Raw genomic sequence first — 572677 nt, forward strand, 5'->3', positions numbered from 1 at the left:
TGTGGGTGAATAGGTGAGGTGGGTGAGAGAGGGAATGGGTGAGGTGGGTGATGTGGGTGAGTGGGTGAGGTGGGTGATGTGGGTGAATGGGTGAGGTGGGTGAGCGAGGGAATGGGTGAGGTGGGTGAGCGAGGGAATGGGTGAGGTGGGTGATGTGGGTGAATGGGAGAGGTGAGTGAGCGAGGGAATGGGTGAGGTGTGTCAGTGAGTGAATGGGAGAGGTGGGTGAGCGAGGGAATGGGTGAGGAAGGTGAGGGAGGGAATGGGTGAGGTGGGTGATGTGGAAGGTGAGGTGGGTGAGTGAGTGAATGGGTGAGGTGGGTGAGCGAGGGAATGGGTGAGGTGGGTGAGCGAGGGAATGGGAGAGGTGGGTGATGGGAGTGGGTGATTGGGTGAGTGGGTGAGTGAGTGAGTGGGTGAGGTGGGTGAGGTGGGTGATGTGGGTGAGGTTGATGAGCGAGGGAATGGGTGAGGTGGGTGATGTGGGTGAGTGGGTGAGAGAGGGAATGGGTGAGGTGGGTGAGTGAGGGAATGGGAGAGGTGGGTGATGTAGGTGAGTGGGTGAGTGGGTGAGTGAGTGAGTGGGTGAGGTGGGTTATTTGGGTGAGTGGGTGAGGTGGGTGAGTGAGGGAATGGGTGAGGTGGGTGAGTGAGTGAGTGGGTGAGGTGGGTGAGTGAGTGAGTGGGTGAGGTGGGTGATGTGGAGGGTGAGTGGGTGAGTGGGTGAGGTGGGGTGAGGTGGGTGAGATGGGTGAGGGTGGGTGGAGTGGGCGAGGGAATGGGTGAGGTGGGTGAGCGAGGGAATGGGTGAGGTGGGTGAGCGAGGGAATGGGTGATGTGGGTAAGCGAGGGAATGGGTGAGGTGGGTGAGCGAGGGAGTGGGTGAGGTGGGTGAGCGAGGGAATGGGTGAGGTGGGTGAATGGGTGAGGTGGGTGATGTGGGTGAATAGGTGAGGTGGGTGAGCGAGGGAATGGGTGAGGTGGGTGATGTGGGTGAGTGGGTGAGGTGGGTGAGCGAGGGAAAGGGTGAGGTGGGTGATGTGGGTGAGTGGGTGAGTTGGGTGATGTGGTTGAATGGGTGAGGTGGGTGAGCGAGGGAATGGGTGAGGTGGGTGAGCGAGGGAATGGGTGAGGTTGGTGATGTGGGGGAGTGGGTTAGGTGGGCGATGTGGGTGAGTGAGGGAATGGGTGAGGTGGGTGATGTGGGTGAGTGGGTGAGGTGGGTGATGTGGGTGAATGGTAGAGGTGGGTGAGCGAGGGAATGGGTGAGGTGGGTGAGCGAGGGAATGGGTGAGGTGGGTGATGTGGGTGAGTGGGTGATGTGGGTGAGCGAGGGAATGGGTGAGGTGTGTGAGTGAATGTGAGAGGTGGGTGAGCGAGGGAATGGGTGAGGTGGGTGAGGGAGGGAATGGGTGAGGTGGGTGATGTGGGTGAGTGGGTGAGGTGGGTGAGCGAGGGAATGGGTGAGGTGGGTGATGTGGGTGAATGGGACAGGTGGGTGAGCAGGGAATGGGTGAGGTGGGTGAGCGAGGGAATGGATGAGGTGGGTGAGCGAGGGAATGGGTGAGGTGGGTGAGCGAGGGACTGGGTGAGGTGGGTGAGTGGGTGAGGTGGGTGAGTGAGGGAATGGGTGAGGTGGGTGAGCGAGGGAATGGGTGAGGTGGGTGATGTGGGTGAATGGGTGAGGTGGGTGATGTGGGTGAATAGGTGAGGTGGGTGAGCGAGGGAATGGGTGAGGTGGGTGATGTGGGTGAGTGGGTGAGGTGGGTGAATGGGTGAGGTAGGTGAGCAAGGGAATGGGTGAGATGGGCGAGCGAGGGAATGGGTGAGATGGGCGAGCGAGGGAATGGGTGAGGTTGGTGATGTGGGGAGTGGGTGAGGTGGGTGATGTGGGTGAGCGAGGGAATGGGTGAGGTGGGTGAGGTGGGTGATGTGGGTGATGTGGGTGAGGTGGGTGAGGTGGGTGATGTGGGTGAGTGAGAGGGTGAGGTGGGTGAATGGGTGAGTGAGTGAGTGAGTGAGGTGAGTGAGAAAGTGGGTGAGGTGGGCGATATGGGTGAGATGGGTGAGCGAGGGAATGGGTGAGGTGCGTGATGTGAGTGAGTGGGTGAGGTGGGTGAGGTGGGTGAATAGGTGAGGTGGGTGAGCGAGGGAATGGGTGAGGTGGGAGATGTGGGTGAGTGGGTGAGGTGGGTGAATGGGTGAGGTAGGTGAGCAAGGGAATGGGTGAGATGGGCGAGCGAGGGAATGGGTGAGATGGGCGAGCGAGGGAATGGGTGAGGTTGGTGATGTGGGGAGTGGGTGAGGTGGGTGATGTGGGTGAGCGAGGGAATGGGTGAGGTGGGTGAGGTGGGTGATGTGGGTGATGTGGGTGAGGTGGGTGAGGTGGGTGATGTGGGTGAGTGAGAGGGTGAGGTGGGTGAATGGGTGAGTGAGTGAGTGAGTGAGGTGAGTGAGAAAGTGGGTGAGGTGGGCGATATGGGTGAGGTGGGTGAGCGAGGGAATGGGTGAGATGGGTGAGCGAGGGAATGGGTGAGGTGCGTGATGTGAGTGAGTGGGTGAGGTGGGTGAGGTGGGTGCGGTGGCTGATGTGGGTGAGTGGGTGAGGTGGGTGAGCGAGAGAATGGGAGAGGTGGGTGATGTGGGTGAGTGGGTGAGGTGGGTGAGCGAGGGAATGGGTGAGGTGGGTGAGCGAGGGAATGTGTGTGGTGGGTGAGCAAGGGAATGGGTGAGGTGGGTGAGTGAGTGAGTGGGTGAGGTGGGTGAGTGAGGGAATGGGTGAGGTGGGTGAGTGGGTGAGCAAGGCAATGGGTGAGGTGGGTGATATGGGTGAGTGGGTGAGGTGGGTGAGCGAGGGAATGGGTGAGGTGGGTGATGTGGGTGAGGTAGGTGAGCGAGGGAATGGGTGAGGTGGGTGATGTGGGTGAGTGGGTGAGGTGGGTGAGCGAGGGAATGGGTGAGGTGGGTGAGCGAGGGAATGGGTGTGGTGGGTGAGCGAGGGAATTGGTGAGGTGGGTGATCGAGGGAATGGGTGAGGTGGGTGAGTGAGTGAGTGGGTGAGGTGGGTGAGCGAGGGAATGGGAGAGGTGGGTGAGGGAGGGAATGGGAGAGGTGGGTGATGTGGGTGAGTGGGTGAGGTGGGTGAGCGATGGAAAGGGTGAGGTGTGTAAGCGAGGGAATGGGTGAGGTGTGTGAGCGAGGGAATGGGTGAGGTGGGTGATGTGGGTGAATGGGTGAGGTGGGTGATGTGGGTGAATAGGTGAGGTGGGTGAGCGAGGGAATGGGTGAGGTGGGTGATGTGGGTGAATGGGTGAGGTGGGTGAGCGAGGGAATGGGTGAGGTGGGTGATGTGGGGGAGAGGATGAGGTGGGTGATGTGGGTGAGTGGGAGAGGTGGGTGAGCGAGTGAATGGGTGAGGTGGGTGACGGAGGGAATGGGTGGGTTGGTGATGTGGGTGAGTGGGTGAGGTGGGTGAGTGAGTGAATGGGTGAGGTGGGTGATGTGGGTGAATGGGAGAGGTGGGTGAGTGAGTGAATGGGTGAGGTGGGTGAGCGAGGGAATGGGTGAGGTGGGTGAGCGAGGGAATGGGAGAGGTGGGTGATGTGGGTGATTGGATGAGTGGGTGAGTGAGTGAGTGGGTGAGGTGGGTGAGGTGGGTGAGCGAGGGAATGGGTGAGGTGGGTGATGTGTGTGAGTGGGTGATGTGGGTGATCGAGGCAATGGGTGAGGTGTGTGAGTGAGTGAATGGGAGAGGTGGGTAAGAGAGGGAAAGTGTGAGATGGGTGAGGAGGGAATGGGTGAGGTGGGTGATGTGGGTGAGTGGGTGAGGTGGGTGAGCGAGGGAATGGGTGAGGTGGGTGAACGAGGGAATGGGTGAGGTGGGTGAGCGAGGGAATGGGTGAGGTGGGTGACCGAGGGAATGGATGAGGTGGGTGAAAGAGGGAATGGGTGAGGTGGGTGAGTGAGTGAGTGGGTGAGGTGGGTGATGTGGTTGAGTGGGTGAGGTGGGTGATGTGGGTGAGTGGGTGAGGTGGGTGATGTGGGTGAGTGGGTGAGGTGGGTGAGCGAGGGAATGGGTGAGGTGGGTGAGTGAGTGAGTGGGTGAGGTGGGTGAGTGAGTGAGTGGGTGAGGTGGTTGAGTGAGTGGGTGAGGTGGTTGAGTGAGTGAGAGGGCGAGGTGGGTGATGTGGGTGAGTGGGTGAGGTGGGTGAGCGAGGGAATGGATGAGGTGGGTGATGTGGGTGAGTGGGTGAGTGGGTGAGGTGGGTGATGTGGGTGAGTGGGAGAGGTGGGTGAGCGAGGGAATGGGTGAGGTGGATGAGGTGGGTGAGGTGGGTGAGCGAGGGAATGGGTGAGGTGGGTGAGTGATAGAATGGGAGAGGTGGGTGAGTGAGGGAATGGGTGAGTGAGTGAGGGAAAGGATGAGGTGGGTGATGTGGGTGAGTGGGTGAGCGAGGGAATGGGTGAGGTGTGTGAGCGAGGGAATGGGTGAGGTGGGTGATGTGGGTGAGTGGGTGAGGTGGGTGAATGGGTGTGAGTGAGTGAGTGAGTGAGTGAGTGAGTGAGTGAGTGAGTGAGTGAGTGAGTGAGTGAGTGAGTGAGTGAGTTGGGTGAGGTGAGTGGGGTGGGTGAATGGGTGAGGTGGGTCAGTGAGTGAGTGAGGTGGGTGAATGGGTGAATGAGTGGGTGAGGTGGGTGAATGGGTGAGTGAGTGAGTGAGTGAGTGAGTGAGTGAGTGAGTGAGTGAGTGAGTGAGTGAGTAACATGAGTGAGCAAGGGAATGGGTGAGGTGGGTGAGCGAGGGAATGGGTGAGGTAGGTGAGTGACTGAGTTGGTGAGGTGGGTGAGTGAGTGAGTGAGTGGATGAGGTGGGTGAGGTGGGTGAGTGGGTGAGGTGGGTGATGTGGGTGAGGTGGGTGATGTGGGTGAGTGGGTGAGGTGGGTGATGTGGGTGATGTGGGTGATGTGGGTGAGTGGGTGAGGTGGGTGATGTGGGTGAGTGGGAGAGGTGGGTGAGCGAGGGAATGGGTGAGGTGGATGAGGTGGGTGAGGTGGGTGAGCGAGGGAATGGGTGAGGTGGGTGAGTGATAGAATGGGAGAGGTGGGTGAGCGAGGGAATGGGTGAGTGAGTGAGGGAAAGGATGAGGTGGGTGATGTGGGTGAGTGGGTGAGCGAGGGAATGGGTGAGGTGTGTGAGCGAGGGAATGGGTGAGGTGGGTGATGTGGGTGAGTGGGTGAGGTGGGTGAGCGAGGGAATGGGTGAGGTGGGTGAGCGAGGGAATGGGTGAGGTGGGAGAGCGAGGGAATGGGTGAGATGGGTGACCGAGGGAATGGGTGAGGTGGGTGAGCGAGGGAATGGGTGAGGTGGGTGACCGAGGGAATGGGTGAGGTGGGCGACCGAGGGAATGGGTGAGGTGTGTGAGCGAGGGAATGGGTGAGGTGGGTGAGTGAGTGGGTGAGGTGGGTGAGCGAGGGGAAGGGAGGGGTGGGTGAGCGAGGGAATGGGAGAGGTGGGTGAGCGAGGGAATGGGTGAGTGAGTGAGGGAAAGGATGAGGTGGGTGATGTGGGTGAGTGGGTGAGCGAGGGAATGGGTGAGGTGTGTGAGCGAGGGAATGGGTGAGGTGGGTGATGTGGGTGAGTGGGTGAGGTGGGTGAATGGGTGTGAGTGAGTGAGTGAGTGAGTGAGTGAGTGAGTGAGTGAGTGAGTGAGTGAGTGAGTGAGTGAGATGGGTGAGATGGGTGAGGTGAGTGAATGGGTGAGGTGGGTCAGTGAGTGAGTGAGGTGGGTGAATGGGTGAGTGAGTGGGTGAGGTGGGTGAATGGGTGAGTGAGTGAGTGAGTGAGTGAGTGAGTAACGTGAGTGAGCAAGGGAATGGGTGAGGTGGGTGAGCGAGGGAATGGGTGAGGTAGGTGAGTGAGTGAGTTGGTGAGGTGGGTGAGTGAGTGAGTGAGTGAGTGGATGAGGTGGGTGAGGTGGGTGAGTGGGTGAGGTGGGTGATGTGGGTGAGGTGGGTGATGTGGGTGTGGGTGAGGTGGGTGATGTGGGTGATGTGGGTGAGTGGGTGAGCGAGGGAATGGTTGAGGTGGGTGATGTGGTTGAGTGGGTGAGGTGAGTGATGTGGGTGAGTGGGTGAGGTGGGTGAGTGGGTGAGGTGGGTGATGTGGGTGAATGGGTGAGGTGGGTGAATGAGGGAATGGGTGAGGTGGGTGAGTGAGTGAGTGGGTGAGGTGGGTGAGTGAGTGAGTGGGTGAGGTGGGTGAGGTGGGTGAGTGGGTGAGGTGGGTGAGTGAGGGAATGGGTGAGGTGGGTTAGCGAGGGAATGGGTGATGTGGGTGAGCGAGGGAATGGGTGAGGTGGGTGATGTGGTTGAGTGGGTGAGGTGGGTGATGTGGTTGAGTGGGTGAGGTGGGTGATGTGGGTGAGTGGGTGAGTGGGTGAGGTGGGTGAGCGAGGGAATGGGTGAGGTGGGTGAGTGAGTGGGTGAGGTGGGTGAGTGGGTGAGGTGGGTGAGTGAGGGAATGGGTGAGGTGGGTTAGCGAGGGAATGGGTGATGTGGGTGAGCGAGGGAATGGGTGAGGTGGGTGATGTGGTTGAGTGGGTGAGGTGGGTGATGTGGTTGAGTGGGTGAGGTGGGTGATGTGGGTGAGTGGGTGAGGTGGGTGATGTGGGTGAGTGGGTGAGGTGGGTGAGCGAGGGAATGGGTGAGATGGGTGAGTGAGTGAGTGGGTGAGGTGGGTGAGTGAGTGAGTGGGTGAGGTGGGTGAGTGAGTGAGTGGGTGAGGTGGTTGAGTGAGTGGGTGAGGTGGTTGAGTGAGTGAGAGGGCGAGGTGGATGATGTGGGTGAGTGGGTGAGGTGGGTGAGCGAGGGAATGGATGAGGTGGGTGATGTGGGTGAGTGGGTGAGGTGGGTGATGTGGGTGAGTGGGAGAGGTGGGTGAGCGAGGGAATGGGTGAGGTGGATGAGGTGGGTGAGGTGGGTGAGCGAGGGAATGGGTGACGTGGGTGAGTGATAGAATGGGAGAGGTGGGTGAGCGAGGGAATGGGTGAGTGAGTGAGGGAAAGGATGAGGTGGGTGATGTAGGTGAGTGGGTGAGCGAGGGAATGGGTGAGGTGGGTGAGCGAGGGAATGGGTGAGGTGGGTGAGCGAGGGAATGGGTGAGGTGGGTGAGTGAGTGAGTGTGTGAGGTGGTTGAGTGAGTGAGAGGGTGAGGTGGGTGATGTGGGTGAGTGGGAGAGGTGGGTGAGCAAGGGAATGGGTGAGGTGGGTGATGTGGGTGAGTCGGTGAGGTGGGTGAGCGAGGGAATGGGTGAGGTGGGTGAGCGAGGGAATGGGTGAGGTGGGTGAGCGAGGGAATGGGTGAGGTGGGTGAGCGAGGGAATGGGTGAGGTGGGTGATGTGGGTGAATGGGTGAGGTGGGTGATGTGGGTGAATGGGTGATGTGGGTGAGCGAGGGAATGGGTTAGGTTGGTGAGCGAGGGAATGGGAGAGGTGGGTGAGCGAGGGAATGGGTGAGGTGGATGAGGTGGGTGAGGTGGGTGAGCGAGGGAATGGGTGAGGTGGGTGAGTGATAGAATGGGAGAGGTGGGTGAGCGAGGGAATGGGTGAGTGAGTGAGGGAAAGGATGAGGTGGGTGATGTGGGTGAGTGGGTGAGCGAGGGAATGGGTGAGGTGGGTGAGCGAGGGAATGGGTGAGGTGGGTGAGCGAGTGAGTGGGTGAGGTGGTTGCGTGAGTGAGAGGGTGAGGTGGGTGATGTGGGTGAGTGGGAGAGGTGGGTGAGCAAGGGAATGGGTGAGGTGGGTGATGTGGGTGAGTCGGTGAGGTGGGTGAGCGAGGGAATGGGTGAGGTGGGTGAGCGAGGGAATGGGTGAGGTGGGTGAGCGAGGGAATGGGTGAGGTGGGTGAGCGAGGGAATGGGTGAGGTGGGTGATGTGGGTGAATGGGTGACGTGGGTGATGTGGGTGAATGGGTGATGTGGGTGAGCGAGGGAATGGGTTAGGTTGGTGAGCGAGGGAATGGGAGAGGTGGGTGAGCGAGGGAATGGGTGAGGTGGGTGATGTGGGTGAGTGGGTGAGGTGGGTGATGTGGGTGAGTGGGTGAGGTGGGAGAGCGAGGGAATGGGTGAGGTGGGTGAGCGAGGGAATGGGTGAGGTGGTGAGGTGGGTGAGTGGGTTAGTGTGTGAGTGAGTTAGTGGGTGAGGTGGGTGAATGGGTGAGGTGGGTGAGTGGGTTAGTGAGTGAGTGAGTGGGTGAGGTGAGTGAGGTGGGTGAATGGGAGAGGTGGGTGAGCAAGGGAATGGGTGAGGTGGGTGATGTGGGTGAATGGGTGAGTGGGTGAGGTGGGTGAGCAAGGGAATGGATGAGGTGGGTGATGTGGGTGAATGGGAGAGGTGGATGAGGAAGGGAATGGGTGAGGTGGGTGATGTGGGTGAGATGGGTGAGTGAGTGAGATGGGTGAGTGAGGGAATGGGTGAGGTGGGTGAGAGAGGGAATGGGTGAGGTGGGTGAGCGAGGGAATGGGTGAGGTGGGTGAGCGAGGGAATGGGTGAGGTGGGTGAGCGAGGGAATGGGTGAGGTGGGTGAGCGAGGGAATGGGTGAGTTGGGTGAGCGAGGGAATGGGTGAGTTGGGTGAGCGAGGGAATGGGTGAGGTGGGTGAGGTGAGTGAGTGAGTGAGTGGGTGAGGTGGGTGAGTGGGTGAGGTGGGTGAATGGGTGAGGTGGGTGAGTGGGTTAGTGAGTGAGTGAGTGAGTGGGTGAGGAGACTGAGGTGGGTGAATGGGTGAGGTAGGTGAGCGAGGGAATGGATGAGGTGGGTGAGCAAGGGAATGGGTGAGGTGGGTGAGCGAGGGAATGGGTGAGGTGGGTGAGTGAGTGAGTGAGTGAGTGGGTGAGGTGAGTGAGGTGGGTGAGTGGTTGAGGTGGGTGAGTGAGTGAGTGGGTGAGGTGGGTGATGTGGGTGAGATGGGTGAGATGGGTGAGATGGGTGAGATGGGTGAGATGGGTGAGCGAGGGAATGGGTGAGTGAGTGAGGGAAAGGGTGAGGTGGGTGATGTGGGTGAGTGGGTGAGCGAGGGAATGGGTGAGGTGGGTGAGCGAGGGAATGGGTGAGGTGGGTGAGTGAGTGAGTGGGGGAGGTGGTTGAGTGAGTGAGAGGGTGAGGTGGGTGATGTGGGTGAGTGGGAGAGGTGGGTGAGCGAGGGAATGGGTGAGGTGGGTGATGTGGGTGAGTGGGTTAGGTGGGTGAGCGAGGGAATGGGTGAGGTGGGTGAGCGAGGGAATGGGTGAGGTGGGTGAGCGAGGGAATGGATGAGGTGGGTGATGTGGGTGAGTGGGTGAGGTGGGTGATGTGGGTGAATGGGTGAGGTGGGTGATGTGGGTGAATGGGTGAGGTGGGTGAGTGAGGGAATGGGTGAGGTGGGTGAGAGAGGGAATGGGTGAGGTGGGTGAGCGAGGGAATGGGCGAGGTGGGTGATGTGGGTGAGTGGGTGAGGTGGGTGAGCGAGGGAATGGGAGAGGTGAGTGAGTGAGTGAGTGGGTGAGGTGGGTGAGCGAGGGAATGGCAGAGGTGGGTGAGTGAGTGAGTGTGTGAGGTGGTTGAGTGGGTGAGGTGGGTGAGTGAGGGAATGGGTGAGGTGAGTGAGCGAGGGAATGGGGGAGGTGGGTGAGCGAGGGAATGGGTGATGTGGGTGAGTGAGTGAGTGAGTGAGAGTGAGTGAGTGTGAGTGAGTGCGGTGGGTGAATGGGTGAGTGAATGGGTGAGTGAGTGAGTGAGTGGGTGGGTGAGGTGGGTGATGTGGGTGAGGTGGGTGAGCGAGGGAATGGGTGAGGTGGGTGAGCGAGGGATTGGGTGAGGTGGGTGATGTGGGTGAATGGGAGAGGTGGGTGATGTGGGTGAGGTGGGTGAGTGAGGGAATGGGTGAGGTGGGTGAGCGAGGGATTGGGTGAGGTGGGTGATGTGGGTGAATGGGAGAGGTGGGTGAGCGAGGGAATGGGTGAGGTGGGTGAGCGAGGGAGTGGGTGAGGTGAGTGAGCGAAGGAATGGGTGACTGGGTGAGGTGGGTGAATGGGAGAGGTGGGTGAGCGAGGGAATGGGTGAGGTGGGTGTCTGTAGGAATGGGTGAGGTGGGTGCTGTGGGTGATGTGGGTGAGGTGGGTGGTGTGGGTGAATGGGTGAGGTGGGTGATGTGGGTGAATGGGAGAGGTGGGTGAGCGAGGGAATGGGTGAGGTGGGTGATGTGGGTGAGTGGGTGAGTGGGTGATGTGGGTGAATGGGTGAGGTGGGTGAGGTGGGTGAGGTGGGTGAATGGGTGAGGTAGGTGAGCGAGGGAATGGGAGAGGTGGGTGAGCGAGGGAATGGGAGAGGTGGGTGAGCGAGGGAATGGGAGAGGTGGGTGAGCGAGGGAATGGGAGAGGTGGGTGAGCAAGGGAATGGGAGAGGTGGGTGAGGTGGGTGAGTGGGTGAGGTGGGTGAGGTGGGTGAGTGGGCAGTCGGGGTGTTGGGGGATAGTGAGTGTCGGGTTGGTTCTGGGACAGTTACCCTGGCTATCCACTGAGATTGCCCAGGTATGAAACTGTCCATCCTTCGAGGCCGAGGGTGCAGGGAAGTCCTGCATATCGGGCCCAAGGCTCAGCCCCGAACTCAGTGTCAGAGACATTCGCAGAGGGTCCCGGGCAATGGGAATCAGCCCATCGGAAGTTTAACTTTCCCATGCAAATTCAGTGCAGGGCTGTGCGTCAGGGCTTCTGCAGGGTCCTGACACAAATCTCCCAACGTATGTCCCAGATTGGAAGAGCTGGATACCGGAATGGTTGGACCAATACCTGCCGAATGTGGGGACATTCAGGAGCCTGAGCTCAGGGTTGTTGAGCTGGAGTGTGAGTTGCAGGCATTGTGGGGAACAGGAGAGGGAGAGAGTTACCTTCGTTTCCGAGGACATTCACATCCCTTGCATTGAGTAATGGTCGATGTCTGGTAAGTGCTCAGTGACTCTCCATAGAACACTGACCCTCAGTACAGTACTCACAGTTACAACACTCTCTCTGTTGCTCTGACCCTCAGTATAAGACTCTCAGTTACAACACTCTCTCTGTTACTCTGACCCTCAGTATAAAACTCACAGTTACAACACTCTCTCTGTTACTCTGACCCTCAGTATAAGACTCTCAGTTACAACACTCTCTCTGTTACTCTGACCCTCAGTGTAAGACTCTCAGTTATAACATTCTCTCTGTTATACTGACCCTCAGTATAAGACTCTCAGTTACAACACTCTCTCTGTTACACTGACCCTCAGTATAAGACTCTCAGTTATAACACTCTCTCTGTTACACTGACCCTCAGTATAAGACTCTCAGTTATAACACTCTCTCTGTTACACTGACCATCAGTACAAGGCTCTCAGTTACAACACTCTCACTGTTGCACTGACCCTCAGTATAAGACTCTCAGTTACAACACTCTGATACACTGACCCTCAGTATAAGACTCTCATTTATAACACTCTCTCTGTTACACTGACCCTCAGAATGAGACTCTCAGTTATAACACTCTCTCTGTTACACTGACCCTCAGTATAAGACTCTTAGTTACAACACTCTCTCTGTTACACTGACCCTCAGTGTAAGACTCTCAGTTACAACACTCTCTCTGTTACACTGACCCTCAGTATTAGACTTTCAGTTATAACACTCTCTCTGTTACATTGACCCTCAGTATAAGGCTCTCAGTTATAACACTCTCTCTGTTACACTGACCCACAGTATAAGACTCTCAGTTTAACACTCTGTTACTCTGTCCCTCTGTACAAGACGCTTATTTAAAAAACTCTCTCTATTACACTGACCCTCATTATAAGACTCTCAGTTATAACAATCTCTCTGTTACACTGACCCTCAGTATAAGACTTTCAGTTATAACACTCTCTCTGTTACACTGACCATCAGTAAAACACTCTCAGTTATAACAATCTCTCTGTTACACTAATCATCGGTATAAGACTCAGCTACAACACTCTCTTCGTTAGAGTGACCCTCAGTATAAGACGCTCAGTTTTAACAGTCTCTCTGTCACACTGACCCTCAGAATAAGACTCTCAGTTATAACACTCTCTCTGTCACACTGACCCTCAGTATAAGACTCTCAGTTATATCATTGTCTCTGTTACACCGACGCTCAATTTAATACTCTCAGTTATAACAATGTCAGTGTTAGACTGACCCGCAGTATAATGTTCAGTTGTAACACTCTCTCTGTAACACTGTCCCTCTGTATAAGGCTCTCAGTTATAACACTCTCTCTGTTACGCAAACCCACAGTACAAGACTCTCGGTTTAACACTCCGTTACTCTGTCCCTCTGTATAAGACTCTTATAGAAAAAACTCTCTCTGTTACACTGACCCTCAGTGTAAGACTCTCAGTTACAACACTCTCTCTGTTCCACTCACCCTCAGTATAAGACTCTCAGTTATAACACTCTCTCTGTTACACTGACCCTCAGTATAAGACTCTCAGTTATAACACTCTCTCTGTTACTCTGTCCCTCTGTATAAGAGTCACAGTTATAATGCTCTCTCTGTTACACTGACCCACAGTATAAGGCTCTCAGTTTAACACTCTGTTACTCTATCCCTCTGTATAAGACGCTTATTTAAAAAACTCTCTCTATTACACTGACCCTCAGTATAAGACTCTCAGTTATAACTATCTCTCTGTTACACTAACCCTCATAGTAGATTCTCAGTTATAACACTCTCTCTGTTACACTGACCCTGAGTTTGATACTCTCAGTTATAACACCCTGGCTCTTACACTGACCCTCATTATAAGACTCTCAGTTATAACAATCTCTCTGTTACACTGACCATCAGTAAAACACTCTCAGTTATAAAAATCTCTCTGTTACACTAATCATCGGTATAAGACTCAGCTACAACACTCTCTTCGTTAGAGTGACCTTCAGTATAAGACGCTCAGTTTTAACAGTCTCTCTGTCACACTGACCCTCAGAATAAGACTCTCAGTTATAACACTCTCTCTGTCACACTGACCCTCAGTATAATACTCTCAGTTATATCATTGTCTCTGTTACACCGACGCTCAATTTAATACTCTCAGTTATAACACTGTCAGTGTTAGACTGGAGCACAGTATAATGTTCAGTTATAACACTCTCTCTGTTACTCTGTCCCTCTGTATAAGACACTCAGATATAATACTCTCCCTATTACACTGACCCTCAGTATATTACTCTCAGTTATAACAATGTCAGTGTTAGACTGACCCGCAGTATAATGTTCAGTTGTAACACTCTCTCTGTTACGCAGACCCACAGTATAAGACTCTCGGTTTAACACTCTGTTACTCTGTCCCTCTGTGTTAGACTCTTATAGAAAAAACTCTCTCTGTTACACTGACCCTCAGTATAAGATACTCAGTTATAACTATCTCTCTGTTAGAGTGGCCTTCAGTGCAGTACTCACGGTTATAACACCTTCTCTGTTACACTGATCCTCAATCGTAGACTCCCAGTTATAACACTCTGTCTGTTACACTGACCCTCATTATAAGACTCTCAGTTATAACAATCACTCTGTTACACTGACCCTCAGTATAAGACTCTCAGTTATAACACTCTCTCTGTTACACTGACACTCAGTATAAGACTCTCAGTTATAACGCTCTCTCTGTTACACTGACACTCAGTATAAGACTCTCAGTTATAACACTCTCACTGTTACACTGACCCTCAGTGTAAGACTCTCAGTTTAACACTCTGTTACTCTGTCCCTCCGGATAAGACTCTCACTTATATCACTCTCTCTGTTACGCAGACCCTCATTATAAGAATCTCAGTTATAACACTTTCTCTGTTACACTGACTCTCATAAGACTCTCAGTTATGACAATCTCTCAGTTACACTGACCCTCAGTGCAGTACTCGCAGTTACAACAATCTCTCTGTTACACTGACCCTCAGTATAAGACTCTCAGTTATAACACTCTCTCTGTTACACTGACACTCAGTATAAGACTCTCAGTTATAACACTCTCTCTGTTACACTGACACTCAGTATAAGACTCTCAGTTATAACACTCTCTCTCTCACACTGACCCTCAGTATAAGACTCTCAGTTATAACACTCTCTCTGTTACAATGACCCTCAGTATAAGACGCTCAGTTATAACACTCTCTCTGTTACACTGACCCTCAGTATAAGACTCTCAGTTATATCATTGTCTCTGTCACACTGACCTTCAATTTAATACTCTCAGTTATAACACTGTCAGTGTTAGACTGGACCGCAGTATAATGTTCAGTTGTAACACTCTCTCTGTAACACTGTCCCTCTGTATAAGGCTCACAGTTAAAACACTCTCCATGTTACGCTGACCATCAGTATGAGACTCTCAGTTTAAAACTCTGTTACTCTGTCCCTCTGTATAAGACTCTCAGTTAATAAACTCTATTACACCTCAGTATATGACAGTAAGTTATAACACTCTTTCTATTTCAGTGACCCTCACTGCAGTACTCGCAGTTATAACACTCTATTGCACTGACGCTCTGTACAGTACTCGGAGTTTTAACACTCTCTCAATGACCCTCAGTATAAGACGCTCAGTTATAACACTCTCTCTGTTACACTGACCCTCAGTATAAGACTCTCAGTTATATCATTGTCTCTGTCACACTGACCTTCAATTTAATACTCTCAGTTATAACACTGTCAGTGTTAGACTGGACCGCAGTATAATGTTCAGTTGTAACACTCTCTCTGTAACACTGTCCCTCTGTATAAGGCTCACAGTTAAAACACTCTCCATGTTACGCTGACCATCAGTATGAGACTCTCAGTTTAAAACTCTGTTACTCTGTCCCTCTGTATAAGACTCTCAGTTAATAAACTCTATTACACCTCAGTATATGACAGTAAGTTATAACACTCTTTCTATTTCAGTGACCCTCACTGCAGTACTCGCAGTTATAACACTCTATTGCACTGACGCTCTGTACAGTACTCGGAGTTTTAACACTCTCTCAATGACCCTCAGTATAAGACTCTTAGTTATAACACTCTCTCTGTTACACTGACCCTCAGTTTAAGGCTATCAGTTAGAACAATCTCCCTGTTACACTGACACTCAGTATAAGACTCTCAGTTATAACACTCTCACTTTTAAACTGACCCACAGACTATGATTCTCAGTTATAAAACCCTCTCTGTTACACTGACCCTCAGTATAAGACTCTCAGTTATAGCACTCTCTCTGTTACACTGACCCTCAGTATAAGACTCTCAGTTATAACACTCACTCTGTTACACTGACCCTCAGTATAAGACTCTCAGTTATAACACTCTCTCTGTTACTCTGTCCCTCAGTCTGAGACTCTCAGTTCTAACACTGTCTCTGTTACAATTCCCTCAGTATTAGCCTCTCAGTTGTGGCACTCTCTTTGTTAAACTGACCCTCAATATAAGATTCTCAGTTATAACACACTGTGAGTTATAACACTCTCTCTGTTACACTGTCCCTCAGTATAAGACTCTCAGTTATAACACTCTCTCTGTTACACTGTCCCTCAGTATAAGACTCTCAGTTATAACACTCTCTCTGTTACACTGTCCCTCAATATAAGACTCTCAGTTATAACACTCTTTCTGTTACACTGACCCTCAGTATAAGACTCAGTTATAACACTGTTTCTGTTACACTGACCCTCAGTATAAGACTCTCAGTTATAACACTCTCTCTGTTACACTGTCCCTCAATATAAGACTCTCAGTTATAACACTCTTTCTGTTACACTGACCCTCAGTATAAGACTCTCAGTTATAACACTGTTTCTGTTACACTGACCCTCAGTATAAGACTCTCAGTTATAACACTCTCTCTGTTACACTGTCCCTCAATATAAGACTCTCAGTTATAACACTCTTTCTGTTACACTGACCCTCAGTATAAGACTCTCAGTTATAACACTGTTTCTGTTACACTGACCCTCAGTATAAGACTCTCAGTTATAACACTCTCTCTGTTACACTGGCCCTCAGTGTAAGACTCTCAGTTATAACACTCTCTCTGTTACACTAGCCCTCAGTGTAAGACTCTCAGTTATAACACTCTCTCTGTTACACTGACCCTCAGTGTAAGACTCTCAGTTATAACACTCTCTCTGTTACACTAGCCCTCAGTGTAAGACTCTCAGTTATAACACTCTCTCTGTTACACTGACCCTCAGTGTAAGACTCTCAGTTATAACACTCTCTCTGTTACACTAGCCCTCAGTGTAAGACTCTCAGTTATAACACTCTCTCTGTTACACTAGCCCTCAGTGTAAGACTCTCAGTTATATAACCCTCTCTGTTACACTGACACTCAGTATACGGTCAATACTTGTACATGAACAGGGTTGAGAGCTCATCCTGAGTGAGACACAGCCAGAGTGAGTGTTTTTGTTGGCAAATTGGTGCACAGTGGGAACTCAATTCATAGGGAAAGAGGTGATCTTTGCATTTTTTCTTTGCTATCCAACTTCTTAAAATCTTCAGAGAGTGCTCTTGCCTTGGTGTTGCAGCCGAGGCTACAAGGGAGAGGAATGACTGGTAAGTAGTGGGTAAGGTCGGGTAAGTATTTACTACTTTTATCACTTTTAGTTTAAGGTCTTTTTTGGTTTATAGTTTGTCCTTTCTGTGGTAACGAGGATTAGGAAAGAAGGGCCCTAGAGTAATTGATTTAAAAGGTTTAATTTAAAGGGATAAGTCATGGAAGGAGAGCTCAAAGCCGTGGTGTGCTCCTCGTGCTCCATGTGGGAAGCCGGGGACATTTCCAGTGCCCGGGACCAGCAGGTGTGCAGGAAGAGTGTCCAGCTACAGCTCCTGGAAGCTTGGGTTTCAGAGCTGGAATGACGGCTGGGGACACTGTGGAGCATCCACGAGTCTGAGAGCATCGTGGATAGCACGGTTAGAGAGGTGGTCACAACCCAGCTGAAGGGACTTGAGGAAAGAAGGGAATGGGTGACCACCAGGCAGTCCAAGAGAAACAGGCAGGTAGTTCAGGAGTCCCCTGGGGTCCCGCTCGCAAATCGGTATTCCATTTTGGAGGCTGATGAGGGCGCTGGTTCCTCCAGGGAGTGCGGACAGAGCCAAGCTTCTGGCACCATAAGCAGCCTGTCTGTACAGGAGGGGAGGAAGAGAGGAACAGCAATAGTAATAGGGGATTCTATAGTCAGGGAAACAGATAGGCGTTACTGTGGCCGTCAACGTGACTCCAGGATGGTATGTCGCCTCCCTGGTGCCAAGGTCCGGGATGTCACTGAACAGCTGCAAGGCATCCTGAAGGGGGAGGGTGATAAGGCAGAGGTCATGACACATGTTGGTACCAATGACATAAGTAGAAAGAGGGATGAGGTCTTGCATCAAGAATTCAGGGAGCTAGGCAGTAGACTAAAAAGCAAGACCTCTAGGGTTATAATCTCTGGATTACTCCCAGTGCCACGTGCTAGCGAGCTCAGAAATAGGAGGATAGCACAGATGAATACGTGGCTTAAGAGTTGGTGCAGGAGGGAGGGTTTTAGATTCCTGGATCACTGGGACCATTTCTGGGGAAGGTGGGACCTGTAAAAGCGGGACGGTCTACATCTGAACCAGACCGGGACTAACATCCTTGCGGGCAGGTTTGCTAGTGCTGATGGGAGGAGTTTAAACTAATTTGGCAGGGGGAGGGGACACAGAATGTTAGCAGAATATGGACACATCATAACATAGTAAAGCAATCTAGTCAGAGGGAGTACAGCTGCATTAAGTTTCAAGGGAGTAAGGCAAGGTTGGATGGCCTCTACTTTAATACCAGGAGTATTGTAAGTAAAATGGATGAGTTAAGGGTGAGGATTGACATGTGGAATTGTGATATAGTAGCCATCACTGAGACATGGTTGAGGGAAGGGCAGGATTGGCAGCTCAACATTCCAGGATATATAATCTTCAGGCGAGACAAAGGAGGGAGTAAAAGAGGAGGAGGCTTTGCATTATTAGTTAAGGAGTCAGTTACTGCAGTAAGGAGAGGTGATATCTTGGAGGGGCCATCGAATGAAGCGTTGTGGGTAGAGCTTAGGAATAAAAAAGGGGCAGCCACATTGTTAGGTGTTTATTATAGACCCTCAGATAGTCAGTGGGAAATTGAGGAGCAAATATGTGCACAATTTGCGGAGGTGTGTAAATACAATAACAATAGGGTAATTATATTAGGTGATTTCAACTTTCCCAACATTAATTGGGATAGACATAGTTTTAAGGGCTTGGATGGAGTGGATTTCTTGAAATGTGTACAGGAGAACTTTTTAAGCCAATATGTAGAGGGTCCAACAAGGGACGGCGCAGTGCTGGACCTAATTCTGGGGAATGAAGCCGGACAGGTGGCTGAGGTGGTGGTGGGCAAGCATTTTAGCGATAGCGACCACAACATGGTACAGTTTAAGCTTATTATGGACAAAGAAATAGACAAGTTGCATAAAAATGTTTTGGATTGGGGGAGAGGGGATTTTAGTAAAATAAGGCAGGATCTGGCCAAGGTAGACTGGGAACAGCTACTTGTGGGGAAATCTACAGAGGAGCAGTGGGGGGTGTTCAAAAAGGAAATGGGGAGGGTACAGACTCAACATGTTCCCTCTAGGGTGATAGGAAGGAGTAACAAGCCCAGAGAACCATGGATGACCGGGGATATTCAGGATAAGATGAGAAAGAAAAGAGAGGCTTTTAGCAGGTACAAGGGAAGCAAATCAGCAGAGGCATTAGTGGAGTACAGAAAGTGCAGGGTGAGGCTTAAGAAAGCAATTAGGAGAGCAAAGAGGGGATATGAGAAAGCTCTGGCTGGTAAAAGTAGGGAAAATCCTAAGATATTCTATAAGTATATCAATGGGAAGAGGGTAACCAGGGAAAGAGCAAGGCCCATTAGAGACCAAGGGGGCAATCTATGGGTGGAGCCAGAGGACATCTGTAGAGTGTTGAATGAATACTTCACATCCGTCTTCACCCAAGAGAATGAGGATGAAGGTATCGAACTCGGGGAGAGAGACTGCGAGGTTCTTAAGCAAATTGATACAGGGAGTGACAAGGTATTGGAGGTGTTGGCAGGCTTAAAAGTGGACAAATCTCCAGGTCTGGATGATTTGTGTCCCAGACTGCTGAGGGAGGCAAGGGAGGAGATCGCAGGGACTCTGACCCAAATTTTTAATTCCTCTCTGGCCACGGGGGAGGTGCCAGAGGACTGGAGAACAGCCAATGTGGTTCCACTATTTAAGAAGGGTTGTAGAGATAAGCCAGGGAACTACAGGCCAGTGAGTCTCACGTCAGTGGTAGGGAAACTATTGGAGAAAGTTCTGAAGGAGAGTATCTATCTCCACTTGGACAGGCAAGGTTTGATCAGGGATAGTCAGCATGGCTTTGTCAGAGGGAGGTCATGCCTAACAAATTTGATTGAATTTTTTGAGGAGGTGACCAGGTGTGTAGATGAGGGTAGTGCAGTTGATGTAGTTTATATGGATTTCAGCAAAGCCTTTGACAAGGTCCCACATGGGAGACTTATAAAGAAGGCAAATGCACATGGGACACAGGGTAATTTGATAAGGTGGATTCAAAATTGGCTTAGTTGTAGGAGACAGAGGGTGATGACAGAAGGCTGATTTCATCACTGGAAGCCAATGTCTAGTGGCGTACCACAGAGGTCTGTGCTGGGTCCCCTATTAAACGTCATTTATATAAACGACATAGATGACTATGTGGGGGGTAGGAATAGTAAGTTTGCGGATGACACAAAGATTGGCCGGGTGGTTAACAGTGAGGTTGAGTGTCTTGGGCTACAGGAAGATATAGACGGGATGGGCAAATGGGCAGATAAGTGGCAGGCGGAATTTAACCCTGAAAAGTGTGAGGTGATACACTTTGGAAGGATTAATTTGACAAGGAAGTATTCAATGAACGGCATGACACTAGGAAGTTCTGAGGAACAAAGGGACCTTGGCGTGTGTGTCCATAGATCTCTGAAGGTGGAGGGGCATGTTAGTGGGGTGGTGAAAAAGGCATATGGGACACTTGCCTTTATCAATCGAGGCATAGATTACATAAGTAGGGAGGTCATGTTGGAGTTGTATAGAACCTTGGTGAGGCCACAGCTGGAGTACTGTGTGCAGTTCTGGTCACCACATTATAGGAAGGAAGTGTTTGCACTGGAGAGGGTGCAGAGGAGATTCACCAGGATGTTGCCTGGGATGAAACATTTAAGTTATGAAGAGAAGTTAGATAGACCTGGGTTGTTTTCGTTGGAGCAGAGAAGACTGAGGGGTGACCTGATCGAGGTGTACAAGATTATGAGGGGCATGGACAGGGTGGATAGGGAGCAGCTGTTCCCCTTAGTTGAAGGGTCAGTCACGAAGGGGCACAAGTTCAAGGTGAGGGCAGGAGATTTAGGGGGGATGTGAGGAAAAACTTTTTTACCCAGAGGGTGGTGATGATCTGGAATGCACTGCCTGGGAGGGTGGTGGAGGCGGGTTGCCTCACATCCTTTAAAAAGTACCTGGATGAGCACTTGGCACGTCATAACATTCAAGGCTATGGGCCAAGAGTTGGTAAATGGGATTAGGTAGGTAGGTCAGGTGTTTCTCACGTGTCAGAGCAGAGTCGATGGGCCGAAGGATCTCTTTTGCACTGTGATTCTGTGATAAGATTCTCAGTGAGAACACCCTCTCGGTGAAACTGACCATCAGTATAAGATTCTGAGTTATAAAACCCTCTCTGTTACACTGACCCTCAGTATAAGATTCGGTTATAACACTCTCTCTGTTACACTGACCATCGCTATAAGACTCTCAGTTATAACATTCTCTCTGTTACACTGACCCTCAGTATAAGACTCTCAGTTATAACTCTCTGTTACACTGACCATCACTATAAGACTCTCAGTTATAACACTCTCCCTGTTACACTGACCCTCAGTATAAGACTCTCAGTTATAACAATCTCTCTGTTACACTGTAAGACTCTCAGTTATAACACACTCTCTGTTACACTGACCCTCAGTATAAGACTCTCAGTTATAACACTCTCTCTGTTACGCTGACCCTCAGTATAAGACTCTCAGTTATAACACTCTGTTACACTGACCATCAATATAAGACTCTCAGTTATAAAAGCCTCTCTGTTACACTGACCCTCAGTATAAGACTCTCAGTTATAACACTCTCTCTGTTACACTGACCATCAATATAAGACTCTCAGTTATAAAAGCCTCTCTGTTACACTGACCCTCAGTATAAGACTCTCAGTTATAACACTCTCTCTGTTACACTGACCATCAATATAAGACTCTCAGTTATAACAATCTCTCTGTTACACTGACCCTCAGTATAAGACTCTCAGTTATAACACTCTCTCTGTTACACTGACTCTCATTATAAGACTCTCAGTTATAACACTCTCTCTGTTACACTGACCGTCAATATAAGACTCTCAGTTATAAAACCCTCTCTGTTACACTGACCCTCAGTATAAGACTCTCAGTTATAACAATCTCTCTGTTACAATGACCCTCAGTATAAGACTCTCAGTTATAACAATCTCTCTGTTACACTGACCCTCAGTATAAGACTCTCAGTTATAACACTCTCTCTGTTACACTGACCATCACTATAAGACTTTCAGTTATAAAACCCTCTCTGTTACACTGACCCTCAGTCTGAGACTCTCAGTTTTAACACTCTCTCTGTTACACTGACCCTCAGTATAAGACTCTCAGTTATAACACTTTCTCTGTTACACTGACCCTCAGTATAAGGCTCTCAGTTATAACACTCTCTCTGTTACACTGACCCTCAGTATAAGACTCTCAGTTATAACACTCTCTGTTACACTGACCCTCAGTATAAGACTCTCAGTTATAACACTCTCTCTGTTACACTGACCATCAATATAAGTCTCTCAGTTATAAAACCCTCTCTATTACACTGACCCTCAGTATAAGACTCTCAGTTATAACAATCTCTCTGTTACACTGACCCTCAGTATAAGACTCTCAGTTATAACACTCTCTCTGTTACACTGACCCTCAGTATAAGACTCTCAGTTATAACACTCTCTCTGTTACACTGACCATCACTATAAGACTCTCAGTTATAAAACCCTCTCTGTTACACTGACCCTCAGTCTGAGACTCTCAGTTTTAACACTCTCTCTGTTACACTGACCCTCAGTATAAGACTCTCAGTTATAACACTCTCTCTGTTACACTGACCATCAATATAAGACTCTCAATTATAAAACCTTCTCTGTTACACTGACCCTCAGTATAAGACTCTCAGTTATAACACTCTCTCTGTTACACTGACCATCACTATAAGACTCTCAGTTATGAAACCCTCTCTATTACACTGACCCTCAGTATAAGACTCTCAGTTATAACAATCTCTCTGTTACACTGACCCTCAGTATAAGACTCTCAGTTATAACACTCTCTCTGTTACACTGACCCTCAGTATAAGACTCTCAGTTATAACACTCTGTTACACTGACCATCAATATAAGACTCTCAATTATAAAAGCCTCTCTGTTACACTGACCCTCAGTATAAGACTCTCAGTTATAACAATCTCTCTGTTACACTGACCCTCAGTATAAGACTCTCAGTTATAACACAGTCTCTGTTACACTGACCATCACTATAAGACTCTCAGTTATGAAACCCTCTCTGTTACACTGACCATCAATATAAGTCTCTCAGTTATAAAACCCTCTCTATTACACTGACCCTCAGTATAAGACTCTCAGTTATAACAATCTCTCTGTTACACTGACCCTCAGTATAAGACTCTCAGTTATAAAACCCTCTCTCTTACACTGACCCTCAGTCTGAGACTCTCAGTTTTAACACTCTGTTACACTGACCCTCAGTATAAGACTCTCAGTTATAAAACCCTCTCTGTTACACTGACCCTCAGTCTGAGACTCTCAGTTTTAACACTCTCTCTGTTACACTGACCCTCAGTATAAGACTCTCAGTTATAACACTCTCACTGTTACACTGACCCTTAGTATAAGACTCTCAGTTATAACACTCTCTCTGTTACACTGACCCTTATTATAAGACTCTCAGTTATAACACTCTCTCTGTTACACTGACCCTCAGTATAAGACTCTCAGTTATAACACTCTCTCTGTTACACTGACCATCAATATAAGACTCTCAATTATAAAACCTTCTCTGTTACACTGACCCTCAGTATAAGACTCTCAGTTATAACACTCTCTCTGTTACACTGACCATCACTATAAGACTCTCAGTTATGAAACCCTCTCTATTACACTGACCCTCAGTATAAGACTCTCAGTTATAACAATTTCTCTGTTACACTGACCCTCAGTATAAGACTCTCAGTTATAACACTCTCTCTGTTACACTGACCCTCAGTATAAGACTCTCAGTTATAACACTCTGTTACACTGACCATCAATATAAGACTCTCAATTATAAAAGCCTCTCTGTTACACTGACCCTCAGTATAAGACTCTCAGTTATAACAATCTCTCTGTTACACTGACCCTCAGTATAAGACTCTCAGTTATAACACAGTCTCTGTTACACTGACCATCACTATAAGACTCTCAGTTATGAAACCCTCTCTGTTACACTGACCATCAATATAAGTCTCTCAGTTATAAAACCCTCTCTATTACACTGACCCTCAGTATAAGACTCTCAGTTATAACAATCTCTCTGTTACACTGACCCTCAGTATAAGACTCTCAGTTATAAAACCCTCTCTCTTACACTGACCCTCAGTCTGAGACTCTCAGTTTTAACACTCTGTTACACTCACCCTCAGTATAAGACTCTCAGTTATAACACTCTCTCTGTTACACTGACCCTCAGTATAAGGCTCTCAGTTATAACACTCTCTCTGTTACACTGACCATCACTATAAGACTCTCAGTTATAACACTCTCTCTGTTACACTGACCCTCAGTATAAGACTCTCAGTTATAACACTCTCTCTGTTACACTGACCATCACTATAAGACTCTCAGTTATAAAACCCTCTCTGTTACACTGACCCTCAGTCTGAGACTCTCAGTTTTAACACTCTCTCTGTTACACTGACCCTCAGTATAAGACTCTCAGTTATAACACTCTCACTGTTACACTGACCCTTAGTATAAGACTCTCAGTTATAACACTCTCTCTGTTACACTGACCCTTATTATAAGACTCTCAGTTATAACACTCTCTCTGTTACACTGACCCTCAGTATAAGACTCTCAGTTATAACACTCTCTCTGTTACACTGACCATCAATATAAGACTCTCAATTATAAAACCTTCTCTGTTACACTGACCCTCAGTATAAGACTCTCAGTTATAACACTCTCTCTGTTACACTGACCATCACTATAAGACTCTCAGTTATGAAACCCTCTCTATTACACTGACCCTCAGTATAAGACTCTCAGTTATAACAATCTCTCTGTTACACTGACCCTCAGTATAAGACTCTCAGTTATAACACTCTCTCTGTTACACTGACCCTCAGTATAAGACTCTCAGTTATAACACTCTGTTACACTGACCATCAATATAAGACTCTCAATTATAAAAGCCTCTCTGTTACACTGACCCTCAGTATAAGACTCTCAGTTATAACAATCTCTCTGTTACACTGACCATCACTATAAGACTCTCAGTTATAACACAGTCTCTGTTACACTGACCATCACTATAAGACTCTCAGTTATGAAACCCTCTCTGTTACACTGACCATCAATATAAGTCTCTCAGTTATAAAACCCTCTCTATTACACTGACCCTCAGTATAAGACTCTCAGTTATAACAATCTCTCTGTTACACTGACCCTCAGTATAAGACTCTCAGTTATAAAACCCTCTCTCTTACACTGACCCTCAGTCTGAGACTCTCAGTTTTAACACTCTGTTACACTCACCCTCAGTATAAGACTCTCAGTTATAACACTCTCTCTGTTACACTGACCCTCAGTATAAGGCTCTCAGTTATAACACTCTCTCTGTTACACTGACCCTCAGTATAAGACTCTCAGTTATAAAACCCTCTCTGTTACACTGACCCTCAGTCTGAGACTCTCAGTTTTAACACTCTCTCTGTTACACTGACCCTCAGTATAAGACTCTCAGTTATAACACTCTCACTGTTACACTGACCCTTAGTATAAGACTCTCAGTTATAACACTCTCTCTGTTACACTGACCCTTATTATAAGACTCTCAGTTATAACACTCTCTCTGTTACACTGACCCTCAGTATAAGACTCTCAGTTATAACACTCTCTCTGTTACACTGACCATCAATATAAGACTCTCAATTATAAAACCTTCTCTGTTACACTGACCCTCAGTATAAGACTCTCAGTTATAACACTCTCTCTGTTACACTGACCATCACTATAAGACTCTCAGTTATGAAACCCTCTCTATTACACTGACCCTCAGTATAAGACTCTCAGTTATAACAATTTCTCTGTTACACTGACCCTCAGTATAAGACTCTCAGTTATAACACTCTCTCTGTTACACTGACCCTCAGTATAAGACTCTCAGTTATAACACTCTGTTACACTGACCATCAATATAAGACTCTCAATTATAAAAGCCTCTCTGTTACACTGACCCTCAGTATAAGACTCTCAGTTATAACAATCTCTCTGTTACACTGACCCTCAGTATAAGACTCTCAGTTATAACACAGTCTCTGTTACACTGACCATCACTATAAGACTCTCAGTTATGAAACCCTCTCTGTTACACTGACCATCAATATAAGTCTCTCAGTTATAAAACCCTCTCTATTACACTGACCCTCAGTATAAGACTCTCAGTTATAACAATCTCTCTGTTACACTGACCCTCAGTATAAGACTCTCAGTTATAAAACCCTCTCTCTTACACTGACCCTCAGTCTGAGACTCTCAGTTTTAACACTCTGTTACACTCACCCTCAGTATAAGACTCTCAGTTATAACACTCTCTCTGTTACACTGACCCTCAGTATAAGGCTCTCAGTTATAACACTCTCTCTGTTACACTGACCATCACTATAAGACTCTCAGTTATAACACTCTCTCTGTTACACTGACCCTCAGTATAAGACTCTCAGTTATAACACTCTCTCTGTTACACTGACCATCAATATAAGTCTCTCAGTTATAAAACCCTCTCTATTACACTGACCCTCAGTATAAGACTCTCAGTTATAACAATCTCTCTGTTACACTGACCCTCAGTATAAGACTCTCAGTTATAACACTCTCTCTGTTACACTGACCCTCAGTATAAGACTCTCAGTTATAACACTCTCTCTGTTACACTGACCCTCAGTATAAGACTCTCAGTTATAACACTCTCTCTGTTACACTGACCCTTATTATAAGACTCTCAGTTATAACACTCTCTCTGTTACACTGACCCTCAGTATAAGACTCTCAGTTATAACACTCTCTCTGTTACACTGACCATCAATATAAGACTCTCAATTATAAAACCTTCTCTGTTACACTGACCATCACTATAAGACTCTCAGTTATAACACTCTCTCTGTTACACTGACCATCACTATAAGACTCTCAGTTATGAAACCCTCTCTATTACACTGACCCTCAGTATAAGACTCTCAGTTATAACAATCTCTCTGTTACACTGACCCTCAGTATAAGACTATCAGTTATAACACTCTCTTTGTTACACTGACCCTCAGTATAAGACTCTCAGTTATAACACTCTGTTACACTGACCATCAATATAAGACTCTCAATTATAAAAGCCTCTCTGTTACACTGACCCTCAGTATAAGACTCTCAGTTATAACACTCTCTCTGTTACACTGACCCTCAGTCTGAGACTCTTGCTTTCCCTAGCTTTAACTTGCCCCTAGCCTCCCCCCCAGCTATTCACAATACATATCAATGATTTGGATGAGGGAACCAAATGTAATATTTCCAAGTTTGCTGACAACATGAAACTAGGTGGGAATGTGAGTGGTGAGGAGGATGTTAAGAGGTTTCAAGGTGATTTAGACAAGTTGAGTGAGTGGGCAAATACATGGCAGATGCTGTATAATGTGGATAAGTGTGAAGTTATCTTCTTTGGTAGGAAAAACAGAATGGCAGAGTATTGTTTAAATGGTGAGAGATTGGGAAATGTGGATGTACAAAGGGACCTGGGTGGCCTTGTACACCAATCACTGAAAGCAAGCATACAGGTGCAGCAAACAGTTAATAAGGTAAATGGTAAGTTGGCCTTCATTGTGAGAGGATTTGAGTACAGGAGTAAGGATGTCTTACTGCAGCTGTACAGGGCCTTGGTGAGGCCACACCTGGAGTATTGTGTGCAGTTTTAGTCTCCTTACCTAAGGAAGGATATACTTGCCATAGAGGGGGGTACAGTGAAGGTTCACCAGACTGATTCCTGGGATGGCAGGATTGTCGTATGAGGAGAGATTGTGCCGACTAGGACTGTATTCACTGGGGTTTAGAAGAATGAGAGGGGATCTGATTGAAACATATAAAATTCTGACAGGGCTGGACAGACTGGATGCAGGGATGATGTTTCCTCTAGCTGGGGGAGTCTAGAATAAGGGGTCACAGTCTCAGGATACAGGGTAGGCTGTTTAGGACTGAGATGAGGAGAAACTTCTTCACTCAGAGGGTGGTGAACCTGTGGAATTCTCTGTCACAGAGGCTGTGGAGGTCAAGTCACTGAATATATTTAGGAAAGAAATAGGTAGATTTCTGGACTCTAAAGGGGTCAAGGACAGGCAGGAGTATCATGTTGAGATGGAGGAGCAGCCATGATCAAATTGAATAGCTGAATGGCCTACCCCTCTTTATATGTTCTTTGTTTCCAAACATGGGACACCGCACCAATACCCCTCCAAACACGGGAGACCGCACCAATACCCCTCCAAACACGGGAGACCGCACCAATACCCCTCCAAACACGGGAGACCGCACCAATACCCCTCCAAACACGGGAGACCGCACCAATACCCCTCCAAACACGGGAGACCGCACCAATACCCCTCCAAACACGGGAGACCGCACCAATACCCCTCCAAACACGGGAGACCGCACCAATACCCCTCCAAACACGGGAGACCGCACCAATACCCCTCCAAACACGGGAGACCGCACCAATACCCCTCCAAACACGGGAGACCGCACCAATACCCCTCCAAACACGGGAGACCGCACCAATACCCCTCCAAACACGGGAGACCGCACCAATACCCCTCCAAACACGGGAGACCGCACCAATACCCCTCCAAACACGGGAGACCGCACCAATACCCCTCCAAACACGGGAGACCGCACTAAAATCTTCCAAACACGGGACACCGCACCAATACCCCTCCAAACATGGGACACCACACCAATACCCCTCCAAACATGGGACACCGCACTAATACCCCTTCAAACATGGGACACCGCACCAATAACCCTCCAAACATGGGACACCGCGGAAATACCCCTCCAAACACGGGAAACCGCAACAATACCCCTCCAAACATGGGACACAGCACCAATAGCACTCCAAACACGGGACACCACACCAATACCCCACCAAACACGGGACACCGAACTAATAACCCTCCAAACACGGGACACAGTACCAATACCCCTCCAAACACGGGACACAGAACCAATGCCCCTCCAAACACGGGACACAGAACCAATGCCCCTCCAAACACAGGATACCACACCAATACACCTCCAAACACGGGACACAGAACCAATGCCCCTCCAAACACGGGACACAGCACCAATAACCCGCCAAACACGGGACAGAGAACCAATAACCCTCCAAACACAGGAGATCGCACCAATACAGCTCCAAACAAGGGACACCGCACTAATACCCTCCAAACACGAGACACCACACCAATAAACCTCCAAACAAGGGACACCGCACTAACACTCTTCCAAACATGGGACACCGCATCAATACCCCTCCAAACACGACAACCCGCATCAATGCCCCTCCAAACATGGGACACCGCACCGCTACCCCTCCAAACATGGGACACTGCATTAACACTCTTCCAAACATGGGACACAGCACCAATACGCCTCCAAACACAGGACAGAGCACCAATACCCCGCCAAACACGGGACACCAGACTAATAACCCTCCAAACATGGGACACAGAACCAATGCCCCTCCAAACACAGGATACCACACCAATACACCTCCAAACACGGGACACAGCACCAATACCCCTCCAAACACAGGACACCACACCAATACCTCTCCAAACACGGGACACAGCACCAATACCCCTCCAAACACAGGACACCGCACCAATACCCCTCCAAACACAGGACACCGCACCAATACCCCTCCAAACACGGGACACAGCACCAATACCCCTCCAAACACAGGACACCGCACCAATACCCCTCTAATCATTAGACACGGCAAAAATACCCCTCCATAGAGGGGACAAAGCAGCAATACACCTCCAAACACATGTCACCACACCAAAACACCCCCAAACATGGGACATCGCACCAATACCCCTCAAAACAAGGGACACCGCACCAATACCCCTCCAAACACGGGACACCGCACCAATACCCCTCCAAACACGGGACACCGCACCAATACCCCTCCAAACATGGGACACCGCACCAATACCCCTCCAAACACGGGACACCGCACTACTACCCTTCTAAACACGGGATACCGCTCCAATACCACTCCAAACATGGGACACCACACCAATACCCCCCAAACATCAGATACTGCACCAATACCCCTCCAAACACGGGACAAAGAACGAATATACCTCCAAACACAGGAGAACGCTCCAATACCCCTCCAAACATGAGATACCGCACCAATACCTCTACAAATACATGGCACTGCACCAATACCCCTCCAAACACGGGACACAGCACCAATACCCCTCCAAACATGGGACTCCGCACCAATACCTCTCTAAACACTGCACACAGCACTAACACTCTTCCAAACACACGACACAGCACCAATACCCCTCCAAACATGGGACACCACAACAATTTCCCTCTAAACACGGGACATCGCACCAATACACCACCAAACACGGGACACGGCACCAATACCCCTCCAAACACGGGACACAGCACCAATACCCATCCAAACATGGGACACCACACCAATACCTCTCTAAACACCGCACACAGCGCTAACAATCTTCCAAACACATGACATAGACCCAATACCCCTCCAAACACAGGACACCGCACCAATACCCCTCCAACCATGGGACATCGCACCAATACCCCTCCATACATGGGACACCGCACCAATACCCCTCCAAACACGGGACACCACGCCAATACCCCCCAAATATGGGACATCACATCAATACCCCACCAAACACGAGACACTACAACAATACCCCTCCAGACACGGGACACAGCACCAATACCCCTCCGAACATGGGACACCGCACCAATACCTCTCTAAACACCGCACAAAGCACTAACAATCTTCCAAACACACAACACAGAACCAATACACCTCCAAACACAGGACACCGCACCAATACCCCTCCAAACATGGGACATCGCACCAATGCCCCTCCAAACACGGGACACCGCACCAATACTGCTCCAAACATGGGACACCACAACAATACCCCTCCAAACATGGGACACCGCACCAATACCCCTCCAAACATGGGACACCGCACCAATACCCCTCCAAACATGGGACACCGCAACAATACCCCTCCAAACATGGGACACCGCACCAATACCCCTCCAAACACGGGACACCGCACCAATACCCCTCCAAACATGGGACACCGCACCAATACCCCTCCGAACACGGGACACCACACCAACAAACCTCCAAACACGGGACACAGCAGCAATACCCCTCCAAACACGGGACGCAGAACCAATACCCCTCCAAACATGGGGCACCGCACCAATACCCCTCCAAACACGGGGCAACGCGCCCATGCCCCTACAAACACGGGACACACCACCAATAAGCCTCCAAACACGGGACACCGCACCAATACTCCTCCAAACATGGAGCACCACAGCAATACCCCTCCAAACATGGGACATCGCACCAATACCCCTCCAAACACATGACACTGCACTAACACCCTATCAAACACGGGACATCACATCAATACGCCTCCAAACACGGGACACCGCAACAATACCTCTCGAAACATGGGACACCGCACCAATACCCCTCTAAACACGGGGCAGCGCACCAATACCTCTCTAAACACCGCACACAGCACTAACACTCTTCCAAACACACGACACAGCACCAATACCCCTCCAAACACGGGACACTGCACCAATACCTATCTAAACACCGCACACAGCGCTAACAATCTTCCAAACACACGACACAGAACCAATACCCCTCCAAACACAGGACACCGCACCAATACCCCTCCAAAGAAGGGACATCGCACCAATGCCCCTCCAAACACGGGACACCGCACCAATACTGCTCCAAACACGGGATAGCGCACCAATACCCCTCCAAAGATGGGACATCACACCAATGCCCCTCCAAACACAGGACACCGCACCAATACCCCTACAAACACTGGACGCTGCACCAATACCCCTACAAACACGGGACACCGCACCAAAACACCCCCGAACATGGGACATCTCACCAATACCGCTCAAAAAAAGGGACACCCCACCAATACACCTCCAAACACAGGACACAGCACCAATACTGCTCCAAACACGGGACACAGCACCAATACCCCTCCAAACACGGGACACAGCACCAATACCCCTCCAAACACAGGACACCGCACCAATACCCCTCTAAACATGGGATACGGCAAAAATACCCCTCCATAGAGGGGACACCGCACCAATACCCCTCCAAACACGGTTCACCGCACCAAAACACCCCCAAACATGGGACATCGCACCAATACCCCTCAAAATAAGGGACACCGCACCAATACCCCTCCGAACACGGGACACCGCACCAATACCCCTCCAAACGAAAGACATCGCACCAATACCCCGCCAAACACGGGACACCGCACCAAAACCCCCCAAACATGGGATATCACATCAATACGCCTCCAGACACGGGACACAGCACCAATACCTCTCTAAACACCGCACAAAGCACTAACAATCTTCCAAACACACAACACAGAACCAATACACCTCCAAACACAGGACACCGCACCAATACCCCTCCAAACACGGGACATCGCACCAATGCCCCTCCAAACACGGGACACCGCACCAATACCCCTCCAAACATGGGACACCGCACCAATACCCCTCCAAACACATGACACTGCACTAACACCCTATCAAACACGGGACATCACATCAATACGCCTCCAAACACGGGACACCGCAACAATACCTCTCGAAACATGGGACACCGCACCAATACCCCTCTAAACACGGGGCAGCGCACCAATACCCCTCCAAACATGGGACTCCGCACCAATACCTCTCTAAACACCGCACACAGCACTAACACTCTTCCAAACACACGACACAGCACCAATACCCCTCCAAACACGGGACACTGCACCAATACCTATCTAAACACCGCACACAGCGCTAACAATCTTCCAAACACACGACACAGAACCAATACCCCTCCAAACACAGGACACCGCACCAATACCCCTCCAAAGAAGGGACATCGCACCAATACCCCTCCAAACACTGGACGCTGCACCAATACCCCTCCAAACACGGGACACCGCACCAAAACACCCCCGAACATGGGACATCTCACCAATACCGCTCAAAACAAGGGACACCCCACCAATACCCCTCCAAACACAGGACACCGCACCAATACCCTTCCAAACACTGGACACCGCACCAATACACCCTCCAAACACGGGACAAAGCACAAATACCCCTCCAAACACGGGACACCGCACCAATACCCCTCCAAACAAGGGACACCGCAACAATATCCCTCCAAACATGGGAAACCGCACCAATACCCCGCCAAACACGGGACACCGAACCAATACCCCTCCAAACATGGGACACCGCACCAATACCCATCCAAAGACAGGACATCGCACCAATGCCCCTCCAAACACGGGACACCGCACCAATACCCCTCCAAACATGGGACACCGCACCAATACCCCTCCAAACACGGGACAGCGCACCAATACCCCTCCAAACACGGGACACAACACCAATACCTCTCTAAACACCGCACACAGCACTACCACACTTCTAAACACACGACACAGCACCAATACGCCTCCAAACACGGGACACAGCACCAATACCACTCCAAACATGGGACACCGCACCAATACCCCCCCAAACACGGGACACCGCACCAATACCTCTCTAAACACAGGACACTGCACTAACACACTTCCAAACATGGGACACCGCACCAATACACCTCCAAACACGGGACACCGCACCAATACCCCTCCAAACACTGGACAGCGCACCAATACCCCTCCAAACACGGGACACCGCACCAATACTGCTCCAAACACGGGACACCGCACCAATACCCCCCAAACATGGGACATCACACCAATACTGCTCCAAACACGGGACACCGCACCAATACCCCCCAAACATGGGACATCACACCAATACCCCTCCAAACACGGGACACAGCACCAATACCCCTCCAAACATGGGACACCGCACCAATACCTCTCTAAACACCGCACAAAGCACTAACAATCTTCCAAACACACAACACAGAACCAATACCCCTCCAAACACAGGACACCACACCAATACCCCTCCAAACACGGGACACAGCACCAATACCCCTCCAAACACGGGACGCAGCAGCAATACCCCTCCAAACACGGGACACGGCACCAATACCCCTCCAAACACGGGACACCGCACCAATACTGCTCCAAACATGGGACACCGCACCAATACCCCTCCAAACACGGGACACCACACCAACAAACCTCCAAACACGGGAGACAGCAGCAATACCCCTCCAAACACGGGACGCAGAACCAATACCCCTCCAAACATGGGGCACCGCACCAATACCCCTCCAAACACGGGGCAACGCGCCCATGCCCCTACAAACACGGGACACACCACCAATAAGCCTCCAAACACGGGACACCGCACCAATACTGCTCCAAACACGGGACACCACACCAATACCCCTCCAAACACGGGACACCGAACCAATACCCCTCCAAACACTGGACGCCGCACCAATACACCTCCAAACATGGGACACCGCACTAATACCCCTCCAAAGACAGGACATCGCACCAATACCCCTCCAAACACTGGACACCGCACCAGTACAACTCCAAACATGGGACACCGCACCGATACCCCTCCAAACACGGGACAATGCACCAATACCCCTCCAATCACCGGACACCGCACCAATAACTCTCGAAACACCGCACACAGCACTAACAATCTTCCAAACACACGACACAGCACCAATACCCCTCCAAACACGGGACACAGCACCAATACCACTCCAAACATGGGACACCGCACCAATACCCCCCCAAACACGGGACACCACACCAATACCTCTCTAAACACCGCACACAGCACTAACAATCTTCCAAACATGGGACACCGCACCAATACCCCTCCATACACGGAACACTGCAACAATACACCTCCAAACACAGGACACTGCACTAACACACTTCCAAACACGGGACACCGCACCAATACCCCTCCAAACACTGGACACAGCACCAATCCTCCTCCAAACATGGGAAACCACACCAATACCTCTCCAAACATGGGACACAGCACCAATACCCCTCCAATCACCGGACACCGCACCAATAACTCTCGAAACACCGCACACAGCACTAACAATCTTCCAAACACACGAATCAGCACCAATACCCCTCCAAACACAGGACACCGCACCAATACACCTCCAAACACGGGACACAGCACCAATACCCCTCCGAACATGGGACACCGCACCAATACCTCTCTAAACACCGCACAAAGCACTAACAATCTTCCAAACACACAACACAGAACCAATACACCTCCAAACACAGGACACTGCACCAATACCCCTCCAAACACGGGACATCGCACCAATGCCCCTCCAAACACGGGACACCGCACCAATACTGCTCCAAACATGGGACACCGCACCAATACCCCTCCAAACATGGGACACCGCAACAATACCCCCCAAATATGGGACATCACATCAATACCCCACCAAACACGAGACACTGCAACAATACACCTCCAGACACGGGACACAGCACCAATACCCCTCCGAACATGGGACACCGCACCAATACCCCTCCAAACATGGGACACCGCAACAATACCCCTCCAAACATGGGACACCGCACCAATACCCCTCCAAACACGGGACACCGCACCAATACCCCTCCAAACATGGGACACCGCACCAATACCCCTCCGAACACGGGACACCACACCAACAAACCTCCAAACACGGGACACAGCAGCAATACCCCTCCAAACACGGGACGCAGAACCAATACCCCTCCAAACACGGGGCAACGCGCCCATGCCCCTACAAACATGGGACACACCACCAATAAGCCTCCAAACATGGGACACCGCACCAATACTCCTCCAAACATGGAGCACCACAGCAATACCCCTCCAAACATGGGACATCGCACCAATACCCCTCCAAACACATGACACTGCACTAACACCCTATCAAACACGGGACATCACATCAATACGCCTCCAAACACGGGACACCGCAACAATACCTCTCGAAACATGGGACACCGCACCAATACCCCTCTAAACACGGGGCAGCGCACCAATACCCCTCCAAACATGGGACTCCGCACCAATACCTCTCTAAACACCGCACACAGCACTAACACTCTTCCAAACACACGACACAGCACCAATACCCCTCCAAACACGGGACACTGCACCAATACCTATCTAAACACCGCACACAGCGCTAACAATCTTCCAAACACACGACACAGAACCAATACCCCTCCAAACACAGGACACCGCACCAATACCCCTCCAAAGAAGGGACATCGCACCAATGCCCCTCCAAACACGGGACACCGCACCAATACTGCTCCAAACACGGGATAGCGCACCAATACCGCTCCAAAGATGGGACATCACACCAATGCCCCTCCAAACACAGGACACCGCACCAATACCCCTACAAACACTGGACGCTGCACCAATACCCCTACAAACACGGGACACCGCACCAATACCCCTCTAATCATTAGACACGGCAAAAATACCCCTCCATAGAGGGGACAAAGCAGCAATACACCTCCAAACACATGTCACCACACCAAAACCCCCCAAACATGGGACACCACATCAATACGCCTCCAAACACGGGACACAGCACCAATACCTCTCCAAACACAGGACACCGCACCAATACCCCTCTAAACATGGGATACGGCAAAAATACCCCTCCATAGAGGGGACATGGCACCAATACCCCTCCAAACATGGGACACCGCACCAATACCCCTCCAAACACGGGACACCGCACTACTACCCTTCTAAACACGGGATACCGCTCCAATACCACTCCAAACATGGGACACCACACCAATACCCCCCAAACATCAGATACTGCACCAACACCTCTCAAAACACAAGGCACCGCACCAATACCCCTCCAAACATGGGACACTGCACCAATATCCCTCCAAACTTGGGACACAGCACCAATACTCCTCTAAACACGGGACAGCGCACCACTACCCATCCAAACACGGGATACATCACTAATACCCCTCCAAACATGGGACACAACACCAATACCTCTCTAAACACTGCACACAGCACTAACACTCTTCCAAACACAAAACACAACATGGATACACCTCCAAAGACAAGACATCGCACCAATACCCCTCCAAACACAGAACACCGCACCAAAACCCCTCCAAACACAGAACACAGTACCAATATCCCTCCAAACACAGGAAACCACAACAATTCCCCTCCAAACATGGGACACCGCACCAATACCCCTCCAAAAACGGAACACGCACCAATACCCCTCCAAACACAGGATACAGCACCAATACCCCTCCAAACATGGGACAGAGAACGAATATACCTCCAAACACAGGAGATCGCACCAATACACCTCAAAACAAGGGGAACCGCACTCATAACCCAGTAAACAAGGGACACCACACCAACAAACCTCCCAACACGGGACACCGCACCAAAACTCCTCCAAACATGGGACACCGCACCAATACCCCTCCAAACATGGGACACCACACTAAGACGCTTCCAAACATGGGGCACTGCACCAATACTCCTCCAAACATGGGACACAGCACTAAAACCTATCCAAACACGTGGCACCGCACCAATACCCATCCAAACACGGGGCAACGCGCCAATGCCCCTCCAAACACGGGACACACCACCAATAAGTCTCCAAACACGGGACACCGCACCAATACCCCTCCAAACACAGGACAATGCGCCAATGCCCCTCCAAACACGGGACACACCACCAATACTCCTCCAAACATGGAGCACCACAGCAATACCCCTCCAAACATGGGACATCGCACCAATACCCCTCCAAACACATGACACTGCACTAACACCCTACCAAACACGGGACATCACATCAATACGCCTCCAAACATGGGACACCGCACCAATACCCCTCTAAACATGGGGCAGCACACCAATACCCCTCCAAACATGGGACTCCGCACCAATATCTCTCTAAACACCGCACACAGCACTAACACTCTTCCAAACACACGACACAGCACCAATACCCCTCCAAACACGGGACACTGCACCAATACCTATCTAAACACCGCACACAGCGCTAACAATCTTCCAAACACACGACACAGAACCAATACCCCTCCAAACGCAGGACACCGCACCAATACCCCTCCAAACACGAGACATCGCACCAATGCCCCTCCAAACACGGGACACCGCACCAATACCGCTCCAAACACGGGACACTGCACCAATACCTCTCTAAACACCGCACACAGCACTAACACTCTTCCAAACACACGACACAGCATGGATATACCTCCAAAGACAAGACACCACACCAATACCCCTCCAAACACGGGACACCGCACCAATACCCCTCTAAAAACAGAACACAGTACCAATATCCCTCCAAACACAGGACACCACAACAATTCCCCTCCAAACATGGGACACCGCACCAATAGCTCTCCAAAAACGGAACACGCACCAATACCCCTCCAAACACAGTACACCGCACCAATACACCTCCAAACGTGGGACACGGCACCAATACCCCTCTAAACATGGGACACAGCACCAATACCCCTCCAAACATGGGACACCACACCAATACCTCTCTAAACACCGCACACAGCACTAACAATCTTCCAAACACACGACACAGCACCAATACCCTTCCAAACACGGGACACTGCACCAATACCGCTCCAAAGACGGGACATCGCACCAATTCCCCTCCAAACACGGGACACCGCACCAATACTGCTCCAAACATGGGATACCGCAACAATACCCCTCCAAACACTGGACGCCGCACCAATACACCTCCAAACATGGGACACCGCACCAATACCCCTCCAAACATGGGACACCGCACCAATACTGCTCCAAACACGAAACACCGAACCAATACCCCTCCAAACACTGGATGCCGCACCAGTACACCTCCAAACATGGGACACCGCACCACTACACCTCCAAACACGGGACACCGCACCAATACCCCTCCAAACAAGGGACACAGCACCAATACCCCTCCAAACAAGGGACACAGCACCAATACCCCTCCAAACAAGGGACACAGCACCAATACCCCTCCAAACAAGGGACACAGCACCAATACCCCTCCAAACACTGGACACAGCACCAATACCCCTCCAAACACTGGACACAGCACCAATACTCCTCCAAACATGAGAAACCACACCAATGCCCCTCCAAACAATGGGAACCACACCAATACCCCTCCAAACAATGGGAACCACACCAATACCCCTCCAAACACGGGACACTGCACCAATACCCCTCCAAACTTGGGACACAGCACCAATACCCCTCCAAACACAGGACACAGAACCAATGCCCCTCCAAACACAGGACACCACACCAATACCCCTCCAAACACGGGACACTGCACCAATACGCCTCCAAACACGGGACACTGCACCAATACCCCTCCAAACATGAGACACAGCACCAATACACCTCCAAACACAGAACAATGTGCCAATGCCCCTCCAAACATGGGACACCGCAGCACTACTGCTCTAAACACAGGACACCGCACTAATACCCCTCCAAACACTGGACACCGCACCAATACCACTCCAAACATGAGAAACCGCACCAATGCCCATCCAAGCACGAAACACCACACCAATACACCTCCAAACAATGGGCACCGCACCAATACCCCTCCAAACAATGGGCACCGCAACAATACCCCTCCAAACACGGGACACTGCACCAATACTCCTCCAAACATGGGACACAGCAACAATACCCCTCCAAACACGGGACACCGCACCAATACCCATCCAAACATGGGACACAGCAGTAACACTCTTCCAAACATGGGACACAGCATCAATACCCCTCCAATCACGGGTCATCGCACCAATACCCATCCAAACACGGGACACTGCACCAATACCCCTCCAAACACGGGACACCGCACCAATACCCCTCCAAACACGGGACACCGCACCAATACCCCTCCAAACACGGGACACCGCACCAATACCCCTCCAAACATGGTACATCGCACCAATACCCCGCCAAACACGGGACACCACACCAATACCCCTCCAAACATGAGACACTGCAAAAATTCCCCTCCATAGAGGGGACACGGCACCAATACCCCTTCAAACGAAAGACATCGCACCAATACCCCGCCAAACACGGGACACCGCACCAAAACCCCTCCAAACACAGGACAGGGTACCAATACCCCTCCAAACATGGGACACAGAACCAATAATTCTCCAATCACGGGAAACAGAAGCAATGCCCCTCCATACATGGGAGAGCGCACCAATACCCCTCCAAACAAAGGGCACGGCACCAATACCCCTCCAAACAAGGGCCACCACAACAATTCCCCTCCAAACACGGGACACCACACCAATACCCCTCCAAACACAGGACACCGCACAAAAACCCCTCGAAACACAGGACACCACATCAATACCCCTCCAAACACAGGACACCGCACAAAAACCCCTCCAAACATGGGAAACCGCACCAAAACCCCTCCAAACACAGGACACAGCACTAACACTCTTCCAAACATGGGACACCACATCAGTACCCCTCCAAACACGTGGCACCGCACCAATACCCCACCAAACACAGGAGAACGCACCAATACCCCTCCAAACACAGGAGATCACACCAATACACCTCCAAACATGGGGCAGCGCACTCATAACCTTCCAAATACGGGACACCACTCCAACAAACCTCCAAACACGGGACACCGCACCAAAACCCCTCCAAACATGGGACACCGCACACATACCCCTCCAAACACAGGACACCACACCAATACCCCTCCAAACACAGGACACCGCACCAATACCCCTCCAAACACAGGACACTGCACCAAAACGGCTCCAAACATGGGACACCGCACCAATACCCCTCCAAACACAGGACACCACACCAATAGCCCTCCAAACACGGGACAATGCGTCAATGCCCCTCCAAACACGGGACACCGCAGCACTACTGCTCCAAACACAGGACACTGCACTAATACCCCTCCAAACACTGGACACCGCACCAAGACCACTCCAAACATGAGAAACCGCACCAATGCCCATCCAAGCACGGAAAACCACACCAATACCCCTCCAAACAATGGGCACCGCACCAATACCCCTCCAAACACGGGACACTGCACCAATACCGCTCCAAACACGGGACACTGCACCAATACCACTCCAAACACGGGACAATGAGCCAATGCCCCACCAAACACGGGACACCGCAGCACTACTGATCCAAACGCAGGACACCGCACCAATACCCCTCCAAACATGGGACACTGCACCAATATCCCTCCAAACTTGGGACACAGCACCAATACCCCTCTAAACACGGGACACAGAACCAATACCCCTCCAAACACAGGAGATCACACCAATACACCTCTAAACACGGGGCACCGCACTCATAACCCTCCAAACACGGGACACCACACCAAAACCCGCCCAAACACGGAATACCGCACCAATACCCCTCCAAACACGGGACACAGCACCAATACCCCTCCAAACAAGGGACACAACACGAACACTCTTCCAAACACGGGACACAGCACCAATACCCCTCCAAACACGGGACACAGCACCAATACCCCTCCAAACAAGGGACACAGCACCAATACCCCTCCAAACAAGGGACACAGCACCAATACCCCTCCAAACAAGGGACACAGCACCAATACCCCTCCAAACAAGGGACACAGCACCAATACCCCTCCAAACACTGGACACAGCACCAATACCCCTCCAAACACTGGACACAGCACCAATACTCCTCCAAACATGAGAAACCACACCAATGCCCCTCCAAACAATGGGAACCACACCAATACCCCTCCAAACAATGGGAACCACACCAATACCCCTCCAAACACGGGACACTGCACCAATACCCCTCCAAACTTGGGACACAGCACCAATACCCCTCCAAACACAGGATACAGAACCAATGCCCCTCCAAACACAGGACACCACACCAATACCCCTCCAAACACGGGACACTGCACCAATACGCCTCCAAACACGGGACACTGCACCAATACCCCTCCAAACATGAGACACAGCACCAATACACCTCCAAACACAGAACAATGCGCCAATGCCCCTCCAAACATGGGACACCGCAGCACTACTGCTCTAAACACAGGACACCGCACTAATACCCCTCCAAACACTGGACACCGCACCAATACCACTCCAAACATGAGAAACCGCACCAATGCCCATCCAAGCACGAAACACCACACCAATACTCCTCCAAACATGGGACACAGCAGTAACACTCTTCCAAACATGGGACACAGCAACAATACCCCTCCAAACACGGGACACCGCACCAATACCCATCCAAACACGGGACACCGCACCAATACCCATCCAAACACGGGACACAGCAGTAACACTCTTCCAAACACGTGACACAGCAGTAACACTCTTACAAACATGGGACACAGCAACAATACCCCTCCAAACACGGGACACCGCACCAATACCCCTCCAAACACGGGACACCGCACCAATACCCCTCCAAACACGGGACACCGCACCAATACCCCTCCAAACACGGGACACCGCACCAATACCCCTCCAAACACAGGGCACCGCAACAATACCCCTCCAAACACAGGATACGGCACCAATACCCTTCCAAACACAAGACACCGCACCAATACCCCTCCAAACACGGGACAACGCACCAATACCTCTCCAATCTTGGGAAACCGCAGCAATACCCCTCCAGACATGGGAGACCACACCAATAGCCCCCCAAACATGGGGCAGAGCACCAATACCCCTCCATAGAGGGGACACGGCACCAATAACCCTCCAAACAAAAGACATCGCACAAATACCCCTCCAGACACGAGACACCGCACCAATAGCCGTCCAAACATGGGGCACCGCACCTATAGCACGCCAAACACAGGACACAGAACCAATACTTCTCCAATCACGGGACACCGCATCAATGCCCCTCCAAACACGGGACCCAGAACCAATAGACCTCCAAACACGGGACACAGAACCAATACCCCTCCAAACACGGGACACAGAACCAATACGCCTCCAAACACTGGAGATTGCACCAATAAACCTCCAAACATGGGGCACCGCACTCATAACCCTCCAAACACGGGACACCGCACCAAAACCCCTCCAAACACAGGACACCGCACCAATACCCCTCCAAACACGGGACACCGCACCAATAAACCTCCAAACATGGGGCACCGCACCAATACCCCTCCAAACACAGGACAACGCACCAAAACGGCTCCAAACACGGGACACTGCACCAATAGCCCTCCAAACACGGGACAATGCGCCAATGCCCCTCCAAACACGGGACACCGCAGCACTACTGCTCCAAACACAGGACACCGCACTAATACCCCTCCAAACACTGGACACCGCACCAAGACCACTCCAAACATGAGAAACCGCACCAATGCCCATCCAAGCACGGAAAACCACACCAATACCCCTCCAAACAATGGGCACCGCACCAATACCCCTCCAAACACGGGACACTGCACCAATACCCCTCCAAACACGGGACACCGCACCAATACCCCTCCAAACACGGGACACTGCACCGATATCCCTCCAAACTTGGGACACAGCACCAATATCCCTCTAAACATGGGACAAAGAGCCAATACCCCTCCAAACACGGGACACCACACCAAAATCCGTCCAAACACGGAATACCGCACCAATACCCCTCCAAACACGGGACACAACACGAACACTCTTCCAAACATGGGACACAGCACCAACACCCCTCCAAGCACGGGCCACCACACCAATGCCCCTCCAAACAATGGGAACTGCACCAATACCCCTCCAAACACGGGACACTGCACCAATACACCTCCAAACTTGGGACACAGCACCAATACCCCTCCAAACACAGGACACAGAACCAATGCCCCTCCAAACACAGGATACCAAACCAATACACCTCCAAACACAGGACACAGCACCAATACCCCTCTAAACACGGAACACAGAACCAATACCCCTCCAAACACAGGAGATCGCACCAATACCCCTCCAAACACGGGGCACCGCACTCATAACCCTCCAAACACGGGACACAGCACCAATACCCGTCCAAACACGGAATACCGCACCAATACCCCTCCAAACACGGGACACAACACGAACACTCTTCCAAACATGGGACACCGCATCAGTACCCCTCCAAACATGTGGCATCGCACCAATACCCCTCGAAACACGGGACACCGCACCACTACACCTCCAAACACGGGACACAGAACCAATACCCTTCCAAACAGGGGACACCACACCAATACACCTCCAAACACAGCACACCACACCAATACCCCTCCAAACATTGGGCACCGAACCAATACCCCTCCAAACACGGGACACCGCACCAATACCCCTCCAAAATTGGGGCACCACACCAATACCCCTACTAACATGGGACACCGCACCCAAAACGCTCCAAAAATGGGACACCGCACCAATACCCCTCCAAACACGGGACAATGCGCCAATGCCCCTCCAAACACGGGACACAGCAGCACTACTCCTCCAAACACAGGACACCACACCAATACCCCTCCAAACATGGGACACTGCACCAATACCCCTCCAAAAACGGGACACAGCACCAATACCCCTCCAAACATGGGACACTGCACCAATACCCCTCCAAAAACGGGACACAGCACCAATACACCTCCAAACACAGAACAATGCGCCAATGCCCCTCCAAACACAGGACACCGCACTAATACCACTCCAAACATGAGAAACCGCACCAATGCCCATCCAAGCATGGAACACCACACCAATACCCCTCCAAACAATGGGCACTGCACCAATACCCCTCCAAACATGGGGCACAGCACCAATACCCCTCCAAACATGGGACACCACATCAATACCCCTCCAAACACGGGACACAGCAGTAACACTCTTTCAAACATGGGACACAGCAACAATACCACTCCAAACACGGGACACCGCACCAATACCCCTCTAAACATGAGACACGGCATAAATACCCCTCCAAACACGGGACAACGCACCAATACCCCTCTAAACATGAGACACGGCATAAATACCCCTCCAAACACGGGACACCACACCAATACCCCTCCAAACACGGGGCACTGCACCAATACCCCTCTAAACATGAGACACGGCATAAATACCCCTCCAAACACGGGACACCGCACCAATACCCCTACAAACATGGGACACCGAAACACTACCGCTCCAAACACGGGACACCACACCAATACCCCTCCAAACACGGGGCACCACACCAATACCCCTCCAAACACAGGACACCGCACCAATACCCCTCCAATCACAGGACACCGCACCAATACCCCTCCAAACACGGGACAACGCACCAAAACCTCTCCAAACATGGGAAACCGCAGCAATACCCCTCCAGACATGGGACACTGCACCAATACCCCTCCAAACACGGGACACCGCAGCAATACCCCACCAAAAAAAGGGCATGGCACCAATACCCCTCCAAACAAGGGGCACCACAACAAAGCCCTCCAAACATGGGACACCGCACCAATAGCACTAAAAAAAACAAGGTACAAGGAATAAATACCTCTCCAAACACGGGACACCGCACAAATACCCCTCCAAACACGGGACACCGCACAAATACCCCTCCAAACACGGGACACCGCACAAATACCCCTCCAAACACGGGACACCGCACCAATACCCCTCCAAACTTGGGACACAGCACCAATACCCCTCCAAACACAGGACACAGAACCAATGCCCCTCCAAACACAGGATACCAAACCAATACCCCTCAAAACACGGGACACTGCACCAATACACCTCCAAACTTGGGACACAGCACCAATACCACTCCAAACACAGGACACAGAACCAATGCCCCTCCAAACACAGGATACCAAACCAATACACCTCCAAACACGGGACACAGCACCAATACCCCTCTAAACACGGGACACAGAACCGATACCCCTCCAAACACAGGAGATCGCACCAATACCCCTCCAAACATGGGGCACCGCACCAATACCCCTCTAAACACGGGACACAGAACCAATACCCCTCCAAACACTGGAGATCGCACCAATACCCCTCCAAACACGGGGCACCGCACTCATACCCCTCCAAACAGGGGACACAGCACCAATATCCGTCCAAGCACGGAATACCGTACCAATACGCCTCCAAACACGGGGCACAACACGAACACTCTTCCAAACATGGGACACCGCATCAGTACCCCTCCAAACACGTGGCATCGCACCAATACCCCTCCAAACAATGGGCACTGCACCAATACCCCTCCAAATACGGGACACTGCACCAATACCCCTCCAAACACGGGACACCGCACCAATACCCCTCCAAACACGGGACATAGCAGTAACAATCTTCCAAACATGGGACACTGCATCAATACCCCTCCAAACATGGGAAACCGCACCAATACCCCTTCAAACACGGGGCACCGCACCAATACCCCTCTAAACATGAGACACGGCATAAATACCCCTCCAAACACGGGACACCGCACCAATACCCCTCTAAACATGAGACACGACAAAAATACCCATCCATAGAGGGGACACCGCACCAATACACCTCCAAACACGGGGCACCGCAACAATACCCCTACAAACATGGAACACCGCACAAATACCCCTACAAACATGGAACACCAAAACACTACCACTCCAAACATGGGACACCACACCAATACCCCTCCAAACACGTGGCACCACACCAATACCCCTCCAAACACAGGACACCGCACCAATATCCCGACAAACACGGGAAACTGCAGCAATACCCCTCCAGACATGGGACACGGCACCAATAACCCTCCAAACAAAAGACATCGCACCAATACCCCTCCAGACATGGGACACCGCACCAATAGCCCTCCAAACATGGGGCACCGCACCAATACCCCTCCATAGAGGGGACATGGCACCAATGCCTCTCCAAACAAAAGACATCGCACCAATACCCCGCCAAACACGGGACACCGCACCTGTAGCCCGCCAAACACAGGACACAGAACCAATACTTCTCCAATCATGGGACACAGAAGCAATGCCCCTCCAAACATGGGACACAGCACTAACACTCTTCCAAACATGGGACACCGCATCAATGCCCCTCCAAACATGGGACCCAGAACCAATAGACCTCCAAACACGGGTCACAGAACCAATACGCCTCCAACCACTGGAGATCGCAGCAATAAACCTCCAAACATGGGGCACCACACTCATAACCCTCCAAACACGAGACACCACACCAACAAACCTCCAAACACGGGACATCGCACTAACACACTTCCAAACATGGGACACCGCACCAATACCCCTCCAAACACGGGGCACCGCACCACTACTGCTCCAAACACAGGACACTGCACCAATACCCCTCCAAACACGGGACACAACACCAATACCCCTCCAAGCACGGGACACCGCACCAATACCCCTCCAAGCACGGGACACAGAACCAATACCCATCTAAACATGAGACACGGCAAAAATACCCCTCCATAGATGGGACACGGCACCAATACACTTCCAAACAAAAGACATCGCACCAATACACCTCCAAACACGGGACATCGCACCAATACACCTCCAAACACGGGACATCGCACCAATACACCTCCAAACATGGGACACAGAACCAATACTTCTCCAATCACGGGACACAGAAGCAATACTTCTCCAAACACGGGACACGGCATCAATATCCCTCCAAACACCGGACACAGCACCAATGCCCCTCCAAACGGGGGCACAGCACCAAAACCCCTCCAAACAAGGGACACAGCACCAATACCCCACCAAAAAAAGGGCATGGCACCAATACCCCTCCAAAAAAGGGGCACCACACCAATAACCCTCCAAACACGGGACACTGCACCAATACCCCTCCAAACATGGGACACCGCACAAATACCCCGCCAAAAAAAGGGCATGGCACCAATACCCCTCCAAAAAAGGGGCACCACACCAATAACCCTCCAAACACGGGACACCGTACCAATACAACTCCAAACACGGGATACAGCACCAATACCCCTCCAAACATGAGACATGGGAAAAATACCCCTCCATAGAGCGGACACGGCACCAATAACCCTCCAAACAAAAGACATCGCACCAATACCCCTCCAGACATGGGACACCGCACCAATAGCCCTCCAAACATGGGGCACCGCACCAATACCCCTCCATAGAGGGGACATGGCACCAATGCCTCTCCAAACAAAAGACATCGCACCAATACCCCGCCAAACACGGGACACCGCACCTGTAGCCCGCCAAACACAGGACACAGAACCAATACTTCTCCAATCATGGGACACAGAAGCAATGCCCCTCCAAACATGGGACACAGCACTAACACTCTTCCAAACATGGGACACCGCATCAATGCCCCTCCAAACATGGGACCCAGAACCAATAGACCTCCAAACACGGGTCACAGAACCAATACGCCTCCAACCACTGGAGATCGCAGCAATAAACCTCCAAACATGGGGCACCACACTCATAACCCTCCAAACACGAGACACCACACCAACAAACCTCCAAACACGGGACATCGCACTAACACACTTCCAAACATGGGACACCGCACCAATACCCCTCCAAACACGGGGCACCGCACCACTACTGCTCCAAACACAGGACACTGCACCAATACCCCTCCAAACACGGGACACAACACCAATACCCCTCCAAGCACGGGACACCGCACCAATACCCCTCCAAGCACGGGACACAGAACCAATACCCATCTAAACATGAGACACGGCAAAAATACCCCTCCATAGATGGGACACGGCACCAATACACTTCCAAACAAAAGACATCGCACCAATACACCTCCAAACACGGGACATCGCACCAATACACCTCCAAACACGGGACATCGCACCAATACACCTCCAAACATGGGACACAGAACCAATACTTCTCCAATCACGGGACACAGAAGCAATACTTCTCCAAACACGGGACACGGCATCAATATCCCTCCAAACACCGGACACAGCACCAATGCCCCTCCAAACGGGGGCACAGCACCAAAACCCCTCCAAACAAGGGACACAGCACCAATACCCCACCAAAAAAAGGGCATGGCACCAATACCCCTCCAAAAAAGGGGCACCACACCAATAACCCTCCAAACACGGGACACTGCACCAATACCCCTCCAAACATGGGACACCGCACAAATACCCCGCCAAAAAAAGGGCATGGCACCAATACCCCTCCAAAAAAGGGGCACCACACCAATAACCCTCCAAACACGGGACACCGTACCAATACAACTCCAAACACGGGATACAGCACCAATACCCCTCCAAACATGAGACATGGGAAAAATACCCCTCCATAGAGCGGACACGGCACCAATACACCTCCAAACAAAAGACATCGCACCAATAACCCTCCAAACACGGGACACCACACCAATACCCCTCCAAACATGGGACACCGCAACAATACCCCTCCAAACATGGGACACCGCAACAATACCCCTCCAAACACGGGACACCGCACCAATACCCCTCCAAACACAGGACAACGCGCCAATGCCCCTACAAACACGGGACACCGCACCAATACCCCTCCAAACATGGGACATGGCACCAATACCCCTCCAACCACGGGACACCCCACCAATACCCCTCCAAACACAGGACACCGCACCAACACCCCTCTAAACATGGGACATGGCAGAAATACACCCTCCAAACATGGGACACAGCACCAATACCGCTCCAAACATGGGTCACCGCACCAAAACCACCCCAAACACGGGAGACAGCAACAATACCCCTCCAAACACAGGACACCGCACCAATACCCCTCCAAACACTCGACACATCACCAATACCCCTCCAAACATGGGACACCGCACCAATACCCCTCCAAACAGGGGACACCCAAGCAATACCCCTCCAAACACAGGACACAGCACCAATACCCCTCCAAACATGGGACACGTCACCAATACCCCTCCAAACATGGAGCACCGCACCAATAACCCTCCAAACACGGGACACCGCACCAATAACTCTCCAAACACAGGACACCGCACCAATAACGCTCCAAACATGGAACACAACACCAATTGCCCTCCAAACACAGGACACAGAACCAATGCCCCTCCAAACACAGGATACCACACCAATACACCTCCAAACACGGGACACAGCACCAATACCCCTCCAAACACAGGATACCACACCAATACACCTCCAAACACGGGGCACCGCACTCATAACCCTCTAAACACGGGACACCACACCAATAAACCTCCAAATATGGTACAACGCACCAATACCCCGCCAAACACAGGACACCACACCAATACCCCTCCAAACATGAGACACTGCAAAATTCCCCTCCATAGAGGGGACACGGCACCAATACCCTTCCAAACAAAAGACATCGCACCAATACCCCGCCAAACACGGGACAGCGCACCAAAACCCCTCCAAACATGGGACACCGCACCAATACCCCTCCAAACAAAGGGCACGGCACCAATACCCCTCCAAACAAGGGGCACCACAACAATTCCCCTCCAAACACGGGACACAGCACCAATACCCCTCCAAACACAGGACCCTGCACCAATAACCCTCCAAACATGGAGCACCGCACCAATAACCCTCCAAACACGGGACACCGCACCAATAACTCTCCAAACACAGGACACCGCACCAATAACGCTCCAAACATGGAACACAACACCAATTGCCCTCCAAACACAGGACACAGAACCAATGCCCCTCCAAACACAGGATACCACACCAATACACCTCCAAACACGGGACACAGCACCAATACCCCTCCAAACACAGGATACCACACCAATACACCTCCAAACACGGGGCACCGCACTCATAACCCTCTAAACATGGGACACCACACCAATAAACCTCCAAATATGGTACAACGCACCAATACCCCGCCAAACACGGGACACCACACCAATACCCCTCCAAACATGAGACACTGCAAAATTCCCCTCCATAGAGGGGACACGGCACCAATACCCTTCCAAACAAAAGACATCGCACCAATACCCCACCAAACACGGGACACCGCACCAAAACCCCTCCAAACATGGGACACCGCACCAATACCCCTCCAAACAAAGGGCACGGCACCAATACCCCTCCAAACAAGGGGCACCACAACAATTCCCCTCCAAACACGGGACACCACACCAATACCCCTCCAAACACAGGACACTGCACAAAAACCCCTCGAAACACAGGACACCACACCAATACCTCTCCAAACACAGGACACCGGACAAAAACCCCTCCAAACATGGGAAACTGCACCAAAACCCCTCCAAACACAGGACACCACACCAATACCCCTCCAACACATGACACAGCACTAACACTCTTCCAAACATGGGACATCACATCAGTACCCCTCCAAACATGTGGCACCGCACCAATACCCCTCCAAACACGGGACAACGCACCAATACCCCTCCAAACACAGGAGATCGCACCAACACACCTCCAAACATGGGGCACCGCACTCATAACCCTCCAAACACGGGACACCACTCCAACAAACCTCCAAACACGGGACGCCGCACCAAAACCCCTTCAAACATGGGACACCGCACCAATACCCCTCAAAACACAGGACACCACACCAATACCCCTCCAAACACGGGACACCACACCAATACCCCTCCAAACACAGGACATCGCACCAATACCCCTCCAAACACAGGACACAGCACCAAAACGGCTCCAAACATGGGACACCGCACCAATACCCCTCCAAACACAGGACACCACACCAATAGCCCTCCAAACATGGGACAATGCGCCAATGCCCCTCCAAACACGGAACACAACACGAACACTCTTCCAAAGATGGGACACCGCACCAGAACCCCTCCAAACATGGTACACAGCACCAATACCCCTCCAAAAATGGGACACAGCACCAACACCCCTCCAAACACGGGACACAGCACCAATACCCCTCCACACACGGGACGCAGCACCAATACACCTCCAAACACAGGACACCACACCAATAAACCTCCAAACAAGGGACAACGCAACTATGCCCCTCCAAACAAGGGACAGCACACCAATACCCCTCCAAACAAATGGGACGGCACCAATACTCGTCCAAACAAGGGGCACCAAAACAATACCCCTCCAAACATGGGACACCGCACCAATAGCCCTCCCAAAACGGTACACGGCACCAATACCCCTCCAAACACAGGATACCACACCAATACACCTCCAAACACGGGACACAGCACCAATACCCCTCCAAACAGGGGACACAGAACCAATACCCCTCCAAACACGGAACACAACACGAACACTCTTCCAAAGATGGGACACCGCACCAGAACCCCTCCAAACATGGGACACAGCACCAATACCCCTCCAAAAACGGGACACAGCACCAACACCCCTCCAAACACGGGACACAGCACCAATACCCTTCCAAACACGGGACGCAGCACCAATACACCTCCAAACACAGGACACCGCACCAATAAACCTCCAAACAAGGGACAACGCAACTATGCCCCTCCAAACAAGGGACAGCGCACCAATACCCCTCCAAACAAATGGGACGGCACCAATACTTGTCCAAACAAGGGGCACCAAAACAATACCCCTCCAAACATGGGACACCGCACCAATAGCCCTCCCAAAACGGTACACGGCACCAATACCCCTCCAAACACAGGATACCACACCAATACACCTCCAAACACGGGACACAGCACCAATACCCCTCCAAACAGGGGACACAGAACCAATACCCCTCCAAACACAGGAGATCGCACCAATATCCCTCCAAACAAGGGGCACCACACTAATAACCGACCAAACACGGGACACCGCACTAACACTCTTCCAAACACAGGACAACGCATGAATACCCCACCAAACACAGAACACAGCACCAATACCCCTCCAAACATGGGGCACCGGACCAAAACCCCCCAAACACAGGACACGGCACCAATACCCCTCCAAACAAGGGACACCGCACCAATACCCCTCTAAACACGGGACACCGCACCACTACACCTACAAACACGGGACACGTCACCAATACCCCTCCAAACATGGGACACCACACCAATACCTCTCTAAACACCGCACACAGCGCTAACAATCTTCCAAACACAGGACACCGCACCAATACCCCTCTAAACATGGGACACAGCAAGAATACCCATCCATAGAGGGGACACGGCACCAATACCCCTCCAAACACGGGTCACCGCACCAAAACCCCCCCAAACATGGGACATCGCCCCAATACCCCTCCAAACACGGGACAGCGCACTAACACTTTTCCAAAAATGGGACACTGCACCAACACCCCTCCAAACACAGGACACCGCACCAATACCCCTCCAAACACCGGACACCGCACCAATACCCCTCCAAACACGGGACACCGCCCCAATACTGCTCCAAACACGGGAAAACGCACCAATACCCCGTCCAAACACTGGACACCACATCAATACCCCTCTAACCATGGGACACCGCACCAATAACCCTCCAAACACGGGACACCGCACCAATAACTCTCCAAACATGGGACACCGCACCAATACCTCTCCAAACACAGGACAACGCACCAATACCCCTCCAAACATGGAACACAACACCAATTGCCCTCCAAACACAGGACACAGAACCAATGCTCCTCCAAACACAGGATACCACACCAATACACCTCCAAACACGGGACACAGCACCAATACCCCTCCAAACACAGGAGATCGCACCAATACACCTCCAAACACGGGGCACCGCACTCATAACCCTCTAAACACGGGACACCACACCAAAAAACCTCCAAATATGGTACATCGCACCAATACCCCGCCAAACACGGGACACCACACCAATACCCCTCCAAACATGAGACACTGCAAAAATTCCCCTCCATAGAGGGGACGCGGCACCAATACCCTTCCAAACAAAAGACATCGCACCAATACCCCGCCAAACACGGGACACCGCACCAAAACCCCTCCAAACATGGGACACCGCACCAATATCCCTCCAAACATGGGACACCGCACCAATATCCCTCCAAACACGGGACACGGTACCAATACCCCTCCAAACATGGGACACAGAACCAATAATTCTCCAATCACGGGACACAGAAGCAATGCTCCTCCATACACGGGAGAGCACACCAATACCCCTCCAAACAAAGGGCATGGCACCAATACCCCTCCAAACAAGGGGCACCACAATGATTCCCCTCCAAACATGGGACACCACACCAATACCCCTCCAACACATGACCCAGCACTAACACTCTTCCAAACATGGGACACCACATCAGTACCTCTCCAAACACGTGGCACCGCACCAATACCCCTCCAAACACGGGACAACGCACCAATACCCCTCCAAACACAGGAGATCGCACCAATACACCTCCAAACATGGGGCACCGCACTCATAACCCTCCAAACACGGGACACCACTCCAACAAACCTCCAAACACGGGACGCCACACCAATACCCCTCCAAACATGGGACACGGCAAAAATAAACCCTCCATAGAGGGGGCACAGCACCAATACCCCTCCAGACACGGGTCACTGCACCAAAATGCCCCCAAACACGGGACACCGCACTAACACTCTTCCAAACATGGGACAGCGCACCAATACACATCCAAACACAGGACACCGTACCAATACACCTCCAAACATGGGACACCGCACCAATACCCATCCAAACACAGGACACCGCACCAATACCCCTCAAAACACGGGACACCGCACCACTACCCCTCCAAACACGGGACCCTGCACCAATAACCCTCTAAACATGGGACACGGCAAAAATACCCCTCCAAACACGGGACACAGCACCAATACCCCTCCAAACACGGGACACAGCACCAATACCCCTCCAAACAGGGGACACAGAACCAATACCCCTCCAAACACAGGAGATCGCACCAATATCCCTCCAAACAAGGGGCACCGCACTAATAACCGACCAAACACGGGACACCGCACTAACACTCTTCCAAACACAGGACAACGCATGGATACCCCTCCAAACACAGAACACAGCACCAATACCCCTCCAAACACGGGACACCACACCAATACCCCTCCAAACACAGGACACTGCACAAAAACCCCTCGAAACACAGGACACCACACCAATACACCTCCAAACACAGGACACCGCACAAAAACCCCTCCAAACACGGGAAACCGCACCAAAACCCCTCCAAACACAGGACACCACACCAATACCCCTCCAACACATGACACAGCACTAACACTCTTCCAAACATGGGACATCACATCAGTACCCCTCCAAACATGTGGCACCGCACTAATACCCCCCCAAACACGGGACAACGCACCAATACCCCTCCAAACACAGGAGATCGCACCAACACACCTCCAAACATGGGGCACCGCACTCATAACCCTCCAAACACGGGACACCACTCCAACAAACCTCCAAACACGGGACGCCGCATCAAAACCCCTCCAAACATGGGACACCGCACCAATACCCCTCCAAACACAGGACACCACACCAATACCCCTCCAAACACGGGACACCACACCAATACCCCTCCAAACACAGGACACCGCACCAATACACCTCCAAACACAGGACACCGCACCAAAACGGCTCCAAACATGGGACACCGCACCAATACCCCTCCAAACACAGGACACCACACCAATAGCCCTCCAAACATGGGACAATGCGCCAATGCCCCTCCAAACACGGGACACCGCACCAATACCACTCCAAACATGAGAAACCGCACCAATGCCCATCCAAACACGGAAAACCACACCAATACCCCTCCAAACAATGGGCACCGCACCAATACCCCTCCAAACATGGGACACTGGACGAATACCCCTCCAAACATGGGACACAGCACCAAAATCCGTCCAAACACGGAATACCACACCAATACCCCTCCTAACACGGGACACAGCACCAATACCCCTCCAAAAACCGGACACAACACGAACACTCTTCCAAACATGGTACACAGCATCAGAACCCCTCCAAACACAGGACACTGCACCAATACCCCTCCAAACACGGAACACAACACGAACACTCTTCCAAAGATGGGACACCGCACCAGAACCCCTCCAAACATGGGACACAGCACCAATACCCCTCCAAAAACGGGACACAGCACCAACACCCCTCCAAACACGGGACACAGCACCAATACCCCTCCAAACACGGGACGCAGCACCAATACACCTCCAAACACAGGACACCGCACCAATAAACCTCCAAACAAGGGACAACGCAACTATGCCCCTCCAAACAAGGGACAGCGCACCAATACCCCTCCAAACAAATGGGACGGCACCAATACTTGTCCAAACAAGGGGCACCAAAACAATACCCCTCCAAACATGGGACACCGCACCAATAGCCCTCCCAAAACGGTACACGGCACCAATACCCCTCCAAACACAGGATACCACACCAATACCCCTCCAAACAGGGGACACAGAACCAATACCCCTCCAAACACAGGAGATCGCACCAGTATCCCTCCAAACAAGGGACACCACACTAATAACCGACCAAACACGGGACACCGCACTAACACTCTTCCAAACACAGGACAACGCATGAATACCCCACCAAACACAGAACACAGCACCAATACCCCTCCAAACATGGGGCACCAGACCAAAAGCCCCCCAAACACGGGACACGGCACCAATACCCCTCCAAACAAGGGACACCGCACCAATACCCCTCTAAACACGGGACACCGCGCCACTACACCTACAAACACGGGACACGTCACCAATACCCCTCCAAACACAGGACACCGCACCAATACCCCTCTAAACAAGGGACACAGCAAGAATACCCATCCATAGAGGGGACACGGCACCAATATCCCTCCAAACATGGGTCGCCGCACCAAACCCCCCCAAACACGGGGCACAGCACCAATACCCCTCCAAACACTGGACACCACACCAATACCCCTCCAAACACGGGACACCGCACTAATAACCGACCAAACATGGGACACCGCACTAACACTCTTCCAAACACAGGACAACGCATGGATACCCCTCCAAACACAGAACACAGCACCAATACCCCTCCAAACATGGGACACAGAACCAATACCCCTCCAAACACAGGACACTGCACAAAAACCCCTCGAAACACAGGACACCACACCAATACACCTCCAAACACAGGACACCGCAGAAAAACCCCTCCAAACACGGGAAACCGCACCAAAACCCCTCCAAACACAGGACACCACACCAATACCCCTCCAACACATGACACAGCACTAACACTCTTCCAAACATGGGACATCACATCAGTACCCCTCCAAACATCGGACACCGCACCACTACCCCTCCAAATACGGGACACAGAACCAATACCCCTCCAAACATGGGACACAGAACCAATACCCCTCCAAACAGGGGACACCGCACCAATACCCCTCCAAACAGGGGACACCGCACCAATACCCCTCCAACCATAGGACACCACACCAATACCCCTCCAAAGACGGGACACCGCACCAAGATCCCTCCAAACATGCGACACCGCATCAGTACATTTCCAAACACGTGGCACCGCACCAATACCCCTCCAAACATGGGGCAGCGGACCAATACCCCTCCAAACTCGGGACAACGTGCCAATGCCCCTCCAAACACGGGACAACGTGCCAATGCCCCTCCACACACGGGACAACGTGCCAATGCCCCTCCAAACACGGGACAACGTGCCACTACACCTTCAAACACGGGACACAGCACCAATACCCCTCTAAACACGGGACACAGCACCAATACCCCTCCAAACATGGGTCACCGCACCAAAATGCCCCCAAACACGGGACACCGCACTAACACTCTTCCAAACATGGGTCAGTGCGCCAATACCCATCCAAACACAGGACACCGCACCAATACCCCTCCAAACACGGGACACCGCACCACTACACCTCCAAACACGGGACACGGCACCAATACTCCTCCATAGAGGGGACACGGCACCATTACCTCTCCAAACATGGGTCGCCACACCAAACCCCCCCAAAACAGGGCACAGCACCAATACCCCTCCAAACACGGGACACCGCACTAACACTCTTCCAAACATGGGACACCGCACCAATACCCCTCCAAACACAGGACACCGCACCACTACCCCTCCAAATACAGGACACAGCACCAATACCCCTCCAAACATGGGACACCGTACCAATTCCTCTCTAAACACCGCACACAGCACTAACAACCTTCCAAACACACGACACAGCACCAATACCCCTCCAAACACGGGACACCGCACCAATTCCCCTCCAAACACGGGACACCGCACTAAAATCTTCTAAACACGGGACACCGCACCAATACCCCTCCAAACACAGGACAACGCACCAATACCCCTCCAAACACGGGACAACGCGCCAATACCCCACCAAACATGCGACACCACAACAATACCCCTCCCAACACATGGCACCGCACCAATACCCCTCCAAACAAGGGACACCGCACCAATAACCCTCCAAACAAAGGGCACGGCACCAATACACCTCCAAACAAGGGGCACCACAACAATACCCCTCCAAACACGGGACACCGCATCAATACACCTCCAATCATGGGACACAGAATCAATACCCCTCCAAACACGGGACACCGCATCAATACACCTCCAATCATGGGACACAGAATCAATACCCCTCCAAACACGGGACACCGCACCAATTCCCCTCCAAACACGGGACACCGCACTAAAATCTTCTAAACACGGGACACCGCACCAATACCCCTCCAAACACAGGACAACGCACCAATACCCCTCCAAACACGGGACAACACGCCAATACCCCACCAAACATGCGACACCACAACAATACCCCTCCCAACACATGGCACACCAATACCCCTCCAAACAAGGGACACCGCACCAATAACCCTCCAAACAAAGGGCACAGCACCAATACACCTCCAAACAAGGGGCACCACAACAATACCCCTCCAAACACGGGACACCGCATCAATACACCTCCAATCATGGGACACAGAATCAATACCCCTCCAAACACGGGACACCGCATCAGTACATTTCCAAACATGTGGCACCGCACCTATACCCCTACAATCATGGGGCACCAAACCAATACCCCTCCAAACACGGGTCAACGTGCCAATGCCCCTCCAAACATGGGACACCGCACCACTACTGCTCCAAACACGGGACACGGCACCAATACCCCACCAAACACGGGTCACCGCGCCAAAACCCGCCCAAACACAGGACACCGCGCCAATACCCCTCTAAAAATGGGACACGACAAAAATACCCCTCCACAGAGGGGACGCAGCACCAATACCCCTCCAAACACGGGTCACCGCACCAAAATGCCCCCAAACACGGGACACCGCACTAACACTCTTCCAAACATGGGACACCACACCTATAGCCCTCCAAACACAGGACACAGCACCAATACCCCTCCAAACATGTGACATCGCACCAATACCTCTCTAAACACCGCAAACAGCACTCACAATTTTCCAAACACATGACACAGCACCAATACCCCTCCAAACACAGGACACCGCACCAATACCCCTCTAAACATGGGACTCGGCAAAAATACCCCTCCATAGAGGGGACACGGCACCAATACCCCTCCAAACATGGGTTGCCACACCAAACCCCCCCAAACACGGGGCACCGCACCAATACCCCTCCAAACACGGGACACCACAACAATATCCCTCCAAACACGGGACACCGCACTAACACACTTCCAAACATGGGACACTGCACCACTACCCCTCCAAACACGGGACACAGCACCAATACCACTCCAAACACGGGACAACGTGCTAATGCCCCTCCAAACACGGGACACCGCTCCACTACTGCTCCAAACACGGGACACGGCACCAATACCCCACCAAACACGGGTCACCACACCAAAACCCGCCCAAGCACAGGACACTGCACTAACACTCTTCCAAACATGGGACACCGCACCTATAGCCCGCCAAACACAGGACACCGCACCAATACACCTCCAAACATCGGACACAGCACCAATACACCTTCAAACACAGGACACAGCACCAATACACCTCCAAACACGGGACACAGCACCAATACCCCTCCAAACATGGGACATCGCACCAATAGCTCTCTAAACACCGCACACAGCACTCACAATCTTCCAAACATATGACACAGCACCAATACACCTCTAAACACAGGACACCGCACCAATACCCCTCTAAACATGGGACTCGGCAAAAATACCCCTTCATAGAGGGGACACGCCACCAATACCTCTCCAAACACGGGTCGCCGCACCAAACCCCCCCAAACACGGGGCACCGCACCAATACCCCTCAAAACACGGGACACCGCAACAATACCCCTACAAACATGGGACACCGCACCACTACCCCTCCAAACATGGGACACAGCACCAATACCCCTCCAAACATGGGACACCGCACCAATTCCTCTCTAAACACCGCACACAGCACTGACAATCTTCCAAACACACGACACAGCACCAATACCCCTCCAAACACGGGAGACCGCACCAATACATCTCCAAACATGGGACACAGAACCAATACTTCTCCAAACATGGGACACAGAAGCAATGCCCCTCCAAACACTGGACACAGCACCAATACCTCTCCAAACATGGGACACAGAACCAATGCCCCTCCAAGCACATGATACCGCACCAATACCCCTCCAAACACGGGGCACCGCAAGAATACCCCTCCATACACGGGACACCGGACTAATACCCCTCCCAACATAGGACAGATCACCAATAACCCTCCAAACATAAGACACCGCAACAATACCCCTCCAAACATGGGACACCACACCAAAACACCTCCAAACATGGGACACCGCACCTATAGACCACCAAACACGGGACACGGTAACAATACTCCTCCAAACACGGGACACTGCACCAATACACCTCCAAACAAGGGACACAGCACCAATACCCCTCCAAACTAGGGACACAGCACCAATACCCCTCCAAACTAGGGACACAGCACCAATACCACTCCAAACACGGGACACAGAACCAATACCTCTCCAAACACAGGATACCGCACCAATACCCCTCCAAACAAGAGGCACCACATCAATACCCCTCCAAACAAGGGACAGCGCACCAATATCCCTCCAAACACAGGGCACTGCACCAATACCCCTCCAAACAAAGGGCACGGCACCAATACCCCTCAAAACAAGGGGCACCACATCAATACCCCTCCAAACGGGGGACACTGCACCAATACCCCTCCAAACATGGGACACCGCACCAATACACCTCCAAACACAGGACACCGCACCAATACCCCTCCAAACACGGGACACCGCAACAATACCCCTCCAAACACGGGACACTGCACTAACACTCTTCCAAACATGGGACACCACACCAATACCCCTCCAAACACAGGACACCGCACCAATACCCCTCCAAGCACAGGACACCGCACCACTACTCCTCCAAACACGGGACAACGCACCAATAATCCTCCAAACACGGGACACGGTACCAATACCCCTCCAAACATGGGACACAGAACCAATACACCTCCAAACACGGGACACAGAAGCAATGCCCCTCCAAACACGGGACACCGCACCAATAACCCTCCAAACAAGGGGCACCACACCAACAACCCTCCAAACACAGGACACAGAATGAATACCCATCCAAACACGGGACACAGAACCAATACCCCTCCAAACACAGGATACCGCATCAATACACCTCCAAACATGGGACACCGCACTAATACACCTCCAAACACGGGACACTGCACCAATACCCCTCTAAACACGGGACAACGCACCAATTCCCCTCCAAACACGGGACACCGCACCAATTCCCCACCAAACACGGGACACCGCAACAATACCACTCCAAACACGGGACACCGCAACAATACCCCTCCAAACACACGACACAGCGCAAATACCCCTCCAAACGAGGGACACCGCACTAACACCCTTCCAAACACAGGATAATGCAACAATACCCCTCCAAACACAGGACACCACACCAAAACCCGTCCAAACATGGGACACCACAACAATACCCCTCCAAACATGGGACACTGCACAAATACCCCCCAAACATGGGACACAACACTAATACCCCTCCAAATACGGGACACCGCACCAATACCCGTCCAAACATCGGACACCGCAACAATACCCCTCCAAACATGGGACACCACACCAATACGTCTCCAAACATGGGACACCACACCAATACGTCTCCAAACATGGGACACCACACCAATACCCCTCCAAAGATGGGAGACCGCACCAATATCCCTCCAAATGTGGGACACAGCATCAATACCACTCCAAACATAGGAGACAGAACCAATACACTCCAAACACGGGACACTGCACCAATACCCCTGCAAACACGTGACACTACACTAATACCCCTCCAAACATGGGACACCGCACCAATACCATTCCAAACACAGGACAACGCACCAAAACCCCTCCAAACGCAGGGCACAGCACCCATGCCCCTGCAAACGCAGGACACCGCACCAATACACCTCCATACATGGGACGCCGCAGTGATAACCCTCCAAACACGGGACATCGCACCAATACCCCTCCCAACATGGGACACAGCACCAATACCCCTCCCAACATGGGACACAGAACCAATACCCCTCCCAACATGGGACACTGCACCCAATAAACCTCCAAACATGGGACACTGCACCTATAGCCCGCCAAACACAGGACACGGTACCAATACCCCTCTAAACTCGGGACACAGAAGCAATGCCCCTCCAAACACAGGACACTGCACCAATACACCTACAAACACGGGACACAGCACCAATACCCCTCCAAACAAAGGACACTGCACCAATACCCCTTCAAACACGGGACAGCGCACCAATACCCCTCCAAACATGGGACACCGCACCAATACCCCTCCAAACATTAAACAACGCACCAATACCCCTCCAAACACGGGACACGGCACTAATACCCCTCCAAACATGGGACACCGCACCAATATGCCTCCAAACATGCGACAACACACCAATACCCCTCCAAACATGGGACAACGCACAAATGCCCCTCCAAACACGGGCCACAGCACCAATATCAAGCCAAACACGGGACACCGCACCAATACCCCTCCCAAACACGGGAAAACGCACTGATACACTTCCAAACACGGGACACTGCAGCAATACACGTCCAAACATGGGACACATCACCAATACCCCTCCAAACATGGGACACCACTCTAAAACTCTTCCATAAATGGGACACTGCACCAATACCCCTCGAATGACAGGACTCCATACCAATAACCCTTCAAGCATGGGACACCGCACCAATACCCCTCCAAACACGTGGCACTGCACTAATACCCCTCAAAACACGGGACACAGCACCAATACCCCTCCAAACATGGGACAGAGCACCAATACACCTCCAAACACATGGCACTGCACTAAACCTCTTCCATACATGGGACACCGCACCAATGCCCCTCCAAACACGGAACACCGCACCAATACCCCTCTAAACACTGGATACAGAACCAATATCCCTCCAAACACGGGATAACGCACCAAAACACTTCCAAACACGGGACATAGAACCAATACTCCTCCAAACATTGGATAGAGCACCAATACCCCTCCAAACATGGGACACAGAACCAATACCCCTCCAAGCACGTGCCACCATACCAATACCCCTCCAAACAAAAGACATTGCACCAATATCCCGCCTAACACGGGACACAGCACCAATACACCTCCAAAAATGGGACACAGCACCAATACACCTCCAAACATGGGACACAGCACCAATACCCCTCCAAACACGGGACACCGCACCAAAACACCTCCAAACACGGGACACAGCACCAATACCCCTTCAAACACAGGACACCGCACCAATACCCCTCCAAACATGGGACTCCGCACCAATACACCTCCAAACATGGGACACCGCACCAATACCCCTCCAAGCATGGGACACCGCACTAATACACATCCAAACATGGGACACAGCACCATTACACCTACAAACATGGCACAACGCACCAATACCCCTCCAAACACGGGACACAGTGCCAACACCCGGCCCAACATGGGACACCACACCAATACACCTCCAAACACGTGGCACTGCACTAATACCCCTCCAAACACGGGACATAGCACCAATACCCCTCCAAACACGGGACATAGCACCAATACACCTCCAAACACGTGGCAGTGCACTAATACCCCTCCAAACACGAGACATAGCACTAATACCCCTCCAAACACGGGACACAGCACCAATACCCCTCCAAAAACGGAACAATGCACCAATATCCCTCCGAACATGGGACACAGCACCAATACCCATCCAAACACGGGGACCTGCACCAATACCCCCCCAAACACGTGACACCAGATCAATACCCCTCCACAAAAAGGACATCGCACCAATACCCCACCAAACACGGGACACCGCACCAATACCCCTCCAAAAAAAAGAAAATTGCACTAATACCCCTCCCAACATGGGACACCACACCTATACCCGCCAAACACGGGACACAGCACCAATACCCATCCAAACATAGGACACAGAACCAATGATCCTTCAAACACGGGACACAGCACTAATACTCTTCCAAACATGGGACGACACACCAATACCCCTCAAAACACGGGATACAGAACCAATATCCCTCCAAACATGGGATAACGCACCGAAACACTTCCAAACATGGGACATAGAACCAATACTCCTCCAAACATTGGATAGAGCACCAATACCCCTCCAAACATGGGACACAGAACCAATACCCCTCCAAGCACGTGCCACCATACCAATACCCCTCCAAACAAAAGACATTGCACCAATATCCCGCCAAACACGGGACACAGCACCAATACACCTCCAAACACGGGACACAGCACCAAAACACCTCCAAACACGGGACACAGCACCAATACCCCTTCAAACACAGGACACCGCACCAATACACCTCCAAACATGGGACTCCGCACCAATACACCTCCAAACATGGGACACCGCACCAATACCCCTCCAAACATGGCACAACGCACCAATACCCCTCCAAACACGGGACACAGTGCCAACACCCATCCCAACATGGGACACCACACCAATACACCTCCAAACACGTGGCACTGCACTAATACCCCTCCAAACATGGGACATAGCACCAATACCCCTCCAAACACGGGACATAGCACCAATACACCTCCAAACACGTGGCAGTGCACTAATACCCCTCCAAACACGAGACATAGCACTAATACCCCTCCAAACACAGGACACAGCACCAATACCCCTCCAAAAACGGAACAATGCACCAATATCCCTCCAAACATGGGACACCACACCAATACCCCTCCAAACATGGCACAACGCACCAATACCCCTCCAAACACGGGACACAGTGCCAACACCCATCCCAACATGGGACACCACACCAATACACCTCCAAACACGTGGCACTGCACTAATACCCCTCCAAACATGGGACATAGCACCAATACCCCTCCAAACACGGGACATAGCACCAATACACCTCCAAACACGTGGCAGTGCACTAATACCCCTCCAAACACGAGACATAGTACTAATACCCCTCCAAACACGGGACACAGCACCAATACCCCTCCAAAAACGGAACAATGCACCAATATCCCTCCGAACATGGGACACAGCACCAATACCCATCCAAACACGGGGACCTGCACCAATACCACCCCCAAACACGTGACACCAGACCAATACCCCTCCACAAAAAGGACATCACACCTATACCCGCCAAACACGGGACACAGAACCAATAACCATCCAAACATGGGACACAGAACCAATACCCCTCAAAACACGGGACACAGAACCAATACCCCTCCGAACACAGGACACCACACCGATACCCCTCCAAAGATGGGACACCGTAGTAATAACCCTCCAAACACGGGACATCGCACCAACAAACCTCCAAACATGGGACACAGCACCAATACCTCTCCAGACATGGAACACAGAATCAATGCCCCTCCAAATACAGGATGCCGAACCAATACAGCTCCAAACACGGGACACCGCACCTATAGCCCGCCAAACACGGGGCACGGTACCAATATTCCTCCAAACACGGGACACAGAAGCAATGCCACTCAACCACAAGACACCGCACCAATACACCTCCAAACACAGGACACAGAAACAATACCACTCCGAACACAGGATACCGCACCAATACCCCTCCAAACACGGGACACCACACATATACCCCTCCCAACATGGGACATTGCACCAATACCCCTCTAAACACGGGACACCGCACTAAACCTCTTCCATACATGGGACACCGCACCAATGCCCCTCCAAACATGGGACTCCACACCAATACACCTCCAAACATGGGACACCGCACCAATACACCTCCAAACATGGGACAACGCACCAATAACCCTCCAAGCATGGGACACCACACTAATACACATCCAAACATGGGACACAGCACCATTACCCCTACAAACATGGCACAACGCACCAATACCCCTCCAAACACGGGACACACTGCCAACACCCGGCCCAACATGGGACACCACACCAATACACCTCCAAACACGTGGCACTGCACTAATACCCCTCCAAACACGGGACATAGCACCAATACCCCTCCAAACACGGGACATAGCACCAATACACCTCCAAACACGTGGCAGTGCACTAATACCGCTCCAAACACGGGACACAGCACCAATACCCCTCCAAAAACGGAACAATGCACCAATATCCCTCCGAACATGGGACACAGCACCAATACCCATCCAAACACGGGGACCTGCACCAATACCCCCCCAAACACGTGACACCAGATCAATACCCCTCCACAAAAAGGACATCGCACCAATACCCCACCAAACACGGGACACCGCACCAATACCCCTCCAAAAAAAAGAAAATTGCACTAATACCCCTCCCAACATGGGACACCACACCTATACCCGCCAAACACGGGACACAGCACCAATACCCATCCAAACATAGGACACAGAACCAATGATCCTTCAAACATGGGACACAGCACCAATACCCATCCAAACATAGGACACAGAACCAATGATCCTTCAAACATGGGACACAGCACCAATACCCATCCAAACATAGGACACAGAACCAATGATCCTTCAAACATGGGACACAGCACCAATACCCATCCAAACATAGGACACAGAACCAATGATCCTTCAAACACGGGACACAGCACCAATACCCATCCAAACATAGGACACAGAACCAATGATCCTTCAAACACGGGACACAGCACTAATACTCTTCCAAACATGGGACGACACACCAATACCCCTCAAAACACGGGATACAGAACCAATATCCCTCCAAACATGGGATAACGCACCGAAACACTTCCAAACATGGGACATAGAACCAATACTCCTCCAAACATTGGATAGAGCACCAATACCCCTCCAAACATGGGACACAGAACCAATACCCCTCCAAGCACGTGCCACCATACCAATACCCCTCCAAACAAAAGACATTGCACCAATATCCCGCCAAACACGGGACACAGCACCAATACACCTCCAAACACGGGACACAGCACCAAAACACCTCCAAACACGGGACACAGCACCAATACCCCTTCAAACACAGGACACCGCACCAATACACCTCCAAACATGGGACTCCGCACCAATACACCTCCAAACATGGGACACCGCACCAATACCCCTCCAAACATGGCACAACGCACCAATACCCCTCCAAACACGGGACACAGTGCCAACACCCATCCCAACATGGGACACCACACCAATACACCTCCAAACACGTGGCACTGCACTAATACCCCTCCAAACATGGGACATAGCACCAATACCCCTCCAAACACGGGACATAGCACCAATACACCTCCAAACACGTGGCAGTGCACTAATACCCCTCCAAACACGAGACATAGTACTAATACCCCTCCAAACACGGGACACAGCACCAATACCCCTCCAAAAACGGAACAATGCACCAATATCCCTCCGAACATGGGACACAGCACCAATACCCATCCAAACACGGGGACCTGCACCAATACCACCCCCAAACACGTGACACCAGACCAATACCCCTCCACAAAAAGGACATCACACCTATACCCGCCAAACACGGGACACAGAACCAATAACCATCCAAACATGGGACACAGAACCAATACCCCTCAAAACACGGGACACAGAACCAATACCCCTCCGAACACAGGACATCACACCGATACCCCTCCAAAGATGGGACACCGTAGTAATAACCCTCCAAACACGGGACATCGCACCAACAAACCTCCAAACATGGGACACAGCACCAATACCCCTCCAAACACGGGACACTGCACCAATACCCCTCCAAACACGGGACACCGCACCAATTCCCCTCCAAACACGGGACACCGCACCAATACTCCTCCAAACATGGAACACTGCACTAACACTCTTCCAAACATGGGACACCACACCAATACCCCTCCAAACGCGGGACACAGTACCAATACCCCCCCACACACAGGACACAGAACCAATACCCCTCCAAACACAGGATACCGCACCAATACCCCTCCAAACATGGGACACCACAACAATACCCATCCAAACACGGGACACTGCAAAAATACTCCTCCAAAAATGGGACACCGCACCAATACCCCTCCAAACACGGGACACAGTATTAATACCCCTCCAAAGTTGGGACAGGGAACCAATACCCCTCCAAACACGGGACAACACAGCAATACCCCTCCAAACACAGGATACTGCACTAATACCCCTCCAAACACGGGACACCACACGAATAGCCCTCCATACACGGGACACCACACTAATGCCCCTCCAAACATGGGACACATCACCAATACACCTCCAAACATGGCACACTGCACCAATTCCCCTCCAAACACGGGACACCGCACTAATACACCTCAAAACACGGGCCACAGCACTAACACACATCCAAACACGGGACACAGCACCAATACCCCTCCAAACACGGAACACAGCACCAATACCCCTCCAAACACGGGACACAGCAGCAATACCCCTCCAATCACAGGACACCGCACCAATACCCCTGCAAACACGGAACACAGCACCAATACCCCTCCAAACATGGGACACAGCACCAATACCCCTCCAATCACGGGACACAGAAGCAATGCCACTCAACCACAAGACACCGCACCAATACACCTCCAAACACAGGACACAGAAACAATACCACTCCGAACACAGGATACCGCACCAATACCCCTCCAAACATGGGACACCACACATATACCCCTCCCAACATGGGACATTGCACCAATACCCATCTAAACACGGGACACCGCACTAAACCTCTTCCATACATGGGACACCGCACCAATGCCCCTCCAAACACGGAACACCGCACCAATACCCCTCTAAACACTGGATACAGAATCAATATCCCTCCAAACACGGGATAACGCACCAAAACACTTCCAAACACGGGACATAGAACCAATACTCCTCCAAACATTGGATAGAGCACCAATACCCCTCCAAACATGGGACACAGAACCAATACCCCTCCAAGCACGTGCCACCATACCAATACCCCTCCAAACAAAAGACATTGCACCAATATCCCGCCAAACACGGGACACAGCACCAATACACCTCCAAACACGGGACACAGCACCAATACACCTCCAAACACCGGACACCGCACTAACACACCTCCAAACATGGGACACCGCACTAATACACCTCCAAACACGGGACACTGCACCAATACCCCTCTAAACATGGAACAATGCACTAAAACTCTTCCATACATGGGACACCACACTAATACCACTCAAAACATGGGACACCGCACTAATACCCCTCCACACACAGGATACCGCACCAATACCCCTCCAAAGATGGGAGACCGCACCAATACCCCTCCAAACATGGGGCACCGCACCAATATCCCTCCAAACGCGGGACACAGCATCAATACCACTCCAAACATAGGAGACAGAACCAATACACCTCCAAACACGGGACACCGCACCAATACCCCTGCAAACACGTGACACTACACTAATACCCCTCCAAACATAGGACACCGCACCAATACCCTTCCAAACACAGGACAACACACCAACACCCCTCCAAATGCAGGGCACAGCACCCATGCCCCTGCAAACGCAGGACACCACACCAATACACCTCCATACATTGGACGCCGCAGTAATAACCCTCCAAACACGGGACATCACACCAATACCCCTCCCAACATGGGACACTCCACCAATACCCCTCCAAACACGGGACACCACACCAATACCCCTCCAAACACGGGACACCACACCAATTCCCCTCCAAACACGGGACACCGCACCAATTCCCCTCCAAACACGGGACACCGCACCAATTCCCCTCCAAACACGGGACACCGCACCAATTCCCCTCCAAACACGGGACACCACACCAATACCCCTCCAAACACGGGACACCACACCAATACGCCTCCAAACATGGGACACCGCACCAATTCCCCTCCAAACACGGGACACCACACCAATACCCCTCCAAACGCGGGACACAGTACCAATACACATCCAAACATGGGACAACGCACCAATACCCCTCCAAACACGGGACACAGAACCAATACCCCTCCAAACATGGGACAACGCACCAATACCCCTCCAAACATGCGACACCGCATCAGTACATTTCCAAACACGTGGCACCTCACCAATACCCCTACAAACATGGGGCAGCGGACCAATACACCTCCAAACACAGGACACAGAACCAATGCCGCTCCAAACACGGGAAATGGAAGCAATGCCCCTCCAAACACGGGACACCGCACCAATACCCCTCCAAACATGGGACAACGCACCAATACCCCTCCAAACATGGGACAACGCACCAATACCCCTCCAAACACGGGACACAGCACCAACAAGCCTCCAAACGCGGGACACATCACCAATACCCCTCCAAACATGGGACACCGCACCAATTCCCCTCCAAACATGGGACACGGAACCAATACCCCTCCAACTACGGGACATCGCACCAATGCACCTCCAAACACGGGACACAGCACCAATACCCCCCCACACACAGGATACCGCACCAATACCCCTCCAAACATGGGACACCACAACAATACCCATCCAACACGGGACACCGCACCAATACTCCTCCAAAAATGGGACACCGCACCAATACCCCTCCAAACACGGGACACAGTATTAATACCCCTCCAAAGTTGGGACAGGGAACCAATACCCCTCCAAACACGGGACAACACAGCAATACCCCTCCAAACACAGGATACTGCACTAATACCCCTCCAAACACGGGACACCACACGAATAGCCCTCCATACACGGGACACCACACTAATGCCCCTCCAAACATGGGACACATCACCAATACCCCTCCAAACATGGGACACTGCACCAATTCCCCTCCAAACACGGGACACCGCACTAATACACCTCAAAACACGGGCCACAGCACCAACACACATCCAAACATGGGACACAGCACCAATACCCCTCCAAACACGGAACACAGCAGGAATACCCCTCCAATCACAGGACACCGCACCAATACCCCTCCAAACATGGAACACAGCACCAATACCCCTCCAAACACGGGACACAGCACCAATACCCCTCCAAACACGGGACACAGCACCAATACCCCTCCAAACACGGGACACAGCACCAATACCCCTCCAAACATGGGACATAGCAGCAACACCCCTCCAAACGCGGGACACAGCACCAATGCCCCTCGAAACGCAGGACACCGCACCAATACCCCTCCAAAGATGGGACAGCACAGTAATAACCCTCCAAACACGGGACATCGTACCAACAAACCTCCAAACAAGGGACACAGCACCAATAACTCTCCAAACATGGAACACTGAACCAATACCCCTCCAAACACAGGATGCCGCAACAATACAGCTCCAAACATGGGACACCGCACTAATACCCCTCTAAACATGGGATATTATCCAATACCCCTCCAAACATGGGACACCGAACCAATACACCTCCAAACACGGGACACACACACCGAAACACTTCCAAACACGGGACATAGAACCAATACTCCTCCAAACATTGGATAGAGCACCAATACCCCTCCAAACATGGGACACAGCACCAATACACCTCCAAACACAGGACACAGCACCAAAACACCTCCAAACACGGGACACAGCACCAATAACCCTTCAAACACAGGACACCGCACCAATACCCCTCCAAACATGGGACTCCGCACCAATACACCTCCAAACATGGGACACCGCACCAATACCCCTCCAAACACGGGACACACTGCCAACACCCGGCCCAACATGGGACACCACACCAATACACCTCCAAACACGTGGCACTGCACTAATACCCCTCCAAACACGGGACATAGCACCAATACCCCTCCAAACACGGGACATAGCACCAATACACCTCCAAACATGTGGCAGTGCACTAATACCCCTCCAAACACGAGACATAGCACTAATACCCCTCCAAACACGGGACACAGCACCAATACCCCTCCAAAAATGGAACAATGCACCAATATCCCTCCGAACATGGGACACAGCACCAATACCCATCCAAACACGGGAACCTGCACCAATACCCCCCCAAACACGTGACACCAGATCAATACCCCTGCACAAAAAGGACATCGCACCAATACCCCTCCAAACACGGGACATAGCACCAATACACCTCCAAACACGGGACATAGCACCAGTACACCTCCAAACACGTGGTAGTGCACTAATACCCCTCCAAACACGAGACATAGCACTAATACCCCTCCAAACACGGGACACAGCACCAATACCCCTCCAAAAACGGAACAATGCACCAATATCCCTCAAAACATGGGACACAGCACCAATACCCATCCAAACACGGGGACCTGCACCAATACCACCCCCAAACACGTGACACCAGACCAATACCCCTCCACAAAAAGGACATCGCACCTATACCCGCCAAACACGGGACACCACACATATACCCCTCCCAACATGGGACATTGCACCAATACCCATCTAAACACGGGACACCGCACTAAACCTCTTCCATACATGGGACACCGCACCAATGCCCCTCCAAACACGGAACACCGCACCAATACCCCTCTAAACACGGGATACAGAACCAATATCCCTCCAAACACGGGGACCTGCACCAATACCCCCCCAAACACGTGACACCAGACCAAAACCCCTCCACAAAAAGGACATCGCACCAATACCCCACCAAACACGGGACACCGCACCAATACCCCTCCAAAAAAAAGAAAATGGCACTAATACCCCTCCCAACATGGGAGACCGCACTTATACCCGCCAAACACGGGACACAGCACCAATACCCATCCAAACATGGGACACAGAACCAATGATCCTTCAAACACGGGACACAGCACTAATACTCTTCCAAACATGGGAAACCACAGTAATAACCCTCCAAACATGGGACATCGCACCAATGCCCCTCCAAACACAGGACACCGCACCAATACACCTCCAAACACGGGACACCACACCAATACCCCTCCCAACATGGGACACCGCACCAATAGCCCTCCAAACACGGGACACCGCACTAATACCCCTCCATACACAGGGCACCGCACCTATAGCCCAGCAAACACGGGACACGGTACCAATACCCCTCCAAACATGGGACACAGAACCAATACACCTCCAAACACGGGACACAGAAGCAATGCCCCTCCAAACACGGGACACAGAAGCAATGCCCCTCCAAACACGGGACACTGCACCAATAACCCTCCAAACAAGGGGCACCACACCAACAACCCTCCAAACACGGGACACAGAACCAATACCCCTCCAAACACAGGATACCGCACCAATACACCTCCAAACATGGGACACCGCACTAATACACCTCCAAACACGGGACACTGCACCAATAACCCTCTAAACACGGGACAACGCACTAAAAATCTTCCATACATGGGACACAGCACCAATACCCCTCCAAACACTGGACACCGCACTAACACACCTCCAAACATGGGACACCGCACTAATACACCTCCAAACACGGGACACTGCACCAATACCCCTCTAAACATGGAACAATGCACTAAAACTCTTCCATACATGGGACACCACACTAATACCACTCAAAACATGGGACACCGCACCAATACCCCTCCACACACAGGATACCACACCAATACCCCTCCAAACACGGGACACCGCACCAATGCCCCACAAAACATGGGAATCAGCACCTATACCCCTCCAAACATGGGACACCACACCAATACCCCTCCAAACACGGGACACCGCACCAATGCCCCACAAAACATGGGAATCAGCACCTATACCCCTCCAAACATGGGACACCACACCAATACCCATCCAAACATGGGGCACCGCACCAATTCCCCTCCAAACATGGGATACAGCACCAACACCACTCCAAACGCGGGACACACCACCAATACCCCTCCAAACATGGGTCACTGCACCAATACCCCTCATAACACAGGATAACGCACCAATGCACATCCAAACACGGAATACCGTACTAATAACCCTCTAAACACCGGACATCGCACCAACAAACCTCCAAAAATGGGACACAGCACCAATAACCCTCCAAACAGAGGACACAGAACCAATGACCCACCAAACACAGGATAGCGCACCAATACCCCTCCAAACACGGGACACCACACCAATTCCCCTCCAAACATGGGACACCGCAACAATACCCCTCCAAACACGGGAGACCACACCAATACACCTCCAAACACGGGACACCGCAACAATACCCCTCCAAACACGGGAGACCACACCAATACACCTCCAAACACGGGACACCGCAACAATACCCCTCCAAACACACGACACAGCGCAAATACCCCTCCAAACGAGGGACACCGCACTAACACCCTTCCAAACACAGGATAATGCAACAATACCCCTCCAAACACAGGACACCGCACCAATACCCGTCCAAACATGGGACACCGCAACAATACCCCTCCAAACATGGGACACCGCACCAATACGCCCCCAAACATGTGACACCACACCAATACCCCCCCAAACATAGGACACAACACTAATACCCCTCCAAATACGGGACACCACACCAACACCCCTCCAAACGCGGGACACAGCATCAATGCCCCTCCAAACACAGGACACCGCACCAATACCCGTCCAAACATCGGACACCACAACAATACCCCTCCAAACATGGGACACCGCGACAATACCCCTCCAAACACGGGACACCGCACCAATACGTCTCCAAACATGGGACACCGCACCAATACCCCTCCAAAGATGGGAGACCGCACCAATACCCCTCCAAACACGGGGCACCGCACCAATATCCCTCCAAACGCGGGACACAGCATCAATACCACTCCAAACATAGGAGACAGAACCAATACACCTCCAAACACGGGACACCGCACCAATACCCCTGCAAACACGTGACACTACACTAATACCCCTCCAAACATAGGACACCGCACCAATACCCTTCCAAACACAGGACAACACACCAACACCCCTCCAAATGCAGGGCACAGCACCCATGCCCCTGCAAACGCAGGACACCACACCAATACACCTCCATACATTGGACGCCGCAGTAATAACCCTCCAAACACGGGACATCACACCAATACCCCTCCCAACATGGGACACTGCACCAATACCCCTCCAAACACGGGACACCGCACCAATTCCCCTCCAAACACGGGACACCGCACCAATACTCCTCCAAACACAGGACACCGCACCAATACTCCTCCAAACATGGAACACTGCACTAACACTCTTCCAAACATGGGACACCACACCAATACCCCTCCAAACGCGGGACACAGTACCAATACACATCCAAACATGGGACACAGAACCAATGATCCTTCAAGCATGGGACATAGAAGCAATACCCCTCCAAAGATGGGACACCGCACCAATACCCCTCCAAACACGGGACACAGAACCAATACCCCTCCAAACACGGGACAACGCACCAATACCCCTCCAAACACGGGACAACGCACCAATACCCCTCCAAACATGGGACAATGCACCAATACCCCTCCAAACATGGGACAACGCACCAATACCCCTCCAAACACGGGACACAGCACCAACAAGCCTCCAAACGCGGGACACATCACCAATACCCCTCCAAACATGGGACACCGCACCAATTCCCCTCCAAACATGGGACACGGAACCAATACCCCTCCAACTACGGGACATCGCACCAATACACCTCCAAACACGGGACACAGCACCAATACCCCCCCACACACAGGACACAGAACCAATACCCCTCCGAACACAGGATACCGCACCAATACCCCTCCAAACATGGGACACCACAACAATACCCATCCAACACGGGACACCGCACCAATACTCCTCCAAAAATGGGACACCGCACCAATACCCCTCCAAACACGGGACACAGTATTAATACCCCTCCAAAGTTGGGACAGGGAACCAATACCCCTCCAAACACGGGACACCACACGAATAGCCCTCCATACACGGGACACCACACTAATGCCCCTCCAAACATGGGACACATCACCAATACCCCTCCAAACATGGGACACCGCACTAATACACCTCAAAACACGGGCCACAGCACCAACACACATCCAAACATGGGACACAGCACCAATACCCCTCCAAACATGGAACACAGCACCAATACCCCTCCAAACACGGGACACAGCACCAATACCCCTCCAATCACGGGACACAGCACCAACACCCCTCCAAACAAGGCACACAGGGCCAATACACCTCCAAACACGGGACACAGCAGGAATACCCCTCCAAACATGGGACACCGCACCAATACCCCTCCAAACATGGGACACAGCACCAATACCCCTCCAATCACGGGACACAGCACCAACACCCCTCCAAACAAGGCACACAGGGCCAATACACCTCCAAACGCGGGACACAGCACCAATGCCCCTCGAAACGCAGGACACCGCACCAATACACCTCCCAACATGGGACACCGCACCAATGCCCCTCTAAACACGGGACACCGCACTAAAACTCTTCCATACATGGGACACCGCACCAATACCCCTCCAAACATGGGGCAACGCACCAATACCCCTCCAAACACGGGACACAGCTTCAATACCCCTCCCAACACAAGATACCGCACCAATACCCCTCCAAACACGGGACAACGCACCAAAACCCCTCCAAACACGGGACACAGAAGCAATGCCCCTCCAAACACGGGACACCACACTAATACCCGTCTAAGCATGGGACACATCACCAATACCCCTCCAAACACGGCACACCTCACCAATTCCCCTCCAAACACGGGACACTGCACTAAAACTCTTCCATATATGGGACACTGCACCAATACCCCTTGAAAGACGGGACTCCACACCAATAACCCTTCAAGCATGGGACACCGCACCAATAACCCTACAAACATGGAAAACCGCACTTATGCCCTGCCAAACATGGGACACAGCACCAATACCCCTCCAAACATGGGACACAGCACCAATACCCCTCCAAACATGGCAAACTGCACCAATACCCCTACAAACACGGGACACTGCACCAAAACCCCTCTAAACATGGGACACAGAAGCAATGCCCCTCCAAACACGGGACACAGAAGCAATACCCCTCCAAACACAGGACACAGAACCAATACCCCTACAAACACGGGACACCGCACCAATACCCCTCCAAACACGGGGCACAGCACCAATACCCATCCAAACACGGGTCACAGAACCAATACCCCTCCAAACACAGGAGACCACTCCAATACAACTCCAAATATGGAACACCGCACTAATACACCTCCAAACACGGGACAACGCACTAAAAATTTTCCATACATGGGACACAGCACCAATACCCCTACAAACACGGGACACCACACCAATACGCCTCCATACACAGGACACCGCACTAATACCCCTCTAATCACGGGACAACGCGCTAAAACTCTTCCATACATGGGATACCGCACCAATACCCCTCCAAACACAGGATACCGCACCAATACACCTCCAAACACAGGATACCGCACCAATACACCTCCAAACACGGGACACAGCACCAATACCCCTCTATACACAGGACACCACACCAATAACCCTCCCAACATGGGACACCGCACCAATACCCCTCCAAAAACGGGACACTGCACCAATGCCCCACAAAACATGGAAATCAGCACCAATACCCCTCCAAACATGGCACACCACACCAATACCCCTCCAAACATGGGGCACCGCACCAAGACCCCTCCATACACGGGACACCGCACTAATACACCTCCAAACACAGGATACCGCACCAACACCCCTCCAAACGCGGGACACAGCATCAATGCCCCTCCAAACACGGGACACCGCACCAATATGCCTCCATACACGGGACACCGCACTAATACCCCTCCCAAAATGGGAGACGGCACCAATACCCCTCAAAACATGGGTCACTGCAACCAATTCCCCTCCAAACACGGGACACTGCACTAATACCCCTCCAAACATGGGGCACCACACAAATACCCCTCCAAACACGAGACACAGCACCAATACCCCTCTTAACATGGGACACTGCACCAATACCGCTCATAACACAGGATAATGCACCACTGCACATCCAAACACGGGATACCGTACTAATAACCCTCTAAACACCGGACATCGCACCAACAAACCTCCAAACATGGGACACAGCACCAATAACCCTCCAAACAGAGGACACAGAACCAATGCCCCACCAAACACAGGATAGCGCACCAATGCCCCTCCAAACACAGGATAGCACACCAATACCCCTCCAAACATGGGACACCACACCAATTCCCCACCAAACACGGGACACCGCAACAATACCCCTCCAAACACGGGAGATCGCACTAATACACCTCCAAACGTGGGTCACCGCAACAATACCCCTCCAAAACACAACACAGCACCAATACCCCTCCAAACACAGGACACAGCACCAATACCCCTCCAAACACGGGACGCAGCACTAACACCCCTCCAAACGTGGGACACAGCATCAATGCCCCTCCAAACACAGGAGACCGCACAAATACACCTCCAAAGATGGGAACCACAGTAATAACCCTCCAAACACGGGACATCGCACCAACAAACCTCCAAACATGGGACACAGCACCAATACATCTCCAAACAGGGGGCACAGAACCAATGCCCCTCCAAACACAGGATACCGCACCAATATAGCTCCAAACACGGGACACCGCACCAATACCCCTCCCAACATGGGACACCGCACCAATAGCCCTCCAAACACGGGACACCGCACCAATTCCCCACCAAGCACGGGACACCGCACCAATACCCTCCAAACATGGGACACCGCACCAATACCCCTCCAAACACGAGACACCGAACCATCACCCCTCCAAACACGGGATGCCACACCAATACCCCTCCAGACATGAGACACCTCACCAATACCCCTCCAAACACGAGACACCACACCAATACCCCTCCAAACATGGGACACAGCACCAATACACCTCCAGGCTTGGGATACAACACCAACAACCCTCCAAACACGGGACACAGCACCAATACACCTCCAAGCTTGGGATACAACACCAATACCCCTCCAAACATGGGACACTGCACTAATACCCCTCCAAACATGGGGCACCGCACAAATACCCCTCCAAACATGGGACACGGCACCAATACCCCTCATAACACAGGATAACACACCTATGCACATCCAAACACGGGATACCGTACTAATAGCCCTCTAAACACCGGACATCGCATCAACAAACCTCCAAACATGGGACACAGAACCAATGACCCATCAAACACAGGATAGCGCACCAATTCCCCTCCAAACACGGGACACCACACCAATTCCCCTCCAAACACGGGACACCGCAACAATACCCCTCCAAACACGGGAGACCGCACCAATACACCTCCAAACGTGTGTCACCGCAACAATACCCCTCCAAACGAGGGACACCGCACTAACACCCTTCCAAACACAGGATAATGCAACAATACCCCTCCAAACACAGGACACCGCACCAATACCCATCCAATCATGGGACACCGCAACAATACCCCTCCAAACACAGGACACCACACCAATACCCGTCCAAACATGGGACACTGCAACAATACCCCTCCAAACATGGGACACAGAAGCAATACCCCTCCAAACATGGGACACAGCACCAATACCCCTCCAATCACGGGACACAGAAGCAATGCCACTCAACCACAAGACACCGCACCAATACACCTCCAAACACAGGACACAGAAACAATACCACTCCGAACACAGGATACCGTACCAATACCCCTCCAAACACGGGACACCACACATATACCCCTCCCAACATGGGACATTGCACCAATACCCATCTAAACACGGGACACCGCACTAAACCTCTTCCATACATGGGACACCGCACCAATGCCCCTCCAAACACGGAACACCGCACCAATACCCCTCTAAACACTGGATACAGAACCAATATCCCTCCAAACACGGGATAACGCACCAAAACACTTCCAAACACGGGACATAGAACCAATACTCCTCCAAACATTGGATAGAGCACCAATACCCCTCCAAACATGGGACACAGAACCAATACCCCTCCAAGCACGTGCCACCATACCAATACCCCTCCAAACAAAAGACCTTGCACCAATATCCCGCCAAACACGGGACACAGCACCAATACACCTCCAAACACGGGACACAGCACCAATACACCTCCAAACACCGGACACCGCACTAACACACCTCCAAACATGGGACACCGCACTAATACACCTCCAAACACGGGACACTGCACCAATACCCCTCTAAACATGGAACAATGCACTAAAACTCTTCCATACATGGGACACCACACTAATACCACTCAAAACATGGGACACCGCACTAATACCCCTCCACACACAGGATACCGCACCAATACACCTCCAAACACGGGACACCACACTAATACCCCTCCCAACATGGGACACCGCACCAATAACCCTCCCAACATGGGACACCACACCAATACCCCTCCAAACACGGGACACCGCACCAATGCCCCACAAAACATGGGAATCAGCACCTATACCCCTCCAAACATGGGACACCACACCAATATCCATCCAAACATGGGGCACCGCACCAATTCCCCTCCAAACATGGGATACAGCACCAATACCACTCCAAACACGGGAGACCACACCAATACACCTCCAAACGTGGGTCACCGCAACAATACCCCTCCAAAACACAACACAGCACCAATACCCCTCCAAACGAGGGACACCACACTAACACCCTTCCAAACACAGGATAATGCAACAATACCCCTCCTAACACAGGACACCGCACCAATACCCATCCAATCATGGGACACCGGAACAATTCCCCTCCAAACATGGGACACCGAAACAATACCCCTCCAAACATGGGACACAGAACCAATAGTCATCCATACACGTGACACAGAAACAATGCCCCTCGAAACACAGGACATCGCACCAATACACCTACAAACATGGGACACCGCACCAATACCCATCCAAACACGGGACACAGCAGCAACACCCCTCCAAACAGAGGACACAGCACCAATGCCCCTCCAAGCACAGGACACCGCACAAATACACCTCCAAAGATGGGAAACCACAGTAATAACCCTCCAAACACGGAACATCGCACCAATAGCCCTCCAAACACGGGACACCGCACTAATACCCCTCCATACACTGGGCACCGCACTAATACTCGTCCCAACATGGGACACATCACCAATACCCCTCCAAACATGGGACACCGCACCAATTCCCCACCAAGCACGGGACACCGCACCAATACCCTCCAAACACGGGACACTGCACCAATACCCCTCTAAACACGGGACAACGCACTAAAAATCTTCCATACATGGGACACAGCACCAATACCCCTCCATACATGGGACACCACACTAATACCCCTCCCAACATAGGACACTGCACCAATAACCCTCCCAACATGGGACACCGCACCAATGCCCCACAAAACATGGGAATCAGCACCAATACTCCTCCATACACGGGACACCGCACTAATACACCTCCCAACATGGGATACAGCAACAATACCCCTCAAAACATGAGACTCGGCACCAACACCCCTCCAAACACGGGACACAGCACCAATACCCATCCAAACACGGGACACCGCACCAATACCCCTCCCAACATGGGACACGGCTCCAATACCCCTCCAAACGTGGGTCACTGCAACCAATTCCCCTCCAAACACGGGACACTGCAACCAATTCCCCTCCAAACACGGGACACTGCACTAATACCCCTCCAAACATGGGGCACCGCACAAATACCCCTCTAAATACGGGACACAGCACCAATACCCCTCCTAACATGGGTCACTGCACCAATACCGCTCATAACATATGATAATGCACCAATGCACATCCAAACATGGGATACCGTACTAATAACCCTCTAAACACCGGATATCGCATCAACAAACCTCCAAACATGGGACACAGCACCAATAACCCTCCAAACAGAGGACACAGAAACAATGCCCCACCAAACACAGGATAGCGCACCAATACCCCTCCAAACATGGGACACCACACCAATACCCCTCCAAACACGGGACACCACACCAATACCCCTCCAAACACGGGACACCGCAACAATACCCCTCCAAACGAGGGACACCACACAAACACCCTTCCAAACACAGGATAATGCAACAATACCCCTCCAAACACAGGACACCGCACCAATACCCCTCCAAACATGGGACACCGCACCAATACCCCCCCAAACATGGGACACAACACTAATACCCCTCCAAATATGGGACACCACACCAACACCCCTCCTAACGCGGGACACAGCATTAATGCCCCTCCAAACACGGGACACCGCAACAATACCCCTCCAAACACGGGACACCGCACCAATACCCTTCCAAACATGGGAGACCGCACCAATACCCCTCCAAACACAGGACACCGCACTAATACCCCTCCAAACACGGGACACCACACCAATACCCCTCCAAACACGGGACACAGAACCAATACCGCTCCAAACAAGGGACACCACAGCAATATCCCTCCAAACACAGGATACCACACTAATACCCCTCCAAACATGGGACACCACACCAATACCCGTCCAAACATGGGACACCGCAACAATACCCCTCCAGACATGGGACACCACAACAATACCCCTCCAGACATGGGACACCACAGCAATACCCCTCCAGACATGGGACATTGCACTAATACCCCTCCAAACATGTGACACCGCACCAATACCCCCCCAAACATGGGACACATCACTAATACCCCTCGAAACATGGGACGACGCACCAATACCCCTCCAAATACGGGACACCGCACCAATACCCCTCCAAACACGGGACACCGCACCAATACCCCTCCAAATCTAGGACACAGAACCAGTGCCCCTCCAAACACAGGATACCGCACCAACACCCCTCCAAATGCGAGACGCAGCACCAATACCCCTCCAGACACGGGACACCGCACTAATACCCCTCCCAACATGGGACACCGCACTAACACCCTTCCAAACACAGGATAATGCAACAATACCCCTCCAAACACAGGACACCACACCAATACCCGTCCAAACATGGGACACCACGACAATACCCCTCCAAATATGGGACACTGCACCAATAAACCTCGAAACACGGGACACCGCACCAATACCGCTCCAAACCCACGACAAAGCACCAATACCCCTCCATACATGGGACACCACACTAATACCCCTCCATACACGGGACACCACACCCATGTCCCACAAAACACGGGAATCAGCACCAATACCCCTCCAAACATGGGACACCGCACCAATACCCCTCCATACACGGGACACCGCACTAATACCCCTCCCAACCTGGGTATACAGCAACAATACCCCTCCAAACATGGGACACCACACCAATTCCCCTCCAAACATGGGACACCGCACAAATAAACCTCGAATCACAGGACACAGCACCAATACCGCTCCAAACACACGACAAAGCACCAATACCCCTCCAAACACGGGACACCGCACTAACACCATTCCACACACAGGATATTGTGTCAATATCCCTCCAAACACGGGACACCGCACTAACACCATTCCACACACAGGATATTGTGTCAATACCCCTCCAAACACGGGACACAGCACCAATACCACTGCAAACACGGGACACCACACCAACACCCCTCCAAACAAAGGCCACAGTACCAATACCCCTCCAAACACAGGACACCGCACCAATACCCCTCCAGACATGGGGCACCGCACTAATACCCCTCCAAACATGTGACACCGCACCAATACCCCCCCAAACATTGGACACATCACTAATACCTCTCAAAACATGGGACAACGCAGCAATACCCCTCCAAACACGGGACACAGCACCAATAACCCTCCAAACACGGGACACCGCACCAATGCCCCTCCAAACATGTGACACTGCACCAATACCCCCCCAAACATGGGACACATCACTAATACCCCTCGAAACTTGGGACAACGCACCAATATCACTCCAAATACGGGACACCGCACCGATACCCCTCAAAATGTGGGTCACAGCACGAATACCCCTCCAAAAACGGGATACAGCACGAATACCCCTCCAAATGCGGGACACGGAACCAGAGCCCCTCCAAACACAGGACACCGCACCAACACCCCTCCAAATGTGGCACACCGCGCCAATACCCCTCCATACACGGGACACAGCATCAATGCCCCTCCAAACATGGGACACAGCACTAATACCCCTCCAAAATGGGACACGGCACCAATACCCCTCCAAACATGGGTCACCGCAACCAATTCCCCTCCAAACACGGGACACTGGACTAATACCCCTCCAAAAAGGGGCACCACACAAATACCCCTCCAAACACGGGACACAGCACCAATACCCCTCCTAACATAGGACACTGCACCAATACCCCTCATAACACAGGATAACGTACCAATGCACCTCCAAACACGGGATACCGTACTAATAACCCTCTAAACACCGGACATCGCACCAATAACCTTCCCAACAGAGGACACAGAACAAATGCCCCTCCAAACACAGGATAGCGCACCAATACCCCTCCATACACGGGACACCACACCAATACCCCTCCAAACACGGGACACCACACCAATTCCCCTCCAAACACGGGACACCACACTAACACTCTTCACAAGAGTGTTCCTACAAATAATTGACCACATTCCAAATGGCTAAGCACGTACCAAGTTAAGCTGCCAATGTTAGGTGTGACTATAGAAAAGTTACACCAAAGCTTTCCTATTAATGGATTGCCAGGAGAAATCATCTCAGACAATGGTATTGTGTTCACTAGCACTGAATTTCAAAGATTTGTGAGCCCAAATGGTACCAAACACGTAAAGGCAGCACCATATCACCCATCGTCTAATGGATTAGCTGAGAGAACAGTACAGACTTTTAAAGCTGGGATGAAAAAATTATCAGGAGGATCATTGGAGACTAAACTTTCATGTTTCCTGTTTCACTATAGAACAATCCCCCCACACTACTACAGGTTCAACACCTTCAGAGTTACATATGAAGTGACAGATTAAGCCTGGTACTTCAAAATTTGGAGGGGAAGGTGGAGGAAGTTAAAGAAGTCAAAAATCGACTCATGATTTGCTGTTAGAATTGATCTGATTTTATGAAAGGAGCACATTTGTGCTCCGGGTCACTGACATTCTCACTTTAGCAGCTCTGTTGAAAACATTGATTCTTTTTTGTGTCTTGTCAATGAGCCTCATGGAAGATTTGGTTTCCAATTTGTTGGAGCAGTTGACAGAGATGTTATCTAATCTGCCAATGCTTCATCTAGGAGTTTCAGTGGAATGCTGATACTTCAGGAGCAGAGACTCTGTATGAGGCAGTGCCAGCTTCTATTTAGTATTGCCATGGACATCGTCTTGGTGCTGTAGACATGGCCCATTGTGACCAGAGGATGTGCGTAGACTTCTGGAAATGGACAATGTTCCACAGCCATTGCATTTTGTTGGGATGAAGAACTTACCTGCAGCAAAGTCTAACAAGACAATAAGATGACCTGTGCAGGGTTGAAAGGTCGCAAAACACAATGAAGATCACAGTAAACACTCATCCCAATCATGGATCAAACCTCCCTCACATCATGTGGGCAGCTGTAAAATACACTAAGTTGATCTGGGAACTTAAATAAGTTTAACAATGGCTGTTTGACAGTAATATAGCATCACTTCCAAAGTTTGCATAACACTCGACAGTTGCTGGAAGTTGGGCATAGTGACAGTGAACATGAACTTATTGGTCACTGCACTGGCATTTGGCAGCAGCACATTGGGTACATCAATTTGGCAGAGTCAGGTTTGTAAAAGGGAAATCATGTTTAACCAGTTTATTGAAGTTCTTTGAAGGAGTCACATGTGCTGTGGATAAAGGGGAACCGGTGGATGTACTGTACTTAGATTTCCAGAAGGCATTTGATAAAGTGCCACATCAAAGGTTATTGCAGAAAATAAAAGCTCATGGTGTAAGGGGTAACATATTGGCATGGATAGAAGATTGACCATCTAACAGGAAACAGAGAGTTGGCATAAATGGGTCTTTTTCTGGTTGGCAGGATGTGATGAGTGATGTACCACAGGGATTAGTGCTGGGAATTCAACTGTTTACAATTTATATAAATGAAGGGACCGAAGGAATGGTTGTTAAATTTACTGACGACACAAAGATAGGTAGGAAAGTAAATTGTGAAGAGGATGTAATGAGGCTACAAAGTGACATGGATAGGTTAAGTGAGTGGGCAAAGATCTGGCAAATGGAGTATAATGTGGGCAAATGTGAAATTGTTCATTTTGACAGGAAGAATAAAAGGGAAGTATATTATCTAAATGGTGAGAGATTGCAGAGCTCTGAGATGCAGAGGGATCTGGGTGTCCTAGTGCATGAATCACAAAAGGTTAGTCTGCAGGTACAGCAGGTAATTAGGAAAGCTAATAGGATGTTATCATTTATTGTGAAGGGAATTGGTTACAAAAATAGTGAGGTTATGCTTCAGTTATACAGGGACTAGTGAAACCACATCTGGAGTAGTCAAGAAGAATATGTTTTAAGGGGCTGCGAGTCATATTGGATGTAGAATAATCTGTAGTCATGAATATTGGTAGCACAAACATGAGCTTTGTGTGCAAGAGAGGGTTTCGACTTTCAAATATTGACAAAAGATAAGAATGATTTTGGTGCAATTATCACCATCGACTAAAGGTATCTCAAGCAGTCCCTGCCTCTGGTAATCAAGTCCTTCCTCTCCTCCTTAGTGAAGTCAGTGAGGTCTCTTTGAAATTCAAGTAGTTCCAAGATGATACACCGAGCACTGGATATTCAGAAAGAAGTGAAGTTTCCATGCGAGAATGGAGAGCTTAATCTTCAAACCAGGCAGGCCCACAATACTGACCAGTCTGGCTCATTCATGGAATCTGGAGGAGTGTCCTCTCACAGGTCAACCAGGGTTCATTCAACTCACTCCCAGGTAGCCCAGCAAGCCAATGCTCTAACAGGTAGGGTGGCCCGAGTTCAACAAATAAAAGGCAATGGTGTTCTAGCTGGTAAAACATGTACCGATACTGTCTGGCCTTAGAAATGAATTGTGTCCCTTCACAAGGAGAGTGAGTGCTCCACATTGGCAAAACAGACTCCACAGTTTCCCAGTGGCTTAATGTGGAAATTCATAAACATGGAGAAGGACTTTTATACATGTCAAATAACTCAGCCGTAAATCCTATGATACATCTTGAGGCAACTGACAATGATCTATTGTGTGCTGTGTGAGTCACACTAAAAGGGCATCAAAGCATTAAATAGTGGGAAGGAATATTCAGGCAATTGAAGCATCAGAGAATGTGAAGGGAGGCTGGTGGAGTTTTATTGAAAAGAGGATTTAAGAGGAGACATGATCCCGGAAGTACTGAGGTCAAAATTGCTCCAAGTGGGTTTCAGCGCCAAGCCCAGGCTGCCCATCCAATCACACGGCCACAAACAAGGCCCCAGATTTGTTTTGCTGCCGCCCTTCATTGGCAACTCGCCTAATCTGGGGTGCCAATTTCACACGTCACTGACACCACTTAAAGGCAGTTTGCACCTCTTAAAGGGAAGGTGCACCTTACCAGCTGTCACTAAGGATTGTGGCCAATGGCAGATGTGGCATGGGTGTGAGGGGCACAAAGCTTTCGATGCTGCATTGGAGGCTTGGTGATAGAACAAGGGGCATCTTCTATGCACCAGGTGGCAGGCAGATATCTGGACAAACTGCCTGGCATGAGTGGCAGTGGTGGTGGGCCCACAGCCGCAGTGCCAAAGGAAATCTAATCACCAGGACAGCTAAGATAAACTTTCTAACTCATCTCTCAGTAAAATCTGCTTAGCATTGCATTACCTATTGCTTCAGCACACACAATCCTTCCCTCCTCCGACTGCCAACACTCCCTAAATCACTGGCACACTACAGGCTGCTTCCTTCAGCAGCCCTCAGCGCGCTATTACTGCCCCTCATACCAGTGCCACCTTCCACACACCAGCAACAATATCCCATCCTCCAAAGGGCCCATTACTCTAACACTGAGACGCTCCCTCCCTTCTTGTAGGTTTGGGGTGAGTAACAGGGAGCAGGCAGCCACACGAGGAGGGCTACCCTTCATCCATGTGCTGTGCTCACTGAGGAGTTAGATATGGACATCGCAGTCAGTGGGTGAGTCACGAGGGTCTTTAGCCAGGCTGAAGGATTGCCCTGTAGGGTTTTAAAGCCATCTTTCCCCCCTCCCCTTCCCACTTCAGTGTCATACTTATACATGACGTATATTATATATTTATATATGATGCTTTCAGAAGCCAACCATCGTCTCTGCTTACCCATGCCACTAGAGTGTTAACATTTCACCACGCCCATCGTGCCTATCTGAAGTGTCTGCAGTAGGTGGTCAGCACTCCTCCACATCCCACATAACCGTTGGGGAAAGGCTTCATGGGAGCACAATAGTCAGAGCAGCTCACAATTCAGCCACCAGGGCTTTGCATAAGTGTGATTTGGAGATAGAAATCTGACATGTAATCATCTGTAAAATTCAGAATCGATCCTGTTGGAAGTGACAATGTTTTGTTTTGGTATAAGTCCTGATCTTCATAACCTTTGCGATGTTTTACAGGAAAACACAGGAAGTGGTACAGTTTGAGGTTTTGATACAGACGGGCAATAAGTGCCCAGCCAGCAATGCCCACACCCCCTGAACAAATAAATAAAAAAAGACCTCCACTACTCCATCGGAGAAATTTTGTTTCAACACATTACACTTTGGCAGCACATCAGCACCAGAAACCTGCCAGAGGACAATGTCAAGCATTCCAGAAGAACTGGATGGAGTCATACACCACATGGATGATGTCCTGATCTATGGATCCACTCAGACAGAACATGACACCAGAGTGCAACACCTAGAAGAAGCAGGACTTACACTCAACAACAAATGCAAATTCTCATAGCTGGCTGTCAAGTTCCTTGGGCGTATTGTGGATGCTTCCAATGTCAGAGTTGATCCACAGAAGACAAGAGCAATCGAGGAGTTTCCAGCTCCCCAGAATGGGACTGAGCTCCAGAGATTCATGGGTGTGGTTAACCAAGTCAGAAAGTTCCTGCCCAGCCTAATAGCCCCTACATCAGCTGGTATGACAGGAGAATACACGGTGCTGGGAGGGAGCACAACACAGGTCTTCTGAGAAAATGCTGATATCACCTGATATTTGAGCTCACTATGACCCAGAGCTATCATTGCTGCAGGTACATCTTCTATAGGATTGGGAGCTGTACTCCTTCAGATACAGACAGATGGTAATTGTACACCAGTTCACTATGCATCCCATTCACTGACAGAGACACTGAACAGAGATACAGAAAAAAAACACTAGCTGCTACATAGGCTTGTGAGAAGTGGCAGATTATGATCCTGCTCTCTATCTTGAAGATAGACACAGACCACAAGCCTTTGGCGACACACTGAAATTCTAAGCAGTTGCCAAAAATGACTCCACGAGTACAATGATTCAGACCGAGGATGATGAGGTTTGATGCAAAGACAAAGTATGTTCTGGGAAAACAGCAGAGTACAGCAGACGCTCTGTCCTTTATCCTAGTGCTAAGGCCTGAGCAAAGTGATGTAGGCCTTGTCAAAGATGTAGAAACCTTCGTATCAACAACAACAACAACTCTACCAGGAACAGCTCAGTGACTGAATGAAATCAGAGATGCACAGAAATCTGACGAAGAATGTGCTCAGGTCAGAGAGTACTGCATAAAGGATGGCCAGTGTACAGAATCACAGAATTGTTATGGTGCAGAAGGAGGCCATTCGGCCCATCGTGTCTGCACTGGTACATTGCCACACAATCCCATTCTCAGACAATACAACGAACAGGGAGGATACCTCAGTGTAGTCGATGATTTACTCATCTATGACATGAGTGGTCATTCTGAGAGCTCTGAGTCAATATACAGCAACAATTGCACCAAGGACATTTTGTCTTTGCAAAATGCCCAGCCAGAGCAAGATATTCTGTTTGGTGCCAGGTCTCTCGAAATCTTTGGAAGAGATGATATCAAACTGTCTTACATTGTCAGGAGACAAGAGAAACATTGATGTCATCTTCCTTCCCATCAAGACATGGGAATGTCTTGGGATGGACCTCTTCAAAGATAGAGGTAAGATGTTCTTGATGGTAGGAGACCACTACTCCAGATGGATAGAAGTCAAGTCACTGCAGGGTCACACTTCAGGAGCAGGTGATTACATCACTGAAGGAGGTGTTTGCAACACATGGGGCAGGATTTTCAGGTCGTCGGGCGGGCACGGTGGGTGGGCACAGTTGACGGGCACAGGAGTGCCCGGGAAAGGGTCTGCTGCCTGCGATCAGCCCCCAACCACAATTTCACGCTGGCTGGCCGATTAACAGGCAGCATGTGTGAAACACGCGCTGAAAGGTTCAGCGCTGCCGGGGTGGGAGGAGGAGGGCGGAAGGAAAGCCCCCTGAAGGCAGAGAGCTGCCTCGGGGAGCTGAGGAATTTTCAATACAAAAATGACTATTTTGAGATTCTGAACAAAATGCCCCCACATTAGACTCCCTCACATGAACCTATAGGTTGTAAAATTCAATCAAAACATTTTTTTTATCATTACTATCGGAAACCTCACCCTGCCCGTGGATGAGGTTTCCTCAAAAATGCAAAGGCCGCCCGGCCGCTTCGCCCGCCTGCCCACCGGGCAGCGAAAAATCCCTCTTAATTAATAAATTAATGGCCTTAATAGGGTCTTAATTGTCATTGGGCATGCTGCCAGCTCTCACTTGTGCCCGCCAGCCAAAATATCGTGCAAGTGCGCAATGAGGTCGGGACGCTCGCATGACATCATCGCGCGCTGTTTTACGCCCGATCGGGTCGGGCACGCGCCCGCCCACAGGGCATGAAATTCTGCCCGTGGAATCACAGGCTTTGTAATCTCAGATAATGGACCCAAGTGTTCCGATGAATACTTTACAGAGATCACAGCCTGGTATGGGGGCGGTGGCGTACTGGCAATGTCACTGGACCAGTAACCCAGAGGCCCAGGCTAATCCTCTGGGGACATGGGTTCAAATCCCAGCACGGCAGCTGGTGGAATTTAAAATCAATGAATAACATCTGGAATTGAAAGCTAGTCTCAGTAATGGTGACCATGAAACTGTCATCGATTGTAGTAAAAACCCATCTAGTCCCTTTAGGGAAGGAAATCTACCCCTTTACCTGCTCCCAAACCCACAGCAATGTGGTTGACTCCTAAATAGCCGAGCAAGCCACTCAGTTCAAGGGCAATTAGGAATGGGCAACAAATGCTGGTCTTACCAGTGATGTCCACATCCCATGAAAAAAAAAACACTAAGGTACCCTCAAGCCATGGTGAAACTGAAAGAGGAGTGTGTTCGGGTAGAAGCATTGCTGAAGAAGAACGATGACATCCAACTCATACTTCTGATCGATTGTTCAACTCAACTCCAAAATGGGTCAGCATCATACGAACTCCTCATGGGAAGGAGAGTAAGAAGTCAAGCCCCCTTTGCCCCCCCCACACACCCTCATACTGCACATACAAGCTGATGATTTGGACAAAATCAGAGAGAAACAGGACGAGTGTCACTGCAGCCAGATGTGGGGCTATGATAACCATCACAATGCACACAACCTGCCAGACCTCCATCCGGGAGAGCTAGTTTGAATCTGGGACTAAGCTCGCTCTGGACAAGGGGTTGAATGGACACCACATCCATGGTTCCACCTCGTCCAAACAGAGCACGGTACGGTGAGGCAGAACAGGCGTGCGCCAGTTACCAAACAGAAGCAACCTCCTACCCCATGGAAGCAGTCATCTACCCAATCAAAACGGCCAGAAATGTTGCAGTCATCCACCAATCCAGATGACAACCTGACTGGTGAACTGGAGTCATCTACCAATCCCCCTCCTGCCGAGCGGTGACTGAGAGACCACCCACAGCACTCAAACCCCCACACCCCTCCGAAAGGAGAAGGGGACCCACCACAGCGGTTCTCCTGATAAAAAGAAGGGAGGGAAGAAGAGGACTGAAGAGAAGAAAACAAGATCAAAGGCTGCAAAACACCAGAGTTTAAAACAGTGGCTTGTTTGATCTTCGCAATATTGAAATGCGAATCAGAAACTTGGGGGAGATGTAGTATAACGTGTTATATTGAATATTGGCTTGATAATGGGTTAATTCTAATCATTTCATTGGCTAATCATTTCCTGGGAACACATCATGGGAAGTGATGCAATATCATGTGATTTGGTCTCTCAGGTAGCTTCATGGAAGATGTAAGCCAGAGCAGTGAGATGTGTTCCAAACTCATTGGACAGAATTTTTAGCTGTGTGTGCAGGCGCGCGCCCGACCTGCTCGAGTGTAACATAACGCGTGATGACATCGGGCGAGCATCCCGACGCCATCACGCGATATTTCGGTTGGCGGGCGTGCGCTAAGCTTGGAAGCGTGCCCGCCGACAGTTAAGCCCATTAACGGCACAATTAACAGGGATTTTTCGCTGCCCGTCCAACATTACGGCTGGCGGGTGGGTGAATCGACCAGGCAGCCTTTGTATATTTCAGGAAACTTCATCCAAGGGCGGGATGAGGTTTCTATTATTAAATAAAGAAAAAATAAAAACCTATGGACAGCATTTTTAACATGTATATGTTAGAGTGCCTGTTTGTGATGCTTGGACATTTTTCTTCTGATTTTAAAATCTTTATTTAATACTTTTGAAGTCTGCAGCTCCCTGAGGCAGCTCTGTCTTTAGGGAGATTTTATACCGCGCTTCCCCGTGCCCACACTTACATCAGTGCCCGCCCTCCTCCTGCCCACACCCTGGCAGCACTGAGCATTTCAGTGCGTGCCTCACCCTGGGTGGCCGTTAATTGGCCAGCCAGCATGAAATCGCAGTCAGGGGCTGATCGCACCCACCAAAAATTCCTGCCCATTAAGTGTTTTGTATTAGTCTAACAATATCAAGACTATTGTAGGTAGAATAAATCATATCTTTTGGATTGCTCCATTCTAACCATGTGATATCAATCATGTGCTTAGTACACACCAATCAGTTCCCAATCCAACTCTGCAGCCTGAGCTTCCTCTCAGATTTTGACCTCTCTCTCTGAGGCCAGTCTAACTCTCCTTCCACAACATCAGGGGAGATGTAGCAACTGAACGAAACAACATGGTCAATCTTACCGGAGAGCCGGGCTCTTCTTCATGGTGTGGGGAACCAGAATCATTCAGAGTCTCTCTGTCGGTCATTCTGCAAAGGGAAGACAAATTTATAGGCAAGTAGATTGCAAAGAATTAATGAAAGCTTATAATTAACAAGTTCAATTTTTGAGCTGCTCTTTGTTGAAAAGGCAATACAAGCTTTGACATAATCCCAAGTGGCAGGGAAACTGAAACACAGCAGACAAAACAGAAAACTTTAAACCCAGTTGAGTTTAGTTTGGTAGATACAGTAAAGATCACATAGAATAAATAAGAGATGCTCAGTGATTAACTGCAGGCCTCCACATGAACCTGAATTACTATTAACATGTAAAATTAAAGCGCATGGGATTGGGGGTAGTGTATTGAGATGGATAGAAAACTGGTTGGCAGACAGGAAACAAAGAGTAGGAATAAACGGGCCTTTTTCCAGATGGCAGGCAGTGACTAGTGGGGTACCGCAGGGATCGGTGCTGGGACCCAGCTATTCACAATATATATTAATGAGGGAACTAAATGTAATATCTCCAAATTTGCAGATGACACAAAGCTGGGTGGGAGGGTGAGCTGTGAGGAGGATGCAGAGATGCTTCAGTGTGATTTGGATAAGCTGAGTGAGTGGGTAAATGCATGGCAGATGCAGTGTAATGTGGATAAATGTGAGGTTATCCACTTTAGTAGCAAAAACAGGAAGGCAGATTATTATCTGAATGGCCAAAAAATGAGAGGGGGGAATGTGCAACGAGACCTGGGTGTCCTCGTACACCAGTCGTTGAAGGTAAGTATGCAGGTGCAGCAGGCGGTAAAGAAGGCACATGGTATGTTGGCCTTCATAGCCAGAGGATTCGAGTACAGGAGCAGGGATGTCTTGCTGCAATTGTACAGGGCCTTGGTGAGACCACACCTGGAATAGTGTGTGCAGTTTTGGTCTCCTTATCTGAGGAAGGATGTTCTTGCTATAGAGGGAGTGCAGCGAAGGTTTACCAGACTGATTCCTGGGATGGCGGGACTGACATATGAGGAGAGATTGAGTCGATTAGGATCATAGTTGCTGGAGTTCAGAAGAATGAGGGGGCATCTCATAGAAACCTATAAAATTCTAACAGGACTAGACAGGGTAGATGCAGGAAGGATGTTCCCGATGGTGAGGGAGTCCAGAACCAGGGGTCACAGTCTGAGGATACGGGGTAGACCATTTAGGACTGAGATGAGGAGAAATTTCTTCACCCAGAGAGTGGTGAGCCTGTGGAATTCGTTACCACAGAAAGTAGTTGAGGCCAAAACATTGTATGTTTTCAAGAAGGAGTTAGATACAGCTCTTGGGGCAAAAGGGATCAAAGGATATGGGGAGAAAGCGGGAGCAGGCTATTGAGTTGGATGATCAGCCATGATCATAATGAATGGTGGAGCAGGCTCGAAGGGCCGAATGGCCTCCTCCTGCTCCTAGTTTCTATGTTTCTATGTTTTGTATCATTATGTAAATGCAGGACAGGGTTACTTGTGGAGATAACTTGTGGAGATACTCACAATAGAATACATCAACTTGCCTTTAACAAGTGACTTCTTGTCCTGTTCTCGAATATTAACCCTTAACTCCATCCTACCCAGTCTACAGCTTATATGTACGGCAGTGCACTTTGAACACAGTGCCAGTTGTCAGGGTGCAGTAAATGCATTGAGCATATATAGGAATTCAAAATGACACACAATCCAGAAAATTCAATGGGGACAATTGTTCCTCTGATGATCATTACAGAATCCCAGAATCATCATGAGGCCTGTTAAAGATAACATAAAACTCCATTTGCTTTCTCAATTGTTAGCAAAAATGACTACCAGAGTAAGAGGTTTACAGAGCTGAGGAGGTCATGAATGATTAAGAATAAAGACTAAAGGGAAATTGCAAAAACTGCAAAGCTTGGTAGTTAACTGTTCCCTGGTGCATTATTCATGGCCACACCTCTAACAATCAGAGTCCACTTGCCTACCAATCAGCACTATCTTCTCATGCAGTAAAAATTGTTGTTCCATTTACAATTGGTATTCTTGCAAATCAGTCCTGAGGAGTGTGACAAAGCGCTTCAACAGAATGTCTCTTTCTTTCAGCATTACTCAAATACATTTAACAGGCAAGGAATATCTAGAAGACCCGGGAGGAAATCAATTTGGTGGCGATCCCAAAGATGTGACAGAGCCTGCAAAACAATCCATTTGGCGACTCCTAAAATGACATTCTGGTAATATCAGGCCAATGTCTATTAATGGAATCTTTGCACGTGTAACCAGCACATGATTTTTAAAAATTTGGTAAACGGATGTGGGCATCGCTGGCTAGGCCAGCATTTATTGCCCATCCCTAGTTGCCCTTGAGAAGGTGGTGGTGAGCTGCCTTCTTGAACCGCTGCAGTCCATGTGGTGTAGGTACACCCACAGTGCTGTTGGGGAAGGAGTTCCAGGATTTTGACCCAGTGACAGTGAAGGAATGGCGATATATTTCCAAGTCAGGATGGTGAGTAGCTTGGAGGGGAACTTCCAGGTGGTGGTGTTCCCATGTATCTACTGCCCTTGTCCTTCTAGATGGTAGTGGTCGTGGGTTTGAAAGGTGCTGTCTAAGGAACCTTGGTGAGTTCCTGCAGTGCATCTTGTAGATGGCACACACTGCTGCTACTGTGTGTCGGTGGTGGAGGGAGTGAATGGGATGGGGTGGATGGGGTGCCAATCAAGCGGGGCTGCTTTGCCCTGGACGGTGTTGAGCTTCATGAGTGTTGTGTGAGCTGCACTCATCCAGGCAAGTGGGGAGTATTCCATCACACTCCTGACTTGTGCCTTGTAGATGGTGGACAGGCTTTGGGGAGTCAGGAGGTGAGTTACTCACTGCAGGATTCCCAGCCTCTGACCTGCTCTTGTAGCCACAGTATTTACATGGCTCGTCTAGATCAGGTTCTGAACTGGACTAGCTGTTGTGTGCCCCCTTGTTCTTGATTTGTCTACTGGAGGGAATGGTATTTTTTGCATTTACCTGATCAGATCCCTTAATCATTTTAAGTCATTTGACTAACTCACCCCTCAACCTTCAGAACTCAAGCAAACACAAGTCGTTTATGCACATGTTCTCATCATTTAATCTTTTAAACCCGGGTATGATTCACGTTTCATTCGAGAGGGAGACCAGAACAAGGGCCCATCGATATAAGACAGTCGCTACTAAATCCAATCGGGAATTCAGGAGAAACAATTTCACCCAGAGAGTGGGGAGAATGCGGAACTTGCTGTCACAGGGGGTGGGTGAGGTGAGTAGTATAACTACATTCCAGAGGAAGCTAGGTAAGCACAAGGGCGAGAAAGGGCTGGAAGGTTATGGTGATAGTGACAGATGAAGGAGGGTGTGGATAAGGTTTGTGTGCAGTGTAAAAACCACACTGGATCATTTGGACTGGTTTCTGTGCTGTGTGTAACACAATTTAATTCCAGTGAACCTGCACTGCACCCACTCCAAGGCCAATATGTCCTTCCTGAGGTGCAGTGCCCAATACTAAACGCAGTTACTGCAGATTGGGTCCGTCCAAGACTCTGTACAACCAAAGCATCACTTCCTCCCCTTTGTATTCCAGCCCTCTCGAAATAAAGGCCAACATTCCATTAGCCTTATTATTGAACCTAAACGGAGAGAATAAACAAGGGTAACCCAGCAGATGTAATATATGTAGGTTTCCAAAAGGCCTATGATGAATAAGATCAAAGCATCAAGAAAAAGGGGAACAACTCGACAGGGATAGTTAACACTAGGGAGGACTGCAACAAATCACAATAGGATATCAACAAACGACAGAAAGGGCGTATAATTGGCAAATGAATTTCAGGTCAGAGAATCGGCAAAGAAAATAAGGAGGTTGATCATTATTTAGAAAATAAGACATTAAATGGATAGAGGAAGAAAGGAATCTCAGAGCACAAATACACAAATAATACAGTAACGACATGGGTTAGCAAGGCCATAAAAAGCAAGCCAAACACTAGGCTTTATTTCTAAAGGGATCGAATTGAAAAGGAGGGAAGTTATGCTAAACCAATATCGAACCTTGAGTACTGTGTCAGTTCTGGTCACCCTATTACAAAAAGGATATAGAGGCACTGGAGAGGGTGCAGAGAAGATTTACAAGGATGATCCCAGAAATGTGAGTTTTCATATCAGGAAAGGATTGACAGGCTGGGTCTCTTTTCTCTTGAAAACAGAAGGCTGAGGGGGTGACCTAATAGAGGTCTTTAAAATTCTGAAAGGTTTTGATCGAGTGGATACAGAGAGAATGTTTCCTCTTGTGGGGAAGAGCAGAACTAGAAGCCATCAATATAAGATAGACACCAAGAAACCCAATAGGGAATTCAGAGGAAACCTCTTTACCCAGAGAGTGGTGGGAATGTGGAACTCACTACCACAGGGAGTGGCTGAAGTGAATAGTGTAGATGTATTTAAGGGAAAACTAGACAAGTATATGAGGGAGAAGGGATCAAAGGGTTACAATGATAGATTTCGATGAGGAAAGATGGGAGGAGGCTCAAGTGAAGCATAAACACCAGTATTGCCCATTTGGGTTGAATGGCCTGTTTTTGTGCTGTATATTCAATGTAACTTGCTCACTATCTTTTAGTGAATTGTTTACCTCGAAAACTGAATCCCTTTGCCTGTCCACAGTTCTGAGTTTTACCATGAAGAAAATATTCCAATTTGTCATTCTCGGGTCCAAAGTGGATAATATTATACTTCCTCACATTGAACTCCAACTGTGACAGTTTTCCCCACTCACTCATTCCACCAATGTCTCTTTGGAGCTCCCTGCTCCCATCTCCACAACTTACTACACATCCTAATTTAGTGCAAACGTGCAAACACAACTTCTCTATTTCTTCATCCGTCTCTAAGATGAGATGTTAAACGGAGGTCTTGGGCTGGGTGGATGTAATCCCGTGGCACTATTTGGAAGAAGAGCAGGGGAGTTCCCCCCGCCCGGTGTCCTGGCCAGTATTTATCCCTCAATCAACATCACAAAAAACAGATCATCTGGTCATTTCTGCTTGTGGGAACTTGCTGTGCACTAATTGGCTGCCACATTTCCTATATTACAATAGTGAGTACACCTCAAAAGTACTTCATTGGCTGTAAAGTGCTTTGAGACATCTAGTGGTTGTAAAAATAAACACAAGTCTTTCCTTTTATCATCCAAGGACTTAATATATATTGGGAAAAGCTAAGGTCCTGATAGAGAGTTGGGGATAGAAAAATGCCTGTCAGGAAGAGCTAAGAGGTTGGATTGTGTTGTTTGTACCCATTTATCCCCATCACAGGTTAGCCACATGATTGCATTTAAATTTGATTGGAGGGGTTTTATTCTCAGGGGGACTGATTGGAACTGGTGGGATGATAGGAACCGAAGGTTGCTGGTGTGCAGCTCTGTAACTGGGGTGGGTGGCGGGGGAGAAAGGGCCAAGAACACTGAGGGCCCTCCACAAGCACCGAGAAGCTGAACTGTCATCTCTGTCCCTGACGCTCCAACAACACGTCACCTATTGCCAGTATTTAATATGAGTTTGGACATGCAGCTGGCACAGTGCCCAGGACTCAGAAACGTTTCCAAGAACATTTTCACAGATTCAAGTGGATGGTTTCCTTCTTGTCTTCCTTTGTGGCTGTACTTCTCTCTCAAATAAAGATTTGACCACTTGTTTGTAGAGAAACCAGTTTCGAAAAGAAGCTGCCATTTTGATGATGTGCAGAGCGGTTGCAGTATCTCTGTTAGAGATGTGAAACAACGCAGGGGATTGGAGCGCCTGTCTCATTGTGTTTATTAGAAACTATCAGGTTCCAGAAAGATTTCTCCACAGCTCAATGCGAGCTCATTATAAATGGAAGGAGTAATTTGACAAGGAAGTGTTCAATGAACGGCATGACCCTAGGAAGTTCTGAGGAACAAAGGGACCTTGGCGTGTGTGTCCATAGATCTCTGAAGGTGGAGGGGCATGTTAGTGGGGTGGTGAAAAAGGCATATGGGACACTGGCCTTTATCAATCGAGGCATAGATTACAAAAGTAGGGAGATCATGTTGGAGTTATATAGAACCTTGGTGAGGCCACAGCTGGAGTACTGTGTGCAGTTCTGGTCACCACATTATAGGAAGGATGTGATTGCACTGGAGGGGGTGCAGAGGAGATTCACCAGGATGTTGCCTGGGATGAAACATTTAAGTAATGAAGAGAGGTTGGGTAGACTTGGGTTATTTTCGTTGGAGCAGAGAAGACTGAGGGGTGACCTGATCGAGGTGTACAAGATTATGAGGGGCTTGGACAGGGTGGATAGGGAGCAGCTGTTCCCCTTAGTTGAAGGGTCAGTCACGAGGGGACACAAGTTCAAGGTGAGGGGCAGGAGATTTAGGGGGAATGTGAGGAAAAACTTTTTTACCCAGAGGGTGGTGACGGTCTGGAATGCGCTGCCTGGGAGGGTGGTGGAGGCGGGTTGCCTCACATGCTTTAAAAAGTACCTGGATGAGCACTTGGCACATCATAACATTCAAGGCTATGGGCCAAGTGCTGGTAAATGGGATTAGGTAGGTCAGTCAGGTGTTTCTCACATGTCAGCGCAGACTCGATGGGACGAAGGGGCTCTTCTGCACTGTGCGATTCTGTTAAAAAACACATTGAATCAAAAGTGGGACTTCAATCTTCTCTTATTCCTTTGAAGTTTCTTCAAACACCACCTACTTGTTCATCCTCTTTCCGATATTCTCACAAGGTCATGATCAAGATTATCTCCGACTCGGATTCCATCTTTCCTAGGATCTCAGAACGATAGACCCTCCCTTAGTCTCCCCTCCCTCCTGCAGTGTTCCCCTGCATTATTCAACCCACACAGCAGGCCCTTCACTTAAGCTTCAAGAGAATAAAATCAATGCCTTCAACTTTGAGTCATTAAAAAATTATATTTATATTTCCAGTCAGGCAGAAAGTTCGAAACAAACCCTAGTTCTGTAACAAGCAATTTAAATATTATATGAACTCAGTTTCTAACTTCACTCGTTACCAGGGGGATTTTCAAGATGGCTGGAGGCGCCTGCAGAGAATGTCGGGACCCTGGCCCTCTGCCCAAGGGGGGGAGGGGATGGTCATGGGCTGAAAGATTGGAGGGGGTGAATAAAGATTGGAAGGGGTGAAAGGGGTGAAGAGGGGTTAAGTCAGGGCTGAAGAGGGGCAGGGTGATGAAGAAGGGGTGAAGGAGTGTGAAGGGCTGCCCCCAGTGTCTTTGGAATCAGGCTCTATTTCCAATATTCCAAATCTCTGGAGCAAGGGAAAGCAGAAAGGTGGAGGAGCAGCACTGGGACATGGAATGGTTTGCTCCAGGTTTCATTATTTCAAAAGCCCATTACTTGATTCTACAGATCAGTGGGAATGAGCAATATCTTCAATGACAGGGCTCCCAGTCCGTGTTTCCAGTGTTAGATTGTTTGGCTGAACATCACATCAATTGATCTTAAACATGAATAACGGGTGAACCCATCTTCACCATTTTTAAAATGAAGCTCTTAATGGGGCATTGCCTTCCCAAAAAACCCTTTAATAAAACATCTGAAAGAGCCAGGGAGGCAGACATGGTCTAATGATCCCATAGGCAATCTTAGCTGCCCTCTGAAATGACCTAGCAAGCCACTCAATTGTATCCAACCAGTACAAAGTCTAAAAGGAATGAAACCGGACGGCCCACCCGGCATCGATCGAGGCACCGGAAACGACAACAGCAAACTCAGCCCTGTCAACTCTGCAAAGTCCTCCTTACTAACATCTTGGGGCTAGTGCCAAAATTGGGAGAGCTGTCTCACAGACTAGTCAAGCAACAGCCTGACATAGTCATCCTCACAGAATCACACCTTACAGATAATGTCCCAGACACCACCATCACCATCCCTGGGTATGTCCTGTCCCACCGGCAGGACAGACCCAGCAGAGGTGGCAGCACAGTGGTATACAGTCGGGAGGGAGTTGCCTTGGGAGTCCTCAACATCGACTCTGGGACCCATGAAGTCTCATGGCATCAGGTCAAACATGGGCAAGGAAACCTCCTGCTGATTACCACGTACCCCCCTCCCTAAGCTGATGAATCAGTGCCCCTCCATGTTGAACACCACTTGGAGGAAGCACTGAGGGTGGCAAGGGTGCAGAATGTACTCTGGGTGGGGGACTACTTCAATGTCCATCACCAAGAGTGGCTCAATAGCACCACAACTGACTAAGCTGGCCGAGTCTTAAAGGACATAGCTGCTAGACCGGTTTTTCCAGGTATTTTTGTTTTTGTTTTGGATTTCCAGCATCCGCAGTTTTTTGCTTTTAACATAGCTGCTAGACTGGGTCTGCGGCAGGAGGCGAGGGAACCAACAAGAGGGAAAAACATACGTGGCCTCATCCTCACCAACCTGCCTGCCACAGATGCATCTGTCCATGACAGTATCAGTAGGAGTGACCACCACACAGTCATTGTGGAAACAAAGTCCCGCCTTCACATTGAGGATACCCTCCATCGTGTTGTGTGGCACTACCACTATGCGAAATGGGATAGATTCAGAACAGATCTAGGAACTCAAGACTGGACATCCATGAGGTGCTGTGGGCCATCAGCAGCAGCAGAATTGCACTTAACCACAATCTGTAACCTCATGGCCCAGCATATCCCCCACTCTACCATTACCATCAAGCCAGGGGATCAACCCTGGTTCAATGAAGAGTGCAGGAGGGCATGCCAGGGGCAGCACCAGGCATACCTAAAAATGAGGTGTCAACCTGGTGAAGCTATAACACAGGACTACCTGTGTGCCAAACAGCATAAACAGCAAGCAATAGAGAGAGCTAAGCGATCCCACAACCAACGGGTCAGATCTAAGCTCTGCAGTCCTGCCACATCCAGTCATAAATGGTGGTGGATAATTGAACAACTCACTGGAGGAGGAAGCTCCACAAATATCCCCATCCTCAATGATGGGGGAGCCCAGCACATCAGTGCAAAAGATAAGGCTGAAGCATTTGCAACAATCTTCAGCCAGAATTGCCGAGTGGATGATCCATCTTGGCCTCCTCCGGAGGTCCCCAGCATTACAGATGCCAGTCTTCAGCCAATTCGATTCACTCCACTTGATATCATGAAATGGCTGAAGGCACTGGATAGTGCAAAGGCTATGGGCCCTGACAATATTCCGGCAATAGTACTGAAGACTTGTGCTCCAGAACTTGTCGCGCCCCTAGCCAAGCTGTTCCAGTACAGCTACAACACTGGCATCTACCCAACAGTGTGGATAATTGCCCAGGTATGTCCTGTACACAAAAAGCAGGACAAATCCAACCCGGCCAATTACCGCCCCCCATCAGTCTACTCTCCATCAACAGTAAAGTGATGGAAGGGATCATCGACAGTGCTTTCAAGTGGCACTTGCTTAGCAATAACCTGCTCACTGATGCCCAGTTTGGGTTCCACCAGGGCCACTCAGCTCCAGACCTCATTACAGTCTTGGTTCAAACATGGACAAAAGAGCTGAACTCCTGAGGTGAGGTGAGAGTGACTGCCCATGACATCAAGGCAGCATTTGACTGAGTGTGGCATCAAGGAGCCCGAGCAAAACTGGAGTCAATGGGAATCAGGGGGAAAACTCTCCGCGGGTTGGAGTCATACCTAGCACAAAGGAAGATGGTTGTGGTTCTTGGAGGTCAGTCATCTCAGCTCCAGGCCATCACTGCAGGAGTTTGTCAGGGTAGTGTCCGAGGCCCAACCATCTTCAGCTGCTTCATCAATGACCTTCCCTCCATCATAAGGTCAGAAGTGGGGATGTTCACTGATGATTGCACAATGTTCAGCACCATTCGCGACTCCTCAGATACTGAAGCAGTCCATGTCCAAATGCAGCAAGAGCTGGACAGTATCCAGACTTGGGCTGACAAGTGGCAAGTAACATTCGCACCACACAAGTGCCAGGCAATGACCATCTCCAACAAGAGAGAATCTAATCATCGCCCCTTGATGTTCAATGGCATTACCATCGCTGAATCCCCCATTACAACATCCTAGGGGTTACCATTGACCAGAAACTGAACTGGACTAGCCATATAAATACTATGCCTACAAGAGCAGGTCAGAGGCTGGGAATCCTGCAGAGAGCAACTCACTTCCTGACTCCCCAAAGCCTGTCCATTATCTACAAGGCACAAGTCAGGAGTGTGATGGAATACTCCCCACTCGTCTGGATGAGTGCAGCTCCCACAACACTCAGGAAGCTCGACACTATCCAGAATAAAGCAGCCCGCTTGATTGGCACCCCATCCACAAATATTCTCTCCCTCCACCAGCAATGCACAGTAGCAGCAGTGTGTACCATCTACAAGATGCACTGCAGCAACTCACCAAGGCTCCTTCGATAGCACCTTCCAAACCCACGACCACTACCATCTAGAAGGACAAGGGCAGCAGACACATGGGAACACCACCACCTGGAAGTTCCCCTCCAAGCCACTCACCATCCTGACTTGGAAATATATCGCCGTTCCTTCACTGTCGCTGGGTCAAAATCCTGGAACTCCCTCCCTAACAACACTGTGGATGTACCTACACCACATGGACTGCAGTGATTCAAGAAGGCAGCTCACCACCACCCTCTCAAGGGGCAATTAGGGATGGGCAATAAATGCTGGCACAGCCAGCGACACCCACATCCCATGAACGAATATTAAAAAATGGCAAAATACACTGGAGGAAGTGATACAGAGGTTTTCCCCAGACCTCAGTACTGGGACCCCTGCTTTCATGATCTATATTAAAGACCTATACTTGGGTGTACAAAGCACAAATTCAAAATTTACCAGTGATACAAATCTTAGAAGTATTGTGAACTGTGAGGAGGATAGTGTAGAACTTCAAAAGGACAGAGACAGGATGGTGGAATGGGCAGACAAATAGCAGATGAAAGTTGTGTAAAGTGATTCAGTTTGAAGAACATGGGGAGACAATATAAAATAAAGGGTACAATTCTCAAGGGGGTGTGGGAGCAGAGGGACCAGGGGGTAGGTGCGCATAAATCATTGAAGGTAGCAAGAAAGGTTGAGAAAGTGGTTAATAAAGCAAATAGGATCCTGGGTTTTATAAATAGGGGCATAGAGTACAGAAGCAAGGAAGTTCTGATGAACCCATATAAAACACAGGTTTGGCATCAAATGGAGTCATCTGTTCAATTTTGGACTCTGCACTTTAGGAAAGATGTGAAGGCATTGGAGAGGGTGCAGAAAAGATTAACAGGATTGGTTCCAGGGATGAGGAGCTTTAGTTATGAAGACATTTGGAGAAGTTGGGACTGTTCTCCTTAGAGAAGAGAAGGTTGAGAGGAGATTTGATAGAGGTATTCAAAATCATGAGGAGTCTGGATAGAATAGATATGGAGAAACTGTTCTCATTAGTGGAAGGATCAAGAACCAGAGAACAGTGATTTAAGGTGATTGGTAAAAGAAGCAATAGTGACCTGAGTAAAAACCTTTTTCCTCAGCGAGTGGTTAGGAGTTGGTTTCAGCAAATATTTGGCAGATGGAGTATAATGTGGGAAAATGTGAGGTTGTCCACTTTGGGAAGAATAGAAAAACAATGTTATTTAAATAGAGAGAGACTGCAGAATGCTGCAGTACAGAGGGATCTGGGTGTCCTGGTACATGAATCACAAGAAGTTCACATACAGGTACAGCAAGTGATTAGGAAGGGAAATGCAATATTGGGGTTTATTGCAAGGGGGATGGAGTATAAAAGTAGGGAGGTTTTGTTACAGCTGTACAGAGCATTGGTGAGACCACACCTACAGTACTGTGTATAGTTTTGATCTCCGTATTTAAGGAGGGATATACTTGCATTGGAAACAGTTCAGAGAAGGTTCACTGGGCTGATTCCTGGGATGAAGGGGTTTGTCTTATGAGGAAAGGTTGAACAGGTTGGGTCTAGACCCATCGGTGTTTAGAAGAATGAGAGGTGATCTTATTGAAACATATCAGATTCTGAGGGGATTTGACAGGGTGGGTGCTGGGAGAATGATTCCCCTCATGGGAGAGTCTAGAACCGGGGGTGGGGAGACACAGTTTCAGAATAAGGAGTCTCCCATTTCAGATGGAGATGAGGAGGAATTTCCTCTCTCAGAGGATCATTAGTCTATGGAATTCTCTCCCCCAGAGAGCAGTGGAGGCTGGGTCATTGAATATATTCAAGGCTGAGTTACAGGTTTTTAATCGACAAGGGAGTCGAGGGTTATGGGGGATGGGCAGGAAAGTGAAGTTAAGGCCACAGTCAGATCAGCCATGATCGTATTGAATAGCGGAGCAGGCTCGAGGGGCCGAATGGCCTACTCCTGTTTCTATTTCTTCTGAGTTTGTGATCTTATGAGGATCTGGAATATGCTGCCTGAGTGTATGGTGGAGGCAGATTTAATGGTGCTCATGAAGAGAGGAAACTTGCAGGGCTGTGGGGACAGGGAGGGAGAGTGGGATGAGGTGATTTGCTCTTGCAGAGAGCTGGCAGGGACAGGATGGGCCCAATGGCCTCCTTCTGTGCTTGAACTATTCTATGATGCTTTGCTAAGCTTCAATCCAATTTACATCTTTGTGTTTGCAATAAAAGTTTGCTCGTTCTGGTGAAACCCCCTTCAATTAAATACTTTGAACATCAGTCTGGGCGATTCAGATCCCCAACTTAAAGGGCCCTTTACAAGAACCCAAATTAGTGAGAGAGGACCTTGTGCTGCTGGGGTGAAGGCTCTCTGTGCACTGAGCTGGACTGTGCACTGAGTGACTGGGTTATTCTGAGCTGAAGGTAAAGCTATCTGAGCGCAGCTAAATGTGGATCATTGCAATGGGCAGCGAGAATGACACACACACACTGACCATCCTGACTGCGAGGAAACTTTCACTCAATTGGCAAAGTTTAAAACTTACACATTCTTTACTCCTTATTGTAAAAGACAGTTAGACCAAGCTCAAAACTCTCCACGTTGAAAAGCAACCGGATTTAACGTCAGTCCCCGGGTCAGCAACAAGTTTCTCTCTCTCAATGTAACCAACCTTTTGCGTTCTCCACTTTTGGGCCGTTGGAAGAGTTTCGGAGAATGTTCCGTTCCCAAGTCGCTGTTCAGGGTGTGTTTGCCCCCCCCTGACTGTGAGGGGCGGGGGTCCTGTAGCTGGTGAAGTTGTGTCTGCCCCGCACTCCACTCGCTGCTGCATTGCCTTTACAGGCTCGCCATCCCGGGACACGGCTGACTGCGGGTAATTGGAGCCGCACAGCTTCACACTCAGGCAGCAATGAATGGGCCCTTCCCTCGGGAACCGCCAGGACAACACTGGGAAGGCACAGGTCGGGACAAGGGTCTGGACTTTCTGCCATGGGATGTAAGTAAGCGTTTAAAGGCAACAGTTTGATCAATGGGTTCTGGTGATGTCGAGTTTGTAACGGTTATTTGATCCATCTGAAGGTATTATAGCCAGAAATCAATCCATCAGTTTCATTCTACTTAATACAGACAGAGCACACACACACAGACACACAGGGACAGACACACACACACACAGGGACAGACACACACACACACACAGACACACAGAGACAGACACACACAGAGACAGACACACACACACACAGGGACAGACACACACACACACAGACACACAGGGACAGACACACACACACACAGGGACAGACACACACACAGAGACAGACACACACACACAGACACACAGGGACAGACACACACACACACAGGGACAGACACACACACACACACAGACACACAGGGACAGACACACACACACACAGGGACAGACACACACACAGAGACAGACACACACACACACAGACACACAGGGACAGACACAGAGACAGACACACACAGAGACAGACACACACACAGGCGCACACACACAGACAGACACACAGGCACACAGAGACAGAAACACACAGACACACAGGCACACACACGCAGACATACACACACACAGACAGACAGACACAGACAGAGAGACATGCACACAGACAGACGGACAGACACACACAGGCACACACACACAGACAGACACACAGGCACACACAGACAGGCACACAGACAGACACACTCACACACACACAGGCACACACACGCAGACATACACACACACAGACAGACACACACAGACAGAGAGACATGCACACAGACAGACAGACAGACACACACAGGCACACAGACACACACACAGGCAGACACAGAGAGACAGGCACACACACACACACACAGACAAACAGACACACGCAGACACACAGACACACACACAGGCACACACACATACACAGAAACAAACATGCAGACAGACACACATACACAGACACACAGAGACACAGACACAGACAGAGAGACACACAGACAGACACACACACAAACACATAGACAGACACACACACACAGACAGAGAGACAGGCACACAGACAGGCACACAGACAGGCACACAGACAGACACACAGACAGACACACAGACAGACACACACACAGGCACACAGGCAGACACAGAGAGACAGGCACACACACAGACAGACACACACAGGCAGACACACACAGACAGACACACACAGTCACACACACACACAGACACATACACGCATAAACAGACAGACACACAGACACACAGACAGACACACAGGCAGAGAGACAGGCACACAGACACACACAGACAGGCGCACACACACACAGGCACACAGACAAACACAGACAGGCACACACACACAGACACACGCATATACACAGACAGACACACATAGACAGACACACACACACACAAACAGACACACACAGACAGACATAGACACACAAACACAGCCAAACACACAGACAGACACACACAGACACACACACACACACACAGACAGACTCACACAGGCACACAGACAGACACAGACAGAGAGACAGGCACACACACAAAGGCAGACACACTCAAACACACATAGACAGACACACAGACACACACACATGGACAGGCACACACACAGACATGTGCACACACACAGCCACACACTCAGACACAGAGACACACAAACAGACACACACACACACACACAGACACACAAACAAACAGACAGACACACACACACATACACACACACAGACAGACACAGACAGAGAGACAGGCACACAGACACACACACACATAGAGACACAGAGACAGGCACACACACAGACAGACACATGCACACACACACACATGCACACACACAGGCACACAGAGACACACACAGACAGACACATGCAGACAAGCACACACACGCACAAACAGACAGACAGACACACAGACAGATAGACGGACATACACACACACACACACATATCCACACACAGACACACAGACAGACAGATACAGACAGGGAGATGGGCACACAGACACACACAGAGACAGACACACACATGCAGACAAACACACAGACAGACACACAGACACACACGCAGACAGACAGACACACGCACAGAGACAGACTTTCCCAATCCTCTGGCTTACCACTAATCTTTGCCACATTGCATGTTTTTTTGTTCAATTTGATACTATCCTAAATTTCCTTGGTTAACCATAGTTGGTTTATCCCCTTCCTAGAATCCTTCTTCCTCACTGGGACATGTCTTTGTTGTGAGTCACAAACTATTTTCTTAAACATCTGCCACTGTTCATCAACCGTCTTTTCTGCTAAACTCCTTTCCCAGTCCACTCCAGCCAACTCTGCCCTCATTCCTTTGTAATTACCCTTATTTAAGTTTATCACAGTTGTTTCTGACCCAAGTTTCTCTCTCTCAAACTGAATGCTAAATTCAACCATGTTATGGTCACTGTTTCCTAAGGGGTCTTTTACTCTGAGGTCATTTATTAAACCTTCCTCATTACACATTACCAGATCCAAAATAGCCTGATCCCTGGTTGGATCCACAACATATTGTTCCAGGAAACTGTCCCGAATACAGTCTATGAATTCTTGTTCATGGCCACCTCTGCCAATTTCATTTTCCCAATCTACATGAAGATTAAAATCACCCATGGTTAATGTACTGCCTGTTTTACATGCCCTCATTGTCTCCTGATTTATTCTCTGTCCTACAGTATAGCTACTGTTAGGGGGCCTATAGACTACTCCCACCAATGTCTTCTTCCCCTTGTTATTTCTTACCACCACCCATTTGGATTCCACATCTTCCGATCCAAGATAATTTCTTGCTAACATACATATTCCACCTCGTACTAACAAAGCTACCCCACCACCCTTTCCTTCCTGCCTGTCCTTTTGAAAAGTCACATACCCCTGAATATTTAGTGCCCAGGTTTGATCTCCTTGTAACCACGTCTCCGTAATGGCTAAAAGATCATATCCATTAACCTCTATTTGTGCTGTTAATTCATTTATTTTGTTCTGAATGCTACGTGCATTTAAGTAGAGCCATTAAGTTAGCATTTTTACCATTTTTCCCCCCTTTGACCCTATTTGCTGCTGTTTTTATGTACACACACACACCATCTACAAACACACACACACACACACACACAGATCATCCAAACGCACAGACACACAGATCATTTACACACAGACCATCCACACACATACCATCTACAGACACAGACACACACACATCATCCACATACACAGAGCATCTACATACATAAACACACACACACAGACCATCTACACACACACACCATACACACACACACACACACACACACAAACAGAGACCATACACACACACACAGACACATGCACACATAAACTTACACAGGCACATACACAGACTATCCACACACAGATAGACACACACAGACAGACAGATAGGCACAGACAGACAAATACACACACACAGATACACCTACGTGCACACGCACACAGACATACAGATAGTCACAGAAATCAGAGAAAAGCAGAGTGGAAACATCCCTTCCTTCTTCTGAAACACAGAAGCATATTATAAGATAAAAGTAAAATATTGCAGATGCTGGAAATCTCAAACAAAAACAGGAAATGCTGGAAAAACTCAGCAGGTCTGACAGCATCTGCGGAGGGAAAAAACACAGCTAACGTTTTGAGTACTTATGACTCTTCTTCAGAGCAGAAGATAAAAGCAAAATACTGCGGATGCTGTAATAGTGCTGAACATTGTACAATCATGTGTGTGCTCTGAAGAAGAGTCAAAAGGACTCAAAACGTCAACTCTGTTTTTTCTTCCACAGATTCCATTAGACCTGCTGAGTTTTTTAAGCATTTTCTGTTTTTGAAGCATACAATAAGGTTGGACACAAGAAGACCAGCTCCATGGGCCTGCACTATACAGTTTGAATGCTTTGTACATCCTGTCAAAATCCTCCTTATCTCTGAGTTCCCAGGCTGTCTCGAGGAGGTGACGACAAATCACATCAACAAACCCAAAGTCACTTAGGGAAACATTTTCTCTCTGATCTCTCCAGCTATTAGAAACTCATCCAGGAGACCACACTGTCCAGGACGTATACCACCTGAAGGAATGGCGATATAGTTCCAAGTCAGGATGGTGAGTGGTTTGGAGGAATCTTCTGGCTAAGGATCCTTGGTGAGTTCCTGCAGTGCATCTTGTAGATGGTACACACTGCTACCACTGTGCGTTGGTGGTGGAGGGAGTGAATGTTTGTGGATGGGGTGCCAATCAAGCGGCTGCTTTGTCCTGGATGGTGTTGAGCTTCTTGAGTGTTGTTGGAGCTGCACTCATCCAGGCAAGTGGAGAGTATTCCATCACACTCCTGACTTGTGTCTTGTAGATAGTGGACAGGCTTTGGGGAGACAGGAGGTGAGTTATTGACTGCAGGATTCCTAACCTCTGACCTGCTCTTGTAGCCACACTATTTATATGGCTGGGCCAGTTCAGTTTCTGGTCAATGGTAACCCCCCACCAGGATGTTGATAGTGGGGGATTCAGTGATGGTAATGCCATTGAACGTCAAGGGGTGATGGTTAGATTCTCTCTTGTTGGAGATGGTCATTGCCTGGCACTTGTGTGGCGTGAATGTTACTTGCCACTTGTCAGCCCAAGTCTGGATATTGTCCAGGACTTGCTGCATTTGGACATGGACTGCTTCAGTATCTGATGAGTCGCGAATGGTGCTGAACATTGTGCAATCATCAGCAAACATCTCCACTCCTGCCCTTATGATGGAAGGAAGGTCATTGATGAAGCAGCTGAAGATGGTTGGGCCGAGGACACTACCCTGAGGAACTCCTGCAGTGATGTCCTGGAACTGAGATGATTGACTTCCAACAACCACAACCATCTTCCTTTGTGCTAGGTATGACTCCAACCAGTGGAGAGTTTTCCCCCTGATTCCCATTGACTCCAGTTTTGCTAGGGCTCCTTGATGCCACACTCAGTCAAATGCTGCCTTGATGTCAAGGGCAGTCGCTCTCACCTCACCTCGGGAGTTCAGCTCTTTTGTCCATGTTTGAACCAATGAGGTCAGGAGCTGAGTGGCCCTGGCGGAACCCAAACTGGGCATCAGTGGGCAGGTTATTGCTAAGTAAGTGCCGCTTGATAGCACTGTTGATGACCCCTTCTATCACTTTACTGATGATGGAGAGTAGACTGATGAGGCGGTAAGTGGCTGGGTTGGATTTGTGCTGCTTTTTGTGTACAGGACATAACTGTGCAATTTTCCACATAGTTGGGTAGATGCCAGTGTTGTAGCTGTACCGGAACAGCTTGGCTAGGGGCACGGCAAGTTCTGGAGCACAAGTCTTCAGTACTATTGCCAGAATATTGTCAGGGCCCATAGCCTTTGCAGTATCCAGTGCCTTTACTCATTTCTTGATATCATGTGGAGTGAATCGAATTGGCTGAAGACTGGCACCTGTGATGCTGGGGACCTCCGGAGGAGGCCGAGATGGATCATCCACTCGGCAATTCTGGCTGAAGATTGTAGCAAAATGCTGCAGCCTTATCTTTTGCACTGATGTGCTGGGCTCCCCCATCATTGAGGATGGGGATATTTGTGGGGCCTTCTCCTCCAGTGAGTTGTTTAATTGTCCACTGCCACTCATGACTGGATGTGGCAGGACTGCAGAGCTTAGATCTGATCTGTTGGTTGTGGGATCGCTTAGCTCTGTCTATCACTTGCTGTTTATGCTGTTTGGCACGCAAGTTGTCCTGTGTTATAGCTTCACCAGGTTGACACCTCATTTTTAGGTATGCCTGGTGTTGCTCCTGGCATGCCCTCCTGCACTCTTCATTGAACCAGGGTTGATCCCCTGGCTTGATGGTAATGGTAGAGTGGGGGATATGCTGGGCCATGAGGTTACAGATTGTGTTCGAGTACAATTCTGCTGCTGCTGATGGCCCACAGTGCCTCATGGATGCCCAGTCTTGAGTTGCTAGATCTGTTTGAAATCTATCCCATTTAGCACGGTGGTAGTGCTACACAACACGATGGAGGGTATCCTCACTGTGAAGGTGGGACTTTGTCTCCACAATGACTGTGTGGTGGTCACTCCTACCGATACTGTCATGGACAGATGCATCTATGGCAGGCAGGTTGGTGAGGATGAGGCCACGTATGTTTTTCCCTCTTGTTGGTTCCCTGGGTTGCAGATCCAGTCGAGCAGCTATGTCCTTTAGGACACGGCCAGCTCGGTCAGTAGCTTGACAAATCTACTGGAATTTTTCGAGGATGTAACTAGTAGAGTTGATGAGGAGGAGCCAGTGGATGTGGTTTATTTGGACTTTCAGAAAGCCTTCGACAAAGTCCCACATGAAAGATTGGCGTGTAAAATTAAAGTGCATGGGATTGAGGGTAGTGTATTGAGATGGATAGAAAACTGGTTGGCAGACAGGAAACAAAGAGTAGGAATAAACGTGTCTTTTTCCGAATGGCAGGCAGTGACTAGTGGGGTACCGCAGGGATCGGTGCTGGGACCCCAGTTATTCACAATATATATGAATGATTTAGATGAGGGAACTAAATGTAATATCTCCAAATTTGCAGGTGACACAAAGCTGGGTGGGAGGGTGAGCTGTGAGGAGGATGCAGAGATGCTTCAGTGTGATTTGGACAAGCTGAGTGAGTGGGAAAATGCATGGCAGATGCAGTATAATGTGGATAAATGTGAGTTTATCCACTTTGGTAGCAAAAACAGGAAGACAGATTATTATCTGAATGGCTATAAATTGAGAGAGGGGAATGTGCAATGAGACCTGGGTGTCCTTGTACACCAGTCGCTGAAGGTAAGCACGCAGGTGCAGCAGGCGGTAAAGAAGATAAATGGTATGTTGGCCTTCATAGCCAGAGGATTCGAGTACAGGAACAGGGATGTCTTGCTGCAATTGTACAGGGCCTTGGTGAGACCACACCTGGAATATTGTGTGCAGTTTTGGTCTCCTTATCTGAGGAAGGATGTACTTGCTATAGAGGGAGTGCAGTGAAGGTTTACCCGACTGATTCCTGGGATGGTGGGACTGACATATGAGGAGAGATTGAGTCGATTAGGATTATATTCGCTGGAATTCAGAAGAATGAGGGGGGATCTCATAGAAACCTATAAAATTCTAACAGGACTAGACAGGGTAGATGCAGGAAGGATGTTCCTGATGGTGGGGGAGTCCAGAACCAGGGGTCACAGTCTGAGGATATGGGGTAGACCATTTAGGACTGAGATGAGGAGAAATATCTTCACCCAGAGAGGGGTGAGCCTGTGGAATTCGTTACCACAGAAAGTAGTTGAGGCCAAAACATTGTATGTTTTCAAGAAGGAGTTAGATATAGCTCTTGGGGCAAAAGGGATCAAAGGGTATGGGGAGAAAGCGGGAGCAGGCTATTGAGTTGGATGATCAGCCATGATCATAATGAATGGTGGAGCAGGCTCGAAGGGCCGAATGGCCTCCTCCTGCTCCTAGTTTCTATGTTTCTAGTGGTGCTACCGAGCCACTCTTGGTGATGGACATTGAAGTCCCCCACCCAGGGTACATTCTGCACCCTTGTCACCCTCAGTGCTTCCTCCAAGTGGTGTTCAACATGGAGGGGCACTGATTCATCAGCTGAGGGAGGGGGGTACGTGGTAATCAGCAGGAGGTTTCCTTGCCCATGTTTGACCTGTTGCCATGAGACTTCATGGGGTCCGGAGTCGATGTTGAGGACTCCCAGGGCAACTGTCTCCTGACTGTATACCACTGTGCTGCCACCTCTGCTGGGTCTGTCCTGCCGGTGGGACAGGACATACCCAGGGATGGTGATGGTGGTGTCTGGGACATTATCTGTAAGGTATGATTCTGTGAGGATGACTATGTCAGGCTGTTGCTTGACTAGTCTGTGGGACAGCTCTCCCAATTTTGGCACAAGCCCCCAGATGTTAGTAAGGAGGACTTTGCAGGGTCGACAGGGCTGAGTTTGCCGTTGTCGTTTCTGGTGCCTAGGTCAATGCCAGGTGGTCTGTCCAGTTTCATTTCTTATTAATTTGTTTTTAGCGCTTTGATACATTTCAGACCTCTGTTAAGAGTTACATGTAGGCCAGACCAGGTAAGGACGGCAGATTTCCCTCCCTAAGGGGCATTAGTGAACCAAATGGTATTTACAACAATGGACAATAGTTTCATAGTCATCATTAGACTTTTAATTCCAGATATTTCATTGAATTCATATCCCATGGTGGGATTTGAACCCAGGTCCCCAGAGCATTACACTGGGTCTCTGGAATCCCAGTCCAGTGACAATACCAGTACCCTATCACGCCCCCTTGAACCCACAGCCTCCTGGCCCACAGACAAGAGTATTACTCGCGGAGCCACAGCTGACATCGAGGTTATTTAGCACATTGTGCCTGTGCTGATTCTTTGAAAGAGCTATTCAATTAGATCCATTCTCCTGCTCTTTCCCCACAGCCCTGCAAATTATTCTCTTTCAAGTATTTTTCCAGCTGCCTTTTGAAAGTTCCTATTGAATCTGCTTCCACCGCCCTTTCAGGCAGCGCCTTCCAGATCACAACTGTCCTCATCTCCCCTCTGGTCCTTTTGTATAGTTCTTACATATCAATTTGACCACAATGCAAGCCACTTAATCATAGTGAAGCAGTTGTGAAGAACTGTGCAAGTATCACCTTTAAGAACCACACCAGATTCATATAACATAATAAGACAGTCCTGAACATCCAGGGAGCTCTCGCATAAAATTGGTGAACTCAAAGAATGGTGACAGAACACCACACAGAGGATGCAATCATCCCAGAAACCACCAGCATATTTGCCAGCAAAACAATGTAACAAACAGAACTAATCAAGGGCGAGTACACTGGTCCCAGGAGAACACTCATCTTTGATCAATACCCAGATCTCTCTTCAAGAGCTGGCTGGCCCAGTGGTAAGTTTACAGCTGGTTAGTGAAAAGAATGCTCAGGAATCTCGAGGTGGGTGTGTGAAATGTTATTTCCCTTAAAAGATTAATTTTTGAAACTTGTGTACATTTTGCAGTGTTTTGGAGTACACATTTAAATATTTCCTGATGTACACAAACACACCATCCAGACATCAACTGGGCACCCAGGTGACTAAGTAACTTTGACCAGTAAGTAGCACAGACCAGGACAGCCAACCAATCTATAAAGTCAGCCCACCACACTGAATCACAGAAATGCAGAATTGTTACAGTGCAGAAGGCCATTTGGCCCATCGAGTCTGCACCCACCAGCTCTCCAAATGAGCAACTCACCTAGTGCCATTTCCCTGCCTTTGCCCCATAACCCTACACATTCTTCCTCTTCAGAGAACAGACTAATTCTCTTTTGAATGCTTCAATTAAACCCACTTCCACCACACTTTCAGACAGTGTATTGCAATTCCTAAACACTCGATTGACCCTGTCTCCACCACACTCTCAGACAGTGCATTCCAGATCCTAACCACTCGATTGACCCTGTCTCCTCCACACTCTCAGAATCACAGAACAGAAGAGGCCCTTCAGCCCATCGAATCTGCACCGACACGTGAGAAACACCTGACCTACCTACCTAATCCCATTTACCAGCACTTGGCCCATAGCCTTGAATGTTATGATGTGCCAAGTGCTCATCCAGGTACTTATTAAAGGATGTGAGGCAACCCGCCTCCACCACCCTCCCAGGCAGCGCATTCCAGACCGTCACCACCCTCTGGGTAAAAAAGGTTTTCCTCACATCTCCCCTAAACCTCCTGCCCCTCACCTTGAACTTATGCCCCCTTGTGACTGACCCTTCAACTAAGGGGAACAGCTGCTCCCTATCCACCCTGTCCATGCCCCTCATAATCTTGTACACCTCGATCAGGTCGCCCCTCAGTCTTCACTGCTCCAACAAAAACAACCCAAGTCTATCCAACCTCTCTTCATAACTTAAATATTTCATCCCAGGCAACATCCTGGTGAATCTCCTCTGCACCCCCTCCAGTGCAATCACATCCTTCCTATAATGTGGTGACCAGAACTGCACACAGTACTCCAGCTGTGGCCTCACCAAGGTTCTATACAACTCCAACATGACCTCCCTACTTTTGTAATCTATGCCTCGATTGATAAAGGCAAATGTCCCATATGCCTTTTTCACCACCCCACTAACTTGCCCCTCCGCCTTCAGAGATCTATGGACACAGATGCCAAGGTCCCTTTGTTCCTCAGAACTTCCTAGTGTCATGCCGTTCATTGAATACTTCCTCGTCAAATTACTCCTTCCAAAGTGTATCACCTCACACTTTTCAGGGTTAAATTCCATCTGCCACATATCTGCCCATTTGACCATCCCGTCTATATCTTCCTGTAGCCCAAGACACTCAACCTCACTGTTAACCACCCGGCCAATCTTTGTGTCATCCGCAAACTTACTAATCCTACCCCCCACATTGTCATCTATGTCATTTATATAAACGACAAATAATAGGGGACCGAGCACAGATCTCTGTGGTACACCACTGGACACTGGCTTCCAGTCACTAAAGCATCCCTCTGTCATCACCCTCTGCCTCCTACAACTAAGCCAATTTTGAATCCACCTTATCAAATTACCCTGTATCCCATGTGCATTTGCCTTCTTTGAAGTCTCCCATGTGGGACCTTGTCAAAGGTTTTGCTGAAATCCATATAAACTACATCAACTACACTACCCTCATCTACACACCTGGTCACCTCCTCAAAAAATTCAATCAAATTTGTTAGGCATGACCTCCCTCTGACAAAGTCATGCTGACTATCCCTGATCAAATCTTGCCTCTCCAAGTCGAGATAGATACTCTCCTTCAGAACTTTCTCCAATAGTTTCCCCACCACTGACGTGAGACTCGCTGGCCTGTAGTTCCCTGGCTTATCTCTACAACCCTTCTTAAATAGTGGAACCACATTAGCCATTCTCCTGTCCTCTGGCACCTCCCCCGCGGCCAGAGAGGAATTAAAAATTTGGGTCAGAGCCCCTGCGATCTCCTTCCTTGCCTCCCTCAGCAGTCTGGGACACAAATCATCTGGACCTGAAGGTTTATCCACTTTTAAGCCTGCGAACACCTCCAATACCTTGTCACTCCCTGTATCAATTTGCTTAAGAACCTCGCAGTCTCTCTCCCCAAGTTCGATACTTTCATCCTCATTCTCTTGGGTGAAGACAGATGTGAAGAATTCATTCAACACTCTAGCGATGCCCTCTGGCTCCACCCATAGATTGCCCCCTTGGTCCCTTATGGGCCTTGCTCTTTCCCTACTCAGGCAACCACTCGATTGACCCTGTCTCCACCGCACTCTCAGACAGTGCATTCCAGATCCTAACCACTCGATTGACTCTGTCTCCACCACACTCTCAGACAGTGCATTCCAGACCCTAACCACTCGATTGACTCTGTCTCCACCACACTCTCAGACAGTGCATTCCAGACCCTGAACACTCGATTGACTCTGTCTCCACCACACTCTCAGACAGTGCATTCCAGATCCTAACCACTCGATTGACTCTGTCTCCACCACACTCTCAGACAGTTCATTCCAGATCCTAACCACTCGATTGACTCTGTCTCCACCACACTCTCAGACAGTGCATTCCAGATCCTAACCACTTGCTGTCTGAAAAAGTGTTTTCTCATAGCGCTCATATTGCTTCTTTTAGTAATTACTTTAAATCTGTTCCCTCTCCTTCTTGATCCTGTCACAAACTGGGAAGTTTCTCCCTATCTACTCACCAACCTATGTCCCTTTGAAGTTTAACACTATCCTCCTCACAGTTTACAATGCTTCCAAATTTTATATAATCCATACATTTTGAAGTTATTCCTGTACACCAACACCTAGGTGACTCAGAACATTCCCTGTGAAAACTAAGCACTCACTGGCAACTAACCTAGCTCTATCTTTTTATCCTTTATATTTACACCTTCTAGTTCTCTTCTCTTTATCCACTCAAATAACCTATCCACCCAAATAGAAATTATTCTGCTGGATCATTGTGAAAACCTCAATTATATCTGCTGAAACTCTACACTTCTCTAGTGAATAAAAGCTCCAAATCCCTAAGCCTGTCCTGATGATGAAGAGCCTTCAGAACAGGTTTCATTTTGGTTGCAATACCCTGGACCATCTCTGCAGCATCAAAGATTAAATCTGGACTTTTCTAGATATGACTCAATAAGCCCTTTTATGGGCAAGTATTGCTTCTCTTTTGAAGCATACCTAACTATACACTCTAACACCCTATTAACTTGCCCTTTGGACTTGTGACACTGGTCATGGACCTTTGAGAAAGCAAACGATACATTGGCCTTTATTACAAGAGGATTTGAGTACAGGAGTAAAGATACAATTATATACAGCCTTGGTGCGACCTCATCTGGAGTATTGTGTGCAGTTTTTGTTCGCTTCCCTAATGAAAGATATACTTGCTATAGAGGGAGTGCAACAAAGGTTCACTAGATTAATTCCTGGGATGAAGGGATTATCCTATGAGGAAAGATTAAATAGACTGGGCCTTTATTCTCTGGAGTTTAGAAGAATGAGAGGTGATCTCATTCAAACTTACAGAATTCTTACAGGACTCAACAGGGTAGATGCAGGAAGGATATTTCCCCTGGCTGGGGTGTCTAGGACCAGGGGACACAGTCTTAGAATAACGGGCAAGTTATTTAGGACTGAGATGAGGAGGAATTTCCTCACTCAGAGGTTGGTGAACCTTTGGAATTCTCTACCCCAGAGGGCTGTGGAAGCTCAATCATTATGTTGAAGACTGAGATTGAAAGATTTCTACATGTTAAAAACATCAAGGGATATGGGGATAGTGCAGGAAAATGGTGTTTGAAGTAGATCAGCCATTATCTCATTGAATGGTACAGCGAGCTTGAAGGGCTGAATGGCCTGCTCCTATTTCTTTTGTTCTTATGTTTAATGTTTTGTCTAGATCCCTAAACCATCTCACTACCATGCGGAATTATCTATATGTGCATATGGCAGCAGCCATTGAGAGATTTGGGAGTGACGAGTGGTCAAAGGCTCCTGTAAATAAAGCATTCTTCTTTGGACAGATTCTGACTTCCATGGAAGATGATAGAAAGAACCAGAAGAAAAACATGGGTCATTGCAAAGTAGCTGACAATATTCCTGCAGCATTGTGACACTAACAGCATTGTGGACAATTTCAGGTCATCATTTACTGTTTCCTGCACAATGGGAGGAAGAGGTCATATAACATTAGCTTTCAACAGACCTTTATGCAGATGGCACCATCTAGTGGTGTCAGGTCTACGGCTACGTCAATGATGCTTAAACAGTGCGCTGGCCAAAATTTCTGACTTGGCTAATATCAGCAAAAATATAGACATGAGCTGTGAAATGTAAGTAGATAGCTATAATAAGCCTTCCTATCCCTGTTCCAGCACTGTTCTGTTTTGAACCCCTTGAAAAATGGATTAACAAGCATTTACAAAAAGAGATGTTCATGGATTCCATTTCAAAGCCATTCTGCCTTTGCTTGTATTGCAGCATGAACTGAGCGATGAGTGGAACTGACTCAGTCTGAACCACTTTCACTCAAACCCATTCCTGCACAGGTTGTGTCCCTCTGTAGGATGAGATGGAGAAATAGGGTGAGTGCCAGGGTGGGGATTGTTGGGAGCTATAGCCACATTAATGCATAGAGGTCGGTCTGGGGTTCTGACCGCTTGGTGTTAAATGTTTGAGGCTGCAAACATCCTGGAGGGCCACAAACTCCCATTTAGGCTTTACACAGCCCATCACACATGGGAAGGGAGGGAGGGCGAGGGGGACGGAGTCATTAAAAAACACAATCAGCTTCCCAACAGCCAGGACCTCCAACCAAGGTTCATCAAGGTTGAAGGCCACCTTACTGTATTGTAAAGAGTAACCTAACAGTACGTTAAGAAAAAGAACGTTGCCTTCATTTCATGGATCATTGGAACTCTTTGGAAGCTTGCTGACTACTTAAGTGTGGTTATGAAAAGCACTGTATTTAAAATGTTAAGGTTTTGGTGCTGTATTCCATTCAGCCAGCAGGGATGATGCAGTCACCTCAGGGGTTAGCTTTATGTTGAATTGCAACAGAAAGCAGCTCTCATTCTTTCTGACTCCGACAATGGTGGACTGTAATTACTGCAAATACACATTCTTCCTTTAAGGCTCACTTACCTGCTTAATGTTTAATAAACTTGCTTTTTAGCTTATAAGCCTAAACCATGGTTTTATTCTTTCACCTACTGCAGTTAAATGAGATCATGTGGCAGTGAGCACCCCAAGTGTAGTATTATGGCCTTTCACAGCTCAACAGGATACTGACTGGACAATATAAGATGCATCCATTCCAATTGTTGATTCATATCAGTGCTTGTAAACCTAAGCTTCAACCTCGACTGCCCTCAAGGACTTAGCTAAGTAGGGATAAGGACACTTTGATCTTTCTCACCTTTGTGTCATGACAGAAAACTCCCAACCTGATTTAAAAGCAAAATACTGCACATCTGAAATAAAAACAGAAAGTGCTAGAAAAACTCAGCTGGTCTGGCGGCATCTGTAGAGAGAGAAACAGATTTAATGTTTCGAGTCCATATGACTTCTTCCAAAAAAGTCATATTGGACTCGAAACATTAACTCTGTTTCTCTCTCCACAGATGCCACCAGACCAGCTGAGTTTTTCCAGCACTTTCTGTTTTTAACTTAACTCTCAAACTGAGGTTTGCGTTGGGAGAGACCTGGTTCAGAACGCCTCAGCATCAATGAATGACTCATTAGTCAAGCTGCTATAAAAACTCAATGCTTGTTGTGAACAATCAGAAATCACTTTATCAGAGGCCTGTAAATTGCAAATATAGATTAAACTTTTTCCTCAGTATTTTGTTGAAAATCAGGTAATATGTTCAAAGCTTTGACCTAGAATTTTTGAAGTGCTGAGGTTGCAAATGTGCAGAAAGTTTTTCAGCAGTGCTGAGCAGCATGTATAATACGGCCTTTCAATGCCACTTAGCACTGTGGATAATAGCACACCTCCATAGGAACAGGATTGTCAACTCCAGGTAAATACAAGAGTTGGTAGATCTGCTCAAATCTGTTGTGCGGGTACATTTCAATGGGAAATGCAATACTAAAGTTTGTTTGTAAGCACACTGTCAACCTCAGGCATGTTATATAGTCAGCACTGATATTTAACAGGAAAAATTGTGCTTGTGATGGAGGACCAATTTTTCATTTAGATGCAACAGTTGCATTACTGGAGTATATATCCATTATATTAATGGCCCATTTTCTACACTAATGATGTATCACTCCAATAGGACACCAGTGTTAGACTTTATGCTGCAAATGAAGCTACCTTTGCAAATCACTCCAATCTGACTTCTAACCACCTTGCTGCTGCACTAAAATGGTCTTGGTCATGAATACCATCCTATCTGATCATGAGTTTTTAAAAAACTTTCACGGGACATGGGCTTCGCTGGCTGGGCCAGCATTTAGTGCCCATCCCTAATTGCCTTTGAGAAGGTGGGGGTGAGCTGTCTTCTTGAACCACTGCAGTCCATGTGGTGTAGGTACACCCACAGTGCTGTTAGGGAGGGAGTTCCAGGATTTTGACCCTATGACAGTGAAGGAACGATGATATATTTCCAAGTCAGGATGGTGAGTAACTTGGAGGGGAAGTTCTAGGTGGTGGTGTTCCTATGTAATCAGCTGCCCTTGTCCTTCTAGGTGGTCATGGGTTTGGAAGGAGCTGCCTGAGAAGTCTTGAATTCCTGCAGTGCATCTTGTAGATGGTACACATACTGCTGCCACTGTGTGTCAGTGGTGGAGTGAATGTTTAAGGTGTTGGATGGGGTGCCAATCATGGTGCATTATCCTTCCTCATCCTCCTCAACTTCACAGCATATTATATGTTAACTATCCTTCTTTACTGCTCTACTGTTCAGCTCCAAGGCCCTTGTGTGTTCCCATTCCTACCTGTCCAAACATAACTATCAGTGATGGTTTCTCTTTCTGCTGCTGCATCATCACCTCTGCAAATCAAAGATCCTTGGTCCCTTTCTCACTTATAAGTTGCCTCTCAGTCACATCATCTGCAGGAAGGGGGAATCAGTTTCTATACATTGCTATGACCCCAGCTCTTCACTCTTCTTTCAACCCCAGAACCACCTCTGTGGCATCAGACTACCTGTCATAGATGAGTCACTACTTCCATTAACTGAATTAGCCAAGATCAAAGTCATGGTTTACATCACTAACATAAATTCCACTCCCTTGCTGCTGACTGCATTCAGCTGAGCTTGCAAAATGTTGACATCCTTCTCAAACCAGCATTTAAGTTTCAAATCCTACATCCTACCCCATACCAGGACTGCTCATCTCTATCTCCACAACATTGCCTACTTATACTCCAACCTCAACTATCCCACTGCTGAAATTTTAATCCACACTTTGGTCATCTTTATACTCCACTCTATTACCCATCTTACCTGCCTCCCATCCTCTACCCTATAAATTGTCCAAAATCTAACTACCCATACCAAATTCCACCTATCATCTTTGTCCTCATTGACCTACATTGACACCTTGTTCTCTAATGCTTTCATTTCTCATCTTTCAAATTCTTTCACAGCCTTGCTCTACCCTATGTCTGCAACCCCTTCCAGTCTTAACTACCCTCTCACACCCACTGGTCCTTTCACCCTGCCTTTTGTTCATTGGCCCCTCCCTTTATCCCACCATTGGTGGCTGAACCTGCAGCTGCCTTGGCGCGACTTTTGGGAACTCCTTGCCTAAAGCACTCTGCCCCAGCCACCTTCCCAGCCAAGCTTTTAGTCAAATCCCTCCTTCAGTATCCACTTTCCTGACTCTGTTCACCATGGAATGCCTTGGAGTATTTTTACATTGAAGATGTATAAATGCAAATTGTTGCACATTGTATCTATTCTGTTTTGATAGGTTCCAAAACATGACCACGCTGCTGAAGGGCAGTGTCACCTTGCAAATAAAAGACAACCTAAAACAAAGAAGATATTGAGAGTCTGGACTGGCAGACAAACTTTTATATTTAAAATCAAAAAAACAGGTTAAATAAAATTTGTCGTGACCATACACAGTCAACTGTTTGAGTCACTTAAATAAGCTTCTAATACTTTTGCACAATTATAACAGAAAAAAATACACATGGGTTGTGTGGCTGTGTAAAATGGGAATTTGGGAGAGGGGAAAAACAAACTTTTTTTTCCAACTGATCACTAACTTTCCTTAATTATGTCTAAAGTGATATTTGGACAAAACAATACACTACAGGAACAATGCTGACTTAAAACAAAGCCAATACAGTCATTCAAAGGAGAGAAGAAAAAGGGCTTTTCAAATATCCATTGGCTACTGGGAACTGGCTCTTTCTAGAATGCGAAGATCATAGCTCCTCTTGGCTGTTCGCAGTTTAAACCTGTTTGTTGAATTATTCAGTCTGATAGTTGCATTTTGAGCCGCCATGGTCGATGGGAACACGGCAACAATAGTATAAAGTGCAGCTAGGTCACCGGCATTCTTTGAGTTCTCTGTCGCTCTGTTACAGTCCCCAGAGCCACTGCTGCGTTGCTGAGAGTCTTTGAGCCACTGGATTTTGGCACCAGACATTGAAAGTTGACTGAAAAGTTTGTCTGCTTCAGTGCGAGTGATTCCTTCAGGAAGATCTGTTACCTCCAAGATTCGTCCAACAACTGAAACAAAGAAAGAAAAACATGCTAAGTTGTTCCAAGAGATATAAATTTCAGTCAGTCACCACTCACAAGTGTGTTAAACTGAAGATAAATTCACACACGGATCACTTAGAATCCAGCTCAGTTTTGTTGTAATGTAGCTGGGCTCAAGTTTAAAACAGCACATCCTATTCACACAAGAAAGATCAAGGATGAAGCTGCCATAATTAAGTTCTGTGTAAAATCATTCACAGAGGCAGTCCTATTTAATGAGAATTTCAGAAACCAACTTGTTATCACACAAGCTGAACCTGTGAACACAGTTATTCTTCCGTTATACAAGTACCACAAATTGCTAAACAGCAGAAACACTAAGTAGTCATTCAAAACATGGAGCGCAGTCAAGATTGCTGAAAATAGCCTTCCCATTTGGATGGAAGTTGCACGACTATAGAATGGCTACAAATCTTTTGTGCAAGGGCAAAATACTGTACCCAGCAATATGAACAGATGCACATTCCTTTAATCCAGGTAAGTTGCATACTGCGCTCTGAACAACCACTTTCATTATCTGCTGATAACACTATTTCAAAAGTGCCAACTCTAATGCAATCTGTTTGCTAAGCTCTGTGTTATGGTCTGCCAGGTAACCCCACTGTAGAGGCACTATGACATTGCCTATTGTCTCCTGGTATCCCTTCTGCATGACAAGTCAACAGTTGGAAATCAATCCCATGTCTGTGTGCACATCAAACTTTAGTGGGAGAACCTGAAGCCACTGTAACTCAACAGCCCCTCCTGCCTAATACCTACCTTACAACATAACCGACAGCATAAATATTTACACAAAAAGCTGAAAAAAAGCACATACCTGTATAAGACCCTGGCAGACTGATGTTGCTCCAGTGCACTGCTGGAATGAGCGTAGAAGACATTCACATGCATGCGTATATTGCTGCTAATTTCTCGTCTAAATTCCAGGACCTTTTATTTGTATATCAATGTTAATTTTTCTTTTAATACTTAATGGCTGGCAAACAAATACTAACACACGAGATAGATTAGAAGGTTGATTCTCATTAGGAGTAATAGCTGAAAGGGCCTGAAGATAAAACCATATAGCTTCAGGTACATAAGGACAATAACTTGCTGACACTCCATGTTTCCAGTCTTCCCTCTTCACCAAAATAGGCCAGCTAACAGCAGCCCACTGTGCAATTCACAAGGTATCCCAGATAAACCAATGCCAAATCAGCTAAAGTGAGTTTGTCACAATTGAGAACAGCTTGCATTAGAATAGGTATTAATGGTAGGTCATTGACCTTTAATATGGTAATTTCTTAAGTTATACTCTTTCGAGTTATCAACAGTCACAGATTGCAACTCTTTTTTGAGTACAATCACAGTTCTTGGTTTCCAGGAGTGGGATATGAACCCACAACCCTCTGATTCAAAGGCGAGGGTGCTATGAACTGAGCCACAGCTGACACCTCTCCAAAATAAATGTAAATGTTATCCAAACAGTGGAAAGCAAGGCAGCATTGACTGTCCCTTTAAGACTTCTACAGCCATGCAACTTTAGTGAGCAATTCTGCACAAGTCCTCATTCTAGATATGCATTTCAATTCTTTTGAATAAAGCGGCCGAAGTAGATGTTAAAAACCTGACAGACAGACATGCACACAAAGCTTAATAAGCTCCAAGCACTCCAGATCAGACGGATAAAATGAGTGTCCTCCACATAACAGAAGAACATACCAAGTATTGTCAATTCAGAATAGGGGAAACTCTCTTCAGAGGAGTCACAACAGCTGCCAAGACAAATCTTCCAAGGGTTTTGGCTCAGAATGTGCTGGAGTGCGGCATCTTGCCATATTTGATCATTTTTTTCCCTTACCCTTTAAGCTCAAAACCTTTATGTTGCCCGTTGCTGGAAGTGAGAGCCATAACAGAGAGATCAACAGGGCACCTGGCACCTTGGTGAATGATATGAACAACAGTCCATCTCCTTAACCAAAAAAATGTAAGGATAGAGAATGAGACAGGGAAATGACAGTGAAGGGACAGGGCGAATCAGAGTCAAATTAGGTGCAGAGAGTGCAATAAAGAGAGGGAAAGAATGATTGTGTTAAGAAAGAGAAAGAGAGAGAGAGAGCGAGAAAGACAGAAAGGAGAAGTAAGGAAAACATTTTAAATTTTGTAAACCTCTAGGAACAATCTACTACCTGCAGGGATGAAACTTCAGTTTCAATGTTTCCTGTTGGGATCAGAGAGGTTGGATGCATTGCAGGGTAATTGGAAGGACTGTTACCAGTCTTAATTTTCTGCGCAAGATTAATCAAAAATGAAAATGCATAACTCCTTGAAACCCACATGGAGGTCGATGGCAAACTGCCATTTTCACAGAACTCTCAGTGGAGCAGTGCAAATTGTGGTGATTCGCAAATTCCTTGCCACAACTTGCTGGGTTATTTACACATTAATAATGGCAAGTGAATTAAACTCGCCGTTACTTTGCCAGCAAATTCTGGCCCATTGTTGTACGCAACACACAACTGTAAACAGGAATACTTAGTAAATATATCGGGATTAATATTAATGTGACAGCTTTACAAATACCATCATGTGGAACATGAAAGAGATGCCCCAGAATAATGCCATGGAAAGGATGGAATGACCTTGCCCAGGCTTCATCTGCAAAACTGTAACAGCATACGATATCAATAATACACTTAGCTAACTGCCTCTTACAATACCAATTTGCCTAGAGTCTTTGCACCACAGGAAAGAGCAACTGTGGAGGCTTCCAAAGTTGCCTCATACAAAAGGCAGAGTAATTTGGGGCTTTTTGATCATCTACATAGTGAAAATGACAGTACTTTCAAATTATGTAAATAAAACAGAGAAAAATCTTTAGCTGGAGCTATAATTATGTCCCAAGGACCAACGGATCAGAATGCAAAATCAGATACTTATCACCTACAACAAGAGCTCATAGTTCACAAACACTGCAAGTCAAAATTGATCGGTTTTTCATGTCAAGAACTTGAATACATTATCTTAGAGAGCATGTTGTGGATACACTAACTTGTGAAGAAGTCAATTAAGGTCTTATATGCTGATATGGGCACAATTTCCAAATAGCTTTTAAGAATATTTGTTCTTGGGATATGGGAGCCAATTACAAGGTCAACATTTACTGCCCATCCCTAATTGCCCTTGAGAAGGTGGTGGTGAGCTGCCTTCTTGAACCGCTGCAGTCCATGTGGTGTAGGTACACCCACAGTGCTGTTAGGGAAGGAGTTCCAGGATTTTGACCCAGCGACAGTGAAGGAACAGCGATATATTTCCAAGTCAGGATGGTGAGTGGCTTGGAGGGGAACTTGCAGGTGGTGGTATTCCCATCTCTCTGCTGCCCTTGTCCTTCTAGATGGTAGCGATTGTGGGTTTGGAAGGTGCTGTCTAAGGAGCCTTGGTGAGTTCCTGCAGTGCATCTTGTAGATGGTACACACTGCTGCTACTGTGCGTCGGTGGTGGAGGGAGTGAATGTTTGTGGATGTGGTGCCAATTAAGTGGGCTGCTTTGTCCTGGATGGTGTTGAGCTTCTTGAGTGTTGTTGGAGCTGCGCTCATCCAAGCAAGTGGGGAGTTGCACAAACAGGGCACCAATGTATGTGCTCCCAGTGAACTAAACACAAATAGGTCATAAAAAACAAATAAAGCTGCAATATGTTCCAAAATGGGTTTAAATTGAACTGAGAACAAATTCTGGAGGTGCTCCAGAAGGTAAGGGACTTCACAAGACCGGAATGGCTATGCAGAATATCACTACAGAGACATTTTCCACATTGTGTTATAAGCCCCAATAAGTTCCCCGTAGGAACGAACTAAATCCATTCCAACCCTGCATATAGTCCACCAGATCACTCACTGAAAACCAACAGATCCTGACCTCTGCAATAAAACAATAAGACTGACAAAACCTTTAGCTATGGAGAAATCAAATGATGAAACAGTGCTTTTTATTAGATGGAAGGGGCAGATCACAAAACCTGTGAAGCTAGACTATCCTCCTTTGTTGTGTGGAAAATATGGAATGAAGATTGTAGGGCTTGCCCTGGCAGTTTATCATACTTCGCTGTACATAAGAAGAGTCATATGGACTCGAAACGCTAACTCTGTTTCTCTCTTCACAGATGCTGTCAGGCCTGCTGAGTTTTTCCAGCATTTTCTGTTTTTATTTCAGACTTCCAGCATCCGCAGTATTTTGCTTTTATATAAGCATTTTGCCCATGTGTAACTGAGGTCACATTGAGACAGGGTCACCAATTTTGACCAGACTTTTGGTAGTGTCATCCAGAAATGAACTTAACTGGAATATCTCATGCAACCATTTTCCATTAAGAACATTTACACAAATACAAATTTATAAAAGTAATTTCTGTGACAAAGCTAACAAAAGCTTGTTCAATCCAGTTGTCATTCTTTAGCAAACTCAGGAATAACATAAGAACAGTAGAATCCTTCTTGTGTAAAATAGAACAATTCAGTGGCTTTATGCAATAGCACAACACAACTTTCTGCTTAAAATTCCTCATCTCTTGGTTTGGAGCACACACTACCAATGTTCCCTCTAAGCAGCACAGTTGTGCATCAACCCAAAAGTTCCTGCGCAGGCTGCATACAATTCGGACCCTTCAAATTACCGCGTTGCTCACCACCAATGAAGTTCTTCGCACTGAGAGAAAGGAGGAGCAAGGCCAGAGTGAGGTAACACAGTCCATTTGCTGAGGCTTGCAAATGGGTGAACATTCCCCCCCTCCTATAATTATGTCCCAAGGACCAACGGACCAGAATGCAAAATCAGATACGTATCACCTACAACAAGAGCCCATAGTTCACAAACTCTGCAAGTCCAAATTGAACGGTTTTTCATGTTAAGCTACTCAACGTCATTTTTGTGCATTTAATTTATCTCACTCTGCTGAGGAAGTTCTGGTTTACAACTTAACAGTACATTGTATTAATGTTAAAACATTGATCCAATATGGGGCCTGCCGCAACAGTGTGTTCTGTCATCTGTTGGGTTTAGGGTTGCTAACTTTTAAAAAAAAATTCTTTCATAGGATGTGGAGATCAATAGCTGAGCCAGCATTTATTGCCTATCCCTAAATGCCCTTGAGAGGTTGGTGTTGAGCCACCTTCTTGAACTGCTGCAGTCCAAGTGGTGTAGGTACACCCACAGTGCTGTTAGTGAAAGAGTTCCAGGATTTTGACCCAGTGACAGTGAAGGAACGGCGAGATATTTCCAAGTCAGGATGGTGAGTGGCTTGGAGGGGAAATTCCAGGTGATGGTGTTCCCATCTATCTTTTGCCCTTCTCCTTTTAGGTGGTGCAGGTCATGGGTTTGGAAGGTGCTGTCAAAGGAACCTTGGTGAACTGCTGCAGTTCACACTGCTGCTACTGTGCGTCGGTGGTGGAGGAAGTGAATGCTTAAGGTGGTGGATGGGGTGCCAATCAAGCAGGATGCTTTGTCCTGGATGGTGTTGAGCTTCTTGAGTGTTGCTGGAGTTGCACTCATCCAGGCAAGTGGAGAGTATTCCATCGCACTCCTGACTTGTGCCTTGTAGATGGTGGACAGGCTTTGGGGAGTCAGGAGGTGAGTTACTCGCCACAAGAATTCGTCTGACCTGCTTTTGTAGCCACAGTATTTATATGACTAGTCCAGTTCAGTTTCTGGTCAATAGTAACCCCCCAGGATATTGATAGTGGGGAATTCAGTGATGGTAATGCCATTGAATATCAAGGGGCGACGGTTAGATTCTCTCTTGTTGGAGATGGTCACTGTCTGCCACTTGTGTGGCATGAATGTTACTTGTCACTTATCAGCCCAAGTCTGAATGTTGACCAGGTCTTACTGTATACGTGCACAGACTGCTTCAGTATCTGAGGAGTTACGAATGCTGCTGAACATTGTGCAATCATCAGCGAACATCCCCATTTCTGATCTTACGATGGAGGGAAGGTCATTGATGAAGCAGCTGAAGATGGTTGGGCCTAGGATGCTACCCTGAGGAACTCCTGCAGTGATGTCATGGAGCTGAGATGATTAGTTTCCAACAACTACAACCATCTTCCTTTGTGCTAGGTATGACTCCAATCAGTGGAGTGTTTTCCCCCCTGATTTCCATTGGGTTCAAGTTTGCTAGGGCTCTTCGATGCCACACTCGGTCAAATGCTGCCTTGATGTCAAGGGCAGTCACTCTCACCTCACGTCTTGAGTTCAGATCTTTTGTCCATATTTGGACCAAGGCTGGAATGAGGTCAGGAGCAGACTGACCCTGGCGGAACCCAAACCTGGCATCAGTGAGCAGGTTATTGCTGAATAAGTGCCGCTTGATAGCACTGTTGGTGACTCTTCCATCACTTTACTGATGATTGAGAGTAGACTGATGGGGCGGTAATTGGCCGGGTTGGATGTGTCCTGTATTTTGTGGACAGGACACACCTGGGCAATTTTCCACATAGCCAGGTAGATGCCAGTGTTGTAGCTGTACTGGAACAGCTTCGCTAGGGGCGCGGCAAGTTCTGGAGCACAAGTCTTCAGTACTATTGCTGGAATATTGTCAGGGCCCATAGACTTTGCAGTATCCAGTGCCTTCAGCCATTTCTTGACATCATGTGGAGTGAATCAAATTGGCTGAAGACTGGCATCTGTGATGTTGGGGATCTCAGATGGTTGGATGTATTCCATCCATAACCTACCTCTCTCCAACCCCCTTGCCCAGTCAGCCTTTCCCCCCGACCACCACCTCCCCCATCTCCAATAGTTTTTAGGGCCAACAAAGAAAAGTGTTCAAAGAAAAAACACTTGTTTTAATGGTCTAATGATTTTCTCTTTAATTCCTGGAGACTCCAGGGCAATCTTGGAGATTTGGCAACTCTAATTGGGACATATTGTAACAACATTGCATGCTGTATACAGCAATAATTTCCTTTTATGTCTCTCTCCCTCCCTTAGGAATGGAGCAGCTTTTAGCGAACAGCTTTCAGGAGGAAAAAAAGTAAAGGGTTCAGGGCATTGAACTGTTTCACTGGCTCAGAATGCCAGTGGAGCAAGCATATGCTGAACATTGTCTCATAACTGGAGGTTCCCCTTTCAAGAGTGGAGCAGACAGGTATCAAGACTCCTTCCATAAGTTTTAAATAGGAAATGTGCCTTTTGCTTGTTCTGCGCATAGATGCAAGTCAGTGAGACAGACTCAAGTCTAAGACAATCTGATAAGTAGGCCAGCTGAAGGAGCTTCCCTCAGCTGTGCAGATGAGTCTTTGTATCCTTGTCTGTACTTGGACTGAAAGATGTCATGCAATACAATACCTGTGTGGTTTTTGTAAATCAGCTTTATTCAATTGTTTTAAAAATAAAATATAACCAGTATTATATGCTTTGAACCATTTGAAATTCAGAATTTTGGATGATAACTCTATTCCTAATAAACAGATCTCATCCCCTTACACTCTCAGTTGTAGATCGTTGTGGAGCAATGGGGTGGGGGAATAATTAAAACAATGAATAACTTTATCCTTCATGGAACGCTAGAAAATATCAATGAGCAGGTTATCACATGCTGTGCTGCCCCGGTTTAAATGGGTTTGTCTAGATTGTGACCTCTAACTAACGCTGATTCTGTTTTGCCAAAAAGTAGCCACTGTCTTTTCAAATCTGCTACTCCAATAAGACAGTAAGCTGATTCAAATAAAATGGACTGACAATGTTTTAAGAGTTCCCTTTAATTTTAAATTTCCAGTGTGCAGAATCCCACAAAGAGCAAACACATCATTGGTACATGTCGATGGAAATGACTGCATACTGGACAAATTTAATTCTATTGCAAAAAAGGCAGACCACAAATTTGTATCCAGATTGTCACAGGCACAGAACATCCCAAAGGCTATAGCTGGTGTGAATTATTCATTGTACCAATCTGGTGACAGAGTTTTGTTACCAAAGTTTACTGTCAAGCCAGTAACTCACCCAAGGTAGTGTTTGATAGGTAAAGAGACTGAGGACTAAGAAATCTCCTGTGCCAGAGAGTATTGGAGAGTGCGGAAGGAGACTTGTGGGAAATTTACAGGGTGTTTGCTACAGCCATGAAAAAAATATTGGCTATCAGAGATGCTCCCAAGATAGGTAGCAGAAAACACAGTACCTTCATGTAAAAAAGGGATTAACTTGACCCATTAGCTTATTGTCAATGGGTAATGTAATGGAAACCAGCCTAAACTTTAGCACAGCAAAGTGCCTGTACAAGAGTGAGCATGGACTTAGATAGGATTGATTTGCCCTGACAAACCTTTTATAACATCTTCAAAGAAGTCAAAATCAATAGAAAAGGGACTCTATTTGGATTTTCAGCAAATGTCCTACAAGACACATTTGCTTCAGTAAACCATTATTTTAAGTGGGTGTTAAAATACCAAAATCTAGGCTAGAGAGGACTCGTGAGAGGTGTGGTGTCATACTGGTAGTGAGTGAAGTACCACAGCGCTAACACTCTGTTACTCATCTTTCTTGATAAATTACCTGGATGTAGAAGCTAAATGTAAGCAAGCTTGTTAAATTTACGACAGCACTAAAATAGGGAGAGGAATAGGGGAAGAGGATGCAGTTGCTTGCAGAATGATTTAGATCAATTATGCAACTGGGTGAACCAGTGTCAAAATTAAATTTAATTCTGACAAGTGTTAAATATTGTGTATTGATAGAATGAACAGCACAGGTAGACAATGAAGAATGGATTTAACACAGAGAAAGTTAGAGGAACCTGGGAGTGGCAGTGGAGTCATCACTTTCAATGTTGAGACATATGGAGAAACAGTTAATATTGGGCTTCATAGCCAGATAGTGAGGTGTAAGTCTCCAAAGGTTATGCTGAAGCAGGCCTCAGCAGGAGTACTTACTCTGTGCATTTTGGTCAGCACACTTCAAAAGGGTCACACTAGAGAGGGTACAGGGAAGAGTAACAAGAACGTGGACACAAGTGTAAAAGGGGTAGATTATGAGGAAGATTAGAGAAGCTTAAAACTCTAACTTTCTTCTGTCTAGGCTGTAAAGAAGACAACCGCAACAGAGTATCTTGAATATTAAATGGGATATATGGGATTAAATGGGATGAACATTATTTCAGGGCAGGCCAGGCCAGTAGAATGAGAGGACATAACTTTAATAAATGAAAAGTAAACTTTAAGACAGATTTTAGAAAAACAACATCTTTACTGAAAGAATGATCAATGTTTGGAATAATTTATGATGTGAGATAGCAGGGTTAATTAAACTCCTTGCTGCTGAAAGTGTGTCTGGTAAATTGCAGTATTATAGGGGTGAGCCTTGGATAATAGCCTTTTCTCTTCATTGGCTTTCTCATGTTTCTACCCTAAACTTGTATCTTGCCCAACTGCCATGGCTTTGTGTTTATTGGTTTCTACAGTATAGTAACGCATTAGTTGCCAAATACAGTTTCCTCTTCAGTAAATGTCAACTCCAGTCAAATTATTGAACGTCTTTTTTTTAAAATTGTCATTTTGTTGTATTATTTACATTGCTTAATTGAAGTTATTGTTAGTTCAAATAAGGGCTACAAATTATCAGTAGACAGTACAACATGAATAGTGCTTCAGCTTTTAATAGGTCTCATTCTCAGTATAGAAAACTTTGACCAGAAAATTAATCCATTTACAAAATTTCTGCAATAGTTCAGATACTAACCAACATCACCTGTGCCAAGGTCAGTGGACGCTGATTTCAGGGTTGGCTTCTTTCCTCGTTTAGTGTGTTTTGTACTGCATGGACCCTTTAAATAAAAGGAATCATAGAATAATATACCAAGAAGAATTCAATAGCAGCCTTCAAAAAGGAGTTCATTATCAAATCATAAGGAATAAGAGTAGGCCATTTGACACCTCAAGCCTGCTCCACCATAAGATCATTACTGATCTGATTGTGGTCTTAATTCCATTTTCCTGTCTGTCCCCCCCATAACCCTCGACTCCCTTGTCAACCAAAAATCTGTCTAACTCAGCCTTGAATATATTCAATGGCCAAGCCTCCACTGCTCTCTAGGGAAGAGAATTCCAAAACACTTAACAACCATCTGAGAAAAGAAATTCCTCCTCATCTCCATATTAAATGGGAGACTCCTTATTCTGAAACTGTGCCCCCTAGTTCTAGATTCCCCGCGAGAGCAAAAATCCTCTCAGCATCCACCCCATCAAGCCCCCTCAGGGCCTTATATGCTTCAATAAGATCACCACTCATTCTCTAAACTCCAATGAGTATAGGTCCAATTTACTCAGTGTCACATCATAGGCCAACCCTCTCATCCCAGGAACCAATTTAGTGAACCTTCTCTGTAATGTATCCAAAGCAAGTGTATTCTTCCTTCGATATGGAGACCAAAATTGCACACAGTATTCCGGGTGTGGTCTCACCAAATCCCTATGCAATTGTAGCAAGACTAACTTGCTCTTGTATCCCCTTGCAATAAAGGCCAACATACCATTTGCTTTCCTAATTGCTTGTTGTACTTGCAGACTCATTCTCTGTGTTCCTTGTATGAGCACGCCCAAATATCTGAACATCAACATTTAGAGAAGTTTCACACCTTTTGAAAAATATGCTGCCTTTCTATTCTTACTACCTAAATGAATAACTTCACATTTCCTTACATTATATTCCATCTGCCATCTTGTGACTCACTCACTTAACCTATGTCTTTGCAGTCTCATTGTGTCCTTCTCCCAGCTTACCTTCCCACCTAGCTACGTATCATCAACAAACTTGGATACATTACTCTTGGTTTCTTCTTCTATCTTCAGTCTAAGTCATTAATTAATATAGGTTGTAAATAATTCAGGCCCCAGCATTGATCCCTGCGACACTCCACTAGTTACAGCCTGCCAGCCAATTAGTACATGATTCTATTGTTACCTGAGATCATTACCTTTGAGGTTCTGCACTATACTTTGAATCCTAACTTCTCAAACTCTCTCAATAGAACACTATTCCTATGTCGGTGGGTCCTTCATAGACCACGACAACTAGATCCTCCTCCTCCAGGTTCTTCTCCAGCTGCAAGGAAATGCCCTTCACCCTGGCACTGGGCAGGCAACACAATTTCCAAAATTCACTGTTGTGACTGCAGAGATCAATGTCTATCATCCTGACTATACTGTCCCTTATCACTACCACATTCCTTTTCATTCCCCACACTTGAATAGCATCCTGTACCATGGTTCTATTGTCAATTTGGCCATTCACTCTGCACTTCTTGTTCTCATCCACGCAGGTAGCAACTAACAAAGTAGCAAGTTTAGTAGTGCAGAAAATATTTAGCACCAATTAGTGCACAGGAAGAGCCTGCAGATATCTACATGGTGTAACTGGGATCTTTTTGAGGGGAGCTGCCACCCCAGGATAGCTCAGTATAGTTGATTCAATAGTTTTCTCCTTTGCAGGTTTAACAAGATGTGCCACTGAGAAGTATAGAGAATATTTTAACCAAGTTAAAACAAAGTGGCGCATGCCCCAGATTTTTGAGCAGAGGGCAGCTCATTTCTCTCACGTGTTTTCGTTTCATTACCTGATGAGTTGAATACTGGCACTGTCCATGTATTACTGGAGGTGGGCACACTGGAAGGTTGTACTGCAAAGGTTGGCCAAGTAAAGAATAACGAGTGTCACCTGATAAAAGAAAAATAGACACTAATTTTGCAAACACACTCAGCAACTTCAGTTTGCAACCTGTGCCCGAAGCACAGTAAGTAGGATACTGTCTCTGAATAGAGAAAAACATACAAAGCCACAGTCGGAAACAAAAACAGAAAATGCTGAAAAAACTCAGCAGGTCTAACAGCACCTGTGACGAGAAAGACAGACTTAATGTTTCAAGTCCGTATGACTCTGAAGAAGAGTCATGCGGACTCGAAACATTAACTCTGTCTTTCTCGCCACAGATGCTGTTAGACCTGCTGAGTTTTTCCAGCATTTTCTGTTTTTGTTTCAGAAAGCCACAGTCTGTTAAGGTTTCTATACAGCTTGTGGCTCTGTATTCAGCTGGCTCACTGCTTGCCCCAAAGTACAGCGTCACAAGTAATCAGCAAGTATGCATAGTAGTGAGCAAGAACTGAACAGAGTGGCAACATAAAAATTACAATGTAGTCAAGCAAACACTTGCATATTCATTATAAGCCCACCCACTCGACTCCCACAGTTACCTCAACCACACTTCCTTACACCCTGCTTCCTGTAAGGGCTCCATTTCATTCTCCCAGTTTCTCCGTCTCTGTCATGTCTGTTCCGATGATGCTACCTTCAACAACAAAGCTTCTGACATGTCTCCATTTTCCCTTAACCGAGGATTCCCCAGCTGTGGTTGACAGGGCCCTCTACTGTGTTTGAACCATTTCCCACACTTCTGCCTTCACACCTCCCTCTCCCTCCCAGAACCAAGATAGGGTGCCCTTTGTCCTCACTTTCCACCCCACCAGCCTCCGCATTCGAAGGATTGTTCTCCACCATTTCCGCCAACTCCAGCATGATGCAACCAGCAAACACATCTTCCCCTCTCCTCTCCTGTCAGTGTTGTGAAGGGGCTGTTCCCTCTGCGAAATCCTGGTCTACTCCTCTATCACCCCCAACACCCCATCCTCTTACCACGGCACCTTCCCATGGAATCGCAGAAGGTGTAACACCTGCCCCTTTACTTCCTCTCTTCTCACTGTCCAGGGGCCCAAACACTCCTTCAAGGTGAAGCAGTGATTTACTTGTGCTCCTTTCAATTTAGTCGACTGCATTCACACTCACAATGCAGCCTCCTCTACATTGGGGAGAACAAACGCAGACTGGGTGACCGCTTTGTGCAACATCTTCGCTCAGTCCGCAAACATGACCCAGACCTCCCTGTTGCTTTCCATTTCAATTCACCACCCTGCTATCATGCCCACATGTCCGTCCTTGGCCTGCTGCATTGTTCCAGTGAAGCTCAACGCAAACTGGAGGAACAGCACCTCATCTTCCGACTAGGCACTTTACAGCCTTCTGGAATTAACATTGAGTTCAACAACTTCAGACTATGAACTCTCTCCTCCATTTTCAATTTTTTTGTTAAGTGGCAGTCTGTATCTTGTTTTTTGCTTTCAGACTGAGCTGGACTTTATTCTGCTATTAACATATCCTGGATCTATGATTTGTTTCTTTACTACTCCGATTCCTACTCTCTATGCCTTTTGCTCCGTATCATCTTTGGTATTTAATCTTCCCCGCTCTCTTAACCTACCCCTTTTTACTCCACCTGTCCCTCCCCCCTTTTTCAACACCATAAAACCCAACATGTTTCTGCCTCTCTTCAGTTCCAAAGGTGAGTCATATTGGACTTGAAACATTAACTGTTTCTCTCTCTACAGATGCTGTCAGATCAGCTGAGTTTTTCCAGCACTTTCTATTTTTATTTGGGCAAACACCTTGTTTTTGCACACATTTGGCATGTCCCAACACATTTGATTGAACAACATTATCTATGTATTTGTCTTCTAGGATTTTAACATTTCCAACTCATTGCACCCCCTTCTACACAAGGGTACTCCCAAACATCTTTGACCTAGCCACTTTGAGATGTGTTAGCATCTCCAGGATTCATTCGCTCTCAGGTTTTTGATCCTTACTGTAGGAGTTTCCTCTCTACTTGACATCTCTTCTTGGAAGGCATGGCTGAGACTAGGAACTCAGACCAGGAAACAGAATACATATCATTCAGGCAGACCCTCGGTTTCTCATTGCCAAGCAACCAGCATGCTGCTGTCAATACTGTGTCTATTAGTTTTGAGCAATGCTCCCTCTAAGCTGCACAGCAATCTGAAAGTCCCCATTCAGGCCATGCAGAAGTTGAACTCTTTAAATTACCATGCGTGCATGGCTGGGCAATAACATTTAAAAGGCCTGCGCACTCGAAAAAATAATTACAGGGAACATTGGTTTTGAGACACCTCATCAAAGGCGTTATTAAAACCCAAGTAAATCACATCTACATTCCCACTCTTATCCATGCCTATTGTTACTTTATCAAAGAAATTATGGAACTTCTCTGGCATAACTTCACTTTTGCAAATCCATGCTAATGCTTACCAATTAGTTTAAATTAAATAGTCAAGGATGCAAACTCTGAAGAAATATCTAATCTGACCTACAGGCAATGTTTCTGTTAAAATTTTTTGCACCGCCACGCACACAAGACATTTACTACAGAGCAAGACCTGTGCAGTATCTTCTGGGCTGCAGTGCAGCCGTGCAGCTTTGCGGTCACGTTGCCTACTAGGATTGAAAAATTGATTCAATTTAACACTGGGAAATGCAATGCTAGTAACAGAGAACCCAATCCTTTAACTGGGGAAAAGTAAACTAGTTCTGTAAATAACTGTTAGGTACTAGAGAACTTGAGTGTTACTGAAAAAAGACATGTTGTCGAAGCTTTTCGTCTTGCACTCATCAGGTCAATTTGCAAGAATACCAAATTGTAAAGGGAACAACAATTTATACTGCATGAGAAGAGAGTACTGATTGGTTGGCATGTGGGCACCTTGGTAGAGGTGTTGCCATGGAGAATGCACTAGTTAACAGACAATTAATTGTAAAGCTTTGTCTTAACTTCAAACCAGGCAGGTTGACTCAGATTGGTCAAGGCATTGACCTACAGAATGAACCAGGAAACCAGGGCAATACCTTGACCAATCCAAGTCAACCTGCCTGGTTTCAATTTAAACAAAGCTTGACAGTTAACTGGCAGTTATCAGTTAACTGGTGCATTCTCCAATGGCTACACCTCTACCAAATCAGAGTCCACTTGCCAACCATTCAACACTCTCTTCTCATGCAGTATAAATTGTTGTTCCATTTACAATTTGGTATTCTTGCAAATTGTCCTGATGAGTGCAAGACAAAAAACTTTGACGTGGTTTTTTCAGAAAAACTAACCTAGTTCTATGAACGCAAGGCAATGCTAGTAGCAGGCTAATCAAGGACGATCACCATAGATTACTAAAGGGAAATCATACTTGACAAATTTACTGAGTGCTTTTGAAAAGTGACCATTTGGATGGATAAAGGGAATTCAGTAGATGTAAAGGATACAGATTTTCACAAGGCTTATTAGATAAATTCAGGCTTGGTATAAGAGAAGAGATTGATGGACAAGAAATAGGGCAAATGTAAGTTGCTCAGAGTGAAGAGTTGGAAATGGTGTACCTTATTAACATATAATTATGTTGGTGTCACAATTGCTGAGTTGGTCTTAAAAAACGGAAACAGAAAATTGAGGCCACTTAGAAACTTGCTGTGTGGGGAGGTGGGGTGAGGGGAAAGAGAAAGGAAGTATAACCTTGAAAATGGCCATGTGATGCTGCCGTTTTCAGAAATGTTGCACAGTGGCATCACTTGGCTTGTCAGCTGTGACCCTACATGCAGTCTTTGCTTATGGTTGTACTAAAATAGCAGAGCGCACGATTAATGCCACTAACGTTTAATCTGCAGTTTACTATAACAAGCTGCAGTAACTTTTAATGGGCACCATTCCTACAAACTTATACTACCTCTATAAAGTGAGGCCAATTAATACATTGTGTACTTAGCAGGCATTCTGTGCATTATAAGAATCACTATGTATGAAAATTTCAAAACATTTCAAAAATGTTATTTGGAGAGGTATTCACCTTGTGCTGGACCCACAGGTCTGGAGAACTGGGCAATAAGTGGCAGTGGTGCTAGACCAGGACAGACATTTGTCACATTTGTCACTGGAGACGGTGTTGGCGACTGAGTTGGAGAGTTAAGAGGACTGTTTAATTGGGCATTGACCTAAGGAAATAAATATCAACTGTCAACAGCAATTACAAATAAACAGGCTTACTTGACAATTGTACAATATTCATTTATTTTTCACTAGTTTGATACAATACCAAGAGATGCTGAAGGAACTTTAGTGTCAGCTAAATGTTAATCCCAGCAAGTAGCAACCTATAGAGAATTCCATAGTGATGACCCAGGTAATTTTCATTGTGTAGGGGGTGGAAGGAGGGATCAGTCTCTGAGTCAGTGTGCATATCCCGTTGTCATACTTTTGTGTCCAGCTTTTCCATTATAAAGTTCCATGTCCATGTTTATAATGGAAGCTTCCTAAATAAACTCCTTGCACTGTAATTAGGTGGGTGGCAGCGACATATGTTCTATGTCTTCCAGCTTCTCAGTTTACATTGCAGAAAATCTCCTGTGCTACAACCGACTCTAATTCTGTTTGCCGCAAATTGCCCCAATTTTTGCTATTTTAACTTTAAATATCAAATCAAAAGATATTAAAAAGACAGAGTGACCAACTTTAAAATGCGACTGAATTACATCAGTGTGCTTTGGTTCAATAATCCCTGCCCTTTGATCTCATGGGAGACCAACTAATCTTATATAAATCTGTTACCCATTTAGTTCTGTGGAGTGGATCCACTGAAAATAGCATATGGGCAGCAGCCTGCAGTACAATGACATTGCAGTCAAAGGAACCAGTCTCTTGCAAACCATTTCTCCATACCAAGATACAAAATCTCCCCTTTGGTATTAGTGTTTGCAGTTTCCATGTATGATTTCTACAGTACAACATTTGCAGATCTGAGTCAGAAAATATAACTTGGCATTTCAAGCATATCACAAATCATTGATTTGACTGCTCAACACAGAAAAGTGCAAGGATTTAACATTTAAAATTGAATCACTGCACAAAAGCAAGAGTAGCTAGTAAATCACCTGTTCACAATGTCTGATCTACTGAAAATGGGTGGGAGGTGGCAACAGTGTGGCCTGAATTGGTGATTTGATTTGCCAACATGGCGCCAGCCAAACAAAATAAAACAGGCTTTATACTGATGTAGGAGATAGAGCTAATGAAATTTCAAGGAGGCAGCCAAGTACTTTAAGTAACCTGAGGTATATTATTTCATCATAAATTCAGGTATTAAAATAAATATTCAGATAAAAACTGTACAATGACCTTCCAGTTTTCCTAAGTAGAACATGTCTAATAAGCTGTCAGTTCCTGAGAGATGCTTCACTGAATAAACCCTATAGCTGGCTCAGAAGAATGTGCAATATACTGCGCCATTGACAACAAAATTCCTAGCCTCCATAAAAAAATTGCTAAAATGAAAATGGTGACTTCATTTGAAGCACCCAGGGGAGTGGATTTTCAAAAATGCATTTCTCCAAGTAAATCCATTGATCTGCATGCTTTTTTGTCCATCATGACAGAACTTGACCTGACTACTTTCATTGACAGGGTTGCAATGCCAATAAAGTGAATGATGTGTCAGAGACCCAGTCAATGCAGAGGGAAACCGCCAAATATATTTTCAGCAGCTGTCACAGTCATAAGAAGAATTGAGTAGCAGTTGACTGAAAGAGGTATTAATTGGTCAAATTCCTGCCATTCAGCCTCATGAGATTTTAAAATAAATTTATTGCTGAAAGTTGATTTATCAACCAGCTAATACACAGAGACCTCGAGGTCTTGTGGTTCAGTTGATAGCCAGAAGCTCAAGATTCAAGTTCCACTCCAGGACTTGTTGGCCAAGGAAGGAGTGTTCGTGACGTGGTATAAACATGTTAATAATCAGTCTGCTAATCCTTCCAACACTTCCCCATTATTCAGCAAAGGGGGAAAAAGTGTGTGAAGATACAAAACAAACAGAGACCTGGGCTTGTAGGTTTGCAGAAATGTGATTTACATGGTTTAGGGACACATTTATTTATGTATTGAATTAATTTTACAAAATAAACATTTCAATGTACCTCCCATATATCCACTACTACCATAACGACAACCCAAACGCATTGTGAAAATGGTGCAAAGGTAGGTATATGGAGTTGGGTCACAGGTCAACCATGATCTCATTGAATGGCGGAACAGGCTCAAGTGGCTAACTGATCTATTCCTATTCCTAAAATTAAACCAAAACAATTTAACTTGAAGCTGAAAGGGTGACTGGCCAATGTTCCCTTTCCCCTGCTTAATGAAACATTCACTAGCTGAGGGGGCATGAGGATGACCTCTTCATAGGTCTTTGCCATTACTTTTCGACAACTGAGCACTCAGAGATACACCATGGTAGACATGGGAGGCTCACCTGCCATTCTCTCCCTTCCTGTGGAGGCGAAGGGCCTTGCCTCCCTTCATAGCCCAGGCAAGATTGCAAATACAACATCTGAGGAACCAAAGAAGCAAACTTGCATACTTATAGCACCGTGGTGAAACAGGTCAAGCTGGCCAGAACCTTAATTTTACTGGACCTATGATTTATAATTTTCACCACAAATGAAACAGGTCTACGGAACCTGCTCAACTCAGTCTGGATGGGATAGATCCACCAATGTTATCTTCAAGTAACAGAAACAGCTGCAACTTATTTTCTTTGCTTATTCTCAGCTTCTGGATCCGGCCTCTTCTTCTTGTGTCTTCTTCTGCTTGTCTGTTCCGCTCCAGTGTACTCAACAACTGTTACTGCACAGCTTGGACTGATCTGTGTCCTTTTAGATCTTTCAGCAAGGTTTCAGTTTTGATTCTCAACCTTCGCTTGCTTTTGATTTCTTTAGAAACTAGGAAGTTCAATTTCATTGCTGTGTTTATCTTTTCTGCTTCCCTTTCAGTTTCATTTTCAGTTCAACTTCTGTTTTGAGGTAGGGTCTGCCTCAAAACATACAAATTAAATTAAAAAATATAGTTTCCTTCACTTTCCCTTTGGAAAAAGAAAGTTTTACCGTAGTGAAGGTTTCTTTACCATACCTTTGAAATACAACAAGTTCTTATTATCACAAACATTTTAACAAATACTTTGTTACATACTGTACAGGTAATCTTTTCATATTTTACAATTACAGATAGATTTACAAAGTGTTAAGGGCTCAACCAAAGCAAAAGAAAGTAAACGTAACAAGTAGAATTTGAGTATTGCTGAAAAAGAGAGACTTTTTTGAAGCTTTTCATCTTGCACTTATCAGGACAATTTGCAAGAATACCAAATGTAAAGGGAACAACAATTTATACTGTATGAAAAGAGAGTGCTGATTGGTTGGCAAGTGGACTCTGATTGGTAGGGGCGTTGCCATGGAAAATACACCAGTTGATGGTGACTGACAGTTAACCACCAAGCATTGTTTGAAATTCAAACCAGGCAGTTTAACCCTGATTGGTCAAGGCATTGCCCTGAGGAATGAACCAGCGAATGGCTGTCACTTACTTTGCTTAGCTGAAACAGGCATAATGTGTGTACATGTTCTTTCTGTCTGCAAAGAACAGGGCCCTGTGTATTAATGTTTGCAGTTTCCAGTACACGCAAATGCGCCACATTGCGAGCCTGACTGACAATCTTAAATTGGTTGTCAGCGTAATGCTCAACACACAGGCTTATTTAGCAAATGTTGTCCAATCGCAGAATCACATCTAATGTTGGACACTGTGTTTTGAGTTTTGAAAGCCCAGGCTGGTTGGGTACGGTCTATACCTTGCCTGTTGTGAACAGTGGCTGGGACGTGCTGTTTGATATGATTGCTAGACTTTGGGACATACAGTCTACATACCTAGCATCACACTGGCACTGAAATTCATATACCACATTACTCATTTGTGTGATAGGCAGAACGTCTTTTTGGCTTGACGGCAGCTTCCTGTTAGTGGTGAATACCACACATGTTGCTACTGCGTAGTAGCAGCGTGAAACCTGTTGCTCAAATTTTTGAGATACCTTTCCCTTCCAGGGTAATCTGAGGTAGTCTGGGTACTTTTCAGGGCTGAAAGTGACGGCCTTAGGCCTGTTCATGAGTTTGAGTGAAATGATCTGATCAGGGTGGCCATTATCCCGCAGGATGTCTTTGATGTGCCTTTTTCAGCATCAGGCTTGCATGGTGAGCAAATGGCTCAGGCCATATTTACGAAGTTGCCGCTAAGGCCAATCTTATAGTGATGGAACTGTAAGAGTCGCAACACCTAAACTGACCAGTGAGGGAAGGCTTGAGGTAGACCGCGGTGGAGAATCCCCTGGCAGATTTCTCACCTAGTACGTAGGGGAGTTTATTTGACTTCTCCATTTCAAAAGGTGAATTTGAGCACAAGATAGAGCACATTAGGACACGTAAGGAAATTATTACATACAGCTGCAGATTTGAATATAGCAAACATATCATCCACATATCGGAAATATGCAAGGGGTAGGAGGTTGGGTGTCATTCCATCAAAGGCACATTTCTCATGGAACCCAGCAAAGATGTCTGTGAGAGCTGGGCCTAGAGGAGATCTCATGGCAACACCATCTATTTGGACATACATGGTGTAATTAAAACTGAACTCAACCATGTGAGTTCATAAGTTTGATGAATATTGATTCACACAATGGTGGTGGGTCTAGATTGACATGATATAGTGCTGCAGCGCAAATATCTATGGCTTCCTTAAGTGGAACATTAGTGAATAGCCTAGCAATGTCAAATGAGCACATGGACACAGCATTGCTATCGATATGCAAGTCCTGTATGATCTTCACAAATGTGAAAGAGTCTTCACCGTGTATGTGGAAAACTTGCTCAAAACTGGTTCTAACAATTCACCCAACCATTTGGTCAATTAATGTTGTGCAGTCCCGGTGATAGATAAGATAGGGTGTAAAGGGACAGCACTTTTGTGTGTCTTGGACAGCCCATACATACGCAGATGCCCGGCTTAAATTTCAAACAATGCTTGGTGGTTAACTGTCAGTCACCATCAACTGATGCATTCTCTATGGCAACACCTCTACCAGAGGTGTCCACTATCAGAGTCCACTTGCCAATCAATCTCTCTTCTCATACAGTATAAACAGTTGTTCCCTTTACACTTGGTATTTCTTGCAAATTGTCCTGATGAGTGCAAGACGAAACACTTTGACAAAAAAGTCTTTTTTTCCAGCAGTACTCAAGTTCTGTACTATCAAATGACAACAAGTAGGATTTGCAGGATTTAAACATCATAGAATTGTCATAACTCATAACCTGCTTTTTTGTCTACACCCTTTAAACTCTGGACACAGCATCAGCAATTACATTGTTTAATCCATAACCTTTTCACGGTCAAACAAATGTAGTGAAGATACATTGAAGTTTTCTTTAGAAACATTTTGGCCAGCTTCTATTTCTATTTTGAGCAATGGTTTTTCAGCCTTGCAACCTGAATATTTCTTTTCCTTCTGTTTGTTGCTTTATTTTTTTATTCAGTCTTTCTTGTGCAACTGCAAACCAATACTCTGGCTGCTTCCCCCTCTTCACATATTGATGCATAGTGGTCATGTTACGTGATACAAATTACTTTTGCATAGGTTTCCCTGGTGCTTTCTTATTTTTTTCCTCCTTTGATGGAAGCATGCCTTTAATAGGTCCTTGGTTGTTAAAGAAAGCTTATATTCCTGATTGACAACCAACTTCAAATTTATCTTCCTCAATCACTTCCTTCAAAACATATTTTGTCATTTCATTGTGTTGATCAACACCAGATGAATAAACCTGCACCAGGGAGTTTTGCTCCCTTTACTCGAGTAATTTTCTAGGTAGGTCCCTTTGTTTTTAGCAGGTGAATTGTCATCACTGTTACAGGTAACTTGACTGTTCACAGAACTGTCCTTTTCTAAAGGACCACCTAGCATTCTAGATGGGCTTTCAAAAGAATGAATGTACATTTTTGACAATTGCCCAGTGGAAGGTTTTTGAAGCATGGTTTATTGGTCAGTGCAATCATTAATTTTAACAAGTAAGTAATGTTTCTTACTTTACACTGGACAATTCATATCTGTTGGTTTCTCTTCAGTAGTCGAATGTTTTTTGTAATATTGTTTTTCCCAGCAACATGCTCAATTTTTAGATTGAAGGGCTGTAGCATCAAACTCCAGCTACTTTGACTTGGTTCAATGTTATCTTTGTCCAGCATAAATTTAATTTCCGCTCTCACTTGAGCTAATTTTCCAGGATCGAGTCCATAAGGGTTTTGCTTGATCGGTGGAGCATTTTCCACCATCAAGGTCATGCATAACTAAAGACATTCACTCTGGTCTATCAATACACAATGGCTTGTATTTTTTAAGCAGTTTGGCTATGTCACCCTGAGACTTTTCTGGAAGATGCTGTAATATTCTATCCAAATTTTTAAATACTTTCATATTGGCTAATTTCGTTACTGGGGGTTTGGTCTGAGAATTTTCAATCTCTGATTCATTGTTTGAACCCTCAAGTGTATTCATATGACCATTTTCCTTCTTTACTACATGGAGTACACTCACTGGCTGAATAGCCTCCCAGTCATAATACCGTTTCATTATATTTATATGACACACTCATTGATGCTTCCTCCTGTCCGGGATACTAATTACATAGTTTACTTCATTGAGTCTCTTATTAACATAATAAGCTCCACTAAACCTATCCTTCAGTGGTTCACCCCACAAAGCTAACAGACCTGGTACTTTATCCCCAGGTTTAAAAGTTCAAGTTTTAGCTGTCTTATCCACATGGTTTTTCATTACTTGTTGGGATATTCCCGATCTACGCTGCATGCTTTTGACTGTCTTTCTCAAAATTTGGATATGTAGCCCACGAGAGTAATTTCTTCTTCTTGGGCCATAATTTTCTCTTTAATGAATTTAAGTGGTTGCCTTACTTCATGTCCATAGACTAACTCAAAGGGACTGAAACCAGTTGACTCAATTAGGTGCATTTTTAATGGAAAATAATAAAAATGAAATTCCCTTACCCCAATTCTCAGGATATTCAAGGCAATAAGCTTGAATCATAGTTTTAAGGTTTGATGGCATCTTTCCAATGCCCCTCGAGATTGTGGATTGTATGCAGATGATTTATTCTCCTTTACCCCTAAGGTATGCATTGCCTCCTGGAATGCTTGTGACACAAAATTTGATCCCTGATCAGACTGAACCTCTTTGGGTAATCCATACCTGGTGAAAAACTGAATTATCCCTTCAATTACCCCTTTTGCAGTAATTTTTCTTAAGGGCATTCCCTCTGGGAATCAGGTAGATAAATTCATGATGGTTAAAAGAGATCAATGCCCTGTTTTAGTTTTAGTTTTGGGTAGGGGTCCTACACAATCCACTCGAACCCTACAAAATAGTTCATCAAAAGCGGGTATTAGGGTCAATGGGGCTGGTTTAATATACATCTGGGGCTTCCCAGCCAGTTGAGTTATGTGACATATCTTGTAGAATTCAACTACATCTCCATGCAATCCTGGCCAATAAAAGTGCTTCTTCATTACTTTAGCATGGGTGTTTTTTATTCCTAAAAGACCTGCCATCGGAATCTCATGGGCAATTCTTAAAGTTTCCCTGCAGTAACTAGGAGGGACAACAATTTGATAGGCTACTGTCCAGTCCACATCCACTGGTCTCTGAGGAGGCTTCCACTTTCTCATGAATATGTCATTTTTTTAGATAATACCATTCAGGCACTCTTTCACATTCTTCCTCAGAATACGTCATCTGAGACAATCTCCACAAACCAGTCTGCCTGCTGGGTTTCAATCAGGAAGTTCAGCTAAATAATTCAGCCTTGCTATTTTCAGGGTCTTTATCCTCATTCAAATTTCAAAAAAAAAGTCCTATCCAGCCGCACACCTGAATCATCCTCCTTCTCAATTGATTCCACTTCATCCCATCTAGCCTTACGAGCTTGGACTCTAGTTATCACACAACCAGGGAACAATCCAGGATGTCCCTCCTGCAAAATCTCAGTTTCTCTCACCTCAACTGGCTCTCAGAAATGCTAATACTTTCCAACCTGCCAAATCATTACCCAGTATAAAATCTACCCCTTCAATAGGTAACCTAGGAACAATTTCCACAATAACATAGCTTCATAAATTAACTTTATACAAGGGGACAGGTTCATAAATTCCATGAATGCCCTCTATTAATACTTTTTCTTTCCTCAAGCCATCTGGAAGACAAATCGTATCATCAGCCACCATCAATGACTGAACTGCCCCAGTAGCCTCACAAAATATTAAGTTGCTTACTTGTTTTGTTGGAGGAGTAAGGGAATACTTTTCCCTTAGAGACAAAACCTGTAATCTCCAGTAACTTGATTCACTTTATCAGTATCTAGAGAAGAATCCTCTTAACTATCCTGAGCTAAATCCACCATTCTAGTAGGTTAGAAGGGAACACTTTGTAATTGTACTACTGCTATTGCTATACCACCAATTTCCTTTACTGGTATGGTCTTTTCAGGAGACTCCTTAGGCATCCCTGTTACTGCCACCAATTTAACTTTCAGCTTCTAACAATTTGCTTTTACATGCCCTGTCTTATGGCAACGAAAGCATACTGGTTTCTTTTTATCACTTTTATCCTCTATAGTATCGTTCTTATTGACCGGAACAGCTTCTCTTAAACTATGTAGCCTAAGCTTTTCTTTAGCCAATGCATATCGTCTAATTTCTCTCTCTTTTTGAAGCTCTCTGTTTCTGTCTCTTTTTTTCTTTACTAGCTTATCTTTCTGGAATTTAATTTCAAGCTTCTGCATTTCCATTTCTTGTGCTCCTTCATTTTCCTCTCCTTCAAGTTTGAGTTTTTTCATTTCTTTTTCCATTTCAAGCTGCTTCATCTACAACTGACTTCCAGCTAACTCAAGCTGCATTCTATCTTGGTCAGGCTTTTCATCTTCCAATCCCTGGTGTTGTGCTATTACCTCAATTATGTCTGCTTTCTTAGCTCCTAATTTTAACTCCAACTTCAACTTTTCTGCTAATGCTATTATCCTAACGATGGTTAATTGTTGCAAATCATTTAGGGATAAATCTTCCCTCTCCAGAGAAGTCGTAGCAATTGATAAAGCCACCATGCTTTTCAATGGTGCAGTAAAATTCACCTGGAAATCTTGTTAGCTTTAACCTTAATGAGTCCTAGCACCTGTAGCTTTCTGTGGATTCAAAATCCTGCAAAGAGCCCCCAGTTTTGTTAAGTAGACAACATTTTAAATCCCAGTTATTTACTAAGAGAATGACGCCACAAGATTCCACGGTTGAAAACAGAAGAATTTTTACTATACAACTGTCAACAAAGCAAACACTAAATACTATCTGTCCTATACATTAACATCCAGAATTAACGTAAGTTAAAAAATGAATTGACAGGCAAATTGTAGTCGAATATAAACTATAAATTGCACCTTAAAAGGCAGATACAACTAAGATAGATCTTACGAATTGGCTCAGCAGTCCACTCAGACTTTAGTGATCAGTGAGTCATAAAGTCCTTAAAACCCTGTCTTCCTCGAGAAATTTCAGCTCCTCTCCTTCTAGTCTGATCCCCAGCTGACAGCAGCACATAACCAACCAGAGTTCCACGGGCACGGTCTTCATTACAAATGGCACATGTCTGCGGAACCTGCTCAACATGGTCTGGATGGGATAGATCCACCAATGTTATTGTCCTGCAACAGAAATAGCTGCAGCAACTTATTTTCTTTGCTTATTCTCAGCTTCTGGATCTAGCCTTCATGAGTCTTCTTCAGCTTGTCTGTTCTGCTCCAGTGGACTCACCAACTGCTACTGCACAGCTTGGACTGATCTGCATCCTTTTATATCTTTCAACAAGGTCTCAGTTTCTCAACCTTAGCTTGTTTTTGATTTCCTTAGAAACTGGGAAGTTCAGTTTCATTGCTGTGTTTACTTTTTCTGCTTCCCTTTCAGTTTCATTTTCAGTTCAGCTTCTGTTTTGAGGTAGGGTCTGCCTCAAAACATACAAATTAAATTTTAAAAGATAGATACCTTCACACCCTGGCATTCAGAAAATGAAAACATTTATTTGCTTCATTTTTTAAAATATGGCACTGCATATGGTAAGTCAAGTCCAAGGGTGGGCATCAGGTGAACTATTGGACCAGAGCAAACAGACATAATTTAGTCTCCATTTTAAAACCATACATTCTGTCCTTAATCTTATATTTCAATTATAAATTTCTATGTCCACATTTATAATGGAAACTGCATAATGAAAACCTATCACGCTGTGATTATACATTCCCAACAATGGTGCAGACAAAGATTATATATCTTTACTGGACATATGATACCAAAGGGAAAAAATTATAGGGCTCTGGGGGAAGATCGGAAGAGTTAGACTAATTGGATAACTCTCAGCCCACTGTCACGATGGACTGAATGATCTCCTTCTTACTATTGAATTTATGATCTCCCAAAGTCGTACGACTTTCCTCTTTCCACTACAGACCAGATAATGGCTGTTTTTCTCCATTATTAACAACTTGTTAAATTATATCATCATGACTTTCAAACATACAGGTCTGGGAATGAGCGCTAGCAGGTGGCTAGTTGCAGAGAAAACAGACATTCTTTTGATTTTTATAACAGAAATTTCACCCCTTGACAAATACTAGAAGTATTAACCCTTATTTATTGATTTAAAAAAGGAACAGGTATGGAATCAGAACAAATGTTCTGACTAACACTTTGACATTTAAATTGTGAGAAAATTCAGTGCAAATCTGGTGACCCAGAGCCAACTGATTTTGTCTTACATAAATTTGTTATTGTAATATTATCTGAAAAATTCTTTACATGTGACCTAGCTTTTCTAATCTTATCCTTTCTTCTGCTCAATTCTCACCATCCCGTTTCAAAGTGGAAACATCTCTCTGAAATCTGGGTTCTTAATTAGCTGATTAGTTTTAGCTTAATTAGTTTCTTCAGCTAGTCAAAAGTCCAGAATGGAAAGACTGGCATAATCAATTTCAGGCCAATCTCTGATACATAGAATATGAACAGAGATGACCTCTGCTAAATGGATATACTCATCAATGCCCACATCTAGCATCTACTAGTGCCTGATTGAGAATCGCATGTGCTGCACTGCAAAAGTTAGTAATATTTAGAAATGAATTTACTAATTCAAGATGGTTCTGTTATTAGTGCAATCAGTACAAACACAAGGTATATGCCTCAGTTGACAGGGAGCAGCAAGAATCACAAGCACATAATTAAAGATGAGCAGGTTACCTGTGTGGGGTTGTCGGGGTTGTAAAGCTCAGTGGGTTTCTGCCCTCGCTGCTCCACACTATAGTATTTACACTGGTTCCACTGCGGTAACAATGGAGGTTGAGGGGGCTGAGGGCCATTGGGTACACTCAGCTGCATGACCACAACTCCATGACTGGGTGCTGGCACACCTGAGGTGAGAGAGGAATAAAAGCTAAATCAAATTCTATGGAAAGTTATACAAGCAGCGTCAAAGTAATAGCTAGTAACTTGTTTCTACATAATTTCACTTTGGCAACCCTCATTTAAAACATACTCACCTAAGGGGGATCAAAAGGTACTTGCTGTTGAAAAATAGTATCCAAAAGGGATTCACAGCACAGTTCAGATGTAATAAGTAATTTTATTATCATCCATGAGCAAGTTATATCTGCACACATTTTGGAAACCTCGTCACATTCTTTGCCCTCCTCCAAGTCAAAAATATAGTCGACTAAAGTAATGGGACTAAAACTAAAAACTTCAATATTGGATTTCTATGAATGGAGATTTGCTTTGGTTTTAATGGTTGATTTCTAAAATCGTCTCATGTTTTTGCAGACTTTCAATCACAATTTCTTTTAAAAGTTACATTTTGAAAAAGTTGGACACTGCATAAGGCTGAATATAAAACTTGAGAGATTTAACTTAACCCTGGTTAAATTCTGTTTGTCAAACTCAGTGAAAAGATACCACCTTTTATAATGCTGGTACATCCAGGCACTTTTGGAATTGTTCAGCGTGGTGCTTTTTGGGCTTCTGGTTAGAGCACAAAGAACTGGTTGTAAAGGTGTAGAAGGTGACCAAGTGAAATACAGTGCATAAGCAACTCAAAGACTGTTGGAACGAAAGATGTTAAGTTTCTTCTCTGCTGGAACCAGAGGAACATAAGATTGGTCAGGTTAGTCAAAAAATCAAGTCATTGCTGGACGAGTTACTGCAGTTCAGCATACCATTTCAACCCTTGGTAAATAAGAACAACTGCTCAATTGAACCAATATTCTGAATATCAGAATATTCTGATTTTAATTTTGACCTGGAGGGCAAGTTCAGGACGCTCTTAATGCAATGAGACAAATAATAGGCCATCTTTCGTCACACTATTGCAGATTCTTGCATTCAAAAGTAACAAATAAAACGTAGACAGCAGTCAAGGTTTGGTTGAAGCGGGGCATCTCGTTGCATGCCCAGTTAGGTAAACTTGTTCGTGCGTGTTTAGGTTTCAAAGGTTTTTGCCCACAAAGTTTCTGAAGTGTGAGCAGATGATGGCACAGTGAGGGCAATAGGGCATCTGGGATCTTAGCAAACAACAGAATAAACAGTGTTTAATCAAAGAGATTAAAGGAAATAAACATAAAAGGAGTTGAAAAGGGAGGATGAAGTAGAGTGGGTGAATTCAATGTCAAATCAGGTACAGAAAGAGAAATAAAGTGGAGGGAAAGAAAGATTGGATTAAGAGAGAGAAAAAGGGACAGAAAGGAAAAGTAAGAAAGAAATAAAATTCGACATTTTAAAAAGCTAGAACAATTCGCAACCTGAAGGAATGAGACTACACACCTGTAACTATTTACTTCCCGGGCAAGAGAAGTTGATTGGCAGCCATTACCAGCTATCACATCATTAAAAGGATATTTATGCCAATGAATACTAGACTTAACTTTCTGTGGCAAGTTCAATGGGCAATTAATGTACAAATGCAGCAACTTCATGAAAATCACGGAAAGGCTAAGCGCGAGATGCCATTTCCGCGAAACTTGTGGTGATTCGCAATTCACGGCGTATCTCTTTCTCGCGACAAGTTGCTGGCCGATTTGCGCATTAATAACAACTGTGTGTGATTCAACAAAATCTGTTCCAGTATTAATTTGGTGCTATCTTCAGGTAAAACCCAGCCAAAATTTAAAGTGAATTTTAAGATTGTAATCATCCCAAGCTATATCACAAAATATTTCTCTTCAGGTCTATAAGGAGTATTGGAAGCCATGCATCTCTGCTCATCTTTTGGATTTTTTTTGATGGCATACATCCCTCAGCAGCTAATTAAATGGTTGCAGGTGCTGATGCCAGTGATTTATGTGTTCACATGATAGTACCACAGAGACTTGCAACCTAGATGCCAGAAATACCGTAACAGCGCACATCTCAAAAATGTCAACAGATGACTTTAACTTTAATTGCTCACTGCCCAATGTCAGCTCTGTTTCTCTGAATTTCGAGAGATTAGTGAGCTCCAGTTTATCAATAAGAAGCTTCCGATTACAGCAGTAGCTCAGTTCTAAGGCTACTGAATCACAACTTCTGTATTTTCTGAGGTTATATTTTATACTGCATTAAGCAACATTCACTTTTTTAAAAAAAACACAAAGCAATTTATTACAATGAAGGCAGAGAATATTCCTCCCTCCCATTCCCTCCAGTTTCCCTCCTGTATTGCTGACAAGGCTCTATTACATATTTCTTGGTAACATTGAGCATAAAGGGTGGGCGTGGTCTGGCTTATGAACTCCCTACAACCAGAACAATTGCTGAGTTGTGACAGAAAGGCAAGAACTTCCCCTGGAGCACCTTTCTGAACCAACCAATACTACTGTGAGAAGTCAGATTAGGCAACAGGCAACCCTATTATTTCAAAGCTGTGACAATCTGGATAAGAAGGGAACGCTTCACAATACCACAGGACTACTTCAGAAAGGGTCCAACTCACTCTTTTTAAGACAGTTAGATTTGAAACATTCCTGCTTAACCATATTCTTCCCACAATTTAGAACAGCGACTCTCAGTTCCACCCAAAAATGTGCCGTTTTGTTTACAAGGTTTTCATTTTTTCTGTCAACTGCACTGTGTCCTCAGCTATTATGCCCTTTAGTTTTTTTTTATTCATTCACGGGATGTGGCGTTGCTGGCTGGGCCAACATTTATTGTCCATCCCTAATTGCCCTTGAGAAGGTGGTGGTGAGCTGCCTTCTTGAACCGCTGCAGTCCATGTGGTGTAGGTACACCCACAGTGCTGTTAGGGAGGGAGTTCCAAGATTTTGACCCAACGATAGTGAAGGAACGGCGATGTATTTCCAAGTCAGGATGGTGAGTGGCTTGGAGGGGAACTTCCAGGTGGTGGTTTTCCCGTCTCTTTGCTGCCCTTGTCCTTCTAGATGGTAGTGGTTGTAGGTTTGGAAGGTGCTGTCGAAGGAGCCTTGGTGAATTCCTGCATTGCATCTTGTAGATGGTACACACTGCTGCTACTGTGCGTCGGTGGTGGAGGGAGTGAATGTTTGTGGATGGGGTGCCAATCAAGCGGGGCTGCTTTGTCCTTTAGTCCCGAATTCAGCCCAATTAACCAACCACAGCATTGTAAAACTCTTTGTGCGCTTCCTCAGAAAACTGATTTTAGAAGCTTTGTTTTGACTGTATGCTTCAATATAGATATTCCTGTCTGTAGAAGCAACCAGTTGTCGTTGAAGCTGGCCGAGCAGAAAACCATTTATTGGCATGGCTTGAAGTAGGGATGTAAAAGTTTAGATCACTGCACTCAGGATTGGCAGAGAGAATTTCTCTTGCCACAACTATCTCTGGCATGGCAAAACTCGGATGCACAAGTTGTATCGCACAAACAGTAGCTTAGGTCCGATATTTATGGCAAGGCAGGAAGGTGGGGTGGGGTGCTGTGCTGTAGAATCCAGTAAGGCCAGAAATGTGGAGGCCCTACCGAATTTAACAACAGAGCTTCTATCATTATTTTACTTAGTTTCCTGCTCAGTGGCCAGTGCACCTGTCGTTATTAGATAGGATTTAATATTGAGACTTTAGTCTTTTCCTCCAGGGATATGTAATGCATCAGGTTTTTTGGGAACATACTTCTGTTCGCTTGTTGTCGCCAGATTTTTTATCATTTGCTAAACTGTCTGTTTTGCAACCAAAATCCTACCAAAGAAATCTCCCATTGTTTAAATTATGCTGTTTTGCCAATAATGCTTAGTATAAACACCAATGGAGAAATTAAGAGCACATACATGTTTTTATACAGATACTCTGTCAGAATGCGAGCACTGAAAGCTGCTGATGCTTTGCCAAGTTGATTGTGTGCTAATCTGAACATGTGTGAGAGTAAATTTGCACTAACCTGTATATTGTTGCTGCATTTGCGCTGGGTTACAAGGAGAGGGAGACTGAGGCATCTGGTACTGCTCTGGACCAGGTGGCTGAAGGAATCCAACCGATTGGCTGAAAAAGTTTTGCCCAGTTTAGTTTTATACACAGCAGCTATTACACAGATCAACTCACACAAATCTATCTATATAATTAAAAGTCTTGCATCTAGCGCGTGTGCATAGTGTCACACCTGAAAGTGTGGTCTCCGAGGAGTCACACCTTGAAAGTGTCACACCTCAGGGCATCACACCTCTAAAGCATCATATGTCCATAGGGGCAAAAAAAACACAGCTGGCTCAAGTAACCACTTATCTGTTAAGTTACTAAAATATCATTGATTAAATATGAACAAAAAAAGTAAAAAAAGTCCCAATGAGGAACAAGTAACCAGCAGAAAACCCAGCAATCGAATTCCTCTTTTATTTCCTAATGCTACTTTTTACAAACCAGTGTATGCCACAAAAACAATCAAATAATCACTCAAATCATTTCTTCATGATGTTTTTGGCTACCTTTTTCATTCTTTACTTAGCCCACTTCACATAGCTAGCAATAACATCTATGGAATAACACAAAAATTATACAATATTGGAATAAAAAAATCACTAAACTTACCCATTAAATTAGTTACTTAATGTTAGAAAAGGCGTTCAAAAAAGTTCCATCACATAGGCCAGCTTTGCTGCCTGGGGTTTGAATTACAAATTGCACCTCAGATGCTAGGGTTGCCACCTAAATTGGAGATTCTGTGAGCGAGGGATGCGTTACGGGAGTTGGTTTTCCACCAACTCCTGTAGAACTTCAACAAAGAGAGTGTGCTGTAGCGAGCTGCAGAAAAAGACTGGTGGAAAAAACTGTGACATGCATGTGTACGTACGTGATAAGAGCTGCATCGTGTGATTTGCAGTTTTCACTCTTTTCCTGTGGAACTTTAACGCCTAGAGAGCATCAAGACAAGCCATTTCTCATGACACATGATGCAATATTTGCAAATAATAACTTAAACTGGAGCAGCAGAAAGAAAATATTCAGCGCTTTAGCCAAGTTATTAAATTAAAAATTGAGTTGCCGGTGTCCTTCTGTCTCCTTGATGGAGCCTAACGTTTGCGCCAGAGCTGAAGAGGAATGTTTGAGGCAGTTTGGACATTGCGGCGTCAGTCAGCTGGACCCAGACTATAGCAAATGATACCTATTCAAGGTGCCTGTCACTGCAGAATTGAGAGAGTCAACAGACTTTCCTGGTGCAGTCATCCACCAACACCAGCTTCAGCAAAAACCAAAAATTCACCATAGAAAGCAAGGCAGGCAAAAAGAAATATTTTATCATGTAAATAACTGAGGAAATGAAGCAAAAGTTTCAGGGAGGAAATAAAAAATTCGCATTTATATAGCGCTTTTAAAATCAAATGAAATCCCAAAACGCTTTGCAGAAGCGTAGTCAACCAAAAGGTTAAAGGCAGAGGCATGAGGAGGAGTGATCAAACGCTTGGTCAAAGAAGTTTCAAGGTGTGTCTTAAAGCAGGAGAGATGAAGAGGTGAATGGGTTTAGGGAAGGAACCTGCAAACATGGAGCCCTGGCAATTTGAAGGCAAGTCTGCCATGGTGGGGCAAAGTGGGCGGGCATGGGAAATGTACAAGAGGCCGAAATCAGAGGAATGGAAAGTCGGGGCTTTGGGACGGCCAGAGGTAATGGATTTGAGAAGGGATAAGAGCATGAAGGAAATTAAACACAAGGATGAGAATTTTAAATTTGAGAGGCTGGGAGACTGGAAGCCAATGTGCGTCTGTGATGCCAAGGATGATGGTTCAGAGGCACTTGGTGTGCGATAGAATATGGGCAGCAGAGTTTTGGATGAGCTGAAATTTACAAAAGGTGGAAGACTCGTCAGGAAAGCGTTGGAATAAATGACTGGAGATCACAAAAGCATGGTTGAGGCTTTCAGCAGCAGATGGGCTGAGGAGGGGCAGAGACAGGCGAAGTAGTTCAGGGTTAAATAGGATGCCAAGGTTGCAGTCTGGCACTGTAGCTGGGGAGAGGAACGGAATTGATGGCAAGCGTACAGAGTCAAAGATAATGGCTTCAATCTTTCCAATGCTTATCTCATGTAACGTGTAGTTCATCGAAAACAATTTAAGACAAGAGAGTGGAGGCAGTGGAAAAGTTGGTGGGGAGGTAGATCTGGGGTGTACATGTAGAAACTGAGCTCGTGCATGTGAATAATTCTGTCAAGGGACAGCACGTAGATGGGGCCAATGATTGATTCTAGCATCTTAAAGACAACAAATTCCACCATGCGAGGAAAAGAATATTTTGAGTGCAAGTAACCAGAAATAAGAGGTCCAAGAGAGTAAAACACCCAAGTAAGTTTTATAAAATGGTTGATAAATAATGATACCATACCAGTATGAGTACAGTGTGCAATATTTTTACCTCATCAGTCATGATATATTGCTGCAGTAAATTTGCTGCATTACAGCGATGAGCGAACTGCTATTGCGTTCAGGCTGAGTTGGAACCACAGTAAGCATTAAAAAGCGCAGTTCAGGTCCAGCAGCACTTGTGACCAACATCATAGCAGATTTATTAGTACTCAAAAAAAACCCACTAAGAAAGTAAGTTCAAGATACTTGAAGCAAGTCTTTATATACATGTTTTTATGTTTTTCCAACATTATAATGCTCTTTACTGTTTTCTCCACATGCCTATTAACCTTCTTCAATTGGCAAGGCCAGGACTACAGATTCATTATACGGTCATCCTACTCCTCTGCTCCTCAGAACAACATGCAATTTGGCTAATCATTGATGGACTTGATCCATTGGTGATATCCCAAGTTATGTTATTCAAGCTGAGATTTGAACCTGTGTGGCAGGTGAGTGCTCTCCATAGCTTGGCCAACACTTACTCATGGGCTAACATTTTGTTAAATGCCCATGGACACATTTCAAGAAAAATACAGCAGCAGGCAAGGATTCAAAAATAGTTTCACATTTTAGGGAGAAGTCTTCACAAAGACTGTATAGTGTATGAAGAAAGAAAAGTACAAGACACAAGAGTTTGCATTCACATATATGCCATGTTTACACAGTGCTTATAGGAGGAATACATGTGCTTAGGTTTCTTGACATAGTTGTGCACTCACTGGGAGGAAGGGAATTTAGATGATTGGGGCTGTCGACTTTCCCCATCAGTGGGTGGATCACTGTGCTGAGGTTGTCTGCACTGAATGAGCCTCCAAGAGTGGGCTTCAAATTGCTTGGTATTCCTCCGTTTCAGGCAAAGGTCAAACATCACTCGTTCTTACTGAGGTACATCGGACACGTGCTTCAACCATGTGATTGTTGTGGGGAGGCTGCACTGTGCCAGACAGGGAAGATGCACTTGCTATCTAGTAGCAAAAGTTGTGTCAGGCTGCTTGTTGTGGGGGGAAATATTTGGCTTTATAGTGAGTAAAGCCAACAAACAGTGGGCTCAGTTCTCTGGAGCTGCAAGGCTGGTCACCGATACTTGTGGTTGCATGGACAACTATCTAGAATGTCTAAATGCAGGGTTTGAGCACAGCATGCACCCTCCTATCTGCAGCCTCTCCAGCATTAATCTGGTATTGAGAGATTATATTTGCGGAGCTGGTGCGTTCTGCATGTTGTGTGTTGTGCTGACCCTTGCAGGGAATCTACCTCTTACCATTCCTCCTCTACTCACTGAGAGCTTAGTTAGCTTTTATTTCCAGGCACTGCTTCAGACTTTCTTTGCTGATCAGCTTTAATTCATTATTAAATATAGAAGTTACACTTGAAAGAAACAGGCACATTCAAATTACTCCTCCAAAGGCATTGCAACTGTAGATGACAGATGAGAAATTACACAGACTAGAACTTATATCTCAGCCTTGAGTGGCACCATGTTTCCTAAAACAAGAGGTCTTAACCAGGTGCTTCGACTATACAACAATCTCTTACCTTGTGCTATTTTGCTGGGATGGTGGAATTACACTGTAATATACTGGCACTCCTCCACCAGGTAGTGTCCCCTGGACAGACTGACTGGGTACCATGACAGGCTGCTGGTAGGTCTGCTGTACAACTACTTGAGAATCACTGGACATTGGCACCTGTGTAGTAACAAATCAATTGAGAGAGAGAAAAACAAACTATTTCTTGGTAGATTATCTAAATGTTTAAAAGCAAGGTTTTGAAGCTGTTTGATTCTACCAATAAGGGAGAAATATAAAACCAATTACTTCATACAGCTATAATAAAAGCAAAATACTGTGGATGCTGGAAAACTGAAATAAAAACAGAAAACGCTGGAAATACCTAGCAGGTCTGGAGAGAGAAACAGAAGAATCAAATATGACTCTTCATCAGAACTGAAGGAGAGCAGAAATGTGATGGGTTATATGCCATCGAAAGCAGGGAAAGGGAGGAAGAACAAAAAAGAATGTCAGAGATTGCGTAGAGGGTTGGAGAGATTAAATAACAAAGATGTCATGGAGCAAAAGGGAATGATAATGGTTGTAGTAAAGAAACAAAGCATTTGTCAAAATTTGTCCATTTATCCAAATGCTTTGTTTCTTTACTAAAACCATTACCATTCCCTACATCTTTTGTTCCATAACATCACTGTCCCTGGGTCAAAATCCTGGAACTCCCTCCCTAACAGCACGGTGGGTGTACCTACACCACAGGGACTGCAGCGGTTCAAGAAGGCAGCTCACCACCACCTTCTCAAGGAGCAATTAGGGCTGGGCCAGCCAGCAACACTCACATCTCATAAAATAATTTTTAAAAATGAACTACAGAAGAACTTGACAATATTTACAAGTGAAGAGAACAATGGTAGATGAATCTTCAGGGGAGCCTTGGGAAATATAATGCATTTTGTATTAAAACCAAGGTATTGCACATTAGAAGACTGAGTGGAAGATGAATTACTCAACGACTGGGATTAAACTAACTGAGGAAGAGATTTTCAGGATCTGGGAATGACAGATCCAGCACTCAATATGTTCAAAGATTGCAGAACAATATGTCAGTAAAGCTAACACAATTCTGAAATATACAGTTTTGCCAATTGTGTAGGGTACAAATTTGAGGCCAAACAGTTGTAGCTGTATGATATATCTTGAGCTTCTAGTCTCCAATGTCTGGATCTGTACAAAGGATAATGAGTTTGATCTTTAGTGTCAGAAAATTGAGTGATCGGGAAAGGAAGGAAAATTCAAACCTAAGCTTTGAAAAACAGTAAATGAGAAGGAAGCTTTATTTATGCATATAAATTGCTATTTTAAAAAAAAAGTTAAACTAAACTGGGAAGATGACGACAGTAGATAGAGAAATGGTTCCCACTGGCAGAAGGGTACAGAACCAGAGGAGACTGATTAAAGGTGATTGGCAAAAGAACCAGCAGCGACAAGAGGAAAAACCTTTTTACGCAGCGAGTAGAGTCAGACGCAATCGGAGCTTTCAAAAGCAAATTGGATCATTATGCGAATAGTAAATATTGTAGAGCCACATGGAGTGGGACTGACTGAGCTGCTCTTGCAGGGAACTGGCACAGACATGATGAGCAGAATGACCACTACCTGTGCTGTATTCTATGATTCTAGGAAGTGATTATTTTCCAGTGATTATAGTGGAGGCATAAATTCTGGTTTGTTGTGATGTGGAACTGGAAACTGGTGAAAGGGTGGCTTAAATTTTATGCACAGCCTCATCTGCAATGTTATCTTTTTATATAAAAGCAAAATACTGTGGATGCTGGAAATCTGAAACAAAAACAAAAATTGCTGGAAAAACTCAGCAGGTCTGAGTCATCTGGACTGGAAACGTTAACTCTGTCTTTCTCTCCACAGATGCTGTCAGACCTGTTATCTTTTTGTGCGCTGGAAAAGCTCTTTCAAAAAATCTTAATTTGTGATTTGTCCTTACTGCTTATGAAGTTCCAAATTGGAGTGTTTATAACCCAATAATAGAGAATATGGCCTAGGTTTTCAATTGGAGTGCTGACAAGAATGTGTTTAAAATGAATAGCTTACAATGCTATTTGGAGGAACTAGAACGAATTGGATGATTATATAAAAAGGAACAATGGGCAGAATGTTCCCCCTGTCGGGGAAGTTGAAGAGCGGGTGCGTGGAGGTGTGCCTCCAATCGGCACCCCCAATTGGGGGCGCACCACCATTTTACGTGGGCGGGCCAATTAAGACCCACCCAGTGTGACGTCAGCATGGAAGCGCCATGCGCCAGCCCCCGCTCGCCGACTGGGAAATCCTGGCCAACGTGCAGGATTACAGGGAAAAGGCAGGAGAATGGCACGAGGTAAATTGCTCATTCGGAGAGCCGGTGCAGACACGATGGGCCAAATGGCCTCCTTCTGCACTGTAACAATTCTGTGATTCTGTGACGCCTTTGTTATTTAATCTCTCCCACCCTCTAACCTATCCCTGACATTCCCTTTTGTTCTTCCTCCGTCTCCCCCCTTTCGATGGCATAAAACATTTCTACCCTCTTTGTTAGGTAGATATAATAGGGACAGAAAATTACGCTCAGCGAATGGGCGCGTGCCCGAGCAGGCCGAATGTGAAATGGCGCACACTGATGTCGGCTGAGCGTGCTGACATCAACGCACAGTTGCATAAGTCTGCGGGCGTGCGCTGGAGCCTGAAGCGCGTCCTCCGATAATTAAAAGGCCTGTTAAGACCATTATATTATCAACTGAGTTTAATTTATCACAGCCCCTTCAACCTAACAGTTGGCAGGCAGGCGAAAAGGCGAAGCAGCCTTTGCCTTTTTTGGAAATCTCATCCATGGTCGGGATGAGGGTTCCAAAAGCAAATACAAATAAAATAAAAACTTTATTTTTTAATTAAAAACATGTCCATGCTCATGTGACAGAGTCACATCAGGGGATATGTTTTCTTAAAATTTTTCTGATGTTCGATACTTTGTCCAATATATTCTTCATCTTCCTGAGGCAGCTCCATGCCTCAAGGAGATTATTCAGCGTTCTTTCACGTGCATGCGTGAACTGCGCGCCAGGTCTGCTCGCCTGCACAGGCGGCACTCAGTGCTGCCGCTCGCATATCACACTGGGCAGGTCTTAACTGGCCCGCCTGTGTAAAATACCCTGCACTGCTGATCACAGGCAGCGGTCGGCTTCCCGACTGCCCCTGCCAAGGACAAAATTCTGCCCATAATGTTATTGGAATTTATTGTAAAATAGTGGTGTGTGTGTGTGTATGTGTCTTAATTGGATTAAAGGCAGCTGGTCTGAAGACTTTGATGTTTTAGAAGATGAGCTTGAAATGTTAAGTAGGTAAACATGGAGGAACTTTAGACTGTAAGGTGTAAGAGGACATTTGCATTTTTAAATAAACTAGGCTAGATTGTTTTCAAAGGAGGTGTGAAATGTGTCACCTAGCCAGGTGAAGTTCAGAAACCCTGGCCAGAATTTTTAGCTCAGCGGGCGGGCAAGTACCCGACCCGACCAAGCGGGAAATGACGCGTGATGACGTTGGCTGAGCGTGCCGACGTCATCGTGCAGTTGCGCGATAGTTCAGTCGGCAGGTGCGTACCTGAGCCAGCAGCACGCCCGCCGACAATTAAAAGGCCTATTAAGGCCACCAAGTTATCAATTGTCGTTAATTTTTCACTGCTCATTCAACCTAACGGTTGGTGGGCAGATAAAAAGGCCAAACGGCCTTTGCATTTTTTTGGAAACCTCATTCACGGGCAGGATGAGGTTTCCAAAAACAAATACAAACAAAATAAAAACTTTATATTTTAATTAAAAACATGTCCCTGCTCATGTGACAGTCACATGAGGGGACATGTTTCATTACATTTTTTTGTGCTTTATTAATTTTTTCAATATCTTCTTCATCTCTTTGAGGCAGCTCCGTTCCTCAGGGAGATTATTCAGGGCTCTCTCGTGTGCATGTGTGAAGTTCGCGCTAGGCCTGCTTGCCCTCCTTCCCCCCGACCGCACAGGCAGCGCTCCGCTCGCATATTATGCTGGGCGGGCCTTAATTGGCCCGCCGGCATGAAATCGTGGTGCGCTGTCGATCGCGGGCAGCAGCTGGCTTCCTGCCCACCCCCACCGATCCCGCACACCATGGGCAAAATTCTGCCCAGTGTGTTTATTTTTCCCCAAAAAATACTGGTAAAACTGCACTATGAGAGATTTTTATGATTAGGGAAGTAAAGTTCAAAGACATAGTGAAACAATGGGAATTTGCATTCAAAGAGGAAAATATGTATAAAGGAGCAAAGGTTGTGTGTGAGGGAAGGCATTCTAAGATCTAACAAGCGTGAAATGCCTTCAATATCTAAGCCTCAAGCTGCTGTCTACAAAGAACTGAAGTTAAGGAAACTCACTTTGAATTGGGTTGTTCAGGGCATCATGTTTCTTTGCCCGGGTCTTTTAAAATCGATGGCCAGAATTTTTCCCTGAGCAGGTGGCCGTGCGCCGACCTGCTCGAGTGTAAAACGACGTGCGATGATGTTGGGTGAGCGTCCTGACGTCATTGCGAACTCGCCTGATATTTTGATTGGCGGGCGCGCACGGAAGTCAGCAGCGCGTCCGCCAACAATTAACAGGCCTATTAAGACCATTAAAGTAATAATTAAATGCAATTTTCCGCTGCCCGTCCAACCTTACAGTTGGCGGGCAGGTGAACCGACCAGGCGGCCTTTGGATTTTTTTATGAAACCTCATTCCACAATTTTCCCACAGGAATTAAAAATAAAATAAAAATGTTTAAATCTCATTTATAACAGAGTCACATGAGGGGAATGTTTTTAACATTTTTAAATTCTTTATTTATGTTTTTAAAATTCTTCAGCTCCCTAAAGCAGCTCTGTGCCTTCAGGGAGCTTTCAGGGCACGCACCCGCACGCATGCACAAACTTCTGCGCTCGCTCTCCTCCCGCCCCCACCCTGGCAGTGCTCAGCGTTGCAGTGCGTGATTCACGCTGGCTAGCCGTTAATTGGCCAGGCAGCGTGAAATTGCGTTTGGGGCTCGAACACGGCTCCTGGGCCCGCCCGACGAGGTAAAAATCCTGCCCTGTGTGTCTTATTGTTGCCTAAACAAAAGTGTAATTGGGAGTTAGATTAATTAGGGGATTTAGAAGTTATCATAGTAGTAATTTGTAGATCTATGCATTTGCTTAAAATTCATTTTTCTTGTTAATAAATGTTTAATCTAGTTTTACAAAACCCAAGAACACTCGGCGGTCTTATTATTACTGAATTCAAAGCCCGCATCTCAAAACGTACAAATTGAAAAATTAGTTGTGGTTGTTGTTTCAAGTTTCCCTCCGGGATTTGAACAACTCACCATTTACCATCGGCTGTGTCATAACATCCTTCAGTTCTAAAGAAGAGTCATATTTGACTCAAAACAATAACACTGTTTCTCTCTCCACAGATGCACCCAGAAATGCTGAGCATTTCCAGCACTTTGCTTTTATTTCCTCTATTCAGCTGCTTGCAATTCTCTTAAGCCTTCATATTCTCACTCACTCACTTTTCCAAAACCACTTCACCTAATTCAGGGTTGCGGGGAGTTGGAGCCTATCCCAACAGGCAATGGGTGCTAGGCGGGGTACACCCAGGATGGGATGCCAGTCCATCACAGGGCACACACACACACACACACACACACACAGGGACAATTTACCGTAGCCAATCCACCTAACCAGCACCGTCTTTGGATGGTGGGAGTAAACCGGAGCACCCAGAGGAAATACACGCAGACACGGGGAGAACGTGCAAATGCCACATAGACACCCGAGGTCAGGATCAACCCGGGGTCCCCGGAGCTGGGAGGCAGCAGAGCTAACCACTGACCCACCTTGCTGCCCTCAGCTATCATATTGTTTCATAGTAATCTGATTGCTGTGTGGGAGCTATATAACCTGTGCTTCTATTGCCCCAAGGGAATCAAGTGCTGACAACTTCAGGACTTTTCCAATAATCTAATCGTCTATGGAAATGACATAACCCAGATTTTGTTTTAAATCCCAAATGACAGCCTATCATCAACATGTCTTCCCAACTCCATTCCTGCTTTAGCTCAGGGATACAGGCAGCCCCTCCAACCAACTTCCCTTGGCCTCCTCTAATTCCTTGATTTTGCAGCCCTTCAGTATAATGCTTTTATCCAGTTGGTTGGCATGAAGGGAGAGTGATTCGGTCTATATGTGCTCTCAACTGCCTGGCCAGCTGGTGTTCTCCGTTCTGCAGTATTCCTATTAGGTCAACTAGTTCCTTCCCAGCCAGGTCCCCCACTCAATCTCTTCCTCCTGCCAGGTCCCCCACTCAATCTCTTCCCCCTGCCAGCAGCAACTCCAGACCCTAGCCTCCCATGAACCCAAGTGTTTCAACTGCATTCCCTTACTTTACAGCCTTAGTATTAGGAAGTTCTCTGTTCCAAGTTTTAGCCCAGTTACAACTCTGTTCATCCATAAACAGACTTTGGGAGACAAAATGACAAAAGGCAACGAGGCACACAGAAAGCGGAAGATGATTGGAAAGTGGACAGAAAGACTGAGATTTACAAACAAAAAAGGGAGAAAATGAGAAACAGAGTCAGAGATAAATATTAAAATGATTCACTTTAAAAAGGTTTCACTCTAGGGGCAGAGGCCTTCAAACAAGACAAGTTCAAACACCAAGAACTAGGAACCAAGATCAATGCAATCGGAGTTGCTGAACAATTACTTTTCTTTTTCAACGCGTTTCCCCTACATCCCTCCACCACCCAACCAATTTCCAGGTCACACACTGACTCCAAGTTAGCCCAGGACAGGCTAGCTACACTCATTGAGGGTTAAGGTTCCCTGGGGCAGCAAGACTTGAAAGTTCATGAGGCAAGAAGTTAATAGAGTCAGACCCCACAACATGAAAATCTGTCACTGAGTAGAGGCAAAGCGACACAACCGCTTTCTCTGGGAGTCAAACCCCCAGCACACACACACATACATGCCTCAGAAGTTGCAGGAACTGATCGAAAGGGACTTTAGAAACAGCTAGAGGAGGAGGTGGCCTGAAGCAAGACAAAGCTGGGGCTTCTACTACCCCCTCTCTGAGTGTGTGGAATTCACCTTCTGACGCTGATGCAGCTGAACAGGGCTCAGCATTGTTGTATTCCCATGAAACCCAATTAAATGATGCCAGGGCACAGAGATAAAAGTGGCAATAGCAGGCTCTTTTGGGCAGAGCTGGATAGCCAAACTCAGTGCTGCTTGGAAGCAATCTGGTCACCAGCGATACAAATCAGGACACCATCTCTGGCACTGGACAACATTGGAGAATACTCCTCTAGCTTTCATTGGTACCACGAGGTATACACCAGTAACATCAGGCACCAGTTTATTGTCAGTGCTGGCTGGTACTAAATTAGTGCACTGGATTACACCAGTGGGCAACAAGCTACTGGGGTCAAATAGGGATCTCAGATGATGCAGTACAAGTGGACACTTTTGAATAGCTGTTCTGACTATTGCACTGCATGAGGTCCAGCAAAATAGACTCAGATATTGCGGATGTTCCACAATAGATTTAACACACAGAAAATCTTAGGTATTTACAATGCACATTTGGATCAGAGATAGCGAGGGCCAGAGGACACTGGCACTCTGTTTCATCAATAGAGGACACTGGCACTCTGTTTCATCAATAGAGGACACTGGCACTGTTTCATCAATAGAGGACACTGGCACTGTTTCATCAATAGAGGAAACTGGCACTGTTTCATCAATAGAGGAAACTGGCACTGTTTCATCAATAGAGGACACTGGCACTCTGTTTATCAATAGAGGACACTGGCACTGTTTCATCAATAGAGGACACTGGCACTGTTTCATCAATAGAGGAAACTGGCACTGTTTCATCAATAGAGGAAACTGGCACTGTTTCATCAATAGAGGAAACTGGCACTGTTTCATCAATAGAGGAAACTGGCACTGTTTCATCAATAGAGGAAACTGGCACTGTTTCATCAATAGAGGAAACTGGCACTGTTTCATCAATAGAGGAAACTGGCACTCTGTTTCATCAATAGAGGACACTGGCACTGTTTCATCAATAGAGGACACTGGCACTGTTTCATCAATAGAGGACACTGGCACTGTTTCATCAATAGAGGACACTGGCACTGTTTCATCAATAGAGGACACTGGCACTGTTTCATCAATAGAGGACACTGGCACTGTTTCATCAATAGAGGACACTGGCACTCTGTTTCATCAATAGAGGACACTGGCACTGTTTCATCAATAGAGGACACTGGCACTGTTTCATCAATAGCTGACACTGGCACTGTTTCATCAATAGAGGACACTGGCACTGTTTCATCAATAGAGGACACTGGCACTGTTTCATCAATAGAGGACACTGGCACTGTTTCATCAATAGAGGAAACTGGCACTGTTTCATCAATAGAGGACACTGGCACTGTTTCATCAATAGAGGAAACTGGCACTGTTTCATCAATGCACTAAATGCAGCAACATATATTGTACCAACTAGTCATAGTGAACCAATCAGAAGTATAAAACTCTTCAATGAGAAGGATGTTGGTGACCCTCCTCATGTTTTCTTGTTTTGAGGACGGGAGAAAAAACTTGAGGCACTAACATGAGGTGAATTGACTAATGGTTAAAAATCACAGGTAAAGTTTTGTTCATAAAATAGGCTTCAGTAACATATCTATTTCCCAGATTTCTGTAGTGAGAAGTTCTGAACATTTGTGGTAAAGTTCTGAACATTTCACTCCGTATGTAATAACACTGATGAGTTTGATGAATGTGCTTTGACTTTTTAAATTTGGTTTTTGATTGTTTGCCTAGAATTCATTACCTGATATGATGGAACAGATGAGTATTGGACCATCATCCCTTGCATCTGGTTTCCCAGATTGCTTCGCTGATTATTCATCAAGCCTGGTGTTTGGGGTTGCTGTACACCCATCATCCCTTGGTAGGTCTGCTGCTGGTTTGGTATCACACCCTGTAAACCTATGTTCCAGAATAATAAAAAGAGAGTAAGAGCTGGGCCATTGGTTGCTTACCATAAAGAAAACCAGCAAAACTACAAGATTGATGCGTGGTTTACAGGAACCTCAAGAAGAAACATTACTATCATATTAAGATGGATTCTCTTGTTGCTTTGACGGATGAGTTTTCAGCAAGGAGAACAATTATTACAAAGAACAGTGTACATATGCCACCAAATAAATCCTTTACATAGGGAGGAATGCCAAAAATAGTGCACTACCTCAGTCCCTGCAGTAAAAAACTCTTATTTTTCAAACCAATTCTAGAGGCTCCCCTGATGGTGCATTGGATTTACAATTGGTAACTGAGATGTAAAAATCAGGAAGATCACAGGTTTCATCCTCAGTTCTGTGTTGAGATAGTTGATCTCAGCCAGGGTACAACTGGCTTCAGCACCCCTGGGTTAAAGGAAGAAAAAAAAATCAGCCAGGGTTCTGGCTGTCCAATGAGTCCTACCGCAAGTGTGTGGACTCAGGTGAGAAGGGAATCTGGCTCGATTGTGGTGCCTTCATAGATGATACTCACTTATGATGCCTCACACATTGAATAATAGCACTTTGGATCTGGCAACTAGCTTGTGAAAGTTTACTCTTCATGTTTAAGGGACAAAATCAGTAGCTTCTACTGAAAAAAATTAAGATCATGACAGGACTCCATGAGAATCACTAGATGATCAAAAGCAGACAAGGAGCAGGGGAAGATCTTCAACTTGCTACCTGGGTATAAAACTGGCACTACAAATTGGATGCCTGTTATAGAAAATGCTCGATTTTCCACAAAGGAAATATTGTTTGTGGCTAATCTGCAACACTGGCTTTGCACCTAGCCAGCAAGTCAAAAATCTACCCCACCGTCTTTAACAACTGTTCTAATTTCTGCAGTTGAATGGGAAGTGTAGCACTAGCACCAAGCTGCTGCATTCTCTAATGTGTACAGTGATACCAAGTTAGACCATTAAAGGCAATAACGTTACATATTCAGATATCAATTTTGCTCTTCTAGAAGAAACAGCTGCCACTTTACCAAATTATTATGGAACCTATGGAACATACCAAGATTGAAATGTCTGCAAGATCACCAAATCAAATATGATATAAAACAGATTAACCATTGGACTATCCAGAAAATTTCTGTTCCCCTGGGGAAACACTTATTAAGTTTTGAGTTCACACATTAAGACACTGAAACGAACATTGATATTGCAGTAATAAAAATGTCACAAAGAGCTTCATTAATGCAATAGTGTGGTGTGAAACTAGTCTCCTTTTGGCTGACTTTGGCTCAGCAGTCTTCCAGACATGCTGGCCTGAGCCATAATTCTAGTTTCTCTGGATCTACTCCTCCAAAATTCACTAACAAGCCCAAGTGGAAAACTGCACACAATTCTTGGAGGCTGACACATTGCTTTTCAATAAGAGAAATCTAGAGCAGCAATCATGGCTACATTTTAGATAAATAGTCACATCCAGAAGCAAAAATTGATCAGATGTCAACAACTTGCACAGGACAGCCAGATGAAAAAAACTTGTGCAGGATAAATGGTACAAAGTTAAAATATTTTACAAACTGGCTAAAACATTGAAGGCATGGTTTAAATGAACAATGCTGGATAAGTTATGCACACAATGTCCTGGTGTCATACAGGATGTTGTTCCAAATGACTTATCCTTGCAAAATGGACACAGAGGCAATACCTTTGTACAGCAGTGTGTGCAGGATGCCAAAAGGGAAGAAAACCTCTTTTAATTGACTGAAAAGCAGCTAATTAAAAGTTGAATGTAAAGGCTGAGGAGCAACTTCAGATTTTTTTTATATAGATCAACGAATCTGAAGAGTAATGTAATCTAAAGCCATTGACTTCTAGAGGTGAACATGACCAGGAAAGAAACATTTGCATGTGATAAAAGAGCTCGTCTGATATGTATGTCAGTGATTAAAATCTTTAAGTCTACAATGCAATGTATTTCACTAACCTGTTTGTTGCGCTGGCTGAGGCAGCTGTTGACTGCGCTGAGAGTTGTAAGGAACCTGGGTGAGAGGCCGGTACTGCTGGTTGGAGCTTTGGTACTGCCCAGGGGGATAATAAGAAACAGGGATCTGCAGATAGAGAAAAGGACAAAATAATCCACTTAACTTCAATTCCAAAACTGGCAACTTGCCATTATCCTGCATCTGTAAAGCTAAGGCAACACATCTGTAAACACAAGGCAAACCATATCACCTTTGTAAAACTTAGGATGCTCAAGGATGTGCATGTTTTCAGATTACAATAGCCCCAGTGGTTATTGTGTACGTTTGAAGAATATATCTGAGTGTTTTTTATCATATAGAGGACAATAGGTTTATGAGATTCCAATTTCCAAGTTTAAATGACTGGTCTAACAATGCTTGGCAAGCACTTCCAAGTCATGTATAAAATATTTAGACATAAAATAAAGCCCCCTCTATTCTATCTAAACAATGTACCTTGGTCCAAATTTCAGAAGAGCACTTGCATTTACAGCAGCTATTTATGTTCTGAGATTGCCAATTTAGTGTCAAGTGGTGCTGAATTGAGCAATTGCAGCTATGGGTCCATGCTCAGCAGGAACTGAATTGAGACTGCAAAAGATACCTCCCATAGGTTCTGCGAATCTTGGTTTCCACTTCTCTTAAGACCCAGTTACTAGCTCGGCTGAAGAGAAGATATCTTTTTGACTCACTTTTCTTCTCACACATAATCATAATGGAATTGGGAAAGAACTCTCCTCCATTCTATGTGCTCATTATCATCAACATCAAGTATTAGCCCAGTTGGGTAGGGCTGATCCTTTCCAACTGGTTCCAACAGGGCTGCTCCCCGAGTCAAAATGTGTGTCTCCGAGCTTTCCTCTGTCCCGTGTCATTGCTTTAACCTAATTTACTGCCAGTCCACCTTTCCTCATTGGATATTTGCTCTTGTTCACCCTGTCCCAAAGATGATCCCCAGCATCCTTCTACCAACCCCATTGGTTCTAATATTAGTACTTTCTAGAGTTTTATAAGTTACTAACTTGCAAATTGCTGATAATGGCTGCAGGCTTTTGTACAACTGTCTTCTCGCGCAACAACTTGCACTTTTATATAAAGCTCTTTTGATGTAATAAAAAGTACCAAGGGATCAGTGACTCCAATAGGTTAACGTTGTACCACATTCTAAACACTACCTTCCTCATACTCCATCTTCACAGATGTGTCATCCATGGTGCTAACAATTATTCTCAATGCAAGTCTCACACTACCAAACTTTGAAACGTTTTTTATATTGTCACATAGGCCAGAGGATTACAGACTAAAGCTACTAATATCTTTAAATAGTAATATGACGCACAAAAGTTGGCAAATGCTGGAAGTACTAAATAAGTGCACATTGAAAAAGTCTACATAATGGGTCAATTATCCTTCATAAGGTCTTCAGAGTATGTTCAAAGTCTCTAACTTTAATAAATAGCTTTGTTCCTGGGCAATTAATCATACCTATTTTTATCTTGCTCACCGACAAGCAAGGTCTGCTTCTGAAATCTCTTGCATGATTCAAGCAATCGTTTTTTGAAAGAACCCCAATGCACTTTCAAATTTGCGTCTCAAGAACTTTTGGTCCCATAAACTCCTAGTGTAATTGCAAACATTCCAATCGACATAATGAAAGAAACTATTTGTTTTACTTTAAATGTACAATTCTGCTAAACAAATCTAGAGCACTTTGCACCAATCACCTTAAACATTTTGGTTTAATCCACAATTAACAGTGGGATTTTTAACTGGCCATTTCTACAGGCGATCTTCTGCTCCTCCAGAAATGTTCTCTTGGACATTTTGGTGAATCATCTGTCAGTGCATTACAGTACACATCTCCAAAGCCTTAAACAGGTTCTTGCACAAATTATCATTATATGCCATCACCCCATGCCATTGTATGGCTATGTAGTTTTTTTAAAATAGTTTTATCTGTCCTATAGTTGATGACTTGGGCTCCATCCATTGCTCAGTTATCATCCAGAAGATTGTCCTTTCTTCCACTTGTTCTCTCATATCAATGAGCTCTTTCACTCATCAATCAATTTTATCCACTCCTTGCTGGTAATGCCACTCTGTATTCACAATTTGCTTCAGATTTCACACCTGAAGTGCTCACAACCTCCAGTCCTTCTAAATTTAACAGCTCAATCATGACAACTCCTGAACAAGGCAATAAGTTTCTTTATCAATTCGTAAAAATTACTGGGCTCAGTTAAATTTACCAAATAAGTAGATAGACTAAAATGGGGAATATTCATAAAACCACTAACAAATTGTAGACCCAATTTTGCATGACAGACAAAATTGCACTTGTGCTGGTAGCTTGCAATTGGAGCCCCTTTCCTTAATTTGAATGGGCTTTAGGCACAAGAAAAGCTTGCCTTACACCACACTTTGGCAAAATCCATTGAGGCAGCCAATCCCCATGAAAGGAGTTGTAGTGGCATACGAACAATGGATTCATTGTTTACAATGACAAAGCAGTGACCTGTGAGCAGCATGGCTTCCTTTGATGCTGAGAGTCTTATTGGAGGTGAAAGACCACCATCCTACAGTAAAGCACAGGTGTTAGGTGGGATGTTGACAATTGAGTTAATGCAGTTAGTCCAGGTCCCTTGCACATAAAGAAGTTTGCTCGCAGCAACGTGAATGTAAATACCTTCTCACTTTTGCACACATTTCTTATGGGGCTCTTCATCCATCATCCACCTGCTTTGTAATACCATTTAAAGCACTGAGCTCAACCATTGTTCTTTACATACACGACTGCATAGCAAAATGATCTCAAAGACAGCAAGGAACTATAAACAAATGATGAGACATCCAGGTCAAGGTACTTCTTTGCTGTTAGAGGATTTCTTAGCGGCATCACCAGCCATGGATGCAAAGGACAGCCCGATTTGCTAAGAGGCATCTAGCCAGTGGTAGTTTATGGTCATATAATGCAGGTGTTATACAATGCTAGAGAATGAAGCCATCATGGCTGCCACCTACAAAATGTGCATGAACATGTTTCTGTGGTCAGACTCCACCTGAACATGAATTGAACTTAAACTCTTTCTATTCATGAAGGCAATGGGGTTGAATGGAATTCTCACACCCACATGGATATATGCATGGCACTCAAGAGAATCCTGCAACGCAATGAAAGCTCTCTGCTCTGTATGGTGGAGGTATTGTAAGTCACAAACCTAATGGCCCAAATCTTCCGCTTAGGGTTGGAGCAAAAAATACACACTTAACTTCCTTCGAATTCTTATGGCAGTCTTCCGATGGAGGATCCTGCAGAACTCAGTCAGTGCAGGAGACCTCAAGAGGGAGCAGCAGAGAGAATTCACACAGAAGTCACACTGCCTTTTTATGGCACTAGATGCCGTATTCTGGTAAGTAAAGAGATTAAAGCTGCTTTGAAAAGCTACAGAGAAAAGCTAAGGGGTGTGTAAGGAGGATAGGGTCGGTAAGGTAAGTGGGTAGGGTGGGTAAGGTGGTAAGTTAAGTGGGTAAGGGGATAGGGTGGCAGGTGGGAGCGGGTAGGTGGTAGTCAGGTCAGAGGGACCTCAGGCGGTGGGAGTGGTAGCCAGTGGTCAGGGTGGGAGTCGAGCAGTGGGGGCTAGTCAGGTCGGGTTGGGGGTGTGGGTGGTGGATCCAGGGTGGCGGGGAGGGGGTGGTGCTGGTCAGGTTGGGAGAAGATGGGAGTTGGGTGGTGTCAGTGAGAGTGATTGGGGGGAGGCATTCAGTTGTATAGTTACCCAGGAATAACACTAGGATTTAATCGTCCAAAGTCTCTAACTCAGAGTCAGAGACATTTTCAGAGGGTCCCGGGAGCAGGGGAATTGCCCATTGGAAATTCAAACTTCCCGGGCAATTCCCATGGGGTCCTTGCATTGGGATTTCTGAAGGGCCCCATTGTGCATCTTCTGGGGCAAGTGGCAATAAAAATTTCAAAAACAAGGTTTACCTGGAACCAAAAAGCTCTATTCTGCTTTAAGAAGCCTATGTGAGAAGGCCAACTCCCAAGACACTCCTGCACCTACTTGTTATGGACGAGGCTGACACTTTGGGAAGAGCCATTCCCAAAGATTTGAAGTTCATCATAGAACTACTGATGAGATATTTTTATTAAAATGGTCATGTAGTTTTTGCTTCCAAATTGCCCATCAGAAAATCAAGCACCCGTAAATCAGTCATGTGCATTTGTGCTTCTTCTAAAATAATTATTCTGGGGGTATGGGTGTCATTGGCAAGACCCACATTTTTGAGCCACCTTCTTGAGCCACTGTAGTTCATGTGGTGCAGGCACCCACAACACTGTTAGGGTGGAAGTTCCAGGATTTTGACCAAGCAATTATGAAGGAACGGCAATATATTCCTAAGTCTGGATGGCGTGTGACTTGAGGGGTGCTTGGTGGTGGTGGTGTTCCCATGTGCCTATTGCCCTAGTCCTTCCAGGTGGTAGAGGTATTATCTCAAATCTTTCCAAGGAGTTTCAACCTGCCCCTGCTGCTTGCAGGACTCTGCAAAATTAGAGCTTATATGCCAAACTTTATAATACTCTGAAAATGGAACAAATATTAATGAAAAATGTGAGAAAAAAGTGATTTTTTTGTGTTTCTTAAAGCCTTTTTAAGTAACAAATATGTACATCATTCTACAGCTGCACAGACAAATTGAAACTTTATTCCAGTCAGTTTAAGGAAAGATTGTAAAATATCAACACAGTACACTAAACTTTCAGTCAGAGTGTGTCAGATGTAGCAACCATTGACAGGTATATTGTAGTGGTGCAGAAGAGGGCAGTTGGGGTACAATGAAACAGAACGATACACAATTCCCCACAGGTACTACATCAGGTACAACAGTCAGCAACCTGGGCGTGATGAAGCAACAGTATACAAGGAGGCTCAGGGTCACTATGAATACTGAAGGAGCTACCTGGTCCATAGGGACAGTCCAATCATCTGCACTGCACCATGAACAGCAGCAAAGGTCATTGTTATCATGAACTTTACTATCACTGAGGCCTTCCTTTCACCCACAGGATAATCTCAGCATTGAGCTATTTTGGCTTTTTTTTTTTACATGAGCCTCCTCATGTACTGTTCCTCCACCATGCCTATGTTGCTGATGCTGTTGTACCTGCTTTGAGCTGTGTGCTATTCTATGCCTTATCCGCACAATGAAGAATTGCAAAATATATTAAATGTGAATCAACTTTATTCTATAATGTGGTGTTACACTGTTTAATGTGCTCATTTAATGCCTTTACCTTGTGTAATTCCTAATGTGCACGTACCATACTAATGAATGATTTCCCAGTTGAGTGGCACTGGCAGGTGGCTGCATAACCAACGGGTGAGCTACAGGAGATACGGAAGGTGCAGTATCCATGTCTGCGACTAACTCTGCTGAACCAGCATCACTGCCAGGGTCTCTCTACTGCGGCTGCAGAATCAAGATTTTCACTCCAGCAGAGCTACATGAAGGTTCAGAACTGCTGCTGACATGAATGCAAAGAATCTTCCCCTGTAGTAGTCTACACGTGGCCAAGCTGGAGGGTATTTCCTTATGATGCCTGCCCATCTGTCTGTGTACAGATCAGTGGGCATTCATGGGGTGTATGAATCCCTCCCTCACGACTGCTTCTAACCAGGCTCCAAGCTTATTGCTTGACTGCACTTTGGGGCTGTTCTGAGAGATGAGGGAGCATTCATGACAGATGTTTCAACTGTGTATACATATACACCGAGGCCTCTTATGCATATGCAGCTCACGTGCTCCATAATAAACTGCAGTGCAGACAACTGTTGTTCCATGACATCTTTCAAGTGGAACTCTGAAGTGCCTATCTGGGTGTTGAACTCACCCATGCTACTCAGACGATCTTCTCATGTGTTTCTAGTGGTGTAGCAGCCTCTGTGTAAAAGTAGGCCCACTAATGTTTGCACCTCAATGCAATTTGGCAGGGGTCTCTGCCCCTCATTAACCTTCCCTCAGTGACTCGCTCTGTGCTTTCCGAATATAAAAAGCTACTTCCGCCATACTGTGTGTATTTGTGCTGGTGTCTGGTTCAAGTAGGGATGTTGATGGTTGTGACTTGGTGAGTGGTGCGCTCCAGTTTCAGTTGTAGGGTGAGTAGATTCTCCTTGTTCTGTGAAGAGAACACAGGGTACATTATGAATACATTAACACAGTTACTGAGTTGGGTACTACATGGTCTTTATAGTCCTATTATGCATTTGTGCAGAATCATGGTATGTGGATATCAGGAATATCTAAATATATGATACATACCACAAGATCTGTATTCTCCTCCAATCTCCACAAACCCCATGCCTTCCAGCTTGCCCTGCTAAATAGAACTGCAACAGTTTACTCATAAGGAATGAGATGTTTGATGTCTGGGGCTCTGTTACTTGTTCCAGGTTGCCACCATCCATCACACGCAAATGTATGTTAAGAGCGATGGGCAGTGCAACAGAGTGTTCAGAAGCATGGAAATTCCTTTTGGTTATCTGTCATAGTACCTCCTTTTGTGGCTCAATGTGAAATTTTTGTTCCAGCTTGTGAAGCACCTTGAAAAATTTGACTATATTAAAGGTGCTACATAAATGCAAGTTGTTGCTTTCAACATTGATGCTGTCCTGCATTATGTGCTTTGACCCTTCACCTTAGCTTCTCAATTTAAAAGCTCACTCTGCACAGAACCCTTACATACAGCACACACAGAAATCATCCAATCATCTTCGGTTAGATTTAAACCCAGATGTAAATAGTCATCTTCTAACTGTATACACAACCCAGTCACCTACTAAGAAACAATCTGTGAACAAGCTGAGTCTGATGGAGGTGGTAAGATGCAAGTGAAAGCACCATAATGATGACAGCATATATACATCTATAATAACTTTGGCACAACATAGGCCTCAATCTTAACCCCTACCCTGCCTAGTGAAAACCAGGGAGGGAGGGAACAGTTAAAATTAATTGGAGATCTTGTTTTCCCATCCCACTAACCCAACTGCAATTTTAAATTGCAGGCCACCTGCCCAAAGCTGGTGAGCTCCTCTTTAAATATGTAGATCAGGCTCTGATGACATAATTGGAACCCGATCTGCCATCTTAACCTTAAACCTGAGCGGAAAAAAGCAGCGGTGGCTCCCTTGTCCACCCAAACCTGCCAGGAGCTGTGCCAAGGGCCAGAAGAGGTCCAGTAAAGTAAGTTTTAAAAACAACTTGAAGTGTCCTTGTGCGCCAGGAGGAACAAGAGTGGCCATGAGTTACAGGTGACTATTTGACCTATAGGGTATCATAGCCAGTCCAATTCTATTCTCATTCAATTATCCATACATATGCATTTCTGGCCACAGGCTCAGAATAAGATCAAGAGCAGGAACTGTAGCTGATCTTCTTGCCAATCCAGAGGAACATGAGGCTCATCACAGCACTACCACTGTAGCCAAGGTCAGCAACTGAAGAATGGACCTAGGACCTTATTAGTCTGTGCAGCTGCAGTACCACCCTAGACAATATGTTTACTCACAAAGCCACCAGGAAACTCTGCTTAACTTTTACTGATTAATTTAATGTATAATATTGCAAATCAATTCAGATGTGTGCCCAATAATTTGCTCTCACATTCTGAACAGCAGAAATATGCGATGTGGGAAAAAATACCTGCTGGGGAGGCTGTATGTAACCCTGAGGCTGAAGCACCTGCTGAGCTGTGGGATGTCCAGATGCCGAGTAGGGAGGTGCAGAGAGAGACTGCCCTGGCGAAGCTATGATGTAGCCAGGCTGCTGGGATATCACTGGGGCTTGAAATACAGCAGAGGTAGTCTCGGGAGCTTCAGTGGAACCTTGGCGGCTGAGGCTCATCTGCCCGAACTGGTTGCCAAGTTCTTCAGGCTAGTTTGCATATAAAAATAGAATTACCCAAACTTCATCTTCACAACTCAAACAGATCTGATTAAGTAAACTCTCAAACATTTTCTGACTTATGTTGATCCCCTTAATTTTGCACCAAGTATACGCAATGATGCAGACACTGAGATAAGGTTTGTCATGAACAAATGATATATGAATAATAAAGGTCATGCTAGAGGGACAAACTACATAATCCCATTGGTCCTATATTTACATATTCAGTTTAAAAACAAATTAAGTCTTTAGTTTAGGTAAATGTTTTTAAGTGCTGAAATAACTGAATACTGAAGACAATGAAAGGGAAGGTGTAGTCCACAGAATCAGAGTTTTACCATATAGGCCATTCAGCCTATCATGCCTGGGCTGGATATCCAAAAAACTATCCACTTAACACCATTCCTTTGCCCTTTCCACATACTGTTTTTACATTCTCCATTTGAAATATTTATCCACTTCCCTTTTAGAAGCTATTGTGAATTCTGCTTCCACCGAAGCTTCTGGTTGGGTATTCTATGTTTGAACAACTTTGTATTCAAAAGAAGGGTGTCCTAACTTCTCCCTTGTTCTTTTGGTGATGATCTTATATTTATGCCCTCTGGTTACTGACTCACTAAATACTATTTTTCTTGATTTACCTAATCAAAAACCTTCATAATTTTGAACGTCCGTATCAGATCTCCTCATCACCTTAGCTGTTCTACTGAAAAGAGCCACGGTTTCTCTGGTCTCTTCTCATATCTTAAAGCCTTTCAACCCTGGTATCACCTTAACAATTCTCTTCTGCACCTACTCAAAGATCTTGATATCCATTCAAAAGGAGGGCACCCAAAACAAGGCACAAACACTTGGAATTTACATAGATGTTCTCCCGATGTCCTGCTGTAACTTTTGACAGAAACTCCAGAGAACCAGCATGACTAAAAACAGCTGTTAATGCTGACTCCCCAGTTGTTACAAGAGATCAAAGAACCATGTAGATGTAGTCCCAATAACTTAACTGCATCCTAATCGAACCAATGCTTTGTATAGATTTATTATTACCACTTTGTTTTTTCCCATTTATAAAACCTTTGATCACCCACGTGTGCATCCTTTATCAGCTTGTCATCTTACTTTTATAGGTTTGTGCATGTGAACCTTCCAGTATCTCTACTCCTTTTAAAGTTCTACCATTTGGTGCATGTGTTTTCTTCTTCTTCCTCCCAAAATGTCATCCCTCAAACCCGAATGTTGCAAGTGCTGGTGTCTCAGTTGACCTTGCAACTGTGTATTGTGTGCTAGGCAATCAAGATGCAGATATTTTATGCAGAACTCCCCATAGTGTGTTAATATGAAAGAAGTGCGGAAGCAACACTCCTCATATTGCTTGGAGAAAGCCCTGTACAATTAGTTACCCAACGTACAAACTCATCTGCATTCTTCAAAATGATTTACATCTTTCACACAATGTAAGAGTAAATCTCAGCTTGATAGGCTGTGGGGAAATCATGTGCTGAGAACACACATGAAAACGTTGCACGTGGGATGCACGTGCCTTCTACTTGTAGTACCAGCATTATTCCACTAATTGATTCAAAAAGAAAGGAAGAACCAACCAGGAAATGGGTGCAAGCGCCTTCTGCTTGTTGAAATATTGGACTGACAATAGTGTTGTTAGACGACAACAGCTTACATTTACACAGTACCTTTAACATCGAAACATTCCAAGTTAGAGCTGAGGTGGTGGTTGAGCAGACTGACAGCTGCAGTAGTATACTTCTCAAATATGGAAAAGGTTATTACAAGAAACTGTCTTATGTTATGTTATTCTCCTGTGACCACCACGCAAGGTGCAAAGCGTAGTTGATTTTTATTGATTTGGAAATCTGAACTCTGCTTGGAGACCACTGGTTAAGCAGTTTCAGCTGCACCAATCTCAGTCACACATTGGAGCCACAAAGGCCTAATACCAGTCGCTGCCTAATATTCTGAAATAATCTTTCACTGGGATTCATGGCCCTTCCTGCAACAAGGATATCAGATCTCTGACTATGGTGATATTGCATAAAAACCTTCCACTGGGTAGCTGGAAATAATGCCAAGAACATTAGATCTTGTCTAGGACTTTCAAAATTGATCTTGAATCTCTGCTCTTAATGAGTTTACTGGGTACCTGATTTTGCTGAGCTAACTGTCCAGTAGCAGATGTTACACCCTGACAAGTAATACAGCCATAGGCAGACTGCTGGCGACAGGGTGTTTGCTAATCCTGGATAGTATAATGTAGGATTACACACTGATCATTTGCACATTGCCCTAAAACTTTGTGATCATGGTGCACAGCAAAATGATAACAAGGAACTTCAGACATGCTGCCTGGTGTGATTGGAGAGATTTGGAAAAAGGCCTCTACTCCCAAGGTTCAGAGCCCTTGTACATTTAGGCATTGTACAATCCATGTATTGAATATCCCTGTATTTAGAGTTTTGGCCTAGTAGTGCATCGTCATCAGCTCATCGCTATCTTCCTTCTCTCTTCCTTGTGTTCACGCTCCACCATGCGACCCCCCACCCCTGGCTCCTAACAACCCCTCAGGGGAATTCTGCTCTTGGATGTCCATAAGTTCCAAGATGGAGCTTTGGGTCTCTGCTGGCTGAAGAGCTCCACTTTGCCTTGTTGTAGAAGGGATCAACCCTATCATTGATTCTGCCAAGTCTGAATCCATCTCATTTAAGAGATGATTTCTTGGATCATAGCCAGGATAAACTCCCAAATTCCCTTGATTGGTGGATATTTACATTTTGTTTTGTGCTGATAAGATACATTAGCTTAGACTATCCCTATAGGATAACAATTTGAAAGATATGGAGCTGAAATCTCTTGAGCAGAACTATTCCTGTCCGAGGGGACCATCATGATGTTCTGCCATTAGGGATCCATTATAGTTTATCCTCAGTTTATATTAAATTCAGTGCTAGTCATTGTCAGTGATGCCACTATACCAATAGTGTATATTGGTGTGTGGCAGTGGTAGGAAATTCCTGCGAATAAGTCACATAAAAACATCTTCAGTGCCACCTGGTTACAGAAACTGCTTGGTGTCACCTGAAGCTGGCAAATATCTGGTATTAACCGATGATGTTGAATTTATGGCAACAATTAGTGCTGATATATTTGCAGTGACATCCAACCGGGCACAACTGCATTTCTTAGACTTAACTGTGCTCATTTAACTTGTTCCGAGCAACGTGGAAAACAGTGCAGCCATTCCTTAGGTGCATTTTATGAATTGGCCATAACTTTGGCAAACTGTGCATTGCGTTTAGTTGACAAGAATTGTATATAAGTGTCAGCAATCATGAATTTGATATTGTATATAAAGGGATAAGAATTTGTCTTAGGTGGTAGCACATAGTGGGTATTATTGAGTCAGCTGTCCATTATACACCCCATCCAAGAGTCAGTTCTATTGACTTAAATGGAACAAAATAGCTGGTGGGGTGTATAATGAGTGGCCAGATGCATACCACCAGCATAAGATGAATTTTTTTGCCAGACAATTGTGCAGACATAAAAACAGAAAATGCTGGAAACACTCAGCAGGTCTGGCAGCATCTGTGGAGAGAGAAACAAGTTAGCTTTTCTTTTGAAGGGTCACAACCTGAATTGTTGACTCTGTTTCTCTCTCCATAGATGCTGCTGTGTATTTCCAGCATTTTCTGTTTTTACTTCAGATTTCCAGCATGTGCAGTAATTTGCTCTTGCAATGGTGCAGACACATTGATGTTAGCTACAGAAGCTTCATTTGCAGGCGATGTATTGCATAGGTCAGTGCTGAAAGGCATATGATACAACCACAGCCTAGCTAGAACACTGTGCTAAATGTAAAATTCCAATCTGTACCAAAGTCTTTTCTGTTTTACCTTATTTGAATGACAATGTAGTAATTTTTAAAAAATTCATTTATGGGATGTGGGCATCACTGGCTAGGCCAGCATTTATTACCCACCCCTAATTGCCCTTGAGGTGGTGGTGGTGAGCTGCCTTCTTGAACCTCTGCAGTCCGATAATTGCTGATGCTGATATTAGTGAGCCAATTCTCAACACATTGGTTTTATTGCAGGAGTGAGCCTATTAAAATGAACCAGTTGACATCTCCATTTTCCACTGTCATCTGAATCCATTAAGTGCTTTTTAAGATCTTGGCCAGCGTGAGAACATAAATATTTGTTTCTCTAACATCTGTCTAATCAAACCCAACTCCATTGAGAGACTTCACCTCAATCTTTGACTGTCCAAGTCAACCAGCAGAGACCCTTTAACTGGGCAGAAATGAGCTGATGCAATGAAGCAGGTCCTGGGTCCTTTAATGATGCAGGAATAGGAGACAACTTCCAGCACCATCTATCTGCAATGCCATGACAACGTTTTCAAATCCATGCTCAGCATAGGGTTTTTCTAGATTCTAGCAAACGAGATGATACTGGTGCATGGAGCATGTGTAATGAAGCATGACTTTAACAGGCAGCTATAAATTATGTGATAAGGAATGATCCACACTTGAAACACTTCACATTCTGTAGCTATTCAATCTGCGTCATGTAAAATCTGCTGTAGCAACAGATGATTAGTGTGATAATTTTTGCTATCAGAACACTGTTTAATAAATTGGCTAACAGCTGTGAAGCAGCTCTCCCAATGGCTCACCAAGTTTATCTAATAAGCAGTGGAATCATATAGAGTAGGAAGGTGCCAGGTTTCTTCCTTGTCTATGCCGAGTTAGTTGATCATAGCCGGAGCGGAGATAGAGATAATTGACTTCTGAACCTCAAGATGGAAGCAGAAACATCGCCCACAATTCCTGCTCCTAGTCTAGTGAGTCCTGCTGTATAGACATTGGCTGAGAATGGAATTGAGATATCCTCCTGGAGAATGACTTTTATTTTCTGAGAATAAACAGTGTCACAACCTGTAAAAATTCTACTAATGGATACATAATACAGAGAAGGAACTATAGAGAACTACTGAATCATAAATTATGTTGTAGCCACAAGATCGTCTCCACTTTCGCCTCCCCAAAATGTGTTGACTACAATTTTCAGATTTGAAGTTAGGTTTGTTAACGGATGTGAATGTTCTCCACTCATTCTGTTTTATGTATCAGAGCTGATTTCTAATAAGTAAATAATGTTTTGAGAACTATCATTCATACTTCTGAACCTGATCTTAAGATGCAACAATAGTGCTCAACATTTTGTGCAGTAAATTACATAAAGACTGCATCCATGTATCAATACCAGTCCCAGCATTGTGGAATTCGACTCCAAAAATTATCACTGGTACAGGGTTCTTAGGATGCACTCCTCCCATGTGCAGAGTCGGGGGGGGGGTTGAACCTAGTAGCACAGCTAGTGGATGAGTGATCGCATCAAATGGAAGTTAAAGTTGCACTCTTTATGAAGTGCCTGTTAACAGCAAGTGATGCAGCTGCACATTGGCACAAAGGCTGATTGCAGCATTAGATCCTCACTTTCTGTAAACTAAGTATTTTCATTGGAATACACAGTATTGAACACTTTTTAAATAACTTTTTCTTTGCTTACCAAGGTGCAGGATATTAATAATGGGGTAGACCAAGTTCACTTTGGTATTGTTAGATGCAGAGGAAACCTACCTCAACTTTGCTTTAATATTATCCCTCAGCTCCAATCTCAAAACAGTGCACCCTACCAGCCAAGTGTGATATATTCCATTCCCAGACCAGACACACGATGATCTCTGAGAGTAAGACTTGTGACAATCAGGGGCAATTTGTGCTGTGGAAATTGGGAAAAGACTGCCAAAACCAATTTCACATAAGACTCATTCCTGCACAGCTTGAAATCCCAGCTCCCAAAGAGAAATGATCTGGAGTTAAACAAATGAGCAGAAAATGGTGGATCTCAAAATGAAAACCACATATGACCTTGCACACTGGTATGGTAAATTCATTAGTTTCCTCTTCTTTGTACCTATATCAAGATGAGGAATGTTGGTGCTGCAGACGGCTCCTTGTGTCACCATCAAGCATTCCCACATTCTGTAGCTCAGTGCCAACTTCAGATGAGCACCTTCTCCTGCGCTACTTCCCTTTTTTTTAAAAGCAATAGCGCCCATATGCCTAAGTAAGGCTGTAATTTAGTGCCAAATTAGGTACATTTCAGTTGTGTAGGCAGGATTGAGACTCCCAAACTGACTTTGCATAGGATTCTTGCAGCCAAACAGAGAATATTTTTATTCCATGAGATTGAACCTGATCCCGGTTGTAAAGTTGAAAGGCCAATATCTAATTTAGCTCCCCGTATAACAGTTTCACAATACATGATCTACCTTATATATTTGGGCTTGTGTTCAAAGGTAAAAATAACCTATGTATTGATCACGCTCCTGAAAGTGGCTTGTCAGGTTTACCTTTACTCATCCAACAATCTGGAAAACACTTCAGTGGCTGAATATGATCACATTACAGAAACAGCACTGCCATCACCAGCCCAACTTTATGTGGGTCACCTGATTGCCATTTACTGAATTCAGGGCACTAGCATAGCAAGTCAGTTTGAAACATAGCTAATTTGGGATGCGTCAATAGTGCAGAGTGCATAGATAATGTTTTCCTACTTGAGCAGCATTTACCTGTCCCCGTGCTGATCAACCTGTCAACCCTCAGGTAAGTATAATTTCTAAACTTTTCATTTTCAACTTTGTGCATGCTACATATTGAATGTATCCACAGGGTCCCACAGCATGGTTACACGATAAACATGATTATCGAATTATTGGAGGCATGATTCTGAAAGATGTCCACAACCACTTTGGTCACTTTTAGTCTCAATGTTTTGCATGTGACTTTATTATATGCGTTTGAGTAACAATTTGATCGATGACTTTGAGGAACTGAAAAATACCGTCCATTACTGTTAAAAAAAAAAGCTGATGAAAAATTGACACCGTAGACAGGCATGCAAAACTCTATACAGGGTTAACGACTTCAACAAAAATATCTGCTTTCTTTCTCCACTTTTGAAGAAGTTGACCCATGTTAAGTTACAATCCAAGACCTCACGCAAGTGGCTATCTTTGTGTAAGACTATACAGTGAATGTTGGAAAGTCAATTGATGGAGGGGTAGGTGAGTGTGGGGCTGCAGTTACATCCAATCCCTATCCTCATTGAACACCCGCACACTTTTCAACAGGAATCATTGGATAATAAATCCAGGGCAGGAAACCTGGTTGATTTTTCTCCCCTACCCCAATATAAATCCAACCTTAATCGAACCCAAGACCTTCCTTGTCTGTGTGGTTCAGTACAATAGTGGAAAGTGCATTTATCCACTGTGTCAATGGGACACTGTTATCTGAACAGGTCTGTGAATTATAAAGTCAGAACTTTTGGTAAACTCATTTCCATAGTGGAGATTGTTTTTTACCCCCAATGACCTTATTTATGTGAAGTTTATAATGCCAATGACTTGAATGACAGATTATTAATGGAGATTTAGTTTTGAGGCAGAGGGCAGATGGAGGAAGGAGGGGTGAAAGCAGCACAGCAAGGTCCTTCTGCCACACTTTAATAGTGTATCTCAGTTGGCAGACACATCCTGTTGGACATTTTGTACAGACAGACGGTTTTTGAATTTTCGCGTGTAAACTTCTCATGCATCCCGTGTTAAGGGCAGAAATTGATTCAGCTGTAGAGGCAGTTTGTACGGTACTTCTCTTTCCCATTAAAAACAAAGAGCATGAAAATTGAAAATCATGATTCCATGGGCAAGGTCCAATATACCTACGCCTTCTCGCTTTTGTTTGTCACTCTAAGCAGTAATGTCAGGAGCCACTATATATTTCTCAAGCACTCCCTTGCGATCCATTGGTATCCTTTATATATCCAACCTTAATACTACTTCTATAAAAAGACTTGAGGGTAGCACAGACAAACATGCAAAACTAATGACATACACAGGCAGAACTAAACATACAGAACTGATAACATGTACCATAGTGTATTGCTGGGGAGGCGAGACTGGCAGGAGAACTTGGGGGCAAGAGGTCGCAGAGTACTGGATAGGCTGTGCAGAGGGCTGCAGAGATGGCAAGGGCTAAGATAGCCAACAACACAGAGAAAGTATTGGAAAAAAGAAACACAGGGTTAATGTCATCATCATCATTACTGCACAATAAACACAAAAAAAACCTTAGACAGACATTCTACAGCAATTTTGAGATTTGTCAAACCAACATTTGCTTTTCCCTTTTTTAATGAGGGCATAAATTGTTCTTTTTTTCCCCCCCTCCCCAGTCCCCCTTAATCTTTCTGGGCCACACACATCTTGCATTCAGGAGGATAAGCAGGCCATCTGCTCTCAGGTCTCTGCCAATGGCATTCTTCAACCAACTGTTAGACAATGAGTGACATAGCCCTGTAATGGCTCCCATTCTGATTTTATCCTTCCCTATGGGCCTCCATCTAATACCGTGACAGCACTTGGCTGAGATTGGGAATTCAGTGCAGTGTGACTGGCTGAAACTGGTGCCCCTCCAATGTGTAGCCCCTCTGAGTTGGTTTGTAATACTAAGATATTCAAAATGAAAAAAACTATTCTAAAAGTCATGAATACAATCATTTTTGAAAAATGCAATTGTATAACAATAACCCATCTACTGTATTCTACATAATGCACCTTTGTGATGAAATGTAGACTGTACTTGTGGCCAACTTATATGTATGAACTTCCTCTGAGACTGACCAGACCATTTACCATTGTTAGCAGACACTACAATCTCTGGTGTATAAGTCACAACTTCACGTGTATTTTAAATATAGGGTAGAAATCTAGAGGTTCTTTAAATCAAAATGGTAACTGAAATAGGGAAAGAGCACCAGATTTCAATTTTAAAAACCTGTGAGTTAAGTCAGCTGCTTTGTACATGAATCTAAAGTGGTAATGTATGAAGGAGAATGTTGAATTACCTACTGTAGGGAGAGTCTTTCATCCCATAAGGGCAAAAGGAATTCAAATTATCAAACGACACTATCCTTTTAAGACTGTTCCACTACACAAAGCCACCGTAACTAGGCAACTTCTGATTCAACACATACCTAATTATTTCCAAGAGGGCCAGGGTCTGCTTAGCCATCCCTTTGGTTGATGTACATGGACTTATTTGTGCCAGTTATCCAGGTAAAGACAGATCTTCTGCTTCAGTAAAAAAAATCCTCCAGTGAACATCGTGGCTGCAAAGGTTAAGCCAAGTGGCAGTAATCTGTACGAATCATTTATGCCTCTTGTAGGTACTACCTGCAAGATCCTCTGATTCCTGTCTGGAAGTACACATGCTTGAGAACAACTTACACACAACATGGACTTGTCCTCCACTTTTACTTCCTGAGCAATCGACTAACCTGTTCATGTCCTCCTGCCTACTTTTGTGCCATCTGCAATTACTAACATTTTGCCCCTATACCCGAATCCAGTTCATTTACATATGCTAGGAAAAGAAATGGTCTCAACACTGACCAATGGTAGGCATCACTGTTTACATCCATTAACCAGTACTCTCTGCTTTCTGTTCAACCAACATCCGATCCATGCTTATCCATCCACAGTCCCTATAATACCATGAGCTTCAATTTTAATTAACAAGTCTTGCACATTATCAAATGTTCCTTGAAAATCCATATGCACAACCCCACTTCATTTCCTTTATCGCTTTGCATCATCATTTCATCCACGAATGCCATTAAATTTGTCAGACACACCTTGCCTTTTCACAAATCCGTGCTGACTGTCCTTAATGAACCCATGCCCTTCCAGATGAAGGTTTTGTATTGGAGCCATACCCGATGTTAGACTGGCTGGCCTATACCTACCTGGCTTATCCTCTTTCGAACTGAAGTATTACGTTGGTGATGACAATTGAAAATCTCTAATAGCCTGATCTACAGATACATATACCTGATCTACAACAGAATCAGCAAGCTCCGCTAATTGGGTTTCTAATTAATAGGCCTTAAGGAAACGTGCTATCAAAGTTGTTCTGTGGCCCACAGCTTCTTTTGTGGAGCTCCAAATGGGTGAAATTCTCCTCCATATTGCCCTGAGAAATGGGCAATCAACTTCAAAAATCATAGAACTACTGGCTCTGGATGACTGGGTCAGAGCAGAAAGTGCAAATTTATAGGGGAATACTGCGGTCTCTCTGATCCTTGTTGGTGTTGAAACCAACACCAAGAAGATGGTGGCATTGGCACCTATTCTAGCTGCATCAGAGAGAAAGGATGTTATTAAAGATCAGGTATGTCGTCAAAGGGAGCATGTTGGGGTTAATAAGAAGATGACTCCTACTGAGTCTCAAGTTATTGTATCAATGTAAAGTGGTGCCTGAACCAAGGTGGACCTCAGGTCCTGAAGACCCATGCAGCAGAGGGGGCTATTCCTAGCCAAGCTGTTCTAGTGCAGTGCTGACACTGGCATCTACCCAGCAATGTGGATGATTGCCCTGACACATTCTATTCACGAAAGGGGAAATTTAGTTAATTACTGCCCTATCAAACTCCAGGGCAGCAACAAGCAGCACCCACTCACCAAAGCTCAAGCTGTGTTACACCAGAACCAGACAGCATCATCACAGAACTGATCCACATTTGCACATGAGATGACTGCCAGAGGAGATGCACATTAAAGTAGCATTTGAATTAGTATGGCACCATTGGGGGTTAAAAGGAAAATCCTCCAGAGACTGCAGCCATACAGTTTAAGAATAAGAGGTCTCCCTTTTAAGACTGAGATGAGGATACACTTTTTCTCTTAGTCTGTGGAATTCTCTTCTGCAGAGAGCAGTGGGACTGGGTCATTGAATTTATTCAAGGCTGAGTTAGACAGATTTTTGATAGGCAAAGGAGTCAAGGGTAATGGGGGATAGACAGGAAAGTGGGATTGGGACCGCAACCAGATCAGCCATCATCTTACTGAATGGGAGAGCAGGCTCGAAGGGCCAAATGGCCTACTCCTGCTCCTAAGTCCTAACACAAGGTAAGATGGCTGTGGTTGTTTGAGGTCAGTTATAACAGCCTCAGAGCATCACTGTAGGAGTTTCTCAGGAAAGCCTCTCATGCTGAAACATTTTCAGCTACTCCATCAATGACCTATCCTGCACCATAACGTCAGGAGGCTGCTCACAGAATATTCCATTCAAAATGCATCTGAAAATAAAGCAGCTCATGCTTGCCAATATCAGGATTTAGGTAACATCTAACCCTGTACTGACAAATGGCAGGTAACATTCATGCCACAACAGAATTGGGTAATGACCATTTTGAAAAAGTGAAAGCCCAAGATTCATCCCTTGATCTTCAGCAGCACCACCATTGTAGGCTCCCACAACATGCACATCTTAGGGTCACCACTAACCAGAAGCTGAACTGGACCAACTACATCAACAACAACACGGCTACAAAAGCAGGGCAGAGACTGGATACTCTATAACAAATAGCTCAACTCCCATTAAAGCCTCTCCATTGTCGACAAGGCTCAAGCCAAGAAAGTGATGAAATATTCACTACTTGCCTTGATGGGTGCAGTTGCAATGGCACTGACGAAGCTCAACACCACTCAGGACAGAATAGTGCACTTGATTGGTGCCCTTGTCAACTGGCTTACTATCCATCTATTCGACTAGCATCACTGTGACTGCAGTGTGCATCAGATACAGCACACATCGCAACAACTCACAAAAGTTACTTTGACAGAATCTCCCCCCTGCCCCCCCACGCAACCTCTACAATTGAGGAAAGTGAAAACAAGAATGCTGTGGGAACATCATCTCCTCCAAGTTTCCTTCTAAGTCACAGACCATCCTGACCTTGACATATATCACTTTTTTTCTATTCCCACTGGGTCAAAATTCTGGAATTCCCTCCAAAAACCCATTTGGGGGAGCACCATCACTACATGGACATCAGTGGTTAAAGAAGGCAGCCCACTACCACCTTCTCAAGGAAACAAGAGATGGACAATAAATGCAACTTTGCATTTATCAATCACATCCCAAAGAAACAATCTTTTTAAACTTCCTTTTCCCCAGCCACAGGTGGTCAATGAGCCTTTCCTGGAAAAACTGGCAGTTTCGTGTCTATATTGAATTCTCTGTCTGTCTTGGAGCTTGCACACAGAACCAGAAATTGACATCTCTCGGTGCTTGGGGGAATCAAGTTTGAATCTTCTGGCAGCCCAGTATTGCTTTTCATTGAATCAGTCCATTGTGGTGAGCTCTTGTACTAATTTTGGAGCAGGCTTTACACTTTCTGATGACAAAAGACAGGTGCTGTGTGTGTTAGTCACTGTGAAGGATTCATGACATTTGACATAGATACAGATCATAAATCCTGGAGCCATTATCAACCAGAAAGCTGCAGGACCTGTTCAGAACTCAAAAAAGCCAGGGCACAGCAAGAAATGTCTGCGGTAAAAATGTGTTTCACCACTTACAAAACAAATTCAAAAACTTTCAATGCTCTTGACTTTCAAAACATTAAACCACAAATAAAGAGACAGAAACTTTTCTTCCCAGATCGACAGGCAACAAGGGGATTTCCTGATGTCAGGAAAAACACAACCAAAGAGATACAAATGGTCACCTGATCAGGACAGCTATGCGTGGTGCAAGGGCTTTAAAAGGGTAGTGTCTTAAGTGCTTTTTCTTCTGTTTTAAAACCCCTGTAGGATGACTGAATTTCCCTGAGACATGGAGAACAAGTTTTATCTGTTACTAGAGATTAGTATAACCATACTGCAAACTCTTGTGGCAGAAATCAAGTGCTGCAACACTACAATGTTTCCATGGATAGTTTGTAAATTGTCCAAACAGACAGAGGTTCAGAACTTTTAAATTATACATAAATTCAGTACTGGCCAGTAGAGGGCATTAAAAGGACCCTGTCCACACCATGGAAAGTATAACACTTGACTTGTTGAGTAAATCACTGATCTCAGGTTTGAGAGCTCGAGCATTGTGCCATAAAGGCCCTTGTAAAATGACTTTTAAACAGGACACTAATTTACTGTTTTCTTAGAAAAGCAGAATGGAAGCATGAAATATAAACCCCAAAACAGTGGCAAAAAGTGCTGGAATCCTTTCCAATAAAAATGGAAATTGATTTATTGGGTTATCATAAGCCAATTGAGCCAAATGCACGTATGTGCTTTTCTTTAGAGCATGGGCAAGAATTTTCCACCAAAATCTTTGATTATTATTTCAAGCCTTCTATGTCCATAAAAAGCAGGTGCAAAACTTGGATCTGAATGACTCTTAGCTATCCTTTCTCACCCAAGTCAACTGATTCCTTAGGGTTACATTCGGAATCACTGCCCTGCACTGTGATACTCTAAGAAGAATAAAGGAACATTTTATAATACAGTGGAGCTTTCTTATAATCATATCAAATTTACAAATATGGGATTGAGGAATTTTTGGTTATACATTAAATCTAGACTGTCCTAAAGTATGTAATCCCAAAGGTTTCTGGTACTGGAGAGCGCTGAGTGGCATAATGTTGGGCCTGACCAAAATCTCTTTGTTGGGGAGTCTGCACCTGAGGAAGGCTCTACATTAATAATCGGTCTGAAATACTACAGGAACCATTTAACTGAACCTAATCCTGTGGAGAGCTTGATGGTTTTGCCCCAATTATAGACCGAGAAGCACAATGAGAGGGGCAGAGAAGACAACCATTTCAGCTCGTAAAAGACTGCTACAATGGTGCAGGTTCTGGTGCACTGTAGGCACTGCACGCACTGCCTACCCTGGCAAGTCATGATTCAGTAAGTCATTGTTGAGAAGTTAGGAGAAGCCCCAAACCACAATGAGACCTTCTTCAATTACCCTATAGTAGTGTAGGGCTATTAGAGTGTTTTGTTGTACTTTCATCTGAGCTGCAAGCACTCTTGGAAAAGGTCCTATTTTTCAGAGCCATTCCAGAAATTGTCTGCAAGTTGAGCCGTTGCAGTAGTTTTAGTTTTGCGAAAAGGAGCAGCAGTTGACTGTGAAAGGACCTTATTCTGCCGGTAACTACTGTGCAGCCCTTTGATGAACAGACCCAGCTTAGTGAGCTTGATGACATGCCATTTGAACCAGAGTAGATCTGTCCAGCCAAACCTGGTAACAATGCATTCATATGCTTGGTGTCACAATCCGGAGATTCAGAATAATTGCATTGGGTGGTGGATTTTCCACATCAAGAAAGGAAGATGACCACCAAAGCTGTAACATCGGTCTTGTACAAGGGTTTATCAACTCCATGGTGAATGGATTTGGATAACTTGTATGTTAGTCCAGGCATAGCCATAACTAACAGGGAAATGGGCATGAGAAACCCATTAAAGTTAGTGGTTGTAGCCTGTTGTGAAATCTGGGCGAAAATTTCTACCTCCAGCATCAGGGCACTCGAGCGTGAACAGACCAAAGCTTTGAGTGATCTGCATACTGAAGACCTCTGTAAATTACTAGCTCTGGTCATGTTGAAACACCCTCTAGAACTGCTCCTGGAATTCAATGCCTATGAGCTGATAGAAAAGTTCTCAGATAGATTCCTTCCCCAGAGAAATTCTAAACTGTCTTCAGGCAGGATACAATGTGACCTGATTTAATTGATCAGAATACAAATGGATTTCGGTAGTATTGCTGGAAAAAGAGACATGCTTTCAAAGCTTTTGGTCTTGCACTCATCAGGACAGATGCAAGAATACCAAAGTTCAAAGGGAACAACAATTTATGCTGCATGAGAAAAGGGGTGGCCGATTGGTTGGCAAGTCAGCTCTAATTGCTATTCAGAGATATTTTAGTGCAAAGGGCATGGCTTTCGTTGCCCCCTCAATCACTTGCCAAGAGATGGGAACAGTTGCAGATTTATGCTGCATTTGGGCCACCAGTGCAAGTGTGCATCCCAAAAGATATTCAGTGCTGAGTAGTGCCAAGGAGAGCTCAGTATCCCCTTTCTGGGTATAACGAAAACCTTTTTTGTTGAGTGGCCTCTTTCTCTTCCTTGAAGAAGTCAGTTATGCCTCAGGTTTGCATGTCGTTTGACACCAGTGGGCAGCCAGCAGAGCTCTTTGAAGAAAGCTCTGGCTGCCACTTGACTAGAAGTGACAAGATACACTCAGATCAGCAACTTCCACCTTTTTAAACTCTGGTTTTTCCAGCTATTTGTTAATTTTGTCCCAGAATATATGGGATTTAGGATGAAATCTGTTTTTGTGTGTGGGGGGGGGGTGGTATTTAAGAACACAAGGGAAATGTAGCAAGCAGTAGCGTCATGTTGTTACATGCATCTAATGCATCAATTACATCCATCATTGTTTGTTAGTTTTGTAGTTTTTAAAGTCCATGATACAGATACTGAGCTTATTTTGATGCTGGACAGAGTTGGCAGACATATGAAACAGTAGCTGCAGAGCTGGGAGGAACACTCTATTCTAAGTGTTGATGTTCTAGCATGTGTCCAAAACACTGTTTCTGCCCTTATTTTATTAGCATACTTTCATGGTTAAACAGCATGAAAGAGGCAGGATTATACAATGGATTTTCCAGCATATATATCAATTGTTGAGTAATCCAATTTGAGAATTTTGGCATCTGGAGCTTACATGAAGCTAGGCAATCCACTGTACACAACACAAAAAACACTGATCGACTTAAAGACTGCTTGTCAACAAATTCTTAAATAGCTAACTTACAGGTAAGTCTGGAAAATAGGAACATAGGAAACAGGAACGGAAGTAGACCATTCGGCCCTCGAGCCTGCTCTGCCATTCAACTAGATCATGGCTGATCGTCTACCTCAATGCTATTTTCCCACACTATCACCATATCCCTTGATATCTTTAATACCTAGAAATCTATCAATCTCTATCTTGAATATACTCAATGACTGAGTCTCCACAGTCCTCTGGGGTAGAAAATGCCAAAGATCCATCACCCTCTGAGTTAAGAAATTCCTTCTCATCTCAGTCCTAAATGGCCTACCTCTTATTCTGAGACTGTGTCCCTAGTTCTTGACCCCTCACCTCTCATTCTTGTAAACTCTAGAGAATAGAGGCCCAGTCTCCTCAATCTCTCCTCAAAGGACAATCCTGCCATCCCAGGAATCAGTCTGGTGAACCTTTGTTGCACTCCCTCTATGACAAGTATATCCTTTCTTAGGTAAGGGGGCCAAAACTGCACACAATACTCCAGATGCAGTCTCACTAAGGCTGTATACAATTTCAGCAAGACATCTTCACACCTGTACTCAAATCCTCTTGTAATAAAGACCAAATACCATTTGCCTTCCTAATTGCTTGTTGCACCTGCATGTTAACTTTCAGTGACTAATGAACAAGGACACCCAGGTCCCTTTGGTAGAAAAAACAGAAATGCAGAGTGTTTTTTAAATGGGGAGAGATTGGTTCTCCCTTATTTATTCTGCTAGTTACATCCTCAAAAAACTCCAACAGGTTTGTCAAACATGATTTCCCTTTTATAAATCCATACATTGACTGCTCAATCCTACTATCATTTTCTACGTGTCCTGTTATCACATCCCTTATTATAGATTCTAACATTTTCCCTGCTACTGATGTCAGGCCAACAGGTCTGTAGTTCCCTGTTTTCTCTCTCCCATCTTTCTTAAAAAGTGAGGTGACATTTGCTACCTTCCAATCTGCAGGAACCATTCCAGAATCTACAGAATTTTGGAAGATAATCACCAATGTATCCACTATCTCTACAGCCACCTCTTTCAACTCTCTGGGATGTAGCTCATCAGGTCCAGAGGATTTAGTAACTTTCAGCCCCAATAATTTCCCCAGTAGTACTTTTTTACTAATACTAATTTCTTTCAGTTCCTCATCCCTGCTAATCCCTTGGTTCTCTCGTATTCCTGGAAGTTTTTTTGTATCTTCCTCTGTGAAGACAGACAAAGTATTTGTTTAGTTTCTCTGCCATTTCCTTATTCCCCATTATAAATTCTCCTGTCTCTGCCTGTAATAGGCCCACATTTATCATTGCTAATCTTTTCCTTTTTACACACCTATAGAAACTTTTACAGTCCGTTTTGATGTTTCTCGCTAGTTTACTCTCACATTTTATTTTCCCTTTTTTTTTATCAGTTTCTTGGTCCTCCTTTATTGAATTCTAAAATGCTCCATATCCTCAAGTTTTTTTGGCAACTTTATAAGCCTCTACCTTTGATCTAATACAATCTTTAACTTTTCTTGTTAGTCACAGTTGGATTACCTTTCCTGCTGGGTGAAAGGAACGAATATTTGTTATAAACCATGCATTAATTCTTCAAATGCTGGCCATTGCCCTATCATGCCTTATAATGTAGTTTCCCAATCTACCACAGCCAATTTGGCCCTCATACCTTCATAGTTTCCTTTATTTAGATTCAAGACCATAGTTTTGGAATGAACTACATCACTTTCAAACTTGATGTAAATTCTACCATATTATGGTCACTCTTTCCTAAAGGCTCCTTCACAACAAGATCAATTAGCCCTTTCTCATTGCACAATACTAAATCTAAAATAGCCCGCTCTCCAGTGGGTTCCTCAACAAACTGTTCTAGAAAACCACCTTGTATGCATCACAGCAATTCATCCTCCACAGCATTAGTGCTAATTAGGCTTACCCAGACTACATGTAGATTGAAGCCCCCCATGATTACTCTATTACCCTTGTTACATGCACCTCTAATTTCCTGATTTATACTGTGCCCTACATTACCACTACTGTTTGGTGGCCCATGAATAACTCCCACCAATGTTTGCTGCCCCTTGCTGTTTTTTTTTAGCTCCACCCAAACTTATTCTGCATCTTGTTCTTCCAATCCAAGATCCTCTCTAACTAAGGTGCTGATCTCATCCTTTATTAACATCACCTTCTTTTCCTTTTTGTCTATCCTGCTTAAAGTTGAACACCCTTGAATATTCAGTTCCCAGCCCTGGTCACCCTGCAGCCATGTCTCCGTAATGGCAATGAGATCATACCAGTTTACTTCCATTTGTGCCATTAATTCATTTACCTTGTTGCGAAAGCGGTATGCATTCAAATAGAGTGCCTTTAATTCTGTTTTTTTAATTATTTTTGTAACCTCTAGCCTTATCTATTGGCACACTCTTAAGTCTGTTCCTTCCTGCCACACCAGATTATCAATTCCCTTATTACTACCTTGTCCTCTTGTCTTGTCCTCTCTCTTTATCACATCTTCCCTCACTTGATCACTCACACCAAGTTTAAAGCCCTCTTTACTGCCCTAGCTTGTAACTCGCCAGGACACTGGTGTCAGTACGGTTCAGGTGAAAGCCATCCCATCGGTGCAGTTCCCACTTTCTCCAGTGCTGGTGCCAGTGCCCCATAAATTTAAACCGATTTCGCCCACACCAATCTTTCAGCCACGCATTTAACCCTTTAATCTTAATTACCCTGCTCCAATTTTCTCGTGGCTCACATAATAATTCAGAGATTACCACCTTTGTGGTTGTTTTTTTTAAATTTAGCCCCTAGCTGCTCACACTCTCTAAACAGAACCTCTTTCCTAATCCTATCTATGTCATTGGTACCTATGAAGACCACGACAACTGGATCCTCCCCTCCCACTGCAAGTTCCTCTCCAGCCCTGAGCAGATGTCCTGAACCCTGGCACCGGGCAAGCAACACAGCCATCTGGACTCTCACTCACTGCTGTTGAGAACTGTATCAAGCCTCCTGACTACACTGTCCCCTACTAACACTACATTCCTATTAACTCCCCCCCAATTGAATAGCTTCCTGTACCATGGCTCCATAGTCAGTTTGCTCATCCACCCTCAGCCCCTACTTTCATCCTTACAGGCTGCAAGAACCTTGACCCTGTTTGACAATTGCAAAGGCTGAGGCTCCTCCACTTGAGCCTTCTCAATCCCCTTACCCGCCTCACTCGCAGTCACACGCTCCTGTCCGTGACCATGGACCAAATCAGATGACTCTATCCAAAGGGGTGTGACTGCCTCCTGGAACAAAGTGTCCAACTAAATTTGCTCCTCCCTGATGAGTCGCAGTGTCTGCAGCTCAGTCTCCAGCTCAATGACTCTGAGCCGAAGTTTCTCCAGTCACAAATACTTACTGCAGATGCGTTTGCCCTGGATCACACAGGTGCACGAGCTCATCACCTGCCATCTTTTGCATTTAATTAATTATTTTTAATGCTTTCATGAGATGTGGATGTCTCTGGCTAGACCAGCATTTATTGCCCATCCCTAATTACCCTCGAGAAGGTGGTGGTGAGCTGCCTTCTTGAACCGCTGCAGTCCATGTGGTGTAGGTACACCCACAGTGCTGTTAGGGAGGGAGTTCCAGGATTTTGACCCAGCGACAGTGAAGGAACGGTGATATATTTCCAAGTCAGGATGATGTGTGACTTGGAGGAGAACTTGCACGTAGTGGTGTTCCCATGCAGCTGTTGCCCTTGACCTTCTTGGTGGCAGAGGTCATGGATTTGGAAGGTGCTGTCGAAGGAACCTTGGTGAGTTGTTGCAGTGCGTCTTATAGATGGAACACACTGCTGCTACTTTGTGTTGGTGGTGGAGGGAGTGAATGTTTAAGTTGGTGGATGGAGTGAATGTTTGTGGATCGGGTGCCAATCAAGGCTGCATTGTCCTGGATGGTGTTGAGCTTCTTGAGTGTTGTCGGAGCTGCACTCATCCAAGCAAGTGGGGAGTGTTCCATCACACTCCTGACTTGTGCCTTGTAGGTGGTGGACAGGCTTTGGGGAGTCAGGAGGTAGGTTGCTCCCTGCAGAATTCACAGCCTCTGACCTGCTCCTGTAGACACAGTATTTATATGGCTGGTCCAGTTCAGTTTCTGGTCAATGGTAACCCCAGAATGTTGACAGTGTCGGATTCAGCGATAGTAATGCCATTGAATGTCAAGGGGAGGTGGTTGGATTCTCTCTTGTTGGAGATGGTCATTATCTGGCACATGTATGGTGCAAATGTTACTTGCCACTTATCAGCCCAAGCCTGGATATTGTCCAGGTCTTGTTGCATTTGGACATGGACTGCTTCAGTATCTGAGGAGTTGTGAATAGTGCTGACCATTGTGCAATCATCAGCGAACATCCCCACCTCTGACATTATGGTGGAAGGAAGGTCATTGATGAAGCAGCTGAAGATGGTTGGGCCGAGGACACTACTCTGAGGAACACCTGCAGTGATGTCCTGGATCTGAGATGACTGACCTCCAACAACCACAACCACCTTCCTTTGTGCCAGATATGACTCCAGCCAGCAGAGAGTTTTCCCCCTGATTCCCATTGACTCCAGTTTTGCTAGGGCTCCTTGATGCCACACTTGGTCAAATGCGGCCTTGATGTCAACAGCAGTAACTCTCACCTCACACCTGGAATTCAGCTCTTTTGCCCATGTTTGGACCAAGACTATAATGAAGTCAGGAGCTAATTACTGATTAAATCTTAATTGTTTCTAATCCTGCCTATTCTTATATTTTTATTGCTTCAGTAAATGTTCTACTTGCCCTGATTGAAAATCGTTTTTCATTCTTTTGATGGGATACAGGTGCACTGGTAAGGCCAGCATTTATTGCCCATCCCTATTTGCCCATCCCTAATTGCCCTTGAGCTGAGTGGATTGCTAGGCCTTTTCAGAGGGCAGTTAGGAGTCAACTACATGAGGCCTGGGGCCTGGAGTCACATATAGGCCAGACCGGGTAAGGACAGCAGATTTCCTTCCCTAAAGGACATTAGTGAACCAGATGGGTTTTTACAACAATTGATGATAGTTTCATGGTCACCATCATTGAGACTAGCTTTCAATTCCACATCCATTAATTGAATTTGAATTTAAATTTCACCAGTTGCTGTAGCAGGATTTGAACCCATGTCCCCAGAGCATTAGCCTAGGCCTCAGTATTACTAGTCTACTGACATTACCACCATCCCCACCATCTCCCTGTTGGATTGCCTAGTTAAGGTCAACAGGAAATGCTCACCAGCCAATCTAATAAGCTTTACTACTTTATTAGTAAACCTTAGTACTACTAATAAAATCTTTCAAAACTCGGGTAATTTTAGTAACTGTAAGATAAATGAGAAAAATACTCATCAAGCAATCAACAACCTGTTTTTCTGTGATGTCACACTTCAATTTTTCTCAGAACGTGGTTGGTTTGCTCTGGAGCTGTGGTTGGAGTGGACTGGAGACATCTTTTAGATGCTGCTCTGTCTCCGGGTCCTCCTCTCTCCCACTCTTTTAAATGCTGCTCTGTCTCATGGTCCTCCTCTCTCCTGCTCTTTTAGAAGCTGCTGTCTGTCTGTCTCCAGGTCCTCGTCTCTCCCATTCTTTTAGATGCTGTCTGTCTGTCTCCGGGTCCTCCTCTCTCCCATTCTTTTAGATGCCGTCTGTCTGTCTCCGGGTCCTCCTCTCTCCCATTCTTTTAGATGCTGCTGTCCGTCTCATGGTCCTCCTCTCTTCTGCTCTTTTAGATGCTGCTGTCTGTCTGTCTCCAGGTCCTCCTCTCTTCCACTCTTTTAGATGCTGTCTGTCTGTCTCTGTGTCCTCCTCTCTCCCACTCCTTTAGATGGTGCTATTTGTCTGTCTGTCTCTGTGTCCTCCTCTCTCCCGCTCTTTTAGATGCTTCTGTCTGCCTAGCTCCGGGTCCTCCTCTCTCCCACTCTTTTAGATGCTGCTGTCTGTCTGTCTCCGGGTCCTCCTCTCTTCTGCTCTTTTAGATGCTGCTGTCTGTCTGTCTCCGGGTCCTCCTCTCTCCCACTCTTTAAGATGCTGTCTGTCTGTCTGTCTCCGGGTCCTCCTCTCTTCTGCTCTTTTAGATGCTGCTGTCTGTCTGTCTCCGGGTCCTCCACTCTCCCACTCTTTTAGATGCTGCTGTCTGTCTGTCTCCGGGTCCTCCTCTCTCCCACTCTTTTAGATGCTGCTGTCTGTCTGTCTGTCTCTGGGTCCTCTGTCCCACTCTTTGTGGCAACAAAGTCACCCTCTGTCAGGGCACTGACTATTCCAATCAATTACGCAGCAGAACATCAAACAAGGGAGCTCTTATCGGAATCAGACAATGGTTCCAGCGTAGGAGGCCATTCAGCACTTTGTGTCTGTGATGGTTCTCTGTGACAGAAACTCAGCTTGTCTCACTTGCCAGGCCTTTCCCCGTAGCACTGTAAATGTTTTCACTTCAGGTGATCAAATTCCCTTTTGAAAGCCACGATTGAATGTGCCTCCACCACACTTTCAGGCAGTACATTCTAGATCCTAGCCACTCGCTGCACAGAAAGGTTTTTCATGATGCCATTGCTTCTTTTGCCAATCATCTTAAATCAGTGTCCTCTGGTTCTCAATCCTTCTGCTAATGGGAAGTTTCTCTCTATGTACTCTGTCCAGGCCCTTAACGATTTTGCACACCTCTATCAAATCTCCTCTGAACCTTCTCTGAGGCGAACAGCCCCAGCCTCTCCAGTCTTTCCATGTAACTGAAGTTCCTCATCCCTGGGACCATTCTTGTGAATCTTTTCTGCACCCTCTCGAATGCTCAGAACTGAACAGAATACTCCAGCTGAGACTGAACTCGTGCTTTATAGAAGTTCATTATAACCCATTTGCTTTTGTGCTCTATGCGTCTATAAATCAAGCCTAGGATTCCATATGCCTTTTTAACCACTTAGCCCTGCCACCTTCAATGATTTGTTCACATATATCCCCAGGACCCTCTGCTCCTGCATCCCCTTAAGAATTGTATCCTTTGGAAATATATTGCCTCTCCTCATTCTTCCAACCAAAATGCGCCACTTAGAACCATAGAAAAGTTACAGCACAGAAGGAGGCCATTTGGCCCATCTTGTCCATGCCAGCCCCAGGACACGCAGGTGCCCCTTCCTGCACCCGGCCCATAGCCCTGCAGCTTACAGCAATTTAGGTGCAGATCCAGGTACTTTTTAAAAAGAGTTTAGAGTTTCTGCCTCTACCACCAACTTGGGCAGCGAATTCCAGACACCCATAACCCTCTGCGTAAAAAAATTCTTCCTCATGTCCCCCCTACACCTTCTGCCACTTATCTTGAATCTATGTCCCCTGGTTCTAGAATTCTCCACCAAGGGAAACAATTTTATCCTGTCCACTCTATCTATTCCCCTCATAATTTTGTACACCTCAATCAAGTCACCTCTCAGCCTTCTTTGTTCTAAGGAAAATTACGCAGTTCTGTGTTAAATTGCGCCTGCCACGTGTCCGCCCATTTCACAAGCCTGTCTATGTCCTTTTCAAGTAAATCACTGCCCTCCACACTGTTCACAGTACTGCCAAGCTTTGTGTCATCTGCAAGTTTTGAAATTAAGCCCTGTACACCCAAGTCTAGATCATTAATATAGATCAAGGTCCTCGTACCGACTCCTGCAGAAACACACTGTATACATTCCTCCAGTCCTAAACAAAAGCGCTCCCCACTACTCTGCTTACTGTCACTTAGTCAACGTTGTTGCCATGTTCCCACTGGCTGTTTTATCCCATGGGCTTCAACACTGCAGGCAAGTCAATTATGTCACTTCATCAAATGCCTTTTGGAAGGCCGTGGACAGCAATTCAAACGTGTTGCTCTGATCAAACCTCTTTTGTTACCTCATCGAAAAAACTCCAACTAGTTAAATATAGTTTGCATTCAACAAATCCATGTTGGCTTTAGCTAATTAATCCTCGCTTGTGTAAACTACGGTTAGTTTCAGGCAGCTTATAGTCTCTAAGGCTACCCATTCACCGATGTTAAACTGACTGGCTGTAGATGCTGGGTTTATCCTTACACCCTTATTTGAACATGGAACAACATTTGAAATTCTCTAGTCCTCTGGCATCGCCCTGTACTCATGGAGAATTGGAAGATTATGGCCAGTACCTTGGGAATTTCGACCTTTCGTTCTTTCAACACCCTCGGATGCATCAGATTTGGTCCGGGCGAATTATCAATTCAAAGTGCAGCAGCATGAATAATGAAAGCAGAGTGAGACCAGCGGGAGGATAAAAGAGCAGCAGCGGCTGTACTGAGAGTGAGAGCAGAGTGAGACCAGCGGGAGGATAAAAGAGCAGCAGCGGCTGTACTGAGAGTGAGAGCAGAGTGAGACCAGAGGGAGGATAAAAGAGTGGAAGTGGCAGTACTGAGAGTGAGAGCACAATGAGACCAGGGGGAGAATAAAAGAGCAGCAGCAACAGTACTGAGAGTGAGAGCAGAGTGAGACCAGAGGGAGGATAAAAGAGTGGCAGTGGCTGTACTGAGAGTGAGAGCAGAGTGAGACCAGCGGGAGGATAAAAGAGCAGCAGCGGCTGTACTGAGAGTGAGAGCAGAGTGAGACCAGAGGGAGGATAAAAGAGTGGAAGTGGCAGTACTGAGAGTGAGAGCACAATGAGACCAGGGGGAGAATAAAAGAGCAGCAGCAACAGTACTGAGAGTGAGAGCAGAGTGAGACCAGAGGGAGGATAAAAGAGTGGCAGCGACAGTACTGAGAGTGAGAGCAGAGTGAGACCAGGGGGAGAATAAAAGAGTGGCAGCGACAGTACTGAGAGTGAGAGCAGAGTGAGACCAGCGAGAGAATAAAACAGCGGCAGCAGCAGTACTGAGAGTGAGAGCAGAGTGAGACCAGAGGGAGGATAAAAGAGCGGCAGCGGCAGTACTGAGAGTGAGAGCACAATGAGACCAGGGGGAGAATAAAAGAGCAGCAGCGACAGTACTGAGAGTGAGAGCAGAGTGAGACTAGGGGGAGAATAAAAGAGCGGCAGAGGCAGTACTGAGAGTGAGACCAGAGGGAGGATAAAAGAGTGGCAGTGGCAGTACTGAGGGTGAGAGCAGAGTGAGACCAGAGGGAGGATAAAAGAGTGGCAGTGGCAGTACTGAGAGTGAGAGCAGAGTGAGACCAGCGGGAGGATAAAAGAGTGGCAGTGGCAGTACTGAGAGTGAGAGCAGAGCGAGACCAGCGGGAGGATAAAAGAGCGGCAGCGGCAGTAGTACGGAGAGTGAGAGCAGAATGAAACCAGCGGGAGGATAAAAGAGTGGCAGTACTGAGAGTGAGAGCAGAGTGAGACCAGAGGGAGGATAAAAGAGTGGCAGTGGCAGTACTGAGAGTGAGAGCAGAGTGAGACCAGAGGGAGGATAAAAGAGTGGCAGTGGCAGTACTGAGAGTGAGAGCAGAGTGAGACCAGAGGGAGAATAAAAGAGTGGCAGTACTGAGAGTGAGAGCAGAGTGAGACCAGCGGGAGGATAAAAGAGTGGCAGTGGCTGTACTGAGAGTGAGAGCAGAGTGAGACCAGCGGGAGGATAAAAGAGCGGCAGCGGCAGTACTGAGAGTGAGAGCAGAGTGAGACCAGCGGGAGGATAAAAGAGTGGCAGTGGCTGTACTGAGAGTGAGAGCAGAGTGAGACCAGCGGGAGGATAAAAGAGCGGCAGCGGCAGTACTGAGAGTGAGAGCAGAGTGAGACCAGCGGGAGGATAAAAGAGTGGCAGTGGCTGTACTGAGAGTGAGAGCAGAGTGAGACCAGCGGGAGGATAAAAGAGTGGCAGTGGCAGTACTGAGAGTGAGAGCAGAGTAAGACCAGCGAGAGAATAAAAGAGTGGCAGTGGCAGTACTGAGAGTGAGAGCAGAGTGAGACCAGAGGGAGGATAAAAGAGTGGCAGTGGCAGTACTGAGAGTGAGAGCAGAGTGAGATCAGAGGGAGGGTAAAAGAGCGGCAGTGGCAGTACTGAGAGTGGGAGCAGAGTGAAACCCGCGGGTGTGGGTTGGTATGTGGTGTGCAGTGTAGCTGTGTGTTAGGTCAGAGGGTTTTGGGTAGTTCAGCTGGGGTTGCCATTCAGTGTGGTGGGTTGAATTCCGCTGTTCATCACTGATTTACACCAGCGATTAAACAGGGGAACAAGACTGGGTAAATGTCCTGTCAAGAAGATATAATGATGTCTATAATATTATTGGAAATTTTTTAAAAATAGAGTTTAGTGGTGCCTGTGTCTATGTGTGTGTGCATGTGTGTCTTAATTGAATTAAAGCCAGCTGGTCTAGAGGCTTTGATGTATAGAAGAGAATAAGGTTTGAAATGGTAATTAGATAAACAGGGGGAAATAGAAGGCGAAGTGTAAAGGGGGCATTTTGCATTTTTAAATGGACCATTCAAAAGAGCAGGGGAAATATTACACCTCACATTCAAAGAGGAAAATGTGTATAAAGGAAGAGAAGGCTGTTGGTAAAAGGAGGGGGGATTCTAAGATATAAAGTCTCTAGCCTGTAAGCCTAAAGTCTGTCTGCAAGGACTCAAAGCTGAAAGAAACTGATCTTGAATGCAACTGTCGAGTGTATGCCTTAATGGGAGTGTAACAGAGTCAGAATGATTAGGGGATTTTTGTAGTTATTATAGTAGTAATTTTGCAGACACATGTATGTGATTACAATCTTTCTTGTATTAATAAATGTTTAATTTTGTATAAAAAACCTCAAGACTCGGTGGTCTTATTACTACTGAATTTAAAGCCTGCAGCTCGAAACTTACAAATTGCAAAAATGGGTTATGACAGTTATTTCAAGTTTCCCTCTGGGATTGGAACAACTCAGCCTTTACCATCGGGTGTATCATAATAATTGGAGGCTCTTTGCGGGATATATTTATAATTCCTTGATTTTTTGGATTGTTGAATCTTAAGGTTACGAATATGAGAAGCACTTTGAATTCAGGTATTAGTGAAGTTTTTTTTAAGTACTGAGACTGCAAGATGGCTTTGGTAATTGCTAAGACTTGTCTGGGGGTAGAAGGTATAACTTTGATTGGGTTACAAAAAGTATCCAAGAGTAAGTTAACAGAGTTGGCAAATTGGGGTTACCTGCAGGGGCGAGGAAATCAGACATATTTGAAGTGATAACACAGCATTTGAAATTGGAAGGAATGCCTGAGATACAGTGTTCTCCAAGGGGTGGTTCATTGGAATGGGCCCAAATTCAGTTGCAAATCAAAACGATTAAAATGGAAGAAAAGGAAAGAGAAAGGGCATTCCAAAGGGAACAGGCAAAAAGGCAGGAGAGAGGAAGAAAAGAGGAAAGGGAGTTAGAAATTATGAAGATAGAAAAGGAGGAAAGAGAGTAGAACCCAGTGGGGAGATTTTTAAATTTGTACAAGCTCTTCCAAACTTTGAGGAAAGAGATGTTGAAGCATTCTTTATTTCATTTGAGAAGCTAGCTAAACAGATGAAATGGCCACAGGAAAGCTGGACGTTATTATTACAGTCTAAGTTGTTAGGTAAGGTGCATGAGCTATATGCTTCGCTATCAGAAGAAATGTCGGTGAATTATAATGTGGTGAAAAAGGCTATTTTGAGTGCATATGAGTCGGTTCCTGAAGCATACAGGCAGAAATTTAAGAATATGAGAAAACAGCCTGGGCAAAATTATATTGAGTTTGAGAGGGTAAAACAAAGTAATTTTGACAGGTGGATGTGGGCATTAAAAATAAAGACAACTTTTGCAGCTCTTCGAGAAGTAATTCTTTTGGAAGAATTTAAAGATTCAATTCCTTCAGTTGTGAGAACTCATTTGGAGGAACAGAGAGTTGAATCTGTAAGACAAGCAGCAGAGATAGCTGATCATTATGAGTTAGTTCATAGAGCCAAACCTTTTTATCGTCACCCTTTTAAATCTGAAAAGGACAGAAAGTAGGAAAGGAAAGTGGGTAGTCAGGGAAGAGAAGGGGTAGCTGGAAATTCCCAGATAGTTTTTTCTCAGAATAAAAAGGAAGGTGCTGAGGGTAGAAGTGACATTCAAAAGTTGAGATGTTTTCATTGTAATAAAGTTGGACACACAAAGTCAGTATGATGGAAGTTACAGGGAGAATCTGTTGGGATTATTGAGTACAGAAAAGCTCTGAAAGTAAAAGTACTGTGGGTTCTGAGGTTCAGGCACAAGAAAAACCAGTGGTTTGTGTACAATTAAAACAGGGAGAATCAATGATAGGTAAAGAAGTGGGAATATGTTCACAGGTTACCCGACAGAATTCTGAGGAGCAGGTTGCAGGAATGTTTAAAGATTTTGTATGTGAAGGGAAAGTCTTTCCATGTACACGAGGTGGATTAGGTAAAGAAGTTAAAATTTTGAGGGACACAGGGGCTAGTCAATCCTTAATGTTGCGGGATAGTGATATTTGTTGTTCAAAGAGAGCATTGCAGGAACAGGTGATAATAAGTGGGGTTCATGGAGATGCTAAACCTATTCCATTGTGGAAGGTAAATTTAAAGACTAAGTGGAAAACTGGCGAAGCGACTGTTGGGGTGGTGGAACAATAGCCCATTGCAGGGCTTCAATTTATTCTGGGTCATGATATCGCTGGATCACAAATATGGGTGACGCCTATGGTAGTTGAGCAGCCTATAAAAGTGTTTTCAATGGGTGTTACAAGAAGAGCATCCTGGATTGTTTCCAGACTGTGATATAACAAGATCACAGGCACATAGGTTTAAACAAGAAAAACAAGGAGGACAGGCAGTTTAAAGGCAGGAAGAAGGTATTGAAATCCAATTAGCTGGCACTGTGTTTGATAACATTGTTCAGAAAGAGACAGCAGATGACAATTCAGCTGAAGCGTTTAACTCAAGGCAGGTGATTGAGTTGCAGCGAAAGGATTTGCAATTCGAAGTTATATCAGACAGCTTACTCAGAAACAGAGGCAAAATGTATTAATTAACACAGAGTGTTATTCCTTTAAGGATGATATTTTAATGAGAAAATGGAGGCCTGATCATGTCTCATCAAATGAAAGCTGGAGGGAGGTGCATCAGATTGTTATCCCATTAGAGTATAGAAATGAGATTCTGAGGATTGCTCATGAAATTCCAATGGGGGGGGGGGGGGGGGGAGGGGGGGGAATGGGGATTTGGGGGGAGGGGGGGGAATGGGGATTTGGGGGGAGGGGGGGGAATGGGGATTTGGGGGGAGGGGGGGGAATGGGGATTTGGGGGGAGGGGGGGGAATGGGGATTTGGGGGGAGGGGGGGGAATGGGGATTTGGGGGGAGGGGGGGGAATGGGGATTTGGGGGAATGGGGATTTGGGGGGAGGGGGGGGAATGGGGATTTGGGGGGAGGGGGGGGAATGGGGATTTGGGGGGAGGGGGGGGAATGGGGATTTGGGGGGAGGGGGGGGAATGGGGATTTGGGGGGAGGGGGGGGAATGGGGATTTGGGGGGAGGGGGGGAATGGGGATTTGGGGGGAGGGGGGGAATGGGGATTTGGGGGGAGGGGGGGAATGGGGATTTGGGGGGAGGGGGGGGAATGGGGATTTGGGGGGAGGGGGGAATGGGGATTTGGGGGGAGGGGGGGAATGGGGATTTGGGGGGAGGGGGGGGAATGGGGATTTGGGGGGAGGGGGGGAATGGGGATTTGGGGGGAGGGGGGAATGGGGATTTGGGGGGAGGGGGGGAATGGGGATTTGGGGGGAGGGGGGAATGGGGATTTGGGGGGAGGGGGGGAATGGGGATTTGGGGGGAGGGGGGGGAATGGGGATTTGGGGGGAGGGGGGGGAATGGGGATTTGGGGGGAGGGGGGGGAATGGGGATTTGGGGGGAGGGGGGGAATGGGGATTTGGGGGGAGGGGGGGAATGGGGATTTGGGGGGAGGGGGGGAATGGGGATTTGGGGGGAGGGGGGGAATGGGGATTTGGGGGGAGGGGGGGAATGGGGATTTGGGGGGAGGGGGGGAATGGGGATTTGGGGGGAGGGGGGGAATGGGGATTTGGGGGGAGGGGGGGAATGGGGATTTGGGGGGAGGGGGGGAATGGGGATTTGGGGGGAGGGGGGGAATGGGGATTTGGGGGGAGGGGGGGAATGGGGATTTGGGGGGAGGGGGGGAATGGGGATTTGGGGGGAGGGGGGGAATGGGGATTTGGGGGGAGGGGGGGAATGGGGATTTGGGGGGAGGGGGGAATGGGGATTTGGGGGGAGGGGGGGGAATGGGGATTTGGGGGGAGGGGGGGGAATGGGGATTTGGGGGGAGGGGGGGAATGGGGATTTGGGGGGAGGGGGGGAATGGGGATTTGGGGGGAGGGGGGAATGGGGATTTGGGGGGAGGGGGGAATGGGGATTTGGGGGGAGGGGGGAATGGGGATTTGGGGGGAGGGGGAATGGGGATTTGGGGGGAGGGGGGATGGGGATTTGGGGGGAGGGGGGATGGGGATTTGGGGGGAGGGGGGATGGGGATTTGGGGATGGGGGGGGCGGGAATGGGGGTGGGGGGGATGGGGGGGGCGGGAATGGGGGTGGGGGGGATGGGGGGGGCGGGGATGGGGGGGGCGGGGATGTGGGGGGCGGGGATGGGGGGGCGGGGATGGGGGGGCGGGAATGGGGATGGGGGGGCGGGAATGGATGGGGGGGCGGGAATGGGGATGGAGGGGGGATGGGGGGAAATGAGGGGGGAATGGGGGGAAATGAGGGGGGAATGGGGGGAAATGAGGGGGGAATGGGGGGGAAAGGAGGGGGGAAATGAGGGGGAAAGGGGGGGAAGGGGGGAATGGAGGGGGAGGAATGGGGGGGGGAAGGGAATGGGGGGAATATGGGGGGGAAGGAAATGGGGGGGAATATGGGGGGGAAGGAAATGGGGGGGAATATGGGTGGGGAAATGGGGGGGGGATGAAGGATGATGGGGAATGGGGGGTGGGGGGGAATGGTGGGCAGCGAAATGGGGGATGGGGAATGGGGGATTGGGGGGGTCCCGCTTCTACGGCGGGGATCAGCTCCCCGCCCGCCAGAGATTGGGTCGGGCCCACCCGCCCGACAGGCAGAAAACTCTGCCCATGGTTTACCTAAGGAAATACAATCAGATCAGGGTTCAAATTTTATGTCACAGCTGTTTAAGGAAGTAATGAACAGTTTGGGGATAAAACTAGTTGTCAACATCCGGAGTCACAAGGAGCTTTGGAAAGATAACATCAAACTTTAAAAACCATGATGAGAGCATACTGTCAGGATTATCCACAGGACTGGGATGGGGGTATTCCATTCTTGTTATTTGCTTTAGGGATGCTCCTAATGCATCAACTGGTTTTAGTCCTTTCGAGTTAGTCTATGGTCATGAGGTAAGGGGACCACTGAAATTGATTTATGAGAAATTGGAGGGTCAAAATCCAGAAGCTACTCTCCTGGATTACGTATCAAATTTCAGAGAGAGATTAGACAGAGCATGTGAGTTGGCTAGGGAACATTTAAAGATATGACAGCAAGTGATGAAACTGAAAGCAGATAAGAAAGCTAAAATTCGCAGTTTTGTTTCTGGGGCGAAAGTATTAGCTTTGTTACCAGTATTAGCTGATTCATTAAATGCAAGGTTTAGTGGACCTTATAGAGTTGAAAAGAAATTGAGTGAAGTAAATTATTTGATAAATACTCCAGGTAGAAGAAAGAAGGGGGTGTGTCATGCAAATATGCTTAAAAAGTACTTTGACAGGAAAGAGGAACAAAAAGAGGTGTTAGTGATGGTGGATGATGAGGAAGAGGTAGAAGTGCAGGACTCTGAAATTGATTTTCCTCTAATCAAATTGGATAATGAGGGGGTGCTTGAAAATTTAAATTAAATGTTGAGTTACCTTCCAAACAAGTGTCAAAGTAATTTGGAAAAGCTATTGCAGTCACACAAACCGATTTGTGGAATTAAGTTGGGAAAGACACATTTAGCTTTGCATGATGTATGTACAGAAATATCATCTTCAATAAGGCAACAACCTTATAGATTAAGTCCAACAAAGTTATCACGAGTACAAAAAGAAATTGATTTCATGCTTCAAAATGATAACATGAATCTAGTTGCAGTAACTGGAGTTTGCGTATTGTACTGGCACTGAAACCAGATGGAGAACACAGACTGTGCGTGGACTATCAAAAGGTGAATGCGGTGACAAAAGCAGATTCATATCCTATACCACGGTTGGAAGATTGCATTGAGAATGTGGGACAATCGAAATTTATCACAAAGATTGACTTGCTAAAAGGATATTGGCAGGTACCATTGTCGGAGACAGCAAAGGAAATATCAGCTTTTGTAACGCCAAGTGGACTATATCAGTTTAAAATCATGCCATTTGGTATGAAGAATGCATCTGCAACATTTCAAAGACTGACAAAGTAATTGCAGGTCTAAGCAATTGTAACGTGTATATTGATGATCTAATAGTTTTCAGACAGACGTGGGAGGAGCATTTACAGTATCTGGAAGAATTATTTACTCGACTACAAGAAGCTACTTTGGTGATGAACTTGGCTAAAAGTGAATTTGCAAAAGCGCAAGTTATGTATCTAGGCCATACCATTGGACATGGTCAGGTGGTTCCGAGAGATGTGAAAGTCAAGGCTATCGTGGATTTCCCAGTGCCTACAACAAAATGAGAAATTTTGAGATTTCTGGGTGCGAGTGGGTTTTACCAGAAATTTGTACCAAATTTTAGCCAAGTGGTTGCTCCACTGACTGAACTATTAAAAAAGTTGTTTCAATGGACATTGGAGTGTCAGAAATCATTTGATAGTTTGAAAACTGTATTAACTACAACACAGTTTTGGAAGTACCCAATTATGCCAAGCAATTCAAGTTGGCCGTTGACACAAGTGATATCGGCATTGGGGCTGCTACAAGATGACACTGGAATTGAAAAACCAATAGGGTATTTTTCAGGGAAGCTGAATGTACAACAGAGAAGATATTCAACGAGCGAGAAAGAGACTTTGAGCTTGGTGTTAGCACTGCAGCATTTTGAAATTTATATTGCAAACAATTCATCAGAAACAATTGTTTATACAAGCCATATGCTGTGAAGTTTTTGGACAAATTTCAAGACAAAAGTGCAAGGCTTTTCAGATGTAGCCTATTATTACAACTTTGTAACCTACGGATTATACATATTACTGGAGGAGAAAATCTGTTTGCAGATGTGTTATCAAGAGTTTGAAGCTTAAAGGAAAATGGGGCATTTTAAAAAACCTAGACACTGAACTGGAGTGATTTCTATATGTTAATGCATGCATCTGGTAATGTAACAGTGTAATAAGTATAGGAGATAGTGAGAGTTGGGTTATTAAAATGAAGCCGTCTTTTAGAATTATGACGGTTCATTTTTCAATAGGGAGGGGGATGTCATGAAGCTATTAATGTATATATTATTGGAAAATACTTATCTTTTAAATAGAGGTTTAGTCTCTGGGTGTGTCTTAATTGGATCAAAGCCAGCTAGTCTGGGTGCTTCAATGTGTACTAGTTTTGAGATGTAAGCGAGGTAGAGTGCATTTGCATTTTTTGAATGGAGCATTCAAGAAGGCGAGTGAAATCTGGTATCTAGCTAGCAGAGAATAAGCAACATGTTTATATTACAAATAAAATTATGAAAGGGGTTTTATTGTTAGAAGAGGTGGAGTTCAAAGAGGCTGGTGATACAATGAGAATTTACATTCAATGAGCTGTGCTAGGTATAACTTTAGCAGTTTTGTCTCTGCAGAGCAGAAAGGCAAGATCAAAGTAACTGTAAGCTTACAACTGTCTCCACAGGAACCAAAGTGAAAGGAACCTCATTTTGAATTCATAAGGTGAAAATGCTTTGCCTGGTGTCTGTTTAAGTCTATGCGTTGCTGTTGCCTTAATGGAGGTTAGTTTAAGAATTTGTTAAAAGTTATGATAGTAATTTGTAACCATTTATATGTGTTTAATGTATTGCAACTTAATAAAGGCCTGAATTTTTCCCACGTTGGGCGGGCTCGGCGGGAGCAGGTGGAGCAGTCTGATCGCCGCCCGCGATCAGGTCCGCACCGCCATTTTACATGGGTGGGCCAATTAAGGCCTGCCCAGCGTAATGCGCGTCTCCGGCATCAGCGAGAAGAGGTGGGCAGGGGCGGAAGCTCAATGTCTGCCGGGTCCAATGGCGACCCGGCGGCCTATTCAAAAATGGCGCAGGCACCCATGCAAAGGCTGCTGTTGATCTGGAGTACCATTGCCATGTAGAACGGCATTGCAGAACAGGGCAGGCGGGAGGGCAGGTCGGCGGGGCAGGCGGGAGGGCAGGTCGGCGGGGCAGTCGATCCCACGGTTTTCTGATTAGTGTCTCGCTGCCCTCCTGGAGCTGGTGGCAGCACGCCGGAATATCCTGGTCCCAAGGAAGTCAGCAGGGTGTGCGGGAGGATCTGGCGGAGATACAGAAGGGAATGCGTGCCATGGTCTCCGTTGTGGAGGAGTCCATATGGAGCATGAGCACTGCATTAACCCTCATGACCGAGCGCACTGCCTCCTCCATTGAGACAGTGGCGACTCTCATGGAGAGGCTGTGCCAGGAACAGAATCAGGGGTTCCTGGGGATGCGCTCAGACCTGCAGGCCCAAAATCGGCACTGACCTCAGCTGGTCAGTGTCAGTGTGGGAGATGGAAAAGGCACCCAGTATCCCAGCTCGGTGCACGTTCATCAATGGCGAGAAGGGGGTCCAGAGCGACCTCACATTGATGCACAAGCTGCCTGTCGTCTCTGCGGGCTCCTCTCAGGGCGCTCCGGACGAGGGCAGCAGCTCCTCCGCCCCTCTGCCAGTGACCGTGGCATCTGATGAGGCTACGACAACTGGGGAGTTGCCAGACGTGGCACTGACCGCTCCCTCCCAGGCGGGGCCAGCACAGGCTCCACAGGCCAGAGGACGACCACCAAGGTCATCAAGGTCAACAGGACACAGTCAGCAGCTGTCTCCAATGCCGGTGCCAGCGAGAGGGGGGCACATAGATGTAGCACCCTTAAAGCAAACATAAAGCACTCTAGGCACAACACAGGCTTATCACTGGTGTTATTTTTTTGCCCCACTTTTAAGTTATTTATAATTAGATGTGATGGAGAACAGCTTTCCATTTAATTTGATTTATGTATGCCAGGCACCAGACCAGTAAATGTGTTTGTGTTCAACAAGCCTCTGGGTGCTTCATTAGTTCTGCAGGTGAAAGGTAACCAATGATGTTATGAGTGACTTGTTTGTCATTGAGCTTTATTGAAATGGCACATAGGAAGATATGCTTGGTGAACAACATGCACTGTCAGGTATCGAGTAGGGAGCCTGCAGCCTTGGCATGTGGTGATGGTTCATCTTTGTTAGGCTAGCTGAAGGAGCGTTGGATCAAAGCCTCCCGGGTGTCCCTGCCTCCCTGGAGGTTGCCCAAGTCAGCGTCTATCCCCTAAGTGTTCTCCTGACCATGCTCGTACTCATGACTGGACTCATCGTCTGTTGCCAGAACAGCAATGTCAACATCATCTTCCTCCACTGTGTTCCCCCTTTCCAGTGCCAGAATGTGGAAAGCGCAGCATGCAACCACTATCAGTGACACATGATCGGGGGGGGGTATTGCAGTGCGCCCCCTGAACGGTCCAGGCATCGGAAGTGCATCTTGTGAAGACCGATGGTTCTCTCTACCACCGCCCTTGTAGAGGCATGGCTCCTATTGTACCGCTGCTCAGTTTCTGTTCTTGGATGGTGGAGAGGTGTCATGAGCCACCTCTTCAACGGATAGCCCTTGTCACCCAGCAGCCATCCATCCAGCCGGGCTGGAGCACTGAAGAGCCCCGGCACCTGGGAGTGCCTCAGGATGTAAGCATCATGGGAGCTGCCTGGGTACCTTGCACAGACTTGCAGAATCTGCATCCTGTGATCACACACTATCTGCACGTTCATGGAGTGGAAGCCCTTCCTGTTGACAAAGGCACCCGGCTCACCCGCTGGCGCCTTGATGGCCACACATGTACAGTCTATTGCACCCTGGATACGGAGGCAATCGTGGCAAAGCCTCTGGCTCGCTCAGCCTGGCTGGCCTCGTCCGTGTGATAGTGAATGAAAGTCAATGCACGCCTGGACAGAGCGTCTGTCACCAGCTTGACATAACTGTGGACAGCCGATTGGGAGACTCCACAAAGATCACCCACTGATCCCTGGAAAGAGCCAGAGATATAGGAGTTGAGGGCCACTGTGACCTCCAGAGCCACTGGCAAGGGGTGTCCACCCACACAGTCGGAGCTGATCTCAGGGTCGATCATCTGACTAATGGAGATCAGGGTCTCCCTTGAGAGATGGACCCTCCTTCGGCATTGCACCTTGGACATATTGAGGTAGCTGCAACGCCACCTATAAACCCTAGCAGCAGGATAATGACATCTTCTGCGGCCCCTTACGCCTTGGACTACCTGTTGGCCCTGAACCCCTTGTGCCTGCGCCTCTCCTCCCAACGGTCGCTCCCCTGGAGGCTGAATAGGGATACCTGGCCTCCTCTCCCTTCTAGCCCTCTCTTCCTCAGAGGAGGAGATGCCTCCAGCGAAGGCCACAATCCCCATTCCCAGGGTAAGGGAAGGCTGTCTGATATCCGGAAGGCCCCAAATGGTATGAATTCCCCGGAGTCCTGAACTGAAGCCTCTTATTTCTGTCAAAGCCACTCTGAAGTGAAATGAAGTTATCCTGTTCACACAAGCAAGTAGCAGTAAGTTATAATCTAAAGTACAAACAACTCGCATTAGCGAGCCCACTCAGCCCTCTTACAAAACAAAACCAAAAATACCTGGAAAAACTCAGCAGGTCTGGCAGCATCTGCGGAGAGGGACACAGTTAACGTTTCGAGTCCGAATGAATCCCGCCCGTGGATGAGGTTTTTGAAAATGTGGCCTACCTGCCTGCCCATTGCGCCCGAGCAACACCCCGAAAGTCGCACAGGCAGCGCAAAATCGATTTCAATTGGTGCCTCAAGGGCCTTAGCTGGCCTGTTAATTAATGGCGGGCATGCCTCTGTCCTCATAGTGCGCCCGCCTACCGAAATATCGCGCATCATTTTACATTCCAGCGTGTCGGGCCCGCCCCTGCATGCCGAATGTAAAATTCTGGCCAAAATATTTCATTTAGTTTAATATAAAACCTCTTGAGAACTGGGGATCTGATTCCTGAACTTAGAGTTGCATCTCAAATATGCCACTTAAAAATATAGGTTAAGACAGTTGTTTAAAGTTTCCCTCTGGGATTTTTGAATAGCTCAGCTTTAACAACTGCTGTCTCATAACAGTATATAGTTAAATATAGAAAATAGTGTAAGATGGGTTAATAAAAATGAAGCTGTCTTTTAGAATTATGATGGCTCATTTTTCCATAAGGTGGGGACGTCAAGAAGATATAATAATGTCTATAATGTTATTGGAAATTATTTTAAAATAGAGTTTAGTGGCATCTGTGTGTGTGTGTGTGTGCGCGTGCGCGCATCTTAATTGGTTTAAAACCAGCTGGTCCAGAGGCTTTGATGTACAGAAGAGGAAGCTTGAAATGGTAATTAAATAAACATAGGGAAATAGAAGCTGAGGTTTAAAGGGGGCAATTTGCATTTTTAAATAGACCATTCAAAAGAGCAGGGGAAATATTACACCTAACCAGGTGAAGCTCAGAAACAATGTGTTTATTTTTTCAAAGCTTACTAGTAAAGTGGGTATTATAAAAGGGTTTTATTGTTAGAAGATTTAAAAAGTTAAAAAAACCTAGTGACAATGAGAATTTGCATTCAAAGAGGAAAATATGTATGAAGGAAGAGAAGGCTGTTGGTAAAAGGAGAAGGGGTTCTAAGACCTAAAGCCTCCAGCCTGTAAGCCTCAAGTCTATCTGCAAGGACCCAGAGCTGAAAGAAACTCATTTTGAATGTGACTGTCCAGGGTGTGCTTTGCTAGGCGTCTGTTTAAATCTGTGTTTTACTGTTGCCTCAACAGGGGGGTGCAGCAGAGTCAGATTAATTAAGGGATTTCTGTGGTTATTATAGTAGTAACTTTGCAGACATATGTGTTTACAATCTTTTTTGCATTAATAAATGTTTAATTTAGTTTTATAAAAAACCTCTTGAGACTCAGTTGTCTTACTACTACTGAATTCAAAGCCTACATCTCGAAACATAGAAATTGCAAAAATGGGTTATGACAGGTATTTCAAGTTTCCCTCTGGGATTTGACCAATTCAGCCTTTACCATCGGCTGTGTCATAATAGTCCAGCTAAGTGCATGCATCTAGCCCATGTCTCCAACCCTGAAATCAGATTTAGAGGTGTTCTCGTACTGTCCCTGGCAGCGCAAGTCAACCTATCGCAAGTTTAAACTTTCTGGACAATTATTACGCGTGTATGTAGGTCAGGTCCTCTGATGGTTCCTGAAGTGCAACAGCGGCGGATGTCTCAACATTTACCACTGCTGGCATCGGAAGATCCAGTCCAATGAGTCCTTCGTATTGGTGCTTACTGAGGAAAAAGAATCTGACAAAATATTGTTTCCTCAAATCCCCTCTAGTGACACCCTTATTCAAGGACAGTCAGTTTAACATCAGTGGTGGGTAAGGTTTTAGACACAATAATCGGGGAAAATAAATCAGCAGGCACTGGGAGAGGTTTGAGTTAATGAAGGAGAGCCAGTACAATTTGTAAAAGACAGACCCTGTTTGACTAATCTCACTGGATTTTTGATGAAGTAACAGAGGCTGATGAAGGGAATGGAGTGGATGTTGTCTATGGATTTTAAGAAAGTGTTTGACAAAGTGCCACATAAAAGGATGTTTAAGAAAACTGTGGCTCATGGAATAGGAGGGTCAGTGTGAACTTGGATAAAAAATTGGCTGAAGGAACAGAAAACAGCAAGTCGCAGTAAATGGTTATTTTCAGACTGGAGGGTGGTAGGTAGACAGTGGTGTTCCCCAAGGGTCAGTGCTAGGACCGCTGCTTTGTTTGATAGATATGAATGACTTGGATACTGCAGTGCAGAGTCAAATTTCAAAATGTGCCAATGATACCAAACTTGGAGGAGTGGCAAACACTGAGGATGATACTAATCAACTGCAGCAAGATATCGATAGGCTGGCAGAATGGATAGACAAGTGGGAAATGGAATTTAATACAGAAAAGTATGAGGTGATGCATTTTGGCAGAAGGGATAGGGAGAGGCAATATAGACTTAATGGCACAATTCTAAAGAGTGTTCAGGGGCAGAGGGATCTGGGGGTTCATGTGCAGAGATCTTTGAAGGTGACAAGATATATTGAGAGAGTAATTAGCAAAGCATCTGGGATCGTGGGCTTCATAAAAAGAGGCATTGAGTACAAAAGCAGGGGAATTCTGCTGAACCTTTCTAAAGCTCTGGTTAGGCCCCAACTAGAGTATTGTGTCCAGTTCTGGTCACCACACTTTAGGAAGGATGTGAGGGTCCTTGAGAGGGTGCAGAGATTTACCAGAATGGTTCCAGGGATGGGGGATTTTAGCTACAAGGTTAGGCTGGAGAAGTTGGGGTTGTTCTCCTTGGAGCAAAGGAGATTGAGGGGAGATTTGATAGAGGTGTACAAGATTATGACAGGTTTAGATAAGGTAGATAAAGAAAAGCTATTCCCAGATTATTGACAGAGATTTCAGGTTTTGGGCAAGAGATACAGGGGGAATGTAAGGAGGAACTTTTTTACACGATGAGTGTTCATGACCTCGGACTCGCTGCCCACAAAGGTGGTGGGTCAAGACGATTAATGATCTCAGAAGGAAATTGGATGGGCACTTGAAGGAAATAAACTTGCAGGGCTAAAGGGATAGAGCAGGGGAATGGGACTGACTGGATTGCTCCACAGAGGGCCAGCACAGACTTGATGGGCTGAATGGCCTGTGTCATATACAACTCTATGACCTCCACTTCATCAATTTTTAGCCCATTCAGTATCTCAACTTATTTTCACTATGACTATGGAAGTACCTTCTTCCTTGGTAAAGACAGATGCAAAATACTCATTTATTTACCTCAATCATGCCCTCTGCCTCCATGAGTCAATTCCTTTTTCGTCACAAATTAGCCCCACACCTCCTCTTAATACCCTCTGAGAGAGAGAGAGAGAGAGAGAGAGAGAGAGAGAGAGAGACCGAGCGAGCGTCTAACACATGACTGACTGACGTCAACCGTGCATCATCTACATCAGCATATCCCATCTGTTCACACTTTATTCTACACCTCCCAAGTATACTAACCTACCTGTTAACAACAACATGAAACTATGTTACATTTCTGTAACTCCCTTTTAACAACTACAGATTCTACCCAACTCCAACTCTTGCCCTCCCCAAGTCACAGTCGTGGGGGATTCAACCTCCCACAGTATTCTCAGCCCTTCGGGAAGACATCTTGGAGACATGAGGGCTTTCTTCCATATCTGGTAGGGCATTATCATATGCAGGAGAGGACAACACTTTGCTTCCCTGCAATGCTGACAGCAATGCTGCTAGAGTGTAGGTTGCAGAATGACTGAACTGCAAGGACAACAAGACTTTGCAATTAATGACTGATCCAAAAGAGAAGACTAAAGAGAATCGAGCTTTGTATCCTCTGGGACTAGAAGAGAAGAACTCAGGGCACTCTGAGGAACTTGTTTCTCCCCCATAGGACTCTGTGAAGCAGCTTTAGAAGAGGAATAATCTTCAACTCCAGGGAAGACTGTCACATCCGTATCATCCAATGCTGTATTGAAGACTGAAACTGCACTGAAGATCCGAGACAAAGTTAGATGACAAAGGAAAAAAATGACCAAATTCCTGTAAGGTTGTCAGGAAAAGAGGAGAGGATTTCCCAACGATTTTATGGGAGGACTGTCTACTTTCTGTAGGCAGTGGTAAGAGAGCCACACTTCTCTCTGTATGAGGTTGCTCCACTATAGGCAATGGAAAGAATTGCTGAGGTCATGGAGACAAGACAACCTCAGTTTCTGTAATGAGCTGGATTTTCTGTGGACAATCAACTCAAAGACAAGATTGCTGTCCAGGATTCTGCAGCTTCAGAAGTGGGAAAGATTCTGCCGCAGCTTCTGTGCTGACCTCTAGTTCTGGAGGAAAGAAAACTTTCAGCTGGGACTGAAGTATGGGTGCCAGCTGGCTTTCACCCCTGGAAGGTACCAGCTCTTTAGCAGTGTGATCCTCTATGGACTCTGTCATTTCACCATTTTCTTGACTTTCCATTTCCTGGATGGTTTATGTTTCATAAATACTTCCAGGTTTTCGACTTCAATTAAAATTGTTGGATTTACAAAAACAATATTCCGTGCCCCCTGCTGCGCAGTCCTGGTGCTTATGCTGGGTTTTCGCGCCACAACACAAGCATCTCAAAATGGTTGCCGGTGTGGATTTCCCCATCCTTTCGCCTGGTTTGGCGAGCTTTCTTATGGGTGGGTTCACTGCCCATGGGCCTACCCAGTCTACAGTAATGTGAAGCATCGGAGTCGCCCCAAATGATAGCCCGATTAAATACTCTAACCTCAGCCTGTCTCGCATACTGGACTGCTTGATCCAAAGGAAGATCATCTTTGGTCTGCAGAAAGTCGGAGAGCTTTTCATCCTGGAACCCCACAGCTGTGCGATCACCGTTTAGATCGTCCTTCAGCGCCCTGCATCTGGAAGAACTAGCTAGGCAATATAGATCGGCTCAAAATAATTGAATCGATTCCCCAGGTCTTTGCAACTGCTGGTTAAAACGTGCTTGTTCAATTACTAAATTTTGCTTCAGGCTAAAATATGTGCCAGAGGCTTTAAGAATGGACTCAAAGTCTCTGGCGGACTCCTGCACCCCTTGCCTTAGGAGAATGTCGTCTGCTACTGGACCTACCACATAAAGGAACAAACTTGAAGCTTTTGCTCCTTTTTCTGAAGACCTGATGTTGCTCAGTACAAGAGAAAATGGCGTTTCCATAACTCCCATTGCTGGCCTCTCTGTGGGCCCTCGACGCAGTCAAAAATAGCAGAGACTGCTCACCAGGTACAATCATTGTTACCTCTCTCCAGTGTGCCTCCTTCTGCTGAATTTTTTACAAGCTGCTTTCAAAGGTTTCTTCACTCTGTGGTTCCTTTGATAACACTGAAGTGTTTTTTCACATCAATGTCTCCACTGCTGCCACCATGTTCTGAGATTAGGTCCTTCTACCTTGGACTCTAGGCATGGGGCTTGATTCTTAGACTGTAGACATACTCTGGTATCTGTTCAACACTTGTTTATGAGCACTACATCTTAGCAGGTTACAGAGTTGACATGCATCACTCTGAGAGAGAGAGAGACTCTGACACATGACTGACTGATGTCAGTGGTACATCATCATCTATGCCAAATATTATCACATCACATCTGTTAACCCTTTATACTACACCAGCTTTCCCCCTCATGGGAATGTATCTAGACTGTACCCAAACCATCTCCTCATTAAAGCCAGCCATTGTCCAATTATAGTTTTGCCTGTCAATCTGATTCTAATTTACCTGAGACAGATTTGTTCTCACAACAATGAAATTGACCCTCCGCCAATTTTTACACTGGAGTGCTTCTTGTCCTCTTCCATAGCTAACCTAAACCTTATTGCACTGTTCCCTCAATATCCTGCAATACTAGCCCTTGATCTACTTGACTGAGCTCATTTCTCAGAATCAGACCCAGTAATGACTCCTTCCTTGTTGGGTCACAAAGATACAGATCTCGAAAATTCTCCTGAACATATTTCAGAAACTGTTCCTCCTCTCTGCCCTTTACACTAATTTGAGGATAAGTGAAGTCTCTCATTATAACTACTCTATAGTTTTTGTGTATCTCTATAATTTCCTTGCAAATCTGTTCCTATATATCTTGGTAGCCATGGAATACACCCAGTAGTGTAATGGTACTTCTTTTGTTTCTTAGCTCTAACCAAATAGATTCTGTCCCTGATCCCTCCAGGACATCCTTTCTCCCGGTACTGTAATATTTAGCTTCATTAATAATGCTACCTCTCCTCCTTTATGTCCTTCCCTCCTATCTTTCCTGAATACCTTGCATCCAGGAATATTTCATACCCAATCCTGTTCTTTTTGAGCCAGGTCTCTGTTACTGGCACAACATCATATTCTCCTGAATGTGGCTATTTGTGCCTGCAGCTCACTAAGCTTATTTACCACACTCTGTGCATTTCCATACATTCACTGTAACCCTAAATTAGAACTCATTGCTTTAGCTCTTCATCTGACCCCACCTAACACATTATTTCTTACTTTAGTGCCATTTGTCTCTCCCAATCATTTGTGCACCTTATTTATCCTTCCTAATGCTACATCTCGGTTCCCATTCACTCTCTCCAAATGGAACGTTGTCATTTATTGCAAAGGGAATGGAATATAAAAGTAAGGATGTTTTACTACAATTGCACAGAGCATTGCTGAGACCATATCTGTACTGTGTATAATTTTGGCCTCCTTACTTAAGAAAGGATATAAATTCATTAAAAGCAGTTCAGAGAAGGTTCACACGACTGATTCCTGGGACAAGAGGGTTATCTTATAAGGAAAGATTGGACAGGTTGGGCCTGATCCATTGGAGTTTAGAAGACGAGGGTTGATTTTATTGAAACATATAAGGTCTTGAGGGTGCTTGACAGGGGGATGTTGGGAGGATGTTTCCTCTTGTGGGGGAGACTAGAACACGGTTTAAAAAGATGGGGTCTCCCATTTAAGGCAGGATGAGGAGAAATTTTTTCTCTGAGGGTCGTGAGTCTGTGGAATTCTCTTCCCCAGAGCGCAGTGGAGGCTGGGTCATTGAATATATTCAAGGCTGAGTTAGATAGATTCTTCATTGACAAAGACTTCAAAGGGTATAGGGAGTAGACAGAAAAGTGGAGTTGCGGCCACAATCAGATCAGCCATGATCTCATCAGATGGCAGAGCAGGCTCAAGGGGCCGAATGGCCTACTCTGGCTCCTAATTTGTATGTTCGTTATGTTCAAGTTAGTTTAAATGCTCCCGAACAGAACTATCAAACCACTCACGAGGACATTGGTCTCGGCTCTGTTGAGATGCAACCCATCCAGCCGTAAATGCTTCACTTTCCCCAGAACAGCTCCCAGTGTCCTAGGAATCTAAATCCTAATGAGAAAAGGAATAGATATACCTCCTGGTGTGGTACTGGACAGTTGGCCCCAGGCTACAGTCCAACTCTGTGCTGAGTTACTGATCTCAGTATAGATGCTACATTGGTCTAAGACCCTGGGTTAGAGGAGCAATAAAAAAGGACCAGCCATACCTGATGACTAGATTCAACATTGGTGAAGACTTTCAGCAGGAGGAACAACAGAATGTCTGGTCGCGGTAAAACCGGAGGCAAAGGGCGTGCCAAGGCCAAGACTCGCTCCTCCAGAGCCGATCTTCAGTTCCCCGTCGGCCGTATCCACCGGCTGCTGCACAAGGGTCACTATGCTGAGCGTGTCGGGGCCGGAGCCCCCGTCTGCCTGGCCACCGTCCTCGAGTGCCTGACGGCCGAGATCCTCGAGCTGGCCGGCAACGCGGCCCGGGACAAGAAGACTCGCATCATCCCCCGCCACCTGCAGCTCGCCATCCGCAACGACGAAGAGCTCAACAAGCTGCTGGGAGGGGTCACCATAGCCCAGGGTGGGGCCCTGCCCAACATCCAGGCTGTGCTGCTGCCCAAGAAAACCGGCCACCCCAGCAAGGTTTACGCCTGAAGGGGCGAGATCGGAAAAAGATCATACCTGATGACTATCAAGTGACTTGAGGTGGAAAAAACATGCTTGGGAATATTGAGCAAGGACAATATCAACCTTGACTGCCTTATCATCGCTGCTGCACCCCATCCCACCCGTGGTGACATAGTCTGGCAACACATAATCAAGCTGCACATGCACTGAAGGTCTGCTATGGCTTATGAAACCATAGTGTAGCATGAGGTGCCTTCAGAGGGAGATTGGGAAAAAAACACAGGCAAAATGAAAATACACCAAAAGTGGTCCAATTTATGCATTCAGACTTCCTGTAATAGGGTGAATCTATACAAATGCTTGTTCTAACATTTTTGTTCGTGTTATTTAAGTTGCTTCAACGCAAGTTGCACTGTTATCTCTGCAAAATATTTCGGTTCCCAAGTGGAACAATGGAAGTGTGGTACTGAGATGGCTAAAAATGAAAAGCTGCCAATAGCAATGACTGCAAAGAGATTTTAACAGAGCTTTTTGTTTGACTGCTGTCTAAAACACCTCAATACCAAGATAATGTAAAACTGAAATCAAGCAGCTCAAAACAACTTACAGTAGAGACTGCAAGTTTGAATTCATTTTGGCACAAAGGAAAAAATTCTGATAAATATAGAATATTTTCTTGCATTCTATACAGAAACTCATTTTATTCTTGGAATGTTATAGTTACACAAAGACAGTAAAATGATTTGGACGAAATATGATAATAAGCAGGCTCCACTGTACTAAATGCTTTACAATGCGTTTGTTCTCAATTCATGTCTAACTTGGTAGCCCCCACCTTCTGCAACATCACAACCAAATAATCTAGTGCACTTTACATGAAGGGGAGGGACACTGAATGGTGACTCACCTGTGATATCATGTGATTGGTCATTGGTTGTTGCTGAGGTGTGGGTGGCAGTTGCTGTTGTTGTGCAGAATTCGACAGGACGGTCCTCCCAGGCTGCTGTGCAGAGGCTTGCACATAACCTGATGACGTTAATTCAGGAGTCCCGAGCGGCAAGCCTAGAACAGGAGTCCCAATTCTTACAACACAGAATGAACAATCTTATGAAACTTGACTTGAGTGCCCACGAACTTACGTACAGCCCCAAAAGAATCAAAATCGATTTAATTATATTGTTCAATTCTTGCAGGTCACGCCAGCTCAGTTCATACCAGAACAAAAAAAAATTGGATGTCAACTTAGTGTGTGACACAAAGAGAAGGAACTCAGGTAATGTAACACCCTAACACAGTACCTCAGAAAGCATTACAATATCATTGAATATATTAATTGCGAATGGACTCAAAGTTCAGTTTCTCATTTTCTCCCCCCAGTGAAAAGGTTTGCATTGAATTTTAACCATTTCTCAATTCACTCTGTTCCCTTCTATAAAAATGTATTTTTCTTTAAATTCATTCATGGGATGTGGGCTTCGCTGGCTGGGCCAGCATTTATTGCCCATCCCTAGTGGCCCTTGAGAAGGTGGTGGTGAGCTGCCTTCTTGAACCGCTGCAGTCCATGTGGTGTAGGTACACCCACAGTGCTGTTAGGGAGAGAGTTCCAGGATTTTGACCCAGTGACAGTGAAGGAATGGCGATATATTTCCAAGTCAGGATGGTGAGTGACTTGGACCGAACTTCCAGGTGGTGGTGTTCCCAACTATCTGCTGCCCTTGTCCCTCTAGATGGTAGTGGTCGTGGGTTTGGAAGTTGCTGTCGAAGGAGCCTTGGTGAATTATTGCAGTGCATCTTGTAGATGGTACACACACTGCTGCTACTGTGCATTGGTGGTGGAGGGAGTGAATGTTTGTGGATGTGGTGACAATCAAGTGGGCTGCTTTGTCCTGGATGGTGTCAAGCTTTTTGAGTGTTGTTGGAGCTGCACTCATCCAGGCATGTGGGGAGTATTCCATCACACTCCTGACTTGTGTCTTGTAGATGGTGGACAGGCTTTGGGGAGTCAGGAGGCGAGTTACTTGTCACAGGAGTCCGAGTCTCTAACCTGCTCTTGTAGACAAAGTATTTATAATCACAGGATCACACAGTGCAGAAGAGGCCCTTTGGCCCATCGAGTCTGCGCTGACATGAGAAACACCTGACCGACCTACCTAATCCTATTTACCAGCACTTGGCCCATAGCCTTGAATGTTAAGACGTGCGAAGGGGCCTATAGCCTTGAATGTTAAGATGTGCCATGGGCTCATCCAGGTACTTTTTAAAGGATGTGAGGCAACCTGCCTCCACCACCCTCCCAGGCAGCGCATTCCAGACCGTCACCACCCTCTGGGTAAAAAAGTTTTTCCTCACATTCCCCCTAAATCTCCTGCCCCTCACCTTGAACTTGTGTCCCCTCGTGACTGACCCTTCAACTAAGGGGAACAGCTGCTCCCTATCCATCCTGTCCATGCCCCTCATAATCTTGTACACCTCGATCAGGTCACCCCTCAGTCTTCTCTGCTCCAGCGAAAACAACCCAAATCTATCCAACCTCTCTTCATAACTTAAATGTTTCATCCCCAGGCAACATCCTGGTGAATCTCCTCTGCACCCCCTCCAGTGCAATCACATCCTTCCTATAATGTGGCGACCAGAACTGCACACAGTACTCCAGCTGTGGCCTCACCAAGGTTCTATACAACTCCAACATGACCTCCCTACTTTTGTAATCTATGCCTCGATTGATAAAGGCAAGTGTCCCATATGCCTTTTTCACCACCCCACTAACATGCCCCTCCACCTTCAGAGATCTATGAACACACATGCCAAGGTCCCTTTGTTTCTCAGAACTTCCTAGTGTCATGCCGTTCATTGAATACTTCCTTCTCAAATTACTCCTTCCAAAGTGTATCACCTCACACATTTCAGGGTTAAATTCCAAGTGCCACTTATCTGCCCATTTGACCATCCCGTCTATATCTTCCTGTAGCCCAAGACACTCAACCTCACTGTTAACCACCCGGCCAATCTTTGTGTCATCTGCAAACATACTCATCCTACCTTCCAAATAGTCATCTGTGTCGTTTATATAAATGACGAATAATAGGGGACCCAGCACAGATCCCTGTGGTACGCCACTGGACACGGGCCTCCCCATGGCTAGTCCAGTTCAGTTTCTGCTCAATGGTAACCCCCAGGATATTGATAGTGAGGGATTCAGTGATGGTAATGCCACTGAACAGCAAGGGGCGATGATTAGATTCTCTCTAATTGGAAATGGTCATTGCCTGGCACTTGTGTGGCACGAATGTTACTTGCCACTTGTCAGCCCAAGCCTGGATATTGTCCAGGTCTTGCTGCATTTGGACATGGACTGCTTCAGTATTTGAAGAGATGCGAATGGTGCTGAACACTGTGCAATCATCAGCGAACATCCCCACTTCTGACCTTATGATGGAAGGAAGGTCATTGATGAAGCAGCTGAAGATGGTTGGGCCTAGGACACTACCCTGGGGAACTCCTGCAGTGATGTCCTGGAGCTGAGATGATTGATCTCCAACAACCACAACCATCTTCCTTTGTGACAAATATGACTCCAACCAGCGGAGAGTTTTCCCCCTGATTCCCATTGACTCCAGTTTTGCTAGGGCTCCTTGATGCCACACTCGGTCAAATGCGGCCTTGATGTCAAGGGCAGTCACTCTCACCTCACCTCGGCAGTTCAGCTCTTTTGTCCATGTTTGAACCAAGGCTGTAATGAGGTCAGGAGCTGAGCGGCCCTGGCAGAATCCAAACTGGGCGTCAGTGAGCAGCTTACTACGAAGCCAGTGCTGTTTGATAGCACTGTTAATGACCCCTTCCATCACTTTACTGATGATCGAGAGTAGACTGATGGGGCGGTAATTGGCTGGGTTGGATTTGTCCTTTTTATGTACAGGACATACCTGGGCAATTTTCCACATAGTCGGGTAGATGTCAGTGTTGTAGCTGTACTGAAGCAGCTTGGCTAGGAATGCTGCAAGTTCAGGAGCACAAGTCTTCAGAATTATTGCCAGAATATTATCAGGGCCCATAGCCTTTGCAGTATCCAGTGCCTTCAGCCATTTCTTGATATCACATAGAAGCCGAATTGGCTGAAGACTGGCATCTGTGATGCTGGGGACCTCTGGAGGAGACTGAGATGGATCATCCACTCGGCATTTCTGGCTGAAGATTGTAGCAAATGCTTCAGCCTTATCTTTTACACTGATGTGCTGGGCTCCCCCATCATTGAGGATGGGGATATTTGTGGAGCCTCCTCCTCCAGTGAGTTGTTTAATTGTCCACCACCATTCATGACTGGATGTGGCAGGACTGCAGAGCTTAGATCTGATCCGTTGTTTGTGGGATCGCTTAGCTCTGTCTATCACTTGCTGTTTATGCTGTTTGGCACGCAGTAGTCCTGTGTTGTAGCTTCACCAGGTTGCCACCTCATTTTTAGGTATGCCTGGTGCTGCTCCTGGCATGCCCTCCTACACTCTTCATTGAACCAGGGTCGATCCCCTGACTTGATGGTAATGGTAGAGTGGGGGATATGCCGGGCCAGGAGATTACAGATTATATTTGAGTGCAATTCTGCTGCTGCTGATGGCCCATAGCGCCTCACGGATGCCCAGTCTTGAGTTGCTACAACTGTTCGAAATCTATCCCATTTAGCACAGTAGTAGTGCCACATGGAGGGTATTGTCAATGTGGAGGCAGGACTTTGTCTCCACAACAACTGTGAATTGGTCACCCCTACCAATACTGTCATGGACAGATGCATCTGTAGCAAGCAGGTTAGTGAGTATGAGGTCAGGTATGTTTTTCCCCCTTGTTGGTTCCCTCACCACCTGCCACAGGTACAGTCTGGCAGCTATATCCTTTAGGACTCTGTCAGTAGCGGTGCTACTGAGCCACTCTTGGTGATGGGCATTGAAGTCCCCCACCCAGAGTACATTCTGCACCCTTGCCACCCTCAGTGCTTCCTCCAAGTGGTGTTCAACATGGAGAAGCACTGATTCATCAGCTGAGGGAGGGCGGTACGTGGTAAGCAGCAGGAGGTTTCCTTGCCCATGTTTGACCTGATGCCATGAGACTTCATGGGTCCAGAGTCGATGTTGAGGACTCCCAGGGCAACTCCCTCCTGACTGTATACCACTGTGCTGTCACCTCTGCTGGGCCTGTCCTGCCGCTGGGACAGGACATACCCAGGGATGGTGATGGTGGTGTCTGGGACATTATCTGTAAGGTATGATTCCGTGAGGATGACTATGTCAGGCTGTTGCTTGACTAGTCTGAGACAGCTCTCCCAATTTTGGCACAAGCTCCCAGATGTTAGGAAGGACTTTGCAGGGTCGACAGGGCTGAGATTGCCACTGTCTTTTCCGGTACCTAGGTCGACGCTGGGTGTCCCGTTCGGCTTCATTCCGGTGTAAAATATATAAATTACTCCCAGGGATTCAGATGCTAAGATGGCACAATTTATGCGTCAATTTAACATCTGAACAAACATTTGCACCATTTTTGCTGTGGTTTCAGATGATAAGCAGATGGAGGTAAATGCCAGAAAACCTCGCAAGAAATTGTGATTTAAAAGGAAACTATAGCTGTGGCAGGAACTTTGTTTCAATCTCAAGAATGCCAAAAGATGAAGGTGACAAAACAAATGTGTTTTTAATTTTGTCTCCTTCTGAGGAGACAATTCACAGATTGACAGCTGCAGACCACAATGATAGTTGCTACTTTGTTCTTTAACAGCACAACATCCTTCTAGTGCTCAAACAAGTTAAACGGCTCAGTCAAAGCTGGGGTTAAGCAGTTGTGGAACGGACTGGCCTGAAATATCAGTTTTTACGGGTGCCTGGTTGAAGAATGAAATGAGCATCTCTCAACATTGCACAATCCAGATCAGAGTGTACAGTACCAAATGAAATGGTGCAATCTGGCAGCGAGGTAACTTATTGTAACAGTATATCAACATGTTGTGCCATAGGGATACAGAACACAGTTTGTTCCTATAATTCCTTGTGACTAGTTCTCAATCCTAGCCATGTTGTTAGTGGGAAGACATAACATGGAAACCAGACACTTCACGACAAGGATTGGAAAAAATGGTGGAAATGCTCAGCAGGTCAGGCAGCATCTCCAGAGAAACAGAGTTAGCATTTCAGGTTGATGACCTTTCATAGTAAGTAGGAGCAGGAGTAGGTTATTCAGCCCCTCGAGCCTGCTCCGCCATTCAACCAGCTGGTCTGCCAACTCAAGGCCATTTTCCCACACTATCTCCAAATCCCTTGATATCTTCAAGATCTAGAAATCTATTGATTTCTGTCCTGAACATCCTCAGTGACTGAGCCTCCACAACCCTCTGGAGTAGAGAATTCCAAAGATTCACCACCCTGAGTGAAGAATTTCTTCCTCACCTTAGTCCTAAATAGCCTGCCTCTTATTCTGAGACTGTCCCCTCTAGTTCTGGACCCCCCCGAGCCAAGGGAAACAACCTTCCTCGAGCTACCCTGGCACGCCCTGTAAGAATTTTCTACGCTTCACTGTGTTCTGATGCAAGGTCATCGACCTGAAACGTTGATTTTGTTTCTCTCCACAGGTATTGCCTAACCTGCTAAGCTTTTCCAGCATCTGCAGTATTTGGCTTTCAGAGAAAAAAATGGATGACTACTCATTCCAGCTGCTCAATTTGTTAGAAGCCAGTGCAAGAAAGACATTAGATGAGTCCTGAGAGGCATAACACTTGGTCTGGAATGACATGCCATGGCCTTCAAAATGAAAAATTGAGGGGGGGAAAAAAACAAACCTTGAGCCTCAGCAAGAAGAGACTTCAAGCCAACTGATTATTTATGTAGGAACAGTACAGAAAACAACTCTCGGAAATGCATCAGCTGAATGCGCACCTGTTTTGGAGACCCTGCTTCCACTCTTACTGCTGCCAATGCTGTCGCCTCGGGTCAGAATGGAAATTCCACTGAAGCTGCTTGCTTTGGTTACGGGCGGCTTCAAACTGCGGTTTGAGCTGTCAGAGTCCGTGCTACTCCATGGTCGAGGTTCAGAGGACTTCAGCTCATTCTCAGTGCTGCTCTGACGGCTGCTAGAAGCTCTGCTTAGGCACTCTCGGTTTCCTCTGCAACAATGGAGACACGAATCAGTGACCTGCTGAAAATATCTTGCAGCAGGAAAGTGCCACTACTCCTGTCTTGTTCCATGAGGTTTCATCTGCCTACATAGAAGAGTTTCCTGCTTTTACAGAATTGCTGAAGGCCTATTGTTTCTTGTTTACTTTAAACATCAATAAATTGGACTAGAGTACTACACAAATGTTGCCACAATGATATGGCCGGTGGTGCTATTCAACTAGTTTTCATGCCCAACATTTTCACAACTGCAACAAACAGGAACAAAAATATCAGCACATCAAACACAAAGTGCTTCAATAGATCCATCTCTCTATTCTAGGAATGCTGCACAGAAGAATTTGAGTCCAAGAAATGATGGTAGGAGAGAACAGGCAACATGGTGTAAATCTAGCACCTCAATGCCCTACATAACACATCCTTTGAATACTGCCTTGCTTTCAAACCAACCGATTATAATAAATCATGAACAAGCATTCACATTTAAGACAATTTTAAAGGGGCCAACAGAACTCGGGTGCAAAATCATTAACGCGCACACGCAATAAAAAGCTGTATTTATATAGTACCTTTAAAGTCGTACAACACCCCAAGGCACTTCACAGGGGTCCTACTGAACAAAATCTGATACAAAGCCACATAAAGGAATATTAGGGCAGGTGACCAAAACTTTTGTCAAAGTGGTAGGTTTTAAGGAGCGTCTTAAAGGAGAAGAGAGAGGAAGGAAAGCAGGGAAGTTTAGGGAGGGAATTCCAGAGCTTAGGGCCTTGACAGCTGAAGGCACCACTGCCAACGATGGTGCGATTAAAATCAGGGATGTGCAAGAAGGCAGAATTGAAGGAGCACAGATATCTCAGAGGGTTGTAAGGCTTGTGGAGATTAGAGATAGGGAGGGGTGAGGCCATGGAGAGATTTGAAAAAAAGGATGTGAGTTTTAAAATCAAGATATTGCTTAACCAGGAGGTATCAAAAGGGTGATGGGTGAATGGAACTCGGTGCAACTTAAGACGTGAGTAGAGTTTTGGATGACCTCAAGTTTACCGAGGGTAGAACGTGGTAGGTCAGCCAGAAGATCATTGGAATAGTCAAGTCTACAGGTAATAAAGGTATGAATGAGGGTTTCAGCAGGAGATGATTTGAGGCGGGGTGAAGTCAGGCGTTGTTGCGGAGGTGGAAATAGGTGCTCAATGATGGTGTGGACATGGAAGTTCATCTCGGGGGCATATATGACACCATGTTTGGACTCAGACAGTTGCCAGAGGGAGGGATGGGGCTCATGGCAATGGAATTGAGTTTGTGACAGGGCCAAAGACAAAGGCTTTGGTCCCCCAATATTTAGCTGGAGGACATTTCTGCTTGTCCAGTACTGGGTGTCATATAAGCAGTCTGACAATTTAAAGACAGTGAAGAAATCGAGGGAGGTGGTGGGGAGGTAGAGCTGGGTGTTGTCAGTGTACATGTACTGATCAGGTGATGTCTCAGAGGGACAGCATGCAGATCAGAAATTGGAAGGAGGCCAAGGATAGATTCTTGAGGACACCAGGAGTAACAGTACAGGAGCAGAAAGAGAAGGCAATGCAGGTGATTCTCCAGCTACCACTAGATAGATAAGAATGGAACCAGGCGAGTGCAGTGTCACTCAGTTGGGTGGATGACAGTGGAGTGGTGTTGGAGGAAGATGGTGTAGTCAACCATGTCAAAGGCTGCAGATAGGTTGAGATGGATGAGGGAAGATAGTTAACCTTTGTCACAGCTTAAGGCATTTATAGAGCCTCAAACTATTAACATGATTCACAGCCATACTTTTCTCCGATGTTGACCAGACACAATAAGGCCACAGTGTAAAGCTAGCGGAGAGTATTTAAAGAGTCACACTAAGTTGTGACAGGTAAACACGTCAATTTATTCAATTACATGCCAACACTCCAACAAACTACGATAAAGGCCTACTTCTCAAAGACCGACTAAAGTATCTTGCAATCACCCAAAGTAACTGGAGCAGAATTTCACCCAATTATAGGTGATCTCAAAATAATTGTGACTTCCTTTCAGGTTTGTATTTGCCACCTCTTGTGTGCCACAGGATACCAAGAGAAGGACAAAAAATAAACGACTAATGGCATTATGTTGAAGTCACTTTGAGCTAAGTTATACAGACTAGATAAAGGGATCTCTCAACTTCCCTCGTATCCAACCTGGAATCCTCAATAAGAACACCAGGCCAGCCAAAATTAGTTTTGATGGTGTGAACTCGTGTACTTTCAGATATAGACCAGCAAAGTATAAAAACTTGTCAGTGACAAAAGAGTAGACGGAACTATGACAAACACATTGCAAAGCCATCCAACGACAAACAGCCATGCACTGGCATTGCACTGCTCTTAAAGAAGCAAGAGCTCCAAATAAAGAATTGAATACCTAAAAAGCTGCCTCCTTTTTTGCAAACTAGAAGAACTGCATTCTTTGGAGACTCTGTTGATTGTATTAGAAAGATAAATGTATTTCTAAAGGTTTGGGACATTCTTTGAATTAAAAGAAGCAACTACATACATGAGTACTGTGCGCATGACACTGACCTGCTGTCCATCAGATAGCCATTGTACGAGGACTGAAAGAGAAAACATTAGAGTATTTTACAAATCTTAAGAATTAAATCGACCTAAAACCCTTGAAGCTTTCATTTGTGGGCCAAATACCCTCTACAAATGAATTTTGACGCTCCATTGCCTGAAGGCCATCAATCACTTCAAACACCTGCAATACTGCAGAGAGCCTTTGCCGTTTTTGACTAAAAGAAACTGTAGCACTAAGCTATTTGACATTGATACACATGATCTAGACTGACACGTCAGTGCTGTTTTCAGATGAGATGTAAAAGCCAAGATTCCATTTCGGTCTGGGATTCATTGAGAGAGAGAGAGAGAGAGAGCGAGAGAGAGAAAGAGAGGAGTGGGGCCATCAAGAGGGAGAGAGTGAAAGAGGGGCAGGGCCATGAACAGCGAGAGAGTGAGAGACAAGCAGGGCCATTAATAGTGAAAGAGTGAGAGAGGAGCAGGGCCATTAGCAGCGAGAAGAGCGGAGCCATTAACAGCGAGAGGAGTGGGGCCATTAACAGCAAGAGAGTGCGAAAACAGCAGGGCCATTAATAGCAAAAGAGTGAGAGGGGAGCAGGACCATTAACAGCGAGAGGAGCAGGGTCATGAACAGCAAGTGTGCGCAACAGGAGCGGGGCCATGAACAGCGAGAGAGTGCGAGAGCACTAACTGTGGGAGAGTGAAAAAGGAGCGGGGGCATTAACTGACAGAGTGCAAGAGGAGCGGGGCCGTTAACAGCGAGAGGAGCGGGGCCGTTAACAGCGAGAGGAGCGGGGCCATTAACAGCGAGAGGAGCGGGGCCATTAACAGCGAGAGGAGCGGGGCCATTAACAGCGAGAGGAGCGGGGCCATTAACAGCGAGAGTGTGAGAGAGGAGCGGGGCCATTAACAGCGAGAGTGTGAGAGAGGAGCGGGGTCGTTAACAGCGAGAGGAGCGGGACCATTAACAGCGAGTGTGTGAGAGAGGAGCGGGGCCATTAACAGCGAGAGGAGTGGGGCCATTAACAGCGAGAGGAGTGAGGCCATTAACAGCGAGAGGAGTGGGGCCATTAACAGCGAGAGGAGTGGGGCCATTAACAGCGAGAGGAGTGGGGCCATTAACAGCGAGAGTGTGAGAGAGAGGAGCGGGACCATTAACAGCGAGTGTGAGAGGGAGGAGCGGGACCATTAACAGCGAGTGTGAGAGAGAGGAGCGGGGCCATTAACAGCGAGTGTGAGAGAGGAGCGGGACCATTAACAGCGAGTGTGAGAGAGGAGAGCGGGGCAATTAACAGCAAGAGTGTGAGAGAGGAGCGGGACCATTAACAGCGAGTGTGAGAGAGAGGAGTGGCGCCATTAACAGCGAGAGGAGCGGGGCCATTAACAGCGAGAGCATGAGAAAGGAGTGGGGCCATTAACAGCGAGAGCGAGAGAGAGGAGCGGGGCCATTAACAGCGAGAGGAGCGGGGCCATTAACAGTGAGAGTGAGAGAGAGGAGCGGGGCCATTAACAGCGAGAGGAGCGGGGCCATTAACAGCGAGAGTGTGAGAGAGGAGCGGGGTCGTTAACAGCGAGTGTGAGAGGGAGGAGCGGGGCCATTAACAGCGAGAGTGAGAGAGAGGAGTGGGGCCATTAACAGCTAGAGGAGCGGGGCCATTAACAGTGAGAGCACGAGAGAGGAGTGGGGCCATTAACAGCGAGAGTGAGAGAGAGGAGTGGGCCATTAACAGCGAGAGTGAGAGAGGGGAGCGGGGCCATTAACAGCGAAAGTGTGAGAGAGGAGTGGGACCATTAACAGCGAGAGTGTGAGAGAGGAGCGGGGCCATTAACAGTGAGAGCACGAGAGAGGAGTGGAGCCATTAACAGCGAGAGTGAGAGAGGGGAGCGGGGCGATTAACAGCGAGAGTGTGAGAGAGGAGCGGGACCATTAACAGCGAGAGAGAGGAGCGGGGCCATTAACAGTGAGAGCACAAGAGAGGAGTGGGGCCATTAACAGCGAGAGGAGCGGGGCCATTAACAGCGAAAGTGAGAGAGGGGAGCGGGGCCATTAACAGCGAGAGTGAGAGAGAGGAGTGGGGCCATTAACAGTGAGAGTGAGAGAGAGGAGCGGGGCCATTAACAGCGAGAGTGTGAGAGAGGAGCGGGGCCATTAACAGTGAGAGTGAGAGAGAGGAGCGGGGCCATTAACAGCGAGAGGAGCGGGGCCATTAACAGTGAGATCACGAGAGAGGAGTGGGGCCATTAACAGCGAGAGTGAGAGAGAGGAGTGGGGCCATTAACAGCGAGAGGAGCGGGGCCATTAACAGCGAGAGTGAGAGAGAGGAGCGGGGCCATTAACAGCGAGTGTGAGAGAGGAGCGGGACCATTAACAGCGAGTGTGAGAGAGAGGAGCGGGGCCATTAACAGCGAGTGTGAGAGGGAGGAGCGGGGCCATTAACAGCGAGAGTGAGAGAGAGGAGTGGGGCCATTAACCGCGAGAGTGTGAGAGAGGAGTGGCGCCATTAACAGCGAGAAGAGCAGAGCCATTAACAGCGAGAGTGCGCGAGAGGAGCAGGACCATTAACAGCGAGAGTGAGAGAGAGGAGTGGGGCCATTAACAGCGAGAGGAGCGGGACCATTAACAGCGAGTGTGAGAGAGAGGAGTGGGGCCATTAACAGCGAGTGTGAGAGGGAGGAGCGGGGCCATTAACAGCGAGAGTGTGAGAGAGGAGCGGGGCCATTAACAGCGAGTGTGAAAGAGAGGAGTGGGGCCATTAACAGCGAGCGTGTGAGAGAGGAGCGGGGTCGTTAACAGCGAGTGTGAGAGGGAGGAGCGGGACCATTAACAGCGAGAGTGTGAGAGAGGAGCGGGGCCATTAACAGCGAGAGGAGCGGGGCCATTAACAGCGAGAGGAGCGGGGCCATTAACAGCGAGAGGAGTGGGGCCATTAACAGCGAGAGGAGCGGGACCATCAACAGCGAGAGGAGCGGGGCCATTAACAGTGAGAGGAGCGGGACCATTAACAGCGAGAGTGTGAGAGAGGAGCGGGGCCATTAACAGCGAGTGTGAGAGAGAGGAGTGGGACCATTAACAGCGAGAGTGTGAGAGAGGAGCGGGACCATTAACAGCGAGTGTGAGAGAGAGGAGCGGGACCATTAACAGCGAGAGTGAGAGAGTGGAGCGGGGCCATTAACAGCGAGAGTGTGAGAGAGGAGCGGGATCATTACCAGCGGGAGTGTGAGAGAGGAGCGGGGCCATTAACAGCGAGTGAGAGAGAGAGGAGCGGGATCATTACCAGCGAGAGTGTGAGAGAGGAGCGGGGCCATTAACAGCGAGTGTGAGAGAGAGGAGTGGGGCCGTTAACAGCGAGAGTGTGAGAGAGGAGCGGGGTCGTTAACAGCGAGAGTGTGAGACAGGAGCGGGGCCGTTAACAGCGAGAGGAGCGGGACCATTAACAGCGAGAGTGTGGGAGAGGAGCGGGGTCGTTAACAGCGAGTGTGAGAGGGAGGACCGGGGTCATTAACAGCGAGAGTGAGAGGGAGGAGTGGGACCATTAACAGCGAGTGTGAGAGAGAGGAGCGGGACCATTAACAGCGAGAGTGAGAGAGAGGAGTGGGGTCGTTAACAGCGAGTGTGTGTGAGAGGAGCGGGGCCATTAACAGCGAGAGGAGCGGGGCCATTAACAGCGAGAGGAGCGGGGCCATTAACAGCGAGAGGAGCGGGGCCATTAACAGCGAGAGTGAGAGAGAGGAGCGGGATCATTAACAGCGAGTGTGCGTGAGAGGAGTGGGGTCATTAACAGCGAGAGCGTGAGAAAGGAGTGGGGCCATTAACAGCGAAAGTGAGAGAGGGGAGCGGGGCCATTAACAGCGAGAGGAGTGGGGCTATTAACAGCGAGAGGAGCGGGACCATTAACAGCGAGAGTATGTGAGAGGAGTGGGACCATTAACAGTGAGAGCAGCAGGGCCAATTAACAGCAAGAGGAGCGAGGCCATTAACTGTGAGAGGAGTGGGGACATTAATAGCGAGGGAGTGAGAGAGAGGAGCGTGGCCATTAACAGCTGGAGGAGCGATTCCATTAACTGTGAGAGAGTGAGAGAGGAGCGGGGCCATTAACAGCGGGAGGAGTGATTCCATTAACTGTGAGAGAGGGAGAGAGGAGCGGGGCCATTAATAGCGAGGGAGTCAGAGAGAGGAGCGGGGCCATTAATAGCGGAAGGAGCGATTCCATTAACTGTGAGAGAGGGAGAGAGGAGCAGGGCCATTAATAGCGAGGGAGTGAGAGAGACGAACGGTGCCATTAATAGCGGGAGCAGCGATTCCATTAACTGTAAGAGAGTGTGAGAGGAGTGGAGCCAATTAAGAGAGAGGAGCGGGGCCATTAAATGTGAGAGAGTGCGAGAGGAGTGGGGCCATTAACGGTGTGTGTGTGAGAGTAGGGCAGGGTCATTAGCGGTGAGGTGAATCTGAAAACAGCCCAGTATTAGGGTCTACTAGCATTAGTAAAGGTTATTGGGATTAGTAGAATTTATTCATTCTAAATTATGGAAAATTAATTCATTAACTAGGCAGACCAGGTAGTGTGTTGCAACTGCTGAACATGGGTTCTCCTGGACACCAGTGTGATCCAGGGAAATTATGTCTGCGGTAATTGTCTGCAGCTTGTGGAACTTTGGCTCAGAGTTCATGAGCTGGAGGCAGAGCTACAGATACTGCGATGCATCAGTGATGGGGGCAGTTACCTGGACAGTTTATTCCAGGAGGTGGTTACACGCCTTAGGATAGGCAGAACTTTAGAGCTGGTCAATGGCCAGGGGCAGGAGGGTGTGACTGCAGGTCAGGCCAGTAAGGGGAACCAGCATGAAGTGATGGAGGAGCCTCAGCCCTCGACTTTGTCCAACAGGTACAGGATGCTTGCTACATGTGTGGATGAGAAGAAAGACTGCAAGGTGGATGAGCGGACTGACCGTGGCACCATGGTGTAGATTCCCATTCAAGTGGGTGGAACGAAGAGGAATGTGGTAGTGATTGGAGACAATATGGTCAGGAGGTAGATACTGTTCTCTGCACCCGAAACCAGGAGCTCCAAAGGTTGTGTTGCCTGCCCGGTGCAAGGGTTAAAAGCATCTCCTTGAGGCTGGAGAGAAACTTGGAGTGGGACGGGGAGGATCTAGCTGTCGTGATCCTTGTGGAAACCAACAATATCGGTAGAACCAGGAATGATGGTCTGCTACGAGAATTTGAGGAGTTAGGGTCCAAATTAAAATGCAGAATGCCAAAGGTAATCATCTCTGGACTGTTACCTAGCCATGCGCCACTTGGCACAGGGTCAAGCAGATTAGGGAATTAAACATGTGGTTCAAAGAGTGGTGAGGGAAGAAGGAGTTTCGATTCATGGGGCAATGGCATCAGTACACAGGGTGGAGTGAGCTATTTTGTTGTAATGGCCTCCACTTGAACCGGTCTGGGACTACTGTCCTGGCCAATCATGAAACTAGGGCTGTGGACAGGGATTTAAACTAACAGAACGGAGAGGCTCGAGTGAAGGGAGACTTGGAAATCCAAGGAGAAAGATCAATGTATCGGAGAAGTAAAGCAAGGTGGATAAGGACAAGCAGAATGGAGCAGGAAGGGACAGAGACGAACAAAAGAGGTACATCCAATAAGGTCATTGCAGGGAATTTAAAAAATGAAATTAAAGGCACTTTATCGGAATGCAGGAAGCATCAGCAAGAAGGTAGATGAACTAGTGGCACAAATAGAGCTAAATGATTTTGATCTAATCACCATTACAGCAACATGGTTATAAAGTGGTCAAGGTTGGGAAATAAACATTCCAGGGTACACAATATTTCGGAAAGGCAGCCAGAATGACAAAGGAGGTGGGGTAGCCCTTATAGTAAAGGATGACATAAGGACATTAGTGAGCTAAGATCTGGTCGCTGAAGATCATGAAGTAGGATCAGTATGAGTGGGAATTAGAAATAGCAAAAGTCAGAAAACGCTGGTGGGAGTAGTTTATAGGCCCCGTAACAGTAGTTATAGCATTGAGTAGAGCATTAAACAAGAAATTATTGGAGCTTGTAACAAAGGAAATGCAATAATCACAGGGGATTTTAATCTTCATATATATAGACTGGGGTAATCAAATTAGCAAGAAAGGTCTAGAAGATGAGTTTGTAGAATGTTTGCATGATGGTTTCTTGGAGCAGTATGTAGTGGAACCGACTCGGGTAGTTATCTTAGGTCTAGTATTGTGTAATGAAGCAGGATTAATTGGTACTGCCAGACTTGCTGAGTTTTTCCAGGTAATTCTGTTTTTGTTTTTGTTTAGGATTAATTGGTAATGTCATAGTCAAAGATCCACTGGGAAATAGTGATCATAATACCATTGAATTCCATGTTATGTTTGAAAGTGACATACTCCAATCGCAAACAAAAATCTTAAACTTGAAGCTAATTACACAGGTATGAGGGGAGAACTGGTTAAGGTTAATTGGGTAAATAAGCAAAAAGGTATGGAGGTAAATAAACAGCAGGAAACATTTAAAGAAACAATTCAAAATGTTCATTCCATTGAAGAACAAAAACTCAGCAAGAAGGACCCATCCATGGCTCACTCAGGAAGTTAAGGATAGTATTAGGTTAAAAGAAGAGACTTACAATGTTGCAAAGAACAGTAACAAGTCCGGGGATTGGGAGTGTTTTAGAAACCAGCAAAGGGCCACCAAAAAGTTGATAAAAAGGGGAAAAAAAAATGGGAGTAAACTAGTCAGAAATATAAAAACCAATAATAAGAGTTTTTATAACAGTAGGAAACTGCAGGCTAATTAGCTTAACATCTGTCATAGGAAAAATGCTGGAAATGTTAGAAAAATTCAAGGTAATCAGTCAGAGTCAACGTGGTTTTGAGAGGGGGAAATCATGTTGAACCAATTTATTGGTGTTCTTTGAAGAAGTAACAGGTACTGTAGATAATGGGGAACCAGTGGATGTACTGTACTTAGATTTCCAGGTTATTGTGGAAAATTAAAGCTCATGCTGTAGGGGGTAACATATTGGAATGGATAGAAGATTGGCTAGCTAACAGGAAGCAAAGGGTAGGCAAAAGTGGATCATTTTCTGGTTGACAAGATGTAACAAGTAGTGTGCCACAGGGATCAGTGCTGGGGCCTCAACTGTTTACAATGCATATAAATGACTTGGATGAAGGTACCAAAGGTATAGTTGCTAAATTTGCTGATGACACAGAGATAGGTAGGAAAGTAAGTTATGAAGAAGGCATAAGGAGGCTACAAAGGGGTGGGTTAAGTGAGTGGGCAAAGACCTAGCAAAAGGAGTATAATTTGGGAAAATGTGAAATTGTCCATTTTGGCAGGAAGAATAAAAAAGCTTATTATCTAAATGGTGAGAGATTGCAGAGCTCTGAGATTCAGAGAGATCTGGGTGTCCTAGTGCATGAATCATAAAAGGTTGGTCTGCAGGTACAGCAGGTAATTAGGAAAGCTAATAGAATGTTATCATTTATTGTGAAGGGAATTGAATACAAAAGTAGGAGGTGATGCTTCAGTTGTACAGAGCATGAGTGAGACCACATCTGGAGTATTGTGTATAGTATTGGTCTCCTTATTTAAGGAAGGATGAACCGCTTCCAATGCATTTGCAGAGAAGGTTTACTAGACTAATACCTGGAATGGGAGAGTTGTCTTATGAGGAAAGGTTGGACAGGCTAGGCTTATATCCGCTGGATTTTGGAAGAGTAAGAGGTGACTTGATTGAAACATATAAGATCCTGAGGAGTCTTGACAGGGTGGATGTGGAGAGGATGTTTCCCCTTGTGGGTGGGAGAATCTAGAACTAGGGATCACTGTTTAAAAATAAGGGGTTTCCCATTTAAGACAGAGATGAGGAGGAGTTTTTTCTCTCAGAGGGTCACGAGTCTTTGGAACTCTCTTCCTCAAAAGGCAGTGGAAGCAGAGTCTTCGAATATTTTTAAGGCAGAGCTAGATAGATTCTTGATAAGCAAGGGGGTGAAAGGTTCTCGGGGGTAGGTGGGAACATGGAGTTGGGGTGACAATTAGATCAGCCATAATATCGAATGGCAGAGCAGGCTCGGGGGGCCAAGTGGCCTACTCCTGCTCCTAATTCGTATGTTTGTATTAGTATGTAACAAGGAAGAGAGTAGCTAAAGTAAATGTTGGTCCCTTAGCAGCAGAGGCAGGAGAAATGATCATGGGGAATGAGGAAATGGCAGAGGCATTGAACAAATATTTTGTGGTTGTCTTCATAGTAGAAGACACAAGTTCCATACCAGAAATAGACAGTAACCGTGGGGAAAATTAGGGAAATTAATATCAGCAGAGAAAAGGTATTGGAGAAACTTAAGGGACGAGAATCCGATAAATCCCCAGGACCTGATGGCCTGCACCCTAGAGTTCTAAAAGCGATAGCTACAGAGATATTGGATATGCTGGCTATGATTTTCCAAAATTCCTTAGATTCAGGAATGGTCCCATTAGATTGGAAGTTGGCAAATGTTACACCACTTTTCAAGAAAAGGGGGAGAGAGAAATCAGTGAACTACAGGCCAGTTCGCCTAACCTCAAGCTGTTGGGAAAATGCTAGAATCTATTATTAAGGAAGTCTTAACAATGCACTTAGAAAAGCATTGTATGATTAGAACAAATCAATGTGGTTTTACTAAAGGGAAATCCTGTTTGACCAATTTCTTGAGTTTTTTGAGGATGTAACTAGTAGGGTAGATAAAGGGGAACCAGGAGATGTAGTATAACTGGATTTACAAAAGGCATTCAATAGGGTGCCACACAAAAGGTTAATAGGCAAAACAAGGCTTCATGGAGTTCGGGGTTACATATGAGCATGGATAGAGGATTGGTTAATGGATAGAAAACAGAAGGTGGGCATAAACGGGGATTTTTTTCAAGTTGACAGTCAGTGAACAGTCGACTGCTGCAAGGATCAGTGCTGGGGCCTCAGTTATTTACAATCTACATTAATGACTTAGATGAAGAGACAGAGAGTAATGTATCTAAGTTTGCTGTTAACAGCAAGCTAGGTGGGAAAGTAAGCTGTGGGGAGGGACAGAGGCTGCAAAGAGATACAGACTAGGTTAAGTGAGTGGGTAACAAGATGGCAGATGGAGTATAATGTAGGGAAGTATGAAGTTATTCACTTTGGTTGTAAGAATAAAGAAGCAAAATATTTTTCAAATGGTGAGAAACTTGCATGTGTTGATGTTCAAAGAGACTTGGGGTGTGCTTGTACAAGGAATGCAGAAAGTTAGCATGCAAGTGCAGCAAGCAATTAGGAAGGCCAACGGCATGTTGGCCTTTATTGCAAAGGTATTGGAGTACAGGAATAAATAAGTCTTGCTACAGTTGTACAGGGTTTTGGTGAGACTACATCTGGAATACTGCTGTGTGCAGCTTTGGCCTTCACATTTAAGAAAGGATATACTTGCACTGGAGGCGGTACAGTGAATGTCCACGAGATTGGTCCCTGGGGTGAAGGGGTTGTCCTATGATGAGAGGCTGAGTAAATTAGATTTATATTCCCTGGAGTTTAAAAGAATGAGGGTGATCTCACTGAAACATACAAAATTCTGAAGGGGGTTGATGGGGTGGACAAAGCAATTATTTCCGCTAATCGGGGAATCTGAAACACGGGGGCACAGTCTCAGGATAAGGGGCCGATCATTTAGGACTGAGAAGAGGAGAAATCTCTTCACTCAAAGGGTTGTGAATCTTTGGAATTCTCTACCCCAGAGGGTTGTGGATGCTCCATCATTGAATATATTTAAGGCTGGGATAGACAGATTTTTGGTCTCTTGGGGAATTAAGGGATATGGGGAGTGGGCAGGAAAATGGAATTGAAGCCCAAAATCAGCCATGATCATAGCGAATGGTGGAGCAGGCTCGATGGGCCGAGTGGTCTACTCCTGCTCCTGTTCATATCTTATGTTCATTAGACATCCTGATACACATACACAAAAGGAAAGTCTTTCTACTTTGCTATATGTTCCAAAAGAGCTTTGCAAGATAAATTTTGGATCAACTAATTGATTTTTATTACACATTCAAATCAATGATGGTAGAAGCTTTTTCACGTGTATACAGAGATAATATCTAATTTAAATTCTCATTAGCATAAATGAATACTGATTCTCAAAAATAGGTTTTTATAATCTGGCTATTATTGATCTCAAGATTAATTTTCATCAATTATTATTCCACAGCAAAATTCCAGCCTTCGAACAAAGGATAAACCCATTTCATGAATAACTACTGTGAGGCTTACTTCTCGAGCAAATATTCGATCCCTGACCCTTTGATACTCTTCTTCTCTTTCTTCTATCGATTTACTCCTCCGGTCATCTCGCAAAGGTACTCTCATCTGGAATAAGACCAAACAATAAAGTACAGCAAATTTCTAAAAGTAGATAGTAGATAAGCTTTAAAGTTTTCTTGTGTGAGAGAACTGCCTCCCAACATTCAACGCCAGTCCAGCAAGGTGAATAATTGTCAAAATATAATCTTCCTGAGAAATCTGTGGTTGAAACTATTCTGCAGACTAGGCCTACCAACCCGTGGATGGTAAAACCTTCTTTGCATGGTACAAAAGCATCAATTAGATATTTGCAAAAAGCAAATGTAAGATGACATCGATTGCCATCTCAATAAGTCGCATAATCTATGGTAAGATTCCCTGTGCTCTAAATACCATAAATGCTTTATAAGGAACCACCTAATGATTTCTTCCCAAGCTCCCCATTTTAATACTATCCACAGCATCAAGCAAACATGGCTAAAGTCACGATGACATCTGCTGTGACTGCGTCTTCAGTGAGTTACCAATCAGTTTCCCCTTGATTTCTCCCCAGCGTTCTAAATGGTCAATACATCATTATCCTCAATCAGCCCTCTTCCATTGTCTAGCTCTCCAGGTACTGAACTCTTATCACTCCACTCCTATCTGTGCATCTTTAGCAATAGCTTTTCTTGTCACTCTGGAATTTTCTAAGAATCTATCCTTGGATGCCGCTTCTTCCACATCCCTTAGTGACATCATCCCCAGGCACAAGGCCAATTCCTATATGCATGCTGATAACACCCAGCTCCACTATTTCCCTCAGCCCTTTCTGTGCTGTCAGACAGTCTGACAATCAAACTATGGATGAATCAAAATTCCTTCTGTTATTTAACTACCCCCTAGTCACCCCAATAAACTCTACTCCCTCAGTACTGACACTAATCCTTTCATCCAGCCAGCTGTTCAGACTGAAAGAGACCATGTTTGACTGAGTGAGCTTCAAAGCCCACATATACCCAACACCAGGAAAAAGACAACTTACTTCAAATCTCCTCAATATTGCCCATCTCCACCACACCCCAATTGCCACTGAAACTCTTATCCATGCTTTTATTATCTGTGGACTCAATTTCTCCAATACTCTCATTGCCAACCTCCCATCCTCCGCAAACTCCACTTGTCCAAAAGTTACGTAAATAGCATTTTTTGGGGAGTGTGGCTAATGCCATTAATAATGTTAGCCAACAGTAAGGCCAACAGCAATATACGTTTAATGTGTGGCTAAAATGGATCTTAGTTTGAGAGTGAAAAATTTTAAAACAAATGCTAAAAATGCAGATAGCTGTTTACGTCTGAAAAAGTGCGGTAGGTTAATGTTTCAATCTAACGTTTGCCAGATTCTTTGCATTTGCAGCATTTTCTGTATTTATTTCAGATATACTATTGCTTCTTTGCAAAATAACAATGCTGAAATCTCTCTTAGGTACTGCTCAAGCAGATTCTTAAAACAACTCTGGTGCATGCCATGGTAACTTGCACCTCCCTCCCCATTTACTCTTTCATAAATGTGTCCCCTTAAACAGAAAGGTCAGGAGCTCTCCATAACTACATCCAAGATACAAAAAAGAGAGATTGGTGAAGCAAACAAACAGCACTGCCATCTCACAAGGATAGAAGCGTGAGTTTTGTTTTGCTTTACTGTAAATTAACGCCACACAACGTGTGATCTCACCTGGTTGTCATCCTTGTCTAGACTCGTGTCATCTCTTTTCAAGATAAATCTCTTTTGAAAATCCATACTCTTCTCATCTTTTATATGATCTGAAAACCTCTGCTCTGGTCTATGGTGGGGGGAAAGAAAAACCTTAAATTAGAAACTATCAGCTTTTAGTTAAACACTAGGAAGATCAAACCACAAATTTGCTACCCTCATTACTGATTCTATTCCCCCATCCCAGCCATCGTCTCAGGCTAAACTAGACTGTTTGCCTTCCTTGATCTCAAGTCAAGTTTCCAACCCATATTAGCTGCAACCAGCTCAAGGGTATGAATGACCGACTCCTGTTCCCATTACAAAGACCACCAACCTCCACTGCCGAGCGTTACCAGTGTCCATCCTAATTAAGCCCATCTACCAGTGGAGTCCTCATACTTGCTTTTATTATATTCAAATTCACCTATTCTATTGTTCCCCTGGCCAGCCTCCAATCCTTTACCTTCTATAAACTTTGGCTCATTCAAAATTCTGTTTTGCATCTCCTAATCCACACCAAGTTCCACTCACATATCACCTTTGCCCTCACTGCTCTAAACTGGTTCCTAGTTCCCCCAAAGTCTCTAATTTAAATGTTCATTCTTGCATTTAAATCCCTTCATGGCCTTCTCTAATTTCCTCAAATCCCACAACCTCCTCACCATCCCCCGAAACTTTTTGTTCCTCTGATTCTAGCTTGTTGCGTACCCCATGCCTCCCATCTCCACCTTTTCAATCCACCATTGGGGCAAGAGTGCCTTCAGCTGACTAAGCCTCAAACACTGGAATTCCCTCCCCATGCCCCTCCACACTCCTTTCCTCTTTTTTTTAAAGAGGCTCTTTAAAACCCACCTCTTTGACCAAGCCTTTAGCCACCCATCCCAATATTTCCTCCTTTGTTCAGCATACATTTTAATTCTCATTAAAGAATGCCCTAGATAGAGAAGAGAGGGGTAGCACCCTCAATATATTGGGGGGGGAAGTATCAGTGCATCACCTTTAAGAGAAGTCCCTACTTGTCCAAGTTCACAAGCAATAGTATTGAGTTGCACTGTCTAGGCGCCATTGAGCAAAAAATGCATTCAACTGCCTACGGCTGGCTGCCATAGAGGAGCGGCATCCTCAATCCTATTATTAGAAAATAAGGGCTAAAGTTTGGAGGGAAATCAACCACACAACCGAGAAAAGTCTGGTTATATTGTGAAAGCATTTCCAAATGAAACCTGGTGGAGTGGGCAGAGCCTCTGTCTTTGTGATAGGTCAGCATTAACCAAGACAGGCTGATGGTTGGAATACAGCTTCTTAGCGTTTACAGTGAGTTGGTTCATGCATACATGATGGCCAGTATAAAGCCTGAAGAAAGTTTATTTTCTTTCTCTTTTCTTGTAACAAGTCAATCACAGCTCCCCAATCTCTAAATGTCTGTCATTCTTGCAAAGTTGAGATTGCCACACTTTTTATCTGGACATACCCAGTTACCGTCAGACACAAATGCGTTTTGCCAAAATCTATTCTGCTCTCATTGAAGGATCTGGAAATTGGGGACCTCCAGGTGGCTCATTGGAGGAGACTGAGAAACTAAACTTTCTTCAGGCATTATACCACCCATTAATATTCCATCAGGGGTCTCTATTTGTATAATGCAATCTTTTCACATCGCAGCCAATCTAATGAAGGTTGCAGGGATAGAAATTTGAAATACTCTTGCAGAAAAACACCAGTGCCACTGACCAACAATAATAAAACTTGTGAAAATGTGAATTGGGCAAGCAGATCAGAATGCAGCCTGTGCACCACTCCAAAACAGGTGAAACGGGAAGAAAGCACTGGATACAGAGGTGAATTTAATGGAAGTAAAACTGTAATGAGGTGCACAGCACAGCTATTCCTGCCCCCAAAATAAGTGGAGTTAATAAAAAACCCCTGTAAGCAGTGCAACTTTGAAACTGACAATGTAAATGGCTAATCAATAATGGGCATTGCCCTTTGGCCATGAAAGCAACTGCCCATTTTAAATATGAATGCTTTAAGTCTACATTTCAATCAGAGCGGGACTAACATCCTTGCAAGTGCTGTTGGGAGGAGTTTAAACTAATTCGGCAGGGGGAGGGGACACAGAATGTTAGCAGAATAGGGACACATCATAATACAGTAAAACAATCAAGTCAGGGGGAGCACAGCTGCATTAAGTTTCAAGGGAGTAAGGCAAGGCTGGATGGCCTCTACTTTAATACCAGGAGTATTACAAGTAAAATGAATGAGTTAAGGGTGAGGATTGACATGTGGAATTGTGATATAGTAGCCATCACAGAGACATGGTTGAGGGAAGGGCAGGATTGGCAGCTCAACATTCCAGGATATATAATCTTCAGGCGAGACAAAGGAGGGGGTAAAAGAGGAGGAGGCGTTGCATTATTAGTTAAGGAGTCAGTTACTGCAGTAAGGAGAGGTGATATCTTGGAGGGGCCATCGAATGAAGCTTTGTGGGTAGAGCTTAGGAATAAAAAAGGGGCAGCCACGTTGTTAGGTGTTTATAATAGACCTCCAGAGAGTCAGCAGGAAATTGAGGAGCAAATATGTGCAAAATTTGTGGAGGTGTGTAAAAACAATAACAACAGGGTAATTATATTAGGTGATTTCAACTTTCCCAACATTAATTGGGATAGACATAGTGTTAAGGGCTTGGATGGAGTGGATTTCTTGAAATGTGTATAGGAGAACTTTTTAGGCCAATATGCAGAGGGTCCAACAAGGGACGGCGCAGTGCTGGACCTAATTCTGGGGAATGAAGCCAGACAGGTGGCTGAGGTGGTAGTGGGCGAGCATTTTAGCGATAGCGACCACAACATGGTACAGTTTAAGTTTGTTATGGACAAAGAAATCGATAAGTTGCAAAAAAATGTTTTGGATTGGGGGATATGAGAAAGCTCTGGCTGGTAAAAGTAGGGAAAATCCCAAGATATTCTATAAGTATATCAATGGGAAGAGGATAACCAGAAAAGAGCAGGGCCCATTAGAGACCAAGGGGGCAATCTATGGGTGGAGCCAGAGGACATTGCTAGAGTGTTGAATGAATAGTTCACATCCGTCTTCACCCAAGAGAATGAGGATGAAGGTATTGAACTCGGGGAGAGAAACTGCAAGGTTCTTAAGCAAATTGATATAGGGAGTGACAAGGTATTGGGGGTTTACAAGAATGTTGCCAGGGTTAGAAAAGTGTAGCTACGAGGAGAGGTTGGATAGGTTGGGGTTATTTTCCTTAGAACAAAGAAGGCTGAGAGGTGATTTGATTGAGGTGTACAAAATTATGAGGGGAATAGATAGAGTGGACAGGATAAAATTGTTTCCCTTGGTGGAGAATTCTAGAACCAAGGGACATAGATTCTAGATAAGTGGCAGAAGGTGTAGGGGGGACATGAGGAAGAACTTTTTTGCGCAGAGGTCAGTGGGTGTCTGGAATTCGCTGCCCAAGTTGGTGGTAGAGGCAGAAACTTTGAACTCTTTTAAAAAGTACCTGGATCTGCACCTGAAGTGCTGTAAGCTGCAGGGCTATGGGCCGGGTGCAGGGCTATGGGATTAGAAAGGGCACCTGGGTGTCCTGGGGCTGGCATGGACAAGATGGGTCGAATGGCCTCCTTCTGTGCTGTAACTTTTCTATGGTTCTAAGTGGTGGAGATTGCGTTAATATTACCAGGTCAACAAAAAGGGGCTTTAGAGATAGTCAGTTTATAGTCAAATCACACCAGTGGGGATTTCGCTAAAAAAAAAAGCATACAAAAATGGTCTTCAATGCTTTTAAATTACACCGTACTTACATTCGCGTATTTACTGTCTTATTAATTATAACAGCTTTTCCAGTTTGGTCAACATTATGATCCATTCCAAAGTATGCAGCCACCCTGTGTAAGAGCATTCTGTGGTACGAGGTCATCTGAGGAAATTTCTTGTACTGATTACTGAAAATAACATAAAACCATTAAATAAAATGTTTGTGCAGGAGCCGCACCTACAACTCTCTCATTCAGATGAAACAGATTTTATAAAGAGAGGAAACTAAATTTGAGAGAGCAACTCTATTTCTTTACTTTGGATGTTTAATCTAGGCTCACGCCTCCAGTGGGGAACTGAAGGGATGCTGCATTGTTAAAGGTGCCATTCTGTAGATGATAACAAGTAGATGGGGCTCTGTGGAAGTGGAGATTAAAAATACCATGGTACTACGAGAAGAGCAGGGAGTTCCCCCTTTGTTCTAAACAACATTCCTCTCTCACCCAGAATAAATAAGGGAGAACCAGTGGATGTGGTGTATTTGGGTTTTCAGAAACCTTTTGATAAAGTCCCACTTAAGAGGTTAGTGTGCAAAGTCAAAGTACATAGGATTGGGGGTAACATATTGGCATGGATTGAGAATTGATTAGCAGACAGGAAACAGAGTGCGGATAAATGAGTCTTTTTCAGCGTGGTAGGCGGTGACTAGTTTGAACCCATGATTAAAGGCGGGTTAATTTTGATTAAAAAAAGGCGCAGAAACGGAAGTGTTGTTGCTGTTTCAACGAGAAAAAAAAACCAAAGCCAAAATCCTTCTTTAGTAAACTGAAATCTGAGGGGCCTTTGCTGGAGCAAGATATTCGCCTGGTGAGTTCAAGGATTACTGGTTGTAGATGCTCGTGGAGCAATTACGCTTGTAAAGAGAATATTTTTAAAGATAATCATCCCGCCTCCTTTTTTTCAAAGGTTTATAGATTGACCTGCTCTGTGAACATCCCTAGGCAGTGACTAGTGGGGTACCACAGGAATCAGTGCTTGGGCCCCAGCTATTCACAATACATATCAATGATTTGGATGGGGGAACCAAATGTAATATTCCCAAGTTTGCTGATGACACAAAACTAGGTGGGAATGTGAGTGGTGAGGAGGGTGTTAAGAGGTTTCAAGGTGATTTAGACAAGTTGAGTGAGTGGGTAAATACATGGCAGATGCTGTATAACGTGAATAAGTGTGAAGTTATCCACTTTGGTAGGAAAAACAGAATGGCAGAGTATTATTTAAATGGTGAGAGATTGGGAAATGTTGATGTACAAAGGGACCTGGGTGGCCTTGTACACCAATCACTGAAAGCAAGCATACAGGTGCAGCAAACAGTTAATAAGGTAAATGGTATGTTGGCTTTCATTGCGAGAGGACTTGAGTACAGGAGCAAGGATGTCTTACTGCAGCTGTACAGGTCCTTGGTGAGGCCACACCTGGAGTATTGTGTGCAGTTTTGGTCTCTTTCCCAAAGAAAGGATATACTTGCCATAGAGGGAGTGCAGTGAAGGTTCACCAGACTGATTCCTGGGATGGCAGGATTGTCGTATGAGGAGAGATTGGGCCGACTAGGACTGTATTCACTGGGGTTTAGAAGAATGAGAGGGGATCTGATTGAAACATAAAATTCTGACAGGGATGGACAGACTGGATGCAGGGATGATGTTTCCTCTAGCTGGTGAGTCTAGAATAAGGGGTCACAGTCTCAGGATACAGGCTAGTCCATTTAGGACTGAGATGAGGAGAAACTTCTTCACTCAGAGGGTGGTGAACCTGTGGAATTCCCTACCACAGGAGGCTGTGGAGGCCAAGTCACTGAATATATTTAGGAAGGAAATAGATAAATTTCTGGACTCTAAAGGGGTCAAGAAGTATGGGGAGAATGTGGGTGTATGGCGTTGAGATAGAGGATCAGCCGTGATCATATTGAATGGCATAAATTGGCTGCCATGTTGTCTATGTAACAACAGTGACTGCACTTGAAAAATAATTGATTGGCTCTCAGGAGCTTTGGGGTAAGGTGCTATATAAATTTGAATCCTTTTTCTTTCCTTGCAATTTCTTATTCCACTCACCAGAGCATATCATGCTTAGTGCTTACTTATTTGCCAGGTCATATCTTTAATGTTGATTAAGAGAAAATAATACCCCAAGACCATCAGTTCCTGCATCATTTTGTTCTGCTTACAGTTTTTAAATCTCAATTTTACGCTTTACTTTATGACAACTTAATTTGTCCAAAATTCTGAAGCAGGAAAAAGTCAGGGCCTAAGTGCAAAGCATCAAAATCTCAGATTCAAATCAATGACTAAACAGACTAATTTCTGCGTGCACAATTTCTCATCTTGCAGACATAAACCTCATTGTGATTGGATCATTTGCTGAAGGAGGTTTGAAGAGGACTTTTGAAATACATCCTGGAGACTTTCTGGGACGGTCAAATGATCTTCAAATACAATGGCAAAATACTGTGAATGCTGCAAGTCTGATATATGTTCAGTAAAAGCTGGAAACACTCAGGTCAGGCAACATCTGTGGAGAGAGAAACAACCTTTCTGCAGCCTTTGATACGCCCAACCACACTCTCCTCCTCCTCCAACTCTTCTCTGTTGCCCAGTGAGTCGGACTGCTATTGCTTGGCCCACTTTTGCCTCTTCAGTTGTAACCGGAGAATCTCCTGCAATGGATAATCTTCCCACCCCCCATCGCTCTGCAGTCCGACCAAGGGTCTATCCTCAGCCCCCACCTATTTCTCATCCACACGCTGCCCCTATGTAAAACCATCTGATGACATGATGTCAGATTCACAGAGGTTCTTTTACAACCTATCCCCATTTTAAGTCGAGTCAGAAAGAAATGCCACTCAGCATCAGGCAAAACAGAAAACTAGTCGTAAGGGAATGGCAAGCAGACAGCTTCAAGAGGGAGACAAGTGACTTGAGGAACATGTAATTGAGTGGCGCACCTTGGATCTGCAATCTTAACTGGGGCTAAATGGAGGACAGATCCTTCAGCATCAGTAAGGGAGATGTATTCGAAACAGGGAAAGTCAAACTTTTATTCCATAGTCTGGAGAAAACAGTCTCTCATCAACATTTAAGAAGTATTTAGCACTTGAAATGCCATAGTATACAGGGCTATGAGGTGAGGCGGGGGGGAGGGGGGGGGGCAGGAAAATGGGATTAGAATGGATAGGTGCTTGATGGCCGGCACGGACACGATGGGCTGAAGGGCCTGCTTATGTGCTGTATAATTCTATGACTCTGTGACTTCAATGCTGCAAAATTGAATCTATAAATTCTCTGAGGACTTCACCGAAAAACAGTGAGTGTTGTGCTGCTCTACCTTATTGGACACCTTATAGGAGTCACCAAAAGAAAGGGAATGCTTGGTCATGGGCATCTTGCTAGGGATCCCCCTTGGTCTGCAGGAGGGATGGGAGGAGACAAGAGGGTGAGCAGGCTCTTAACTCCTGTTGGTACTGGACATTCCTCCTCTAGGCTTCCTCCACCAGGACCTGATCAGAGAACTTCTGCGCCCTCTCACTTGGTCACGGGCCATTCTGAAACAGGTCAAACTGTGGGTCAGCCAGCGCACTCCACCACTTCAGCGGAAGTGGATGCACAGAGCCCCCATACACTGCTCCATGAAAACTGTGTCTAATCAGCGCTCAATGGCTGTTTTAGCATCTCCAGGCACATTGGAATCCTAGCAATCAGATTTACATGCAAAAACCAGACTTTCAAACAGGCGTGTCTTATTAGCACAGCACGCATTTAGTTCTAGTTTTCACCCTTTCACCAAAATAACCCCATTATTAGGAAACAGAAAACTGAAACCTGCACTTTTCAAAGCATGTTTAGCGCTGAAGGCAAACATAATCAAAATTAACTTTAAATAGGTTATTCACATATGAAATATCCTCCAATATGCAACATTATCTGAACAAAACTTAGTTAAATGTTCAAGCATGCTTTCATTGGCACACTGGTCATCTCACACAATACTATTTGTGTCAACACAGGCAGCAATAATTTACTTACTTGTCATCACTGATAAAGTCCAGAATTTCTTGTTCTAATTTTAGCAGCATCATCCTGTCCCTGGAAGGCACAATAATCGATTTACACAGTAATACACATTTAATGCAGCAAAATTGAGAAATGTGCACAGAAAGTAACTAGTATGATTTCCTAGTGTTATGATCTTTGTAGAGACTGTTAACTTTTTTTAAACATTGAACTTCCAGTTGATAGCTGAAAGGTTGACATGACAAAATTTCGCGTTTTAAGACTTTTGCTGTGACAGAGAGACTAAAAGCACTGCTGACTAAACTATTGCTGTAGGCAACTTATTCCTTAAACAGAACAGAAATTCCCCCTTTTACTTTTAACACAATGTTACAGCCACGTGAGGAGAGGTAAAAATGACTCCCCTATTCTCCCTCTTCAGGTCTGACAATTTTTGTTATCGATTTAGAGAGTATGTGCTTTCCCAATACTGCAGGAGTCCCACTATTTACGCTTTCAGATTGTAAAGAATTAGTCAGACAGGTTTTCTTAGGTTAAACAAAGAACGGAATGAATTTATTGAAACTATTTCCCGAATTTAAAAAAAACTAGGTAAATCGTAGCCACCATTCATTCATACATCACACACACACACAGATATACAGATGGCAGAAGAGGTGGATAGCTTAAGAAATTTTTTTTTACAGTTCGTGAAGAAGACAAAGGAGTGTATGGTTAACTGATCTTTGGCTGGTCTCAATGCAGTGATTCCACATTGCAGCCATTTTGTTCAGTTGTCTTCCTGGGAAGAGTTGTATGGAGCAGATTTCAACGTTTTGTTCCTAAGAGCTCTGTTTGCAGCAGGTTTCTCTTTGCAACCGCGAATGTGAAAAAACAGCTTTTGTGGCCTGTTTCAGTCCAGCATTCTTAATCTCTCCCCTGCTTGGTAAACAAACTCTTAAATTACCCTGCTGGCTGTATATTCCAGAGAAATTCTACCGGTCCATGTCTCCTGCAGTTATTGTTTTAGAACAGGTAATTGCATTTTGATGTCTCATCTCAGAAACATTTGCAAACTTTCAGGATAGTGTAAAGCCAACAAGGAGATGGGGTCTTTCATGCTCCCCAGGAAATTGAGTGTCTTTTCTCTTCACCCCACTTGGTGGAATGCAAGCTGCATTTTATAGATGTCTGAGCAGTCTCTATTGTCTTCAGAGGGTTTCAGTTATTTTTTTTTAAATAAAAATAATCCAGCCAGGAAAAGGAAAAAATAGAAATTGTACCTTGAAAAAAAAGCACATCCTCATAACACTTCCGCACCATGTGGAATGAAATGAGGTTCACTCTTATTATATGACAAGACTGGGAAAAAACAAATAAAAATGAAAAAAGTAAGCAGAATCCATACATACACATTCATCCACACCCTCACATCTTCCTTTCAACTTTGTTGGTTCTGTTGAGGTTTGGTTGTTGTTGCTATGTGGGTTTTAAACTCTGGACAGATCATCCATGATCACATTTTTTCCTGCAACACGGGTAATTTTTTTTAATGATATGGTTGCAGGAACACACTCCCAATGAAAATCTCACAATTTTGATTTTGAATTTTTCCACAAAGGTTAAGTGATTGCAATCCGTATCGACTGTGGCCTGTACAGCCATTTTGGACATATATCTCGATGTGCTTGAGAGCCGGTAATAATCTTAAGGTTTCTTTCTCCACAGCAGAATAGCGTTTCTGGTGTTTGTTCAATTTCTGGGAGAAATACTCGATTTGCCTCTTTATGCCTCATTTATCCTCCTGGAGTAGGGCAACCCCTACACTGAGGTCGCTAACATCAATGGCTATTTCAAGTATTTTGTTGAAGTCTGGAGCTGTTAACACTGGTTTGTTTGCTAGAATGGTTTTCAGCTTCTCAAAATTTTTTCAGCATCTCTGTCCACACTACCATTGGTTTTTTCGATAATAGGTCTATTAGGGAGACAGCCATAGTACTGAAGTTAGGGCAAACTTGTGGTAGAAAACACACATCCCTAGGAATTTCCTGTGTCTCGGTGTGGTAATTCCACGTTGTGGCCATTTTGATCAGTTGTCTTCCTGGGTATAGTTGGATGGAGCAGATTTCCACGTTTTATTCCCAAGAGATCTCAGTTTGCACTAGATTTCTCTTTGCAGGATGGTTACTTTGCAAATCCGGGCACAGTACTTCCGAGAGTGAGAGCGAGCGAGATAGCAAGAGCGCAAGTGAGCGACAGTAAACAGTTTGGGCATCCTGTTTCATTACAGCGTTCTTCATTTCTCTCCTACTTGGTAATCAGATTCTTAAAGTGCCTTGCTAGCTGTATATTCCAGAGAAATTCCATTAATCCAAGTCTGCTGCAGTCATTGTTTCAGAACAGGTACTTGCATTTTGATGTCTTAACTCAGACATTTTTGCAAAGTTTTAGGATAGTTTAAAGCCAAAGGGGGATGGGGTCTCTCACAATCCCCAGGGGTTGAGGGTCTTTTCCATCCCACTTGGCGGAATGCAAGCTGTATGTTGTAGCCATCTGGCAGTCTCCATTGTCTTTAGAGGATTTCAGTGTTTTTTTAAAAATCCAGGCAGGAAAAGAAAAAATTAGAAATTGTATATTTTTTAAAAAAGCACATCCTCATAACAACCATAAAATCCACTTCATTTACTTTATGGTGTCCCTTAAGTAGCCATTTGAATTTCCCAGGCCCAGTCCAAAGTGATTCTTAGCTCCCGAGGATTTCATTCTGTCCCTTTCCTTTCCTAGCCTGATAACTTTCAACCCCAGAAATGTCTTTCAAAGTGAGGTTTTTCCTGGCGATTCTCCCTCTAGCGCAAGCTAGCCAAATCTTCCAGCCTTGTTTTGAATCCTCACAGATTTGGTCTTTTCAATCCAAGCATGAGCTCCCACCTGCATTCCTGCGTGGTGAACCATAGAGACTTTCGGCCTCTTGCTTCTCGCCCTCTCTCTTTCCCAGATCCTGGCAGATGCCTGCGTCTGAGTGTTTCAGGGATATATTAGAAACCCTTCCCTTCTCAAATCCCATCTCTATAGCATCATGAATCACATGGGCCTTGTAACCATGTAGAAATGTTGATTAGCTATTCTTGAGTATCCAACTCTCTTTTATCATGGAAATAAATGGACAGTTTAAAACATAACTGTTTACAACCCAACATTCTCAACACCTTCCTAGGACTTTGGAGACTAACAGTCTAACCAATATAAACACATATGCTGCTGCCAATGTGTCCAAGTGTGGACACTTTATACCTTCTTTCCAGCAAAACAACCCAGGCCTCCCTTTAATCTTTAACAGCCATGTCACCTAGACCCGTTGTTAGGCAGACTTCAGAACAGGTCACACGACCCCTTTCATTTTACCCTAAATTAAAGGCACAGTCCCAAAACATAATGTTATAAACCTCATAATTGTAACACTAGACTTGGAGCGGGGGGCTATGTTCAGTGAAATACGACTCAAATAAATTGTGGGGAATGGTGTATCATTCTGATAGATGTTGCCTAGCTGAAGCAGTCTGTAACTCAGTCTGTCAGAGAACATTTAATGTGTTTTTGAGTAAGATGCAGCTTCTACAACTAAAAATCAGGACCTGAAAGTTCTGCTGGGTTGTGCTGTTTTTTCCCTCCCAGTTCATCCAATAGCAGCCAAACCAGCACAAAAGATCGAGGAATTTCAAATACATATTACATGCAGCAGAAATCAAGCTTCTGCAACCTTCTGTACTAGCTTGAAAGTTTCATGATGGAAGTTGGCCCTGCCCACACCCACAAATTCAATTAATCACCATGGCAAATGTCTGCTAATTGTATCCATTTGTGGCTCTTAAAATTAGACTTTTTTTGGCACATGGACACTAATATGCACCTTTTAAATATTAAAAATATTTAGTAGACTAAGAAACTGACTACCAAACACAATGTAACCAGTAAATCATTCTACAGAGCTTTTCCAAAGTGGTTTTTAGTTACGCAAAATTGGATTGCTCGCAGGTGCTGGACCAGGAACTCTGAAAATGGGTTTATCACAAAAAATAAGCATTTTGATCAAACTACATTAATCAAACTGCACCAGGTTCCCACTCTTAACTATATCGAGGAATATTTTTTAATACAAAAAAAAACGAAAAAAAATCACTGACTGTGCTGGTTTAGGGAAAATTTTACAATTGGCGACATGCAAATGATTTTGAGCAGAAATTGAAGCAAAATAAAAATACACACTTCTGAAAACTAGTGCAATTTTGAGCGTAACTTGTATCCGGATTACTGATTGTGCCCAAAGCAGTAACTCTGCCCCAGTCATAAGATAAAACAAGTCAGCCAAGAAGTCAAATGCATGACAATAATTTACCCTTTATAGTAGGAATGGATCTGTATAACTAAAACAACAGATTGAAAACCAGGATACTCTGCAACAGCTGAGTACAAGAACTCTATCAGGCAGGAAGTCAAAAAGGTTCAAAGAGGAGGAACATGACAACGTAGGGCTAAGGCCCAAAACACCGGGTCAAACCAGAGTCAACAGCTCTTAGAAAGATGCAGTTACGAAATTGATGGATGTGCCATCTAATCCATGGCACTAAATAGGGCATAAGCTGTAAAATATTCTGTCAATCTTTTTGTTCCTTGTAGTTGATGTTCCTCAAGTTCTTCATTTTAAAAAGGAAAGTTTGTCAGGAACTGAAATTCCCGGGTCCATGCTCCGGTACATCACTGGTATATCCTTCACTTGACCATTACTGTCAAGCCAAGGGACTGACCCTGGATCAATAAAGGAGCGCGGGAGAGCATGCCAGGAGCAGCACCATGCAGACATACCAAAAAATGATATATCAACATGGTGAAGCTACAACACAGGACTACATGCATGCTAAACAGCAAAAGCAGAATGCGATAGACCTATGTCTATCGCATTCTGCTTTTGCTGAAAAGCAATCCCACAGCCACATCCAGTTGTGAATGGTGGAGGACAATTAAACAACTCACTGGAGGAGGAGGCTCCACAAACATCCCCATCCTCAATGATGGTGGGGGGCCCAGCACACTGGTGCAAAAGGCAAGGCTTAAGCATTTGCAATAATCTTCAGCCAGAAGTGCTGAGTGGATGATCCATCTTGGTCTCCTCCCAAGGTCCCCTGCATCACAGATGCCAGTCTTCAGTCAATTTGATTCACTCTACATGATATCAAGCTCCACAACACTCAAGAAACACGACTGATCCAGGACAAAGCAGCCCATTTGATTGGCATCCTATCCATGATATTAAACATTCACTCCCTCCATCACAGGCACACAATGGCAGCAGTGTGCACAATTCTCCAAGATGCACTGCAGCAATTCCTTCCAACCTGTGCCCTCTATCGCCTGGAAGGACAAGGGCAGCAGATATATGGGAACACATCATCCTGATTTGGAAATATACCGCCGTTCCTTCACTGTCACTGGATCAAAATCCTGGAACTCCCTCCCTAACAGTACTGTGGGTGTACCTACACCACATGGACTGCAGCGGTTCAAGAAGGCAGCTCACCACCACCTTCTCAAGGGCAACTAGGGATCAGCAACAAACACTGGCCTAGCCAGCGATGCTCTCGTCCAATGAACAAATAAAAAAAGTAATCACTGGCATCCACCTTGATTGGCTGAGAGGAAAGGGAGTGGCTCATCCATATTTTCCAGTCGCTTGGCAAGACAGTCAGCCCACTTGTCTATTGGCCCAGGCCTGGATTTCAGGCACTATCCTTTTCCTTCGTGTACCTGGCTAGATGCCAGCTTCCATAGGCAAGACAAAAGTGCTTTACAAACCAAAACGTGCATCATTGTTCTCACCATATATGGAATATCATGCCCAGGTCTGACAATTAACCCCATTTCGTGGTATACTGCTTACTGTAGGATACCCATCACATTTTCTTGAAATTTCCAAAAGATGGAAATAACATGCTTCCACAACTAACCATACAGACAAATGATTTCTGATCCACTGTAACAGACTGAATGAGCACAATGCTTGAAAATGATAAAACTAGGAGCCGTCCGCAAGGGGTAGCTTTTTGGAAATATTTCTTAAAGATCTCTGATTATCAGAAGAACTTTTGGATGAAAGAGTCAGGTTTGTCTCTTGGTAGATATTTGAGAGATATTATGCTTAGACGACATAAGATTCAGTGTGCACAAAGTTCGGATAACATGACATAACCGAAAACTAGAAACTAGAGCTGTGTTTTAGGTCATGCAATTCCCTTGTGCTACAACCATTGCTTTTTACATCGATGCAGCTCGACAGGTTTTGCACCTTGTGAAGTGAACTGTCAACATTTGCAAATTGTCATTTCCTTTGCACATTCCCGCTACAGAGGCCTTACATGTCTTACAACAGGCTATCCTAATAAGTCAGTATTCAGAAAGATCAATTCCTACCTCTATCTGTCAAGCTGTATACATTGGCAAGTCGAAACACATTTCCTGGTCTTTAAAAAGATTTCTGTCATCAGCTGTTTTCCCGGAGAGTGATTTTTAAACTTGGTAAGGAAGGGCAGTTTCCATTTTAAATTTATTTCTTATTGAAAAAGGCATAAGGCGACAAAGTTTCGCATTGCCACAGGCTCTGTGCTGTTTATTTTGTTATCACATCTGCATACAGTGCAGATAATCTGATGCGTTCATTTCTGTCCATTATGTTTATGCCCTATGTTGCTTCCAACTTGCACTGGGTGAGACTAAAGACATTGAGAAGGTTCTCTTCAAGCTAATGGGCTATGCTACCACTAATAAAGACATTAGATTCATTTCAAACTACTGAATGTACCACATCTATAATTGCATCTAGGAAAGGAATGATTAAGTCATGTACATGACTTGCCTCCGTCATCTTCTTAGGCAGTCCCTTGGGATTGAGGATGACTTGTTACCACTCTGGTTTAATGGGTTCTGAGATGGCTGATAAACCCAGTGTGTGGTCTGCAGACTCTGCCACATGTGGGGCAGGTGGTGCTTGAAGGGTTGGGTAGATGTGCTGTTTGGAGGTTTGTGCACTCCCTCTGACACCTTGACTTCATCTCGTGGCAAAGTTTCTCCCCATGTCTACCCTGCCCAGACCTCTGATGATTTTGAATACTTCTGTCATGTCTTTTCTTAACCTCCTCTTCGAGAAGGAGAACAACTCCAGATTTTCCAGTCAATGTAACCGATTCCGTCATCCTTGGAACCATTCGCATCAACCTGTTCTGCACCTTCGCCAACATGTTCACATCCTTCCTAAAGTGTGGTGCCCAGAACTGGACACAATACTCCAGTTGAAGTCGAACAAGTCATTTATAAAGGTTCATCATAGCGCCCTTGCTTCTGTACTCCATGCCTTGACTTATAAAGCCCAGGATCCCATATGTCTTATTAACCACTCTTTCACCCTGGTCTGCCATCTTCAATAAGTTGTGCGTGTATACCCCTAGATCTCTCCCCTTCTGCACCCACTTAAGGATTGTATCCTTTATTTTATATTGCCTCTCCTTGTTCTTCCTCCCAAAATGAATCATTTCACGCTTCTCTGCATTAAATTTCATCTGCCACGTATCCGCGCATTCCACCAACCTGTCTACGTCCTCTTGACGTCTATCATTGCTCCCCTCAAAGTTCACATTACTTCCAGGTTTTGAGTCATCCATAAATTTTGAAATTGTGTCCTTTAGACCAAAATCTAGGTCACTAATATATATCAAGAAGAGCAGGGGTCCTAGTACTAACCCCTGGAGAACCCCCCTATATACCATCCTCCAGTCCGAAAAACAATCATTCACCACTACTGTTTCCTGTCACTCAGCCAATTTTGTATCCATTCTGCCACTGACCCTTTTATTCCATGGCTTTGACTTTGCTGACAAGCCCATTATGTGGCACTTTATCAACCACCATTTGGAAGTCCATATACACACATCAATCTAATCGGCCCCACGTCCACATCTTACTCTTTTACAATTTATATGCCTACAGGAGATCTTTGGATTCTCTTTTATGTTAGTTGCGAGTCTCTTATACTCTCCTTGCCTCCTACTTATTTTTTCACTTCTCCTCAATTTTCAGCCTGCTGCTCACTTGTATCATCAACCTGATTTCTGTTATATGCACCCTTTTTCTGCTTCATCTTACTCTCCATCTTTCTTGACATCCAAAGATCTCAGGATTTGTTTGTCCTACCTTTCTCCCTCTTGGGAACATATCTCAACTATACCGATCCATCTCCTCATTAAAGGCAACCCATTGTTCAATTACAGTTTTGCCTGTCGATCTTTGATTTCAACTTACCTGGGCTACATTTGATCTCAACACAATTAAATTGGTCCTTCCCCCAATTAAGTATACTTACTCTGGATTTCTCCTTGTCCTTTTCCATAGCTAACCTAGACCCTATGTTCACTATCCCCTAAATGATCCCCAACTGGCACTTGATCAACTTGGCCCACCTCATTCCCCAGAACCAAATCCAGCAATGTTGGAGTGAAAACATACCAATCTAGAAAGTTTTCCTGAATACACTTTGGAAACTCTTGCCCCTCTTTGCTCATTAATTATCCTAACATAGTCTGGGATAGTAATGGTGTAAAGTTCCCCATCTCTGTAATTTCCTGACAAATTTGCTTCTCTATATCTTTCCCATTAGTTGGTGGCCGAGGCTGAGCGAGCACATTGGATTCGGTGGTGTTACATAAGAAACAGGAACAGGTGTAGGCCATACAGCCAATTTGGCCTATTCCACTATTCAATACAACCATGGCTGATCTTCAGCTTCAACTTCACTTTCCCTCCTGCTCCACATATCCCTTGGTTCCCTGAGAGACCAAAAGTCTGTCCATCTCAGCCTTAAATATTTCAACGATGGAGCATCCACAATCCTCTGGGGTAGAGAATTCCAAAGATTCACAACCCGCTGAATGAAGAAATTTCTCATCTCAGTCATAGGAACATAGGAAACCAGGACTTCAGAGCAGGATTAGGCTATTCGACCCTTCGAGCAGGCTCTGTCATTCAGTAAGATCAAGGTTGATCTGATTGTGGTCTCAACTCCACTTTCCTATATATGCCCCCCTATAACCCTTGACTCCTTCATCTACCAAAAGTCTGTCTAGATCAGCCTTGAGCAAATTCAACGACCTCTGGGGAAAAGAATTCCCCAGGACAACCACCCCAAGAGCAAAACATTCTCCTCATCTTGGCCTTAAAATTTATTTTTAAACTGTGTCCCTAGTTCTAGTCTCTCCCACAAGTGGAAACATCTTCCCGGTACCTACCCTATCAAATCCCCTCAGAATCTTATGTTTCAATAAGATCACCTCTCATTCTTCTAAACTCCAACGGGCATTGGCCCAACCTGCTCAACCTTTCCTCAGAGGATAACCCTTTCATCCCAGGAATGAGTCGCATGAATCTTCTCTGAACTGCTTCCAAACCAATACATCCTTTTTCAAAAGGAGATGAAAACTGTACGCCGTGCTCCAGATGTGGGTCCACCAAGATACTGTCCAACAGTAGCAAAACTTCCTTACTTTTATACTCCATTCCTCTCACAGCAAACACCAACATTCCATTTCCCTTCCTAATTACTTGCTGTACCTGCAGACTAACTTTTTGTGATTCATGTACAAAGACACCCAGATCCCTCTGTATCACCGAGTTCTGCAACCTCTCGTCATTTAAATAATATACTGCTTTTCTACACTTCCTGCCAAAGTGGACAAGTTCACGTTTCCCACATTATGCCCCATCTGCCAATTTTTTGCCCACTCACTTAACCTATCTATATCTCTTTGCAGGCTCTCTACCTTCTCTTAACAACTTACCTTCCTACCACACTTGGTGTCATCAGCAAATTTAGCAACCATATATTCGGTCCCTTCATCCAAATCATTGATATACATTGTAAATAGTTGAGGCCGCAGCACTGATCCCTGTGACACTCTACCAGTTGCAGCTTGCCAACCCAAAAAAGACCCATTTATCGCTACACTCTACTTCCTGTTAGCTAATTAATCCTTTATCCAGGCTAATATGTTACCCCCTGTATCATGAGATCTCATTCTGTGTGGCACTTTGTCAAATGCCTTTTGGAAATCCAAGTGCACCACATTCACAAGTTCCCCTTTATCCACCTTGCTTGTTACTTCCTCAAAGAACTCCAATAAATTAGTTAAAACATAATTTCCTTTTCACAAAGCCATGTCTGCCTGTTCCCATTATGATTTTCTAAATATCCTGCTATAACCTCCTTAAGAATGGATTCTAGCAGTTTCCCTATGACAGATGTTAGGCTAACTGGTCTGTAGTTTCCTGCTTTCTGTCTCCCTTACTTCTTGAATAAACATGTTACATTAGCTATTTTCTAAACCTCTGAAACCCGTCCAGAATCCAAGGGATTTTGGAAGACTATAACCAATGCATCTACTATCTCTGCAGCTGCTTCTTGTAAGGCCCTTGGATGCAGCCCATCTGGTCCTGGGGATTTGTCAGCTTTTAGGTCCAAAGGTTTTCCCAGTACCTTTTCCCTGGCAATGGTGATTGTTTTAAGTTTCTCTCTCCCCCTTTAACTTTTGATGTTCAACTATCTTTGGGAGGTTCACAAAGTCCTCTACAGTGAAAACAGACACAAAATACCTCAGCAGGTCTGACAGCATCTGAGGAGAGGAAGACAGAGTTAACGTTTCGAGTGCATATGACTCTTCATCAGAACATCGAGTCGTATGGACTCGAAACGTTAACTCTGGCTTCCTCTCTACAGATGCTGTCAGGCCTGCTGAGTTTTTCCAGCAATTTTTGTTTTTGTTTCAGATTTCCAGCATCCGCAGTTTGTGCTTTTATGACACAAAATACCTGTTCAATGCCTCTGCCATTTCCTTGTTTTCCATTAGCACTTCCCTAGATGCTCTCTCTCTAGAGGATCAATACTCGCTTTAGTTTCTCTTTTCTTATTTAAATACTTGTAGAGCCTCCTACTATCTGTTATTACTATTACTAGCTAGCTTTCTGTCATACTCGACCTTCTCCCTCTATTATTATTTTAGTCATTCTTTGCTGGTTCTTAAAATCTGTCCAATCTTCTGTCCTACCACTACCCTTTGCCGATTTGTACAGTGTCTTTTCAATTTGATCCGAAATGATCAGCCCTTTATCCTGTGACACATGTTCAAGATTCCCAAGCCACGGGAAACAACCTCTCAGTATCTACCTTGTCAAGTCCCTTCAGAATCTTGTATGTATTCATCAAGGCAGCATTTGATTGAGTGTGGCATCAAGGACCCCTAGCAAAACTGGAGTTAATGGGAATCGGGGGGGAAAACTCTCCACTGATTGGAGTCATGCCTAGCACAAAGGAAGGTGGTTGTGGTTGCTGGAGATCAGTCATCTCAGTTCCAGGACATCACTGCAGGAGTTCCTCAGGGTAGTGTCCTCAGCCCAACCATCTTCAGCTGCTTCCTCAATGACCTTCCCTCCATCAGAAGGTCAGAAGTTAGGATGTTTGCTGAAGATTGCACAATGTTCAGCACCATTGATAACTCCTCAGATACTGAAGCAGTCCATGTCCAAATGCAGCAAGACCTGGACAATATCCAGGCTTGGGCTGACAAGTGACAAGTAACATTCGTGCCACACAAGTGTCAGGCAATAACCATCTCCAACAAGAGAGAATCTAACCATCTCCCCTTGACGTTCAATGGCATTACCATCACTGAATCCCCCACTATCAACATCATGGGGGTTACTATTGAACAGAAACTGAACTGGACTAGCCATGTAAATACTGTGGTTACAAGAGCAGGTCATAGGCTAGGAACCCTGCAGCAAGTAACTCACCACCTGACTCCCCAAAGCCTGTCCAAGTCAGGAGTGTGATGGAAAACCCGCCACTTGTCTGGATGAGTGCAGCTCCAACAGCACTCAAGAAGCTCGACACCATCCAAGACAAAGCAGCCCACTTGATTGGCACCCCATCCACAAACATTCACTCCCTCCACCACTATTGCACAGTGGCAGCAGTGTGTACCATCTACAAGATGCACTACAGGAACTCACCAAGGCTCCTTAGACAGCACCTTCCAAACCCATGACCACTACCATTTAGAAGGACAAGGGCAGCAGACACATGGGAACACCACCACCTGGAAGCTCCCCTCCAAGTCACTCACCATCCTGACTTGGAAATATATCGCTGTTCCTTCACTGTCACTGGGTCAAAATCCTGGAACTCTCTCCTTAACAGCACTGTGGGTGTACCGACATCACATGTTTACAACAATGGTTCCAGGGATGAGGAACTTGTGTTATGAAGATAGATCGGAGAGGTTGGGACTGTTCTCCTTGGAGAGGAGAAGGCTAAGAAGAGGTTTGATAAAAGTGTTCAAAATCATGAGGGGGCTGGATAGTTAGGGAGAAACTGTTACTGCTTGTCAAGGGATCAAGAATGAGAGGGCACAGATTTAAGGCGATTTGTAAAAGAAGCAAATGTGATGAGAGAAAAAAACCTTTTCACACAGAGTGGTTCGAGTCTGGAATGTACTGCCTGGGAGCGTGGTGGAGATAGGTTCAATCGAGGTATTCAAGAGGGCAATAGATAATTATTTGAACAGAAACAACGTGCAAGGGTATGGGGAAAAAGCAGGAGAATGGCACTAAGTTATAATGTTCATTTGGAGAACCAGTGCAGATGCGATGGGCCGAATGGTCTCCTTCTACACCATAACAATTCTGTGACTGCAGCAGTTCAAGAAGGCAGCTCATCACCACCATCTCAAGGGCAATTTGGGATGGGCAATAAAATGCTGGCTTAGCCAGCGACACCCACATCCCATGAATGAATTTTTTAAAATTTGAGTTTGAGAATCGTGATATCAGACCTGACACTAAACTCTAAGTCAATCAGGCAGTGGTTCTCTCCATGCTTCTCAACAATGCTGAAGCTTGGACAATGTATCGAAGCCTTACCAAGGCCCTGGAACAACATCATCAACACTGTCTTAGAAGGATCTTGCAAATCAAGGGGGAGGTCAAAAGAACAAACATGAGTATCCTTCAAGATACAGGTATGCCAAGTATAGAGGCCCTGGAAAACTCACATCAGCTGAGATGGATGGAACATGTTGTCAGAATGACCATCTCAAGCCTGCCCAACCAAGTGCTCTACACAGAAGGCCCAGTTTCAGGAAGCCCGTTCACATAGCAGCCAAAGGAAACATTTCAAAGACAATCTCCGTGAAGGTCTGCTCTATGAACATCAACACATGGGAAAGCATTTGTCCCAAATGGCAACTCATCATCAAAAATAGCATCAAGACCTTCCAATCAACAAGAGCAGTCACTGAGAGAGAACGGTGAGAGAGACGGAATCAAGTCAACAATCCACCACCACCTCTCCCAGCCGACAATCGATGACCTCACTGTGGGAGGGCCTGTAAGGCTAAGACAAGGATCATAAATCCTGTCCTAACATCTCTCAAAAGGAAAGTGTTAGAATCTATTGTTAAGGAGGTTAGAGCAGGGTACTTAGAAAATCTTAATGCAATCAGGCAAAGTCAAAATGATTTTGAGAGAGAGGAATCATGCTCGACTAATTTATTAGAGCTCTTTGAGGAAGTAGCAAGTAACATGGGTAAAAGAGAACCTGTAGATGTGGTGTACTTGGATTTCCAAATGGCATTTGGAAAGGTTACTATCCAAAATAAGAGCTCATGGTGTAGGGGGTAACGTGTCATCATGAATAGAGGGTTGGTTAGCAAACAGGAAGTAGAAAATAGGGATAAATGCGTCATTTTTGGGTTGGCAAATTTTAACCAGTACAGTGCCATAAGGATCAGTCCTGGGGCCTCAACTACTTACAACCTATATCAATGACTTGGATAAAGGGACTGAAGGTATGGTAGCTAAATTTTCTGATGACACAAAGATAGGTAGGAAAGTAAGTTGTGAAATGGAAATAAAGACTCTACAAAGGGATTTAGATAGGTTAAGTGAGTGGGCAAAAATTGGTCAGGTGGAATATAATATGGGAAAATGTGAACTTGTCCACTTTGGCAGAAAGACTACAAAAGCAGCATATTATTTAAATAGAGAGAGACTGCAGAATGCTGCAGTACAGAGGGATCCAGGTGTCCCGGTACATGAATCACAAAAAGTTAGTCTGCAGGCACAGCAAGTGATTAGGAAAGCAAATGGGATGTTGGTGTTTACTGCGAGAGGAATGGAGTATAAAAGTAGGGAGGTTTTGCTACAGCTGTACAGGGCATTGGTGAGACCACACCTAGAGTACTGTGTACAGTTTTGGTCTCCTTAGAAGCAGTTCAGAAAAGGTTCATTCGACTGATTCCTGAGATGAGGCGGTTATCTTATGAGGGAAGGTTGGACAGGTTGGGGTGATACCCATTGGAGTTTAGAAGAATGGGGGTGATCTTATTAAAACATACAAGGTCCTGGGGGAACTTGACAGTGGATGTTGAGAGGATGTTTCCCCTTATGAGAGAAACTAGAACTAGGGGACAGAGTTTAAAAATAAGGGGTTTCCCATTTAAGATGGAGATGAGGAGAATTTTTTTTTCTCTGAGACGGTCATTAGTCTGTAGAATTTTCTTCCCCAGAGAGCAGTAGAGGCAGGGTTATTGAACATTTTTAAGGCTGAATTAGATAGATTCTTGATTGATAAGGGAGTCAAAAAGTATAGGGGGTAGACAGGAAAGTGAAGTTGAAGCCACAATCAGATCAGCCATGATCTTATCAAATGGCAGAGCAGTCTCAAGGGGCCGAATGGCCTACTCCTGCTCCTAATTCATATGTTTGTATGCAAGTTTGTACGTAAGCCACCTGCAAACCCACAGGCAGAACTGACATCTCACCTGCACCCAGCCATCTGCAAGGAAGAATTATCCTCGACATGAAAGATCGCCGATAGCTAGTTTGTGGCCTACTGAATACACCCAGCAATGTAATGGTACCTCTATTATTTCTTAGCTGAAACCAAATAGATTATGTCCTGGACCCCTCTAAGACATCCTTTCTCTCCAGTACTGTAATATTCTCCTTAATCAAGACTGCCACCCCTTCTCCTTTCCTTCCTTCCCTCTCTTTCCTGAAACCTTGTATTAGGATTACTGTGTCCCAGTCCTGTCCTTTTATGAGCCAGGTTTCCAACATTACCACAACATCATATTCACACATGGCTACCTGCACATGCAGCTCACCAACCTTATTTACCACACACTGTGGGTTCACATAAGTGCACAGTAAACATAATTTAGGCCTTAGTGCATTCCCTCTTACTCTGACCCCACCTAATACCTTACTATTTCTTACTTTGGTGTCATCTGTCTCTCCCAATTCTTTATGCACCTTGATTTTCTCTTTTGTGTCATCTCCTGGTTCCCATCCCCTGCCAAGTTAGTTTAAACCCTCCCCTGTAGCACTTGCAAACTGCCCTGCAAGGACATTGGTCCCAGCTCTGTTCAGAAGCAACCCTTTTGGCCTGCACAGGTCCCATCTCCCACTGAACCAGTCTCAACATCCAAGGAATCTAAAGCCCTCTCTCCTGCACCATCTCTCCAGCCATAGATTCATCTGCTTTACCCTCTATTTCTATATTCACTGGCACATAGCACAGGGAGTAATCCAGAGTAATACCTTTGAGGTCCTGCTTGCTAGTTCCTTTCCTCGCTCTCTAAAATCTGCTTGCAAGACCTCATTGTTGATACCGATATGGATCAGGGCTGCTGGCTGTTTACCCTCCCACCTCGGAGTGCTCCACAGTCGCTCAGTGATTCCTTGGCCTTTGCACAGGGAGGCAACATATCATCCTGGATTCACATCTGCGGCCATAGAAACACTTACCTGTTTACCCAACTATCAAATCCTCTATTGCTATTGCTTTCTTAGTCTTCCTCCTGCAGTTGCTGAGTCAGCTCTGGTGCCATGGTGCCATGGACTTGGCTATGGATACACTCCCCAAAGGAACCATCACTCTCACTACCATTCAGTGTTATACTCCTGATGGCCAGTTGGTGAAGGAAGAAACTTGAGCTATTCTTGACTTGGAATAGATTTATTCACAATGTAAAACATCACAGGTATACATCTCCTGACTCCACTCGTATCCATAAGCATGCCTTTATAACTGCTTAAGTAACCATCCAATTAATGCCTTACATGTTTATGTACTTAGCCTCAACTGATGCATTTAACATTCAAAACTAAAAACCGGTTAGAGAGTGAGATGCACTCAGGGCACTCCTGCACTATCTTCCCTGTCCTCCTTGACTGCCTGGCCATTAACTCATTCCCCAACTCTGCCTGCACACCCTTAAGCTGTGGGGTGACAATATTCAGAGATGTGCTATCCACAAAAGTCTCAGCCTCTCAGATGCACTGCAGTGACGCCAGCTGCTTCTCAAACTCCGAAACCTGTAGCTTGATCTGCTTCAGCCTACGACACCTTTTGCACGTGGTTGTCCAAGACACAAGAAGCATCCTAGAATTTGCACGTGGAACAGGTTGTACACTCCAGGGACTGAGGATCCCTGACATGCCTCTCTTCATTTGATTAACTAAACTCAACAGAAATAAACTAAAGACTTAGATCACAGAATCATTGGATGGTTACTGAACAGGAGGCCATTTGGCCCATCGTGTCTGTGCTGGGTGAATTGCTCTTGCAGACAGCAAGTGCCTCTCCCCCACCCTTTCCCTGTAGCCCGCAAATTCTTCCTCTGCAGGTAATGATCCAATTCTCTTTTGAAAGCCACAGTTGAATCTGTCCAAGATGATAGGATCATAAGAAATTGAGGAGTAGGCCATATGTCTCTTGAGCCTGCTCCACCTTTCAATACGATCATGGCTAATTTTGTGATGTTAACTCCACTTTTCTGCCTGTCCTTCATAACCCATGGCTCCCTTGTCAATCAAGAATCTGTCTAACCCAGCCTCCACTGCTCTCTGGGGAAGAGAGTTCCAAAGACTAACTACCTTCACAAGAGAAATTCCTCCTCATCTTAAATGGGAGACCCTTTATTTTTAAACTGTGTCCCCCAGGTCTAGATTTCCCCAAAAAGGAAACATCCTTTTAGCATCCACCCTGTCAAGCCCGCTCAGAATCTTCTGTTTCAATAAGATCACACCTCATTCTTCTAAACTCCAATTAGTATAGGCCCAACCTGCTCAAACTCTTTTCATAAGACAAACCCCTTCATCCCAGGAATCAGCCCAGTGAAACTTCTCTGAACTGATTACAAGGCAAGTAAGGAGGTCAAAACTGTACACAGTACTGTAGGTGTGGTCTCACCAATGCTCTGTACAGATGTAACAAAACTTCCCTACTTTTATACTCCATCCCCCTTGTAATAAACCCCAACATTCCATTTCCCTTCCTAATCACTTGCTGTACCTGTATGTGAACTTCTTGTGATTCATGTACCAGGACACCCAGATCCCTCTGTACTGCAGCATTCTGCAGTCTCTTTCCATTTTAATAATAGTCTGCTTTTCTATTCTTCCCACCAAAGTGGACAACCTGACACTTTCTCACATTAGACTCCATCTGCCAAATTTTTGCACACTCAATTAACCTATCTATATCTCTTTGCAGACTCTGTATCCTCCTCACAACTTGTTTTCCTACCTGTCTTTGCATCATCAGAAAATTTGGTGTTAATAAACTTGGTCCTTTCATCCAAGTCATTAATTTAGATCATAAATAGTTGAGGCCCCAGCATTGATCCCTGTGACACTCCACTAGTTACAGTTTGCCAACCTGAAAATGACCCATTTATCCTAACTCCCTGTTAGGTAGTCAATCCTCTATCCATGCTAATATATCACCCCCAAAACCATGAACTCTTATCTTATGCAGTAATCTTTTATGTGGCACCTTACCAAATGCCTTTTGGAAATCCAAATACACTACATCTACTGGTTCCCCTTTATCCATCCTGCTGCTTACATCTTCAAAGAACTCTAATACATTTGTCAAACATGATTTCCCTTTCGCAAAAGCATGTCTGCTCTACCTGATTGTATTATGATTTTCTAAATATCGTGCCTCTTTAATAATGGATTCTAGCATTTTGCCTATGACTGGTGCTAGACTAATTGGCCCATAGTTTTCTGCTTTCTTTCCCCCTCCTTTCTTGAATAGAGGTGTTACATTTGCAGCTTGGCAAGCCACTGGAACCTTTCCAGAATCTAGGGAATTTTGGGAGATTACAAGCAATCAGCCACTATCTCTGCAGCCACTTCTTTTAATACCCTAGGATGCAAGCCATCAAGTCCAGGGGACTTATCAGCCTTTAGTAGCTTTCCTAGTAGATTTTCTCTCGTGATAGTGATTGGTTTAAGTTCCTCTCTCCCTTCTGCTCCCTGTTTTTCTACTATTCTTGGAATGCTTCTCGAGTCTTCTACCATGAAGGCAGATACAAAATACGTGTTCAAAGTCTCTTCCATTGCCTTGTTTCCCATTATTAATTTCCCAGTCTCATCCTCTAAGGGGCCAGCACTTACTTTATCTACTCTCTTCCTTCTTATATACCTGTAGAAGCTTTTATTGTCTGTTTTTATATTTCTTCCCAACTTTCTCTCAGATTCCAATTTCTCCCTCCTTATTCTTTTTTCTAAGTTATCCTTCGCTGGTTTCTAAAATGTTCTCAATCTTCTGCCCTACCACTAACCTTTGCAGCATTGTACATCTTTTCTTTCAATTTGGTACCACCCTTAACTTCCTTAGTTAGCCATGGATCGTGTGTCCTTCTCAGAGTCTTTCTCAATGGAATATGTCTTTGTTGAGTGTTATGAAATATCTCTTTAAAATGTCTGCCACTGCTTCTCTACCATCTTACCTTTTAACCTATTTGCTTATTCCACTTTAGCCAACTCTGTCTTCATATCCTTGTAATTATCCTTACTTAAGGCACTAGTTTCAGACCCAAATTTCTCACCCTCAAACTGTGTGTGAAAGCCTAGCATGTTCATTTATTAATCCTGTCTCATCCTGACAGATTACCAGGTCTAAAGTAGCCTTCTCCCTGGTTGGTTCCAGAACATACTGTTCTCAGAAACTGTCCCAAATACATTCTATGAACTCATCCCCCAAGTTACTACTGCCAATTTGATTCATCCAATCTATAGGAAGATTAAAATAACCCACGATTATTGCAGTACCTTTCTTACAAGCCTCCATTATTTCTTGATTTATACTCCGTCCTACAGTGTACAGGGGCCTATAAACCACTCTCACCAGTGGCTTTTTTCCTTTGCTATTTATCATCTCCACTCAAACCGATTCCACATTTTGATCCTCTGAACCAAGATCATTTCTCACTATGGCACTGATCTCATCCTTTATTAACAGAGCTATCCCACCTCCTTTTCCTTTCATCCAGTCCTTCTGAAACATCAAATGCCCTTGAATAGAGACATAGATTACAAAAGTAGGGAGGTCATGTTGGAGTTGTATAGAACCTTGGTGAGGCCACAGCTGGAGTACTGTGTGCAGTTCTGGTCGCCACATTATAGGAAGGATGTAATTGCACTGGAGGGGTTGCAGAGGAGATTCACCAGGATGTTGCCTGGGATGAAACATTTAAGTTATGAAGAGAGGTTGGATAGACTTGAGTTGTTTTCGTTGGAGCAGAGAAGACTAAGGGGCGACCTGATCGAGGTGTACAAGATTATGAGGGGCATGGACAGGGTGGATAGGGAGCAGCTGTTCCCCTTAGTTGAAGGGTCAGTCACGAGGGGACATAAGTTCAAGGTGAGGGCAGGAGGTTTAGGGGGAATGTGAGGAAAAACCTTTTTACCCAGAGGGTGGTGACGGTCTGGAATGCGCTCCCTGGGAGGGTGGTGGAGGCAGGTTGCCTCACATCCTTTAAAAAGTACCTGGATGAGCACTTGGCACGTCATAACATTCCAGGCTTTGGGCCAAGTACTGGTAAATGGGATTAGGTAGGTAGGTCAGGTGTTTCTCACCTGTTGGTGCAGACTCGATGGGCCAAAGGGCCTCTTCTGCACTGTGTAATTCTGTGATTATTCAGGTTCCAGCCACGGTCACTTTGCAACCATGTCTCTGCAATGGCTAACATATCATACTCATTCATTTCTATTTGAGCTATCAATTCATGAATCTTGTTATGAATGTTGCGTGCATTCTGATAGAGTCTTTAATTCCGTTCTACTTGTTTTTTTAATTTTTGTTTTTTTTTTAATTCTTTTTACCATTTTTCCCTACCGTGACCTTATTTGCTGATGCAATCATGTTTGTACGCTCTGTCCCTTCCTGTCACACTCAGGTTATCATTACCCACATCCTTACCTTGCACTATTGCCTTGGCTTTTCGCTTTAACTTTTTAAAGTCTCCCCTCATGTGAACCCACTATTTAGTTTAAAGCCCTCTCCATGGCCCTAGATGTTCGATTCACCAGGACATTGGTCTCAGCGTAGTTCAAGTGGAGTTGGACCAACGGTACAGCTCCCTCTTTCCCCAGTACTGGTGCCAGTGTCCCATGAGTCGAAACCCATTCACCCACACCAATCTCTGAGCCATGCATTCAACTCTCTGATCTTATTTACCCTATACCAATTTTCTCATGGCTCAGGTAGTAATTCATAAATTACTCCACCACATTCCCAGCCAGTGTATTCCAGATCCTAACCACTTGCCGCACAAAAAAGTTTCTCCTCGTGTCGCCATTGTTTCTTTTGCCAATCACCTTAAACCGGTGTCCTCTGGTTCTCGATCCTTCCACCAATGGAAGCAGTTTCTCCCGACTATTGTGTCCAGACCCTCACAATTTTGAACACCTCAATCAACTCTCCTCACAAACTTCTCTTCTAGGAGAACAGCCCCAGCCTCTCCAATCTATGTAACAGAATTTCCTCATCCCTGGAACCATTCTAGGGAATGTTTGCTGCACCCTCTCTAAAGCCTTCACATCCTTCCAAAAATGTGGTGCCCAGCACTATGCGAACAACTCCAATTGAAGCCGAAGCAGTTTTATACAGGTTTATCATAACTTTCTTGTTTTTGTTATAACCTATTTTCTAAAATCCAGGATCCTGAACGTGTCATTAACCTGCTTTCTCAACCTGTTCTGCCACCTTCAGTGATTCATGCACGTATATCCTCAGGTCCCTCTGCTCGTGCAACCCCTTTAGTATTGTACCCATTAGTTTATATTGCCTCTCCCCATTCTTCCTACTAAAATTAATCACTTCACACTTCTCTGCATCAAATTTCATCTCCCACTTGTCCACCCATTCCACCAACCTGCCTATTCTTTTGAAATTTAACACTATGCTCCACGCAGTTCACAATGCTTCCAAGTTTTGTGTCATCTGCAAATTTTGAAATAGTGCCCTATACACTCAAGTCTAGGTCATTAATTTATTAAGAAAAGCAGCAGGCCCAACACTAACCCCTAAGGAACACATGATACATCTTCCTCCAGTCCGAAAAACAACCTCTACTCTGTTTCCTGTCACTCAGCCAATTTCATTTCCATGTTGCGACTGACCCGTTTATTCCATGAGCTCGAACTCTGAGTCAGCACAAGTGAGCTTGCTGATGAAACTTGTATTTTGATTAACCTTCCTCCCTGACACTCTGCTGCTCTACCCCGTAATTCCTTCAGCTACACGCTCCTCACCCTCAGGCTCTCTGAACAACCAACCACCTGTCTGCTGTCCTGAGACGTCATTCTTCATTTTTCTTTTGTTGATTTGCTCTCACAGTGCTCTCTCTGATTCCCTATTTTTATCTGTGAGTATGCAGTACTGTCCTGCCTCAGGCTCTCTCTCTCTCTCTCGCTCTCTCTCTCTGACCAACCAGTTGTGGTTGCCACTGATGTTTTGACAGGACAAATACATTTCAGTTTGGTCCGATGTTTGGAAAAAAATAAGTTTAGGGTCTTGCCTACATTCAAACAGCACTGTGCAGGAATGAAGTTCATTTCACATACATCATAAACCTTCACATACGTATTAACGCAATGTATACCACACCACAGTATAGCTAAAATAGTCAAAAAATGAAAATATAAAAGCTACCTATGTATGCGTTTTGGGGAAATTCTTGCCATGACTTCCCATCCTATGAGGCTGATATGTCTATTTTACTGTTATAGGTATTCAGCATTTCAGCAAATATCTGAGAGTAACAGCAAGCAATTTCAGATCAAATTGACTATAATGAGGGAAATTAAAGACAAAGCAATTAGCTCAGTTTTGCAGTCTAGATTTCCATTTGATTTTCAAGAATTTTACTATAGCTTGCTTATATAGTGGCAGACTGCTGATCACACATCATTGTTACAGATTAAATACAGGTTGAAAAAATAATACTGAGTAACTTTTAAAGAGCGGCATTTCACTTAACGTTGAGTTCCATATTAACTTTACCGTAACAGCTGGTGGCTGACTTACTCAGTCAGAATATAACACTGGTATAGATAAATTCCACATTGTATTATAAGACTGTAATTTGATCATAGTCTGTGAGAACAAAGTTCAAGCAGTTTATGAATGTGAAGAGCCACTATTAAATTACGGCGTTGTAAACTCACCACTGGTCATTATATACTGCCAAATGTACTAATAATTTTCCCAAACTTTACTGTATTTCTGCAGCCAAAGTGCAATATAGATAGAGTGATGTAGGTAAAAGGGTATTGAAGTGCTAAATGCATCATTAAAAGGGGTAGGGTAGTGTAGTGGTTATATTACTGGGCTAATAATCTACAGGTCTGAACTAATAATCCAGACATGAGGAGTTCAAATTCCATCATGGTAGTTTGAGAATTTGAATTCAGTTTTTTAAAAATCTGGAAATAAAATGCAATGATTGTCATGAATACTTGTCTGGTTCACGATTAACCCTTTTGAGAAGGAAACCTGCCATCCTTACTCACTCTGATCTATGTGTGACTCCAGTCCCTCATCAATGTAGTTGACTCTTAACTGCCTAACAAGTCAGAGTTGCATCAAACTGTTTGTCGTGCTTCAAAAAGGCAGTCCACCACCAGCTTCACAGGGCAACTAAGGATGGGCACACTACATGGCTTGCAGTGACGCCAGCATCTCGAGAATGAATATTAAAAAAAGTCCTGTATTAACATTCAATGCTACAAAGACCGAATAGCTTCTGCTGCTGGCAAATCACAAGATAAGATGCAATGCATTGTGTTTTGCTGGCGTCGTGATAATCCACTGCTTCAAATACTTTGTGATTTGTACATTATTGTACTTTGCATTGTTAGAATCATTGTTTCACTGCTGTGATGTCATGACCAGTGTGAGGGGTTTTGAAAATGAAAACTGAATTGCAATAAATAAACTACAGGCTGTAAAAATAATTGTCTAACAGTGAATTTGAAGTTGTAATTTAATCCCTACATAGGACTGCTTCGAATTTACATGGATCACTAGGCTTGCAATACATACCCTAATTTTGGATAAATACACTTATTCAGTATGGTCAACAGCAGGGAGAATAGATGCCATACACTATACAACGTTAATTATGAGACAAAAACACAACCTCACCTCCATCTCAAAACTGCACCAGCTTCTGGGGGAAAAAGAAACTTGCATTTATATAGCGCTTTTCGCGAACACGGGACATCTCAAAGCGCTTTACAGCCAATGAAGTACTTTTGAAGTGTAGTCGGGAAGCCAGACTAAGAGGCTATCAGCAGCTAACAAAGAAGAGCAAGCTCATACACACACTTGATTAACAACCTGGATGATCTGTAAAGCAATTGCCTGTCTATAAAACATTACCTACCATGAGGGCAAAACAGCCTTAAATAAAATACAATGTGTGTGACTGCAGAGTGCTGTTGTTTCAGATAAACCACAGACACAAGATCTCAAGACTGAACTGTACCCTGCACCAATGCCAACATAAACAACCCATAGTTCCTGGTAACAGTATGAACTTTCCAAGTTCACCTTAATCTGTGATGAGGTTATGTATTTCTGTAATGCAAAGTGTTTACCTGGGGTTATTTTTCAGTGTATTTACTAGAAACTCGTGCAGATCAATTCCGGTGGAGTCTGTATATTCTTGGCTGGAATCTGTTAAAAGGAACACAAATTTATTGCATTAACAAAAGTTGAGTCACTTTTGGGAAAACATGTAGGTAGCTGTTTCTTTAAAAATTCTGTTCCTTTTCCCCATGTGTTCATACTTTAGCTACGAAGATAGAAATTTAAAATAACGTTACTGCTCCCGGTGCTATTCTGCACTAGCTGACAGGGGTTGTGAGGCAAGAATGAGAACTCAGCCGCTTCAAGGCACTGCATTTGCAGCTCTGACACAGAGCCATGGATAACACTGCAACAGAGTTCAAACATCACTTGCAACTGTGAGCAGAGCCTTTAGAAATTGAAGTTCAAGCAGCAGGATGTGGATTTGTGACCAGTTTCCCATAGGGCAAAATTCCCATCCTGGCTGCTCCATCCACAACAAATTGCATTTATATATTGTCTTTTATCATAGAAAAACATCCCAAAGCACTTCACGAAGGCATAATCAGAAATAGGTGGACATCAATCCAAAGGAGATATTGGGAGGGACCAAGAAAAGTTTGCTCAAAGTAGGTTTTAAGGAGACTCTTAAAGGAGGAAAGTGGAGTGGAGGGGCTTATGGTAAGAAATGGAGAGCTTGGCACTTGTTCAGGAATCAAGAAGGACAACAAGGGGAGGCTACTGGCTTCACCAAGGGACTAGGAGTAAATTGAAGTGCCGTGAGAATGTTCTCCCCTACCTCCTCATAGTTTAACAGTGACTTGTCAGTGTTTTGCAGCAACTTATCTGCTGTTTCAGCAGTCAATAAAAAAAGCAGAGCATCACATCAGGCCTTAAGTGAAAAATACGAGGATGACAAACTGAAATGCTCAAGTAGTCTGCTGATTATTTGCTCCAGCATTCCAGCATCTTGCCCCACTATACAATTCTGCCATTTTATACAAAGAATAAAATCCAAGGCGCCTCTGATGATGAAAAAGATAAACATTTTTTGTGATGTGCCACAGAGCAGGAAGACCCAGACTAGATTCATCAGTTGTGCAGAGCTTGCTGATCACAAGTCAGGGGATTGACGTTTTATCTTAGCGTTCTTGAACAAGAAAGAGGTACGTTTTTTTTTAAAAAGTCAGGCTGCTTCTGATCATGATCCTTTGGAAAGTCAGCATCTATTGAGGGTAGGTGTGGGTCAGCTGTGAAGTCCACCATGGCAAAACAGCTTGCCCACACATCCATGCTGAATTTGCCAATATCAGGATAAAAACAACAATGTGGCATTAAGTTAGTACAGCATTCCTGGGCTATGGAAGTCAAACAAAAGAAAATCAGCTAGGTTACTCCTCATGAGCGCCACTGCTTTAAGGACAGAAAGGGAGAAAATAAGAGAAAGGGAATAAACTAACAGGGGTGATAATATTAAACAAGTCAACAACTTGTATTTATAAAGCACCTTAAATGTAGAAAACCTCCCAAGGTGCTTCACAACAGTGCAATGCAAAAGAAATGGGTACAAAGCCAAAGGAGATTATAAAAAAAGATGAGTTTAAAGAGCTTCGTAAAGCAGGAAAGGGAGGTGGGAAGGCAGAGAGGTTCAGAGACAGAATTCCAGAAAGTATGGCCCAGACAGCTGAAGGCACGCCTGCCAATGGTTCAGCGAAAGCAGTGAAGGCTGCTGCAATAGTTAGAGTGGGAGGAAGAGAGTACTCCAAGGCAGGAAGGTGTAGGGCTGGAGGAGGTTAGGAGATGGAGAGATTTAAACATGAGGATGAGAATTTGGGGAGCCAAGAGCTAATGTAGTTTAGTGGAACTTGTGCAGGATAGGATACGGGCAGCCTTTGCACAAGCTGAAGTTTATGGAGATGAGGAGGATGGGAGGCCAGCCAGGAAAGCATTGGAGTCGTCAAGTCTGGAGGTGGTGACGACAACATGGATGAGGATTTCAGAAGATGAGCTGAGGTCAGGGAGATGTTACAGAGGTAAAAATTGGGAGATTTTGTGATGGAGAGGTTATGCTGTTGAAAGTTCAGCTTAATGTCTAATAGGGTGGCATGGTGACATCAGCATTGTAGATTCTTCTGGAAATCTTGCACAAGAACAAATTCTGACTGAATATTGATTAAATATCTACCAGTGAAAATTTTTCTAAAGCTTTTACTCTTATATTAAAGGTTTCTGCAAAGGGCAGTTTCACAATATATTTGCATGCAGAACTAATGATAATAAGAATTTGGGTGCAAATACTTTCAAAGATTAATTAATTCATTTAATCGAAATGCCCAAAATTTTGAACATAACTTTTGAAGCAACCTTTTTTCCTCAAAATGTATGTGAAATTTTGAGAGAGATAGTGAAAATATCCTCCATTACCAGGACTCCAGTTATCTGACTTCACGATTAATAAGCTGAATTTTCATAGAATGAAAACTTTGCATTAAAAATTGCCTCATTACACAGCTTCTTTTGCTATTTCTATTTCGTCTCTTGTTGCCAAGTAAATCTACATAATGTTTATTTTGTTACTTGTATTTTACTGGCAGTCATTCCTGTACCGGAAGTAATCCTGCACCATCCCCTAAGACTCAACTATTCACAAGATTTCAAGGACTGTACAGCATATAAATGTACAATTGATTGGGTCTCTGGCTTAGTATCTCCAACACTACATGGAAACTTTTCATGGATTTTCAATGTCACAGATTTTCCTTTGCTTTTGACTGGATTTCATGAAAATGTCTTGTTGAGATGAAAAGGTCAACACAGCCAATAGAATATTGAATTACATGGCCAAAAGAGTAAATACAAGTTGAACTATACGGTGCTCTGCTCAGACCTCACCTTGTATACTCAATCTGGTTCTGTCCACCGATACACGAAATAAAGAGCCCTAGCGATCATCTTAGTATAAACGAGTACAGCCTCGCCACTTATAACAAGCCTGTGATTTGCCTGCTTTGCACGATGTCTAATATAACGACTAACAAAAGCTTCCCAAAACTGTGATTTTGTTTTTTAGTGCTTAAGTAATACAGCAGTCAATTGACATATAAAGTTTGACAGACTATGCAAGGTGTGTGTGAGTACAAAAAAATATTTAATGCACTTCAATCATTACATTTATTGCACTTTTGTTGATTACATAGCTGCTTATTATAACAATTTTGGGTACATAATTTATGTCCAACTTTATCTTTACGATGAATTAAAGGCAACACTTTCCAGGGTCATATTTTGATAAAATTGGTTTGGGAAGTCTGTATATGTCATCACCTATAATTATTATAGAAATAGCTAGTTAAGCAAGATAGATCAAATAACGCCAAGAGCCAATACCATTGTCTTGATAATGTCACCCACCTAGCTCCTTTTGCTAAATGTCACCCACCTAGCTCCTTTTGCTAAATGTCACCCACCTAGCTCCTTTTGTTAAATGTCATCACCTTCTCGTTTTATAAATTATAATCTCAGCACATATGGAATCTGCTTTTAATCGATCTGCGCTTAAAAATACATTCCCTTCCAATTTTAAGTCACATCAGCTAAAGAAGTATTTGCAAAAGTTTCACAATCCAAACACATTTCTGCAAGTCCAGAAAATGTGTATGCAGACAAAAAAGAAAATGCTTTTCTTGAGGAACCTTACCTATGTGACCGAGGTCTCCTCCCATGTAGCATATTTATAGTAAATAAGCACAGCTGTTTTTGCCTGAAATAAATGAAGCGCTTAAGACTATGACCAACAACTTTAAAATTGACGTTAGCAGATAATGGCCATTTTTTGATGATATGTGACTGCCAGTTTTAAACGTGGACATTTTCAGTGCTGGGCACATTTATTAATTGGGTTTTCTTTAGCCCATTTTTCTCCTCTCCTTGCCTGAAGGCACTCACTCATTCTGTGGGAGAGCTCTGCAGGAACTGTCAATCATATAGCACCTCACGCAACAGGTTTTTCCACTCATGTGGCTATAGATACAGGGCCTTAACAGGCAATCTGACCACTGGATGTATCACAGCCAAGCTTTATCCTATTATCATCTGATGTCCATGCACAAATACTTTCCAGAGGAGTTGGTATGAGTAATCAGAAGAGCAAACTGCAACCTGTTTTTCCCCCTCTCTTGCCCAAGCGTGATTAGCCACATAATAGCACTAGCAGTTTCACCCAAGTTGAGCTCAGCTAACTCAGCACAGACCAGGCTTTGAACCTGAGAGCTTCTTGATACACATGGCTCAGGAACCCACTACTCCATGTGTTTACAATCTATATTAATGACTTGGATGACAGGACCGAATGTATGGTTGCTAAATTTGCTGATGGCACAAAGATAGATAGGAAGGTAAGTTGTGAAGAGGACATAAGGAGTCTGCAAAGGGAGATAATAGGCAAAAAATTGGCAGTTGAAGTATAACGTGGGAAAATGTGAGCTTGCACACTTTGGCAAGATTAAAATGCAGCATATTATTTAAATGGAGAGAGATTGCTGAACTCTGCGGAACAGAGGGATCTGGATGTCCTGATACATGAATCAGGAAAAGTTAGTTTGCAGGTACAGCAAGTGATTAGGACGACAAATGGAATGTTGTCATTTATTGCAAGGGGAATGGAATAGAAAAGTGGAAAGTTTTACTACTGTTGTATAGGGTATTGGTGAGGCCACATCGAGAGTACTGTGTACAGTTTTGGTCTCCTTACTTAAGGAAGGATATAAATACATTAGCAGTTCAGAGAAGGTTCACTTCAGTGATTCCTGGGAAGAGGGGGTTATCTTATGAGGAAAGGTTGATCAGGCTGGACCTGTATATATTGGAGTTTAGAAGATTGAGACGTGATCTCATTGAAACATACAAGGCACCAAGGGGGCTTGACAGGGTGGATGCTGAGAGGATGTTTCCCCTGTGGGAGAGACTAAAACCAGGGGACACAGTTTAAAAATGAGGGGTATCCCATTTAAGACAGAGATGAGCAGTAGAGGCAGGATCAATGAACATTTTTAAGGTTGAGTTAGATAGATTCTTGATTGACAGGGCAGTCAAAGGGTATAGGGGTAGTAGGAAAGAAAGTGGAGTTGAGGCCACAAACAGATCAGCCATGATCTTATTGAATGATGGAGCAGGCTCAAGGGGCTGAATGGCCTACCCCTGTTCCTAGTTCGTATGTTCATATTTACCCACTGAAGCGCTTTTTCACCAATTCAAGATGGGCATTGGGTAAAATAAAAAGCAGATTAAAGCATAAAGTCCTTTCACTTCTGTGACATGGGGGAGAATTTTCTCCCCGTTGGGCGGGCCAGTCAAGAGCGGGCGCCCGATCACCGCCCTTGATCAGCTGCGCGCCACCATTTTGCGTGGACGGGCCAATTAAGGCCCACCCAGCGTGACGCGTGCCCGGAAGTGCTCAGCGCTACCTGTGCGGGCAGGGGGAGGAGGGAGATTCAGGGCCTGTGCTCTTTCGCACGCACGACGTCACCACACGTCATTTTACACGTCGGTGTGATTGACAGGGGAGTCAAAGGGTATAGGGGGAGTAGGAGAGAAAGTGGAGTTGAGGCCACAAACAGATCAGCCATGATCTTATTGAATGATGGAGCAGGCTCGAGGGGCCGAATGGCCTACTCCTGTTCCTCGTTCCCCACCCACCCCCCCACGCCAAACAGAAAATTCTCCCCATGAGCTCAAATCTAGTAGAGACTGATGGGATCAAGTCCTCTTTCTGCAAGTTATGAAGGTCCTTTGTGAAATATCCCATTCTCAGGCGAGTTAACTGTAAGCATGAAAAAAACTACCTACATTGCAGCATCCTCCAAAAGCTGATAAGGATGATAGGGTGGAAAATAGGAAATTTCACAATGGTCCAGTCAGAGATGCTCTCACAACGTCGGTTTATGACTCATTTTTGAAGTAGAGGAAGTGCTACCCTGCAAGTGACCTGTGCTAAGTCAGGCCTGGGGATGCTTGATGCTAATACAGGATGACAAAAGTAGTACAGGGCTCCATTCTCCAGAACAGATATTTTTATCTCGATGACTGCAAAGTCAACAAGAATATCCAGTTCTCTTTTATTCGGAGGGGACAAGGGAAGTTAATAGTAGGCAAAAATCTTGTTTGGTGCTGTTGAAGAACTGAAATACAACTGAATCTGATATTTGAGTATTGCTGAAAAAAGACGTTTTGTCAAAGCTTTTCGTCTTGCAGGACAATCGCAAGAATATCAATGTCAGGGAAGGCAACAATTTTATACTGTATGACAAGAGTGCTGATTGGTTGAGGTGTTGCCATGGAGAGTGCACCAGTTAATAGTGGCTGACAGTTAAATGCCAAGCATTGTTTGAAATTTAAACCAGACAGCTTGATTCTGACTGGTCAAGGCATTGCCCTGAGGAATGGGTCAGCAAATGGCTATCACTTATTTTGTTTAGCTGAAACAGGCGTAATTTGTGCACATGCAAAGAACAGCCCTGTGTATTAATATATGTAACTTCCAATACATGCAAATGTGCCACATTGCGAGCCTGACAATCTTAAATTGTTTGTCAGCGTAATTCTTAGCACACTGAGGATTATTTAGCAAATGTTGTCCAATCGCGGAATCACATCTCATGCTGGACACTGTGTTTTGAGTTCTGCAAGCACAGGCTGGTTGAGTACAGTCTGTACCCTGCCCATTGTGAACAGCAGAAAGGACATGCTGTTTGATACAATCCGCCAGTCTTTGGGATGTACAGCCTACATACCTAGCATCACATTGGCACTGAAATTCATATACCACATTACTCATGTGCATGATAGGCAGAATGTCTTTCTGGCTTGACGGCAGCTTCCTGTTAGTGGTGAATACCACTCATGTTGCTACTGCATAGTAGCAACGTGAAACAACTAGCTTCACCCGTTGCTCAAATTTTTGAAATGCCTTCCCTTCCAGGGTCATCTGAGGTAGACTGGGCACTTTTCAGGGCTAAAAGTGACGGCCTTAGGCCCGTTCATGAGTTTGTGTGATATACAACGCAAAATGATCTGATCAGGGTAGCCATTATCCCGCAGGATGCCTTTGATGCCCCTATTTCAGCATCAAGCTTGCATGGTGAGCAAATGGCTTGGGCCCTATTTATGAGGTTGCCGATAAGACCAATCTTATAGCGTGTGGAACTGCAAGAATCCCAATATGTATATTAACCAGTGAAGATAGGCTCACGGTAAACTGTGGCAGAGAACTCCCTAGCATATTTTCAACTAGTATGTCAAGGAAGGGGAGTTTATTTGACTGCTCCATTTCAAAGGTGAATTTGAGCACACAAAAGGAAATTATTACATGCTGCTACAGATTTAAATATAGCAAATGTATCACTCACATATCGGAAATCTGCAAATGGTAGGAGGTTAGATGTCATTCTATCAAAGACACATTTTTCATGAACCCAACAAACATGTTCGCGAGAGCTGGGCCATCTGATATTTATTTGACGAGACCTTCCATAACTAAGCAATTCCATTTTGATTACTGGATTTCTAATTTGCGTTCTATGATAACAGAAACAAAGTGAACTTCTGATAAAAGTGGTTCTTGAAACATTCTACTACTACTTAACAGGAGTTAACCTTAAATACAGTGGCCCAATTTCTATGAATTCCGTATTCCTTTGAATAATTCAGTTTTGCTGGACTGGTACAGAATGGGCAACAGATGTAAAGACAACAATTCCTGGGGTTGCAAGATTGTCTTATGAGGAGAGATTGAGGAGACTGGGTCTGTATTACCTAGAGTTTTGAAGAATGAGGGGTCACCTGACTGAAACTTACAAAATTCTTCCAGGGTGTGACAGGGTGAAGTGACTAGTGAGATAGCTGATGCATTGGTTTTAATTTTCCAAAACTCCCTAGATCCAGGGAAGGTCCCATTAGGTTGGAAGATAGGAAATGTAACTCCATTATTAAAAAGGGGAGGGAGACAGAAAGCCAGTTAGCTTAACATCTGTCGTAGGAAAAACGTTAGAAGCTATTATTAAAGATGTTATAGCACGACACTTAGGTAAGCTCAAGGTCATTAGGCAGAGTCAACATGGCTTTGTGAAAGGGAAATCGTATTTAACCAACATATTGAAGTTCTTTGAGAAAGTAACATGTGGATAGAGGGAAACTGGTGGATGTACTATATTTAGTTTTCCAGAAGGTATTTGATAAAATGACACCTCAAAGATTATTGCGGAAAATAAAAGCTCATGGTATAGAGGGTAACATATTGGCATGGATAGAAGATTGGCTAGCTAACAGGAAGCAGAGAGTTGGCATAAATAGTTCTTCTTCTGGTTGGCAGGATGTAACAAGTGGTGTGCCACAGGGGTCAGTGCTGGGACCACAGCTGTTTACAATTCATATAAATGACTTGGATGAAGGGATGGTTGCCAAATTTGCTGACGACATAAAGATAGGTGGGAAAATAAGTTGTGAAGAGGACATAAGGAGGCCACAAAAAGATATAGATAGGTTAAGTGAGTGGGCAAAGATCTGGCAAATGGAGTATAATGTGGGAAAATGTGAAACTGTCCATTTTGGCAGGAAGAATAAAAGAGAAGCATATTATCTAATTGGTGAGAGACTGCAAAGCTCTGAGGTGCAGAGAGGTCTGGGTGTCCTAATGCATGAATCACAAAAGGCAAGTACAGCAAGTAATTAGGAAAGCTAATAGAATGTTATCATTTATTGCGAGGGGAATGGAATACAAAAGTGGGGAGGTCATGCTTCAGTTGTACAGGGACTAGTGAGACCACATTTGGAGTACCGTGTACAGTACTGGTCACCTTATTTAAGGAAGGATGTAAATGCATTGGAAGCAGTTCAAAGAAGGTTTACCAGACTAATGCCTGGAATGTGTGGGATATCTTATGAGGAAAGGTTGAACAGGCTAGGCTTGTATCTGCTGGAGTTTAGAAGAGTAAGAGGCGACTAGCTTGAAACATATAAGAAAGATCTTAAGTAGTCTTGACATGGTGGGTGTGGAGAGGATGTTTCCTTGTGTGGAAAAATCTAGAACTAGGGGTCACCCATTTAAAACAGAGATGAGGTGAAATTTTTTTCACTCAGAGCGTCGTGAGTCTTTGGAACTCTCTTCCTGAAAAGGTGGTGGAAGCAGAGTCTTTGAATATCTTTTAAAGCAGAGGTGGGTAGATTCTTGGTAAACAAGGGGGTGATAGGTAATGGGGGTAGGTGGGACGCAGATTTCTGATTACTATCAGATCAGCCATGGTCTTATTAAATGGCGGAGCAGGTTTGAGGGGCTGAATGGCCTACTCCTGCTCCTTGTTCGTATGTTCGAATGTAAGGTGGATGCAGCTAAGATGTTTCCCCGAGCTGGTGACTCTAAAACCAGGGGATACAGTCTCAGAATAAGGGGCTGTTTAAGACTGAGATGAGGAGGAATTTCTTCACTCAGAGGGTGGTGAATCTTTGGAATTCTCTACCCCAGAGGGCTGTGGAAGCTCAATCATTGAGCATGTTCAAGACAGAAATTGATAGGCTTCTGGAGACTAATGACATCAAGGGATATGGGGATAGTGTGGGAAAGTGGCATTGAGATAGATTATCAGCCATGATCAAATTGAATAAGGGAGCAGGCTCGATGGGCTGAATGGCCTACTCCTACTCCTATGTTCCTAACATTATATTCTTATTTAGACTGACTCTGAAAATGTTCCATATGTCCACAAATACCTTGCATATGTAATTAGATGGATTCAAATGACTTCTATGTTTTTCACACCTCCCTCTTCCTTTAATTTTTGAGACTATAGTTTTACACAGTTTTTTTCTGATGACACAAATTTGAATGCATTGTGAACTGTGAGGACAATAGTGATAAACTTCAAGAGGACAAAGGCTGGTGGAATGGACAGCCACGTGGCAGATGAAATTTAATTTTGGGAAGTGTGAAGTCATACATTTTGGTAAGATGAATGAGGAGAGGCAACATAAAATAAAGGGTACAATTCTAAAGGAGATGCAAGAACAAAGAGATCAGCGGTATTTGTGCACAAATATTTGAAGATATCAGGGCGGATTGAGAAAGTGATTGAAAAGGCAGACGGGATCCTGGGCTTTATAAATAGAGGCATAGAGCGCAAAAGCAAGAAAGTTATGAAGAACCTTTATAAAGCACTAATTTGGCAGTATTGTGTCCAATTCTGAGAACCACATTAGGAAAGATGTGAAAGCTTTAAAGAGGGTGCAGAAAGTGTTATGAAAGTGTTTCCAGGAATGAGGAACTTCAGTTATGTTTTTATAAATTCAATTCAGATTAGAGAAACTCGGACTGTTCTCTTTAAAGAGAAGGTTGAGATATTTTATAAAGATGTTCAAAATCATGAGGGGTCTCGAGAGAATAGATAGAGGCAAAGCATTACCATTGGCAGAAGGGTTGAGAACCAGAGGACACCGATCTAAGGTGATTTGTAAAAGAACCAAAGGCGGACTGAGGAGAAAATTTGTAACGGAATAAGTGGTTAGGACCTGGAATGCACTGCCCGAGTGTGGTGGAGGCAGATTCAATCATGCTGCATGGGCATGACAGACCAAATGGCTGCCTTCTGTGCTGTAACTATCCTATGATTCTATAAAGATTGGTTTTAGACAATGCAATACTATTTAAAAACTCATTTGACTTAAATTAGTCAATGTGTTGTTAAACTTTGTACTAAATCTCCAGTCTTATTAGACAGGAAGCTAGCTTCTGACCTCTTGACAGCATTTTTCTAGGTACTTTTTCCAGTTTCTCTTTCTTTTCCTTGTCTTCTTTCTCAGAGCCATCCTTTGAGGGTCTTTCTTCTTCTTTATCAGAAGGGCAAGTGAACTGGAGTTGGATAACATCCTGTCAAGTACAGTACAGGCAGAGGTCACAGTCAAACTTTACAGAGCAATACAAACTAGGTTATAGGCAGCCAACAGTGAGATACAATAAATCTTTCCACCAACGAGGACGACAAGACAGTTTCCCAGATCACACGCATGTCTAATACCAGCCCAGGAAATTAAAAAAAACACCAGGGAATAAACTTGCAGATCTGTTGAGTGTACCAACACAATTTGGCAGCTAAAATCTTCTGGATTATTTGACCAGATCCTGAGAGGTGAACTTTGGTTGGTGTGCAGCACCAATCAGTAGCAGCAGAAAGATCAGTATTGCCTCATAACAATGGCCAAAATCATCTTGCTTCATGCATCTATTGATACCACCAGGTTTGTTTCATAACTGAGTGTGGCTAGATTAGTTGCCCTTTGCAGCTCTTGACTGAGAGGGGCCAGAACCATTTGCCCCGGTGCTCTGTGCCAGCAGGTTCTGAGAGATTCATATTGAACAGCAATGACCTCCTTTCTTTTGTCTCTTGTGATTATTTGATTTCCCCCTCCTCCAATTAATTCAATTGTGCATAATACATGACTTTTGATTCAAGTCTCCCTGATGAATACAGACCCAAATCTCAAGGCAATCGCCATATGTCTGCAGTCCAATGTTTGCGGGCAAGGCAATGCAAGTATCGACCTAAACCATCAGCAATGTAATTAGTGTAGCACAGTTAATGCAGTGCTTAAAGCCTTTGGCAGAATAGGAAATCAACACTGCATTGATCTGCAAAGTAGTGCCATTAGGTTAAGGTAGTTGTTTCAATAACTATATATATGTGAGGGTTGTACTTTGTCTCCACCTCTTTCATTTGAGCTTAATAAAGAAAATGTTAAGGTGCTGGCATGACCACAGTCAGCATCAGCAAACTTTCAACAAACCAGTAAACAACATGTGAACATTAATGACCGCTATCTCGTTATACTAGCTAATCTGATCCACAATTTCTGCAGGAATTCGGAAGAATATTCACTGCGATGTCCTGAAAGGAGCAGAAAACCTGGCTGAGAAGATCAGTGCTCCATCAGATTTCTATATTAAAAAAAGGCAACATGCCACAGGCAAAGTTTCTGGTGATGAAAAGCTAGCAAATCAGTGCATGTAGAGCGTGGTTTCCCTACAAAGAATCCATGATTGGATTAACTCCTGCAGCATGTGGGAGATGCTGAATGAAGAAATACCACTTTACACATTTTTAGTCTATTCATGGAATGGTTTCCTACTTCGCATATTCAGCCTCTTGCCAACTTCATTTCTCCTTTAGTTTTACCTGGATTTCCTGAGGCCCATCACATGTGAACGGGTGGGAAGATTCTTCACACACAGCAAGACTTCGCACCAGTTTTAACTTGGAATTGGACTGAAAGGAATAAGAAAAGAATCCTTTCAACGGTACTGAGAGAACACAGGCAAATTTAAGACATGCCTTTATTTTGACAACCCTGGTTGATTCTTTTCTCCCATTCATTGCTCTTATTCTTTTATTCTTTCATGAGATCTGGACATCACTGGCAAGGCCAGCATTTATTGCTCACTCCTAATTGCCCTCGAGAAGGTGGTGGTGAGTTGCCTTCTTGAACCACTGCAATCCACGTGATATAGATACACCCACGATGCTGTTAGGTAAAGAGTTCCTTCTTCATCACTGGGTCAAAATCCTGGAAGGGGTAGGGTTTGGAGGGGAGCTTGCAGGTGATGGTATATCCCATGTACCTGCTACCCTTGTTCTTCTAGGCAGTAATGATGCTAAAGGGAGTTTTAATACTCTGAAAAGCTCGTTGTAATTGGCTCAGCACAGACCACAAAGTGCATCTGGGATCTTGGTTCTCAGTACGGTTAAAAAGAAATCTAACAGGTCACTTAAAAATGTTGCTGGAATGACATTCAAGATGGCTCCCAGGCAATCAGCTCCCACGGGAGTTCCTCATTGCGCACCTATGTCCTTGGCCATTTTGGCCCTTTCTTCTCCAATCTCCTCTCTTACACTGTTTAAGTTACCCTGGCTCTAACAATGGGTCTATTTTAGCACTAACTGCGAGTTTAAACTGCCACTGCCCATACATTGACCATGTCGGTGCTCTCCGCCTTCCTCAGTGAACTCTGGATCTTTCCTCAAATTTGGTTTCACACTCCTGGACTTCTCTGAGCATCAAGACTACATTTCTGCATTGGACTACACCACAAGACTTAGCTGATGTGTTTCTATTTTTAAAGTAATGTTGATAAGATTACAGCCCTTCCCCCACTGTTGTTGTTTCCTGCTAAGCCTGTGAGCGGCCTACTGGTTCCTAAACTTCAGCTAGTGTGTTCCTGGTCTGAAATTCACTCCTTTGGGCCCAAGTACATTTCCTTGCCACTTTTGGACCTTGAGCGTTCTCCAACTTCACCATTATCTTTCTGACCTGCAAGTGATTCTGCAAACCTCCTGGATCTTCATTTCCATGGAAATCTCCCCATCAGTGCATCTTCCAATACTCTACCCTTCAAATAGCTTCTGGACTTCACTCACGCCTCACACTTGCCCTTGAACTTGGACAACACTTCGGTGATGCTCCATGCTGACTCCACCCCACCTACATCAACTTTATTCCACAACAGGACCCCAGAATTTAACTCTGGACTCCCTCTTATTGCCTCTTCTGCTCTCCATTTACTAACAGGGCATATGCATCCTAATAATTGCCATGCAACCAGGCCTATGAAACTTGAGTTTTCTACATTCAGTTGTGTACACGTTTTGGCTACCACTCCATATCTATGCTCATCACTTCCATTTCTATATTTTTCTCCCTTTTTTTTTGAAAAACCCTTTCTCTTTACCCTCTCCTAGACCCCTCTCTTTGATCTTCACTTTCCTCCTTCCACTTCTTCACTCTCAACATACTCTACCCTCCCAAATCCCTACCCCAATCCTTCAGTACTCCTCCACTTTCCAACTCTCTTGCTGCCATCCCAGGCTTGACCCCATCGCCTCTGAGATAAGCCTACAGCTTCCCTCTGTGCCTTTCTTGGTATCCTTCTATACGCTTATCAAGGCACTCTCAATACAACTGCCCCATCCCACTCTCTCGTCGACCTTCCTGTCCAGTGTGCCTGCTGGGAACCAACCTTGCCAATCTACTTGCTGTCCAACTCACCCTGCCACTGCTGACATTGTGAACTCTGCCAGTGGATCAGCTCTCACCTCCACTCTCCGCATCTCCCTCCAGAATGCCTATTCACTTGTGAACAACACCCTTGCCATCCATGAACTGATTGTGGATGATTACATCAACATCACAGACTTAACAGAAAACTGGCTGAGGGGAGATGACACCTTCCCCCTAAATGAGGGCTCCCTGTCTGGTTATATCTTCCACCATTTGCACCATCAAAACCAACATGGTGGTAGTGCGGCACTTATCACCAGATCACACCGTGGCCTGTCCCATACTCCACTGGGACTTTCTCCTCCTTTGAACATCTCACCTTATTGCGTCCTTCTCACCTTTCATTCAAATTCCTCATTCTCTACTGCTTTCCCAGGTGCAATTAAAATTTTCTCACCAAGATATCTTCATTGCTTTCCTCCCTCAATCTCTGCAGAACAACTTCTCATCCACGGTGATTAATCTCCATTTCACTCAGCATGTTTTCCCTCCTCTGAGTTCACTGCCCTCTTACCCTCCCTAAATCTTTCACAATTTTAAGTGCTGATCTCTTTCTAAAATCTAGTCATGTTATGCATATATCATTTAACTTTAATTTAGACAAAAACTTGTAGTTTCTTTCAGTCTTAGTCAGTGGCAAACAAGCTACCTGCGAGTGGCAGCTGCACAATTAGTTTGTGAGGTGGCTAGTTAGAACTGGTTCCCTAGTCAGCAGGAATTCCAGCTAGTATAAACACAGCTAGTTTTGCTTACACACAGAAAAAGTAGCACAGAGGCCAGCACGATGGAGTACAGTCATGACAGAGGGCTTACTTAAGTCGGTGAATTTGGTGAGGAAATTCAACACAGTGAAGGAAGAGGTGTTGCTCTGGTCTTTTACAGAACAAGGTGTGGTCTGAATAAGGGAGTGGGAGAGTCGGTGAGACCTGAGGGATGAGGTCCAGAGCCAGCCAGGTGATCGGTTGAGTTTTAACGTTTTTTTTCTCTCTAAATTAGGGCAGCCGTTTAAACTAGGACCAGGAAAATAAAGTACTGTACTACTAAATTTATAACATAACTAATTAATCTACTTGATTTAAAAAAATAAATGTTGAATAAAGGCTTTAATTAAGTAAATAAAATAAGGCTAGTCTAAGATATGGCGGAGAGAGTTGTATATCTAGACTGCAGAATGTGGAAATTTGTGGACGACAAGACCCTCCTGAACAAACACATCTGTGGGCGATATCTCCATCTCGAATCTCTCCAGCTCAGAGTCATTGAGCTGGAGTGTGAGTTGGAGAGACTCTGGCACATAAAGGCGGGGAGGAGTTTCTGGACAGATCCAGAATACAGTCACAGCCCAGGGGAAAATACAGGTTCAGGACAGGAGGTACAAAAGCAAGACACTGCAGACGCTGGAAATCAGAAATAAAACCAGAAAATTCTGGAAAAATTCAGCAGGCCAGGCAGCACCTGTGAAGAGAGAAATAGAGTTATGTTTCAGGTCAATGACCTTTCATCTGATGGGTCATCATCAACCTGAAATGTTAACTCTGTTTCTCTCCACAAATGCTACCTGAGTATTTCTAGCATATTCTGTTTTATTTCAGGAAAGGGACGGTGTGACTGATAAGGAGCTGAGTAATGGGGATTTAGGAGAGGTTAAGAAGGAGGTCCCACAAACACCGGTTTGGTCCAACAGGTACAATGTGCTTGCTACTTGTGAGGACAACGAGAAAGACTGAAGGGAGGGCAGTCATAATGTAGTCCAAGGAACCGTGGCTCAGGAGCTTGTGCAGGAAGGGGAAGAGCAGATTAGAAATGTGGCAGTAATGGGGGACACTCTATACTCTGTAATTCAAGGGACAGATAGTATCCTCTGCAGACAAGAACAAGAATTCTGAAGGGTGTATTGCCTACCTGGTGCCTGGGTAAAGGATATCTTGGGGCAGCTGGATAGGAACTTGGAAAGGGAGGGGGTAAATTCAGTTGTTGTGGAGCAAACAACATAAGTAGGAACAGGGAGAAGGTCCTGCTGAAAGAATATCAGGAGTTTGGCTCTAAGTTAAATAGCAGGACCTCAAGGGTAATAACCCCCGAATTACTGCCCTGAATTGGCATAGGAGCAGAAAGATCAGCAGAATTAACATGTGGCTAAAAGGCTGGTGTGAGAAAGAGGGATTCCTTTCCATGGGACGCTGACACCAGTTCTGGGACAGGAAGGAGCTGTACCAATGGGATGGGTTCCACCTGAACAGGGATGGGACCCGTGTCCTAGCGGGAAGGGTAAACAGGGAGGTGGCAAAGGCTTTAAAGTAGGAAAGGGGGACGGGGAGGGATCTATAAAAACATAAGCAGCTTAAATGTAAACAATACAGGCAGGAGAACATAGAAAAGAATAAAGTATGGGAATAAATACAGTTATAGAATGGGAATCTAAAGAGATGGCTAAACATAAAGTTTGAGGAAATCCTATTGAAACGAGTTAAAATATCTGTCCAGCAATGCAGTGTCCGTAATAAAACAGGGAAACTGGAGGCAATTATGCATTGGGAGGAACCAGACATCGTAAAGATTACTGAGACGTGGCTGTAGAAAAATCAGGATTGGGAATTAAACATTGCAGAGTATAATATATTTAGAAAAGCTACAGGGGGGAAAGGGGGAGGTGGAGTAGCTGTACTTATTAGGAATGATATAATGGCAGGGGAAAAAAGGGACACAGCTATCAGCAAGTCAAAAACAGAATCCATATAGATGGAAATAATAGATAATAAAGGATCAATCACTCTGATCGGTGTCGTCTACAGAAATATGGAGGCAAATTAGAGAACTGAGTAAAAAACATAGAATAATAATCATGGGGAATTTCAACTAACCTAATGTTAACTGGACAGAAGATGTAGGTCAAGGGGAGAAGAGAATGGAGTTCCTACAATGTGTACAGAACTCCTTTCCAACCCAATATGTTAAAAGCCCAACAAGGGAAGATTCACTGTTAGATCTGGTAATGGGGAATGAACTAGAGCAGATAAGAGAAGTAAAAGTACGGGAACATCTAGGCAATGGTGACCATAATATAATACACTTTAAGACGAGGATAGAGAAGGACATTAAGTAAGATGAAAGCCAGGTTAATAGATGAGGAAAAGTGGGCGGAGGCTTGAGTGGAGCACAAACCACCATGGACTGGTTGGGCCAAATGGCCTGTTTCTGTGCTGTGTGTCAAATCCTATGTAGCATCTGATACTGAAGAGCCGTGTGTAATCTGCAAAATGATGATTCCCCCACAAAAGGAGACCATCAATATATAATCATTTCCAGGGAACTGTAATTCAGCATTTTAAGGCCACCCATAATGTTCAATGTTCAACTCAATGAAGCCAAGATTAAAACAATTTTTCCATTTATTGTGAGCACATTCTGACCTTGGATCGCTTCCTCGAGTGCCCATGGTTTTGTGTTCTTCGCTGCAATGAAACAAGAGACCACGTTAGTGAGTTAGGAAAATCTTTTGTTAGTTTCATTGGCAGTATAAACTCCAGCATGGACTAACCTCCGAGCCTCATCTCCTTCATATCTTCTGATACCCAATTCTATGTAAACAGAAGTGTTTTTGCATCTTTGCGAGGCCCCTTGGGGATGAGCGACCATAATATGATAGAATTCATCAAGATGGAGAGTGACATAGTTGATTCTGAGACTTGGGTCATGAGTCTTAATAAAGAAAACTACGATGGTATGAGGCGCGAGTTGGCTATGATGGATTGGGAAACGTTACTTAAAGGGATGACGGTGGATAGGCAATGGCAAACATTCAAAGAGCGCATGGGTGAACTGCAACAATTGTTTATTCCTGTCTGGTGCAAAAGTAAAACAGGAAAGGTGGCCAAACCCTGGCTTACAAGGGAAATTAGAGATAGTATTAGATCCAAGAAAGAGGCATACAAATTGGCTAAAAACAACAGACCTGAGGCTTGGGAGCAGTTTAGAATTCAGCAAAGGAGGACCAAGGGATTGATTAAGAAGGGGAAAATAGAGTACGAGAGTAAGCTTGCAGGGAACATAAAAACTGACTAAAAGTTTCTATAGGTATGTGAAGAGAAAAAGATTGGTGAAGACAAATGTCGGTCCCCTGCAGTCAGAAACAGGGGAATTTATAGTGGGGAACAAAGAAATGGCTGACCAACTAAATACATACTTTGGTTCTGTCTTCACAAAGGAGGACACTAATAACATACTAGAAATGTTGGGGAACACAGGGTTTAGTGAGAGGGAAGAACTGAAAGAAATCAGTATTAGTAGGGAAATGGTGTTGGGGAAATTGATGGGATTGAAGGCCGATAAATCCCCGGGGCCTAATAATCTACATCCCAGAGTACTTAAGGAAGTGGCCCTAGAAATAGTGGATGCATTGGTGGTCATCTTCCGAGGTTCTATAGACTCTGGAACAGTTCCTACAGATTGGAGGGTAGCTAATGTAACCCCACTATTTAAAAAGGGAGGCAGAGAGAAAACAGGGAATTATAGACCAGTTAGCCTGGCGTCGGTAGTGGGGAAAATTCTAGAGTCCATTATAAAAGATTTAATAGCTGAGCACTTGGAAAACAGTGGCAGAATCGGACAGAGTCAGCATGGATTTATGAAAGGGAAATCATGCTTGACAAATCTACTGGAATTTTTCGGGGATGTAACTAGTAGAGTTGATGAGGAGGAGCCAGTGGATATGGTTTATTTGGACTTTCAGAAGGCTTTCAACAAAGTCCCACATAAGAGATTGGCGTGTAAAATTAAAGTGCATGGGATTGAGGGTAGTGTATTGAGATGGATAGAAAACTGGTTGGCAGACAGGAAACAAAGAGTAGGAATAAATAGGTCTTTTTCCGAATGGCAGGCAGTGACTAGTGGGGTACCGCAGGGATCGGTGCTGGGACCCCAGTTATTCACAATATATATTAATGATTTAGATGAGGGAATTAAATGCAATATCTCCAAATTTGCAGGTGACACAAAGCTGGGTGGGAGGGTGAGCTGTGAGGAGGATGCAGAGATGCTTCAGTGTGATTTGGACAAGCTGAGTGAGTGGGCAAATACAAGGCAGATGCAGTATAATGTGGATAAATGTGAGGTTATTCATTTTGATAGCAAAAACAGGAAGGCAGATTATTATCTGAATGGCTATAAATTGAGAGAGGGGAATGTGCAACGAGACCTGGGTGTCCTTGTACACCAGTCGCTGAAGGTAAGCATGCAGGTGCAGCGGGCAATAAAGAAGGCAAATGGTATGTTGGCCTTCATAGCCAGAGGATTCGAGTACAGGAACAGTGATGTCTTGCTGCAATTGTACAGAGCCTTGGTGAGACCACACCTGGAGTATCGTGTGCAGCTTTGGTCTCCTTATCTGAGGAAGGATGTACTTGCTATAGAGGGAGTGCAGCGAAGGTTTACCAGATTGATTCCTGGGATGGCAGGACTGACATATGAGGAGAGATTGAGTCGATTAGGATTATATTCGCTGGAGTTCAGAAGAATGAGGGGGGATCTCATAGAAACCTATAAAATTCTAACAGGACTAGACAGGGTAGATGCAGGAAGGATGTTCCTGATGGTGGGGGAGTCCAGAACCAGGGATCACAGTCTGAGGATATGGGTTAGACCATTTAGGACTGAGATGAGGAGAAATTTCTTCACCCCGAGAGTGGTGAGCCTGTGGAATTCGTTACCACAGAAAGTAGTTGAGACCAAAACATTGTATGCTTTCAAGGAGTTAGATATAGCTCTTGGGGTGAAAGGGATCAAAGGGTATGGGGAGAAAGCGGGAGCAGGCTATTGAGTTGGATGATCAGCCATGATCATATTGAATGGCGGAGCAGGCTCGAAGGGCCGAATGGCCTACTCCTGCTCCTAGTTTCTATGAATTCTATTCATATTAGTTGCGACATAACCTGTAAGTTATTAAGGACATATATATTTGCTAGTATTTCTCATTTGCCCTAGTTCTCAAGTTCTATGTTTTATATACAGTGATTGCAAGCATTTTGTGCAGCCCTGCAGAAACATTATGAAGTCTACTAAAGCATCACTGTCACAAATTACAATATCGCCTCAGAGTAATTTTACAAAAAATCCCTTCCCAAACTAAATTTACCAAGATGTTTTAAAGTGTAAAAATAGCAAGGTTTGAATGAGCAGCCCAAATAAATATCTGTGGGCCAGAGTCACCAAGTCATGCATACACTTTCAAACAGCTAGCAGACTGCCTTTGGCAGGGGCCTGCTCATCCTCTCTACAGGGAAATGTAATGCAGAGCAAGACCAACATTTAATGAAGGAAATAGGAAGATGTCAAAGACTAAATTTGTCTCGTATATCAAAACACACTCAATAACATGCGAGGAGATAACTCACCAAATTCAGGATTTGTTTATTATTGTCCTAGAACAGACACTTGGGTAGAGTTCCCGCTTTGAGAAATTGTGCTAGTTTCCTCAAATGCTGGGTTAAGTTTCTGCTGTTACTTGCATCATCACAAACATAAAATCTATCATAAACTAGTGCAATTAAACAATGTTACCTCACCTCCTGACTCCCCAAAGCCTGTCCACCATCTACAAGGCACGAGTCAGGAGTGTGATGGAATACTCTCCACTTGCCTGGATTGAGTGCAGCCTCAACAACACTCAAGAAGCTCAACACCGTCCAGGGCAAAGCAGCTCGCTTGACTGGCACCCCTTCCACAAACATTCACTCCCTCCATCACTGATGCACAGTAGCAGCAGTGTGTACCATCTACAAGATGCACTGCAGCAACTCGCCAAGCCTCCTTAGGTGGCACCTTCCAAACCCACGACCGCTACCATAATCGCCGTTCCTTCACTGTCACTGGGTCAAAATCCTGGTACTCCCTCCCTAACAGCACTGTGGGTATACCTACACCACATGGACTGCAGCAGTTCAAGATGGCAGCTCACCACCACCTTCTCAAGGGCAACTAGGGATGGGCAATAAATGCTGGCCTAGCCAGCGAAGCCTGAATCCTGCAAATGAAAAATTTATTTTTCCCCTTGCATTAAAAAATATTCCGTGATACATTAAAGGGTAACGGGCTCAATTAATGTAGCTGGAAGTGGATTTATTGCGAAAAAATAAGCACTTAATCCAAGTGCTTAGTCCACCATCTGTGAGTAACCTGATTTTTTAAGTAACTGAAAATTATTTATATAAAATAGACAACTATTAAATAGCTTAATTGGTAAATACTGAATATAAAATTTAAAAGGTTACTAATAACGTGCTCGCACCTGAAACAAACAGCTGAATTTTAAGAGCTTTCTTGAAAGGCCACAATGGATGCAATTAGCTGAAACTGATCTTATGAAGGCCAATTAGCTGAAACTGATCAGTAATCAATTCAATCTGTGGGTTAGGCCAGTTGTGTGGGTGCAAATCATCAGGGAAACTTAATTTGCACTGGATGTAATTTACATTTGAAATTAGCAAAAGAAGCAAAAGGTGACACGAGGAAAAACCTTTTCACATAGCGGGTGGTTAGGGTCTGGAATGCACAGCCCGAGAGTGTGGTGGAAGCAGGATCAATTGAGGCTTTCGAAAGGGAATCGATCACAACCTGAAAAGGAAATATTTGCAGGGCTACAGGAAAAAAAAAGCAGAGGAGTTGCACTAGGTGAATGCTCCTTCAGAGGGTCAGCAGAGACACAATGGGCTAAACGGCCTGTTTGGAAATAGAGACAGTTTAAATTATATTTGTATTTGTGGGTGTCAGGAATGAGTTTCAGCTTTAAAGTTTAAGTTTGATTTGTATTTCTGTATCTGTCTGTTAAGGAAAGTCAAATGGAGTTTTAGTTTCATTTTAAAAAGGTGCTTGCATTTCTAATGAAGAGCTTTACCACTCCTATAAAGTTAAGGTAAACATACAAGGGTAGAATGATTGGATTGCTGCCTAGCAACAGGGCGGCAGACAGGCAGGTCCCTCCCACAGGGACACACCCACACACACAAGAGAAACAGCAGTTTGTTTTGAAGACAGCTGTGAAGCAGAAGCAGCCTAGAAGGGACAGATGGCAGTCCCAAGCTAAGGAAAACCCCAAAAATCCAAGGGAGTGATAAAGGGGAAAGTCCCAAGAAGACCGAGTCAAAGGAGGAAACTCTTTCAAGTTATCAACAGTCACAGATTGCAACTCTTTCGAGTACAATCACAGTTCTTGGTTTCCGGGAGTGGGACATGAACCCACAACCCTCTGATTCAAAGGCGAGGGTGCTATGAACTGAGCCACAGCTGACACCTCTGAGTCAAAGGAGGAACAGGAACCTGGGAAAAGGTCCTGTTAAATGAAGTTAAGAGTGAGGGGCAGAGAGGCTCCAAGTTTCAGGCTTAAAGAGACAAAAACTGCAGAAAGCAGATTTAAAGCGAGAACAGCTTGCAAGAGGCAAGAAGATCCAAAGAGCCAACTAAAGGTCTGTAACTCTTTGCTATGGGCATGTGAAGTAGTGGTGTATTGTTGACGGCTGAGTCAGGGTGTGTGGAAGACAGCTCGAATGTATGTGATGACTGAGGGAAGAGGAACATCAAGAGAGTTTGAAACCCTGGAGGCGAACCCTTGTGGAAGGTGTCTTAGAGAAAGTGTCGGTTTGGGAACAGATTCCACAGCGAGGTCTTGGAGAGTGGAGATTAGAAACCCTCGTGTGAAGGACAGAGTTCAGTGAGACTGGTTGGTTCATGGTGTGACAAGCATCTGGGGGGAAGTTGAGGAGAGATCCATAGCATCTGGTTGAGGTGGCATCTGTCACTTGGTTTCAGAGTGTGGTGTGTCTGACCACAGGGTACCATAGATTTACATGGACTGTGTACATTATAGTATAAGATAACTTTTGTAATTTGTGTTATGCTTACAAATCTGTATACATCTGTAAAGGTATAGTTGTGGGTGAAGGAGTACTGTAATATAGTTCATCTTTTGTTGTTGAATAAATGTTTTATTCTTTTGTTAAAAGTTCATCAGCTGACCTCTGTGCCTCTGTTCAGTAGCTACACTCCACGTACCTAAACAAACAAATAAAAGTTAGGATCTATCAAGCTGGGTTCCATTCTGGGATCAGGCTTGTCCAGGGGTAACCGCAGCTGGGATCATAATAGGCCTCCTTCTGTGCTGTAACCATTCTATGATCTTTTGTGCTGGTTTGGAAACAAGTATAACATAGCAGAAATTCTACCCCACTGTATTTACCCTTCAATCATCAAACCCACCTTCAAATGGATATGGTGGTAAAGTAGAAAAACATTCAAAGGATTGAAGGCTGAAAAAAACACCCTTAATTTTTGTACTCAGTCTCAGCAACAAGCACTCAAGGAGTTATATATACCACAGGGTAGGTGCAGAGTAATCCTCACTCCACTCTACCTCCACAATATGACTACAATAGGGTAACATTTTCTTCATGTGTCACACCAGCCATCCTTGAAGCTCCTCTGATTATGAATAACAATTTTACACTGAGCCTTTGTACGCTAGGCCCATTGCCATAAGTGTCTGTAAGATTATCCAAACTCATTTCATGAAGCAATCTTACAGCCAGCCAGCAGACACAGAGGACTTTCCCATCACTACAAGCCCTGGTCCCAGAGGTGAGATGACAGTGTTAACTCACTGCATCATCAGGAGATAATATATGAGAATACTGTTAAGCACTCCATATATTTCACCAACTCCACCTTGACATCCAGTGTCACAAGTGTTCACAAAGGCCATTAAATATAGATTCAGAAAGCAACAAAATGCATTTGCATCAAAACAGCTTAAGGGAGTAAGATGGCCACAAATATCATGACTATTTCTTTTAGCCACAAACTTCTCACCTGAAATTCCAGCTGTGCATTTGGGTCTTCACCATCTTTATCTACCTCCTCTTTACTGGATGTTCTGAACGCAGATTTATTTTTAATTAAAGATTCCTCCACCAATTTCTTCTCAGATTCCTTCATGATTTCCAAAGTTTCTTGAGTGTTATTACTATTGGACATCTTCAGAATGTGAAAATAACTAAAGGTGTGCTAGACAGCAGAAACCTGGAACAAATACCAATATACATTCATTGGAATGATGTAAATAACAAAATTAAGGTAATACTTTGACTCTTGACATGCGTGGCATTTAAAAAAAATATTCACATTTCCTCTTACAATATGTTAAAGATCTTAGCAACAGCCATCACTTATTAATAACTTGCCATAGATTTCCTCTTGGACATTTCAGCATCAACATTTTTTAAAAATAAACTGAGCTATACAATGCATCATCCTTGGCAAAGTGGTACCACTCTTATTTCTAAGTCAGAAGTCAAAGGTTTAAGCCTCATTTCAAAGATATTAATAAAAAAATTTAAGCCAACAATTCAGTGCAGTTCAGCACGCCAAAAGTGTCATCTTTTGGATGAATTATTAAACTGAGCCCCATGGGTCCCCCTCTGGTAGGCATAAAAGATTCTGGAGCACTATTTGAATAGCAACAGGGGAGTTATCCCTGGTGTCCTGACCAACATTCAATCACTCAACCAACAAAAAAAAATATTATCTGGTCATTATCACTTCACTGTTCATGGGGGCATGCTGTACAAAAATTGGCTGCCACATATCCTACAACAGAGACTACACTTCAAATGTACATTGGCTGCAGAGCATTTGGGACATCCCGAGATAATGAAATGCACTATATAAACATAATTTATTTCTTCTTTTATAATTTCACTGGTCAGAGTACATCACAGATCACATGCTATGTTACAACTCATGCACAGATACAGGGATTTCCACAACCCAGTATATCTGGGTGCCACCCTCATTAACAGCACTCAGGTCATTCCTTGCTTGGAAGCTGCCCACACACCTGTTGGTTTTCCAACTCCAGGCACAATGCACATTTTATTGACTCCATTCAGCAATGTCTCCAGATGCTTTACCCAGCTTCTTGTGGCAATATGTCAGGTTATGTCACATCTTGACATCAGCAGTAATTGTGAAGGAACTGTGCCAGCCAGCAGGAGTGGATAGTGTGACATTTTCCCTCTCTAGCCCAGGACTGTTGAGGTCAGTGTTCATAAATGACTTCCAAAAGAGAACTTCTTGCAATTTTTAAAATACTTTTACTTAAGCCATCATATTAGTATTCTATATTAAGGTTGAGAGTGACACACTCAAGTCCAAAACAAAATCCTAAACTTAAAGCTAATAACAAAAGTCTGAGGAGAGAGCTGGCTAAGGTCAATTGGGTAAATAGACTGAAAGGTATAGGGATAAATAAAAGTTTCCAAATCATTCAATAAAAACTCAGTGAGAAAGATCCATCCCTAGGGAAGCTAAGGAAAGCATTAGAATAAATGGCAAGGCTTATAATGTTGAGAAGAATAGGTAGCCTGAGGATTGGGAAAGTTTTAAAAACCAGCAAAAGGCAACCAAAAAGTTGATAAACAGGGAAAAAATAGAGTGAGAGTAAACTAGCCACAAATATAAAAACAGAATGTAAGAGCTTTAACAGGTATATAAAAAGAATAGTCTCAGGACAAGGAGTCAATTAATTAGGACCGAGATGAGGAGAAACCTCTTCACTCAGTGGGTTGTGAATGTTTGGAACCCTCTACCCCAGCAGGCTGTGGATGCTCCAACCTTGCATATATTTAAGGCTGAGAGGCAGATTTTTGATTTCTCAGGGAATCAAGGGACACAGGGAGCAGGCAGGAAAATGGAATTGAAACAGAAGCTTCGCCATGATTTTACTGAAGTTTTGGAGTAAACTAGCGAAGAACTGGCACAATGGACAGAATGGGCTCCATTTGTACTGGAAACTTCCACTGATGCACAAGTTTAGGACTCAGTGCTGTGATGTTCTTCCATTCCCCAGATTTGTAATATCGTTCATTCATATGAAGGAGTTTATTGTTACATCCCACCCCCTGCCCCTTCAAATTAATCCCACCCTATCCTTAGTCTTCCTCAATTAGAATATACTATTCATATATCATATCATTTTTTGGCTTCTGATTTATATGCTATTTGCCATTCAAAATAAATTCTCCAACCACTTAAGTATGCAGGTACAGACTCCAAGTGATCTGTGACACGGATCTCTCACACTGTAGACTGCTGACTGTGACAGATTGATGAGTCAGTTTGTGTTTTTTAAACACTTACTTGTTTTTTTATCTTCCCCTTTCTCACTACTGACCATTTCAAAGTGGAATAAAAAGCATAAAAATACTAAGTACCGATGTCACCTGTGGCTCAGTTGGTAGCATTGTCGCCTCTGAGCCAGAAGGTTGTGGTTTCAAGTCCTACTCCAGAGACTTGAGCACAAAAATCAAGGTTGACACTCCAGTGCAGTACTGAGGCAGTGCTGCGCTGTTGGAGATGCCATCTTTTGCATAGGCCCCATCTTCCCTCTTAGGTGGGCATAAAAGATCCCAGGGCACTATTTCAAAGAAGAGCAGGGGAGTTATCGCAAATGTCCTAGCTAATATTTATCCCTCAATCAATGTTGAAAAAAAGAGAGATTATCTGGTCATTATTACATTGTTATGGGAGCTAACTGTGCAGATTGGCTGCCACGTTTTCAACATTACAATAGTGACTAAATACTTCAAAAAGTACTTCATTGGCTGTAAAATGTTTTGGGATGTCCTGAGGTCATGAAACGCACTATATAAATGGAAATCTTTCTTCATGATATTAGAAAAGATCTAAATTGGAGGGATTACTGAGCAAAGCTGTTTGAGTGAATGAACACCAGTGTAGTGTAATTAATCCAGGATGTTTCATTCATTTTGTCATTTCATCTGTATATTTTAATCAGCTTCCTTTGCAGTCAGATTCAAACCCATCCTTGCTAGTCTCCCTGGCAACGTCATGAGCATTCTCTAGCTTTATTTTCCTGAATATTCCTACCGTCAAGATGCCAAGTTATTCAAAAATTTTAATTATTAATGAGATGACAAAATGATTAATGAAAAATGTTATTAAATTCCATATATTAGGAATGGAAAGAATACCTGAGGTATACATAAATGATGTTTAAAGTTCCAAAACTCAGCAACAGGGGCAAACTAAATTGAAGTCATTTCTTGGATTAAAAAAAAAGAATCTTCCATAAATTTGAATTAGTCAACATAAGTAACACAACAAAGTGAGAATTTACTGCTAAAAACAAAAACCCTGAATTTTCAGATAGTTGGATTTAAGCTGCTGTGAATTAAGAGCAGCCGACTGTACTTAAACTACTTTGTCCATAAAGTGCCTGGGCAGTGACCTTAAAAGAGCAGACCAGATTAGCAGCAAAACACCACCTCCATGCTCCAAACCTACCAGAGAAAACCACTGCCAGTAATCTGCTTGTATAAATACATACAATCACACTTTGGGTGTCACATTTTGTTCAGAGACAAATGTCTCATAAGTGGCTTGAATTTTACGTCTGCAACAAAATAAAATCAAACAGGGAGGAAAGATACCAAAGAAAAGGAAACAAATCTACAAATCAGAAATCAGCATCAAGGTGCTTCTTGTATAATTAGCAAGGAAGAGGAGGGAAAGCAACAATAAATCCTTTGAAAATCCATTTGACAGCTATCTTGCTTCTTTAGTAATCAAAGGAACATTACCGGAAAAAGTGTATCTAAAACAAACACATTCAGAAAATAGACAATTCACAATAAAATCACTAAAATTAAATGCTTAGGTGTCTGGTTTGAGTTTGAAATCTCTCTACTCTCCCGGAAGCGTAACGTCCTTTCAGGTGAATGGACTTGTTTACATCACTGCCATAATAACATGAACAGACTAAAACTACCAGAACTCACTAATGTCACTCTGTGGACAAAATTCCCAGTAAGCAGCTTAAAGCCACCTACCTTCAGAATCTAATGAATGTTACCACATCTTAGAGCAGGGAAGGTGGAACAGAACACAGCAGCATTTAAAAAAAACTGACTTGACATCAACACTGGTCATTTAGAGCATGTCAGAACTTAGCAGTCATGAGCACCTGCTTCCAACAATATAACCAGACTCACCGTAAACCACTCCACTAAAGATTATAAGATAACTAGAGATGTGGTAGTACCTATGACCCATCTTAGTTCATCCTTCCAGCATGGTCCTAGCATCCCGATTGATTCTTAAATGATTCCAGTGTTTTCTGCTCCACTACTCTGTCTAAGAATCCATATACTAATCACTTTGCAAGAAGGAATTACTGTCATCAGTCCTATATTTACTGTTTACTTTTGAACCAGTGGTCCCTCATCTTACTCTTGCAATATAAAGTCATTTTGCAGATTTACCTCATACACCAAATGGCTTACTATTTTATATACAACTATAAGTTCACTTCTCAGATGTTTCTCCAGTCTTTTCTCATAACCTCTGGTGCTAGCTATAAACCTTATGGCTCTTTCTGCTCGGTCTCCAAAGCTTGAATGTCTCCCTTGTTCCTCAGTGACTGGGAATGGACAGAGTACTCAAGCTTGGGTCTGACTAAGAGCACTGCACAGTTTGATCACAACTTTGTGACTTGTATTCTACTGCTTTGGTCATGTAATTCATTGATATTCTATTGACTTTGTTGCCATGCACTGTTTGGACATGGTAAACACTTGGTGTATGAGACTCTTCCCAGGTCTTTTTCAACTTCACCTGTAGCTATTGCCACAACATTCATGGATTAGATGCGTTGTCCATTTTTCTTCCTCTGTGCCATTTAAATTACTCCAAAATAACTTCAAGTTGAAACAGATGTACCAATCAGATATGAATTTGAAAGTAGATAATGGCCCTTACTCTCATGTGGAGAAATTACTCCCAATTAAAACAAGAATTTAAATGGTGACATTCTGGAACATATAAAAGGAATGTTAGACAAATCTATGGGAGATATTCGAAAGCCTTTACACGTACGGGAGCTGCAAGGTTACACAAAAGACCCATACAAACCAAGGCAGTTCAGAAAATCTTTAAACCCGTACCAGGAGCTGGGGCCTGTAGCAATTTTGTGCTAAACCCGTATCACATAAAAAGCAAATGCTCCTTTTGTGGTCAAAGAAGTGGTGCCTCAATGGAACTGGACCTGTTCAGTGCCTTCAAATGTGCATCTCATGTTGCTGATAGTTGTGGAGTTCTCTGGATTGAGTACAGTATGTCTATGGTCAAAGCATGCCGTTGTCTCTCCTGAGCTCCCTGTGGATATAAAAGGCAAGCTATCAGACAATATACATTTTCTTTTCATGGGCCTTATCTGTCAAAACTGGTCCATTAACAAATGGTTGCCTTAACAGCTTTTGCTTTCAGCACTAAATTTTCATGGGAGGATAAAGTGATTATAATGCCTTTAACCAAACCTACAGATGAATAAGAGGAGCAGCAGCGAGAATCCACTCGATCACAATTTGTCCAAAGTCCTTAAAAATAACACACTACCAACAGTGTCAGCCATGGCTCAGTTGGTAGCACTCTAACCCCCAAGTTAAAAGGATGTGGATGCAAGCCCCACTCCAAGATTTGGGCGCAAAAGTATAGGCTGACACTCCCAGTGGCGCCATCTTTCAGATGAGACATCAAACTGAGGCCCAAGCTGCCTAATTGTGTGGATGTAAAAGTTCCCCTGGCATTATATTGAAGAAGAGCAGGGGAGTTCTCCCCAATGTCATGACCAATATTTATCCCTCAATCAACATCACAAAAACAGATTATCTGGTCGTTATCACATTGCTATTTGTGAGAGTTTGCTGTGTGAAAATTGGCTGCTGTCTTTCCACAACAGTAACTACACTTCAAGTAGTACTTCATTAGCTGTAAAGCACTTTGGATGTCACAACTGATGTTATATAAATGCAAGTCTTTTCTTTTTTAACAGAGACATATTTTAGGATTAATTCATGCCATTTCCTAAATGAGCATTAGGTACATTAAGTACAGACAACATGCAAGGTAACATACATCATAGACAGGAGGGTCAAAACAATCAAACCCTGTAAATCATGATAGAGAAGTCTGAACACTATATTCTACAGGGGTACCTCCTCTGTGCAAAATATGAAGCTGAGCACAAAAGCAGCATCCAGTCTAGGTCCATAATGTTTTGCAGTTGAAGTAACCTAAAGTTTCTAAAACAGAATGTGATCAGTACAAGTGTCTGAAGCGAGGGAATTTGCAAGAAAGGAGTTTGATTGCAAATTAAACCCCCTCCCACCACCCCATACATTTTACACCATATCGTTATAGTTTCCTCTCTTCTGCAAACAGCTTGGGTTTTCAAAGCCAAAAGCTTGAAAGAGATTTGCTTTGTGTTTGACATCATTAGTAATCTAAGCTGTGAAATGGTTAGTAGTTTCTATGGATTTAGAAAGATTTGAGTCAGGTTTTGTATGATAAAAATCGTTTCCTTAAATTTGAAGGCAAAGAATAAAGGCAGATTCCATTGCATCGCTTCCAAGGAGAAGCCATTTGTCTGTTGATACTAGCTCAAAGATGGAGTTTGGTCAGTACAGAAAGTTCCTGCGTCTGGTGCATGTCATATTACAGATGGGTAGCAGTTGCCTAGCAATTTCAGTCTGGATTATGGCCTGGAGCCTAAAATTTACCTGCAATTCAGACTTAATAAACACTAAAAATTTAGATGTACCTACAATTATAGTCCCGAGGTGTCAGCTGTGGCTCAGTTCATAGCACCCTCACCTTTGAGTCAGAAGGTTGTGGGTTCATGTCCCACTCCCGGAAAAAAAAGGTCAAGAACTGTGAATATACTCGAAAGAGTTACAATTATAGTCCCCATCACTGACATCATCTATGTTTACTACAAGACAAGGCCAATAGCACTAACCACTTGCTTTTATCTTAAGATCAATTGTTATACTCCTGATAGCCAATTGGTGAAGGAAGCATCCAAAGCCAGTTTTGACTTATAATGTTTCACTCTGTGAATAAATCTATTCCATCTCCTGACTCCACTTAACTCTTGTGTCAGTTAGTGTGTCTCTATTTAAATCTTTTATACTCTTTCGAGTTATCAACAGTCACAGATTGCAACTCTTTGAGTACAATCACAGTTCTTGGTTTTCCAGGAGTGGGACATGAACCCACAACCCTCTGATTCAAAGGCGAGGGTGCTATGAACTGAGCCACAGCTGACACCTCTGTCTCTATTTATATGTGCTCAAGTAACTATCCTATCAACGCCCTCCACCTGTATGTACTTAACCTCAATTGATACAATTAACATCAATTACAAAGGTGCCACTTATAACATGTTAAGCATACTGGCTATTTCAGGAAATTCAATAAGTTCTTCACACATTATGATATTTGTATTTAAAACTCTCCTTGGGTCATCCTGTGTCTGTTTGAGGCCATAATCTCTCTCATTGTTAGCAATTACTTGTTCTGAACTCAAATCCCACCCATGGCTCAGTTACCAGTGGAAAGATTTAAGAAAACATCTCTCTCTTGAATTTTATCAGTTCCTGATTCTTCAATCAGCAATTTGGGAACATGGAAAAACCTTTGACTGAAATGGCAGACAAAGCATCTGTTGATTCCTTTAGAAGGATGGAACTGGAGTTCAGTTAACTGTTGGTTTCCTTCTCTGTCCTCGTTCTCTCCTGGTGTCCCTAAAAGACAATACATTGTCCAAGGCTTATGGCAGACTAATCATGCTCGCTATAAACATGGGGACTGCACTTGGATTCCCACAAAGAATACGTAAGCTGTGGCCTTAAAGGAACAGGCCAAGTTAACAACTAAATATCACAGTTATGGTCCAGATCCAGACAGTGAGTCTAGAGATCAGCTGGTTGTAATAATTTATTAAGATGAAAGTCAGTCTTAACAGGCACATTAAGTACATGCTTCACGAACACGTTAATTTTGATGATGGAAAGGAAAGTCCAAATGAAAATCTTGAAATTACTGAGATGGTTAAGGTGCATAATCATTTCAGAAAAGTACGAACAGTACTTTAGTGGTGCTTTATGTGCCTTTTTGATATATACGAGATCATTTTTAATATCACTTCTTTTGCAAGTGGAACAATGGATAAAAGTATTAATGTGAAAATTACAATTACGGATTATCCTTTTTTTATATCTTTTTACTACCTCACTTAGATAACCTTTACCTATCTGCCAGCTTTTTAAAAAGGTCCATTCACTGGATATTGCACCCATTAGCTACTTATCTATGACGAGTCAGTATACGTGACTTTACATCTGTCTACACAGCCAAAATTACACAAGCATGAATTCATCACAGATTCTACAGCCACATACAAAAACTTAGCAATGTAAACTACACAAGCTCTCGCCTCTTTCTGGATTGAGGTCGGCCATCTCTAGGAAGTCCAATAGCCTGCACAGCTCAGTTAGCACACATGTAAAAGAGTGGGAGGTGACAATGACATCGATATAAGAGGCGGCGTGCTGGGAAATGGCATGTTTCTTATGTGTCAAGATCAAGCACTGCCAATTCAGTTACTGCATGGGTCAGGTGCCATAATGAAGCTCATGGTACCCTTCCCAATGTGCTTCAGCCACAGATTTAGAAATGTGAATTTTCTATTGGCCACACCAGTAATTTCTTGTAAGTTGAATTGTGGTCAGTTTGGTGTTGTAGACTCAAGCCCACAGTGAACTGAGTTGAAGTAATCTAAACTCCTTTCACAGAGGACCCCATCCCATAGCTTACTACCCAGCCCCCTCAAAAGAAGATGAAGAATATCCCCTCTGCATTCCCTCAACTTCTAACCAATTAAACAATAGGAATCTCAAAACCTGGGTTTGCACAGTGTAGTACTTGTAGTAATTATGAGAACTGTAACCCTTTTCTGCCATATTATATCATTCTTGCTTCTTAAATTGCTGTTGAACTATCCAACCCAATGCTTAACTAAGAATCAGAATCAGTCATTACAGCACTGAAGGAGGCCATTTAGCCCATTGAGTCCATGCCAGCCTTCTGTAGAGCAATCTAATTAGCCTATTGCCCCCACTCTATCCCCATAGCCCTGTAAGTGTATTTCCACCAAGTGTTCATCCAATTTCCTTTTGAAGTTACTGATTTCTCTGCTTCCAGTTCATTTGTAAGCAGAGCGTTCCAAGTTATTACCAAACGCTGTGTAATAAGGTTCTTCCTTATAGCCCTCCTGCATCCCTTGCCTAAAACCTTAAATCTGGAACTAAATGAAATTCTATATAAACGAAGTAGTCAGTTATAGTCCTTCTGAATAAATCAAAAAGATTTATCAAATTAACTCAGTAATTAAAAATGAATCTAAATAATACATCTTGAAAGCATAGTGTGAATAAATGAAACCATATGATTTACAGCAAATTTAAACAGAATATGTGAAGTTGATCTCATGAATGAATCTGTGAACATCCTCAGATACCATGCTGCCAAAGGGGAAAAGGTTGCTATGGAAACCACGAAGATGACGACAGCTGCTCAGTAAGAAAAAAATGGAATTAACATTCTGCAAACAGCTGGCAGTCAAAGCCTCCATTTTTCAAGACCCACTCCACGACTTAAGCACAAAAAGAAAAGCCTCCATTTAAGGCTTTTAGCATACCAATAAACATCATATTCTTTAAGGCACTTCCCATCATTTGTGTTAAATCTGACCGGTCTTGCATCCACCTAAACCGCCATTAAACACACAAACAACACTTGAACAATAACAGGATGAATTATTGCTTTCAAGTTAGAGAATGGTCACTCAATGCAACCTTGCTCCATTCTTCATTTTGGCACTGAGCTGAACAGTGTGGGCTGTCTTGAGCACTGGTAATAACATGCACAGACCTGAATGCAATTCAGTTGGAAACAAAAGATACACAACTATTATACCATCATTCAGGTCTCTGGACCACACCAGGATATAACTTTCATCGATGTTAATTCAATATGTGGAAATGCAACCCCTCAGAATTGGGGTCCTGTGAGCCCTAAGCAAACAAAACACATGGAGCACTTCGTGACTGCATTGCTGTGTACACAAGATAAGGTTGTGATATCACTATAGTATCTGACAGCTGTCCACCTTGAGAGGGCCAGGTTGGGACAAAAATAGAAGCCATTTTTTTGAAAAACATTAGCAGTTAAGATGAAAACCATGGTATGTTTCCAATAGGTGCGATATTTACCTAAGTAAATGAAGAGGAATATTTTGCGGGGATACGGGGACAGGACGAGGGGGTGGGACTACATGAGTTGCTCTTGCAGAAAACTGGCACAGACACAACGAACTGAATGGCCTCCTCTGTGCTGTAACCATTCTATGATTTACGACATGCACACAGTGTCACAACACGTTTATAGAAGCAATACTACAGCTAAGACTTCAGTGCAGGTAGGACTATGACATTTTCATACTACAAACAGCACTACAATAAAGATTTTGTCCATTTAACTTGGATTATGCCTGCAGAGTGCATTTTGAGCTATACAAACACTAGGATGAAGTACTCGTGAGAGCAATTCAAGGTGATGAATCAAAAATTATCACACGAGCATATTAACACAAATTTTTGATAAACATTTATTTTTACTGCAATGCATACCAATGTGCTAAATGAACCCCTTGACAATATGGTGAAAGGATATTCATTATTCACCATGTTCTGAAAACTCTCCCTGTATAATCTGCAGTTTTCTCTCAATCTGCAGATTTTTTTGAAATGTTGTTTTCCACCATCAGGTGGCCAATATGTTCCTGTGATTTTATACCACAATTACTTTAATTAACAACAGCCATCTCATTTGTTTTTCTACTTTCTCCCCAGTCCTGATTAGCCTGGGCCAGCAACCACCTGAAGCTATAGCTAGGCAACACTACTATCAGTAAAAAGCTAGGAAGCACGCGACAACAGAGAATTAGAATTTGGAAGCATCTAGACATGCCCCACTGCCATGATATACTGCGTTGGTGCTCCAAGTGAAGTCACCAGATTGATATGGGACAACATACAGGAAGGATTATTCTGTGTATAAAGTAATCAACACACAAAACTGAATAATTCAGCATCAAACTGTAAACATTGATGCTTACATCAGTATGCATCATTTCAAATTCACTTTTCCCAGCTCCGATGTTGAATTCGATGGAAATAGGTGGAGCTATTCTGAGATGTCTGTGGGCTATCCCTTAACATCGCATCCTTAGTTTATGAGATCAGAATCCAAGAAACAGAAGGCATCAGTATAGTTCAGAAAGAAAGGGCAGTTACAGATAAATGCCATGCCAGGTATATAGGAAGTAGAAAATTCCTGAACAACTGCCTTCAAGACTTTCTTGGAAAGTTCAAGTACAATAGATATGGCCTTGGTTTAAGAGCAGTGTGTTCATTAGATGCAGGAAGCAGAATTTCATCACCTAGGGAGGACAAACATAAATGCTACAGATCTTAGAAAAACGTACAGGTGGCAACCACATTACGTGTAATTTCATCTGGTGTCTCTAATTTCAGAATTTAATGAAAGCCCATCAAAAAAACAGTTCAGACTGAGTCATTTATGCTTTGTATGTCCTGTGTGGGTTTTTGGACTAAGCTACCTTGAAGAATTATACCGGAGAGAACAAAGCTTTCATTTTGAAACTGCTAAGAGAAGCTATTTCAATGCGAGATGTGATCCTCCGACTGAGAGTCTGAGGATTTCATTCACACCCACACACAGCTTCAGTAACAACTGACGTATATGGTAGATGAAGAGCTGAAAATTCATGAATTACTGCAGTGGAGTTCCCATCAGCCAACGCAAGTGTCTGCAAGGCATATTAAAATCAGATCAAGGTAAAGAAGCTTTTGCTAGTGTTGGTGAAAATATTTTATGAAAAACTGGGTCACAATCTCAGGGCAATTTTGTTCAAAATTCTACAGATGACGACAAAAAATTATTTATTTAGCACGTGCATAGTTAGAGAGCCAAGGAATAGCCTTGTCAGTGATTCGATGGTGTTCTTTAAGTCCGCCTTCCAGTTTTGTCAGTGGACACTCCTTGGCAATGTGGGTCATTGTTTGGTCTGCACCACAGCTGCAGCCTGGATGGTCTTGGCAACCCCACTGATGTTGGGTAGCTGCACAGAGGCCCTGACCAGTCCGGAAATGGTTTAAAAAGGGCCCACGGTCACTGTGGGAGACCAAAGCTGGATGGACAAGCAGTGAGTCTATGACAAGAGTGGTTTTTGGTGGACGTTTTCTCCTGCCAGTCCTCCTACCATAGGTCCTCAGCTGTTACTCCCCAGCATGGTAGGTTTAACCATATGGGGTGGGGTGAGGGAAGGCGTACGACTGATGGATTGAGGTCCTTGAATAAGGGCAGGCTTGGGTTGGAGTAGGCCTTCTCCATTAGCTTGCCTATTGCAAATACATGCTGCTCAGGACTGGGAGCCAGGAGAGGTGAGTTGGTCGAAGAGTACCTGTGATGACGCGCATTGTTGAGTTGCGCATCGATAAGTTTGGTGTAGGCAGATTGGTATGATACCAGGGCACAGTATTCTGCAGTTGAGTATGTGATGGCAAAAGCAGAGGTCCTTAAGGTCTTGACCTGTGATTCCCATGAAGTACCAGCCAGTTTACTAAGGAGGTTATTGCGGGTTTTAATTTTTTCTGCAGTCTTGAGGAGGTGCTGTCCGTATGTGAGGGTTCGGTCAAGGGTGACCGACTAGATAAAGCGGGTAAGGATCGTGCTTCAGTCTCTGGCCATCCAGTTCCCTCTTAGCGCTGGCACTGTGAAGGTGGAATGTGCTAGAGACGGTTTTTACTGCTGCTCAGTTTTATACACCATGTCATGAAGTAGTAGACCAGCTTTGCAAGTTGTCATTTCGTATGTCTTTCAGCTCTGGGAAGCCTTTGCCACAGCAAATGCCATCTGCATAGATAAACTCCCAGGACCAGGTTGGGGGCTAGGGTCGTTGGTGTACAAGTTGAACAAGGTTGGAGCTAAGACCCCAATGGGGTTAGCCCATTCATCCGTTTCCTCCTAGGTGCTAGTCTTGTCACCCATATACATCCTGAACCATTTGTCCTGGAGTAGCAGTCAATGGTGTCAGTAACCCAGCGAGGGAGAATTCTTGATATTTTGACAAATAGGCCAATGTGCCAGACTTCATTGTACGCTGCAATGAAGTCAAAGAAAATTGCCTCCATTTTGAGATTCCTGTGAAAGCCATTTTCAATGACAGTGACCTGCAAGGACCTGATCACATGGTGCTTCTTCCTTGTGGAAAGCCTGCTTGGTCCGTACTCAGGACGTTCTTCAATCCTGCCTTTATCCGTTGTAGGAGTAGGTTCTCTACAACTTGAAACATACTGATAGGGGTATTGGCCAGTAGTTTGATGGTAATTTTGGTTAGTTGCCTGGTTTTGGGAGGCCGATGACTTTAGACATGTTCCAGGAATTTGGCAGTTTTCCCTCCTTGTAAAGAATTGGGCCAACCAGGAGCCGGCCAGTGGGCCAAGGTGTTTTAGGAACTCAGGGAGGATGTTGTCATAACCAGCAGCAATGCCCAGCTTGATGCTTTGTAGAACTTTGACCAATTCCAGGGTGCTGAAGGATACCGATCTGGAATCGTGCTGCCTGTGGAAGGATCTCCACTCACTCTGGATTAGCCTCTTTACTCTTTCTTCCAGTGGTGCCTTTCCCATGAGAAGGAGATAGCTCGCTACCTGATTGGCATTTATAGATAGGCACCTTGGCCTTAGTGGTCACTGTGCTGCTCCGAGGTGGTGTAGAACTCTCCAGCATTTCCGACTTGAGGGGGTGAAGTCCAGGTTCTTTGCTGTCTCTTCCCATCTGGCCCAGTGAGCACAATCCAGGGATTCAATCAGATGGTCTGCCACACCGGGGTCACTGGAGGACTCATTGATGGAATAGGGAAGCAGACCCCTCTTCCAGGCAAGTATATATACACGTATCCCCTTGGAATGGTTCTAGTGGTTGCTTTGTAGATGGCCCTGCAGAAGCGACTCCATGCCAGCTGTACGGGAATATTTCAGGATGGTATCATTATAACACTTTGTTCCAATATCTTGCTCTATTCCTCCCAGTTGGCTTTTCATAGGTTCCACTGCTTCTTCTCTGGAAAGTTGGGCAGGATTTGGCACGATGCAGGAAGTCGATTGCTGTGTACTGAGCTGATCCTGCACAAATTAGGAGAATAGTCACATTTCCAACTAGCAGAGTGGAAAGTTCCAGGTTGTCTGGGATCATGAATGAGAGCAAGGTCATGCTGTGAGGTCCAGTTTGCATGACTTTCACAATCTGCATTAACCTCTTGGTAGCCCCAGTCTGTGCAGTGGCAATTAAATTCTCCAGTATAGACAGCTGGGTGTGGTAGGATTGGGAGGAGCTGTTGGTCCCATCTAGTGCTAGGAAGCTTGAAGACTTTTACTATCTGGAAGGCTCCAACCTTGATGATGTCAGAGTATTCCGTTGAGAACAGAACAAGGACTAAGAACGTACTCCATCTGGTATGGTTTGTTGTAAAATTATGTACATGTATGCTGTATTTCACTACAAGAGATTGTGATATTTGCGAGCAGGACAGACTGCACTGGTATTGAAGGGGCATTTAATTCAGTACTAGTGATGCGCCCAATAATTCGAAAACTGGAAAATCCTTTGAAACATTTCTGACAGATGTATTCTACAGAACATTTCAGACAAGATGCCCCATTCCGTGCCAACTACATTTTACCGAGGCAGAGGCCCCTACATAAATGCCACCTACCACACTTATTACCAATACAAAATGGAATAGCTGCGCAAAGATGAGTGGCAGTAGATACGTTGGTGTTAATTTTACAAAATTTGTTAGATTCTAGAAAGGTTCCATCAGGCAGGAAAGTAGCAAATGGAACCCCTCTATTTAAGAAGGGAGGGAGGTAGAAAACAGGAAACTATAACCCAGTTAGCTTGAAGTCTATTGTGGAGAAAATGTTAAAATCAAGGTTATCGCTGGGCACTTAGAGAAACTGAAGGTAATCGGGAAGAGTCAGCATGGTTTTGTGAAAGGGAAGCCATGTTTAACCAATTTATTGGAGTTCTGTGAGGGAGTAACATGAGCTGTGGATAAAGGGGAGTCTATAGACGTACTGTACTTGGATTTCCAGAAGGCATTTGATAAGGCGCCACATCAATGGTCATTGCAGAAAATAAAAGCGCATGGTGTAGGGGGTAATATATTAGCATGGATGGAAGATTGACTGGCTGGCAGAAAACACAGCGTATGCATAAATGGGTCTTTTTCTGATTGGCAGGATGTGATGAGTGGAGTCCCACAGGGGTCTGTGCTGGGGCCTCAACTTTTTACAATTCATATCAATGATTTAGGTGAGGGGACTGAAGACATGGTAGCCAAATTTGGAGATGACACAAAGATAGGTAAGAAAGTATGCTGTGAGGAGGATAGAAGGAGGTTGCAGACAGATGTAGATAGGTTTATTGAGTGAGTACAAATCTGGCAGATGGAGTATAATGTAGGAAAACGTGAAGTTGTTCACTTTGGCAGGAAGAATAAAAAAGCAGAGTATGACTTAAACGGAGAACGGCTGCAGAATTCCGAGGTGCAGAAGGATCTGGGTGTTCTAGTGCATGAGTCATAAAAAGTTAGCATGCAGGTACAGCAAGTAATTAAGGCAGCTAATGGAATGCTATCCTTTATTAAGAGGGGAATTGAACATAAAAGTAAGGATATAAGCTTCAGTTATACAGGGCATTGGTGAGACCATATCTCAAATACTGTGTGCAGTTTTGGTCTCCTTATTTAAGGAAGGATGTAAATGCATTGGAGACGGTTCAGAAGAGGTTTACTAGATTGACACCTGGAATGAGCGGGTTGTCTTATGAGGAAAGGTTAGACAGACTGGGCTTGTTTCCACTGGAGTTTGGAAGAATGAGGGGTGGTTTGATTGAAGTATATAAGATCCTGAATGGCCTTGACAAGGTGGACGTGGAAAGGATGTTTCCTCTTGTGGGTGAGTCCAGAACTAGGGGGCACTGTTTTAAAATTAGGGATCACCCTTTTAGGACAGAGATGAAGAGTAATTTTTTCTCAGAGGGTTGTGCGACTTTGGAACTTTCTGCCTCAGAAGGCAGTGGAGGCGGGGTCATTGAATATTTTTAAGGCAAGAGGTAGATAGATTCTTGTTAGGCAAGGGAATCAAAGGTTATCGGGGGTAGATGGGGATGTGGAATTCAAAACACAAACAGATCAGCCATGATCTTATTGAATGGCGGAGTATGCTCGAGGGGCCGAATGGCCTACTCCTGTTCCTATATCGTATGGATTCCATTTAGATGTTATTTATTTGGTGGAGAGGCTTCAACATCTCTCCTGCACTTTACCCTGGGAACTACAATAGCATTTCTCCAGAGATCAAATACAGTTTAGAATGGGTTTAAGCCCCAGGATATCGGGAATCAGCAAATGCTACCTTTCCACTTACTCTTTCTAGAATACATTTGGCATTAAAAAAAGTTGTGTTTTACAGTGCAATAGCATCTCCTACATTCAATACACACACACTAATACAACATTATAAAGATATTACCCATATGTGATTTTCAATTAATAGACATGGGTCCTAATATGCAAGTCATATGCTCTCTGTACTACAGCATTCCACAATGCATATCACTGTGCATTTGCCAATTTTCTAGACTCTTACGCCAGACACAGAACTGAAAGGAAAGTCAAGTCAGAACAGAAACAGCTTAAGTAAACTCACACCTTTTTTGGAACGAGGTATTTCTGTTTGAAGTAGGAACACTACTAAACTGACATCATGCTATTGCTGGTACTGCTCATGGGTGGTCTGTGGCTTGGAGTCTCATTTGTAGTTTCATTTCCCAGTGAGGAGCTCAGCACAGCTTGGCAGGGAGCAGGAAACAAATGAATTTTCAAGCTTAAACCAGCGAAGGACATTGGGGGTCATTATGGTTTTCCTTCTCTCTTGGTTCATATAGCATCCTCAGTTGTCCAAGGATTGTCAATCATGGCTCCATGATGCCATAATATCACAAAGGGGGAAGAGCCAGGCTCCAAGAACTACTTCAGTCGCGTGGACTGATCCCTCAGCGTCGACGTTATTAAGTACATACTCCAAGCAACTGAGCTAACTAGCATTACGGTTTTTCTTCAGGTAACTAACTTTAAGACAAACTGATAACTCAGCGCAGCAGTTAAAGATAAAAGCTTTATCCAATGAATAGTAGCAGTGTAGAATACACTCAACTATCCAGTTAGCTAGCTGTTCTTTAATCACCAATTTACTTGAGTCTTTTCTGACCAAAATAAATAGCAGCAGGAGTAGACCATTTGGCCGGTTGAGTCTGCTCCGCCATTCAATAGGATCATGGCTGATCTGCCTCAAGTCCGCTTTCCCACCCACTCCCTATATTAAGCTGCAGGGTGGATGAGCATGGCAACCATTAAAGAGCACGGAGAGAGAGAAAGGCGAGAGGCCATTAAAGAGCACGGAGAGAGAGAAAGGCGAGAGGCCATTAAAGAGCGCAGAGAGAGAGAAAGGCGAGAAGCCATTAAAGAGCACGGAGAGAGAGAAAGGCGAGAGGCCATTAAAGAGCACGAAGAGAGAGAAAGGCGAGAGGCCATTAAAGAGCGCGGAGAGAGAGAAAGGCGAGAGGCCATTAAAGAACGCGGAGAGAGAGAAAGGCGAGAGGCCATTAAAGAGCACGGAGAGAGAGAAAGGCGAGAGGCCATTAAAGAGCACGGAGAGAGAGAAAGGCGAGAGGCCATTAAAGAGCGCAGAGAGAGAAAGGCGAGAGGCCATTAAAGAGCGCAGAGAGAGAAAGGCGAGAGGCCATTAAAGAGCACGGAGAGAGAGAAAGGCGAGAGGCCATTAAAGAGCGTGGAGAGAGAGAAAGGCGAGAAGCCATTAAAGAGCACGGAGAGAGAGAAAGGCGAGAGGCCATTAAAGAGCACGGAGAGAGAGAAAGGCGAGAGGCCATTAAAGAGCACGGAGAGAGAGAAAGGTGAGAGGCCATTAAAGAGCGCGGAGAGAGAGAAAGGCGAGAGGCCATTAAAGAACGCGGAGAGAGAGAAAGGCGAGAGGCCATTAAAGAGCACGGAGAGAGAGAAAGGCGAGAGGCCATTAAAGAGCGCGGAGAGAGAGAAAGGCGAGAGGCCATTGAAGAGCGCAGAGAGAGAAAGGTGAGAGGCCATTAAAGAGCGCAGAGAGAGAAAGGCGAGAGGCCATTAAAGAGCGTGGAGAGAGAGAAAGGCGAGAGGCCAATAAAGAGCGCAGAGAGAGAAAGGCGAGAGGCCATTAAAGAGCACGGAGAGAGAGAAAGGCGAGAAGCCATTAAAGAGCACGGAGAGAGAGAAAGGCAAGAGGCCATTAAAGAGCACAGAGAGAGAGAAAGGCGAGAAGCCATTAAAGAGCACGGAGAGAGAGAGAAAGGCGAGAGGCCATTAAAGAGCACGGAGAGAGAGAAAGGCGAGAGGCCATTAAAGAGCACGGAGAGAGAGAAAGGCGAGAGGCCATTAAAGAGCACGGAGAGAGAGAAAGGCGAGAGGCCATTAAAGAGCACGGAGAGAGAGAAAGGCGAGAGGCTATTAAAGAGCACGGAGAGAGAGAAAGGCGAGAAGCCATTAAAGAGCACGGAGAGAGAGAAAGGCGAGAGGCCATTAAAGAGCACGGAGAGAGAGAAAGGCGAGAGGCCATTAAAGAGCGCAGAGAGAGAGAAAGGCGAGAGGCCATTAAAGAGCACGGAGAGAGAGAAAGGCGAGAAGCCATTAAAGAGCATGGAGAGAAAGGCGAGAGGCAATTAAAGAGCACGGAGAGAGAGAGGAAGGCGAGAGGCCATTAAAGAGCACGGAGAGGGGGAAAGGCGAGAAGCCATTAAAGAGCACGGAGAGAGAGAAAGGTGAGAAGCCATTAAAGATAACGGAGAGAGAGAAAGGCGAGAGGCCATTAAAGAGCACGGAGAGAGAGAAAGGCGAGAGGCCATTAAAGAGCACGGAGAGAGAGAAAGGCGAGAGGCCATTAAAGAGCGCAGAGAGAGAGAAAGGTGAGAAGCCATTAAAGAGCACGGAGAGAGAGAAAGGCGAGAGGCCATTAAAGATAACGGAGAGAGAGAAAGGCGAGAGGCCATTAAAGAGCGCGGAGAGAGAGAAAGGCGAGAGGCCACTAAAGAGCGCAGAGAGAGAAAGGCGAGAGGCCATTAAAGAGCGCAGAGAGAGAAAGGCGAGAGGCCATTAAAGAGCATGGAGAGAGAGAACGGCGAGAGGCCATTAAAGAGCACGGAGAGAAAGGCGAGGGGCCATTAAAGAGCACGGAGAGAAAGGCGAGAGGCCATTAAAGAGCGCGGAGAGAGAGAGAGAGGCAACAGGCCTTTAAAGAGCGTGGAATGAGAGAGAGGCCGTTAAAGGGCGTGGAGAGAGAGGCGAGAGGCCATTAAAGAGAGCGACAGGGTGAAGAGCGCGGAAAGCAGCTGATTTGTGAGTAGGATTGGTGAGCATTTCTAGGCTTTAAAGTAAAGGTAAGGTCTTTAGTTTGCGTTTAGGCCTCTAGTCTTTTTTCTCTTTTTCTTAAAAATAGCTTAAGTCTAGGATTGATACTGGTATAAAAAATATTTACAATAAAGAGCAAAGAGTGGGGGATTCTTCAAGTGTAAAGAGCAGGGATACTAGAGTAACTAATTAATAAATTAAATAAAATACGATAGTGATGGCAGGGTGGGTGATGTGTTGCTGCTGCAGCATGTGGAAGTTGCTGGACACCAAGGCGATCCAAAGCGAACACATCTGTAGTAAGTGTTTGCAGCTCAAGGGACTTCAGATCTGAGTTGAGGAGCTGCAGTCCAAGCTGCAGACATTACGTCACATCAGGGAGAGAGAAAGTTACCTGGACACTTTGCTCCAGGAGGTGGTCACACCCCTTAGATTAGGTAATCCAAATTTGGTCTGTGATCAGGGACAGAAGGGTGTGACTGCAGGTTAGGCAGGTATGGGGACCCAGGGGGTAGAGATTAAGGAGCCTCGGCCCCTGCAATTGTCCAACAGTTACGAGGTTCTTGCAAGCTGTGTGGACGAGAATGGGGACCGCAGGGTGGATGAGCGAACTGCCAACGGCACCGTGGTACAGGTATCCATTCAAGTAGGGGGAGGAAATAAGAACGTAGTAGTGGTAGGGGACAGTATAATTAGGGGGCTAGATACTGTTCTCTGCAGCCGTGAGTGTGAGGCCCGAAGGCTGTGTTGCCTGCCCGGTGCTAGGGTTAATCTCCTCAGGCTGGAGAGGGACTTGGAGTGGGAGAGGAGGGATCCAGTTGTTGTCATCCATGTTGATACTAACGACATTGATAGGACGAGAAAGGAGGTTCTGCTGAAAGAATTTGAACATTTAGGAGCTAAATTAAAAAGCAGAACCTCCAAGGTAATAATCTCAGGATTATTACCTGATCCACGGGCAAACTGGCATATGGTAAATAAAGTCAAGGAATTAAATACATGGTTCAAAGATTGGTATAGGAGGAATGGGTTTCAGTTCATGGGGCACTGGCACCAGTACTGGGGTAGGAGGGAGCTGTTCCAGTGGGACGGGCTTCACTTGAACCGTGATGGGACCAGTGTCCTGGTGAATCGAATAACTAGGGTTGTACAAAGGGCTTCAAACTAAATAGAGGCAAGGGGAGGGTTCTGGAGAGGGGATACATATGCTTACAAAAAAGGATATGGCAGCATTTTAGGACAGCTATTTAGGCAATGATACCCAGAGTGTGGCAAGAAGGGACAGAGTGTACAAACATTAAAAAAAGCAGCAAATAGGGTCAAAGGGGGAAAATGGTAAAAAGGCAAAATTAATGGCCCTTTACTTAAGTGCATGTAATATTCAGAACAAAATAAATGAATTAACGGCACACAGAGGTTCATAGGTATGATCTTTTAGCCATTACGGAGACGTGGTTACAAGGAGATCAAACCTGGGCACTAAATATTCAGGGGTATGTGACTTTTTGAAAGGACAGGCAGGAAGGAAAGGGTGGTGGGGTAGCTTTGTTAGTACGAGGTGGAATATGTACGATAGCAAGAAATTATTTTGGATCGGAAGATGTAGAATCCATATGGGTGGTGGTAAGAAATAACAAGGGGAAGACGACACTGGTGGGAGTAGTCTATAGACCCCCTAACAGTAGCTATACTGTAGGACAGAGAATAAATCAGGAGACAATGAGGGCATGTAAAACAGGCAGTACATTAACCATGGGTGATTTTAATCTTCATGTAGATTTGGGAAAATCAAATTGGCAGAGGTGGCCATGAGCAAGAATTCATAATGTGTTTGGGGCAGTTTCCTAGAACAGTATGTTGTGGATCTAACCAGGGATCAGGCTATTTTGCATCTGGTAATGTGTAATGAGGCAGGTTTAATAAATGATCTCAGAGTAAAAGATCCCCTAAGAAACAGTGACCATAACATGGTAGAATTTAACATTCAGTTTGAGAGTGAGAAACTTGGGTCGGAAACAACTGTGATAAACTTAAATAAGGGTAAGTGGTCACCCATTTAAGACAGGGATGAGGAGGAATTTCTTCTCTCAGAGGAGTGAATCTGTGGAATTCTTTACCACAGAGGACTGTAGAGGCTGGGTCATTAAGTATATTCAAGGCTGAGGTAGACAGATTTTTAATCAGTAAAGGAATCAAGGGTTATGGGGAAAAGGCAGGAAAGTGGAGAATTATCAAATCAGCCACAATCTCATTGAATGGCGGAGCAGGCTTGATGGGCCAAATGGTCTGCTTCTGCTCCTACGTCTTATGGTCACTGTGCTACAGGAAGCCATTCTTTGGGGGAGTTAATAGGAACGTAGTGGTAGAATGGGGCAGTATAATCAGAGGGATAGACACAGTTCTCTGTAGCCAAGAGTGAGAGCCCAGACGTCTGTGTTGCCTGCCTGGTGCCAGGGTTCGGGACATCTGCTCAGGGCTGGGGAGGAACTTACATGAGAGGGGGAGGATCCAGTGGTCGTGGTCTACGTTGGTACCTACGACATAGATAGGATTAGGAAAGAGGTTCTGCTGAGGGATTATGAGCAGCTAGGAGCTAAATTAAAAAGCAGAACCTCAAAGGTAATAATCTCAGGGTTATTACCTGAGCCATGAGTGAATTGGTGCAGGGTAAATAAGATTAGAGAGATGAATGAGTGGCTCAAAGACTGGTGTGGGAGAAATGGATTTCAATTGATGGGGACTGACACCAATACTGGGGAAGGTGGGAGATGTACCATTGAAACGGGCTTCAACTGAACCATGCTGGGGTCAGTGTTCTGGTGTGTCTTATAACTAGGGTGGTGGAGAGGGCTTTAAACGAAATAGCTGAGGGAAGGGATTGTGAGAGAGATGTAGTAAATCGAAGTGAAACAACGAGGTACTAGAACAGGATAGTGATTCGGGTAATGATAACCAGAGTGAGGCAGGAAAAGGCAGGAAGGGATGGAGAGTATAAATTTAAGAGTGCACCAGCAGACAAGGTCAGAGATTGCAAAAATGGTAAAAAGACAGAGTTAAAGGCTCTGTATCTGAATGCACGCAGCATTTGTAATAAAATGGATGAATTAAGACAGTTAGAAATAAATAGATGTGACCTGATAACCATCACAGAGACATGGCTGCAGGGTGACCAAGGCTGGGACCCAAATACTGAAGGGTTTTTAATATTTTGAAAAGATAGAAAGCTAGGAAAAGGTGGTGGGGTAGCTCTGTTAATTAAGGATGTCATTACTACAGTAGTGAGAGATGACCTTAGCTTGAAAGAGCAAGATGTAGAATCAGTTTTGGTGCAGATAGGAAATAGGAAAGGTTAGAGGTCACTTGCAGGAGTAGTTTATAGGCCCCCTAACAGTAGTTACACTTTAGGACAGAGTATACAGGAAGAAATAAATGGAGGTGTAAGAAAGGTACCGTAATAATCATGGGCGACTTCAATCTACATGTAGATTGGGCAAATCAGATTGGCAAAGGTAGCCTGGAAAATTAGTTCATATAGTGTATGTGAGACAGTTTCTTAGAGCAGTAGATTCTAGAGCCAACCAGGGAGCAGGCTATTCTAGACCTGGCAATGAGCAATGCGACAGGGTTAATTAATAACCTCATGGTAAAGGAGCATTTAGTTGACAGTGATCATAACATGATAGAATTTCATGTTCATTTTGAAGGGGTGTAGTGTGGGTCTAAGACTGGTGTTCTAAACCTGAATAAAGATAATGATAAGGGTGTGAAGGCAGAGCTAGCTAAAGTGAACTGGGAAACTAGGTTAAAAGGTAGAACAGTAGAGATACAGTGGCAGACTTTTAAAGAGAATTTAATAACTCTCAGCAATAATTTACCCCAGTAAGAAAGAAAAACTGTTCAAGAAGGATGCATCATGTGGCTGAATAAAGAAGCTAAGGATTGTATCAAATTAATAGAAACATTGTACAAATCTGCAAAGATTAGTGGTGGGTCAGAAGATTCATCAGGTTTTAAGAACCAGCAAAGAATGACTAAAATAATAACAAAAAGGGAGAAAATAGAGTATGAGAGAAAGCTGGCTAATAAAATAAAAGCAGATTGTAAGAGTTTCTACAAGTAATTAAATAGGAGAAGAGTAACTAAAGCTAGTGTTCGTCCTCTGGAGAGAGTGTCAGGGGAATTGATAATGGAAAACAAGGAAATGGCAGAAATTGTTTCTGTCTTCACTGTACAAGACTTAGAAAACTTCCCAAAGATACTTGATAACCAAGGGGTGAATAGGAGGGAGAAACGTAAAACAATCACCATTACCAGGGAAATGGAGCTTGGAAAACGGTTAGACTTAAAGGCTGACAAGTCTCTAGGACCAGATGGGCTGCATCCTGGGGTCTTAAAAGAAGTGGCTGCAGAGATAGTGGACGCATTGGTTATAATCTTCCAAAATTCCTCAGATTCTGGAAGGGTCCCAGTGGACTGGAAAATAGTTAATGTTACACCTTTATTCAAGGAAGGAGACAGAAAGCAGGAAACTACAGGCCAGTTAGCCTAACATCTGTCATAGGGAAATTGCTAGAATCCATTCTTAAGGAGGTTATAGCAGGATATTTAGAAAATCAGGTTGGCAAGATTTAACTAGTAGAATGCCAACAGGGATCAGTGCTGGGGCCTCAACTATTTACAATCTACATCAATGATTTGGATGAAGGGACCGAATATATGGTTGCTAAATTTGCCGATGACACCAAGTGTGGTAGGAAGGTAAGTTGTCAAGAGAAGGTAGAGAGCCTGCAAAGGGATATAGACAGGTTAAGTGAGTGGGCAAAAAATTGGCAGATGGGGTATAATGTGGGAACATGTGAACTTGTCCACTTTGGCAGGAAGAATAGAAAAGCAGTATATTATTTAAATGGAGTGAGGTTGCAGAACTGAGTGGTACAGAGGGATCTGGGTTTCCTGGTACATGAATCACAAAAAGTTAGTCTGCAGGTACAGCAAGTGATTAGGAAGGGGAATGGAATGTTGGGGTTTATTACAAGGGGGGGTGGAATATAAAAGTAGGGAGGTTTTGTTACAGCTGTACAGAGCATTGGTGAGACTACATCTGGAGCACTGTGTACAGTTTTGGTCTCCTTATTTGAAAAAAATATAAGTACAAAGAAGGTTCACTCGACCCATTGTTGGGATGGAGGGCTTACCTATGAGGAAAGGTTGAACAGGTTGGCTCTATATCCATTGGAGTTTAGAAGAATGAGAGGTGACCTTATTAAAACATATAAGGTCCTGAGGGGACTTGACAGGGTGGATACCAGGAGGATGTTTCCACTTGCGGCTGAGACTGGAACCAGGGGACACAGTTCAAGAATAAGAGGCCTCTGTTTTAAGACTGAGATGGAGAGAAATTTTCTCTCTCAGAGAAAGTGTGTGGAATTCTCTTCCCCAGAGAGCAGTGGGGCTGGGTCATTGAAAATATTCAAGGCCGAGTTAGACAGATTTTTGATCGACAAGGGAGTCGAGGGTTATGTGGGAGGGGCAGATAGCAAAGTGGAGTTAAGGCCAAAACTAGATAAGCCATGATCTTATTGAACTGCAGAGCAGGCTCGAGGGGCCAAACAGGCTGCTCCTGCTATACATTCCTATCCCTAGATTCCGAGAGATCAAAAATCTGTCAACCTCAATCTTGAATACACCCAACAATGGAGCACCCACAACCCTCTGGGTAGAACATTCCAAAGATTCACAATCCTTTGAGTAAAGACATTTCTCATCTCAGTCTTAAATCATTGTTCCCTTAGCCTAAGTCTGTGCCCATGTAGATCCCCCCAGCCAGCGGAAACAACCTCTCATTGGTTTATCCTGTCAAGCCCCTTCAGAAATGTGTATGTTTTAATGAAATCACCTCTCATTCTTCTAAACTTCAAAGAGGGTTGGCTCAATTTACTCAGCCTCTCATCATAGGATAACCCTCGCATCCCAGGAACCATTAGAAAAAACTACTTAGACTTATGAAAAACGCGTAGGAATTTAGAGCTGAGATGTGCCACAACTATGGACAGATGCATTGTGAACCACTTGGACGCCAAGAAGCCAAACATCAACACCCTCAACTGAAAGCTTTGTCCTTGAATGATAATTACAAAGAATTTACAGCAAAGAAACAGGCCATTTGACCCAATCGGTCCTTGCTACTGTTTCTGCTCTGCACAAGTTTCCTCCCACCCTACATGATCTAACCTGATCAATATATCCTTCTTTATTTTCTCCCCCATCTGTTTATCTAGCTTCCCCTAAAATACATATATACCATTCACCTCAATTACTCCCTGTGGTAGCAAGTTCCACATTCTCACCACTCTCTGGGTAATTCACTACTGGATTTATTAGTTTAGGCCGATTCTACAAGTGGAAATATATCTCTTATGTCCACCCTGTTAAGCTCAGGTCAGCCCATAGTCTTCTCTTTTCTAAAGAAATAAGCTCAAGCCTGTTCTTTTTTTTGATAGGTATAACCTCTCAGTTCTAGTGTCATCCTTGTAAATCATCTTTGCACTTCTCCCAGTGCCTCCATATCCTTTTCATAATATACAGACCAGAACTATGTACAATACTGCAAGTGTGGTCTAACCAAGGTACTATACAAGTCAACCCTGAGAAAGCTCCAATTGTATTCCCGCATTACAATGTGGAAGGAGGTATCTTTTATGTCTATCGCCTCAAGTCAATCCATTAGAAATGTTATCTAAATAATCTGAGGATTAACATCTTCAACTTTTCCTGTTTTAGTAAACAGTTCAAGACCTAACTGAAGGATTGATCTTGATATGTGTCGAGGCCAGGGAGGCTGGGGATACAGAGAATCTGTCCAATTTCATGGGAGGATCTCAATATTTTGCATTTTTCTCATGGCAGCCCACCAAATTGATAGGTTGGAAGAGAGGGAGTGGGCAGGCATCGGCATTCTGATTGGGGAGAAAGCTAACAGCCATTGGTGGGAGGTGGTCAGCCCTGGTCGCAGGATAGGGTGATGACTGAAGCTGGAGACATTCTGCAGCATCAATGTGTGGGGCGGGGGCTGGGTGGAGGAGAGTGTCTGCGATCGGCAGGTTTTGATTGCCAGGTTTCCCAAGTTCCTGTGCACCAGCTGTTAAATTTAATTCAAGCTCCAATTGTACTGTGGGAGCCTGATTTTAATATATTAATGGCGCCCTACCACTTCAACGCTCATACATCACAAAACCCACCATTGTGAAAATGGGTTGGTGACCCATTTGCCATTTTTTCATTGTTATCTTTCCCTTGCCCACTGGTCTTTGCAACCCGTCATTGGGAAGGAGGGTAATGTCGAGGCTCACGTGTCTTTATGAGAGACAATGAAATATCTGGAATAGAAGGAAGTCTGTTTCCATCCGATAAGAATAAACTATTTCAATTGTGCCACAGGATCCCATAAATGATCCAATCAGCTGCTCACTTGAAACCTCAGACGTGGTCATGAAATGAAGCAGATAGACCTTACTGCAAGTTTCCACAGCGGGGAGTATGTCAAGGTTTCTGCTCCTGATTATTATCCAGTGCATCCTGCTGGAAGTGTCTATAAGGAACTTCAGATGAGAACAGAATCGAGCCTAACTGTGCTGTCCCCAGTGGTCACACTCGCCGTCTCAGCTCACAGATGAAGAAGGGCCATGTGGTTGAGATGCTTGGGGAACTGTACCAAGGCAGCTTCAGGAGAGGAGGGGAAACATAGAAGAAATCAAATCCACCAACGTACCTTTTTTAAAAAAATATGAATGGACTTTACTTGATCAACAGGTCAAATCTCTCTGCTCTTCCTCCGTCTCTACTTCTGGCCCCATTTGCTTAATAATAGATCCAATAACTGTGACACAACATCACTATTTAAACAGTTAACAACAAAATAAACTTAACTGGTCAAAGCAATCTGGACAGGAATGTATGAAAAAAATAGATTTAACATTAAAAAAGACATGTCAAAGCTTTTCACCTTGCCCGCATCAGGACACTTCATAAGAATACCAATATAAGGGGAAAACAATAATTTATACTGTATGTGAAGAGCGCTGATTGGTTGGCAAGTGGACTCTGGTAGAGGCGTTGCCATGGAGAATGCACCAGTGATGGTAAGTGACAGTTAACTACCAAGCATTGTTTCAAATTCAAACCAGGCAGCTTGACCCTGATTGGTCAAGGTATTGCCCTGAGGAATAAGTTAGCGAATGACTGTCACTTATTTTGTTCAGCTAAAACAGGCGCAATGTATGTACAATCTTTGTCAATCGGGCTCGCAATGTGGCACATTTGCATGTGCTGGAAGCTAAATATATTAATACACAGGACCCTGTTCTTTGCAGACAGAAAGAACATGTACACACATTGCGCCTGTGTCAGCTAAACAAAATAAGTGACAGCCATTCGCTGACTCATTCCTCAGGGCAGTGCCTTGATCAATCAGAGTCAAGCAACCTGGTTTAAATTTCAAACAATGCTTGGTAGTTAACTGTCAGTCACCATCACTGGTGCATTCTCCATGGCAACACCTCTACCAGAGTCCACTTGCCAACCGATCAGCACTCTTTACATACAGTATAAATTGTTGTTTTCCCCTTATATTGGTATCTTGAAGTGTCCTGATGAGTGCAAGATGAAAAGCTTTGATGTCTCTTTTTTCAGCAATACTCAAATTCTGTACTACCAAACGACTATTAACATTAAAATCAATAGATCAAGGGATTAGGAAAAATTCTAATTTACAAGCTGCTCAAAAATGACAACGAGAGTTTGTCAGGTTACTGACAATTAACACTGAAAAGCTTCAAATGAAGCATTTCTTCATTCTCTTTTTCAACCTAGATTTAAACGTATAATGGGAATTGATTAGAGGAATAAAGAAACAGCAGCACCATTTTCTGACTTACTTGTTAAATTTACTGATGAATTCCTACTCTATTAGTGACAAATAGCTGACCTACAATGTGCAACAATTAAAATGTTCACTCTACTATCCTTCATCTTATTGGGCTATTTTCTTCACTCTGTGTAACGCCCTCTTCAGCACACAATGCTTTCTTAGGTAACAGGGCTGACAAGTGATTTGCTCCTCGTTCCCCATTCCATCAATGGCATCCAAGGAGGTATTTTATTTAAGGAAGAATTGGTTAACCCAGTGGATTATTTGGTCTTTCATTTCTGGGACCTGGATATGAATCCATCTCAGATTGCACTCAGTTTTTAATAGGAATTTGGCTATCGCTCAAAACTGCCTCTGATTCGATACTAATTGGCAATCTCATTTAGAGAGGCCATAAAATGGTTCTGTTGGAAATGGACTAGTACTAGACCAGTGCATTAGGAGCTGCCTTTTCTGATGTTAAGGTCATTTCAAATTGTTGAAGGCAGAACACGCAACTGTAAAGGACAGCTGTCTGTTATACTCAGTGAGAAGAACTTGATGATAAATTAAAACTGTCTAAGTACCGATATCCCTCACCTTGATGAGCACAAAATTCCCTCCCCACTGCTCCCCAGTCCCCATAAAATGTGATATCTCTGAAGTGAATCAGGATTGCCTGGAACAACACATCCTCTCTGTTAGTTCTTCCCTCCTTACAGGGAAGCAACTTGTCGTTACACCTGAAAACTGTTCTACCAGACCATCCATGGTCACTGTTTCTAAATGAAGAGATCACTGCAAATTTCAGGTTGATTAAATCAAGGGGCATTGACCAACCACTCTCCATCCAAAATCTGTATTGGTTTACTATTGTCCACGTATTATTTGGTTTAGATAAGTTTTGTTTGACATATTCCTTCTTTCTTCCCTCATTTTGAAGCAGTTTCAGTAGAAGGCTGACACAGCATGCTCCATGTCTCGACTCATCACAAATTATTACTAAGTACCGTGCAACATCACTGCAGTATTACAAGTTTCTATTTCACACAGTCATTCATTCATTCATTCATTTTCTGTCTTGATTTAATTCTAGGTCATCTGGCAATTCACCGACTTGGCTTTTCCATAATCTTCTGAATAATTCCTGCGTTCTGCTTTTTTACCTAGAGAAGCCTCAGGGCTTATTCACACAGGCAATGTAATAGCTGACCGTTCCAGCGCCCATGTGCTTTACGTTTCTCAGAAAACCAATGTCTGCAGCACTCATTCAAATTTACCAACTATGTGTCTAGCAGCCTGGAGGGGGTCAGACTAGTGCCAGAAATCAAACAGATTATAACTTCATTAACTTTTTGGGGCACTGTGCCAACTCAGCATTACTCCAGCATTAGATTACCTACACGAGGTGGACTTGCTGGAGGCAGTTCAACTAGACTGATTTTGAATTTAACAGATTGTGTTACAGATTTAGCCAATATATCTATTAGTTGAAGAGCAAATTGCAGTATAACAGCAGTTCTTGCACTCAAATAGACTGAAGAGCCAAGTTGCCAACAACCCCAGGCTATTTACTCCAGTGAATAAATTACTGTTAAACTAAATACAGGTAGAACAGATAGCACTGTTATCTCTTGACACCTAACTTGCCAGAATGATGATGCCCATTCAACAGTACTGCTCAGTCTTGCTAGCTAGATCACACTAGCTTCCTCAGACTCTAAATGCCATCGTGCTTATACATATTTCATTGTGCACATGTCTGCAGCAGGGTTTGAGGAAGCCTAAATGCTGCGCATGCATTCCCAATGTGACCTGTCCAACACACATTCTACCTGTCTACTGGTGCATTGATTACTAACTGAGTTTCATGCTGATAGCTCTGTACATAAACAGCCCTGATTTAAAAAAAATGCAGGTCATGTCACATTTTAAGTGTTTTATTACCTTGCGTTACATAAGCATAACGTTACTGCACCATCAAGGTACCTCAGGTAGGTCTCAGTACAAACAACAGACACTACAGATGTGGCAACCTTGTACCAGAATCTTAGCTATGGGTTATGCTACCATGAAGGCAGCTGTACATATTTTTTTAAAGAATTCACTCTTTGGGGGCAACAGTAGCAAGGTACTATTTACTGGATATTCCTACTTGCTCTGAGGGTATTACGAGTCAGTCATATAGTAAGAGATTGGACTGCCATGTAGGCCAGGTTCACTTTCCTCAAGGACTTGGTGAACAAGTTTTCAGAGTACTTTATTGACACACATGACCTAACTTAGATAAAAGTGCTGTACGTTTTACATGGAACTGAGGTATTAGCCATGGCTAAGTGGGTGGCACTCTCACCTCTGAGCCACATCCCACATCAGAGACTTGAGCACATATTTTAAGTTGGCACCAGTGCACTGTTAGAGCTGCTGTCTTTTGGATGACATGTTAAACTATGGTCCAATCTCTCAGGCAAATGTAAAAGATCCCATGCCACTACTGAAAAGAAGAGCAGGAGCGTTCTCTCTGGTGTCTTGGCCAACTGTTATCCCTCAAACCAACATCATTAAAACAAATTAACTACCTTGTTGTGAGTGGCAAAATTTAAAGGAGCATAACTTGATGCTCTGAATTATTTTTGAAGGCACTACATAGTTTAGCCAATATCTCTACCTGGGAATTTTCTCTTCATCCACAAGTATTGGAAATAGCCACAATACTGGAAAGCAGTGTTATATACAGGGGGCTTCAGAATAATACCTTCCTCAGTTTGTCTTTTCATCAAAGGTTATCAGAAACAATAAAAGCATGCAGTTATATGTCACTTTTAAAGTAACAAAACATTCCAAAGCGCTTCACAGGAGCATTATCAAACAAAGAAGTGATATTAGGACAGGTGGTCAAAAGCTTGGTCAAAGATGTAGGTTTTAAGTAAGGTGTTAAAGGAAGAGAAAGAGGTCAAGAAGCAGTGAGGTTTAGGAAGGAAATTCCAGACCTAAGACTCCAGACAGCTGAAGGCACGGCTGACAGCACAGCTGACAGCAGAGAGATTAAAATCGGGGGTGCACAACAGATGAGAATTGGATAAGTACAGAAATCTTGGAGGATAGTAGGGCTGGAGATTATTACAGAAATAGGGAGAGGTGAGGCCACAGAAGGACTTGAAGGCAGGGATGAGGTTTTAAAATTGAGATGAAGTTGCAGAACCGGAAGCAAATATAGGCTAACAAGCACAGGAGTGATGAGTAAATGGGACTTGGTGCAAGTTAGGATACAGACAGCAGTGCTTTGGGGGGAGTTCAAGTTTATGGAGGAAGGAACTTTGAGGTTGGCCAAGAGAACACTGAAATAATGAAATCTAGAGATAACAAAGGGATGAGGGTTTCAGTAGATAAGCAGAGGCAAGGGTGCAAGGGGGAACAATACTATGGAGGGTGAAGTAGGCAGCTTCGGTGATGGATTGGACATGTGGTCAGAAGTTCATCTCAGGGTCAAACATGACTTCAGGTTGCAAACTATCTGTTTCAGCGCCAGATAGTAGCCAGGGAGAGGAATGGAATTAGTACCTAGGAAACTAATGCTTGTGGCGGGGACCAAAGGCAACAGTGAGAGAGAGGTGGTGGCGGGGTAGAGCTGGCTATCGTCAGCATAGATGTGGAACCTGACACCAAATTTTTCGATGATGTCGAAGGATAGCATGTAGGTGAGAAATAGGATGGGGTCAAGGATAGATCTTTGGGGGACACTAGAGGTAACGGAAGCAGGAACAGAAGTCACTGCAAGTGATTCCCTGACTATGACTGGATAGATAAGAATGAAACCGGGTGAGATCAATCCCACCCAGCTGGACGACAGTGGAGAGGTGTTGGAGGAGGATGGTGTGGCCAACAGTGTCAAAGGCTGCAGACAGGTCGAGGAGGACAAGGAAGGAAAGCTTACCTTTTATCACAGTCACATGGGATGTCTTTTGTGACTCTGATTGAGGCCATTTCATACTGTGCAGGGGCAAAAATCTGATTGGAGGGATTCAAACATGGGAGTTCCAAGAAAGAGGGATTTGGGAGGTGACAACACATTCAAGGATTTCACAGAGAAAGGGAGGTTGGAGATGGGACAGTAGTAGATGGGATAGGGGTATAAGTGTGTTGTTTTGGAGTAGGGATCTGATGGTGGCAGATTTGAAAGGGATGGGAAACAGTCTGCGGAAAGGAAACCATTATCAGATAACATGGGGGCCAAGAAGGGAAGTTGGGTGGTCAGCAGCTTTGTTGGAATAGAGTCGTGGGTGCATGAGGTAGGTCTCATGGATAAAATGAGCTCAGAGAGGGCATGGGTTTTGTATTTGAGCATTACCCATGCACGAGTTTCCTTTTATGACTCATTGAGTGCAAGACAAAAAGGTTCAACATGTCTCTTTTTTCAGCAAAACTCATGTTCTGTACTCCCAAACAACTATTTGAGTAATGAAAATGATATCAGCAAAATAAACCACAGCCCTGTCTGTCTCTTCTGCGATACAAAATAAAGTCATTGTCAACTCCTACTCCAAAGCATGAGAAAATGGGCCTTTCATTAAACACCCAGAAAACTAAGGTCCACTTGCAGCCAGCTCCCAAAGCACAGCACCCTCCTCCCATTGATTGAGATCAACGGCGATATCCTGGAAAACATGGGCCATTTTACATATCTTGGGATACTCTCAATGAAGGTATAGATGACAAAATTCATCATTGCCTCCAATGTGTCAGCTCAGCCCTCAGCCAATGGAGGAAAAGAGTATTTGAGGACCAGGATGTCAAACCTGGCACGAAGGTCTTGGTTTACTGGGCAGGAGTGATTCCTGTGCTCCTGTGTTTCAGAGACTTGGGCAACCTACAGCAGGCACCTCAAAGCACTGGAGAAGTAACACCAGCAGCAGCAGGAAAAGTAACACCAGCAGCAGCAAGAAAAGTGGTCCAACAGCAACTTCCTCTCCCAAGCCAAATTGCCCAGCATCGAGTCGCTAATCATTCAAAACCAGCTCCACTGGGCGGGGCACGTAGTTCGTATGTCTGACACCAGACTCCCATAGCAACTGCTGTGCTCGGAGCTCAGTGGTGGCAGGAGACTCCCAGAAAGACAGCGGAAACACTTTAGAGATGTCCTCAAAGCATCCCTGAAGAGGTCAAACATCCCCACTGACTCATGGGAGACCCTGGCTTGTGACCCACCAAAATGGAGAAGGTTCATTCGGGAAGGTGCCAAACACATCAAGAGATTTAGTCAGGAATGTGCAGAGATGAATTCCAGGCATCGGGGGAGGGAGCACACGAACCTCCAAACAACCTATCTACCCAACCCTTCAAGCACCACCTGCCCCACATGTGGCAGAGTCTGCAGACCGCACACTGGGTTTATCAGCCATCTCAGAACCCATTAAACCAGAGTGGTAGCAAGTCATCCTCAATCCCAAGGGGCTGACTGCTTAACATAGTAAAGCACTAAATAAATGCAAGTCTTTCTGGTTTCTATAAAGAGATCTGAGGTGTCTAAGGTCATTAGGAATAGAGTCAGACCCCCACTCTCAAGCACCTCCCCAGCACCCCACTACAAAAAAATAGCCAAGTATCATCAGTCAATTTGGAAAGGATCTAACCATTAAAAAAAATCATATTACATTTCTTCTTGAAAATATCACAGAAGTGATTAAAAAGCTACCAGGGGATCATGCTTAGCAAAACGATAGGGCCTATTTTGAGCTTGCTCTGGCAATTCGATTTGCCACCTTGCTATCACCTCAAACCATAAATATAACCAAGGGCAGAATCTTTGGCTCAGCGAGCGGGGACGGGTCCTGCTCACTGATGCGTAAAATGACGCACAGTGACATCAGGCGTGCTTCCCGACATCACCGTTCGTCATTCAGATTTTCATTTCAGCGGGCGCACACCCAAGTCGGCTGCGCACTCGCTGAACTGTCAAAGGCCTATTAAGGCCAGTTAGCTATCAATTAAAACAATAAGCCTGTCCAATCTTAAGGTTGGCGGGCAGGCGAACAGCCCAGGCGGCCTTTGCATTTTTCATGGAGCCTCATCCACGAGCAGGATGAGGTTTCATGAAGGTTTTTAAAGGTTTGAAAAAATTTAATTCATAGACAAGTCCCAGCTCATGTGACAGTTTCACGTGAGGGGACATGTCCTAAAAATTTTTCTTTTCCTTTATTAAAATTTTTTAAACTGAAACTAATCTCCCTGAGGCAGCTCTGTGCCTCAGGGAGATTTCTATGCTCTTTCGTGCACATGCGCGAAAGAACGCAGGCCCCAACTCAGCCTACTCCCCCCACCCGCACAGGGAGTGCTCAGCGCTTCCAGGCGCGTGTCACACTGGGCGGGCCTTCATTGGCCCGCCCACATAAAATGGCAGTACCCAGCCGATCGCAGGCAGCAATCAGCTGCATGCATGCCCGTGCCCACTCCTGCTCAACCCCCAAGACGGGGAGAAAATTCTCCCCCAAGTGATTGATCAAGGTAGTCAGTGTATTTGTAGTGCTGAAGTACCAGTGAGAGTCTGGTTTCCTGCTACATATAAATCCAGCTCCCAGGACCATGCTAATAAAGGTATGTGACCAGCTTGGAGGCAGTCAATTGTGAGGCTTTTATGATGTCCTAAAAGGGCACTAAAATAAACACGATTATAAGACATCATAAAACCTCACAATTGACTGCCTCCAAGCTGGTCACATACCTTTATTAGCATGGTCCTGGGAGCTGGATTTATATGTAGCAGGAAACCAGACTCACTGGTACTTCAGCACTACAAATACACTGACTTACCTTGATTAATCACTTGGTTATATTTATGGTTTGAGGTGACAGCAAGGTGGCAAATCGAACTGCCAGAACAAGTTCAGCATTTGCCCATTTGCACAGAGACTGTGGAGGAAACTAGGTAACAAGCTTACAACAAAACTTTGTGCACAGAGATGTTTTGGAAACAACATGGGCATCAAATGGGAGGACTAAGTGTCAAATACTGAGATACTTCTAAGACCAGAAATGTCTGGAATTGAAGTACTCATCATCAGCGCCCAGCTCAAACGGAGTAGACATGCAGCACATATGACTGATGATAAAATTCCTAAGGCGGTCATGTATTCATAACTTAAACTTGAACTACGAGGCAGGCCGAGATTAAGGTTCAAGGACTCCTTGAAGGTAAGCCTCAGGAAATGTCATATCCACTACGGACTAGGAGAAAAATGTACAATAAAGAGCTATTTGGGAAACGATCTCAAGTAGTGGTGTTGTTTCCTTTGAACAGCAAAGAATACAGGCAGCTAAGGACAAAAGGCAAGCTAGAAAGACTGGGCAGTCCCTACAAAAGCAGGCAATTCATCCTTGCTTACACTGTGGAAAGCCGTGCAGGTCTGTCATTGGGCTCTACAGCCACGTTAGAATGTACAACAGGTGGTTGCACATGCAAGAAACGGCCATATTAGATAACGGAGGGAAACAGACGACAATGAAAAAATGTAAGGCAGGGTTATTTATTTGCCCATTTCTAGCTTAATTGAATTAAAAATGAAACATTCAGCAACTGCAACTCAGAAATCAAAGATCATACAAGTCACAGGCACACACAGACTGCAGCAGGAATGTGGAGGTCCATTAAAGGGTCTGTAATTGCATGCATCTGTCTGTGTCAGTATGACGGACATTTTTATCACATACGTTTGAATGTGCGACACATCATGGTGTGCATATGACGCAATGTCTCAAAACTGCACCTAACAATTGTACTAGTGATAATCTATTTGCAGCATTTAACAAAGTTGTTCGGGTATCATTTGGAAACCAGACCATGGTACACAGCTCAGCAAAGGTGACACCATTTGTCTTTGATGCATCATTTGCTATCATTTCCTGCTCACTTTCCCCTCTCATTCTTTGTGGTCATCTGGCTTTCTCTCCCTTCACTTAGTCCTGGCTCTTGCACTCATTAAGATTTCAAGTGAAAAAAAATGCAAGCTAGGAAAAGAATGAATCAGCAGCAATCCCTCAGGGCAGCGTGGGATGCTTCAACTAATGGGAGAAAGGCTGCTGATGTGATGTGGTTGGACAATAAGGGAATCGGCAAGGTAATGTTTCAAAGCTGCCCTCCATAAACAACATTCCACCTCCAGAAAACAGCAATCACTTCAACAACAAAAGTTGATCAAGAAGCTGACCAAATCATTTGTATATTTAAACCTTTTACCATTATCATTTAATGTAATAATTTAATTATAAAATTAAGACCTTCTTTCCATACAAAATCTGTAAAAAAAACTCATTTTCTGTATTAGCTATAATAAATGTGGGGTTTTAAAAATACACTGCACCTTAGAATACTCTTCCATTCATAATATTTGATGAATAAACTTCGAATTTCAATAAGATATTTGTGCTTTATGCAAAGCAATGTTGTTGCAATCCTTACAGGGTAATGGCTCATTGAGAAGAATATTAAAATTTCTAAGATGCAAGAGCTCGCAGTTAGGAGGTGCTTCCCTGAAAACAATACGCCATCACTTTCTAAAAATAGCAACGCATTGAGACAGGGGTTTCACTGCAATTCTCCACTAAGTAGCTTCCTGCTCATTGGCGCTTGGCATTCGCCAATCAGACTCGAGCCTTTGCAGCAACACTGTAGGCAGTTAAATTAACCAGTTGCAGGGATTTCTCCTGTCATGATATTTTACAAGATCAGAAAGAATCGAATGTCGCCATTTCCACTGTACTCAATGAACATTTCAGAAAGTACTTTTGAGGAAAAAATTTAAATCTGAAACAAATAATTAATTATTCAGTGTGTGTCAGAACACATTCCTCAAAAGCCACCGGTAAAAGAGAGGCAAAATACCCACATGAATAGGGCTACCAGGAATAACATTTAACACTGTATCTCATAGAAGGCCATAACTGAAGCTAATAGTTGGAATTTTCCCTCACTAATATCTGTTCGTTGAGATCCCTATAACATATAAATAAATAATTCTTCCACTCATTTTCTTCATTCAGTTGTCCTGCCTTGCTGTGACCTACTTATAGAAATCCTTACTCTACGCAATATGGAGAAAATTCAGGACTGCAGGACAACTCACTTGCACTCATATTAAAGGGAATACTTACTTCTGTGAACAAAGATTAACTGCACTTTTTTTCATTTGTTTTAACAAACCTTAATCAAAACAACATACGATTTTGCTGCAGATAGCTACGGACAATATTACAATTCCAATGCACTCTAATGTAATAATGCAGCTCTCACACTTCTGAAAACGTTAAATAAATATAGCTGACCAAAATCCTACAGTGTTGAACATGCCAAGGTTCTGCATAATAATTCAATAAATATGTAGAAATTGTACTCCCGACAAGGTAGTACCAGGCCAAACAGAGATGGTGTCCTACCAATATAAGGTGCTTCGGTTCCTCAGGTACCATGATACAGCACACTTGAGAAATCACAAAAGGCTCCATGGACACAGGGCTACCTGTTGCAGTTGTTTAGTAACTTTAAATCTGCAGTGTTAGCTGTCACTGTTCACTATTATACAATTAATGCTGTTGGGACTATTACAAAAAAGGGGATGTCAGGAGAAACAATACAACAGGAACAACAGTGCAAGGCATTCAGAAATTATTTCATTTTAAAATAAGCTCGAATGAACCACACTTTGGATTGCTTACACAATTAAGAATTGCAAATTCTACTTTTATTGTACCTCAGTATATTAACACTACCCTATTCCTACAGCTTTGCACTCACTAATAAATCAGAAACACTGAAAACACAAGTTTAATGACCCACAACAGTGCAGTCAAACTGTTAACTTGGTGCTCTCCTAATATTGCATTTAAAAGGGAAAACAACAGGGCTGGATACAGTTCTAATATGTGGTGGAAAATGTTACAGTGCAAGTGAAATAGCAAATGATCCCAATGATAAATATATTTGTGTCACATTTTTTTAAAAAGACACCGATTTGCACATCTTAACCGTTGATTATTCAATATTTGTTATGTTAAAATGCATCAAAAACCTATTTTAAATGTGAAAAAACAATTTCAATTCTAGATATAAAATATAACATAGATGCAAAATACAAACTGTGCATACTTGACGGTCTCCCAATGGAGAGTCACCTATTTTTGAAGGATCAGCACACAGAAAAGGACAATTAGTCTTCTTTGCATGGATGGTATTGGGAAGTTCATATTATTTTAAATAAACTTTTTTTTTTTTCCCAAGACAAAAGATACCTTCGTTTTGCATTTCAGTATGCTTTTCCTTTGAGTCTCCATTCTGCCCTAACAATGACTGATCATGTATCAGTGAAGGTGTGAGATACCAGACAATTGACTTATTACACCTGAAACAAGCTGTATGTCAAAAGATAGTCGTTATATTCCACGTTTTTGTTAAAGTTTCTCACAAATGCCCTTTGACGAAGCTTTAATGATACTCGAGAAGCACATTTCTCTCGACTAATTTCCATAAACACATTTGAACCAAGAATGAGCACTCAGAGCAGCTGGAAAAACCAATCAGTGCTTTGTATCAAATTTGTTCACTTATTTCGTTAAAAACAAAGACAAGGAGTAAAATATTGTCTGAAATGACCATCAGGTTAATGGTCCAGAGACCCAGGTTTGGAAACCTGGGGGAAAAAAAGCTGAATGAGAGAAGGGGGAAGGAGAGTAAACAAGGAAGAGTGAGGCAATCCGAGAACAATATATTAAATAATATAGTAACGTGCAATATCTTAACACAAGGTACTTTCCAATCTTCTATAACATATAGCAATACTTTTTATTTTGCGTATTTTCAGGCATGCAACTTTTTAAATGGTAATCGAAATCTCGATTGTGGATGACAAATGAAGAAAAATACACATGAGCAGCTTGTTCCAGGATTTAAAGATCAAACAGAATAGGGACTGTATTTAACACAGCCTTAATATACTGCATTGGAAATTTCAAGACCATACCAGTGTGTCAGCTGCACGATCAAAAAACTAGAACAGCTTCTAAAAATTTAAATCAACTCACCACAGCAGTATTTGTTGCCTTATACTGTAAGGGACATTGAGCTTACAAAGGGAGCCTTCCTTGCTCAAATCATTTGCATCGTAACATGCCAAGCACCCAGTTCACCAAACCCTCCTCTCTGAGAAAGCCCCCCTTGCTGCTATGACAAACCAATTGTTCTTACGAGGAGCTCAGAATCAGACTTCCTCCAGCTGCTGAATGAGGGGTCACCGGGAGCCGTGCCAAACTTGAACGCTTCACAGATACAGCTACACTACGTTCCTTTTTGTAGGAGTGTCACTGTGCACAGCTATTCCTCACCGTGTTTATTTTAGCCCATAAGAGATGATTTGCTGAAAATCAATGCAGAGCCTCCTCTGTGCACTTGCAAAAAAAAAAATTTCATTCAAATTGACACAGCAGCTGCTGTTAGCACTGTTCACAGACTTTTCCATTTGTAGAAGGTAAACAGCTTCCCATTAGATTGGTTTTCTTCCTCTAACTACCCGCTGCAAAATTGTTAACAGTTCAAAGTGTGTCAAATGGCCTGAAAATGGCACCCCCTCAAGAACAAGTCACACCAAGTCTAGAACAGTGGGAGAACAAAAAAAAGGAGCAAAGGAAAACCAACTGGGAAAGTTCCTCCCACATCACATCCATGAATCAGTCTGCACCCAAACATCTTTGTGCACTACAGCTTTTCCCATTTCTGAAAAGGCAGAGAAGAGAGCTGGAAATAATCCTAGGTATCTTTGAATATTGCACAAAATCTTCAAATCAAAACATAACCCAATGTTGCACACAGACAGCAACATCAGATTTTGGGGGCTAGGAAATAAAGGAATAAAATGGAATTGATCTGGAGGCCTAAAGTCATTCCTTAGTGCTTTATAACACTCTGATAAAGCACTTCCAATTCAACACACAAAGTTAATCATTGACCTGAGATTGGTGAGAAAGGCAAACTTATCACAGAGTGGTTGAGGCAAATAGCATAAATGCATTTAATGGAAATCTAGATAAACATATGACGGAAAAGGTGCTAGAGTTAGATGAGGAAGAATGAGAAGGATTTACTGGAGCACAATCATCATGATGAACTGATTAGGCCAAATGGCCTATTTCTGTGGCGTATATTCAAGGTATTTCTTCATTCAGACAAAAACACTATTTATATATTAAAAAAAGGACTGTTCTCAGAGACAATGTTGTGTAACACCGGCCTGATCGACAAGTTAAACTTTCAATTCATTTTAGCCAATTATAGGTGGAGCCAAGAATACTTTCTGATACCAATCAATAAAGCATTACTGGAGTGCTCTTTGAGATATTATGTCACCTTCACAATTAAGAGACCGTTGACCAAAAGTGTACCAAATGAGACTGACCTAGTATCAAGGTCAGCCAGGGCCAACTCTGTGCCTATGCTTTTTCTATGTCCCCAAGAACTGGTAAAGGACATTTTTCTCCAGCAGAGTCTGCTCAGTCTTCAGTGACTGTATTTCCTCTCCACAGTGCATCAGGGAATCTGTTCAAAAGTCTGGAGAGGAGTTGTGAGGCCAGGAAAGTTTCAGGTTTGGGTTGATAAATGGGTGGAGTGTGGGTGGGAAAATGGAGTTGAAGCCCAAGATCAGCCATGATTGTATTGAATGGTGCAGCTGGCTCAATAGGCTGTGTGGTCTACTCCTGCTCCTATTTCTTACGTTCTTATGGAAGTAATCTTCACATCACACAAGTGCCAGCAATGACCATCTCTTACAAAAGAGAAGCTAACCATCACCCCTTGACATTCAATGGCATTACCATCGCTGAATCCCCCACTATCAACATCCTGGGGGTTACCATTGACCAGAAACTGAACTGGACTAGCCATTTAAATACTGTGGCTACAAGAGCAGGTCAGAGACTGGGAATCCTGTGGCGAGTAACTCACCTTCTGACTCCCCAAAGCCTGTTCACCATCTACAAGGCACAAGTCAGGAGTGTGGCGTAATACTCCCCACTTGCCTGTATAAGTGCAGCTTCAACAACACTCAGGAAGCTTAACACCAGCCAGGACAAAGCAGCCCGCTTGATTGACACTCCATCCATCACTAGCATACCATCTCTGCAGTGTGTACCATCTAAAAGATGCACTGCAGCAACTTGCCAAGGCTCCTTTGATTGCGCCTTTCAAGCTGCAACCTCTACTGCCTCGAAGGTCAAGAGCAGCAGATGCATGGGAACACCACCACCTCCAAGTCACACATCATTCTAACATGAAAATATATCACCACTCTCTTCACTGTCAGTGGGTCAAAATCCTGGAACTCCCTCCCTAACAGCACTGTGGGTGTACCTACACCACACGGACTGCAGCGGTTCAAGACAGCTCATCACCACCTTCTCAAGGGCAACTAGGGATGGGCAACAAACACTGGCCTAGCCAGCGACGCCCACATACTGTGAATGAATAATTTTTTATAAATTCCCTGTGGCCAAAGACAAAGAGATAGAGAACAGGTACACCTAGCACTGCATTCCCTAATAGGAATGACCATTGGAAATCAGGTGTGCAAACAAGCGCTTGAGTAACAGCATCAAATTTATGCACTAGTTATTAGTGTGGTGCTGAAATAGAAGTCTCTGGGTTTTGCAGTAAAGTTCCTTGCTAGAAATCTCTGTAGCTATTCCCACTATTTAGAGGGGAACTGTCTGCCAAAATCTTGCGAATTGACAGTGGCCTAATGTAGTTTGAACTTTTAGTCAATATAGCAAATAGCAAAAAGACAGGGTTGGCCTCCTAACCGGCACTCTGGGGAACCTAAATTCAGACCTTACATCTAGAAATAAATGCATGGTATATTGCTCAAAGCCTGAACAAAATAAAAACAGAATTACCTGGAAAAACTCAGCAAGTCTGGCAGCATCGGCGGAGAAGAAATCAGTCAACGTTTCGAGCCCTCATGGCCCTTCAGCAGAACTGAAGCATAGTTTCAACAAGGGAGAAATATAAATTGGTTTAAGGTGGGTGGGGGGGAAGAGACACATTGAGGGTGTGGTGTGAGCAGATAATCAAAAGATGTCAGAGACAAAAGGGTCAAAGAGGTGTTGAAGGTGGTGGTCTTTGTCTGAGAAAAGTGCTAATTAAGAATGCAAGACAGGATATTCAAAGTACAGCTCTAGTGGGGGTGGGGTGGAAAGACTAAAGGTTTTAGTTTTAGATTTAAAAATAATGGAAATAGGTGGGGAAAGAAGAATCTATATAAATTATTGAAAAAAAAGGCGGGTGGGGGGGGGAAAGAAACAGGGTGGGGATGGGGGGAGGGGGGTTTAAGATCTAAAGTTGTTGAATTCAATATTCAGCCCAGAAGGCTGTAAAGTGCCTAGTCGGAAGATGAGGTGCTGTTCCTCCAGTTTGCGTTGGGCTTCACTGGAACAATGCAGCAAGCCAAGGACAGACATGTGGGCAAGAGAACAGGGTGGAGTGTTAAAATGGCAAGCGACAGGGAGGTTTGGGTCTTTCTTGCGGACAGACCGCAGGTGTTCCGCAAAACGGTCGCCCAGTTTGCGTTTGGTCTCTCCAATGTAGAGGAGACCGCATTGGGAGCAACGAATGTACTTTGAATATCCTGTCTTGCATTCTTAATTAGCACTTTTCTCAGACAAAGACCACCACCTTCAACACCTCTTTGACCCTTTTGTCTCTGACATCTTTTGATTATCTGCTCACACCACACCCTCAATGTGTCTCTTCCACCCCACCCACCTTAAACCAATTTATATTTCTCCCTTGTTGAAACTATGCTTCAGTTCTGCTGAAGGGCCATGAGGGCTCGAAACGTTGACTGATTTCTTCTCCGCCGATGCTGCCAGACTTGCTGAGTTTTTCCAGGTAATTCTGTTTTTATTTTGTTTTGGATTTCCAGCATCCGCAGTAGCTTTTAGCTTTTTGTTTTTATCTTTGCTCAAAGCCTGGCTCCTCATCTCCATGCTGTGGATCTTAATCAAAACTAGTGCGGGGTTGCTTCTTTAAGGGGTCTGCATACAAGAAGGATATACAAGATATTAAGACAAGAAAGATAGCTCTAAACAGGTGTACATGTCAAGAAAGGGACCTTTGGCCAACATCACCATCTGATAATGGCTGAAAATGAACTGAAGGTGATCCAATAAAAAGTCACTCATATGATGCACCGTACCTGCACAGATAGAGTGGGCAAGATCTGATCCCAAGACTCCTCCAAAGTCACTCTTCAACCATCTAAGAGATACAGTACATAACTGCGGTCTAACGCTTCCTCCCAAGCTGTGCCAGAAACCACCCAGTCTGCTCTCTCCACCTTTGTATAACAGAGATTACAAACTTTCTACTGGCACTGAAATGGTGTCTAATTTCCACTGCACACTTAATACTTAAAAAGACCTGCACTATTTTTTTTAAAAAGAACAAAATAAATAGTGAATTTCAAACCCTCAAACATATGACCTCGTTTCTGCCACTAAAAAGTTAACTTTGTACTGGCATCTCAGCACAGAAATAGGAATAGTACTGAACAAGAACAAAAAAAATCATATAACCCACTCCTCTGGAATATCTTTCAAATTAATTTTCGGCTCATGCTTTGAGCAACAGAAAAACAGACAAAGAAAGAAAAAAAATCATGGTCCTTCAAGGTTCAGTAGTTCAATATTGTTAATTATTAATAGAGCCACAAACATAAACAGGAGTCATATTATTTTCCTGGAGCACGTTCACAGCATAGGCAGCAACTGTCTTAAACTACATTCATTTGGTGGCTGACTGCAGTTTGCAATGAACCAGTTCTGTCAGAACTTAAGGCAGGCTTCAGTGAGCAACGACAGAGCAAAACCTAATTCAACTAAATACTTAGCATAAATTATTCAAGGTGCAAACTGATGCAAACACTCGATTCTAATGATCTGATTCAGTCAAGATCATGTTAATGTAACTCAGAAATGTCGACACTTACTTATCTGTGCCCTGTTTGGTATACAGTACTAGGGCACAGTCTGTTAAAATATCCTAAAAAATTGACATTCAAAAACAAAACAAACACTTTATCGGATGGTAAATAATTTCACACTGCAACAAAAGACCATAACAATATGGTTCATTTGTACAGGATCGGATCAGCCATGACAACAATCCTGTTCCCACTTGGTTAGGGATGGTAAGTAATGGCCATATCATGGTCAGTATAATATTATTTCAACAGTTAAAGGGGAACAAAGTTAGGGGTTCAAAGTACCTCCCCTCTTTTTACAGAAGAAAATAATTGGTATATCATATGTTAGACAGAACATGATGGAAACAGCCAGGGTCATGACATCAAACTAAAGATATCTAACCCCGAACAAACCGTCAGTCAGGGAATACATACCTTCAGCCAGTTGGCAGGGATCTCACACCTCAGGAATTGCTCTCAGGTTTTTTCAAAGTTGCAGCTCCAGTCATTAAACTCATGTTAGTAGGGAATGAATTTTAAGCAGAAGTGCATCCCAAGGTGCTCAAGGCTTTCTGGTCAGGATTATTTTGATATTGTGATGAACCCAAAGGAAAAAGAGGGAAAACTTAACCTTACCTTTTAGGACAGAGATCGGGCCTCGGAGTTTGGGAACTACAATTGCTATTGGGCCCCGGCGGTTTCTGCGCACCTGCCGGCCGTAGAATGGCCGCACATGCAGATCATTCTTTTTTACGATCTTCAACTTCTGAGCATGTGCCAGCCAGAGAATGGCCGCACGTGCGCAGTTAGTGCATTTTCTTGGTTACAGGCCGTTAAATAGCCCCGCGCACATGCGCAATTTGTTTCTTTTTTTTTTAAAACTGTGCCTGCGTGTAAGAGAAAGCAAGGAAGAAAGTGAAACAGTGGGAAAAGAGGGTCAGGTGACCTACAAGAACGCCATTCTACAGAAAGGGCCAGAAGAGGCAGGGCAAGAGCTGCAGGGAGCAGATCCCAAAGAAGAGTCCCAAAAACCAGGGAATGGGAAGAAAGAGGTCCCAGGAAGACTGTCAAGTTAAGGGACAAGGATAGGAATCTGAAAGAGATCCTGTTTAGTGGGATGAGGAGCAGAGGAAAAGGCTCCAAATTAAAGAGACAGAGCTGTAGGGAGCAGACTTTGAACGAGGTAGGCCTGAAAGAAGCCAGAAGATCTGAGGAGACAGCCGAAGGTTGGTGGCTCCTTACTACGGGCCTTTGGAGCAGTGGTGTTCTGCTTGGCACAGCCGAATATCAGAGTGCATGTGTGGAAGGTGCAGTTTGAACATCGAGATCCAGCGGAAAAGGAATATCAGAAAGAGAGAGAGCGAAACCCTGGAGGTGGGTCCTTGTTGAAGACGTTTGAGAAAGCGCTGTTTGGGAGAGAATTCCAACGTGAGTTCTTCGAGCGTGAAGATTGAACCTTTCGTGAGAAAAACAGAGTTTCAGTGAGACTGGCTGGCTCACGGTGTAACAAGCGTTTGGAGGGTGTTTATGAGAAATCCATCGCATCTGCTTTGGGTGACATGTCACTTGATTTTTGGAGTGTGGTGTGGCTGACCACCGTTCGCCTATTAGTTTACTTGTTCTTCATACTTACCATGAATATTAGAGTTTAGGATAGATATTGTAAAATGTGTTATCTTTATAGATATACAAATTCGTAAAGATATAGTTGGGGTGAAGGAGTAGTGTAATTTGACTCATTTAATGGTATTTGTATTGAAATCTTTCCAATCTTTTTGTCTAGTGTAACAGCTTATTTTCTTGTTCAGTAAATGATTCATTCTTTTGTTAAAAGTTCATCAGCAGACTCCTGTGACTCTGTTCAGTAGCCACCCAGTTCTACCCTGGGATCTGACTTCGCCAGTAGTAACACAGCCGGGATCAAAAAAATTGTCCTTTCCAGAATGCCCTTTGGATTTTTATAGGGCCATTTTCCTCTGAGGAATAGGGGAGAAGGCGGTATCATGGTAATGTCACTGGACTAGTAATCCAGAAACCCAGGCTAATGTCCCATCACAGCAGCTGGTGGAATTTAAAATTCAATTGATAATCTAGAATGGAAATCACATTAATGGTGACCATGAAACCATCGTTGATTGTTGTAAAAACCCATCTGGTTCACTAATGCCCCTTTAGGGAAGGAAATCTGCTGTCCTTACCTGGTCTGGCCTACATGTGACTCCAGACACACAGCAATGCGGTTGACTCATAACTGCCCTTTGAAATAGTGTGGCAAACCACTCAGTTCATGGGCAATTAGGGATGGGCAACAAATGCTGGCTTTGTCAGCGACACCCAGATCCCTTAAAGAATAAATTTTTTAAAAATCTTTTTTTTTCCTTTCTGCTAATTTTCTCCACATCTGACTTGAAGGTTCTATTTGCTGTCCTCTGATATCTTACTCATATGGCATTTGGCTAGGCCGTATGACTCAGATAATCATTGGAGAAACTTACTGAGCCATTGAGGAGGCTCCATAACTTATTTGTCCTGATTTCTAAACAATGTTTTACAGTTAAAGGGCACCTCAAAAAGTTTTATTTGTAATCTACAGTAATAAAAAGTGAGAGAGAAAGTGGTCTATCGTTATAGCAATGCCAAGAGGCCCACTGGACAGTTACAGGATTAAGATCATTCACGCACTTAATCTTGGGACACTGTTACCCTATAGAAATCACTGGGTAGTCACAGGTATAGCAAAGGTGACACGCTCCCTCCAGACCCGCCCCCGCCCGCCCACCCTCCCTCCCTCCAGACCCGCCCCCGCCCGCTCTCCCTCCAGACCCACCCCAGCCCCGCCCGCTCTCCCTCCAGACCCGCCCCAGCCCCGCCCGCTCTCCCTCCAGACCCGCCCCCGCCCCGCCCGCTCTCCCTCCATACCCGCCCCCGCCCGCTCTCCCTCCAGACCCGCCCCCACCCCGCCCGCTCTCCCTCCAAACCCGCCCCCGCCCGCTCTCCCTCCAGACCCGCCACCGCCCGCCCTCCCTCCAGACCCGCCACCGCCCGCTCTCCCTCCAGACCCGCCCCCGCCCCCGCCCGCTCTCCCTCCAGACCCGCCCCCGCCCGCTCTCCCTCCAGACCCACCCCCGCCCGCTCTCCCTCTCTCTCCAGACCTGCCCACACCATCTCCCTTCCAGCTTGTCTTGTTGGAGCTGCTCATAATTGATTGGATTGCTTTCTTCTGCTGGCCTGCAGTGGCTGTTCCAATTGGTCAAGCTGACCAGTTGACTGTTCTCCTGTCAAAACAATGCTAATGCTTCCATTGTGCGGATGTCCAGTGTTTTCACCAACGCTGCGCATTATTTTAATAGATAATTAATAAGCGGTAATCAGGAAGAAAAGCAGACATGACAATCAAAAAACACCAACAAAAAACTCTGCTTCCCATTTTACCAACAAACATGCAGAAAGATTCAATTTCACAAGCACACGCCATGCAAATCTGATTATTGAGATGATGTACCCAATCTAGTGCTTACTTATTTATTTCATAATCTAAAAAGTAATTAGCCACCTTGGAATCCCAATTAGCTACATGTCGCTGGTGGCTAATCTATTGAACAAGACTGTCTCAGAGCATCATGCAAACATTATACAATGCAACTGGCTCAACGCCACACAGGAAAACCCAGCTCAAATGAGCTCTCAATCAGCAGGTACCATAGGATCTGTTGCCCCAAAAGTCCTTGCCTGGGCATTTTGCAAAATCTTCCCTTGAAAAGGAAAAATCCAAATTGCTTTGAACTATATCACTCAAAAAGTTTTACAAGAGTACAACTGCAGAATTGAGTATGGTGAAAGCAAATTTGGCAGAAAACTGAAGGTGAGAGGGGGTGCATCACCTATTGTTTACCTCAAACTATCTGGGAACACAACAGCCTGCTAAAAACGAGAATGGCAGAAGACAGCATTCCCTTCAGAGTTTGGAGATAGCATCTGAAAATTCACAAGGTTTTGCAACTTTAGGTTAAAGGGGATTGTGCAGAGGTTGGCCTCAGAAAATGACAGGCCTGAACTGTCACAGTGGTACACCTTCTACATACAGCCTTTGACAGAGGTGCCACAGCAGGGAGCGTGGACTCAGGATCTAGTAACGCACAAGTACTAGGTATGTCAGTATCAATCTCTTCAGAAAAAGGCAGGCACTTGTGAGGGACAAGAATGAGTCAGTGCCAAAAAGTATCAATGGGCATTGTGATGTAAGTTGTGTCCAAATGTTCCTGGCCTAAGTTGCAAAATTTATTTGAGAGTTAATGCCAGAGTGCTTAGCAAGTAGCTAAGGTCAAAAAAGAGGAAATGCAGAAAAAAGAGTGCATTTTGGATACAAGTCGCACTCCTCCATCACCATCCCTGGGTATGTCCTGTCCCACTGACAGGACAGGCCCACCAGAGGTGGTGGCACACCTCTGGAGTTGCCCTAGGAGTCCTCAATAATTGACTCTGGACCAATGCAGTCTCATGGCATCAGGTCAAACATGGGCAAGGAAACCTCCTGCTGATTACCACCTACCCCCTCAGCTGATGAATCAGTAATCCTCCATGTTGAACAACGCTGAGGATAGCAGAGGACAGGATGTACTCTGGGTGGAGGACTTCAATGTCCAACATCAAGTGTAGTTTGGTAGCATCACTAGTGAATGATCTGGCCGAGCCCTGAAGGACATATCTGCCAGATTGGGCCTGCAGTTTGGTAGCATCACTAGTGAATGCAGGCCCAATCTGGCAGATATGTCCTTCAGGGCTCGGCCAGATCATTCACTAGTGATGCTACCAAACTGCAGATGAGAGAATGGAAAAGAGGGAAAAATTTATTTGAGCTCATCCTCACCAATCTACCTGTTGTAGATGCATCCGTCCAAGACAGTATCGGTAGGAGTGACCATCGCACAGTCCTTGTGGAGACGAAGTCCCGTCTTCACATTAAGGATACCCTCCATCGTGTTCTGTGGCACTACCACCTAAATGGAATCGATTTCAAACAGATCTAGCATCTCAAAACTGGACATCATGAGGCGCTGTGGGCCGTCAGCAGCAGCATTGTATTCAACCACAATCTGTAACCTCATGGTCTGGCATATCCCCCACTCTACCATTACCATCAAATTGGGGGATCAATCCTGGTTCAGTGGAGAGTGCAGGAGGGCGTGCCAGGAGCACCTAAAAATGAGCTGCCAACCTGATGAAGCTACAACACAGGACTATTTCTTCTTGAGTTCTCTGCCTGATGACAGGTTTGACCCACAGCACCACGACACAGGTAGGGCAAGGAGGCAGGTCCCAAATCTACCCCTGCTGGAACGGGGATTGAACCTTGTGCTGTTGGCACCAATCTGATCCACGTCAGCCGTCCAGCCAACTGACCCCTCCCCCACCACCCCACCCCACCCCGCACCCCATGACCCCCCCGCCAAAGGAGTCTGAGTTGTTGTGGCAACAGACACTTTTCCATGCATGTTGTAGTCTGGAGCTATGGATAGTGATAGTAGAGACTCCAATTTCTTTCCATCACATGGCTGACCAGGAATCTCTCCCACTCTTACCGCCTGCCATTGGTGTGTGTTAGAAGGCTTTACAAATTGACACTCAACTTGTTTGGCCATGTTATAAACACACCTTCCTTGGTCATAAAACTTAGAACCCGAAACTTCTGGCTCAGAGGCAGGGGACGCTACCCACTACGCCACAAGATCTCAACACAGGACTATATGCATGCTAAACAACTAAAACAGCAGGCAAGAGACAGGGCTAAGTAATCTTAAAGCCAACGGTTCAGATCCAAGCTTTGCAGTCTTGCCATATCCAGTTATGAATGGTGGCCAATTAAATGGCCAATGGGGGGAGGAGGCTCTATGAACATAGCCATCCTTACTGATGCAGAGCCCAGCACATCAGTGCAAAAGACAAGGAAGTGTTTGTAATCATCTTCAGTCAGAACTGCAGAGTGTATGATCCATCTCTGCCTCATCTCGAGGTCCCCACCATCACAGAAGCCAATTTTCAGCCAATTCTATTCACTCCCCAAACAGCTGAAAGCACTGGATACTGCAAAGGCTATGGGCCCTGACAACCTCCCAACTGTAATGCTGAAGACTCGTGCTCCAGAACTAGCCGCACCCCTAGCCAAGCTCTTCAAGTACAGCTACAACACTGGCATCCACCCAACAATGTGGAGAATTGCTCAGATAGATGTCTTATACACAAAAAACAGGACAAATCCCATCCAGCCAATTACCACCTCATCAGTCTCCTCTCGATGATCAGCAAAGTGATGGAAGATATTGTCGACAGTGATATCAAATGGCACTTACTCAGCAATAACCTGATCATTGAGTTCCATGAGGACCACTTGACTCCGGATCTCATTACAGCTTGGTCAAAACATGGACAAAAGAACTGAACTCCAGAGGTGAAGTGAGAGTGACTGCCTTTACATCAAGGCAGCATTTGACCGAGTGTGGCATCAAGGAGCCCTAGCAAAATTGGAGTCAATGGGAATCAGGGGGAAAACTCTCCACTGGTTGAAGTCATACCTAGCACAAAGGAAGATGGTTGTGGTTGTTGGAGGTCAGTCATCTCAGCTCCAGGACATCACTGCAGGAGTTCCTCTGGGTAGTGTCCTCAGCCCAACCATCTTCAGCTGCTTCATTAGTGACCTTCCCAGGGCTTTAAAAGAATTGGGTTTATTTGCCCTTTTGTGAATGGTACTGAACATTGTATAACTCCTCAGGTACTGAAGCAGTCCATGTCAACATGCAGCAAGACCCCGATAAATGGTAAGTAACATTTGCGCCACGTAAGCGCCAGGCAATGTCGATCTCCAGTGAGAGGGAATCTAACCATCTCCTCTCAACATACATTACTATCGCTGAATTTCACACTATCAACATCCTGGGGGTTACCTTTGACCAGAAAGATAGTTGGGCTAACCATATAAATTTGTGGCTAGAAGGGCACATCATAGGCTGGGAATTCTGTGGGGAGTAGCTCACCTCCAGACTCCTCAAAGCCTGTCCACCATCTTCAAGCCACACATCAGGAGTGTGATGGAATATTCCCCACTTGCCTGGATGAGTGCAGCTCCAGCAACACTCAAAAAGCTCAACACAATCCAGGACAAAGCAGTTCACTTGATTTGCACCCCACCTTCAACATTCACTCCCTCCACCACTGACGCACAGTAGCAGCAGTGTGTACCATCTACAAGATGCACTGCAGGAATTCACCAAGGCTCCTTTGACAGCACCTTTTAAACCCGTGATCTTCTCTGCCTAGAAGGTTAAGGGCAACAAGCACATGGAAACCTGCAAGTTCCCCTGCAAGTCACACGATTCCGACTTGGAAATATATCGCTGTTCCTTCAACATCATAAAGTCAAGCTCCTGCAACTGCTTTCCTAACAGCACAGTGGGCGTACCTACATGGACTTCAGCAATTCAAGAAGGCGGCTCACCACCACCTTCTCAAGGGCAGTAAATGCTGGCTTTCTCAACAATGCTCACATCCCACAAACAAAATAAAAATGCCAAGAAGAACGAACCTAAGACACTGGGACCCAATCACCTACAAAGATATTGCTGGCACCAGACATCATCACCAAGAGCCTTGTTACCCCCTAACCCCACGGTTAACTGAGATTAGCACAAGGCATAAACCAAATCTTTCCCAAGGTATTTGTATTGATCAGTACCAGAGCTACGTCAAGCTATGTAAAAGCATTCACATCAGTTGCTGCCCAGGGATATGTATGCCATGCCAGTACAGAAACAGGGATCCAAAAAGGTTACAACAGTCAACACTCAGTGATTCAACCAAGGAATTCGGTTGAACTCATCAACCATGAGAGTTGTTCAAGCTTGTGAAAACTGTCAGCAGAATCCTCACAAACTGCTTTTCCAAGCCCAGCAAAAAGAATCTTCATGTCACTGAATATAAGCAATCCTGATTTTATATCAGCACAGGCAACTCGTTTCTCGTTTTGCTTCCTCTCAAGGTATTAACCTGATCTAATACAGATTGCATGTATTACACAGACAGAACAAGTAGCCAGTGTTTACCCCTTGTGGAACATTACAGAGACTTGGAAACCTGTCCTACTTTTCAAGTGCCTGTATCGTACAATCGACACATCACAAATAGGCAACAGATCAACATTATAAAATTATATTTAAAAAACAAACCTAAAAATTTTTGTCACCAATGTGTCACCTTTTCTTACACACAATATATAAAAGGCTTATTAATGCTATTACTTTAAGACTATCCTACTGCAATGTCACATTATGTTTGACATCCTAAAATTTCTGACCCACATCACTTCGGGCAACAGTATTGCATCAGTCCAATCAAATGTATTAAAAACTTCGACTGCTGCTTCCCAATCCTCTTCTCCAATGTCAAGCCACTTCCAACTTGGAAGGTAACTAGGCTTTTGCGATACTTCTTCCAAGCTGGTCTGTGCAGCTACAACCTACAGGAGCTAATCCTCTAATGAACTTGTCATGTTCCTCCCATTTTCCCCTCCCCAATGATGTATGAAGCAAAAACTAACCGTGTGAAAGGGGAATCGCAGATCAAAGCTAAACCACAATCTACCTCAGCATTGAGTGCTTTGTGCACCTCCTGGAATATCGGCAACTGGCAAATACTATAATAGTATTTACCTTAAAAGCTTATTTAATGAGGCTGAAAATCCAAGTCTTAATATAGTAAAATTGCTCTGCATCATAGTTTATACTACAAAAGATGACAGAATTGGTCAAGGCAACTTTGTGGCATTACAACTGAACTATCCTATTTGAATAGTCGTTTGGTAGTACAGAACTTGAGAATCGCTGAAAAGACATTCTGCCTATCAAACAAATGAGTAACATGGTATATGAATTTCAGTGCCAGTTTGATGCTAGGTATGTAGGTCGTACGTCCCAAAGGCTGATGGATCATATCAAACAGTATGTCCCAGCTGCTGTTCGCAACAGGCAAGGTATTAACCGTACCCAACTAGCCCATGCTTGCAAAACTCAAAACAGTGTCCAACATTAGGTATGATTCCACAATTGGACAACACTTGCTAAATATTCCTCTATGTGCTAAGTGTTATGGCACAGCCAAAGGTAAATGCTGAGTTGTTCAAATCCCAAAGGGAAACTTGAAACAACTGCCACAACTGATTTGCAATTTGTATAAATTTAGAAGTGTGTGCCTTGAATTCAGTGGTAATAAGACCACCAAGTCTTATATGTTTCTTACAAAACTAAATTAAACCTTTATTAATAGAAGAAATGATTTTAAATACAAACATAGATCTACAAATTACTATGATAACTTCTAAATCCCCTAGTTAATTTAACTCCCCGTTTCACTTTCGTTAAAGCAACAGTAAGACATAGATTTTAAAAGACCCAGGCAAATAAACATGATACCCTGAACCCGTCGAATTCAAAGCGAGTTTTCTTAACTTCAGTTCTTTGAAAACAGCAACTTAAAGCATAGATGCTGAAGGCTTTCCACACTTGTTAAATTTTAAAAATGCCGACCCTTACACACAGCCTTCGCTCCTTTATACATATTTTCCCCTTTGAATGCAAATTCCCATTGTTTCACTATGGCTTCAGACTTAATCTTTCTGATAATAAAAATCTCTCAAGTTTTACCAGTAATCTTTGGGAAAAATAAACACACTATTTCTAAACTTCACCTGACTAGGTGACACATTTCACTCCTTTGAAAACAATCTAGCCTGGGTTATTTAAAATGCAAATGTCCTTTTATCTTACATTCTAAACTTCCCCCACTTTTTCCTCAAAGCCTTTAGAACAGCTGCCTTTAATCCAATTAAGTCTCACGCACGCACACATGCACCACTATTTTATAATAATTCTCACAATGTTATTGCAATTTATTGCATCTTCCTGACACTAAGAATTACGCTGACAACCAATTTAAGATCATCAGTCAGGCTCACAGTGCAGCATACTTGTGTGAAGAACATGTATGCACATTGCGCCTGTTTTAGCTAAACAAAATAAGTGACAGCCATTCGCTAACTCATTCCTCAGGGCAATGCCTTAACCAGAGTCAATCTGCCTGGTTTGAATTTAAACAAAGCTTGGCAGTTAACTGTCAGTCATCAGTTAACTGGTGCATTCTCCATGGTAACACTGCCAACTAGGGTCCACTTACCAACCAATCAGCACTCTCTTCTCATGAAGTATAAATTGTTGTTCCCTTTACGTTCGGTATTTTTGCGAATGAAAGGTGAAAAGCTTTGACATGTGTCTTTTTATCCTATTTGAATTTATTCCTTAACCATATATTACGATGAAGGGTATTGGATTGTGGCCTTCACGGAAAAATGAACAGGATCAAGGAATGAGATCCCACATCATCAGAAAAAAAAAATCTCTCAACCCATTACAATAAAAATACAATTTGCCATTCACTCATCGTAGACCAGTGGCTCCAATTATGACCATCATCTAAACTAATTGGATAACAGGATTCAGCGAAATATTGACATTGGACTTCCAATACATCACGGAGCTTAAGAATTTAGTTACAGGAATAAAAGCAGTAAAGTTATTCTGAATGTTTTGTATCAAGTATGCTGTACTTTTTATAACAGGAAGAAAAAAAACAAATGCTACACAATCTTTTAAAATGAGATTCAACAGCGATGACTCATAGGAGTGAGCTGCAGCCACCTACACACAGCTGTCAACAGAATTCTCTTTGTCTAAGGTTTCTTTACAAGATAGTGATGTCTTTGTACTAAAAAATAAATGGGCACCATTTAAAATATTGCTGCTTCAAGGTACAGGTGATTGAAAACCAGTAGGAAATAACAGAACTTGTGCAACAGGAAGACCTAAATGGAGGCTTTGTGCTTACTCACAGGGCGAAAGGGAAATAAATAAATAAACCAAGTGCAAAAATGACAGAGTAAGTCACCTTGGACCACTCTTGTGTACTTTCTGGGAGCTAATAACAATACTAACAGAAGCCCTAAAGAGGGTGCTCAGAAATTGCTTCCAAGGAATGGTGTGGGAGAGGGTCCAAATATGGGACAATGAGTACAAAGTTATGTCAATAGGACAAGCCCCGCTAATAATCTTAGTTTTGCCAGGAAATATAAAGGTCTGGGATAGAAACAATTTGGAATGACATTACCAGAAAAGATACAAATACACTGCCAAATCCTGGCAATCTCCCTGGTATACAAATTATTTTCAAATTCCAATCTTGTCTAGATATATTGCAGCCAATCCTATTATTAGCAAGTCTGGTTGCCAACCTATTATACAGAGGAAGATTCCACCATTCCAATTAAAGCTGTCTCACTGCAAAAGCAAAATCCTCATGTATTGGTAAGAGCTGAAAAAGGTCATTTAAAATACCACTCTTAGTATCATCGATTATGTAGATATTTGCTCAGTGATCCCTCTTTTATCAATTCTAATTGCATTTTGTCTTTTGAAATGCCTATTTTTCTGTCTGAAACATGTCCTGGCTGAGACTCAATATCCTGCTTCATGTTGCTTCTGCTCCAATACTGGCACTTTGCAAAATTAAATCTAAACTAGAACACAAATAAAAAAAATATTCAAAAACATCCATCCAAAATGAAAGGGACGACTATCATCAAAATCAGGTCTCAAAAGATTAAGCATCTAATAGATAGTTAAAGGGACCATCATTCTACAAATAACTGACACAGGGTGCAGCCTGCCTTTTTAGGGAAAGCACATGTCCAGAAAGTGAAGAGAGCACTCAGCAGAATACATACCTCTGTCACACTGTATCAACTCAACTTTATTACAATTACACAACTCTTCCTTGAGGCTTTTCCCTGCCTGTTTGATGCTTTCTAACTACAAAGTTGAAACAAGAAATATTTTATTAAAAGTATTCCTCTCATTGAGGCGGCTTCAGGAAAATCTACATCCAACAACCTGCTCTGAAAATTCTGCTCACATTTTGACAGCTGTGACAAATTGCACCATAGCAGCTGAGACAGTCCACAACATTCTAAAACATTCAAAATAAAACCCACAACATTCTAAAAAAAAAAGTCAATGCGCCCCATCTCCCAATGTTAATAGATCCTTTAAAAAAATTCCAGGATCTGGATCTTCGCCAAAAACTATTTGGACTATTGGTGTACCAAGTTTCGTTGAAATCCATCCATTAGTTTTTGAGATATATTGTTTATAAACATGTCAACAAAAAAGGGGCAAAAACATTACCTCCTCCCACCTTCAATGACAGAGGTAAACGTGCATGAAAATGCTGTAAAGGCATTGCAAGTGCGCAGTGCGACATAAGACATCCTAGTACCAAGTTATATAGAGGTAGGGGCCTACGACTTTGCACCAGTCTGGCCTGAAAACTGATCACCTGCCACAAACCCTCAAAACAATATATTCCTGCAGTGGCTACAGAGAGAGACATGATCCCTAGCATTTCAAGAATGAGGATAACCCTACCTGCCTTTGCATTCTCATACACTGTAGGGGTATACCTAACAAACAGAAAATTATACAGAAGAGACCCCTGCACAGAAGTTACACCAGCTGTCAAGACTGATCTGCCAAAGGCATTGTCATACACTGCAGCTAAATGTAGACACTGATGTTTAGTAAATGGGTGATGGGCTGCTGCATCTGGCAGCTTTCTATATGCTAGCAATGGGAGCCCAACATAAAGAGCTTTCATTTAGATTGCACCTGATCACTATTCTTAGAACATGCCAAAGCTTTTTGCAGGCACTGAATTTTGTTGAAATCTGTTGGAGGCAAATGTGACAGCAACCTTATGCTCAGCAAGGTCTCACAAACAGTCATACGAATTAGGAGCAGGACAGGCTACTCAGCCCCTCGAGCCTGCTCCACCATTTAATAAGATCATGGCTGACCTGATTGTAACCTCAACTCTATATCCCCACCTACCCCCAATAACCTATCACCCCCTTGCTTATCAAGAATCTATCTACCTCCGCTTTAAAAATATTCAAAGACTCTGCTTCCACCGCTTATTGAAGAAGGTTCCAAAGACTCACAACCTTCAGAAAACATTTCTCCTTGTCCCTTTCGTAAATGGGCAACCCCTTATTTTTAAGCCGTGACCCCTAGTTCTAGATTCTCCCACAAGAGGAAACATCCTCTCCACACCCGCCCTGTCAAGACACCTCAGGATCCTAAAGATTTCAATCAAGTTGCCTCTTACTTTTCTAAACTCCAGTGGATACAAGCCTAGCCTGTCCAACCTTTCCTAAGATGACAACCCACCCATTTCAGGTATTAGTCTAATAAACCTTCTCTGAACTGCTTCGAATGCATTTACATCCTTAAGTAAATGAATTAACAATTAATTTGGTTTTGGTGGCTTTGGTTGAGGAAACAATGTTGGCCAGGATACACAGACATTTCCCTGCTCTTCGCTGAATGGTGCCACTTCAAATTCATGATTGTCTGCCTGTTCATGTGGATGCAAAAGATGTCATGGCATATCTGAAGAGCAGGGGGACTCTCCCAGTGCCTTGGGACAACATTCCTCCTTCAACCAATGTCAGTAAAACAGAATAACTGTCACTTACCTCCATGTGGTTTGTGGGGCTCTGCTGTACGTAAACTGTACGTCAAGTTCGGTGACACTTCATTAGAAGCTGATTGTCTATGAAGTACTTTTGAGGTCACAAAAGGTGCTTTTTAAATGTAAGTTCTTGTCCTTTGTAAAACCTATGTTTCGCATGAATTAATGACTGCTTCATTATTAACTTCAGGTAAGTATCAGGTGCTGTAGTTGGATTTTCCGAAGGCATTTGATAAAGTGCCTCATCAAAGGTTATTGCAGAAAATAAAAGCTCATGGTGTAGGGGGTAACATATTGGCATGGATAGAAGATTGGCTAGCTAACAGGAAACAGAGTAGGCATAAATGGGTCATTTTCTGGTTGTCAGGATGTGATGAGGGGTGTGCCACAGGGATCAGTGCTGGGGCCTCAACTGTTTACAATTTATATAAACGATTTGAATGAAGAGGCCGATGGTATGGCTGTTAAATTTGCTGATGACTCAAGGTTAGGTAATAAATTAAGTTGTGAAGAGGACATAAAGAGGTTACAAAAGGATATAGATTAGTTCGGAGAGTAGCCAAAGATCTGGCAAATGGAGTATATAGTGAGATTGTCAATTTTGACAGCATGAATAAAAAAGAAGCATATTATCTAAATGGTGAGAGATTGCAGAGCTCTGAGATGCAGAAAGCTCTGAGATGCAGAAAGATCTGGGTGTCCTAGTGCATGAATCACAAAAGGTTAGTCTGCAGGTACAGCAGGTAATTAGGAAAGCTAATAGAATGTTATCAGTTATTGTGAGGGGAATTGATCACAAAACTAGGGAGGTTATGCTTCAGTTGTACAGGGACTAGTGAGACCACATCTGGAGTACTGTGTACAATACTGGTCTCCTTATTTAAGGAAAGATGTAAATTCATCAGCAGTTCAGAGAAGGTTTACTAGACCAGGAATGGGCTTATGAGGAAAGGTGGGACAGACTAGGCTTGTATCCACTGGAGTTTAGAAGAGACTTGATTGAAACATAGGATCCTGAGGGGACTTGATAGGGTGGATGTGGAGAGGATGCTTCCTCCTGTGGAAGAATCTAGAACTCGGGGTCACTGTTTCAAAATAAGGGTTCACCCATTTAGGACAGAGCTGAGGATTTTTTTTTTCTCTCAGAGGGTTGAGACACTTTGGAACTCTCTTCCTCAAAAGGTGGTTGAGGCAGAGTCCTTGAATATCTTTAAGACAGAAGTAGATAGATTCTAGATAAGCAAGGGAGTGAAAGGTTATCTTGGGGGGGTGGGGTAAGGCAGGACTATGGGGTTGAGGTTAAAATCAGATCAGCCATGATCTTATTGAATGGCGGAGCAGGCTCGAGGGGCCGAGTGGCCTATTCCTGCTCCTAACTCGTGTGTGTTCTCCTACTCTTTCCAACCTCGCTGGTGCCCAATACCGTGAACCTTTCACCTCAATTTATTAAAACAAATCCTCTGTTTATGGAGCAAAATTTCTCCCACAGCTGAACCTTTGGGCACAAAATGTGAAGTTTATTTTTTTTTACTTTAGATATGAACTTTGTGGCTGCCTCTTTGTCTGTTTCCACAATGTGTTGCTCCTTAAAGTTCATGAATCAAATGAAGTCAAATCACTGCCCAGAAAACTTATACAAATATATGACTGTTTGCAATGTAAATTTGTCTATTTGGCTTTGATAAGAAAATCAAGTTGAGCTATCCCATGGTTTTTCCATCCAAAATACTGGTTCAGGCCTGCTAATTCTAAACCAAAGCAACTTGGTTGTAAACTGTCTCGGGGAGTGAGAAAAATAGTACAGAAGTTGATCATTGAGGGTTCAGGATCCTCAGAGGAGTCTCCACAAATTAAAGGTTAATTTCCTGGAGATTAAGAGCATCTCAGGATAAAATTACCTTGGGGTGTTTTTAAAAAAGGTTCCCCCCCTCCACCCATTTCCTGTTAACACTATTGTTAACTCATCATAAAAAGATTAAATGGCTATTTAAACGAGAGGGCTGTGAGAGGTCATGTGATGCAGTCACCAGGCTTACATTCAGAATTGACGATCCTACTGAGGGCTGATTTCATGCTGAATTGTGTGAAAAGTACTGGCAGTGTTATGACGGACTTGGGACAATTTGCTGCTAGCCTCTCCGTTACATGTCAATACTTGTGTATCAAGTGTATCCACCAATCTCAGACACAGTTGCTGACAGGTGAAAATTGGACCTTTAACAATTCATAACAAAAATCAATTTTAAAGGGCTGTGAATGGACACCACTTTTAAGGGACTTATCGTCAAATTCTCATTTCATAGTTACTTTGCTTTAAATTAAAAGTCAACTGAAGAACTAATTTTAGTGTTGCAGCTCCAGCCACTTAGCTGCTACTGTGATGGCGAGATATTAAAAAGTATTGAAGATCATACAGAGGGAAACAACTATGATCACGTTTTTAGTTAATAATACCTTGGTGTGTGATAGGAATCTGGCTTCGATTGATGACCTCAGACTTCAGGGACAATCAGTGTGGTAACCGTCAGCGATAGCTACCCTTGCTCAATAACTAGTTAGAGATCAAAGATTGATGCTTGCTGCAACAAACAATATAGTCCTCACAGAAGCACAAAGATAATCCAGGTTTCTTTGAAATAAGCCAAACTGCATAGCCTTTGTTTCCTTTCTTGCCAAAAATCAGGTCTGGAGAGGCATACTCATTGCTTCTGTGACTGCAGCACATCACCTTGCAATATACATGCTGACGTCACAGATGCAATTTGGATAATTCTTCAGGCTTCACTTGTAGCAAGATATGTGCAGCACACATTATGGCCCGGATTTTGCAGTTAGCTTTGTGGCGTGGATTTCACCTCTCGCAACATTAGAATCTGCCGCCAAGACACAGGGATCTCCAGGCCATTACAATCCACATGGGGAAACCATAAACCAAAATAACTAAATTAACTGAATGACCCCCCCAAATGAGGAAATTACCAATGAGATTCCACCTTTTGCAGCTTTTACTTTAACACAAATCAGAACCAATGCAAATTACACATGAATTAAAAGACAAATGATACTTCAAGTAAAAAGGAATATTTCACTTTAAATAGTTGATAGCATGTGCATCACTCCTTGCAGTAATGTGGCACTACGTAGCTACACAGTTCCACAATATGCTTTTCTTGATTCACATAGAGTAGGTCAGGTGTCCAATCCAACAACAGCTTTAACCTTCAAGTTTCACAGGTAAGATTATTCAGCAAGGCAGACCTCTATGAACCCTCTTTCCCTCGAGTCACAACAGTCCTTATGGTGTAGCTCTCCAGGGTTCCTTTTCAACTGAGCAATCAATAACACCCTGGTTCACATTTGGCTACTTCTAGGAAAACACCCAGCTCATTACTGTCTCTGAGCTATTCATGCACCTTTCCAGGTTTTAGACCTTTTTAGCCAGCTCGCACAGTGCCTCCAAGAGCTCCTGTCTCCATTTCTGCCAAACAGAAAAACAGCTCTTCCTGAGAGTGATTTGCTTCTTCTCCTCACAGGAATTCTTTGTGCTCCTCTTTCTGTCTCTGTCTGTTTTCTCTTTGTGCCTGCATCTGTATGCAGATTGCCTTCACCCTCTAGCTCCTCTGCTTGCAGCTCTCCTTTCTGCCAGCTACATGGTTTCTTTCTAAACTCTTCCTATTTGTACTGCTTCCAGGTCGAGGGTCACCAGGTCACATGGACCAGTTTTTCTCATTATCCAAGAAAATTACAATTGACCCCTTTACAATTGATGCAAACTCGTACAAGTAATTTTCAAATATTCTTAAAAACCATTATCGATGCCACAGACCTTCAAAAGAAATTGCAAATTTTCCTTACTGCACTGCTCCAGGTCATAGGTCATCACAAGGCGTCCAGTAACAGTAATGTCATCAAGCAGGCTAAGCAGCCAATCAGACTGAATAATTCTCACAGACAGCAAACCAGGAAATAAAGTGCATTGATTAACTTTCACTTACCAATTTTACAGAACTCAAAACAAAGATCAGGACATAGACATTAGAAATGGAAATATAAGATACAATGATTTGGATGAGGGAACCAAATTTAATATTTCCAAGTTTGCTAACGACATGAAACTAGGTGGGAATGTGAGTGGTGAGGAGGGAGTTAAGAGGCTTCAAGGCGATTTAGACAGGTTGAGTGAGTGGTCAAATACATGGCAGATGCAGTATAACGTGGATAAGTGTGAGGTTATCCACTTGGTAGGAAAAACAGAATGGCAGGTGGTAAATGGTGATGGATTGGGAAATGTTGAAGTACAAAGGGACCTGGATGTCCTTGTACACCAATCACTGAAAGCAAGCATGCAGGTGCAGCGTTCTGCTGAAGAGTCATGAGGACTCGAAACGTCAACTCTTTTCTTCTCCGCCGATGCCGCCAGACCTGCTGAGTTTTTCCAGGTAATTCTGTTTTTGTTTTGGATTTCCAGCATCCACAGTAGTTTTTTGTTTTTATGCAGGTGCAGCAAGCAGTTAAGACAGCAAATGGTGTGTTGGCCTTCATTGCGAGAGGACTTGAGTACAGGAGCAAGGATGTCTTACTGCAGCTGTAGAGTAAGGGCCTTAGTGAGACCATACCTGTAGTATGAGCAGTTTTGGTCTCCTTACCTATGAAAGGGTATACTTGCCATAGAGGGAGTACAGTGAAGGTTCACCAGACTGATTCCTGGGATGGCAGGATTGTAATATGAGGAGAGATTGGGCTGACTAGGCCTGTATTCAGAAGAATGAGATGGGATCTCATTGAAATATAAAATTCTTAATGACAGGAGAGATGCTGGAAGGATGTTTCCCCTGATCAGGATGTCTAAAACAGTCTCAGGATAAGGGGTTGTCCATTTAGGACTGTGATGAGGAGAAATTTCCTCATTCAAAGCATTCTGAATGTTTGGAATTCTCTCCCTTAGCGGGCTGTGGATGCTCAATTGTCAAATATATTCAGGATATAGATCAATTGAATTTTGGATACAATGTCAAAGGGAAGTTCTCAGAAATTCAGTGATTTTGAATTGATTTCCGGGAACTTCAACAGCACTCCCTGTGGTGGAGCAGTAAACCAGTGACAGCAACTTCTAGGTCTCCACATTTAACTGCACATGTGGAGATGTCAGAAGCTGCTGCGCCAGACGTTGCTCTCACTGCTCATCTAATAGACATTTTGACACAACTTGCATCATTGGGTCATGCATTTGCAAACAGACAAAAGAATGATCTTCCAAGCACCTCTTCTTGAAGATGGTGCTCCTTCAATTCTTCCTTCCGCATCACTTATTTGGGGACAGTGAAACAGTCCCATTAAAAAAACACACAAAAGGTTTTTGATCTGGTGTCCTAGGTCCAGCTTTTATAAAATGACAATTGCTGGAGGCAGAGCAAAACAGATAAGATCGGTAAATATTAATCTAAATATAATTTCAAGTTCAGTGCCCACCCATAACACCTTACATTATGCCTCTCAAGACATAGCTGGTTGATTAGCTTAATCAACCATTTGTAAGTTAACCATGCTGACTCACTCAAATATAAACCAGTAGGGAAAGCTTAATTTGTACCAAAGCCACTAGAGAAGAAGAAACTGCCAGAGAACCAAATATCTCAAAACATCATCTCCAAGTGATTTGTGCAACTATTTTGGTCCTCCACAAAACCCACTTTATGCAGCTAAAAAGACCTAACAAGATAAACACATTCAAAATTAACTCTTTAGAGTTGGAGTGAACAAAAAAGTGATTCATATAGTCAACCAGTTGTGTGTTAGAAATCCCTTCCAAGAATTTTCCTTCCAGCATGGGCTGAGATCTTGAGTTCAGCTACATTCCCGGAGATGATATTTGTATAATAAAAGCAAAATATTGTTGATACCGGAGATCTGAAGGTGCTGGAAAAACTCAGCAGGTCTGGCAGTATCTGTGGAGAGAGAAACAGTTAACATTTCGAGCCCAATATGGCAGCTCTCTGATTAGACAGCAAACCCAGCTCTACTGGACAGGTAAGCCCTCACACATCTCCTGGAGCAACAGGTCCCTCTGCGGGGTTCTGATACTTTAGTCCTTTATTGTGCTTCACCTACTAGCAACCCCCACCAACCCCCCTGTCTCCTGTTATATGAACCAGGAGTAGGCCATTCGGCCCCTCAAGCCTGCTCCGCCATTTAATAAGATCATGGCTGATCTGATAGTAACCTCAAACCTGCATCCTCCTGCCCCCAATAACCTATGCTTACCTTGCTTACCAAGAATCTACCACCTCTGTCTTAAAAACATTTAACTACTCTGCTTCCACTGCCTTTTCAGGAAGAGTGTTCCAAAGGCTCATAACCCTCAGAGTAAAAAGTTTACCTCATCTCCATTTTAAATGGGCGATCCCTTATTTTGAAACAATGACCCCAAGTTCTAGACTCTCCACATCCGCCCTGACAAGTCCCCTCAGCATCCTATGTTTCAATCAAGTTGCCTCTTACTCTTCTAAACTCCAGTGGATACAAGCCTAGTCTGTCCAACCTTTCCTCAAAAGACAACCTGTCCATTCCAGGTACTGGTCTGGTAAACCTTCTCTGAACTGCTTCCAATGCATTTACATCCTTTCTCAAATAAGGTGACCAATAATGTACACAGTACTCCAGATGTGGTCTCACCAATGTTCTGTATAACTGAAGCATGACCTCCCTGTTCTGTCCTACTCGCTGGTTTTCTCTCCCCACAACGGACCACTCCAAGGCTTGACGTGGTAACTCAGTAAACATCACAATTGTGTTACAGATCTCAGAACAAGCCATAAGCAACATCTAGAAGGGATAAGCCTGCGGTTAGAAAATCTGAAGAAGCGAATGAAAAATGTGAAGTGCACAAAATCAACAAAATTAAAAAGACAACGGGGAAGGGTAAGAATAGAATGATTGAATAAAAGGAGTGAACTACTTTAAAGTCTTTTTCATTTCTAAAAGTGTAGTGTTACAATGACATAGCTGCTTTTGACATCTCAGCAGCATTATTCCTGTGTTACTGAGCCTTACACATGGACATTTTTAAGTGGTTTCTCCAGGTAGAACAGTTATCCCTGAAGATGCTGGTGACTTTAGGGGGTTATTAATAACACTGCAAGACGTCTCAAAGTATCAGAACTGCATCACACAAATGCTGCAACTCATTATACTGTTAATTTGCTAATGTACTCAGAGGCAGACATAAATCACAAAACTGACTGGCTTGGTTTGAATGTCTGGTGTTCACAACAAAATGATCAATTTTTCTAACCACAGAAATCTGGAGAAAAGGCCAGGCAGGCTTGGATACCTTTTTAATAAACGGTCAGTGCAATTATGAAAAAATCCATTGATAAACATAAAACCTATAAAAAGCAGAAGAAAATAATCTTTGATTATTATCCCTGCACATTCTGAATATTTTATAACAAGTTTCAGAGCCATTTTCTTTGGAAGTTTTTGTCAGTGGTGGCTTATCATTGCCTCAGAGGCAGGGTAAGTAGGCAGGTCCCAAATCTACCTCAGCTGGAACAAACTGCACTGCTGTTCTGAACTATACACTAGCCATCTAGCCAATTGAGCCAACGGGCCCCTATCCAGCAGTTATTGCCCAGGAGAAGCCATTAGCTTGAGGGGAGGAGGAAAATAATGGTGAAGAAACCAGGAAACTTTTTAAAAAAAACTTACTCTCTCACGGGATGTGGGCATCGCTGGCTAGGTCAGCATCCATTGCCCATCCCTAACTACCCTTGAGAAGGTGGTGGTGAGCTGCCTTCTTGAACCGCTGCAGTCCATCTGGTGCAGGTATACCCACGGTGCTGTTAGATGGTAGACAGGCCTTGAGGAGTCATGAGGTGATTATTTGATTTAGAATCGTGGATTGCCTCGGCTGCTGTGGTAGAATTTGTCACAGCCGTCAAAATGTGAGCAAAGTCTTCAGGGCAAGTTATTTAATGTAGATTGGTCTGAAGCCTCCTCATTGAGATGGAAACTCTTAAAGGGATTTTATTCAGTTTTGTAATCCCAGAGCATCAGCCAAGCAGGAAACACCTCAAGGAAGAGCTGCGTAATTGTAATAATGTTGAGTTAACACAGTGTAGCAGAGGTATGCACTCCTGCTGAGTGCCTTCTCCACTTGTTTTAGCCCCTGTTAGTCTGAGATGTAAACAACATATCTCAAAAACTAATGGATGGATTTCAACAAAACTTGGTGCACAGATGGTCCAAGGTGGAGTCGATTAGTTTTTGGTGAAGATACAGATCTGGATCCTGGAATTTTAAAAGGACCCATCAACATTGGGACATAGGGCGAATTGACTTTTTTTTAAAGAATATTGTGGGTTGTTTTATTTGGAAGGCTGTTGATTGTTTCAGAATGTTGTGGATTCTCTCAGCTGCTGTGGTGCAATTTGTCACAGTTGTCAAAATGTGAGCAGAGTTTGCATAGCAGGTTGTTGGATGTGGATCAGCTTGAAACCTCCTCAGTAAGATGGAAGTTCTTAACGAAAAGATTTATTTCCTAAGCTTTGTCATTATAGAGCATCAAGCAGGCAAGGAAAAGTCTCACTGAAGAACTACATAATTGTAATCACATTAAGTTAACACATTGCGGACGAAGTATGCACTCTGAGTGCCTTTTTGTTTCTTTATTCATTTGGCCATAAGACAATGCTGCACATAGACTAGCTGCTGCATTTGCCTATGCAACACTGACTATTGCAAAACATAATAAATAGATTGTAAAGTGCTTTGGATCATGTTGAGGACATAATTAGAAGGTATGTAAATACATATATTTCAATTTCTAATTGAGCAAGTATCCCACCTTTTGATATAAATCTTGTTCGTTGTTGGTTATAGGAGATAATTAAAAAATTAGAGTTGGAAGAAATATCAGGACAGGTAAGTTCCCCTGCATCAACATGGGAGTATGTCTGTTTCTCTCCCTGATTAACAACCCAGGAACAAAGTCACATTCACAGGAACAGCATGATTCAAAGTCATGTGCTGCTACAATTTTATTCATTAGAGGGTGAGCTTGTTGGAGTCTTGGTCACAGCAGTGTCAGCCCTTCATCAAAACACAATCTGGCCAGGAAGATTGAATCTGTGTGCTTGGTGTTAGTCTGTTGTTTTTCTAATTGTGGAGTGAAGCATGCACTGTGTATTTTTAGCATCTCTGTTTTATTCCCCTTCAAACATGCTGCATTTTTACACCTTTGCTTTAATGTCCTTCTGAGGTTTTTTTTATATATATCAGTCATGTTCTTCTTTTGAGCAAGTGACTCATTCAAGTCACCCTCAGCTTCCTGCCGTTTGCCACTTTAATTCTGCATGCCATTCTCACTCTGATTTTGGCCTGCCACACTGTTCCAGTGAACACCAGAACATAAGAAAGAGAATCAAAATCAGTCATTACAGCACTGCAGGAGGCCATTCAGCCCATCGAGTCCTGACATGACTTTCTGCAGAGCAATCTAGTTGGTCCCATGCCCCCACTCTATCCCCATAGCCCTGCAAGTTTATTTCCACCAAGTGTTCATCCAATTTCCTTTTGAAATCACTAATTTCTCTGCTTCCACTTCATTTGTAAGCAGAGAGTTCAGAGTTATTACCAAACGCTGTGTAAAAAGGTTCTTCCTTATAGCCCCCCCAGCATCCCTTGCCTTGAATCTGTGTCCCCAGTCCTTTTGCCATCAGCTAATGGGAACAGCTTTTCTTTGTCTATCTGGCCTAAACATGTCATAATCTTGTGGGTGCATTTGCTAAAAAGTGCAGGAAATGGAAGGGGAAGATTGTCTTGTTAACATGCTTGGGCAGATTGGATCAGCCAGGGGCGGCAGGTAGTAGAGAACTGGGCAGCGGGGATGACCTGCTGGGGAAGGAGCTCACCCCATTTTCTATCTCTTTAAACTAAGAGCAGGAGTAGACCACACGGCCTGTTGAGCCGGCTCCGCCATTCAATACAATCATGGCCGATCTTGGGCTTCAACTCCACTTTCCAGCCCACTCACCATATCCCTTAATTCCCTGAGAGACCAAAAATCTGTCTATCCCAGCCTTAAATATATTCAATGATGGAGCATCCACAACCCTCTGGGGTAGAGAATTCCAAAGATTCACAACACTTTGAGTGAAGAAATTTCTCCTTATCTCAGTCCTAAATGATCGGCCCCTTATCCTGAGACTGTGCCCCCATGTTCTAGATTCCCCAGCCAGGGGAAACAATCTCTCAGTATCTACCCTGTCAAACCCCTTCAGAATCTTGTACGTTTCAATGAGATCATCTCTCATTCTTCTAAACTCCAGAGAATATAGACCCAATTTACTCAGCCTCTCATTATAGGACATCCCCCTCATTCCAGGGACCAATTTAGTGAACCTTCACTGTACTGCCTCCAATGCAAGTATATAATTTCTTAAGTGTGGAGACCAAAACTGCACACAGTATTCCAGATGTGATCTCATAAAAACCATGTACAATTATGGCAAGGCTTCTTTATTCCTGTACTCCAATCCCCTTGCAATGAAGGCCATTTGCCTTCCTAATTCCTTGCTGTACCTGTCTGTTAACTTTTCGTATTCCTTGTATGAGAACACCCAAGTCTCTTTGAACATCAACACTTACAAGTTTCTCACCTTTTAAAAATATGCAGCTTTTCTATTCTTATGACCAAAGTGAATAGCTTCACATTTCCCTACATTATAATCCATCTGCCACCTTGTTGCTCACTCACTTAACCTGTCTGTATCTCTTTGCAGCACCTGTGTCCACCTCACAGCTTAGCTTGCCACCTAGCTTTGTATCATCAGCAAACTTTGATACATGACTGTCTCTTTCTCCAAGTCATTAATGTAGATTCTAAATAGCTGAGGCCGCAGTACTGATCCTTGCAGTACTCCACTACTCACTACCTGTCAACTTGAAAAAGTCCTTTCTCAACTCTATCTTCTATCCGTTACCCACTCCTCTACCCATGCTAATATATTACCTCCAACTCCATGCACACTTATTTTGCCTATTAACCTTTTGTGTGGCACCTTATTGAATGCATTTTGGAAATCTAGGTATACTGCATCTACTGGTTCCCCTTTACCTACCCTACTAGTTACAACCTCAAAAAACTCAATAAATTTGTCAAACAGGATTTCCCTTTAGTAAAACCATGTTGGCTTGTTCTAATCATACTATGCTTTGCTAAGTGCATTGTTAACACTTACTTAATGATAAATTCCAGCATTTCCCCAACAGCTGATGTTAGGCTAACAGGCCTGTAATTCACTGTTTTCTCTCTCTCCCCCCTTTCTTGAAAAGCACAGTAAGATTTGCCAACTTCCAATCTGGTGGATCCAATGAATTCTGGAAAGTCACAGCCAGCGCATACACTCTCTCTGCAGCTATCTCTTTAGAGCCCTAGGGTGTAGGCCCATCAGGCTCCAGGGGTTTGTCGCATTTTAGCACCTTAAGTTTCTCCAATAAATTATCTTTGTTGATATTAATTTCCTCACTATATTTGGCCCCTAAGTTCACCATTTATTTCTGGAACAATATTTAGGTCTTCTACCGTGAAGGCAGGCACAAAATATTTGTTCAATGCCTCTGCCATTTCCTCATTTCCCATGATAATTTCTCCTGTCTCAGCTTCTAATGGACCAATGTTGACCTTAGCTATTCTCTTCTTTTTATATACTTGTAAAAGCTCTTACAATCTGTTTTTAATATTACTGGCTAGTTCACACTCATTCTTTTTATTTTCCTTATCATCAACTTTTTGGTGGCCCTTTGCTGGTTTCTAAAACACTCCCAATCCCCGGACTTGTTACTGTTCTTTGCAACATTGTAAGTCTCTTCTTTTAATCTAATTAACCTTAACTTCCTGAGTGAGCCATGGATGGGTCCTTCTTACTGAGTTTTTGTTTTTTTAATGGAATGTATTTTTATTGAACATTTTGAATTGTTTTTTTAAACGTTTCCCCATTGTTCATTTACAGCCATACCTTTCAGTCTATTTACCCAACTAACCTTGGACAATTACCCCTCATAGCTACATAATTGGCTAAGTTTAAGATTCTGGTTTGTGATTGGAGTATGTCATTTTTTGACACGATTATGATCACTATTTCCCAGTGATCTTTTATGACAATGTTACTAATTGCCCCTGCTTCATTACACAATACAAAATCCAAGATAGCTTCATCTCTAGTTGGTTCCAATATATATTGGTCCAAGAAACTCAGGAAAACATCCCACAAACTCATTTTCTAGACCATCCTTGCCAATTTGATTGTCCCAGTCTATAATGAAGATTAAAGTACACCACAGTTATTATATTGTTTTTGTTACAAGCTCCAATTATTTCTTGTTTAATGCTCTGTCCAATGGTATAACTACTGTTAGGGAGCCCATAAACTACACCTGCCTGTGTTTTCTGACTCTTGCTATTTCTAATCCCTACCCATACTGATTCTGCTTCATGATCTTAATCTCAATAGATGCTCGAGAGACAGCATCTCAACTTTCTATTCAGCACTTTACAGCCTTCCGGCCTCAACATTAAATTTAACATAAAATCTTAACCATGTGAGAGACCAGCAGTGCAGCTGAGGGTAGGAGAAGACCCAAAACAAGCATCGGTAGGAGGAGTCCAATCTAGTATTGGAAATCTGGCCGAGTGTCGAAAACAGGCTCTTCAATCAACAGGAAGGCCACCTCATTGATTGTATAACTAATTGGTAACAGGTTTGAGCATTCTAACTGGTGAAGCGTTTGTTTGCTGTGGGTAAAGCAACTGTGTTTTTTTTCTCTTTTAAATCTGTAATCATGTTCTGTAAGCATAACAATCTTCTGAGTGAGTCCGTTTGTTTTCCTGTAATTCGCTGGTCAAAACGAACTGCAAGTCGGGTAGTGCTTTATGGTTCTATATTTTGGAGTCCCTGTGTTAAGAATAAAATGACACTCGAATTTAATGGGGAAAACCATGGATGAAACAGCAATTAAGATATAGCGGGAAAGTTAACTGTTAAATGAGCTGGATTCGATTACCCCAAAGCTGAGGTAGCCAGGTGTGTGAAACAAAGCAATGGACACTGCCTTAGTTTGTTTAAAGATGTTTGGCTTGTGGCATACCAGAGACAGTTTAAAAATAATGAATGTGAAAAGATCAGGTTAAGAAAAGAAAATGAGGAAAACAACACAAAAGTTCTTGATCGGAAGGCTGTGGTCAACCGATTATTAAAAAAGAGAGCGAAAGGTATGGACAAGGCAATTAAAGTTACAGGACCTGAGGGGAAGAAGAGAGATTGTGCAGGAGGATGTGGAGTTACATCCTTCGAATATTGTAAAAGAGTGGCACAAAAGAAAAGTCCTGGGTTAGGGAAAATGGCCAAGCGGGAAAGAAATAAGTTTTAAAAGCCCACAGCAAAAGGTTAAAACTGTTGTGAGAATAACATGCTCTGTTATTAAGGGAAAGGCAACTGGATCTTGTTTTCAGTATTTGTCTGCAAATGCTGGAAGCTTCCTGTGAATTAAAGTCTGTCCATACCTGTGCTTCTTTCTCCAGAGCTAAAAGCTGCTAACCCTGGCCTTTTAATATTGGAAGCATTATGCTTATTGCTTGCCCTCTCTACGTATCTATACACATGTATTTTTTGTAGGAAACTTGATTCATGCTTTGGTTGTGAATTGGTTGAAACAATGTGTTCCTTGAGCTCGAGAACAGGAATATAACCGAGGTTTTTTTTGCACTGAGAATTTCTGATTTTTGGAATGGGTGATGAGTTCAAAGTAGCTTGAAAGTATGAAAATGTGAATGCGAGTTTTTATTTCAATTTACATTGTGTACCCAGAATTGTATTACCTTTTAAATGAGAGATGCTGGTCTGGGGGTTATTTGGATTTAAAATTTAGTTTTACAACTATGAAAAGGGCCTGAACAGGTTGTCTTGTAAAAGATAAGCTTCAACCTGAAGATGTCTGGCAGAAATCCAATTTAAACTTTTTAAAACACTGCTTTAACTGGACTAGTTTTTTTTTTAAAATTGCTTTTCTTGCAGATAAAAGATATGTCTTACTTATTTTTTCCCAAATGAGGTTAAATAGCAAACATCAAGAATTGAACATTGGTTTAAGAGAGGAAAAGGGTAAATAAAGATCAAGAAGAGTCATACGGACTCAAAACGTTAACTCTGTCTTTCTCTCCACAGGTGCTGTCAGACCTGCTGAGTTTTTCCAACAATTTTGGTTTTGTTTCAGATTTCCAGCATCCGCAGTATTTTGCTTTTATAAATAAAGATGATACAGACAAGATTCTGTCCCCTTTTTCTACTGGTAAAGGACTACAAGGTTGCAGTGCTGTCTCTTTGAAACATTTGCATGAATGTCCAAGTTCACAAGCTATGGGAAGGTCCACCTCGTTAACTCTTGCTATAAGGAAGTCGAAGGTTCTATCTCACTGTGAAAGATAACTTTCGCTTGTGTTTTGTTTTCTCTTCAGTTTTATTCACCCGAATAAAGAATACGAAAATGACATAATTTATCTTTTCTTCTTAGTGTATGTATTAGTTAATAAGTGTTGGTTTAAGCCAAAATGGAAATACTAAGGTTAACTAACCTGTTAAGTTGTGAAAACTCAAATTTCGTTGACAGCCACAATGAAATTCTGGTTATGATGATAAAATATGGGGAAGTCTTTAATTCTAGACACAAGATTCACTTATATAATATTGGCAGTTTTGAATTTTAAACGTAAATTGGAATTTGGGGTATCAGAGTTGATTCTGGTTGTTTGTTGTACCAAAAAAAATGCAAAAAAATGTGGAAACAATTGGAATTTAATCCAAAAATGCTGCCTTCCCTGGTGACAATGAGACTCTTTTTCCTTCGAAGTTGATAACGTTACAAATGATTTTTGTTGCTTTCAATCTCTAAGGGTAAGGTTTGGGCAAAGGTGAAGAAAAGATACAAAAGGAGTTGGAAAGAAAAGCTTAAAAGGGAGTTTGGTTCTTTTTCAATCAGGAAAGTTGTTTTTAAAAATAAATTACATAAAGTGACACAATTGCGTGCATATGAGAAGTTTCCTCCTCTTCCTTCAAAACAAAGTGAATCTCTTCTGCTGGCAGCTTTTTTTTAAAAAATTCTCCACATGACTTACGTATTGCTGAATGCAAATTTATATATTGGGCATTAGTAAATTTTAAGTTTCTAAATTGACAGATATGATTGCACAAATTAACCTTTCGGGCTCTTGGCAGAGCCACAATGGATTTTTTTCTATAGACGGGTGACAATGAGTGTCATGCCAGGGCCATGAGTGCTGATACCACAGCAAGAGATCTGGAACTTTTTCTAAGAATTCACAGACTGATCTGCAGATATCAAACATCACAACATGGTGACAATTTGGACTAAAGGCAAGACTTCGCACTAACCCATTCAGTCATTTGTTATCTTCTGGGTCAAGGTACTTGAAGAAGGGAGATGTGGAAATTGCCTCTAAACTAGCTGTGAATGTTTCTGTCTCAGATCAAAAACCATCAAACCTGGGCGTAATTGTTTCTGAAATTGGACTCGACAAATTAGTTTCTATTCCAAGCACTCAATTGGAAAATTTACCAGAAGTTTAAGGGGATAATCAAATTTTCATTAAAGAAAAACTAATGAAAAGTCGTCTAGGTGGTTCCTGAGCGTCAAAAAAAAAGAAAGCTTATTTTGGAGAGAAATAATATTGAACATGGACAAAACCTGTCAACACAACAACATTGCTATTTGAATTTGGAATAATTTTCAAATTAAATAAAAGTCAGTCAGAATTCAGTGGGCTACTTTTGAAAAAATAAAATGTCATATTAAATGAAGAACAAACAAAATGTGTTAATAACTGGGGCATTTTGGGAATATATGATTGTGTCTTTAAGAGTAATATGAGAATATTGTATTGCACAATATAGTTAATCTAGGGCTATTGAAGGTGATAGAATGGAAACTAATCCCACTTAGGATAGAGGACAAAGGAAAAGCAAATCTCCAAACAGAAATTAGATAAATCACCTGTGTGCAATCCAACTGAAAGGTTTTCCCAGTAGGAATGGCAGATGGGGATCCAAGTGATGGTACAAAACTGAGGGCAGATGTGTTTGAGCCCCTGTACAAGGGATCGTACAGTAATGTAGATAAAGCCAGTCCAATGGTATACAGACTCTAGTTAACAAAGAAAGTTAAATGGATTCGTGATAGCTCAGATTTGGATAATATTGTATCTTGATGTCTGTCACGAGGTGGTGCCTGTAATATTCAATGCAGTTGATGCAAGAATTAATAAAGGAATTTTTGGGAAAGGTCAGCACAACATTGGCCAAAATCAGAATTCAAACTGTTATACCAACTTAGTGCAGGATTTCCAACAAGTCCAAAACATTCTAATGAAAGTCAAGAAAGTGTAGATGAGGCTCATGAATTGATAGGTTTCTCTTGGAGATGTCTGTGTTCTTGCCTATGTGAACTTTCCAGAATATCTGCATTTGATAGTCTGGCCACTACCCAAAACATTGGGGCCACACGGAGGGAGATAAGCAAAAATCTTCAGACTGACACCTTGATTTTTTGATAAGGTCACCTGAAAATCTAAAAACAGCTTGCACTGCGTGGAACACGTGGCATGATAATGGGGTGCCAGTATGAGCGTGCAGGTGCGATTTGTCACTTGTGAAGCAACTAACAAATCGGAAATGCATGGTGAACTTGCACTGAAGAATGATCTCAGACATGTTCAGTTACTTGACTAACAGCATGACATGAAATCGTCAATAGGTGCCAACACAGTGAGACAGTATTTTTAAATCATCAAGGCATGGAACATACTCCATAGAGAAACTAACTTTAAAACAATCAGGACAGAATTAAATACACTCGTAATGGTCAGAGGGAGTAAAATTAAAGTAAAAAGAATACAAAATTTGGATTGAGACAATTAAAGGCTTGGGAGAAAGAATACTTTAGTAAGAACTATCCACAAGATAAAGGTAAAGGGAGAGCTGGAAAATCTTTTAAGCTCATTATTTATTGATGATATGGTAAACTATAGCTTTCTGGATAAAGTATTATGATTTTCTTTACCTATATCATAATCTGTTGCCTGAATTGTATGTACTTATGCATGCTAACAGTTTAGAATAAGCAGCACTCCTGCAAAAAGATGAGGGACATCATTGAGTGAGGTGATCTACAAGTGGGGAGTACTAACTTAAACAACTGTTAGCAATATTTAGGTCTGGAAGGGACTAATTGTGAGAAGTCAATAAGAATATATCCTTCTCAAATATATTCATTAGTCGCCTATAAGTGCTTAATTAGGAAATGTATCGGTTTGAATATTGCTAAGAATTTAAAAGAATTATAGCAGTATGCAACTTGGCTCAACTATAATTAATTGTAGGCGTTTAATATTCCACAGTAAGAAGTAACTAAGCAGTATGCTTGATGAATATTGTAAGAGTGTGGTGCTACCGCAGCGATCACAAATAACGCACTTAGATCTAACTTGCTTGAATATGTTTTTAGAAACGATAATACAGGATAATATCAACACTCACTTGAGTAAAAGTGGATTAATTAAGGAAAGCCAGCACATATTTGTTAAGGACAAATAGTGTTTAATTTGCTTGGGATTTTTAATGAGATAACAGAGAGAACAGATGAGGGTAATGCAGGTAGTGTGGTGTATATGGACTTCCAAAAGGCATTTGATAAAGTGCCACACAACAGACTTGAGGGCAAATTTAGGGCTCTTCGAATAAAAGGGGCAGTAGCAACATGGATAAAAATTGGCTAAGTGGCAGGAAAGAGAGTCGCGGCAAAAGGTTGTTTTTTTGGACTGAAGGAAGGTTTACACTGGTGTTCCCCAGGGGTCAGTGTTCGGACCCCTGCTTTTCTTGATATGTATTAATGACCTAGATTTGGGTATACAGGGCACAATTTCAAAATTTGTGGATGACACAAAACTAGGAACTATTGTGAATTGTGAAGAGGATATTGATAGACTTCAAGAGAACATAGTCAGGTGGAATGAGCAGGCAAATGGCTGATGAAATTTAATGCAGAGAAGTATGAAGTGATTCATTTTGATGGGAAGAACATAGGGGGACAATATGAAATAAAGGGTACAATTTACAATTCCAAAACGGTTGCAAGAGCAGAGGGACCTGAGGGTGTATGTGCATAAGTCACTGAATGTGGCAGAAAAGGTTGACAGAGCGGTTCATAAAGCATAGGAATCCGGGGCTTTATAGATAAAGGCAGAGGGTACAAAAGCAAGGAAGTTCTGATAAAACATTGGTTCACCTCAACTGGAGTAGTGTGTCCAGTTCTGGGCACCACACTTTAGGAAGGATGTGAAGGCATCAGAGAAAGTGAAGAAAAGATTCATGAGAATGGTTCCAGGGATGAGGAACTTCAGTTACATAGATAGATTGGAGAAGTTGGGACTGTTCTCCTTGGAGAAGGGAAAGCTGAGAGAAGATTTGATAGAGGTGTTCAAAATCATGAGGGGTCTAGACAGAGTAGATAGGCAGAAACTGTTCCCATTAGTGGAAGGACTGAGAACCAGAGAACAGTGGTTTAAGGTGATTGGTAAAAGAGGCAATGGTGACATGAGGAAAAACCTTTTTTTTAATGCAGCAAGTGGTTAGAATCTGGAATGCACTGCCTGAGAGTGAGGTGGAGGCAGATTCAATTGTAGCTTTCAAAAGAAAATTGGATCATTTTAAGAGGAAAGAAATTGCAGGCTTACAGGGAAAAAGCAGGGCAGTGGTACAAGGTGACCCGCACTTGCAAAGAGCCTGCACAGGCACAATGGGCAAAAATAGTCTCCTTTTGTGCATTAAGCATTCCCTATTAAATTTGGTCATAACATTCTACTGCTGCCTGTAACATTTAGCAAAGCTTAAGGGACACAAGATCATAAGAAATAGTGTATGACTGCTCAACTTTTTAAGATGGTTCTGTTCTCAATTGTCTCTTTTAATTTAAGGTAAAACAGAATGCCCTGGGATGGGGGATGGTGTGAAGTTATACTGAACTCTGCTCACCTACAGGCCCATGTGACCTGGTTGCCATAGGGACAGGTACCCAGGTCAAGCCCTACTGAATGTCAGAGGAGAGCTTTAACACCTGGACACAAAGGGAGAAGCGGCTGTCCTTGCTGCTTGCAGACTTCTCTCAGAGGGAATCACACTGAAAACAAGTGCTGCTACACCAGGCAAGTTAGTCACCAAGCGGAGTGCTGGTGAGGGTGGAACTCCTATTTGAAGGAACAAAGCTTGTTGTGGAGAGTTGAAGACCAAGGAGTTACCAGCGGGTGCCTTGCTACTGGAAGTCTATTCAAGTTTGCTCAGAAGATTGAGTGAAAGGGACTTCGGTGGCAGGGAAGGGAGAAGAAAGTCTGTAGAATCGCCGGCAGACATTTGGGACTTGAAAGACAAGGCTACACATCTGCTGAGAATGCGCCGTGAAGTTATAAGTGTGGTATATTTACCACATGTAAATTTTCAGTATTTTCGGTTCTGCTGAGAAGTTACTGGAGAATACCTTTTCTGCAGTTTAGCATATTAGTTGCCTACTAAATAATGTTAGTTGATGTTGATTTCAGTTTATTTGTTACAATAAAAGCCTTAAAACTTGAAATCATCATGATTCCTTTGCGTTGGTCACTGGAAAATGGATATTTCTAAAAGTTAATGGTCTCTATGGGGATCTTAACATTAGGAGGAATAGGCCATTCAGCCCTTCAAGCCTGTTCCGCCATTCAGTAAGATCATGGCTGGTCAGATTGTGGCCTCAACTCCACTTTCCTGCCACCCACCTTACCACTCCCCCCGCCCCCCCACCCCCAAATAAACCTCCACTCCCTTATAGATCAAAAGTCTACCCAGTTTAAAAATAAAGGGGTCTTCCATTTAAGATGGAAATGAGAAGGATTTATTTCCCCCTGCGGGTCACTAATCTTTGGAATTCTCTTCAGCAGTGAGCAGTGGAAGCTGGGTCTTTAAAAATATTCAAGGCTGAATTTTGGAAGATGACAGCCAATGCATCCATTATCTCTGCAGCCACTTCCTTTAAGACTCTAGGATCCAGGCCATCAGGTCCAGGGGACTTGGCAGCCTTTAGTCCCAGCAGTTTTTCTAATACATTTTCTCTTGTGATCCTGATTGTTTTAAGTTCTTCCCTCCCTTTTGCCTCCTGATTTTCTACTATTCTTGGGATGTTTTTTGTGTCTTCAACTGTGAAGACAGATAACAAAGTACTTGTTCAAAGCCTCTGCCATTTCCTTGTTTCCCATTATTAAATCCCCAGTCTCAGTGTGTAAGGGGCCAGCACTTACTTTAATTAATCAAAAATCACAATTCTGCAGATGCTGGAAATCTGAAATAAAAACAGAAAATGCTGGAAATACTCAGCAGGTCAGGCAGCATCTGTGGAAAGAAACAGAGTTACCGTTTCAGGTCTGTGACCTTTCGTCAGGTTATTTTAGCTGCCTAATCTTATCCTTTTTATATAATTGTAGAAGTTTTTACTGTCTGTTTTTAAATTTCTTGCTAGTTTACTCTCCCATTCTAATTTCTCCCTTAAGTCATCCTTTGCTGGTGTCTAAAGTTTTCCCTATCTTCTGGCTTACCACTAATCTTTGCAGCATTATTTGCCTTTTCCTCCAACTTGATACTATCCTTCGGTAGCCACCTTAGATCGTTCTCAAAGAGTCTGTTTTTCCCAATGGAATAAAACCTTGGTTGAGAGGTATGCCACTGCTCATCTACCTTCTTCCCATTTACCCTGATTTTCCAGTCCATTTTAGCCAACTTTGTCTTCATATCTTTATAATTGCCTCTGAGTTTAAGATACTAGCTTCATGCCCAAATTTCTCACCCTCAAAATGAACAATAACTGATCTGATGTAATATTAAGACCATCACTGATGAGAAAAGCCAAAAAGAAAGTCCCACTAGACACTTGAAGGAGGTATGTTGGACAAAAAGCATTTTGACATAATTTTGACAAAATTATTGACTTGTTGAACTTGTCAAGCTGAGAGAGGAAAACAAATGCTATCAAGAGAAACAACAGAGGTAATACAGTCCAGTGAGACACACTCGTGCTTTAGTTTATGAAGGGCCTTAATAAGATGCAGCACAGTTTTCCAATAACATACAGGTATATTTTTTTTGGAAAATTGACTTTAAGGGGCTTCATAAAATGGGAAATTACTGGGGAAAGTGAAAGGAAGATGGACAGCTTTCTGGATGGATTCCAATCATGGTTTAAACAAAGAGCAGAATATAATTGGGCATTGTGCTTTTACGAGAAGCTTCAGAGGATGGCATGGCTTGTCCAGACAGTAAACTAACCTGAGCCCCTGAAAACAGATGTAAAAGGGTGAACACATCAGAGATCTTTACTGCAGGAGCAAGAGACCAGCAGTGCAGCTGAGGGTAGAAGACCCAAACAAGCATCGGTAGGAGGAATCGAATTGAGTATTAGAAATCTGACCCAGTGTCAAAAACAGACTCTTCAGTCAACAGGAGTGGTCACCTCAGGTGATTTACTAACTAGTACACGGATTTGAGCATTCTAATCCTAGATACTGTTAGAGGCATTTATTTGTTGGGAGTTAAGTAACAAAGCAGCTGTGTGGTTTCTTTAATTCTTCTTTCTTCTCAGCTTTTCTTAACCTTTTGAATCTGTAATCATTTTCTATAAACATTTTAATTTTCCTTTAATCATTTCATTTCTGTGCCCATTTCAAAGATGTAATTGTGGGTACAAATTAACTAACCCCATTAAGTATAACAACCTTTTGACTGAATCAATTTGTTCTCATGGGTCAAATGAGTGCTTTATAAAAGATAGGAGTCCTATAGGGATCCACATATTTGGGGTCTACCTGCCTTTTTCTGCCATGCTTCCAGGCCATGGGAGCTTTCTCCTCTTTGCAGATTTGCCATGCTTCCTTCACCTTTGCTTTCGGGGATCTTGTGGCACAGAGGGCAGTGTTCCTGCCTCTGAGCCAGAAGCTCCAGGTTCAGGTCCCACTCCCGGACTTGATGGCCAAGGAAGGTGCATTCATAACGTGGCCAAACAAGTCGAGTATCAACCTGTAAATCCTTCCAACATGACTCTGAAAAGCTGTAAGAGCAGGGGAGTCTCCTGGTCAGCCGTGTCACTCCAGAGAGTGACATCCCTCAAGCTATAGCCTCTAGCGACAGGCTAGTGCCCTGTTGCAGGAAAAACTAGCTACAGAAACAGTCACAAGCATGTGTGCTTTGTCTGTCTCATGTCATTAGACACCAGAAAGCATCTATGTCCCCCTTTGCTATTCTGCTTTAATCCCCTCAACATTTCTTTCTATACTTGTTTCCAAGTATCACATTATTTGCCTTGCATCATTATTTAATCCCTCCTGCCCTCCACCCTATGACAGAACTTTCTGTTCTGTTCTTCTATTCTTTTTCCCTCTCTCTCCACTTGCTGAAAAGTTGTTCATCTCTCATATCTTCTAATTCTGACCCAAGGCCATCGACCTGAAACCTTAGCTTTGTCTCTCTCATCCCAGGTGCTGCCTGAGCTGCTGAGTATTTCCTGCAGTTTATGGTTTTTATTTCAGATTTCGGGCATCCACATTAATTCACTTTTGCTTGCATGCAGTCTCTCTTTTTCTGATTCAATTGAAATGCTCGTTCATCTTTCAGTTTTTAGTCTTGAAGAAGGACATTGTCTGAAACCTTAATCAGCCTTTTCTCTCTCCAGATGTTAACTAAGTTGCTGTGTACTTCCAGCATGTTGCAATTTGCCCTTTTTATTACCAGAGATATGGTCCGCCTTATTTTTAAGACTTCCATGAGATTACTGTAGACACCCTCATAGTTGACCTCAAAACCCTCTGGGCTAGAGCTCTTTTCAAGGACCACAAAGGACATAGAAGATAAAAGTTCTGGCCCACTAAACCCAAAATGGTTTTTCTCTGTCAGAGATGGCATTCTCACAGACTTGAACCTCCAAATATGATATAATAAAGAGAGTACAGTCATCAAAAGTAAGGCTGAGTGTACAAGGTGGCAGAGAATCCTTCTCATGCTGTAACCTAAAATGCCACATCTATTCTACCTCCTCCATGTGACATCATAGAGCTCTTCAGGATAAGTGCCTCATGCAATACTGAATGATCAGCAGTTGCAGCTAACAGTGATAGAAAGCTGGTGATGTCGACCATCACTGGTGCCATGGTCAAAAAAGGCAGAATGCTCAAGAGTAACTTCTGAGCTATAAAGCAAGAGTCCATGTGAACTACCATTCTGGATTATTCCTGTGATATACTGAAAGCCAGGGGTGTTCTTCATAGTGGAAGTGAAACTCAAGAGCTCTTATTGGAGATAACTAAGGGAGATTCTTAGAAGGAAGAAAATGCTCATAGCAGGTGACTTCAATAAATTGAAACAGATTTCAACAGTCACTCTGGAGTTCAGCTCTTTGTCCACGCTTGGCCCAAGGCTGTAATGAGGTCAGGAGCTGAGTGGCCCTGGCGCAACCCAAACTGAGCGTCAGTGAGCAGGTTATTGCTGAGCAATAAGGAGGGAAAAATTAGAGTATGAGAGAAAGCAAGCTAGTAATATAAAGATAGATAGTAAGAGTTTCCATAGATATTTAAATAAGAGTTAACAAAGTGAGCGTTGGTCCTATAGAAAGTGAGTCTGAGAGATTGATAATGGAAAGTAGGGAGATGGCGGATGAATTAAACAGGTATTTTGCATCGGTCTTCACTGTAGAGGATGCAAGTAACATCCCAGAAATAGCTGTAAATCAGGGAGTGGAAGGGAGGGAGGAACTCAGGAAAATTACAATCACCAGGGAAGTGGTACTGAGCAAATTGATGGGGCTGCGGGCTGACAAATCCCCAGGTCCAGGTGGACTTCATCCTAAGGTCTTAAAAGAAATGGATAGTGAGGTACTTTATGCACTGGTTTTAATTTTCCAAAATTCACTAGATTCAGGCAAGGTTCCTTTAGATTGGAAAATAGCAAACATAACTCCTTTATTCAAAAAGGGAGACACAGAAAGCAGGAAACAATAGGCCAGTTAGCTTAACATCTGTCATAGGGAAAATGTTAGAAGCTATTATTAAAGATGTTTTAGCAGGGCACTGAGAAAAATTCAAGGCAATCAGGCAGAGTCAACATGGTTTTGTAAAAGGGAAATCATGTTTAACCAGTTTATAAGAAGTTCTTTGAAGGGGTCACATGTGCTGTGGATAAAGGGGAACCGGTGAATGCACTGTACTGAGATTTCCAGAAGGCATTTGATAAAGTACCACATCAAAGGTTATTGCAGAAAATAAAAGCTCATGGTGTAGGGGGTAACATATTGGCATGGATAGAAGATTGGCTCGCTAACAGGAAACAGAGAGTTGGCATAAATGGGTCTTTTTCTGGTTGTCAGGATGTAACAAGTGGTGTGGAAAGGGATCAGTGCTGGGGCCTCAACGCCTTACAATTTATATAAGTGACTTGGCTGAAGGGACCAAGGAGTAGTTGCTAAATTTGTTGATGACACAAAGGTAGATAGGAAAGTAAATTGTGAAGAGGATGTAATGAGGCTACAAAGTGACATGGATAGGGTAAGTGAGTGGGCAAAGATCTGGCAAATGGATTATAATGTGGGAAAATGTGAAACTGTTCATTTTGGCAGGAAGAATAAAAATGTTTATTATCTAAATGGTGAGAGATTGCAGAGCTCTGAGATTCAGAGGGATCTGGGTGTCCTAGTGCATGAATCACAAAAGGTTAGTCTGCAGGTACAGCAGGTAATTAGGAAAGCTAATAGAATGTTATCATTTATTGTGAAGGGAATTGAATACAAAAGTAGGGAGGTTATGCTTCAGTTGTACAGGGACTAGTGAGACCACATCTGGAGTACTGTGTACAATACTGGTCTCCTTATTTAAGGAAGGATGTAAATGCGTTAGAAGCAGTTCAGCGAAGGTTTACTAGACTAATACCAGGAATGGGTGGGTAGTCTTATGAGGAAACGCTGGACAGATTAAGCTTGTTTAGAAATAATTGAAACCTTTAAGATCCTGAGGGGTCTTGACAGGGCAGGTGTGGAGAGAGTGTTTCCTCTTGTGGGAGAATCTAGAACTAGGGGGTCACTGTTTAAAAATAAGGGATCGCCCATTTAAGACAGAGATGAGGAGAAATGTTTTTCTCTGAGGTTTGAGTGTCTTTGGAACTCTCTTCCTCAAAAGGCGATGGAAGCACAGTCTTTGAATATTTTTAAGGCAGAGTTAGATAGATTCTTGATTAACAAGGAGGTGAAAGGTTATCGGAGGTTGGGGGGGGGGGGGGGGGGGAAGGTTAAACAGGAATGTGGGGTTGAGGTTACAATCAGATCAGCCATGATCTTATTGAATGGCAGAACAGGCTCGAGGGGCCAAGTGGCCTACTCCTGCTCCTCATTCGTATGTTGGTAAGCAAATGCCACTTGATAGCACTGTTGATGACCCCTTCCATCACTTTACTGATGATCAAGACAGTAATTGGCTGGGTTGGATTTGTCCTGCTTTTTGTGTACAGGACATACCTGGGCAATTTTCCACATAGCCAGGTAGATGCCAGTGTTGTAGCTGTACTGGAACAGCTTGGCTAGGGGCGTAGCAAGTTCTGGAGCACAAGTCTTCAGTACTATAGCTGGAATATTGTCAGGGCCCAGACTTTGCAGTATCCAGTACCTTCAGTCCTTTCTTGATAACACGTGGAGTGAATCGAATTGGCTGAAGACTGGCATCTGTGATTCCAGCGACTTCCAAAGGGGGACGAGATCGATCATCCACTTGGCACTTCTGGCTGAAGATGGCTACAAATGCTTCAGCCTTATCTTTTGCACTGATGTACTGGGCTCCCCCATCATTGAGGATGGAGATATTTGTGGAGCCTGTGTTGTAGCTTCACCAGGTTGACACCTCATTTTTAGGTATGCCTGGTGTTGCTCCTGGCATGCCCTCCTGCACTCTTCATTGAACCAGGGTTGATCCCCTGGCTTGATGGTAATCGTAGAGTGGGGGATATGCCGGGCCATAAGGTTACAGATTGTGTTCAAGTACAATTCTGCTGCTGCTGATGGCCCACAGCACCTCATGGATGCCCAGTTCTGAGTGGCTAGATCTGTTCGAAATTTATCCCATTTAGCACGGTGGTAGTGCCAAACAACACGATGGAGGGTATCCTCACTGTGAAAGTGGGACTTCATCTCCAGAATGACTATGCGGTGGTCACTCCTACCGATACTGTCATGGACAGATGCATCTGTGGCAGGCAGGTTGGTGAGGATGAGTTCAAGTATGTTTTTTCCCTCTTGTTGGTTCCCTCACCTCCTGCCGCAGACCCAGTCCAGCAGCTATGTCCTTTAGGACTCAGCCAGCTCGGTCAGTAGTGGCGCTATCGAGCCACTCTTGGTGATGGACATTGAAGTCCCCATCCAGAGTACATTCTGTGGCCTTGCCACCCTCAGTGCTTCCTCCAAGTGGTGTTCAACATGGAAGAGCACTGATTCATCATCTGAGGGAGGGGGGTACGTGGTAATCAGCAGGAGGTTTCCTTGCCCATGTTTGACCTGATGTCATGTTGTCATGGGGTCCAGAGTCGATGCTGAGGACTCCCAGGGCAACTCCCTCCTGACTGTATACCACTGTGCTGCCTCCTCTGCTGGGTCTGTCCTGCCAGTGGGACAGGACATACCCAGGGATGGTGATGGTGTCTGGGACATAGTCATCCTCACGGAATCAAACCTTACAATGTCAGGCTATTGCTTGACTAGTCTGTAAGACAGCTCTCCCAATTTTGGCACAATCCAAAACAGTTAGAACTTTGAAAATCAGTTAGCATCAGAGGTCAGAGAGAAGTGGGCGATAATATAGTTAATCAATCTCTCTAGTTTCAAGGTCAGCAATGATCACTTGTCTATTCTGCTGCAGGAGAATAATCACATGTTGAAGTTGTTCCCAGAGAGTCACTGTTTCATCACAAATGTGGATTCATTTTTAAAAATTCACAATTGGCGATATTTTTGACAACAGCTTGCTATGTTATTAATTGTGCCATTCCAAAGCAAAAGTGAACTGGAAAAACGCTTGCTTCTGAGACACAACAGTCAGTAAGCACAAGTGAATTCAACTCAGAGTTGGAAATCAGAGCAAATGTGGACATTGGTCAGTTGTGTGCAGTACCAGCACAGTACTGATGGAGTGCCACACTGCAGAGAGATGCTCCCTTTCGGATGAGACATTAAACCAAGATCCCATCTGTTCTCTTGGATTCACGTAAAAGATCCTGTGGCACTACTTTGAGAAAGAGTAGTGGAGTTATCCCCGGTGTCCTGGCCAATATTAACCCCTTAATCCATATGACAGAAACAGATGGTCTGATCATTATCACATTCCTGTCTCTGGGAGCTTGCTGTGCACAAATTGGCTGCTGTACTTCCTAAATTACAACAGTGACTACACTTCACAATACCTCAATGACTGCAAAGCATTTTGAGACATACATTTATATGGCACCTTTCCTGAAAACTGGAAGTCTTTCTTTCGGACAGACAAAACTGATGTCTTCTCAGAAGTTTAATTAGGTTCTTGGTGTCAAAGAAAATAAAACACAAACATGTAATATCCTCCAGGACATGAGCAAAGAATCTAAGTTGATGTTCCGGTGCAGCACTGAGGGATGCTGTGTAGCAGAAGTCATAAGAATATAAAAGAGCAAAGTCTTACTGCAATTGCATAGGGCCTTGGCGAGATCATACCTGGAGCACCTTGTATAGCATCAGTCTCCTTACCCAAGGGAGGATTCCATAGGATTTCCAGCACAGAAACTTGCTATTCGGCTCAACCAGCCCACATCAGTATTTATCCTCCACTCGAGCCTCCTCCCACTCCAGATCTCTCATTGTAACCCTCTCTTCCCTTCTCCCTCATCTGTTTGTCCTGTTTCCCCTTAAATGCATCTACACTATTCACTTCAGCCACTCCCTGTGGTAGTGAGTTCCACATTCTCACCACTGTCTGGGTAAAGAGGTTTCTTCTGAATTCCCTATTGGGTTTCTTGGTGACTATCTTATATTGATGGCCTCTAGTTCTGCTCTTCCCCACAAGAGGAAACATTCTCTCTGTATCCACTCAATCAAAACCTTTCAGAATTTTAAAGACCTCTATTAGGCCACCCCTTCAGCCTTCTGTTTTCAAGAGAGAAGAGACCCAGCCTGTCAATCCTTTCCTGATATTTACAGCCATGCATTTCTGGGATCATCCTTGTAAATCTCTGCATCCTCTCCAGTGCCTCTATTAACTTTTATAATATGGTGACCAGAACAGCACACAGTACTCTTAAGTTCTCACTTAACATTGTTTCAGCTTAACGTTGTTAATAAAGTAATAAAGTAGTGTCAGTATATCTGTTTAACGTTGTCAGTTTCACTTCAACATTGTTTGCCACAGACTTCCTGTTCTGTGACCTGCTCACTCATGATTTTTCTCACAGCACATTCACCCTCACCCCCTCTTCCTCCCTCTCCTGGCCTTACCAACTCTTCTTCTCCGATCTCCCACCAACCCTTCCCCCCCCCCCCCACGCCTTTCTGACTCCCGCCCCCTTCCCTCTCCCCAACACCCCCCCCGACTACCCCGCCTCCCCTTGCCTCTGCCCCGTTTCCCTCTCAACCCCCTCCCCTTGGCTCTCCCGGCCTTGCAAAGGGCCCGCCCTTGTCCAACCCCCCCCGCTTGCCTCCCAGCCTCTGTTCTTACCCGAGACCTCAGTGCCTGTTCCTCATTCGCTCCGGACTGCTGCTCCTCACCTCGCACTATGTCCTGGCCTCCATCTAGTGGCAGTAGGTGGTCAGTACAGGCAGCTAACTGCACTGACCAATTTCTACCGCTAGGTGGAGCCTGGTCAATCTAAAAGTACTGTGTGCTGAGGTGAGAAGAGATGCGCTAATGTTTTTTTAAAAAAGATCTAAATTGTATATTGTATTTTTTTCTATTTAGTGATTTATTTTAGTTTGCAATTATTTCAGCTAGGAATGCACAATGCTGCACATGTATGGTACACTATTTCAATCTGTACATTGGACACTTCTTGTCTAGAAGAACCAAAGGAGTGAACTCCAGCTTTAACATTGATTCCTCTGGGAACCTATGATTCACTTTGTCGCTTCACTTAAAGTTGTGATTTTCAGGAACACAGCCACAACTTTAAATGAGGACTTACTGTACTCTAAGTGTGGTCTAACCAAGGTTCAATGCAAGTTTCACAAAATTTCCCTACTTTTTAATTCTGTCCCTGTCACTCCAGGAGGCTTCTTAGTCAAACAGAATGAACTTTATTTACACCAGAGCTTCTGTGGCTGTTTGTATCCAGCCAGCCCTTCATACTGCCATTTCCTAGAAAACTCCTCCCCGAGAATTTATTCCCTCACACTAGCTACACGTTGGCTGAACAAATCACGTGACCCCTAATCAATCCAACTGATCTTAAAGTGACAGTCATCACAATCCTCCCCCCTTAACTCTGGTGCACATCTTTTCAGTTAATAATTGCTTTATACAATTGAACCAAGAACTTTCTGAATTATAGGAATAATTACATATGTCGTTAGCCTGGACTTCAATTACACAATAGACCCCATGGTTACGTAGGGCCGCAACCAAAGTTTTTCACGTACACATTTTCATTAGTCGCAAACTTTCTAGCTCAACTGTGAGAATCATGACTTGTCTTCTGGTTGCACTGACTCGACTCTACCCTCCCCTGCAAATTCAGAAACACAAGATTTAACCTGGTCCTAAGACAACGTTTGACTAACAGTTCAGCAGGAGGAAGACCCGTCGTTGCGTGTGGGGTGGCACGGTAACTCAACAGAAAAGGTGAGACTCTGGTTGTTTAAGATCCACCCTATTGGTTTTTCATGCCAGGTTTAAAAGTTTGTATGGCTCTCTTGGCTAAGCTGTTCAGTGCTGGGTGATAGGGCGCTGTCTTTATGTGTTTTATACCATTGAGTGTGGTGAAGTTTTGAAACTCCGTACCCATGAACACTGCCCCATTATCAGACACGATTACTTCAGGCAAATCATGAGTTGCAAAACAGTGCCACAGCTTTTCGATGGTCGCCATCAATGTCAGTGTCTTCAACTCAAAAATTTCTATCCACTTAGAGTGTGCATCAATTACAAGGAGAAACATCGTACTCATAAATGGTCCCACATAAATCGACATGGATGCGGAACCATGGCTGCTCAAGCCATTCCCAAGCTGTGGCTGGCAGCTCTTGCTGCAACTGGCACTGTTGGCAATGTCTTACCAGGTTTTCAGTATTAGTGTCAATTCCAGGCCACCATACATAACTCCTGGCTAGCATTTTCCAGATACCAGGGTGGCCACTGTGTAGTTCCATCGGGTGTAGCTGCCTGCCCAGCACAGGAACAACCACTCGCACTCCCCACAGCACAATACCGTCTTGACAATTAAGTTCATGTTTACGGATGGAGTCGGGTTTCATGTCCTCTGAAACTGCCTCATTTCCCCATCCCATAAGGGTTTTATCTCACACTCCGGATAACTGGATCCCGACTGGTCCAGGTTTTGATTTGTTTCGCACAGGCTGGTGGCATATCCAAAAAGTTTAAGGCCAAGACTGAGGAATAGGTGTACATCATTAACACATTCCTTAGATGATATCACCACCTTCAACACCTCTTTGGCCTTTTGTCTGTGACATCTTTTGGCTATCTCCACCTATCACTGGCCCTCTATCCAGCTCTACCTGTCCCACCCCTCCTTAAACCAGCTTATATTTCACCTCTTTTCTATTTTTCCTTAGTTCTGTTGAAGAGTCATACGGACTCGAAACGTTAACTGTGCTCCTCTCCGCAGATGCTGCCAGACCTGCTGAGTTTTTCCAGGTATTTTTATTTTTGTTTTACATATAATACTTTCTCTCCAGGGCAGGTGACTCAGGGCGTCTTCACTCACAATATGTATGCTGGTCAGTGTTTGAAGGCCTATTCATATGCAGCCAGGATCAATGCGCACCTCGCAATCCTCACAGAGGTTATTGGCGGAATAACCTTGTTCTCCTTAAAAAGACCCAACAGCAGCTTGAGGTCTGAAACAATAGTGAAGTGTCTCCCATGTAGATATTGATGGAACATTTTGACGCTGAAAACTATTGATCAGCCCTCTTTTTCGATTTGTGAATAGCCTCATTCAGCTACTGATAGTGTTCTTGACACATATCCTATCGGTCTTTCTGAGCCGTCAGCCATTCCGTGGGACAACACTTTCCCAACGCCATACGGAGCGGCGTCACACATCAGGATCAGTTCCTTCGATGGGTTGAAGTGTACAAGTAGGCTTAAAGACTGCAGCAATTGCTTCACCTTGTTGAAAGCCGTTTCCTGAGGAACTCCCTAAGACCAGTGGTGGGGCTTCTTTAGCAGGACATGTAAGGGGGCCAGCACAGTGAATAGATTTGGCAAAAACTGCCCATAATAACTGACTATTCCTAGAAACGATTAAAGTTCAAACACATTAGTGGGGGAAGGCGCTGCTCCTATGACCCTGACTTTCTCCTCGACAAAGGGGTAGCCCTTGAGTATTGATCCTGTGTCCCAGGTAAGTCACTTCCCTGGCTTGAAAAGTACACTTTTCTTTCTTGAGACAAACTCCAGCCTCTTGAAATCTTTTTAACACCTCTTCTAAATTCGCCAGATGTTTGGCCTCCGTGGTCCCAGTGATGAGTACATCATTGAGGTATACCACAACCTGTGGCAACCCCTGTAGGAGGCCCTCCATTGTGCACTGGAATATTGCACATGCCAACAAGACACCAAAAGGTAGGCGCATGTACTGAAAAAGCCCTTTGTAGGTGTTTATCGTGACATATCCTCGGGAAACATCATCCAGCTCAAGCTGTTGGTAGGTGTGACTGATGTCCAGCTTGGTATATGACTGGTTCCCAGCCAGTTTTTCAATTCATGGAAGAGGAGATTTGTCCAGCTTTGTGGCCTGATTGATGGTTTATTTGTAATCACCGCAAATGCTGATGAGTCTTGTCGGGCTTCAAGCCATTCTGTAAACTGAGCTGGCTGGATAATACCTCATTCTTCTAACCTCTTTAGTTCAGCCTCCACTTTCTCACACAGGGCATAGGTCTAGCTCTGAAAAAAATCATGGACTGGCTTCCAGATTCACGCAGATTTTGGATTGAGACACCTTAATTTTGCCAACTAGTTCCGGAAGACACACATTTTCTTAACAATTCTGACAATCCCCCTGTCCACACCTGGAAAATGTCAGCCCAATTTAACATTATTTTCTTGAGCCAGTCACGGCCCAGAAGGCTTGGCCCTTCACCCATTACTACCACGAAAGGTATTTGGGCAGACTGCTGTCCATAGCTTAAGGTACAGCGGTGGTACCTCTCACCTGTACTTCTTCTCCGGTGTATGTTTTCAGCTTGGCTGAAGTGCCCTCTAAATTTAAGGGCTGGGCACCCCTCTCAAACACTGGAACGTGTGCTCACCCATCACAGTGACTGATGCACCTGTATCTACTTCCATATTTAGAAGCTTCCCATTTACACAGAGTATTACGATGATTGGGTCTCCCTGAGGTTGAAAAGAGAGTAAATATCAGACTTACTGGTACCAAGGTCTTCCATACTGTGTACTTGTAACATCTTGTTGGATTGGCTATTCGGCTGCCTGGACCTCACCCTGCATTGTCTCTTCGGGTTTCCTTTCTTCCCCCACAATAATGGCACTCAGCCTCCTTAAATCAACAAGATTCAGGAGTGTGGTTACTCCCACACCGATGACATTGGACCTTAGGAATCACTGCCTGACTGCTTCCGCGTTATCTTTTAGTTCTGTAGTTTACTGGAACTGCTTCCCTTTTTCCAGTGGACATCGGCCGATTTGGTGCCACGGCTGGCTGCTGTTTCCAGCCCTAATTGGTGCCTTGCATCTCCAATGCCTCTGCCTCAGTGCGTTCCATAGCAAGCTTAATCTCCATCGCACGTTTGAAATCAATATCAACTTCCGCTAACAACTGATGGCATATGGCATTACACACATCACAGGCTAATCAAACCCGCACCATATCTCCCAGGGTCGTACCAAAATTGCAATGCTCTGATAATTGTTTGAGTTTCGCAATGTACGTCACGATCGATTCCCCCAGGGCACTCACTCATGAATTAAACTTAAAACGTAGCATTATGACTAAAGGTTTCGGTTGGAAAGGACCCTTAAGGAGATCCACTAATTCACAATGATTTGGAGTAAGGTGCGCTTGGAGCGGTAAGGCTGTGGATCAGTCTGGCTTCCACAAACGCTCGGGAGGATCTTCTTATACTTCCCCATGTCCATTATTTCATTCGCCTGAACGTAGAATCCAAGGCGCTGGACGTATTGACCCCATTCCTCTGCAGAGGAGTTGAATGAGTCTACCTGGCCAAAAAGAGGCATCTCGGTGAGTCATATAATTTCCTATTCACAGTCATCAATTAAACACAATACTCACAGATGTAGGCAGGAGACAGTGCCAGGATAGTTTTTCCTCGTCGCTCTGGGAGGCTTCTTAGTCAAACAAAACAAACTTTATTTACACAAGAGCTTCTGTGGCTGCTTGTATCCAGCCAACTCCTCATACTCCATTCCCTAAGAAACCTCACCCTAGCATTTATTCCCCCGCACTAGCCACACATTGGTTGAAAAAAATCATGTGACCCTGTCATGAAGAGATATTAATGTCTATAATGTTATTTGAAATTATTTTTAAATTGGAATTGTAGTGGTGTCTGTGTGTCTTAATTAGATTAAAGCCAGCTAGTCTGAGTGCTTTGATATACAGTAGTTTAAGATGTTAATTAGGTAAACGTAAGTTAGTTAAAAGGTAAAGTGCAATTTGCATTTTTAAATAAACCATTCAAAAGAATGGGTAAAATCTTGCACCTAGCTGGGAGACGCCAAGCAATGTGTTTATATTACTCATAAAGTTAGTGGGATGAAAGGAAGGGTAAAATTTAAAAACCTAGTAATACAATGGTAAATTTACATTCAAAGGAAAAGCTAGGTATTGAGTGTGTACAGGTCAGAGGCATTAAAGATCGAACCAGCCTGTAAGCATACAGCTGTGTCTGCAAAGAAACCAAACTGAAAAGAACCTTGTTTTGAATTTGTAAGGACAAATGTGCTTTGCCTGGTGTCTGTTTTAAGTCTACGGGTTATTGTTGCCTTGGTGGAGATTTACCTGGGAGTCATTAATTTGGGGATTTGTTTAAAAGTTATTATTTTAGTAATTTGTAGACAAGTGTATGTGTTTAATTTGTTGTTAAATTAATAAATGTTTAATTTAGTTTCATATAAAAAAAACCTTGAGGCTTGGTGGTTTTATTCCTGAATTCAGAACTATATCTCAAACATAACAACTGAAAATATAGGTTATGACAGTTGTTCAAGTTTCCCTCTGGGATTTAAACAACTCAGCCTTTACCAACTGCTGTGTCATAACAACCCCTACTCAGTCGAACTGGTCTTAAAATGACAGTCATCACATCCCTCTACAAATCAAAACAAAGCAAGCACTAGGTTTTATGGCCTTCTTAACCTGTGTCACAATTTTTAGTGATTGCTGTATTTGTACTCTGAGATCCCTTTGTTCCTCTACCCCACCCAGACTCGTACCTTCCAAGTCATAAGTGACCTCCCTATTCTTCCTACCAAAATATATTACCATATATATGTTAAAGATCATTTTGCCCATTCTTTGAGGTTAATGTCCTCCTGTAATTTGTTGCAGTCCTCCTCAGCATTGACTACACTCCCACCCAATTTGGTGTCATCTGCAAATTTAGAGATTGTGTTTTTGATTCCAAATCATTAATGTAAGTTGTGAACAGCAATGAACCCGCCGCTGATCCTTGTGGAACACCACTTCCCACCTTCAACCTCTCTCAATAATCTACCCCTTCTGTCTTGAAGCCAGCTAGCAATCCATTCTCCACTTGTCCCGGCTCCACATTCTCTGACCTTATCCATTTGTCTATTATAGTGTACGTTATCGAAAGCCTTTTGAAAATCCAGATAAATTACATAAAGGATGTTAAATAACTATTTTGCATCTCTCAATCATCCTGTCTATCCTTTAATGGTTCTATTCCCATCACAACCTCTTTTTTTTATTGATGTGCCTGTAAAATATTTTACGATTTGTTTTATGTTCCTTCATAATCTAATTTCAGAGTTCCTCTTTGCCTTCCTAATTGCATTTTTTTTTTTTAAGTTCTTTCCTAATCTCCCATATTATCCCTTATCATGCACTCCTCTGCCTCTTTCCTAATCCTCAGTTGTTCCCTCATGTCTTTGTTCATCCATGGAATCCCAGCAGTGTTTAGCTTGTTCTTTCCTTTCAGTGGAATATATTTTCCCTGCACTCTGTTGAACACTGTTTGAAATGTTTCCCATTGTTGTTCTACATCATTGTTTGACAATATTGTTGTCCATTTTATTTTCCCAAGTTCTATTCTCTGTCCCTCAAAATTAGCTGTTCTCCAATCTATTAACTAGGTTTTCATCTTATTTAATGTCCTTCTCCATCCTCGTCTTAAAGTGTATTATATTAAGGTCACCATTGCCTAGATGCTCCCCTACTTTTACTTCTCTTACCTGCTCTAGTTCATTCCCCATTACCAGATCTAACAGTGAATCTTCCCTTGTTGGGCTTTTAACATATTGGGTTGGAAAGGAGTTCTGTACACATTGTAGGAACTCCATTCTCTTCTCCCCTTGACCTACGTCTTCTGTCCAATTAACATCAGGGTAGTTGAAATTCCCCATGATTATTATTCTGTTTTTTTACTCAGTTCCATAATTTGCCTCCATATTTCTGTAGACGACACCGATCAGAGTGATTGATCCTTTATTATCTTTTATTTCTATCTATATGGATTCTGTTTTTGACTTGCTGATAGCTGTGTCCCTTTTTTCCCCTGCCATTATATCATTCCTAATAAGTACAGCTACTCCACCTCCCCCTTTCCCCCCTGTAGCTTTTCTAAATATATTATACTATGCAATGTTTAATTCCCAATCCTGATTTTTCTACAGCCACGTCTCAGTAATCTTTACGATGTCTGGTTCCTCCCAACGCATAATTGCCTCCAGTTTCCCTGTTTTATTACGGACACTGCATTGCTGGACAGATATTTTAACTCGTTTCAATAGGATTTCCTCAAACTTTATGTTTAGCCATCTCTTTAGATTCCCATTCTATAACTGTATTTATTCCCTTACTTTATTCTTTCCTATGTTCTCCTGCCTGTATTGTTTACATTTAAGCTGCTTTTGTTTTTATAGATCCCTCCCCGTCCCCCTTTCCTACTTTAAAGCCTTTGCCACCTCCCTATTTACCCTTCCCGCTAGGACACGGGTCCCATCCCTGTTCAGGTGCCACCCATCCCATTGGTACAGCTCCTTCCTGTCCCAGAACTGGTGTCAGCGTCCCATGGAAAGGAATCCCTCTTTCTCACACCAGCCTTTTAGCCACATGTTAATTCTGCTGATCTTTCTGCTCCTATGCCAATTCAGGGCAGTAATTCGGGGGTTATTACCCTTGAGGTCCTGCTATTTAATTTAGAGCCAAACTCCTGATATTCTTTCAGCAGGACCTTCTCCCTGTTCCTATCTATGTCGTTTGTTCCAACGTGGACCATGACAACTGAATTTACCCCCTCCTTTTTCATGTTCCTCTACAGCCACCTTGAGATATCCTTCACCCTGGCACCATGTAGGCAACACAACCTTCGGGATTCTCATTCTTGGCTGCAGAGGACGCTATCTATCCTGATTATAGAGTCTCCTATTACTATCACATTTCTATTCTACTCTCTCTCCCCTCACCTCCACCCCACTTACCGCACCGTACCCACCGACATCCTTCTGAGCCACAATGCGTTGGTCTGCATTGTGATTGTTCTCCCTATGGTCTTTCTCCTTGTCCCCACAGGTAGTGAATACATCCTACCTAGTGGGCAGGACCAGTGTCTGTGGGACCTTCTTCTTAACCTCTCCTGAATTCCCGCTACCGGCTCCCTGTCAGTCACATCCTCCCTTTCCTGAACCTGTATTTTCCCCTGGGCTGTGACTGTATTCTGGATACATCTGCCCAGAAACTCCTCCCCCTCCCTTATGTGCCAGAGTCTCTCCAACTCACACTCCAGCTCAATGACTCTGAGCTGGAGAGATTCGAGATGGAGATATCACCCACAGATGTGTTTGTTCAGGAGGGTCTTGCCGTCCACAAATCTAGATATACAACCCTCTCCGCCATATCTCAGACTCATCTAATTGAAGTCTTTATTCAATTATTTGTAGTTATATCAAGCAATATAAGTTTTTGAGCTATAAATTGAATACAGTATTGGTCATAGTTTTACCCACTGCTCTAGTTTAGAGAACAAAAAAAAAACCTTAAAACTCAACAACCAATTACCTAGCTGTTTGCCTAATTAATGCCTCTAGACTTCAGCTCTCAGGTCTCCCGCTCCCTTGCTCAGATTACTCCTCCTTATTCTGTAAAGGACCAGAATAACACCATTTCCCTTGCTGTACTGAATTCCCTCACTCACCAAATTCCAAGTTAGGGAGGTACTCTGTCAAAGCGGTACTCTGTCATGCTACTTACTGGGATGAGAGGATTATCCTATGATGGAAGATCAAGTAGACTAGGCCTATGTCCCCTGGAGTTTGGAAGAATGAGAGATGATTCATTGAAACATGTAAAATTCATAAAGGGCTTGACAAGTTAGATGCGGAGAGGATGCTTCCTTGGTGCCACAGGGTCACAGACTCAGAATAAAGGATCGGCCATTTAATAGCGGGGTGAGGAGAAATTTCCTCACTCAAAGGGTTGTAAATCTTGGAAATTCTCTACTCCAGAGGGTTGTGGATACTCAGTCATTCAGCATATTCAAGACAGAAATCAACATATTTTTGGATTTTAAGAGAATCAAGGGATATGGGGACAGTGTGGGATGGGGGAAGCTGAAGTGGAAGATCAGCCTTGATCTTACTGAATGGTGGAGCAGACTAGAAGACCCATGTGGCCTATTTCTGCTCCTATTTCTTATGCTCTTAAATGTTAAACTGAAGCCCTGTCTAACTGCTCAGGTGGACATAAAATGCCTCATGGCACTATTCAGAGAACAGCCAGGAGTTCTCCCAGCACCTCAGTCGACCTTCTTCGCTCAACCATCTGTACTAAAATCAGATTAACTGGTCATTTATCTCATTGCTGTTTGAGAGAGCTTGCTGTGCACAAGTGGCTGGGGCTTTTGTCTACATTAACACTTCACTTCAAAGGTATTTAATGAATAGTGAAACATTTTGGGATGTCCTGAAGATATAAAAGGTGCTATATAAATGCAACTTCTTTATTTTCTTTACTTACAATTGTTTTTTAGTGGCCCCACAAAAGCCAATGGCTAGCACAAGCGGGTATTTACCTGAGACACTATCACAGTGGCTGGACAGTTAATAAGGACACTACCTGCTATCAGTACTAAGATGTCTATTGATATCCATGACAAAAACAGGGATTTCTGTCTTTAGCTTTAAGAGGGTTCATTTATCCAGGGCTTAAAATGGAGACTGCTCTTTTCATCAAGTATAAAGAATAGGCCAAAAACATTTCATCTGTGAGAATCGGGTAATCGGATTTCTGTCCAGCTTCGGACCGGGGACCCTTCGTCTGTTCGGCGAATGTGGTAACCACTACACTAGAGAAACATGGCCTGGCTTGTAGTCCACAAATTACCCACCAAAGAAAATTCCATTTGATGGCTAAAAATGTTAATTAATGCAACATTCTGTCAGTTGAAAATGCAATTTCTGATCACTAACAAAGGGTCAAAACAAACGAGGCATGATGGGGAAACCACAAGATACAAGCCATTATTCCATGCTCTACGAAAGATGCAAAGGTTTAACATTTGGCTTGCTTTACTGCTTCAGAAAATGTTTGGTATCAAAGTAGCTTCACAAAACAAATTCCTAGTTCTGGGGGAAAAAAAGCACAAAACTCCATGAGAATGTGCAGCTCATCTCATCTACACATAACGCCAACTTGAAAGACTGAACTGTGCACCAACAAAAGTGAAAGCTGATTGAACCATTCAAAGGAACTACCACATGCCAAGAAAATTAAAAGGCTGCCTTGTGAAGCAGGTAAGTTAAATGCATGTGGACTAATTCCAGTGCTCTCTCAATTATTGTACCCTTTTCCCTATGCAATTTTGTTCTTAAATATCACTTCTTAATAATCCAGAACTTGAGTATCTATGAAGTGGTCTAATGCTATGATCTTTTTCCAGCAGTCAGAAGACTTGAAATGTTGTAAGTCATTTACCTGGGTCTGGACTAACTGTCAGGCCTTGCCTCTGCTGACTCAAATGAAGCAGAGAATAAAACAGCAAGATTCTGTTCCTAGGGTGAAAATTCTGAACTATGATATTAACCACAGTCACGGCTACCTATAATACCCTTGAATGAACTTCATTATTACTGAAATGAACAGCTTCCTAAAGAAAGTAAAGATTTAGCCAGATATGGATATCACTGTAAAGTATCTTGCACCATTTCAGTAGAGGGAAGGACACACTGTCTGGCCACCTTATCAAACAGGTTATCAGTAGAATTCTAGGTTAATTATATTTTCAGTAAAACATGTGAATTGCAAAAAGTGCACTGTACTAAATCCATTGCAGTGAGGAAATCACTGCTACCTCTAAAACCTGCTCCAGTCCTACAATCCTCTAAAATCTGTGCTGCTCTTACTGTGGCCTTTTTTTAAAAAACTCATTCATGGGATGTGGGCGTCGCTGGCAGGGCCAGCATTTATTGCCCATCCCTAATTACCCCTTGAGAAGGTGGTGGTGAGCTGCCTTCTTGAACCGCTGCAGTCCATGCGGTGTAGGTACACCCACAGTGCTGTTAGGGAGGGAGTTCCAGGATTTTGACCCAGCGATTCCAGAATTTTGCACATCTTTATTTTAATAACTCCACCACTGGCAGCCACATCCAGCTGCCTGGGCCCTAAACTCTGGAATTCTCTCTCCCTAGACCTCTCCATCTCTCTACCCATCTTCCCTCTTAAGATGCACCTCTTTGACAAAACTTTTGGTCACCTGTCCTAACATCTTATGTAAACCAGGTATCAAAAAGTGACTCGAGCAGGCTAATCCAGGCTGAAGTGTCAGTTGGTAAATCTCTCGCCTCCACGTCAAAAAGCTGTGGATTCACGCCCACCGCAGACTTGAGTATAAACTCGGCTGACCCATCAGAGCAGTATTGAGGAAATGTTGTTTTATCAGGGGTGCTATCTTTCAGATAAGACATGAATCTATGGCCCCACCTGGCTGCTCAGCTGGACATAAAAGATCCAATGGCACAATTTTAAGAAGAGCAGGAAGTTCTCCTGATGTCTACAACGACATTCCAACTTCAACCAGAATCGCCAAATACACAAATAACCCAAGTGATTCTTTCAATTGCTGTGCTCAAAATAACTGTCAACTTTCCTGAAATAACAAAAAGCAATTCATCTGTTGCAGAGTGCTTTAGGACATCCTGGGGCTGCTGGAGGGTGCTATATAAAATACAAGTTACAAGACACGGCTGTAACTCTGTGGGTGACACTCTTACCTTGGAGTCAGAAAGTTGTAGGTTCAAGTCCCACTCCAGAGGCTTAAGCCTGGACCTGGCATTTCAGTGCAGTACTCGAGTGCTGCACTGTTGGAGGTGCCATCTTTCAGATGAGATGTTAAAGTGAGGTCCCACCTGCCCTCTTGGGTAGATGTAGATCTTTTTTAGAAGGGCAGGGGAGGGCTCCCCAGTATTTATCCTTTAACCGACATCACTCAGACAGATGATGTGGTCAGTGCTGCTCCTGGGACATTACTGTGCTCTACCATGTTTCCTATATTGCAACAATTACTACATTTCAGAAGTGTTTAATTAGCTGCATTCAGGTCACGAAATGCATAACTGGGAGTTCTCCTTCACTAAGGTTCAAAGATTGCTTGAAAATTTCCCCCAATGTCGTGACAAGCCCCCCTGAATGCTTAAAACTTGATGATATGCTTAGCAAGCATTTCATTGTCAAAATAGGAGATTAGTACTCTGATAAAATGTAAAGTGCTCTTTCACTGCATGTTTATGGAGTACAATCTTTTCAAACAGACATTAATTTGATGCAAAATCAGTCTCGAGTACCCAATGGTAGGAGTAGATTACAAATAAACATACTTTACTCAATCCAAGCATCGAATCAAAAATGTGCCAAATCACATCCCAGGCACTTCCAACCCAAGCAGACAGCAGCACATTTTGTATCACAGAGGTGCAGTCGATGACATTTTTACCTCTCCCTCCCCTCAAAGTGTGGACACACAAATGGGTGTCCCAATTAAGCGAGCTGCTTTCAGAAAAGTAAATGAAGAATTAATCCACATATTTCCACTGATACAACAACTAGGTGTCCACATCCCACAGGACAGCCCAACACAGCTGTCACTCACCTATAAAAGTAAAATGGGGAGAACAATGTACAGAAGTCACGTTTCCCTAATCAGGAATTTGCAAGATATCTTCCTGCTAAATAGAGGTTCATTTAATCTCTTCTCTACATATTTTAGTTAAAATAAGTGGTTACGTCAATTGTTGACAGTGCACAAAGACAAGCCAACTGCTTTTAATTGCAATTTATACAAGTCCAACCCATGTATATTTCTTTACAAACCCTTTGTCTTAATCAGATTTCAACTGTATTTGGATGACAATAAATATTGTAAAAAAAATATTGTACACAGGACTGTTGAGTACTACACAAGCCATTTGGCAGTTTGTGTATTATTGGGTACATTAATACAAAAGTAAAATGCTGGAAATCTGAAATAAAACAGAAAGTGCTGGATAAACTCATCAGGCCAGGCAGCATCTGTGGAGAGAGAAACTGAGTTAATGTTTCATGTGGATGAACTAATTGCGATGAAAGGTCATTGAGCTGAAATGTTAATTTCTCCATAGATGCTGCCTGACCTGATGAATATATCCAGCATTTCCTGTTTTTTATTGGGCACAACCTTTCAAAGAGAACTACCGCCTCAAGCGCTTAATGTCTTCTTCTACAGTCTTTGTTCAAAGGAGCTTCACTTCATTTCAACTTCTCTCTTTTTCTACAATGGTTTCTTTAAAAAAACTCAGATCCTCCTCCCTGGACCCTGGATCAAGCAGAATGACTGATATGAGAGTGAGGTTATCACAATGAGATCAAGCTCTAGATAGGCACAAACATGTACATGCAATTGTCCACAATCAAACATTGCAACCAGGGCAAGAAACAATGACAGCTTGCATTTACATACAGCTTTTAATACAGTAAAACAACAAATCGCCTAAGGAGATAATAGGAGAGGTGACTAAAATCTTAGTCAAAGAGGTAGGTTTTAAGGAGGGGAGAGAGGTGGCAAGGCAGAGAGATTTAGAGAGGGAATTGGAGAGTCTAGGGCATGGGAAGCTGAAGACACATCAGCAATGGAAGAACAATGAAAATCAATCAGAGATGTACAAGAGGCCTGAATTGGAGAAGCGGAGAGATCTGAGACTTGTAGAGCTGGAGGAGGTTACAGAGCCAGGATGAGAACAGCATAAATACCATGCAGCATTTGAAAAGCTGTAAGAATTGTGACTAATGCAGCCAGTTTTCACAAGCTCAGATTTACAGCCAAACCTCTGAAGGTATTGATGTTAACAGCAGATGCTAATGAGTGCAGAAGCCTTTTAACAATATTAGAGGTTTCATGTGCTTTGTAAATAAAACCACTGGTGTCATCTAGTCACATCACATATACAAAAAATATGTTCAGCTGTGTTTCAGAAATAGGAACGATGAGGGAAATTGTAATTACACCTCAGCCAACATGGGATGAGACGATTACAACCGGCCTCGGTATCCTTAGCTTGAATAGATGAGTCAAAGGGAGAGAAAGCAGCTGGAGTTCCTGCTTCTGATGTTCATCCTGTAACCTCTCCTGGGAAAAGGCACACGTGAACATTGGGTAGAGAGCAGCACGCTTATTGCCAAGATGTCAAAAAACCAGTTTGCAGAGTTAACAAAACAGGCACTGGAACAGCACACAAAGGTAGAATGCATGAGACTAGAAGAAACAGAAAACACATGCAGAAACTTGTGCATTCAGAGACAAATAGGGACCAACTTGCTTCCAGGCTGACAAAGCCACTTGCTGCCTTTGAACAGAAAATACAAGGGAAGATGGACAGATCAACATCCAGACACTCCCAAGTTCTAAGCATTCCCTGAATCACCTCCCAACAGATGATCTCTTTTGGGTTTATAACCTATAGTGTGTTCAACTGAATGTATTATTACGCAATTACTAACTGGCAGGTCAGCTTGATTTCACCTTGAAAAATAAACCATGAAGGAGTGCCTCCTGATGGTCGACAGTGGAGTACTGCATTAATTATCCAGCTGCCAAGTTTTCCAATACTATTTCCAGAAATACTATTTCTGGAAATATCCCAGTGCTATCCTCAATTCCAAGCAGACCACTCTACCCTGTGCCCTTAAAGGTAGATAATCCATCCTAACACCCCATCCGTTACCACTGTCACCTGCCATATGGAAGTCTACTGCAGGATACTGTTCTTGTGATTACCTACAGATGGCTAGCTTCCTTACCTACAAGGACATTAGTAAACCCAACAGTTTCACTGTCACTTTTACTGATACCAGCTTTTTATTTGCAAATGTTTAAACCTGAGTTCAAATTCAAATACTCAAACTGCAATGGCATGACTGAACTTGCATCTTTGGATTAGTTGTGCAGGCAAATGGTTTCCTAGCTCAGTATCATAACCACAACATAACCATAATGCAGAACAACAGAAACATTTCGCAATGAACTATAAAAGTACTTTTCTATTGCCAATTTAAAAGCTGTCGTTTTCTCAAGTCTTTTCCAGGGTTTATTTCTAGCTTCAAAACTTGGAGGGAAAAAGTGCACCCCAAAAATCCTCAGTTTAATTAAAGAAAATCAGCATAAATCAGTTTTTATTTAGAGCACTGCTGAAACTCAAGAAAACTGGCAAGGGACTGAAAAATGGCACGATTAAGCTAAATGACAACACAGATACTGTTTTTAATAGGACTCAATGGTACTTATAAAATTTCTGGAAAGTGTATTCTCACACTGAAACCTAAAGACATAGATTACATGTAAAGCATCATCACACCATACTTTAAATTACTGCACAAAGTACAGGTAGCTCAAATCATGGATCTTTAAATTGTGGCTTATTTTATACCAGGAGAACATATGCACAATTTTCAACCTAAAGCAGGAAAATTCAGGGTGACCACTATGGATTTGTGCACCCAAAGGTCACGAAGGCAAGTTGCGAAAACAAGTTGCGAAAACATGTGGATATTTGAGACCAATCATGGACTGACTGGGCTTCTTATAAGTTAACCAGTTCTTTTCTCATATTAGCTCTACCCACAAACTGTATACAGAACTTAAATTTGAAATGTCCAGATGCCCTTCATTAAACTACTAAATGCAAAGTCTCGGTTTGTTTTGTGCAGGAAATTGGCTGCACAGATACAAATGTATTTTATCGGGATGTCAGCAGTACATGTGCAGCAAGCAATGTTTGCTGATGTCACAGATGCAATATGCACACATTGTTGGATCCAATTATAGGTAGAACAGAAATTTTCAGGGAGGGGTTGCGAGGTAAATAAGGGTGAAAAGTCAATTTTCACCTAACCAACATCCGGACAAAACATGAGAATTTATGACAGGACAAAACAAAAATCAATAAAAAAAAGAGAGCTTTACTGATTATGTAAAGCCCAGCTTCAGAACTGTGCAATGTATCTGCCACACGGCATGGCAACAGAATTGACACAGATTTTCGGCTTACATAAACAGGAAGATGCATAGTGATAGGGTTGTGATCACTGACAGGCACCTAACAAAACACTAGGTATTGAGGAAAGGCCAAAGTAACTGACAGCTTTAAACTGGAGGAAATGTCAAGAATGCTGCAGTATAACAAATGGAAGTAGCCATCTTTTAGGTCAGTGAATACTAGCCACTTCCCTGGGTAGACCAGGGAATAGCCTAAGGCAGTGTGAACATCTTGAATTTTTCTCATTTGAGAAATTGTTTCAGCACTCTGAAATCCAGTGCTCTTGGATTCTTGGAAGGGGTCCTGCTCTTCAGAGCCATTCCTCAAATAGTCTCCAAGTTCTGCCACACATTATAAAAGCTTACAGCAACCCTCACCTGTCCACCAAAAATAAACTAACCATCAAAGGGTGGTTGCAAAGCAAAGTGCCAAAAGCCATGGATCTTGCCTAATGGTGTGTACCTATATGCCCCTTGAGTCCAAGGCATGAACTGCTGCCTCTCTTCAAAGATCAAATAGAGGCAACGGTAGACTGTGAGAGGGATTGTGGACTGGTCTAGTAACAGTCTGTCTATCTAGTAGGCTCATTGCCATGCCATAATTATCAGACCTTTCCTGGATAAGTTACCACTTAATTTGACACATTCACCCATCGTAACCAAATCCAAGCTCTACACATTGTTTTTAACTGATGTTCATTTCACAGAAGCAGAAGCCTGCCTCCTTTTCTTCAAATCATCATAGAAAAATAAATTTCTACTTGAATAAATTCTAAGTAACTGGCTCACTGGTCCACCCCACAAATATTAAATAAGGAAGGTGCAAAAGACTGAAGCTCAATCTTGCATCATAATATATTTTCATCTGGACTTCGTTAGACAATTGTATTTTAAATCCAACTTCTTGTTCACTCTTAAAACAATCTCCTTTATACCCATGTATAAAGAACACACACACACTGCCTTGAGTGGTCTATGTTGCTCAAAGGAGGTCAATCTGCCATGTAACATCATCGACAGTAAACAGATCCTTGTCAAACACAAACTGTTTGGCCAAATGTCCCAGACACATGAATTTATATTATATGCAAGTTTGCCTTTACGAGGAAGCAAAAATCACAATCTAACAGTGGACACCTCAGATTAACACCTGCGACACAGTGCACAACAAGAATTCTTTGTGGGACAGGGAGGGGTGAGAAAGAGTCTTTCGAAGAAGCGGACCTTTATTGGTAGTGAAAGCTATATGTGGGCAGCAGATCTATGTTGCTCAGTTTGCTCAGCTTAACTGTATTTTCCACATCATGGTAGTGAGCGGGAACTCTGGGAGGTAAGTGTGTTCTGTACAATAACCATCGGAAGACAGTTAAAGAAAGCCTGAACTACCCTGTATATGGTCTGACAGTGAGAGATTTTTCCACTTACTGCAGGTATTAGCACATACTGTGGACATCCTATGACTTCTGAGGCAAAAGCCAACAGTACAAGAATAATTCTTATTCCTGAGGAACATTATTTCTGTTCACTGCACACTAAGTGGTAAACTTCAGTTAATGGGATTGTGACTTTGTTCCTGTAACCTGCAACTTGCCACGAAGTTGGAAGGGAATGTTGAGAGAAGAAAGATATTGTATCAGATGGTTAAGGAAGCTATTATGCACACTGGAAGTGAACTAGCAAGTCTAGTCCAAATTACCATGTTCAGTCCATGAACACTGTTTGATTGGCTATGTTATTGACAGCATTTGTGCTGTTTGATCATATTCTAATATACTTTGTTTGTTTATATCTGGTCTTACTGAAAAAATGAATTATTGGCACAGCTTTCTTCGCCGTCAAATCTTTTTGTCCATATCATTTCTTTGAAACTAGTTACACCCTCAAGCAAATTCCCAATTTGATTTTGGGAGACATCAAATCTTGGAGGTGACAGCATCACGTACATTCTCAGGAAGCTCTGGCATCCAGAAACATTTGAAAAATCTCATGGCTAATCTGAGACAGTTTACAAGAAACATAACATTCCATATGTCAGTGAAGCTCATGTAGACTAGAGACAAATTAGACACCAGACTGACTGAACAGGCTGCACACATCAGCAAATTCATCAATATTTGGTTCTGTAAACATGATCATAAATTAGACAAGTTACTTGCATATGCTTTGTGCAAGCAGCAAACTGCTACATCAGGGTGGCTTTATTTATGAAGGCGACTACAGAAGTCAATAACATCTTTAAACAGTTTTAGTCTGCTCTGTACACAGCAGAGTCAGTTGTTTCTATGAACTTCATGTATAGCTATCTGGACTCATTGCCCTGCGAAGAATGAAGGCTATGAATACATCTTGCCTAGGTTCCCCAATTTCAGCACAGACAAGATGTCAGAGTGAGAATTCCTTACAGGCCTTAATTCTGACAATTTTCCAAACAACTTGTATGTGAACAACCCGTCAAATTGGCACAGTCCCTTCCTAAATTAAATTCGCAGCACAACGGATATAGCATCCAATCCAAACAATGAGCCAGCCTTGATCATAAAAAGAACAAAGATGACATTCAGCATGCCTTTTATTTATTTTATTATTCATTCATGGGATGTGGGTGGCACTGGCTAGAACAGCATTTATTGCCCATCCCTAGTTGCCCTTGAGAAGGTGGTGGTGAGCTGCCTTCTTGAACCGCTGCAGTCCATGTGGTGTAGGTACACCCACAGTGCTGTTAGGGAGGGAGTTCCAGGATTTTGACCCAGTGACAGTGAAGGAACGGCGATATATTTCCCAGTCAGGGTGGTGAATGGCTTGGAGGGGAACTTCCAGGTGGTGGTGTTCCCATCTATCTGCTGCCCTTATCCTTCCAGGTGGTAGTGATCGTGGGTTTGGAAGGTGCTGCCTAAGAAGCCTTGGTGAGTTGCTGCAATGCATCTTGTAGATGGTACACACTGCTGCTACTATGCATCGGTGGTGGAGGAAGTGAATGTTTGTGGATGGGGTGCCAATCAAGCTTTGTCCTGGATGATGTCAAGCTTCCTGAGTGTTGTGGGAGCTGCACTCATCCAGGCAAATGGAGAGCATTCCATCACACTCCTGACTAGTGCCTTGTAGATAGTGGACCAGCTTTGGGGAGTCAGGAGATGAGTTACTCACTACAGAATTCTCAGCTTCTGACCTGCTCTTGTAGCTACAGTATTTATATGGCTAGTGCAGTTTAGTTTCTGGTAAATGGAAATTCCCAGAATGTTGATAGCAGGGGATTCAGCAATGGTAATGCCATTGAATGTGAAGGGGCAATGGCTAGATTCTCTCTTGTTGGAGATGATCATTGCCTGGCACTTGTGCGGTGTGAATGTTACTTGCCACTTGTCAACCCAAGTCTGGATATTGTCCAGGTCTTGCTGCATTTGGACATGGACTGCTTCAGTATGAGGTGCCCTGAATGGTGTTGAACATTGTGCAATCATCAGCGAACATCCCCACTTCTGACCTTATGATGGAAGGAAGGTCATTGACGAAGCAGCTGAAGATGGTTGGACTGAGGACACTACCCTGAGGAACTCCTGCAGTGATGTCCTGGAGCTAAGATGACTGACCTCCAACAACCACAACCATCTTCCTTTGTGCTAGGTATGACTCCAACCAGCAGAGACTATTTCCCCTGATTCCCATTGACTCAGGTTTTGCTAGGGCTCCTTGATGCCACACTAGGTGAAATACTGCCTTGGTGTCAAGGGCAGTCACTCTCACCTCACCTTGGGAGCTCAGCTCTTTTGTCCATGTTTGAACCAAGGCTGTAATGAGGTCAGGAGCTGAGTGGCCCTGGCAGAACCCAAACTGGGCGTCAGTGAGCAGGTTATTGCTAAGCAAGTGCTGCTTGATAGCCCTGTTGATGACCCCTTCCATCACTTTACTGATGATGGAGAGTAGACTGATGGGGCGGTAATTGGCTGGGTTGGATTTGTCCTGCTTTTTGTGTACAGGACATACCTGTGCAATTTTCCACATAGCTGGGTAGATGCCAGTGTTGTAGCTGTACCGGAACAGCTTGGCTAGGGGCGCGGCAAGTTCTGGAGCACAAGTCTTCAGTACTATTGCCAGAACGTTGTCAGGGCCCATAGCCTTTGCAGTATCCAGTACCTTCAACCGTTTCTTGATATCACGTGGAGTGAATCGAATTGGCTGAAGACTGGTATCTATGATGCTATGGACCTCCGGAGGAGGCCGAGATGGTTCATCCATCTGCACTTCTGGCTGAAGATTGTAGCAAATGCTTCAGCCTTATCTTTTGCACTGAATGTGCTGGGCTCCTCCATCATTGAGGATGGGGATATTTGTGGAGCCTTCTCTTCCAGTGAGTTGTTTAATTGTCCACCACCATTCACGACTGGATGTGGCAGGACTGCAGAGCTTAGATCTGATCTATTGGCTGTGGAATCACTTAGCTCTGTCTATCACTTTCTGCTTATGCTGTTTGGTACACAATTAGTCCTGTTTTATAGCTTCACCAGGTTGACACCTCATTTTTAGGTATGCCAGGTGCTGCTCCTGGCATGCCCTCCTGCACTCTTCATTGAACCAGGGTTGATCCCCTGGCTTGATGGTAATTGTAGAGTGGGGAATATGTAGAGTGGGGAATATGTTGGGCCATGAGGTTACAGATTGTGGTTCAGTACAGTTCCGTTGCTGCTGATGGCCCACAGCGCCTCATGGTTGACCAGTCTTGAGTTGCTGGATGAGTTCGAAATGTATCCCATTTAGCACAGTGGCAGTGCCACACAACACGATGGAGGGTATCCTCAATGTGAAGACGGGACTTCGTCTCCACAATGACTGCATGGTGGTCACTCCTACCGTTACTGTCATGGACAGATGCATCTGCGGCAACTTGGGAATGCAAGTGACATGCAACCTGCAATCTTTGTGTACAACCAACTTGCCCTTCCCCAGAGTTCTGGGCAAAAATAAAGCACTCAAGTTAAGGAAGTTGTTGTAAAGCCGAGAGTCAAATTCGGCACCCTGCTGACTGAACAGGCTGAATCCTTCATTCAATTCACTCATTTGTGGTTCTGTGAACTTGTTATATCTGATCCAAATGTTGCCAGTTCACACTCCTAGAACACTGCTCAAGAAGTTGGGCTGACAATTTCACATGCTTTCAGTGAAAGGCTCAATGCCTGCAACTAGTCAGTTATTCAGTGTATAGTGGTGAGCCAAACTGCTTATTTCCATACGATTTCACTCAGATACACAAGAAAGGATGATGTCCTAGGCTACTGATGAGTGATGCTGGAGTGCTACAAACATCTCCCAGTGTCACATCACTTTCAATGCAATCAGTATACTTGGCCTGATTCAATCTCATTCATTACTTTGAGCTACATTCCAGGCCTGTCACCTACTCTACATCCAATATCTGCACTGACTATGTAGGGAGGGTGAACTCTGGATTTCATTGATTTTGAAGGCCTATGGTTTAGAATAAAATGCAACTTGTGCTAACCATTCACAGCTCAGACAGTAGATATACTTGGACATGCCCTCCCTGCTTAGATACTCCTTACTTAACCTGCTCCAAGAATTTTAGCTGTTTGGACACTATTTTATGTTTTATTTCTCCCAATCAGATTTCATACCTTTTATTGGTAAAGTAAATACTGGGTATTTGGGAATTGTCACTGGTACACAATGTTTATTTGTCCTGGATTGCAGAGTCTCATCTTTCTAAACTCTATTTTTACTTACATTTATGTAGCACCTTTAACATAGCAAAATGTCCAAAAGCACTTCACAGGGCCCTTACAAGACACAATTTGACACCAAGTGACATAAGGGACTATTAAGATGGGCCACAGCTAAACAAACATCTTAAAAGTAAGAGAGGTTAAGTTGAGAGGCAGAAGGGTTTAGGGAGTGAATTTCAGAGTTTACGGCCTAGAAAACTGACGGCATGGCCACCCAATGGAGGGATGGAGGAAAATTGGAATGAATGAAATTGAAGGAAAGCAGACTTCTTGAAGTGTTCTAGGACTGGAGGAAGTTGTAGAGATAGGGAGGGGCAAGGCCACAGGGGGATTTGAACGCAAAGATGCTAATTTTAAAATCAAGGTATTACTGGACCTGAAGCCAATACAGGAAACTCACTTCCTAATAGCACTGTGAGTGTACCCACACCACATGGGCTGCAGCTGGCAAGCAGTTCAAGGAGGCAGCTCACTCCCACTTTCTCAAGGGCATTTAGGGATGAGCAATTAATGCTGGTCTAACCAGCGATGCCCACATCCCATGAATGAGTTTTAAAAAACAGTGAACACAGAGGTAATGGGTTATAACTGGACTTGGTACGAGTCAGGAGTCAATTTTGTCTTGTAAGGGCCCTGCCCTGTGAAGTGCTTTTGGACATTTTGCTATGTTAAAGGTGCTACATAAATGTAAGTAAAAATAGAGTTTAGAAAGATGAGACTCTGCAATCCAGGACAAATAAACATTGTGTACCAGTGACAATTCCCAAATACCCAGTATTTACTTTACCAATAAAAGGTATGAAATCTGATTGGGAGAAATAAAACATAAAATAGTGTCCAAACAGCTAAAATTTTGGATAAGCTCAAGTTTACAGATGGGGGAGAAGAGATGGGAGGCCAGCTAGACGATTCAAATAGTCACATTTGGAGGAAACAAAAGCATGAATGAAGGTTTCAACAGCTGACGGGCAGAGGCAGGGGCAGAAAAAATGGGCAATTTGACAGAGACAGAAATTGGTGGAGTGAAGCCACTTCTTGCTAAGATTGGTGTCCCACCAATCAAAATTCCGGGGTGATTTGCCATTTTAATACCTATAACAGAAAGCTGAATAAGCAAATCTCCACCCCCAACTTGTGAGCAATGTTCATTTTAACTCAGGAGGTTTCTTATACATCAGTCACAACTTGGTGCAGTGAGAGTTTTCCAGTCACCTTCACTCAAATAAAATTCCTATTTCATGGTGATGAATTCAACAACCTCTGTTACAGCTAATGGTAAAGACAGTCTGGAACACAGGAGAGAGACCATTAAGTGATAAAAGCTGGTAAGTGGATAATTTGCGCAACTAGACTAGTGTCAATCTGGATTGAGTCAGGAATGTGGAACATCAACAGTTCTATATGCATCTTAACATGGTACAAGAACCAAATCAAAAAACCCTCAGCTGACACCAACCATTTCTATCAAAAGGTAAGATTCTATCACAGCACCTTTTCTCATTATAGTAGCTAATTCATTTTTACACTTTTGGGAAGAAAATTTATGCTACCCCTTGTATTCAAAGTAAGAGGAAATCCAATTTTTCAACCATTTAGGAAGTTTATAATAGATTGAGTAGATAGCAAGACTAGAAGATAGCACTGCCCTGCCACAACTGGGATCAATCCCAATCAATATTTCAAAAAGCATGGTATTTTTCATGGAATTCATGAAAAAGAAAGACTGGCATCTATATAGCGCTTTTCAAAACCACTGGGCATCTCAAAGCCAATGAGAAGAAAACAGAAAATGCTGGAAACACTCAGCAGGTCAGGCAGCATCTGTGGAGAGAGAGAAACAGAGTTAACATTTCAGGTCAAAGACAGTCACCAGAGCTTTCATTTAATGAAAGCTCATCGGCCTGAAAAGTTAACGCTGTTTCTCGCTCCACAGTTGCTGCCAGACATGTTGAGCATTTCCAGCATTTTCTGTTTTCATTTCAGATCCCTAACATCTGCAGTGTTTTGCTTTTGTTACAGCCAGTGAAGTACTTTTAGAAGTGTAGTCATTGCAGTAATGCAGGAAACACAGCAGCTAAGCTACATGCATCAAATTCCCACTCCCACAAAAAGCAATGTGATAATGACCAGCTATTTGTGATATTAAGCGATAAATATTGGCCAGAACACTGGGAATGACTCCTTTACTCTTCTTTCAAATCGTGCCATGGGATCTACAACATCACCAGAGGTTGCAGGTGGGGCCTTAAGTCTCATCTGAAAGACTGCACTTCTGCACCTCCAACAGTGCAGTACTCCCTCAGCATGACACTGATTTTTGTGCTCAATCACTGGAGTGAGGCTTGAACCTGGAATCCTGAGACTCAAGGGCCGACTGATCCAGAACTGCCAGTGATAACAATAACTAAATGCAATAATGATATATATGTGACACTGATCATATGATTATAACCTGAGGGCTTCAAGTAACATCAAGCCACAGAACTCTCAGCATATCATTTGTTGGACAGCGTTCAGTTCTCGCCTTACTGAAGGAGACTTTCTTTAATGCAGGATTTGAAGCCAGCATTTCTTCATCATTAGCAGAATAAATCAATAATACAGTCCATCCTCAGTAGTTACCTCAGCTTTAACACCCAGGCTCAAAAAAAAAGACGAGGGAGTGGGGAGGGGGGGGAGTGGAGAGCATCTGCTTTGAAAGACTTCTCAACCAAGATTCAAACTGGGAGGCAGGGATCAGTCAAAGTTCAGCCCATTTCCTCACAGCCAGACCTTAATTTCCCCAACATCGCACAGCATCACCAATTTGATTGAACGATCGTGGTGTTTTTTTTCAAAGACATTTTGTTGAAAGACTGTGGCTCATAAAACAACCAAGCTCCAACATCATTCCCCTCCACCTGCTGTGTACAAATAGTAAAATTACATGCCAGTAAAATACTTGCACTTCTGACATTTTTATGCTCAAATCAAAGGGTTTTACTGGCAGGAAATTTATCACCTCCCATTTTGTACACCTGATGTTACCAACAAAAACCACCAGCACAGGTTAGATAAAAACAGTACCGTCCAAACCCACGACCACTACCATCTAGAAGGACAAAGGCAGCAGATACATGGGAACCCCACCACCTAGAAGTTCCCCTCCAAGCCACTCACCATCCTGACTTGGAAATATATCGCTGTTCCTTCACTGTCACTGGGTCAAAATCCTGGAACTCCCTCCCTAACAGCACTGTGGGTGTACCTACACCACATGGACTGCAGCGGTTCAAGAAGGCAGCTCACCACCACTTTCTCAAGGGCAACTAGCGATGAACAATAAATGCTGGCCTAGCCAGCGACACCCACATCATGTGAAAGAATAAAAAACACTCCCAGGACAGGTACAGCACAGGGTTAGATACAGAGTAAAGCTCCCTCTACACCGTCCCCATCAAACACTCCCAGGGCAGGTACAGCACAGGGTTAGATACAGAGTAAAGCTCCCTCTACACTGTCCCCATCAAACACTCCCAGGGCAGGTACAGCACGGGGTTAGATACAGAGTAAAGCTTCCTCTACACTGTCCCCATCAAACACTCCCAGGACAGGTACAGCACGGAGTTAGATACAGAGTAAAGCTCCCTCTACACTGTCCCCGTCAAACACTCCCAGGACAGGTACAGCACGGGGTTAGATACAGAGTAAAGCTCCCTCTACACTGTCCCCATCAAATACTCCCAGGACAGGTACAGCACGGGGTTAGATACAGAGTAAAGCTCCCTCTACACTGTCCCCGTCAAACACTCCCAGGACAGGTACAGCACGGGGTTAGATACAGAGTAAAGCTCCCTCTACACTGTCCCCATCAAACACTCCCAAGGCAGGTACAGCACAAGGTCAGCCTCAAAAAGCACTGCTACTGCAATAAGGCAAATTTGCCATTTTCCACACCAGTGATCCTTGTGAATTGGAAAAAAACTGCCAATTTAGTGCTGAATGATAGGCAATGAAGTGCTTGTCCCCACTGGAAAGTGGGTGGAAACAACCTGAATTTCTTTCACGCAGGACTCTTACTGCAGTCCATTTGAAATTACTTGTGAGTCACTCACCCACCTTTAGCAGAACTGTACATGGCTTTGTCTAATTCTAAAGGAAAATTAAACTATTATTTTGCATTGTCATTGTCATTTCTCAGACTAGCCAGCCTAAACTGCACGAGTGGGAAATGAGACAAAATGTCATGAAGTTCTGATGACCGGATCAAACGTACTCCATTAATGAATAAGGAACATGCTGGCAATGGGCAACAACTCAAATCAGAAATGGAAAGAGAAACCTTTCCTTTTCAGATTCTGACTGGCATGCTGTACATTTCCAACATTTTCAGTGTTTACAGAAAGGCTTGTTTCCTTTTGCTGAAGATGGCAAAAGACACCAAAAAACCAACCAGTAAATATCAATTCTTCCAACAAACCTGTGCAATATTGGCAGCTATAATTTCTGCCCATCATCATCTCCATTCAGCTCCCCATGCCCACCCCCCACTACTCAGAAACTTTTGAGAGAGACAAAGAAGAGAAGAACAACTGATCAAATATAGTAGTAGCAGTAGTTTGAGGCATCCGTCCACCTCGGGAGACGAAGGACTGCGACCAGGGTGTATGTCACTTCTGTATTGAACATTGTCTGTTGTGGCTGTAGGGGCAGATCGGAGGGTGGCAGTCCCTTCTGCAGCTGGCACAGATAAATAGCGTTGGCCCGAGGTTGACTGATGTTTTTTCCCTTCCGGTGAGCTCTCTTTTCCACCATCTTTTGTCCTCTATTTTTTCCATGTCTTTCGGTTCTGCCTTGTCTCCAGGCACTCCAGTCAGCAGCGAGGATTTCCCACGCATTGACTCCAATCCCGGTCGACTCGAGGTCTTGCTTGCAGGCATCCTTGTATCGCAGACATGGACGACCTGTTGGTCTCGTGCCAACAGCAAACTCGCCATACAGCATGTATCTGGGGATGCAGTCATCATCCATTTGGTCCACATGACCCAACCAATGGAGTCACCACTGACTCAAGAGGGAACACGTGCTGGGGATCCCTGCATGCTGGTGTACTTCCATATTCGGCACTCTGTGTTGCCAGGAGATGCCCAAGATTTGTCTGAGGCAGTGGCGGTGAAAGCTGTTCGGCTGCTTTTCTTGGCTTGCAGAAGTTGTCCATGCCTCACTACTGAAAAGGAAGGAGCTGAGAACACAAGCCTGGTAAACATGGAGCTTTGTATTTTCGGTTAGTTTGCTGTTAGTCCATACTCGACTTCTCAACTTTGACACGACAGTTGCGGCCTTAGCAATCCTGGTGCTGATTTCAGCATCAAGGGACAGGCTACTGATGACTGTTGATCCAAGGTACGTGAACCAATTTAATTGGAGAAAAATTGGGGAGTTCTTCTCCGACTTCAGAAGGTAATCGAACACAAGAGACCACATTAATTGGGTGGCAGATCCCCTAATGACCAACAGTTATGTTGGTCACTCTCAGAAACTCAGTTGGCTTCCATTTGAATGCTTGCAGCAAATCTACAGTCACTGCACTTGCTGGCAGTGAGGCCTCCTAGCTTTATCTTGGATCAGCCAAGCATTGGAGACCCAACCAAACTACTGAGAAACACACTTAAGCCCTTTCTGTATGCTTGACATGAAGGCATAAGTATTCCTCATCCCACACCCTATTTACCTGAGCCCATCGAGCTTAAGTGCAGGTTGGTAGAGCAAAGGTTCAGTGATCCCAAAATGTGTCTGTGTGTATCCCAGTTTAACCAGCTAAAACCGGGCAGCTCACCAGCACAGGCCACTCAAGTTTCCCACTATTTGCCCAGCTTGGACCACTCTAAACACTAGCATAATGACTTATATTTTTATCTGGAAAATTCACAAGCCCCCATGTCTATCCATCTGATCCCAGTAAGTCAGGCCTGGATTCCTGAAGATCTACTTAACTCAGGAACAAAATTACTGAGTTTGCCACAGCTGACTGACACAGTTGAAATCTTCCAGCACCAAGCATGTTATCTTGAAACCAAATTGACTCTCTTTCTCCAACCTCCACCACAACCCCCTCACCCCACAACCACCACCACGATACATGAGCACATTCAGACACAGTCTGCTTCTCAATCGTTCTTATTCTAACCCTGTGATTTCTCAGCAGCTACTCGATAAACAATTGACTTGTGCATGGTGGAAGGACCTATGCAGACAAGCCAATTGCCATGATGCCATTAACATCAAATGCCATGTGCCAGGAACCTTGTCAACAAACACTTAATCCTGCAGGTTAAGAAAGGGACTTTGGAAAAGGTGTATGCCTGCTACGAGACCTACTCCCCCTCCAAAATACTCAGTGTTGGCCATTACCAACATCCCTGCAACCTTGTCTTCTCTTGCACAAACCCACTTCACAGTTTGATCTTGGAAGCAGCACATATGACAGAAGGAAGCCCTTTCAGTGCATAGCTAGGAGATCCAAACCATGAAGAAGCGGTTATATGTCATATATATGCCACCAGCTTGACTTAAATGGGCCATCTACTGTTACTGAAGAAGGATAAGAAAGACACAAGCCCCAATGCCCCTTCACAACATGGTCCTTAAAAACTATGGAAAGGCTTCCAGCCACTAAAACCCAAGAGAATCAGTACCTTTGACAGCAGCAAAGCCGTTTTGCATTCAGGGGCACTCACATTTGAGATGTAATTGAGAATACTAAATCCTCACATCTAAATCTACTGAAACACTATGTGCAAAAAAAAAATGGGTCCTCTGAATCTTTCAAATGCCTGTTATGGACACTCCAAGACAATCCCTTATTATGTTATTCTGCAAGTGTTCAGGCCAACACTCATAATTCAACTGTCACTAAAACAGAGTATGTAACCATTTATCTCATTGTTATTTGTAGGATCTTCTGTACACAAATTGGTTGCTGCATTTTTCTAAATTACATCAATGACTGTACTTCAAAACTACTTCATTAGTTGTCAAGAGTTTCTGAATGTCCCGAGGATATGAAAGGTGTTATATAAATGCAACCTTTTTCCAATGAGCAGTGCTTCAAGCCGGGCGAATGGAACTCTGGAGAACGATCAATGGTTATTTCACATGATCTTTGGGCATGGACACATCCATTCATAGACACGTAAAAATTACAAGACCAAAAATGACCAAGGAACACCTAGTTTACCTTTTTAATACCATGATAATGGAGTTGCTAACCAACATCCCTATCTCCATCATTCCAATGAAAGGAAAAGCTTGATCACTGGCTTCATACCAGCTAAAGAGTTAATATTTCAGCGGACAGAAGTGAGGCCAGGCTTTAGGCAGGCATCTTTAACCTTCTGGGATGGAATGATCCAAAGTGAGTCCAAGGTGTTGACCAGTTTGTTACCTGCACAAAGACAAGTGCCACCTACACATGTGACTACTGGGCTTAAGTGCATGAAGAAGCTACACTGAGGATGTCACCTGGGAAGATGTCCACCCCCTCCTGAGCCTGATCTCAAGCCAAACCTTTCCTGGTGTTTAAAGATATCTGCGGATCACACATGGTCATCTTGGCCGGGGTGCCTTTCAAGTGCACTCTGATCATTCCTGTCTCTAACATAAAACAACCATGTGGAAGAAGGTAAATGCCTAAAAAACGTGACCCCCCCAAAAGCAGGACCTCATGGAGCTGCAGGGCACTAAAACTTCATCTGACTGCTCCATGAGGGACATGCCCCAAGTGGTTTGAGCAGCTCCCCCACTCCCTCCCTCCGGTTGCTCTGTCCCCGCCCCCTCAAGGCCTCCCACCCTCCGGCCCCCCCACACTCACCGCCTCACACTCGGCTTCAGGCCGACGCCTCAGAAACTCCGCGCTCGGCGCTCGCACCACAAACCGTCCGTTGCCCCCACCCCCCCCCAAAATAAAAAAAGCAACCAAAAAGGCTGTGCTGTCGAGGAGTGAGAGAGAGAGAGAGAGAGAGAGGGGAAAGAGAGGGAGGGAAAGGGAAGAGAACACAACTAAGGAAATGAGAAAGAAACCAAACTGCGGAGAAATAAAAAGAGAAAAGAAAGAAAATAATCTGGCCGGCTTCGGCGCCTGCGTGCTACGTCACGCTTTCCTGCCCACTCAGTGACGTCAACAGGTGCTCCGTGCTTGTGACGTCACCGCTTTGTGCGTAGAGCCCCTGGGAGCCGGCGCTGCTCTCCGGGACGCCCCTTACACGGGGCAGAGAGTCACAGCAGGTGCTTCAAGCCCAGCATGTTTCTCTAAAGCACTAACTCTTCATTTCTCCACAAACCTCCCTCCATCCAAATTGTGGGCCAGAAACTCGGCTCAGCTGTGGCACAAAACAGACGCTATTGGATCAGTCACCCTTTATATACAGCGCCTCACCACTAACTGTAATGAAATCTTATTTCCCCTGTGGAAAAGCATAAAGCTTGAGATGGTAATGCCATTGAACATCAAGGGCCGATGGTTAGATTCTCTCTTGTTGGAGATGGTCATTCCCTGGCACTTGTGTGGCGTGAATGTTACTCACCACTTGTCAGCCCAAGTCTGGATATTGTCCAGGTCTTGCTGCATTTGGACATGGGCTGCTTCAGTATCTGAGGAGTCGCGAATGGTGCTGAACATTTTGCAATCATCAGCGAACATCCCCACTTCTGACCTTATGATGGAAGGAAGGTTGGTTGGGCCTAGGACTCTACCCTGAGGAACTCTTGCAGTGATGTCCTGGAGCTGAGATGACTGACCTCCAACAACCACAACCATCTTCCTTTGTGCTGGGTATGACTCCAACCAGTGGAGAGTTTTCCCCCTGATTCCCATTGACTCCAGTTTTGCTAGGGCTCCTTGATGCCACACTCGGTCAAATGCTGAATTACCTGGAAAAACTCAGCAGGTCTGGCAGCATCGGTGGAGAAGAAAAGAGTTGACGTTTCGAGTCCAACATGACCCTTCAACAGAACTGAAGTAAAGTTAGGAGAGAGGTGAAATATAAGCTGGTTTAAGGTTGTGGGGGGGGGGGGAGAGAAGTTGAGGGTGGGGTGGTTGTAGGGACAAGCAAGCAGTGATAGGAGCAGATAATCAAAAGATGTCACAGACAAAAGGATCAAAGAGGTGTTGAAGGTGGTGATATTATCTAAGAAAAGTGCTAATTAAGAATGGATGGCAGGACACTCAAGGTACAGCTCTAGTGGGGGTGGGGTGGAAAGACTGACAGGGTATTAGTTGTAGATTTAAAAATAATGGAAATAGATGGGAAAAGAAAAATCTATATAAATTATTGAAAAAAACAAAAGGGAGGGGGAAGAAACGGGGTGGGGATGGGGGGAGGGAGTTTAAGATCTAAAGTTGTTGAATTCAATATTCAGCCCGGAAGGTTGTAAAGTGCCTAGTCGGAAGATGAGGTGCTGTTCCTCCAGTTTGCGTTGGGCTTCACTGGAACAATGCAGCAAGCCCTCTGACACCTTACGTCACATCAACAATTTCCAGTTCCCTGGCCCCAACCGCTTCCTCTTCACCATGGATGTCCAATCCCTCTACACCTCCATCCCCCACCAGGATGGTCTGAGGGCCCTTAGCTTCTTCCTTGAACAGAGGCCTGAACAATCCCCATCCACCACTACTCTCCTCCGTCTGGCTGAACTTGTTCTCACACTGAACAATTTCTCCTTTAACTCCTCTCACTTCCTCCAAATAAAAGGTGTGGCTATGGGTACCCGCATGGGCCCCAGCTACGCCTATCTCTTTATGGGGTATGTGGAACATTCCTTGTTCCAGTCCTACTCCGGCCCCCTCCCACGACTCTTTCTCCGGTACATCAATGATTACTTCGGTGCTGCTTCATGCTCTCGTCGGGACCTGGAAAAATTTATTAATTTTGCTTCCAATCTCCACCCCTCCATCATTTTCACATGGTCCATCTCCGACACTTCTCTTCCCTTCCTTGACCTCTCTCTCAATTTCTGATGATAGACTGTCCACCAATATCCATTACAAGCCTACCGACTCCCACAGCTACCTCGACTACAGCTCCTCACACCCCGCCTCCTGTAAGGACTCCAACCCATTCTCTCAGTTCCTTTGCCTCCATCGCATCTGTTCTGATGACGCTACCTTCAAAAACAGTTCCTCTGACATGTCCTCCTTCTTCCTTAACCGAGGTTTTCCACCCACGGTGGTTGACAGGGCCCTCAACCGTGTCCGGCCCATCTCCGACGCATCCGCCCTCACGCCTTCTCCTCCCTCCCAGAAACATGATAGGGTCCCCCTTGTCCTCACTTATCACCCCACCAGCCTCCGCATTCAAAGGATCATCCTCCGCCATTTCCGCCAACTCCAGCATGATGCCACCACCAAACACATCTTCCCTTCACCCCCCCTGGCGGCATTCCGTAGGGATCGTTCCCTCCAGGACACCCTGGTCCACTCCTCCATCACCCCCTACTCCTCAACCCCCACCTATGGCACCTCCCCATGCCCACGCAGAAGATGCAACACCTGCCCCTTCACTTCCTCTCTCCTCACTGTCCAAGGGCCCAAACACTCCTTTCAAGTGAAGCAGTATTTCACTTGCATTTCCCCTAACTTAGTTTACTGCATTCGTTGCTCCCAATGCGGTCTCCTCTACATTGGAGAGACCAAACGCAAACTGGGCGACCGTTTTGCAGAACACTTGCGGTCTGTCCGCAAGAAAGACCCAAACCTCCCTGTCGCTTGCCATTTTAACACTCCACCCTGCTCTCTTGCCCACATGTCTGTCCTTGGCTTGCTGCATTGTTCCAGTGAAGCCCAACACAAACTGGAGGAACAGCACCTCATCTTCCGACTAGGCACTTTACAGCCTTCCGGGCTGAATATTGAATTCAACAACTTTAGATCTTAAACTCCCTCCTCCCATCCCCACCCCGTTTCTTCCCCCTCCCTTTTGTTTTTTTCAATAATTTATATAGATTTTTCTTTTCCCACCTATTTCCATTATTTTTAAATCTACAACTAATACCTTGTCAGTCTTTCCACCCCACCCCCACTAGAGCTGTACCTTGAGTGTCCTGCCATCCATTCTTAATTAGCACTTTTCTTAGATAATATCACCACCTTCAACACCTCTTTGATCCTTTTGTCTGTGACATCTTTTGATTATCTGCTCCTATCACTGCTTGCTTGTCCCCACAACCACCCCACCCTCAACTTCTCTCCCCCGCCCCCCCACCTTAAACCAGCTTATATTTCACCCCTCTCCTAACTACACTCAGTTCTGTTGAAGGGTCATGAGGACTCGAAACGTCAGCTCTTTTCTTCTCCACCGATGCTGCCAGACCTGCTGAGTTTTTCCAGGTAATTCTGTTTTTGTTTTGGATTTCCAGCATCCGCAGTAGTTTTTTGTTTTTATGGTCAAATGCTGCCTTGATGTCAAGAGCAGTCACTCTCACTTCATTTAATAACTCCTTATGTAGCTTGGTGTTATATTTTGTTTGCTAACACTCCTGTGAAGCACCTCAGGACATTTATATAGCGCCTTTAACCAAGGCTGAGGAGAGATTATGACTGAGGCATGCTGAGGATGTAATTCATGCCTTTGAGTATGGGCATTTCAATGCTGTGGCTGGCATGGAAACCTAATTGGTGAGGTTCAAACATGAAGTTGCAGGAAAGTTGGGCATGGATTTGGGAGATGACAACATGTTCAAGGACTTTGGAGATGAAAGAGAGGTCTGACATGGGATAATTGGTCACAAGGATGAAGGATTTTTTTTTGAAGGTGGTAATGGTAGCTTTAAAAGGGAGAGGGACTGTACCTGAGGACAGGGAACTATTTCCAATGAGTGAGCCTGGATGTCAGAAAGGGAACCTGGGTGGTCAGCAGTTTAGTGGGAATGGGATCGAGATCGGAAGGGGGATCTCAATGATATGGTAAACTTGGAAAGAGCATGAAGAAAGGAAGGAGAGAAAATAATGATGCAAGATCAGGGTTAGAGCAAGGGAGTCGGGCTGTAACTTAGTCAGGTGGGTTTAGCTAGCTGGGCGAGGGGAAGACAGGAAGTAGCAGGGGCAACTGAATGATCCAAATCAATCTTAATGACAAGTCTTCATACTGGTTGGAAGTGAGGGGTTAGGTGAGAATGGAGTAAGGAGATGGTTGGGAGTGGAGACAAGGAGCTGAGTTTTGCCTTTAGGGCTCTCCTGGATGAACCTGGAGTAGTGTGCAGTAATATATATGCTTCTATATGATATTTTAGTTCACTTCCAGCTGCCCAACATTAAATCAACTGAATAACATTAAGAAATTATTCTGCCTACAGCCAGAGTTAATGTGGTTAATAATTCTTTAACAATTCGATTACTAACGACCATAAAATGAGTGGCAACTCATACTGGTATCAATAACAAGGCTTTACTTCCCTAATTCTATACATGCAAATGTTATCAAATCACTCCTGGTTATCGAATCGCTCGATTTCAGAGTTACCACAGAACAACAGTGCCTAGGTTCAACTTCACATAACAGCAGCATTCAACATTACAGTGGTTATAGCCTTCGTCAAGTTCTGTTTGATAAAGAATCCCTTAGTTCAGGATTCAGGTTTAAGATAGAAATTGTAAAGCACTAAGTCTTTCTAGACATGGGCACAGATTAGAGAAAGGATTGTATTATATTACAGCCATGATTCAGCACCTGATGATGTGTCTAAAGAGACTCCATTGCTGACAGAAGAGTTTTGTAATTTCTGTGCTTATATCTAGTCCTTGGTAGTTTGTTTAGCAACATTAACAATTGTATACTTTATTAAAATCTGTAATATTAGGAAAAAAAATAACTTAAAACCTGTACTCAGGAAGTAGTTACACAACAGTGAATCATCGTCTCTGGTGAGCTTGTGCTCTCTCCTGCAGTTGACTGATTTAACGTGTGCACACACCCAGATACACATAGACGAGCATGCAGAGACATAAACACACAGACACATGCACGTACAGAGACACACACATGCATATGAACATACACACACGCGTACACAGACACACACACACATGCATATACACACGCACAGACACATGCACATAGACAAACAAGTGCACACACACTCTGGATAGTAAAAGTTGATGCCAGTAAAAGTGACCAAAAGATGGGTGATTGTTGTAAAAACTCATCTGGTTCTTTAATGTCTTTTAGGGAAGGAAATCTGCCATTCTTACCCATCTGGTCTATATGTGTCTCTAGTCCAACACCAATGTGGTTGACTCTTAACTGCTTAGTAGCCATTCAATTGTATCTGAAGGAGGGGCAATAAATACCAGCCTTGCCAGCAACAACCATATCCTGAAAAAGAAAAAAATCTGTTACAATAATAGAAAACTGTCATACTAATAGATGGGGAAACAATAGGGAAATGACTCTCAATGTTAAATAATTTCTCTCATTCCCCATATAGCCTTGAATTTTCAAACATGCTGGATCTCCATTTAAAGATTGTTTTATTCCCTGTTGGCTAGTGCATGTCTGCCATTGGCATTTTAAACAGCCTTGAAACTACGTAGGCCACCAGATGAACAGCACGAACAGGACTGGAACGAATATTATCTGTTCCAAAATTGGGCAGGTGACAAGCACGTGCTCTGCTACAGTCTGTAAACTGTCTTTTCTGAAATATTTCAAGTCCCTGAGATTCAGATTCTTCCTTTCAACAAAGGCTTAAGCTTCAAAGGTACTCGTGCCAATTGCCCAATAAAATGTTGCAAAAGCAAACGTGAAATCTTGTTTCTTTGAATGCTGGAAAGCTCACCAAACCCATTTCAGTCTCTGGGTTTGATCCTGCAAGAGCCCTCAGTTTTGTTATGATCCCGTGGCAATCTGTAAACCAAAATAACTAAATTTACCGAATAATCCCCGAGTGAAGAAATTACCTGGCAAGATTTCACTTTTTGTAACCTTAACACAAATCAGAACCCATGCAAGTGAAATATGAATGAAGAGGCAAATCACGGTTGATACAAGTTATAAATTACACATGAAATAGCAGGCGCAACAAAGACTATCTCAAAGAGGTTTATAATTCGCTGCTTTCTCTCTACCTCCCTTTTTAAATAGTGGGGTTACATTAGCTACCCTTCAATCTGTAGGAACTGTTCCAGAGTCTATAGAATCTCGGAAGAAGACCACCAATGCATCCACTATTTCTAGGGCCACTTCCTTAAGTACTCTGGGATGTAGATTATCAGGCCCCGGGGATTTATCGGCCTTCAATCCCATCAATTTCCCCAACACCATTTCCCTACTAATACTGATTTCTTTCAGTTCCTCCCTCTCACTAAACCCTGTGTTCTCCAACATTTCTGGTATGTTATTAGTGTCCTCCTTTGTGAAGACAGAACCAAAGTATATATTTAGTTGGTCAGCCATTTCTTTGTTCCCATTATAAATTCCCCTGTTTCTGACTGTAAGGGACCTACATTTGTCTTCACCAATCTTTTTCTCTTCACATACCTATAGAAACTTTTACAGTCAGTTTTTATGTTCCCTGCAAGCTTACTCTCGTACTCTATTTTCCCCTTCTTAATCAATCCCTTGGTCCTCCTTTGCTGAATTCTAAACTGCTCCCAATCCTCAGGTCTGTCGTTTTTTTCTGGCCAATTTGTATGCCTCTTCCTTGGATGTAATACTATCTCTAATTTCCCTTGTAAGCCATGGTTTAGCCACCTTTCCTGTTTTACTTTTGCGCCAGACAGGAATAAACAATTGTTGCAGTTCACCCATGCGCTCTTTGAATGTTTGCCATTTCCTATCCACCGTCATCCCTCTAAATAATGTTTCCCAATCCATCATAGCCAACTCGCACCTCATACCATCGTAGTTTCCTTTATTAAGATTCAGGACCCAAGTCTCAGAATCAACTACGTCAATCTCCATCTTGATGAAGAATTCTATCATATTATGGTCGCTCATCCCCAAAGGGCCTCGCACAACTAGATTGCCAGAAGCATTGCGACTTCCAAACTCAACTAAGAGCAAGCAAAAGCCAGGATTCGACAAGTTTGCAACTTTAAAATAAAATGCTGAGCAAGAGAACTCTGCAGGTAGAAGATGCAGGCAGCCATTGTTTAAAGTTTATCCAAGGTGAGCGTGATCGCCATTGTAGCAGAGCCCGCCAAAACTAACAAGCGCAGGAAACCCCTTTGTCTCCAGGTGAATGACAGCACCATCTCGAAATTCAGAAAGCTCTTAAAGCAAAACCTACATTTTTACATTTTCAACCATGGACCAGAATTCTACCATCCAGCACAATTTGTACTTATCCAAGGGCCAAACCTCATGTAAAATTGCGCGTCTTGGAGAAGAGAATTTCTAAACTACCGGAGTACATCAGGTATAAGTAGAAAGCCAGAAAAAGTCCAGATTAATACCTTTTAATACTGGTTTGTTGAAGTTGTGGATGATGTAATCTTAATGCAATGGATTGATGAATCCTCAACCAGCTTCAATGAATTATTCAAAGTCTTCAAAGACGAATATTTTAATCTTCATGTTGTGGAGCGCACAGAGCTTAAAAAGAGGGATATAAAACCCCCAGTTTAGCTATGAAAGTGAAAAAGACATTTCCAGAGCAAGCCACACGAGGGTGCCAGAGAGGCAGAGAACTTTCTGGAAGCCCCAAAAATATATCTTTTTGGAAACCCTGAAACATTACCCGAACTGCAACAGCAGGTGGCAGTGCAGAGCGAGCAGCCGACTGAATGAAGGAGAGTTATCTGATGAAGTCCGAAACACACAAACCCCGCAAAAGGAAAAGGAAATGAGGTTGGAAAATGTTCACATCAAAGCTGAATTGGAAGACTTGAATCTCAAAATTCAAGCTGAGTATATACCTTTGAAAATACACGATGAACTAAAGTCTTCAATGAACCAAACTGTTTGAGATCTGAGGCGTCACAAAGGTACCAGGAGGAAATAATAACTCTGAATTCCATTGTTGGCAAATTGGAGCAGGAGTTGGGAAAACTCAACCAGAAGTACAGCCAGGCACAACAGCAGGCAGAAAATACACTCAACAAAATTGTGGCCTTGAAAGAACTGAAGAACTGGCTGGCTGAGAAGACTCAGGAATGTTCTACATCTCAGGAGGAAGCCGAGAGTTACAGGAGTGAGACGGCAGCGATAAAGAAAATGGTTGGAAATTTGGAAGAAAACTTGGGAAAACGTTACATTTCCAAAGAGATATATGAAAAGATGAATATTAAGAACCGAGAATGGCAAGAGCAAGTAGAACTTCTCACAAAAGAGCCTGAAGAGTCTCAGAAACAATTAGCAGAAATGCAATTACAGAATCTGAGCTTGAAGGACTGCACAGAGGAATTATACTCTGCTACAGAAAAACTGATCAGCGTAGAGAACCAACTTTCATGTACGCAGGATGAGTTTGTGAAGGAAAGACGAGAACTGATGAAAACACTGGAATGTCACTCACAGGAAGTAGAACACTTGAAAGAGGACTTGAAATACTTAAGTGACAAACTTGTAGAAGCACATTCAACGAAGATCAAAGATAGATCTTCAATTAAAACTTGATGAACTTCAAGCATCAGAAGTCTCAAGTGAACATCATGCAAAATGCCTGGAACAAGAGAAAGAATTGCTGATGCATCAGAACAGTTGCTTGAAAGTAGAATTAACAAGCAAAACTGATGAGCTTCTTGAACTTCGGTCCAGTCTGAACAACTTGAAGGTTGAGATCCACAAAATGGAAGAGCAAATCCAGATTTTGAAGGAAAATAAGAGAAATTCTATGAAACAGATTGAAGATCGAACAAGTGAATTGAAAAATGGTCCAAGGAGCAATCAGTGACCATGGAAGAAAGATTCCGAACAGAACTGAATGTCCAGGCGAAGATGTTAAACTTATATAAGAGTTCTGCAGATAACCCTGAAACAAAGACAACTCAACTTACCAGAGTAGTTACTGAGCTGAATGAAAAGATTCATAAGCTCGAAAAACAACTGGAAAAGAAGAAAGTGATCAAAAATTTGGGTAAAATTATGACACAAATGGGAATGAAGGTTCCATTGTTGAAACGTGATGATGCACACAACGACAGAAGAAGCAAAAGAAATGACAAGGAGATGAGCACAATGTTCGTCTACCCCACAAGAAACAAGTTAGGGTAGCAACCACTGACCAACACAACAACCGAACCGACCAAGTTCAGTTGAACATGAGAGAATGGAAGAAAAGGATGAAAACATACTGATATGCCAGAACAACCTCCAAACCTACAGAAATAACCAGCAGCAACAGAGCCAACCACTCCTCTGACAGTTGTGTCAATGAGATATGGAAGGGTTATAATATCTCTAGACCGCCTCAACCTTTGAATTTAAGGACTTGAAGGGGGGAGATGGGGTAGTGATAATGTAGTAATGTCAATGTAAATGTATGATAATAATAACAATGTTATATATAAGGTAAATTATCGCTTAAAATACATTGGATAAAGACTTGGGGGAGGTGTAGTATAAAGGTCTGGCACATATAGAGTTAATGTGGGACTGAGTACAGTACCACTCACACAGTGATGTAAGAGAAAATATGACCCACACCCAGTTGGGTGTTGGACAGAGCTGTGTGTACCAGCAAGCATGGAGACAGCTCCTAGCTTGTACCCTAGCTTGTACCCTTTAATGTGTATATGTAAATAGTTCCAAAAGTCAATAAAGACTTATAGTTAACCTATGTATGACTACAAAGACTTCTTCAGATCTACTGAACTGTATCCAACAGGCTACAACATGGCCGACTTAACCATTTCAAGAGTTCATGTAGACTTTTGTGAAAAGGAAATCAAAAGATTGCAACTGGAATTGAACCGAGAGAGGAAGGAAGACTCAAACAACATGAAAGCTAATTATGAAAAGATAATTAACCAGGAAAGTGTACTGAAAACACAGGCTGTCAATAAACTTGCTGAGATTATGAATTATAAAGACATAAAAGTGGATTGAAAAAAAAGCAAAAAGCAGATGTCTGAGAAAGGAAACATGATTTTCTGTGCATACTGAACCGAAGCCAAACAGTCTAAAAGCTGACTCTCCACCAAAAGCTGGAAGAATTGTTTATTTGCTTTTCACTGTTAAAGTTGTAGAATTAGTGAAACAGGAAAGGAGGGAGTAGGGCATTCATATGTTAGGAGCATGCACAATTACATCATTAAACACGTGAATAGATCATCTTTGCAAATCTCAATAACAGCTCCTATCCCCTCTGCCTGTGTATTAATATTGGAAGCAGAGATGCAGAGGGAAATCTGTTGTCTGGCAGTTGTCCAATCCAACTTTTCCTAGTTTTCCTGTGTTCCAACAAGTCACCAAGGTCCATTGAAGAGGCATAACTAGGTCAAAATCCTGGAACCCCCTCCCTAACAGCACTGTGGGTGTACCTACACCACATGGACTGCAGCGGTTCAAGAAGGCAGCTCACCACCACCTTCTCAAGGGCAATTAGGGATGGGCAATAAATGCTGGCCTAGCCAGCGAAGCCCACATCCCATGAATGAATAAAAATCTGTCCCTGTTACAATTGTCTCCAGCCGCACTTTGTTGCCAAGCCACATGAAATTTGTGAAGTAACAAGAATCATTATGAGGGAGTTACTGAATCCTGTGAGGCCTCACGAATTTGGGAATAAGTTAATATAGTATCTATGAAACAGGAGAAAAATTAACATGGACAGCGAAAGGCTCATCAGTTTTACATAGTTAGCTGGTAAAATAATGAATTTGACTATCATCAGAAAATTTGAAACAACTTATATGAAAACATCTACTAAATAACAGTCAACATTGATTCAGAGTGGAGAGTTCCTGGCTGACTAAACTCCTTTATTGAGGGAATATGGCAAGAAGACAGGGGGATTTCCATGTCATCTGGGGTACATAGATTTCCATGGGTTGGATATTACAGGGATTGGGGAGCATAGTAGAAATGTCAGTTGTAAGCTTACCTTAAAAAAGGCTGCTCGCAGCAATAATACACGGCGGGCAGGGCCTTAACAAGCTGAGGGTTGGACTTATATCCCTCAAGGAAAGAAAGTCATTCCCTTGAGAGCTGTCACTCAATTTGATTGACTGGCAGCTGTAGCAGTTCCAACAGCGCCAGAAGCAAATAGTGGCCGCTGCTGGGACTGCACGGAGGCCCTGGGCTGAAGAAGGCATGGATGCCAGGCTAAGGTAAGTCAGGGCTTTTTTGGCGAGGAGGGATCGGGAACACCGTGTTGGTGGGGGGTGTGGGGAGGTAGGCGGTAGTGGGTGGAAGGAGGGGGACTGGGGGATCGGGTTTTGGAGGTCAAGTGGGAGGCATAAAAGTGGAGTACCATCTTGGGGGAGTGCCCCCAATCTGCACAGGGTACCTCCCCATCAGAGTTGGTGAAAAAGCAGGCTGACCTCTTTCCTCTGCCTTCCACTGCCCAAAGTATTATGGTGGCAGAGGCTGAATTAGGCCTTTAACTGTCCCTTAATTGGCCAGTTAAGAGTCTCAATAGGGCCTAAACGTGGGCAGGCTGTCTGATGCCTTACCTGCCCAACATGTTACGAGGGACAGCTTGGGGGTGGGAGGGAAGGTGGTGGGCTGCCCACCCGTCCTATTTTACATGCCCCACCCTGCCTCAAACACACCCGGTTGGGGAGGGGGCAAAAGTTCCCTCCCTCCCCCAACCCCGCACATAAAACCTTTGATAGAGCTTTTCACAAAATATTGTTTCTAAAACTGAGTGAAGTCAATTCAAGGGCCCAAACCTACCAATCAGAAGATGTGCCCCATTTGTACGGCACTCACTGCTGTATTCTGCTAAGCGTTTAAAGATCCCCAAGTTTCTCAGTGTGTTAGTGAATGGGTGAGTGTGTAGGTGTGTAAGTGGTTAGGTGGGTGAGGTAAGTGGTTAGGGTGGCAGGTGGGTACAGTGGCAGGTGGCAACAGTGGCAACTGGGTACAGTGGCAGATGGGTAAGGCAGTGGCTGGGTGAGGTGGTAGGTGGGTCGGGGGGAGGTAGTCAGGTCGGGAAGTGTCGCCAGGTCAGGGGCTAGTCAGGTCTGGTCGGCGGGGGGAGTCGGGTGGTGGGGAGGAGTTGGGGGGAATCATGTGCTGGGGGCTAGTCAGGTCGGGTCAGAGGTGGGGGGAAGTTGGGGATGTCAGTTGTATACAGGAGTTAGACTAGGATTTTCCTGTCTAACGTTTCCTGGCAAACTATTCTGGTAAGCAAGTCAGAACTGTCCAAAGTCTCTGATTCTAACTCAGAGTTGGAGACATTTGCGAAGGGTCCCGGAGAAAGGGAAATTGTCCACTGGAAGTTCAAACTTTCCGGGCAATTCCATTGGAGTCATTGCATTGGGACCTCTGCAGGTTCCCAGAACGCATCCTGTGGGGTACGTCCAGTCTCTGATGATTCAGAGACCAGAAGATCTGGGCCCTGGGTGAGGAGAAGGAATTGACTGAAGGGAAAAATGAAGGAGAAATCATTAGGGAATGTTATTGGGTGGAAAGGGGAAGCAGTTAATGCAGTGACCCAAGAGTCATTGTGTACACCAACAACTTGTATTCAGAAGCCTAATGCAAGCTGGTCAGAATTGCAAATGCTTAAGAGTGTGTTGGGGCAATTAGGGTAGGGAGCAAGGCATCTACTAAAGAAGTTGGGTAAAGCCTGTAAATAGGCAGAACTGTGGCAGATGAATCTCAAGACTGGAAAGTATAAGGTATTACACACTGAGACCTGAGTTGCTGTGAGTGTATGATGGGTAGTGTGAACATAACTAAAGGTGACACTGATCTGTTTATGTGAAAGGAGTTACTATCTCCATTAAAGTGAATGAAGGAATTGGATACGGACTTGCTTTATATTCAGACAGTGGTAGCACTTTGTAACTTCCAGGTTGTAATTATCAGTTCCAAGTGCAATTGTGGACTGTAACCACTGGAGAGCAGAAGCAGTAGTTAGAACAGAAAAAAAGAAAGAATGTGGGAGAGAAATTGGATAATCCCTGAAACCCAGTGTGAAAATTACAGTCCACGATTAACCCGTGCCCATTTCTTGCATTCCAGGCGGCAAGTGAAATTAGTGTCGCCTGCTCTCTGAAATGATTTTTGACAACGCTGGTCATGAGCTGCATGCATCAATAAGAGGCCTGATATTGTGAGTGGTTTGCACTGCAACTCTTGAAGGGAAGATGCATTGTGGCTGCAATGTGGTGCGAGTTTCCTCTGAAGTCAGTCTGGGCTGTGAGCAATGGCTCAACACATGAGAAAGTGGGCACCAAGGTTTCAGACATTGCACTGGAAGCCGTGGTGGAAGATATGGAAAGAAACAGAGACATCTTATATCTGCAGAGGGAGATATAAGTACTGTATTAAATTATAGCTTAACTAGTTAAACTCTTAATGTAACTACAAATTATCATTGATATTTCTAAACTTGAAACCTGAATTAAACAAACTACCATAAAGATGGCAGAGCAGGTGATGTGTTGCAGCTGTAGTATGTGGGAATTTGGTGGACACCCCAGTGTGATCCACAGGAACCACATCTGCAGTAAGTGTCCGCAACTCGAGGAGCTTCGGCTCTGAGTTGATGAGCTGGTGTCGGAGCTTCATACACTGCGATACATTGGTGCTTGTTGGGGGGAGGGAAGTTACCTGGACACTTTATCCCAGGAGGCAGTCACACCTCGGAGGCTAGATACTACAGATTTGGTCCATGGTCAGGGACAGGAGGGTGTGACTGCAAGTGAGGCAGGTCAGGAGACCCAGAAGATAGCAATGGAGGAGCTTCAGCCCCTCTACTTGTCCAACAGGTTCAATGTTCTTGCAACTTGTGTGGAGGAGAGTAGGGACTGCAGGGAGGATGAGCAAACTGACCACAGCACCATGATGCAGGGAGCCATTCAAGTGGGGAGAGTAAAAGAAATCCCATTATAGTAGGGGACAGAATAGTTAAGGGGATAGAAACTGTTCTCTGCAGCCAAGAGCGTGAATCTCAAAGGCTGTGTTTCTTGCCCGGGTTAAGGACATCTCCTTGGGGCTCGAGAGGATCTTGGAGTGGCAGGGGAAGGATCTGGTTGCTGTGGTCCATGTGGGTACCAAAGACATAGATAGGACTAAGAAAGAGGTTCAGCTGAGGGAGTTTGAGCATCGAGGGACTAAATTAAAACAGAATAAAAAAATTAAACAAATTAAAAAACAGAACCACAAAGATAAACTCTGGATTCCTACCTGAGCCATGAGCAAATTGGCAGAGGATAAATAAGATGAGAGTGTTTAATGCGTGGCTCAAAGATTGGTGTGGGAGGAATGGGTCATGGGGCATTGGCACCAGTATTGGGGAAAGAGAGAGCGATATTATTGGGTCAGGCTTCACTTAAACTGCACTGGGACCAATGACCCAGTGAATCATATAACTAGGGCTGTAGAGATGGCTTCAAACTAAACAGTGGGAGGGGAGGGTTCACACGACGGGAGATTTGGAAAATTAAGGAGAAAGGACAGGGCAATATTGCAGAGTAGTGATAGGGTAATGATAACCAGAGTGTGACAGGAAGGGGCAGAGCGTACAAACATAAGAGTGCTCCAGCAACTAAGGTGAGAGTAAGGGAAAATGGTAAAAAGACAGAATTAAAGCTTCTTTATTCGAATATACACAGCATTTGTAAAAAGAGGAATGAAGTGATAGAGCAAATATAAGTAAATGGGTTTGATATAATAACCAGAGACATGGTTGCAAGGTGGTCTTGGCTGAAAACTGAATATTCAAGGGTATTTGACATTTAGGATGGATAGGAAGAAAGGAAAGGGAAGTGGAGCAGCTCTGTTAATAAACAATGAGGTCAGTAAAATAGTGAGAAATGATCTTGGTTTGGAAGATCAAGATGTAGAATCAGTTTGGGTGGAGATAAGAAATAGTAAGGGAAAGAAATCACTGCTGGGTATAATTTACAATGGAGCGGAGAAATAATGGGGGCTTGTATGAAAGGTATTGTAATAACTTTGGCTGATTTTAAACTTCATATAAATTTGGTCAAATCAAATTGGCAAAGGAAGTTTTGAGGATGAGTTCATAGAGTGTATTCGGGACAGCTTCTGAGAAGGATATATTCTCAAACCAACAGGGAAAATAGCTATTTTAGACTGGTAATTTGTTATAAGACAAGATTAATTAATGATATCATAGTATACAGCACCCTGGGCTTTATTAATAGGGGCACAGAGTACAAGAGCAGGGAGATTATGCTGTGTTTATATAAGACACTTTTTAGACCTCAGCTGGTGTATTGTGTACAGTTCTGGGCGCCACATTATAGGAAAAATGTGAACATATTGGAGAGAGTGCAGAAGAGGTTTACAAGAATGGTTCCAGGGATGAGAAACTTCAGTTATGAAGATAGATTGGAGAGGTTGGGACTGTTCTCCTTGGAGAGAAGAAGGCTAAGAGGAGATTTGATAGAGGTGTTCAAAATCATGAGGGGGCTGGACAGAGTAGATAGGGAGAAGCTGTTCCTGCTCATAAACGGATCGAGAACCAGAGGACACAGATTTAAAGTGATTTGCAGAAGAAGCAAATGCGATGTGAGAAACAACTTTTTCACACAGCAAGTAGTTTGGATCTGGAATTCACTGCCTGGAAGTGTGGTGGAGGCAGGTTCAATCAAGGCATTCAGGAGGGCATTAGATGATTATTTGAATAGAAACAATGTGCAGGAGTATGGGGAAAAGGCAGGAGATTGGCACTGACTCATAATGTTCATTTGGAGAGCTGGTGCAGACACGATGGGCTGAATGGCCTCCTTCTGCATCGTAACTGTGACGCTTGTGTTTAATGTTTATGCTTTTTTGTAAAAGGACATTTTAGTTAAAAAGAATTGTTATTTAAATCTGTCAATAACGTGTGCTAAGTCCTGGATGTATTGCCCTCTGGTGGAGAATAAGGAATAAAGGAACCTTCTGTTTTTCACCCCCCTGCCTCCTCCCCCTTTAGCCAGGAACAAATCAGTCAGGCGGTTTGCAGATTCGCTTTGGTCTAGAGAGGAGTGTTGGCTTAGGTATCTCTGTTTGTTTGCTTAGAAATGGAAGGTTCTGCTGTTCCACTGGTTTCTGTTCAGGTTCAACAGTTGCAGCTACAGGTTTGTCAGTTGAATCAAGTTCGGGTTTCACTAACTGGAGCAGATGTTTCCCAGAAATCTTCCACTGTGACTGGAGATCCCTGGAAATTTGGTTCCTTGGATTTGGCTTCTCTAATCTGGTCAGTGTGTCTCTTCCAGATTCCACAGGAAGTTTCAACGTCATAGGTCAGTGGTCCTCGACATTGATGATTCTTTCCAGGAGCCACTTTGGTGTCCCACAGTAATTTTGGACCCAGACAGACTGATCCAGATTAAACTCACGAGCTGGTTTACTTGTGTCATGTGACCTTTTCTGATTAAGTTACCTTGAACCAATCTTTCCTTTCAAATCCGGGCACAGCAAATCCAGTCTGGTACGCAGTCATCTTCCAAATATCAGAGCCTGTTGTTGAATGTGGAGTGTTATGATACGTCATCAAAAAGTTCTTCAGCTTCAACTTCCACCCCTATGGGGTTGCAATGCACTTTATTTATTTTTATTCTGATCTGGGAAAGCACCACCACAGTGGAAACATTGTTTGGATAAGTCACGGCTCTGTGGGACTGCTGTCGTTGCTTTGCAGGTGCCTTCCTGGCACATGGGACAATGAACACTGTTCACAGGAGTTGAACTTGGAGTGTGATAGTTACTGTTGGCAGCCTCAACTTCAGTAGCTCTGGACTCTGAAAGTGATAGTGATCTTTCTAACTCCAACAGCTCTGACAGCTTTCTGTCTCTCTCGAGTGCTTCTCAGCATAGTCGACTAGAGAGACAACCTTTGATTATTAATGTTCTACTTTCCCATTTGACATGTTCAACATCACCAAAGTCACATTTGGTTGCTAGTTACCTCAAACACCTGAAATATTGATCAATAGTCTCATTTGCTTCTTGCTTAGTGTGTTGGAAGACAATTGTTTCGTATCCTGTCTTTTCCTTGGCTATGCAGTCGGTTGTTAGTGCATTTTTTGCTGAGTCATAGTCATTTTACTCAGGTGTCGAGTGTCTCAAAAATATCTTCCAATTCTTCACCTCCATAGTGGAGAAATAAGGCCTTTTTTGTCTTGTCATCAGTGATTGCAAAACTAGGCATTGTGCCTTCAGTAGGTCACAGCCATTTTTACCAATGTGGGAATACAGATGGTGGCTCCGAATGCACATTGAAAGCTGGTAGACTGGACACAGACAACACCATGTTGATTGGAAAGGGAGCGATGAAACTTCTCTGTAATGATTCAAGATTTTTTTTTTGATTGGATAGTTATTTTGGTGAGATCAGTGTGTGTGTATATATACACTGGGCAAGCTTTCCCATTGCTAAACCTGAGCTGGAGTGCCTTTTGTGTGTCTCTAACACAGCCTCAGTGTGTCCCTAAAACTCCAACTTAAAATGCCTTCTGCAGAAAGTAGACAAAAACCTCCAAAAGTTTCATACCGGAAGCAATGTTTCTTGTTTTTCACCATCCTGTTACCATTGTGAAGTTCTTGGGGACAGAAACAGTTCTACGTCAGTGAGAGATATTTAGAATTAGAACTGCATGAACTGTTAAACATGGATCCTTTATTATTCTCTTCCTAGCAGGCTCCGTCTGCTGGTACATGTGTGTATGGTAGCCTCCAGTGGACAAAATGCATAATGAAATTTTCACTACACTACAGGGGATAATATATTTGCATGGATAGAAGATTTGTTAATTGACGTGAAACAGATTCTGGATAAATGGTTCATTTTCAGATTGGCAAACTGTGACTAGTGGGGCACCACAGGGATCAGCGCTGGGGCCTTAACTATTTACATCTTATATTAACAACTTTGATGTTTACAACCCATATTGATATTTTTTGATGAAGGGACTGACTGTACTGTAGCCAAATTTGCTGATGCTACAAAGACAGGAAAGCAAGTTGTGAGGAGGTTACAAAGAGCCTGTAAAGGGATACAGGTAAGTTAAGTGAGTGAGCAAATATTTGGCAGATGGAGTATAATGTGAGAAAATGTGATGCTGTCCACTTTGGGAAGAATAGAAAAACAGCATATTATTTAAATGGAGAGAGACTGCAGAATGCTGCAGTACAGAGGGATCTGGGTGTCCTGGTACATGAATCACAAGAAGTTCACATACAGGTACAGCAAGTGATTAGGAAGGGAAATGCAATGTTGGGGTTTATTACAAGGGGGATGGAGTATAAAAGTAGGGAGGTTTTGTTACATCTGTACAGAGCATTGGTGAGACCACACCTACAGTACTGTGTATAGTTTTGATCTCCGTATTTAAGGAGGGATATACTTGCATTGGAAACAGTTCAGAGAAGGTTCACTGGGCTGATTCCTGGGATGAAGGGGTTTGTCTTATGAGGAAAGGTTGAACAGGTTGGGCCTAGACCCATTGGAGTTTAGAAGAATGAGAGGTGATCCTATTGAAACATATCAGATTCTGAGGGGATTTGACAGGGTGGGTGCTGGGAGAATGATTCCCCTCATGGGAGAGTCTAGAACCGGGGGTGGGGAGACACAGTTTCAGAATAAGGAGTCTCCCATTTCAGATGGAGATGAGGAGGAATTTCCTCTCTCAGAGGATCATTAGTCTATGGAATTCTCTCCCCCAGAGAGCAGTGGAGGCTGGGTCATTGAATATATTCAAGGCTGAGTTACAGGTTTTTAATCGACAAGGGAGTCGAGGGTTATGGGGGATGGGAAGGAAAGTGAAGTTAAGGCCACAATCAGATCAGCCATGATCGTATTGAATAGCGGAGCAGGGGCCGAATGGCCTACTTCCTGTTTCTATTTCTTATGATCTTATGTTGTTATGTTCAGAGGGGCAGCAGTCTACATTGTATCCTCTTGTCCTTTCTGTGTCCCCACTTCCTTCCTTCCACTAGCACACCAGGTCAAACTTCCTCTGAAGTTCCTCCCTGCTTGAGCCCTGAACTCACATCTTTCCCCAGTTTCTCTCTTATCTCCCCTCATGCCCTCTCTGAGCTCATGTTATCTCTCATGTTACCACTCCTGCTGCCTCAATCCTATTCCTGCTAAACTGCTGACCACTCAATTTCCCCTCCTGGTCCCCACGTTAGCCGATATTGTTAATGGTTCTTTCTCTTTAGGTGTTGCCCCTCTCTCTAAATTTGTCATCATCGCCCCCTCCTCAAAAAACAACCCTTGACTGTCCCCCGCCCTTGCAAGCTACCATCCCATCTCCAACCTCCCTTTCCTCTCCAAAGTTCTTGAACGTGTTGTCACCTCCCAAATCCATTCCCATCTTTCCCAGAACTCCATGTTTGAATCCCTCCAATCAGGTTTCTGTCCCTGCCACAGTCCTGAAACAGCTCTTATCAAAGTCACAATGACATCCTGTGTGACTGTGACAAAGGTAAACTTTCCCTCCTCGTCCTTCTTGACCTGTCTGCAGCCTTTGACACGGTTTGACCACACCATCCTCCCCCAACACCTCTCCACTGTCGTCCAGCTGGGTGGGATTGATCTCACCCGGTTTCATTCTTATCAATCTAACTGTAGTCAGAGAATCACTTGCAATGGCTGATTTTCCTCACTGTTTGCTCCCTCACCGTTACCTCTGGCGTCCTGAGGATCTATCCTAGGCCCCCTCCTATTTCTCATTGACATGCTACACTGATGGCACCACGGTCTACCTCACAACCATCCCTCTCAACCCATTCACTATCTCTAAATTATCAGACTGTTTATCCAACACCCAGTACTGGCTGAGTAGAAATTTCCTTCAATTAAATATTGGGAAGACTGAAGCTATTGTTTTCAGTCCCCCTTCCAAACTCCGTTCCCTAGCTACCATCTCCAGCCCTCTGCAACAGTCCAGGAGTAAATCAGCCTGTTCACAACCTTGGTGTCATATTTGACTCTGTGATGAGCGGCCATGCACATATTTTAAGAATGCCTATTTCCACCTCCATAATGTCTCCCAATTTCACCCCTGTCTCAGCACATCTGCTGCTGAAACCTTCATCCATTCCTTTGTTGCCTCTAGACTTGACTATTCCAACACACTCCTGACTGCTCTCCCACATTTTACACTCCGTAAGCCTGAGGTCATCCAAATCTCTATTGCCCACATCCTGTTCACCCACCGCCCCTGTGCTCGCTGACCTCCCGGTTCAGCAACAGCCCAATTTTAAAATTCTCATTCTTGTTTACAAATCCTGCTATGGCCTCGCCTTTCCCTATCTCTGTAACCTCCTCCAGCCCCACAACCCTCCAAAATATCTCATCTTTTTAATCTGGCCTCCTGAGCATCCCTGATTCTCATTGTTCAGTCATTGGTGGTTATGCTTTCAGTTGCCTGGGCCTTACTCCTCTCCACCTCACTACCCTTCTTTCCTACTTTAAGATGCTCCTTAAAATCTGCCTTTTGGTCATCTGCCCTCTGTGGCTCAATTTTGTTTGATAATGCTCACATGAAGCACCCTGGGTCATTTTAGAGCATTAAAGGTACCATATAAATACAAGTTATTGTTGTTGAACTTTAATGATTCCCAGATTCCTTTATGCTTTAGTTAGAACTAGTTTGGGAATGGACATTAAGTGCGTCCATCATTTTTTCTTCCAATGGGTCAGACACTGTACATACCTGTACTGAATTTCATCGACCATAGTTCTGCCCACTTGCAAATATTTTCTGGATCCTCCTGTAATCTCTTGGACCACTTTGTCATTCTCTAGTCGACTATCATCCAGAGATTTGAGCAGTTTACTTTCAATTTCTGAATGCTGGTCACTTATGTAATTCAGAAACATGCAAGGCCCCAGCACCAGTCGCTAGATCATTCCACTTAGTGCATCATCCCCAAATTATAATTCCCCTATTAGGAGTGGGAAACCCCCTTCCACTAGCCTTGGGGTGCTGTGTCCAATTCTAACCCCCACCCCTGCCAATGCAGCAGCTGAGATTAACTAACTCAGGGGAGGTGATGGTGTAGTGGTATTGTCACTGGAGTAGTGATCCAGAGACCCAGGGTAATGCTCTGGGTACCTGGTTTTGAATCCTGCCATGGCAGATGGTGGGATTTGAATTCAATAAAAATCTGGAATTAAAAGTCTAATGATGACCATGAAACCATTGTTGATTGTTGTAAAAACCCATCTGGTTCACTAATGCCCTTTGGGGAGGGAAATCTGTCGTCCTTACCTGGTCTGGCCTAGGTGACTCCAGACCCACAGCAATGTGGTTGACTCTTAACTGCCCTCTGAACTGGCCCAACAAGCTGCTCAGTTGTATCAAACCGCCACAAAGTCCAGACGGCCCACTCGGCATCGAGCTAGGCACCGGAATCGACAACAGCAACCTCAGCCCTGTCGACCCTGCAGAGTCCTCCTTACAAATAGCTGGGGGCTGGGGGCCAGTGCCAAAATTGGGAGAGCTGTCTCACAGAATAGTCAAGCAACAGCCTGACATAGTCATCCTCACAGAATCATACCTTACAGACAATATCCCAGACACCACCATCACCATCCCTGGGTATGTCCTGTCCCACCGGCAGGACAGACCCAGCAGAGGTGGCAGCACAGTGGGATACAGTCAGGAGAGAGTTGCCCTGGGAGTCCTCAACATCGACTCTGGGCCCCATGAAGTCTCATGACATCAGGTCAAACATGGGCAAGGAAACCTCCTGCTGATTACCACATACCCCCCTTCCTCAGCTGATGAATCAGTGCCCCTCCATGTTGAACACCACTCGGAGGAAGCACTGAGGGTGGCAAGGGTGCAGAATGTACTCTGGGTGGGGGACTTCAATGTCCATCACCAAAAGTGGCTCAGTAACACCACCACAGACCGAGCTGGCTGAGTCCTAAAGGACATAGCTGCTAGACTGGGTTTGCGGCAGGTGGTGAGGGAACCAACAAGAGGGAAAAACATACTTGACCTCATCCTCAACAACCTGCCTGCCACAGATGCATCTGTCCATGACAGTATCGGTAGGAGTGACCACCGCACAGTCATTCTGGAGATGAAGTCCCACTTTCACAGTGAGGATACCCTCCCCTGTGTTGTGTAGCACTGCCACAGTGCTAAATGGGATAGATTTTGCACAGATCTAGCAACTCAAGACTGGACATCCATGAGGCGCTGTGGGCCATTAGCAGCAGCAGAATTGTACTCGAACACAATCTGTAACCTCATGGCCCGGCATATCCCCCACTCTACCATTATCATCAAGCCAAGGGATCAACCCTGCTTCAATGAAGAGTGCAGGAGGGCATGCCAGGAGCAGCACCAGGCATACCTAAAAATGAGGTGTCAACCTGTGAAGCTATAACACAGGACTACTTGCGTGCCAAACAGCATAAGCAGCAAGTGATAGACAAAGCCAAGTGATCCCACAACCAACGGATCAGATCTAAGCTCTGCAGTCCTGCCACATCCAGTCGTGAATGGTGGTGGACAATTAAACAACTCACTGGAGGAGGAGACTCCACAAATATCCCCATCCTCAATGATGGAGGAGCCTAGCACATCAGTGCAAAAGATAAGGCATTTGCTACAACCTTCAGCCAGAAGTGCCGAGTAGATGATCCATCTCGGCCTCCTCTGGAGGTCCCCAGCATCACAGGTGCCAGTCTTCGGCCAATTCGATTCACTCCATGTAATATAAAGAAACAGCTGAAGGTAGTGGATAGTGCAAAGGTGATGGGCCCCGACAATATTCCGACAATAGTACTGAAGACTTGTGCTCCAGAACTTGCTGCGCCCCTAACCAAGCTGTTCCAGTACAGCTACAACACTGGCATCTACCCGGCTATGTGGAAAATTGCCCAGGTATGTCCTGTACACAAAAAGCAGGACAAATCCAACCTGGCCAATTACCGCCCCATCAGTCTACCCTCCATCATCAGTAAAGTGATGGAAGGGGTCATCAACAGGGCTATCAAGCGGCACTTGCTTAGGAATAACCTGCTCACTGACGCCCAGTTTGGGTTCTGCCAGGGCCACTCAGCTCCTGACCTCATTACAGCCTTGGTTCAAACATGGACAAAAGAGCTGAACTCCAGAGGTGAGGTGAGAGTGACTGCCCTTGACATCAAGGCAGCATTTGACCGAGTGTGGCATCAAGGAGCCCTAGCAAAACTGGAGTCAATGGGAATCAGGGGGAAAACTCTCCACTGGTTGGAGTCATACCTAGCACAAAGGAAGATGGTTGTGGTTGTTGGAGGTCAGTCATCTCAGCTCCAGGACATCACTGCAGGAGTTCCTCAGGGTAGTGTCCTTGGCCCAACCATCGGGACAATATCCAGGCTTGGGCTGACAAGTGGCAAGTAACATTCACATCACACAAATGTCAGGGAATTACCATCTCCAACAAGAGAGAATCCAACCATCACCCCTTGACAATGGCATTACCATCACTTAACCCCCACTATCAACATCCTGGAGGTTACCACTGACCAGAAACTGAACTGGACCAGCCATATAAATACTGTGGCTACAAAAGCAGGTCAGAGGCTGGGAATCCTGCGGCGAGTAACTCACCTCCTGACTTCCCAAAGCCTGTCCACCATCTACAAGGCACAAGTCAGCAGTGTGATGGAATACTCTCCACTTGCCTGGATGAATGCAGCACCCACAACACTCAAGAAGCTCGAAACCGCCCAGGACAAAGCAGCCCACTTGATTGGCACCACATCCACAAACATTCACTCCCTCCACCACCGACACACGGTAGCAGCAATGTGTACCATCTACAAGACGCACTGCAGGAATTCACCAAGGCTCTTTAGACAGCACCTTCCAAACCCACGTCCACTACCATCTAGAAGGACAAGTGCAGCAGACACATGGGAACACCACCACATGGAAGTTCCCCTCCAAGTCACTCACCATCCTGACTTGGAAATATATCACCGTTCCTTCACTGTCACTGGGTCAAAATCCTGGAACTCCCTCCCTAACAGCACTGTGGGTGTACCTACACCACATGGACTGCAGCGGTTCAAGAAGGCAGCTCACCACCACCTTCTCAAGGGGCAATTAGGGATGGGCAATAAATGCTGGTCTAGCCAACGACACCCACATCCCAGGAATGAATAAAAAAAAGAAAATCCCGAATAGATCTGGAGATAATCTGAGACTGCATGACATCAGTGGGTGATACATTGCCCCACTGAGACAGAGGAGGAGACCTTTAAAGAGACGTTTTAAAAATTTATGTACAGTACTGACTGTGAAAGCACCATTGCCCAATCTGTTTACAAACCTGGAAAAGTGCAGAATTCAACAGCCAACAATGTGCCTTGACGGAAAAGGAAAATTTCATAGACGTTCAAATGTTAATGAACGCAAACAAAATGTCATCATTGGTGATGTGGGGAGGTGGTGGGGAAGGGTCCTTCTTGTTTCAAATCTCATTTTGCTACCTGTAAATAATCAAAATCAAATATAAATGCTAACATTTTGCAGAGTGAAAAGAGCAGAGGTTGGATAATGCCTAAGTTTGGCATTTATTGGCATTTGTCCTGAATACCACTGTCAGCTGACTTGATGAAAAATACAAGGGAGCCGTGCAATCACACCAGCCTCCCTTTGACCCCCATTCCGTCCCAGTTCGATAACGTAATGGCTTGGCACGCACAGTATTTTCCTGACCTTTGGCACAGGTCAATAGTTTAATCTGAAATGAGTTGAGATTTGTGCCAGTGCCAGTTGTCTTTCACCTGGGCAAGGAGATGCGACAAATGAGTTCACCAGAAGACCTGATATAAAGAGGCCTGTGAGGTTGTCTTAGAAGCTGCTGCTTGGTTTCTACATTTGCACACCTGCCGGGTTCAGCAGGTTTTCCTGCAAAGGGAAGCCGCCTTCAGCACCATGGACACAAGAATGATTTTGAGCTTCTGCTGCTTCTTTTGGATAAGGACTCTGACTCTGCCACTATCTGAGGACTCAGCGTGCACTTTCTGCAGCTTCTCCAGCTCTGAGGTGGGGACAGATGACAAAGTCCTCAGATGGATGAAGAGCTACATCCTGAAACAAATGCACATGAAGGCAAGGCCGAAACCCCCCAATGAAACCCTCAGGAAAACTCAAGTATCCGTCCTGAGGAAATTCCACATGGACAATTTAATGGAGGTCAGCTCTCTGGACACTCAGAGAAACATTCAGAAGTTTGGACACAGCCAGGGAGTGAAAGATAAAAGCTATGAAATCATCACCTTCACACATTCAGGTTAGTCATAGTAAATATGTTGTTATCTATTTACCATATAAGTTAGGTGGATTATAATAGGTGGCAGATATGCTCTGACCCTTTTGGTGCCCCTGCTGATGTTGAATTTAATCCTCATAGTTTTTTCATATCCTTAATAAATCAAAAGAACAGTTTCCATGGGCGGAATCGTCCCAGATTTGCACTATGTGCGGTAGTGGGCGGGAAAAATGACATTTTATACGCCGGCTGCAATGGCGGCTTTTCCCTCCATATCGTCCTCTTCCCACCTCATTAATTATGCAGCCACCGGAAACACACCACCTCACTGGCAGAAGGCCTCTGAATCGCCCGCCACGCTGTTACCTCACTGTTTCCTCACTCCGGGTGCCGTATCTAAACTGCAGCCGCCCACACAATTCTCAATGATTGTAGCCCAGGACTGCTCCAGTGTAGACATGGCCCTGAAAGCCAGGAAGAGTTCAGTGACCCATCCCTGGAATGTCTTTTGAAGGCCTGGCTTGATGTCCTCTACCTCCGCTCTGGCTGCAGGAGGCCAGTAATCTCACCACTCCGGCTTGGGAGGTGATGGCAGTGGTGGTCAGTGCCAACGCTTCACAGAAGAGGTTGGCAGAAAGAGGATGAATGATCTCATCTGTGCAGCCAGGGTAAGGCAACTATCTCATCACTCTAAACTCACACACTCACAACGCCGTCACACACTCACTGGCATCTCACTCACTGCCAGCTCAAGGGACATCACCACTCACTCTCTCACACACACCCTCACACCTCCATCTGCCCTCATCTCCTCTGGAGACTGCCTCCTCAGCCCTCACCATCCTGAGGCCACTTGCACAGATCAACATGTGCCCCCACACACACCCTGGGATACCCCCCATCCCCACACAGAATGAACGGCAGCTCCACACCTTGCTGGGGTCTCGAGGCTGAGAGACCCATGAGTCGGGAACAAACCTGCTGCAATCTGGGCTTCACCGTAGAGAGGAGACACAGCTGAGCATGGTTCTCACCTAGTTGCCTCATGATTATTAAGATGTCCTTTTAGTCGACAATTGTGCTGACCTTGAACTCCACCCACCTCGAGGGATCTCACCGACTGACCAACTGTGTGATCAAGGTCAGTTTGGAAAAGTGGTGTACGTCACCTTTCAGGCTCTCTCCATTATCTTCTACACACCACCCATCCCCCCCACCCCCCACCCCAACCCCCGGTCACCCAGCAAAATCCTCCCCCATCATCATAGACCCACCCAATATCACCATTCCCCTCCCCACTGTCACCCTCCACCACCTTTCACTGTGACTGTTCTTTCTTATCACCAGTACCCTGAGTTCTCCTCTGGGGATACCACCATCAACCTCTCACCCCGCACTCTAAGACACTCCCCACCCCACCCCACCCCACCCCCGCCCTTCCCAGGATACTCTCATTCCCCCCTTCCCCGGACATTCCACCCCCACTTCCCAGGGCATTCACCCCACTCTTTCCCAGTCCAGTCTTCACTGCACCCTTCCACCCTACCCCCCAGCCCCCTTCCAGCCTTTGCCTGCCTCCCTTGTCCAGCCTGAAGCATCGTTTGCTAACATGAGAAGGAGAAAGCAACATCTATGCACCTCGAAGTCATGGATGAAGTGAAGCTCACCAGGTGCACATCACTTCTATACAGTCGGGAAACAGACAACTCTGATCACCCGATGGCAGGCACTTCATTTGCAGGGGAAGGAGAATTCCAGCGAGTTGACCTTTTAATCAGCATTCGTGAGATGCAAATGAATACAAATGTGGTTCCTGACATATATAGCAGGAAACGCAAGCTGCCTTTAACCCACCCATCAAAGCCGGGAGAACAAAATTACCCGCTGGCAGGAAGATGACCTCTCCCATCATGCCAAAATAGTGCCTTCCATGATTCCCGCTTTGGGAGGAGCAAGAAATTCTGCCCTTAGGCTTCAAGTATCAAGATTCCAGGCCCAGTATCTCTCCTGATCTCAGAAGAAGAGTTCCACTGTTCCTCGAAGACAGAGAGATTTCTCTTTCATCTCAAAGACCTCATTTATTCTCAACAAACCTTCAATGATTCTAAAGGTTCCCATGGCACCATCGTGCTGCTTTGCACTGTATATCCAAAATAAAAGATACCCGGGAGTGAATTACAAACTAGAATCTAATCGAGGGGATCGGGGGGGTTTATATATAGAATAACAGGTACCTGGGAGTGAGTTACAGACTGGAATCTAATCGAGGGGTTCAGGGGGGTTTATATATAGAATAACAGATACCCGGGAGTGAGTTACAAACTAGAATGTAATCAAGGGGATCGGGGGGGTTTATATATAGAATAACAGGTACCCCGGAGTGAGTTACAGACTGGAATCTAATCGAGGGGTTCGGAGTGGTTTATATATAGAATAACAGATACGTGGGAGTGATTTACAGACTGTAATCTAATCGAGGGGTTTGGGGTGGTTTATATATAGAATAACAGATACCCGGGAGTAAGTTACAGACTGGAATCTAATCGAGGCGTTCGGGGTGGTTTATATATAGAGTAACAGATACCCAGGAGTGAGTTACAGGCTGGAATCTAATCAAGGGATTCGGTGGGGTTTATATATAGAATAACAGATACACAGGAGTGAGTTACAGACTGGAATCTAATCGAGGTGTTCGGGGGGGTTTATATATAGAATAACAGATACCCGGGAGTGAGTTACAGACTGGAATCTAATCGAGGGGTTCGGGGGGGTTTATATATAGAATAACAGATACCCGGGAGTGAGTTACAGACTGGAATCTAATCGAGGGGTTCGGGGTGGTTTATATATAGAATAACAGATAACCGGGAGTGAGTTACCGACTGGAATCTAATCGAGGGGTTCGGCGGAGTATATATATAGAATAACAGATACCTGGGAGTGAGTGACAGACTGGGATCTAATCGAGGGATTCGGGGTGGTTTATATATAGAATAACAGATACCCTGGAGGGAGTTACAGACTGGAATCTAATCGACGTGTTCGGGGGGGTTTATATATAGAATAACAGATACCCGGGAGTGAGTTACAGACTGGAATCTAATCGAGGGGTTCGGGGGGGTATATATATAGAATAACAGATACCCGGGAGTGAGTTACAGACTGGAATCTAATCGAGGGATTCGGGGTGGTTTATATATAGAATAACAGATACCCTGGAGGGAGTTACAGACTGGAATCTAATCGAGGTGTTCGGCGGGGTTTATATATAGAATAACAGATACCCGGGAGTGAGTTACAGACTGGAATCTAATCGAGGGGTTCGGGGGGGTATATATATAGAATAACAGATACCCGGGAGTGAGTTACAGACTGGAATCTAATCGAGGGGTTCGGGGTGGTTTATATATAGAATAACAGATAACCGGGAGTGAGTTACAGACTGGAATCTAATCGAGGGTTTCGGGGTGGTTTATATATAGAATAACAGACACCCGGGAGTGAGTTACAGACTGGAATCTAATCGAGGGGTTCGGGTGGTTTATATATAGAATAACAGATACCCGGGATTGAGTTACAGACTGGAATCTAATCGAGGGGTTGGGGGTGGTTTATATATAGAATAACAGATACCCGGGAGTGAGTTACAGACTGGAATCTAATCGAGGGGTTCGGGGTGGTTTATATATACAATAACAGATGCCCGGGAGTGAGTTACAGACTGGAATCTAATCGAGGGGTTCGGAGGGGTTTATATATAGAATAACAAATACCCGGGAGTGAGTTACAGACTGGAATCTAATCGAGTGGTTCGGGGTGGTTTATGTATAGAATAACAGATAACCGGGAGTGACTTACAGACTGGAATCTAATCGAGGGGTTCGGCGGAGTATATATATAGAATAACAGATACCCTGGAGGGAGTTACAGACTGGAATCTAATCGAGCGGTTCGGGGGGTTTATATATAGAATAACAGATACCCGGGAGTGAGTTACAGACTGAAATCTGATCGAGGGGGTCGGAGTGGTTCATATATAGAATAACAGATACCCGGGAGTGAGTTACAGACTGGAATCTAATCAAGGGGTTCGGGATGGTTTATATATAGAATAACAGATACCCGGGAGTGAGTTACAGACTGGAATCTAATCGAGGGTTTCGGGGTGGTTTATATATAGAATAACAGATCCCCGGGAGTGAGTTACAGACTGGAATCTAATCGAGGGGTTCGGGTGGTTTATATATAGAATAACAGATACCCGGCAGCCACTTACAGACTGGAATCTAATCGAGGGGTTCGGGGTGGTTTAAATATAGAATAACAGATACCCGGGATTGAGTTACGGACTGGAATCTAATCGAGGGGTTCGGGGTGGTTTATATATACAATAACAGATACCCGGGAGTGAGTTACAGACTGGAATCTAATCGAGGTGTTCGGGGTGGCTTATATATAGAGTAACAGATACCCAGGAGTGAGTTACAGACTGGAATCAAATCAAGGGGTTCGGGGTGGTTTATATATAGAATAACAGGTACGTGGGAGTGATTTACAGACTGGAATCTAATCGAGGGGTTCGGGGTGGTTTATATATAGAATAACAGATACTCAGGAGTGAGTTACAGACTGGAATCTAATCGAGGGGTTCGGGGTGGTTTATATATAGAATAACAGATACCCGGGAGTGAGTTACAGACTGGAATCTAATCGAGGTGTTCGGGGTGGTTTATATATAGAGTAACAGATACCCAGGAGTGAGTTACTGACTGGAATCTAATCAAGGGGTTCGGCGTGGTTTATATATAGAATAAGAGATACCCGGGAATGAGTTACAGACTGGAATCTAATCGAGGGGTTCGGGTGGCTTATATATAGAATAACAGATACCCGGCAGCCACTTACAGACTGGAATCTAATCGAGGGGTTCGGGGTGGTTTAAATATAGAATAACAGATACCCGGGATTGAGTTACAGACTGGAATCTAATCGAGGGGTTCGGGGTGGTTTATATATAGAATAACAGATACCCGGGATTGAGTTACAGACTGGAATCTAATCGAGGGGTTCGGGGTGGTTTAAATATAGAATAAGAGATACCTGGGAGTGAGTTACAGACTGGAATCTAATCGAGGGGTTTGGGGGGGTTTATATATAGAATAATAGATACCCGGGAGTGAGTTACAGACTGGAATCTAATCGAGGGGTTCGGGGTGGTTTATATATAGAATAACAGATAACCGGGAGTGAGTTACAGACTGGAATCTAATCGAGGGGTTCGGCGAAGTATATATATAGAATAACAGATATCTGGGAGTGAGTGACAGACTGGAATCTAATCGAGGGGTTCGGGGTGGTTTTTATATAGAATAACAGATACCCTGGTGGGAGTTACTGGCTGGAATCTAATCGAGGGGTTCGGGGGGTTTATATATAGAATAACAGATACCTGGGAGTGAGTTACAGACTGGAATCTAATCGAGGGGTTTGGGGTGGTTTATATATAGAATAACAGATACCCGGGTGTGAGTTACAGACTGGAATCTAATCGAGGGGCTCAGGGGGTTTATATATAGAATAACAGATACCCGGGAGTGAGTTACAGACTGGAATCTAATCAAGTGGTTCGGGTGGTCTATATATAGAATAACAGATACCTGGGAGTCAGGTACAGACTGCAATCTAAAAGAGGGGTTTGGGGTAGATCACACACCGAATGATATATAATAAATTTAAGACTGGAATCGATTTGAGGAGTTCAGAACGTGCTTAATGCAGATGAATGGATATCTCGGACTTAATTGCAGGCTGAAATCCAATCGAAGGTGCTTCACATATAAAAAAATAGATACCCAGGAGTGAGTTGCAGATTGGAATCTAATGGAGGGGTTTGGGAGGTTTATATATAGCATAACAGATACCCGGGAGTGAGTTACAGACTGGAATCTGAGTGAGGGACTCGGGAGGTTTATATATAGCATAACAGATACCCGCGCTTAAGTTACAGACTGGAATGTACTCGAGGGGTCCGGGGGGTTCCTATTTCAAAGAACAGTTTGTTATGATCCCAGCTGATGTTACTACTGGACTAATCAGATCCCAGGGTGGAACCCAGCTTTATAGATCCTAACTTTTATTTTTTGTTTAGAAACGTGGAGAGTGGCTACTGAACAGAGTCACAGGAGTCTGCTGATGAACTTTTAACAAAAGAATAAAACATTTATTAAATAAGAAAAGTGAAACTATATTACTGTACTCCTTCACCCACAACTATACCTTTACAGATATATACAGGTTCGTAAGGAAAACAGAAGTTTCAAAAGCTACCTTATACGCTAATGTTCACAGTAAGTACACAATCCAAGTAAATCAATTGGCGACCTGTAGTCAGGTACACCACATTCTGAAATCAAGTGACAGATACCATCCAAACAGATGCTAATGATCTCTCATCAACTCCCTCCAGACACCTGTTAAACCAGAAGCCAACCTTTGTCACTGAACTCCATCTTTCACATGAGCGTTTCCAATCTCCACCCTCCAAGGACCCATTTTGGAATCTTCCCCTAAATGACGCTTTCTCTCAGATGCCTTCCACAAGGCCCCACCTCCAGGATTTCGAACACGCCTTCCAATATTCCTCTCCCCTGGATCGCCATGTGCATTCAAGCTTTGCCTTCCACACACTCTTTCTCAGATGCTCAGCTGTGCCAATGGAACACCACTGTGTCACATGCCCAGAGTAAAGAGTTACAGTCCTGTGACTGTCTCCTTGGACCTTCTGACTTCTTGCAAGCCTATTTTGCTTTAAGTCTGACCTGCAGCTTTCCCTCTTTAAACTTGGAGCCTTTCTCTGCTTTTCACACTTAACTTCACTTAACAGGACCTTTTTCAGATTCCTGTTCTTTCCCTTTGACTAAAAGGTCTTCCTCTGTTCTTTGGGGAAACCTGCTTCCTGCAGCTCCTTCCTGTCCAGCTTCTTCTAGCTCCTGTTTTCAATTTTAATTTGGGGCTTGCTATCTATCCCTCTCCTATGCTGCTTCTGCTGGCAGCTGCTTTCAGCTTTGGAGCACACTGACCAACTGAACTCAAACTGCTTTCAGCTTCTTTATCTGTTTGTGTGGGGGACTTCTCTCTCTGCACTCCTGTTGCTAGGCAACAGCACAGTTTTTTCTACTTTATTTTAACTTCCCTAAACACTACCCCCTTGATAACACGGCTCTCCACTTCAAGGGTCATAAAATCTCACAAAAATGCAGGTATACAAACAGAGCTTTAACTTGCTGTCTCCACTCTAAAAATAAACTAGATCCTAGCTTTCACCTTTTTAACCCACAAATAGAAAAAATATGAATTAAATTTAAAGCTACAGCATATTCTAAACACATACAAATAACTTACTTGAACTATCTAGTTCCTAACAAGGTACCCAGGAGTGAGTTACAGACTGGAATCTGATCGAGGGGTTCGGGGGGTTTATATATAGAATAACAGATACCCGGGAGTGAGTTACAGATTGGAATCTAATCGAGGGGTTCGGGGTGGATTATATATAGAATAACAGATATCCGAGGGTGAGTTACAGACTGGAATCTAATCGAGGGGTTCGGGGTGGATTATATATAGAATAACAGATACCCGGGAGTGAGTTACAGACTGGAATCTAATCGAGGGGTTCGGGGGGGTTTATAGAGAGAATAACAGATACCCGGGAGTGAGTTACAGACTGGAATCTAATCGAGGGGTTCAGGGGGAGTTTATATATAGAATAACAGATACCCGGGAGTGAGTTACAGACTGGAATCTAATCGAGGGGTCCAGGGTGGTTTATATATAGAATAACAGATACCCGGGAGTGAGTTACAGACTGGAATCGAATCGAGGGGTTCGGGGGGAATTTATATATAGAATAACAGATACCCGGGAGTGAGTTACAGACTGGAATCTAATCGAGGGGTTCGGGGTGGATTATATATAGAATAACAGATATCTGGGAGTGAGTTACAGACTGGAATCTAATCGAGAGGTTCGGGGGGTTTATATATAGAATAACAGATACCCGGGTGTGAGTTACGGACAGGAATCTAATCGAGGGTTTCGGGGAGGTTTATATATAGAATAACAGATATCCAGGAATGAGTTACAGACTGGAATCTAATCGAGGGGCTCGGGGGACCTATATATACAATAACAGATACCCGGGAGTGAGTTACAGACTGGAATCTAATCGAGGGGTTCGGCGGGGTTTATATATAGAATAACAGATACTCGGGAGTGAGTTACAAACTGGAATCTAATCGAGGGGCTCGGGGGGTCTATATATACAATAACAGATACCCGGGAGTGAGTTACAGACTGGAATCTAATCAAGGGGCTTGGGGTGGTTTATATGTCGAATAACAGACACCCGGGAGTGAGTTACGGTCTGGAATCTAATCGAGGGGTTTGGGGTGGTTTATATATAGAATAACAGATACCTGGGAGTGAGTTGCAGACTGGAATCTAATCGAGGTGTTCAGGGGGGATTTATATATAGAATAACAGATACCCGGGAGTGAGTTAGAGACTGGAATCTAATCGAGGGGTTCGGGGGGGGTTTATATATAGAATAACAGATACCCGGGAGTGAGTTACAGACTGGAATCTAATCAAGGGGTTCGGGGTGGATTATATATAGAATAACAGATACCTGGGAGTGAGTTACAGACTGGAATCTAATCGAGAGGTTCGGGGGGTTTATATATAGAATAACAGATACCCGGGTGTGAGTTACGGACAGGAATCTAATCGAGGGTTTCGGGAAGGTTTATATATAGAATAACAGATATCCAGGAATGAGTTACAGACTGGAATCTAATCGAGGGGCTCGGGGGATCTATATAATCAATAACAGATACCCGGGAGTGAGTTACAGACTGGAATCTAATCGAGGGGTTCGGGGGGGTTTATATATAGAATAACAGATACCCGGGAGTGAGTTACAAACTGGAATCTAATCGAGGGGCTCGGGGGGTCTATATATACAATAATAGATACCTGGGAGTGAGTTACAGACTGGAATCTAATCGAGGGGTTCGGGGTGGTTTATATATAGAATAACAGATACCCGGGAATGAGTTACAGACTGGAATCTAATCGAGGGGTTCGGGGAGGTTTATATATAGAATAACAGATACCCGGCAGTGAGTTACAACCTGGAATCTAATCGAGGGGCTCGGTGGGGTTTATATATACAATAACAGATACCCGGGAGTGAGTTACAGACTGGAATCTAATCAAGGGGCTTGGGGTGGTTTATATATAGAATAACAGATACCCGGGAGTGAGTTGCAGACTGGAATCTAATCGAGTTGTTCAGGGGGGATTTATATATAGAATAACAGATACCCGGGAGTGAGTTAGAGACTGGAATCTAATCGAGGGGTTCGGGATGTTTATATATAGAATAACAGATACCCGGGAGTGAGTTCCAGACTGGAATCTAATCGAGGGGTTCGGGGTGGTTTATATATAAAATAACAGATACCCAGAAGTGAGTTACAGACTGGAATCTAATCGAGGGGTCGGGGTGGTTTATATATGGAAGAACAGATACCCAGGAGTGAGTTACTGACTGGAATCTAATCGAAGGGTTCAGGATGGTTTATATATAGAATAACAGATACCTGGTAGTGAGTTACAGACTGGAATCTAATCGAGGTGTTCAGGGGATTTATATATAGAATAACAGATACTCGGGAGGGAGTTACAGACTGGAATCTAATCGAAGGGTTTGGGGGGTTTTTCTATAGAATAACAGATACCCGGGAGTGAGTTAGAGACTGGAATCTAATCGAGGGGTTCGCGTGGTTTATATGTATAATAACAGATACCCGAGGGTGAGTTGCAGACTGGAATCTAATCGAGGGGTTCGGGGTGGTTTATATATAGAATAACAGATACCCGGGAGTGAGTTACAGACTGGAATCTAATCGAGGGGTTCGGGGGATTTATATATAGAATAACAGATACCCAGGAGTGAGTTACAGACTGGAATCTAATCGAGGGGTTCGGTGTGGTTTATATATAGAATAACAGACACCCGGGAGTGAGTTACAGACTGGAATCTAATCGAGGGGTTCGGGGTGGTTTATATATAGAATAACAGATACCCAGGAGTGAGTTACAGACTGGAATCTAATCGAGGGGTTCAGGGTGGTTTATATATAAAATAACAGATTCCCGGGAGTGAGTTACAGACTGGAATCTAATCGAGGGGTTCGGGGTGGTTTATATATAGAATAACAGATACCCGGGAGTGAGTTACAGACTGGAATCTAATCGAGGGGTTCGGGGTGGTTTATATATAGAATAACAGATACCTGGGAGTGAGTTGCAGACTGGAATCTAATCGAGGTGTTCAGGGGGGATTTATATATAGAATAACAGATACCCGGGAGTGAGTTAGAGACTGAAATCTAATCGAGGGGTTCGGGGGGGGTTTATATATAGAATAACAGATACCCGGGAGTGAGTTACAGACTGGAATCTAATCGAGGGGTTCGGGGTGGATTATATATAGAATAACGGATACCTGGGAGTGAGTTACAGACTGGAATCTAATCGAGAGGTTCGGGGGGTTTATATATAGAATAACAGATACCCGGGTGTGAGTTACGGACAGGAATCTAATCGAGGGTTTCGGGAAGGTTTATATATAGAATAACAGATATCCAGGAATGAGTTACAGACTGGAATCTAATCGAGGGGCTCGGGGGATCTATATAATCAATAACAGATACCCGGGAGTGAGTTACAGACTGGAATCTAATCGAGGGGTTCGGGGGGGTTTATATATAGAATAACAGATACCCGGGAGTGAGTTACAAACTGGAATCTAATCGAGGGGCTCGGGGGGTCTATATATACAATAATAGATACCTGGGAGTGAGTTACAGACTGGAATCTAATCGAGGGGTTCGGGGTGGTTTATATATAGAATAACAGATACCCGGGAATGAGTTACAGACTGGAATCTAATCGAGGGGTTCGGGGAGGTTTATATATAGAATAACAGATACCCGGCAGTGAGTTACAACCTGGAATCTAATCGAGGGGCTCGGTGGGGTTTATATATACAATAACAGATACCCGGGAGTGAGTTACAGACTGGAATCTAATCAAGGGGCTTGGGGTGGTTTATATATAGAATAACAGATACCCGGGAGTGAGTTGCAGACTGGAATCTAATCGAGTTGTTCAGGGGGGATTTATATATAGAATAACAGATACCCGGGAGTGAGTTAGAGACTGGAATCTAATCGAGGGGTTCGGGATGTTTATATATAGAATAACAGATACCCGGGAGTGAGTTCCAGACTGGAATCTAATCGAGGGGTTCGGGGTGGTTTATATATAAAATAACAGATACCCAGAAGTGAGTTACAGACTGGAATCTAATCGAGGGGTCGGGGTGGTTTATATATGGAAGAACAGATACCCAGGAGTGAGTTACTGACTGGAATCTAATCGAAGGGTTCAGGATGGTTTATATATAGAATAACAGATACCTGGTAGTGAGTTACAGACTGGAATCTAATCGAGGTGTTCAGGGGATTTATATATAGAATAACAGATACTCGGGAGGGAGTTACAGACTGGAATCTAATCGAAGGGTTTGGGGGGTTTTTCTATAGAATAACAGATACCCGGGAGTGAGTTAGAGACTGGAATCTAATCGAGGGGTTCGCGTGGTTTATATGTATAATAACAGATACCCGAGGGTGAGTTGCAGACTGGAATCTAATCGAGGGGTTCGGGGTGGTTTATATATAGAATAACAGATACCCGGGAGTGAGTTACAGACTGGAATCTAATCGAGGGGTTCGGGGGATTTATATATAGAATAACAGATACCCAGGAGTGAGTTACAGACTGGAATCTAATCGAGGGGTTCGGTGTGGTTTATATATAGAATAACAGACACCCGGGAGTGAGTTACAGACTGGAATCTAATCGAGGGGTTCGGGGTGGTTTATATATAGAATAACAGATACCCAGGAGTGAGTTACAGACTGGAATCTAATCGAGGGGTTCAGGGTGGTTTATATATAAAATAACAGATTCCCGGGAGTGAGTTACAGACTGGAATCTAATCGAGGGGTTCGGGGTGGTTTATATATAGAATAACAGATACCCGGGAGTGAGTTACAGACTGGAATCTAATCGAGGGGTTCGGGGTGGTTTATATATAGAATAACAGCTACCCGGGAGTGAGTTACAGACTGGAATCTAATCAAGGGGTTCGGGGTGGTTTATATATAGAATAAGAGATACCCGGGAGTGAGTTACAGACTGGAATCTAATCGAGGGGTTCGGGGTGGTTTATATAGAATAACAGATACCCGGGAGTGAGTTACAACCTGGAATCTAATCGAGGGGCTCGGTGGGGTTTATATATAAAATAACAGATACCCGGGAGTGAGTTACAGACTGAAATCTAATCAAGGGGCTTGGGGTGGTTTATATGTCGAATAACAGACACCCGGGAGTGAGTTACGGTCTGGAATCTAATCGAGGGGTTTGGGGTGGTTTATATATAGAATAACAGATACCCGGGAGCGAGTTGCAGACTGGAATCTAATCGAGGTGTTCAGGGGGGATTTATATATAGAATAACAGATACCCGGGAGTGAGTTAGAGACTGGAATCTAATCGAGGGGTTCGGGATGTTTATATATAGAATAACAAATACCCGGGAGTGAGTTCCAGACTGGAATCTAATCGAGGGGTTCGGGGTGGTTTATATATAGAATAACAGATACCCAGGAGTGAGTTACAGACTGGAATCTAATCGAGGGGTCGGGGTGGTTTATATATGGAAGAACAGATACCCAGGAGTGAGTTACTGACTGGAATCTAATCAAAGGGTTCAGGATGGTTTATATATAGAATAACAGATACCCGGGAGCGAGTTACAGACTGGAATCTAATCGAAGGGTTCGGGATGGTTTATATATAGAATAACAGATACCTGGTAGTGAGTTACAGACTGGAATCTAATCGAGGTGTTCAGGGGATTTATATATAGAATAACAGATACTCGGGAGTGAATTACAGACTGGAATCTAATCGAGGGGTTCAGGGTGGTTTATATATGGAATAACAGACACCCGGGAGGGAGTTACAGACTGGAATCTAATCGAAGGGTTCGGGGGGTTTATATATAGAATAACAGATACCCGAGAGTGAGTTAGAGACTGGAATCTAATCGAGGGGTTCGCGTGATTTATAGGTATAATAACAGATACCCGAGGGTGAGTTGCAAACTGGAATCTAATCGAGGGGTTCGGGGTGGTTTATATATAGAATAACAGATACCCGGGAGTGAGTTACAGACTGGAATCTATTCGAGGGGTTCGGGGTGGTTTATATATAGAATAACAGATACCCGGGAGTGAGTTACAGACTGGAATCTAATCGAGGGGTTCGGGGTGGTTTATATATAGAATAACAGATACCCAGGAGTGAGTTACAGACTGGAATCTAATCAAGGGGCTTGGGGTGGTTTATATGTCGAATAACAGACACCCGGGAGTGAGTTACGGTCTGGAATCTAATCGAGGGGTTTGGGGTGGTTTATATATAGAATAACAGATACCCGGGAGCGAGTTGCAGACTGGAATCTAATCGAGGTGTTCAGGGGGGATTTATATATAGAATAACAGATACCCGGGAGTGAGTTAGAGACTGGAATCTAATCGAGGGGTTCGGGATGTTTATATATAGAATAACAAATACCCGGGAGTGAGTTCCAGACTGGAATCTAATCGAGGGGTTCGGGGTGGTTTATATATAGAATAACAGATACCCAGGAGTGAGTTACAGACTGGAATCTAATCGAGGGGTCGGGGTGGTTTATATATGGAAGAACAGATACCCAGGAGTGAGTTACTGACTGGAATCTAATCAAAGGGTTCAGGATGGTTTATATATAGAATAACAGATACCCGGGAGCGAGTTACAGACTGGAATCTAATCGAAGGGTTCGGGATGGTTTATATATAGAATAACAGATACCTGGTAGTGAGTTACAGACTGGAATCTAATCGAGGTGTTCAGGGGATTTATATATAGAATAACAGATACTCGGGAGTGAATTACAGACTGGAATCTAATCGAGGGGTTCAGGGTGGTTTATATATGGAATAACAGACACCCGGGAGGGAGTTACAGACTGGAATCTAATCGAAGGGTTCGGGGGGTTTATATATAGAATAACAGATACCCGAGAGTGAGTTAGAGACTGGAATCTAATCGAGGGGTTCGCGTGATTTATAGGTATAATAACAGATACCCGAGGGTGAGTTGCAAACTGGAATCTAATCGAGGGGTTCGGGGTGGTTTATATATAGAATAACAGATACCCGGGAGTGAGTTACAGACTGGAATCTATTCGAGGGGTTCGGGGTGGTTTATATATAGAATAACAGATACCCGGGAGTGAGTTACAGACTGGAATCTAATCGAGGGGTTCGGGGTGGTTTATATATAGAATAACAGATACCCAGGAGTGAGTTACAGACTGGAATCTAATCGAGGGGTTCAGGGTGGTTTATATATAAAATATCAGATACCCGGGAGTGAGTTACAGACTGGAATCTAATCGAGGGGTTCGGGGTGGTTTATATATAGAATAACAGATACCCGGGAGTGAGTTACAGACTGGAATCTAATCGAGGGGTTCGGGGTGGTTTATATATAGAATAACAGCTACCCGGGAGTGAGTTACAGACTGGAATCTAATCGAAAGGTTCGGGGTGGTTTATATATAGAATAAGAGATACCCGGGAGTGAGTTACAGACTGGAATCTAATCGAGGGGTTCAGGGTGGTTTATATATAGAATAACAGATACCCGGGAGTGAGTTACAGACTGGAATCTAATTGAGGGGTTTGGAGTGGTTTATATATAGAATAACAGACACCCGGGAGTGAGTTACAGACTGGAATCTAATTGAGGGGTTTGGGGTAATATATATAGAATAACAGATACTTAGGTAAGAGTTATGGACTGGAATCTAACCGAGCAGTTCGGGTGGCTGGCTTGTAGATCAAAGTCTCTTTGTGTGATTCAGTGACTTTGTTCCTCTTTTTGAACAGTTGTGATCATCACAATGATTCACTTCATTGCCTCGTCATATTTAGCAGGATACATGGAATGGAAATGCCAACTTAATGTTCCTACCTCTATTTAGATTGACCTCAAGCCACTTGGCCATGCTTCCACTGGGAACAAGCAGGATTACTATGAATGTTTGCTAATTCTGGTGGATGTCGCAGTCGCTGTTCGCAACAGGCAGGGTACAGACTGTACCCAACCAGCCCATGCTTGCAAAACTCAAAGCATAGTGTCCAACATTATATGTGATTCCGCAATTGGACAACATTTGCTAAAGAATCCTCAAGGTGCTAAGAATGGCACTGACAACCAATTTAAGATTGTCAGTCGTGCTCGCAATTTGGCGCATTTGCGTGTGCTGGAAGTTAAATATATTAATACGCAGGGCCCTGTTCTTTGCAGACAGAAAGAACGTGTACACACATTGCACCTGTTTCAGCTGAACAAAATAATTGACAGCCGTTCGCTGACTCATTCCTCAGGGCAATGCCTTGACCAATCAGGGTCAAGCTGCCTGGTTTAAATTTCAAACAATGCTTGGCAGTTAACTGTCAGTCACCATCAGTGGTGCATTCTCCATGGCAACGCCACTTGCCAACCAATCAGCACTCTCTTCACAAACAGTATACATTGTTGTTTTCCTATTGGTATTCTTGTGAGTGTCCTGAAGAGCGCAAGACAAAAAGCTATCTCTTTTTTTCAGCAATACTCAAGTTCTCCATTACTCTTTGGCTCTGCATGGCAAGTGAGAGGCTGACTACTGAAGGAAAGATGCTATCCTCTTCCCACTTGCCTCATGATTCCTCTCAGAAAACCAAAGTCAGTGGATAAACTGCACTACATCAGGTCCATGCGCAAACTCTGGTCCTCATCAGACAGACCATTGGGATCTTCAAGCACCAGTGTGAAAATTAGTGTCTGTCTCACATGTGTTCTTACTTACTCCAGCCACAGCTGCCTTCCACCTCCCATGCTGGTGTGCAGGCTGATTTCATTGAGCCCTTAGTCGTTCAGTCTCGTCGTTCAGTCTCCCAGCCTGTCCAAGACAGAGGGAGGGCAATGCAGAATAAGAGGTGACCAGGCTGTCAAGAGTAGCCAATTCCATTCATGTCACGGTGTGCAGAGTGAAAGGACCTCCTCCTGTGTTGATTGCCTCCCTTCTATTGTGTGGTCAGCTTCTCATGGGGGATGAGTGCAAGTGAGTTAATATATGCCCAATTCAAGGGTTTTCAACATGTATGAGGCAGCTCAACATTATATGCATGGAGACAGGAAGAAGAAGTAAGCGTGATCAAGGGGGAGAAATAATTATTCGAGCTTTTGAGAGTGTGACCTTAAGCAGAAGGGAGGTGCAGCAAAATCTTTCCTGCTGACTTAAGGAGAGACATAGTGAGCAGAAAAGAGAAAGATTGATAGTGCTGAGACAAAGGTCTTGATGAGCTGTGTAGAGGGTGTCAGAGAGGTGAATGGTCTTACCTTGACAGTCCTGGTTGGGTTTTTTATTTGCACTGTAGCCAAATCTTGGGCATAAGGCGGAAGGCATTGATATTGGATTTCCTATTCAGTGAGCTACTGATAAGGAGAACATTTCATGTTGGCAGCTCACCAAGTTCATTTAAATTAAGTCTGACCTCAAGTGCACTCAAGTCCTGCCCAATTTATGCCCTACTCCAAATTGTTCCCAATATTTCATCACATTCCTACTTCTCTTTAGCTCCGAAGGAGGGTCATGTGGACTCGAAACGTTAAGCCTGATTCTCTTTCCACAGTTACTGCTAGATCTGCTGAGTTTTTCCAGCATTTTCTGTTTTTGTTTCAGATTTCCAGCATCCGTACTATTTTGCTTTTATCTTAGTGTTCCCAATGTTTGTTGTTCTCCCATTCTCATGCGCAAATGCTGAATGTATTAACCAGAAGCTCAGTTTTTCTTCACTCCTTTATTTTAGGATTCCAGTAACATTGCTTTTGATCTCAGACCCCCTGCAAATATTTTTGTCTAAAACGGTTTGCTGACCTTTCCAAGAAGTCTTTTATTTTTGATTGAAGTGCAGAAAGAAGTGCAAGGCCCAGAATGCAGGAAACCACCAAAATTGAATAGGATTAAAAAGCAGACAAGCCCATTTGACAGGCAATTTGCTATTGCCTGTTCTGCGCTACCTCCAAAACCTACAACCTCTACCACCTAGATGGCCACAGCAGCAGATAGATGGGAACACCACCACCTGGAAGTTCCCCTCCAAGCCACTCACCATCCTGACTGGGAAATATATCGCCGTTCCTTCACTGTCACTGGGTCAAAATCCTGGAACTTCCTCTCTAACAGCACTGTGGGTGTACCTACACCGCATGGACTGCAGCGGTTCAAGAAGGCAGCTCACCACCACCTTCTCAAGAGGCAACTAGGGATGGGCAATAAGTGCTGGCCTAGCCAGCAACACCCATATTCTGAGAATGGAATATTAAAAAAGCAACATTTGTGTGGGACCTATCTTGATGCAGATGTTAGTCCATTGAAGGAAAGCTCTTTAATGCCTGTGGTAATGTAAGGCACAGCTGAGTGTGACAACAGTTCAGAAGTGCAGTTTACCAATTGGAACTTCTATCTTTATGGAAAAGAAAGACTTGCATTTATATAGCACCTTTCCCAACTTCAGGATGTCCCAACGCACTTTACAACCAATGAAATACTATTAGTCACTGTCAAATGATGGAAACACAACAGCCAATTTGCACGCAGCAAGTTCCCACAAACAGCAATGTGATAATGACCAGATCATCTGTTTCCATTATGTTGACTGAGGGAGAAATACTTCCCAACAAACCATGGGAAACTTCCCTGCTTTGCTTTGAAACTGTGCCATAGAATCTTTGAAGTCCACCTGAGAGGGCAGATGGAGCCACTGTTTAACATCTCTCTGGCGGTGCAGCACTCCCTCCTGAGTGTCAGCCTTGATTTTGTGCTCAAGTCTTTGGAGTGGGGCTTGCAACCACGACCTTCTGTCTCAGAGCCATATCCATGTTCCTTTTTAAATGCTAGGGGGTTTTACCTTGACCAGAACTTAACCTTGACCCTGTGGGTTGACTTCCTTGTGTCACCATGTGTCATGATGTCATAAACAAAAGCAGGAACATTTCCTCTCATCCCTATTTCCAATGTGAACTCAGAAAGAAATGAAGTAAGGTGAAACTTGCTTGCATTTGTCTACAATATCACTCCTGGTAGGGACAAGGGAATCATCCCATTGATTTCTGTTTCTTAATGACTCCCTCCTCCCATCAGTGAAGATGCCAAGTAATGACCATCTTAAACAAGGGAAGATCCAATCACTTCCCCTTGAGCTTTAACCCCACACCACCATTGGCAGGTCCTTCACTATCGACACCCTGAGTGTCACCACGATTTCAATATCGTGGCTTCAAGCTCATGACAGAGACTGGGTACTCTGAGAGGCGTGTCCCATCTTCTAATGCCTTAAAGCCTCTCCATCATCCACCAAAATTTGGAGTGTGAGCAGCAGCATTCTAGCGTTTGGTAGCACCCAGGGTATGATTGGTAGCTCTGTTACTGCTATCCGCCATCTCCATCACAGAGGCTGGGTACTCTGAGAGGAGTGTCCCATCTCCTAATGCCTTAAAGCCTCTCCATCTACAAGGTTGAACTCACCTAGCTGGGTGGAGCTGCAGCAGTCGTGGAGGAGATTCAGTGCATAGAATTGTTTTCAATACGTTTCAGCAGAAAAATGTATTTTAAAAATTGTAGTTTTTGGTTCAGTTGCTTTTTGTTCCCTCTTTACATGCCGACTAAATGGATTGTCTCTTTTCTTTCATAGTCCGTACATACCCTTCCAAAATCAGACTAGACTTTCTCCTTTGGAATGAACCAGCCCAGAGCACACTTACTCTCGTTCAACAAGCAAACCTGTGGCTGTACCTCAAGCTCTTTCCTTCCACCTCTTACAGGAGGAGGCCAAAAGTTACTTTAAAAATACTCCTAAAAGGACCAGGAGATGCCAACCACACACTGATCAGCAACAACCAGTTCAATGTTAAGCGGAGCAGCTGGCATGCATTCCCAGTGACCCATGCCATCCAGAGGTTCTCTGCCCGAGAAGATAGGCAGTTACATTTTGAACTAGAATGCAGTGGCTGCATTGATATGAGTCGAACATCAATGATTCTTGATATCAACAGTAAAGCACAGCAGGCCTTTCTTGTCTCTCAAATCAGGGTTTCAAAGAAAAACTCCCACATACAGAAGAGGGGAATCGAATGCATGGAGAAGTCAAACTATTGCTGCAGGAAAACATTCTTTGTGAATTTTCGTGACATTGGCTGGGATGACTGGATCATAATGCCCAGTGGTTACAATGCAAACTATTGCCTAGGTAACTGTGCTCCCCACATAGCTGGAGCACCTGATTTTGCATCATCCTTTCACAGCATTGTGACCAACCTACACAAACTGAATGGCTTCAGTCCATCGCTGGCTGTGAATTCATGCTGCATTCCGACCAAAAAGAACGCACTGTCTATGTTATACTTTGATGAAAATGGTCGGATAATCAAAGAGGACATCCCAGACATGATTGTTGAAGAGTGTGGCTGCACTTAGGTCAATGCCCCTCAGTACCCCTCAGGTAAAGGGTGCCATTATTAGCCACCTTTTCTGATGCTTGAACACAACAATCAAAACAAGTTCAAAGAGCATCCCATTTTGGAATACGCAACTGCTCATAAGCGTACGATAATTCAAGGCACGAGAAAAAGCTAATGGGCCCATTCTGCTCATTCCCCACGACGGATTAGTGTGACAGACAAATGCTTGCAAAGCTGTTCGCTGAGTGCATTTTAGCCGTGCAATAGATGTTAATAAAATAGTTTCAAAGGTGGCTTTGGCTTGTTTGTGTAGTGACGTACTCTTCAACTGACCTCTTGCAGGATGCAAACACTGAGATTCATTTTATGAGCCTGAGCTGCTGCTGAATCAGACATTCTGACACACGTTGTGTGCAAAATCATAGGCAAAGACTCTCCACCACCAGGTTGGGCATAGAGTTACCAGCACTACCCTGCATTGCAGAGTGAGTGCCGGAGGTTTGAAGCTGGGGGCCAGGTACAGGTGTGAAAAACCAATGGGCTGGATATTCATTTGGAGAAAAGGAGGGAGTGGGGACACTGCTTTGAGGTCAGGAACAAGTATCCTGAAGGTCCTCTCGAAATTAATGACAGGACCTGATTAGCATTTTGTATCTGTCTCCTGGCTGCAGCCAGCCAGGTTGAGAGGATGGTGGGTGGGAAAGCCCTTAGCACCAAACTGCAGCTGGGGAATGGTGAGGACAGAGAGAAAAATTGGAAAGGGCAGAGGCAACTTCAATGTCTGGAACAGGGAGAGATAAGAGGCCAGAGTCTAGACTGGAGGCACTTTCTCCTCCTCTGAGGATCTCACTCCTCCCAATTCTCATTTAAATTCCTCATTCTCTACTGCTCTCCTAAAATTCTCACCAAGATTTCTTCACTATTTCCCTCCCTCAGCCTCTGCACCAAACGATTTCTCATCCTCGGTGATTTCAATCTCCATCTCACCTCCTCATGTTCTCTCTCCTCTGAGTTCACTGCCCTCTTATCCTCCCTAAATCTCTCCGTCCATATAAACTCCCCAACCCATATTCATGGCCACTCCCTTGACCTTACTATCTCATGTGGTCTCGCCACTCTCATTGTATCAATCACAGGTAAGGCCATCTCTGATCACTTCCTTGTATCACTCACCACCCACATCGCCCTCCACACGCAAACCCTACCTCCTTCTGTATCAGTCCCTGGGAACAGCTTTCCCCCAATTCACTTACAAGTGCACTTTTAAAGCCAGAACTGCCTAGCCAGCTGTCCAGTCACCACAACACTTCTGCAGCTACTGATTTACTCAACCACGCACTCACTCCACCTTTGATGTCCTAGTCCCCAACAAAACCATCACTCTCTATCACCCTGGCCATTCCCCCTGGTACCTCCCTCATCTCCACCCACTTAAGTCCAAGGGATGGAGGTTTGAAAGGATATGGTGGACAAGCGGTTTAGCCATTCACCGCCACATCTGGCTGGACCAATTAAAACACTATCGGGTCCAACACTCATCTGCTAAAGGCTGCTCGCTATTCCAGGATCATTCTGAAATGCAAAGATAACCTCCAACTTCTTTTCTGGACTGTAGACCACCTTCTTAATCCCCTGTCCCCTCCATCCTCATCTCCAACAATAAGTGTGAGAAGCTCATGGATTTCTTTGTCACTTAGTCAAGACCATTCAATCAGCTGCCTCTGCTGTGTCTCTCCCTTCCTCTAGCCCATCTGGCCAATCTTCCTCTAATTCTCCCCTGCTCGAGCACTGAACTCACATCTTTCTCCAGTTTCTCTCCTGTCTCCCCTCATGCCTTCTCCGAGCTCTTCTTGTCCATGAGACCCACTCCTGCTCCCTTGGTCCCATTCCCACTAAAATCCTGACCACCCAGCTTTCCCTCCTGGTCCCCATGTTAGCCAATATTGTAAATAGTTCTCTCTTCAGGTGTTGTCCATCTCTCCTTTGAACCTGTTGTCATCATCCTCTCATCAAAAACAACCCTTGACCCCTCCGTCCTTGCAAGCTTTCGTCCTATTTCCGACCTTCCTTTCCTCTCCATGGTCCTTGAATGTGTTGTCCGCCTCCCAAATCCGTTCCCATCTTTCCCAGAACTCCATGTTTGAATCCCTCCAATCAGGTTTCTGCCCCTGATTCTGAAACAGTCTCTTATCAAAGTCACAATGACATCCTGTGTGACTGTGACACAGGTAAACTTTCCCTCCTCGTCCTTCTCGACCTGTCTGCAGCCTTTGACACGGTTTGACCACACCATCCTCCTCCAACACCTCTCCACTGTCGTCCAGCTGGGTGGGATTGATCTCACCTGGTTCCATTCTTATCGATCTAATCGGAGCCAGAGAATCACTGGAAATGGCTTCTCGTCCTGCTCCTGCACCGTTACCTCTGGTGTCCCCCAAGGATCTATCTTTGGTCTTTTCCTATTTCTCACCTACATGCTGCCCCTCAGTGACATCATCCGAAGACACAGCACTAGTATTCACATGTATATTGACAACACCCAGCTCTACCTCACCACCACCTCTCTCGATTCTTCCTCTGTTGTTAAATTATCAGACTGCATACTCAATATCCGACATCGAGCACTGGATGAACAGAAATTTCCAGCAATTAAATAATGTGAAGACTGAAGCCTCAGTTCCCACGCCAAACCTCAATCCCTAACTACTGATTCCATCCCTCTTCCTAGCAACAGTCTGAGATTAAGCCAGTCTGTTCACAACCTTGGTCTCATGCTTGATCCAGAGATGAGTTTCTGACCTCATATCCAGTCCATCTCTAAGACCACTTATTCCCACCTCCGTAACATCACCCGACATTACCCCTGTATCAGCTCATCTGCTGCTGAAACCCTCATCTTTGTCTTTGTTACCTCCAGACTGGACTATTCCAACACTCCTGGCTGCTCCCCCACACTCTACCCTCTGTAAACTTCAGATTATCCAAAACTCTGCTGTCCGTGTACTAACTCACAGCAAGTTCCATTCCCCTCTCGTTGAAGAAGAGTCCTACGGACTCGAAACGTTAACTGTCTCTCTCTCCACAGATGCTGTCAGACTTGCTGAGTTTTTCCAGCATTTTCTGTTTTTATAGGAATCTTGAAATTTATGTTTCTAATGTTCGCTCTGCGTTGGATCCTGGTCACTTGTTTAGTTGGACTAATGGATCCAGGTTGCACGCTTGAATTGGGATGACTGAGTTGGTACCATAGACATATCAGATCAGTGGACAGTTCTTATGTAGGACACATTCTATTTATTTGTAAAGTAACTCAGCAGCTACACTTGTATACTTACAACTCAAACCCTGTCTCTACATTACAGACTCTTACTCTAAACTACTCACTACTGACTACAAACCACTGACTACTAAGGTAGCCCGTGATACTCTGTCATTGGGTAATAAGATCATGTGATCTTCTATTATAACATTCTTCTTAAAGGTATATTACACATCAGATTACCACATTCTTCCCCCTTTACTCAGAAATATATTTTACAGTTACAATTACAATTTCTCAAAATATCAAATCAGTAAGTTATAAATTCAGTCTTTCTGGGGGTTTCCTTATGTGTGTTGAACATCTCAGCTCTACAGCTTCAGATATTTTGTCAGGAACCTGCTTTCCTGGTGCTGTCCGAACATCAGGTTCTTTGGTGGACACCTGCAAATCTGTGTCCTCAACTCCTGCAGGTACAGCCGACCCTTCAGACATATCTGGACTCAGTTGAGTTCTTTCAACAGGAGACATTAACGCAGTCGTGAACACTGGAGGAACCATGCCCTGAGACTTTGTTTCTCTCCTCCTTATATGATCTATAGGTTCCTGTATGACTCGGTCTTCCGTTTTCACATGGTAAGAAAGAGATCCAGTCACTGCCCTTATTTCACCTGATAACCACTGGGATCAGATTACCACTCTCTGATAGTTTCTTCATGTCTGTTTTGAAGGTTTGCAGTGCTCTTTCTGCTAACCCATTGGACGAGGAATGGTACGGTGCTGTTCTGACGTGTTTACTCCCATTTAGGTTCACGAATCTTTGGAATTCAGTGCCAGTGAAAGCAGTACCATTGTCTGACACAATAACCTCAGGTAAACCATGAACGCTGAAACTCTGGCGCAGGTTTTCAATGGTTGCAGCCGAAGTGGGTGATTTCACTTCAAACACATCCATCCATTTGGGATGTGCATCAATAATCACAAGAGACATGGTATCTAGAAATGGACCTACATAGTCGATATGTAGTCTAACCCAGGGTCCACCAGGCCACTCCCATTGATGCAGTGGAGCTGAAATGGGCAACGTTTGTTGTTGCTGGCACTGGAGCTTGACGATGTTTTCAATGTCACTGTCTATGCCTGGCCAACACGTATAACTTTGTGTCAGCATCTTTATTTTCAAAATACCAGATGCGCACTATGAAGTTCTTCTAATAATGGTTCTCTTCTTTGCACAGGGATAATGACTCTTGCTCCCCATAGCAAGATACCATCTTGACAATTCAGTTTGGATCTACGTACAAAGAATGGTTTTAATTCTTCAGGGACTTGTGCATTTGACCATCCTTGTAATACCTGTTCACAGACTCTTGCTAAAATTGGATCCTGATTTGTCCAATTCTTTACCTGTCTCATGCAAACTGGTAAGGAGTCCAAGAAATTCAATACAAGTACTACCTCTTGAGGTACTGTGTCGCGGAAATCGGAGTGAACACTCAGACCCAGGAGGTTTGTCTCGGAAGCCTTTATTAATCGTGATATCACGGAGAGCCCAGCAGCATACAAGGTAGCTAGCTGACACTCTGAGGAAGCATCAGAGCACACACGTATTTATAGTAGAAGTTGTACATATCAAAGAGCTTGAAGGTGATAAGACTGTCTAACTTTCAATGATCAATTACATTGAGAATTATTGTCACACAAATAATCTATTCTAAGTTTATGACTATACAGGATATTGGGGGAAGCTCACGTAGTAATAAAAAGTGAGACAGAGAATAGATAACCATGCTTGACCTTATCTTTAGTGCTAGGGGGTGTACACTCTAGAGAACAGATGACCATTGCTTGATCCTGTCTCCTTGTGTTGGGGGCAGACATCCCAGCCTTGTCTCAAGGATTCTAGGAAGCTTGTTTATGATACTCCTTTTTCTCCTTTCCTGCTCAATTAGCTGGCAGCAGCAGGTGTACCTGCTAGAACAAAAGAGGGAACTGTGCTATAGTATTTCACTATGGTGCTAACGAGAGAGGGAACTGTGCTGTAGTATTCCACTATGGTGCTAACGAGAGAGGGAACTGTGCTGTAGTATTTCACTATGGTGCTAACGAGAGAGGGAACTGTGCTGTAGTATTCCACTATGGTGCTAACGAGAGAGGGAACTGTGCTGTAGTATTTCACTATGGTGCTAACTAGAGAGGGAACTGTGCTGTAGTATTCCACTATGGTGCTAACTAGAGAGGGAACTGTGCTGTAGTATTTCACTATGGTGCTAACTAGAGAGGGAACTGTGCTGTAGTATTCCACTATGGTGCTAATGAGAGAGGGAACTGTGCTGTAATATTCCACTATGGGGCTAACTGTTTAACCCTTAGTTGACCTGTAGATGTATTTTATTCTTCCACAATCCCTCCTTGTTAATCTTTCAGATTAATACCAATGAGGAATAGTATCTTCATCATCATAAGGGGGCTTATAACCATAAGGGAAAGGCCGATCCCTGGCAGGGTAAACCTTTTCTCCCCACCAGTGGGTTTCGCTGGGGCCAGTGCGTGTCAATTGAGGAACAATTGGAGCTCCTCCTAACCCAGTGGTGACTCCATTCATAGCTCCATTAACACACTGGACACAGCAAATCCTCAAAGTAGCACATGCAGAACACCCTATAACACCTATTAAAACTAACCCAATTAAAACATACAGCAGCCAACTTCCCCAACCGGAGAACCACCCCATTACTGTAGCCCACCAGGAGTCCTTGTTATTAAATGGCTCAATTTTTCCCCAATTTTCTTTATTTCTTGCACTTTATCCATAACATGCTGTCCCAGGTTAGTAATATTCTCAGAAACATCAGGCACATAAGTGCAGTATTCTGAGCCTATCATGGCACAAGTGCCACCCTGCTCAGCTAGAAGGAAATCAAGGGCCATTCTATTCTGCAGAGCTGTCAGGCGTAGAGCTATCATTTCAGTAATGATGGCTAAAATCTGTTCCTGTGTATCAATCAAAGCATCAGCTGTTGAATTAGCAAACTTTTCAAGTGCAGCCGCTAGGTTAATAACCTCTCGGGAATTACGAGCAGTCCCGTATGAGGGGAAGACAATCATCCAGAATCGCTCGGCCTCTGAGATGTCACGGCGATGCAAACGCAGATGCGGGTTAATATCTACTCTACTTATATAACGGAGGTACGGGTTCAAATATGCCATGTAGCAGCAACCACTCCAGGTGGGAGCGGTAGCGCCTTTCCCTAAAATATCGGCATCTTGATTAAAAAAGGAAGATAATTGTGGCATCCCAGGCAGCCAGGGATACGCTTTTTCTCCACAAACCCAGTAAGTACCGTTCAGAGGATTTGGAGGATCATAACTACCAGGGCTAGTAAATATGGTATTTTGACAGCTGCTGTTTCCCAGGCTATAGGTACCAGTTGCAAGGGTCGAGCACCAACAGGTGGTGTTTATCGGTTCCGGAGGGGGTCTGATTTTTACCCCATGATTTGTGTAGTTCCACCCCTTAGCAGGGTGCGAGCGATGGAACCACCCTTTAAATATTGGGTTCTGCATCATCTGACTGGATATGGAAGTTTGTGAGATCCTTTATTTCTTCCTCAGACAGGGGTTTTGCCTGATAGGTGCTGGATTCACCTCCATGGTGGGGAATCTGAGCACATATCCAACAGGCGCCCTTGTCCTACTTGTCCAGCATAGGTGCGGCATAAAGACAAAAAAGTGTTGGGGTGGGAATCCCTTAGGTACACTCCATAACAAACAGCAAAAAGATAACATATAGCAAAAAGCAGTATCTGATACATAATGCAAATTAATACACTATTAGCGATGGTTATAGGACTGCTGGACAGTGTTTCTTGCAACGAGTGGCGTGGATCCAATCTTCCTTCCCTTTTACCTTCAGGGCCTTTCGAGTTGTCAGCAGTACCAGATAGGGTCCTTTCCTCCTAGGAGAAAGGAAATCTTTGTTTAAATTTTTTACATACACTTGATCACCCGGCTGAAAGGTGTGTATAGGTGTATCTCCCACGGTTGCCTGAGCCTGTCTGACCCTCTCATGTAGTTCAGCTGCTGTTTTACAAATTGCCTGGGCGTAAGCCAGGGACTGTTCATCATTCCAAATTAAGGCTAATTTCTCTACACATACAGGAGGTTGGGCTCCGGTCGTCATGGGGCGTCCCATGAGGGCTTCATGGGGTGTTATTCCAGTAACTCTATTCTTTCGGTTTCGCATAGCGAGAGCACTACTGGGAGCGCTTCGGGCCACGAAAGATTAGTGTCCTGACAAACCTTAGATAAGGTGTTCTTTAATTCCCCATTTACCCTTTCAACTATTCCTGAGGACTGTGGCTGGTAAGGAAAATGCAACTTCCACTGAAAACCCAGGATCTGCACTAAATCCTTTACTATTTTCCCAGTGAAGTGAGTTCCTCGATCACTGTTTATTCCCATAGGTATTCCATATCTAGGTATCAGTTCTTTCCACAATATTCTCACTACTGTTCGCGAATCATCCCTTCGTGTAGGGTAGGCTTCAACGCATCGCGTGAACATATCTACTATTACCAATAAGTACTTATACCCTGAGGCTGGGGGCATATGTATGAAATCAATTTGCAAGTCTTCAAAAGGCATTTTAGGCATTGGTAGGTGATCGTACTTAGCTGCCGCTGTCCCTTTATTATTCTGCTGGCAAATCAGGCAAGAACGTATGATTTTTTTGTATCGTTGGAGTGATACCAGGTGCAAACCATTGTTGGTTTATTGCATGTTGCATCCCCTCTTTGCCCATGTGTGCCTGTGCATGCACTAGGCGACACAGGGGCAAAAACAGACTTCCAGGACAAACCATCTGAATGGAACCAAAAACCGTCTTTATAATGGCATTGTGCCTTTTCCCATGCCCGTGTTTCCTGTTTAGTGCAGTTTTGTTGGGCTGCCTGCAACTCGGCAGACTCCAGAGCAGGAAGGGGGGCGCGATTGGGAAGACAGAGCGCTTGCAAAAGAGGGGTCTGCGCAACTGCGACTTCTTTAGGTGCTTGGTCAGCGCGAGCATTCCCTACAGAGACATCATCAGTCAGTTTAGTGTGTGCTTCACATTTAATAACCGCTAGACGTTTAGGCAATTGAATCGCTTCTAGGAGGTTCAGCACGAGCTGGGAATGTTTAATAGGCCGACCTGCTGCTGTAATAAAACCCCGATTTTTCCATATTTGGCCGAAATCATGGACGACGCCAAAGGCATATCGGGAATCGGTGTAAATATTGGCCGTTTGATCTGTAGCCAGGATACAAGCTCTGGTTAGGGCAAACAGTTCTGCTGCCTGTGCTGAAGTGCCAGGGGGCAGTGCGTAAGCTTCCATGATGTGGTGTTGGCTCACAACAGCGTAACCGGCGAGGAGCAAATAGTCTCTAGGTCGATGAGGGGAGCCATCGGTGTAAAAAATAACGTCTGGGTCCTGAAGAGGATCCATCTGCAAATCCATTCTAGGAGAAGTGGATTGCTCGACCATGGCAACACAGTCATGCTCCACCTCTTCAGGGGACTCGGGAACAAAAGTGGCGGGGTTAACGGCCGGCGATCGACAATAGGTGTAGTTGGGATGTGATAATAAAATAACTTCATACCCCGTTCGTCGTGAGGCAGTAAAATGTTGTGTAGCAGCAGAATTTAGTAGCAGCATGACGGCATGGGGCACTCGTACCTGACAAGGGTGATCGAGGACTAACGGCAACGACTTTTCAACCATTGTGGCCGCGGCGGCAACAGCACAGAGACCTGCGGGCATCCCCATCACCACAGCGGGAAGGGCCGTAGAATAATAAGCAGTCGGTCGCCTACCTCCATTATGGTCTTGAGTAAGAACTCCGGTGGCGAATCCCTTCTTTTCGCAAACGTGTAGCTGAAAGGGACGCTCATAGTTGGGTAACCCCAGAGCCGGGGCCGTGGTCACAGCTGCTTTGAGAGCTTTAAACGCTGCCTCCTGTTTTGAGGTCCACTGGACAATCGCAGGCGCTTCCTCCATCGTAGCTGCACGGAGGACAGCATCATGTAGACGGTAATCGGGAATCCACTGACTACAATAGCCCACTATACCTAGGAAGGAAAGAATCTCTTTCTTTGTTTTAGGGGCAGGTATCTGCAGGATGGCTCGTACTCGTTCGGGTCCGATCTGCCGAGTCCCTGTTTTTAAAGTGAATCCCAGGTACTGTACTAGTGGCTGGCAGAACTGCAGTTTACTTCTAGATACTCTATGGCCTCTCGTTGCTAGAAATCGAAGTAAAGTTACTGAGTCTTTCACACAGTCTGTCAGTGTGGGTGAGGCCACTAAAAGATCATCGGCATACTGTATCAGTGTGGAGTTCCCATTTAAATAACATTCGTCCAAGTCCCATTTTACTGCAGCAGCGCATACAGCAGGACTTTCAGTGTATCCCTGGGGAAGCCTCGTCCAAGTATATTGTTGCCCTTTATAGGTAAAAGCGAACAAATACTGACTGTCGGGATGGAGGGAGATAGAAAAGAAAGCGGAGCATAGGTCTATCACGGTATAAGCCATGGCGGTAGTCGGGATGGAGGACAGGATTACATTCACATCGGGTACTACCGGCGCTATGGGGACCACAATGCTATTTACGGCTCGTAAGTCCTGTACAAAACGCCATTCGTTTGGCCATCCAATGTTAATTATCGGTAATATGGGTGTGTTACAGGGGCTAACAGTGGGTTTAAGAACCCCTTGTTGGAGCAGAGCATTTACGACGGGAGCTATGCCTGCCTTAGCGTCAGGGGTTAACCGGTACTGCCGAACGCAGGGCAGGACAGCATCTTTCCACAGCTTAACACAATGATCTGGGGCGGAGAGCACTCGACCGACATGATTTTTATGCAACGCCCACAGGCCACCCTCGACTACGTCTAATGCATAAGGACCAACAAAGTCAGATTGCTCGGGGGGCTGCTGTCGTTGAAATTTGGCTGGGGGGTCAATTACTTTACAGGAGACCCCGGAAATCCCTGGGAGATAGATCCTACCCTCAACAGATCCTAACCATTCTACTGACCCAATGCACTCAGAGGTAGGGGTCTGTTGAAGTCTTTTTATCATGGGACCTATATGGTGTGACCGAAAGGGGGGCCGAATAGCTAGGGTCAGATGGGGCACAGACTCAGAGTTTACTTGAAACAGAGGCTGCTGCTCCGTGGTCAAGTGTACCGGTACGCCCAAGCTCGCCTCGCCGAAGTAAAGGTAGGGATCAGGGCAGATGGGAGTCACGGTTCCTATGAGAGTGCTGACCCTTTGATGATATTCGGTGTTATCTTTCACTGTATACCATGCGGTACAATGGAGGCGAGAGTAATTCAGCACTACCTGTAACAAGCTTTTTAGGGTTTTAACAGGCGGCGCGCTAGGTAATCTATCCAGTTCCTGCCACAATCGGCCCATCCCTGCCATGTAAGGATTATCTTCAAGTTGCCAGCAGTATAAAATTGGTTCAGACTTAGTCTCAGGGGCAAGGAGCAGGGATGTTAACTGGTGAGTTTGGGGTGTGGGCACTTCCATGTACGTGCCTTGTGGCGTGCAGTAAATAGTGGCCCCTAATTTACACAGAGTTTGGCGTCCCAGTAAGGGTAAAGGAGTGGTTTTCGAAACTATCAGAGTCTCTTCCAGTGTCTTCCAGTGACAAGGCAACCCGTTTAGATAGAGGTTCCGACAGGGGAACGCCTGCCACTCCTACAGATACTACCCTTTTTTGACTAAGGGGTAATCCCAGGGAGGGAGGTACAGAGGACAGGGTAGCGCCAGTGTCCACCAAGGCTCGTAAATGTGTGTCTCCTATTCTAAGGGTTACCATAGGGTGCGCTTCCGAGTCTTGTGAAAGTGATATAACTGCTCCCTGTACCATAGCCTCCCCTGGGCCCCCCTATTCTTGGGGAAAAGGGTTATTGTAAGTAAAGGGGGGAGTCGCCACAGTCTGCTGGCCATGGGCCACAGCAGGTTTCCTAGGGGGACCCGATCGACATTCTCTAGCCCAGTGTCCCCTCTTTCCGCACTTGCGACAAGTGTCAAGGGATTTATCTCTTCTCTGGCTTCTTACTTGTCCCTTACGTTTATTCTGATTCTGATGAAAAAGTTGGGTTTGCTGCTGTTTGGAGCCCTCCCAGTTGCTAACAAACAGCCCCTCTCGGTCCATATTAACCAAAGCAGTGGTTATTTCAGACCAATTTAAAGTTTGCCAATTTAATTTTCGCATTTTGAAAGACTGGGCATGTTGGGGCAGCATGCAATTTAGCAGCGTTTGTATGGCTAAGGGTCCGTTGCCTTCCAGGGGAACGCCCGCATGCTCCTCCCAAGTATTACGGAATCGGGCCAAAAAATCCGGGGTACTTTCCTCTTTCCTTTGCAGGCACCGAGTTACTTCCCCCGTGTCCCCGTGTCTTTGTGCTGCTGCCATAAAAGAATTTTTGCCTCTGCCTTGCAGCCAATGTTTTAAACTTTCATTCCCAGCCTCTGCTAGCTCATTGTCTTGCCGCCAATCCCCATTCTCCCCAGGGGGCACCGGGATGGTACTTTTTAAGGCGGCCCACGAGCTACCATAAGCGAACTTTAATAAAGCTTGCAAATCACCCGGAAGGGGCTGGTAAATTTCACACATCTGCTCCAGGCAATTTGAAAATGCAGCCGGGCGTTTTATAGGATTGGGCGCTTCAGCTATCATAGCTCGAGCTTCCGCTGGAGTCCAGGGTTTGAGTATAGCCGTGTCACCAATCATTATTTTAGGGTTCTGAAGTACCTGAGAGGTAGTGTCAGCCGCTGCCTTCCTAGAAAGGTTTTATGTGACCCTCACTGGACGTTCGCCATTGCTCTGACTACCGACGCCGGATTCCCTTGTGTGGGGGCCGAAATCAGGTTGGGTACTGTCCGGGACATCATTTGATGGTCCCGCTTCTGCTCCCACCCCCAAACCAGCAGCAGCAGCCCTATTGGATTGTCTCCAGGCTGCAGCTATTGCTATGAGTTGGTCCGTTAAAGGGTCGGGAAGGGGAGGCCAGTGAGGGTTGCCAGATGCCGGGAGTCTTGGAAACAAGGTATAAGGTCTCATTTGGTCGGTGCCGAGGGGATATGGTGGAGGGGCAGATGCTGCAGCTGGAAGTGCTTCTAGCAGCTTTTCACTACCTTCGGTCTGATTTTCCTTTTTATTCTTTACTTTGGGGGGTTGGTGGCATTTCGCCACCTCCATCCAATTACTAAAACAACCCATCATATAGTCGAAATCCCAACTGGGATCTCCCGCCCCATTAGCTACCCCATCCCACCAGGCCTGGATAAGGGGTATTTTAAAACTTCCCCCATACGGCCATTCTCCCCGCGTCCACCTGTACAGGTCGCTGCTAAAAGGCACCGCATACCGATCATCGCCCGTTTCTCGTATTATAACGTCGGCTGGCGACCCCGGAGGGACCAGAGGATCTCCTACCTGCTGACAAGCTTTGGTTACCATTATCCTTCGTTTTTCCGTTTTCTTACCCATCTTTAAGGGTCCCGTTTTCAGTTCCGGTTTCGTTTTGGTCTTAGTACTTTGAGAGGCAGGGGAAGTGGCAGAGCCCGTTCTGCTGCTGAGACCTCCCATTTATCTGAAAAGGAAACACAATTAGCAGCGGGGCGCATTTCCTACCCTATGCGCTCACTGGTGTTTGAGAATTCCTTGACAAGTCCTCCGATTCTTTGGGTCACTTAAGTCTCTTTGGTCGGTAGCTATCCTTTTACTTGCCATCCCCTTCTCAGCTGGGACGCTGATTCACTGCAATCCCCTTTCAGCTAGGATGCAGATCGCACTCTCCCTAACTTGGGAGAGGTATTCCTCCCTTTTTTCCGCGAGGGTTCTTTTTTAGAGATCGGGCAAAGGGAGACGACTGAGGGCGTCTGCATTTGGTATATGCATACTTGGATGGTGCTTAAAAGTATACCCATATGCTGACAAAATTAAAGACCATCTTTGAATTCTAGCAGAGGATATCAGTGGGATTGCCTTATCTTCATTAAACAACCCTACCAGCGGTTTGTGATTTGACACTATGGTGAAGTGTCAATCATGCAAATATTGATGGAACTTCTTTACTCCAAATACGATCGATAAGCCCTCTTTTTCAATTTGTGAGTAACCTTTCTTGGCTGCAGAAAGAGTTCTGGATACATATCCTATCGGTCTTTCAGACCCATCCTACATCTTGTGTGACAATACTGCTCCCACTCCGTGGGGAGATGTATCACAAGTGAGTATTAATTCCTTAGACTGGTGGACTCCTTACCAGTTTGTGCACTAGCAGACACGACGAGTGTAAAAGTTTCTTAACTCTTGTGAAGGCTTCTTCTTGCTGTGCTTCCCAGAACCATCTGTGGTTCTTCTTCATTAATAAGCGTAAAGGGGCTAACACTGAAGATAGATTCGGCAAGAATCAATCGTAATACTTTACCATGCCCAAAAAAAGACTTGGTAGGAAAGGGCGCTTCCCTGATTCCTTGATTTTCTCCTCTAATGGATACAACCCTTGGGCATCCACTCGATGACCCAGGCACGTAACTTCCTTTGTTTGGAAAGTGCACTTTTCTTTTTTTAAACAAATGCCAGCCTCCAAAAATCTCTTCCGAACCTCTTCAAGGTTGGCCACATGTTCTGTGGATCCTGTGATTAGGACGTTGTCCAGGTACATGATAACTCGGGAAGTCCTTGTAGTAAGTTTTCCATGGTTCTTTGGAAAATCACACAGGCAGATGACACACCAAAGGGCAGGCGTGTATATTAGTACAGACCCTTGTACGTGTTTATGGTGACATAACTTCTTGATGTGTTGTCCAGCACGAGCTGCTGATAGGCATGGCTCATGTCCAGTTTAGTGTCGGATCTTCCTCCTGCAAGTTTAGCATGCAGATCTTCAATCTTTGCGATTGGGTATTTGTCTAATTGTTCACCATTAATTTATAATCTCCACAGATGCAAATGGTTTGGTCTGGTTTTAGCACAGGGACTATGGATACTGCCCATTCTGAAAATTGGACTGGCTGGATTATTCCTAATTTCTCCAAACAACATAATTCCACATCTACCTTTTCTCTCAGAGCATAAGGCACAGGTCTTGCCTTAAACAAACAGGCAGTTGCTTCAGAGCCCACGTATATTTTAGCTTGTAGGCCTTTGATTTTCCCCACCTCATCTCGGAATACTCTGTCATACTTTTTCAGCAACTCTGGAATTCCTCCTGCCCTGACCTGAAAGATTTATGACCAACTTAGTTTGATTTCCTTCAAAAGTCACAGCCCAAAAGGCTAGGTGCTTCTCCTGTTACCACAATTATTGGCAGCTGGGCTGTCTGTTGCCCGTATGGTACAAGTACAGAGGTGATGCCTTTCACCCGTATTACTTCTCCTGTATATGTTTTTAACTGAGCAGCGCTTTTCTCCAAACTCAATGGCTGGGTACCTTCTCTGAGGTGTTTAAAGATGTGTTCTCCCACCACTGTAGTCGATGCTCCTGTGTCCATCTCCATGAGCAGAGGCTTTCCAATTACTTGAAGTGTAAGAGTGATTGATTCAGTTTTCCTGGCTCTTCTATATTGTGCACTTCATTTAACCTGACCTGCTGCCTGAATGACTGTCTTGATCTAGTCCTGCACTGTTTAACAACATGCCCTTTTTTGTGGCAATAGTGGCATTCTGCCTCTTTAAATCTACTGACCTCAAGTGCATGATTTCCCCCATATTGTTAACACTTTAACTTCTAGGTTACTGGAAAGCTGCTTCCAGTATTTCTTTTTATTTTTCTAGCGGTAGGGACCGTGTTCCGCTTTGCACTAGCCTCCCTGATCTTTGCGCCGTGTCCAGCGGCAGGTTCTCACCCTAGCGGCAAAATGGCGCCACGTTGCACACTCTGTAAAGCCTGCGAGTCCCTCTCAGCACTCTCCATTGCTAGCGCTATCTCCATGGCGTGCTTCAGGCCTGTCTCAACTTCTGCAAGGAAACAGCGCTGAACAGTGTCGTCGTTTGTGCCATAAACCAAACGATCTTGCAACACGTTGTTTAAAGTATCACCGAAGTCACAGTGCTCTGTTAACTGTTTTCACTTTGTGATGTACATTGTGACGGACCCACCCCTTACCCATGGGTTAAACTTGAATCTTTGCAGGATCACGGAGGGCATGACTGAAAATGTCCCTTCACGAGGTCGACTAGCTTGGTGAAGCATCTGGAATTTGGTGCGTTTGGAGCCGTCAGACTAGGAATTAGGTTATATGTTTTGCTCTCACAGACACTTAGGAGAATTGCATTCTGTTTCTCCTCAGCTGTTATTTCATTAGCTACAAAGCAGAACCCTAATCGCTCAATGTATTGACTCCAGCCCTTGACAGCTGCGTCGTACTGGTCAATCCTGCCAAAGAGAGGCATTGTTGGTGAGTATAATTCTTTTCTAACCTTCCCTTAAAAATTCAAAACACTCACAGTTGTGAGTCAAGGTGCTGCATCGGCGCTATTTATCCTCGTCACCAAGTGTAATAAACTTGGAGTGCAGGGTGAGTTTCTTGTAAGAAACAGTAAACTTTATTTACAGACTCCTGATGAGGCTACATGCTTGTTCCAAGACCAAGGCTAAAAAGCCCTGCCCCTAAGATTCCCCACACTTAGGGCTGATTCGTCTGTATAGTCATAACAGTAAGACATAGTTTAACTTACAATTACTACACCTGTGCTCACTGACCTACATCAGCTCCCAGTCAAGCAACATCTTAATTTTAAAATTCTCACCCTTGACCAGAATTTCCCGGCCCCATAGGCGTCGGGTGTCATGGCGGGCAGGGGGTGGAGCAATATGGCGGGAAGGCCAAAAATGTGTTTTATGCCATCGTGAAACTAGTTTGCTATGGTCTGCTCCGCCTGTCAATGGCGGCCGCGTTTCCTGCCACCACACATTGGGAACATCATTTTAATACATTTGCATCGAATTAATAAGCCCTGCTCACCGGAATCATCCCTCCACGTCGAATTTAGCGTCCACATCAGAACAGCATGCCTCATGACTGCCTTTAAAAGGTGTGCACCTGGCCAGCTGAACTTTGAGGGGAACTCGGAGGTGAGTGCACACAACCATGTGTAGCGCTTGTGAGCATCACCTGTAGGACATCAAGGAAGAGGGCGTTGCACATTCGCAGGGGACACAGGCAAGTCGCTTTGCCCGCCTGGCTTTCAGTGCAGTGCCCGGGCAAGGGCTTCAGTGCAGGTCAGACCACGGGTGAGGTGGGAGGGGGAGCACAAGGCAGCACAGACAGAGTGAAGGAAATACTCAGGCACATGCCGAGGGCTAAGTGGGGTGAGGGAAGAGGCCAAACACTCGGAAAAACTTGTCAAAAGTGAGCATTCTTCCGCAGCTGAGACTGTTCATCTGCAGCTCCATTGACAGCCTTGGAGTTGGGCCTCTGAAGCTTTTCTGCCCACTTAAGCAACACAAAAGCATGAAGTTGCCACCAAGAGCTCCAGAACTTTTCACCCCTCGGGCACAGGCTGCAGATTAATGTGCATTTCAGGGGGCAGCAGAGCAATTGGCTGACTGGGCAAGTTGTACAATCCCTTAGCGAAAGGCAGCCATGGCGCAGACACTGGGGGAGGCACTCACAGCCCCTTGCAATGTCTTTATTAAGATGTGGACCAGTATCCCCCATGGTTCAAGCTAACAGCACAGCCTTGCAGTGTAGGTTAGGAGAATGCCTGTGCCTGAGCTGAGAGCACAGCCTGCAGTCCAATAGCCAAAGCTGCTGCCAATCGGTCAAGTGGAGGTGGATGAGGTTTCGGACAGCCAATGAGCGCACTACACACTGGCCATCCAAGTGCTGGCCAGCACTCTCCTGCATGTGTGAAGGGCGTTCAGACTTAACCAAGGGAGGTTAGACCCACACGTCTCTCTCTCTGATCCTGCAGGTGGGGAATATCACGATCATTAAGCCAGGTGATTTAGCAGTAAACCTCCTGGCTTACAGAGAGCAGAGAAGAAGGGAGCAGTGGAGGTGCCTGGCTCGGCAAAGGGAGGAGCATCTCACTCAGAATGAAGGGTGGCAGGGCCTGCAGCACACACAGCTGAAGATCCACAGGGAGCCGTCGCTCGTCGGCGCCTTGCTAGACCCAGGGTCTATAGACAGCACTTGTCATCCCTGCAGCTGACTGAGAAGCAGAGGATTGCGCATGTCTAGGGAAATGGTCAGTCACATATAACACCTGCAGCAGGATTTGGCACCAAGGGGACATGGAGGGCATCCACTGCCAGTGGCCGTGAAAGTGACTGTGGTGCTCAATTTTTACACCATTGGCTCCTTCCTGGGCTCCACAGGTGACCTATGCAGAATCTCGGAAGCCTCCATGAACATGAGTATCCAGGAGGTCACGGGCGCCACCTTCGCGAGGGCACTTCGACTAAGATCAGGAAAGTCAGGAAGCAAGAGCACTGGGATTTGCGCAGATCTCAGGTTTTCCACACCTTGTTTGAAAAGGGATCAAAGGAAATGCCAAACAATTATAGGCCAGTTAGTCTTACATTGGTGGTGAGCAAATTAGTAGAATCAATCCTGAGAGATAGGATTAACTGTCATGTGGAAAGGCATGGACTAGTCAGGGATGGTCAGCATGGATTTGTTAAAGGAAGGTCTTGCCTCACAAATTTGATTGAATTCTTTGAGGAAGTGACAAGAAGGGTTGATGAAGGTAGTGCAGTGGATGTTGTGTACATGGATTTTAGCAAGGCATTTGACAAGGTCCCACATGACAGATTGGTCAGGAAAGTAAAAGCCCATGGGGTTCAGGATAATGTGGAAAACTGGATAAAAGCTTGGCTTTGTAACAGGAAGCAAAGGGTAATGGTCGATGGATGCTCTTGCGAATGGAAAGTTGTCTCAAGTGGTGTTCCACAGGGCTCGGTGTTGGGACCCTTGCTGTTTATGTTATATAATAATGATTTGGACGTGAACGTGGGGGGCACGATTGGGAAATTTGCAGATGACACAAAGATTGGCCGAGTAGTGGATAGTGTAGAGGATAGCCATAATCTCCAAAATGATATAGATGGGTTGGTGGAGTGGGCGGTAAAGTGGCAGATGGATTTTAACATAGAAATGTGTGAGGTCATACATTTAGGGAAGTCAAACAGTTACAGGGATTACACAATAAATGGGAATATACTAAGAGGGGTAGATGAAGTGAGAGATCTTGGCGTACAAGTACACAGGTCCCTGAAGGCAGCAGTTCAAGTAGACAAGGTTGTAAAGAAGGCATATGGAATGCTCTCCTTCATTGGCAGAGGTATAGAATATAAAAGTAAGGATATAATGTTGGAATTGTATAAAACACTGGTGAGGCCACAACTGGAGTATTGTGTGCAGTTCTGGTCACCACATTACAGGAAGGATGTAATAGCTCTGGAGAGAGTGCAGAGGAGGTTTACAAGAATGTTGCCAGGGTTATAAAAATGTAGCTACGAGGAGAGATTGGATAGGTTGGGGTTATTTTCCTTAGAACAAAGAAGGCTGAGAGGTGACTTGATTGAGGTGTACAAAATTATGAGGGGAATAGATAGAGTGGACAGGATAAAATTGTTTCCCTTGGTGGAGAATTCTAGAACCAGACATAGATTCAAGATAAGTGGCAGAAGGTGTAGGGGGGATATGAGGAAGAACTTTTTTACACAGAGGGTAGTGGGTGTCTGGAATTCGCTGCCCAAGTTGGTGGTAGAGGCAGAAGCTTTAAACTCTTTCAAAAAGTACCTGGATCTGCACCTAAAGTGCTTTAAACTGCAGGGCTATGGGCCAGGTGCAGGAAGGTGGGATTAGAAAGGGCACCTGGGTGTCCTTGGGCTTGCATGGATAAGATGGGCTGAATGGCCTCCTTCTGTGCTGTAACTTTTCTATGGTTCCATAGGTGCAGGGTGCCATCGACTGCCCTCACATGGCGATCAGATCTCCGTGGCAACAAGCGGTTACCACATCAGCTGGTGTGCGACCACCACAAATGCATCCTGCAGGTCTGCGCATGGTTTCCATCGAGCATACATGACTCCTACACCTTAGCAGGTCTCAGATCCCTGACATCTTCCAGGGTCCACAGAGTCGGCAGGGTTGGCTACTCAGGGGCAAGGGCTACCCACAGACGACCTGGCTGATGACGCCTGTGCAGCAGCCTCAGACTGCAGCAGAGCGATGGTACAGCAAGGCTCATGTCGTGACCCAGACTTTGGTGGAACAAACTATAGATATTTTGAAAATGGGGCTCTGGTGCCTGGACAGGGCCAGTGGGACACTGCAATACAGTCCCCAGAGGGTGTCGCGCATCATCATCGCTTGGAGCACCTCCATAACCTGGCGCTGCAAAGGGGGGAGACTGGCTGAGGAGGAGATGGAAGAGCTGGACGTCTCCTCTGATGAGGAAGACATCAAAGGGTTTGACAGTGATGATCTCCTCGAAAGCGAGGATGCCGGTGATGAGGCCATCGCACAGGCCAGACGAGGCAGGTGTGCTTGGGAGGCCCTCATAGCTGCAGGATTCATGGAGGATGATGACAAGATGCAGTGAGGACAGTCCTGACACCCTCACCTTACACCTGTGAATGTTTGACTCCTGTGTGGCTGATGGCAGCGCACGTACCCTCTATGATAAGGCTCATGTCATGGAGATGCAGTCGAGGCCCTAATACACGCTGGATTCCAGGAGGATGATGACGAGCTGCAGTGAGGACACTCCATAGATCATCACATGAGAAGGAATGAAAGTAGGAGGGGAGCAGACGGCGAGAAGGTAGGAGGGGAGAGGCAGGAGAGAAAGTAGGAGTGGAGGAGAAGGAGAGAAAGCAGGAGGGGATGAGAAGGAGAGAAAGCACGAGGGGGAAGAAGGAGAGAAAGTAGGAGGGGAGGAGAAGCAAAGAAATGGGAAGGGGAGGAGAAGGAGAGAAAGAGGGAGGCGACGAGAGGGAGAGAAAGTGGGAGAGGGGAGAAGGAAAGAAAGTAGGAGGGGGAGAAGAAGAGAAAGTGGGAGGGGAAGAGAAGGAGAGAAAGTAGGAGGGGAGGACATGGAGAGAAAGCACGGTGGGGGGAGAAGAAAAGAAAGTAGGTAGAGAGGAGACAGAGAGAAAGTGGGAGGGCAGGAGAAGGAGAGAAAGTGGGTGGAAATGGAGAGAAAGTAGGAGGGGAGGAGAAGGAGAGAAAGTGGGAGGGGAGGAGATGGAAAGGGGGGCAGAAGAAAAGAAAATAGGGTGGGGGAATAAACGAAAGTAGGAAAGGAAGAGGAGAGAAAGGAAGAGGAGAGGAGAAAGTGAGAATGTAGGAGACAGGGGGAGAAGGGGATAAGCAGGAAGGGAGGAGAGGGAGAGAAAGCAGGAGGGGACGGGAAACAGAGAAAGTGGGAGAAGGAGAGAATGGAGGAGGGGAGGAGATGAAGAGGAAGGCGGAGGAGAGGCGAAGGAGAGAAAGTAGGAAGGGAGGAGATGGAGAGAAGGCACGGTGGGGGGAGAAGAAAAGAAAGCAATGGAGGGGGAGAAGAAAAGAAAGTAGGTGGGGAGGAGATGGAGAGAAAGTGGGAGGGGAGAAGAAAAGAAAGAAGGAGGGGAGGAGAAGGAGACAAAGTGGGAGGGAAGGAGAAGTAGAGAAAGTGAGAGGGGAAAGGGAGAAAAATTGGGTGGAAATAGAGAGAAAGTAGGAGGTAGAGAAGGAGAGAAAGTAGGAGAGAAGGAGAGAAACTGGGAGGGGAAGAGAAGAAGAGAAAGTGGGATGGGGAGAAGGAGGGAAAGTAGGAGGGGAGGAGAAGGGGAGAAGGGTGGAGAACGAGAGGAAGATGGAGGAGAGGAGAAGGAGAGAAAGTAGGATGGGGGGAGAAAGAGAGAAGGCACAGGGGGAGAAGAAAAGAAAGTAGGCGGGGAGGAGAAGGAGAGAAAAGAGAAAGAGAGGAGAAAGGGAGAGAGCAGGAGGAGAGGAGAAAGCAAGAAAGTAGGAGGTGAGGGGGGAAGGTGAGAAAGCAGGAGGGGAGGAGATGGAGAGAAAGTGGGAGAGGAGGAGATGGAGAGAAAGCAGGAGGGGGGAGATGCAGAGAAAGTTGGTGGAGATGGAAAGTATGAGGGGGGAGAAAGAGAGAGAGTGGGAGTGGAGGAGAGGGAGGGGAAGTGGGAGGGAAGGAGAAAGAGAGAAAGTAGGAGGGGAGGAGATGGAGGGAAAGGTGAAGGAGAGAAAGCCGAATGGGAGGAGATGGAGAGATGGCACGAGGAGGGGGAGAAGAAAGGAATGTAGGAGGGGGAGAAAAAAGAAAGTAGTGGCTGAGAAGGAGAGAAAGCAGGAGGAGCGGAGAAGGAGAGAGATGAGGAGGAGAGGAGAATGCGAGAAAGTTGAGTCAGGGGGAGAAGCGGAGAAAGCAGGATGGGAGAAGATGGAGAGACAGTCGGAGGAGAGGAGATGGAGAGAAAGTAGGAGGCGGGGGGAGAAGGAGAGAAAGTGGGATGGGGAGGGAGAATGACAGAAAGCAGGAGGGCTGGAGACGGAGAGGAAGTGGGAGGGGAGGAGAAGGAGACAAAGTGGGAGGTGGGAGAAGGAGAGAACGTGGGAATGGAGGAGTCACAGAGAAGGCACAAGGGGGAAGAAGAAAAGAAAGTAGGTGGGGGGCAGAAGGAGAGAACGCAGGAGGGGAGGAGAAGGAGAGAAAGGAGGAGGGGAGGAGAAGGAGAGAAAGGAGGTGAGGAGAGCAGAGAAAGGAGGAGGGGAGGATAGGAGAGCAAGACGGGGGGGGAGAAGGAGAGAAAGGAGGAGGGGAGGAGAAGGAGAGAAATTGGAAGGGGGGAGATGGAGAGAAAGTGGGAGGGGGAGAAGAGTAGAAAGTAGCAGGGGGGCGATGGAGAGAAAGGAGGAGGAGAGGAGAAAGAGGAAGCAGGAGGGGTGAGAAGGAGAGAAAGTAGGATGGGGGGAAGAGGTGATGGGGGCAGAAGAAAAGAAAGTAAGGCGGGGGTAATAAACAAAAGTAGGAAAGGAGGAGGAGAGAAATGAGGAAGAGAGGAGAAAGTGAGAAAGGTAGAGGTGGGGGGAGAAGGAGATAAGCAGGAGGGGAGGAGATGGAGAGGAAGCAGGAGGGGAGGAGATGGAGAGAAATTAGGAGGGGAGGAGATGGAGAGAAAGTGGGAGGGGAGATGGAGGGAAAGCAGGAGGGCGGCGAAGGAGAGAAAGGAGGAGGGGGGAGATGGAGAAACAGTGGGCGGAGATGGAGAGAAAGTCGAAGGGGGTGAAGGAGAGCAAGTGGGGGGGGGAGAAGGAGAAAATTCAGGGGGAGTAGATAGGCAGAAAGTGGGAAGGGAGGAAAAGGAGAGAAAGTGGGAGGGGAGGAGAAGGAAAGAAAGTCAGGGGGAAGGAAATGGAGAGAAAGTGGGTGGGGAGGAGAAAGAGAGAAAGTGGGAGGGGATGAGTAGGAGAGAAAGTCAGGGGGGGAGGAGATGGAGAGAAAGTGGGAAGCGGGAGAATGACAGAAAGTAGGAGTAGAGGAGAAGGAGAGAAAGGAGGGGCAGGGAAGGAGAGAAAGGTGGAGGAGAAGGACAGAAAATAGGACGGAGCAGTCGGAGAGAAGGCATGAGGTGGGGGAGAAGAAAAGAAAGTATGTGGGGGGGGAGAAAGAGAGAAAGGAGGAGAGGAGAAGGAGAGAAAGTAGGAGGGGAGGAGAGGGAGAGACAGTAGGAGTGGCAGAGATGGAGAGAAAGTGGGAGGGGAGGAGACGGAGAGAATGTAGGAGGGGGGAGATGGAGAGAAAGTTGGTGGAGATGGAAATTATGAGGGGGAGAAAGAGAGAGAGTGGGAGTGAAGGAGAGGGAGGGAAAGTGGGAGGGGAGGAGAAAGAGAGAAAGTAGGAGGGGAGGAGATGGAGGGAAAGGTGGAGGAGAGAAAGCCGAATGGGAGGAGATGGAGAGATGGCACGAGGAGGGGGAGAAGAAAGGAATGTAGGAGGGGGAGAAAAAAGAAAGTAAGGGCTGAGAAGGAGGGGCGAGGAAGGAGAGAAAGGTGGCGGAGATGGAGAGAAAGCACGAGGGGGAAGACAGAGAGAATGTAGGAGGGGTGGAAAAGGAGAGCAAGGAGGAGGGCAAGAGATAGAGAGAAAGTAGGAAGGAGGAGAAGTAGAGAAAGTGGGAGGGAGGAGAAGGAGGGAAAGTAGGATGGGAGGAGACATAGAGAAGGCATGGGGGTGAAGAAGAAAAGTAGGAGGGGGGAGAAGAAAAGAAAGTAGGTCGGGAGGAGAAGGAGAGAAAGGAGAAGGAGGAGAAAGGGAGAAAGGAGGGGGAGAGGAGAAAGCGATAAAGTAGGAGGTAGTGGGGAGGAGAGAAAACAGGAGGGAAGGAGATGGTGAGAAAGTAGGAGTGGAGAAGAAGGGGATAATGTAGGAGGGGAGAGAAAGAAAGAATGAACTAGAGGGGAGAAGGAGAGAAAGTAGGAGTGGAGGAGATGGAGAGACAGTAGGGGGAGGAGAAGGAAAGGAAGCAGGAGGAGAAGAAGGAGTGAATGCGGAGGGGAGGAGACAGAGAGAAAGTAGGAGGAGGAGAAGGATAGAATGTAGGAGGGGAGAGAAAGAGAGAATGCATGTGAGGGGAGAAGGAGAGAAAGTAGGAGGGGTGGAATAGGTGAAAAAGCAGGGGGGGGGAGGAGAAGGAGAGATGGGAGGAGAAGGAGGGAAATGAGAAGGAGAGGAGAAAGCGAGAAAAGAGGAGGAGAGGAGAAAGCGAGAAAGTAGGAGGTGAGGGGAGATGGAGAGAAAGTAGGACGGGAGGAGACTGAGAGAAGGCACGGGAGGGAGAAAAATAGAAAGTATGAGAGGGGAGAAGAAAAGAAAGTAGGTGAGGAGGAGATGGAGAGAAAGTGGGAGGGGAGTTGAAGGAGAGAAAGCAGGAGGAGGGAGATGGAGATGAAGTTGGTGGAGATGGAAATTATGAGGGGGAGAAAGAGAGAGAGTGGGAGTGGAGGAGAGGGAGGGAAAGTGGGAGGGGAGGAGAAAAAGAGAAAGGAGGTGGGGAGGAGATGGAGGGAAAGGTGGACAAGAGGAGGAGATAAAGTCAAACGGGAGGAGATGGAGGTATGGCACGAGGAGGGGGAGAAGAAGGAATGTAGTAGGGGGAGAGAAAAAGAAAGTAGGGGCTGAGAAGGAGAGAAAGCAGGAGGGGAGGAGGAGGAGAGGAGAAGGAGAGAAAGTTGAGTTGGGGGGGGAAGCGGAGAAAGCAGGATGGGAGGAGATGGAGATTCAGTCGGAGGAGAGGAGACGGAGGGAAAGTAGGAGGCGGGGGGAGAAGGGGAGAAAGTAGGATGGGGAGGGAGAATGACAGAAAGCAGGAGGGCAGGAGATGGAGAGAAAGTAGTAAGGGGGGAGAAGGAGAGAAAGTGGGAGGCGGGAGAAGGAGAGAACATGGGAATGGAGGAGTCACAGAGAAGGCACAAGGGGGGAGAAGAAAAGAAAGTAGGTGGGGGGCAGAAGGAGAGAAAGCAGGAGGGGAGGAGAAGGAGGGAAAGCAGAAGGGGAGGAGAGCAGAGAAAGGTGGAGGAGAGGAGAAGGAGTGAAAATAGGACAGAGGAGTCGGAGAGATGGCACGAGGAGGGGGAGAAGAAAGGAATGTAGGAGGGGGAGAAAAAGAAAATAGGGGCTGAGAAGGAGAGAAAGCAGGAGGGGAGGAGAAGGAGAGAAATGAGGAGGAGAGGAGACGGAGAGAAAGGAGGAGGGGAGGAGAAGGAGAGAAAGGAGGAGGGGAGGAGAAGGAGAGAAAGCAGGAGGGGAGGAGAAGGAGAGAAAGGAGGAGGGGAGGAGAAGGAGAGATAGCAGGAGGGGAGGAGAAGGAGAGAAAGGAGGAGGGGAGGAGAAGGAGAGAAAGGAGGAGGGAAGGAGAAGGGCAAAAAGCAGGAGGGGAGGAGAAGGAGAGAAAGAGGGAGGGGAGAAGGTGAGAACGTAGGAGGGGAAGAGAAGGAGAGAAATTGGGAGGGGGGAGATGGAGAGAAAGTGGAGGGGAGGAGATGGAGAGAAAGTGGGAGGGGGAGAAGAATAGAAAGTAGCAGGGGGGCGATGGAGTGAAAGGACAAGGAGAGAAGAAAGAGAGGAAGAACGAGGGGCAAGAAGGAGAGAAAGTAGGATGGGAGGAGGTGGAGAGGGGGGCAGAAGAAAAGAAAGTAGGGCGGGTGTAATAAACGTAAGTAGGAAAGGAGGAGGAGAGCAAGGAGGAGGGCAGGAGAAAGTGAGAAAGATGGAGGCGGGGGGAGAAGGGGGTAAGCAGGAGGGGAGAAGATGGAGAGAAAGTGGGAGGGGGAGATGGAGGGAAAGTAGGAGGGCGGAGAAAGAGAGAAAGGAGGAGAGGGGAGATGGAGAAACAGTGGGTGGAGATGTAGAGAAAGTAGAATGGGGTGAAGGAGAGCAAGTGGGAGGGGAGGAGAAGGAGAGAAATTCAGGGGGGAGGAGATGGAGAGAAAGTGGGAGGGGAGGAAAAGGAGAGAAAGTGGGAGGGGAGGAGAAGGAAAGAAAGTCAGGGGGAAGGAAATGGAGAGAAAGTGGGTGGGGAGGAGAAAGAGAGAAAGTGGGAGGGAATGAGAAGGAGAGAAAGTCAGGGGGGAGGAGATGGAGAGAAAGTGGGAAGCGGGAGAATGACAGAATGTAGGAGTAGAGGAGAAGGAGGGAAAGGAGGAGGGGTGGAGAAGAAGGGCAAGGAGGAGGGGAGAAGGAGAGAATGGTGGAGGAGAGGAGAAGAAGAGAAAATAGGACAGAGGAGTCAGAGGGAAGGCGCGAGGGAGGGGAAGAAACGAAAGTAGGGGGTAGAAGAAAAGAAAGTAGGTGGGGTGAGAAAGAGAGAAAGGAGGTGTAGAGGAGAAGGAGAGAAAGTAGGAGGTGGGGGAGAAGGAGAGAAAGCAGGAGGGGAGGAGATGGAGAGAAAGCAGGAGGGGAGGAGAAGGATTGAAAGTAGAATGGGAGAAAGCATGAAGGGGGAGACAGAGAAAGTAGGAGGGGAGGAGAGGGAGAGACAGTAGGAGTGGCGGAGATGGAGAGAAAGCAGGAGGAGGAGAAGGAGAGAATGTAGGAGGGGAGGAGACAGAGAGAATGTAGGATGGGAGGAGAAAGATTGAAAGTAGAATGGGCGAGAAAGCACGAGGGGGGAGACAGAGAGAATGTAGGAGGGGAGGAAAAGGAGAGCAAGGAGGAGGGCAGGAGAAAAAGAGAAACTAGGAGGGAGGAGAAGTGGAGAATGTGGGAGGGAGGAGAAGGAGGGAAAGTAGGAGGGGAGGAGAAGAGGAGGGGAGGAGAAGGCACAGGGGTGAAGAAAAGAAAGTAGGTGGGGGGAGATGAAAAGAAAGTAGGTGGGGAGGAAAAGGAGAGAAAGGAGAAGGAGAGGAGCAAGGGAGAAAGGAGGAAGAGAGGAGAATGCGAGAAAAGAGGAGGAGAGAAGAAAGCAAGAAAGTAGGAGGTGAGGGGAGAAGGAGAGAAATTTGGAGGCGGGGGAGGAGAGAAAGCAGGAGGGAAGGAGATGGAGAGAAAATAGAAGTGGAGGAGATGGAGAGACAGTAGGAGGGGAGGAGAAGGAAAGTATGCAGGAGGAGGAGAAGGAATGAAAGCAGGAGTGGAGGAGAAGGAGAGAATGTAGGATGGGAGAGAAAGAGAGAATGCACGACGGAGGAGAAGGAGAGAAAGTTGGAGGGGTGGAAAAGGAGAAAAAGCAGGAGGGGAGGAGAAGGAGAGACAGGAGGAGAAGGAAGGAAAAGAGAAGGAGAGGAGAAAGGGAGAAAAGAGGAGGAGAGGAGAAAGCGAGAAAGTAGAAGGTGAGGGGAGACGGAGTGAAAGTAGAACAGGAGGAGACTGAGAGAAGGCACGGGAGGGAGAAAAATAGAAAGTATGAGAGGGGAGAAGAAAAGAAAGTAGGTGGGGGACAGAAAGAGAGAACGCAGGAGGGGAGGAGAAGGAGAGAAAGGAGGAGGGGAGGAGAAGGAGAGAAAGCAGGAGGGGAGGAGAAGGAGAGAAAGGAGGAGGGGAGGAGAAGGACAGAAAGCAAGAGGTGAGGAGAAGGAGAGAAAGCGGGAGGGGGGAAGGTGAGAACGTAGGAGGGGAGGAGAAAGAGAGAAATTGGGAGGGGGAGATGGAGTGAAAGTGGGAGGGAAGGAGATGGAGAGAAAGTGGGAGGGGGAGAAGAATAGAAAGTAACAGGGGGTGATGGAGTGAAAGGAGGAGGAGAGGAGAAAGAGAGGAAGCACAAGGGGTGAGAAGGAGAGAAAGTAGGATGGGAGGAAGTGCAGATGGGGGCAGAAGAAAAGAAAGCAGGGTGGGGGTAATAAACGAAAGTAGGAAAGGAGGAGGAGATCAAGGAGGAGGGCAGGAGAAAGTGAGAAAGATAGAGGCAGCGGGAGAAGGGGATAAGCAGGAGGGGAGGAGATGGAGAGAAAGTGGGAAGGGGAGATGGGGGGAAAGTAGGAGGGCAGAGAAGGAGAGAAAGGAGGAGGGGGGAGATGGAGAAACAGTGGGTGGAGATGGAGAGAAAGTAGAAGGGGGTGAAGGAGAGCAAGTGGGAGGGGAAGCGAAGGAGAGAAGTTCAGGGGGGAGGAGATGGAGAGAAAGTGGGAGAGGAGGAAAAGGAGAGAAAGTGGGAGGGGAGGAGAAGGAAAGAAAGTCAGGGGGAAGGAGAAAGCGAGAAAGTAGGAGGTGAGGGGAGACGGAGAGAAAGTAGGATGGGAGGAGACTGAGAGAAGTCAAGGGAGGGAGAAAAATGGAAAATATGAGAGGGGAGAAGAAAAGAAAGTAGGTGAGCAGGAGACGGAGAGAAAGTGGGAGGAGAGGATATGGAGAGAAAGTGGGAGGGGAGGAAATGGAGAGAAAGTCGGGGGGGGGGGGTAGAAGCAGAGATGTTAGGAGAGGGGAGAAGAAGTGGGAGGGGAGGAGAAGGAGTGAAAGCAAGGGGGAGTAGGAGAGTAAGCAGGAGGGGAGGAGAAGGAGTGAAATCGGGAGGGGAGGAGATGGAGAGAAAGTGGGAGGGGAGATGGAGGAAAAGTAGAAGTGGGGAGAAGGAGAGAAAGGAGCGGGGGAGATGGAGATAAAGTGGGTGGAGATGCAGAGAAAGTAGAAGGGGTAAAGGAGAGAAAGTGCTAGGGGAGGAGAAGGAAAGAAAGTAGGAGGGGAGGAGTCAGAGAGAAAGTCAGGGGGGAGGAGATGGAGAGAAAGTGGGAGGCAGGAGAATGACAGGAAGTAGGAGTGGAGGAGAAAGAGAGAAAGGAGGAGGGCAGGAGAATGAGCGAAAGGTGGAGGAGAGGAGAAGTAGAGAAAGTGGGATGGAGGAGAAGGAGGGAAAGTAGGAGTGGAGGAGAAGGGGAGAAATTAGGATGGGTGGTGACACAGAGAAGGCAAGTGGGAGAAGAAATGAAAGTAGGAGGGAGAGAAGAAAAGAAAGTTGCGGGGAGGAGAAGGAGAGGAGAAAGCGAGAAAGGAGGAGGAGAGGAGAAAGCGAGAAAGTAGGAGGTGAGGGGAGAAGGAGAGAAAGCAAGAGGGAAGGAGATGGAGAAGAAATAGGAGGGGAGGAGAGGGAGAGAACGTGGGAGGGGAGGAGTCGGAGAGTAAGCAGGAAGGGGGAGATGGAGAGAAAGTGTGTGGGGGTGGAGAGAAGGCATGAAGAGGGGAGAAGAAAGGAATGTAGGAGGGGGAGAAGAATAAAGTAGGAGGAGAGGAGAAAGAGAGAAAGGAGGAGGAGAGGAGATAGCGGGAAAATAGGAGGGGGAGGAGGGGAGAAAGTAGGAGGTGGGGGAGAAGGAGAGAAAGTAGAAGGGGAGGAGATGGAGAGACAGTAGCAGTGGCGGAGAAGGAGAGAAAGCAGGAGAAGAAGGGGAGAAAGTAGGAGGGGAGGAGATGGAGAGAAATTTGGAGGGGGGGGAGCAGATGGAGAGAAAGTAGAAAGGGAGGAGAAAGAGAGAAAGCAGGATGAGAGGAGCAAGAGAGGAAGCACGGGTGGGGGGGAGAAGGAGAGAATTTAGGAGGGGAGGAGACGGAGAGAAAGTAGGAGGAGAGGAGAAAGCGAGGAAGTAGGATCCAGGGGGAGAAGGACAGAAAGCAGGAGGGGAGGAGAAGGAGAGAAAGCAGGAGGGGAGGAGAAGGAGAGAAAGCGGGAGGGGGGGGAAGGAGAGAAAGAGGGAGGGGTGTAGGAGAGAAAGTAGTGGGGGGGAGGGGAAGGGGAAGGAGAGATAGCAGTAGTGGAGGAAAGGGAGAGAAAGCAAGAGGGGAGGAAAAGGAGAGAAAGAGGGAGGGGGGAAAGGAGAGAAAGCAGGAGGGGAGGATAAGGAGAAAAACTAGGAGGGGAGTCGATGGAGAAAAAGTGGGACGGGAGGAGATGGAGAGAAAGTTGGAGAGGGGTGAAGGAGAGAAAAGAGGAGGGTGAGAAGAGCAGAAGGTGGGGGGGTGATGTAGTATAAGTGGGTGGAAATGGAGAGAAAGTAGGATGGGTGAAGGAGGGAAAGTGCGAGGGGAGGAGAAGGAGAGAAAGTAGGAGTGGAGGAGAAAGAGAGAAAGGAGGAGGGCAGGAGAAGGAGCGAAAGGTGGAGGAGAGAAGTAGAGAAAGTGGGATGGAGGAGAAGGAGCGAAATTAGGAGTGGAGGAGAAGGGCAGAAATTAGGATGGGTGGTGACACAGAGAAGGCATATGGGAGATGAAATGAAAGTAGGAGGGAGAGAAGAAAAGAAAGTTGCGGGGAGGAGAAGGAGAGGAGAAAGCGAGAAAGGAGGAGGAGAGGAGAAAGCGAGAAAGTAGGAGGTGAGGGGAGAAGGAGAGAAATTTGGAGGTGGGGGGAGAAGGAAAGAAAGCAAGAGGGAAGGAGATGTAGAGGAAATAGGAGGGGAGGAGAAGGTGAGGAAGCAGGAGGGAAAATGGAGAGAAAGTAGGAGGGGAGGAGACGAAGAGAAATTAGGAGTGGAGGAGAAGGAGAGACTGTAGGAGGGGAGAGAAAGAGAGAAAGCACGAGGGGGGGAGAAGAAGAGAAAGTAGGAGGGGAAGAAAAGGAGAAAAAGCAGGAGGGGAGGAGAAGGAGAGACGGGAAGAGAAGGGGAGAATGGTGGAGGAGAGGAGAAGGAGAGAAAGTAGGATTGGAGGAGACAGAGAGAAGGCACGGGAGGGAGAAAAATAGAAAGTAGGAGGGGGAGAATAAAAGAAAGTAGATGGGGAGAAGGAGAAAAAGTACGAGGGGGGAAAAGGAGGCAAAGCAGGAGGGGAGGAGAAGGGGAGAAAGTGCAAGGGGAGGAGAATGAGTGAAAGTGGAAGGGGAGGAGAAGGAGAAAAAGTGGGAAGGGAGGAGCGGGAGAGAAAGTGGGGGAGGGGAGAAGGAAAGTAGGAGTGGGGAGAAGGAGAGAAAGTGGGAGGGGAAGTGAAGGAGAGATAGTAGGATGGGAGGAGACGGAGAGAAGGCACGGGGGAGAAGAAAAGAAAGTAGGTGGGGAGGAGAAGGATGGAAAGCAGGAGGAGAGGAGGAAGTGAGAAAGTGGGAGGTGAGGGGAGAAGGAGAGAAAGTGGGAGGGGAGGAGACAGAGGGAAAGTAGGAGGGGAGGAGAAGGAGAGAAAGTGGGAGGGGAGGAGATGGAGAGAAAGTGGGAGGGGAGGAGACGGAGAGAAGGCACGGGGGGAGAAGAAAAGAAAGTAGGTGGGGAGGAGAAGGATGGAAAGCAGGAGGAGAGGAGGAAGTGAGAAAGTGGGAGGTGAGGGGAGAAGGAGAGAAAGTGGGAGGGGAGGAGACAGAGGGAAAGTAGGAGGGGAGGAGAAGGAGAGAAAGTGGGAGGGGAGGAGATGGAGAGAAAGTGGGAGGGGAGGAGACGGAGAGAAAGCAGGAGGGGAGGAGAAGGAGAGAACGTGGGAGGGGAGGAGAAGGAGAGTAAGCAGGAGGGGGGAGATGGAGAGAAAGTGTGTGGGGGTGGAGAGAATGCATGAAGAGGGGAGAAGAAAGGAATGTAGGAGGGGTAGAAGAATAAAGTAGGAAGAGAGGAGAAAGAGAGAAAGGAGGTGGAGAGGAGCAAGAGTGAAAGGAGGAGGGGAGGAGATAGTGAGAAAATAGGAGGTGGAGGAGGGCAGAAAGTAGGAGGTGGGGGAGAAGGAGCGAAAGCAGGAGGGGAGGAGATGGAGAGACAGTAGCAGTGGCGGAGAAGGAGAGAAAGCAGGAGGAGAAGGAGAGAAAGTAGGAGGGGAGGAGATGGAGAGAAATTGGGGGGGGAAGCAGATGGAGAGAAAGTGGGAGGGGAGGAGACCGAGAGAAAGTGGGAGGGGAGGAGACGGAGAGAAAGTAGAAAAGGAGGAGAAAGAGAGAAAGCAGGAGGAGAGGAGCAAGAGAGGAAGCACGGTGGGGGAGAAGGAGAGAATTTAGGTGAAGAGAAGGAGAGGAAGTAGGAGGGGATGAGAAGGAGAGTAAGCAGGAGGTGAAGAGAAGGAGAGGAAGTAGGAGGGGATGAGAAGGAGAGAAAGCGGAAGGGGGGGGAGGAGAGAAAGAGGGAGGGGTGTAGGAGAGAAAGTAGGAGGGGAGGGGAAGGAGAGATAGCGGTAGTGGAGGAAAGGGAGAGAAGGCAAGAGGGGAGGAGAAGGAGAGAAAGAGGGAGGGGTGAAGGAGAGAAAGCAGGAGGGGAGGATAAGGAGAAAAACTAGGAGGGGAGTCGATGGAGAGAAAGTGGCACAGGAGGAGATGGAGAGAAAGTTGGAGAGGGGTGAAGGAGAGAAAGTGGGAGCGGAGGAGGAGAGAAAGCAGGAGCGGAGGAGAAGGAGAGAAAGTGGGAGGGGAGCAGATGGAGAGAAAGTGGGAGGGGAAGAGATCGAGAGAAAGTGGGAGGGGAGCAGATGGAGAGAAAGTGGGAGGGGAGGAGATCGAGAGAAAGTGGGGGCGGAGCAGACGGTGAGAAAGTAGAAAGGGAGGAGAAACAGAGAAAGCAGGCTGAGGGGAGAAAGAGAGGAAGCTCAGCGGGCGAGAAGGAGAGAATGTAGGAGGGGAGGAGACGGAGAGTAAGTAGGAAGAGAGGAGAAAGCGAGGAAGTAGGAGCCGGGGGGGGGGAGAAGGAGAGAAAGCAGGAGGGGAGGAGATGGAGTGAGTGTAGGAGGGGAGGATAAGGAGAGATGTAGAATGGGAGAGAAAGCATGAGGGGGGAGACAGAGAGAAAGTAGGATGGGAGGAGAAGGAGAGAAAGGAGTGGGGAGGAGAAGGAGAGAAAGTAGGAGGGGAGGAGAAGTAGAGAAAGTGGAAGAGAGGAGAAGGGGAGAAAGTGGGAGGGAGGAGATGGAGAGATATTAGGAGAGGGGAGATGGAGTGAAAGTGGGAGGGGAGGAGAAGGAGAAAGTCGGAGGGGAGGAGAAGGAGAGAAAGCAGGAGCAGAGGAGAAGGAGAGAAAGCAGGAGCAGAGGAGAAGGAGAGAAAGTGGGAGCGGAGGACAAGGAGAGAAAGTGGGAGCGGAGGACAAGGAGAGAAAGTGGGAGCGGAGGACAAGGAGAGAAAGTGGGAGCGGAGGACAAGGAGAGAAAGTGGGAGCGGAGGACAAGGAGAGAAATTGGGAGGGGAGTAGATGGAGAGAAAGTGGGAGGGGAGGAGATGGAGAAAAAGTGGTAGGGGAGGAGATGGAGAGAAAGTGGGAGGGGAGGAGACGAAGAGAAAGTAGAAAGGGAGGAGAAGGAAAGAAAGTAGGAAGGGAAAGAAAGAGAAATCACGAGGGGGGAGAAGGAGAAAAAGTAGAAGGGCAGGAGAAGGAGAGAAAGTAGGAGGGGGAGAAGGAGAGAAAGGAGGAGGTGCAGAAAGAGAGAGAGCAGGAGGAGAGGAGAAAGAGAGGAAACACGGGGGGGTGGAGAAGGAGAGAATGTAGGAGGGGAGGAGATGGAGAGAAAGTAGGAGGAGAGGAGAAGGACAGAAAGTAGGAGGCGGGGGAGAAGGAGAGAAGCAGGAGGGGGAAATGGAGAGAAAGTAGCAGTGGAGGAGACGGAGGGAAAGCAAGAGGGGAGGAGAAGGAGAGAACGTGTTGAGGGGAGGAGATGGAGAGAAAGTAGGAGGGGAGGAGATGGAGAGAAAGTAGGAGGGGGGAGACGGACAGAAAGTGGGAGGGGAAACAAAGAGAGAAAGTGGAAGGGGAGGAAAAGGAGAGAAAGTGGGAGGGGAGGAGAAGGAGAGAAAGTGGGAGGGGAGGAGAAGGAGAGAAAGTGGGAGGGGAGGAGAAGGAGAGAAAGTGGGAGGGGAGGAGAAGGAGAGAAAGGAGGAGGGGAAGAGAGGGAGAGAAAGGGTGAGGAGAGGAGAAAGAGAGGAGGCATGGGGGGGGGTGATTGAGAGAAGGTAGGGGGGAGATGGAGAGAAAGGTTGAGGAGAGGAGAAGGAGAGAAAGTATGACGGGAAGAGATGGAGAGAAGGCACGAGGGCGGCGAAGAAAAGAAAGTAGGAAGGGGGGAGAATAAAAGTAGGAGGGGAGGAGAAGGAGAGAAAGGAGGTGGAGAGGAGAATGTGAGAAAGTACGATGCGGGGGAGGGGAGAGAAAGCAGGAGGTGAGGAGAAGGAGTGAAAGTGGGACGGGAGGAGATGGAGAGAAAGTGGGGGAGGAGGGATAAGGAGAGTAAGTAGGAGGGGGAGAAGGAGATAAAGTGGGAGTGGGGTGAAGGAGAGAAAGTGGGTGAAGATGGAGAGGAAGTAGGAGGGGGAGAAGGAGAGACAGTAGGAGAGGAGGAGAAGGAGAGAAAACTTGAGGGGAGGAGAAGGAGACAAAGCAGGATGGGGGGAGAAGGAGAGGATGTATGAGGGGAGGAGAAAGTGGAGAGAAAGCAGGAAGAGAGGAGGAGAGAAAGTAGGAGGGGAGGAGAAGGAGAGAAAGCAGGAGGGGAGGGGAGGAGAAGCAGCTGGAGGATGGGGAGGCAGAGGAGGAGGAAGTGGAGTGGAGGGTGAGAGGAGGAGTTGGTGTGGAGGGTGAGAGGAGGAGGAGTGGAGTGGAGACATTGACAAGACAGGAGAGAGCAAGAGCAGCTACCACAAGATCGAGTAGGAGGACGGGGTAGAGGACGGGAGTGGGGAGGCTTCAGAGGTGATCGAATTGATAGATTTAATATTCTGTAGCCTAGACACTGAGGGCTTGTTTCCCCCTGCCTGGGAAATCTGGAACATGAGGGCACAGACTGACGATAAGGGGTCAGCCATTTAGAACTGAAATGAAGAGAAATGCCTTCATTCGAAGGCTGGTGAATCTTTATAATTCTCTTCCCAGAGAGCTGTGGATGCTCAGTCATTGAGTATATTCAATGCAGAGGTCGATAGAATTTTGGGTACTTTGGGAGTTAAGGAATATGGGGATAGTGCAGGAATCAGCCATGAGTGGTAGAGCAGACCCAGAAGTGTCAATTGGTCTCCTTCAGCTTCTATTTCTTATGTCCTTATGTGAGGCGTGTGTAAATGAGGGTTGCAAAAGAGGTGAATGTGAGTGTGAGGACAAGGGGGTGTAGTGAAGTGTGGTGCAATGACTAGGAATGTGAAGGGAAGCAGAGGAGGGTCTAAGTTGTATATTAATTGCATTTAATTGTATGCAGGCAGTGGGTATCCACTGGGGTTCACTTGAGCCCCTATAAATAGGGTTAGGAAATGCATGTTTGCAATGTGTAACTCTAAAGAAATTCTTAGAAAAGTATGTAAAGATTGGCTCCACTTCTCTCCTTCACCAATTAGCTTCCTGGAATATAACAGAAGCAAGCAGTGAGGCTAGAGGTGGTGGGGTTAGAGCAGAAATTAAGGGCAGGATTTTCCAGCCACGCCCGCTGCCGGGATTGCCTGGTCCTGCAAAAAGTCAATGGATCCCACCATGACGAGGGCGTAAAATCCCGGCCTAAGGGAGCAGGATTCATTCCTTTGTAAGAGGATGTCTGGTGAGGTCATTGAACTTTTGCGATCTTGCAGCCATGTCCTGGGAGCTAAGCTCCTGGCATTCACTTGGCCACGTCTTCTCGTTACTGACAGGTTTTTTTCATGGAGAGCTTTCCGACCCCCCCAGGGGAAGAAGAATGCCCACCCCCCCTGTCCATTGACTGCATCAGAGCTGCTAAGGCTGCATCAGAGAGCATTGATGTTTCCTCAGTGCTTGCTGCTACCATTTCTTGGTTGAGAAGTGTCTCCTTCCTGTTACAGCCAGAATTCTATTTAAGAGGTGCTGGCTTTAAGTGTTGTCAGAAATGCCCCTCAATAAGAGAGCAGCCCATGAATAGCGCAGGTAGCAGTAGCTACATTCCTGACTCATGACAATGAGCAAGCAGCACAAGTACAATGGAACAGCAAGGTGCAGTGCCCCGGTGCCTGGGTATGGGTGCAATTCATTTTCTGGACCATGAGCTGGAATTATACGGTCCCGTCACAGTGAGGACAGGGCTGTAAAATGCGGCGAGCCAATCTAAACTCCATCGACTTCGCCGGGCATGTAAAATCCTGCTGGCGTAAAATTCCAGTCTTGCAGTTGTGTAAGACCCTATCAGGGAGCACATTCAAGTTTCACTCCAGGACCCACAGACCTGAATCAAGTTCATGAAGCCAAGATATCAAACTGACCAAGGTGTGTGCTGGAGCCGGAGTGAGACCATGCTCACTGCCCACCACACATTCTTTCCATCCTTTTTTTGCCCGCACACAAACCTAGCTTCTTTGTCCTTCCAGGATCCCACTATTTCAGTTGAAGATTTGCTGCTTTCCATCTACAATTATGAGCAGTGAAATGAAATATTTCTAGCAATTTAAATGGAACTGTTTCTTGCTCTGACGGATTTTGCCAGTGTTACATTGAGGTGCTTCTTACAAACCTGTGCAAATCTCTCAGGAAGACTGTGGGCGGAATTTTAACTGTGATGTGCCATTCCCGACAGCATTACCAGAACCGTGAACCATTTCCACTCTCTCGCTCTTTTCCGTTTCCCATGTGATTCTAAATAAAAATCCAAGTGCCACCAGTGTGCCCGGGAAACCCATGCAGTTCCGTGGTGAGGGAAGCTTTTCATTGGTGTCACAGGGTGTTTCCTCAAAATGGTCAGTGAGCTAAGAATTTGTATGTATGTGTGTAGCCCCCTTTTAATGTATGAGCTTCAATTTAAACATAACCCAACAGACAGGCATTCATCTTAAACAAGATAAAGGTTAGTTAATTACAAAACTACTGCTGAAAGTTATTTAGGTAAACATGATAAAGTTGTTAACTAAAATACAGGTACAAAGATTAAAATGCAGATACGAGAAAGAGATACTTAAAGATAAGATTTCAAATCTCAGTCTCCATGAGATATCATCGTGGGCTGGTTCTTGAATTCCTTCTTTCCAAAATGAAGGGGGTTGAAACTTGAAGTTAGTTTAGCAGCTGTGATGGCTTCTGTAGTTGAAGAGTTGGAGTTCGCCTTTTCAGGTGGACTCAACAAGTAGGACAGGTCCTGGGAGTGATTGAGGTTCTCCTGTTTTCATTTTTATGGTACTGCAGACTCTCGGTAGCCTGATTTAGTACAGCAGTCCCTGGCTGCTTCTGGAAAGCTTCCTTAGTCCCTGCCTCTTGAAAAGCAGTTTCTGTTTCAAGGCATCGCTCTCGTGATGTTCAAGGCGGTTCTACACACAAAATGGGTGTCCATAGCCAGATTTTATGCAGTCCCAAAACTTAAAATAGCTGCTATTCCAAACTGTGGAATCATGCTTCTATGTTAGGTTAAAAGCAAAAAACTGCGGATGCTGGAAATCCAAAACAAAAATAAAAATACCTGGAAAAACTCAGCAGGTCTGGCAGCATCAGCGGAGAGGGACACAGTTAACGTTTCAAGTCCGTATGACCCTTCAACAGGACTAAGTAAAAATAGAAAAGAGCTGGTTTAAGGTGGGGGTGGGGCAGGTAGAGCTGGTTAGAGGGCCACTGATAGGTGGAGATTGCCAAAAGATGTCATAGACAAAACGACAAAGAGGTGTTGAAGGTGGTGATATTATCTAAGGAATGTGCTAATTAAGGGTAGAAAGTAGGACAAGCAAGGTACAGATAGCTCTAGTGGGGGTGGGGTGGGGTGAAGGAATCGAAATAGGCTAAAAGGTAGAGATAAAACAATGGATGGAAATACATTTAAAAATAATGGAAATAGGTGGGAAAAGAAAAATCTATATAAATTATTGGAAAAAAAGGGAGGGATCGGAAAGGGGGTGGGGATGGTGGAGGGAGTTTAAGATCTAAAGTTGTTGAACTCAATATTCAGCCCGAAAGGCTGTAAAGTGCCTAGCCAGAAGATGAGGTGCTGTTCCTCCAGTTTGTGTTGGGCTTCACTAGAACAATGCAGCAGGCCAAGGACGGACATGTGGACATGAGAGCCGGGTGGAGTGTTGAAATGGCAAGCGACAGGGAGGTCTGGGTCATGCTTGCGGACAGACCGAAGGTGTTCTGCAAAGCGGTCACCCAGTCTGCATTTGGTCTCTCCAATGTAGAGGAAACCGCATTGGGAGCAACGAATGCAGTAGACTAAGTTGAGGGAAGTGCAAGTGAAATGCTGCTTCACTTGAAAGGAGTGTTTGGGCCCTTGGACGGTGAGGAGAGAGGAAGTAAAGGGGCAGGTGTTCTGCTCTTATGTTCTATGCCCCTGCTTTTATGTTCTATGCCTATATTAGGTATTGGGTTAGTCCTGGCCTGGGGGGCATACTTTCATCCATTGTCTTTTTAGCCAAGGTAATTAAAATCACTGAATATAGAAAGTTTATGAAAGAGGCCACTCTGCCCATCGTATCTGTGCCAGCCGGATACAAGCCCCCCAGCCTAATCCCACTTTCCAGCATTTGATCTGTAGCCCTGCAGGTTCCAGCACTTGAGGTGCTTATCCAGACACCTTTTAAATGAATTGAGGGTTTCTCCCTCTACCACCCTTTCAGGCAGTGAGTTCCAGACCCCCACAACCCTCTGGGTGAAAAATATTTCCTCATCTCTCCTCTAATCTTTCTACCAATCTCTTTAAATCTCTGCCCCCTAGTCACTGACCTCTCTGCTAAAGTAAATAGGCCCTTCCCATCCACTCTGTCCAGGCCCCTCACATTCAAATCTCCCCTCAGTCTCCTCTGTTCCAAGGAGAACAACCCCAGCCTATCCTCATCTCTCCTCATAGCTGCAATTTTCCAGTCCTGACAACATCGTCATAAATCTCCTCTGTACCCTCTCTAATGCAACTACATCCTTTCTGTAATGAGGTGACCAGAACTGCACACAGTACTCAAATAGTGTTTATACACTTCCAGCATAACCTCCCTGCTCTTATATTCTATGCCTCAGCTAATAAATGAAAGGATTCCATATGCTTTCTAAACCACCTTATCGACCTGTTCTGCTACCTTCAGAGATCTGTGGACATTCATTCCAGGGTCCCTCATTTCCTCGACACCTCTCAATACTCTCCCATTTATTGTGCATTCCTCTGCCTTGTTTGACTTCCCCAAATGCTTCACCTCACACTTGTCTGGGTTGAATTCCATTTGCCACTTTTCTGCCCACCTGACCAGTCCATTGATATCTTCCTGCAGTCTACAACAATCCTCCTCGCTATCAACCACACGGCCAATTTTTGTGTTGTCTGCAAACTTCTTGATCATTCCCCCTACATTTACATCCAAATCGTTAATATATACCACAAAAAGCAGGGTCCCAGTCCTGAGCCCTGTGGAACCCCACTGGAAACAGCCTTCCAGTCACAAGAACATCCATCAACCATTTCCCTTTGTTTCCCGCCACTGAGCCAATTTTATATCCAGCTTGCTACATTCCCCTGGATTCTATGGGCTTTTATTTTTTTTAACCAGTTTCCCATGTGGGACATTGTCAAAAGCCTTGCTAAAATCCATATAGACTACATCAACTACACTACCCTCATCAATCCTCCTTGTTACTTCCTCAAAACATTCAATCAAGTTAGTCAGACACGGTCTTCCCTTATCAAATCCATGCTGACTGTCCTTGATTAACCCATGCCTTTCTAAGTGACAGATTATCCTGTCTCTCAGAAGTGATTCCAATAATTTGCCTACTATCGAGGTTAGACTGACTGGCCTGTAATTATTCAATTAATCCCTTGATCCCTTTATAAATAAAGGTGCAACATTAGCAGTCCTCCAATCCTCCGGCACCTCACCTGCGTCTCGTGAGGATTGGAAAATGATGGTCAGACCCTCTGCAATTTCCTCCCTGGCTTCTTTTAACAGCCTGAGGTACATTTCATCCAGCCCTGGTGATTTATTCACTTTCAAGGATGCTAATCCCCCTAATAATTCCTCTCTCTCCATGTTTATCACATCCAATACTTCACACTCCTCCTCCTTAACTACAAGGTCTGCATTGTTCCCCCTCTTTCATGAAGACAAGACAAAGTATTCATTCAGAACCATACCCACATCCTCTGCCTCCACACAAAGGTTAACTTTTTAGTCTTTTATGGGTCCTACTCTTTCTTTAGTTATCCTTTTACTCTTAATGCATTGCTAAAATATCTTTGGGTTCTCCTTGATTTTGCTTGCCAATATTCTTTCATGCCCTCTCTTTGCTTTCCTAATTCCCTTTTTGATTTCATCTTTCTATACTCCTCTTGACTTTCTCAATGTCTAACATAAGTTAACATAACTCAACAATATTGAGTTCTCAATGTCTAACATAAGTTTTCCTTTTCTGCCTTATCTTACCCTGGGAGCTCCTTGACATCCAGGTGGCTCTAGATTTAGCCTATCTTTTTTCTTTGTGGGAACATGTTTACTCTGAACCCCTTGAGTCGCCCCTTTAATTGCCTCCCACTACTCTGACACTGAATTACCTTCAAGTAGCTGTTTCTGGCACATTTTCGCTAAATCACTCCTCAGCTTAGTAAAATTGGCCTTATCCCAAAATTAATTCCGGTTTTATCTTTTTCCTTTTCCATAATTATGTTAAAGCTAATTAAATTGTGATCACTACCACCAAAATACTCTCCCACTGTCACTCCTTCCACTCCTTCATTCCCTAAAATCAAGTCCAGGACTGCACCCTCTCTTGTTGGACTTGCTACATACTGGCCAAAAAAGTTCTCCTGAATGCACCTCAAGAATTAACCATTTAAACGTCTCAGCCATGAACTTGAATGGTTCCCAGTCTCCTCGGTTTGAGGAGATAAGAAAGAGGTATTCAAACCTCAAGGGAAGCCACAGTGAGGATCTGTTTATCATGGTGGAAATGCAAATTGAATTTCAAATGTCTTCACATATGTCTGGACATGTCTACCTGCAATCCACTTGGAGCTTTCTGGAAACTTGACCACGTTGCAGTGGGAAAGGTCAGGTGACTTTTGTCAGCCATCTTTAAGCTTCTTGTGTCCATTTAAAAAGGAAGATTAGCTCTTTCACAAAATCTCTAATATCACAACTACACGTTTGTGACATTGGTGATGCCCACTTTCAGCTGACAATGCTGCAGCTACAGGTGGGCTATAAAGGAGCGTTCTAGACAAGCAGAGAGGCTCTTCATCATGGTCACAGCTTTGCTGCCAAACGCCAGTGCCTATGTGGTCCTTCCCTGGATGTCTGCATCCAGACCAGCTTCCCACTCTGGTGCTGCTGGCTTTGTGGCCTCTGTTGTTGACCAGCAAGAGCTTGCCTTTGTCACATCCTCTCTTCCTGCTCTGAGGTTGCAGGAATATTAGGTGAATGAGACCCATAGATATTTCAGCTTCTGAACTGTATGAAGAAGGCAGACAGTGAGATGAGAACATGTGTGTCCATGGATTTCACCCAGAGAAATGATGGCCAGTGAGATTTTCAACTCTTACTATTATCCACAACCAAAACTCCATCCACCACACACTGGGCCCCTCTCACTTTGACCTCTAATCCTACACTCGCTTCTGGAAACAATGCAAAAATGGTCATTGTAAAGCTTGTGGTAGAACCTGTAACACTCCACCTTCCTCCTTTCACCTTCACATTTGTCTCCACCATCCCACCCTACCACACCCAGGACACCAGGCCCTTCCCTCTTCCACTCCTCCCTGCTCCTGACCCCCACTCCACACCCCCACCCCTACCACACCCAGGACACCAGGCCCTTCCCTCTTCCACTCCTCCGTGCTCCTCACCCCCACTCCACACCCCCACCCCCACCACATCCAGGACACCAGGCCCTTCCCTCTTCCACTCCTCCCTGCTCCTGACCCCCACTCCACACCCCCACCCCTACCACACCCAGGACACCAGGCCCTTCCCTCTTCCACTCCTCTGTGCTCCTCACCCCCACTCCACACCCCCACCCCCACCACATCCAGGACACCAGGCCCTTCCCTCTTCCACTCCTCCCTGCTCCTGACCCCCACTCCACACCCCCAACCCCACCACACCCAGGACACCAGGCCCTTCCCTCTTCCACTCCTCCGTGCTCCTCACCCCCACTCCCCCCTACAACCAAGATACCAGGCCCCTCTTCCACTCCTCTGTGCTCCTGACCCTCACTCCACACCCCCACCCCCACCACATCCAGGACACCAGGCCCTTCCCTCTTCCACTCCTCTGTGCTCCTGACCCTCACTCCACACCCCCTCCCCACCACAACCAAGACACCAGGCCCTTCCCTCTTCCACTCCTCCCTGCTCCTGACCCCACTCCATCCCCACCCCCACCACATCCAGGACACCAGGCCCTTCCCTCTTCCACTCCTCCGTGCTCCTCACCCCCACTCCCCCCTACAACCAAGACACCAGGCCCTTCCCTCTTCCACTCCTCTGTGCTCCTGACCCTCACTCCACATCCCCACCCCCACCACATCCAGGACACCAGGCCCTTCCCCCTTCTACTCCTCCCTGCTCCTGACCCCACTCCACACCCCCACCCCCACCACATCCAGGACACCAGGCCCTTCCCTCTTCCACTCCTCCGTGCTCCTGACCCCCACTCCACACCCCCACCCCCACCACATCCAGGACACCAGGCCCTTCCCTCTTTCACTCCTCCCTGCTCCTGACCCCCACTCCACACCCCCACCCCCACCACATCCAGGACACCAGGCCCTTCCCTCTTCCACTCCTCCCTGCTCCTGACCCCCACTCCACACCCCCACCCCCACCACATCCAGGACACCAGGCCCTTCCCTCTTCCACTCCTCTGTGCTCCTGACCCCCACTCCACACCCCCACCCCCACCACATCCAGGACACCAGGCCCTTCCCTCTTCCACTCCTCCCTGCTCCTGACCCCCACTCCACACCCCCAACCCCACCACATCCAGGACACCAGGCCCTTCCCTCTTCCACTCCTCCCTGCTGCTGACCCCCACTCCACACCCCCACCCCCACCACATCCAGGACACCAGGCCCTTCCCTCTTCTACTCCTCCCTGCTCCTGATCCCCACTCCACACCCCCACCACATCCAGGACACCAGGCCCTTCCCTCTTCCACTCCTCCCTGCTCCTGATCCCACTCCACACCCCCACCCCCACCACATCCAGGACACCAGGCCCTTCCCTCTTCCACTCCTCCCTGCTCCTGATCCCCACTCCACACCCCCACCACATCCAGGACACCAGGCCCTTCCCTCTTCCACTCCTCCCTGCTCCTGACCCCCACTCCACACCCCCACCTCCCTCGCCACTCACTCACCCTTGGCGTCCCGAGTCTCCCTGCAAGCTGCTGATCTCCTGCTCCCTTCCCTTGTGCCATAGAGTTAAACAAAGAAACCACTGACCTTACACACAACGACACAAAGCCGATTGGTACACACCACCTTTAAACAAACATGAACTGGCTGCCACAAGATTCTCAGGTGCTGCTGACTTTAACTTGAAGGTAGGATGTAATTTTAAAAGGTTTAGTATAATGAGGATTCATGGTGTGTAAATGTATTACAAGTGGGAAGCTGCCACAGGCTGGTGTGAGGCTTGGTATGCCACAAATACGCTGCTGACTTGATTTCAGCATCTCTGCCTGCCATTGGGAAATCAAGATTTCCCATCCTGCTTAATTCAGTTGCCCCACATGCCATCTTTCCCACTGCAGGCTCCATAAAATCCGTCCCACCACCACCCACCCCACTTCCACCCCCAGAGCTCCTGTCATTCTCTCCCTGTCCGGGGACAGTTGGTTCTTCTTCATCACCTTCCCATAACAGCAGAATTGAAATCAGGAACTCAGTGAAGTGCCAGATTGAACTTGCTTCCCAATAATATCTGACTTCGCCAGCTTCCTTTGCCATCATCTATTGCACTAAATGCTAATCTTGACTCTGGTACACAAAGCCCAGCTAAAAATCCATCCAACCAATGTTAGGCAGTGGAGAGGTTGTTATCCCACACCCTGCCCTCCTCTCCATACTCCTATCACCTATCCTCCCCACCATTGCCTTTGCTCTCCTCACTACCCTTATCTTGTCCCCTATCCCCTCTCCACCTCACCCCATCCCCACTCCTCCCTAGTATTTTCTCGAATGATTTCTGCTTTTGGTCTCATTATGACCGCTGATATGGCCTCTCTACTACCATATTCAGCTAGATTCTTGTCAGGTCAAACATCAGATAACTGAAGGAGACAATTAGTTCAGCAAGTCTGATGGACATGACATATCAATCCAAACTTTCCACTTTAGATAAGGGAGTGGATGTCAACTCAACCAGTACTATTGATTGTTTATCTAGTCTAAACTGAGAATTTAACTGCTAGAGTCCCTGTCTAGATGCCTGATACTTACAGGGACCTCTCCTTTCAAGTTCACTCAAAGAACAAAACGTGAATATAACATAGCAGTCCTAAGGTACCTGTGTAGGATCAACATGCCAGGATTTAAATGTCAGCAATTAAGTAAATTAGCCAAATTTCCAGCAGCATTTTGAAGCTTCGCTCCTTGCTGGCCATGTTAACTTCACCTGAATTATAGCCTCACACCAAATGGAGCCGAAAGGGTCATTCATGGCGTGAAGGCCTTTATTGCAAGATAACAAAACAATTGAGAATAATGATTGCACCAGGAAATAAGAGAGGAGGAGGAAGATTAAAGTTTAACGTTTAAGAGAGGACCGTCAGAAGATTCTCCACCGCCCCCCACCACCCCCCACACCCCCACTGTGTACGCATCTACTTTTAGGCATGAGAGTAAGGAAGAATTTTCTCTTACCCCTTTAGGTAACCAAGAGCTCCCAGAAGCAGTATTTCTCCGAGATTTTATTATCTGAGTGGAGGCACAAAGAGATGTAGGTGCGATTGAGTCTGTGGCTAGTCAGGCTAATACCACCCAAAAGATGGTACCCCAGGAGATCCTTGCAAAGTTAAGAGGGAACAGACATCTGACGTAATGGGTCTCCATCTCCTATTTCCTGTTCACTGGTCCTGGGAACTGAATATTTCCTCGGCCAATGTGGAGGAAAATCAACCCTGACATTGTCATCAAACCCGCTGACAAGGGTGGTGCTGTTGTTGTCTGGCGCACTGACCTCTACCTCGCAGAGGCTGAGTGTCAACTCGCAGACACTTCCTCCTACCTCCCCCTGGACCATGACCCCACCACTGAACATCAAGCCATTGTTTCCAGGACTGTCACTGACCTCATCTCCTCTGGAGATCTTCCTCCCACAGCTTCCAACCTGATAGTCTCCCAACGTTGGACAGCCCGCTTCTACCTCCTACCCAAAATCCACAAACGGGACTGTCCCGGCAGACCGATCGTGTCAGCCTGTTCCTGCCCCATGGAACTCATTTCTCGTTATCTTGACTCCCTTCTCTCTCCCCTTGTCCAGTCCCTTCCCACCTACATCCGTGATTCCTCTGACACCCTACATCATATCAACAATTTCCAGTTCCCTGGCCCCAACTGCCTCCTCTTCACCATGGACGTCCAATCCCTCTACACCTCCATCCCCCACCAGGATGGTCTGAGAGCCCTTAGCTTCTTCCTCGAACAGAGGCCCGAACAATCCCCATCCACCACTACTCTCTTCCGTCTGGCTGAACTTGTTCTCACACTGAACAATTTCTCCTTAAACTCCTCTCACTTCCTCCAAATAAAAGGTGTGGCTATGGGTACCCGCATGGGCCCCAGCTATGCCTGTCTCTTTATGGGGTATGTGGAACATTCCTTGTTCCAGTCCTACTCCGGCCCCCTCCCACAACTCTTTCTCCAGTACATCGATGATTGCTTCGGTGCTGCTTCATGCTCTCGTCTGGACCTGGAAAAATTGATTAATTTTGCTTCCAATTTCCTCCCCTCCATCATTTTCACATGGTCCATCTCTGACACTTCCCTTCCTTGACCTCTCTGTCTCAATTTCTGGTGATAGACTGTCCACCAATATCCATTACAAGCCTACCAACTCCCACAGCTACCTCGACTACAGCTCCTCACACCCCGCTTCCTGTAAGGACTCCATCCCATTCTCTCAGTTCCTTCGCCTCCATCACATCTGTTCTGATGATGCCACTTTCAAAAACAGTTCCCTCTGACATGCCTTCCTTCTTCCTTAACCGAGGTTTTCCACCCACGGTGGTTGACAGGGCCCTCAACCGTGTCCGGCCCATCTCCCGTGCATCCGCCCTCACGCCTTCTCCTCCCTCCCAGAACCATGATAGGGTCCCCCTTGTCCTCATTTATCACCCCACCAGCCTCCGCATTCAAAGGATAATCCTCCGCCATTTCCGCCAACTCCAGCATGATGCCACCACCAAACACATCTTCCCTTCACCCCCCCGGTGGCATTCCGCAGGGATCATTTCCTCCAGGACACCCTGGTCCACTCCTCCAACACCCCCTACTCCTCAACCCCCTCCCACGGCACCTTCCCATGCAACCTCAGAAGGTGCAAAACCTGCCCCTTTACTTCCCCTCTCCTCACTGTCCAAGGGCCCAAACACTCCTTTCAAGTGAAGCAGCATTTCACTTGCACTTCCCTCAATTTAGTCTACTGCATTCGTTGCTCCCAATGCGGTTTCCTCAACATTGGAGAGACCAAACGCAGACTGGGTGACCGCTTTGCAGAACACCTTCGGTCTGTCCGCAAGCATTACCCAGACCTCCCTGTCGCTTGCCATTTTAACACTCCACCATGCTCTCATGCCTACGTGTCCGTCCTTTGCTTACTGCATTGTTCCAGTGAAGCTCAACGCAAACTGGAGGAACAGCGCCTCATCTTCTGACTAGGCACTTTACAGCCTTCCGGACTGAATATTGAATTCAACAATTTTAGATCATGAACTCTCTCCTCCATCCCCGCCCCCTTTCCGTTTCTTCCCCCTCCTTTTTTTTCCAATAATTTATATAGATTTTTATTTTCCCACCTATTTCCATTATTTTTAAATGTATTTCCATCCATTGTTTTATCTCTACCTTTTAGCCTATTTTGATTCCTTCACCCCACCCCACCCCCACTAGGGCTATCTGTACCTTGCTTGTCCTGCTTTCTACCCTTAATTAGCACATTCCTTAGATAATATCACCACCTTCAACACCTCTTTGTCCTTTTATCTGTGACATCTTTTGGTTATCTCCACCTATCAGTGGCCCTCTATCCAGCTCTTCCTGTCCCACCCCCCACCTTAAACCAGCTTATATTTCACCTCTCTTCTATTTTTCCTTAGTTCTGTTGAAGAGTCATACGGACTCGAAACGTTAACTGTGCTCCTCTCCACAGATGCTGTCAGACCTGCTGAGTTTTTCCAGGTATTTTTGTTTTTGTTTTGGAGGAAAATTTAAACTGATCCATTTTACGGCAGAATGCATAATGCTTAGTACAGGACTTTCCCCACCCCACGTTACAGATTACAGAGCACTAAATTTCTTCATCTGCACAATGTTATGGGCCCTATCTTCTGAGCAACTTAAATTTTGACAGAGATTCTGCAATATGGTGGCCACCTCTGGTTAGATGCATTTCTGGAGGTTTCATCACATAACCCCCATTTCCAACTGCCCAACCTTTGGCACCAAACATGTCCTCATCCTTATGGTGCACCAGCTTCCCAGTCAATTGGAAAGCAAACGGTATCTTCATTACCTGACTCAATGATTCTTGACTGTCAGTCAAGCAACCTTTTCTTTTCTAACTCCAACGTTTCTGTCACTAATATTATAAAGACATAAGATCATAAGAACTAGGAGCAGGAGTAGGCCATTCAGCCCCTCGAGCCTGCTCAGCCATTCAGTAAGATCATGACTAATCTGATTGTGGCCTTAACTCCACTTTCCTGCTTGTCCCCCATAACCCTTGTAGATCAAAAATCTGTCTTACTCAGCCTTGAATGTTTTCAATGACCCAGCCTCCGCTGCTCTTTGTGGAAGAGAATTCCAAAGACTGACACCCCTCTGAGAGAGGAAATTCCTCTCATCTCTCTCTTAACTGGGAGGCTCCTTATTTTTAAACTGTGCCCCTTGTTCTAGATTCCCCCACAGGGGAAACATCCTCTCAGCACCCACCCTGTCAAGTCCCCTCAGAATCTGATATGTTTCAATAAGATCACCTCTCATTCTTCTAAACACCGATGGGTCTAGGCCCAACCTGTTCAACCTTTCCTCATAAGACAAACCCCTTCATCCCAGGAATCAGCCTAGTGAACTTTCTCTGAACTGCATCCAATGTAAGTATATGCTTTCTTAAGTAAAGTGATCAAAACTGTACACAGTACTCCAGATGCGGTCTCACTAATGCTCTGTACAGTTTTAGCAAGGCTCCCCTACTTTTATACTCCATCCCCCTTGTAATAAAGGCCAACATTTTAATTACTTGCTGTACAGTCATGCTTACTTTTTGTGATTAATATACAAGGACACCCAGATCCCTCTGTATTGCAGAGTTCTGCAGTCTCTCTCCATTTAAATAATATTCTGCTTTTCTATTCTTCCCACCAAAGTGGACAACCTCATATTTTCCCATATTATACTCCATCTGCCAACTTTTTGCCCACTCACTTAACCTATCTATATCCCTTTACAGACTCTTTGTATCCTCCTCACAACTTACTTTCCCACCTGTGTTCATATTGTCTGCAAATTTGGCTACAATACAGTCAGTACCTTCCTCCAAGTCATTGCTATAGATTGTAAATAGTTGAGGCCCAGCATTGATCCCTGTGGCACACTAGTTACAGTTTGTCAACCTGAAAATGACCCATTTATCCTGACTCTCTGTTTTCTGTTAGTTAGCCAATCCTCTTTCCATGCTAATATATCACCCCTACCACTTTGTAGCACCTTATCAAATGCCTTTTGGAAATCCAAATGCACTACATCTACTGGTTCCCCTTTATCTACCCTGTTTGTTACATCCTCAAAGAACTCCAATAAATTTGTCAAACATGATTTCCCTTTCACACAACCATGTTGACTCTGCCTGATTACATTATGATTTTCTAAATGCTCTTCTACTCCCTCATTAATAATGGATTCCAGCATTTTCCTGATGACAGATGTTAGACTAACTGACCTCCTGCTTTCTGTCTCCCTCCTCTCTTGAATAGAGGTACTAAATTTGAGGTTTTCCAATCACTGGGTCCTTTCCAGAATCCAGGGAATTTTGGAAGATGACAGCCAATGCATGCACTATCTCTGCAGAAACTTCCTTTAAGACCCTCGGATGCAGACCATCAGGTCCAGGGGACATAACAGCCTTTAGCCCCATTTGCTTTCCTAGTACATTTTCCCTCGTGATAATGATTGTTTTAAGTTCTTCTCTCCCTTCTGCCCCCTGCTTTTCTCCTGTTCTTGAGTTTTTTTGTGTCTTCTACTGTGAAAACAGATAACAAAGTACTTGTTCAAAGCCTCTTCCATTTCCTTGTTTCCCATTATTAATTCCCCAGTCTCATTCTCTAAGGGACCAATGTTTACTTTAGCCACCCTCTTCCCTTTAATATCCTTGTAGAAGCTTTTACTGTCTGTTTTAATGTTTCTTGCTAGTTTACTCTCATATTCTAATTTTTCCCTCTTTATTTTTTTTTAGCCATCCTTTGCTGGTATCTAAAACTTTCCCAATCTTCTGGCTTACCACTAATCTTTACATCATTGCACGTATTGGAATGAATATTTTTCTTAAATGCCCCCAGTGACTTGTCTTGTAGTTTTTTCTGATGGCCTACTTGGCTACCATGTGGAACTGGTATATTTGGTGAGTTAATTAAGGAAGGTACTCTTTTCTAACTTACTGAGTTTCCCATCACCTGGCCTTTAAAGTTACACTTTGATCAAGTGGCTGAAGTAAATCTTGTTGGCCTGACTCTTGCCATCAAACTTTTGATTGTTCTATCACCCTATAGGCAGAGCAGGATAAGGTAATGCAGCAACAGTGAAGGATGAGAGGCAGGAAAAGGAATTTGCCAACACTCTACAATTATCTGGGTACTTCACAGTGGCTGTGGCTTCTTCACAGATCAGGTTCAGGAGAAAGGTAGTAACCAAGTTCCATCACATGATGATACTGTAGTTGAAATTGAAGGAACTTCAAGCCTATTTCACTCATAAATTGACAGCAGCCATTCATTTCTTGAACATGGGGTCATTCTAAATGTGAGAAGATGGATTTTGGTACAGTGCTTATTTCTAGTTAGGGTGTGACTGCTACCCTATTTGGAAGGCAGGAATATTGGTTAATTTGTCCAGGCTTACAGAATGCAGCCATGTGACAAAGACTGGAGTGAATCATTGTCTTCCTCAATATGCTGGCTATGGTGGCCTCTGTTCGTCTAGACTGCTCCAGCAGTTAATCTCACAACTGCGTCAAATGGAAGTGGTTCAATTCCTGCAATGTCTCGGAAGACTGTTTGGGACCAACAGCCACCTCCTTCATCATGTGCCCCAGTGATTTGGATGACTGGTTGTAAGAATTATAGCATGATACATTACAGAAGGAGACCATTCTGCCCATCATGCCTGTGCCAGCTCTTTGAAATTGTTATCCTATTAGCGCAGCTCCCTCTTGCTCTTTCACCATTTCCCCAATGGTACTTAACAATTTAAGGTGGAGTGAGATGGGGGTGTGGGGGAGGGGGTCATGTTACCAATAGAAACCATGGCTCATACCACGTGTAACAAACCCCCCCAAATGGCAGTGAGCACAGAATTAAATTGACTTGCTCCATTCACAGTTTTACTTGGGCAGAGCTTTAACTGTTAGGAGTGCTTTGGAGAAAACCATAGCATGAGCTACCCACAGATTGGATATTCTGTGTTATTGATAAGTGATTTCCATCTACCCATCCATGTAACTAGTGGAGTGCCACAGGGATCAGTGCTAGGCCACAGAATCACTGAATTTTAACAGCACAGTAGGAGGCCATTTGGCTCATCATGTCTGCACTGGCTCTCCAAATGAGCATTTTGACCTAGTGCCATTCTCCTGCCTTTTCTCCACACCCCTGCACATTTTTTCTATTTAAATAATCATCTAATGCCCTCCTGAATGCCTCAATTAAACCTGCCTCCACCACACTTCCCGGCCGTGTATTCCAAACCCAAACCACTCGCTGTGTGAAAAAGTTTTTTCTCACGTCACACTTGCTTCTTTTGCAAATCACTTTAAATCTGTGCCCTCTCGTTCTTGACCCTTTTACGAGCGGGAACAGCTTCTCCCTATCTACTCTGTCCAGCCCCCTCATGATTTTGAACATCTCTATCAAATCTCCTCTCAGCCTTCGTCTCTCCAAGGAGAACAGTCCCAACCTCTCCAATCTATCCTTGTAACTGAAGTTTCTTATCCCTGGAACCATTCTTGTAAACCTCTTCTGCACTCTCTCCAATGTGTTCACACCCTTTCTATAATGTGGCGCCCAGAACTGTACACAATATTCCAGCTGAGGTCTAATGAGTGTCTTATATAAATTCAGCATAACCTCCTTGCTCTTGTACTCTATGTCCCTATTAATAAAGCCCAGGATACTATGTGCTTTATTAACTGCTCTCTCCGCCTGTCCTGCCACCTTCAATGATCTGTGCACATAGACACCCAAGTCTTTCTGCTCCTGCACCCCCTTCAACATTTCACCCCTTATTTTATATTGTCTGTCCATGTTCTTCCTACCAAAATGCATCACCTCACATTTCTCCACATTGAACTTCATCAGCCACCTATCTGCCCACCCCACCAACTTGTCTATGTCCTCTTGAAGTTCCACATCGTCCTCCTCACAGTTCACAACACTCCCAAGCTTCGTGTCATCCCCAAACCATGAAATTGTCCCCTGCACACCAAGATCTAGATCATTAATATATATCAGGAGCAGCAAGGGTCCCAACACCGACCCCTGGGGAACCCCACTACAAACCTTCCTCCAGACCGAAAAATATCCATTGACCATTACTCTCTGCTTCCTATTTTTCAGCCAATTTTGTATCCACGTTGCTACTGTCCCTTTTATTCCATGAACAATAAGTTTTCTCACAAGTCTGTTGTGTGGCATTGTGTCAAATGCCTTTTGAAAGTACATCACATCAACAGCATTACCCTCATCGACCTTCTCTGTTACCTCTTCAAAAAACTCCAGCAAGTTAGTTAAACACGATTTCCCCTTTAGAAATCCATGCTGGTTCTTCCTAATCAACCCATATTTTTCCATGTGACTACTAATTCTATCCCGAATAATTGTTTCTAGAATCTTGCCCACCACTGAAGTTAAACTGACTGGTCTGTAATTGCTGGGTTATACTTACAACCTTCTTTTGAACAAGGGCACAATGTTTGTAATTCTCCAGCCCTCTGGCACCTCCTCTGAGTCTAGGGAAGACTGAAAGATTATGGCCTGTGCCCTGTAATTTCCACTCTGACTTCCCTCAATATCCTTGGATGCATATCATCCGGTCCCGGTGCCTTATCAACTTTAAGTACCGACAGTCTATTCAACACTTACTCCTTATCAATTTTGAACCCTTCTAGTGACAGAGTTTCCTTGTTTGTCACCATGGCCTGGGTAGCATCTACCTCCTTGGTAAAGACGGATGCAAACTGTTCATTTAATACCTCAGCCATGGCCCCTTTGTCCATGTGTAAATTCCCTTTTAGGTCCCTAATGGGCCCTACTCCTCCTTTTACCACCCTTTTACAATTTATATGCCTATAGAAGACTCTGGGATTCGCCTTTATGTTGGCTGCCAGTCTTTTCTCATAATCGCTCTTCGCTTCTCTAATCTGCTTTTTCACCTTCCCTCTGAACCTTCTGTATTCCTCTTGGTTCTCAATTGTATTTTCTACCTGACACCTGTCATAAGCGCACTTTTTCTTCTTTATCTTAATTTCAATCTCCTTTTTCACCCAGGAAGCTCTGGATTTGTTTGTCCTACCTTTCCCTTTTGATGGAATATACCTTGACTGTGCCCGAACCAATTCTTTTTTGAAGGTAGCCCATTGTTCAGCTACAATTTTTCTTGCCAATCTTTCGTTCCAGTCTATTTGGCCCAGCTCCGTCCTTGCCCCATTGAAGTCAGCTCTTGTCCAGTTAATTATTTTTACTCTGGATTGCCTATCAATCTTTTCTTTCATCGTTCTAAAACGTACAATACAATGATCTCTGTCTCCTAAATGCTCCCCCACTGACACTTGATCAAATTGGCCCACCTCATTTCCAAGTACCAGGTCCAACAGTCTTTTCTTGTTGGATTGGACACATACTGTTGTAGAAAATTTTCCTGAGCACAATCTAGGAACTTTTGCCCCTCTCCACCCTGTCCCAGTCTACATTCGGGTAATTAAAGTCCTCCATTATAACTACTCTATATTGCCTGCGTCTCTCTGTAATTTCCCTGCAGATTTGTTCTTCTACGTCCTTCTCACTAGTTGGCAGTCTATAGACTACACCGAGCAATGTAATTGAACCCTTTTAGTTCCTTAGCTCGAGCCAAATTGATTCTGCCCTTGAACCCTCTGGGACATCCTCTTTCTCCAGCTCTCCTTAATCAATACCGCCACCCTTCCTCCTTTCCTATCTCTTCTGCACACCTTGTACCCTGGAATATTTAACACCCAGTTCTGCCCTTCCTTGGGCCAGGTCCCTGTTATCGCCACAACATCATATTTCCACATGGCAATCTGTGCCTGTAACTCCCCAATCTTATTCACTATACTCTGTGCATTCACATACATGCACAGTAACCCTGATTTAGATTTTGTTACTTTCTCCCTCACCCCGACTTCACCTATTAACTTACTATTCTCTATACTAGTGCTATCTGTCCCTCCCAGTATTTTGTGCACCCTGGTATTCCTCTCTAATATTTTCTCTTGGTTCCCACACCCCTGCCGAGTTAGTTTAAAGCCCTCCCAACAGCACGAGCAAAACGCCCCACAAGGAACTCAGTCCCAGCTCTGTTCAGGTGCAACCCGTCTGGCTTGTACAGGTGCCATCTCCCCCAGAGCCAGTCCCAGTGTCCCAGGAATCTAAAGCCCTCCCTCCTGCACCATCTTTCCAGCCATGCCTTTATCTGCCTTATCCTCCTATTTCTGTACTCACTGGCATGTGTCACTGGGAGTAATCCGGAGATTACTACATTAGAGGCCCTGCTTGCTAATTTTCTACTTAGCTCCCTAAATTCTGATTGCAGGACCACATTCCCCTTCCTACCTAAGTCATTGGTCCCAATGTGGACCGCGACCTCTGGCTGTTCACCCTCCCCCAGAAGAATGTCCTGCAGCTGCTCTGTGACATCCTTGACCCTGGCACCAGGGAGGCAACATACCATCCTGGAGTCACATCTACAGCCACAGAAATGCCTGTCTGTTCCCCTAACCAATGAATCCCCTGTCACTATAGCTCTTCCTTTCTTCTTCCTCCCCTCCTGTACAGCCGAGCCGCTCGTGGTGCCACAGACTTGGCTCTGACTGCGCTCCTCTGAGGAACCAGTGCCCTCACCAGCTTCCAAAGCAGAAAACCGATTTGTGAGCGGGACCCCAGAGGTCCTCGACTATTTACAATCTATATCAATGATTAGGATGAAGGGAGCGAATGTATAGTTGCTAAATTTGCTGATAACACAAAGATAGATAGGGGAGTCAGTTGTAAAGAAGACATAAGATGCCTGCAAAGGGATATAGATAGGTTAAGTGAGTGGGCAAAAAATTGGCAGATGGATTATAATCTGGGAAAATATGAACTTGTCCATTATGGCAGGAAGAATAGAAAAGCAGGATTCTAATTAAATGGAGAGAGAGGTTGCAGAACTGAGTGGTACCGAGGGATCTGGGTGTCCTGGTACATGAATCACAAAAAGCTAGTCTGCAGGTACAGCAAGTGATTAGGAAGGGGAATGGAATGTTGGTGTTTACTGTGAGAGGAATGGAGTATAAAAGGGATGTTTTGCTCCAGTTGTACAGGGTATTGATGAGACCATATCTGGAGCACTGGATACAGTTTTGGTCTCCTTATTTAAGAAAGGACATAGGTTCACTCGATTGATTCCTGGGACAGGGGGGATTATCATATGAGGAAAGGTTGAATGGGTTGTGCCTGGATCCACTGGAGTTTAGAAGAATAAGAGATGATCTTATTAAAACATACAAGGTCCCGGGAGAACTTGACAGTGGATGCTGAAAGGATGTTTCCCCTTGTGGGAGAGACTAGAACTAGGGGACACAGTTTAAAAATAAGGGGTTTCCCACTTAAGACAGAGATGAGGAGAATTTTTTTCTGTCAGAGAGTCGGGAGGCTATGGAACTCTCTTCCCCAGAGAACGGCGGAGGCTGGGGTGAATGGATATTTTTTAAGGAAGAGATAGACTCTTGATTAACAAGGGAGTCAAAGATTATCAGGGGTAGACAGGATAGTGATGTTGAGACAATCAGATCAGCCATGTTCTTATTGAATGGTGGAGCAGGCTTGAGGGACAGAATGGCCTACTCCTGTTCCTAATTTGTATATTTGTATGTTTATTGTCCTGACAATAAAAAAGGGGATACTTTATGAACCTGTGCCATGAAATGATGGGCTCATATTGGCATGAGTGTTAAGGGGTGGTGGCATAGTGGTATTGTCACTAGACTAGTAATGCTCTAGGGACCCAGGTTCGAATCCAACCACGGTAGATGGTGAAATTTGTATTCAATAAAAAATCTGTAATAAGTCTAATGATGACCATGACACCATTGTTGATTGTCAGGAAACACCCATCTGGTTTGCTAATGTCCTTCAAGGAAGGAAACCTTCTGGCCTACATGTGACTCCAGACCCACAGCAATGGGGTTGACTGTTAAATGCCCTCTGAAATAGCCTAGCAAGGCACTCAGTTCTCAAGGTCAATTAGGGATGGGCAACAAATGCTGACCTAGCCAGTGACACCCTCATCCCATGAATGAATTTTTAAAAACTTCCATTGAACATGTCTTCCATTCCAATGCCACCCCCAAATGGCCCAGAATTTTCTGCAAGCCCCATCATCTGACAGTCCCGTTAGTTAGACCTTTTCCTGCACCCATTAGCTCAAACAGTTTTCACCTATAAGTTGCCAGTATTGTGAGCTGATAACAGCGTGGCAAGTGCAACAGGGCACCTGGAACTTCAGTGAATAATGGGACCAGCACTTAATCTCCCAACCAATTAGCTTTTAGAATTAAGAACAAAACAGAGTAACAACAGAGAAGAAGGGTGAATTGGAGCTAAATCGGGTAGGAAAAAGAGATCAAGCGAGGGAAAGAAGATTGGATTAAGAGAGAGAAAGACAGAAAGGAAAAGTAAGAAAAAAATTTAAATTTCTGAAAACAATTCACAACCTGAAGGTATAAAATTTACACTATTGGTTACAAGTTTTCACTTTATGTGGCACGTTTTATGGACAATTAATGTTGAACATTCATCAAACCCACGGGGAGGTCAAGAACAAGATGCTGTTTTCACAAAAGAAATGGTGGAGCAAACCACCCAGCGACTTGAGAATCACCATTCACGGGATATCTCTCTCTTGCTCCAAGGTGCTGGATGATTTTCACATAGATACCAGTACGGTCCATTCATTCACCATTATCCTTTCAGCAAATCCCCACCCATTCTCTTGTCCTTTTCAGAATCAACAGCATTCTGTGATTTCTGAACATTACAGTACAGAATGGCTCAATGTTTTCAAAGGGCTACATGAATATTACATGCCTTCTGCATTATGTCAGACAGTTCACTAACCTGAGAGCCACCATAACATCTAATATGTTCCACTTTATTCAATGCCACTTGGCTGATGCTGAATGACATCGTGAACCTACTTAAGAGCAGGCTTAATGCCAACCTGCGCTTCTGCCAAACAATTACTCAACAATGACCGTAGACACTCTCCAAGACTGGCCAGGCTGTGACTGCAAAGCAACTTGGGAAGTTGACCTCATATCTAATGCAACAGTCAGGGCAGAGCACAGTGCAGCCATTACATTGCTATGGTCACTGAGGAGTCCACTGCAGCCTTGAGATTGGTTGCCCATCCTCAGGCAATGGACTTCAGCATGAAGATCTTCTTGCACTGCATGGTTAGGGACATAGGAACATAGGTACAGCAATAGGCCATTCAGCCCGTCAAGCCTGCCCCACCATTCAATTTAATCATGGCTGATCTACCTCAATGCCACTTTCCCACGCTATCCCCATATCCCTTGATGTCATCAGTCTCCAGGAATCTATCGATCTCAGTCTTGAACATACTCAATGACTGAGCTTCCACAACCCTCTGGGGTAGAGAATTTCAAAGATTCACCACCCTCTGAGTGAAGAAATTTCTCCTCGTCTCAGTCCTAAATGGCCTGGCCCTTATTCTGAGACTGTGTCCCCTGGTTCTAGACTCACCAGCCTGGGGAAACATCCTACCTGTATCCACCCTGTCACACCCTGTAAGAATTTTCTAAGTTTCAATGAGATCACCTCTAATTCTTCAAAACTCTAGAGAACACAGGCCCTGTCTCCTCAATCTCTCCTCATAAAACAATCCCACCATACCAGGGATCAGTCTGGTGAACCTCTGTTCCACTCTCTCTTTGGCAAGTATATCCTTCCTTAGATAAGGAGACCAAAACTGTACACAATACTCCAGATGCGGGAGGCCAAGGTTCTATACAACTGCAGCAAGACATCCTTACTCCTGTACTCAAATCCCCTCAAAAAAACCAATGTAGAATTTGCCTTCCTAATTGCTTGCTGCACCTACATGCTGGCTTTATGTGACTCATGGACAAGGACACCCAGGTCCCTTTGGACACCTGCATTTCCCAAATTCTCACCATTTAAAAAATACTCTGCCTTTCTGCTTTTTCCACCAAAGTGAGTAACTTCAGACTTATTCATATTATATTCCATCTGCCATGTGTAACAGACAGGAGGGGGTTAATTTAAACAACCCTGGTTTCACCTCTCACCACCCGCCCATAAACAGAGAGGTCTTTTGATTTTGATTTCCCCCTTTATAAGCGGTTGCATATTTCCCAACCCTTCAGTTTTGGTGTAATCCAATTTTTATTAATAGCCCCACAGTAAACTCAAAATAGAGTAAACTCAGAGGGTTAATTTATTCGCGCACAGTCAAACACGAGAGGAGGGTCACAACGTAGCCTCCTTTTTCACTCATACAATAAAAGAGGGGGATAAAGAAAGAAAGATTTACAGGGCAAAGACCACAAAATAAAAAATTATTGTTTTACATGAGTCCAATGTCCAGAATCAAAGTCCAATGGTGTATTCTTTCACAGAAGTCAGCAGGTTGAAGACTGATGCTGGATAATTCACTTTTCCAATAGAGTTGACTTCCATGATGGGGTAGGCACATGGAGATGAATCAGTCTTGTAGGCGCTGGTCCATAAGTTCAGAAGTCCCAGTAGAAACAGTGTAGATGGGGGTAGGCATTCAAACCTGGGCAGAGCCCTTTTTCTGAGCTGCTGCTTGCTAGATGGATGATGGCAAACTGAGCATTGCGGCTCCACATGGCAATATTACAGGTTTCTACAGCTAGGGGGTCATGTCACATGACTCCCACCTCGCCACTTTGGCTTGAACAAAGGATGTATATTCCTGTAACAAAAACAAAAATAGCTGGAAAAACTCCGCAGGTCTGACAGCATCTGTGGAGAGGAAGACAGCTAATGTTTTGAGTCCATATGACTCTTCATCAGAACTAAAGAAAAATAGGAATGAGGTGAAATATAAGCAGTTTGAGGGGGGGTGGGACAGGTAGAGCTGGATAGAGGGCCAGTGATAGGTGGAGGCAAAGAAGAGATTGACAAAGATGTCATAGACAAAAGGACAAAGGGTGTTGACGGTGGTGATATTAGCTAAAGGATGTGCTAATGGTGACATTAAGGGTAGAAAGCAGGACGAGCAAGTGACAGATAGCCCGCTTGGGGGTGGGGTGGGGGGAAGAGATAGAAATAGGCTAAAAGGTGGAGATAAAACAATGGATGGAAATAAATTTAAAAATAATAATAGAAATAGGTGGGAAAAGAAAAATATATTTAAAAATATATAAATTATTGGAAAAATGGGGATCAGAAAGGGGCTGGGGATGGAGGAAAGAGTTCATAATCTGAAGTTGTTGAACTCAATGTTAAGTCCGGAAGGCTGTAAAGTGCCTAATCGGAAGATGAGGTGCTGTTCCTCCAGTTTGAGTTGGGCTTCACTGGAATATTGCAACAGGCCAAGGACAGACATGTGGGCATGAGAGCAGGGTGGTTTGTTAAAATGGCAAGCAACAGGGAGGTCTGGGTAATGCTTGCGGACAGACCGAAGGTGTTCCGCAGAGCGGTCATCCAGTCTGCGTTTGGTCTCTCCAATGTAGAGGAGACCGCATTGGGAGCAACGAATGCAGTAGACTAAATTGAGGGAAGTGCAAGTGAAATGCTGCTTCACTTGAAAGGAGTGTTTGGGCCCTTGTGAGGAGGGGGGAAGTAAAGGGGCAGGTGTTGCACCTTCTGTGGTAGCATGGGAAGGTGCCGTGGGAGGGGGTTGAGGAGTAGGGAGTGATGGAGGAGTGGACCAGGGTGTCACGGAGGGAACGATCCCTACGGAATGCTGCCGGAGGGTGAAGGGAAGATATGTTTGGTGGTGGCATCATGCTGGAGTTGGCGGAAATAGCGGAGGATGATTCTTTGAATGTGGAGGCTGGTGGGGTGATAAGTGAGGACAAGGGGGACCCTATCATGTTTCTGGGAGGGAGGAGAAGGCGTGAGGGCGGATGCGTGGGAGTTGGGCCGGACACGGTTGAGGGCCCTGTCAACCACCGTGGGTGGAAAACCTCGGTTAAGGAAGAAGGAAGACGTGTCAGAGGAACTGTTTTTGAAAGTGGCATCATCAGAACAGATGCGACGGAGGCGAAGGAACTGAGAGAATGGGATGGAGTCCTTACAGGAAGCAGGGTGTGAGGAGCTGTAGTCGAGGTAGCTGTGGGAGTCGGTAGGCTTGTAATGAATATTGGTGGACAGTCTATCACCAGAAATTGAGACAGAGAGGTCAAGGAAGGGAAGGGAAGTGTCAGTGATGGACCATGTGAAAATGATGGAGGGGTGGAAATTGGAAGCAAAATTAATCAATTTTTCCAGGTCCCGACGAGTGCATGAAGCCGCACCGAAGCAATCATCGATGTCCCGGAGAAAGAGTTGTGGGAGGGGGCCGGAGTAGGACTGGAACAAGGAATGTTCCACATACCCAATAAAGAGACAGGCATAGCTGGGGCCCATGTGGGTACCCATAGCCACACCTTTTATTTGGAGGAAGTGAGAGGAGTTTAAGGAGAAATTGTTCAGTGAGAGAACAAGTTCAGCCAGACGGAGGAGAGTAGTGGTGGATGGGGATTTTTCCGGCCTCTGTTCGAGGAAGAAGCTGAGAGCCCTCAGACCATCCCGGTGGGGGATGGAGGTGTAGAGGGATTGGACGTCCATGGTGAAGAGGAGGCGGTTGGGGCCAGGGAACTGGAAATTGTTGATATGATGTAGGGTTTCAGAGGAATCGCGGATGTAGGTGGGAAGGGACTGGACAAGGGGAGAGAGAATGGAGTCAAGATAGCGAGAAATGAGTTCCGTGGGGCAGGAACAGGCTGACACGATCGGTCTGCCGGGACAGTCCTGTTTGTGGATTTTGGGTAGGAGGTAGAAGCGGGCCGTCTGAGGTTGGGGGACTATGAGGTTGGAAGCTGTGGAGGGAAGATCTCCAGAGGAGATGAGGTCAATAACAATCCTGGAAACAATGGCTTGATGTTCAGTGGTGGGGTCATGGTCCAGGGGGAGGTAGGAGGAAATGTCTGCGAGTTGGCGCACAGCCTCTGCGAGGTAGAGGTCAGTGCGCCAGACAACAACAGCACCACCCTTGTCAGCGGGTTTGATGACAATGTCAGAGTTGGACCTGAGAGAACGGAGTGCAGTAAGTTCAGAGAGAGACAGGTTAGAGTGGGTGAGAGGAGCAGAGAAATTGAGACGGCTAATGTCACGCTGACAGTTCTCAATGAAAAGATCATGAGAAGGTAAGAATCCAGAGGGAGGGGTCCAGGTGGAGGGAGAATATTGGAGGTGGGTAAAAGGATCCGTTGAACGGGGAGAGGACTCCTGCCCAAAGAAGTGAGCACGGAGACGAAGACGGTGGAAGAAGAGTTCAGCATCGTGCCGAGCCCGAAATTCATTGAGATGAGGGCGTAAGGGTATGAAACTGAGTCCTTTGCTGAGCACTGAATGTTCAGCATCGGACAGGGGAAGGTCAGAGCGTATGGTGAATACACGGCCGGGGCTGGGATTGGAAGATGGGGTGGGGACAGAGGGACAGGCAGGGCTGGAGGGTCCTGGATGGGGGTTGGTGTCAATGAGTTGTTGGAGCTTGCGTTCCTTTGCATCTGAAAGAAAGAGACAAAGTTTCTTGTTAAGGCATCGGATGAGACAAAGAATAAAATGAAACTGGGGGCAAGGGCAGCTTTGAGATAGGGTGCGGCGGTGCTGCTGGAGGGAGAGGTCGAGTGTTCCTGTGTCTGGATTCTTGAGATTGTTAATGTTTCAACCATTAAGAATTTGAAAGAAGGTTGCAGGGTCCTTTGTCCAACCAGACCAGTAGTCTCCATTGGCCAGGCCTGACTTAAGAAATGTACATGGCCTTTGTATAGTTCATTTTGAATATGGTTTTCTGCAGCCCACAGGATCATTAACTTTTTTTCAGAGATATCAAGGTGTTAGCTTCTCTGATACTGCCAGAAAGACCCAGTTTTTTGAAAGTCACAGCTAGACATGACTTCAGTCATTTTAAAATCAGGTCATTGTCCAGTTCTTAAAATTTTATAAATTAGCCATGAGGATAGATATATATACTTTAAAAAAGTATAGTGTGAGGTCCTAGCTCTGTTACATCTCTCCCTGTCTTGGAGAAAAATAATGAATTCTGTTTCGTGTTTTCCTGTGGTGTTCTGCAGAAAGAATAGGAAGTGAAATATACATACATTCCCACATCAGGCACATGGTTAGCAGGGGCATTGCCAGTTCCGCGCTGCTGCACGTTCCTTTTGAGGTTTAAACCTGGGTTAGTGCATCAACAAGGAGGATTGTCCAGTTCTGGGAGGTGGAAGGTTTAAGTGACTTGGGAAGATTTGAATTTGTCCTTATGGGGTAATTTATTCAGGGTTAGAGTTCTGAATTCCTCTGTTGGGTATCAGGTATAAGCAAAGCCATTGATTTCAGATCTCTGCCTGTCCAACTCCTGATTCAGTGTCCTCTGAAGTCTCTGGGGGTTTTACAGGTTGGTTAGCACTCAGGGAAGAGTGATGGTCAAGCTGGTCTGGGCGATCCACAGGGGAATGCTGAGTACCTCACTCTGTGAATGCCAGGCCTTTTGATCATAGGGCTGAGCTGCCCTTGTCCAGCTCAGCTCCGCACTGTCCACCTTGGGAACCCATGGACTCAGCTGTTCAAACCCAGGGACTGTGGTTAGGCTGTTGCCAGGACATCGGGGTGTTTTAATAGGACGTTGGCCTCTTCCTGGGATTCCGGTTCAGTGTCTGGTTCCAGCTTCTGTTGCTAGGTGTTTTGGGTTGGCACAGCAACAAGTGGGCAGCCCGATCCTGAGCTTGGACCAGCCTTTCTGGGCCTGAATGATAGGAAGATGGGCTTCTGGAAAGGGTCTCCCCCACATCCATACCAGGTAGGGCTACAGTGCTGTAGCCTGGTGGGTTATTATGGATCATTTTAACTGCAAGGGACAGCCCTGTCATGTCACATTGTGATTCTGCATTCAGGTGGGTGAGTATGGGGTCCAATCTGCTTGGGATCCCTCTGCTGGTCAGCTGGGTGGTAGGTGCCATGTCTTTTGGGACAGTACTGCTCTCTGGTGGATAGGTAGCTCTCACTGGACCTCCTTGTGGCTTTTCCACTAAGTGAGGCATCACCTTCACTTTCTGGGCCAATTTGAGAACTTTCCTGGTTGACATTTAAATTCGCCATGAAGCTATCAGCTAAATGAATCATTGTCTTCCTCGCTGGGGCCTTTGGAGGGGGCATTCTCTGGACTGGTTCCATGTCCCCTGGAACACCACTGCTCTCAAGTGGAGATGTGGCTCCAGCTACACTCCCTTGTGGCTTTTCGACAAGGGGAGGCATCTCACTCCCTATCTGCTCGTCTCTTTGGGGTCTCCCTTTGCCCCTATTTAATGTCAGAAAGAAGGTTTGTGTTAGCCATACTTCAGGCAAGTCCTGAACCTTTTCCTTTCCGGGCTTAATAACCTGCCTTCCTTCAGGCTCTTCAGCTATGTGGGGCATCTCCCTCACTATTTCTTTCCCTGCTCTGAGGCTTCTCTGGTCCCTAATTACTTCTGGGATACTCTAGATCTATTTTAGATTCTAGTGGCCTTCCCTGGACCTCTTAACTTCACTGGCTTTGGCCTTGCTACTTTCGGGCAGCCCTTGATCAAGCTCTTTGAGTGCTATTTCAACGTTCTGGGCCTCTGGACCTCGCCCAGCGTTCTGCTCTCCTGCAGATTTCTGCTGGCTGACGTTGGCCTCTTTTCTTTCACTGGCTAACACCTTGCTGCCGGTCAAATCATTCCCAAGGAGGAAATCGGTTCCTGTTACTGGTAGTTCAGGGAGAAGTCCTACTGTAACAGGAAACAAGGTCACACTCTAGGGGCGTAATTGTTCCAGATTTGCACAAAGTGCGGTAGTGGTTGGTTTTACCTGCCGGCCGCAATGGTGGGTTTTCACACCATATCGTCCCATTCCCGGTGTGTCCCTCCTCATTAATGATGCATTCCCGGGAAACACGCTGTATCATCCCAATCCCAGTGCTTCCTTCCTCATTAATGATGCATTCCCGGGAAACACGCCGGATCGCTAGCGGGATAGCCTCTGCATTGCCGGCCCCGCCATCACCTCAGGCCTTCAGTAATCCGGGTGCCATGTTTAACGGCTGCCCCTGCACAGAGCTAGCTCTCTCTAAGGCATCGAAAGCTGCTGCAAAGTCATGGCTGCCAAAAGGAGGAAACATGCTGCCCCCAAATTTAGCAACACATGCCTCGGGTGCCCACTGGACACTGGGGAGGCCCACCGTGAAATCCTCTACCCCCTCTCTAGGCAAAGACCAGCAAGCAAGGTCACCAATCCAGCATGGGAGGTGGTGGCAGTGGTGGTCAGTGCCAATGCCCTACAAAAGAGGACAGCCACCCAGTGCCACAAGAGGATGAATGATCTCCTCTGTTCCACCAGGGTAAGTCACTCTTCTCATCACTCTCAACTCACAAACCCATCACACATCCACAGGGATCTCACTCACTGCCAGTTCAAGGGACATCACCATTCACTCTCTCACACTCACCGTCATTGTCCTCATCCCGTCCATGGGACCACTCACCACCCGCACAGGCCATGGGAATATTTATCATCTGGCCCGGCAGGCATCCTGCTTACACTCTCCTCATCTCTATCCATGCCGGACAAGCTGGCTCACAACAACAGGGAGAGGTCACAGGCTGATGGAGAAATGCCTGATATCAAGGTCCTCACGGGCTTTGAAAACAGAGCCATCCAGCTGGCCGGCGATGACCGGGACCAGTCCTGTGCTGACAGTGAGGTCGGTGCTGCTCTACCAAGTGAGGATCCAGCAGTGCAACATCCATCAGACAACCATGCTGTGAGTGATGTGTCCTCTTTCACAGGCCACTGCCATGCACTGATTATCTCTCCTTGCTTTCACAGGCACATCTGGGAAACAGCCGAGGTTTACTTCAGCTAATAATCGTCGTTGAATGACATCATCTTGGACACCACAGACCAAACGTTCCCTGAGCATATTGTTTAGGGTCCCCCCGAAATCACAGTGTTCAGTCAGTTGTTTCAATTTCACCACATTTGTAGAAATGGTCTCCCCCAGGGCTCTAACCCTCAAATTAAACCTGAACCTCTGCATGGTGACTGGTTTGAAAGTGTCCCTTAATGAGGCCTACCAATTCACCGAAGGTCTTCAAATCAGGAGTGTTCGGGGAGAATTGCTCTCCTCTTTTCCTCCCCCATTATTTTGATTGCCTAGAAATAGAACCCGAGGCATTCTACATATTGGCACCAATCCTCTGTGGTTGGCTCAAAGGGGTCAATCCTGCCAAAACGTGGCATATCTGGTGAGTATATCTTCCTTTTCTTCTGTGTAAACAAGGTACTCACAGTCACTGGGTGAGGGGCAACGCTGGACACGATCCTATCCTTGTCGCCAGTTTGTTATGAACTTGATTTTCCAGACAGGTTTCTCATTAGAAACACTGAACTTTATTTACAGGCTGCAGCAGCAGTTACATGCTTCCATCAAGCTCCACAATTAGAAGAAGTCTCACTCTAAAGTTCCCCGCTTTTAGGGCTAATTCGTTCACACTGTCATGTGATATTATACAACACAATAAGTCTTAAAGCTACAGTCACTATATTCCTTAAAGCTACAGTCACTACACGCAGGCATTCTCCTAACCCACACTGCAAGGCTGCACTGTTAGCTTGAACCATGGGGGAGACTGGTCCTAACCGGGATGATGACATTGCAAGGGGTTGTGAGCTCCCCAACCAGTGACTGCTTCGCAGCCAGCTTTAGCAAGGAGGTTGTACAAAGTGCCCAGTCATCCAACTGTTCTGAAGCCCCCTAAAATACTCATTAATTTGCAGTCTGTGCCTGAGGGGTGAAAAGTTCAGGAGCATTTGATGACAACTTCATGCCTCTGCTTTGCTTGAGTGGGCAGATAAGCTAGAGACCCGATTCCAAGCATGTCAATGCGGCTGTGTCTGAACTGTCTCTATGCAAGGTTTCCCTAATGCATGGCCACTTCCCTCCACCACCACATGTGCTTGTCTGCTACCCTCAGACCATGCTGCCTTGTGCCCCCTATCTCTCACCAATCACGGGTCAGCCCTTGCCCCGGCACCGCACTGTCAGCCAGCCAGGAAAAAGCAACTTGCCCGAATGCGCGCTGCCCTTTTCCTTGAAGTAGAACAGGCGACCCCTGTGAGCACGGCACAATGTTCGTGTGCGCTCGCCTCCAAGTTCCCCTCAAAGTTCAGCTCGCTAGGTGCAGGCCTTTTAAATGCTGTTGTGAATCACATCCTTCTGAAGTCACGCCGACATGGGAGGTAAATTCGACTTGGGGGAATGATACTGGCGAGCAGACAAGATGATGAGTTGCAAAGGCATTGAAATTACATTCCCGACTTTGGATAGCGGGAAATGCTGCCTGCCATTGACAGGCAGAGCGGATGATGGCTAACTGGTTTCATGACGATGTAAAACCGACTTTTGGCCTTCCCACCATATTGCCACCCCCCACCCACCATGATGCCCGCTGCCAATGGGGGTGGAAAATCCCAGCCCATGAAACTATCATTGATTGTTGTAAAAACCCATCTAGTTCACTAATGCCCCTTTAGGGAAGGAAATCCGCTGTCCTTACCTGGTCTGGCCTACATGGGACTCCAGACCCACAGCAATGTGGTTGACTCTTAACTACCCTCTGAAATGGCTGAGTGAGACACTCAGTTCAAGGGTAATTAGGGATGGGCAAAAAATGCTGGCCTTGCCAGCGACGCCCACATCCCATCAAAGAATAAAAAAAAGGAGCAGAGAGACCTGGGAGTATATGTACATAAATCATTGAAGGTGGCAGGACTGGTTGAGAGAGCAGCTAATAAAGCATTGTGAGGTTTGTAAATAGGAGCAGTGAGTACAAAAGCAAGGAAGTTTTGATAAACCTGTATAAAACACTGGTTTGGCCTCAACTGGAGTATTTTGTCCAGTTCTGGATGCCGCTCTTTAGGAAGGATGTGAAGGGTTTAGAGAGAGTGAAGAAAGGATTCATGAGAATGGTTCCAGGGATGAGGTACTTTAGTTACATAGATAGATTGGAGAAGCTGGAGAACCTTGGAAAAGAGAAGGCTGAGAGGAGATTTGATAGAGATGTTCAAAATCATGAGGGGTCTGAGAGAGTAGATAGGGAGAAACTGTTCCCATTGGTGGAAGGATCAAGAACCAGAGGGCACAGATTTAAGATGGATGGTAAAAGAAGCAATAGAGACATGAGGAGAAAATTTTTTACGCAGCAAGTAGTTAGGATCTGAAATGCACTGCCTGAGAGGGAGGCAGATTCAATCGAGGCTTTCAAAAGGGAATTGGATCATTATCTGAAAAGGAAATATTTGCAGGACTATGGGAAAAGGCAAGGGAATGGGACTAATGAGTTACTGTCGCAGAAAGCAACTGGGACATGAAGGGCTGAATGGCCTTCCTCTGTGCTGTAACCCTTCTCTGATTCTATGATTTGAGTTCTTTCCTCATTCTATAATCAAGCGCTTCTGAATTGCTGATTTACTGTCTCTGTGAGTGAGGGCGGCCGTTGGCAGCACAGAGTCCGTGAACTTTGGTACAGCAGTTATCACAGCTGTCCTTGATCCTGTCCTCATCCTCTACACAGACACAACTGAAAGAAACAGTCTGATCTGTGGGAAATATGGTGGATTTTTCCTGCTCATTAGCCATTAGGCATAAATCAAACCTGCATCTTAATTGTTATTTCAGTTGTGATCAGACTGCCCCTCTTAATAGAGCACAAGTTGCATATGTGGCCTTCTGCTGTGTATGCTTTAGGAGATATTTGCACACTAGGGGCCACTGGGAGTTCAAAACCTTGATCTTTAACTTGAGGTGAATGAAGTATGGGTGTACATTATACATTATAAATATAAGAGGTCTGCCTTATTACAGGAATGAATCCAGTCCTGATATAAAAGTTGCATTATCAACAAAACATCAGTAGATTTTTTAGTGTCAGATTATAAAATCATAGAACCATAGAAAGTTTATGGCACAGAAAGAGGCCACTCTGCCCATCGAATCTGTGCCAGCCAGAAACAAGCCCCCAGCCTAATCCCACTTTCCAGCAGGTTCCAGCACTTGAGGTGCCTATCCAGACACCTTTTAAATGAGTTGAGGGTTTCTCTCTCTACCACCCTTTCAGGCAGTGAGTTCCAGACCCCCACAACCCTCTGGGTGAAAAATATTTCCTCATCTCTCCTCTAATCTTTCTACCAATCACTTTAAATCTCTGCCCCCTAGTCACTGACCTCTCTGCTAAAGTAAATAGATCCTTCCCATCCACACTATCCAGGCCCCTCACATTCAAATCTCCCCTCAGTCTCCTCTGTTCCAAGGAGAACAACCCCAGCCTATCCTCATCTCTCCTCATAGCTGCAATTTTCCAGTCCTGACAACATCGTCATAAATCTCCTCTGTACCCTCTCTAATGCAACTACATCCTTTCTGTAATGAGGTGACCAGAACTGCACACAGTACTCAAATAGTGTTTATACACTTCCAGCATAACCTCCCTGCTTTTATATTCTATGCCTCAGCTAATAAATGAAAGGATTCCATATGCTTTCTAAACCACCTTATCGACCTGTTCTGCTACCTTCAGAGATCTGTGGACATTCATTCCAGGGTCCCTCATTTCCTCGACACCTCTCAATACTCTCCCATTTATTGTGCATTCCTCTGCCTTGTTTGACTTCCCCAAATGCTTCACCTCACACTTGTCTGGGTTGAATTCCATTTGCCACTTTTCTGCCCACCTGACCAGTCCATTGATATCTTCCTGCAGTCTACAACAATCCTCCTCGCTATCAACCACACGGCCAATTTTTGTGTTGTCTGCAAACTTCTTGATCATTCCCCCTACATTTACATCCAAATCGTTAATATATACCACAAAAAGCAGGGCCCCAGTACTGAGCCCTGTGGAACCCCACTGGAAACAGCCTTCCAGTCACAAGAGCATCCATCAACCATGACTCAATTGATGATCCTTCTAACATATCATCCCTCCTCACATCTCTATTTGCTCCTGTAATGAAAATTGCCTCCCTCCCTTTTTATCCCCCTCTCTATCTCGTCTGAAAACCGTGTAACCAGGAATGTTGAGCTGCCATTCCTGTCCCTCTTTAAGCCATGTCTCTGCAATAGCTATGATATCATACTGCCACCGATGCATTGAGAGATGAGCTGATCCAGAGGTACAGAATTCCTGGGATATCCAGCTGTCATAAAGTTCATTTTCCAACACGTGCTTTGACTTGCATTTCCCATTCCGTTCACCAGCTGGATTTTTAGGTCAGTGTGCAGGCACAATCGGTGGGCCCAGGAGTGGCCGAGGCCTATGATCGGCCCCTGACCGCGATTTCACGCTGGCTGGCCAACTAACAGCCGGCCGGTGTGAAGCGTGCGCTGAAATGCTCAGCGCTGCTGGGGTGGGGGCGGGAGGAGGGCGGGCACTGACGTAAGCGTGGGCGAAAGCTCTCTGAAGGCAGAGAGCTGCCTGAGGGAGTTGAAGACTTCAAAACAATTAAATAAAGATTTTGAAATCACGAAAAAAACATCCAAGCATCACAATCCTGAACATATACATGTTAAAAATTCTGTCCGTAGAATTTTATTTTTCTTTCATTTCTTCCTGCCCTTGGATGCAGTTTCATCAAAATTGCCTGGCAGATTTGCCCATCCGCCAACCATAAGGTTGGACAGACTATGAAAAATCGGGGACCATTGGAACTTTAACAATTTTAATTGTCGTCTTAATTGTCGGTGGACGCGCTTCTGACACTCGCGCACACCGACCGAAATATCACGCCAGCGCGGGATTACATCAGGACGCTCGCCTGACGTCATCTCACCCAATTTCACGTCCAATTGGGTCAGGTGCACACCCACACACTGATGTAAAAATTCTGCTCATGGACTTTGCACACTTCTATATTTGCTGTGAGTAATTCGAATTTAAAGAGGGTGAATGGAATCTCTTGTTCCTTGATGTTGTGTGCTGTCTGTGTTTACACAGGCAGTCACAGGTTTAGACTGATAACAAAAGCCAATGAGTGACTCATCTGCCATTTCAATTGTGGAGCTTTTGCCAGAGGAACTGTTCTTAAGTGACATTTATGACTCCATCAGTCTGGCTGCTAATCTTCCCCCTGGGATCAGCCTGTCTAAAATAGGGTGGCCCTAGTGTGGCAATCTTGGTACTGCCAATGGTTTTCTCCAGAATTAGGGAATCACACCTTCTTGGAAAGAGTCAGACCTCACCTCTGTGGGCCTATACTTTCCCATCATAGAAAATCATTTTCATTCTCTGAAGTCTAAGGGGCTTGGGCCTATCTGACAAACAGCTGGTTTGTCATCCATTACCACATCTGGCTGGACCACATCAAGTGTCCTCGGGCATTACTCTTATTTGTAAAACCATTCACTACTCCAGGGTGACCCTGGAGAGCAGCTTCCTTCCGCCACTCCCAATTCTTTCCTTAAACTCCTCTTCCTTGCCCTGTCTTCCTTGCTTACCTCCAACTACAGATGCAAGGAACTTCCATTTTCTCATCATTAGGGTTAAGACAAGCTATTCTCCTTCCCCTCCCCCTAGCCCACTGGGCCAACCTGATGGTGTCGAGGACTCCTTACACAGCGGGGAGCAGTCAGGCTAACAGGTCAACTCATATATAAGACAGACACTCATACTCAGCTGCTTATCCAGTGGTACTGAGCTATCATCGCTGGTTTTGAAAGGCTTGTATTGCTCAACAGTGAGAGGTGGACATCAGGCTGCTGCCATCACCTGGGCAGGATTTGGCAGAGGAGGCTGTGGTCAATGAACGAGTGCCAGCTCAGGGAGTGGAAATGGGAACAGGCTGTTCCGACATTGGGCAGAACAGCAAGGAGGAGCTTCAGCAGATGCATCCTGCTGGTTGGGAGGATGCCAGAGGAGCACAGAGAAGGGCTACAAGGAGATGAACTCTCAACCAAAGATCATGGGGTGTACCCCCAATGAGACAGCTGCCTCCAAATGACAACACCAATGCTGTAGGAAGCTGACCCCTGTGCAGTACCCAGACACGGAGGCAGAGAGATCCTACAACCAGAGCCATCCACGAATACAAAGCTGCATTGAACAGACCATTGGCATCTTGAAGATGGCTTCCGTTGCCTTGACTAGTTGGGTGGTGCCCTCCAAGATGAGCCAGCCAGAGTGTCTCGTATTGTGGTCATCTGCCACACACTGCACATCATGACAATGCAAAGTGGCCTGGAGCTGGATGAGGAGCAGGGACTGAAACACCACTCTACATCGGAGGAGGAAGAGGAGGATGAAGGGGGCACTGTGCTGATTCAATAACATTTCAGCTGAGTGGCTCCCAAACCTAGGATAGAAGACTGTAAGACACAACTTCCATCGGAGAGAGAAATTATCCAGCAAGTGCACACATCTGAATAATCCCATTACCGCCTGAGGAAATGAAGCAATGGGATCACCCCACCATCATGAGCCCACATTATACACCTAGGCACCTGCAGCAAGGCCATGGCCCCCACCAGCACCCCCACCTTCCCCCTCAGCCTTCTCTTCAGTCCTCACCACATTCAATTAACACACAGAAGCCTGATCAATATCATCAAATAATGTTATTATAACAATAGAAATCAAACGAGAAAAGTCCACTTTAGCAGGAAGAATAGAAAAGTAATGTATTATTTAAATGGAGGGAGATTGTAGAACTCTGCAGTACAGAGGGATCTGGGTGTCCTGGTACATGAATCACAAGAAGTTCACATACAGGTACAGCAAGTGATTAGGAAGGGGAATGGAATGTTGGGGTTTATTATAAGGGGGGCGAGTATAAAAGTAGGGAAATTTTATTGCAGCTGTACAGGGCCTTGGTGAGACCACATCTGGAGCACTGTGTTTCATGTTTGAAGACTGCAGTCCTTTCTCAGTGAGAGTCTTTATTGAACTTATTGTAAGATGGCAACTTACAGAGCTTCTTTCATGGCAGAGGTCACATGACTATAGCAGGCCAAATAGGACATGTAGTACTGTTGCATTTCAAAACCCAAACACATTGTGTGCCGTTTTGGTCTCCTTATTTAAAAAAAAAAATTGCTTTAGAAGCAGTTCAGAGAAGGTTCACTTGGCTGATTCCTGGGATGAAGGGGTTTGTCTTATGAGGAAAGGTTGAACAGGTTGGGTCTAGACCCATCGGATTTTAGAAGAGTGAGAGGTGATCTTATTGAAACATATAAGATCCTGAGGGTACTTGACACTGTAGATACCAGGAGGATGTTTCCACTTGTGAGAGAAATTAGAACGAGGAATTTAAGAATTATTTAAGAATAAGAGGTCTCCCTTTTAAGACTGAGATGAGGATACATTTTTTCTCTTAGTCTGTGGAATTCTCTTCTGCAGAGAGCAGTGGGACTGGGTCATTGAATTTATTCAAGGCTGAGTTAGACAGATTTTTGATAGGCAAAGGAGTCAAGGGTAATGGGGGATAGACAGGAAAGTGGGATTGGGACCGCAACCAGATCAGCCATCATCTTACTGAATGGGAGAGCAGGCTCGAAGGGCTGAATGGCCTACTTATCTCCAAAACCCTATATTCCTATGAATTTCACCCAAGTGACCCGTAACGTGTATCTAACAGCGAGATGCCTTGCGTTCATGGCCGCTTCTTCAAGGTGCTCCCTATGGCTGAGGATGAGATGGAGACGGCCCTGCCCCCTTGTCCCTGTTGGTGTCTGAGACGCCCATGGGGTCTCCTCCACAGGCTGCTGTTCCTGCCCCCTTGTCCCTGTTGGTGTCTGAGACGCCCATGGGGTCTCCTCCACAGGCTGCTGTTCCTGCCCCCTTGTCCCTGTTGGTGTCTGAGACGCCCATGGGGTCTCCTCCACAGGCTGCTGTTCCTGCCCCCTTGTCCCTGTTGGTGTCTGAGACGCCCATGGGGTCTCCTCCACAGGCTGCTGTTCCTGCCCCCTTGTCCCTGTTGGTGTCTGAGACGCCCATGGGGTCTCCTCCACAGGCTGCTGTTCCTGCCCCCTTGTCCCTGTTGGTGTCTGAGACGCCCATGGGGTCTCCTCCACAGGCTGCTGTTCCTGCCCCCTTGTCCCTGTTGGTGTCTGAGACGCCCATGAGGGCTCCTCCACAGGCTGCTGTTCCTGCCCCCTTGTCCCTGTTGGTGTCTGAGACGCCCATGGCTCCTGCCCATGGGGTCTCCTCCACAGGCTGCTGTTCCTGCCCCCTTGTCCCTGTTGGTGTCTGAGACGCCCATGAGGGCTCCTCCACAGGCTGCTGTTCCTGCCCCCTTGTCCCTGTTGGTGTCTGAGACGCCCATGGGGCTCCTCCACAGGCTGCTGTTCCTGCCCCCTTGTCCCTGTTGGCGTCTGAGACGCCCATGGCTCTTGCCCATGGGGTCTCCTCCACAGGCTGCTGTTCCTGCCCCCTTGTCCCTGTTGGTGTCTGAGACGCCCATGAGGGCTCCTCCACAGGATGCTGTTCCTGCCCCCTTGTCCCTGTTGGTGTCTGAGATGCCCATGGCTCTTGCCCATGGGGTCTCCTCCACAGGCTGCTGTTCCTGCCCCCTTGTCCCTGTTGGTGTCTGAGACGCCCATGAGGGCTCCTCCACAGGATGCTGTTCCTGCCCCCTTGTCCCTGTTGGTGTCTGAGACGCCCATGAGGGCTCCTCCACAGGATGCTGTTCCTGCCCCCTTGTCCCTGTTGGTGTCTGAGATGCCCATGGCTCTTGTCCATGGGGGCTCCTCCACAGGCTGCTGTTCCTGCCCCCTTGCAGGGGCAGCCTCTGTCACAGGGCCTTGCACATAGATGGTACCCGAGTCAGAGGTGCTGAGCGGGTGGGGTATGACGCTGGTGCCCCCTGAGGTATGGCCCCCTCATCAGCCTCTTCCACTACCTCACCCCTTACATTGCACCTTGGCAGGAACACAGCTGGCATCCATTCTTAGTGTCTCTGCGCCATCAGCTACACTGAGTGGTCAGTGCTGGAGAATCTCACTCGTTCAGTGAATGCCAGCATGTTGCTCCTGCACCCATTCAGAGTGCTGCTGCATATGACTCTCCAAGAAGGTGGCCACTTTCTCAATGGAGGAGCTCATGCATTCAAATCCCTGAGTCCTAACGGAGCACATGCGCTGCATAAACTCCTCCACTGTCTACCCATGGCTCCACAATGCCTCAGGAATCTCCGGCATTCAGGAACTCATCTGCCTCTGATGCTCCAGAAAGACCCTCCTTGTCTGTGACTCCCGTGTCTTGACCCTGCAGAGCATGGCTGTGTCTGTGCTCCATCCTCCAAGGGAGATTCCCACAGCTGAGTCCACCTCACTGTCTCCTCCTGCTTACTTGTGATGAGCTGCTCACCCATTCTTAACATTGATTTAGACCCATCCCAGGAGAGTGTGTCCACAAAGAGATGGCGTGGAGGTAGGGTGTGACAGTGCATAATCTCTGGAGTCTCCTCCACTGAGGTTAATGATGTTTGGGCTGCTGTGTGTTGCTGGCTGCAGGCCAGACACTGAGCACTTGCTCTGGCAATGTTCGGGTGTACCATGGGCGTACACAGCCTGCTGTGTACTTAGACGCCATTCAGCTCCTCAGATCTTATCAGGCTATTGAAGCACTTGTGGCATTGAACCCACTTCCTCCTGGGGATACTGCGACTGCTCACCTCCTCTGCCACCTCCAGCCACACCCTGTTGGTGTTGGGGGAAGGGGGGAGGTTTCTTGGCTGGAGTCTGGGAGCAAAATCACTGACTGCTCAGACCCTGCTTCAGTCAGGGCCTCCAGGGAGACATCCATAAACCGTGGGGGTCACTCGTGCCTGCCTGCCACATGCAGATGAACAAATGACCAGATAATCTGCTTTGGTGATGTGGGATGAGGGGTAAATGTTGACCAGGACACTGGGGAGAACTTGCTGCTCTTCTTCAGAATGGTGCCTCTTATGTCCAAATGAGAGATTAGATGGAGCTTTGGATTAAGATCTCATTTGCCAGGCAGCACCTTTGACAGTGCAGCACACCTTGAGTACTGGGAGTCCTAGAGATTATAGTCACATTGGAAAGGGGACACTTATCTTGTGCTAACACCTTTAATCAGGTGATTATTGAACATTGTTGAAAAAAAGAGACATGCTGTAGAAACTGTTTGTCCAACACTTCTCAGGACAGATGCAAGAATACCAAATTTCAAAGGGGGAAACAATTTATATTGCATGAGAAAAGGGGTGCTGATTGGTTGGCAAGTCGACTTTGATTGGTTGAGGTGTTGCCATGGTGAATACTCCAGGAAATCATTGCTCCCCCATGTTTTGTTTAATTCAACAAAGGGTGCAATGCCTGGACTTGTTCCTTTTGCCTCCAGAGACAGGTCCGTAGCTTGTCGCAAGTGTAAATGAGCCATATTACAAACCTGGCTGATAATCTTAAACTGATTGTTGGTGTAATTTTTAGCACCCTCAGGATTGGGCAGCACTCTCTGAGCCATCGCGGAATCACATCTATCTTTAGACATTATGTTCTGAGTTTTGCCATCACAGGTTTGTTGAGTATGCTTATTCTGATTAGCCAAAGGGATGTGGTGTTTGATAAGATCCACCAGTCATTGGGACCTATGACCGACATACACGACATCGCACAGGCACAGAAATTCATATACCACATTACTCATGTTTGTTGGTAAAATGGGAAGCAGAGTTTTTTGTTGGTGTTTTTTGATTGTCATGTCTGCTTTTCTTCCTGATTACCGCTTATTAATTATCTATTAAAATAATGCGCAGCGTTGGTGAAAACACTGGACATCCGCACAATGGAAGCATTAGCATTGTTTTGACAGGAGAACAGTCAACTGGTCAGCTTGACCAATTGGAACAGCCACTGCAGGCCAGCAGAAGAAAGCAATCCAATCAATTATGAGCAGCTCCAACAAGACAAGCTGGAAGGGAGATGGTGTGGGCAGGTCTGGAGAGAGAGGGAGAGCGGGCGGGGGTGGGTCTGGAGGGAGAGCGGGCGGGGGCGGGTCTGGAGGGAGAGCGGGCGGGGGCGGGGGCGGGTCTGGAGGGAGAGCGGGCGGGGGCGGGGGCGGGTCTGGAGGGAGAGCGGGCGGTGGCGGGTCTGGAGGGAGGGCGGGCGGGGGCGGGTCTGGAGGGAGAGCGGGCGGGGTGGGGGCGGGTCTGGAGGGAGAGCGGGCGGGGTGGGGGCGGGTATGGAGGGAGAGGGAGAGCGGGCGGGGCGGGGGCGGGTATGGAGGGAGAGCGGGCGGGGGCGGGTCTGGAGGGAGGGCAGGCGGGAGCGGGTCTGGAGGGAGGGCAGGCGGGGGCGGGTATGGAGGGAGAGGGAGAGCGGGCGGGGGTGGGTATGGAGGGAGAGGGAGAGCGGGCGGGGCGGGGGCGGGTCTGGAGGGAGAGCGGGCGGGGGTGGGTCTGGAGGGAGGGCGGGCGGGGGCGGGTATGGAGGGAGAGCGGGCGGGGCGGGGGCGGGTATGGAGGGAGAGCGGGCGGGGGTGGGGGCGGGTCTGGAGGGAGAGCGGGCGGGGGCGGGTCTGGAGGGAGAGCGGGCGGGGGCGGGTCTGGAGGGAGAGCGGGCGGGGCGGGGGCGGGTATGGAGGGAGAGCGGGCGGGGGTGGGGGCGGGTCTGGAGGGAGAGCGGGCGGGGGCGGGTCTGGAGGGAGAGCGGGCGGGGGCGGGTCTGGAGGGAGAGCGGGCGGGGGTGGGGGCGGGTCTGGAGGGAGAGCGGGCGGTGGCGGGGGCGGGTCTGGAGGGAGAGCGGGCGGGGGCGGGTCTGGAGGGAGAGCGGGCGGGGGTGGGTCTGGAGGGATGGGGGCGGGGGCGGGTCTGGGGGGAGAGGGGGCGGGGCGGGGGTGGGTTTGGAGGGAGAGTGGGTGGCGGTGGGTTTGGAGGGACAGTGGGCGGGGGTGGGTTTGGAGGGATGGGGGCGGGGGCGGGTCTGGGGGGAGAGGGGGCGGGGCGGGGGTGGGTTTGGAGGGAGAGTGGGTGGCGGTGGGTTTGGAGGGACAGTGGGCGGGGGTGGGTTTGGAGGGATGGGGGCGGGGGCGGGTCTGGGGGGAGAGTGGGCGGGGGAGGTTTTGGAGGGAGAGGGGGCAGACAGTGGGATCTGATGGGAGAGTGAGTGGACGGTGGGTGTCAGTGTCTGGAGGGACAATGAGCAGACGGACGCCTGTCTCAGCTTATCTACTGCTGAAACCCCCATTCATGCTTTCCTTACCTGGACACTTGACTATTCGAACACACTTCCTGGCTGGTCCCCCACATTCTACCCTCCATAAACTTCAGATCATCCAAGACTCTGCTGCTCCTGTCTTAACTTGCAGCAAGGCCTGTTCCCTGTCACCTTGTTGTGTTTTGATGGCATGCATCTTTAAGGGGGCGTATCTCAACAGGATGTGATATATTAGTTCCATGACTTGTCATCTGTCTACAAGCAACAGGGTAGAGATTAGATGTACTATACTTAGCCTCCCAGTTAACTCTGTCTGTATAGTCTTATCTTCAAATACAGAAGCTACACTGTTGTTTCACCTATCTTTGTATATGATTGGTACGTTTGCGATGAAGAGCATAAGAAATTCATACACCCCTATGTTCGCTGACCTCCATTAGCTCCTGGTCAAGCAATGTCTTAATTTTAAAGTTCTCATCCTTGTTTTCAAATCCCTCCATGGTCTCTCCCTTCCCTATCTCTGTAAAATCTCCTCCAGCCCCACAACCCTCCCATTCTCTGTAACCTCCTCCCACCCCATAACCCTCCCTATCTGTGTAACCTCCTTTAACCCCTACAACCCTCCCTATCTCTGTAACCTCCTCCAGTCCCCATAACCCTCCCTATCTCTGTAAAATCTCCTCCAGCCCCACAACCCTCCCATTCTCTGTAACCTCCTCCCACCCCATAACCCTCCCTATCTCTGTAACCTCCTCCAGCCCCACAACCCTCCCATTCTCTGTAACCTCCTCCCACCCCATAACCCTCCCTATCTCTGTAACCTCCTTCAACCCCTACAACCCTCCCTATCTCTGTAACCTCCTCCAGCCCCACAACCCTCCCTATCTCTGTAACCTCCTCCAGCCCCTACAACCCTCCCTATCTCTGTAACCTCCTCCAGCCCCACAACCCTCCCTATCTCTGTAACCTCCTCCAGCCCCACAACCCTCCCTATCTCTGTAACCCCCTCCAACCCCACAACCCTCCCTATCTCTGTAACCTCCTCCAGCCCCTACAACCCTCCCTATCTCTGTAACCTCCTCCAGTCCCACAACCCTCCCTAACTCTGTAACCTCCTCCAGCCCCTACAACCCTCCCTATCTCTGTAACCTCCTCCAGCCCCCACAACCCTCCCTATCTCTGTAACCTCCTCCAGCCCCCTACAACCCTCCCTATCTCTGTAACCTCCTCCAGCCCCACAACCCTCCCTATCTCTGTAACCTCCTCCAGTCCCACAACCCTCCCTATCTCTGTAACCTCCTCCAGCCCTACAACCCTCCCTATCTCTGTAACCTCCTCCAGCCCCACAACCCTCCAAGATCTCTGTGATCCTCTAATTCCGACCTCGTCAGCATTCCTGATTTTAATCGCTCCAGCATTGGTGGCCATGCCTTCAGCTGCCTGGGCCCCAAGCTCTGTTATGTATTACTAGTTACCAGTACTTACTGATTGTGTAAAGAATTGGTTTTGAAATGGGCAGCAATGAGTTTAAAAGCATAATTTCCCCTCAACAACCTTATGACGTTTATAACCACTTGAACTTTGGTGTTTGCAAAGTGACTTTCACGTCACCATTTGATTGATTGATTTTTTAAACTTGCCTCTCCAGATTGTGTGGATCCTATATTCCTGTCTTTCGAGCTATTTTGTGAAAATGAGATATTGCAATGTATGCTAGGTTTGCTGGGATTCGGAAGCAATAAAGCATTAATATGTGCTGAGTAGACCAGGAGGCAGCTTGCTGAGTAATTGCCAACACATAGGAGCCCTCTGTCTCAGCCTGGAGTTCTGTGGTATCGATTGTAACCTGCAAATTCTGAAATGTGCTGAGTTAGTAACAAGACTGAGTTTAATATTTGTACTGCAGAGTGTGGTTAACTAACACAGCAGGCCAAGATTTTCAACCTGCATTCAGATACATTCACTGCTCAACTCAGTAGGGCAAAAAATCTTGTGATTGATTCTTAAATGCTCTCTGAGCCAGGGCAATTAGGGATGGGCAAGAAACACTGGCCTTGCCAGTGACACCCACATCCCATAAATAAATTTTTAAAATGCTCTAACCTTCTTCCAGGTTAAACCTTCTGCTCAGAGAGGTTTAATTTCGATAAGGTGGAGATGTGTTTCCCAAACCCCCGTTTATGTGTTATCAGCATTTTTTTACCAAGTCACCAGCAGCAGACTTGCTTGGATTTTTAAACCAGGGGCATTATTTATCCACACACTCTATCCTGGAAAAGATTTTTCACGACTACACACACACACACAGCATACACACAAGAAAGATACAGTAAGAGAAAGGAATTTCATTTCTACGAAGATTAAAACCAAACAGAATAGTTAACAGTTCATGTGAATATCAGAGTTCAGTTAGAGGGGTTCTTTCACTCAGAGTTATCATATGATGCTTCCTTCAACACTGTCTGAATTATTAATGAAACACCGCCTACGTACAAGGTTAAGTCTGGTGTTTCCAAACTGAGAGGGGAAGGTAGAGAAGAATTAGAGTAATCAAAAATTGAATCACGATATTCATAGCAAAGCTCGAAGATTTACTGTAGGTGATACAGTTTTCATGCGGAATTTTGGAAGTGGATCTTGTTGGGTTCCTGGTATAATTGTCTCAGAAACTGGTCCCTTGTCCTTCCAGGTGGAAGTGGAAAATCGAATTGTTGGAAAACATGTGGATCATCTTTGGAATAGAGAGACATTCCTACAACCAGCTATTCTACCCGTGATTAACGTCAAACCATCAATCCCTGAGATGACAGATCGACCTAGAATAAACATACCCTATGTCTCTGTAGAGTTGCCTAACCCTGAGCTGCCACCTTCTAATGATGTATCTGATGCTGCAGTTCCTGATCATGTCGATCCTGTGGAAGAACCTCAAGTGGTAGAGCTGCACTGCTCTAACCGAATAAGGAAACCACCTCAGAGACTTAATCTTTAATCACCTGACTTGTATATATGTAAATGTTGTGGGCTATTCAAATGTTCTCAGTCAGTCAAGGTAAGAAAGTGAGAGCCCTAAAGGGCAATGCCAGTAATGTGTGTCCATCTCAGGGTGTTGGCTGGCAGAGTTCTTACAGGCTTCGTGTTCACCTCCAACATTTCAATTATCCCTGCGGAGAGTGATCTGGGACAATGTCCTTTACAATGCAGAGAAGGGTGGCCCAGCTGAGCCTACAAGTTCACCCATGTCCCACAGAGTGGAGAGTACGACACTGGACATTAACCTGAACACTCAATAAAGAATGAATACAAAAACACAACATTGTTTCTTCCACAATAAAGCAAATATTCCCAACACCCCTGTAACAATGAATGGTACCAACACTGAGGTGTGCCAGTACATTAGCTCCCTGACTGAGCTCGTCTCAATAAATAACAACAATGCAGACATGAATAACGTGAAACCAATGTCATGTGAAATATTTACAGGCAAAATTTAATTTTGAAAAGCACCCATGCCATCTTTAAACTCTCCAATCCTGTTTTATTGGCAATGGAGTTGGGCAGGAAAGGTGGGGCCATGATGTGCAGCCTCTGTTTGACCAGGAAGCTCTTTTCTAGCACATCTGTAGTTGCAGCATTGTCAGCTGATGGCGGGTGTTACATTCTATTTGACATAAACATACCAATCAAACAACAAGGATTGGTAAAACAATAAAGTGGGTTCTTTATTAGAAAATAAGATTATATATAGATAGCGTTACCTGGGAAATTGTGAGGCACATCTGACCTCTGCTCCTGCTGCTGTAGACTGAGTTCAGAGTCATGGGACTACTCCATCACATCCTGCCTCAGTAGTTTAAGATATGTGTCCTTAAAGGTAGCTGTACATCATATCTCAACATCCCCCTTTTTTCTAAACTGGAGTTTTAGCCTTAAAGAATCAAACCATTTACATGAAAGCAAAAGAAAATAACATTGTAAAGGCCTTTATAACAAAGCAATAATTTGACTCATTTCTGAAACATATCAGTGGTTTGTTTATCCACCCAGACTTAGTCTCCAGCCAACATCACCATAACTGTTGTATGTTTTCAGAATGCTGGTTAGGGGTGCTGTATTGGTGTTGTGTCTTAGACCATGTACAATTCACAATAGGCTTACTTGGTGCTTCTGGTTGTGGTCTTGTCTTGATTTAGCATCTGGCATCCCATTTGGTGTTCATACTTCATACAATCTTGGTCCTGGGCATATGCTGATGATTTCTGCTGGATTCCATGTGCCATCAGTTGGGTGTTGTGCTCAACCTTTCTGCCTGGTTCAGGTTGGAATGTAGGGATTTAGGAGCAGGAGTAGGCCATTCGGCCCTTTGAGCTTGCTTCACCATTCAATAAGGTCATGGCTAATCTGGTTGCAGTCTCAACTCTACCTTCCTTTTCGACCCCCCCGATAACCCTCGACTCACTTGTCGATCAAAAATCTATCTAACTTAGTCTTGAATATATTCAATGACCCAGGCTCCACTGCTCTCTGGGGAAGAGAATTCCACAGACCAATGGCCCACTGAGAGAAAAAAAAATTCTCCTCATCTCAGTCTTAAAAGGGAGACCTCTTATTCTTCAACTGTGTCCCCTGGTTCTAGACTCTCCCATGAGGGGAATCATTCTCCCAGCACCCACCCTGTCAAGTCCCCTCAGAATCTGATATGTTTCAGTAAGATCACCTCTCATTCTTCTAAACACCGATGGGTCTAGGCCCAACCTGTTCAACCTTTCCTCATAAGACAAACCCCTTCATCCCAGGAATCAGCCGAGTGAACCTTCTCTGAACTGCTTCCAATGCAAGTATATCCCTCCTTAAATATGGAGATCAAAACTGTACACAGTACTGTAGGTGTGGTCTCACCAAGAGAAATTGGGTAATTCATTACCCGCATGCCAGTCATGGGCATCTTTCATCTTCCCCTGTTTTTCGATCGATACATCACGTACTCCTGGGAATATTGACAAGTGATGCCTGGCGAGGGCTGTTGTCGTTTGTCTGCCGAATAGTAATTCTGTGTTGCTCTATGTATGATGAAGTCTGCAAGTTCAGAATGGGTGGAGGTGTTCAGTGCAAACTGTGCCACGGAGCCAGTTGGCTGATGATCTGCGTTGCAGTTAGGCGGTCTTCTTCCAGTGTAAGTATTGGGCTTCCAATGGTGATCCTTGTGATCGGTGGTCCTCATCATTATCTTGATGATATCATGGATGGTGACCATGGAGAGGTCCATGTATGTCAATAGGCCTGGACCCATGGTGTCCACAATGTAGAATATCTGGGTGACCAGGGTGAGTTGTCATAGCAACGCTTGAGTGTAATGGATCCCAGGGGTGGAATCTCTGAGCCAGTGTACGCAATGAGTTTGGCATTGGTTGGTTGAACCATAAGTTGCCACTTCTGTGGGTACAAACATTCCAGTGTGCAAAGTGGAAGTATGTTTGCACTTCCACTGGCATCCAGTTTTACAAATAGGTTACGCTGACCCTGTGTCTGTGGGCATATAATCTGCACAGTGGCAAAGTCTCCTGTTGGTACCACTGTGCCAGTACATTCTTTGATGTTCATTGTGGTGAATGTCTGCTCACTCTGTGCGTCAATGGTCTGTTCATCCCCATCATCTGACCATAAAGCTTGGCTGAACATTGAGGATGGCTGGTATGTGTTCTTGCTCGGTTAGAATGCTGTACCTGTCTGGCCTCTGGATGTGCCTTCTCATGATGTCAAACCTCTCTTTCTTTGCCTTTTTTTCTGCACTGGCACCTTCAAAATCCTCTAGTGCCACATGCCTTGCATACATTAAAAGCTGGGCAATTTCTGGCTGCGTGTCTGAGGTGGCATTGCCCACATTGCTCACTAGGCTTGCCTGTATTGGCTATCATGCCAATGGTGGGCGAGTTACTCATCGCCTGTAGACTCTGTCGACTCAGTAGTATGGCTTCGTACTTGTATCTGCTTTGCAGTAGTGCCTCAACATTGTAACCTTTGGGTTGGTCCAAGAGCGCTTTTTGGAATGCTTTCATTGGGGTACATGCTATCACAAGTTTGATTATTCTGTCGACTAGCTCTGCTGCTGTGAATCGCAATTACACCCCTTGTCTCTACATCTACTTATGAATCGATCAATGGTCTTTGTTGGTTGTTGTCGAAAGGACATGAAGTCCAGACGGTATATTCAGAAGTTGAGCTTCACTCATAATTAATCTTCGAGTGTTGACCTTATTTTATCTTTCTGGATTTTTTAAAGTCATCGTCTGAGAGACCTAAAGTGTTCAGTCAGTGGAGGCCTTCATTGCAAATGGCAATTTTAAGCTTCATGGCTTGTTTACTTGGTTCAGCAATATCAAGGTCCAAAATACAGCTTGACATATTGTAAGAACAAAGTAAACTCAGATTGGAGGGCTTTTTTAAAATCTTTCATGGGTGTGCATGTCGCTGGCTGGGCCAGCATTTATTACCCATCCCTAATTGCCCCTTGAGAAGGTGGTGGTGAGCTGCCTTCTTGAACCGCTGCAGTCCATGTGGTGTAGGTACACCCACAGTGCTGTTAGGGAGGGCGTTCCAGGATTTTGACCCAGTGACAGTGAAGGAACGGTGATATATTTCCAAGTCAGGATGGTGAGTGACTTGGAGGGGAACTTCCAGGTGGTGGTGTTCCCATCTATCTGCTGCCCTTGTCCTTCTAGATGGTAGTGGTCGTGGGTTTGGAAGGTGCTGTTTAAGGAGCCTTGGTGAGTTCCTGCAGTGCATCTTGTAGATGGTACACACACTGCTGCTACTGTGCGTCGGTGGTGGAGGGAGTGAATGTTTGTGGATGGGGTGCCAATCAAGCGGGGCTGCTTTGTCCTGGATGGTGTTGAGCTTCTTAAGTTGTTGGAGCTTCACTCATCCAGGCAAGTGTGGAGTATTCCATCACACTCCTGACTTGTGCTTTATAGATGGTGGACAGGCTTTGGGGAGTCAGGAAGTGAGTTACTTACCACAAAATTCCCAGCCTCTGACCTGCTCCTGTAGCCACAGTATTTATAATGCAGATGTTATGACTGGGATGGGAGGAGTGCGCAGTTTACCTGGCCCCACTACTCCAAAGGTCGCCCCATTAGTTAAAAGTTAAATTCACTCACTAAAATGGCCAGTTATTTACCTTAGCTTCTGTTAGGCCCAGAATAAAAAAAATATTTTTATTTTGGCTTCTTTCAATAAACTCAGAATGATTGATTTATTATAAAACGAAACTTATTTTTAAAATAAGTTGCAAAAACTAGTTAACACACAACTATCTATCCCTTTTAAAAAAATACCCCAACACACACACACACACAGAAACAAAGGACAAACAGATACAGTTTCTCTGCAGAGATGGGCTTTAGGGGATAGAGGATATAAAAATAAAGGATAAGGTTTACAGGGTCTCGACACTGTCGATCTGGAGTTCCCTTGTGTGAAGGCGTTTGGGGGCTCTCAAAAAAGGTGCAGAGGAGAATGTCGATCTGGACCAATCCTGCCTCAGCTTTACAGGTCCAAAATACAGACATGTTACTCTCAGATGAGGATTCTCCGGCTGCAGGTTTATGACCACACACTGAGGGCGAAATTTTACAGCAGTGGGATTTTACATTCCCGCCAAAGCCAACGAGGTTTAGAATGTCTTGCCACATTTTACAGCCCCATCCCCACCGAAAGGGAGCCATAGAATTCTGCCCTGAATTTCAGCCAAGGCAGAGAGACAGAGTCAGCTTAGGGTGGGCTTCCTGTTCAGTTTATTCCCCAACAAGACTGAATTCCCATAACAACAGGTTCAAACGTAAAGCCTGTCTCTGCCATGTGATTTGCAGTAAATCACTTGCCTGTGCCTTTACCATTGTTTTTCCTGCCATCAATTAAAGTGATCGCAGTTCAAAACAAATAAACAGCTCTTCCATAAGTACCATGCTGGTCAGGTGATTGCTTGCAAAAGGCATGCTCATTGACAGTTCCAAGATGAACTTATGACCTTTTTTAAAAAAACTCCAGGCCAGCATCCACATGTCCAGATAATGCACTGTCTTTCCATATTTTAAAAGAAAAACCCAGTTTGTGAAGATATGGTTTTTCCAACACTAGTCCAGTTCAATTGGGGGATTCAGTGATGGTAATACCATTGAATGTCAAGGGCCGATGGTTAGATTCTCTCTTGTTGGAGATGGTCATTGCCTGGCACTTGTGTGGTATGAATGTTACTTGCCACTTGTCAGCCCAATTCTGGATATCGTCCAGGACTTGCTGCATTTGGACATGGACTGCTTCAGTATCTGAGGAGTCGCGAATGGTGCTGAACATTGTGCAATCATCAGCGAACATCCCCACTTCTGACCTTATGATGGAAGGAAGGTCATTGATGAAGCAGCTGAAGATGGTTGGGCCGAGGACACTACCCTGAGGAACTCCTGCAGTGATGTCCTGGAGCTGAGATGACTGACCTCCAACCACCACAACCATCTTCCTTTGTGCTAGGTATGACTCCAACCAGTGGAGAGTTTTCCCCCTGATTCCCATTGACTCCAGTTTTGCTAGGGCTCCTTGATGCCACACTCGGTCAAATGCGGCCTTGATGTCAAGGGCAGTCACTCTCACCTCACCTCGGGAGTTCAGCTCTTTTGTCCTTGTTTGAATCAAGGTTGTTATGAGGTCAAGAGCTGAGTGGCCCTGGCAGAACCCAAACTGAGAACTGGTGAGCCAGCTATTGCTGAGCAAGTGCTGCTTGATAGCACTGTCGACAACACCTTACATCACTTTACTGATGATGGAGAGTAGACTGATGAGGCGGTAAGTGGCCGGGTTGGATTTGTCCTGCTTTTTGTGTACAGGACATACCTGGGCAATTTTCCACATAGCCAGGTAGATGCCAGTGTTGTAGCTGTACTGGAACAGCTTGGGTAGGGGCGCAGCAAGTTCTGGAGCACAAGTCTTCAGTACTATTGCCAGAATATTGTCAGGGCCCATAGCCTTTGTAGTATCCAGTACCTTCAGCCATTTCTTGATATCATGTGGAGTGAGTTGAATTGGCTGAAGACTGGCACCTGTGATGCTGGCGACCTCCGGAGGAGGCCAAGATGGATCATCCACCCAGCACTTCTGGTTGAAGATTGTAGCAAATGCTTCAGCCGTATCTTTTGCACTGATGTGCTGGGCTCCCCCATCATTGAGGATGGGGACATTTGTGGAGCCTCCTCCTCCAGTGAGTTGTTTAATTGTCCACCACCATTCATGGCTGGATGTGGCAGGACTACAGAGCTTAGATCTGATCCGTTGGTTGTGGAATTGCTTAGCTCTGTCTATCGCTTGCTGCTTATACTGTTTGGCATGCAAGTAGTCCTGTTTTATAGCTTCACCAGGCTGACACCTATTTTTAGGTCTCCTGACATGCCCTCCTGCACTCTTCATTGAACCAGGGTTGATCCCCTGACTTGATGGTAATGGTAGATTGGGGGATATACAAATATATGAACTTACGAAATAGGAGCAGAAGAAGGCCATTTAGTCTCACGATTCTGCTCTGCCATTCCACATTCTCATCTATCGTGATAACTATTGATTCCCTGGCCTAACAAGAATCTATCTACCTCTGCCTTAAAAATATTCAATGACTCCGCCTCCACTGCCTTCTGAGGCAGAGAGTCCCAAAGTCGCACAACCCTCTGAGAAAAAATTTCTCTTCACCTCTGTCCTAAAAGGGTGATCCCTAATTTTAAAACAGTGCCCCCTAGTTCTGGACTCACCCACAAGAGGAAACATCCTTTCCACGTCCACCTTGTCAAGGCCATTCAGGATCTTATATACTTCAATCAAATCACCCCTCATTCTTCCAAACTCCAGTGGAAACAAGCCCAGTCTGTCTAACCTTTCCTCATAAGACAACCCGCTCATTCCAGGTGTCAATCTAGTAAACCTCTTCTGAACCACCTCCGACGCATTTACATCCTTCCTTAAATTTTCCTACACTATACTCCATCTGCCAGATTTGTACTCACTCACTAAACCTATCTACATCTGTCTGCAACCTCCTTCTATCCTCCTCACAGCATACTTTCTTACCTATCTTTGTGTCATCTCCAAATTTGGCTACTATGTCTTCAGTCCCCTCACCTAAATCATTGATATGAATTGTAAAAAGTTGAGGCCCCAGCACAGACCCCTGTGGGACTCCACTCATCACATCCTGCCAATCAGAAAAAGACCCATTTATGCATACGCTGTGTTTTCTGCCAGCCAGTCAATCTTCCATCCATGCTAATATGTTACCCCCTACACCATGCGCTTTTATTTTCTGCAATGACCATTGATGTGGCGCCTTATCAAATGCCTTCTGGAAATCCAAGTACAGTACGTCTATAGACTCCCCTTTATCCACAGCTCATGTTACTCCCTCACAGAACTCCAATAAATTGGTTAAACATGGCTTCCCTTTCACAAAACCATGCTGACTCTTCCCGATTGCCTTCAGTTTCTCTAAGTGCCCAGCGACAACCTCCTTAATGATCAATTCGAACACCTTCCCCATGACAGACGTCAGGCTAACTGGCCTAATGTTTCCTGTTTTCTACCTCCCTCCCTTCTTGAATAGAGGGGTTATATTTGCTACTTTCCAATCTGATGGAACCTTTCCAGAATCTAGGGAATTTTGGAAAATTAACACCAACACATCTACTACCTGATTAGCCTCCTCTTTTAAGCTCCTAGGATGAAGTCCATCAGGACCCGGAGACTTGTCAGCCCACAGCTCCATCAGTTTGCTCAGTACCACTTCCCTAGTGATTATAATTTCACCAAGTTCCCCTCCCACCTCCTGATTTACTGTGATTACTGGAATGTTTTTTGTATCCTCTATACTGAAGACAGAAGCAAAATATCTGTTCGCTTCATCCACCATTTCCTTATTATCTACTATTAATTCCTCACTGTCACTCGCTGGTGGACCAACACTCACTTTACTTACTCTTTTCCTTTTTAAATACCTGTAGAAACTCTTGCTATCTATTTTACATTTCTAGCTAGCTTCCTCTCATGTTCTAATTTCTTTCTGATTAACCTTTTAGTCATTCTCTGCTGTTCTTTATATTCTCACCAATCATCTGACCTGCCACTCATCTTTGCGCTGTTATATACTTTTTCCTTAAGCTTGATGCTTTCCTTAATTTCTTTAGTTAACCATGGATGGTGGGTCCTCCCCTTAGAATCTTTCTTTGTATGGAGGAATATGGAGGAGTGCTGACTTATCAGCTGAGGGGATGGGGTTGGTGGATGGTACGTGGTAATCAGCAGGAGGTTTCCTTGCCCAGGTTTGACCTGATGCCATGAGACTTCATGGGGTCTGGAGTCAATGTTGAGGATCCTAGGGCAACTCTCTCCTGATTGAAGTATACAAGATCCTGAATGGCCTTGACAAGGTGGACATGGAAAGGATGTTTCCTCTTGTGGGTCAGTCCAGAACTAGGGGGCACTGTTTTAAAATTAGGGATCACCCTTTTAGGACAGAGATGAAGAGTAATTTTTTCTCAGAGGGTTGTGCGACTTTGGAACTTTCTGCCTCAGAAGGCAGTGGAGGCGGGTCATTGAATATTTTTAAGGCAGAGGTAGATAGATTCTTGTTAGGCCAGGGAATCAAAGGTTATCGGGGGTAGATGGGGATGTGGAATTCAAAACACAAACAGATCAGCCATGATCTTATTGAATGGCGGAGTATGCTCGAGGGGCCGAATGGCCCACTCCTGTTCCTATTTCGTATGTTCATATGACTGTATACCACTGTGCCGGCACCTCTGGTGGGTCTGTCCTGCAGGTGGGATAGGACATACCCAGGGATGTTGATGGTGGTGTCTGGGACATTGTCTGTAAGGAATGATGTAGGGTCTCCTGCTTTCCATTTGAGTGTTGAAAATGTGTCATCCTGTGTCTTGTGGGATTATTAATACTTGCAGCCCTTCAAGACTTAATCTGGCTCTGAGCTGCAGTACCTTTAGTGGGCACTGCCTTAGCTGGTTATAGGTTGTTGTTTGACTGCAATGCTGGCACTGTTGAGTTGTTTCAGTTTTTCTCAGGCTAACTCTAAGCTCCACCAACAAAACAATGATTTTTGTGTGAAAAGGAACTGCCTACTTCAAGTTGTAGGTTAAAAAGTTAAAACAGCTTTTTTGCAGGCTTCTTCTCGCTGTTAAGGTATGGTCTCTTCTGTCTTGGCCCAATTTTGTGTTCAATCTCCCCCTGAACTCTGGAAGGGATAGTAAGCAACAGTAATGCATTCCTTCCTCTCTGAGTTCTACCTAAAGCTAGACCACCCAGAGTCAGCTATTTCATCTCTGGTCTGCGTAAACTTTTCAGAAGGCTGACTTATCCTATTTAAGCTCTCCCAAGTTGAACAATCCTACTGGGACCCAGACCCTGTTGGCTGGTGCGATGTCCCAGAATGAAGGTACAGTGCTGGAGAATCACTTACACACAATGAGTTAGCACTGGATAGTTGTTTCACTTTCACATCAGTTCTTCTGCTGCATGTGAAAGGCTTGTATACTTGTCATTCAAATCTTCAATAGCCACACTGCCACCATGTTACATTCTGCTATTTGACGTAAACATACCAATCATACGACAAGGGTTGGTAAAACAATAGCGTGGGTTCTTTATTAGAAGGTGAGACTATATACAGATAGTGTTACCTGGAAATTGTGAGGCACATCTGACCTCTGCTCCTGTTGACTGAGTTCAGAGTCATGGGCCTATTGCATCATACCCTGTCTCGGTAGTATTGATTGACAGCAGCTTAAGATATTCACCCTTAAAGGTGCATGCCTACCATATCACAAAACATCATATCTCACTACTGAAAATCTTCCCTCGCTGTGTGGTCCCACGTGTTTCCTATGCACATCACCGGCACTTTAAATTTTAATTGTAGTCGCAGGGGGACCTGCCAAAAGCAAGAGTGCAGAAGTGCTGCCCACTTCCTGTTCCCCTGTCGGGAATGGTGTGCCACAGTTAAGATACCACCCTTGCGTTCATGTGGGAGTCTCTAAAGAGCCCTAGCATGTTTGTAAAGCATTATATTGACAGGACTGCAGAGTCTCCCCCCAGGCAATCTTCTAATAACTCGTTGAATTTATTGAGTGCATTATCCAAATGTAAAACTGTTAAATCAATGTTTATGACTGTGGAACACAATTGTGACACACAAGCCATTTTTTTTCAAAAAAGGACAACTGCGTGGCTCCAGTTATCATTTATGTAACACCTCAGTCTCTGTAATGGTGGATAAATCTCTAAATCACCTAGGGTAGGAGACCCAACATCTATCTTCACCTGGTGTGGCCCGTCCACCAAGCTCTAACCCTCTAGATGTCCCCAGGGAATTGAAGGTCCAGAAGTGTCTCAAAGCTCAAACAGGCAGTCATGAAGGAACCTCTCAGAGAAACTGAAGCGTCACTTCTGTACAGTGAATGCGGACACTCACGTGACAGTGGGGGAACGTTTAGGGGACAATGATCATTGTATCATAAGGTTTAGGATGACAATGGAAAATGACATTGGTCAATCCAGAGTAAGAATAATCCACTGGCAGAGAGCGGACTTCAATGGGGTAAGAGCGGAGCTGGGCCGGATAGACTGGAACCAAAGGTTGGTGGGAAAAACAGTAGCTGAACAATGGGCTACCTTCAAAGAGGAGATGGTTTGGGCACAGTCAGGGTACATTCCCTCAAAAGGGAAGGGTAGGATAAACAAATCCAGAGCTCCCTGGATGACAAAGGAGATAGAAATGAAGTTAAAGAAGAAAAGGTGTGCTTGCAACAGGTGTCAGGTAGCAAATACAACTGAGAACCAAGCTGAATACGAGAAAAAGCAAATATGAGAGGCAAAGAGGGATTAAGAAAAAAGACTGGCAGCTAACACAAAAGGAAATCCCAAAGTATTCTATAAGCACATCAATAATAAAAGGTGGTAAAAGGAGGAGTCGGGCCGATTAGGGGCCAAAAAGGGGATTTACACATAGAGGCAAGAGGCATGGCTGAGATGTTAAATGAATACTTTGCATCTGTCTTTACCTACGAGGTAGATGCTGCCCAGGCCATGGTGACAGAGGAGGGAACTCAGTCACTAGAAGGGTTTAAAATTGATAAGGAGGAGGTATTGGATAAGCTGTCGGTATTTAAAGTTGATAAGGCACCGGGACCGGATGAGATACATCCAAGAATATTGAAGGAAGTGAGAGTGGAAATTGCAGAGGCACTGGCAATAATCTATCAATGTTCCCTGGATTTGGGGGAGGTGCCGGAGCACTGGAGAATTGCAAACATTACGCCCTTGTTCAAAAAAGGTTGTTAAGATCTGTCCTATAATTACAGACGGGTCAGTTTAACTTCGGTGGTGGGGAAATTTCTAGAAACAATTATTCGGGATAGAATTAATAGTCACATGGAAAAATGTAGATTGATTCAGAAGAGTCAGCATGGATTTGTTAAAGGAAAATCGTGTCTAACTAATTTGTTGGAGTTTTTTGAAGAGGTAACAGAGATGGTTGATGAGGGCAAGGCCGTTAATGTGGTGTATATGGACTTCCAAAAGGCATTCGATACAGTGCCACACAACAGACTTGTGAGCAAAGTTATAGGTCATGGAATAAAAGGGACAGTAGCAACATGGATACAAAATTGGCTGAGGGATAGGAAGCAGAGAGTAATGGGTATTTTTCGGGCTGGAAGAAGGTTTGTAGTGGAGTTCCCAGGGGTCAGTATTGGGACCCTTGCTTTTCCTGATATATATAAATGATCTAGATCTTGGTGTGCAGAGGATAATTTCAAAGTTTGTGGACAACACAAAATGTGGGAGAATTGTAAACTGTGAGGAGGACAGTGAAGAACTTCAAAAGGACATGGACCAGTTGGTGCAGTGGGCAGATAGGTGGCAGATGAAGTTCAATGTGGAGAAGTATGAGATAATACACTTCAGTGCAAAGAACATGGAGAGACAGGATAAAATAAAGGATACTATTCTAAAGGGTGTGCAGGAGCAGAGACACCTGGGTGTATATGTACTTAAGTCATTAAAGGTGGCAGGACAGGTAGAGCTGTTTCTAAAGCATACAGTATTCTAGGCTTCATTAATACGGGCATAGAGTACAAGAGCAGGGAGGTTATGCTGAACTTATATAAGACACTAGTTAGACCTCAGCTGGTGTATCATGTACAGATCTAGGCGCCACATTATAGGAAGGATGTAAACGCATTGGAGAGAGTGGAGAAGAGGTTTATGAGAATGGTTCCAGGGATGAGAAACTTCAGTTATGAGGAAAGATTGGAGAGGTTGGGACTGTTCTCCTTGGAGAGGAGAAGGCTAAGAGGAGACTTGATAGAAGTTTTCAAAACCATGAGGGATCTGGGCAGAGTAGGTAGGGAGAAACTGTTCCTGCTCATAAACAGATCGAGAACCAGAGGGCACAGTTTAATAACTTGACTATTTTGCAAAAGAAGCAAAGGTGAGGTGAGAAAAAATTCTCACACAGCGAGTAGTTAGGGTTTGGAATGCACTGCCTGGAAGTGTGGTGGAGGCAGGTTCAACTGAGGCTTTCAAGAGGGCATTGGATGATTATTTAAATAGAAACAATGTTCAGAGTTACTGGGAAAAGGCAGGAGATTGGCACTAAGTTAAAATGCTCAGAGAGTCTGTGCAGACACAATGGGCCATATTGGATTACCAGAAACTGCTGGAGGAAAAACCTTGGCTGAATGAGGAAGCAGGTGAACTCCAGTCACACACACAGATCACACAGATCTGGAAGGGATTCTGCAACGTTCAGAAACTGGTCTACAGGCCCCAGTCTACTGGACTCCAGCCAAACCTCAGTGCCGATCGGTCAGCCCTGCTCACAAAGAAAGCCCAAATTCTACAAAGCGAGACAGAGCACTTTCACCACATCCTCAATCGGCAGCCATCTATCAATGAAGAAGCAATCAACAGCTGGCCACAGGTTTCCAGCAATTACTCTCTTGCTGACCCTCCCACCCTGTTAGAAACAACGAACCCAGTCAAACTCCTGACCAGCGGCGAAGCTCCAGGAGCTGACACTATCCCAGCTGAGGGCAACTAGGCAGCAGGTCAGGAAACCTCTCAGTCTATGTGGGAGCAAGGAAGCATCCCACAGGAGATAAAGATGCTTCCATTAACCACCTGTAGAAGGAAAAAGGAACCCGCCAAGCCTGTGACAGTCAGAGAGGAATCTTGTGGCGTAGTGGTACTTCACTGAACCAGTAATCCAGAGGGCTCTGGGAATATGGGTTCAAATCCCACCATTAAATTCAATCAGTAAATGTGGAATATAAAGCTGGTCTCAGTAACAGTGACCATGAAACTATCATCAATTGTAGTAAAACACCATCTGGTTCACTAACGTACTTTAGGGAAGGAAATCTGCTGTCCTTACCTGGTCTGGCCTACATGTGACTCCAGACCCACAGCAATGTGGTTAACTCTGAAATGGCCTAGCAAAACACTCAGTTGTAATAAACCGCTACAAAACCTAAAAGGGATAAAACCGGACAGACCACCCGGCATTGACCTAGGCACCGGAAACAACAACAGCAAACTCAGCCCTGTCGACCCAGCAAACTCCTCCTTACTAACATCTGGGGGCTTGTGCCAAAATTGGGAGAGCTGTCTCACAGACTAGTCAAGCAACAGCCTGACATAGTCATCCTCACAGAATCATACCTTACAGTCACTCACCATCCTGACTTGGAAATATATCGCCGTTCTTTCACTGTCACTGGGTCAAAATCCTGGAACTCCCTCCCTAACAGCACTGTGGGTGTACCTACACCACATGGACTGCAGCGGTTCAAGAAGGCAGCTCACCACCACCTTCTCAAGGGGTAATTAGGGATGGGAAATAAATGCTGGCCCAGCCAGCGACACCCACATCCCATGAATGAATAAAAAAAAATGTCCCAGACACCACCATCACCATCCCTGGGTATGTCCTGTCCCAGCGGCAGGACAGACCCAGCAGAGGTGGCAGCACAGTGGGATACAGTCAGGAGAGAGTTGCCTTGGGAGTCCTCAACATCGACTCTGGACCCCATGAAGTCTCATGGCATCAGGTCAAACATGGGCAAGGAAACCTCCTGCTGATTACCACATACCCCCCTCCCTCAGCTGATGAATCAGTGCTTCTCCATGCTGAACACCACTTGGAGGAAGCACTGAGGGTGACAAGGGTGCAGAATGTACTCTGGGTGGGGGACGTCAATGTCCATCACCAAGAGTGGCTCGGTAGCACCACTACTGACAGAGTCCTAAAGGACATAGCTGCCAGACTGGGTTTGTGGCAGGTGGTGAGGGAACCAACAAGAGGGAAAAGCATGCTTGACCTCATCCTCACCAACCTGCCTGCCACAGATGCATCTGTCCATGACAGTATTGGTAGGAGTGACCACCACACAGTCATTGTGGAAACAAAGTCCCGCCTTCACAGTGAGGATACCCTCCATCGTGTTGTGTGGCACTACCACCGTGCTAAATGGGATAAATTTCAAACAGATCTAGCAACTCAAAACTGGGCATCCATGAGGCGCTGAGGACCATCTGCAGCGGAAGAATTGTACTCAAACACAATCTGTAACCTCATGGCCCAGCATATCCCCCACTCTACCATTACCAAGAAGCCAGGGGTCAACCCTGGTTCAATGAAGAGTGCAGGAGGGCATGCCAGGAGCAACACCAGGCATACCTAAAAATGAGGTGTCAACCTGGTGAAGCTATAACACAGGACTATCTACTTGCCAAGCAGCATAAGCAGCAAGTGATAGACAGAGCTAAGCGATTCCTCAACCAACGGATCAGATCTAAACTCTGCAGTCCTGCCACATCCAGTTGTGAATGGTGGTGGACAATTAAACAACTCACTGGAGGAGGAGGCTCCACAAATATCCCCATCCTCAATGATGGAGGAGCCCAGCACATCAGTGCAAAAGATAAGGCTGAAGTATTCGCAACAATCTTCAGCCAGAAGTGCCAATAGAGTCATAGAGACACACAGCACAGAAACAGGCCCTTCGGCCCATCGTGTCCGTGCTGGCCATCAAGCCCCTATCTATTCTAGTCCCATTTTCCAGCACTTGGCCCATAGCCCTGTATGCTATGGTGTTTCAAGTGCTCATCTAAACACTTCTTAAATGTTATGAGGGTTTCTGCCTCTCCCACCCCCTCAGGAGGTGAGTTCCAGATTCCAACCACCCTCTGGGTGAAAAAAATCCCTCCTCAAAAGCTCCTGTCCCTTACCTTAAATCTCTGCCCCCTGGTTATTGATCCCTCCACCAAGGGGAAAAGTTTCTTCCTATCTACCCTATCTCTGCCCCTCATAATTTTGGACACTTCAATTATATCCCCCCTCATCCTTCTCTGCTCTAAGGAAAACAACCCCTGCTGATCTAACCTCTAGATCAATCTAGGTCAGTTATCTCAGCTCCAGGACATCACTGCAGGAGTTCCTCAGGGTAGTGTCCTCGGCCCAACCATCTTCAGCTGCTTCATCAATGACCTTCCCTCCATCATAAGGTCAGAAGTGGGGATGTTCACTGATGATTGCACAATGTTCAGCACCATTCACAACTCCTCAGATACTGAAGCAGTCCATGTCAAAATGCAGCAAGACCTGGACAATATCCAGGCTTGGGCTGACAAGCGGCAAGTAACATTCACACCAAACAAGTGCCAGGCAATGACCATCTCCAACAAGAGAAAATCTAACCATCTACCCTTGATGTTCAATGGCATTAGCATTGCTGAATCCCCCACTATCAACATCCTGGGAGTTTCCATTGGGGATGGGCAATAAATGCTGGCCGAGCCAGTGATGCCCGCATTCTGTGAAAGAGTTTTTAAGAATCTCACTTATCTCCATCTCTGGCAAAATCTTCACCAGAATCCTTCTGAACTGTCCAGTGCAACATCTCTGGTGGGGTTTGCTGCAGAGAGTTAATGTGGTTTCAGGAAAGGTTGTGGAGCCAGTGATATGGTGTTTGCAGTTAGACAGCTCCAAGAGAAATGCCAAGAACAGGACATGGACCCCAACAGCATAGTAAAAGCCAAATCCTGCGATGCTGGGGATCTGACATTAAAACAGAAAATGCTGGAAAGCTCAGCAGGTCTGACAGCATCTGTGGAGAGAGAGAGATAGAGGGCAGGATTTTTAGGTTGGCGTGTGGGCAAGATTGGCGAGACCAGGAGCGGCTGGGGAACTGAGCGGTGCCCGTGATCGGCCCCTGACCGCGATTAACCACCGGCAAGCGTGAAGTGCGCACTGAAATGCTCAGCACTGACAGGGTGGGGCAGGAGGAGGGCGGGAGGAGGGCGGGAGGAGGGAGAGAGGAGGAAGGGAGGAGGGCGGGAGGAGGGAGAGAGGAGGGAGGGAGGAGGGCGGGAGGAGGGAGGGAGGAGGGAGGGAGGAGGGTGGGAGGAGGGAGGGAGGAGGGTGGGAGGAGGGCGGGAGGAGGGCGGGAGGAGGGAGGGGGGAGGGCGGGGGGAGGGAGGGAGGAGGGTGGGGGGAGGGCGGGGGGAGGGTGGGAGGAGGGCGGGAGGAGGGCGGGAGGAGGGCGGGAGGAGGCCGGGGGGAGGGTGGGAGGATGGTGGGCATTGATATAAGCGCGGGTGTGGGCGAGTGCTGAGAGAAAGCTCCCTGAAGGCTGAGAGCTGCCTCAGGGAGCTGAAGAATTTAAAATGAATAAAGTCTTTAACATTTGGAAAAAAACATCCACGCATTAGGATCAGTCCCTGAACAAAGACAGGATGAAAATTCTGTCCAAACATACTTTATTTTTTTACATTTAATAATGGAAACCTCTTTACCCTTGGATGAGGTTTCATCTAAAATGTAAAGTCTGCCTGGCCGATTTGCCCGTCCACCAACCATAAGGTTGGACGGACCACAAAAAATCGGGACAATTGGAACGTTAACAGCTTTAATTGTCGTCTTAATTGTCGGTGGGCGCGTTTCTGACACTCGCGCGTGGGATGACATTGGGACCCTCGCCCAAAGTCATCCTGTGCAATTTCACGTCCGATCGGGCTGGACACCAACCTAAACATTCTGCCCAGAGTTAACGTTTCGAGTCCGTACGCCTCTTGTTCAGAGTTTTTCTCATCTCTGAAGAAGAGTCATACGGACTCGGAACATCAACTCTGTTTCTCTCTCCACAGACGCTGTCAGACCTGCTGAGTTTTTCCAGCATTTTCTGTTTTTACATCAGAGCTTTACGCCATGATTGCCGACCTGACCTTTGACACAGGCAGCTGTGAGGGCCTTCGGAAGGCTCTGCAGATTGCCTGAGAAATGCCAGGTCCATGACATCATTGCTCGTGTGTGTTCCAGGAGCCTCCCGACCCATTCCCAGTCACTGATGGAGTTAAACAAGCTTGTGCCAACCCTCTTCAGCTGGTTTTGCTCTGCCATGCCGTTCATGGTAACGATCCTGGCATCAAAATCAGGAATCGCATGAACGAGAAGCTGCTCAATCTGAGACAACTCCAGCCTCCTAGGCCACACTTTGTGATTTCCTGTTTGTTGATGACTGCACTGATGTGTGTGAGACTTGGACTGTGCACCAGCGCCATGCCAAGACGCTCAACCACTTTCACTGGAGCTGCCTTTGGAAGTTTCTGAAGGTCAGATAGCAGGACAAAATACCAGCCACCGAGGTGCCCACCTGAGCTGGCATGCCAAGCAACCACGCCATATTGAGACAGTCACAACTGAGTTGGGCTGATCATGTCACCAGAATGCCTGACACTCACTTCTCAAAGACAGTCTCCCATGGAGAGCTGGAGTTTGAGGTGTGCTCTCATGTCGGACTGAGAAGGAGCTACAAGGACACTCGAAAGGCTTCAATTAGGAGTTTTGATATTGACCCCGAGTCCTGGGAGAGGCCTGCCCAGGATCACTGCACCAGCAACAACCAAATAAAAACCGGTGCAGCCTCCTTAAAAACAAGCCCATATCAGAAGCAGAGAGAAAACGCAAGGAGAGGAAATCCCGAGCCACAAACTCATCCAAAACTCAATCGTCTGCCGTATCCTGTCCGGTTTGCAGCAGAACCTTCCAGGTGCAAATTGACTTTAACAGTCACCTACGTTCCCACCAGGACCCGACCAAACAGCCCAGATGAACAGTATGGTCACCTTCACCTCGAAGGATGAACAAGTGAGGTTTATGTAATGTCTTCCACAATTTCAGTCACAAGTTTGAATTCACAGAATTACACAGTGCAGAAGAGGCCCTTCGGCCCATCGAGTCTGCACCTACACGTGAGAAACACCTGACCTACCTACCTAATCCCATTTACCAGCACTTGGCCCATAGCCTTGAATGTTATGATGTGCCAAGTGCTCATCCAGGTACTTTTTAAAGGATGTGAGGCAACCCGCCTCCACCACCCTCCCAGGCAGTGCATTCCAGACCGTCACCACCCTCTGGGTAAAGAAGTTTTTCCTCACATCCCCCCTAAACCTCCTGCTCCTCACCTTGAACTTATGCCCCCTTGTGACTGACCCTTCAACTAAGGGGAACAGCTGCTCCCTATCCACCCTGTCCATGCCCCTCATAATCTTGTACACCTCGATCAGGTCACCCCTCAGTCTTCTCTGCTCCAACAAAAACAACCCAAGTCTACCCAACCTCTCTTCATAACTTAAATGTTTCATCCCAGGCAACATCCTGGTGAATCTCCTCTGCACCCCCTCCAGTGCAATCACATCCTTCCTATAATGTGGTGACCAGAACTGCACATAGTACTCCAGCTGTGGCCTCACCAAGGTTCTATACAACTCCAACATGACCTCCCTACTTTTGTAATCTATGCCTCAATTGATAAAGGCAAGTGTCCCATATGCCTTTTTCACCACCCCACGAACATGCCCCTCCGCCTTCAGAGATCTATGGACACACACGCCAAGGTCCCTTTGTTCCTCAGAACTTCCTAGTGTCATGCCGTTCATTGAATACTTCCTTGTCAAATTACTCCTTCCAAAGTGTATCACCTCACACTTTTCAGGGTTAAATTCCATCTGCCACTTATCTGCCCATTTGACCATCCCGTCTATATCTTCCTGTAGCCCAAGACACTCAACCTCACTGTTAACCACCCGGCCAATCTTTGTGTCATCCGCAAACTTACTAATCCTACCCCCCACATAGTCATCTATGTCGTTTATATAAATGATGAATAATAGGGGACCGAGCACAGATCCCTGTGGTACGCCACTGGACACTGGCTTCCAGTCACTAAAGCATCCTTCTGTCATCACCCTCTGCCTCCTACAACTAAGCCAATTTTGAATCCACCTTATTAAATTACCCTGTATCCCATGTGTATTTGCCTTCTTTATAAGTCTCCCATGTGGGACCTTGTCAAAGGCTTTGCTGAAATCCATATAAACTACATCAACTGCACTACCCTCATCTACACACCTGGTCACCTCCTCAAAAAATTCAATCAAATTTGTTAGGCATGACCTCCCTCTGACAAAGCCATGCTGACTATCCCTGATCAAACCTTGCCTCTCCAAGTGGAGATAGATTCTCTCCTTCAGAATTAATTATAACCATCATGTTTGGAGGTTTGATCAGACTTTGGGTTTTCCAGTCACTGGCTCAGTGTGTCCTGGGTATTGCTTCAGTGCAGGACTCAAGTCAAAACAGAAACTTGCACTAACTATGAATGGCCACAGTGTGGCAGTGTGGACCACATGATGACTGGAGCTGCTTCATGTCTTCTTCCTCATCGCAACAATATCCTCCCATTTCCTCATGTCCCTTTTGGAGACTTTCCTACAAAGATTCTTAATTCTCTTCAAAACACCAAAAGGAATCAAACCAGTGAATCATTTCCCACAGCCTCCAGACTGTGGAACTCCTCACAGTGTTACTCCTGACAATTTCAAATCTTGGATCTGTCCTCCATTATGAGACTTGGTCCTTTGCCTGGAATTCGAATGTGCCACACTCTGTGCCACGCTCTGTGCCACGCTCTGTGCCATGCTCTGTGCCACGCTCTGTGCCATGCTCTGTGCCACGCTTTGTGCCATGCTGTGTGCCACGCTGATGCAGGATCCTTGTGTGTCTTGTGTCCTGCACCCACTGAGATGCCAAAGGTATCTTATCTACCAAGTGTCTTGTCTCAGGCTGAGGACAAGCTTTTTTAACCCCGAATCACATCTGATGGTGTTAATTCCGGAACAAATGAAGCCAACTGGATATCCGAGTAAAATCCCAGCTTTTAAACAAAAACTCATGGAAAAGGAGCCAGTCAGAAAACAAGCAGTTCAAACCGTCTCCTAACCAGCAGGCTGGGGGGATTGAAAGATTCTCTTTGATACTAACAGCGACCTCCCAGATCCACTGTCCCAGCTCACTCCTGGATCAACTCCCAGATCCACTGTTCCAGCTCACTCCTGGATCTCCTCCCAGATCCACTGTCCCAGCTCACTCCTGGATCTCCTCCCAAACTCCACTGTCCCAGCTCACTCTTGGATCTCCTCCCAGATCCACTGTTCCAGCTCACTCCTGGATCTCCTCCCAGATCCACTGTTCCAGCTCACTCCTGGATCTCCTCCCAGATCCACTGTCCCAGCTCACTCCTGGATCTCCTCCCAGATCCACTGTCCCAGCTCACTCCTGGATCTCCTCCCAGATCCACTGTTCCAGCTCACTCCTGGATCAACTCCCAGATCCACTGTTCCAGCTCACTCCTGGATCTCCTCCCAGATCCACTGTCCCAGCTCACTCCTGGATCTCCTCCCAAACTCCACTGTCCCAGCTCACTCTTGGATCTCCTCCCAGATCCACTGTTCCAGCTCACTCCTGGATCTCCTCCCAGATCCACTGTTCCAGCTCACTCCTGGATCTCCTCCCAGATCCACTGTCCCAGCTCACTCCTGGATCTCCTCCCAGATCCACTGTCCCAGCTCACTCCTGGATCTCCTCCCAGATCCACTGTTCCAGCTCACTCCTGGATCAACTCCCAGATCCACTGTTCCAGCTCACTCCTGGATCTCCTCCCAGATCCACTGTCCCAGCTCACTCCTGGATCTCCTCCCAAACTCCACTGTCCCAGCTCACTCTTGGATCTCCTCCCAGATCCACTGTTCCAGCTCACTCCTGGATCTCCTCCCAGATCCACTGTTCCAGCTCACTCCTGGATCTCCTCCCAGATCCACTGTCCCAGCTCACTCCTGGATCTCCTCCCAGATCCACTGTCCCAGCTCACTCCTGGATCTCCTCCCAGATCCACTGTCCCAGCTCACTCCTGGATCTCCTCCCAGATCCACTGTCCCAGCTCACTCTTGGATCTCCTCCCAGATCCACTGTCCCAGCTCACTCCTGGATCTCCTCCCAGATCCACTGTTCCAGCTCACTCCTGGATCTCCTCCCAGATCCACTGTTCCAGCTCACTCCTGGATCTCCTCCCAGATCCACTGTTCCAGCTCACCCCTGGATCTCCTCCCAGATCCACTGTCCCAGCTCACTCCTGGATCTCCTCCCAGATCCACTGTTCCAGCTCACTCCTGGATCTCCTCCCAGATCCACTGTTCCAGCTCAATCCTGGATCTCCTCCCAGATCCACTGTTCCAGCTCAATCCTGGATCTCCTCCCAGATCCACTGTTCCAGCTCGCTCCTGGATCTCCTCCCAGATCCACTGTCCCAGCTCACTCCTGGATCTCCTCCCAGATCCACTGTTCCAGCTCACTCCTGGATCTCCTCCCAGATCCACTGTTCCAGCTCACTCCTGGATCTCCTCCCAGATCCACTGTCCCAGCTCACTCCTGGATCTCCTCCCAGATCCACTGTCCCAGCTCACTCCTGGATCTCCTCCCAGATCCACTGTTCCAGCTCACTCCTGGATCTCCTCCCAGATCCACTGTTCCAGCTCACTCCTGGATCTCCTCCCACATTCTAAACTTTCTAAACCTGAGGTCATCCAAAACTCTGCTGCCCCTGTTTCAACACGACACACGTTTCATTCTGCTCACACCCCTCTGCTCGCAAACACACACCCACTCCCAAAGCAGCTACATTTACACTCAAAATACACACCCTCATTATCAAATCCCTCCAGCCCCTACACCCCTCCCTATCTCTGTAACCTCCTCCAGCCCCACAAACCTGCCTATCTCTGTAACCATCTCCAGCCCGTACACCTGTCCCTATCTCTGTAACCTCCCCAACGCACTTCACCCCTCCCTATCTCTGTAAACTACTCCAGCCCCTACAACCCTCCCTATCTCTGTAACCTCCTCCAGCCCCTACAACCCTCCCTATCTCTATAAAATCTCCTCCAGCTCCACAATCCTCCCTGTCTCTGTAAAATCTCCTCCAGCCCTCTACAACCCTCCCTATCTCTGTAACCTCCTCCAGCCCTCTACAACCCTCCCTATCTCTGTAACCTCCTCCAGCCACAACAACCCTCCCTATCTCTGTAACCTCATCCCGCCCCTACAACCCTCCCCATCTCTGTAACCTCCTCCAGTCCCTACACCCCTCCCTATCTCTGTAACCTCCTCCAACCCCTACAACCCGCCCTATACCTGTAACCTCCTCCAGCCCCTACAACCCTCCCTATCTCTGTAACCACCTCCAGCCCCTAAAAGCCTCCCAACTCTATAACATCCTCCGGCCCCTATAACCCTCCCTATCTCTGAAACCTCCTCCAGCCCCTACACCCCTCCCTAATCTGTAACCTCCTCCAGCCCCAACAACCCTCCCTATCTCTGTAACCTCCTCCAGCCCCTAAAACCCTCCTTATCTCTGTAACCTCTTGCAGTCCCACAACAGTCCCTTTGTCTGTAACCTCCTCCGGCCCCTGCAACCCTCCCTATCTCTGTAGTCTCCTCCAGCCCCTACACCCTTCCTATCTCTGTAATCTCCTCCAGCCCCTAAAACCCTTCCTATCTCTGTAACCACCTCCAGTCCCTAAAACCCTCCCTATCGCTGAAACCTCCTCCAGCCCCTACAACCCTCCCTATCTCTGTAATCTCCTCCAGCCCCTACAACACTCCCTATCTTTGTAATCTCCTCCAGCCCTGACAACACTCCCTATCTCTGTAACCTCCTCCAGCCCCACAACCGTCCCAATCTCTCTAACCTCCTCCAGCCCCTACAAATCTCCCTAAATCTGTAACCTCCTCCAGCCCCTACAACCATCCCTATCTCTGTAACCTCTTCCAGACCCTACAACCCTCCATATCTCTGTAACCACCCCCAGCCACTACACACCTCCCTATCTCGGTAACCTCCTCGAGCCCCTACAAACCTCCCTATCTCTGTAACCTCCTCCAACACCAACAACCCTCCCTATCTCTGTAATCTGCTCCAGCCCCACAACCCTCCATATCTCTGTAACCTCCACCAGCACCTACAGCCCTCCCTATCTCTGAAAACTCCTCCAGCCCCAACAACCCTGCCTATCTCTGTAATCTGCTCCAGCCCCACAACCCTCCCTATCTCTGTAAACTCCTCCAGCCCCTACAACCCTCCCTACACTTTAACCTCCTCCAACCCCAAAACCCTCCCTATCTCAGTAACCTCCTCATAGCCCCACAACCCCCCCTATCTCTGTAACCTCCTCCAGGCCGACAACCCTCCCTATCACTGTAACATCCTCCAGCCCCTACAGCCCTCCCTATCTCTGTAACCTCCTCCAGCACCCTACAACCCTCCATATCGCTGTAACAACCTCCAGCCCCACAACCCTCCCTATCTCTGTAACTTCCCCCAGCCCGTACAACCCTCCCTATCTCTGTAAACTCCTCCAACCCCTACTACCCTCTCTATCTTTGTAACCTCCTACAGCCCCAACTCCGCTCCCTATCTCTGTAACCTCCTCCAACCCCTACAAACCTCCCTATCTCTGTAACCTCCTCCAGCCCCACAACCCTCCCAATCTCTCTAACCTCCTCCAGCCCCTACAACCATCCCTATCTCTGTAAGCACCCCCACCCACTACACCCCTCCCTATCTCTGTTATCTGCTCCAGCCCCACAACCCTCCCTATCTCTGTAACCTCCACCAGCACCTACAACCCTCCCTATCTCTGAAAACACCTCCAGCCCCTACAACCCTCCCTATATCTGTAACCTCCTACAGCACCTATAACGCTCCCTATCTCTATAAACTCCTCCAGCCCCAACACCCCTCGCTATCTCTGTAACCTCCTCCAGCCCCACAAACCTCCCTATCTCTGTAACCTCCTCCAGCCGAAAAACCTCCCTATCTCTGTAACTTCCTCCAGTCCCACAACCTTCCCTATCTCTGTAACCACCTCCAGCCCCTAAGACACTCCCTATCTCTGTAACCTCCACCTGCCCCTACAACCCTCCCAATCTCTGTTACCTCCTCCAGCCCGTATAACCCTCCCTATACTTGTAACCTCCTACAGCCCCTACACCGCTCCCTATCTCTGTAACCTCCTCCAACCCCTACAAACCTCCCTATCTCTGTAACCTCCTCCAGCCCCACAACCCTCCCAATCTCTCTAACCTCCTCCAGCCGCTACAAATCTCCCTTTCTGAGTAACCTCCTCCAGCCCCTACAACCCTCCCTATCACGGTAACCTCTTCCAGACCCTATAACCCTCCCTATCTCTGTAACCACCCGCACCCACTACACCTCTCCCTATCTCGGTAACCTCCTCGAGCCCCTACAAACCTCCCTATCTCTGTAACCTCCTCCAACACCAACAACCCTCCCTATCTCTGTAATCTGCTCCAGCCCCACAACCCTCCCTATCTCTGTAACCTCCACCAGCACCTACAACCCTCCCTATCTCTGAAAACTCCTCCAGCCCCAACAACCCTGCCTATCGCTGTAATCTGCTCCAGCCCCACAACCCTCCCTATCTCTGTAACCTCCTCCAGCCCCGACAACCCTCCCTATATCTGTAACCTCCTCCAGCACCTACAACCCTCCCTATCTCTGTATACTCCTCCAGCCCCAACAACCCACCCTATCTCTGTAACCTGCTCCAGTCCCACAACCCTCCCTATCTCTGTAACCTCTTCCAGCCACACAAACCTCCTTATCTCTGTAACCTCCTCCAGCACCTACAAACCTCACTATTTCTGTAAAATCTCCTCCAGCCCCACTACCCTCCCTATCTCTGTAATTTCCTCCAGCCCCTACAACCCTCTCTATCTCTGTAACCTCCTCCAGCCCCTACAATCCTCCCTATCTCTGTCACCTCCTCCAGCCCCACAACTCTACCAATCTCTGTAACCTCCTCCAGCCCCTACAATCCATCCCTATCCCTGTAACCGCCTCCAGCCCCTACAACCCTCCCTATCTCTGTAACCTCCTCCAGCCCCTACAACCCTCCCTGTCTCTGTAAACTCCTCCAGCCCTACAACCCTCCCTATCACTGTAACCTCCTCCAGCCCCAAACCCCTCCCGAACTCTGTAAGCTCCTCCAGCCCCTACAACCCTCCCTATCTCTGTAACCTCCTCCAGCCCATACACCCCTCTCTATCTCTGTAACCTCCTCCAGCCGCTACACACCCTCCCTATCTATGTAACCTCCTCCAACACCTACAACCCTCCCTATCTCGGTAACCTCCTCCAGCACCTACAACCCTCCCTATCTCTGTAACCTCCTCCAGCCCCAACAACCCTCCCTGTCTCTGTAACCTCCTCCAGCCCCACAACCCTCCCCAACTCTGTAACCTCCTCCAGACCATACAACCCTCCCTATCTCTGTAACCTCCTGCAGCCCCTACAACCCTCCGTATCTCTGTAACCTCCTCCAGCCCCACAAACCTCCCTATCTCTGTAACTTCCTCCAGTCCCTACAACCCTCCCTATCTCAGTAACTTCCTCCAGTCCCTACAACCCTCCCTATCTCTGTAACCTCCTCCAACCCTTACAACCCTCCCTCTCTCTGTAACATCCTGCAGCCCCTACACCCCTCCCTATCTCTGTAACTTCCTCCTGCAGCTACAACCCAACCCATCTCTGTAAGCTCCTCCAGCCCCGACAAGCCTCCCTATCTCTGTAACCTCCTCCAGCCCCTATAAGCCTCCCCATACCTGTAAACTCCTCCATCCCCTACAACCCTCCCGATCTCTCTAACCTCCTCCAGCCCCACAACCCTCCCCATCTCTGTTACCTCCTCCAGCCCCTACATCCCAGCCTATATCTGTAACCTCCTCCAGCCCCTACCACCCTCCCTATCTCTGTAACATCCTCCAGCCACTACACCCCTCCCTATCTCTGTAACCTCCTCCAGCCCCTACAACACTCCCTATCTCTGTAACATCCTCCAGCCCCTACACCACTCCCTATCACTGTAATCTCCTCCAGCCCTACAACCCTCCCTATATCTGAAACCTCCTCCAGCTCCCACAACCCTCCCTCTCAATGTAACCTCCTGCAGCCCCACAATCCTCCCTATCTCTGTAACCTCCTCCAGCCCCTACAATCCTCGCTATCTCTGTCACCTCCTCCAGCCCCACAACTCTCCCAATCTCTGTAACCTCCTCCAGCCCCTACAATCCATCCCTATCCCTGTAACCGCCTCCAGCCCCTAAAACCCTCCCTATCTCTGTAACCTCCTCCAGTCCCTACAACACTCCTTATCTCTGTAACCTCTTCCAGTCCCTAGAACCCTCCCTATCTCTGTAACCTCCTTCAGGCTGACAACCCTCCCTATCTCTGTAACATCCTCCAGCCCCTACACCCCTCCCTATCTCTGTAACCTCCTCCAGTCCCTACAAACCTCCCTATCTCTGTAATCTCCTCCAGCCCCTAAAACCCACCCTATCTCTGCAACCTCCTCCACTCCCTACAAACCTCCCTATCTCTGTAATCTCCACCAGCCCCTACAACCCTCCCTATCTCTGTAACCTCCTCCTGCCCCAAAACCCTCCCTATCTCTGTAACCTCCTCCAGCCCCTACAACCCTCCCTCTCAATGTAACCTCCTCCAGCCCCACAACCCTCCCTATCTCTGTAACCTCCTCCAGCCCCTATAAGCCTCCCCATACCTGTAAACTCCTCCATCCCCTACAACCCTCCCGATCTCTCTAACCTCCTCCAGCCCCACAACCCTCCCCATCTCTGTTACCTCCTCCAGCCCCTACATCCCAGCCTATATCTGTAACCTCCTCCAGCCCCTACCACCCTCCCCATCTCTGTAACATCCTCCAGCCACTACACCCCTCCCTATCTCTGTAACCTCCTCCAGCCCCTACAACACTCCCTATCTCTGTAACATCCTCCAGCCCCTACACCACTCCCTATCACTGTAATCTCCTCCAGCCCTACAACCCTCCCTATATCTGAAACCTCCTACAGCTCCCACAACCCTCCCTCTCAATGTAACCTCCTGCAGCCCCACAATCCTCCCTATCTCTGTAACCTCCTCCAGCCCCTACAATCCTCCCTATCTCTGTCACCTCCTCCAGCCCCACAACTCTCCCAATCTCTGTAACCTCCTCCAGCCCCTACAATCCATCCCTATCCCTGTAACCGCCTCCAGCCCCTAAAACCCTCCCTATCTCTGTAACCTCCTCCAGTCCCTACAACACTCCTTATCTCTGTAACCTCTTCCAGTCCCTAGAACCCTCCCTATCTCTGTAACCTCCTTCAGGCTGACAACCCTCCCTATCTCTGTAACATCCTCCAGCCCCTACACCCCTCCCTATCTCTGTAACCTCCTCCAGTCCCTACAAACCTCCCTATCTCTGTAATCTCCTCCAGCCCCTAAAACCCACCCTATCTCTGCAACCTCCTCCACTCCCTACAAACCTCCCTATCTCTGTAATCTCCACCAGCCCCTACAACCCTCCCTATCTCTGTAACCTCCTCCTGCCCCAAAACCCTCCCTATCTCTGTAACCTCCTCCAGCCCCTACAACCCTCCCTCTCAATGTAACCTCCTCCAGCCCCACAACCCTCCCTATCTCTGTAACCTCCTCCAGCCCCTACAATCCTCCCTATCTCTGTAACCTCCTCCAGCCACTACAACCCTCCCTCTCAATGTAACCTCCTCCAGCCCCACAACCCTCCCTATCTCTTTAACCTCCTCCAGCCACAACAATCCTCCCTATCTCTGTAACCTCCTCCAGCCCCACAACATTCCAATCTCTGTAAACTCCTCCAGCCCCTACAACCCATCCCTATCACTGAAACCTCCTCCAACCCAAAATCCTCCCTATCTCTGTAACCTCCTCCAGCCCCACAGACCTCCCAATCTCTCTAACCTCCTCCAGCCCCTACACCCCTTTCTATCCCCGTAAACTCCACCAGCCACACAACCCTCCCTATCTCTGTAACCTCCTCCAGCTCCCACAACCCTCCCTCTCAATGTAACCTCCTGCAGCCCCACAATCCTCCCTATCTCTGTAATCTACACCAGCCCCTACAACCCTCCCTATCTCTGTAACCTCCTCCTGCCCCAAAACCCTCCCTATCTCTGTAACCTCCTCCAGCCCCTACAACCCTCCCTCTCAATGTAACCTCCTCCAGCCCCACAACCCTCCCTATCTCTGTAACCTCCTCCAGCCCCTATAAGCCTCCCCATACCTGTAAACTCCTCCATCCCCTACAACCCTCCCGATCTCTCTAACCTCCTCCAGCCCCACAACCCTCCCCATCTCTGTTACCTCCTCCAGCCCCTACATCCCAGCCTATATCTGTAACCTCCTCCAGCCCCTACCACCCTCCCCATCTCTGTAACATCCTCCAGCCACTACACCCCTCCCTATCTCTGTAACCTCCTCCAGCCCCTACAACACTCCCTATCTCTGTAACATCCTCCAGCCCCTACACCACTCCCTATCACTGTAATCTCCTCCAGCCCTACAACCCTCCCTATATCTGAAACCTCCTCCAGCTCCCACAACCCTCCCTCTCAATGTAACCTCCTGCAGCCCCACAATCCTCCCTATCTCTGTAACCTCCTCCAGCCCCTACAATCCTCCCTATCTCTGTCACCTCCTCCAGCCCCACAACTCTCCCAATCTCTGTAACCTCCTCCAGCCCCTACAATCCATCCCTATCCCTGTAACCGCCTCCAGCCCCTAAAACCCTCCCTATCTCTGTAACCTCCTCCAGTC

At 45.5% G+C, this 572677-nt stretch overlaps 4 protein-coding genes across 13 annotated transcripts in view; 2 read left to right on the forward strand and 2 right to left on the reverse strand.

Annotated features, from left to right (window-relative positions):
* Window positions 1–107274, reverse strand: part of stac3 (SH3 and cysteine rich domain 3) — a 183244-nt gene extending 75970 nt beyond the window's left edge. Inside the window, exons 1-2 of one of the 2 annotated variants that reach the window (XM_078534498.1) lie at window positions 107192–107274; window positions 94064–94130 (exon numbers count right to left, since the gene is read on the reverse strand). In XM_078534498.1, the coding sequence (XP_078390624.1) occupies window positions 94064–94129 (66 nt within the window). In that variant the 5' untranslated portion in view covers window position 94130; window positions 107192–107274. Of the gene's footprint in view, window positions 1–94063; window positions 94131–107191 lie in introns of those variants that run through there. The other variant, XM_078534497.1, reaches the window with a different exon arrangement.
* A 17346-nt stretch (window positions 107275–124620) lies between these two features.
* r3hdm2 (R3H domain containing 2) lies at window positions 124621–418885 on the reverse strand. Of its 9 annotated transcripts, none has more exons than XM_078534491.1 (25): window positions 418581–418885; window positions 306874–307084; window positions 301721–301930; window positions 295276–295317; window positions 289987–290076; window positions 288551–288683; window positions 277801–277879; window positions 253783–253842; window positions 249748–249888; window positions 245912–246020; window positions 244168–244263; window positions 233874–233905; window positions 231061–231287; window positions 225060–225214; window positions 187637–187738; window positions 179375–179605; window positions 171637–171760; window positions 169467–169624; window positions 160562–160713; window positions 156573–156673; window positions 152438–152607; window positions 141057–141201; window positions 136937–137037; window positions 135073–135148; window positions 124621–125319 (listed from the first exon to the last, which is right to left on the reverse strand). In XM_078534491.1, exons 3-25 carry the CDS (start codon window positions 301883–301885, stop codon window positions 124979–124981), a joined length of 3030 nt encoding a protein of 1009 aa, XP_078390617.1. In that variant the 5' UTR covers window positions 301886–301930; window positions 306874–307084; window positions 418581–418885; the 3' UTR covers window positions 124621–124978. The 9 variants fall into 9 exon arrangements, with proteins under 9 accessions (XP_078390617.1, XP_078390613.1, XP_078390614.1 ...); XM_078534487.1 differs by having other exon boundaries at window positions 135064–135148; XM_078534488.1 differs by lacking the exon at window positions 418581–418885 and adding an exon at window positions 341344–341581 and having other exon boundaries at window positions 135064–135148.
* Window positions 223747–224179, forward strand: LOC144672638 (histone H2A-like). Its single transcript, XM_078534499.1, has one exon. The coding sequence runs from the start codon at window positions 223793–223795 to the stop codon at window positions 224177–224179; it is 387 nt and encodes a 128-aa protein (XP_078390625.1). The 5' UTR covers window positions 223747–223792.
* A 24675-nt stretch (window positions 418886–443560) lies between the features above and the next one.
* On the forward strand, window positions 443561–464108 carry LOC144672639 (inhibin beta B chain-like). Its single transcript, XM_078534501.1, has 2 exons — window positions 443561–444081; window positions 463050–464108. Exons 1-2 carry the CDS (start codon window positions 443724–443726, stop codon window positions 463829–463831), a joined length of 1140 nt encoding a protein of 379 aa, XP_078390627.1. The 5' UTR covers window positions 443561–443723; the 3' UTR covers window positions 463832–464108.
* Window positions 464109–572677: the final 108569 nt, after the last annotated feature.

The sequence above is a fragment of the Cetorhinus maximus genome, chromosome X, assembly GCF_964194155.1.
Source record: "Cetorhinus maximus chromosome X, sCetMax3.hap1.1, whole genome shotgun sequence".
Lineage (NCBI taxonomy): Eukaryota > Metazoa > Chordata > Chondrichthyes > Lamniformes > Cetorhinidae > Cetorhinus > Cetorhinus maximus.

What these genes read in the sequence shown, in the direction of transcription:
- r3hdm2 (XM_078534487.1), bottom strand. Translation starts at nt 301,885, where the DNA reads ATGTCCAATAGTAATAACACTCAAGAAACTTTGGAAATCATGAAGGAA. An exon ending in ACTCGAGGAAGCGATCCAAG is followed by an intron (nt 290,077 to 295,275) that starts GTCAGAATGTGC and finishes TATTCCTTTCAG; the next exon opens with TCCAATTCCAAGTTAAAACT. An exon ending in GACTTTATCAGTGATGACAA is followed by an intron (nt 249,889 to 253,782) that starts GTAAGTAAATTA and finishes TGTTATTTTCAG; the next exon opens with TAATCAGTACAAGAAATTTC.
- LOC144672638 (XM_078534499.1), top strand. Translation starts at nt 223,793, where the DNA reads ATGTCTGGTCGCGGTAAAACCGGAGGCAAAGGGCGTGCCAAGGCCAAG.
- LOC144672639 (XM_078534501.1), top strand. Translation starts at nt 443,724, where the DNA reads ATGGACACAAGAATGATTTTGAGCTTCTGCTGCTTCTTTTGGATAAGG. An exon ending in CATCACCTTCACACATTCAG is followed by an intron (nt 444,082 to 463,049) that starts GTTAGTCATAGT and finishes TTTCTTTCATAG; the next exon opens with TCCGTACATACCCTTCCAAA.